General features: G+C 43.0%; 2 protein-coding genes, 1 non-coding gene and 1 pseudogene across 3 annotated transcripts; 1 reads left to right on the top strand and 3 right to left on the bottom strand.

Annotated features, from left to right (window-relative positions):
* Positions 1-143,134: 143,134 nt before the first annotated feature.
* Trnat-ugu lies at positions 143,135-143,208 on the bottom strand. Its single transcript has one exon. It is a non-coding gene; the product is annotated as a tRNA-Thr (tRNA).
* A 53,485-nt stretch (positions 143,209-196,693) lies between these two features.
* LOC124552627 (aminopeptidase N-like) lies at positions 196,694-427,023 on the bottom strand. Its single transcript, XM_047126952.1, has 17 exons — positions 426,923-427,023; positions 390,698-390,896; positions 372,625-372,890; positions 361,481-361,636; positions 346,457-346,672; positions 341,128-341,250; positions 308,856-309,045; positions 303,614-303,770; positions 288,397-288,478; positions 278,570-278,750; positions 268,000-268,195; positions 260,910-261,184; positions 246,818-247,008; positions 229,700-229,882; positions 217,965-218,105; positions 208,939-209,014; positions 196,694-197,393 (listed from the first exon to the last, which is right to left on the bottom strand). The coding sequence occupies exons 2-17, from the start codon at positions 390,881-390,883 to the stop codon at positions 196,983-196,985; spliced, it is 3,030 nt and encodes a 1,009-aa protein (XP_046982908.1). The 5' UTR covers positions 390,884-390,896; positions 426,923-427,023; the 3' UTR covers positions 196,694-196,982.
* On the top strand, positions 277,969-278,086 carry LOC124552804 (annotated as a pseudogene).
* A 21,249-nt stretch (positions 427,024-448,272) lies between the features above and the next one.
* Positions 448,273-451,534, bottom strand: LOC124552262 (repetitive proline-rich cell wall protein 2-like; the record flags this gene model as incomplete). The annotated part of the gene is made up of 2 exons (XM_047126542.1): positions 448,273-449,211; positions 451,526-451,534. Coding segments are annotated over 2 exons (948 nt in total), but the record flags the coding sequence as incomplete, so codon positions are not given.
* Between the last annotated feature and the right edge of the window lie 125,182 nt (positions 451,535-576,716).

The following is a 576,716-nucleotide window of genomic DNA, read 5'->3' as shown; positions in this document are numbered from 1 at the left end:
ATAAAATTGTGTATTCTTTTCTTTGTCAAACCTTTGATGTCGTGATTTGATTCTATGCAAAGTAGTGTATCTGCAATTTGTATTCTTTGTCCCATTTGGAGGGAACAGAACTTTTGTATGTAATTGTAATTTTGTGTGAATAATTTTTTGTAGAAGTGTCAATATGTGAAAATGTTCTGTTTTATTTAATGTATTTGTTTGCTGTTATGTAAATTGCTGATCCTCACTTAGGGTTCTTAGTTAGTTTGTATGTAAATGGTGTAGTGGTTCCCCTCTGGAACGGAAATGCATAGCGCGCGCAAATTGTGGTTGGCATAGGTGGAGAAGGTGGAACTGATAGTCAGTCGGAGGCGAGCTACGAGTCGGAGACGAGCCACTAGTCGGGAAGGAGCTACCAGTCTGTGCACTGTCAATGTAAAGGTGCATATCATGCTGACTCAGAGAGAGGCTTTTACTGCTTCTTTCCAATGCCTCGGATGGGTGGATAAATAGCTGGATCTATTCTGGAATTTGTATGAATCATCGCCATGAAGATACGATAAAGTCCGGCAATTCTACCTGTAATTCCACCTACCAACATGCAGTTGCCACCACATTGCGCAATCACTGTAACGTAATACTATATTGATGTACAGTGAAGGATCAGCCTAATGGATGTGTTAGTGTGCTGAAATATAAGGTAATTCATATCGGAATTTATTTACTTACCTTGATTTTACTCCTCATCATAACACCTCTCAGGGTCCTCTCCGTTTGAAGTAAAGTGATTACCGAGTGTCCTTACTGAAAGTACGTTGAAGCCTAGAGTTTGGTTAAATAATGCCTCTTGAACTTATTAGAAAGATAGTTAAAGCTAATGTGGTAACAGAGTGAGTTAAAGCAAAGGTTATTTGTCCAATAATAATTTTCCTATTGAAGCTGTTATTTAAAGTGCTGTTACCAACTTCAAACTTTAGGCTGAGTCTTATAAAGTAAATGATCACGTTGTTGTCTGTAGTAAATTCTAAAAAGGAGAGTCAGTTCCTTGCAGTTTTGTCAACATTGTATTTCGTTGTAGTAAAAGTGAGAAAGCTGCAGTTGTGAAACGTTACATTCTCATGTATGCCAAGTGTTTGTCTCTCTTGTGTGCATATTAACAGTATAAAGACCACTCAGTTTGTGTAAACCCTGAAAGTGATAGTGTTTTTCTGTACCTGTTATAATTTTGAAAATAGTTCCTGCTGCTCTAACTGTTAGCTTCAATCTTAAAACATATGTGTGTTAGAGTTCATTGCACTCGCGTGTTGCTAAGTCTAGGTTGTGTCTGTTGTGTTGTCCATTATAGTTACTTATACCTACTTTCATAAACGAGAATGTTAATCTTTCTCTTGCCTAATTAGGCTGGCGACCGTTTCCCTTATTCTATAAACAGTATAGCTAGGCAAAATTTTGTTTGTCACTATTCCAATATTAACGTAATTCTGACTTTCATTTCCGATAAGCCACTTCCATTAGGAACAATACGGTCAACTTAACAAAATTCCTCTCAGAGGGTAACACTGCTCTGTTGCTTTGTGCCATAGTTACTTTTACAAAATTGTTTTATGTTACAACCTGCTTCTGGCATTGAGGTTATGGTACAGTAGTTAGCAGACGGGGAGTGTTATAAACCGTGCCAGATACGAGGTGCATTCAAGTTCTAAGGCCTCCGATTTTTTTCTCCAGACTGGAAAGAGAGAGAAACATGTGCATTGTTTTAAAATGAGGCCGCGTTCATTGTCAATACGTCCCAGAGATGGCAGCACCGTACAGCAGATGGAATTTTACCGCCAGTGGCGAGAATGAGAACTGTTTTAAATACTTAAAATGGCGACGTTTTCCTTACTTGAACAGCGTGCAATCATTCGTTTTCTGAATTTGCGTGGTGTGAAACCAATTGAAATTCATCGACAGTTGAAGGAGACGTGGTGATGGAGTTATGGATGTGTTGAAAGTGCGTTCGTGGGTGCGACAGTTTAATGAAGGCAGAACACCGTGTGACAACAAACCGAAACAACCTCGGGCTCGCACAAGCCGGTCTGACGACACGATCGAGAAAGTGGAGAGAATTGTTTTGGGGGATCGCCGAATGACTGTTGAACAGATCGCCTCCAGAGTTGGCATTTCTGTGGGTTCTGTGCACACAATCCTGCATGACGACCTGAAAATGCGAAAAGTGTCATCCAGGTGGGAGCCACGAATGCTGAGGGACGAGCACAGGGCTGCCCGTGTGGCATGTTGCCGAGCAATGTTGATGCGCAACGACAGCACGAATGGGACTTTCTTTTCGTCGGTTGTGACAATGGATGAGACGTGGATGCCATTTTTCAATCCAGAAACAAAGCGCCAGTCAGCTCAATGGGCACACAGATTCACTGCCACCACAAAAATTTCGGGTAACCGCCAGTGCTGAAAAAATGATGGTGTCCATGTTCCAGGACAGCGAGGGCGTAATCCTTACCCATTGCGTTCCAAAGGGCACTACGGTAACAGGTGCATCCTACGAAAATGTTTTGAAGAACAAATTCCTTCCTGCACTGCGCACAAAAACGTCCGGGAAGGGCTGCGCGTGTGCTGTTTCACCAAGACCACGCACCCGAACATCGAGCTAACGTTACACAACAGTTTCTTCGTGATAACAACTTTGAAGTGATTCCTCATGCTCCCTACTCACCTGACCTGGCTCCTAGTGACTTTTGGCATTTTCCAACAATGAAAGACACTCTCTGTGGCCGCACATTCACCAGCCGTGAATGCACCTCGTATATTGGCCAGACCACCAGGACCGTGGACATAAGGCGTAAATAGCACCAAAGGCATACCAGGCTACGACAAGCCACTAAATTGGCAATAGCAGAACATTGCTCGGAACTTGGGCACACCATGAATTATGATAGAACCAGGATCTTAACTCATATCCCGAAATTTTGGGACAGCGTCATTACTGAATCGATCGAAATCAAGATGACAGAGAAGGAAACACTTCAGGCCCCTCTTCAACAGGTTGCCACACCTCCCAAGGAGAAGTCCTGAATATCAATGACTTGCTCAAAGCCATGACCTTCACTTTGACCAACCTTTTCCAAGGGCGCTAAGATGAAGCAATAAACGCAGACAAGTGGCCCACCGCTTCTTTGACAAAGACATAATTTATAACCAGACCAGCCAACAAGTTGCGACCACCATGACACACCGCTTCTACGCGCAGACACTCAGGACTTAAAGACCCCGCCAACTCCCTCCCCCCCTTGAGACTCACCATAGACACATGTTATAACAGGCACACCTCAAACCTGATTTTCGTAAATGCAGGAGGCATAAAAAAAACCTGTTAAATGACATCCTAATCAGACAGGACAGACATCGCTGGCATAGCCGAGATATGGACCAAACAGTCACACAACACCAACATTAACAGATGAAAGGGTACAGTACCACCTGACATTGAAAATAGGTACAACATTCTTCATTATTCTCGTCAGAACAACATATTTTTTGTAATAATAACTCAATTTCACTTAACATACTGAAGCCGGATACCAGTGTAGGAAATTTATATATTTAATTGATCACATGTGCACTCCCACAACATAAATCCCTGCATCCAGTTTGGTGAGATCTGTGTAATGAATGAATGTATGGTCGTCTCCTAACCGCAGATAGTGACTGTGCAATATATGATCATATCTGAGACGGTCCTTTGGTGGAACCAAAGAGATGAAATTTACATGAGCTTTGAGCGCCTGAAATGTTGCTGTCCAGTACGGTAGCATGGTGCTCCCCCACCTCGGCGGAAGTGCGACACGACCTGAAGAACAGCCATGTTTCAGCACTCTGGCACTGGATCTTGTGTTACTAAGACCTGTCTTAGGTGTGCTCCGTAAAGACAAAAGAGAGGAGAGATGGTATGCATGTGAAATACTTAAGAGTAGTTTGGAATAATTATTTCTCTATTTCATGAACTTTTGGGGGGAGAATTAAATGACAGGCAGGTAAATTAAGGGGATCATAGTAATCTTCGGAAGTGAGCAAAAAACTATAAGTTGGAAATATTTAAGAAATGCCGTGTGCAGGACTTGAAATTAGAGACGAGCACTTCCACGAGGCGAGTACTGTGTAGGTCTCAATCTGTGTATGAGACAAAGGATAAAGAAAAGTACTCGTCCAAGGTATCAGTTGAGGACTCGTGTGTGTGACGAATATGATCTTAATATTACTTAGCGTGTTATGTTTCCGTGTAACGCTTGATTCAAACTATAATACTCAGAGAGAAGCAAGGTGAGTCAGCCGTCTATCCAGCAACGCCACTTGGCTTGCATAGCACAGGAAGACGTGCATATATCTCCAGAGTTCATAGTAGGAAAGTAGAATTACGAAGTGGGGCAGTGTCGAGTGAAACTGGGATGAATACTAATTGAAGTGGGAAAGCTGAAAGTTATGTGATTATAACGTTGTGACTATTCCTTGTGTTGTATTCCATGTTGTCAGAGTGGTGTATTTCATGTAATTTAAGTATGTGTGGTTTGCATGGGAGAGTAGCAAGATAGTTTCATAGGCAGTGGGTTATGCACGTTCCTTTTTGTACCGCTCGGTCTGGAGGAAATTTTCGTGATGATGGGTGTGAGAGTCGAAGTGTGAGAGATAGCAAAAGATCCACCATCCTATCTAGAAAGTGCAGTGTAGTGTTAGATAATTACGAGACCATAAGATAGAGAATCACCAATGTAAAGCCATGCCCACTGGGCGGAGTTTCTCATGTGTAATTGTTGTATAAAATGTAATGGTGTGTTTAGGTTATCTTTGAATCATAACAGAATTTATCGGAATAAAAAAGATAGTGAAAAGAAAAAGATTGGTGGCCTTGTTCTTCGAATAGTGAGTAGTCATGATATCCAGAATTTATAATGAGTGCGCCATTCATATTCGGTGCGATGGCCACGTGTTGATCAAAGCCGTTGGGTAAGAAAGAAAATGTGGTATTGCCAGAGCGTAGTGAACAATCAGAGTTGTGTAAATTCCTAATAGTCAGGATAGCGTTATCCGTTTCCGTTGCGCAATATTCAAACAGGAGAATAATTTGTAGCTTAATTGTGTGTACTAGAGCTCATAATCAGTCATTGATGTTACTCGAGAAATAAGAATAAATCCACTCGCTTGGCAGACCAAGCCTGGCTGCTTGATACCACAGTGTGAGCAAGGCCTGTGGGTGCCTCTCACAGAGACTACGACAGTTACGTGAAATATCGACCAGACAGCAGAGGCGGAGTTGCAATACTCGCAAAAAAATCTCTCGCGGCACAAGAAACCCCGCTCCCTATCCAGTTCAATAACCCTGAAGCGGTAATGATCACCGTCCCACGACCCAGACGTCGCCGACTACTTATAGCCCGTCTTTATGTCACCCCAGGCACAGAAATTCCGACGGCCTTCCTCCGACACGTGACCACTTTCCAAGAATATATCCTAATGAGTGACCTTAACGCTAGACATGAACTCCTAGCATCAATAGAAACGGCGATGCACTGCTTGACTTCCTGACCACGGAAAACATAACGAGAATACCGATGACGACATACACCTTCGTAGGACACTGTAATGGTTTTTTATTTGCGAAACCATTACCACCCGCCAACCCTATTTTTCGATACCGTAGAGTAATGAATATTTTTCTACGTAATGTTTCATATTTGTCATTCTATTCAACTTTGATTCCATTTTTATATGTATGTACGTCGATATTTTGAGATGTTGAAATCGATATAATATCTAGTGTAAATATCTTTGTACTTATTGTTATCTTTTATGCTGGTTTGTGATTTGTGGCGCGGAAGCGTACAGAGTAGTCAAGTTTTTGTGTTGAATATGAACAGCCTTGACTTTGTGATGGAAATGGAAAGATGAGTCTGAGTTGAGGACGATGAAAAATGTTGCGAGTTTTATTAAGAGCAGTAACGGCTGCAAAATTGTATGATGAAGTAATGTTTTTGGACATGCGAAAGTATAAAAAGTTTAATAAACGTGAATTTTTGTGAAAAGTTAGTGTCAAGAATTATTTTCAAGTGACTATTGTTTAAAAAAGTATGAAGCACACTGTAATGAAAAACAAAAATCATCAAATTAATCCTGAAATATTGTCTTCGTAAGTTCTTCAAGTCGGCGTAATTAACATACGAGTGCCTTTCGCACCAACAGCGATAGTCATGCTATCTAGACAACATTTTTAATTACGAGCCAAAGTCAGAGCGAGATCGTCGTTGGATTGCAAATACAAGAAAAGGGATATTATTGTTAATTTTCTTCAGTGACTGTAACCAATTGATGTAGCAATACCTGCCACATTAATGACCTTTTGGTTGCGCAATAAAAAGATCATACTTTGATTTAATATAATCCATTATGGAGTCGAGGTAGCAGTTGTCGTTATACTGGTAATCACGTAGAAATATTGCATGATATAGGGAGGAAACTTGATTTACTAGAGGAATTCGAGATAGCTATCCACGAAAAGAAACAAAGCAATATTCTAAATGCACAAGATAATTTTAAAGAAATGAGATTTTTTAGCGGGTTTTTAGAATTATTTTAGGGTAGGCATGCGACTTTAAACTTGTAACTTGTCACTGACGGAGTTGCGAGAGGCTAACGATGGCAGACCAATGCAATAAGGAAATAAGGCGCCCAATAGCTTAGCGTTACCGTCAACCACACGGCTGTAACCACGCCACAACACCTAGGCACGTCAGTCCACAACAGCTCCCGAGCCGGCACAGTGCGACAGCATACTTGGTACCTATGGGACGGCCATCGACTTGTGTCAACAACTTCAATGTAAGACGAGGACCCACAGTCCAATATACAGGGTGATTCAAAAAGAATGCCACAACTTTAGGAATTTAAAACTCTGCAGCGACAAAAGGCAGAGCTAAGCACTATCTGTCGGCGAATTAAGGTAGCTATAAAGTTTCATTTAGTTGTACATTTGTTCGCTTGAGGCGCTGTTGACTAGGCGTCAGCGTCAGTTGATGCTAAGATGGCGACCGCTCAACAGAAAGCTTTTTGTGTTATTGAGTACGGCAGAAGTGAATCGACGACAGTTGTTCAGCGTGCATTTCGAACGAAGTATGGTGTTAAACCTCCTGATAGGTGGTGTATTCAACGTTGGTATAAACAGTTTACAGAGAATGGGTGTTTGTGCAAAGGGAAAACTTCTGGACGGCCGAGAACGAGTGATGAAAATGTAGCACGCATCCAGCAAGCATTTGTTCGCAGCCCAGGAAAATCGACTCGCAGAGCTAGCAGACAGCTGCAAATTCCACAATCAACTGTATGGAGAGTCCTACGAAAAAGGTTAGTTCTGAAACCTTGTCTGAAATTGGTTCAAGCACTGTCTGCAGCTGGTAAGATTAAAAGAATCGATTTCTGTGATTTTATCCTTGCTCAAAGGGAAACAGATGAATCTTTCGTTTCAAAGATTGTGTTTAGTGATGAAGCAACTTTCCACACTAACGGGAAAGTCAACCGTCACAATGTCTGTATATGGGGCACTGAGAATCCACGGGAAACAACTCAGTATGAACGTGACTCGCCTAAGGTGAACGTTTTCTGTGCCATTTCAGCTAATAAAGTTTTTGGTCCCTTTTTCTTCGAAGGTGCTACTGTAACTGGACTACAGTATCTGGAGATGTTAGAGAATTGGCTGTTCCCTCAGCTCGAACAAGAAGCACAACAATTCATATTTCAGCAGGATGGAGCGCCACCACATTGGCACTTATCTGTCCGTAACTACCTGAACGTCAACTACCCGAGGCGATGGATCGGCCGCCAGGCAGCCCGTGACAGAGCACTTCATCACTGGCCTCCAAGAAGCCCTGATCTTACCCCCTGCGATTTTTTCTTATGGGGGTATGTTAAGGATATGGTGTTTCGGCCACCTCTCCCAGCCACCATTGATGATTTGAAACGAGAAATAACAGCAGCTATCCAAACTGTTACGCCTGATATGCTACAGAGAGTGTGGAACGAGTTGGAGTATCGGGTTGATATTGCTCGTGTGGCTGGAGGGGGCCATATTGAACATCTCTGAACTTGTTTTTGAGTGAAAAAAACCTTTTTAAATACTCTTTGTAATGATGTATAACAGAAGGTTATATTATGTTTCTTTCATTAAATACTCATTTTTAAAGTTGTGGTATTCTTTTTGAATCACCCTGTACTTTTAATTCTGTTTTACTCTATGGACTTCCCAACTATTAGTGATGGTATTTTGTCTTTTTAGTCCGTTTAATTTCATGACGTAGACTTTACAACCTGACGATGAGAGCATTGTCTCTTGAAACGCGTTGTTAAAATATATGTATGAGAATCGCGGTTGAATGCTAACAGTGATAACCAGATCATACTTTGAGTGCACGACGTGACAATTTTTGAACTAATTAACTGTTAGTGGAGGTATTGTTATAACACGGTGGCAACTCACTTCCCGATTACATCCTACACAGTCCCAGCTTGAAAGACACCATTACCACAGCGACAGTAGGAGACAGCATAACGACCACCTCCCTATTCTCTTCAGCACAACTGCAGTTAACCCTCCCCCTACCCAGCAAACTTCCAGAACTATAGGACTATACTCAAAAGCAGACTGGAAAGAACACCAAGATACGATAAACAACGATCTACGGGCACCACTGACTAACGACTTCGAGTTAAACGATAGAATCGTGGACACAATAAAAACAGCCATTGAGATAGCCATCCCCACCAAGACCATTGAGCACTGGAAACTTCATCTACCCCCTGACGTACCAATACTCATCAGATGTAAAAGACAACTACACGCAAAAATAGTACGGACAAACAACCCAGAACTCAAACCACTATGGAACAGGCCTGAATGCGAAAATAAAACGACTTGTCCCGGAACACCGACAAAACCAGTGGGACGTCACGTGCAAACAACTTTACCACAGACAAGGACGCAAGTTCTGGACGAAATTCAAAACACTCACAGGACAAAACAATGACAGAAAATAGAAACTGACAATCGACAATACACCCACAACCAACGACAACGAAATTGCCCACAGTTTTTTCCCCAAGACAACCTCTTTGACGAACAATTGAGACAGACAGTCACGGACGAACTCCCCCCCCCCCCCCCCCTTCTCCACTTGCCCCCGTGCCTTCCGAAAACGATCACGTCTTACTCAATGGCATAACGGAAAACATAGTAGCATACGCCGTCATTCCGGTAAGAACTCTGTCCCAGGCGAAAACGCCATCCAAAGAATTCATCTCAGGAAATGCCCCTTCATTGACTATAAACCCCCTCCTGACACTACTGTGTAACTACTGTATGACGCATGAAACCACACCTCAGCGTGGAAAAAAAAAAAAAAAAACTATAATGACACAAAGGTAAGCTGCTTGGGTTTTGCGGATGATTTCGCAATACTTTCAGAAAACCTGACAGAAGCAGTTACTCAAACATTCTGGAAAAATTAGCAAACAGAAACTGGTCTCACAATTTCAGCTGGAAAAACAAAATTCATTACAAATATAAAAAAATGCACCAAAATACATAGAAACACAAATAGGTAAAATAGAGCGAGTAAATAAATTTAAGTATCTTGGAGAAACTATACAACAGAATGGACTAGAAAAATGTGCAATAGATGTAAGAATTAATAAAATGGAAAGAGGATATGGTCTGACCAAAAATATTTACAACAAGAAATGTATATCTAGAAAAACAAAACTAAAACACTACACCACAGTGGTACGACCAGAATGTTTATATGGATCTGAATGCCTAACGATGAACTATAAGATGGACAAACTAGAGGTACTGGAAAGAAGGATTATTAGAAAAATAATGGGTGCAATGAAAACTGCAGGTGGTTGGAAAATAAGAAGTAATGAGGAGAACTACAAAAATATAGAGAAAATATCTGAAGTAATGGCCGAAAGAAGATTAACCTTTTTTGGACATCTCTACCAAATGGATGGAAATAGACTAACAAAACAAATACTTCTCTATTTCTGGAAGAAGAATTCGACAATAGCATGGATTACAGAAGTAAGAAAAGATCCTGAAAGAAACAACATCAAAGAATCAGAAATAGCAGAAAGAAACCGTTTTAAAAACAAAATACTAAATTTGGAAGACTTTCAAGGCAGAACAAATAAAATATCGGGAACAACATGGACAGAAGAAAGGAAGAGACTTCATGGGGGAGAAAATGAGGGAATACCGGAAAAACAGGAAAGGCAGAAGAGGAACTGAAGCTGTTAACGTGATCCTAGTTGGTCAATACGAGTGTAAAAAATATGATACATAAACTGGGAAAACCGAAAACAGACCCCAAATCCTACCGCCCCATATCGCTAATAGACGTCAGAAAAACCTTCGAAAGGATAACCGACAGACTGACTAACTAACTATGCAGACAAACTACAAATAATCTCCCATTTCTAGTCAAGACTGAGAAAAAGACATTCAACAAAGGACCCACTACTAAGATTTGAACAGGCATAACGAGACACCAGAACCTGGGACAATGCACACTCGCGGTCTTCCTAGAAGTCGAGCGCGCATTCGACAAGATCTGGCTCGAAGGACTACTGTACAAACTACTAAAACTAGGATTCCCCCCTAAGACTGTAAGACTCACACAATCACTACTACAAGATAGACAATCCATGGTAAACGTAAATGACGAAACATCCTCCCCTTCTACCCACAAGAAGGGGTAGCGCAGAGTGGAATAATCTCCCCCCTGCTATAATCACTATACACTATGGACGTACCAACCACCACCAGACCTAACGAACAAGTCCAGCTCTACACAGACGATACTGCCTACTGGAATTCAGGATCCTCAACAATCACAATCAACTGCGAAACGACGACATACATGACGAAACTACAACAGTGGATGCAGAAATGGCGCATAAAACCAAACCCCCAATACAACTCAGCTAATCCTGTTCAGACACCGTGACATACCCAAATAGACGAGACAACACCCGGAAAATATCACTCTAACGCCATGGGGAACCAGACTGAACATGACCGACAAAGCAAAGTACATAGGAGTGGGTCTAGGCAAGTACCTTTCCTAAACAGAGGGAAGTCCACTGGACCCGACGGGATACCAATTCGATTCTACACAGAGTACGCGAAAGAACTTGCCCCCCCCCCCCCCCCCCCCCCCATCTAACAGTCGTGTACCGTAAATCTCTAGAGGAACGGAAGGTTCCAAATGATTGGAAAAGAGCACAGGTAGTCCCAGTCTTCAAGAAGGGTTGTCGAGCAGATGCGCAAAACTATAGACCTATATCTCTGACGTCGATCTGTTGTAGAATTTTAGCACATGTTTATTGCTCGAGTATCATGTCGTTTTTGGAAACCCAGAATCTACTATGTAGGAATCAACATGGATTCCGGAAACAGCGATCGGGTGAGACCCAACTCGCTTTATTTGTTCATGAGACCCAGATAATATTAGATACAGGCTCCCAGGTAGATGCTATTTTTCTTGACTTCCGGAAGGCGTTCGATACAGTTCCGCACTGTCGCCTGATAAAAAAAGTAAGAGCCTATGGAATATCAGACCAGCTGTGTGGCTGGATTGAAGAGTTTTTAGCAAACAGAACACAGCATGTTGTTATCAATGGAGAGACGTCTATAGATGTTAAAGTAACCTCTGGCGTGCCACAGGGGAGTGTTATGGGACCATTGCTTTTCACAATATATATAAATGACCTAGTAGATAGTGTCGGAAGTCCCATGCGGCTTTTCGCGGATGATGCTGTAGTATACAGAGAAGTTGCAGCATTAGAAAATTATAGCGAAATGCAGGAAGATCTGCAGCGGATAGGCACTTGGTGCAGGTAGAAGCAACTGACCCTTAACATAGACAAATGTAATGTATTGCGAATACATAGAAAGAAGGATCCTTTATTGTATGATTATATGATAGCGGAACAAACACTGGTAGCAGTCACTTCTGTAAAATATCTGGGAGTATGCGTGCGGAACGATTTGAAGTGGAATGATCATATAAAATTAATTGTTGGTAAGGCGGGTACCAGGTTGAGATTCATTGGTAGAGTCCTTAGAAAATGTAGTCAATCAACAAAGGAGGTGGCTTACAAAACACTCGTTCGACCTATACTTGAGTATTGCTCATCAGTGTGGGATCCGTACCAGATCGGGTTGACGGAGGAGATAGAGAAGATCCAAAGAAGAGCGGCGCGTTTCGTCACAGGGTCATTTGGTAAGCGTGATAGCGTTACGGAGATGTTTAGTAAACTCAAGTGGCAGACTCTGCAAGAGAGGCGCTCTGCATCGCGGTGTAGCTTGCTGTCCAGGTTTCGAGAGGGTGCGTTTCTGGATGAGGTATCGAATATATTGCTTCCCCCTACTTATACCTCCCGAGGAGATCACGAATGTAAAATTAGAGAGATTAGAGCGCGCACGGAGGCTTTCAGACAGTCGTTCTTCCCGCGAACCATACGCGACTGGAACAGGAAAGGGAGGTAATGACAGTGGCACGTAAAGTGCCCTCCGCCACACACCATTGGGTGGCTTGCGGAGTATAAATGTAGATGTAGATGTAGACGAACACGTCAAAGAAACACTGAACAAAGGCAATGCCAGTCCCTAATAAAACGAATTCACGTTAACCAATCAGGAGAAGGCACAGTGTGTCCTGTGGTACCATGAGACACTTCCAGACAACATTTGGAAGGAATCCACCTGATGTCAAGGGCCTTAAACCCTGGTATGAGAAGTTCAAGAACACAGGATCGGTTGCTGACGTTCCGAGGTCTGGTCGACCAAGAACCTCAGCAGACAGGGTGGAAGCTGTAAGACAGTCTTTTCTGCGAAGTCTTAAGAAATCGGTGCGCAGGGCCTCACGTGAATAACAGATGCCAAAAAGCTCTCTCCGTGACATTTTACACAAACGTTTATTGTTTCGTGCATACAAAGTGCAAATCGCTCAGGCCTTGTTGCCCAATGACAGTACACGTCGATATGACTTTGCAATCGAAATCCTACCACGTATTGAGGACGATTATGGTTATCTCAGACGAATTGCCTTTTCCGACGAAGCGACCTTTTTTGTCAGTGGAGTAGTGAATCACCATAATGTGCTCATTTGGGGTTCACAATCCCCTGGCGAGGTCACGGAGTGGGGAAGTTGGCAACACTGCGCCGACGCGGACTCTTCCAGTATTTGCTGCACTAAATAATTATAAAAAGCGTTGTTATTAAGATATTTTTAAAAGTGTACAGGTGTTATAAATATAATATAAGTGTTGTTGAATTAGTGGAAGTGTTAGTGAAGTATAAAATAAGATTAAACGAGGTAAGAAGCGAATTTTTCTTCTCGCGCCTGTAGCACGAATCCTAGGCCTAATTTCACGCGCGCGAATCGTAAGTAAGCAATGAATTAAACTTATAGATAAACGTTTCCAGTTGGTATAAATATAAGTGTTGTTACATTAGTGGAAGTGTTAGTGAAGTGCTAAAGAAGATTAAACGGGGTAAGAAGTTTATTTTCCTTCTCGCGCCTATAAAACGGATTTTAGGCTTAATTTCACAATTTTTTTTATTCAGTACTCTTTCAATTTATTTATATCTGCCTGAATAGTTTCTAGGGCCCTTTGTTTACGTTTTAGTCACTACTTAAATCAGTTTATACGATTTCTGTTTTTACCATGAGTGAGAAGTGTGTGACATGCCGTAGGATCGTCAGTTCCGGGGTATGGTGTGATGGGTACTGTAGTTTCTTTCATTGGGGCGAATGTAGTGGCGTGGGAAATGGGGACATAAATGAGGCTCACCAGTGGTATTGTAGGATCTGCAGCATAGATGAGAAAATACTGGAACAGGAAGGGAAAATTGCAGCTCTTCAAGCTGACCTAGACAAGGCAAGGGAGGATCTGGACATGTTAAAGAGGGAGAAGGGTGAATAGAGGTGGGAAGTGGCAACAGGTAATAGGGGGAACAGGCAAAGGAGAGCATCAGACAGCTTTGTCATAAATCTTGAAAATAGATTTGACCTGTTGCCTCAGTCAGAATCGGATGAGCCTCATGTAGCTGAAGCTGTAGAAAGGGCACAACAAGCTTTCAAGGACTTGAGAAAGGTAGGGAAATTTGTAAAGAGAAAGAAAGTTCTGTTGTTAGGTAGTTCCCATGGTAGAGGTGTTGGCCAACTACTGCAGGAAAATCTAGGTTCAGAGTATCAGCTCACAAACTTTTTCAAGCCTAGTGCAGATCTGGGTCAGGTAACAGAGGATGTAGGTGCTTTATGCAAGGCTTTCACAAAGGAGGATGCCATGGTTATAGTGGGTGGTCCAGGAAATAGCATTGACAGAGACTCTGAATATTCCATAAAGAGTGACCTGGTGAAGATAGCATCAGCAACGAAGCATACGAGTGTGGGATTTATGTCTGTGTTGAGACGCCATGATCGGCCTCATTTGAACTCTTCCGTAGGGAGGGTGAACTTGGAGTGGCTGCTTAGGACGGATATAGGGTCCCATATTGGTTTGATTCCTGTGTACGCTATCGATAGATGGGACTACACTAGGCATGGCCTTCCACCTCAATAGGAAGGGGAAGGGAAAACTGTCTGGGTTGATTGCAGAAAACTTAAGGGGGGACACTGGCACAAGTGGTAAAATACCAGTGGTCACAGGTGTCAGAAGGATGCCTTTTTTAGGATAGGGAAGGGGGAAAGAAAACGAGTTTTAAGAGAGATTGGCAGACACACTCAGTTTGAGAAAACAGACGAACAGGAGTCAGATTTTATCATACAGCCTCCATTTAAACATTGTTTAACAGAAAGTAATCAGAAACTGCCAGTTCATCTTCGCCAAAGCAGTTACAATCCCATTAGTATACAGTATCAGTTATCTTTATTACACCAGAACATTCCGGGACTTAGAAATAAAGTTGATGAACTACTCATTTGTATCGATGAAATGAATTCATCTAACCAAATTGACATAATCTGCCTCTCTGAACATCAAGTGACCACTGATATAGATATGTTAGACATTTCAGGATTCAAGCTAGCTTCCTACTTCTGCAGAGTAGATATGGATGGAGGAGGAGTTGCCACATTTATCAAAAACTGCCATAAATTCAAGAACATTGACATTAATAAATTCTGTTTAGAGCAGCATCTAGAAGCATGTGCAACAGAAGTAGAGTTCCATAACAGATCCTATATAATAATAACTATTTACCGAGCACCTGCAGGAAATTATAATCTACTCTTAGATCATCTGGAAGCTCTTTTGGGTTATTTAACAGGAAGAAACAAAGAAATTTTGATTGCTGGTGACTTTAATACAGATTTTCTAATGCAATCTTCCAGTAAACATTCACTGCAGTTAGTAATGTTGTCTTTCAATCTAACTCACACTGTAAACTTTCCAACTATGATCACTAAATCCTCAAGGACAGCCATTGATAACATTTTTATAGACAAATCAAAGGAACAAAATCATATAATAAAACCTGTTATAAATGGACTATCAGATCATGACATGCAGCTCCTTGTTTTAGATGTAAATTCTAAGCAGATTATCAACACTGCTAAATCTGAGTACAGGAGAGTAGTCAATCAACCAAAAATTGAGTGTTTTAGAAAACTGCTCAAAGATATGAACTGGAAAGATGTTTATAGCGCTCATGGCATGAATGAAAAATATAACACATTCATGAACAATGTCAGTACCACGTTTGAAAACTGTTTTCCTCTAAAAGTCACTCAAATTAAACAAAAGTCTATAATAAAACCATGGATTACACAAGGAATAAATATTTCCTGTAAGACAAAAAGGAAAATGTATCTGTCGACCAAGAATAGCTCCAATGCTGATGATTTAGCTAAATACAAGGAATACTGTAAAACATTAAAAAAAAGTAATTCAGACGCCTAAACAAATGCACTACGAGAAGAAGATAGCAATGTCAGGGAACAAAATAAAAACAATATGGGATATAGTGAAAGAGCAGACTGGTAGAACCAGAAAGGAACAGGAGCAAATAGCACTAAGGGTAGATGACATATTAGTAACTGATGGGCATAGTGTGGCAAATCTATTTAACAAGTACTTTATATCTGTTACTGATAGAATGGGACTTTCAGGATCAGTAAATAATGCCCTTGAATATCTGAAACTAGCCTTCACAAATAGCTTCAAGTACATGAATATATCACTCACTTCACCAAAAGAAATAACTTCCATAATAAAATCTTTAAAAACAAAGCATTCTAGTGGGTACAATGAAATATCAACAAAGTTAATTAAGGCATGTTCTTGTGAGTTTAGTACAATTCTAAGTTACTTGTGTAACCAGTCAATTATAACTGGGACATTTCCTGACTGACTAAAATATGCAGATGTTAAGCCTCTATTCAAGAAAGGGGATAAAGAGATACCATCAAACTACAGACCGATTTCACTTTTGCCAGCATTCTCAAAATTTTTAGAAAAAGTAATGTACAGGCAGCTGCTCAACCATCTGACCACAAATAACATATTATCAAGAACACAGTTTGGATTTCTGAAGGGTTCTGATATCGAGAAGGCTATTTACACCTTTAGTGAAAATGTACTTAATTCATTAAATAACAAATTACAAGCTGCAGGTATTTTCTGTGATTTATCAAAGGCATTTGATTGTGTGAACCACAATATCCTTTTAAGTAAATTAGAATTCTATGGTGTCACGGGCAGTGCTGCAAAATGGTTCAAGTCATACCTCACTAACAGGAAACAAAGGGTGTCAGTGCAAGGGATTAGTGAATTAAGTCATCAGTCATCATCAGAATGGGAAGAAATTACATGTGGTGTCCCACAAGGATCCATCTTAGGGCCATTGCTTTTTCTTGTGTACATTAATGATCTCTAATCTGTTACACTGCCAGAGGCAGAGTTCGTTTTGTTTGCAGATGACACAAGTATTGCAATAAATAGTATGTCAAGTGTAGTTCTAGAAAGATCTGCTAATGATATTTTCATGGATATTAATAAATGGTTTAAAGCCAACTCACTGACATTAAACTTCGAAAAGACTCACTATATGCAATTCAGAACCTGTAAGAGGTTTCTACCCAGCATATGCATAAAGTATGAAGAAGAGCAGATAGAAGAGGTCAACAGTCTTAAATTCCTGGGATTACAACTTGATAATAAATTAAGTTGGGAGGAGCACACCACAGAACTGCAGAAACGCCTTAACAAATCTGTATTTGCAATTCGAGTGTTAGCAGACATAGGAGACATAAAAAGGAAAAAGCTTGCAAACTTTGCCTACTTTCATTCCATAATGTTTAATGGTATAATATTTTGGGGTAACTCTTCAAGTGAAACAAAAGTTTTCAGAGTCCAAAAGTGTGTAATACGTATTATTTGTGGAGTAAATTCACGGACGCCCTGTAGCAACCTCTTCAAAGAACTGGGTATACTAACTACTGCCTCTCAGTATATTTACTCATTAATGAAATTTGTCCTAAATAATATATCTCTTTTTCCAACAAACAGCTCAGTTCATACATACAATACCAGGAACAAAAATGATCTGCACAAGGACTTAAAAGCACTTACTTTAGTTCAAAAAGGGGTCCACTACTCAGGAACACTAATCTTCAATAATTTGCCAGTAAACATGAAAAATTTAGTTACAAATAAAGATCAGTTTAAAAGGAGCCTGAAAGACTTACTAGTGGCCAACTCCTTCTGCTCCATTGACGAATTTTTTAATAGACAAATGATGTATATATTCATACTGTTAGTATTGTTATTTCGCTTTACAAAAAATAAAAATAAATAAATAAATAAATTGACATGTTCCACATCCACGAGGATCTCCTCAGCACGGATCTATGGAACGAAAAACTAATCTAATCTAATTTAACCAGAGGCAGTTCAAAGTTGAATGTTTGGTGCGCGCAATTGCACGATCGAATTATCGGGCCATTCTTCTTCGCTGAGGCTACCGTCACACCTGCAGTGTATGTGGGCATGTTGCAACTGCATGCTGTTCCCCAGCTGCTTCAGTATCACCCCGATGTCTTGTTTCAGCAAGACGGTGCACTGCCTCATTGGGGTTTGGACGTGCGTGCCTATCTCGATATGACCTTTCCTGGACGATGGATTGGTCATGATGGGCCAACGATTTGGCCTCCACGCTCTCCTGACATAACCCCACAGACCTTGAAACCCTGCGGCAACAGATAACCACAGTCGTTGAATCGATCCCTCCAGTGATGTTGGCTAATTTGTGGACGGAAACTGAATATCGGCTAGATGTGCTACGTGCTACCAAGGGTGCTCATGTGGAAGTTCACTCATGTGTGATAAAAACTTTGATAGTTGTAAACAATTAGACACCAGTTTCATATTTGTATCTTACTTCTAGCCCGAGTTATCAATTTATGTTATCAGGGAAAAACTTTTCGGACACCCTGTATACATAAAAAAAAAACGAAGTTCAAATACACATTTTCCCCCGAACAATCATACTATGAAGGATGAGCCAGACAGTAGTGGATTTCACTTTATCGTACGAGCTTTCAAACGGAAACTTCATTTTTCCATTAAGTCCAAGCCACGGCTGGCAGTGTCGGCTGCTTGTAAATTCTTTCGTCCAACGGTCTAGCAACAGGAAGTCAGTACCCAGGAAGGGCACATTGATCACGCGCCGCCCTCATATGCTGATGAGGGTACGCTATGCTCTCTGGGAACTTCCATGCTGCCCGCACGGTTTTCTCGATCCCGACCAATCTACATCTACATCTACATCCACACTCCGCAAGCCACCTGACGGTGTGTGGCGGAGGGTACCTTGAGTACCTCTATCGGTTATACCTTCTATTCCAGACTCGTATTGTTCGTGGAAAGAATGATTGTCGGTATGCCTCTGTGTGGGCTCCAATCTCTCTGATTTTATCCTCACGGTCTCTTCGCGAGATATACGTAGGAGGGAGCAATATACTGCTCGACTCCTCGGTGAAGATGTTGTTGTTGTTGTGGTCTTCAGTCCTGAGACTGGTTTGATGCAGCTCTCCATGCTACTCTATCCTGTGCAAGCTTTTTCATCTCCCAGTACCTACTGCAACCTACATCCTTCTGAATCTGCTTAGTGTATTCATCTCTTGGTCTCCCTCTACGATTTTTACCCTCCACGCTGCCCTCCAATACTAAATTGGTGATCCCTTGATGCCTCAGAACATGTCCTACCAACCGATCCCTTCTTCTGGTCAAGTTGTGCCACAAACTTCTCTTCTCCCCAATCCTATTCAATACTTCCTCATTAGTTATGTGATCTACCCATCTAATCTTCAGCATTCTTCTGTAGCACCACATTTCGAAAGCTTCTATTCTCTTCTTGTCCAAACTATTTATCGTCCATGTTTCACTTCCATACATGGTTACACTCCATACGAATACTTTCAGAAATGACTTCCTGACACTTAAATCAATACTGGATGTTAACAAATTTCTCTTCTTCAGAAACGCTTTCCTTGCCATTGCCAGCCTACATTTTATATCCTCTCTACTTCGACCATCATCAGTTATTTTGCTCCCCAAATAGCAAAACTCCTTTACTACTTTAAGTGCCTCATTTCCTAATCTAATTCCCTCAGCATCACCCGACTTAATGAGACTACATTCCATTATCCTTGTTTTGCTTTTGTTGATGTTCATCTTATATCCTCCTTTCAAGACACTGTCCATTCCATTCAACTGCTCTTCCAAGTCCTCTGCTGTCTCTGACAGAATTACAATGTCATCGGCGAACCTCAAAGTTTTTATTTCTTCTCCATGAATTTTAATACCTACTCCGAATTTTTCTTTTGTTTCCTTTACTGCTTGCTCAATATACAGATTGAACAACATCGGGGAGAGGCTACAACCCTGTCTTACTCCCTTCCCAACCACTGCTTCCCTTTCATGTCCCTCGATTCTTATAACTGCCATCTGGTTTCTGTACAAATTGTAAATAGCCTTTCGCTCCCTGTATTTTACCCCTGCCACCTTTAGAATTTGAAAGAGAGTATTCCAGTCAACATTGTCAAAAGCTTTCTCTAAGTCTACAAATGCTAGAAACGTAGGTTTGCCTTTCCTTAATCTTTCTTCTAAGATAAGTCGTAAGGTCAGTATTGCCTCACGTGTTCCAGTGTTTCTACGGAATCCAAACTGATCTTCCCCGAGGTTGGCTTCTACTAGTTTTTCCATTCGTCTGTAAAGAATTCGTGTTAGTATTTTGCAGCTGTGACTTATTAAGCTGATAGTTCGGTAATTTTCACATCTGTCAACACCTGCTTTCTTTGGGATTGGAATTATTATATTCTTCTTGAAGTCTGAGGGTATTTCGCCTGTTTCATACATCTTGCTCACCAGATGGTAGAGTTTTGTCAGGACTGGCTCTCCCACGGCCGTCAGTAGTTCCAATGGAATATTGTCTACTCCGGGGGCCTTGTTTCGACTCAGGTCTTTCAGTGCTCTGTCAAACTCTTCACGCAGTATCGTATCTCCCATTTCATCTTCATCTACATCCTCTTCCATTTCCATAATATTGTCCTCAAGTACATCGCCCTTGTATAGACCCTCTATATACTCCTTCCACCTTTCTGCTTTCCCTTCTTTGCTTAGAACTGGGTTTCCATCTAAGCTCTTGATATTCATACAAGTCGTTCTCTTATCTCCAAAGGTCTCTTTAATTTTCCTGTAGGCGGTATCTATCTTACCCCTAGTGAGATAGGCCTCTGCATCCTTACATTTGTCCTCTAGCCATCCCTGCTTAGCCATTTTGCACTTCCTGTCGATCTCATTTTTGAGACGTTTGTATTCCTTTTTGCCTGTTTCACTTACTGCATTTTTATATTTTCTCCTTTCATCAATTAAATTCAATATTTCTTCTGTTACCCAAGGATTTCTACTAGCCCTCGTCTTTTTACCTATTTGATCCTCTGCTGCCTTCACTACTTCATCCCTCAAAGCTACCCATTCTTCTTCTACTGTATTTATTTCCCCCATTCCTGTCAATTGCTCCCTTATGCTCTCCCTGAATCTCTGTACAACCTCTGGTTCTTTTAGTTTATCCAGGTCCCATCTCCTTAAATTCCCACCTTTTTGCAGTTTCTTCAGTTTTAATCTACAGGTCATAACCAATAGATTGTGGTCAGAGTCCACATCTGCCCCTGGAAATGTCTTACAATTTAAAACCTGGTTCCTAAATCTCTGGCTTACCATTATATAATCTATCTGATACCTTTTAGTATCTCCAGGGTTCTTCCATGTATACAACCTTCTTTCATGATTCTTAAACCAAGTGTTAGTTATGATTATGTTGTGCTCTGTGCAAAATTCTACCAGGCGGCTTCCTCTTTCATTTCTGTCCCCCAATCCATATTCACCTACTATGTTTCCTTCTCTCCCTCTTCCTACACTCGAATTCCAGTCACCCATGACTATTAAATTTTCGTCTCCCTTCACAATCTGAATAATTTCTTTTATTTCATCATACATTTCTTCAATTTCTTCGTCATCTGCAGAGCTAGTTGGCATATAAACTTGTACTACTGTAGTAGGTGTGGGCTTCGTATCTATCTTGGCCACAATAATGCGTTCACTATGCTGTTTGTAGTAGCTTACCCGCATTCCTATTTTCCTATTCATTATTAAACCTACTCTTGCATTACCCCTATTTGATTTTGTGTTTATAACCCTGTAGTCACCTGACCAGAAGTCTTGTTCCTCCTGCCACCGAACTTCACCAATTCCCACTATATCTAACTTCAACCTATCCATTTCCCTTTTTAAATTTTCTAACCTACCTGCCCGATTAAGGGATCTGACATTCCACGCTCCGATCCGTAGAACGCCAGTTTTCTTTCTCCTGATAACGACATCCTCTTGAGTAGTCCCCGCCCGGAGATCCGAATGGGGGACTATTTTACCTCCGGAATATTTTACCCAAGAGGACGCCATCATCATGTAATCATACAGTAAAGCTGCATGCCCTCGGGAAAAATTACGGCTGTAGTTTCCCCTTGCTTTCAGCCGTTCGCAGTACCAGCACAGCAAGGCCGTTTTGGTTATTGTTACAAGGCCAGATCAGTCAATCATCCAGACTGTTGCCCTTGCAACTACTGAAAAGGCTGCTGCCCCTCTTCAGGAACCACACGTTTGTCTGGCCTCTCAACAGATACCCCTCCGTTGTGGTTGCACCTACGGTACGGCTATCTGTATCGCTGAGGCACGCAAGCCTCCCCACCAACGGCAAGGTCCATGGTTCATGGGGGGGGGGTCGGTGAAGATATGTTCTCGAAACTTCAACAAAAGCCCTTACCGAGCTACTGAGCGTCTCTCCTGCAGAGTCATCCAGTGGAGTTTATCTATCATCTCCGTAACGCTTTCGCAATTACTAAATGATCCTGTAACGAAGCGCGCTGCTCTCCGTTGAATCTTCTCTCTCTCTTCTATCAACCCTATCTGCTACGGATCCCACAATGGTGAGCAATATTCAAGCAGTAGGCGAACAAATGTACTGTAACCTACTTCCTTTGTTTTCGGATTGCAGTTCCTTAGGATTCTTCCAATGAATCTCAGTCTGGCGCCTGCTTTACCCGACGATCAATTCTATATGGTCACTCCATTTTAAATCACTCCTAATGCCCACTCCCAGATAATTTATGGAATTAGCTGCTTCCGCTTGCTGACCTGCTACATTGTACCTAAATGATAAAGGATCTTTCTTTCTATGTATTCGCAGCACATTACACTTGTCTACATAGAGATTCAATTACCATTCCCTGCACCATGCGTCAATTCGCTGCAGATCCTCCTGCATTTCAGTACAATTTTCCATTGTTACAACCTCTCAGTATACTACAGCATCATCCGTAAAAAGCCTCAGTGAACTTCCGGTGTTATCCACAAGGTCATTTATGTATATTGTGAATAGCAACGGCCCTACGACACTCCCCCCGCGGCAGACCTGAAATCACACTTCGGAAGACACCTCTCGATTGAGAATGACATGCTGCGATCTGTTATCTAGGAACTCTTCAATCCAATCACACAATTGGTCTGATAGTCCATATGCTGTTACTTTGTTCATTAAACGACTGTGGGGGACTGTATCAGGGCGGAGGAAGCCGCGTGGTGCGTCGAATATACCCGGCCGCTCGTCGCCGGGCCCGCTGTCTCTTCCTCTCTTGGACGCTCTCCCTGTAGCAGTGAACATCTCCCGCTTCTCCTGCTGCTGGGGACTTAGTTTTCTGTTTCGCCAAACTCTACACTCTGGCTCACCGTCGCCTCCCTAGGCCTGGCTGTGTGACCCGTTTTTAACATGCTTTCACCAATAAATGGCCTTTGTGTAAATATTGTCCTATTCATTCCATAACGCCCACCGCCTTCCCAACTTCCCATCCTGTACAACTGGTGTCAGAAGTGTGGATCCGTTCCCGTAGCGACTTTGTCGCTACATTAAATCCTTTCCGGCAAAACGCCGTGCACTTCGCACACGGAATGCGCCAACCGGCCGCCACGTGTGCTCCACGCGCGCCGTGGCTGCACCAGTAAACACGCAAAAGTAGCGTGCTGCAGCGAGGCAGCCCACGCTAGTCAGCCACGTAAGCCGGACGCCGCCGCGCTGAACTTAACCCGTAACTGGTACACCTGGGTCCCAGGGACCCGAGCGAAATTTCTTTTTTCCAGCTCCGTGATGTGTGTGGTAGCACTGACTTCCCTCTCCCTGTACTCTCCTAACAATCAACTGGCTACCAGCCCACAACATTGTTGCAGGCGTTTCTTTGTTAGTTTTGTTTCTATAAAGGTGATCGGGTCCCGTGGACCCAGGTGTACCGTTAGTGAAAGTTTTCTTTTCGTGGCATTATTTCCGGTATCTTGGATTTACGGTGTAGTGCTTCAGAAAAATGAGCGAGGAAGATACTACAGATAATCTGAACGAACCATTGGACAGTGATATTGAAGACATAAGTGGAAGCGACAGTGACTATGAAATTAGTGAACATGAAACTGGAAGTGATGAAAGTGATGATGGAGACAGTAACAACGAACAATCTGGAACTAATTATATCTATGGAAGAAACAGATTCAAGTGGTCAACAACACCCAGCATACGTGGAAGAACCTCTCAAACCAACATCATTGCTCCAATTCACTTTCCTGGCATACGTAATGCAGCTAGACAGGTAACAGAAAAGACCCCTCTAGCATTTTGGGAACTACTTTTCAGCAAAGAAATGATTGCAGAGGTAGTACTCAGAACCAATGAAAAGATTATGTCATTGCCACCTGAGTCAAAAAAGAATTCTTTTTCAAATCTAACAGACAGTACTGAAATAAAAGCTGTCATAGGTCTTTGTTATTTGTGGGGAGCCTTCAAGTCAAACAACGAAGATCTGAATGGTTTATATGCTACAAACGGCACTGGTAGACCAATTTTTAGGGCAACTATGCCCTTGAAACGTTTGCTGTTTTTATTACGTTGCCTTCGTTTTGATGATGCAGCAACCCGTGACGCAAGGAAACTCACAGATAAACTGTACCACATCTCTTGGCTCTTCAATTCATTGATAGAAGCTTGTCAAGAAAACTATTCAGTCGGAGAGTACGTCACTGTTGACGAAATGCTTGTAGGATTCCGTGGTAGATGTCCATTTAGGATGTACATTCCATCCAAGCCACGGAAATACGGTATAAAAATATTTATTCTAGCTGATGCCAAAATGCACTACTGTTTGAATGCAGAGATATATTCGGGAAAATCAGCTGTAGCCATCCCGCGCCGTGTCCTCTTACCAACAGCTGTTGTCATGCGGTTGGTTGAACCAATCAAGGGAAGTAACAGAAATGTGACAGGGGACAACTGGTTCTCAAGTGTGGAGTTGGTCAATGAGTTGTCGAACTGTAATTTGACTTATATTGGCACCATGAGAAAGAACAAGGCTGAGCTACCACCAAGCTTTTCAACAGCAAAGGGCAGAAATGTGTCTTCTTCAATCTACGGATACTCTGGTTCTGTAACAATACTTTCACACGTCCCCAAAAAGAACAAGGTTGTCAACCTGATATCGACAATGCACCATGGAGAATGTATGGTGGAAAATAAGCCTGAAATAATCCATGACTACAATAAAACAAAAGGTGGAGTTGACGCACTTGACGAAAAGACGCATAATTACACGACTTCTAGAAGAACAAGGCGGTGGCCTATGGCAGTCTTCTACACTATGCTAGATATAGCAGGTGTAAATGCTTTTGTTTTGTACCATGGGAAAGAAGATACTGATGATGTGACACGCAGAGAATTCCTCATTGAACTAGGTACACAACTCATAAGTGATTGTATGAAAAGAAGATTGGATTCTCCATTTTTGAGAAAAGATATCCGAAATTCCATTTGTGATATTCTAGGCATGACCCCCTCCAAGGCATCAGGAACATCCCAGGTTCACAGTGAAGCTGGTGCTACTAAATCGAAGAGGAAAAGATGCTCAGTGTGCCCATCTAAAAAAGACAGGAAAGCATCCCGGGCGTGTGCCAGATGTCGAACACCATTATGTTTGGAATGTTCCACTGCTTTATGTCCAAACTGTTTCGGTAGTCTGGATGAATGAAATAACTGAAATGGACTGGTGAAGATGCTGTATAATTGAAACCTAATATTTTGTCATAATTTCTGCTATTTTCAAAGATCACATAGTCATTTAGCTGAGAAATGTACTAAAATTTATCCAAAAGTTGTGCCTGCAGAAATTTTTATATTGATTTTGAACTTTTCTTCTGGCTTACTGTTGTGAAGCATAGTACATTTTGTGTTTAAACGTGAAGTTTCAGTTGTCTATCTTACTATTTGTAACTGATGTGCAGGACTTTCCAAAAGTATATTTTTCACATTTCGTATTTTATGCAGTTTATTGTCCTTTTTTGTAACATCTTTAAGGTATGACCATAAATGAGGAATGTGGTTTTAAAACATTAGTAACAAAACATTAATAAAAGTTTCATATTTAAATTTCATTTAAATGTGTTTTTTTTACCAAAATATACTCAAAACTTGGGTGGGTCCCGAGGACCCAGATGTACCTTATGTGTTACAATTTATAGGTGTACCAGTTACGGGTTAAGAATGAAAAACGTGAACTTAACTTCCTCGATTTAACAATTTCTATACAGAATAGTTCCTTCAATTTCATGATCTTCCGTAAGGAAACGTATTCAGATAATGTCATTCCTGCTGACTCAACTCATCCAAAAGCTCATAAATTGGCGTTTTTTCATTCTGCCATTCACCGTATGGTAACTACTCCTTTATCACCTGCCGATCAACGAAAGGAATTGAATGTCATCAAAACGATTGCGGCTAATAATGGGTACAATCAGAATATGATTGATTACTTGTTCAGTATGAAAACTTCCCAAAACTATTCGACTTTGAGCAACAACCTCCCCCACTGATAGCAAAGAAGCTAAAAAATTTATTTCCATTCCTTTCTTGGGTAATATATCGTACAGGATTAAACGTCTTCTAAGGAAAAAATATAACTGTAACGTCTCCTTCTCTACAGATAACAGTTTAAAAAGAAATCTTGTACATTCAGTAGAGATTGCCAGCGATTGGTTTTCCAATTCAGGTGTTTACAAACTAACCTGTAATAACTGTCCTTCATATTATATTGGTCAAACAGGCAGAGCTGTGAAAACAAGATATAAAGAACACCTATTAGGTAAAAAAGGAGCGAATATACACAGCTCTACTTTTGCTGAACACCTCTTGATAGCCGGCCATACGCCTAAACAGTTAGAAGATACGGTTATCCTACACAGACAAGTCAAAGGGCGTAGACTAGATCAGTGGGAAGAGTTACAATTTTTTAAACATCTAGAGCTCAAGGACGGTAATATACTGAACGACCAGTTTGGACCTTGCTTGTAGACAATTTTTCGAAGGCTTTAAACCTGTACTGTTTATGGTATAACATTAATGCTGGTAACCTTAGTGGTCTATTTTCTCAGGAAGCTATGATGCACTTTCAATGCTTTAAGCTCACTACCCTTTATGTAATGTTTTCTCACGATGTATGGCTGCCACTACGTCGGCCCTTATGTGATTTTGTCTGGCTCTAAAACGTTGGTTCCCTGCGAATGTGTATTAACTGGATTGTGGACCAGGGTTCGTAATTCTGTCTTAAGAGCCATTATTGTCAATTTTAAAGTAATGTAATTTTTATATTTTGGCTGTATATGCCACTGTGCGTAACTCTCTCGGCGTAAGCGCCACCTGCCTTTTTGATGTATAACTACATTAATTGTACCAAGGCTCCCATACTGTTATAACGGGAGTGTTAAACACTATCCTTCTTTTTATTGTTACTTTATCTACGGACGCTATTAATACTGATAATTTACACGTTGCTTTTGTACGCCAATTGGCACATGGTTCGCGCCATGAGCGCCACCTGCCCTGGTCGCAGAGTAACCACGCTGGCCGATTACACTCAGTCGGTTGTGAGCTCTGCAAGACCCATGTACTAATTTATATTTACGTGACAAACCCTATTTCTAGGGCTATATTTTAATTTTGACAAATGGATCTACGCCGACATCTGTAAAAACGGCGATGGTACATTAGTCCTTACTAATGTAAAATTGTAAGTACCAATCGTCGTTCTCGTATTTCTGTAATGCAAGAGCTCTCTCATTTACGTTAAAATCTATTCTTGACTTAAGTTTCAAACTTTTCTAATGTAAGCTATGATGTTCATTGTCCTTAGGCCACCTTCTGAAGAAGACAAATTTAAATTTGTTGAAACCTAGGTAAAGAATTCTTTATCCATTGCAACTGGTCGGCTGTTTATAATTTTATTACGTGGAACCGTTGCTGTTGTGTAGCTATGTTTAAAATACCTAATAAATATGGCGTAAAATTTTTTATGCTATGTGAAAGTGGACGTGGGTACGTCCTGAACTGTGAAATTTATTCTGGGAAACAGTCTAATGCCGATAACAGCATTTTACACACTGTAGACAGATTGTGTCATTCGTTTCATAATAAAGGTCACACATACATGGACCGATTTTACACCAGCCCTGATTTACTGGATTATTTGTGGGGGAAAAGAACTAAGGCAGTTGGTACTGTGCAGAAACATAGAAAAGGACTACCAAGGGATCTTGTTGGCGTTGGCCAGAAATTGGAGGAAAAAAAAACTTTCCTTTCGCAGACGAAATCACTTACTGTTTGTAAAATGGAACGACAACAGAGACGTTTTTCTTTTGACAGCAAAGCATAAAAATGACGGCAACAAGTATCAGTGTAAAAACTAAATTTGGAATGGTGGAAAAAAAATGAAGCCAGACTGTGTTTTGGACTATAATAGTAAAAAAGCTGGTGTGAATCATAGCGACCAGCTAATGGCGTACTATCCTTTTGAACGAAAACAAAGTGCTGGAAAAAAGTTTTCTTTCACATTTTCACGCTCATGACTGTACATTCATACATTTTGTACAAAACGTCGCGAAATACAAGCAAACATCTGGTTGAATACATCATCACAGAGTTAGCAGAGAACTTGGTTCACAAAGGTGGCCCCTTAGACTCATTCACTTCTCAGAATAGTTCACCCATCAACAGACTAAGCGGAAGACATTTTCCAAAATTAATTCCACCCACAAAATTGTCTAACTGGCCTCAGGAAAGGTGCAAAGTATGCGCAGAAACAAGCAAGGCCAGATATGGTAAAGTTTCAAGGAAAGACACGCTATATTATTGTGAAACCTGTGACGTAGGGCTTTGTTTTCCAAAATGTTTCGAAATATTTCATACAAAAGCCAATGTAACTGAGTGATTATTAATAAAATAAAAGTTCATATTTCAACAGTTATGCATTTAAAACTAACAACTTCAATCCTATGCCCCTTAGAGGTCCTAAAACCTAATTTTTTTTTTCACTGTGAAATTAATATACAACCCTTGTCACTAACGTAAATGTTTATTTCTTTGCATTACTCTGAAGAGAAAGGACGTAGTTTTTAAATGCAAAAGAGCAATCTATTTTCTGTGGTATAGAATCTACTGAAGAAAATTCAGAAAAACTGTGAAATCGCTCAGTACCAGCCGGTTGAGCGTCCACACTCGCGCTCAATCCTGAAAGTGTTAAATTTGTAAACATGCCGATGGGAACACGAGCGACGGAACGGCATACTCCCGCAGAGGCACCAGCCTCTCAAGACCCGCTCGAAGCCATAAATGCACAAATTGTTTGCTCAAAATCAAGAGCTACTTGAGCAAAACCGCGTCTTGAAACAGACGCTGGAAGCTAGTGTGCGAACTTTCGTATCCGTGGCTAGCTCCATCCCTGTAACAAATGCTCAAACCGTGGCAACTAACACTAATTCTGTCTCTAATGCAAATGCCACAATTTCTGCTAACATGGCGACTATAAGCAATTTTCCTGCGACTGATTTCATTCCCACCTTTCTGGGGAGTCGCACGAAAATGTGGCTATGTTCCTACAAAATATTCGTGATGTGGGTCGCACTTGTGCCTGGCCGACTCATCTATTGGTCAATGTAGCCAGATTGAAGAGGACAGGGGAAGCCCGAATGTTTATAGAAACGATGGACGAATTGCGTGACACGTAATATTTTGAAGTATTGGCCCGCTGATTTGACTACGCGTTACTCCGATACCAGAGGTATCGGGTATTACAGATACCAATTATCAACTCTTAGGCAGAAGCCTAATGAGGATTTTGATGTCTTTGCAGATCGCATATGAGCAGTATCATGTCGTACCTATAAGCTAGGCGAAAATTCCAGTGAAAATAGAATTTTGCGCTAAGAAGCGGAAGCGCGTGCAATTTATGCATTTGTCCGCGGTATTGACCCCCGCATCGGAGGAGAAGTCAAAGCAGCCTCCCCCACTTCTCTGTTTGAAGTTGTTCGTTTGGCAATGGTACGCGAGAGGTATTGCGCTTTTGCGCTGCCGCACCGCGCCTGCCGGATCCAATACCGGTTCCAGCAAGGGAAGTATTTTGCCAACGTTGTCGAAGGCCCAACCATACGGCAATGCGCTGTTGGGCGGCGTGTTGCACTATTTGCACACTCTAGGCCATACCAATAATGTTTACCCCACAAAGCCACTATTTTCTCACCAAATGTGCGGCCGCCGCCGCTAGGTCCAACATGACATGTAATCAGCTGGAAAAGTCCCGAGTTAAGCAAGGGAATTAATGGACGGAAAACACCGTCGTTACTATACATTTACGAGGTTTGTCTTTATGTTACAGGTTGCAGTCACCGCCAGATGGGACTACTGCTGTAATCAATCCCATCAACGCTCAGTTCGAGTCAGCGCACTCTGCGGCAGCTTGTTGACAGTTATCCTTTTTCACCTGCCGTCGGCATTGAGCTCTCTCTGACTGAGGAACAGCGCGTCAACATCCAGTTTCTTGCAAAGTTAGGCAAGAATGGCCGTGAGATTTTTGAGTGTTTGAAACAGGTTTACGGAGACAATTCTCTGAAGGAACCAACCGTGAACAAGTGGTTAAAAAGGTTCCGGGACGGCCGAGAAGAAGTGAACGGTGACCCTCGCCCAGGACGCCCGTCGACATCGAGTTCCGATGCAAATGTTGAACGAATTCAGGCTTGTGTTCTTAACGACAGTAGATTGAAAGTCAGAATGATTGCTGACGAGCTGTCAATCCCCAAAACAATCCTTCACGAAATCCTGATACAAAAACTTGAAATGAAGAAATTGTGCGCGAAAATCGTACCGAAGCTCTTGACGCCAGAACAGGAAGCAAAGACGGTTGAGTGCAGTGAGGATTGGTTGGAAGCAGAGGAACGATGGGACTTTCCGAACCGAGTCATCACTGGAGACGAGTCCCCGTTTTACGAATTCGATGTGGAGCTAAAATCTCAAAGCAAGGAATGGATACTAGCAGGAGAACCGAGAACAAAAAAGTCGCTGAAGACAATGTTGATTGTTTTCTTTCATTCTAGGGGCATTGTTCACAAGGAATTTGTCCCTCCCGGCCAGAGAGTGAACGGAAATTTTTACGTTAAAGTTCTGATACGTCTCAGAGCTCGTGCGGCACGAGATCGACCGGAGTTGTCAAAAGGGGGCAGGTGGATCCTTCATCACGACAATGCGCCCGCTCACACGTCGCTCGTTTTGCGCGAGTTTTTGGCCCGAAGCTTAATCACCGTGACAGAGCCCCCACCTTATTCACCCGATTTAGCCCCGTGTGACTTCTTCATGGTCCCGAAATGCAAAATGGTGCTTCGGGGGCGGCACTTGGGAGATGTGGAAGCCATCAAGGAGGAAACGACAAGGCAATTGAACATCATCACAACTGAAGACTGCCAGCAATGTTATCAACAGTGGAAACGGCGTTGGCAGAAGTGTGTCGCGTCTCAGGGCGAGTACTTTGAAGGAGACCATATTGTAATACCTGAATAATTGTAAAATAAAGTTATTATTCAACTTTTCTACGTATTTTCCGGAGAACCCTCGCACACCAACAAGCGACAAACGTCGGCAAGCCCCTGTATATCAGCAACACTGACTGGTAATTACCAGCTGCTATTAGATCCGACCAACAGGCCACAGCAGGGACACCGACGAGCTCGCCCACTGACTCACAAACAAACCGCCAACATCACCCTACACTGTGCATCCGATATATGACCTATCAGACACAAAAACGATAATTAACCTAACTGTTACAGGTTGCTGACGCTGAACAAGAGCTCTACACCCGCACCCAGCGGCAGCCTCTGAGCAACACAACCACATAACGTCAAAGGTATCGACCTGCATGATACCCACTACTAACAAAGCACGACCTATCGCAGGCAGCAAGACATCCGCTACTGCTCTTACCACCCGACCTAACTATCGTAGAGGGTTTTTTCCCTTGGCTCTTGCCTTGGCACTTTTTTTCCTCTGCCATTCAAACCGCTACCCTTCGTTCGACTTCGACCCAATCTATCTCCAGATGAGCGCCTATTAATGGTTAACCTTAACCAGACGTATGCAAACATCGCAGTGCCCACATCCTGCGACACCTCACTTTAGTGAAAACTAATCCTTAGGCAGAGATGGCAGTAGACCCATTGAGTTGGCCATCATGCCTGTGTGGGCGTGGAGGGGCTCCACCTCCGTTTAAAAACAATCGCCTACAAGACCTGGCATTGTGGAATTGACCTAAAGACCCATAGTAATATGCCATTTACATTGTATACACGTTCTTGTAGAAAAGTTAGTAATGATGAAAAAATACATGTATGGACTTGGTGTACTTGCTGAGAATGTAACTGTAACTGGAGTTATTACTTTGTACTATAATTATTAATAAAGTGTGATCCTTGACTCCCGTAACCGCTAGACGTACGAGGGTTGCCCAGTAAATAATGCCCCATATTTTTTTTCTCCGAAATAAAAAATATTAGAAATGTGACACTTTAGGTGCGAGTTATTTGAAGTTTCCCGCGTGTGTACGCAAAGTTTCAATTTCCTCCGACAGAGAGCGGTGGCGTAGGAATGTTCTAAAATGGCGTCTGCAGGTGACATCCGTCATAAACAACGTGCAGTGATTGAATTTCTCGTAGCAGAGGAAGAAACCGTGGACAATATTCATAAACGCTTGTGCAAAGTCTACGGAACATCTGCAGTCGATAGGAGTACTGTTGGTCGCTGGGCACAGAGGGTGAAAGCATCAGAGGGCGGTGCTGCGGAGCTCCGAGATTTGCCGCGGTCGGGAAGGCCTCCCACGGCTGTCACGCCTGACATGTTGCAGCGGGCTGATGTTCTCATTCGACGGGATCGACGCATTACGACTCGACAATTGGCACTGGAGTTGTCAGTAAGCAAAGGAAGTGTGGATGTGATTATCAATCAGCTTGGATACTCAAAAGTGTGTGCAAGATGGGTTCCTCGGTGTCTTACTGTCGATCACAAATCCCAAAGAAAAGACATTTCTTTCGATTTGTTGCGACGCTTTCACGTTGACGGGGAGGCCTTTTTGTCACGGATTGTGACAGGTGATGAAACTTGGGTGCATCATTTTGAGCCCGAAACAAAAAGACAATCGATGGAATGGCGTCATGCTTATTCTCCACAGAAGAAAAAATTCAAAACAGTTCCTTCAGCCGGAAAAGTCATGATGACTGTGTTTTGGGATTGCGAGGGCGTAATTCTCATTGATGTGATGCCAAAAGGCAGTACCATTAATTCAGAGGCTTATGTCAAAACATTAGACAAACTTAAGCAGCGCTTCCGGCGCCTTGGGCGTCATGTTAACCCACAGGATGTTTTGATTCAGCATGATAACGCTCGTCCTCACACAAGTTTGAGGACTTGTGAACACATCGCGAAACTGGGTTGGATAGTGTTACCCCATCCACCCTACAGCCCCGATTTGGCTCCTTCAGACTTTCACTTGTTTGGGCCAATGAAGAATTTCATTCGTGGAAGACGTTTTGCCGATGACGAAGAAGTGATTCACGAAGTGACAACCTGGCTCCGTAGGCAGAGTACAGATTTTTACCGGCAGGGAATACACGCTCTTGTGTCTCGCTGGAAAAAGGCCGTCGAACTTGAAGGAGATTATGTGGAAAAATAAAGCAAGTAGACAAAACATCAGTCTTTCACATATGTAATTTTGATTGTTGTGGAATAAATACTTCTGGAGAAAAAAAATATGGGGCATTATTTACTGGGCAACCCTCGTACATCGCGAACCGTTATGGCCGACGCATACTAACAAGTCGCCCTGACCACACACAGCTCTTCACAAACAGACCTAGACGTAAAAACAAACGAAGTTCAAATACACATTTCCCCCCCGAACATACTGTAAACTTTACTGCGTGGTTCACAGGCAGGATTTAGTAGCAAAAACGCTGAGTCCTAGATTGCATAAGTCTTTACAATATGTAATAAATGCTATCAACAAGATTCGAAGCGATTGTTTGAACTCTCGGTTATTTGCTCAGCTATGTGAGGAAAACGACGAAGTCTTTACTCGATTACTTCTGCACACTGAAGTTCGATGGCTATCAAGAGGCTGTTGCTTAGAAAGATTTTCAGCCATTTTTGAATCTGTGTAGGAGTTTTTACAAGAAAAAGATCCGAATTTGAAAGAAAATCTGAACAATTGTAAAACATATTTATTACTTGGAATGTTCAACGAAGTTAATTTGCAACTGCAAGGTGACGATCTTAACTTGGTTAAAACAAAATCAATAATATCGGCCTTGGTAGGTAAACTAATCCTTTATAAACAAAATTTAGGCAGAAAAGAATATTCGCAGTTTCCGCATTTGTCAAAATTACCAGAAATGCTTCAAGATGATGACATTTTATTATATGTCACTCACTTGGACGCATTACACAAGAATTTTACGGAGAGGTTTGAGGATCTTTTAAATTTAAAATTCCTCAATGGATAATAAATCCGTACACTACCACAGCCATAGAAGAAGCCAATGTGATAATGCAAGAAGGGTTGATTACCATGAGCACAGACGAAGAGCTTAAGCAGAAGTTCAACCAAGGCTATCAGAAGTTTTTCTGGTTGCAACGCAACACTGAAACACAGTATCCTACATTGTGGAACATTGCTGAAACCTTATCGCTTTTCCATCATCATATCTAGTTGAAAAACGGTTCAGTGTGGTAACAAGCATTTTGACGAAACAAAGAAACCGTTTGAAAAACAACGAACGTGGAGATTTAAGGCTGCAACTCACCAATATTAGAACCGGATGTAGCTAGATTGGTAGATAGTCACCAGGTTCATCCATCACACTGGATGTTTTATTTTCTATTTGCGAATTAATACTTTTTTTAAATATAATTTCCTACCTACTTAAGATTCTTTAAGTACTTAATTTGTAATAATCATTATAAATTAAACTTGATATTTACTGAATTGTTTGTCTTTTTATTTTGTTAAATTTTGATGAGAAAATGAAGTCAACTTTACTCACTTAACCAAGTGCAAAGTTTTCCAATTGGTACCTTAGTACCTAGGTATTTTGTATCAATAGGAAAAAACTAAAGATAGGCGCCCTTATTCATAATAGTCTGCTACCTTAAAACATTGCTAATACTCACTCTGTCTTCTTCTATTGACCTAAGTCAGAATGAAAAATAACACACTGTAGCAGCTGTTTTAAGTTAGCGGACCATTATGAATAAGGGGGTTGATCTTAAAAGTAAGTAATTTGGCCATGGGGGTCTGAGGTAACAGTTCATTTTGGAAAAGGGGTCACTTGTCCAAAATAGTTTGGGGATCCCTGCTGTAAAGGATGAGCCAGACAGTAATCGTATGAGCTTTCAAACGGTAAGTACGTTTTTCCATTATGGCCAAGCCACGGCCGGCAGTGTTGGCTGCCTGTAAATTCTTTCGTCCCACGGTCTAGAAACAGGATGTCAGCACCGAGGAAGGGCACCTTGATCACGCGCCGCCCTCATGTGCTCACGAGGGTACGCTATGCGCTCTGCGAACTTCCATGCTGCCCGCACGCTTTTCTCGATCCCGACCAATCAGAGCGGAGGAAGCCGCGTCGTGCGTCGAATATACCCAGTCGCCCGCTCTCTCTTCCTCTCTTACAAGGGGAGGCCGCCAATTGTGAAATTCAGATTCGATTCATACTGCGCATAACAACAGCTCATGGCCAGAGGTGTAATGTGGCAAAGCACCAAGATGCACTTCTCAGCCGTTGTCGAGAAAATAGGCAGTTAAAAGAAACCGTTGCGGTGAAATACTCTCTACGATTAATAATTTCCTACAACGTCGTGGCGCAGCGGTAAGCGCTCGGGTTCGTAATCCGAATGTCGCCGGATCGAATCTCGCGCCGTCCAACTTTTTTTTATTATTTGTTTTTTGTAATACAAATGTATACACACACACACAAAAAGGCTGTCCTGGTAACCCGACACGACATGAACAAGGTGACGCATTCGTATACGGCACAATATTCAATCACGATGTCTGGACGAGTCTTGCCACTTGTTTTCGTCTGCCTCCAAGAGTCCACAGGTACGTTTGGACCCAGAGTACAGAAGACAGTCGACGAGTACGCCAAGAAGTATACCAACGTTGTTATTACATCCTTCAAATCCGCTAAACTAACAACGGGTTTGTTCATGGACTTCTTGCGTAATGCTTTGCAACCATAGGTACAAAAGAAAGAATTTCTCCTTCTGATCGACTCTTGGGGTGGGCAAGCGAACCCGGCATTATACGATGAGATGTTCCAGGACGATAAGTAGTTACCAACGTGCACTATAAAAGTCATTCCTCCAAAGTGCACTCCTCTCGTCCAACCGACAGGTGAAAAATTTGATCAAGCGCCTTCAAAATTGTGCTTTTTTAATCGAGCGAAACCGTGGCATCAACTCCAGAGACGATTGTACAAAAATCCAATCCATCGTCCACCGCCAATTGTCTTCTCCGATTTTTGCCGCTATGATACGATACGCGTGGTATGCATCAAACCTGACGAACGATAGAACAATTTTTCAGAATGTCAATCAGGTGTGTTTCCCAACAGATAATTTAAAAACAATTGTTCTTGTAAAAACGCATCGTTTATCAGATGTGCTCGATGTTGTGCTGTTTTCTGCTTTCCATGTTTCCATGATAACTATCACTCTGGTTCGTGCGATACTTCAGCTACTTCTGGTCACTAATTGTTAATTATGTGCGAGTATATACCGAACTTTTCAATAAATTGTATCCACTTGAATATTATTTGTGATATTGTGTTTTATTTCAAGTATTATTTTCCCACGACAAACGACTTTCAACAACTTATTATATGCATAATTGTTGCAACTGATTGCCGGGAATTATATATATATATATAAGTCGAACTCGAACCTCAAGGATTTTCAGGAAAAACTAAACACATTTTCCCCTTCACAAAACCTCCAAGAATTTCAGAACAACTTGACTGAGGCAACAGAAACAACCTTTCCAAAAAAGAGCAAACCGAGACACCCGTGGTGGGACAGCAACTGTAATGAAGTTCTGCATGAAAGACTTAAAGCCTGGGAAAAGTGGAACTCACATAAAACTGAAAACAACTTTGAAGAATTTAAGCAAGCCAGAAAGAATGCCTCGAAAACTATTCGCAACACCAACAGACAATATGAAAAACAACAACTGGACTCAATCGAAGAGAATTTCAAGAAATGCAACACGGCAGCTTGGTACAAAACATTCAACCTGAAACTCCGAGGATACCAGTCCCCTTGCCTAAACCTTATGAGAAATAATAAGACTCTCGTCACCAACAATACTGAAAACTGTGAAATCCTGGCTGAATATTTTGAGACACTCCTAAACTGCCAAACACCCATCCAGACTCTCAGTTTTACGCAACCAGAAACATTACCAACACATTCAACACCTCCGACACGAGAGGAAATCACAAACATAATCAAAAATCTCAAAAACAGGAAAGCATGTGGAGAAGACACAATTACAGCAGAAATGCTCAAGCTTGGGGGAGAAACATCAGTAGAAGCACTACACAAAGAACTTGAACAAGTATGGGAAACCAAGAAAATCCCAAGTCACTGGAAAACTGCCCTAATTCACCCTTTGTTTAAAAAAGGTGACAAAAGGGATGTTAACAACTATCGTGGAATATCGCTTCTCCCAGTCCGATACAAAATTCTATCAAAAGCCCTGCTCAATCGTGTATCACCAATTATAGAGGGAAAACTTGGAGAATATCAAGCTGGCTTCAGACCAGGAAGATCCTGCGCCGAACAAATTTTTAACCTCAAAACAACAATGAACTATTTATCTACAAGGAGCAAGAAATATTTCATAACATTCATTGATTTCAAAAAACCTTATGACTCAATCGATAGGGACACACTCATCAAAACACTTCGAGAATATGAAATAGATGAAACAACAATCACCATAATCAAAGAAACATTAACAAATACAACATCAAAAGTAAAATTCCAAGGAGAAATTTCACGGCATTTCGAGGTCAAAACCGGCGTCAGACAAGGAGATGCGCTGTCCCCGGTCTCTTCAACTGTGTTCTGGATAAAGTCATAGCAGAATGGAGAAAACTCACGCAAAAACATGGAGTTGAGAAAGTCCAAATTGGAGGGAAGTGCTACAAAGCCATTGAAACCAACTGTTTTGCCTTCGCTGACGATCTCGCCTGTTTAGCTTACACACAAAAAGACACAATAAAACAAATAGAATTACTTAAAGAAACTGCTGAAAAAGCAGGCTTGCAAATTTCATTTGAAAAGACAGAAATCATTACAAATATCAAAAATCCACCAAAGAAAATAACTACGAAATACGGGAAAATACAGGTATCTAAACATTTTAAATATCTTGGTGAATAATTCAGCCTGTGGCAAAAGGTCATCCAGCCTGCAGGGCTAGAATACAAAAACTAGAGACAGCAACTCACTACTGCAGACAAATGTATTCAAAAAAATGTATATCCAAAAACATTAAACTCAGACACTACCAGACTGTCATTAGACCGCAGATACTATATGCATCAGAAACACTGGCAAATTTTACATACGCAGAACAGATAGAAAATCGTGAAAGAAGAATTGTGAGGACAATTCTTGGACACAGGAAAATAACAGATGATCAAGGCAAGCCTGTATACAGACTAAAAAGCAACAAAGAAGTGTATACGAAGTGCAGCAAAATTACAGACGAAATTAGAAAAAGAAGATGCTCCTTTTATGCTCACATCATGAGGATGAACCCGAATAGGCTTACAAAACAAATATTTTCGTACATCGCAAATCTAAAAAATTAAAATTTATGGTTTATCAACACAGAAAGAGATCTAAAAGAAATGGACATAGATCAGGAAACAATATTTAACAGAAACCTTTTTAGAAAAAAAACTGAATTCATTCACGGGTTTCGGTGTGAAAATTAAGACTTGTGGAACTAAATGGTCTGAAGAGAGAAAAGCCGCCTTCAGCGCAAGAATAAAAGAAGTGTGGGCTGAGAGAAAGAAGACTTCCCAGAAGCGCAAGAAATAACTGTTTTCACGGTCATATATATATATATATATATATATATATATATATATATATATATATATATATATGTGTGTGTGTGTGTGTGTGTGCACACACATTAGAATTACAAAAAAATTTGCATGCCGCGAGATTCTATCCGGCGACCTTTGGATTACAAACCCGAGCGCTTACCGCTGCGCCACGATGCTGTACGAAACCATTACTCGTAGAGATTATTTCACCGCAACGGTTTCTTTTATCTTTTAACTGTCTATTTTCTCGACAACGGCTGAGAAATGCATCTTGGTGCTTTGCCACATTACACCTCTGGCCATGAGCTGTTATTATGCGCAGTATGAATCGAATCTGAATTTCACAATTGGCGGCCTCCCCTTGTTAGACGCGCGCCCTGTAGCAGTGAACATCTCCCGCTTCTCCCGGTGCTGCGGTGGCGGGGATCTAGTTTTGGCAACCGGCATCCAGCTCGGACTGGCCCGATTCGCCGACGCCAACTTTCGTTAGCTTCGCGAACTGTTTCGCCAAACTCTACACTCTGGCTCACCGTCGCCTTCCTAGGCCTGGCTATGTAACCCGTTTCTAACATGCTTTCGCCAATAAATGGCCTTTGTCTAAATATTATCCTATTCATTCCATAACGCCCACCGCCTTCCCAATCGCCCATCCTGTACAGTACAGAACATACTACCAACACACCCAGACACAATACACAACCACGAACTCTCAGCACAGACGATACTAATAGCACAGGAAACAACTCCACCACACCTTCTGGCACTGGATTCGAATCCCGACCCATTGTGGACTCACACACACACGTACAATCTAAATATTGCACAGCCACAGGCCATGACTGACACCAAGTTGTTCGTTCACCTTTTCGTAACAATAGATGTATATATCTGTAACTTCACCATAAATATTTCACCTTGTTAACCATCGATGTATTTCTAACCTCAGAAACTGTGTATCACCTATGTGATAATTTTAATTAAACCAATATATTTTCATTGTTAATCTTAGTTTTATTCTTAATTTTCATTGTCAGTCTTATCGCACAATCATTCCTATTCCAGCAAGTTAACACATAGCAGCAAAGTGTAACCAAATTCAAATACCATAATTGTACTTAAGGTAGAAACAATATACAGGACGACACACGGGAGACGGACGGTTTTGAACTGCGTAGTACTGAGGGCGGGGTGGTGGGAGGTGGTCGTGGTGGGGACAGTTCTGATCCACACAAGACGCCATTTCATTTACTCGGTCACTATGGAGCAGTGAAACTTGCAACGTCGAGTATTTGTCTATGACAGTTCCGTGAAAAGTGGTGAGTCTATTATTGCTACGCAGCGATTGTTTCGTGCGCGGTTTAATGTCGGTCGACATGGAGCTGTTCCGAGCAGTAACAAAATCCTCAGATGGGTGGAAAAATTCAGATCAACTGGAAACATACTGGATAAGAAGCAACCTGGCCCGAGACGCAGAGTAACGACACCAGAAAATGTTGAAAGGATAAGGCCAGCCCAGGACGGTCAGCTAGACGTCATGCCAGTGAGTTACGAATCAATCGTGAATCGGTTGGACGAATTTTGCATAAAGAATTAATATTCCATTCCTACAAAATGCTCATTGTCCAACAACTTAAGGACACTGATTTTGCTGTACGAGAAGACTTCGCTTACAGAATGCAAGTGATTTTGGGATCAAATGAAAATGAAATTTTATTGATGAGCGATGAAGCTCATTTTCATTTCAACGGGACCGTGAATGAGCAAAACCTACGTTACTGGGCTCCAGAGCATCCACACCTTATCCACCAGCGTCCTCTACACTCAGAAAAAGTAACAGTCTGGTGTGCTCTTGGCTATGTTGGCATTATTGGACCTTATTTTTTTGAAGAGAACGAGGCTACAGTTACTGTTAATTCGGTTCGTTACATTCCTATGCTTGAAACATTCTTGAAACCAGAACTAAGAAGACGACGAATCCCTTTAAAACGCATTTGGTTCCAGCAGGATGGGGCAACATCGCACACCGCAAACACTTCAATGACAGTACTTAGACGCATGTTTCCTGGCCGGATTATCTCACATTTTGGCAATGTTCCTTGGCCTTCCAGGTCTCCCGACTGGTCAGTATTATGTGACTTTTTCTATGGGGGTACCTTAAGAACTGTCTCTGTAACCACAAACCACGAAATTTGGACGAGTTGAAGAATGCAATCATTCAAGAAATTGCTGCCATCCCTGCAGAGATTAAAGCCCATGTGATGGAGGATTTTGAGAAGAGACTTGAGTCCTGCATTCGAAATGGACATCGCCATGACGACATTATTTTTCACAAATAACTTTTTAACTAGAATGGGCTTTGATTTTGTGTAAATAAACATGCATTAATTTTAAAGTTGGCTGAGTATAATTTCATTAAAAACCGTCCGTCTCCCGTGTGTCACACTGTACAGAAGGAATACCAAGAATTGTAAATATATGCAAAATGTATAACAAGAACTCTAAATATCGTAAAAAAGAAACAAATTAGATGCAAGATATAGCTGTAAGAACATTGTCAAAGAAACATGTCACCAATAAAATGTTAAGCTAAGGTCAGATGCTCTCAAGTGGCCCGCCCACCACCCTTCAGGTGTGGGAATGAAAAGTGTGTGTGAAGCCTGTCGTTCAGTCACAGGAAGCACCTGATGAAGACGCCGAGGGACGACCTCCTCATAGTCAACAGCTTCCTAAATGACAGGAGATGCTTCGTTAAGATCAACGGACAGCGGTCGGAAACGAAAATACTCGAAGATGGGATCCCGCAGGGGCCAGTGCTATGCCGCCCCCCCCCCCCCCCCCCCCCGCTGTTCACCATATACGTAAACGATATACCGAAGATAGAGGACACAGTACTGGCCCAGTTCGCTGACGACACAGCGATACTTACGAGCCTCAGTAAACTGGACACTGCACTAAGCAGACTTCAGGAGCAAACTGACCACATTGAACATTGGGCCAAACTAAACAAAATAAAAATCTATGCGGAGAAAACGCGAGCCATTCTCTTTACTCGGCGCAGACCAGTCCTCAACGACAGAATCGAATTAAATGGCCACAGAATACACTGGAGGACGAATGTAAAATGGCTTGGAGTTACGTTGGACAGCAAAATGCTGTTCACGAACCACGTCAAGGACAATAAGACGAGCAACGCATGCAATCTACCCGCTACTAATAAGCAAAGAAATGACGCACAGGACAAAACTACAAATATATAAAGCAGTAATACAACCCGCCATACTATATGGATGCTGAGCCTGGGGCATCACAAGTAAAGCAAACTTCAAACAACTACAAACCCTGCAAAACAGATGCCTAAAATTGATACTACGCGCACCACAATGGACCAGCACTGAAGTGATACATAGAGAATTGGAGATGCCGACAACCGAAGAGCAAATAATAGAGGCGACGAGAAAACTGGGGGAAAAGGTAAAGCGACTCAGGCCCACTAGCAACAGATTAGACAACGTTGCCACGGTGGAACCAACCGCCTGGCACAAATTCAGAGTCCCATTAGCAATAATTAGAAATTAAAAAGTAGGGCAACACCAGACTACAAAAACGCAGAATAGGGAAGAAAGAAGAAAAGAATGAAATCTACAGGCAGGAAAATAGGGAAGAAAGAAGACATCGAAATAGGCAACACTAGAACAGAAACAATAGATCATGATAGAACAGCAATTAGACAAACCAGGCAAAAAACAGTAAAAAATAGGGAGAAAGCAATAAAACCACACAGGAAACACCAAGAAATTAGGACCGCTTAATTGCGAATAGTGCCCACAGTGATTCCGAAAGTGTTAAAAATGAGATCCAGTTATTTTCAATAAATGGCGCCCCCAATTATGCAAACCCTTCGCGCACACACGGGGGACCAAGCTTCTCAGAAGCTAGCACTCCAGCCATCACAGTCGGAAAAAAAGTACAACGTCCAAATATTGTGCCAGAAAAACGCAGACCACCGGCAGTGCACCTGATTCAACGAGATGTCACAAAATCGCCGGGAAAGTCTAAGAAATTACAAGACGAGAGTTGTCTTCCAGTTTCTTACTACTGAAGAAATAAACGTTTCACATGGTCATCAGTTTCTGTACGTTCTAGGTCGCGAACAGCAGCATCAAACATCATAAAAGTACGTCTATCCAGGATACAAGGTACTGCTCTCACTGTGGGAAAAAACCAGTGCCAGGAGAAGTTTGGCGCCTTTCCTTTACCGACGACATGATTGAGACGATTGTAATTCATACCGATGAAAAGTTGGCGAAAATACGTTCTGCTACTGAATTATAGGAAAGTATAGCGTACAAAGACACTAATGTGCATGAGTGAACGCTGTGTTTGGGCTTTCAGTTCTTTGCAGCATATTCAAATCTGCGAGAAAGCCTATGACCTCGCTGTTTTCCACTTCGGTCTTGGGGAGGCCAATTTTTCGATCACTTATAACAGAAAAGCGATTAGGAATATTGCTTAGAGCATTTCGATTCGATGAATCGGGCACGAGGAAACAGAGGGAGTAAAATGATCGATCTGCTCCTATTACGCACACATTTAACAAATTTGTTTGGAACTGTCAGCAAATTTATAGCCCTCGAGCGCATTTGACACTTGATGAAACTTTGCTGTCTTTCAGAGGGCAGGTTAAATTCCGATACACGTCTCGCTACACACACGAACAGCAAGATGGCGTAATATTCTTGATCCTAAACCGGTGCGAAAGTTTTGTTTTTCTGTGTATAGAATCAGTTACATACCATCCAACGAACGTGAGTACACGAGTAACTAATAGCCCAGTACATACCTAATAACTGGATTTCACAACACTACCGCAACCCCAAGTGTATACTGCTGACATACGAAGTTCACCCTACAGTATTTTGTTTACTAACAGCCGCTCACACAGTTGCAGATGACAATGTTACCTGAGAAAAAAAAACGGCAACAGAAAAAAAGCACAGAAAATATGTCGCAAACTGCAACAATAATTCTCAAAAACATGCTATAACATACAATAAATAAGGTAGTATGAAAGTATCCATAGAAAACCATATTGCAAAAAACGAATAGTAAAAATGTAATAATGTGTCACTGTGTTTGTATAACTCTGCGATTTTCAGCATGTTTAGATTAAAAAAACCACTGATGATGGTGATATTTGTGGCCGAAACAAGTTTGGGAAAATAAACAAGTAAACAAATAACAAGGTGTTTTGCATCAAGGCGGACTCAATTTCTGAAATTGTTGTTTGGCCCATCCAAGATTACTACCAGCTCACCAACCACCAGAAAGAGCAACACAATCATCCCCACCACTAACAAAACCGCTGACAGCTCCACAGCCAGCGGCAGAAACAACAACCCGACAACCCACACTGTCGTTATCCGCAAACTTGACTCCAAAGAGACACACAAATCCCTTCACACCGCTCTAAAATTACTTGATGTAAAGCCACACCTCACTGACACAATAACGCGAAAGGACTGTTCTGCAGAAATGAAAAGCACGCATGCAGACATTAGGGAAAGGGTAAAAAAGTTTCTCACACAACACAGGTCAGAAGGGCGCATTGACGACAAAAACCTACGTATAAATACAAGCGACAAGGGCCCACAATGTGCGTGGTCATAAAGAATATCGATTTTGATATCACACCATAATAGTTCGAGAAAGAGCTAACCAACCTAAAATACACGTTCCTAATGGCGCTTAGAGTATGCTCCAGCGAAACCCAGCATGAAGATCCAATGATAATAGTTATCACTAGCGACCAAGCAACAGTAGATCGACTCCTTACCAAACACTTCAAGCTTTACCTTCGGACTTACTAAGTGCAGCCGCCACATATGCCGCCACCCAACCAATACAGTGCTCCAGATGCCACAGCTTTGAACACTATAGGGAGAACTGGACAAAAAACTTCACATGCGGCAGATGTGCGGGTGATCATGTCACCTATGCAGGCGCTACAGAAAACACCTGGCGCAAATGTGCCAGCTGCAAAGGAAACCAAAACACTGTTGATGCTAGGTGCCCTGAAAGGCCCATTGAACCAAAATCCCCGGGGGAAACGGCACTGATCAAGTGCTTCGATCCGCCTACAGTGAACAACCCCGACGAACTGGCGAACGAAAAATACAAGTCGTGATTGGAAAGTTTTAAGAAGAGATCTGCTAATGCTTACTGGTTCGGCGGGCAGGTACATGGAGGGTGAGGAGTGAGTCACTGCCTTGTCCTTGAACGCCCTCTGACAGGAAACTGCGTTTCCTTCATTCAGTTCATTGTGGCAGCTGGTTGAGTGCGGGTCTGTTAGGGTTTTTTGCCGGATTCTTTCTGTGTGAAAGGGGACGTAAAAACTGAGCAACGAGTGTGTGTGAAATTTGGTTTTAAAACCAGGAAATCAGCTTCTGAGACTTGCGAAGTATTAAACACAGATTTTGGAGATAATTGTATGACCCAGTCAAATGCTTTTGGTCTGGTTCAGCGGATTTAAAAATGGCCGCGAATCATTTGAAGATGAACCACGGTCCGGCCGTCCTTCCTCCTCAAAAAGGAATGAAAATGTGAAAGTGCGCGAATTAGTGCGTTCTGGTCGTGAATTACAATTAGGGAAATGGCTGATGAACTAAAATTAAGTTTCTACGCAGTTCAGTCAATTATAACTGAAGATCTGAACATGCGTCGAGTGTCCGCAAAATTCATTCCAAAAGCGTTGTCAAGTGACCAGAGAAAATACCGACTTGAAGTGTGCCAAGAATTGATTAATCGGACTTAAAATGACCCAGATTTGTTAAACAGGGTAATTACAGGTGACGAATCATGGGTATATGGATACGATCCTAAAACCAAAGTGCAGCCTTCGCAGTGGAAGACTCCAGGTTCACCACGACCTAAAAATGCACGGAAAAGTAGGTCGAAGGTGAAGACCAGGTTGGTGATGTTTTTCGATTCTACCGGTATTGTGCGTCATGAATTTACGCCTGGAGGACAGACAATTAACCAGGAATACTACACATGTGTCCTTGAGCGTCTGCACGAAAAGGTGCAGAAAAATGGCCTGCATTATGGAAAGACACAGTTGGGTGCTACACCGGCTCATCTTGCCTTCTCCATTGTTGGATTTTTGACCAAATTCAAAATTCCTGTGCTTCCACAACCGCCATATTACCCTGAATTGGCCCCACCGGGCTTCTACCTGTTTCCTAAACTCAAATTTTCACTGAAAGGGTAGCGATTTAACTCGATTGAAGACATCCAGGCAAATACGGAGAGCATCCTTAACACGCTTCAGAATAAAAAATTCCAGTAATGTTTCCAAAAGTGGAAACACTGTTGGAGTAGGTGTGTTCAGTCAGAAGGGGACTACTTTGAAGTAGGTGCATCACAGTAGCATGTAAGTACCACCATTGTACAATTACAAGCCCATTCTTAAAACTTTCCAGTCACACTTTGTATGTCAAGATCGATGATTTCCTGCGAGCAATAACGACAACACTTATCAATGTTCTACCGGAACGAAAGGCGAAAATCACAGAGACCACCAATGAAGTCTCAAAGTAATTTTTCTCCCGTAAAAACAACCCGGTCCTAGTCAACAACGTCGTACACTACTATCTCCAAACCATCAGCAAAACGACACGATCCACACTGCACGCTGAACCTCCGTCGCCCCCTCCTGAGCCCCCAGTACTATCTACTGCACACCAAGAAGCTCAAGCCCCACCGCATAAAGTAACCACCAGAAGGGAAAAAAACCATCAACCAAACAAGAACTCCCGACTCCTAAAGCAGAAGAGAAAACCGAGCGACCCCAACCTCAAACTACAACATGGCTGGTAAATCAGAAAAATCGGATAAATCTATCACAATTGGCTTTGTAAACGCGAATGGTTTCTGCCCCAAACAACCATTACAAGAACATCTAGTACAAAAAGAGCAAATCGCCATACATGGAGTAGCAGAAACCAGGACCAGCAACTTACCACTAAAAATTAAAGACAAAACAGGCAAACAGGAAGCTGAACGTCACTTGGAATGGCAACAAACTGGACCATACGGACAAACCAACATACCTTGGTGTCGTGCTGGATAGATCACTGACGTACAGATATCACTGTGAAAAAACCTGCCAAAAAGTTGCCGCCAGGAACAATATTTTTTTAAGATAAAGTTCTAAATTCTGACGATAACATTATGGATAAAATTATTTATTACAAACGTTATGTTGACGACACTCTGTTAATTGTCGATGGTTCCCGTGAGGACATTGAGGAAATAGTAAAAAAGTTCAACGACGCACATAATAAAATAGAATTTACCGTGGAGTATGAAACTGACAATTGTTTACAGTTCCTGGACCTGAATATAAGAAAGCAGGGCAACAAACATGCGTTCTCCGTTTATAGAAAACAAACTACGACTGATGCCGTGATCCCGAATGATTCATGCCATCCGCAGGCTTATAAAGAAGCTGCTTTCCGTAGTCTCGTGCATAGGGCAGTCAATATACCTATGAGCGAAAAAGATAGGGAGACTGAAATTAATACCGTTAAGAGAATAGCGAAGAATAACGGTTACAGAATAGATATGGTTAAAAAAACTGTTACGGAAAAGTAATAAGCGCAAAAAGAAAAAACCTAATGGAGAGAAAGTGAAAATTATCACGATGCCATACTACGGAACAGTCTCACAAAATATAGCAAATATTTTTAAGCCATACGATGTTAAAATAGCTTTTCAGACTAATAACCTAGTGAGGTATAGCCTTAAGCACGATATTGGCGAGAAGAGAAATAAGTTTGAAAGATCGGGAGTTTATAAGATTCAGTGCAGAACTTGTGATGCAAAATATATAGGGCAGACAGGAAGATCATTCGCGATCAGGTATAAAGAACATAAAGATGCGTTCAGGTTAGGAAATTATGACAAATCAGCTGTTGCGAACCATATATATGAAACAGGCCATCCCCTTAATAGCATAGAAGATAACGTAGAAATATTGCACGTAGAAAAGAAAGGGAGGAAACTTGATTTACTAGAGGAATTCGAGATAGCTATCCATGAAAAGAAACAAAGTAATATTCTAAATGCACAAGATAATTTTAAAGAAATGAGATTTTTTAGCGGGTTTTTAGAATTATTTTAGGGTAGGTATGCGACTTTAAACTTGTAGCTTGTCACTGACGGAGTTGCGAGAGGCTAACGATGGCAGAGCAATGCAATAAGGAAATAAGGCGCCCAATAGCTTAGCGTTACCGTCAGGCACACGGCTGTAACCACGCCACAACACCTAGGCACGTCAGTCCACAACAGCTCACGAGATGGCACAGTGCGACAGCATACTTGGTAGCTATGGGACGGCCATCGACTTGTGTCAACAACTTCAATGTAAGACGAGGACCCACAATCCAATATACTTCTAATTCTGTTTTACTCTATGGACTTCCCAACTATTAGTGATGGTATTTTGTGTTTTTAGTCCGTTTAATTTCATGACATAGACTTTACAACCTGATGATGAGAGCATTGTCTCTTGAAACGCGTTGTTAAAACATATGTATAAGAATCGCGGATGAATGCTAACAGTGATAACCACAATATTTTAAGAAAACTGACGAATAGTAAATGGGGCGCTAGTCCGACTGTATTACGAACAACCGCTCAAGCACTTTGCTTCTCCACGGCAGAATATGCATGCCCTATACGGTCCCGATCCACACATGCCAAAAAAGTCACTACAGTCCTTAATGAAACATGCAGGCTAACAACAGGATGCATGAAACCTACTCCACTTGGGAAAATATACAAAGCAGCTGGATTCTCATCTCCTGAATCCCGAAGAGTTGCGCACGAACATACAGAAAAATTTAAACAGATTTTCGACGAGCGCCCGCCGCTGCATGCTTCTTCATGTGGACGTAGCAGACTTAAATCCCGCAAGATATTTCTCACTAGTGAACTGAACGAGCCTCCGAAGGACTACCCTGTCTCACGAGAAATACCCAGCGGCAGTACATCAAGCTGGAAGATTTGGAGAACACTGAACGGCATAAGAACAGGCGTAGCACCAGTTAAAGCAAACCTAGTCAAATGGGGCTTAAAGGACGAAGGAGACAACAAATGCGACTGTGGTGAAGTTCAGGATATGGAACACCTTCTACAGTGCTCCATCTGCCCTACAAAGTGTACCCTTGACGAACTATGGCTTCAGAAGAGAGAAACATTGGACTTGGCCCGACATTGGGTTGAAAGGCTTTGAAACAAATCACCGGACACGAAAAATTAAAGTAAAGACTATATATGCCACAGGAAAGATGTACCACATCTAATCAGACCGCATGGAGGAGGAGCTGTCTTCCACAGGAAAAACATTCCCGCTATCAGAGTAGTCCTCCACGACAACCACAGGGACATTCAAACTACAGGGCTATTACAAACGATTGAAGCGATTTCATAAATTCACTGTAGCTCCATTCATTGACATATGGTCACGACACACTACAGATACGTAGAAAAACTCAAAGTTTTGTTCGGCTGAAGCCGTACTTCAGGTTTCTGCCGCCAGAACGCTCGAGAGCGCAGTGAGACAAAATGGCGACAGGAACCGAGAAAGCGTATGTCGTGCTTGAAATGCGCTCACATCAGTCAGTCATAACAGTGCAACGACACTTCAGGACGAAGTTCAACAAACATCCACCAACTGCTAACTTCATTCGGCGATGGTATGCGCAGTGTAAAGCTTCTGGATGCCTCTGTAAGGGGAAATCAACGGGTCGGCCTGCAGTGAGCGAAGAAACGGTTGAACGCATGCGGGCAAGTTTCACGCGTAGCCCGCGGAAGTCGACGAATAAAGCAAGCAGGGAGCTAAACGTACCACAGCCGACGGTTTGGAAAATCTTACGAAAAAGGCTAAAGCAGAAGCCTTACCGTTTACAATTGCTACAAGCCCTGACACCCGATGACAAAGTCAAACGCTTTGAATTTTACGGCTCGGTTGCAACAGCTCATGGAAGAGGATGCGTTCAGTGCGAAACTTGTTTTCAGTGATGAAGCAACATTTTTTCTTAATGGTGAAGTGAACAGACACAATGTGCGAATCTGGGCACGCATTCGTGCAGCAAATTCGCAATTCACCAAAAGTTAACGTGTTTTGTGCAATCTCACGGTTTAAAGTTTACGGCCCCTTTTTCTTCTGCGAAAAAAAACGTTACAGGACACGTGTATCTGGACATGCTGGAAAATTGGCTCATGCCACAACTGGAGACCGACAGCGCCGACTTCATCTTTCAACAGGATGGTGCTCCACCGCACTTCCATCACGATGTTCGGCATTTCTTAAACAGGAGATTGGAAAACCGATGGATCGGTCGTGGTGGAGATCACGATCAGGAATTCATGTCATGGCCTCCACGCTCTCCCGACTTAACCCCATGCGATTTCTTTCTGTGGGGTTATGTGAAAGATTCAGTTTTTAAACCTCCTCTACCAAGAAACGTGCCAGAACTGCGAGCTCACATCAATGATGCTTTCGAACTCGTTGACGGGGACATGCTGCGCCGAGTGTGGGAGGAACTTGATTATCGGCTTGATGTCTGCCGAATCACTAAAGGGGCACATATCGAACATTTGTGAATGCCTAAAAAAACTTTTTGAGTTTTTGTATGTATGTGCAAAGCATTGTGAAAATATCTCAAATAATAAAGTTGTTGTAGAGCTGTGAAATCGCTTCAATCATTTGTAATAACCCTGTATAATTCTGAAAATATAAACCCCAAAAGCTCCTCTCTACATAGCCACAATTTACACTCCACCACGGGAACCGCTACCTACTGACTTCTTCCAATATCTAAGTAACCTGAGCCACTGCATCATCATGGGCGACATCAACGCAAGGGTGGAATCATTTGGCGACTCCTACACCAATCGAAACGGACTTGACCTTCTGCAAATCCTTGAAAACGAGGAAACAAAAGTAGTAAAACTTCCGGATAGTGCCCCAACTTTCATCAGTCATACCGGATCCTCAACTCCCGACCACATATTAGGCAGCAGTACAATTCTCGGAGACATTAACCCACCATGGGTCGGCGATAGTGTAGGCAGCGACCACCTGTCACTGATATGATACGTGAGTTGGGGTGGCAATCAGTGAAACAAAGGCGGCTTCTTTGCGGCGAGATCTATTTTCGACATTTCAATCCCGAATGTGTAAATATTTTGACACCCACCTACGTAGGGAGAAACGATCATCATAATAAAATAAGAGAAATCAGAGCTCGAACGGAAAGATTAAGTTGTTCCTTTTTCCTAAGCGCCATTCGAGAGTGGAATGGTAGAGTTTTAGTATGAAAATGGTTCGATGAACCCTCTCCCAGACACTTAAGTGTGGATTGCAGAGTAACCGTGTCGATGTAGATGTAGACCTTCCACTAATCTTCCCGACAACTCTTCTCTCGCCACCAAATGCCAATAGCCAATGTAAAACAATAATAGGCATTGGGAAATTAATCAAGAACTATGAGGAGCAATTAAAAGAAACCTTACCACAACCGCAAACCATAACAAATATAGATGAATTAAACTCTTAGAATAACGCCACAATTGAAGTCATCCACACCGCAACATAGGATAACGCACCAACAAAAATTATTAAACCCCACACAGAAAAGATTCCTCAACGAATCCTCAGCACAATAAAAGACAAACGGAGAATATACAAACTGTTCAAAAGAACAGGCTGCGAACAATATAAACAAGAGTGGAAGCAGTTAAACTTATTGGTAAAACAATGACTAAAAGAACTCAGGTCGGAAAGATGGACCAGTGCATACCAACACCTCGACCATAGGCAAGGTGCGAAATTCTGGAGCATCTTTAAAAAGATCGGAGGCTTAACCCACAGAGCTGAACCATCACTCCTTTTCGAAGGCAATATAACAGCAATGACAGCGACAAGGCAGAGATATTCAAAACAGTACTGGCAGAGACACACCAACACCCAACTTTTACAAACTTCGACCGTGAGCACGAAGAACACATCAACAAAAGCTTTGAAACCATACTACACTCCCAAAACGTCTCCAACGAGGAAGAAACAAAACTCTCAGCCACAATAACAAAAGAAGAGATAGAACATTTTCTGAGGGAAAACGGTTCGTGTGCCCCTAATTCTTCTTTTGCAGATCACCTGTTAATCATAGGGCATTTTCCTAAAGGGGTTGAGAAGTTGGAAATTTTGCATATTGAAAAAAAAAAAAAGGGCGTAAACTTGACATTTTGGAGGAGCTGAAAATTTTAAAGCATTTACTTTCGAATGACGGACTTTTTCTCAACGAGCAAGTGCAGTTGCGCGGAAGAAGTTATTTCAATGGTATAAAGCCGCTGCTTGACGAGATCTACCACTTTGATGTACCAACAACTGCTTGCAGATTCACATATAGAACAATTTCTACTAAAATGGAAAAACAGTGCACCAGGCCTCGACAAAATCACACCAGCAACTCCGACTAGAACCGCGAAAGCAAATGCTAGACTGCCTCAACATCATCTACAAACCATACCGACACAGTGGAAGGAAGCTAAATTAATAATAGATTCCGAAACCAGGTAAACCCCCAAACAGCCCTAGCTCCTACAGGCCCACAGCGCTACTGTCGGTAACAGGCAAAGGTTTCCAAACAATCACCAACAGGCTCTCCGACTTTGCTGAGGAAAACAACATTCCTAATACACAGGCAGGTTTCTGAAAGCACCATGCTACCATAGACCCCATGATACGAATCTGCAGCGGTATTACTGAAGGATTAAATCTGTCGAATTATGTCTCTGGTCTCCTAGACACAGAAACAGCATTTGACAAACTGTGGCAAAAGGGACTATACTACACTCCTGGAAATGGAAAAAAGAACACATTGACACCGGTGTGTCAGACCCACCATACTTGCTCCGGACACTGCGAGAGGGCTGTACAAGCAATGACCACACGCACGGCACAGCGGACACACCAGGAACCGCGGTGTTGGCCGTCGAATGGCGCTAGCTGCGCAGCATTTGTGCACCGCTGCCGTCAGTGTCAGCCAGTTTGCCGTGGCATACGGAGCTCCATCGCAGTCTTTAACACTGGTAGCATGCCGCGACAGCGTGGACGTGAACCGTATGTGCAGTTGACGGACTTTGAGCGAGGGCGTATAGTGGGCATGCGGGAGGCCGGGTGGACGTACCGCCGAATTGCTCAACACGTGGGGCGTGAGGTCTCCACAGTACATCGATGTTGTCGCCAGTGGTCGGCGGAAGGTGCACGTGCCCGTCGACCTGGGACCAGACCGCAGCGACGCACGGATGCACGCCAAGACCGTAGGATCCTACGCAGTGCCGTAGGGGACCGCACCGCCACTTCCCAGCAAATTAGGGACACTGTTGCTCCTGGGGTATCGGCGAGGACCATTCGCAACCGTCTCCATGAAGCTGGGCTACGGTCCCGCACACCGTTAGGCCGTCTTCCGCTCACGCCCCAACATCGTGCAGCCCGCCTCCAGTGGTGTCGCGACAGGCGTGAATGGAGGGACGAATGGAGACGTGTCGTCTTCAGCGATGAGAGTTGCTTCTGCCTTGGTGCCAATGATGGTCGTATGCGTGTTTGGCGCCGTGCAGGTGAGCGCCACAATCAGGACTGCATACGACCGAGGCACACAGGGCCAACACCCGGCATCATGGTGTGGGGAGCAATCTCCTACACTGGCCGTACACCACTGGTGATCGTCGAGGGGACACTGAATAGTGCACGGTACATCCAAACCGTCATCGAACCCATCGCTCTACCATTCCTAGACCGGCAAGGGAACTTGCTGTTCCAACAGGACAATGCACGTCCGCATGTATCCCATGCCACCCAACGTGCTCTAGAAGGTGTAAGTCAACTACCCTGGCCAGCAAGATCTCCGGATCTGCCCCCATTGAGCATGTTTGGGACTGGATGAAGCGTCGTCTCACGCGGTCTGCACGTCCAGCACGAACGCTGGTCCAACTGAGGCGCCAGGTGGAAATGGCATGGCAAGCCGTTCCACAGGACTACATCCAGCATCTCTACGATCGTCTCCATGGGAGAATAGCAGCCTGCATTGCTGCGAAAGGTGGATGTACACTGTACTAGTGCCGACATTGTGCATGCTCTGTTGCCTGTGTCTATGTGCCTGTGGTTCTGTCAGTGTGATCATGTGATGTATCTGAACCCAGGAATGTGTCAATAAAGTTTCCCCTTCCTGGGACAATGAATTCACGGTGTTCTTATTTCAATTTCCAGGAGTGTATAAACTCTACCAGACGGGTGTGCCAACCCACCTAACCACACTACTGACAAACGTCTTAGATAACAGCCCATCGAAAGTATACGTAAATGAAAGCCAGTCACAAGCCTTTTTCCCAGAAGCAGGCGTGCGCATGGAGCGATTCTGTCGCCTCTCCTCTACGACCCCACCCGACAAGCTGGGCTGATGACGCAGCCTACTGGTTCCAAGCACAATCAATAGAGGAAATAAACCGGAAAAGTAACAACTACATCAACCAACTAGAACAATGGCTAAAAAATTGACGAATAAAATCGAACTCCCAAAAAACGCAACTTGTGTTATTCAACCACAAAAACAACATACAATCTAAATGAGAAGCCATCATGGCAGAATAAAAACTGAAGTACGCAAATTACATTACCAAAACTACATACAACAAAAAAAAGCCTATCTATAGATGCAAAATTAAAACACTATAAAACAGTTACACAACCAGAAATAACGTATGCAGCTGAAACTATCTTCAAAACAACTAATACAGCAGAAATTGACATAATACTAAAAATAGAACGTAGAATAATTATGACATGTATAAATAAACAGTATAACATAAATGGACATTGGAGAATAGCATCAAATGAAACAGTATATGAGAAAATAGAACCAGTCATGAACACGATCAGGAATAAACGCATCTCATTCTTTGGACATCTGATGAGAACTCCAGAAAACAGAATTAGAAAAAAAAATAATAAAAAATTTGTGGAATAGCAAGAGCGACATTAAATGGATCACAGAAATTAAGGAAGATATAAAAGAACTCTAAATTACAGTAGATGACCAAAAAAACAAGACAGAGAAAACCAGAATACTGCAAGACCCGCAAACCAGACTACAAATGAAAATCAATAAAAGGAGTACAGGAAGAGAGGTCTCAGACGAAGAAAGAAAGAAAACATCTGAAAGAATGACGAAATATTGGGCAGACAGAAGAGTAAAACAGCTTTCACATAAGAATAGACTCTAATAATTATATTACCTAAATATCATATTAAGTTATTGTTGAGCCAAATTGTATCCCTGTGTAACAACTTGTTTACAACTTTGTATTTTTGACTAGAGTGGTCCAATGAAGGCCATAAAATAAATAATAACCAAAAACACATCACGTGACGTAGAGAACAGCAGCTACAAAAACTCAAAATAAGTTTGTACGGAGAGACCATCCAACCACAAGACACAGGAACAGCCCTAGACTACACAATGCCATGGATCCCGCATACTCGGAAAATAACGCAAAAAGCAAACTACAAATGTATCCTCATCAAACTCTACTGTAGAGTTACTGTGCAAATATGCACTTACATGGAGCCACGCCAACCTGTACTTATAAAAGCCTGGTACATGATTCAATGAGCGTCATTATGGAATATTTAATTTGAATTCCGCGAATAAAATAAAACAAACACACTACGCGATTCTATCACAGAAATATACATGTTTCTTGCACCTTTATTCTTCATTCGGACAGCAAAGAAATGCATCAATAAGCTAATAAAACACGAGATTTTTGTGTCTAATCCACATATACAGGGTGATTCAAAAATGCATGTAAATATTTTAAGGGTGTATTTGTGAGGTAAATATAAGACAAAAATGTTCTATAAATGTTTTTCCATAAACGTTTAATTCCAGAGTTATCGTTAAATACGAAAGTCATGTCCGTATCAAAACGACGGCAGTGCAAGCAGCAGGATGCCATATTCTGGTACGTAATTCACATACGTATCTCCCAACAGTTGATTCGAAACTGCATGAATAGTGTTTGTTTTTGTTTGCACGTGATGTTTACTCCTACTGTACGGAAGATGGCGCTGATGTTGTTGGTAACGGAAAAGTACGTCCTGTCGTTCATTCATCGTCGGAAGGCTAAAGGTTTCGTGCACATGATGTACTCAAACAGTGAGTATGCTGATATGCACCTTGTGTATGGTGCAGCAGATGGAAATGCACTTGCAGCAAGACGAAGGTACAGTGAGCTGTTTCCAGGAAGACGGTTACCAAGTCATCAGACGTTTGTATCTGTGGACAGACGTATGCGGGAGTATGGCATTCGTCCTGGGCCACATTCAGGTCGACCACTTGAGCATGGAGTGAACGTCGAGGAACATGTTTTGGACCTGGTAGACCAAGATCCATCTATCAGTACGAGACAAATTAGTGCAGCTGTACGACTTCCACAATCTACTGTATGGCGGCTGCTTCGGAGACAACAGTTGCATCCATTTCACCTGCAAAAAGTGCACGAATTGACACCTGAAGACTATCCTCGCCGTCAGCAATTCTGCCAGTGGTTACAAGAGCGTCATTTGAATGATCCAATGTTCATTCGGCGGATATTATTCACAGATGAGGCCATGTTTACTCGTGCGGGTGTAATCAATTCGCATAATATGCACCAGTGGGCTGTCGAGAATCCTGGCGCGAGAATTGTGCGTGGATATCAACATCAATTCTCCATAAACATTTGGTGTGGTATTGTGGGGAATTACTTACTCGGACCTCATGTTCTGCCTCCAAGGCTGAATGGGCACGCATACTGCGAATTTTTGGAGGGAGAATTGCCTGGATTGTTACAGGATGTCCCTCTTGCAACACGAGCCACCATGTGGTTTATGCACGATGGTGCTCCCGCCCATTACAGCCGCAACGTAAGGGCGTACCTCAATTCTGCGTATCCACATCGATGGATAGGTCGCGGAGGACCAATTGCTTGGCCAGCCAGATCACCTGACCTGAACCCTTTAGACTTTTATTTATGGGGCCGACTAAAGACATTGGTGTATTCTTCTGCATTACCGAACAGAGAAGTGCTACAACAAAGAATTGAAGGTGGTTGTGAAATTATTCGTGGAGAGTTGAACGGACTGTGTAATGTGCAGAGATCATTGATGCGACGAGCACGGGTCTGTCTGCAAGTTCAGGGACAGCATTTTGAACATGCATTGCATTAAGATTTGTGCAAATACAGTACAGTACAGTACAGTCTGTAAAATGCTTCAATTTTCCTTAGTTATTGTGCATTGCTGTAGTTCAATCAACAGGACCTAAATTAATACAGTGTTCGCGAGGAATTGTTTCAGTTTGTTACGTCACGTTTATTTATCAGTTTGCGTTGTTAGTCCAAATGCACTGTAATTAAACTGTGAACTCTGGGAATTAAATACCTTACGTTGTATTGAATGTATTATCCTGTTTTGTTCATAACTCTGTAATAAGCCAAGTATGGAAAAAATTGTATAGAACATTTTTGTCTTATATTTACCTCACAAATACACCCTTGAAATATTTACATGCATTTTTGAATCACCCTGTAGATGTGAACACGAGCGGAATGAAAGCTCAAAATACAGGATGGCGCACGAAATGTGTTACCAATTGTTTCTTTCACAATTTACGACGCACATTAGATATCCCGCTGGGATCTCTACAGCAGTACCATCAGAGCTTGGAAAAACAGATGAGTTACGAAATGACGTGTAATTCCCGATACTGCCGCTAGGGGACTACTAAGCAGCAATGGCTGACAATGGAAGACTGACGACACAGCAACGATCGGCAATTGTGTTACTTTTTCATGAAACGAAAAGCCTTGTTGTGACTCAGAGGCGTTTTCGACAACAGTTTAACATGACGATGGGTCCCTTGCAAGAAGACCATCCACAGGTTGTACGATAAATTTGTACAGGAAGGAACAGTATTGGAAGCGAAGCGACCTCGGCCTAAGCCTGTTTGTACGCTGGAGAATATTGAAGCGGTACGAGTTGCTGTACGGAAAAGTCCCGGGAAATCGTGTAGAAAGGCAGCAGTGCAACTGGGAATATCCAGACGCTCCGTTAAACGCGTTCTTAAAAGTGACCTCCATAATATTATGTACCCATACAAGATGACCTGTGCATAGAAGCTCACTGAAGAACACAAGCAGCAGAGACTACTGTTTGCTCAGTGGGCGGAGGATAGGGAAGAAACTCCCAACAACCTTTGGTTTTCAGACGAGACGCATTTTCATTTAGACGGTGTGGTTAACAAACAAAAAGTGCGCTTTTGGGCTACTGAAAACCCACAAGTGCTTCATGACCGACAACATTTGCTCTGAGGATTGCAGCGTGGGCAGCAATTTCCAGTCACAGACATATTGGAACATTTCTCTTTGAAGAAACTGTGAACAGCGAGCGTTATTTGAGCATGCTTCGCAATAGCTTCATTCCACAGCTTCTTGCTACTACCTTGCCCTTCACCACGCAGTGGTTCATGCAAGATGGAGCAAGGCCACATACTGCAAACACTGTGTTGAAGTTTTTACACGAGCATTTCGACATGCGGATCATTTCACTCAGGTTTCCAGGTCGCTTCAATGACGGACAAAATTGGTCCCCCAATAGTCCAGACCTCAATCCATGTGACTTTTTCTTTGTAGGTACCTAAAGGAAAAAAATTTCCCGAAACTTCCACATGATTTAATGGAGCTCAGAAGACTTATTCTTCAAGCTTGCAGAGAAATTACGGAAGACATGTGCCGTAGGGTAATCACTAACTTCAGTGTTCGTTTGATGGAAGTTAGGAAACGAAATGGTGGACATATTGAGCATGTGCTGAGTTACAACAAATCTCCATGGACGGCTCTTCATTATAGTCTGTGTTCCTTTCAGATTGTATTGACAAAGTTTATATTCAAAAACAAAATGGTAACACATTTCGTGCGCCACCCTGTAGCACTACCTAAGGCTCTATGCAGGACACTTCTACGAGATTTCAGAAAACTTGAACGAAACAACACAGTTCGAGTAAGCTACGTGCTGTGTTTAACATTCGTTGGGGAAACAAAATGGCGGATGCGCCAGCCTGTGTTTTCAGAAGATCTAACACGGGAAGTGACGTAGTTCACAGAAGTTACCACATCGATTTGAAGGCGTTGTGGGTATTAACTTTGAAGACGTAATTTTTTGCAGGCAGGAAGATCTGTGGTGGTTATTGTTTTCGTCGAGATTGTACATGCTTTAGCTGCACTGAACTATAGTAGTAACTCAGCAATAGTCTTCGCGCTCTCTTGATTTCTAAGAGACGAAGATCGGAGCGCAAAATTGTTGGAGAGAGAACAGGAAACGTAATATACATTCACTTTCTGGGAGCAAAGTAAGTTGATGGGTAAAAAAGATTTCAGTTAGAATATCGTATTTTACTGTAGAATATATATTTCATTTATTGAATACTGTGACAGTGTATTCAAGCTGCAACTGCAGTGTTGTACTGATGAACGTTATAAACTGCAGATTTAGTTTCATAGCTATGTGCATATGAAAGAGTACACACCTGTGCTGTATGCTATTTACTACTGTTGTAATGATGTTGGAAAGAGTCTTCAAAGTTAACTCTCATTTAAAATTTTTAAGAGTTCTAGAACTTTATTTTCAGTCACTGAAGTAGTTAGCGAAGAAACCCTAAAAGCAGGAGGAGACATAGAGCAAAACTACTGGGGATACTGGGAAATTTACATTTGCAAAACAAGGTGCTGAAATGGGAGGTAAGGGTTTATATTATCTTGGCTGAAATTAAGAAGATTCGTAAATCAAATAAATCAGTGTCTACTAAATTCACTCTTTATTATTAATCACAAGTACTATGAGGGAGTAAAGGCTTTAGGATGTAAGTAAGAGAATTTCATTACTACCTGCGTCTGAGGTAAGGTTATTCACACCAGATCAGGTGCTCATGCTACACCCAGTTGCTTAGATCCGTGATATAACTCACTCTCTCAATCAATCAGTAGTCAATTACAATATAATTTCTTATATTTAATTTGTTTCAAAAACTTGGATAATATATACAAATATTTTATACCAATATAAATAAATATTACTTTTCCATATTCATAAATTCTTCAATGTTATAAAAACTATGTGTTAGTAAAAATTGTTTAAGATCTACCCTGAATTTATGAAATTCTTTAATTTTCTTTATTGTAGCAGGCAATGCACTAAAAAGTATTTTGGGCTGGTAGTTTTCCGGTAGAGCGCTCCTTTGTGGATCATCTCTGTTCCTTATTTCATGGTTATGAAACTGATTATTTAATGTTGAAAATTCCTGGTGAGTTCTCAGAAAGCAGACACATTCATAGATGTATATGCTAGGAAGAGTCATTATTTTAAATTCTTTAAATATTTCCCTGCATGACACACTACAGGGAATCCCTTTCATTATTCTAATAGCTCTTTTTTAAAGTTTGAAAACTTCTTTTGCCGTACCTGTATTTCCCCAAAATATCACACCATGTCTAAGCAAACTGTTCATACAAGCGTAGTAGGCACACAGCAATGATTCAGTGTTGCAACAGTCCTGAAGCATTCTTAGCACATAGCAGTATTTACTTAGTTTTTTACTCAAAACTTCTAGATGATTATCCCATCTCAAGTTCTAATCCACCCATATACCTAGGAATTTTGTGTATGAAGCATGTGCAATAACATAGTTCCCTAACTCAGCTTTTACTCTTCTTCTAGCTTCACGTTTATAGTACTGAAATTCATCAATACCGTTTTATTCTTATTTACGATCAAAGCATTATAGCTAAACCATTTCCCGGTCTCATTTATGGTCTTAGAGACAGTCAGCTGTAGATTATCCTCGGTGTATCTAATTATGAAAATGCTGGTGTCATCGGCGAACATCACCATTTCTGCAACACTCAGATGGTTAGGCAAATCGTTTATATATACCAAGAACAACAGTGGGCCTAACATGGAATGCTAGGGCACCCCATAGCTAGCTTTTTGAAATCTGAAAAATATTCTTTGCCTTCATGAAATATATGTACTTTGTCTATCACAGAGATAAGACTTGAACCATTTGAGGGAAAGTCCCCAAATCCCATAAAATTCTAGTTTTGTAAGCAATAAGTTCATGGCTGATTAGATCAAAAGCAGAATAGCTACCAAAATAAATGGACAATAACATGTAAGGTATGTTAACTAATGCATACATCCACTTTTCGCCAATTAAGCTACAAATGAAACTTTGTGACATAATGTTGTAAACAACACAAATGTTAATATGTTATAACAATTTTACAGTTAAAAATAAAACCTACTGATGATAGCAGAGAAGTGCTGAAACATGTATGGGTGAAACAAAGCAGAAAAATGGCGTCTTGCGTAACACGGACCTTCTCATCCCATTCACTAGAACACATTTAACTGGCATAAGCAGAACTAGCATTAAGCAGTTATGTGATAGTTTATTGATAATATGTGTAAGGGTTTTAATGGAGAATGCTCGTTTGGAGACAGAAATTAGTAAAAGAATACTATAGAGTAGTACATTTTACCAGTGTGTGAGGGGGCTTGGTGTGGGAAAGGGAAGTGCTAATGACGTGCAAGCTGGTGCTATACGAGACTTACTTCACACCCATACCAATTTACAGCTCACAGACTTGGACTATGACTAGAAGAGAGGAGAGTAGGATACAATCCAGTGAAATGGAGTTTCTCAGAATTATGCTAGGGAAGATGAAGAGAGAGAGTGTAAAATGAAGGATGTTAGGAAGGAAATTGGAGTGGAGAAGTTGACTGAGAAAATTGAAAAGAATAGATTAAAATGGTTTGGGCATGTGAAGAGGATGGGAGGAGGAAGAATACTAAGAAGAATGATGGAGTTCAAGATTGAGGGCAAGAGACCAAGGGGAAGACCGGGAACAAGATGGATTGATACAGTGAAGATGAGTTTAAGGTTGGGAAACTTGGTATGGAACCAAATTGTGGAAGAAGAATGGTGGAAGGACTGAGTAAAGTGGCGAAGTACCATTGCTATCCCAACCCATCCAGATGTTGGATGGAGGGGAAACGATGATGATTGTACAGCTTAGGCTATGTGTGGTTGTCTTTTGTTTATGTGTACCTTTACTTGTTCCACAGCCCTGTAGGTTCGCCTTTTTGGTGGGGTGTACAGAATATGATGAATGATTGGAAGAAATCACTATTCTTTTGAAATTGTGATGGTTGGTTTTTAGTCAAGCCTCGTTAATAAATGTATATATTATGAAGATGCTGTTAGAATGCTTAACACCTCGAAGATGCATCGGCAAAATGACTGTGGGAAAACACTATATCACTATCTCCAGCTGCCCACTTACAATGTGAATGCAATAACCGATCACATTAGCTGATTATATCCTTCACCATTTAACAACTTCATATTTGCTCAAATGCAGGAATTTTTACTCCTACGCACTTCACTTGGGATTGGTATGCACCTCATTGGTGACGGAGTGGTGTACATTGTGTGCAAAATTTATGTTACTAATCAGTACTTACTTAATTGTTTTCTAATTTGGTATATAGTGATGTTATTCTACTTGTGTTTGTTCTTTCCATTACTGCCAGGTTCGATCAAAAAATATTCAATAATTCATTCAATGTATCTCCGATTTATTTTCAGAAACACATCGCAAATCCAGTACCACACCAAAGCGACTACAGTATTGCACAACCAAATATTCTCTGTCACCATCCTATATTTTCTGGGATGGTTACTAAGGGAAAGCCATGGCCAATACCCCAAGATCATTATTTTATATTTTACCAACTGTGCGAAATTAATGTGTCTGGTAATATATTAACATTACGGCACTGTCAATAGTAGTACCATAGATACACTTTATGAAAATGAAATCTTTTACATTCCACTGTGAAACCCACTGTAATAAAATGTTTATTGAAGTGGATGAGACTTGCATGTTGTACGTTAGAGTTACTGTTGTAATGAATGTGATTTTTTTAGAATGACATATTAAAAACAACTGCAGTAAAATAAATCTGTTTATAGCAAAAGGAGTTATGTCTCTTACATATGTTCGTCAATCACTTTATGTATACTCTTTTCTTGCTGATATTGCTACCCTGATTATTTTCTTAGTTTTAAGCCACTTCTTTAGTGTTAAGATGTACTGTATTCTGATGTTTTTGCTCTTTAACGCCAAAGATTCTTGTCACACAGCAACTAAGTTTGCACATTACTCTGACATGTGGACTTTGTAAATACTTTTGAAAAACTGGTTATTTGCTTAGTTTTAAGCCATTTCGTTAGTGTTAAGATGTACTGTATTGTGGTATTTTTTGCTCTTTAAGGTAATATCTTGTTAATCAGAGGGCTTCACACTTTTTTACGTTAGGCTTGTGATTATCCAATACTGAACCCTAAGGTTATACATACTGTGGATGTTCACGTGGAGACATGTTTGTAATGAGTGGATAGGTTCTTGATGAAGTAAACCACCAGACAACTGCTAGGAAAAGACCTTGAAATCACGCAGAACAGACACGATGCCCGAGGAGCGGTGGCGATCTACACAGACACCAACATACCCACAGTACAGATACCCCTCCCACAACACCTCCAAGACACGGAAGCCGTTGTGGTGCAAATCCGGATGCAACGACAATGCCGACTAACAGTCGCCTGCCTCTATAACCCATCAGGACACCCAATCCCATACGACTTCCTACAATACCTAATGATGACACACAAGAAACTCCTTCTACTAACAGACATAAATGCAAGACACAATCAACTTGGAGACACTGCGACAAACGCCAACAGCCGCGTCCTCTTTGACATCCTAACCACCTATCCCATAACGAGACTAGCACTAAACCAACCAACCTTCATAGCACACCAGGGCACCTCTACACCAGACCATATCCTCCATAATCCCATCCTATCCAACACCTTCACAGAACCCCGGCGAGGAGACCCCATAACCAGTGGCCACCTCCCCATCCTTTCCAGTACCTCAGCAATTAACGCCCCTAACCCTCACCAGACACAACACACCATCTGGCTCCAAGGTGGACTGGGCCAAGTACAAAACAACCATACAAGATGAACTGACAGCCCCCATAACTCAGACAATGACGATTTAGACTACATAAACACCCAATTAGAAAACGCTATCAATAAGGCCACAGACGAAGCAGTCCCGCAAAAAACAATTAACAACTGGCGCCCTACCATACCAGCGGAGGTGCTAGCAATCATCCGACAGAAAAAACGACTTCAGCGCGAAATGACGAGAACTCGAAACCCATATCTCGAAAGTCAATGGAACCGCCTCAACGCACAGGCAAAACGTCTCGTCTCCCGCCACAAACAAAAAGAATGGGATGACATGTCGACGGCTAAATTACAAAGAAGGCTGCAAATTTTGGAATAAGTTCAAAACGTTAACAGGCCAAAAGAAACCCTCCAACCACATGCACCTGATAGATAATGAGCCAGCCACAGACCCCAAAAAACAAGCAGACGCCTTCCAAAACATCCTCCAATCCACCCATTCCTTCCCAATCGACGACAAATTCGACAATGAATTCTGCCGATATGTCAAAGACCAACTCCCCGACATTCTCAACAGCCCAACAGTAGAAACAGAAGACACCGCCGAACTGACAAAACCAATCCAAGACACAGAAATTATAAACGCAATAATGACAGGACGAAACTCTGCCCCTGGACTGAACACCATCAAACGCATACATATCCAAAACTCCCCCTTCCCCACCATAATCTCAATGGTATCACTAATATTCAACTACTGCTTAACAAAGCAATCCCCAAGACATGGAAGAAAAGTAAAACCATAATGATACATAAAGCCGACAAACCAACAACTTACCCCCTCTCCTACAGACCAATATCACTACTAGACGTTATAGGGAAGACATATGAACGCATCCTCAATGACAGACTACAAAAATACGCAGACAGAAAACTACTCCCTCTCCTGCAATCCGGATTCCGAAAGCACCGTTCCACCTCCGACCCTCTCCTCAAACTTACTAGTGACATCACCAAAGGATTCAACAGATCCCATTGCACAATAGCCATATTTTTAGACATCGAACGCGCCTTCGACCGATTATGGCACAACGGTTTGCTTTACAAGCTAATTAAACTGGGCATCCCACCCAAACTAGTGCGCCTCATACGCATCCAGATCACCGGAAGCATTTCCTGAGTCCATGTAAATGACGCAGCATCAGAACCATTCACACCAGAGGCAGGCGTCCCACAAGGAGCTATACTATCTCCGCTGTACACGCATGACGTACCGACCCCAAGAGATGCCAACGAAAAATTGGCGCTATATGCGGACGATACCGCCTAATGGAGCACAGGCCTCCGGACAGACATCATACAATGAAAAGCCACAAGATACTTGACCAAACTCGAAGACTGGATGACAAAATGGAGGATAAGACCAAACCCCACTAAAAAACAGTGCTATACCAGCACCGAAACCAGACTCGAAAACGACAACAAAAATGTACCAGCATCACCCTCAGACTCTGGAACTAACCCCTACAACTCACAGACTCCGCCAGATACCTCGGGGTATTCCTTGACAAACACCTAAACTATAAGACTGATCTTCAGCACCTACTAAACAAAACATACACACGTATAAAATATACATCAGACCTATTTACGAATACACCTCAGCGCCACTAGGCGGTATACCCAAGACTGTAGCGGAAAAACTATACACAACAGAGCGACATCTATTGCGCAGGATCGTAAAACTACCACCTCGCACCCCAAGCAACGAAGTATACGAGATCACAGACATGACAGCGCTCCAGACAAGACCCGTCAAACTCAGAGCAAGATATGGATCCCATATAAGGCCAGACATGGAAGACATACTGACAAACAAACCACCAACGACACGGCGACCAAAATTCAAATACACATACCCAGCACGTACAGTAGCTCAAAACAGAGCAGACTCTGAAGAAATACTACCAACACTGACACATACAGCCAGTCCGGCACCTACCAACTTACTTGCAACTGCTGTCAATCTGTATGTGGGCCAAACATGTAGGACCTTCAGAACCAGACATAATAAACACCTCAGAGCAGTGAAAAGCAATAGCACACACTCAACATTTGCAGACCACCTGGTAGCACACAACCACCACCCAGAAAACATTGAAACTGACCTTCACATCCTGAAAACTAGCAGCAGCCTATACCAAAAACTAACGATAGAAGAAAACTACCACATCCAAAAATCAATAGCCCAAGGAAAAAAGTACTCAATGAATACACATCACTGTGCAACAAAACCTTCTTCGCCACAATAGAAGAACTATACAAGTAACACACACACACACACACACACACACACACACACACACACACACACACACGCACACACACACATACACACACACATACACACACACACACAAATTCTCTCTCTCTCTCTCTCTCTCTCTCTCTCTCTCTGCCCCAGTACTCATCACACACACGCAAACCCACACAAACCACACACCACTAACACCAAATACAACTCAAACTCGCCCGCCTCACCCAGCAGAACACGCTACGAAACAAATGAACGCCACACAGCCACAACAACACGTAATGGCAGCGAAAACTCCGCCTATGTTTTGAGTAATCGGAAAAACTGCATTGCCACGCGAAAACAGGCAAAGAAGTAAGCCTATTTACTTCGCCAACAACACAGGAAAACGTACCACAACTTCAAAACTGTAAGTTACAGGAACAAAACTTGATACAGTCTTATTTCCATTCGTAAATGCATAACAAACAGAAAATAAATTACGTTTTGCTGTTTGCAGATAAGTTATATATTGTGTAGCAGAACAGCTACCAAAACAAGTGGACAATAACATCATGTAAGTTAAAAATAAAAATAGAACCCACTGACGATTGCACTAAAGTGCTGAAACATGTATAGGTGAAACAAAATAAAAAAGGTGACTTGCATAAGGCGAAACTTCTCATCCAATCCCACCTTCAGAATATTCCCCGACCTAGCACCAACATTGACACAACTGGCTCATCTTGAAACAACCCCACTTCACCTAGACAAAAGACCATAGCAAAAGCCCACGACATGAAGTACAGGGCTATTACAAATGATTGAAGCGATTTCATGAATTCACTGTAGCTCCATTCATTGACATATGGTCACGACACACGACAGATACGTAGAAAAACTCAAAGTTTTGTTCGGCTGAAGCCGCACTTCAGGTTTCTGCCGCCAGAGCGCTGGAGAGCGCAGTGAGACAAAATGGCGACAGGAGCCGAGAAAGCGTATGTCGTGCTTGAAATGCACTCACATCAATCAGTCATAACAGTGCAACGACACTTCAGGACGAAGATCAACAAAGATCCACCAACTGCTAACTCCATTCGGCGATGCTATGCGCAGTTTAAAGCTTCTGGATGCCTCTGTAAGGGGAAATCAACGGGTCGGCCTGCAGTGAGCGAAGAAACGGTTGAACGCGTGCGGGCAAGTTTCACGCGTAGCCCGCGGAAGTCGACGAATAAAGCAAGCAGGGAGCTAAACGTACCACAGCCGACGGTTTGGAAAATCTTACGGAAAAGGCTAAAGCAGAAGCCTTACCGTTTACAATTGCTACAAGCCCTGACATCCGACGACAAAGTAAAACGCTTTAAATTTTCGGCGCGGTTGCAACAGCTCATGGAAGAGGATGCGTTCAGTGCGAAACTTGTTTTCAGTGATGAAGCAACATTTTTTCTTAATGGTGAAGTGAACAGACAATGTGCGAATCTGGGCGGCAGAGAATCCTCACGCATTCGTGCAGCAAATTCGCAATTCACCAAAAGTTAACGTGTTTTGTGCAATCTCACGGTTTAAAGTTTACGGCCCCTTTTTCTTCTGCGAAAAAAACGTTACAGGACACGTGTATCTGGACATGCTGGAAAATTGACTCGTGCCACGACTGGAGACCGACAGCGCCGACTTCATCTTTCAACAGGATGGTGCTCCACCGCACTTCCATCATGATGTTTGGCATTTCTTAAACAGGAGATTGGAAAACCGATGGATCGGTCGTGGTGGAGATCATGATCAGCAATTCATGTCATGGCCTCCACGCTCTCCCGACTTAACCCCATGTGATTTCTTTCTGTGGGGTTATGTGAAAGATTCAGTTTTTAAACCTCCTCTACCAAGAAACGTGCCAGAACTGTGAGCTCGCATCAACGGTGCTTTCGAACTCGTTGATGGGGACATGCTGCGCCGAGTGTGGGAGGAACTTGATTATCGGCTTGATGTCTGCCGAATCACTAAAGGGGCACATATCGAACATTTGTGAACGATTAAAAAAACTGAGTTTTTGTATGTGTGTGCAAAGCATTGTGAAAATATCTCAAATAATAAAGTTATTGTCGAGCTGTGAAATCGCTTCAATCATTTGTAATAACCCTGTATGACGCACCAAAATCCACATCCAAAACTCTGCAACTGCTCCACACCACACAAAACACACCAGTATCATACAGAAAAACACAACAAAAGAGAACAAGAACAATCATAGAATCATAAATACTGTAGTGCCCAACTCCGAGTACTGCAGTAACAGGAAAGGAGAACCTGTAACCTAGAAGTAAAGAGACAAAAGTACGAACACCACAACAATCACGACACAACACATAACACTCCTGCACAAGCAACCAGAACAAAAGGGGGGGGGGGGGAGAACACGCACCACTCTCATAGTACGAAAACTATGATAAAAATCGCAACCACCCTAATCCATAATATAAGCACCCTAAACAATGTAAACCATTACTTAATCGTAAATCACTTATTTTTATTTATATTTCAATTATTTTAATTTATAATGTTACCAATCACTTATTTGTATGTTAATGAACCTAAAAAACCAATATTATGTATAGCATGCATTCAAAAATATAAGTTATCTAAATTAAATAAAATAAAGATGTAAACCTCTGGCTTACGAAGGGCACTGAGATAAGCCTTAAAACAGGCTGCCTTCTCCCTCAGGAGGAGTGAAACGTGCTAAAAAAAAAACGACGACACACTGTGCTCATGCAAGCGTTTGCCAACAGCAAAATGTGTCAAGACTATGCAATCCTTCGTAAAAACAAATTGACTCCGATGAGCGTGAAGTCACAACGGTTCACATTAGATTCGATTTAGCGACTTTCCTCATAGCCAGCACCGACCAGTCATTATTGAAATTGGCAGCCAAATCCCACTGGTGACTTCCATGCCTTGCCCCAGATGGAATTTCAAGAACGCAAATTGGGAAAAGTACTCTCGAGACCTTGATAAATGTCTAGGATGGATACCACCTACCCATAAAAACTATAAAAGATTCATCGGAGCAGTAATAAGCACTGCCAAGAAGCACATCCCTAGGGGATACCGACGAGAGTATGTCCCAGGGTGGTCCAAAAACAGTGACGAGCTCTACCAGCGCTTCCTCAAGACGGGCGACAAAGAACTGGCCGATGACCTTCTCCACAGTCTTGATACTGCAAGACAACGTAAATGGACAGAAGCAATGGAGAGCCTGAATTTCCAGACTTCAAGCCGACAAGCATGGACCCTGTTAAGGAAATTAGGAAGTGGAGCACCTATTCAAAGACAGACAGCAAACGTCTCCCCAAACACCGTGGCATCTCATATAGTGGCCACGTCCAGAGCCCCTAGTGACAGAGCACACACGATCAAGATAAAACGAGAACTCAGGAATCTGAGGAATAAGGCGACAGAAACTGAATACGCTCTCCCTTTCTCACTCGAAGAAATAGAAACAGCACTCAAAGAGGTCACGCCAGGGAAAGCACTAGGACTCGACAGCATTAACCCAGAACTCCTGATACACTGCGGAAAATACACAAAACTCTGGCTGGCGAGATTCTTCACAGACATCATCCAAACCGGTAATGTGCCTAGTGACCTCAAAAGATCGAAAATAATAGCCATCTTAAAACCAGGGAAACCAACAAACTCACCGAAGAGCTACAGGCCCATAGCACTACTGTCTGTAATATATAAATTGTTAGAAAGGCTCATCTACAATAGAATCTGCCAGAAAATACTCAATGCTATACCAATCGAACAAGCAGGTTTCAGACCAAACCGCAGCTGTGTCGATCAAGTTCTCTCACTCACGACGTACATTGAAGCTGGGTTCCAAAGAAAGCTTAAAACCTCTGCAGCATTCATAGACCTGTCAGCTGCCTACGACACAGTCTGGAGAGAAGGCATGATTTATAAGTTCCTCCGCATAATCCCATGTAAACTAACAGCTCGCCTACTAAACAACATGCTGAATGACAGAACGATCCAAGTCACCATGGGTTCAGATATTAGTTCACCGAGGAAATTAAAGAATGGCCTACCTCAAGGATCGGTGCTTGCACCACTCCTCTTCAATCTCTACATTGCAGACATACCGGAAACAAGATCAAAGAAGTTTGGCTACGCCGATGACTGGGTCCTTGCAACGAGAAGTCAGTCATTTGAAGGGGCAGAGGAGACCCTAACAGCTGACTTGGAGAACATGGGAGAATATTTCCGAAAATGGCACCTGCAACCTAACGCCAACAAAACAGAAGTATCATGTTTTCACCTAAACAATAAAGCGGCTAAGAGGGAGCTCAGAATAAAATTCGAGACCACATGGCTTACCCACAATAAAACCCCAAAGTACCTAGGTGTGACCCTCGATAGAACACTCTCTTTCAAAGGTCACCTAATGAAAACAGCAGAGAAACTAAAAACAAGGAATAACATTATACAGAAGCTCTGTGGAACGACACGGGAAGCGGCAGCTACTACGTTACGGACATCAGCCTTAAGTCTCGTCTTCTCAGCTGCCGAATATTGTGCGCCGGTATGGCTAAACAGCCCCCACACCCATAGAATCGATGCACAGCTCAATAACACAATGAGAATGATCGCTGGTGTAATAAAGACTACACCCGTAGAATGGCTCCCAGTACTAAGCCACATACCACCCCCTAACCTACGCCGCACAAACGCTCTTATAAGAGAGTACAAAAAGATAATGAGCAATCGGAATCTACCCATCCATGAGAATTTTGAAGATGCCACCCAAAGCCGCCTCCGCTCCAGAAGGTCACCCATCAGAACCGCAATAGCCACATCTGCAACAGAGGAAGAATTCAACATAACCAGCGCCTGGCACCAAGAATGGTCCTTAAAGAACATCAGCAAACTTCCATGTATCTCCCAGAAGCCTCCAGGTTTTGACTTATCACGCAAAACCTGGGCAACTTTAAACAGAATTAGAACTAAACATGGCAGATGCGCCTATTCCCTCTACCAGTGGGGCATGACAGAATCGCCGCTATGTCAATGTGGAGAAAATCAAACTATCCAGCACATAATAGAAGACTGCCCCAGGACAGCCTATGATGGGATTCCAGAAGATTTCCTGATGGCGACTCCAGAATCAATTGCATATATTAACTCATTAGATGTTTGTTTGTAATTACTTCCAAACTACTATAACTTTGTATAACTACTGTAACATGTGTATTTTGTATAATTTTGTATAATTCTGTATAACTATTGTAATAACTGTAAGAATATCTAATGCCAAATTATTACAATTTTGCATATTGATTGTAATAACAATTGTGTCTAAATGCCATACGCTAAATGAATAGCAGTTACGAGCGGGCTCAAGCGCATGCGCAGTTGAGTCGCGTTTGAACAGTAGATTCTCCCGCTTCTGGCTACAGGAATGTGGCTGTTAGCTGCGCAAGCAGCTACATGTTACAGGGAAAGTGGGCCCCAAATTCATATTCTTGGGGAAAAAAAAAAAATGTTTCACAAAGCGCCTAGCATCCAGCGCACGTTAGTCTATCGATTATTCATATGATTTTGAAACGCATCCCTGTTGGTTTCTGAACATTTTTGAACACACTTTAAGTTGATTTCTGAATGAATCACAAGTTGATTTTTGAATGCGTGCATAGTGTACGTGATTTCTCTGTTAGGAGAATCCTCGTCGCATCTAGAAATAAACTTTCCGCAGACAAAAGGGGACGGGGCTATACGAGTTGAGCGGAGTAAGACCGAACGGATGAATGCCAATCGCTGTCTGATTATGTCGTTGATTGGGTTTGCGAATGATCAGCGTTGTTATAATTACTAGCGAAATTGATAGATTCAGACTACCAGAGTGGAAATAAACGACTAATAGGAATAACAGGCGAGAAAGTATTATCTTCTCGGTGTATCCAAGAAAATGAAATTTGACAGAACATTTTTGGCCAGATCGCTACATTAGTAAGGACCAGTTGTACAGTCCGCGGTTAGCATCCGCTTAAGATCTATTCTGGAAGTTGTAACAACAACAACCGTACATATAATAATTTTTCTTCTGATTTTCGATGAATTAATGTAAGCAATGTTTTGATTTCATTTTTTTTTCTTTTCGTATCTTGATGTTAAAGAAAATGTAAGCAACTTTCGATGTGAATATTGATATTTATGTCAAATTTCAAGAAATGCTATAACAGAATTGAGGTGTAACACATGTTGAATCTATTGTAACATGTTTAAAATTGTAATTGTGCGCCTGGTCCATACGTAGGCAATAAAAATGACCATTTGTGCCAAAACAGTCCCGTTTATATGGTGTGTGTTAAAAAAAAGGGCCTATTTTATTTTATCTAACATACAATGATAAAATAGACGTAATCAGATCGAGAAACCACACCAGTCTTGCGTATTATTTGTATTAATAGCTTTTTCAGTACGAGATAACGACATTTCAATTTTTCATGTAGGAAAACGTTTGACCAACATTGATGGAGTAATAGATTCTTTCGCAGAATGGAAAGCAAGCCATATAAAGCTGTGGCAAGATTAGAGAGAGCGGAAAAAAAATGCTAGGAGCTAAGGATTGAAGAAATCTGTACTTTCTTGCTTGTCTTTTGTCTTTATTGGTTTTATGTATCCTACATTTAATTTTATGTCACACAAAACAGCAAGTTATTAGCTAATAGGCAATAAAGAGCGCAAATTTTCTGAAAAGTTCTTGTTCTCCCGATTACAAATAATCCCATCCGCTATTAATTGCGAGATTTTTTCTTTTTTTTTTTTTTTTTAAAGAAAGAGGGGCAGGCTGTGAACCTGGGAGCAGGAGAGGCACCACAGGACATGTCAATTTCCACTGTCCTGAATATAGTTTGATGGCATCCATTAAAAATTATACACGTTTCAATTCTACAGAGCGAAATACAGCGACGTGCGATAGAAGAATTCTGTATGAAGAGGCGTGGCACTGCAGTTTGGCACACTTAAGACCAAATAACATGTCTCAAATTTCCTCGAACACACATGTTTTATGTTTCAGACTTTTCACAAAGATGAGCTCTACAAGATTAACTTATTTTTGAAAATTCGATTTTTGTTAGTATTGACCCGGTTCGCAAATGTAGATCCGGGGGTCATGCGCAGAGCAGTGTGACCCGTGTTTAAATTTAGTGATTTTGCTCTTTCCCTTCGTTTACTCTCACGTCAAATGAAAACAAAACATATCTGTGACTAGGAGTTATCAAGTGAATTAAAATACATTCACATAATTATGGAAGGCTAAAATATGTTACTAGTTCAGATTTTATTTTATTTCCACATTTCTGACATTCAAGCATTAATCTCTTTGCAGAACAATGAAGTTTTTTTGTCTGTTTGCTAAAGAAATTTGACTCTTATTAACCACTTCCGCAGAGGCAGTCAATGTATTTGAAACGAAATGTTTAATTCCACAGTACAACTGTACACAGTTACAACTGTTCGCTGCATTTCAGGTGCACGTTTTCATCTTCTAGCACGTATGGCATTATGCCATAATAAAGAACCAAACATGATATAATACAGTACTGATGCTCCAAGAAAATTTACATCCCGAAAACCACACTGAAAAGCTTAATATCAGGTCGAGGTCTACTTCATTGGGAATCTGGACATAGGAATGCGCACTTTAAATGTGCACATTTTAGTATGGTTCACGAAATTCCGATGCTATTGGAGTATCCTCTGATGTCTGATCTTTTAATATTTTACACGTACGTACAAATGGGTTTCCTACGTCATGGTATCTGCGCAAGCGCGGTGCCGTCAGTTATCTGCGCTATCTGGCAACTGCTGAAACGAACTTACGAGGTGTGGCTAGAAAAAACCCGGACTAGTACTGGTGAAACAATAAAACGAATGCAATAAGGCTGAAAGTCGCGTGGCCTGTCACGTGACTCTCGCTCCGCCTACTGCTCGAGTTTCATCTGCCTCCTGCACTCAGTCTGCCCGTGGAGTCCGTTTTAAGTAGTTGACGTTTTGTCTGTGCGTCGGAAAATGTTGAGTGTACAGAAAGAACAGCGTGTTAACATCGAATTTTGTTTCAAACTAGGAAAATCTGCAAGTGAAACGTTTGTAATGTTACAACAAGTGTACGGCGATGATTGTTTATCGCGAACACAAGTGTTTGAGTGGTTGAAACGATTTAAAGATGGCCGCGAAGACACCAGTGATGCCACTCGCACTGGCAGACCACTGTCAGCAAAAACTGATGCAAACATTGAAAAAATCGGTAAACTTGTTCGACAAGATCGCCGTTTAACAATCAGAGCAGTGTCTGAGTTAACAGGAGTTGACAAGGAAAGTGTTAGGCAGATTCTTCATGAAAGTTTCAACATGAACAAAGTGTGTTCAAAAATGGTTCCAAAGTGTCTCACAATTGAACAGAAGGAACGCCGAAGAATGATTTGTTCTGACACCCTGGAAAACATTGAAAGTGATCCCACCTTCTTACAAAATGTTATTACTTGCGATGAATCGTGGTTTTTTACTTACGATCCCGAAACTAAACGCCAATCGATGCATTGGAAAACTCCTGGTTCTCCACGACAAAAAAAAAAAAAAAAAAAAAGCACGAATGTCAAAATCGAAATTCAAGACAATGATGATTGTTTTTTTTTTTTTTGACATCAAAGGGATTGTGCACATTGATTGGGTACCAGAGGGACAAGCAGTGAATCAGCATTACTACATTAGCGTCCTGGCTACCCTACGTGAGCGAGTACGGAGAAAACGGAACGATTTGTGGAGAAAAAAGTCATGGATCCTTCACCAAGACAATGCCCCAGCTCACACTGCGTTGTCAGTGAAGACGTTTTTGGCAAAACACAACATTCCCATCTTAGATCATCCACCCTACTCACCTGATTTGGCCCCTGTGACTTTTTTTCTTTTCCCTAAAGTCAAGTCAGCTTTGAAAGGAACTAGATTTGAGACTGTTGAAGCAGTAAAAGAAAAAGCGACGGAAGTAATGTATGGACTTACCGAAAATGATCTGCAGCATTGCTATGAACAGTGGAAAATTCGTATGGAGCGGTGTAGAGACCGAAGAGGAGAGTACATTGAAGGAGATAACATGAAATTGTAAATAATTGTAAATAAATGTTTTTTCCAGCATCAGTCCGGTTTTTTTCTAGCCGCACCTCGTATTTCTAACAGGTCGCGGGATAATATTGCGGATGGTGGTTTGAAAAGCGTTACTTTCAATGTAAATATCCTTTTACGTAAGTTGAACTATGTGCGAGAAAATACCATGAATTTCTTAAATCACAGAGGTTTGACTCTCATTTAAAAATCAACTCTCTGATGACGAGCCATTTAGAAGAATTTCGAACCCTGAAGATCAGACATTTATGTCATCATTACAAATTTTACTTTCACATTTGTGTGATACATCGTACAGTGTAACACGCGCAAAAAAGATCAACATTATAGGCGAAAGCTCAGCTCCTCTTGCAACCCATTAAACTTAAAGAGACCAATATTATGCGTGAAAGCTTTGCTTTTCTTGTAGCGGCACTATGTATTTTAATTTACACTATTATCTTTCCCAGTTTGTGTGTTCGTGCTATTTAACAGTGACGTTGCTGTTGGCTAACTACATCACGTGTCCTATGCTCTGAATATCCGCTGTCATCGGCTGGCGAGATCACGTGACGTGAGCTATGACTGGCTTACAAAAGCGCATCGCAATCTCGATTTCAATGATTCAGAAGGTAACACGCGGTGTTTGTTGGAATTCCAATGTATACTTTCGTAATACCAAAATATGCAGTGTACATGTTGCTACACACCAAAGATATTTCAAAAACGTCTTTTTCCCTGAGTTTCGTTTTCTAAAGTGCAGGGAAATTCTACGCCCGTGTATAAATCCATAACCATTCAAAGGATTGATAAGTTTTGCAGTTCCTATGGAAAATATACTGTTACTTAACACGGTAAAGGTGTGTTTTCAACCGGGGGAAAGTGTATTTTTAACCATGAAATCCGGATTTTTTTTCCCTTGTCCGGGAATACACCCTGGTCCAGCAATAATTTGTACTTATTTTCCGTCATGTATATGTTTATTATTATTTGTGTAATGATCTACTGTATCATAAAACTTTTGCACTCACATTTCTACATATTTTATTAGAATATTGCTTTTGTAAAGTAAAATTTCCCAGTCTCAGCAATGTCACTGACATCATCTCACCTGTGAAATTCTGGTCCGCCGGACAGAGGGGTAATGATAGGCGTCATTGGAGTATTAATAGATTGTACAATAATGTCATATCTTCTCTCTCTAGCTGTTACACGTGAGCGAGGAGCGATGTTGTAAGCTGTATCGCAGAGCCGGATTATCATCTTTGGTGTGCGTGTAGGCGCAGTAAGCAGATAGTGGTTAGCTGCGTTAAAGTGAGGAAGCAGTTGTAATGTTATGTTTCAAATGTAAAGTCTCAATGTATCGATGTGTTTAATTACGACGATTATGTAATGGTAACTGATCTGAGGAGGAGGAAGTGCAACGGAATGTTATTTACATGAAGAGGAAGTATAAGGTAACTTTTTTGAAGTCCTATTTTATTATTGCACTATTTTATTATTTTTCACCTACATTTCTCCTACAATTTTTAATTGATCTTGTTTTTTCACCTACATTTCTCTTACAATTTTTAATTGATCTTGTTTTTTTCAAAAGTAGAAAAGGAACCAAGTGTGTTCCGAAAATACTTCGATTTGCAACTAACAGAGAACTCATTGCACCTCACGAGTGTCTCTGTGTAGATATAATTTGCAGTTTTAGCATAGCGGCGCGCAAGGGTGAGCAGTTCTGCAACGCGTTATTCGGACTTGCACAGAATAGAGGTAGGGACTAAATATTCTGATTTTTTTTATTCAGTGAGGGGCAACTTATGTCATTCAGTGACAGTTTGATTTTTCTGTGTTGTGTATCAGTTTTCGTTCTGGGATCTGAGATCATCTTTGCAAAACTAATTATTGTAGGTTTATGTCAAAGTTCGTTATCCAGGCAGTTTACACTATTCAAAATTCTTGCAGTCAGATTATTTACTCTGCCAGTATTAATGGCTTCCCTTCTCGTTGCGGCAGGAGAATCACCACTACTTTCTCCTGCCATGGAAAACAGCAAAAATAGTAACCATACCTAAACCACATAAGGACCACCTCTTTCCCCAGAATCACAGGCCAATATCACTCCAGTGTTTTCTGGGGAAGATCGTTGAGAGAATTATACTAAAAGATCTGGAAAGATTTCTGAAGGATATCATCATCATCATCGAAGTTTGGGTTCCGCAGTGAACACAGCACTATACACCAAGCCATGCGCCTGACGGAAACAATCTGCACAGCCAGTAACATAAGGAACAGCAAGGGAGCAGTCTTTCTCGATATTGAGAAAGCCTTCGACCGTGTCCGGCACCAAGGTCTAATATACAAACTCCATAATCAAGGGTGTCCAAGGCAGATTACCAACATCATAGCTTCATTCCTGAGGAACCGCACATTCTTCGTCAATCTTTCTGGTGCAGACAGCACCACCAAAGAAATAAAGGCTGGAGTCCCACAGGGCTCAGTTATGGGCCCAGTCCTCTACTCAATCTCTACCAACGATATTCCGAAACAACCAAGGGTCATCTCTCACTCTTCACTGACGACACTGCCGTCTATAGGAGCAGCCCAAACCTTCTCTTCATCGCGAAGAAGCTGGAACAACACCTCGCAGCCATACAGGAGTGGGCAAACCTGTGGAAAATAACAATAAATAGTGGAAAGACGCAGGCGATAATGGTTACCCACCGCAGGATGAGCCCAAATGTTAGCATTACCTTCAACAACGTAGTCCTACCCTGGAAAGACAATGTTAGAGACATAGGAATTGTCTTCGACCAAAGACTTACATTCAAGGAGCACATCACACAGATATGCAACAAGGGCACACAGTCCATTTACCAACGATACCCTCTGCTAAAAGGAAATGGCCTCACGGTCAAGTCAAAACTCAAGATGTACAAAACAATAGTACTGTCAGCTATACTTTAAGGGTCGGAACTCTGGTCGCTAGCCAGTGACACTAACATTAGAAAAGTCAAAATAGTCCAAAACAAATTTCTGGAGACTGGCGTCAAATGCGCCCTGTTAGCTGTCAAACAGAGACTTATACACAAACACAAACTTCCTCTCAATCACAGATATCATTAGAAAACCAGCAACATTCTTTCGCAACTCGCAGAACTCTCATTACCCACTCATTCGAAACAAAGGCATTATTCCAGACCATCACACAACCAAATTTCCAAAAATGACGACCGTTCGCCTCTTCAACGTCTAGACATCACCACCAATCATTATACAAGAACACAACAAAATAACACTTCCTACATCAAAAACCAATTAGCTTCGTTCCCCGTAAACATTTCTGACAGAAGGCATGAGCTAACTGAAGCCTGAACCTTCATCTACATCTACATGATTACTTTGCAATTCACATTTAAGGGGAGCCGGAGGTGGTCAAATCCAAGAAACTACGATTTTTTTTTGCTACCGAAAATTAATTGGAACATTCCTCTTTAATGTAAACTTTGAATTATTGTTCTATTCGCCCTAGAAGTGGAGTTATTACCATTTTCCCCCACGCCTGCACAGGAAATGGGCGGCCGCTGAATGCATCTAACACCCTCTCGTGACTTCCTGGCGAGCTGCTTGGGATTTTCTCGGCCTGTTACGCATACAGCGCCTTATGTTACGCATACAGCGAGTGTGCAAGGATGGCTACATTGTTTTCTGTGACAAATGAAGCGCTAAGAGCGCGGAACATCGACTCTTTGCTGTTTACCGTTTCGAATTAGTTCAGTGTTGCGCCTGTTGTTGGTAGTATTATACTTGTTGTGTAAAGCGTTGTTCTGGTTACGATGCCACATTTTAGTAACCGTGTATGTAAGAAGAGGAAGAACGTAGGGAAAAGAAAATTAACACTAAGTTGCGATACTACAATTACTGAAACAGTGCGTTCTTCTGCTAAGCAACACATGGCCGGCCATAGCCCTGCGACATCTTCTAGCAAGAAGCTGAACGGTGGAAGTGACAGATTTCGTGAATATGTTAGTGACAGTGATGATATTAACGAAGTACTGAATACTGGATTATTATCTTCTGTGCTGAAAGAAAGTGTTCAAGTGTAGGAGTGGGACTAGAGATAACAAAGCACTTTGGTTTAGCTTGTGAGATGAAGATAATCTGTGCATGTTGCAAGTGTCAAGTGACTTTCTACAATTCACATGCCAGTCTCTTTGGTGAAAATGGACGATCTAGAGTGTTTGATGTGAATGTTCGACTTGTGTATGGTCTTCGATCCATTGGAAAAGGGTCTGCTGCTGGTAAACTGTTTTGTGGTATTATGAACTTGCCATCGCCTCCAAGAAAATTTGGGTACTACTGTGAGCTGGTAGGATCCTCTGTTGATGTGGCTTTGAAAACCATGAAGGAAGCAGTGGAGGAATCTGTAGAAATGAACGGTGGTTCTACGGATTTGGTAGTGGCATTAGATGGTTCCTGGCAAAAGAGGGGTCATAAATCCCTGAATGGGGTTGTAACTTCTACTTGTGATAGTGCAAAAGTGATAGATGTTGCAATATTATCAAAACATTGTAGGTGCAAAAATAAAATCAAAGGAGAGCACAGTGGAACCTGTGAGGCAAATTTTAGTGAAACAAGTGGAGCAATGGAAGTGGATGGAGTGAAACAAATTTTTGAACGTTCAGTTCCCAGATACGACGTTAGGTACAAATACTACCTTGGGGATGGTGACTCCAAAGGTTTCAAGACTATAGAGGAACTGAAACCACATGGAAATGAATTTGTAGTTGAAAAGTTGGAATGCATTGGGCATGTGCACGGCTTCGAAGGCTCAAACAAACTTTGGGTTCAAGTAAGCTCAGTGATGGAAAGACAATAGGAGGGAGAGGCAGGCTTACTGATGAGGTGATTGAACGTCTACAGAGATACTATGGGTATGCTATAAGGCAAAACACTAGTAATGTTAGTGACATGCGAAAAGTAGTGTGGGCATTGTTCCTTCATACTGCCTCTTCCAATGAATACCCTCAACACAGCCTGTGCCCAAAAGATTCCTGGTGCAAGTATAATGCAAAAAAGGACTATGATCACAAACATGGTTTGCCAGCAGCTGTGATAAATGCAATAAAACCAATTTTTCATGATTTAGCACAGCCAGAATTGTTACACAAATGTCTACACAGAAAGACGCAGAATCCTAATGAGAGCGTAAACAATTTGATTTGGAAAGTGATTCCTAAAAGGGTGTTTGTAAGCATAAAAACATTGCACTTTGGCATTTGTGATGCAATAGCAACCTACAACCAAGGGAACAGTGTGAAGTGTGAAGTTCTGAAGGCATTAGGATTTACAGCTGGGATGAACACTGTACGAGCCCTAAGAAATATTGACAGAGAAAGGATAAGAGGAGCAGAAAGAAGAGAAAGGCATATGAAGTATGATGGAACAACAGGCCAGAAAAGACAGAAAAGAAGACAGAAGAGGAAGCTTTTGGAGGATGAAGAAGAAGACCCTGATAATCCATCCTATAGTGCAGGAATGTATTGAGAAACTTCGATAGCCATTTCCCGTAACTTAGAATTTTTCGAATATAAGGAACACTTTCTCAAAATCCACTCAAGCTGGAGAGATGGAATTTTTATACGGCACTCCTAGTGGTCAAACTTACATTGTAACACAGCCATTTGGCAATATGTTCAGTAGTTTCATTTCAGTTTAATTATAAAGCAATTATTCGTAAAAAAGTTTGGGTCATTAATAAAAAAATAATTGGAAGGAAACTAGAAAAGATACTTCAAAATCCCTCTGTCATAACTGCAATACTAAACCACTCTATATGTAAAAAAATTCAAATTTTTCTATTTGGTAGTTTATTCATAAATGTTCCTCAAACTTAGTGATTTTAACATGGGCAGCATAGGCACCTCCGGCTCCCCTTAAGTGCTTGGCAGAGGGTTCATCGAACCACAATCATACTATCTCTCTACCATACCACTCCCGAACAGCGCGCGGGAAAAACACCTAAACCTTTCTGTTCGAGCTCTGATTTCTCTTATTTTATTTTGATGATCATTCCTACCTATGTAGGTTGGGCTCAACAAAATATTTTCGCATTCGGAAGAGAAAGTTGGTGACTGAAATTTCGTAAATAGATCTCGCCGAGACGAAAAACGTCTTTGCTTTAATGACTCCCATCCCAACTCGCGTATCATATCTGCCACACTCTCTCCCCTATTACGCGATAATACAAAACGAGCTGCCCGTTTTTGCACACTTTCGATGTCCTCGGTCAATCCCACCTGGTAAGGATCCCGCACCGCGCAGCAATATTCTAACAAAGGACGAACGAGTGTAGTTTAAGCCGTCTCTTTAGTGGACTTGTTGCATCTTCTAAGTGTCCTGCCAATGAAACACAACCTTTGGCTCGCCTTCCCCACAATATTATCTATGTGGTCTTTCCAGCTGAAGTTGTTCGCAATTTTCACCCCCAGGTACTTAGTTGAATTGACAGCCTTGAGAACTGTACTATTTATCGAGTAATCGAATTCCAACCATTCCACATTTGCAGAGCATTTAAAACACTGCAACCATCATCCTACAAACATGGAACAAGAAATGAAAATAATGAGAATAAGCAACCATGACAAACATCTTACACAAATGCAAGAAAACTTCCACATCCAGAAAGTCATAGCAGAAAACAAACATGTGATAAATGAACAAACACACATCAGCACAGGCTCCCTACTACACTTAATAAAGGAAATGTTAAAAAAAAGCCTCTTCCCCACACCATCTGGAGACACACACACACACACACACACACACACACACACACACACACACACACACACAGCACAAAAAATATATATCACACCAACACACACACACACACACACACACACATACACACACACACACACACACACACACACACACACACAGAGACCACAGATACACCAATAGTTACACTCATAAGTTTGGCAGTAACATTCGATCTTTGGCAAAAACATATGACAGTCGGCAACAGAAACCAAAACATTGCATTAAAACAAGCGTTCAGTGCATAGTGCTGTGGAATGTGGAAAAAACCGCAAATTGGCGTTCATAAGAAGAAGAACAACACCAAAAATGCAACAGGAGTGTAATATGTAAGAAATTGTCCACGCAACCTGTAAGTACAGTTCAAAACATTACTACTTAATAGGAAATACCAACCACCAGAACTGTTTATAACCTATAGGCACAATGACGAAAATGTAAATAAAATAGCTAACATATGTACATATTCCAGGCCACTGATGATGCCTTGCAGAAAATAAAGGCGAAACGCGTATGGCACTAAAATTGTGTCCAACGGATTTCTTTTGGGGACTCATGTGGATCACCTCACACTTTTCGTTATTTAGCGTCAACTGCCACCTGCCACACCGTACAGCAATCTCTTCTAAATCGGTTTGCAACTGATACTGGTCTTCGGATTACCTTACTAGACGGTAAATTACAGCATCATTTGCGATCAACCTAAGAGAACTGCTCAGATTGTCACCCAGGTATATAGATCAGGAACACCAGAGGTCCCAGGACGCTTCCCTGGGGAACTGATATCACTTCAGTTTTACTCGATGATTTGCCGTCTCTTACTAAGAAACTGCGACCTTCCTGACAGGAAATCACGAATCCAGTCGCACAACTGAGACAATACCCCATAGGCCCGCAGCTTGATTAGAAGTCGCTTGTGAGGAACGGTGTCAAAAACTTTCCGGAAATCTAGAAATACGGAATCAACTTGAGATCCCCTGTCGCGCCCCAACCTTCAACACCAAGGGGTCCCTGCACCCATTCGACATGTCGCTCGCTCCCTTGCGGCAGGAGACCACCACACCATGGGTGCCAGATGCCCCAAAAGACCCACAGAGCCAACATCCGTGGAAGAAACTGCACCAATCACGTGCATTGATCCACCCACAACAAACAACCCCGACCAACCGGCAGACGAAACATATGTCAAGAGAGACCACCTCATGCTAGTGATCACGACAACCCTCATCAATGTACTACCCGGACGGAAGGCAAAAATCACTGAGACCACCAACGAAGTATCAAAGAAATTTTTCTCCCGCAAAGTCAACCCGGTTCCAATCAGCAACACCATACATTATCACCTCCAAAACATCAGCAAATCAACACGACCCACACTGCACGCGGAACCTCCGTCGCCCTCCCCTGAACCACCAATACTATCACCTGCACACCAAGGAGCACCAGACGAGAAAAAATCGCCACCCAAGCAAAAGCACCTGACGCCTAAAGCAACAGAGGAAGGAAAACCGAACAATCACAACCTTATACTTCAGGATGGCAGGTAATTCAGCTAAATCGAATAAGCCAACCACAATTGGCTTCAACGCGAACGGCTTCCGCCCCAAACAACCAATAATTGAGCATCTAGTACACATAAACCAGATCGCCATACCTAGCCAGTAAACTACCGCTGAAAATAAGAGACTTTATTTGCCTTAGGAAAGACATACCTAATCTGACCAGACCGCACGGAGGCGTAGCGGTCTTCCACAACCAAAACATTCCAGCTATTAGAATATATCTGCCCGACATATACGAGGACATCCAAACTATAATACTGAAAATTGAAACCCCGAAAGCTCGACTCTACATAGCCACAATCTACATTCCTCCACGCGAACCGCTACCTACCGGCTATTTCCACTATCTAACAAGGGAACCTCACCATCGCACCCCCCTCAGATTTAGTTATAAGTTGGCACAGTGGATAGGCCTTGAAAAACTGAACACAGATCAATCAAGAAAACAGGAAGAAGTTGTGTGGAACTATAAAAAAAAATAAGCAAAATATACAAACTGAGAAGTCCATGCGTAAGATAGGCAACATCAAGGATAGTGTGAGCCCAGGAACGCCGTGGTCCCGTGGTTAGTGTGAGCAGCTGTGGAACGACAGGTCCTTGGTTCAAGTATTCCCTCGATTGAAAATTTTAATTTTTTATTTTCGCAAAGTTATGGTCTGTCCGTTCGTTCATTGACGTCTCCGTTCACTGTAATAAGTTTAGTGTGTGTGTGTTTTGCGACCGCACCGCAAAACCGTGCGATTAGCAGACGAAAGAACGTGCCTCTCCAATGCGAACCAAAACATTTGATCGCAAGGTCATAGGTCAACCGATTCCTCCACAGGAAAACACGTCCGATATATTCTATACTGGTCACGGCATGTGCGTCATATGACAGGAATATGTTGTCGACCCACCTAACTTTTACACTTCGCGAAAGGGTAAAAAGATTGTTCTACCTTGCCCGATTTAGGTTTTCTTGTGGATGTGATAATCACTCACAAAAAAGTGATGAAAACTTGAGCTCGTCACATAAACTGCAACAAATGAATGCAACAGTTTCACAGTTTTCCCTGTCCTCTGTCAAAATATATGTTTTTAACGTTTTCAAATTTTTCCGTGTGTAGCGTCCCCATACTACGGCGCAGTTACCTCGTATCGGACGGACGGACGCACGGACAGATAATAATTGTCTGAAAATAAAAAATTAAACTTTTCACTCTAGGGAAGACTTGAACCAAGGACCTCTCGTTCCGCAGCTGCTCACGCTAACCACGGGACCACGGCGCTCCTGAGCTCACACCGACCTTGATGTTGCCTATCTTGCGCATGGACTACTCAGTTTGTATATTTTGCTAATTTTTTTCATAGTTCCACACAACTTCTTCCTGTTCTCTCGATTGATCTGTGTTCAGTTTTTCAAGGCCTATCCACTGTGCCAACTTATAACTAAATCTGAGGGGGGGGGGGCGATGGGGAGGTTCCATTGTAAGTAACCTGCGTCACTGTATCATCATGGGCGACATCAACGCGAGAGCGGAATCGTTTGGCGACTCCCACACCAACCGCAACGGACGCGACAAAAGGGTTGCCTTTGCTAATCAGATGCTCACAATGGTTGATAGTGAAGGATTTGATGTTGGCTGCATCTGGTTTACAGATGAAGCACACTTCCACCTGAATGGATACGTGAATAAGCACAACTGGCGATTTTGGGGTTCCGAAAAGCCATATTGGTGTGAAGCGAAACCCCTGTATTCTCCTAAAGTTACTGTGTGGGCTGCAGTATGCAGCAGAGGCATTATTGGCCCTTTTTTATTCGAGAAACGGTCACTGGTGCACGTTACGTTGCAATTTTGGAACAATTTGTCGCCACACAGCAAGCGTTAGAGGATCGACCAGGTACTGAATGGTTTATGCAAGATGGAGCCCGACCACATCGGTCCGAATAAGTGTTTCGCTTTCTTGAGGAATACTTCGGGAATCGAGTCATTGCTTTGGAATATCCCAAATTTACTGGTGCAGGCATGGATTGGCCTCCATATTCGACGGATTTGACTCCCTGTTACTTTTTTTGTGGGGCACAGTGAAAGACATGGTCTACCCGAAGCATCCCGCCACACTGGACGAACTTGAATTGGCGATCTCTGTGGCATGTGAATCCATTTCGGTTGAGACACTACGAAATGTGATGGTGAATTTCATTCTTCGTTTGCGCCACCTCTGTAGTGCCAATGGTGAACATTTTGAAAACATTGTGACATAACTGTTTGCAAAGATTGTTTTCGTACGATTATTTCACTTATGTATGCTGATATGAGCTGTACAGCGTATTTCAAACTGCTGTATAAACTTCTTACAGCTTTCACAATAAACATACCATTTACTGCATTCCTCTATCGATCTTTGTTTTCGAGATATTTAATTCTGAAATCAGGGAGCCCTTTTCTGGACACCCTGTAGAAAGAGCTTTTGGTAAAGTGCGTCACAAGGGACTTTACTATAAACTCCCCCAGATAGGGGGTGCCAACCCAGCTAACCATGCTACTGACCACCATCTCAGACAACAGGCCATCTAGAGTATATCTAAACGAATCCCACTCACAAGCTTTTTTCCCAGAAGCAGGTGTGCCGCAAGGAGTAATTCTGTCGCCTCTCCAATACAGCCTATATACCTCAGATATACCGCACCCGACAAGTTGGAACGAAGGGCTGGCCCTCTACGCTGATGATACTGCCTACTAGTGCCAAGCATGAACGATAGAGGAGATCAACCGAAAGAATAACAATTACATCACCCAACTAGAACCATGGCTAAGAAAAGGGCGAATAAAACCAAACGCCCAAAAAACGCAGCTGGTATTATTCAATCACAAACAATTCTCAAGACGGAGAGAACAACTTCAAAAACTCAACATAAGACTATGGGGAGAGACCATCCAACCACAAGACACAGCTACATACCTAGGAACGACCCTTGATTACAGATGTCATGCATTCCGCACACTCGTAAAATAACCCATAAAGCAAACAACAGATGTAATCTTATCAAACTTATAAGGGGCAGAGCAAATGGTGCCAACAATGACACTTTAATCCACACGTATAAGGCGTTTATATGGCCAGTCCTCGAGCATGCCGCCCCAGTTTGGATGACAAACAAAAATAACACGCAAAAACTACAAGCTCTAGAGAGGAAAATCCTTCGCATCGCAGGACGACTTGAAAGGAGAACAGACAACAACACAGCCTACTAAACAATGAAGGTCCCCCCAATAAAAGAGAGATGGATCCAACTTACAGCAAAAATAGGAAAAAACAGAGAAACCAACAGAACATTAACGACTGAACTACTTAACTACATACCAACGGAATTCAACTTTCCAGAACACAAATATGCTTTCCCACCAAAAACAATAAAAGAATGCATCGCATACACCGAAGACAGTAATGACGACAACAACAGAACCAACTTAATCAGCCACCTCATAGAAGATTAATCACACAAAGAAAAGTAGAAGAACAAAGGCAGAAGATAACATCAAACACAAGGATCCTTGCTAAGGTTTTCGAGAGGTTTCCCTTAGCACTTGGGCAAATGCCAGGGTCGTCACATTCTCTCGCCAGAAAACCAGAAAACAAAAGAATCAACAGGAAACTAAAAAGAAATTTCCCCATCTCAACAAATAAATGGTGTCCCAAAAGAACAACATAAGCTAAGGCACCAAAGAGCACTAGACTCTCAATGTGCCCGCCTTCCCTCATCCAGGGAAGGAATGAAAGATGGGGAAAAAAATCTTAATTTTTTCCATTGTTTTTCAGTGTTTCGTCCGTGACTGTTTTACTTTCTTAAAATGAAGAACAAACCGCCTTCAGCCACAAATTGTGTTTATTTACTGCACTCTGCATTTCGAGCCCTGGAGGCTACTAGAACAGTTAGAAATTATGCTACACAAAGAAAAATATTCCGAAAACTTGTTAAATGAACGAACAGAGTTTAACAGCCACAATTTTTTCTACATCTTTAAAAGTTTATTTTTTCCTGAGGAATTAAAATCTATAATAGTAGAAACAGCTGAAAACCTATAACATGGTGCCAAATAATTATTTTAGTAATACCTGTGTACTAGGAATACTGTATCATATTATCTTCTGTGAAACAAGAACATCGATTATATTTAGAAGTAGAACATCTGTATGAACGAGAATCTTTGGCATATTTACGTTCTGCTACTACAATGTGCGAAAAGTGTGTGACTATGGGTTGTATGAATAAAAACGAGAACATTCTCCAGAGTTGATACTCAGAGCAAAAGAACATTCTCAAAGAAAGTTCTCAGTTTCGTATGAATAAAAACTAGGAAGCATAAGCTCTGACCCTGGAGTACTTTCTCTCTACCTCCCATCCTTGCTGAGTAAGTTCTCAGCAAAGAGATTAAAATCCAACATCTTTGGTTCTCACTCTCAGTTTGTTTCGTTAGCGACTTTGCGCGTGTGTTGTGTTAGCGAAAGTTTTCTGAAGTTATTTCTGTGCCGAAATGGAAGACTCAGAATTAGCGTTTGTTAACATTATTAAAGATTACCCCGCAATTATCAGCAAATCACAAACTCCGGCCACAAGAAGAGAGAAAGCGGATTGTCTTAAAGAAGTTCAACACCGTTATATGGTTAATTTCGGGAAAGAAATAACGGACGTGCAGATAATGAAGAAACTGCACAATATGAAATCCCGTATCAAGGCGAAAACGGATGTGAATACACATCAAGATTTCACTGAAAAATTGGGAGCAGATATTTTTAAAGTTTTTGGACGGAGATGACTGCAACCCAACTATCCACAGAGTTCCTGGTAAGTCCCATACTTTTCGATTTTTTAATTACGCGCTTAATGCTTTGAAATTGTGATTCAGACAAATACGTATTTTTAACACGTGAAAATGAAACAATGTTTGGTAAATTTCGCTTACTATATCACCACTTTTCAGTGAAAGTATCACAGTGTACTATGCATGAAATTGGACGAACCTCCCCCACATTTCTGCGTAAACCTGTTTGGTATATTTACTAACTAGAAACTGAATCCTGACACACTACTATTACTTTTTTTTTAAATTTTCATTAGGAGCTTGTGCAGTAGGTGGTGGTTCCACCTCGGCACTTATGCAGTTTAGCAGGTACGGAAAAAATTTATCAATTTTTTTCAAAATTTGGTCGATTATAGTCAAATTTGATACGCTGATTACGAATACGATATTTATTTTCGCCCCAGTCAATTATTTACATCAAAAAAATTGTTTAAAATTTTTTTATTTTTCAATATTTTGTCGATATAGTGAATTCTGATGCGCTGATTTCGAATATAACATCCATTTTCATTTTCCCTTGACCGTCGGCGATATCTTCTGCCCGATAAGCGCGGCGCTGCCGATGACGCAACATTGCGTAATACACTAACTAATCAGTATTTTCAAATCATAGGCGGCCGCTGCCGCGGCCGCATTCCAAAAAAAAAAAAAAAAACTCCCAACCTAACCTCAAGTGGGCTACGCTACAGATCACTTTATTTATGAAAATACAAAGTACAATCACCAACAAACGTTAGAGAACAATGGGTTTTTGGTGGTTTCGATGTGGAAACAAAGGAAAGTTTCATGGTGACTAGACAGACGCGATGCTGGAACTTTGTTGCCTATTTTGCAACAGTTCGTGCTCCCTGGTACTACTGTTGTCTCGGATTTGTGGGCAGCATACAAGACAGTGGGTAATCTGGGATATCAAAATTTGACTGTAAACCATCCGATTAATTTCGTTGACCCCCTTACTCACGCTACAACCAATCACGTAGAATCTGTTTGGCAGAAAGCCAAGGAAGAAAATAAACGTAGGTTCGGTACCTATCGTACTATGCTAGATAACTATTTGGCAGAATTTTTGTGGCGTCAGCGTTTTCAAAAGGATGCATTTCATAACTTGGTTGAGCACGTTCGTTTAGTGTATCCCGAAGCAGCACAGTGATTACGTTTTATTTTTATTTTGCTAAATTTAGTTAAAAGTTTGTTAATTTTGCACTGGCGTTTGATGAGCAAGAGTATTGATTGTGGTTAATTAGTAAAAATACGTACCTACCGTTCCGTTAAAATGAACGTATACTGTAATCGACAAAATATTGAAAAATAAAAAAATTTAAAAAAAATTTAAAACAATTTTTTTGATGTAAATAATTGACTGGGGCGAAAATAAATATCGTATTCGTAATCAGCGTATCAAATTTGACTATAATCGATCAAATTTTGAAAAAAAATGAAAAATTTTTTCCGTACCTGCTAAACTGCATAAGTGCCCAAGATTTCACTGAAAAATTGGGAGCAGATATTTTTAAAGTTTTTGGACGGAGATTACTGCAACCCAACTATCCACAGAGTTCCTGGTAAGTCCCATACTTTTCGATTTTTTAATGACAAATACGTATTTTTAACATGTGAAAATGAAACAATGTTTGGTAAATTTCGTTTACTATATCACCACTTTTCAGTGAAAGTATCACAGTGTACTATGCATGAAATTGGACGAACCTCCCCCACATTTCTGCGTAAACCTGTTTGGTATTTTTACTAACTAGAAACTGAATCCTGACGCACTACTATTACTTTTTTTTTAAATTTTCATTAGGAGCTTGTGCAGTAGGTGGTGGTTCCACCTCTATCATCACATCACCAAGGAATTCGGAGGTAGCTGACACAGACTGCATGTATGAACAAGAGTCAATTTTGCAGCTACCACTAATTGTTCCAGCCGACCATATGGACCTCGTGGGCCCCAAAGTCGTCGTACCTTCACAATCGCCTGCTTCGGGGCATGAGAGTGTGCTTAAACGTCGGGGATTAAGCATGGAAACGGATGAGACACGTAATTTGTCTACTCCAGAGGTGCAAAGGCTGGTGCTATTGTATCAATTGGACATACTCAAACGAAAGCAGCAGAAACTGATGCGCGAAGAAGACAAACAATGAAACAAAGTGTGTAGTGTCTTATTTACATAACGAATTTTATTAATAAAAACACCTTTTTAAAGCGAATGTTCATTTTCATTCCTCATTTACCAAATTCCATATCCTCTTACAAAAATTATTCAGTACAAATGTCTTTACAACGAAACAATAAGAGTAATATAATCCAATCTGAAATGTTAAAAATAGTGTATGCACTTACATTGTTGGGTCTGGCCAGTATCTTCACCACATCATTGAAACAATTTCTGGGAAAGTAAAGCAAAAAGAGTAACTTGTTTTACTGTAGCATCTGGCAAATACCTTCACCACTAATTTTTGGTACAGTAAAGCAAAAGGAGGAAGTTGTTTCTATTTTAAATGCTGCAGGTAAGACAGTTGTGCTATTATTTACTGTAGCACCTGGCAAATATCTTCACCACATCCTTGAAACAGTTTCTGGTAAAGTAAAGCAAAAAGAGTAACTTGTTTGTATTTTAAATGCTGCAGGTTAGACAGTTGTGCACTTATTCACTGTAGCACCTGGGAAATATCTTCACCACATCCTTCAAACAATTTCTGGTAATGTAAAGCAAAAAGAGTAACTTGTTTTACTGTAGCATCGGACAAATACCTTCACCACTAATTTTTGGTACAGTAAAGCAAAAAGAGGAAGTTGTTTCTATTTTAAATGCTGCAGGTAAGACAGTTGTGCTATTATTTACTGTAGCACCTGGCAAATACCTTCACCACATCCTTGAAACAGTTTCTGGTAAAGTAAAGCAAAAAGAGTAACTTGTTTGTATTTTAAATGCTGCAGGTTAGACAGTTGTGCATTTATTCACTGTAACACCTGGGAAATATCTTCACCACATCCTTGAAACAATTGCTGGTAAAGTAAAGCAAAAAGAGTATGGGTGAAGTGGGGTAAGTGTAACCATGGGGTTAATGCAACCATGGCTTATGGTGCCTTAAAGACTTGGCACCTTGCGACTTCGCGCTATTCCCAAAATTGAAACTCAAGTTGGGAGGCCGTCGCTTCGACACTCTGGAGAGGATTCAAGAAGCATCGCTGGCGGTGATAAACACCTTCAAAGAACACGACTTCCAGAAAACGTTTGACCAGTGGCAGAAGCGGTGTGTACGTGCGGATGGGAACTACTGTGAAGGTGATGGTGACTATCAGTACAAGGTTTTCAACAGATGGCAGCGCCAGTCTCGAAAATTTTGGATAGCACCTAGTAAATACAAACACACATACTTGCGACTTCAGGCTTTCCTATGTTCATACTTGAGGACAGCAGTTTTCACTTTAATGCCACCATATCGGTGTCTTTTAAACATGACTAATGCGGTCCCTACTATTCAAGGCACGTGAATCACTTCCAACCTTTTGATTAGCTATCTTACTGATCAGTGCTAGATAGGTTTGCGAATAAACTGTTATGTAACAGGATTGTTGTTACTATTTACGGAAAACCTGAAGATGTGCCAACAGCGCGAAATTTTTCATTATTAAACAGTTTTCTATTTTTTGAACATTTGAAAGTACATGTTAATGTCAATTGTTTGGCTGTTAATAAAGGTGATGAAAGGTCTCTGTTCGATTCCTTTCACGTTAATTTCTTAAATCTATTGTCATTTACGGCATAAATTCCACTTCTAAATTTACTGTGGAGTTTCTATCTGGGAGGAGACTGAGCAGTGGAACGTGTCACTTTTACACATAAACAAGAACGATCTGTCACACTACGACACTTTAAAACACAGCTTCTATGTAATTCATGTCACACAGTCTCATACGGAACCTACATCCGCTTTCTTTTATATACTGTATATGATAAGATACTGTCATCCCCCTTCCCTTCTGTGTGAAAGGATGAATGACCAAATGTATTTCTAGTTGCACGCTTGATGGTAGCAGACAAGCCTGTCTGCTAGAGAACAGTAGGACCAACGTCGGAACAGGTAGCTACGCTTTCCGAAAAGCAAAGAGGTTTCTATTCTTGGTATGGTCCTGTTCGTCCCTTGTCATGTTGGTATAGGAAACTGCCTCTCTGGTCACTTCCATTTGTATCTGTGAGGCACCCTCGGTAGGGGACCACGCCAGTCTGTCCGAGGCGAGCGTCTGAAGTGGTGACATCTCCGGCTAAGCGCGTCTGCTAATGGATTTCTTAAGTTCAGCCTAACTAAAAATTTAATCACCTTTGTTTCAGGTTAAGATATAAAATATCTTATGTTATCTTAAATTACAACACAGTGTAATTCAAGTGTGAAGTTCAGAAGTTGGCGGGAGTAACTATGACTCTCTTAAGGTGGCCAAGTGGCGGCGGTGTGGCTGCATCCGGACTTGGCTTTTCGAAGTGCGGTCTTGATGTAGTCGTGCTGCTGCTGCGAGGTGCCTTCCTTGGGCTGTAGTTACTGGGAGAGTGATGCGCAATACGTGGGCCTAGCCCTCTTAGCCTCTCCTCTCTTGCGGTCTTCTCCCCTTCTCGTGGGCCCGCTGATTTTCGCAGAGTGGAAGACCGCACCAGGGGCTTGGGGGGGTTACCAGCCCTCCCTCGCATTATCCCTTTTAAGTTGGGGGCAGCAGACAAGTAAACAAAAGTGGTGGCCCTTCCGCTGAAGGTGCCACCCCAGCTTCCCCAGCACCTAGCCGGCCAACCGGCCGTGCCGAAGATTTTGTAACTGTTGCAGCTGTCTACGCCTGTAGTGAGTGTCACCGTAGCTTCACCACCAAGAACGGTCTCGGGGTCCATCGCCGCCGCCAACACCTTGCGGCCGCCAACGCGGAGATCGTCACGGAGAGGCATCGCGCGAGGTGGACGGAGGAAGAAGTCCTGTCGCTCGCCAAGGCAGAGGCCGAACTGTTCCTTGAGAGGGACCCCCGGTTCTTCTTTGTCAATCAAGAACTGATCAGGATGTTCCCCGACCGAACGCTCGAGGCAATCAAGTGCCAAAGGCGGAAAGCTGCCCACAAGCAGCTTGTCCGCCAATTCATGGAGGCGCTTGAGATCGGTCGGGGGAAAGAGCCGGCGTCCCGCCGGGGAGCAGCGAGCTCGCTGCCTGACGCGGGCGAGGCCGCTGCGCCGCCCGTCGACGCAGCCGAGGACTTCGCGGCCGACACCACCGGGCCGCCGCCGGAGGGGCCGACTGACGCCGCCATCTGGGAGCATCTGGCGGGGCTACCTGCTTCCGCCCAGCGTTTCTCTGCCCTGGATCGAGTCATTGGTCTAGGGCGGGGCACGCCGCCCGATGTCATCCTGGGCATGCTCCCGGATGCCCTTGCGTCGGTCGGGTCCAGAGGGGAGAGATCGATCACCAGGACACAGCGGCCGCGCCAACCATCTAAGCGGCCGCCTGCCGCGCCGCCGACGCAGAAGCGCAAGCGGCGCCGCTGGGAATATGCGAGAACGCAGGATGCCTTCCGAAGGTCGCGTGCACGTTGCGTGCGCGGCCTCTTGGATGGCACCCTGCTCCAGCCGCCACCTGCCATCCCTGGTCTGCTGGACTTCTGGGCGGACCTCTTCACTAAGAAGCCCATCTCCACCGCGGGCTTCATTCGTGACCGCCTCCTCCCGCACTCGGAGCCTGTCGCTCTCGAGCACCTATGGGGGCCGGTCACACATGAGGAGGTCGCCGTCGCGTTGCCGCCCAGGGGATCAGCGGCCGGGCCGGACGGCCTTACCCCAGCGGAGTTGCGGCGCCTGCCGCACGAAGTCCTGGTGAAAATGATGAATCTCTTCCTTCTGGCCCGCGCCCTTCCGGAACGCCTGCTTCGCGCGCGGACGTCCCTTCTCCCGAAAACGGCTGCACCAACATCCCCCGCTGACTTTCGCCCCATTACGGTCTGCTCGGTGTTGGCGCGGACCTTTCACAAGGTTCTCGCGTCGCGCCTGATGCGCGCATGTGCTGTGGACGAACGTCAGCGGGCATTCATCCCTCGGGATGGGATGTTGGAAAACACTTTCATCTTGGACACTGCTCTCACCGACGCAGTTCGCTCCTGCCGCTCTGTCTTTGTGGCATCGATCGACGTTTCTAAGGCATTTGATTCGGTAGATCATGCTGCCCTTCGCCCCGTGCTGAAGGCGCATGGCCTGCCGGATTGCTTTGTCGAGTATGTCGAGCGGTGCTACGAGGGCAGCACGACAGTGATAGCGGAAGGCGCCGGCGTGGGCGTGTCTGTGCAGCCAGCACGGGGCGTTCGCCAGGGCGATCCCCTTTCCCCCCTCCTGTTCAACTTTGCGGTGGACTACGTTTTAGGCCAACTGCCCTCCCACATCGGAGCTCGGATCCTCGGTCGCAGAGTCAACGCTGCGGCCTTTGCAGATGACGTCTTGCTGTTTGCAGCGACCCCGAGGGGGCTTGCAGTCCCTCATCGATGCAGCTACCGCAGCCCTCGGCCCACCTGGGGCTGCAGATCAACGCCCGGAAGTGTTTCACCCTCGCCTTAGTCGCGTCAGGGCGCGAGAAGAAGGTGAAGGTGGACAGCAATGTCACCTTCACAGCAGGCAATACCACCATGCCTGCCCTGCGTGTGGGTGAAACCTTCCGGTACCTGGGGCTGCAATTTTCCACGGCGGGTCGCTGTGTCTTCAATCCACGTCGCCACCTGGTGGAGCAGCTTGACGTCATCTCCCGAGCTCCGCTGAAGCCGCAACAGCGCCTCCACGCTCTCACCAACGTACTTCTCCCTGGCCTGTACCATGGGCTGGCCCTCAGCCGCACCCGGGTGGGTGCCTTGAAGTCGGCCGACATTACCATCCGGGCCGCCGTCAGGAGATGGTTCCGCCTTCCGGCGGACACCCCCCTGGGATACTTCCACGCTCCTGTTGCCCAGGGGGGCCTCGGCATTCCATCTTGCCGTTGGATGGGTCCAACGCTCCGTCGGTCCCGTCTCCTGGCGCTGAAGAAGATAGGGCCAGCCTGCGACGGTGCAGGCCTGGATGAGGTGCAGCGTGAGATCGAGGTGCTGGAGCGCCACTTAACGTGGGAGGGCCACCTCCTCAAGTCGTCAACGCAGGTTGGGGAAATGTGGGCGGCGCGCCTACACATCGCCATTGACGGTGTGGCGCTGTCATCCTCTGCCGCCGTCAGTGGCCAACATCAGTGGGTCGCCGACACCAGTCGCCTGCTATCTGGGCGTGAATACATCGACGCCCTCCGCGTCCGCATCAACGCCTTCCCCACGAAGGCACGGCGCAGTTGCGGGCGGGAGGCGGACACCAGATGCCGCGCGGGGTGCCAGGCCGTGGAGACCGCCAACCACGTACTTCAGGCTTGCTTTAGGACGCACGGGTCCCGGGTCAAGCGCCATGACGCTGTTGTGCGTTATGTCGCCCGTGGACTCGCGCAGAGGGGCTTCAACGTCTCCGTGGAGCCCCACCTCCGAACACCTGAAGGCATCCGCAAGCCTGACGTGGTGGCGGTTAAAGACGGCATCGCCCGCGTGGTCGACGCCCAGATAGTCTGAGACCATCTCCGGCTCGACTGGTGTCACTCCCAGAAGGCGGCCTACTATGACACGCCGTCCATCCGGCGTGCCATCTCCAACCTGCACCGTGACGTTGAGGAGGTGACTGTGTCCACCGCGACGTTGAACTGGAGGGGCGTATGGTCTCCAGCGTCGGCGAGGGATCTCGCCGCCTTAGGCTTCCGACCCCGAGAACTGGCGGTGCTGAGCACCCGAATACTACAGAGCTGCTGCAAAAGTTACAAAATCTTCGAGCGTATGACGGCTCCTAGTCCGATGCAACGTGTCGGCGTCGGCTAGGCTGCTGGTTATTTTCTTCGCCTTGACTCCTGGGGCCTATCCACAGGAGGAATACTCCGTCTTTGTTCTTCCTTGCTTTTCTTCGTTTAATCTTGTTTTTTGTTTCCTTCTCTTTTCTGCATATATATGTTAATATTATTACCTTTTGGTGTTCGCCTTGTAAGTCCCACCTCGGTGCAGGACAATGGCGTGTATAACAACACCTATATACATGACAATTTTCTGTAACATATATGTGTTATTCATGAATAATGAATAAAGACGGCTGGAATAGTTACTTTGTCACTACTTTGTGAGCAAAGCGGAGCCAAGTGTTGATGATCCGCAACTCTAACTAAGATCATCAATCTTAAATGCGAATGTGTGTGAGATTATAACGTCTCGTCTTGACAATATTTTTCAATATAGCAACTTTTCTTTGTGTTCAACCCACGTGGGGTGTACTTTGTGAGACCAGTACCACATGCTTATACAATTGTCTGACCTATCAGGTTAATAGTATGACGACAGTAACCAGTTCGAGGTTTTTCTTTTCTAAATTGAGTTTCGATGTAATTTATTTTAATTATCAAAATTATTGTGGAGTTACACTCTTTGTGTAATCCAAGCTGACCACGTGAAGCATGTGGTGTAATTATCAAAGTAGCCCTCAGCTATTCTTTTCGAGAAGATTTCACAGACAATTAGTATGAATTTAGTACACCAGTGTGTGGTAATTTCATGACGGACAGGACTGCACTACGATCGTAACTTCTTTGGGTGAAAATTGAATCGGTTGGTTGTGGTTAATTTCCTCTTGCATATGTTTCAACGTTCTCTGTGTGTTATTTTATGAATGCAGTGTTGTATGCAGTCTCCCAATCTTGGCTCCATATTTGATGTGTTCTATAAGATTACAGACTCTCATTTTCACAATCCTAAATAAGGCACCAGTTTAGTTATGAATCAAGTTTAATATGCTGAAATTTTAACGGAACAATGATCAATGTTAAAATAAATGTCTCAATGTAAGCTGATTTATTTCTTTTTATTTAAATTCTTGTTTTATATATATATCACTGGTTGTCGTAAGATGACTATTAAAAGATTATAATTAATGTAAGTCTGGTTGGGAAATTGGTAAGCTAGACTGGATACCTGGTGAAACAGCTGCTCAGTAATGCAAGGTTAACTTCCCCAGATAGCTCACAGCTTTTAACCCACTTTTATTGTCTTGAATATCTGCACCGCTTTCAGAACAACTTAATGCATCAACATTACAGGGTGTCTAAACATTCGCAGTATGCACTCGAGATGAATAGCGGCCCACGGTGCTTAGTTATTGCATGGGTGCTATGATACATGACTCAATAACTGGAAGTACTTATTTCGTTAATGGTTTGACCTGAAGATGACCCAAATGCTGCGATGCAACTTGTCGTCTAAGTAATAAATACTTTGAAAATATGACTGTGGCATTCTATTTCCATTACTTATATTGTCACCTGCTCTTCCACATCCATGAAGAGGATGATAAGTAACTCGGTCATATGCATACAGCTATCGACCGATTTGCAAGATCCCTCGATGCTTGCCATCGGCTGAGTAAAATTAGTCGATCGAAAAACTTTCGCACGCGACTAGACTTATTGGTGGGTTAGAGACACCCTAGTGCCGAGCGACAGTTCCTCACTGAACCTATCAAACACACACAGTCCCTCGCCGCATCCGGATGTACACAGCATAAGCTCCCAGTTTTTAGGGTATTTGGGTGAGTAAATCGTGTGCTTTGAAATTTGGCACATAACTTCATGCTGAGACCCTACAATGCTTGCCATAAAAACTTTTCCGAAACTCAAACTGCTTTGCAGTTTTTGTCGATTTTTTCGAAACTTCAAAATTTTAATGTTTCTGTGGTACACCGTGTATGTGGTGTTTGTGAGGTGTTTTATCGTTGCAGAACACATTGTGCTACTCGGCGACAAGAAATACAGGGTGTACATAGAGCCCGGGAACACTTTCAATTATTTGTTGAACAAGAACCAAACATTGTAGAGATATTGTACATACGTTATTTTGACGAGAAACCCTGAAAGTTTTTTTAAGTACCGCCACAGCTTAGTTTGGTAATTTTCCGATAGCCAGCACTAGTCGCAAACATGGCGAGTTCAGGTGCAGAGCAAGCTTTCTGTGTGTTGGAGTCCGACAAAAACAAGTGTGCTACAGCTGTTCAACTGATGTTTAGAACCATGTACGGTAAGAAGCCACCAACAAGAAACGCCATTTACCACGGAAAAAAAAAATTCGTTATGACGGGTTGCTTGTGCCCAGCAAAGAGAAGCTGACGTCCCCTCTGAGTGAAGTGAATGTGGAGTGCATATGAGTGGGCAGTACAAAGAATCCAAGGAAATTGGTGTGTTGTGGATCCCGTGAACTCGAAACGGATCCAATGACAGTGTGGAAAGTCCTGCGGCAGAAGCTGTCTATCAAACCATTCAAATCGGAGCTGGTGCGGAAGCTCAATGATGAAAACAAAGACAAGCGTTTTGAGTTTTGTTCCCAGTTGCAACTATTTAATGACGGGGTTGGCATTGTTGATTGTTAAATTTTTAGTGACGAAGCCACTTTTCACACTAATGGGAAAGTGAACAGGCATAATTGTCGAATCTGGGGTAAAAAGCATCCATATGAATGCATTGAATTTGAGCGTGATTCCCAAAAGGTAAATGTTTTTTGTGCCTTATGTCGAATCTGTACGGGCCATTCTTCTTCGTTGAGAGCACTGCCACCGGATATTCCTACTTGGACATGTTGCAGCAATGGCTGATGCCTCAAATGCAATCAGACTCTCCGTTCATTTTTCAGCAGGATGGTGCTCCACCCCTTTTTCATCGTGAAGTTCGTGGGTACCTGAACACGGAGATCCCGCATCGATGGACCGGCCGTGCTACAGGAGGGGACAGCTGTTTCATGAAATGGTCTCCCCGACCACCAGATCTCACTCCGTGTCACTTTTTTCTGTGGGGACACATCAAAAATCTGGTGTATGTACCGACACTAGCACATCTCTGGGAGAGAGTACGGGAAGCGACTGCCACAGTCGACGATGCCATGCTGGGAGGGGTATGGCAAAAATTCGATTACCGTATTGACGCCTGCCAAGTCACTCATGCATGGTTCGCATATCGAATGTTTACATATAGATATATAAGGTCGATATGTGGGCAAAGGAAAATGTGTATAAATTACTGAAATCAGAAGACTAACCAAAATAAAAGCCTAAATACTACTGCTCTCCCCCTGCGGGCTCAGGGGTTAGAATAGGCCCGTGGTATTCCTGCCTTTCGTAAGAGGCGACTAAAAGGAGTCTCAAACTTTTTGGCCCTCAGACTTCAAGAAGAATATAATAATTCCAATCCCAAAGAAAGCAGGTGTTGACAGATGTGAAAATTACTGAACTATCAGTTTAATAAGCCACGGCTGCAAAATACTAACACGAATTCTTTACAGATGAATGGAAAAACTGATAGAAGCCGACCTCGGGAAGATCAGTTTGGATTCCGTAAAAATATTGGAACACGTGAGGCAATACTGACCCTACGACTTATCTTAGAAGATAGATTAAGGAAAGGAAAACCTACATTTCTAGCATTTGTAGACTTAGAGAAAGCTTTTGACAATGTTAACTGGAATACTCTCTTTCAAATTCTGAAGATGGCAGGGGTAAAATACAGGGAGCGAAAGGCTATTTACAATTTGTACAGAAACCAGATGGCAGTTATAAGAGTCAACGGGTACGAAAGGGAAGCAGTGGTTGGGAAGGGAGTTAAACAGGGTTGTAGCCTATCGCCGATGTTATTCCATCTGTATATTGAGTAAGCAGTACAGGAATCGGAGTAGGAATTAAAATCCATGGAGAAGAAATAAAAACTTTGAGGTTTGCCGATGACATTGTAATTCTGTTAGGGACAGCAAAGGACCTGGAAGAGCAGCTGAACGGGATGGACAGTGTCTGGAAAGGAGGGTATAAGATGAACATCAACAAAAACAAAACGAGGATAATGGAATGTAGTCGAATTAAATCGGGTGATGCTAAGGGTATTAGATTAAGAAATGAGACACTTAAAGTAGTAAAGGAGTTTTGCTATTTGGGGAGCAAAATAACTGATGATGGTCGAAGTAGAGAGGATATAAAATGTAGACTGGCAATGGCAAGGAAAGCGTTTCTCAAGAAGAGAAATTTGTTAACATCGAGTATAGGTTTAAGTGACAGGAAGTCGTTTCTGAAAGTATTTGTATGGAGTGTAGCCATGTATGGAAGTGAAACGTGGACGATAAATAGTTTAGATAAGAAGAGAATAGAAGCTTTCGAACTGTGGTGCTACAGAAGAATGCTGAAGATTAGATGGGTAGATCACAATACTAATGAGGAGGTGTTGACTAGAATTGGGGAGAAGAGAAATTTGTGGCACAACTTGACAAGAAGAAGGGATCGGTTGGTAGGACATATTCTGAGGCATCAAGGGATCACCAATTTAGTATTGGAGGGCAGTGCGGAGGGTAAAAATCGTACAGGGAGACTAAGAGATGAACACACTAAGCAGATTCAGAAGGATGTAGGTTGTAGTAGGTACTGGGAGATGAAGAAGCTTGGACAAGATAGAGTGGCATGGAGAGCTGCATCAAATCAGTCTCAGGACTGAAGACCACAACAACAACAACAACAACAACAACAACAACAGGTCCCATTATATGGTTCGACATCCCACTCTTCAAATTCTACAGAAGTGCAGACCATATGAGGAAGGACGCCTTACATGGTGCATCAGTTATCCATAATGTCCTTAGATTCGATCTCCGGAACCTCTTCTCATCAGGACTGGTTTTCGACGCCCGATTGACTTGGCTTTCTCATCTCTGTCAGCTTAAGTGGAAATGCTGACATCACCTCAATGCCCTCCATTGTCTGAGCAACACCAACTGGGGTGCAGATCGCTCTACACTGCTGCAACTTTACAGAGCCCTTGTTCAATCCCGTCTTGACTATGGGATTCTGGTTTATGGTTCGGCTGCGCCTTCAGCGTTGCAGTTACTCAACCCAGTGCACCACTGTGGAGCGACTAGTGACAGGAGGTTTTACGACGATTTCGGTGACCAGCATAATGGTTGAGGCTGGAATCCCTCCATTGCAGATCAGACGTGCACAACTTCTCAGTAGTTATGTTGCGCACTTTCGTAGCTCTCCTGAGCATCCAAATTACCAACTAATTTTTCCAACCACAGGGGTTCATCTCCCACATCGGTGACCCAGGTCAAGGCTTACGATTGCGGTTCCTATCTGATCCCTTCTGTCTGAATTAGTCTTTCCCTTTACCACCCCCACTAGCGGTCCATTCACGTACACCTCCACGGTGTAAACCTAGGCCGAAGTTTCGTCTGGCCTTTCGCACGGCCCGAAGGACTCAGTTAATCCTGCATCTCTCCGCTGTCACTTCCTCTTGATTCTTGGCATGTCTCGGGGCTCTGAACTGGTTTACACCGACAGTTCAATGGCTGATGGTAATGTTTGCTTTGTCTATGTTGAAAGAGGGCATACTGAACAGCACTCCTCGCCAAATGGCTGCAGTGTTTTCACTGCAGAGCTGGCGGTCATATCTCGTGCTCTTGAGCACATCTGTTCATGCCTTGGTGAGTCATTTATTCTGTGTACTGACTCCTTGAGCAACATACAAGCTATCGACCAGTGCTACCCTTGCCATCCTACAGTAGTGACCATCCAGGAGTCCATCTATGTCCTGGAACAGTACAGTCGTTCCGTGGTGTCTGAAACCCATGTCACGTTGGAATCCCAGGAAATGAACTTGCCAAACAGGCTACACGGAAACCGTTTCTGGAGATCGGCTTCCCCGTAACTGACCTGAATTCATTATTTATCCTGCAAGGTTTTTCGGCTTTGGGAGATGGAATGGAATAGTCTCAGTATGCACAACTAACTGTGTGCCATTAAGGAGACTACGAATGTGTGGAAGTCCTCCATGTGGTCTTCTCGCGGGGACTCTGTGGTTCTCTGCTAGCTCCACATTGGCCATGCTTGGGTGAGCCACGGCTACCTCCTGTGCCGTGAAGATCCACCTCAGTGTCGCTGCGGGTGACAGTGACCCATATACTGTTAGACTGTTCTTCCTTGGCTGCCCTGCATTACAAACTTAGTTTACCGATCTCGTTACAGCTAATTTTAGCAGACAATGCCTTACTGGCTAATTTAGTTTTACGTTTTATGTGTGAGAGGGGGTTTTATCCTTCTGTCTAAGTTTTGTCCCTCTTGTTTTCTCTCCCCTACTGCTTTTAGGCTGGAAGTTTTAATGTGTCGCAGAGTGGCTGGCTTATCCATTTTATACTAGTCAATAAATCTGCTCTCTTGTTTTAATCTCTTCTACCTGTTTCTTGAATCTCTCTGTAGTTTTCTTGTCCTATTTTGTTCATTGTAGTGTCTGTTGCCCTTCTGTCGTTCTTGTGGTTTTTTCCTTCCTCTCCGTATTGTGCTGTTTATCTCATTTTATTCTTTCTCTCGTGGAATTGTTTTAATAAGAACAAGGGACCCATGACCAAGCAATTTGGTCCCCCCCCCCCTTTAAACCAACCAACCAACTACTGCTCAATATGCTTTCTTCCTATCCCATTAAAATCCACAGAACAGCTAATTGTCACTTGTTTTGAGAAATGGTATGAGGAATCAGATCTCAAGGCCCCAAATCAGTTCAGTTTCAGAAAAGACGTATGAACTAGGAGGGCTATTAGGCAAGTATACCATTGTAATATTTGCAGATATAGAAGGTGCCTTTGATAACCTATGGTGACCAAGTATTATGAGGTGTTTACGACAAATCCAATGCGGACATAACTTGTACAATCTTATGGCAGATTACTTCATGGAGCAAAGGACTAGCGCTGGCACGGTGGGAAAAAAAATACTCACAAAATGTTGTCCACAAGGCTCCATTAATGACCAATTCCTCTGGAATCTCATTTTCAATGAGGTAGTAATAAGAAACGATGGTGAGTAATGAACGAAAGTGGCCTATGAAGATGACCTGATAATTATAATTAGGGTAAATCCGGAACAGATACTGCTCCGGTAGACACACCGCACACGCTGTAAACAGAGGTTTCCACTACATCGACTAGATGACAATGTACACGCTGTAAGCAGAGGTTTCCACTAGATGTCAGTGTGCGTGCTGTATTACTTTTTTTGTAATGACCACTGAGTGCAAGTGTGGCGCAAGTTGCTAGGATTGCAGTTGTTTATTTTGGCTTGTAAAAATGGGAGAGTAGTGCAATAAATAGCAGCAACAACAAGAAGATACCACATCTGTGTCTTTTTAGGTCTCCTAGGGAGCCTGAGAGGTATATACCATCATGTTACAATTGCCACAATTTGTTTGCAAACTAAATGTATATTAATGATTAATGTTTTGTTTTAGGAGCAGAAAATGGTTAGAGAATAGCAGATGATAAGATCCTCTGAAAAAATGACCCTGTTTACCTTAATAATAATGTTGAGTTTTGTTCGCTACACGATGAACAAAACCAGTTCATGAATGCAGACAATAATAAACTTTTGTGGAATGCAATAACCACACTGTTTGACATCCTAAATAAGCCACCTCAACTGACTACACAGAGGAAACTGCCACAAAGATTCAACAATCCGTCTAAAACTGTAAACTACTCTTATGGCACAGAAGCATATATCAATGCCAGATTCATCTGAATTTTCAACACAGACCTGCTTTGACGATGAAGTGATAAAATTAAGTGCAGTTATTCATGTCTAGAAAAAGTGTGTAGTATCAGAATGTGCAGATCGATAAGACTTCGTGCAAAACTATTATGGAACAAGGAAAGTGCCTATAATTTTAAGTACAGACAGCAACAGAAACTATATCATATGGAGCAAGCGAAGAAGGACAAACAATTTTGAAGATTATAGGATCCGGATATTTACAGAAAGATGCCCTCGAGTTCTTGTTAAGCAAGATTAGCATGCCACCTGCAAGATGGAAAGACAAAAATACTCGGTTTGTGCTAAATTTATTTATTACAGCTCTCATGCATACAGATTTTGTCAGAATGTTTTATGTTTCCATCAGTGGGTACATTACAGAGGTATGTGGAAGGCATATAAATAAAATGTGCAATAAGTGACAATATGTTCCACCTTTTAAAGCAGAAGGTACAGCATTTCTCCGATACTCATGAACCAGTGCGTACGTCATTGGATGAAAAGCCTCTAATGGCAAACTTAACATACGACAGCTCTTCTGACAGTGTTATTGGCTTTGAGGACTTGGGATTTACACTCACAGTATATTTCTCCCACTATTTGGTAGTTGCTTGTTCCACTCACAATAATATAAAGATGAATGTCATACCTGTAGCAAAAGACGACGACTAAAACACAGTAGGCCTACGGAACGACAAATGGGGCGTCGATCCCTTTTGACGTAGAGGTTCTTCTTATCTGTGAATCTGCGTGGTTATATTCCGTTGATATCAACTTAGTAATCTGCAGTTATATCCAATGTCACAATCGTTTCTTTATGAATGTGTTGTGACTTGCCACTGGATTCGTGTTTTTTATCCCTACTTGTACTTATTTTCGAATCATTTTTAGAAGCGTGTGTCTTCTGATGCCGGAGAACAGACTACCCAAAATAGCATCCACTAAGAAATTAGAAGGAAAGAGAAGAAGAGGAAGACCTCGAATTAGGTGGATGTAGAATATCCGGGAAGATGCAGCTAGGATGGGCATCAACTCTGATTGGACAACAATTTCCCTGGATAGAAATAATTGGAAGAGGCTCGTAGAGCAGGTGTATGGTCGATAAGGCCTTAGCCACGTGTAAAGTAAAGTAAAAGTAAGTAAGTGTCTTCTGATATTACACAAACTCTTGGAGGGGAAAAAATAATTCAAATACTCGTAAATCACGTAGGAAAGGGATGAAAAATAAACGTTATGCTTACAAAGCATCTGATGATGTCCTTTCTCGCTGCTTGGAGTGCCAGTTTCGCTTCAACTGTCAAACGGCTACAACTTTTACAGCAGTGACTTATGTTACGACTGCCTATGTTTTATTCTTGATTTCTGTCTCTGGTAATTCACCTCTGGAAAACCATGGCTTCTGTAAACCATAGTGAGACCGTCCACTGGGCGCCTGACCGAGACCTACTGCTTTTGAAATAATGGATTGGGTAATAGATTATGTGAAAATTCCCACAGAAAATATTACAGGACTGAATTCTTTGTTCATAAGATTGATAACACTGGGGAAATAGAGACGATTCTGAAGACAAACAACAGTATATGGAGATTCCTTCACAGGGATGGGCAAATCAGCAATGTCACGGCACAATACTCAGGATATGGTGTTGAATGGGTAAACAATAGGAAATCATGCAAACCCATATTCAAAAAAATGCCAATTCTTCCTCTTCCTTTTATTTTTGTCTACAAAACGTCAGTTTTCATAAAACAATATACTGATAGACACCCATATATCTTATTAAAAAATGAAGATATACACGAGTACAATACAAGACAAAAATCTGATCTTCATATGAAGCAAGTAAGATCATCATTGTGACAAAAAGACACTCTAGATATTGGAATAAAAATTTACAATAATCTGCCAAACCACATTAAGTCAGTAAGTAAACTCATTAGTTTTAAGGCTAAACTAAAGGCATATTTAATTGATCATTGCTTTTACAGTCTGACAGAGTACCTAGAAACCAAACAACAAAAATAAATATGCATTATGAATATTCAACTTTGTATGCTGTCTGCAATGTTTACTGTATATATGACTCCTTGCTAAATTACTTAAATATCTAGTCCCTAGGAATGCAATATGGACTTAATCTTGTCCAATATCCTTGTATATATTCTAGCTTACAGGATTAGAAGGACTAAATAAATAAATAGTAAACAAGAAGAAAACGAAACAAAGATATACAAGCTGCAGCTTGAAATGCCAGACGAGCAGATTGTGAAAACACTCACGACGTATGGGCACGTAATCGGAATATCCAGATACCCATATGTGTCTCTGGCTACAATTATATGTATGTCCATTAAAAATGGCCGCGCAAAACTGGAGATTGGTACTGCACATCATATGAGGGCTAGCGAGGAAAAATGCCAACAGAGAACTGCATTTATTCCACAAAGCCGAGATGATAAACGAGCAGCTCCTTTCGAAAGTACGGTTTCTCGCCCAAATTTGTGGCCTACCAAAAGATCTAGTGTGCACCACAGAAGGGGCAATTCAATACCTTCTCTTGGAACATGAAATATTCAATGTGCAGAGAATGACTCACACAGGTGTCGACGAAGGTGGAGTCGGCCTCGTGGCTCTCCAGCGGAAACATGCGGCACTGCTGATACATTGCACGAGTGTAATTGCAGAAAACCACCCAGGCCACATCACAGCTCGCATGGTAAATGCGTACGGGCCAGGACATCAGCAAACGCCAGTTAACGTCGCAGATATTCCGTACAAACTAAAATATGTGCCCCCTGCCGCTCCGGGGGTTAGAATAGGCCCCAGGTATTTCTGCATGTCGTAAGATGCGACTAAAAGTCGTCTCTCACGTTTTGGCCCCTATGTGATGGTCACCTGTAGGGTTTGACCTCCATTTTCAAAATTTTCCCGAAGAGCAAGCCAACTGGGGAAGGGTGCCTTATATGGTGCATAGTGTCCATCAGGCGCTGAGACCTCTCACATCCTTCGTCGACATGGATCTGCACTTCCACTCATTCTCCAGCTGTAGCGGGAGGTCACACTCCTGGGTGCATTTTCTCCCACCCTCCGTGCAGTATCGCTTTCTGCGCTGTCGACGATATTGGACTTCGCAGCTCATTTGCGTCCGATATCCGGCACGGTAGCCAGTCCATTGTGGTGGGGCCGCCATGTACGCTGTCGGTTTTTAAAGGCACATTTGCACGCTGAGCGGTTATTTAGGAAAAAGTCGTAGTTATAAGTTGAAAAGTAAAGATATATTAAAAAAAAAAACACAGATGAAATCCACGGCTGTGCAAGCATTGCCTTGCACCCGCCGGAAAACGGGGAAAGAATTACGATCGTCAGATGACAAAAGTATGGGTTACTTTTTGTTTGATAGGTCCTGTACAGATTGGACGTGTGTGGCACACCGCCAATAACATTATATTATTTCAATATTTTAATCACGAGTTGCAATCACCGGTACTCATAATCACGTGATGTAAGTGTATTTTTAAACTATGTTTCTATCTCAAAATATACTTTTTGTCTGCTGGGTGCCAGAGACACAGAAGATCTTGTAGATGGGTATGTATTCAGCAGTATCTGCTTCGGGTATGCGAGTAGATGCCAAACGTGATGTATGCAGGAATTACAATACCTGTTTTTAAAGAGGGTACAAAGGAAGTTGATTATCAACAAGTATTTGAGATACTCACAAAACTAATCACAGGAAGAATAAGACACACTTTGGAAGACCACTTCCCAGAGTCTCAATTCGGGTTCAGGGAAAAAGATCCACTATCACAGCAGTGGAGCTGCTTTTAAAAAACATATGGGAAACCATCGATAAGAACCAAAAATATTATGCTGTATTCATAGACTTCACAAAGGCCTTTGACCTCCTCGATCGATCGTTAGTAAAAAGGATGCCCGACAAAACCCTGGGAAGAGAGAGCATCTGGACAAGGATCATAAACTCCATAAATGAATGGAACGAGATAAGCATCTCTGACAACCCTGACCTGTCTGAACAAATAAGGGAAACAAACTGAGTACTCCCAAGGACACCCACTAAGCCTGCTCCTGTTCATTCTGGCAGCAAAGGACATTATGGAAATCGCTCAAGATGAAGATGTCAAACCATATGCCGACGCGGACGACATTGTGATAGGCTCAAAAAACTTAAACTACAGGAGACTATAGAAGACATGGAAAAATGGTGCACAAAACACAAGTTCGTAATCAACACCGACAAGACGGAAATGATGGTATTCAGACCAGGTGGGCAAATCCCAAAAACGACAAGAATTGCACTACAAGGAAAGCAAATACCTATCACAAACGTTTACACATATCTAGGGATAACACTCCAGCCGTCTGCAAAGTGCTTCACTAAACACACAACAGAGAAAGTGACACAAGCCATCAGAGTGATAAATGAAATAAGTTCCATCAGAACACTAAATCTAGACACAGCTATGGCACTCTTCAAATAAAAAATAATACAAATATTGGCTTATGGGATAGAAATCATATGGATACACCTAAATGAAAAGAACTTAGAAACATTGGAAAGAGTAAAAGCAACCTATATCAAAAGAGCATTAGGGGTAGCAAAAACCACAAGATCAAGATTAGTCTACCTTCTCGCTCGAGAATCTTTCCTCATAGAGGATCTAAGTATAAGCTTCTTACTTCCCAACACATCAGCATCGGAGAACCTACTAAGATCACTACTCAAGAAAAGAGAGTTAGTACCAACGGAATTCTATGGATCCGGGGCCATGATCGACCGCACTTGGACAGCAGCAATTTTTTAGATGAGACACGTACTTACAAGACTCGCAGTACACAGATTCCACCATGAAATTTGTGTAAATACAACATACCATGAACCGTCAAACCTTTGCAAATGTACACTACTTGGACAGCCTTATGAGAGATACCATATAGAAATATGCAACAAGAGAACCAGATCAATTAGAGACTATGCAATAAATGGGTCAAATGATAATCTGTTATAATACCTGCACTGAATATAATCTACTACTAAGAATTATGCAGACACTCGATACATCCTTGTAATTCACTCTCAAATGATTGTAATCTAATGTATAACTATAATGGCTATTTTGCTACAATAAATAGTTTAATTTGAGATATTTGAAATGATGACAGCTTTACAGTGTTAGATTTTGAAGCCGCGTGCGTATCTCTTGGAGTGCCACTAAGAACTATTGTTAAGAAGTACGATCCAGAGTTGGACGAGAGTTGGTTTGAAAGACCAAATGCAGTAAAGTCTACAGAGGCAATGATGTTACAGACTGATGTGAAACGCACGTCCACGAACAATACCAGACTGGAATAGAAGGGAGAACCGATAGAGGTACTCAAAGTATCCGCCGCCACACACCGTTGGGTGGCTTGCAGAGTACGGATGTAGATAATTATTACTAATCCATGTATGTTTTATTTTGTGTCACTAGTTATTTGTAAGATTGTTGAGTGTCTTGGCTTGGCAAAGAAAAGATCCGTAAATTGGAAAGATAGTCATCCAGCACGAACCGTCGATGTCTCCGGGTGCTGATCTCAAATATGAAGTTACACAGGGATCGCTCTGCTGACGCCTGTGCCGTTAACTCCCCATGTATGCCGAGGAGTAGAGGCATCGGGACTCCCGGCAATGGCCGTTCTGCCAGGTGGCCCTTGCTGTGGCTGGGAGGTGCCTGTGGGGATGGCCCCTGGCCGGAGTGGGTGGCATCAGGGTAGATGACACCCCATGATGCGTATTACACCATCTTTTGCTGGTGGTCAAATACCAGCAGTCTCTAAGGGGTCAAAGTCTAATTTCAATGCTACGAAATACAACCCCAAATCGATGTACGTTTTTGTTTAATATGGTCGGTTTTACATGCTTTTCTTTTACATTTGCGGCAGAAAGACAGTGGGGGCCACGTGGCCACATACGTATTAATGGACCTCAGCAGAGGCGTAAGGAACTCCTTAAATAGTATAATTTCGATAATAATCTGAGTGTGGGTATGCCATAGGGAGTGCCCAATGTAATGGATCTGGGAGATGTGTTATTTGCTACTGGATTTGTTGATACCAAATCTAATGAGGGAAGTTGTAAATGTTTTTTTATATTTTTGTCAGAATATTTTTTTTTGTGAATTGTAATTTGCCTTATTTTATGCTAATTTACTTATATTTTTGAGAGTGACAGCATATTGAGAAATATTAGTAGATGTGACAAAGAATATCAAAGAGACTGGTTACAAGTGGAAGCTTGTGTGTTGTGTAAAATGTCTTTGACGTCAGATTCGTCTTTGACCGTAGTCAGTCGGCAGTGAACTCTTCGTGTGTGTCGACGGTGGAACAATGTGCAGGTCGCCGTCATAATAATTTGCTAGTGAACAGGAAAAATGAATTATGTTACTACTTTTTTTATATAAAATTTAAGAAGAAACCACACTCGAAGAAATGGTATTTGAAGCACCAAAAATGAGGCAAACACATCGAACCAGGTCATTTCTGCAGCCGACGAAACTGCACTGTGGAATCAGACTTCCACTAGATGACTGAAGCCAAGACAAATATCGTCTTGAAAACATTTCACGGAAAAGGTACTGTCACGAAATATGCTAAATACAGTATATAAAAATAGTGAGCATGTTTCACCAACAAGGTAACGCAATTATTTGTATATTTCAACAGATTATGAGTGTGGTTTGTAGTGTGGCCTGGTGCTAAATTTTGATTAGCATACGTATCATAGCGCAAGTATCACTGCATGTGCATCTCTTACTAGCAATCGGTGTCACCATTTTTCATTATTTTAATTGTTGAGGGAGAGAGCTACTCCTAGTGAGTCTGTGTGTGTTCTTTATATCATGTATCTAGTGGGCATAACCAGTACAGCTGCCACTATCTTTGCACCGCCTTTCCACGGAATCTCGCCAACCAAATTTGAGTAGTTTTGTATTGCATGTAGGATGTGTGGGGTTGGGGAGAGGGAGAGAGAGTGTGTGTGTGCGCAGTTGAGGAGAGCTTCCTCTCTGCTCGAGAAGTAAATTCCTATTCTGTGCTTAACAGTGTGACACCAATATGAATGTACTTGCATTAGGAGACCACAGGGTTTTGTTTTATTGAGCACACAGCGATAAATGCAGTTGTGTTTGTATTTAAAATACATGACAGAAGTAGATATGTGTTTTCTCTCTCAAAATATAATCTTTTAGTTTGTAGTTGTCAAACGTACTGAGACAAATGTTGCGTAAAATTTTGTTTGCCTTTAAAACCTTTGTGAAGAACCAGATACAGTTGATATACAAGTCACCACACCATCAGTAAATGAAATAAGACAAACAATAAAGAAATTAAAGAACAACAAGGCCTGTGGGGAAGACCAGGTATATGCTGAGCTTTTAAAAAATGGAGGACCACAATTGGAAATAGAACTACATTCCTTAATTGAAACAATTTGGGAGACAGAAAACATACCGGCCGATTGGAAAACTGCAATTATATGCCCCATCTTTAAGAAGAATGATCCCCTTGTCTGTGAGAACTACAGAGGAATTGCCCTACTCGATGTCACATATAAAATTTTGTCGATGTGTATACTACTCAGACTGATTCCCATAACCGAAGAACTGATTGGGGACTACCAATGTGGTTTCCGCACTAACAGATCCACTTTGGATCACTTATTCACATTGAGACAAATGTGGGAATTTAATGTAGATATCCATATTCTATTTATAGACTTCAAGAAGGCCTATGATAGCATACACCGACAGACACTCTTAAACACCATGAAAGAATTTGAAATACCATTAAAATTAATCAAATTAGTTAAAATTAGTTTGGAAGAAACCATATGCAAAGTTAAGACACCTGCAGGAGAGACTGAAAATTTTAAGGTGTACACTGGACTGAGACAAGGGGATGCCATCTCACCTATTCTATTTAATATTATCTTAGAGAAGATTGATAGAGAATTCACCAAAACTAATCCACAACGGATCCAACTGCAGGGACAGAACATTACTAGACTTGCTTATGCAGATGATGTAGCCTTAATAAGCACTTCAAAAGCTGAATTAATCAGGATGATGCAAAATTATTACAAAATAGCTGAGAAAGCTGGACTTCATGTGAATGAAGAAAAGACAGAATATCTAGTCATAAGTAAAAAACTCCAAAAGAATACACCACTGACCGTAAATGGTCTCACTTTCAAGGCAGTTGACCACTTCAAGTACTTAGGGAGTCTTTTTAGCAGAGACAATAGAGCAGAAATAGAAATAGACGCCCGTCTAGCAGCAGCTAATAGAACTTTTTACAGCTGTATCAAAATTTTAAGGATGAGATCACTTAGTACTGAATTCAAAATCCATTTTTATCAGTCAACTATTGTACCAGTAGCATTAGATGGATGTGAAGCTATTACATTCAGGAAAAAAGATGAAGAAAAACTGTTGATATTTGAAAGAAAAATACTAAGAAAAATATTTGGACCAATCTTCGATGAAAATGTCATGGAGTGGAGGATAAGGAAAAATGAAGAACTACGGGAGCTGTACAAACATAGTACCACTGTGGAAATGTTAAAGAAGAGAAGACTGAACTGGGCTGGTCATGTAGCAAGGATGCCGGAGAACAGACTACCCAAAATAGCATCCACTAAGAAATTAGAAGGAAAGAGAAGAAGAGGAAGACCTCGAATTAGGTGGATGTAGAATATCCGGGAAGATGCAGCTAGGATGGGCATCAACTCTGATTGGACAACAATTTCCCTGGATAGAAATAATTGGAAGAGGCTCGTAGAGCAGGTGTATGGTCGATAAGGCCTTAGCCACGTGTAAAGTAAAGTAAAGTAAAGTTAAAACCTTTGTGAGGGATAGGAGCTTCTTTCCTTTTAGAATAAACTATTCAGAGTTTTACATTGGTTTTTAAGAATCCTTTATCCCTAATCCACCCAGGAAGCCTTGATAATTCTTTAATAATTGAATAGATAGCATCAAATGTAGCAATGAGAGGCCAGCATATTCACTAACATATTTTATAAAACGTGACCCGAAGTCAGCAGCCCCAACAGCCGGACAGAGCAGTATCAGAAACTATAAACAGTAAAAAAGTGCCCATACCATCAATAATTTTTCTTCTTAACCACTGAGTAGGAAGTTTGCAAGGACATACAAGAGATAATAAGAAGAAGCCAACCAAAGTGGACAATCAAAGAAGAGTCCACTACGATCTACCTTCTTTTGGAGTCTGACAATGAGTTGTGCATGGCGGGGTGTCCATTTCGTCCGGCACATCCACCAGGGTCCGAGGGATAACCAGGTAGCCACTGGTGCCTACATTTTGGCCTTCGAGGGTGACACATTACCCAAGAAGATCAAGGTGATGGTCTACCACTGTGACTTAAAGCCATATATCCCTCCCCCGATGTGGTGCTTTAAGTGCTGTAAGTTCGGCCATATGTCTTCCCGCTGTACTTCCAGCATCAGCTGTTGGGATTGTGGTCTTTCACATCCTGTGCTCCACCTCCCATTTGAGTCAGCTGCGGAGAGCACCATTCACCTCGCTCGCCAGACAGCAGGATTCTCCAGAAAGAAAGGAAAATCGTGGAGTACAAGACCCTGGACCGACTGACGTACACTGAGGCTAAGAGAAAATATGAGAGGCTATTATCCTGTGCATATGACGTCAACGGTTCTACCATCTTCCATTCCGCCACGTACAATTGGCTCTCAGACCTGTCAGAATCCACCTGTCCCTTGATGGTGGGGGGCACTTCCCTCCCTGTTGCTCCTGCACAACCTACTTCAGGAGCAACCCCCCCCCCCCCCCAACCATCAGGGACATCAGTCGCCACTTCTCAGCTGGAGAAGCATAAGTCTTCTTTGGCTCCTCTCGCCAGGAAGGGATCCCTTGAGTTACTCCCATCCCGTGTTCCTAGCATTGGCAAAGCTGACACCCGTCAGTGGCTGGAGCAACCACAGGTAGCTGGTCATGGGGCTTCAGGGTCCTCCTCAGTCCCTGAGACTGAATCAGTGAAGCCCTCCCAGACAGACAAACCTACGGAGCAGCGAGAGAAACCTAAAAAGAAAAAGACCCCCCAGCTTTTACCTACACTCCGTAGTTCTCTTGTTGCTTTTTATTGCCATTTACGCAAGGTGCGCACCGTCAGCCGGGCTGAGGGAGCAGCATGCGGATTCCAGCAACCAGTATTGCATCAGGCTAAGTACAAATTGAGACGTGTATGACAAGTGTGACATAACAAGATTTTACGTCGCGATGTGCACGTACCACACGTGTCGTGCGGACCTGTGTATATTCAGGTGTGTAAGACAAGTGCGACCTTCAGTTGGGGTGACACGCATAAGTCACACGCCAGTTACTGACTTACTGCTTGCCAAACTGATTCAAAAATAAAAAGAGTTATTATTATTAGACTAGAGTTTCAAATCTGATTTGGACACTAACGCTGAAGAATAGTGTGTAGCCCTGAAAGACTTAACTCTTCACATTTGAAACCATTACTAGTGGAAGGAAAAACAATATCTACTGTAATTATAAAATGACATCAACATTTCATCTTGTATTTGTTTCAGTGGGTATACAGATCACAATTACTTCGCAATTCGGAGAAGATACAATTTAATTCAAACATAACATCCACCTCGAAGGCTCGACAAGTAGTAGTTGGTGAGTGAGTGACGTTTCATTCTAGAGCTTCCTTTGTTCGTTGCTGGTTACGTATTTGGAGAGGGCGTCTGCGCTTTGACAATCAGGACACTGCCAAGCTGTGAGAACAAAATGTAAAAGGCAGGTGAAGATGTTTACTCGCTGTCACACTTTGCCAATTACCCGATCCACACACCTCTCCTTTCAACTCTGCACAAACGTAATACAAAGTGACCAAGCATATTATGCATTTAGAGACTTATTCCCTATCTAGTACTACATTACTATTTTCTTGAGATGATGATCTCTTGTCATATTGTTTGCCTAAACGACATGTAACACTACACTGGGCATAGGGTTGCCATAAGTCGCAAATTTCGCAGACAGTCCGAGATTTTATGCTCGACGACGGGTGTCCTGGACGAAGAGGAAAACGTATGCGAAAAAAGTGGCTAGTAAGTAAAAAACATTTTTTTTTTCTGCAAGTTTTGCACACTGGCCACCGATCAAGTGTTTCATAACTCCTGCAAACTTGACGATAGCCGTTGAAACCTGTGCTGATATTCTGTGTCACTTCAGAATCGCTGGGCTATTTTCAGAACAGACCATGGAAGCAATGCAATAATCAATTCTTTGTGATTGTTTCAGTTCTCCGCTGTTGGTTTACAATGTCTCTGCTGTCGGTATCTGATATTCTTTGGTTGTGTAAACTTAACATTCAGCTGTGCGAAGTATACTTCTGGTGTTGTTATCGCACAGAATTTGAAATTTAAAATGTCGAAACGAAAAGTATATTTTCAAGAAGAATATATTGATGCGTTTCCAAGTATTAAACGTGGAAGAAACACATCGGTGTTACTTATGTTTTAATGTTTGATTTTTCGAAGAACATTATGTCTCATATTTTAATGTATGACTTGAGCAACTCAGCTCTTAAATCACTGTACATCTTTGACGATATGTTCTTCATGTACTTACCTTACCTTCTGAGGAAGTCATCCTTAGAGGTTATGAAACCTTGTCAAGGTATATAGAAAACCTATGCAACCGGTTGGCAGATGTTTACATATTTTTCAAATTTTCGAACATGAGGCTAAATAGTTTTCAGTTACTGAAAAAAATATTTTCACCATGCCAGCAAATTTAGTTTTCAGGGTGACCACAGAATGAAAGAGCTGTCAAAAACGTGTGTTTTTAGGCGTAAAAATTTAGTAGTTGTGACACTTCGAAACATAGCGCAATAGATTGTGCACGTTTATGCAATACCGTACATGAACTAAAATGTTAATTTGCGTGCTTTTGATTAAATGGCAACTAATCCTAAATTATTTCATTACAGTTGCTACATTTCAATCACACCAATAGAGGGAAACAAGCTCTCAGTGACCATATAACAAGCAAGAAACACACAAGAGCTGTGAATTCTGCTTCAACTTCCAAACAGTTGACCAGTTTTTTAGTGCTAATCAGACAGAATCTAAAAAGGTTGTTGCAGCAGAAGCAACATTCGTGTTTCATGCTGTGAAAGACCAGCAATCATACAATAATTCGTCTTGTACATCAAAAACCATTAGTGAAATTTTTAGTGATTCAAAGGTAGCAGTTCAGTTTTCAAGTGCAAAAACTAAAACTGAAGCAATTGTTAACAATGTTATAGCATCTTTCATAAAAGACAATGTTAAAAATTGTGTATCAAAAGATAACTATGTCGGTATCAGTACAGATGCTAGTAATAACAAGCATGTAAAAATGTTTCCTGTTCTGGTCCAATACTTTGACATTATACAAGGTGTTCAAAGTAATTTATTACATTTGAATGAGTGTGATAATGAAACCTCCAGTACAGTGTCTGAGTGCATGTATAAAATAATTTTAGAATTCAACCTTAGTGACAGAGTTTGTGCTTTTTGGTGGGGATAATACAAACACTAACTTTGGAGGTGTTGAAAGAAAAGGGGAAAACAATGTATTCAAGAAACTTGAAAACAAACTAAACAGGTCCATAATAGGGGTAGGCTGCCCAGTTCACGTACTGCATAACGCTATTCAAAGTGGAACCGACATACTTTCACAAGATGTGCAAAGTATAATTATTAAGGTCTATAACCACTTTTCAATTTATACTGTTCATGTAGCAGCATTGAGGGATTTTTGTGATTTCCTCTAGACAACTCACAAAGCTTAACTTAGGCACGTGAAAACTAGGTGGATGAGCTTATTTCCTGCTATTGAAAGATTCATATACATGTTTCAAGTACTTAAATCATACTTCCTGCCTCTCAATAAGTATCCAAGTCTTTTTTTTTCCTGATGCTTGACGAGAGATCTGTTTACACTTTCTCCTTGCTCAGATGAGTCCATTTTAAAAGGCTATCGCCAAGATTGAGAAACAGGACATCTCTGTGAGTGAGGTTAGGTTAGAACTTAAAAAGTTAGAACTTAAAAATTTTGTGCATGTTTTAGAGGAAAGAAAGAAATGTAAATTCATGACTACAAAACTAAATGAGTTAATATCAGATCTCTCCCAGTATCAAGCAATCAAAATTTCAAGAGGATGTCATGGCATTTTATCAGACAGTTACAGATTATCTGATAAAATGGAGCAAGCCTTTATCTGAACTTGAACATTTTGACTGGATACTGTTGAAGGCTTTACCTGATTGGGAAAAAAATGAATATACACTGAAGTGGATGCAAGAAAACACAACTTGCAAAGTGGATGGGAGTTTGCTATTTGACCAGATAATAAAACTGAAATGTTTTCTTACACAGGAAGATAACCAGAATTTGGAGGTGATGCCTCATAAAAAGTGGGTTAAATTTTTTGAGGGTTGTTTTTCTAAAGAGCAGTATTCGGAACTGCTTGCTATTTTGCAGTACTATTTCTCCATTCCAGGACGTAATGCCAATGTGGAGAGAGTGTTTTCCCTCGTGAATACACAGTGGACAGAAGAAAGAAACAGGCTAGCTTGAACATCAGTCAATGCAATACTCCAAATCCAATATAACATGAAATCACAAATTGCACAAATTTTCATAGACTGATTCAGAATCGGAGCAAGTTTCTTTCTTCTGTCCAGGGCTCAGAGAAATATGACTGTTTTAAAGCATAACGTGAAAGATATATATCAACTGTAGCAGCATGATTGTCTACATGTTAATAATTTGTGTTTAGTGCTTTAATTAAAAAGGTATTTAATGTCAATTGCAAAACAATTTTCTTCACCATTGACCACTCCTTTATAGACACCATTAATGCTTGGATTAATTTTCTTTGTTAATTAAAACTTATTGTTTGAATTATGGTAATTACGAAGATTTGCCTGACGTGCAGAAAGGTGAAAGGACGTTTTGTGATTCCAGGTTTCAACCACATCTTCATAATTAGCACTGTAAAGTAATGCTGAAGATTCAACTGAAACGCAAACCAATGGTCACTTGCACAACATATTTGTCCGTGTTTCAAACAAATCTTTATAATCACCGAATTTTGTCCTTTATTTTCGTCCTTGGATTATGGCAACCCCCTAACTGGGCATCATTTACGTATGTGCATTTCAAGAATGCTAGGAATGGTAGATGACTGGAATACTAATCCACTGATGAAATGCAATTTCTGTCCGTAAATAATAAGTCATTTGCGTTGCAGTAGAGGACTTCCTTGTTTACGTATTACTGGCCAAGGAGGAGGATTTCATACACTCATCAAACTACTTCCCCTCTACAGCAACTGAAGGAATAGCACCATTTCAAGCTCATGCGAGTTTTGCCATCCATATACACAAATAATCACATAAGTGTGGCTTGAAGTTACACAATGCTGTAGAAACAAATAGTGGTTACATGCTCAGTTTTGAGGCATATGCACTGGACAACTGGTTGGCAGCAGTTTTCTTGAGGCTGCTGCCTAACAGCCATCTGTTGAATATAGGTCATAGAGGTTTTTTGGACATACACTCCTGGAAATGGAAAAAAGAACACATTGACACCGGTGTGTCAGACCCACCATACTTGCTCCGGACACTGCAAGAGGGCTGTACAAGCAATGATCACACGCACGGCACAGCGGACACACCAGGAACCGCGGTGTTGGCCGTCGAATGGCGCTAGTTGCGCAGCATTTGGGCACCGCCGCCGTCAGTGTCAGCCAGTTTGCCGTGGCATACGGAGCTCCATCGCAGTCTTTAACACTGGTAGCATGCCGCGACAGCGTGGACGTGAACCGTATGTGCAGTTGACGGACTTTGAGCGAGGGCGTATAGTGGGCATGCGGGAGGCCGGGTGGACGTACCGCCGAATTGCTCAACACGTGGGGCGTGAGGTCTCCACAGTACATCGATGTTGTCGCCAGTGGTCGGCGGAAGGTGCACGTGCCCGTCGACCTGGGACCGGACCGCAGCGACGCACGGATGCACGCCAAGACCGTAGGATCCTACGCAGTGCCGTAGGGGACCGCACCGCCACTTCCCAGCAAATTAGGGACACTGTTGCTCCTGGGGTATCGGCGAGGACCATTCGCAACCGTCTCCATGAAGCTGGGCTACGGTCCCGCACACCGTTAGGCCGTCTTCCGCTCACGCCCCAACATCGTGCAGCCCGCCTCCAGTGGTGTCGCGACAGGCGTGAATGGAGGGACGAATGGAGACGTGTTGTCTTCAGCGATGAGAGTCGCTTCTGCCTTGGTGCCAATGATGGTCGTATGCGTGTTTGGCGCCGTGCAGGTGAGCGCCACAATCAGGACTGCATACGACCGAGGCACACAGGGCCAACACCCGGCATCACGGTGTGGGGAGCGATCTCCTACACTGGCCGTACACCACTGGTGATCGTCGAGGGGACACTGAATAGTGCACGGTACATCCAAACCGTCATCGAACCCATCGTTCTACCATTCCTAGACCGGCAAGGGAACTTGCTGTTCCAACAGGACAATGCACGTCCGCATGAATCCCGTGCCACCCAACGTGCTCCAGAAGGTGTAAGTCAACTACCCTGGCCAGCAAGATCTCGGGATCTGTTCCCCATTGAGCATGTTTGGGACTGGATGAAGCGTCGTCTCACGCGGTCTGCACGTCCAGCACGAACGCTGGTCCAACTGAGGCGCTAGGTGGAAATGGCATGGCAAGCCGTTCCACAGGACTACATCCAGCATCTCTACGATCGTCTCCATGGGAGAATAGCAGCCTGCATTTCTGCGAAAGGTGGATATACACTGTACTAGTGCCGACATTGTGCATGCTCTGTTGCCTGTGTCTATGTGCCTGTGGTTCTGTCAGTGTGATCATGTGATGTATCTGACCCCAGGAATGTGTCAATAAAGTTTCCCCTTCCTGGGACAATGAATTCACGGTGTTCTTATTTCAATTTCCAGGAGTGTATTTTATTCTAGTCTAGACCTGTTTTCAGCAGTTGGCTCAAGCAGGAACTGGTGCTGCAGGCACAGTGAGAAAATGCAGAGGACTGACACCTAAAGATTTAGCTGCAAATATACTGCGGAAAGGAGAAATGAACAATCCAGCCCGAGATGTTGGAGTTGACAGTCATGTGTGTATAAGGTGTGCTTGCCACCACTATTGTGCCACTGCTCCACGAACTGCAGGAGTTCAGATATGTATCACAGTATGGACCAGCATATTGATGTGAGTGTTTTTCAGCAATAACTCCAGTGACATAAAACTGTGTTTGCTCCTTAAAAATTGTCCTAATCACAAACCAATGCAGGGTCCTGTCCTTAACATACAGATAACCGAGCATCCTGTTTCTGAAAATATAATGGTTTGTGTTGCACTAAAGGCGCTAAAGTCCAGTGCTAAAAATGTTTAAAACTTGTTATCAAAGTTACCTGCTTCACAGGTAGTGAGAAGGGCACGTATATTGGACTATTAAGACAAGGAAATTTCATTGATTACTATCATGAACTATTTTCTGAAACTGTTTGAGCTTAATATCTGAATAACTTGTTTTAAAGTATTAAAATATAAACAGATTTAAGTGGGGTTAGAAATCCACAATATTGTAAGGTAATTTGTCTCTGAAATAGTTACAGAATTTGCCAGTAGAGTAATTGACAGTTTATGGGACCCTACTATATTCTTTTCTATTATAAGAAAGTTATATTAAAAACTGTTTTGCTAAAGAAATCTGAAGTATTTCCATAAATGAGAGAGGATAAAAAAGTGTTTGTACTGTGTTATTTATCTGTGTGTGTGTGTGTGTGTGTGTGTGTGTGTGTGTGTGTGTGTGTGTGTGTGTGGGTGGGTTTAACCAGGACTCTTGTCATACTTCACTTAGTCTCGTGAGGTTTTTGGTAACTTTTTGGTGCTAAATTGGTTAGTAGTTGAGGTTGTGATTATTATCAATAGGAGTAAAGTGCTAGTTAACTTTCTGTGATTGCCATTTATGCGAATGATGACTACTGCTAATCACTGTTCAGTTCATCTGGTAGTTGTGTGTTTTCATTGAACTTTACAAAGAGAGAAATAATGAGAGTCCTTGTTTGCAAAATTACAATTAAATTCAGCATCCTGAAAAAGGATGAACGGAGGACCCAGTACTAGACACTGATCAGGAAGAAGCTGCCAAAGGAAGATCAGAGAACAGTGGAAGAAGAATGGGGAGATTTTAAGAGGGCTCTAGTTGAGGCAGCTGAGACTGTGTGCGGAAGAACTAGCACAAAGAGGAGAAGTAAGGAAACCCCATGATGGAACAACATATGTAAAGAGGCGGTACTTCGAAAGAACAAAGCCATCAGAGAATGGTTCCAGACCCGAACAGAGGAAGCTAGGGTAAAATATAAGGAAAGCAAGAAAGCGGCACAGACCATAGTAAGGGCGGAGAAGAAGAAGTGGATGGAAAAATGGACAAGAATGTTAGAAGAGGACAGTGAAGGGAACAAAAAAGTACTTTATACCATGGTAAGAAATAAGAGGAACGACAGAAGCGAGTGCCTGAGGATCATGGGTAATAATGGAAGAGTTGTGGAGGAAATGCATGAGCTCAAAAAGATTTGGAAGGAGTACTTTGAAGATCTGTTGAATGCCGCCAAGCGGGTAACTAACAGCGATGGAGAGCCTAAGGCAGCAGACGATTATAATAGTGGGGAAATTGATGATCTAAGTTGGAATGAAGTGGAAGAAGCCATAAAGAGGATGAAAGCGGGCAAGGCACCAGGTTGGGGCGAAGTAACAGTGGATATGATACGAGCAGCAGGAGAAGTAGGAACCCAGTGGCTATACAGAGTGCTGAGGGTGGTGTGGAAGGAGAACAGAATTCCTGAGGATTGGAAGAAAGGAATTATAGTCCCGATCTTCAAGAAAGGGGATAAAAGGAGATGTGAGAACTACAGAGGAATCACCCTGCTATGCCACTGTGGAAAAATCTATGAAAAGATCCTGGAGAAGAGAATAAGAAGCAGTATTGAAAGTAGACTGCAAGAGGAGCAGTATGGTTTCAGACCGGGAAGATCAACAACGGACCTCATATTTGCGGTAAGGCAACTGCAGGAAAGGCACTATGAGTACGGGAAGGACTTAATCATGGCCTTTTTAGATATTGAGAAGGCGTATGACAGTATCTGTAGGGACAAGCTCTGGGATGTGCTGAACGCAAAAGGGATAGATGAAGAGATAACACGAAAAGTCAGAAAAATGTATGAGGGAAGTGAGAGTTGTGTGAAAGTGGGGAGGGAACGTACTGCATGGTTCAAGCTGGAAAATGGGCTGCGACAGGGAAGTGCACTTTCGCCTTTATTGTTTATTATTGTTATGGATGAAATCCTACAGCAAGTATCTGATGCAATTGGAGATCATAAAATGAAAGCAGTGCTTTTTGCCGATGACCTGATGTTATGGGGAAATTGCGAGAAGGAGGTGCAAGAGCAGTTAGATGTATGGGAGGCAACGGCAGCACAATATGGAATGCATTTCTCTGCAACGAAAAGTGAAATAATTGTCACAACAAGGAAGAAGAATAGGCCAAATGTGGATATAACTTGTGGAGGGGAAAAACTACAAGTGGTAGAGAACTTCAAGTACCTGGGAAGCATGATTGAAAGTAAGCGGGGAAACGCAATGGAAATAAATGAAAGGTGCAGAAAAGCAGGGTAGTTCTACAAATGCATTAGGGGGCTTATTTGGAGCAAGGAGGTGCCACAGAAATCCAAGGGAATTATATACCGAACCTACTTTGTCCCCATATTGGCATACAGAAGTGAGACATGGGTAATGCACAAAAGCGACAAAAGTAGAATACTGGCTAGTGAAATGAAGTTCCAGAGGAGCAGGTTGAGTGTAACAAGACGAGACAGATTGCGAAATGTGTATGTGAGGGAAAGACTAAAGGAGGAACCAGTACAGGACAGGATAGAAAAATCAAGACTGCAGTGGTATGGACACATGAAGAGAATGGATGAGGGAAGAATTCCAAAGAGGATGTTTGATCTGCAACTGGAGGGGAAGAGGCCCAGAGGAAGACCAAGAGATAGATGGGTGAAGGGAGTGAAGGAATGTGTGACGAGAAGAGGAGAGAACTGGACGAAGGTGGAAGAGGGGGAATGGTGGAAAGACAGAACACGATGGAGAGGCTTGCGTTCCCGACAGACCCAGCCAGTGGCTGGAAACTGTCCAAGATGATGATGACAATTAAATTCTTTGAACTTAATGTTCCCACATTATTATGCCTAATTAGGCTGGTGACCGTTCATTATTTCCTTCATGAAAACTTTCACTACTTTCATTATTTCCTAAATTAAAGTCTTTCAGGTTTCTATTAATTGCCACAGTAATGAAATAAATGTTCAATAGTCCATTAGGTAAACACATGGTCAAATACAAAATCCCTCCCAAAGGGTAACACTTAGTGTATGTTAATGTCATATTTGGCAAATGTACATATAGGAGTTATATACTGAAGCCACCACAAGGTTTAGATTAAACTGCAACACGATTGGCACTGCAACATATTTCGGCACAGAGCACTTAAGTTCTGGCGGGAGGCGTGAAACACCATATCTTACACATTACATACCTTTTGTTGATTCATTTAGCTTTCTATTTTGTTCAACATCCCATCGTTGAACTTCTGTAATTAGTGTACGATTAATTCAATACTGTAATGAAGTATCATCTTTTGTCTTCCTCATATAATCTCTTTGGTTATCTTTAAAATTAAATAATTTTATTTAAATAATTTTGTGTAGAACTACCAATATATGCAAATGTTCTGTTTTATTTAAAATGTTTGTTTGCTGTTATGTAAACTGCTGACCTTCATTTAGGGTTCTTAGTTATTTTGTATGTAAAAGGTGTTGTGGTTCCCCTCAGGGACAGAACTGTGTAGTGGGCGCAAATTGTGGTTGGCCTAGGTAGAAAAGGTGGTACCAATAGTCAGTCGGGGACGAGCTACCGAACTATCAACTGCTCATGTAAAAGTTGTGTATTGTGCTGGTTCTGAGAGAGGCTTTCCCCGACGCTTTCCAATGCCTTGGATGGATGGATAAAGAGCTGGAACTATTCTGGAATTGGTATCTATCATTGCCACCAAGAAATGACAGATGGATCAAGAGCTGGAACTATTCTGGAATTGGTATCTATCATTGCCACCAAGAAATGACAGAGTCCAGCAATTCTACCTGCAAATCCACCTACCAACATGCAATCGCCACCACATTGCGCAATCACTGTAATGGAACACTATAGTAATGTACAGTGAAGGATCAGCTCATAGGATGTTGTAGTGAACCCAAATATAAGGTAAAATTTGGCAAACTCTTGTACCTGCCGTGATTTATCCTCAGTCACATATCCACTTAGGGTCCCTCCCACGCTAAAGTATTTACCGAGTGTCCTTTATTGAAGACATATTAAAATTAATATGGCATTAGAGTGTGCTAAAATTAATATTGTTTGTCGAAAGGATCTTACAAATATCTCAAATTTGTGTTTCACTGCAGTAAAAGTTCTGAACTGCAACTGTTGAGAGTTAAATGTTCATGCTTGGTAAATACTTGTTTCTCTAGTGTATTGAAAGTGCATTTAGTTTGCTCTGCTACAGTGGTCAAGATTAAGGGCCCCCCTCCATTCAAAGTAGTTCAAATGTACAAAGTTACTTAATTATAGAAAGGTTTAATTACTCTTGTTATTCAAGTCAAATTCTACACACAACATTGGGCTCCTCTTGTGTATTAAAAGTGCATATTAATGGTGTAACAGGACCAACAGTTTGTCTATTGTGCTCATGCTAGATAATGATTAATAGAAAGACCACTATTTATGAAAACAATAATTTCTTTATTCAAAAGACAGAAGTAACCCGTTAGTGAATTCCATTTAACTTTCTTTCTAAATAGAAAAGTATTTAGCTGAGAGAGACTTAACCTGTGACCAGTTCATAATTTTGCAGTGAACTACATTTACAACTTTATATGTCAGCTAGGAAAGTGTTTGAAAAGTAATACTGAACCTATGTCCAATTTATGATTCTACAGTGAATATTAATAGTAATGTTATAAAGACCATTCAGTTTGAATAAGCCCTCAAAGTAATAGCGTGTAGTGTTATAAGGTTATATTTATGCAAATAGTTTGTTCTGACATGGTTGCTCCAACCTTAACGTGAACATACTGTATTCAGGTGCCAGATTTCATTGCACTCGCGTGTGGCAAAGTATAGGTTGTGTTTGTCCATTAAAGTTACTCATACTTATTTTCTTGAACAACAAATGTCAATCATTCTCTTGTCTAATTAGGCTGGCGACCGTTTTCCTTATTCTTTGAACAATGTAGATAGGTAAAATATTGTTTGATACTGTTTAAATATTTACGTAACTCTGACTTTCGCTTCCAATAAGCCACCTCCGTTAGGTACAACACGGTCAGCATAACAAAATTCCTCTCAGAGGGTAACACTGTTCTGTTGCTTTATACCGTAATTACTTTAACAAGATAGTTTTCATTTCACGACCTGCCTCCAACTTTAAGCTTATGGTATAGCAGTAGCAGACGGAAGTGTTATAGATAGCGACCATGACAGAGCTATTTGTTCTGTTGGGGCATAATACGTAATAAACCAAATTTGTATTCGATTGCCCAAGCTACGTCAAACCGGATGCAGTGTTATAGGCGGACAGTCACCTGCTACTTACAGTAGTGTCAAATTCATTCATTCTATACAATTCAGTGCACCAGCAGAAAACAGCAATCACTTACTCCACAACTACATTTGCAGCCGAGTTCAGAATGATGAGCACCACAGTGGAACTGTTGACAGATTGCCATAAGAGCATTTTCTGCAGCACATACCATCCACATCTAAACAAGTACGGTGTGTGTGTGTGTGTGTGTGTGTGTGTGTGTGTGTGTGTGTGTGTACATCCAGGAGCAAGAATAAAACTGGAGAAGCCTCTCACACAGAGACATGGTGTACAGAACCTCATTTCACAATGAATCACACAAGGCAGCAACATGATTCTGTATGAGTAAAGATAGCAGCCATATAAAGAATTTTTATAAACAACATATTAGTAATTTAAAATATTTTTGCTGTTGCTAATTCAAATACATGACTTTTCTAAATTTCCAAAAATATGGCTGTAGACAATAAGACTGCCTACAAAGCCTATTAAATACAATGTAATTATTTCAACATAATCTGAAAGGAGAAGAAAGTAGTGTTTAAATGGTTAGTCATTTTCATAACATCTTTACAAATGCCACCACAGCAGTAATCTAAATAGCGATAAAATTGCCCAGTTTCTAAAGCTGGGTGCCAGTTAAAAAAATTTCACTTGGAACTCAGCAAAATTCTTTTATATGTATCACTAAGATGCATTATGGAAAATAATAATAAAGTCAGCACTGCACCTCAGGCCTATCCCAACAAGAGCAACTGCCATAAATCTGCAACACCTACTTGGGTAGAAGTAATCCAACCCACTGATGTGTTGCACAAAACGTCCAAAGAAGTTCAGAAAGTCAAGACATATGTAAATGGTCTTGTATTGTGGGTAGATTCTTGTTTCACAAATAACCACAGAGAATTATGAGGGTGGTTTGAAATGTTCTCAGAAAGGAATAGAAAAAAAGTTCTTACATCACTGAAACTTTATTTTTCAATGTAGTCTCCTTGTAGATTAACGCACTTGGTCTAACGATGTTCCAGTGCCTTAATCCCATCTCAAAAATGAATTTCCTCCAGGCCAGAAAAATAGTTGTCAACACGCTATCAAGTCTTTGTTTGAAGTGAATCTTCATCTACCAAGAAGAATTTTCAGTACTGGGAAGAGATGGAAGTCTGATTGAGACACATCAGGTGAATAAGGAGTGTGGCAACAATTCATACCTCAGTTCATGTGATTTTGCCATGGCGACGGCACATGTGTGCAGGTGCGCGTTAAGAGTCACTGCACCCATCTTGCATATAATTTTTTCATTTCTAATTCTTCAGTTAAAATGTGACATACCCTTTCAGACGACATTTGGCAAACATGAGAAATTTCACACACTTTCAATTGGCGATCCTCCATTTTGTGCACTTTTGCTATGATTTCTGGAGTAGTGACACATCTCGGCCGACCACTGAGCGGCTAGCCATCTAAACTCTCCTGACCAAATTTAAATTCATTTGTCTACTTGGCAACAGTTGAATATGAAGGAGCATAGTCCCCCAGTGTATTCTGGAACTCGGCATGTATGTCCTTTGCTTTTGTACCTTTCTTTACGAAATACTTAATCAATGCTCGAATCTCAATTTTTTTCCATCTTCGCAAATCACTACGTGGGAACAACAGAGCCACGTCACTGCCCCAGTTCTCTTCCAGGAGCACTGACGAGGGACGTGTTTACAGGCAACAGTCCAATGAATATCACGTGAACAACTCATTGTGCTAGTGCTGACCTCTCGTGGTGATTCCAAGAACTTTTCAAACCACCCTCGTGTCACTTAAAAATAAATAAATAAATAAATTATGGAAGTGTTCACTCATGCATTTCAACAAATTAAAGTGACTTTACACTTTCTTCCAGTAAATTTCATCGACTTTTGTATGCTGGCAACTTAGGTGGTGCGTCGCTTATACAAGTTTATTGACTGGAGGGTGTACTCACGACTGCAGCAGATTCGGCATGTGTCCAGCAGCCACTGCCGTGCTGTGTACAGTACCTGAGGTGTGCCACAGTAGAGCAATACCTCGTCAAGGCAGCTAACATCTGTGCCAGGGATACGGTGAGGACGCAATGTCCAAACAGCTTGATGGCACCTGGTGGGAGTAGTAGTTGAACACCTGTAATGAACAGTACCACACTGTGCATAAGATGCTTCATGAACACAAATTATGAAGGATTTAAGTGTCAATAAATTAAAGCATTTTTGGTGTGGCAACATAGATAAATGGTAGTGACAGAAAACTTACGAACTCATGTCAAGGAAAATGGAAGTGATGTTTCAGTTGACTGAAAAAGCATACAACAGAGATCTACCTCACCTCCAGCAAAGTGACGGCATTATGTTACAGTAATAAAGCTACTCTGCCCAGTTACCTTAACGTGGCCACCTGTCAAAAGCCTGAATAACTACCTTCTGCATAGCAAAATGTGCAGGAAGAGGGTCAGTGAGGTTCTGGAAGGTATGGACAGGGATCTGGAGCCACGCAGACTCCAGTGTCGTGACCAGCTGTGCTACGGTTTGTAACGTACCCTGGCAGCACACACACTTTTAATAAAATGAAATGACATTTAATTGTACTATGTACGCCGCTATGAAGCAATTCGTATGTACTGTAATTGTTTAACAAAAAAAATATTATTTAATTTTGTATAAAGGACATTCGTTATTATTGTAATATTTTCTGTAATAATATTCTCGATGTATTTATGATTGTAATATTTCTATACTCATAATGTAATTACGAAATATGTTAATATCTGCGATAAAAAAAATAAAATGTAAAATACAGCCACAGAGGAAAATAATGTTGTAGGATTACAAAGAGATGTTAATGGTCAGCAATAATATAAATAGCACTGCATGGTGTGCGTTCTTTGTCGTCTTCCTCGAGAGCTGTGAGAGAGAGGAACCTGTGACGTAGCATTTTATGAATGAGTAGACTTCTCTTGTCTGTATCTGTCTTTAGCCGCCATTAGAGGAGAAATTACAAAGTAATGTAAGTTTATTTATTGTTGTGGTCTAAACACATTATAATTTATCAAAATTGTGTATTACTAATGTAAATTAGCTTGCCCATGTCATCTATAATATTTCTTTAAAGAATTTTCAGCATTTTTAGCGATTATTGTTGGTGTTGCTGGGCTGTGCCGCGACCAAACGATTTGCAGCGGCGGCACATTTAAAAAATTGTTCCAATTAAAAAAAATCAACCAAACCCGTAAATCGGGAGCAGATACAATTAGCAGTGAATTATGAAATATTTTTCTTTTACAGCGATCCTGAGGCTGACGGAATTTATTACTGGTTTTACATCTGTGCATTCATAGGCGGATAATTAATGTTGAAGTTGTTAATCTGTTGGTTCTTTCAATTTCTAAAGCAAATAACTTAAACGTATAGTGAAGCGTGTTTTGTCAATGATAATTAAACGTTCAGGTTGGCTTGGCAATATTTAACCATTTTATGCTAACAGAGACAGTCTTGTGTTCCATAGCTAACGCCGGGAAAGAATTCAGTAAATAAATTTAAAAAAAAAAAAAAAAAAAAAAAAAAAAAAAAAAAAAAAAAAAAAAAAAAAACCACCACTGCATTTAGAAAATGTGTGCCAAGGCCGAAATACGTAAAAAATTTAATTTATACAATTTTCAAATAAATTTTCTTAATCAGTTAATATGAATTTATCAGCATGAGAGGGTTGCTAAGGTTCACGTAATTTTAAATGTGCTTAATTCTGTCTAAATGAATTTTTATTACCACACGTAAATAAGGGGTTCTACAACAAAGTTCGTACTGAAAGAGAAATTAACAAAAATATTTAAATCCATTAACATTTTTTTTTACATAATAAATATATATTTTATTTTTTTTTATTTTATTTCATCAAAGGTTCTCAGCTGAGGATCCCTGGCAAAACAGCCCAACTGAGGTGGTCCAAAAGAGTCTCTATTGGGTTTAAGTCTGGAGAGTATGGTGGAAAGGGAAATACGGTAAAATCATCCTTGTGCTCTTCAAACTGCACGTACTGCAAGCCATGTGACACATTATGCTGTCCTGTTGGTAGATGCCACAGTGCTGAGGAAAAACAAACTCCTTGTAAGTAGGAATTGTTGATACTACACATTGGGGGCGACATGGTCCCCAAGGATATATGCATACTTGTGTCACTCCACTGTGCCTTCTAGAATGATGAGGTCACCCAGGTAATACCACAAAAACATTCCCCACACCATATAATGCATGCAGGGTATTTACTTTCAGATGTTTCATGTCTTACACCTTTGGCCATCTGTCCACGATTCACCAGAAAAGGCACCTGTTACCAATCATACAGGGTGTTACAAAAAGGTACAGCCAAACTTTCAGGAAACATTCCTCACACACAAAGAAAGAAAATATGTTATGTGGACATGTGTCCAGAAACGCTTACTTTCCATGTTAGAGCTCATTTTATTACTTCTCTTCAAATCACATTAATCATGGAATGGAAACACACGGCAACAGAACGTACCAGCTTGACTTCAAACACTTTGTTACAGGAAATGTTCAAAATGTCCTCCGTTAGCGAGGATACATGCATCCACCCTCCGTCGCATGGAATCCCTGATGCGCTGATGCAGCCCTGGAGAATGGCGTATTGTATCACAGCCGTCCACAATAAGAGCACGAAGAGTCTCTACATTTGGTACCGGGGTTGCGTAGACAAGAGCTTTCAAATGCCCCCATAAATGAAAGTCAAGAGGGTTGAGGTCAGGAGAGTATGGAGGCCATGGAATTGGTCCGCCTCTACCAATCCGTCGGTCACCGAATCTGTTGTTGAGAAGCGTACGAACACTTCGACTGAAATGTGCAGGAGCTCCATCGCGCACGAACCACATGTTGTGTCGTACTTGTAAAGGCACATGTTCTAGCAGCACAGGTAGAGTATCCCGTATGAAATCATGATAACGTGCTCCACTGAGCATAGGTGGAAGAACATGGGGCCCAATCGAGACATCACCAACAATGCCTGCCCAAACGTTCACAGAAAATCTGTGTTGATGACGTGATTGCACAATTGCGTGCGGATTCTCGTCAGCCCACACATGTCTATTGTGAAAATTTACACTTTGATCACATTGGAATGAAGTCTCATCCGTAAAGAGAACATTTGCACTGAAATGAGGATTGACACATTGTCGGATGAACCATTCGCAGAAATGTACCCGTGGAGGCCAATCAGCTGCTGATAGTGCCTGCACACGCTGTACACGGTACGGAAACAACTGGTTCTCCTGTAGCACACTCCATACAGTGACGTGGTCAACGTTACCTTGTACAGCAGCAACTTCTCTGACGCTGACATTAGGGTTTTCGTCAACTGCACGAAGAATTGCCCCATCCATTGCAGGTGTCCTCGTCGTTCTAGGTCTTCCGCAGTCGCGAGTCATAGGCTGGAATGTTCCGTGCTCTCTAAGACGCTGATCAATTGCTTCGAACGTCTTCCTGTCGGGACACCTTCGTTCTGGAAATCTGCCTCGATACAAACTTACCGCGCTACGGCTATTGCCCCGTGCTAATCCATACATCAAATGGGCATCTGCCAACTCCGAATTTGTAAACATTGCACTTACTGTAAAACCACGTTTGTGATGAACACTAACCTGCTGATGCTACGTACTAATGTGCTCGATGCTAGTACTGTAGAGCAATGAGTCGCATGTCAACACAAGCACCGAAGTCAACATTACCTTCCTTCAATTGGGCCAACTGGCAGTGAATCGAGGAAGTACAGTACATACTGACGAAACTGAAATGAGCTCTAACATGGAAATTAAGCGTTTCCGGACACATGTCCATAAACATCTTTTCTTTATTTGTGTGCGAGGAATGTTTGCTGAATGTTTGGCCGTACCTTTTTGTAACACCCTGTATACATTTTTTCCTTCCCCAACTTGTGAGGATGCTGAGCACCCCAAAAGAGTCAGGGTGGCTACGCAAGTTCCAGAGCAGCCACAGAGTCAGCGCCCCAGCCAGCAGCCGTCGTTCATCCCTGTCATCTATGCCCTGCAGCTTTAACCATGGCAACAAGCAAACAGTTTAAAACCTTAGCCATTTTGGAAATGCTTCCAACCTTGGCTCAAAAGCCAATAATCACGCCCTTTTGGAGGCAAGATAAATCGCTCTGTTTTGCAACTGCACAGTTTTCTGCATTCCCTGACACACTTTATATCCCTGCTAGTGCTGCCACCTGTCATTTGTCTGGTTTAGTTGCGTTTTAGGGTGCAAAAACAACTGAGGTCAGAAGTGCCCATGTTACAACCTTAGAATACTAATAAGAAAAAGAAGTCAAAAGCAACTACACATTAAGCCCAATTGACAGAAGGAATGAGAGCTAAAAACAAGAACTACTACTTGGAGATAGGTCCACACTGTAGAGGCAGCGGAGCTCCTGAACTACAGATTAAATGTCCTTCGCCATATTGCTACTGTTGTAACTGCGACCAGGGCGGTCACAGGGTAGCAATGACGGAAGGCGCGGCGGGCCCCGCGGAGAAACCCGCAAACAACAACACAATGGAAGAGGACGGAGACGACCAACGTAAGACAGAACAAATACGACAAGACCGAACAACAGAGTCACAAGGAAACAAACTCTTACACAAACCGGGAAGTAAGCAGTCTAGCACAAAGCGAGGTGTAAACCGACGTAAGCGAGATTAGACTGACTGGCTGAGCGAGTGGCCGGCGTTTAAGTACGCTATCGGGGGCACCGCTATTGGCCACTGGGACCACGTGTTCCACTGTGGTGCCCTCACACTAAATGCGAGCCTGGACGCTCACGCCGCCACAGCTTAAGGCGCGATGGTGCAGAGACCTCTATAGGTCTTCTATGTCCGTGATGTCTGGTGCAGATTCAAATTCTGCGGCACGCGGTACCAGAGCTACGACAGATAAAAAATAAAATGCAGCTGACACCCCACATGTCATAGCTAAAACAGCCAATACAGAGACAGCAAACACACACTAGAGCATAAGCGGTTACAAAAACAGCTTTCAGTCACAAAATGGCAAATTGTCAAAGGTTGACGACAATGAGCACAAAATGGTCGGGGATCACCACTTAACAAATGGCGATGGCTAAAAAAGACGGTGCCCAATATGCAACCTAGCTAAAATGACCTCATGGTGAGAGGGCCGAGAGGAGGTCGGCCAAGCTGCTGGGAGAGGTTTAATTTCCCAGAGCTCATTCCCATGAAGGGAAGACCAGTGGTGATGCAAAAACGACACCACCTGCCAACAGATGGCAAAACATTGAGATCATCCGAAGGAACAGAAGAACTGGCAGTCTGAGGTAGGAGGATTGTAGCCTTGGCAGCAGCCTCGTTTCCCATCACGCCGATGTGGCCAGCAACCTACATGAACATCACAGTGGCTCCCTCAACAGCGTGCAAGTACAAGTTTTCTAAGACCCGTTTGTGAGTTGTTATTGCACGCTGACATCGAACATATATGGTAGTCACATTAAAGTGACGAACCAAGTAGAATGTTTATATGCAGTCAAATGCCTGGATTCGACTGAGATTGGAGAAACAGAAAACGTGGAAAAGAAAAAGTCTAAATCATTCTTAAACTGAAGAGAATGAAAGTGAACACAAGTGAATAAGCATTCACAGACAATTCACTAGCATTTACTTGTATCTGTGAAGAAGCATTTACTCTAGTAGGGGTAAGAGACCGAAGATAGCTTGGGAATGCTGCATTATTACTTTTAATGCTAATAATTAGCACCAAGAATACAACACAATACAGTTAGACGCACAATGTGAAACTATTGTATTCAAAGAGGTTTATTTTGTGTGGCAGGCACACTATTTTTGATGAAGTAAACAAAATGGCATAAAAATGTGGAATTTATGTGTGTAATTACATACTGAGACATCTAATTGTAATCATGAAATGTGTAGAGGTAGTGTACTTAATTCCAGCTGCAACTTTTGTTACAATTATACCAAAATTTTGAATTTCACTTGATACTTTTTGCTGTTTTCTCATTACAACTGACAAGGAAATTTATACGTGGAACACTATCCACTGTTGAGCAATTTAATAAAAAAATGCTGAGAACAGTCATTATTAGTGACTGCAGGCATTTATGTTTGTGATTTTCTCACATCTCATCTCACTAGCTGCTATATCTCTGATAGTTTCTTATGCCTACAGTGTAGTATACAAGGAACTTCTGGGAGTTTAGTAAAGCATGTATATGTCAATAGAATTTATGCAATGTGAAACATACATATGACCCATCATGTAAGCTATTTGGTAAAATACAGTAGCCTATAAAATAACCTGTTAGAAGGCAGACACTGCAATTGTGAGTAAACCATTTCTTTACTATCAAAAATTTCTAACGTTATTGTTGCTGATCAAAGTCTCTTTATAATGATTTAAAAATAAAAATTTTAGACCTGTTTGGATTTGAAGCCATGACCTGCCACACATCAGGATCGTAATTTACCCATTACGCTACACCAGCACTTCTCATGACAACATTTTATTTATTCCTCTTTATTCCTCTACAGAGCCAGTCTCAGATTTCCTACTGTAGGCCAGTCTCTGTGATGATAATATGTGATGTCAAATCACATTTTGTGCAAAAGGATCCAGAAGTGCTTAGCTAGTGCTGTGTATGAAATGTACATATTCCATTACCATTTTGTGTGTGTGTATGCAAACTACACGGGCCAGACCCAGGATTTGGGATCCAAATACACCAAGAAAAATGCGGGACAAGGCATTGGAAATGAAGTGGCGAATTTTTGTAGCAGTTTGGCAACAGCAAACAGTTTTGGCATGCAACTGAGTACTCATGGCTGGAGGAAGCCAACTCCAACATGTGATGTGTCAACCAACAAGCAATTTTAAACAGACTATAGTTATGAAACTTCCTGGCAAATTAAAACTGTGTGCCCGACCGAGACTCGAACTCGGGACATTGCCTTTCGCGGGCAAGTGCTCTACCAACTGAGCTACCGAAGCACGACTCACGCCCGGTACTCACAGCTTTACTTCTGCCAGTATCTCGTCTCCTACTTTCCAAACTTTACAGACGCTCTCCTGCGAACCGTGCTTCGGTAGCTCAGATGGCAGAGCACTTGCCCGCGAAAGGCAAAGGTCCCAAGTTCGAGTCTCGGTCGGGTACACAGTTTTAATCTGCCAGGAAGTTTCATATCAGCGCACACTCCGCTGCAGAGTGAAAATCTCATTCTGGAGACTATAGTTATGTTATTTGTGTGTTCTGGCCATTAATTGTGACCTATTGTTATGATATGGACCAAATCAGTTTAACAATTATAGTACACCTACTCAGCAGAAAGCATAGCAACATGTTCAACACTTAAATTATGGCAATTTCGTCATATGATAACATGGTTGGAGACTGTAGCTGTTATTTGAAGACAAATACAGATGGTGTTGAGACAGCACCAGCCACAAATTTATTTTAAGTTTAGGTTTGTTAAGTTAATTTTAACTTTATTCAAAAGGAATTTAAAATAAATTTGTGGCTGGTTTCTCTCTCAACACCAACGTTTGACTTACATTACTTCTTAAAGTTGGTCTTCCAGCGACAGACACACACACACACACACACACACACACACACACACACACACACACACACACACACTAGTGCTCCAAATTGTTTTCCTCTGTTTTCCACTTAAGCGACCTCAGTCAATCCATAACAAGGTACACAACTGTGCTGCAGGGCAAGTAAACATAGGAAATTAGACAATAATAATTATTATAGTTTCTTATCTATTAGCAATCAGTATTTAAGGAGAAGTTTATCGTACTTGATATATTTTGATGTTATGCAGCAGAACATCTACACCTGTAACATACTCTGCAAGCCACCTAATGGTATATGGCAGAGAGTACTTGATACCACTATCTGATTCCTCCAACCCTGTTCCACTTGCGAATAGTTCGTGGGAAGAACGATTGTTGGTAAGCCTCTGTATTGGCTCTAATTTCTCAAATTTTCTCCTTGTTGTCAATGCGCGAGATGTATGTGGGGGGAAGGAATATGTTGTCTGACTCATCCAGAAAAGTGCTGTCCCGAAATTTCAATAGTAAATCTCTCTGTGCTGCACAACACCTCTCTTGTAATGTCTGTCAGTGGAGTTTGTTTAGCATCTTCATAACACTCTCTAGCCAGCTAAACGATCCAATGATGAAACGCGCCACCCTTAGTTGGACCTTCTCTATCTCCCCTATCAGTCCTACCTGATACAGATCCCAGATAGATGAACAAGACTCAAGAATTGGGAGAACAAGCGCCTTATAAGCAATTTCTTTCGTGGATGAGTTACATTTCCTTAAGAGTCTTCCGATGAATCTGAGTCCGGTATCTGCTTTTCTCACCATGTTTTATGTGGTCATTCCACTTACGGTCGCTCTGGATAGTTACGCCTAGATATTTTACAGCAGACGTTGTCTGTAGCTGTTTGTCATCAATAGTGTAGTTGTACAGTAGTGGATTTCTTTTCCTATGTATGCGCAATATGTTACAACATTTATCTACGTTCAGGGTCAACTGCCAGAGCCTGCACCAATCACCAGGTCTCTGCAGGTCATTCTGCAAATTCGTACTATCTTTTGGTATAGACATCTGTATCACCTGCGAATAGCCCTAAACAGCATTCGACGCTTTCTACTAGATCATTTATGTATATTGTAAACAGCAATGGTCCTATCACACTTCCCTGTGGTACTCCGGATATTACCTATACATCTGTCAATTCTGTTCTGATATGAGCGACATGTTGAGTTCTATCTGCAAGAAAGTCTTGAATCCAATTGCAAGTCTGCTCTGATGCTCCATAAGATCATTTTCTTTTCCCTTAAACAGAAATGCAGGACTGCCAAATGCCTTACCGAAATCAAGGAACATGGCATCAGACTGAGTGCCATTGTCTGCTGTGCAGTGGATCTCGTGGAGAAAGAGAGTAAGCCGAGTTTCGCAGGATCTCTGTTTGCGAAATCCATGTTGATTTTTATAAAGGAGATGTTCATTTTCCAAAAATGTCACACTTCTTGAGCATAAAACATGTTCCATAGTTCTACAACAGACTGATGTCAGTCTGTGCAGATCTGTCTTACGGTCTTCCAAAACTAGAAATGACCTGAGCTTTTTTCCAGTCGTTAGGTATCTTTCGTTGCACAAGCGATTTACAATAAATTACTGCTAGAAGGGGAGCAAGTTTATTCGCACAATCTTTATAGAATCTTATAGGTATCTCATCTAGTCCTGACGCCTTACCACTGCTAAGTGATTGTAGCTGCTTTTCAATTCCGTGATCAGTTATCTCAACATCTGCCATTTCGACTGTTAAATAACATCTATGATTAAGCAAATTTTATTAAGTTGATGTGTCATTGTTTTAGTGCACAAACTTTATTAAAGGGCTAAGAGACAGGAGTGTAGTCCTGCTGATAAACATGGTCATTTATATTATCAAAAGGATTCTTCGACAAATCTTAGTTAAATGTCAGCACCTCTGAAGGGAAAGTAAATGACAGACCATTTCAAAACACTACACACACACACACACACACACACACACACACACACATTAAGAAATTACTCTACATAGTAGTAGCAGTTTTAACAGGAATGATCTCAGTTTCTAATTGGAGTTACTTTTACTGTCTACTAGCAAACCCGGAAAATCTTTTGCAATTGTTAAATATGTAAAAGAATTGGATACACATCCTAATCTCCTTCACCCTCCCCTCACTCCCTCTATCCATCTCCTCCATCCACTATCTCTCTCCATTTCCTCCTCCCTCTTCTTTCTGTCTATCTCCGTTCCCCCTATGTCACTTTCCTACCTTCCCCCCCCCCCCCCTCCCAACCAAGCGAGGTGGTGCAGTGGCTAGCACACTGGACTCACAATCGGGAGGATGACGGTTCAATCCTGTGTCCGGCAATCCTGATTTAGGTTTTCCGTGATTTCCCTAAATCACTTCAGGCAAATGCTGGGATGGATCCTTTGAAAGGGCACGGCCAACTTCCTTCCCAGTCCTTCCCTAATCTGATAAGGCCGATGACCTCGCTGTCTGGTCTCCTCCCCCAAACAACCCAACCCAACCTTCTCCCCCCCCCCCCCCCCCCCCCTCACATACCTTGAGCCTTATTTATTTTTACAGCCAACAGAAACTTTATTGGGAATTCAAGTTTCTCAAAATGAATCGGTAAATAGGTTGAAATCATTTGTATATAGGCTATGAGAGATCTCTCCTGCTGTTGGGTCTGTATGAACAGTAGCTTCAATGATGGTATTTTGCATAGTTTTAATCTGCAAATGGATAGGATTACCAAGTTTCAGATGATAAAGATTCCACAGTAGTTTCTAATCATAAGGCAATAAGCCATACATACAACTTACAACAAAACAATGATGATGTGACTTACCAAACGAAAGTGCTGGCAGGTCGATAGACACACAAACAAACACACAAAATTCAATCTTTCGCAACCAACGGTTGCTTCATCAGGAAAGAGGGAAGGAGAGGGAAAGACGAAAGGATGCGGGTTTTAAGGCAGAGGGTAAGGAGTCATTCCAATCCTGGGAGCGGAAAGACTTACCTTAGGGGGAAAAAAGGACAGGTATACACTCGCACACACATACATATCCATCCACACATACACAGACACAAGCAGGCCTTTACAAATGTCTGCTTGTGTGTGTGTGTGTGTGTGTGTGTGTGTGTGTGTGTGTGTGTGTGTGTACATGTCCTTTTTCCCCCCCCTAAGGTAAGTCTTTCCGCTCCCGGGATTGGAATGACTCCTTACCCTCTCCCTTAAAACCCACATCCTTTTGTCTTTCCCTATCCTTCCCTCTTTCCTGATGAAGCAACCGTTGGTTGCAAAAGCTTGAATTTCGTGTGTATGTTTGTGTGTCTATCGACCTGCCAGCACTTTTGTTTGGTAAGTCACTATATATATATATATATATATATCTAAAAAGAAAGATGATGAAACTTACCAAACAAAAGCGCTGGCAGGTCGATAGACACACAAACAAACACAAACATACACACAAAATTCTAGCTTTCGCAACCAATGGTTGCCTCGTCAGGAAAGAGGGAAGGAGAAGGAAAGACAAAAGGATATGGGTTTTAAGGGAGAGGGTAAGGAGTCATTCCAATCCCGGGAGCGGAAAGACTTACCTTAGGGGGAAAAAAGGACAGGTATACACTCGCACACACACACATATCCATCCACACATACACTGACACAAGCAGACATTTGTAAAGGCAAAGAGAAACTCTTTGCCTTTACAAATGTCTGCTTGTGTCTGTGTATGTGTGGATGGATATGTGTGTGTGTGCGAGTGTATACCTGTCCTTTTTTCCCCCTAAGGTAAGTCTTTCCGCTCCCGGGATTGGAATGACTCCTTACCCTCTCCCTTAAAACCCATATCCTTTTGTCTTTCCTTCTCCTTCCCTCTTTCCTGACGAGGCAACCATTGGTTGCGAAAGCTAGAATTTTGTGTGTATGTTTGTGTTTGTTTGTGTGTCTATCGACCTGCCAGCGCTTTTGTTTGGTAAGTTTCATCATCTTTCTTTTTAGATATATTTTTCCCACGTGGAATGTTTCCCTCTATTATATATATATATATATATATATATATATAAAAAGGAGGAAGAATATACATGGGAGAAACAGTTTGTCTGAGGTTTTAAATGCCCTGCTATTGTATTTAAAACTGACTGCATGAAGAAAGTGCACATTTTTCACAGCACAGCTTCTCCTCTGCTGCAGTCAGCTTTAACAGAAAACCTGTACTTAATTGTTCAAAACAATATATAGCCTGAATGAAATTTTCACTCTGCAGCAGAGTGTGCGCTGATATGAAACTTCCACACAGATTAAACCTGTGAGCCAGACTGAGAGTCAAACTCGGGACCTCTGCGTTTTGCGGACAAGTGCTCTACCATCTGAGCTCGCCAAGCACGACTCACGACCCGTCCTCACAGCTTTACTTCCACCAGTACCTCATCTCCCTTTTTGCCAGAAGTGCTAGTCTCGCAAGGTTTGCAGGAGTGCTTCTGAAAGTTCGGAAGGTAGTAGGTGCGGTACTGGCAGAAGTAAAGCTGTGAGGACAGGTCGTGAGTTGTGCTTGGGCAGCTCTGTTGGTAGTACACTTGCCCGCGAAAGGCAAACGTTCTGAGTTGAAGTCTTGGTCCGGTACACAGTTTTAATCTGCCATGAAGTTTTAGTGTATAGCCTATATCCACCCAAATTTTTATTAGAATATTGTGTAAAATTATTAAGTAAGTCAGTCAATGTAATGATACTATAAAAACAATAGTTGCTACTCATCATATAATGGAGATGTGGAGTCGCAGATAGACACAACAAAAAGACTGTCACATAATAAACTTTTGACCAACAAGGCCCTTGTCAAAAATATACAAAACACACACACACACACACACACACACACACACACACACACACACACACACACCAAGTACCTTTCAAGATTTTTCATTAAAAATGTTAAACAACAACTTGTTTGTATATAGTAGTATGGACCTTGTATCACTGGGTAGGTGTTCAAAGATTTGTATGGCTGAACACCTCACTCCTTTCTGTACAGAAAAAAATCTACTCTCTAAGTGGTGGCAAGAGAAAACGTGTGTAAAAGTTAAATAAACGTGCATTTATTTAACCTTTATACAAGTTTTCTCTTGACGCCACTTGGTGGGTAAATTTTTTTTCTGTCTAATTACATTATATTTTCAAAACTTGATTATTTGAAATGATTTACTCACTTCTTTCTGTGTGATTGACAGAGTAAATCATTCCTCCTTGTACTCCATTTACAAATGTTACTTTGTTTTCAAACTGTGACTGATCATTCACAACAAACTGCATTACAGAGTACATGTGCCGAAATGCAGTCATCAGAATGCCCAACCATTTAAACAGCCACCAGGAAGATTCCACAGTGAACCCTGTAATTATAATATGTATTATATATGTGTATGTATATTACTGTATGAATTACACACTTCTCTGCAACACACACCCCTTTTATAATTCACGAGACATTAATGAATGAAAATACGAAAAGTAAGTCAGTTTTTTTGACGTTTTTATCTCCAAAATCTGATATCCGTAATGCAAAACTTCCCAATGTCAGATATTTCAGCAGACCAATAACACGTGACTTCCTGTTCCGGTCATCAATTTAAACATCATAGCTGTGTATCATACCCCATGAACCACGCAACTGTGGAAAATCAACACTTGATGATGGTATTAAAAGATAAAGATTATGCCTTCAGAGAACTCTACAACTACCCAGCCGGCGGTGTGAATTACAAAATTGACGTTTTGTGGCTACCCTTAAAAAGAGAAAAATGAAAATGGTCTCCTAAATGTTGTTGGAAGAACTGTAGCTTTGCCAGCAAATTTTGTATTAATGGTTTTTGGCTTCTAAGTGCACGCTCAATAGATGCGACTGTCATTTTGGCAGATATGTTTGCCCTTAATTCACTGAGGCGTTTTCACCAACACATGCTGCCACTGAAGAAACCCCAATTAATTAACACTTTTGTAGTTGTAGGGTCATATAGGTCTGACTAACTTTGAGGACCAATATGAGCATTGGGACCTATGTTACCAACTTCTGGATCGTGTCACCATATAGGGGCAACTGTACTGAACCTTAGAAAAATTTTGGACAGCACTGATTACTTGAGCAAACTGGCATGTATATATGGATGCTGCAGCATCACTGTTTCATGTTGTATGGCAATTTCCATTGTTTCACACTTTCCAAAGGTACCTGAATTAAGCATTTTTTCTTGTCATTTGCTCTGTAATCATTTTTCATTACAAATACACCATCAAGCATACATCTCTGCGACTGTATTACTTTGCATGTCAAATGAAGTTAGTGGAGCATATATAATGAAGGAAGTGATAAATCACAGAATATATAGTTGTGGAACTGTGAAGGAAACAGGGGAGGGTTGTCAGAAATATTAGCAAATAAAAATGTGATCTCATACATGGAGAGTTTCAGTTGCAGTTGGAGCTACACAGAAATTAATTTGCTTTCTACCTGCAACCTTACAATAATGGTTGCATTTACTAGAAGAAAAATGAATGGTGGCTGTTAGATGATAATGTCATGTTCTGAAGTAATACACCATCATGTGGCACAGTGGGTAGAGATATGCTATAAAAGACACAATCAAAACATTTTTTTGTAAATTAGATTACAAACTTTGATGGTCTTACGAATCACTTAACAAGCCACACTCAGTCAAGAGAACCCACTCACTATGCAGCAAACACACCACTGAAACACTGATTGTTCAAACAAGGTTCACAATAATGAAACAATCTGATTGTTAAAGTAATTATATATACGAAGACAGTAACTTTTTCTCCAAAGAACAGTTACTGTTGATGACCGTGCAGCTTTTCCCTGGAATAAACGATGACTAACTGACAACCTCAGCTACCGACAGGTGTTGTTGATATACCTCGATGTGGACAGCTGAAAATGTGTGCCCCGACCGGGACTCGAACCCGGGATCTCCTGCTTACATGGCAGACGCTCTATCCATCTGAGCCACCGAGGACACAGACGAATACATATTCAGCTGTCCACATCGAGGTATATCAACAACACCTGTCGGCAGCTGAGGTTGTCAGTTGGTCATCATTTATTCCAGGGAAAAGTGGCACGGTCATCAACAGTAACTGTTCTTTCGAGAAAAAGTTACTGTCTTCGTATATATAGTTAAAGGCTACCCAGCCATTGACCTTCGTCTGTGCGAATGCACACAGGTTGCCCAAACTCTTACGGGAATCGCCAAAGTGTGCACGAGTAATGAGTGATTGGGCAAATGTCTATAAGGTACAATACATATGTAGAACTGTGGACAGTTGGGAATGTGAGTCTCACGGGAAGTGTGCAAGGGATAAGTCCCTGCAGTCGCGCTATTCGTATGTGTCCTCGGTGGCTCAGATGGATAGAGTGTCTGCCATGTAAGCAGGAAATCCCAAGTTCGAGTCCCGGTCGGGGCACACATTTTCAGCTGCCCACATTGAGGTATATCAACAACACCTGCAGCTGAGGTTGTCAGTTAGTCATCATTTATTGTTAAAGTAATTGTTGTCATTATATTTTCTATAAACAGTGAATCTTGTGAATTTTCTCTATGAAACTAGTGGTTACGTATTTACCAAGGTATTAGGCTACATTTAAGTGTGATTAAATACAAAATTAAAACTCTTAGATGTTCAACCAATCAATTTCACATGATTCAAGCAAACCGATTCTTTCTTGGAAAAATGTTTTATACAATTGAATCCAAAAATTTTGAGAAATACAAAAATTATGAAACTTTTTTTTTTTTTTTTTTACAAATGAGAAGTTTTTTATGCAGATGAACACTGATGATATAAGCAGAAGCACTAATAAACATTTATTATGCATAATCAAAGGTTTCAAGTATAATGTGAGTGCCAGAAAAATGTGTTCAAACTTCCAGTGCGCCTCTTTTATGATGCTACTTTTTAGGGCCTTATATGCTTGCATTGCAAAACCAAATCCACTTTTCTAGATAGTTTAGAATATGCTCTTACTAATGACCATAATTTAGAAGAGTTTGGCGAAAACACTTTTTTGAAAAATTTGACTAAAAATACCCATCTTTAGCACTTTTTGAAAAATCGTCAACTTCATCCTAGATATGTGAAATAATGGAAAGCAATAGGAGAATGAAATTTTATATTCTAAGACCTTGTGTTGGTGAGTTATGGTGTGCAAAGTTTCATGTACATTCCACAATTACTTTCGGAGATTTTTTTTAAACAACTATTTTTTGCCCAACTTTGCTTCAAATTATCTATATGAAAATTGCTCAGAAATCCTTTTCTTAATATTTTACGTTAAAGAGCTCTAAAAGTTGTATAAGATGGCCACGTTTTGTTTCTTTCATACAAATACTTACAGAGATATCTCAAAAGTTGCTGAAAATTCAAGGATGCACTTGGAAGCTGTGCTATAGTTTCAGACAAGTGACTATATCTCTGCAAGTATTGAATTTCTGAAACTGAAGCTTTACCAGTGTTCATTGAGAACATGTGTGAATGTTCATACAAAATTTCATCAGAATCCATGATGGACATGTGGGAACATTTCTCGATATTAGACTACTTGGCACGGAATGGCCCATATAATTCTATTCTTATTTTATTCGCACTGGATCTTGTTCAATTCCACGGTCGTTAAGAGTTGTTGGTGAAGAATGCAACCAACCACAAATAGGCTACTTTAATTTTAGGTCCTTACCGGTTTCGCGATATCACGCCGGTCTTCACATGGCTAACTTTTTTAACTATAGTAATGTGTTTGACAGCAACTTCCCTTCCACTACTGCACTACATCAGAATACATGGATGTTTAGTGTCACTTTATACGTTGTGTGGATAGCACAACTATGTCAATGTGCCCGCATTTGATAAGATACAAAGTCAAACAGTTACATACACTTACATTTGATCTAGTGGACGGCGTTTCGTCTTGTTTTGGTCGTTACGCGTTTTCATAACTAGACACAAAGTGTTGATCTAGAAACAACACACACATTTTTAACAAATCACTGTGGCAAACATTCACAAGGCTCCTCACGCTAATCGAAACCTCAGTCATCTATTTCGCCGGTAGTATTATGTTTTTGTGTACAATGCAAAGACTATACGCCAAGCAAAGTTTTCACTCATTTGGCGACTACATCACTGTCACGGTCTAACGTATAGAGTCGATACAGTCGGAACCCTCACTGCTGTGAAAATTGTTACCACATGACAGTGCGATGCTAGCGCCTCGAGCGGTGAGAATGCAGTCGTAAAATTAAACTTCGTTCCTAATTATTTTTCTAGATAATTAGGGAAATAGTTATTACATTTCTGCATTTCAGGCATTAGTAAATTATCAAGAGACATTAATGATTATGGAATACAGCCGACTCTCCCTGATTCAGTGACATGAGCTACAACTTAATGATGAAGAAATATCTTCGAATATCTGTATAATTGCAGCTTACTCCACTGAAAACAAGACAATACAAACGTATATCACGGAGGAGAAGAATATATTTCTCTTGTTGTCTGTTCTTATTATGCCAGGTATTTTCCTTGATTCTTCATTACTCTACAGGGAGCTTAATATTTCGTAAAGTCTTAGATTTTAATCGACTTTCTAATACATAAATATTTTTGTAAATGTAATTACTTTTGCTTCAAAAGCGAATGTGTTGAAAATTATTGCAGGTTATGGTTCAGATGCAGCAACAATTGGGAAATTGGGTTTTTCCTGTGTTGGAAAATAGTATTATTGCTTTCTTCTTTTTACTATCACGTCTATGTGCTTTTACTTTCAGCTACAGTTGTGGTAGCTTATCTGCATCCTTAAAGGAAGCAGGTGTTACATTCCACAGACTTTTCCTATGTTCGACATTACTCTGCAGGAGCTTAATATTTCGTAAAGTCTTACGCTTTAACCGACTTTCTAATACATAAATATTTTTGTAAATGTAATTACTTTTGCTTCAAAAGCGAATATGGTTCAGGTGCAGCAACAGTTGGGGAATTGAGTTTCACCTGTGTTGGACAATAGTAATATTGCTTTTCTAATTTTATTATCTCGTCTATGTGCTTTTTCCTTCAGCTACAGTTGTGGTAGCTTATCTGCTACATTAAAGGAAGCAAGTGTTACATTCCATAGACTTTTCCAATGTTCGACATTCACTGTTTTGACTGGAAGTGAAGTGAAGAAAAAAAAACTTCACGTTTCTGTGTAGATATACGACGTCTTTCTGCAAAAGGGCAGGTCTTCTGCTGTTTACTTGCAATTTTTTTGTTCTTAAAGAACATTATATTTGCATTATATGTTTTAAGTTACAAGAAAGTCGTAAATAAATGTTCTGTAATGTAGCAGCTCACACCTCCTAGGGCCATCAAGGAAACTGGCAAAAAGACATTTCATGTCTTCTTCTTGTCGTTGCTGCAATTAATTGCGCTACAGACGCTCCTGTTTGTAAAAACAATCCTACAAACCGATAGAAACAATTAAGTTGCAGTGGGTAACAAAAGAGAGACGGAGTCTCGCAACTGTTCTATTAGACTATGTCACAGTTCTAAAGCCGGGTACACACACGTAATAAAAGTGTCGCTTCACAGCTAGTGGCATACTGCAGTTGCATGTGTGAACATCCAGTTTCCAGTGGCGCAGCTTAAGAGTTCAACTTGATTGTTTCACAGTCAAATATATCCACCTGTATCCTCCCACTCCTCTGGCCACATCTCAGCCAGACCGAGAATCTGCTTTTAACAGCTTTTATGTTTTAATACTATAGATCTTTCCTTCCCTGACAAATGAAAAAGACGTGATAACGACGCAGGTTCCTACATGGAATGCTGTTGAAGATTTTTACAAATCTGACAATGGCTTTAATGTCCTCCAGTGGAATGCACAACTGGCTATTTCGAACAGAGTAAGTATTTATAGGGAACTTAACTAGTGTTTGGGAAACTTGGATTAAGCCATCTCATCGAATAATATTCTAAGGTAATGCAACATTAGGCATGACAGAGAGAATGGAAAAAGAGGCATTACTATTTTAATGAGGGATACAATTGCTTTAAAAAAAATTCATGTCAATCTTAGGACGACAGACTGCCAAGCAGTGGCCACCGCAGTTTACTTTCATGGAACATTCACCATTGTCAGCATGTGCAAACTTCCTCAGTGTAAGTTTTGAAACCTTGCTCTGGATCAAATTAATGGCCAGCCTGAAACTATTAGGTGCCCAGCTGTCTCTGAAACTATCACTCAATACATTTTTGAATATTTTATGCTCGTTTCCGTTGAGAAAGTAGTCAACTGACATTGCATTCAAGATTCCGTACCTCCATTGACTGTACCCATTACTGCTTTCTGCTAATTTCTCTTTTTAGTATGGTGAAGAGACTGTACATTTGGGACCATATGGGCTGGAAATAGATAAGAGGAGCTGGCTGTCATAAAAATTTTCCGAAGCGAAGGATAAGTGGCAGTCGCAGGTAGACGAATAAGTTTTCTGTTTCATCATCCTGCGCTCTCCAGGGGGACACAGGAGGGCTGTTTTCTGTCGAAAAACACAGTATTGATCGTAGAAGCATCTTAGCAAGATAAGAGAACTCTAGCAAAGTGTTACTTCACAGGGTCGAGTGTCAATCTTTGTTACCTTGGGGGCAATGCCACAATATGCTAGGTTTAAATTTTAGAATCCAGCGTTCTGGCTGCTTTTTACTGTTACTTTCCAAAGGGAATATCATTTCTCATCCCTCCCATAGGTGCTTTTCAAAACTCTGTCATGCAATGGAAGATATTCAAATGTTTCAAATGGCTCTGGGCACTATGGGACTTAACTTCTGAGGTCATCAGTCCCCTAGAACTCAGAACTACTTAAACCTAACTAACCTAAGGACATCACACACATCCATGCCCGAGGCAGTATTCGAACCTGCGACCATAGCGGTCGCGCGGTTCCAGACTGTAGCGCCTAGAACCGCTCGGCCACCCCGGCCGACTGGAAGATATTCTCTGTAAGAGTAGGAGATTGTTCATCATCTTTGCCTGAGTTTTGCCTCATAACGTCTGCCACCATTGGCTGGTGAGTTACTGTCCTGGCAGAGGAGAGGACACTGCTGACTAGAGGCTTGGACGGTAATGACTTGACACTAGGGCATGAAAGAGTTATGATCGAGGCCGCTGGATGACTGATAAGCCGATGTTTCCAATCGAGTTCTAAGGACAGAAAGAGAGTTGGACTATGAGCACCCAGCTACTACCACCACAGCTTTCTGCATTACGCCAAAAGTATAGTAAAATGCACCATCGTTGTGATTGGCGATTCGCCTGGGACACAACATTACTTCATTCCCTCCAGGAAAAAGTTATTCTGTTTTCAGTACTCAACAGCCAGCTACTATGCTTTCAGTATGCCCTTTGCCGATCTCACTCGTGTCCGATTGCGGTAGCCGAGCGGTTCTTGGCGCTTCAGTCCAGAACTGCGCGACTGCTGCGGTCGCAGGTTCGAATCCTGCCTCGGGCATGGATGTGTGTGATGTTCTTCGGTTAGCTAGGTTTAAGTAGTTCTAAGTTCTAGGCGACTGATGACCTCAGATGTTAAGTCCCATAGTGCTCGGAGCCATTTGAACCATTTCGTGTCCGATCTTATTTTTCCACGTTCTTCCTGTAGTTTACCAACCATGCTTACAATCACTAGTCGTATTCGTGTATTATCTGCATAACTTTGCATTTATCATGACCACCTCACGTGTGCTAAGGTTACATTTCACCATTAGAACCCCTTGTCCAAGAATTTACGAGGGTGGTTTGATAAGTCTGATAAATTTCAATGAGAGCCTGGAACATTTTTGCTGCACCTTCATGGCTGGTAAGCTTGATTATTCCAAGGATCATATAAAGAATTTCAGCAATGTACAGCACACAATTCATTTCTGACAACCTTCTGAATCACTCAGTATGTCAACTACGATTTAAAATGAAGAGAACCGAATTTTGCCCTGTTATTAAACATTTTCATTTGAAAAGATGGACAGCCACACAAATCAAAACAGAATTAAGTTCGAATAGACTCTACAGTATCATTGAAGACCATTTTCTTTTGAATTATGAACTTAAACGTGGTTGGACAAGAATCGAAGTTGCAGTGTGCTCCTGTCATACAATTGAGTTCACCACAAAGAAAACCACTGTCAATCCATGATATAGTAATGTAAGATGGCCAAATAAAAATTTGTGAGATTTCTGAGACTGTAGGCATCTCAACTGAGCGAGTGCATAATATTCTGCTTGGAGAGCTGACTATGAAGAAACTGTGTGCAAGAAGGGTGCTGCAATTATGCACAGTCGACCAGCGCATCTGGCACATTTCAACACAATGTTTGACAATGTTTTGTCTCAATTCACAAGATATTTTACGCCGATTTGCGGCTGTTGATGAAACCTGGATCCATCATTACACACCAGAGTCAAAACAGCAGCTAAAACAATGGATAGAGACTGATGAAAATGTGCCAAAGAAGACAAAGCGCATTTTGTTAGCTGGTAAGGTGATACCCACTGTTTTGTGGGATTCCCAAGGAATAATCGTCACAGATTACTTTAAAAAAGGTAGAATAGTAATTGGGCCCTACTGAGCTTCATTGTTGGCTCATTTGAAACTTGCATTGGCTGAAAAAAGACAAAGGTTGATGTGCAAAAAAGTACTGTTTCACCAGGATAATGCACCATGCCACACATCAACGATAACGATGGCGTATGTGCATGACTTGGGCTTTGAATTGGTTCCTCATCCACTATATTCATCCAGTTAAGCCACTGGTGATTTCTTCCTGTTCACTAACTTCAAACTTTGGCTAGATTGGAAGAAATTTTCGTCAAGTGAGGAAGTGATGGTTGCAACCAATGAATATTTCACAGAGTTGGCAGAATGCATTTCTCTGATGGGATTAAACAGCTGGAGGATCGGTGGATCAACTGTATATTAGTCAAAGGAGGCTATTTCACGAAGTTGGATAGGTTGTTTGCAAAACAAACACTTTTATTGCTGTTTTCCAGACTTATCATACCACACTTGTAATGTTCAGTTGCTTATCTCGGTGAGAAGCTCACGTATTTTATTTCGCGATAATGAATCTTATTGTTATAGTAACCACTTGTTTCTCTTATGGATTAGAAGATCCCTCCATTCATTAATATGTCCGTGCATGTGGTGTGATACCAAATTGTCATGTTTGATCGAGCCACCCCTATTAATTATCATTCAGTAAGATGTTTCTGTTACATGACATTATTATTTCCTTTAATTAACTTACATGAAAAATCATAGTTTAGTATGTGGTGATATCGACAGCAACGTGCAACACTTTTAGTATGTGTGGATATCGATAGTAAAACGCAACGCTGGCGAGGGAAGGGAGGTTTATATTTGGATGGAGCAAGAACTTCAGTGGATTCTATGCCAAGTTCGAATGTAGATGTGTGTATCATGCTTAGCGAATAAATCATTTACAAACCAGATCATTCTGATTATGTTATCGGTATGCTCCCTATCACCCGGTAGTGCATTCTACCACAAGTATGTTTCAACAATGGCTTTGCTACTATGATACTAGGTTTTTAAAGTACAGCTACTCATGTAGGTCCAGTGTGGGCTGTCATTATTATATGGCAGCAAAACTTAATAGATATGCTAATGTGTTAGTGCAGAACTAATTTATGCTGCGAAACAAATTAGTTCCTGTTGGGTCCACCAGGTGGAAATCTGACACTGTACACTGTTTTTATGATCGTATGACATCCACACTACCATTTGACAAGACATAACCTGCGTGAACAGTATGGCCGTTGAGAGGAGAGAATGTGCACTATCAGCAAAACTGTTTCTGTGAACAGCAAAAATTACAGTGCTGCACTGAGAGAATATCGCTGACTGAGAGGTCTGAGAAGACACCCAAAAAGAGACTGTGTAAGGGTGATGATTAATAATAAAGTGAACATTATGCCTTTCTCAGTCTGAAAATGAGTCCGTGATCATATTTTGGAACTTTATTTTACAGGTACATCTTGATCACACAAGCTTTTACACTTCAGATCTGTTACAAAAACAGAGTGTAACCAACGAAGTTCAGTTTGCTGATGCTAAATCTATAAAAGGCCTGGTGCTACATAAGAAAGATAAAAACTGAATTACCTGCTTTCATTTAAAAAAGTGATTTGCTGTCAATTGTATCTAACTCTCGCTGACTATGCGTCTCAATTACATTCTGAAGACATATTTACGAATGTCTCCTTTCCAAAGTGTGTCTGGTCAAGGTTAAATGTTACCGTGCTACAACTGTCATTTTTTAAAAAAGAAGTTGGCTAAATGGTGTTATGCTAGAAATAAAAATAAAAAAAGAAAAGAAGAAAATTATATCTGTGGCCTCATTGTCACTAATGAATATGATCACATAAAAGATTTAAGTCTTTCCTCAATGTAATAACACAATAGCCAATGTACAAAACATACAGGAGTTTTCGATGTTCACTGACTTTCAGAAATTCTTAGAAATAGCGCTAGAGGATTGGGGGGCACTCTTAGCACACTGCCTCATTCATGTGGCAAGAAAAGAAACACACTAATTCGTCACACGTACCTTTATTTGCGTATATGTTATGAGACGTACTGTGGCTGCACACCTTTCTAAGTTACATGTTGTCTGAAGCACATTGTAAAGACCATATTGCATTTCATCAAGCTTGTATTTGGTGTGTTTTATATGAAGGATTTATTTCAATAGTGATACAAGTCCATTTTTGTTCATTTTGAGATACAGAGTCCTAAAGTTAAATGATCTCTGAAAAACCTACAGTTGAAATACCGGAAATATTCAAGCATATGGCTTCTTGCTAGAGATGAACCTTTCTTTCAGTTTGTTTGGATCATTAATTTCAGAAGCATTATATTCAGAAAAGTGGAGGTAATGGACTTGTACCACTATTGGAATGAGCCCTTCATATTATAACCACATTATAGCTTATGACCTATAAATAAATGCTGTCAAATACACTAGCAGTCTGAGTATCTCTCGAAAAGATACAGTTTATTGATATTAAATGTCAGATGATGAGTTATCAGCTTATAAAGGATTCAAAAGGCCTAAATTATTTGGAGTGACTCTAGTGCAATGGGTAAGTGTGTGTGTGTGTGTGTTTGTGTGTGTGTGTGTGTGTGTGTGTGTGTGTGTGTGTGTGTGTGTGTGTGTATAGAATGAAGGAATGGAAATGGTAAGATGACAATTTTGGTTTGTATCCTGCCATCGGCTAAAATTTTATTACTCATCTTCACATTTCTGAGAGGTTCTGGTACTTGTAATTGTCAGTAATTTACGAGTTAAACATGAAACATGGAAGTACAAGTAAATATACAAAACATGTTGAGTAACTGGTAAAAACAAACTACCACTTATTATAAGAACAAAAAACATAAAAAGGGCTGACACGTGTGAGAAAGAATTAAAAAGTGATTTAGTCTTACTGTCAGCCACCTATAAAGTATAAAAGAAAATTTACAAGCTATTTATTTAAGGAGATTTCTTTTCCAAACAAGAACGTCTTCAAATAAAGCAAATATGCAGACAAAATATGTTCTGATAGTCATGCAGGCATGTTCCTGTAGGTGTTTCTTTTCGTTGTTTCAGTTACTTTCAAGAGCAAAGGAAGAATTTACTTTCATGGTAGTGATTTTTCGCACAAACTAGAATATACTTCACATAACTAGCACATTTATTTAGCCATGGGGAGCTTCTTGTTAAGTACTTTTTGTGATTCGTACCACTAGATTCTCAGTTTCAGAGGAAGAAAATACAGCAATACTTTTATTTTTTAGCACAAATTGGAACGCACCCCACACAACCTGCACATTTATTTAGCAATGGGGGAGCTCAAGTACTTTTCATATTACATAACACTATGTAAATAACGAGTATGAAGTGTTTAGCTTCTCAGTTTCAAAGAAAGAAAAGACATCATTAGTTTCCAAACTTGCAGTGAACGAACCAACTGAAGATATAAACAGCTTCTGCTTCAATTCATCGGCTGGAATGGCTTCTGCAGTCCTAGACATCTATCGATGCCTTCGAAAAAGATAAAGCATGTCTTTGAAAGCAGCACAGTCGTAGTGCCTCTCGTGAAGTATTACAAATAAAGGCACATAATTCATCACCAACAATATTAAAGAATCACAATATAGACTGTTGCTTTGAATCACTTTGAATCAAAGAGGTTTAACTTCCTTGCTTAGAATACTCTACGCAGTGTCTTGTGCTCTGCTTCTGTGGTACTAGCTCTATGGTGCTACCTTGCAACAAATATCATAATTGACAACCCAGAAAAGGGTAAGTATGTACGGTATCAACGCCACCTAGAAACATACCCTCACAGGGCGCGTCGTGACGTCACTGCAGGGGACATACAATATCGGCACTTTGACAGGCCCTGCAACATGGACTGTTCAATTAAGTGAATGTAACATTAATTCCTACATCTTGTGGCATAGAAACATGGTCGTAATTTCCTTCACTGATGCCTATTATAACTGCAAAACCCATATTCGTAATATTTCGACTTTGTTGAGATGCAACTTTGTAATTTTAACATAGGCTCATAGAGTGACAATACATAAATGGTACTTTGTGCCTTTTTATATTGCAATTAGCGATTCACATCTGCACATGTTTTATGTTAAAACGAGTTATATATATATATATATATATATATATATATATATATATATATATCATCAGAATAAAACATTAACACATTTTAATGAAAAACAAGTGCAGATGTGACTCACTAATTGTAAAATATAGCAGGTGCATAGCATGTTTATTTTCTGATACTGGAAATTTACCGAATTAGTTGAAACCTAAGGACCAAAATTTTGTGTCATATGAATACACATTTAAAGAAGCAGCACACAAGATAATGCAAATATTGTTGAACCTACTGATTCATGTAATCTCATTAATGAGTAAGAAAACACACAGTCATGACAATTTAAAATAATTGAGAAATTCTGTTACATGTAATTTTTACACATGCAAACACACACACACACACACACACACACACACACACACACACACACACACACACACACACACTGAAAAAAAACACACACACAGAGGGCGAGGATGTGAAAAGAAACAGAATGTAATGAAAAAAAGTGACTTTTTATTTCACCTCATAATATGATTTCCAGAACATTGTCCAACATGCCAATAAAAAAATTAAAGTACAGTTTAGTCATATTTTTTCATTCTTTTAAAAACATTTATATTTGTCTTCATAGTTGCATCAGTTTTCTGTTAGTATAATTATTTAATACGATATTCACATAACAGAGCGGTATGGAACCACTGATAGTGTCAAGACTATGTCTGTTTTTACATTGAAGTCCGCTAAACAAATCACTGGGGATATTACAGGATGCTACCTTCTCAAAGTACACACCTTTGATTTGCCTGCTGCAGAAACAAAATTTCGTGTTCCTTTATAATTTTTTGAAAAGTTAAATAAATGTAAGTTGCACATGCCACTACATCTGCCAAGCCTCCTCGATCCTTTGCCAAAGTGATCATCCTGCTTTACTTAATCTGAAACGAGAAATACTTGGCAATACTCACATTGAGTTTTTTCAGCACTTGGTGTGAGCAGTATCCTGATATGTAGTGCACTAATGGTCAGGTGTCCTCCACTATCCCTTCAACATCATTCTCATCTACTACCACATTTAATAAATCTGTTACTGGGGTATCTATTAACTTGTGGATTTCAGAAGTTGTTTCAAAAAATCTGACACCTTAATAACCGCATCTCCAACTACTTTAGACTGTACTACAAGGGATAACATGCTCTGAGCCCTAAGGTTTTACTCAGTTTCAAAGAAAACTGTGGTAATTTCCCCCACTTAGTTGGCAGTATTTACCGAACCTATCTTCCAAACTGTCAGTATGTACTTTCCCAAGGAGCAAATAGGACCTGTTTCTATCAGCAACCAATAGCTACTTAAATAAATCTGTTGGAAAGGTTTTGAATAATTGCATTTGCATGTGTTTGCAGTTCTTGTTCTTATTTATGCTCACAGTCTGACCACTAGTGCATTAAGTTTATTTATGTGAGCGCAGCTGTTTATCTTTGTATTCTTTGCATTAGTAGTATTCTTTGTATTGCTTTTGTTGCATGTGAAAAGTCAGCAATTGTGAAGAAAGCTAGCTATTTTCATTAACAAAATAAGTTCATATACAGCTTTATTAATCTCTCTTAGCAAACCTCCACTATCTGCATAACAATCAAAGCAGCTGTTTCCTATAATCATTCAGCCCATGCCATAAATCTAAAAGGCACAAAGCTCTTTTAAAAATCAAATATGTGATAGGAATCAGTAGTTTCAGGTTCCTGGAAAACATTTCTTATCATCTGATCCATAAATAATGTTTTCACATTCACGATACACCACCAAAGATTTATTATTTTTATAAATGTTGCAGTGCTTACCCAATTGTGAATGCCTTTCTCCGAACCTAGTTTCTGCAAAGCAACAACTGTCTTATCTTTAAATATGTGAAGCACCAGTTTAACATTTTGCCTTTCAGTTGAATTTGGAAACAGAGATTTTAAAATTAGAGAATTTCTGTATTGCAATAAATCATCCTTTTCAATCATGCGTAGCTCTTTTAGTGATGTGATTGATGCAAAACCTCCCTCCATGCTCTCACAGAAATCAGGAAAACGCGGAATCTGCTCCTCTCCATTGAACCCGTTGTTACGGATACACTTTAAAAGATGTACTATATCCACATAATAGCACAGTGGGCGATCTGCAGACGTTTGTGCAGGGTGACAATACTTTATCTTTACTTCTGGAGAGTATTAAAGTTAGATACTGTTTTTCTATTAACTGAATTATTGTTTGCCACTAACCCAACAACCTCAAATCCTGCTGCTTCTAATTTAAGAATTACCTTTTTTATGCATGAGAAAGGTACATCAGCATAAATTGTTTTAAATGGAAGAATGTGTACCACATCCTTGTAAGGTGAATCTAAACTTTATATCATAAAAACATAAGCACTGGCTCCACACAAAAAATTGTCACTGCTGAAGGCACCACCTACAATATTCTCACCTTTATAATCAAGCTGGGATTTGAAATGTATTTCATCAATTAACAGAAGAACTGTTTTAGCCTGTGAGGCTAATGTTCCCGATTTCTGTGAGATATAACTCATAAACTGATCACTTTGCTGTTCAATGACTGGACTAGTTAAAAGCTTGCTACAAAGACTGAACAGTGTATTTGGATTTGGCATAGAAGTTATATCCACCTGGGCTAATAGTATTTACTAATGACCACATAATCAGAGAGTCAGCATATTATCTAAACTGAGATAAACTTTCACATTTCAGGAATGAAACCTGTTCCTTTAAAATATATATTTTGTTTTCCCTTTCTGGCAATTTCTCTCCTAAATTCAACTTTTTTGAGACATTTCATCTTTCCAGCACATTTCAGTTCCACACGATTAATAAAAACACTGAGAAATAAATCACTGTTTATAACAGAGTAGGAAACAAGTCTTGGGCAATGATTGTGGTTAATTAATAATAGGCACACACTGTCTAATTTGTTAACAACGATCACATTACTATGCTTATCACAGTCACTTCTTCTACTTTTTAGCTGCTCTAAATTGCAGAACGAAGTCGCTTCTATCAACCTCTCCTGCGTTTATACATTTTCTCGAGTGGCAATGTGTAGAGCACTATTTTCTATTCGCTCCCTGCGATTTTCGAGGTCCTCTTGGGCTGATGTTGGCATATTGGACAAATATGATGGGCATGCCAGTAACTTTGAAGGTATAGCATCTGAAAAAGAAAAACTTAACATCAAACGAGATGCCACTATACAATCAGCTTCCTTCTTATGACATTATAATTTACAAATGTAAGCCTCTGGCTAACATTTGGTTGTTTAACCTACCTTTTCTTAAGCGTCGATGATCCAATGGTGCTGTTAACAGTCTGCCATTTCTTGGGCCATGCATACTTGTAGTGCTTAATATATCTTCTCCATTGAAATGTAGCTCACAGACCTTAAAAGAAGCGTACAGTTGATTGTTAAAGATATTACGAAAACTACTGTTAAGATGGGTGGGATTGTGTATTGCTTCCATTCGTAATACATTTCGGAATAAAAGCTATTATGCATTACGATTTACGAAATGGTATTGTAGTAAACAAACACAACAATACTTTATAGTATTACTTCATAACGTGTAATTCAAACTATATTTTAATTGTTTTGTGGAACGTTATGAAGTGGAAGCATAGAAAAACTCTCAGTTATGAATAACCTGAATTATCACTTTCGCCTGCGAGACCACAGCATTGTAAATAAAATCGCCAGCTTGTTAGCCTTCTGTGATTTTTAACAAACTTGTGTGACTTTACTAAAGATTTTTTCCTGATAGCAGACTTGACTAAGGAAGGACGTATTTTCAAAGGAGGGCTACTTCTATTTCTAAAATACGGAAACGGCAGCCGCCATTGCTGCGAGATATCAGAAAATATTAATTTTTGTCAATACACGCTTTTGTAGGAAGCTAAATGTATACTGTTATAGTGGAGCACTGAGAAGAACGTTTTTATGAAATAATATTTGTTATCTTGGAAAGGTAAAATTTTTCTTATTTGTGAAGTGAATATTATGCTCATCTTTTCTCTCCTAGTAATTACGATACAAAGTGCAAGGAAGCAAAAGACTCAGGGTTTTGAATGCTAGGTAGTACTGTGCAATCCACGTTTAGCAAACGGTCTTTTGGAATGAACAGATTTTCTTTCGTGAAAAGCGAAAATTTGTGGAACTTCCCTACTGACTCAGACTATCATAGTTGTTCAGAATCATATCCGTCTGACTTACTCTTAATAACAGCGTCAAGAATTTTTCAGAGCAATGTTACAACGCAGATATTGAAAAGCTATTTCTTATGCTGGCTACTAAGAAGAACTTAAACCTTGGGTGCACTCGATTGCACTCTGGGGACGCCAAGCATGACTGCAAAATTAATAATTTACTCTTTTTCACCCAAGAAGACAGCAATTAAGATCCACAGTGCTAAATATTTTATTTTTGATGAAAAAGTTAATTTTAATTTTCATTCAAAAGTAACACCAAAGGACAGATTTATTTAAATCATTTAATACTAGGGAGGAAAGAGGATCTGGTAAGAGTAGGGAACAGTAGTTACAATTAATTTTGCAGCAGAAAGTTTTGAGGCTGTCTGCCTGTTTGATCTCTTTGCTCTTATCAGGAATACTTAATATTTTTTCTAGTGGCCAAGGGAGGGTCATTATAACTTACAACTGAATGTTCTCTAGGCACCCAATCTTCTCTGTGAGCAGCCGAGATCAATTTCTGTCTTAAGAGATTCATCAGACGGGAAATAAAACACAGAAACTTTAGGCCCATTGCCATAATTGCCTCTGCAGTTTGGCATGCAACACCTCTGTGGCGTACTGATCAGCACTCTAACTTGTTTACCATAATCTAAAACGTAAACGTTCACTCGATCCAAAGCACACCACGCCGTGGGCCATGGTATTGGCGAAACACTTAAAGAGCTCGGTTTGTTATGGCCCCTGTGCGTTACGTCACAGCCATCTGAGAATCTCTGTGTGACTTTGTTCCTGGGAGGCATTGACTGTTTGGTGGTACACACGGTTTGTTGTTTACAGTGCGTGAAAGAAGGCAGGAGGTGTTCCAATCGTACAAATTTTATTGTAGTTACTGTTCGACGGCATTCACGATGTATTTGAAGTATTATCTCGATGGAAACGGTGACAGAGTTTATACTCTGATGTTATGCAGTAGTGTGGAAAACTTCTTTTCAGTTTAAGCACCTATTCCGTATAAAGGAATTAACTGTGCAATTGAATTTTCAGAATGTCGATCCGAAGGGTAGACTGACAGCATCAGCCCATCATGGTAAGTTTATTTACTTTCGAAATAACGTTCTTGAACGATACAGTAAACATAATTTACTTGCTTATAATAGTGTGACTATGCAAGAAAGATTTTGTAATACATTTACGATGTTCTGTACATTTTATTTGCAGCTCGATTTTGTCCTGAGGATAAATTCTCCCATGAGAGAATAATGACAAAGAGAAGATTTTATTTGCTGCCGACACAACAGCCACAGTATGCCTGCTGATGAACATAGTCAAGTGAAGTGAAATGGAATGTTAACGGTGATACATTGCTTCATTGCATGTGTATCTTTATAGTGAACTGTTTTGTAATGCTTCCTAATTAAGCATTACATACTAGTGAGAAATTCTGAATGGATCAGACTACATGTACATAATGCATCTTGACTACAAGTGTCTGTCTCAATACGCCATAACAAGTGCTACATATATCAATAAAATTGGGAGGAATAGTTCTTTCTGGTATTAATTGCTCCTGAAGAAATTGCTGGATTTTGAAAAAGCAGAAATAAAAAAATCGTGAATCTGTGTGTGGTTATATAGTGTGCTAGGATTTAGTTGTATGGATAGAAGCAGTGAAGTAAAATTTATGTAGAATTAGCCTGACATGATGTTAGGGAAGCACATTACCATGCCATGATTTCTCTGATTCAAGATAAATCTACTGAATAGTGTGTTATATCCTTATTGAACATATGACTATAAGGTAGACTTAAATCCTGAAACATTAGCACCCTATACATACACTTATACATATGACTTAGTTAATTCCATTTTGAACGATTGTTCATGGTTTCTGTCAACACTCACCTTATAGTTTACATACAAGTGTGCATGGTTTTTGTGTGTGGATTCATGTTAACTGTTTCCTCATGGAAGAGAGAGAAAAATTACCAAGAATAATACAGAACAGCCTTCTAGACTCTACATGCTTAATTTTTTCGAGTATGTGCATGTAATACAGTAGTAAACTAGAAGAAACAAATTTGGTTAAATTTAACAAATGTTTTGCTAATTGTCAGACTTTTACACATTTAACCAAAGATTATTTGTTACTGCTTGTGTAACATAACAAAAAATCCACTGTCATCTCTGTTGGGGATATGTGAACAAACATTTTCTAGTGTGCATAGTGGCGCACAAGATATGATGTGCAGAGTGCATTAGACTCTGTGGGATATATATGTTCTGTGTTTGTTGATGGGAAACATAATATACTTTGTGTAGCCAAATTTATTAATATGTCATGTGGCTAAAGCAAAAGTTTATTTTGTCCCTTAAATACTTGTTACTTGTCATTTAGCTACGTTAATCTGCGTAAAATACAACAGGTTATGGGCCCAGCTACTGCATTAAAGCGAAATAATAAGCTTTAAGGTGACGTGTATTTGCACAAAAAGTGCGAGGACGCTCGTATAAAGTTGGATTGTGTACGCTACACGAAGAAAAAAAATAACTTTAAAATGAGTACAACACAGATACTGCAAATAGAGCGAGTGTAGGGCGCGAAAATTACGCGACCTGAAAATTTGCAATTGAGGAGTATTTGCACTTGGATGACTTATGGGACGTCGTAAACGGTAAATTGGAACCTACAGAATCAAGATTTGCTACTAAGGATTGGAAGGCGAAATCAAAACTAATCCTTTTGATTGATTCAATGAATTATATTCACATAGAAAAGGCTACATCAGCAAAAGAGGTATAGGACAAACTGAAAAACGCATTTAAAGATGGTGGTTTAACCAGAAAAGTAGGATTACTTCGTCAGCTAATAACCACAAGATTGAATAAGTATAAAAGCGTGGATAAATATGTGAATAAACTAATTTAAATCTCCAATCGTCTAAGGAATATTGGTTTTGAAATTGTGGATGAATGCATTGGAACTTTATTGTTAGCTGGACTACCAGAGAAATGGGCTTGGAAAGTTCAGGACTACCCATTACAATGGATAGTGTTAAAGTAAAGATTCTACAGGACGTGAAGAATGAACCAGATTCTAATGCTTTAGAAAAAGAAACAGCATCGGCTTTATACTCTGAAGAACAAGAAGAAGAAGTCAATAAGGTTTTTCAGATGCCAGAAAATTGAACATATCGCTTCACAGTATAACGAAAAGTTAAGTATAAAAGAAAAGAAGCATGATAATTCTAGTAGTCCTGAGAGGAAGGCTACCCATAAAGGTAAGGCATTTTCTGTTTTTTACTCTTTTAATGAAGCGAGTGACGATCATGCAGAATGGTTCCTAGATTCAGGAGCATCTGCATACATTACCAAAGCTCCATCAGGTCTGTATGATGTTCAGTCACAGACTGTCATTGGAATTTCCATAGTTGAAGGATCTATGTTAAGGTGTGAACTCGCAGGAAAAGTGGATCTTAATTTGCTTGTGAAAGGGGGAAAGGAAATTGTTACTTCTCATGATGTAGATAATGTAAAGAATTTTGCAACAAATTTGTTGTCAGTAAACGAAATAGAAAAGAAGTGTAGTAAAGTTATCTTCGATATAGAGAGAGCCAAAGTGATAGGCTCTTGTGGTGATATTGTAGCTACTGCAAGTAATGTAAGAGATATTTACAAAGTGGATATGTTTCAAAATACTGCTGAAACAGGAAATCACTCAGTTTATGCTGCAAAAGGTTTCTTGTGGCGTAGGAGGCTTGGACATTTGAACAGGAAAAGTGTGACTTTACTAAAGAATGTGGCAACTGGGACGGAAAATTATGGAATAAATAATGTCCAATGTGAGGTGTGTTTGCAAGGGAAGCAGCCTAGATTGCCATTTAAATCGAGTGAGAACAGATCTACCGAAATCTTGCGACTCATACACTCAGATCTATGTGGAGCTATGGAGAATAAATCCTTAGAAGTTAGCTTCTATTTTCTGACATTCATAGATGATTTTTCTAGATACATGTATGTTTATTTTATAAGTAGCGAGGATCAAGTGAATGATGTATTTGTTGTTTATTGCAAAATGGTCGAAAGACAGATTGGGAAGAAAATTAAAATTATTAGATCAGACAATGGATCAGAATATGTAAACAGACAGTTTAAGTAACAGTTGCATCGAATGGGTATTAGGCATCAGACTACCATTCGCTAAAGTCCTTCTCAGAATAGAGTTGCAGAACGAGCCAGCAGAACCATTATAGAAAAGGCAAAAAGTATGTTAAGCGATGCTGAGCTACCTGAGTGTTTTTGGCCAGAGGCTGTGAGACACAAGACACCTTCTGAAGTATGGACTGGGAAGAAACCGGATCTAAAGCACTTAAAAGTCTTTGGATGTGAAGTCATGGTTCAGATTCCAAAACCATTAAGAGGAAAATGGGATGCAAAATCTCAAAAATATATTTTTGTTGGCTACCATGAGGATTCAAGAGGATACAAATTTTATAATCCTTTGAACAAGAAGATAATAAACAGTAGAGATGTAGTATGTTTTGGGGATTATAGATCTAATATAAAGGAAAATAGTCAAAATGATACAGTAACGCTCTTGCATTAAGCCACCTGATCAAGGGAAAAGGAGAATTTGGCGTTTGAAGGAAGGCATATATAGATTAAAGCAAAGTGGCCATTGCTGGAACAAATGTTTGCATAAAACTTTGATAAAAATAGGCATGTCACAGTCAAAGTCAGATCCAAGTATATATCACGAAAGGAGCAATGGAGAAATTGCAATAATGGCTATATGGGTAGATGATTTTTTTTATTTTAACCAATAGTGAAAGCCAGATGGACTTCTTTTTTAAAGTTACTACCAGAATTTAATATGCTTGATTTATGGGAAATTAATCAATATGTAGGCATGAAGATTCTAAGAAGTGCCAACAGAAAAGAGTTATGGATTGATCAATTTCTATATACAAGGATAATCATAGAAAAATTCAATATGGAAAATTGTAAACCTATTTCTACTCCAATGGAAAATAATGCAGAACTGCTAATAACTGATAATGACAAGATATGTAAAGAAAGTGTACCCTATTTGGAAGCTGTAGGATGTCACCTGTACTTAGCACAGACTTCCAGACCAGACAATGCATTTGCCACAAATGCAGTAAGCAAGTTTTGCAGTGATCAGAGAGGAAAGCAATGGATGGCAGTCAAGAGAATGTTCAGGTATTTAAATGGAACTGTTGATTATAAGTTAAAATGTTCTAAAACTGGAGATGTAAATTTGGAAGGATATAGTGATGCAGACTAGGGAAATGAGCTGTAAAGCAGACACTCCATCACTGGAAGTTGTTTTAGACTAATGGGAGGATTTATGTCATGGTTATGTAAGAGACAAAGGACTGTTGCTTTCAGTACTGTAGAAGCTGAATATATGGCCTTGTCCTCCACTATCCAAGAAGCTCTTTGGATCCATACACTGATGAGTGAAACAGAATCTCCTCCAATATTAAAGCCATCTGTGGTATTTTGTGACAATATGGGAGCTATTAAACTTGCAAAAAATAATGTCACCAGTGTAAGATGCAAACATATTGACATAAGGCATCACTTTATAAGACATCATGTGGAACAGAGAAATATAATCCTCAGTTATCTATCCACAGAAGAAATGTTATCTGCTCTCCTAACCAAGCCTCTAAGTAAGGACAAATTTCAGAAGCTGGTGAAACATAATGGTTGAAAAATTGTAATAAAGAAAATAAAAGTGATAGAGATCTGAATTTATTTTAAATAAATACTTTGTTGCCAATACTATGAGACATGACTAGTATATTAATACATACACAATTCTGAGCTTGCTTTTTTTAATGGATACATGTAACTTTTTGCGAATTTCGGAATTATGTTTCAAAAGTATGAATAGTCACAGGATGTTAACTGTGTTGAGAAATGATATAGTGGAAGGATTACTAAGTATAGTAATTGCAAGAAAGGTAGAAACAAGGAATAATATACTTGACTGGTAGGGCAACTGAAAAATACTGTTATGTTATATTCTGGCATGAACAAAAATGATAAAACAGAACTGTATAAAGAATTGTATGCTAGAGTTAAGCATTAGTCTAGGCTGGTGATCAGTGAAGCAAAGAAACTACACAATATAGTAAACATTGAAAAGTCCAAAAACAAATGCAATTAATTCTATTGCTCACACTGAAGAAGAATTTAATAAATTTTGTATCCAATCCATGGGAGAAATCAGTAGCTCAATAAACAAACGTCCTGAAACTTCACTTAGTAACATGTATAACTTTCCAAGCACCGTCACAGAAGTGTGTCCAAAATAGGGAAAAATTTCAAACATTCAGCTAGTGTTGATTACTATGATTTGTCATGTAATTTGTTGAAAGAAGTTATTAATGGGATAATTTACTCTTTAACTTATTGTGTAAATAAATGTCTTGTTGACAGTAAGTTCCCCAATAAACTAAAAATATTTAGAGCTGTGCCCATATATAAAAAAAGGTGAAAAGAACTGTCCCACTAGCTACAGGCCCGTACCCATCACTCCTGTTTTTTTCCAAAATTTTTGAATCAATAATGTATAATCACGTTAGTGTTCACTTGGCTAAATCAAATGTAATCAGTGATAAGCAATTTGGATTTAGGAAAGATAAATCCACAACAGACGCAATGGATTCCTTAGTAAATTTTGTCCTAGATATGTTTGAGGCTAGGGGCTACATCCAGGCTACGTTTTGTGACTTGATCAGAGCTTTTGATTGTTAGAGCGTAATATTTTGTTGAATAAGCTGCTCTATTATGATTTTGATGGCAGCAGTGTAAGTATGTTAAAATATATCCTAGAGGACCGCCAACAAGTTGTGTGCACTGGTAGAGAGAAATCAAATTTGGTTTATGTTAGGCGTGGAGTGCCACTAGGGTCAGTGCTCGGACCTTTATTGTTCCTGTTAATGAATAATGATCAGCCTTTATTCACAAAATCCCACACAATATTGTATGTTGATGACACAACTTTCATAAATAATAGTTCAAATCTAGCCACACTGAAAACATTTACCGAAAATACCCTTGCTCAATCTTCATTGTGGTTCAGAGTGAATGGTTTCTTGCTGAATGAAAGTAAAATCCAGGAACTTTAATTTAGCTTGGCAGAGATCCCTAACCACCATGAATTAGAAAGGATTACATTTTTAGCTGTTACTATTGATAACAGATTGACCTAGGAACCACACATAAAAAATATATCGGGTGGACTTTCAAGAGTTGTTTATCTAATTAGAAATTAAAAAGACATGTTCCAGATACCTACGTAAGATCAGCATAGTTTGTTTTCTTCCAAAGCATTATATCATATGGAATTTATTGTGTGGTAGTGGTTGTCACATAAATGAGATCCTGCTTTTACAAAAGGAAGTATTAAGAATAATTACTGATTCCGGTAAATCACGACACTGTAAATCTCTGTTCATTAAATTGCAATGTCTGACAGTAGTAAACCTATTCATTTATTATCTTCTGTTGTACATTAGAAACAATGTTTCAAAATTTATATTGAGAAATGATATTCATTGCTATAATACTAGAAAAAGAACATGTGTAGACATGCCACATCATAGAGTATGCAAATCACAGAACTCCTACCTAGTCCTTGGACTAAGGATGTTTAACAGACTAAGCAAAGATTTTTGAAGAATTGCTGTAAATATCGTTAAAGCCAAATTGTATAGGCTAGTAGTAAACAATCCTTTTTACACTGTTGATGAATTTTTTGAGAATCAAAGTACTGTTTTGTAACTTGTGGCTTCTACTTTTATCGATTTCATGCTAATTAAAGTACATTGAGAAATGTATGCCCTTGACTTTGTCTATTGCTGTAACTAGCTCAATGACAATAAAATTTTATTATTATTATGACATTAATGAATGAAATTCTTAAACTGTCAAAATATTTGTACATAAAGTTGAAAGAACCTCACTTTTCTTTTTTCTATTTAGAAATTATTTTCTCCAAAACTCCCATCCCATAGTCATTAGTTCGAAATTGAACTTAGGGAATGTACAATCAGAGTGGGCAATACTTGTCTGTACAAAATGTGAGAATTTTTTAGGTACATCTATGTCTACTCCCAAAATCAAAAAATATTTTTTTTATAAAGAGGTGGAGCCCCTCCACGCCCACACCAGCATGATGGTCAACTCAAAAGGTCTACTGCTATCTCTGCATAAGGGTTAGTTTTCACTAGAGTGAGGTGTCACAGGATGTGGGTACTGCGATGTTTGCATATGTCTGGTTAAGGTTAACCATTAATACCCGCTCATCTGGAGATAGATTGGGTCGAAGTCGAACGAAGGGTAGCGGTGTGAAGGGCAGAGGAAAAAAGTGCCAAGGCAAGAGCCATTGTTAGGTCGGGTGGTAAGAGCAGTAGCGGATGTCTTGCTGCCTGCGATAGGTCATGCAAGGGTAGGCTTTGTTAGTAGTGGGTATCATGCATGTCGATACCTTTGGCGTGGTGCGGTGGTGTTGCTCGGCGGCTGCCACTGCGTGCCAGTGTTGAACTCTCGATCAATGTCAGCAACCTGCAACAGTTAGGTTTATCATCGTTTTTGTGTCCGATAGGTCGTATATCGGATGCAAAGTGTAGGGTGATGTTGGCGATTTGTTTGTGCGTCAGTAGGCGAGCTCGTCGGTTTCCGTGCTGTGGCCTGTTGGTCGGCTCTAATAGTAGCTGGTAATTTCCAGTCAACGTTGCTGATATGCAGGGGCTTGCCGACGTTTGTTGCTTGTTGGTGTATGTTAGCTTGCCATAGATGGTTATGCCTTAGCTAGTAGTGTCTTTGGCCGCTTATGCTTCCACCTATGGTTGTGGTCATAGTTTCCCAGAGTAAGGATGAAAGGCTTGTTCGAGTGTCTCGAGTTCCTGTATAGTCATGTGGCATGTTTTTTGAATACTTCCTTGAGAGTTTCGAGGCGGTATTCATTGTGGAGATCCACGGAGCGTGTGTAGCGTGGAGCGTTGCTAATGAATCGTAGCTCTTTGTTCTGTATGATCTGCAGGCGGCGCAGTCGTGTAGGAGCTTCATAGCCCCAGACGGGAGCTGCGTACGTCATCAGAGGACTAATCAGTGTCATGTATATGGACCGCGACACCATCCTATTCAGTGCGCTTTCCCTGTTCAGCATTGGGTAGAATTGTTTGAGCCTTGCGTGTGCTCTGTTGGCAACGTATTCGATGTGGTCCCCCCATGTAAGTTTCTGGTCCAGACAGACACCAAGATATCTAACTTTCTCTCGGAAACGTATTGGGCGTGTATGTATCTGTCTGCTGTGTTGATGTTTGTGCAGTAGTTTCGGTCTGCATGTAAACAGAACTGCTTCGCACTTGTCGACGTTTACTTTAGTACACCATCGTTTCAACCAAGGCTCGGCGGTTCTGAGTGCCATCTGTATTCGTGAGTTAATGGTCGACGGTTTGCAATCTTGCGCAAGGATGGCTGTGTCATCTGCGTTGGTGGTTAACGTCATCAAAGAATCATGGACAAGTAAGTATTTAAACTAATCGCTCATTTTAAATAAATGTCATGCAAAATTGGTGTTTCTGAATCAGAAGAATTACTTTACAATGTTATAAGTGAGTGGGAAAACAATTAATAAATTTTTTTGAAAGCATTTTATAACAAAAATGAGATATATAGAAAATGTATATCCAATTGTTCTTTTTATGATATTATTCAGAAGTTATTGTTGTCCTCTGTCATGATTTTACTTCTTCACGACTTTCCACGAATTAAAATTGCCTACAATGTAATAATCAACACCGCACTATTGAAACGAGTTCATTTGTTTTTTTCATATGATTCTCATTGAACTCGTATAGCTGAGCTGAATTTGCTCACAGACGAGGATGATCAGACAAGAGCAGTACTTGGGAAATGGGAACTGTACACTGATCTCTTGATGATGACCATTTGAAAGCATTGCCAGGACCATGTGGTGTCATAAAGGAGACGGTTATATCTTGCAGCTCATGAGAAACACTTATTATCTGTCCCACCCACCACTAATTGTCCTACATGCAAGAAATGAAGTGGCTCACTACAAAGTCTTCTAATATATACTGTGGTCTTTGCATAACCTGAAGGTGTAACGCTTCCACAATCATCACTTCAGACCTAGAACACATTGCAAACTTCTGCAACCAACATTTATCTTGCACCTCCTAAAATACATTCCTGGAAATTGAAATAAGAACACCGTGAATTCATTGTCCCAGGAAGGGGAAACTTTATTGACACATTCCTGGGGTCAGATACATCACATGATCACACTGACAGAACCACAGGCACATAGACACAGGCAACAGAGCATGCACAATGTCGGCACTAGTACAGCGTATATCCACCTTTCGCAGCAATGCAGGCTGCTATTCTCCCATGGAGACGATCGTAGAGATGCTGGATGTAGTCCTGTGGAACGGCTTGCCATGCCATTTCCACCTGGCGCCTCAGTTGGACCAGCGTTCGTGCTGGACGTGCAGACCGCGTGAGACGACGCTTCATCCAGTCCCAAACATGCTCAATGGGGGACAGATCCGGAGATCTTGCTGGCCAGGGTAGTTGACTTACACCTTCTAGAGTACGTTGGGTGGCACGGGATACATGCGGACGTGCACTGTCCTGTTGGAACAGCAAGTTCCCTTGCCGGTCTAGGACTGGTAGAACGATGGGTTCGATGACGGTTTGGATGTACCGTGCACTATTCAGTGTCCCCTTGACGATCACCAGTGGTATACGGCCAGTGTAGGAGATCGCTCCCCACACCATGATGCCGGGTGTTGGCCCTGTGTGCCTCGGTCGTATGCAGTCCTGATTGTGGCGCTCACCTGCACGGCGCCAAACACGCATACGACCATCATTGGCACCAGGGCAGAAGAGACTCTCATCGCTGAAGACGACACGTCTCCATTCGTCCCTCCATTCACGCCTGTCGCGACACCACTGGAGGCGGGCTGCACGATGTTGGGGCGTGAGCGGAAGACGGCCTAACGGTGTGCGGGACCGTAGCCCAGCTTCATGGAGACGGTTGCGAATGGTCCTCGCCGATACCCCAGGAGCAACAGTGTCCCTAATTTGCTGGGAAGTGGCGGTGCGGTCCCCTACGGCACTGCGTAGGATCCTACGGTCTTGGCGTGCATCCGTGCGTCGCTGCGGTCCGGTCCCAGGTCGACGGGCACGTGCACCTTCCGCCGACCACTGGCGACAACATCGATGTACTGTGGAGACCTCACGCCCCACGTGTTGAGCAATTCGGCGGTACGTCCACCCGGCCTCCCGCATGCCCACTATACGCCCTCGCTCAAAGTCCGTCAACTGCACATACGGTTCACGTCCACGCTGTCGCGGCATGCTACCAGTGTTAAAGACTGCGATGGAGCTCCGTATGCCACGGCAAACTGGCTGACACTGACGGCGGCGGTGCACAAATGCTGCGCAGCTAGCGCCATTCGACGGCCAACACCGCGGTTCCTGGTGTGTCCGCTGTGCCGTGCGTGTGATCATTGCTTGTACAGCCCTCTCGCAGTGTCCGGAGCAAGTATGGTGGGTCTGACACACCGGTGTCAATGTGTTCTTTTTTCCATTTCCAGGAGTGTATATGGTACACAAATGCATCAGGTACATCTCTGTGTATTTCTTTCCTGTGACACTGTTTATGGTGAAACAACCAAGATTCAAATAAGTGCAGTAAATGCATGTGCATACTTCGTTCACTGGCTGGCATTTTACCCATTTGGTCGTAAGGAGTAGAATTTTGTGAGACCAAATAATGTGAGGAAGTGGGTATGAATTTCTGTATCTGCTGCTTATAGTAGCTGCCTAGTATCAGCAGAATCAATTGTACCTGCTCAGTATAGGTGACTGCTGAGATAGCGATATTTAGATTTTTAAACTACACATCACATTTCGTGCATGTATTACTATTTTGAGGTTCTGTACCAAGTGCATCTACATTATACACTTCACGAAGTTTTAAAGATGTTGCTTGTATAAAAATTATTTCAATTTCTTACGCTTTTATTTTTCCATATTGTTTTCTTCCTTTGCTTCTTACCTCTCCTGGATATTTAAGAGGGGATATAGTAGGTTGCTACAGCAGAAATACTAACATTCAATGCATCAACAACTCCACACCCAAGAATATAAACATCTGCACTGGCTTCTTCCATATCAAATTCGGGTAATGATGATCGTTCAGCTGGATTGTCACTAAATTTTTTCTTGTAGTGAGTGTAGCAAATCCTGCAGAATGGATGTGATGGTAATACCTTTGCTTGAGAACCAAGATATTTCTGGTATACATCTGACAGATTTCCAATGCTTTTCTTAAACACCACCTTCTTGGGTGTTTTTTTTAATAATCTACACACCTCACTCTTTCACTACTGTATTTCCTCACTAACATTGTATCTAACAGAAAGTTCAAACCAAACACAAAACTCGATGCAAAATGGTGTAAGTTATCTGTTGTTTGTGATAAACAGAAGTGTTTTGGACACAGTGTTGCCAACATGACATTTTACACTAGAAATTCAGTGATGCAAAAGATACACAATGCTGAAAAATCTTTAACACTTTACATGGAAAAATATTGCACACTGTGTTTGCATGGGCTACTAACATATTAACCAAAAAATATTTTATGTAAAAAGTTTTTGTATGGGGGTTTTCAATAAATAATTCACAAAAACTTGTAGAAATGCAATTTTTTACATTTTTAGTAATAAATATTTACGTAATACAGATAGCTTGAGCAGAGAAGATATTGCTTATAATTACATCAGTAGTATTTGGTTATATGACAGAAAAGGCAATGTTCTGGGACTTCCAAATGTAGAAAAACATTTTAAGTGGAAAAATTAACTTGAATTTCGTAGTTTCGTCTTCAATATGTAAGTTAAAGGAAGCCCATAAGTGTGTGGGTGTCAAATAATTTCAACACACTATGAGCGACCTCTATGCAAAACTTCTGCCAGGTTTCTAGTGCTTTTGGTTTATTAGTTACATTTTTCTTGTTCTCTGCTGTTTTAAGAGTTATTTACAAAATATACATTTTTCAAAGGGCTGTACCATGTACAAAAATTAAGGTAAATCTTATGATTTAGAGGTATTATGATGTAGAGGTCTAATATATTTTTTTCCAGAGAAATTCATGATCAAGTCGACGTCTGTGATTTGAGATGAAACTACCCATGTAGTGCTCAGTTACTGTATTACCTTTGCAAGTGCAGTGAGAATGCCTAACTCCTGTCAGGGGTGCATACAAGCTGACATTGGTTAGAAATTATTCTCAAAAATGGCTCTGAGTACTATGGGACTTAACATCTATGGTCATCAGCCCCCTAGAACTTAGAACTACTTAAACCTAACTAACCTAAGGACATCACACAACACCCAGTCATCACGAGGCAGAGAAAATCCCTGACCCCGCCGGGAATCGAACCCGGGAACCCAGGTGTGGGAAGCGAGAACACTACCGCACGACCACGGGCTACGGACAAATTATTCTCTCTGCTTAGGTTTGTGGAATATAAAACATCCAAAGGATGAGTAATTCCAGCATATTATGCTTAAGAGCCGGCCGCGGTGGTCTAGCGGTTCTAGGCGCTCAGTCCAGAACCACGCGACTGCTACGGTTGCAGGTTCGAATCCTGCCTCGGGCATGGATGTGTGTGATGTCCTTAGGTTAGTTAGGTTTAAATAGTTCTAAGTTCTAGGGGACTGATGACCACAGATGTTAAGTCCCATAGTGCTCAGAGCCATTTGAACCATTATGCTTAAGACACTGGTAAGAGTGGAAAATTGCAAGGCTAGTGATGTGTTTCCAGAGTGAGATTTTCACTCTGCAGCTGAGTGTGCGCTGATATGAAACTTCCTTGCAGATTAAAACTGTGTGCCGGACCAAGACTCGAACTCGGGACCTTTGCCTTTCGTGGGAAGTTTCTAGTGATGTGTATTGAAAACTAGCAGTTATAATAAGAATTGAAGTTGTTGCACTTTCGTGTTTGACCTTGAAATGTCCCCTTTTTAGAACAATTATACCAGACTGTGCTTAAACTGACACACAATATTTTTTTTAGCGCAACGCAATCTGACTTTCAGAAATCCCTACAAAAGAATGGCCCTTACTAACATTAACCTGTACCTTTCACAAATCACTTACCTCACAAAAATCTTGGTTACTCGAACTACTGCAATACAGCGAGCGCCACTACTGCCAGCTAAATAAAAGATTCAAACTACGGAAGGCACTAGCTACTGATAGGCATAGTTAGCAAATGAAAGATTTTAATAGAGAACAAACAATGTATTTACCTTAATAGTCATAATATATATAGCAGTTCATGACAAATTACAAAACTCCGCCATCTCTCTCCCCACATCCACCACTGCTGGCGGCTCACCTCCAACTGCGCAACGCTAGGCGCTGTACACATCCAGCTGCCGCTGCCCAACACTACAATGGCAGACAACAATGCAAACCAGCCACAGACTGCACACAGCACAGCCAGTGATTCTCACACAGAGCGCTACGTGGCGTTACCAATAAGAAAACATAAACAGCCTACTTACATAGCCCCCATGCTCCCCACAAAAAATTTTACAAATTGTTTTGGGCAGTGGCCAATAATGATTTGATAAAATTTTTCGTAATTACAATAACAAAGACATCAAATGCACGCATTTATTGATACAATGTTGGTCAAAAGCTAAAATTTTCTCACAGTCCATAAAGACAGTCCTGATCATTCATCACAGTAAAACAGCTGTTTCTTTTCTCAAAGTCTGAGCAGTAAAAGACAATGCACATGGAAGTAGTGGATTTCCATGCAATCTTGAAGAAGTAGTGTTGTCCATCCAATGGAAAGACAGTGCTGACTCTCGACATGCAGACAGGTAATGGGCCACAACAGAGCAAACCCACAGCGGAGTCAGTCGAAGTTTTGAAGAATACTGGTAGGCAGGTCATCACAGAGTAGACCCACTGTAGTCCTGGTAGAGATTACGGTATTGGTGGGCCACCTGAGGTGCAGACCCACTGCAGTCCTTGTAGAAATAATGGTATTGGTGGGCCATCAAAGATGCAGATCCACTGTAGTGCTTGTAGAGACGGCCAGCAGCCATCTGTTGCGACTGTGCAGGTGCACAATCACCATTGAAGAGTCTTGTGGATAATATAGCAAGTCCATAACCACCACTTGTGCACTCACAAAGTTTTTGGAATTGTCCTTAGAACCAGCAATGCTGTTATCCAGTCCTTTGCTGAATTATTAACACACGTGCAAACACTAACAGTCCCTACTTCTCGCATATTGTCCATATACTATGACCAACAGAAACGTGTGCAGTGAAATGTAACTTACAAGTTACTTAATTTGATGAACTGGTGTCAATTACAATTTTATAACATGAGAATACAATAACAAAGGTACAAAATACATCATTAAAGAACATAACAATACAGATAACATTTGTAGTACAGGCTTTACAAAAAAATCGAAATAACATATACATCAGTGTTACAGGAATTATGACATGAGTACATACATAAAAGATCAGAATAACTTTCGAAACATCAACTTCACACATGAGCATGAAAACAAAACAGAATAAATAATGTCTAAACATCTTTACAAAGTAATTAACATATTATAAATGCAAATTATATTTGAGGATAACAGTATTCCTCATCATAGTGAATGTAGCTTAGTACTAGAACAGAAAAAAATTTCTATGAAACAGTACACAGAGACAGGAAGAAAAGAAGTACACAAGGGTACACAAACACATAGCATAATAATACAAAAGGAAAGGACAGGGTTTGTTTTACTGCAGTATTTTGCAAACAAAACTTTCTTTACTTCTTGGAGATCTCCCTTCATTCATCATTATTCCCAAAAAGTCCTATCTATACCGGCTTTCTGTATTCTATTCATATTTCTTTCAAAATAATTATTTCTCAGTGCACAATACTCATTTTTGCCAAATCTGTTTCTTATATCTTCTCAATGCGTTTCTTCCAATTCATCGCGACTCATTCTCTTATATAGTCTACCCCCTCTTAAGCTAACTTAAATCTACTGAGCTCAGATGCTAAACTAAGGGACGAGACAATGCAGCAGCACAAAACAATTAACACAAACAGCAATGACAAAAAATTCAAATTTGCAAAGCATAGAAATTAGCAAAGCAATTGCAATATTACAACTAATATAAGGCAATGTGCAGCAAACAAGAAAAATAAATCTGGCTTAGCAGAGTAACACAAATTAAAATTCAGTAGCACTATGCCTGGCAAACAGCAGCAGTAAATGCTATAACGTATACCTAAGCATGACAAAGCTCGAGCAGAAAAAATAGTACACTAAAGATAACAATGCAGACAAGGGAAATGTATAATCACATCTTAATGTCTATGTAATTAAAGTGGTGCACCACAACAACTTATTGTAAAAAAAAATATTACCACATACTTGAAAAGAATATTATGTATGCAGTTACTGTTACTAGTCCCTTCTTATTGTTCTTTCCTTTCCAAGTGCTCCTTTTTTGAAGAATGTGGATCACAAAATTATTATTTAATAGATCTGTTGACAGAAAGTGTTCACATTAGCAAATGCATTTAATTTTATTTTATGAAACCAATGCTGCAAGACAGCTGGAAACCAGATATCAAATGAAATAAGCAACTATGTACAAAGTAAAGCATAAAATAATCATTCAGTAGTCATGAGGCATTTCATAAGTTAGTAGAAATTCTCTCAATTCTCGTAGATAGACACTTGTCCTAATCAGGTGTGCAGATGTAAGAATGTTTCCAAGTTATGAGCGTGTCGTATTTGCGATGCTTTCTACAAAGGAATGTCAATAGCGAGGATAATGGCCTCCCTTTTTTTTTCTACCTGTGCCTCTGAAATGGCACACACACTAATGGCTTTTTCTCCAGGCGTCTGACACAGCTGGGTGCCCACGACGCATTACGTGCAGGTGGTCACTTAACTTTCTTACGGAAATATTTACGACAGCAGTTTCCGCTACAGTGGCAGTCTCATAAAAAAAATTTCAGAGGTCGAGAATTTGTGTTGCAAATGTGTAGACAAAATCTTATGAATATAACAGTGTCCAAAAAATTTTCGCCGGCATTGTGATACATTGACGCATTTACACACATTTCATAACTCTTAAAGTACGATTCTTGGTTTCCAACATCCTTTTTTCACAAATCAGAGTTCCTAGCCACTACTCATTATTCCTTACCTTATTACACATATACATATTCGTCGACACTTCTTCAATATTTCATCATAAAAGATACGTAGCATAATCAAATAACTCATATAACATCAGCTTATTGATCATAAATATATAGCAACAGCATAATACACATAGTCATCGTAATAATAACATCATAACACCTCAGTCAACTCTCAAAATCGTCGTAGCTTCCTCCAATAATTTCAAAACCTAAAAAAATTCTCTGCTCATGTCAAAAGTGTCATCTGCCTCAAACGCACTTTAAAAATCATAATCCCATACCAAATACATCATTCAAAGCTCTCACAGTATCACAATGGTTCCGAAAAATATGAGCATTTCACAAATTACAGACAAAATACAATTTCATAAGTGTGAAGTTATCCAACTGTGTAATTATGTAAACATCTGTCACTGATGTAGTAAAAAAAGTTTCTTTCTCTGTTAAATGATCAGATAGCTGTGTAATATATGTGTTAGAGAAATATGGTACCGATGTGTAAAATTATGTAAGCAAATACCATATTAGCTAGGGCTCCTTGTGCTTGCCAAACACATGGTACACAAAGTAAGCGTGTACCCCCCTTAGAATTAATGTAATTATACCCTCAGGTGTTACAGATTACAGCAATGGAATGAAATGTATCACGGAAAACCTTTATATTATTGTACTTCAAATATCTTTAAAAATAAATGTTTTAAGTGCGAAATTAATCACTCAAATACGTGTCCTGTAGCGCTAAATGTGCGTCTTGCTGTAAGATAATCTCTGTGGAAGTGTTGTAGTTATCGTCCTCCGAAAGCTAAGTTCTGCAGAAGCCAATGTACTTACCTCATGATACACCAAATTTCAAGTAAACCAAAATGTTGCATTAAAATCTCATTAGCAGTACTGGTAAATGTTCTAAGTACGTGAGCCTTATAGTCGTTACGTAATCGTGCAACTAACAAGCAAGAATGTACACACACAATAACACTGTGACGTCTGTTCACTATAACAATGCATTCGTAATTTCTGTTTAAAAATGTTCCCTAGGTTCTAGACTGGATATTTAACTGCAAACATTGTTGCATGTTAACAGTTTCTTATGTCTGACAAAGCATACTAGAAATATGAAGTGAAAAGTTTTATACCAAAGACTAAGTTAAAAAGCAGATTATCTCTCAATAAATGGTTTTACGTGTGAAATGTGGTGTAAACCTTTACTCTTCCAATACGCAGAGTTTCAACTTCAACGCAATTATCATGTGGTATACGTCGGATTCTGTATGGTCCATTGTAAACTAGAAAGAATTTGTGACTTAAGTGTTTCTTCTTATGTGACAATGAATGTGCTTTAATGAGAACTTTCTGACCAATGTATAATTTCTTTGCATTTGCTTTACCGTGTAGTTTTCTCCTTTTGTCTGCTGCAGACTTTGTATTTTTAATAGCCAAATCAATTATGTCTTTGTGTCGAAGTTTACGTGTATTCGGGAAAGGTACAAGCTCTCTGATTCTGTTCGGTGGTTCTTCATTCTTTAGTACAAAAGTAGGTGGTAAAGCAGTGGAGTCGTGAGGCATTTCATTCAGCACGTTTTGAAATAAGTGTAAATATCTGTCCCAATGCTGATGCTTTCTGTGACAATAAAGTCTGCAAAGCTTATTGATTTCTTTCATAATCCGTTCAGACGGGTTACAATGTGGTGAGTACAATGAAATAAAAACAGGTTTGATTTTATGATTCCGAAGCGTGCGTGACCAAACAGCAGATCTGAATTGCGGTCCGTTATCTGAAATGACTTTACTAACGTGTCCAACTTCACGTAAGAAATTTTTAACAAAGGCGTTGGATACAGACCGTCCAGTGGCTTTACGTAATGGTGTGAAAGAAACAAATTTTGAAGTAAGTTTAACAGCGACTAGAACGTACGAAAATCCATTAGATGTTCTGACAAGCGGTCCCAAGAGATCAACAGCAGCAAATTCTTTTAATTTAGAAGGAATGATAGGAAACAGCGGAGCACGATGGGAGATAGTAGATGGTTTCGCCTTTTGACAAAGTTTACAAATAGACAAGACTCTTCGAATTCTCTTTTCCATATTGTTAAAATAACAAGTCGTTCGAAGAATATGATAACATTTTCGTGGACCAAAATGTGCGTAGCTGAAATGAATGTACCAAATGAGCTTATTAACAAAATCGTCTGGAATGCAAAGTACCCATAGCTTGTCATCAACAGTGCAGCGTTTGAAGAGTATTTTGTTTCTAACCAGGTAATAATGCCGAATCTGTGTGTGTGTCTTTTCATGCCATTTGCTCTTGATGTCTTTCCAAATCGGATTTTTATCTTGTTCATGAGCAATGTCCTTTAAAGATGTGGTGATGAAGTTTTCAAAGGCGACTTTCTGAATGTAAAGAATACTGAAATTTTTCTCGAGGTTGCCTTCTGTGTTACTTTTTTCAAGCCCAGCCGGTGCGCGTGACAGTGCGTCCGCAACAATGTTTTCCTTGCCGGGAATGTAGACTATTGTGAAGTGGAATTCTTGCAGAAACAATGCCCAACGTCTTAACCTGTCATGATTTAGTTTTGAAGACATAAGAAATTGTAATGCACAATGATCACTGTATACTTTTACATGCTTACCAGAAAGAAAGAAACGGAACTTGTTAAATGCCCAAACGATAGCTAAAGCTTCTAATTCAGTAACGGAATAATTTTTTTCAGATTTTGTTAGCACTCGGCTAGCAAAAGCAATGGTTTTCTGAACAGTAGTGTTATTTTCTATGGCTTCTTGAAATAAATGGGCACCAAGACCGACTTTAGAAGAATCCGTGCTAAGGCAGAAATCTTGTGACAGATCTGGATGAGCTAGTATTGGCGCGTTAAGTAGCGATTCTTTCAAAGAATTGAATTCCAACTGTGCTTGTTCGTCCCAGTTCCAAATAATATTTTTTCCAGTGAGAGAACAAAGTTTTGGTGTAACAAGAATTTGCATTTTCAGAAAACGACAGTAAAAATTTACGAGACCTAGAAAACTGCGGACTTGTTTTTTTGTGGATGGAACTGGAATGGCTCTGATTGCTTCTAACTTTTCAGGATCCGGCTGAATGCCTTCAGAAGAAATAATGTGTCCCAAAAACCTCACGTTTGACCTACCGAATTCAGACTTTTCCAAGTTAACTGTAATTCCAGATTCTGCAAAAATACGTAACAAACTGTTGAGGATGCGATTATACTGTTCCCATGAAGCTTCTGTTATTAGAATATCGTCCACATATAAGGTGATGTGACGTTTTAAGAACTCGGGTAATATGGAATTTAGCTCGCGAATGAATGCAGCTGAAGAAATGTTCAAACCAAAAGGAAGTTTCCGAAACTGATAACAAACGCCGAAACAAAGGAAAGCTGTGTATTTTCTACATTCTGGATGAAGTTCGATCTGATAAAAGCTGGATCTGAGATCAATGGAAGACAACACTTTTACACCATTAAAATTTTGAAGAAGTTCTTCCAACATTTGCGGCCTGTCTGTTTCAGGAAAAATGATAGTATTAATTTGTCTCGAATCTAAGACAAGCCTGATCGATCCATTTTTCTTCTCAACAAGATGTAATGGATTGTTGTATGAGCTTACTGCAGGCTCAATAATGCCCTCGTCAAGCATAGATTGTATTTCTGTTCTAACACGGTCCCTATAATGTGCTGGAATTACATATGGTCTAACACAAAATTTAGTATGCTCACGAACACGAAACTGGTATTGAAATCCCTTGATTGTTCCTGTTTTATGAGTAAAAATTGTGGAATGTGCTTGTAAAATCTCAAAAAGGTCCTCCCTATCAGTGTCATTACAATTCTCAATTGTTTGAATTTTATTCTGAATTAACTCATTAATTTCAAATATGCCGTCGATATCATCCCTGTCAGTACTTGCAGAGTGATTGTTAGTTTCTAGTTCCGTAGAAAATTCCGAACTGTTGTCCAACAGAAGGTAAAGCCGATTAATTTCTTCGTCATGGTTTGAGAGCCAATCTTCAAATCTCAAAGCTATTGACTTACCTTCTTTCTCTAAACTTATTTCAGCATCATGAAAGTTTAAGATTGCTTTGTATTCATTCAAAAAGTCTACTCCCAATGTAATTTCCGTCGACAATAATGGAACAATGAGAAAGTTCATAGAGAAGCTGTGGCTTTGACAAAAGAATTCTAAGTTGGTTTGTTGGCGTACATCTACACTTCTTCCAATGATTGCACCTTGTAATTTAATCTTACGTATCGGAAGTGTGGGGCAATCGTTGCACTTGCTAAAAGCTGTTTCACTAATTACTGAAATGGGACTGCCAGAGTCAAGTACTGCCGTAAATTTTACGTCATTTACTGTAATGTGAATCACAGGATATGCAATGTTGTTATTTTTTACGTCGTGTTCCTGGAGTAAGATGTCCCTAATGTCTTCCATTTTTACGTAATTACTAGCTACGGCAGCTGCGTCGTCAGTTTCATACGTACGTTTCGTGGCTGCCAGCGGTATGAGTCATTGCCTATTGTCTCTTTGTTGGCGCGCGTCGTTATTGGGATTTGGAGACCTAACTTCTACAAATTCACCGTGACGTGAGGGCCCTTCCCTGTTTAAATCCCGCCAGTTCTGATGCAATTCAGGTCTGTCGTTACGATCACATCGTCTGTCGTCATGTCGGTAGTTCCTGTAGTTTCTTTCTTGTCGGTTAAGTGGTGGAGAATTTCTCCCTGAATCATAACTGCGTGCTGGACCATTGCGTCTAAAGTTAATCTGTCTCCCGTAATAATAATTATTTTGGTTCCCATATTGTCTGTTTCTCTGATTGTCTCTGTGATAGTCATTACCGTGGAGAGGTGATCTTTCCCTGTAATTATGACTACTCTGCCAACGGTTGTAATATGGGTGGTGTCTGTTTCGGTCACGATTTACGTTGAAAGAATAGCCTTGTCGTATATTACTTCTGTCATTGCGGAATTGTGACGGATGTGATCTGTAATTGTTGTGCTCCTGTTTCCGCGTTCCCCGATTGTCAGTGTCAATTTCCAGTTCTTGTAACAGTAACTGAAAAGCATCAATGTCGTCTTTGCAACGTCCTGCTAAAATAATATGTCGTAAATGTTCAGGCAATTTGAGTAAGCAAATGCGGATGAGTTCTGAGGGGCTGTATGGGATTGAAAGATACTGATTCTTATGCAACATGTCTTCAAAATATTTGACAAGACTGGAAAATTCAGATTGTTCAAAGTGTTTCATCATCATGATGCTATGTTTTACTCGGTCTTGTGTAGCTTGAGACCAATATGCCGAGAGGAAGGCACGGTAAAATTCTCCTTCACTGTGACAATCGTGAATGACCGATCGCATTCTTACAGCTGGTTCATTCTCTAAATAGCCACACATAAATTCTAATCTGTGTTCTAACGACCAGTTGGGAGGAAAACAATGAGAGAATTGATGGAGCCATGCTTGTGGATGAATGTCGTTGCCAGAATTCTTAAATGTTTTGAATTTACGTGTAGTAATGAACAGCTTATAGTCAAAGTCATCATGTCGGCGAGTCGCATATCGGTCATTGTTACGTCGTTTCGGCGGTTCTATTTCAAAATTCGGTGCACCTTGCCAATTTCTTTCATAATTTCCGAAATGCGCTGTGTTGTTATTTTGTGGCTGTTCCGTATTTCTATGCCCCTCTTCCCGTATTGGGGCGCGAGTGTCCTCTGAAATACGTAATTCTTGTATTACCTGTGTCAGCTGATCTTGTACTTCGCGGATTTCTCTTTGGTGTTGCGTATTAATTTGATTCTGATTTTGTTTGAATTTCCTAATTTGTTCGCACTTTTCTGTGTCATTAAAGACTACCGGTTTTGTGTCATTCAGATTATCATCTACCTTCGTAGATAAATTATTTAGCTGATCCGAAAGTTCAACTACTTTCTCTGAGAATGTACTAATTTCCTCCATTTGTCTTTCTACTGTGTCCTTTAAGTTTTCCTGAGTTTTTGCAAGTTGCGTAACCGAATTGGTAGACGCAACTGAGTCAATTTTAGCTTGCAAGGTCTCATGGTTTTCATGAACAATAGTTTGCAGTTCTTTTATGGCTGCTTCGTGATTCTGTAATGCATTTTCATGCCGCAAAAAAATAGGTTGAAAATGCTCACAAATTTGAGTTTTTACTTCATTACAGACTTTTTGACAGTTCGATTCAATGTTATGTAACTCAGTAGTTAAATCTTCACGTGTTTGTTCAAGCGTGGTGTGAAGATTTTGTTCCATTGCGTCTAACTGTTGCTGTGTTTGTCTCTGGTGTTGTTCCATTGTGTCTAACTTTTGAAGATTTTGTTCCATTCTGTCTAACTTTTGTAGCTTTTGCAGTGTTTGACTCTGATTTTGTTCCATTGTGTTTAACTGTTGCTGTGTTTGTCTCTGATTTTGTTCCATTGTGTCTAACTTTTCAAGCTTTTGCCCCATTTGTTGCATTAATTGTAATAACAATGCACTGGTGTCTGAAACATGTTCCTCAGTGCTTTTCGGCAGTGAATTTGCACCGGCAACATTCACATTTTGACAAGCGGAAAATGTGTCTTGACTCATTTGAGAAAACGGTGAGGACGCAAAACCTGAATCTACAGTATTTGCAAAATTGTGTCCTGTCATTTCGGATTCCTGAGGCGAGCTGTTGCCGAGCGATCGATCGATAATGCTTCCCTGTTCACTACCTGTTTCACTGTCTACGCCATTGTTTGCAGCCCGCTCCATTTCCCTATGCACAGTTACCAAATTACTACTTTGAACGTCTGTTAATTCATTACACAGTGGTGCTGGCAAGCTGCGCTCGTCGTCACTATTATTTCTCAGTTTACTTTGGAGCCTGGTGTTACGTTTTTCACACGCCATTATTGTCACAATATTTCACACGATAACACAGAAAAGCACAATTTGAAGAGCAAAAATAAGAGAACACATTAACATAGCACTGAAAATAATACGTAGTTAATTGCAAGCGCAGCTGCGAAATACTTGGTGCAAATCTACATGCATGCCACAACTGTTTTACTGTACAACAATGAAAAACTACAACTACAATGGAAATTCTCTCTATAATTACGCGCTGGCAATAAACAAAAGCTACACTAATTACACAAACTACAAGGAAAAAATCAGAAGATTCCAGTGAGGTATCCTCGGCTAAAGGTCGCCATATGAAACGTCCCCTTTTTAGAACAATTATACCAGACTGTGCTTAAACTGACACAATATTTTTTTTAGCGCAACGCAATCTGACTTTCAGAAATCCCTACAAAAGAATGGCCCTTACTAACATTAACCTGTACCTTTCACAAATCACTTACCTCACAAAAATCTTGGTTACTCGAACTACTGCAATACAGCTAGCGCCACTACTGCCAGCTAAATAAAAGATTCAAACTACGGAAGGCACTAACTACTGATAGGCATAGTTAGCAAATGAAAGATTTTAATAGAGAACAAACAATGTATTTACCTTAATAGTCATAATATATATAGCAGTTCATGACAAATTACAAAACTCCGCCATCTCTCTCCCCACATCCACCACCGCTGGTGGCTCACCTCCAACTGCGCAACGCTAGGCGCTGTTAACATCCAGCTGCCCAACACTACAATGGCAGACAACAATGCAAACCAGCCACAGACTGCGCACAGCACAGCCAGTGATTCTCACACAGAGCGCTACGTGGCGTTACCAATAAGAAAACATAAACAGCCTACTTACAACCTCAGTGATGTTTCTTCGAGTTTTAGTTAATTTTCTATCAGTTCATATTTACATCAATGTGTACGTCTTAAAATTATAAGTAGCCATACTACACCAATGATATGTGTAACACATGGTGAGGAAATAATAAATAAGGTGGAACCTACAAAAGTCTTAGGTGTCCATATTGATGCAAATTTAAATTGGAAAAAGCATTTGTACTTAGAATAATTTCAAATCTTAAGAAGTAACAAACCAATTTTTGCATGTTTTCATTCAGTAATGTCATATGGAATAATGTTCTGGAGTGACTTATCTGTAAGCAACAACGTCTTCATCGTGTAAAAACCTGCAATAAGAATAATATGTGGTGCTCACCTGCCATCGTCTTGCAGACATCTATTCAAGGAGTTGGGCGTTCTGACTGTTGCTTGTATATTTTTCCTGCATGACGCTTGTCGTGAATAATCCCTACAGTTCGAAAGAAACAACGTTGTACTGTGTGGTTATAATTAAACTTTCCCTATTTAACGTGTTATAACATGGAAAGTAATTACCAAAAAAAGACCAAACTTGTTAGTGTTAGTCTCAAAGACAAAGGTAAAAGAAATAACGCAGAATCACTTCAATGGAAACACTTTTAATGTGCTACTACAGTACATCATACCATTACGTACTGGTGCCATTACTGCTAGAAAAGGGCCTCAATGTGTCGCACATTAATGTCCAGGAGAGTCTGAAACTGCAGGATTGCACTCTGCATGGCAGAACGAAGCATGCTCTTGCTACCTCTCTTGATATGCTGCGCTTCAGATCAGCAGAAGTGGGAATGTTTCCCTGGTAAACCCTGTCTTCGGGTAGCCCCACAACCAGAAATCACAGGGAGTGAGATTAGGTGATCGCGCTGGCCAAGCATCTGGAAATGATCGGCTGATAATTCGATTGTTTCCAAATGTGTTTTTGAGGAGTATGTGAACTTCGCGAGCGATGCGTGGTGGGTCCCCATCCTGCATGAAAATTGTTGAGTTCAATGCATCTCTCTCCTATAGGCCGGATACGACATGCTGGCGAAGCATGCCACAATAACGCTGGCCTGTCACACTGCACGTCTTTGGTCCTTGAGCGCTACTCTGTTCAAAAAAGAATGGGCCAATCATGAACGTAGCCTTGAAGTCACACCAAACGGTGAAACGTTCGTCATACAGAGGAAATTCATGCTGAACTGCAGACCATGCATCTGGAAAACCTCTGGAGATAATATGTTTGTGGAAGGCTGCATGAAGGAGGTCGTTCAATTTGTGAACTACAAAAGCTGTTGCCAAATCTTGAATGAAAACAGTTGTTTCCATAGATTTGCGCTCTTCCAAAGCAGGAGTGACGTGATGTACCAGAAGGTCTTGATAATGTCCAGGTGTCACAGTACGCCTGACAGGCTCTCTGGGTGTATTTTCTTCAAAGAAGAATGAATTGACAATAAAGGTGCTTGCGAATCCACACCATACAGTTACATACGGCGAGTGCAGTGGATCTTTGCGCACAACACACAGTTTAATAGTACCCCAAATTTGGCAGTTCTGTGTATTCAGTGCATCCTTTAGTGTAAAATGTACCTCTTTACTCCATAGCATATTGCGTGGCCGCTCGTCATCAGCTTCGATCCCTTCCAGAAACCGAAGACGAAATTCAGAATTTCGTTGCAGATTGTGAGGTTTCAGTTGCTGCTCAGTCTGGGTATTATATGAGTACCAGTGTAAAATAAAAAATAATAAAATGGTATGGACAATTCTCGTGACTCTACACAAGCGCTAGCACTGCTCGGGGCACATGCTGGTCAGTTACAGCTACAGAAACGTGCACCAGGATAGGACGCCTTCCTCTTCCAGGTGCCACAACAAGCTCGCCCATGTTTTCGAATATCATTACCATTTTCTTTAACATGTTAAGTAATAACTGTGAGCTACCTCATACCTGACGAGATGGCCACTGGTGTCAACTTATAATGGGTCACTCTCCTCAAACATTACCTTTTTTTTTTTTTACAGAAATAACTGATCCACGCGTACTATCGATTCTTGTATAGGTGAACATTATCTCAGCTGACAAACTGCGTATTTGCTTCTGTCTCGGGTTCTTCGGCCGACGTTCGTCTGATGATTTTACTGACGTTTCGCCAGCACGAGTGTCTGGCATTGTCAAAGCTTCACCCTCCATTGCCGGTGGTGAACTGGAGCCGAGCTCGCGGCCGCAGACTATATGTACCTTGCCCGCCAACGTCGGAGGGCTACTCCGTGGTCATTTTCGCTGCGGTTCTCCTGTTGCTACCTGCGACGGTCGTTCGCTGCAGTACGGGAAGCCAGGATCCGTTTACCTTAAGGCTTTCCTCTTTCTTGTTGAAGCTGTTCCCATGTTTGTATATATCTACAGCTTCTACGAACAAGTGGGTGTGATAGTGCTTCTCTACAGCCAGAACTTCCGTGTCGGTGAATTTTATTACATGGTCGGTCTCACTCAGTGTGTGCTCTGCCATGGCCAATTTCTCCACCTGCCCCAACCTCCAATGTTGCTTATGTTCTTTGATCCTGGTGTTGATTGATCGTCCAGTCATTTCGACATAAACTTTTCCACATGTGCATGGTAAGCCATATATTCCAGACATTGCAAGTGGGTCCCTTTATCCTTTGCCGATCTAAGACATTCTTTGATCTTCCTTGTCAGTTTGAAAATTGTCTTTACGCCGTGTTTATGCAATAAATAGCCGATTCTGTCCGTCAGTTTGAGAATGTATGGCAGAAAGGCAGTACCCAACATTTCTTTTTCTGATTTCTTACTTCGCCGATTGTCTGTCTCTGTTACACTTCTAATATAATTTGTGGAGTACCCATTGCTCCTCAGAACACTTTCCAGAGGTTGCATTTCGCGTTTGAGGTGCTGTGGCTCACATAGTCGTCCTGCTTGCATTACAAGTGTATGAATCATGCCTCTTTTCTTGCTCGGGTAGTTTGTGCAGGTATCGATCCTTGTGTGCCAGTTTTCGGTAGACGCTATGTCCCAGGTTTTCGCCATCCATTGTGACTAGCACGTCTAAAAATGGTAGTTTTTTCACCTTTTCCACTTCCATGGTAACTTTTATGTTGGTGTGGAGGCTGTTCAAGTGTGTTAGGAAGTCACCAAGCTGCTCTTCACCATGACATCGAAAGTATCATTGACGTACCTGTATCATACCTTAGAGTCCAGTGCCTGTGCTTCGAAATGTTCCATGAAGAAGTTGGCCACCACTGGACTGCTACCCATGGTAACGCCTTCCAGCTGTTTGTAAAAATTGGCATTCCACGTGAAATAGCTCGTGGTGAGACATGCATGGGAGAGATTTGTGATATCTTGCGGGAAAATGGAACTGATGTGTTCCAGATCGTCGCTGAGTGGCACTTTCGTAAACAAAGAAACAATATCATAGCTGATAAGGATGTCGTTTGGTGCAAGTTTTAGTTTCTTCAGTTTCTCAATGAAATGTCCTGAGTCCTTTATATATGTGTCGGTCTTGGGCAAGTGTGGCTTGAGCAGAGAGGCCAAGTAGTTTACCAGTTTATACGTCAATGAGACAGAAGCGCTAACAATTGGTCTTAGTGGAACGTTGTTCTTATGGATCTTAGGTAATCCATACAGCAGAGGTGGTAGGGCTTCCGGTAAGCCAGGTTTCTCTGTATGTCCGCCGGTAGAGAAGACAGCAGATACCTTTTGTATGTTCTGGCTCACTAGCTCAATTTTATAAAAATAAAAAATTGCTTGTTAACACTCAGAATTTTGTTATTTTCCATAAAATTGACCTAATTATCCAGAACATACAAAAGGTAACTACTTACTTTATTTATTAAGTAGAACCTTTGCTAAGTACTTTACTAAGAAAATATATTTTAGTAAAGTACTAAAAATCACTTATTTTACATACATTTCCCATAGGTGAATCTAATAAATATATAGTATATAATAAATTAAATATAAAAATTATTTACTTTCTGCTTTTAACGGCCATTAGATTATTATGATTTGTTGTTTGTAAATGTTTTTTTGAGTTAACACTTATTTACAGTTCTACTACATTCACCTACCTAGTTTCAGCTACTTTCTGAAAAGAATTAATTTCCATAAATGTAAGTAAATTAATTAAAATGTATTAGTTAACAGAAGTAAAATATATTAAAAAATAAATGGACAACAAAAAATGGACAACAATAAGAAAATAACTAAAATGTAACAAATTACATTATTTTAAAAACCACATTGTGAATGTTAGTAAATAATTAAAATGTATTAGTTAACAAAATTAATAATTAAAACGTATTAGCTAACAAACGTAAATGATTAATATGAATTAGTTAACAAAAGTAAATTATTTTAAAATTTCAGTCTTTATTATTTTTATCTTTCTTAAAATGTTTCAGAAATGTACATAAGCATGAATTTAACACTTTTGTAATTTTTTAAATTTTTTCACTCATTTATATAGAAGCAAATGTTAGTAATTAAAAATTTTCAGTAAGTATTCTATGTTGTGCAGCATATGTAAGATTCTTTTTACCACACATAATTACATAAGCAAATGTATAATTAGAAATTTTATCATTGAAAGTTGCACAGTTTCATAGTAGTTTTTTGTGTAGTTACAACAATCTTTCTATGCACCACATAAATTATATAAATTGGCGGATTATTTATAAAACTAAATGGACTAACATCAATATCTGATTTTAGTCAAGTAATTCTTTTGAAATCTACAAATGCATCATAAACTTCAAGAAACTTATTTGCCGAATTAATATTCCACATTTCTCGAAGAAAAACTATATTTCTACCATTTTTCAAATATAGATTTTGTAGTTTAACATGATCAAATAATGATGAATCAACTAATTGATTATTTTTACGATTTGTCTGAAATACAACAAAAACTAAATATGGTATATCAAATTCTGTAGAGTTATTGTAATTTGTTATATCTAGTTCAAAACCCTTTTTACCAGATAATCCCGCTATTTCTTCTGTTTGAAGTTCATAAAAAGAAATAGGAATTTTTGGATTTTTAAAAATATTTTCACATTGTCCAAGTTCGTAAATTGGTACATATTTTACAACAGGTACACATAGATTCTATAACTATTTACCTTCTTTAGGAAGTTTAACTTTTATTTCAACACCAGTGTCATTTGTATCAAACCAACATAGAATTACATCTCCAGAAGGTGAACTTCGCGTAAATCCTACAGTTAGGTCTCTTTCAAACATAATTTCTTTATAATCTTTAAAAATTCCACCACGTAATGACAATGGCTAAAGAACTTCATTTGTTTTACAATTTATTTTTCCTGTGTTAAGAATACATCCTTCTAAACTTATTTTCTCAGTAACAGATGAAGTTAGATGTAATAAAACAGATGAAGAAATAAAAGGATGTTCAATTCTAGATAAAATATTATTTCCTTTTTTAACTGCTATAAAATCAAACAATTTTGCTACATAATTACCAATTAATTTCTTACTTGATTTTCCATTGTAATCTATACACCATCATTTCCAATAATACTGAAATTCATATACAATTGTGCATGATTTGGATGTAGCCAACCATCATTTATATTTATTTAAATTTCTGTATATTTTTAGGAACACTAAATTACTTTTAGTTTTTTCATTAACAGGAAATGACTAAAACTGATAACTTCCCATTATATTCATGATGTAGTCTCATATTGTTTTAACAATTATTATTTATTAAGGAAAAAATTTACTAGTTAAGATATTTTTAAAATAACTGTTACAGTAGCACCATTAAAGTCAGTTAAATTATCATTTTCATCTGTTATAGTAACTTCTAAATCTTGAATTCTATTAAAAAAAGGAACATTTACAGGATTATTTTGGTCCACCAAATTCTGCATTAGGTTTAAATGAAGCAATATTATTAGTTTCTTTACGAAAATGATCATTATGTTTTACATACATTCCAGCAGCAAGATTAAAATTTATATTTATTAACGCAAAAGGAATTATTTTAGGAACATCTTTAGCTACAGCTTTTTCATTAGGTAAAACAGCTTGATTTTTAAAACCAAGTAAATTTCCAATACTATCTTTTCTATCCATATACAATTTTACATCATTTTCAATAACAATTCTATTTAGAACTTCATCTGCTTTAATATATGTATTAGGATTTTTTAAATGTAAAAATTTGTTTAAAGTTTTAGAACTATATTGAGCTACAGGAATTTCTATAGTTTCTCCATCATAATTAAGTTTATTATTTTTTATATTATTATTTATATTTTGGAAAAGTGATAAATATGGAAAAGGATTAGTAAATACTTTAATTAATAAATTACGATTTAAAATGCATCTTTCAGGTTATAATTATCGCTGTCCAGGTACAAAATTAGAAGAAAGATTAGCTAAAGGTGATAAAGGTATAAATCCAATAGATGAAAATTGTAAAAAACATGATATTGCTAACAGAAATAATAAAGACATACAGCTGATAAAGAACTTCAATTAGCTGCAAAAGAAAGAACGTATGCACATGATTATATATTTGGTGAAAAAGTAGGAGCAGCAGCAGTAATGTCTGGAAAAAGTAAATTAAGTATTGGAATTAATGTTAATATTGACAAAAACGGTTGAGGATTACAAAAATCCTTATAAGTTTTTAAATTAAATAAAAATCATTATTCATTTTTAAACTATATAAAAATCTCTATACATTTTTAAATTTTATAAAAATATTTATATATTTTTAAATTTTATACATTTTTAAACTTTATATAAATATCTTTATATATTTTTAAACCGCATACATTATTAAACTTTATATAAATCTTTATACAGTTTTAAACTTTATAAAAATCCTTATTAAATTTTTAATTATATATGTCAATAAATTTATAGTTGATTATACTTTGCTAACTAGTGGCAAAATAGAACCAAAGTCAATAAAATTACATTTAAATAATGAACAAATAAATACAATTGAACCATTTTATCTGAACTGCAAAACCGTAAAAAATACAGGAAATTCAATACTTTCAAGTATTTTTTATCAAGATCAAGACCAACATCTTTATATTTGGTTATTCTTTCAGCATTTCTTTGTAGGTGTAGATTTTTCTTCGCTCTGAATAGGTGAGTGCAAAGGACGATGAGTTATAACTTCTTCATTATTCATTGTAGATTTAGATTTTTCTTCATTATCCATTGTTAATAATACTTTTGGATGTTCTTCACTTGGATTTCGTTTTAAATGTTCTTTAAAATAACATTTAGCATCACTTTTTCCACTTACACAAGGAATTCGACTTTTATTGTAATTTTTACATGATATTTATTTATATGTAGTCTACATATAGTTCTATAACCATCTTTTGTAAACTTTTGTATAGTAAAATTATCAAATGATTTCTCTGTATTACAATATTTACAAAGTTTAGTTTCCACACAACTATTTTGTTGAACTTGACACAGTCTTAAGCCTGCTATAGCTGCTGTTTCACGCACTTTAAGCCTGCTTCAGCTGAGCTTGCTCCATTTATATACAAAAAATTTTAGATTTGTGAAAAAGTAAATTTTTATAATTTTTTAAATTAGATTTTGAAATTATTCATATAAATTATTTAAAAAATAATCGTCAACAGAATCATCATCTGATTCATAATCCTGATTTCCAAATTGTTGATTTCAATAAATAGAGAATTAAAAGAGCTTGTAGATACAGGTAAAGAATCAAGTGCTGCTAATATATCTTTAATGTTGTTTCTTTATTTTTAATAATACTTCTACAAAGTGGACAATTTTCTTTTTCCTTTAATCATTTATCAATACATTCTTTATGAAAAAAATGATTGCAATATGTTTTCACAAATTGACTATTATTATAATTACTTAAACAAATAGGACAATCAATATCTTTTTCACATACATCATTTATTTCATAAGTATCTTCTTTCTTTAGCTTGAATTTCGTTTTGGTTCTCCATTTATAAGAAATAATTTTTATTATATGTAAAAAAATTGTGTTGTGATTGAGGTGAAAATTTAGAAGAGTCAGATAAAATAAAAAGGTATTCATAGCAACAGGCTAATGTTCATCAGCTATTTCGTCTTCAGGAACGCTGAACATTATAAAATTTCAGCTGCAAGATGTACCCCTAGACACAACAAGTATTAGAGCCAACACAAGAAGAGAAAATCAAGATAAGTAAACAGTTTTTCTTTTGTATGTCTTAGGCCTCTTGAAGCTTTCAAAATTTGTGCAAAGACAGAGACTTTTAATAGTGATATGTGGTGGGGAAAGGTTATGCACTACAACTCATAGGAAACTATTATCTGCATAAAGTCAGATATGAAAATAATTGTAGCAAATATACGATTTACAGGTCTTGGGCATCATGGCCAGATGCAGTAAATTGTCTGTGTGCAGTGGAACAGAATTTTTATTTTTACACTTGGTATAAACTAACGAAGAAATGCATGCAAAAATTCATACAAATATTTTAGCTTTAAACATAAAATGTGTACTTTGTGTCACTAATGGTAATGAAAATAAAGTTTTCCTTATATGTCTTGAAAAATTACTCCATGGAAAGACCCATCTTTTCTTCACAAATAGGACAAATGTACCATGATTCATGGTGTTTCTTTTATTGTGTGCACACTTGGCATGACTTTGTTGGCCACACTTTTTTCTGTGTGGTTTGTATGGTCTCTAAATAATGAAAGCTATCATATATCCTGATTGTCTTCTGTGTCTGGCATGTTATCCCCAGTCAATATCTGAATAAATTTTGTCTTAGATGCTAAGAGACTCGTTATTTCTTCCTGCTGCCTGATAATAAAACTGATGGACATTGTACAGGTAAATTTCCTTTACATGTAGAGCAAGATTTTTGGCTATCTGATAGTCTTTTGCAATGCTGAATATTACAACGGCATTTGATCTGAATGATCAATAACTTCCATGCCTACAACAGCATTTGATTTGACTGATAAATACCTCCCATGCCAAATGTTAGAAATGGTGAGGACTTCCATTTGTCCTTCCATTTGCAAACAACATTGTCATCTGACCTTTCTTCAGTTTATACTAGTGGACAATTTTGGGTTTTCCTTATGTCATTGCATAATGCTCCACACACACAGCTTTTGTAGGTCAACATCAATTAATTACATACTTGTCCACATGAAGCACATATCCTTTCTTCAAGAAAGCTTCCATAATGCGTAAAACAACTTCAGATATATGGCACATATCGGCCTTCGCCTGTGACTTGCCACAGTAGATTTTTATTTTCAGAAACACACCATTAGATTCACAGAGGTTGTAAAGTCTTACAGCACACTTGTGTTTCTTGTCCTTGATATACTCTAATGGTTTTGGTGACAAGAGAAGCGGTGCAAAATTGGGTTGCAAACTTCACACTTCTCTTACTACAGTTGACTTACTTAAAATGTTCAGACGATCCTCTTATTTGGATATGCGACTGCGCGTCAATGTCCACAACTTCTTCTCCGAAGAAATAATGCTGGTTAGAGGAACTAAAAATACTCTCTCTCTTACTAGAAATAACTCAGTACCCTCATACTTTCTGTTCAGTTCAGGTATGTTTTCATTTCCACAAGTTTCACATAAGTATACAAACTCTTGCAAGTCAACTACGTCGATAACTCAGAGACAGTATTAAGTATAATTACAATGTGTTGGGTTTAATAACCACCAGAAATTCAAAAACAGGTCTTGCTTCTAGCAAGTCTAACACCATGATTAAGTTAGAGTCTCTAGGCAAATCATGTTACAATTGTCTATAACTATTACAATTATTCGACCACCAAGGAATAATACATAGTTATTCCATTCACCCTCCATACAGGTTCTATGGTGTGAGCAGCAAACACTTGTCGTCTGATGCAGCTCCTGTCCTCTTAGGACCAACGTCCATCCTGCACACACAGACATGTGTTGCGCAGTAAATAGGCTCTCTCTCTCTCTCTCTCTCTCTCTCTCTCTCACTCACTCACTCACTTATCTTTAAAACATCAAGTGTTCGAGGATGCAGATGGTCGAGTGGTTCCAGAATTTACATGGAAATTCTAGAATCACTGCTATACTGGCTGAAAGACAGACGGCCACGACACAAAACCACTGATTTGTCAATGCAGAGATTCTTGTGTGGAATGTAATTATTGCTCATGAAACTATTGAAATGATCCAAAACTGGTGTAATTTTGTAGTAAGTCATTGAATTGCAATGAGCTGTTTAAGAAGGATATATATCTCATAACAACTGAAATCTGTTTATACTCATAACATATCTCCAGAAAGTGACATTGTAACAAGGACTTGTACTTCAGGAACGTTCTATCGATGGAAAACAACAAGGTCCTAAGTGCAGCAACAGCCCCAGAAATACTTTCATTTCAACATCTGTATCCCTCCATCTTGAGAGCCTGGTTGATATTCTACTCTTACGTTTTATGCTTCCTGGTTCGCATATAGATTTGTTTATTTCCACAATGACATTAGGAACTCTTTGGAAAAAAAATGAACAAGTGCATTGACACCAAAATTTTTATAAGTCTTTTTTTCTCATTGAACACAAATACTGATGGATCTTGAGGAATGTCACTCCACTCATCACTGTTATTCACAGTGCCTGTCACTGGACCAACCTGCTCATCTTCATCATCGCATCCACTGTTGTCTGCAACTGAATCCTCGCTCAAATGTTCACATGAAGATGGTTTGTGTGGACTTCCACCATCTGAGAATTCATCCATAAACTCGTCTTATTCCGATTTGTTCATGTTAGCTAGCTGTTTAAGTTCTACAACACTCATATTCTTCTTATTGCTTTTCATTTGAGGAAAGTTGAGTGCAAATAGTGGTAAACGTCAGCGAACCATATTCAATGAAGATGAGCAACTGCTGATGCAGTTACAATAAAGACCTGGACCGTAATGTCGAACAAAATGCTTCGAAATACGTAAGCTGGTGACTGACCTTTGACATTGAGTTATCATGTTGTTGATGTCTGAGCTTAACTTTCTGTACGCCATCTATGGCATAAGTTGCAGACTCCATTATCCTGACAAAGAAAAAAAAAGTTTTGCTATACAGGTGGACTACAAATGAGATGACGAATCAGTCTGTGTGAACTACATGACATAGTTTGTAGATTGAAGGTTGAGAGGGAGAAGATAAAGGACAGGAAAGGGAAGGAACTATTGATGTCAGCTGCATTGGGACATTATGTGGAATCAGCAGCGATGAGTGAAAATGGGTGTTGAACCAGGTTTTGAACCCATGACCTCCTATTTACTTGCCAGTTGTGTTAGCCAGTGCAACACCCAGACACAGTGTTTATCACATATCTGCAGTCCTCATTCATGCCCTCCATGCTCATTACTTTGAGATTCCTGCAGAAACTCAAATGTAATTGTGTATCTGCTTCAAATGTGCTTGATTCATAGACCATCAACGTGAATCAATTACATATGTCCAAAAGTCAGACACCACACATTTATACACTTAACAAGGGTTCTGGGAGCAGGTTACTAATTTTGGCCATGGCAGTCAACATGTCAAACAATATCTGCATCTACATAGATACTCTTCAAGCCACCATAAGGTGTGTAGTTGGGGGAGGGGGGGGTTATTTGGGGAAAGAGACCAAACAGAGAGGTCATTGGTCTCAGGTCTCATCGGATTAGGGAAGGATGGGGAAGAAAGTCAGCCGTGCCCTTTCAAAGGAATCATTTCGGTATTTGCCTGGAGCAATTTAGGGAAATCGCGGAAAACCTGAATCAGGATGGCCGGACGTGGGATTGAACCGTCGTCCTCCAGAAGGTGTGTGGTGGTAGGCACCCTGTACCACTATTTGTCATTTCGACTCGCAAACAGAGTGAGGGAAAAATAGCTGTCTGTACGCCTGCATATGAACCCTAATTTCTGGTATCTTATCTTTGTGGCCCCTACACACGATGTATGATGGCAGGAACAGAATTGTTTGCCAGTCAGCTTCAAATACCGGTTCTCTAAATTTTATCAATAGTGTTTCATCGAAAGAACGCCACCTTCCCTCCAGGGATTCCGATTTGAGTCCCCAAAGCATGTCTGTAACACTTAATTTTTGTTCAAACCTTCCTACAACAAATCTAGCAGGCCTCCTCAGAATTGCATCAGTGTCTTCCTTCAACCCGACCTGGTATGGACCCCAAAGTCTCAAGCAGTACTCAAGAATAGGTTGCCCCAGCTTCCTACATGTGGCCTCCTTTACAGGTGAACCACTCTTTTCTAAAATTCTTCCAATAGACCGAAGGACAACATACTGTGTTCTATTATTTAAGAAGTCTTCGAGCCACTCACATATCTGTGAACTTATTTCATATGCTCATAGCTTTGTTAACAGCCTACAATGGGGCACCGTGTCAAATGCTTTCCAGGAATCTAGAAATATGGAATCTGTCTGTTGCCCGTCATCCATAGGTCTCAATATATCATGTAAGAAAAGGGCAAGCCGAGGTTCACATGACTCATGCTGACTCATGGTCATAAACTTCTTAGCCTCAAGAAAGTTTATTACATTTGAACTGAGAATGTGTTCAAGAATTCTGCAGCAAACAGAAGTTAGGGATGTTGTTCTGTAATTTTGCGGATCCGTTCTTTTACCTTTCTTGTATACTGGAGTCACCTGCGCTTTTTTCCAGTCGCTTGGGACTTTGTCCTGGGTGAGAGATTTACGATAAATGCAATGATATTGGGCCTCTCCTCACACTTTCAGTTGGTGATACTCTCTCAATGCAGCACGGTTTCTCTTCTCGATAGCCGTACTATGTAGTCACACTATGGCTTGTCAAACGACAGCATGGATGTCTTACTGTCATACACAAAGTGTACAGTGCCAGATTTCCACCTGTTGGACAAAATTGGAACTAATTTTTTTCCGGTGTAAATCAGTTCCACATTAACACTTAAGCGTAGCTACCAAGGTTTGCTGCCATAACAATGATTACAGCCTACACTAGACCTGTGTGAGAGGCTGTACTTTAGTTATAACTAAACAGTTTGTAGGTTCAATTGACAGGCGAGTATTTTGGATATGCTTCAGGAAATCGAAAAGGAATCCCTGGATGGCAGATGTTTTTTTAAACAGTACTGAGGAAGTTCAGAGAACTGACATTTGAGGCAGGCCACAGAAAGATTCTACTGCCACCAGTTTACATCTCACATAAAACCTGTGATGTGAAGATAAATCAGTGCTTATACAGAATGATATAGACAATTGCCTCACTCCATCTGTCAGTGGAACATGAAAGGAAATGACTAGTACTAATACAAGGTACTGCTTGCCATGCTCTGTACGGTGGATGGAAGAGTATGTATGTAGATGTAGAAGCACTTGAGAGAGGAACAAACTGAAAAAATATAAAATATTTGACACTGTTGTACTTTGTTTTTATTGAGCAAATATCTGCAAATTGTAATTAGTATATTAAAGTGAAATTCTACAATCATTACAAGGTACATATCTATCTTAGTGTCACAGACATTATTATCGGTTGGGCTCTAACTATACAGAAAACATTCTCTCTCTCATACACACACACACACACACACACACACACACACACACACTCTCTCTCTCTCTTGTGACATTTCTTGGTTACAGTCTCCCTCCATTGCTCCCTGTACCCCATGAGTAAGTATAGTGGGTTTAAAATGTCTGTTTCATACAGCAGCAGCATTGAGGTGTGCCCAGACGACAGTGAGCCCCAGAGCAATGCTTGTGATGGCTGGCAGTATGGCAGCACTGGAGCCGGGGGCTTCGGTGCTGATGGGGACGTCAGTGGTGTTGGAGGCGTCAGTGGTGTTGGGGGCATCAGTGGTGACGGGGGCGACAGTGGTGGCGGAGGCGTCAGTGGTGACGGGGGCGTCAGTGGTGACGGGGGCGCCAGTAGTGGCGGAGGCGTCAGTGGTGACGGAGGCGTCAGTGGTGACGGGGGCGTCAGTGGTGACGGGGGCTACACTCTGCAGCCACGTCCTGAGTGTCGGCTCATTCCTTTCCATCCACCTGTCCAGCGAGCTGATGGTTTTTTCCAGAGACTCGCTGATTCCCCAGCTGGACACAGCCTCGAGCAACTGGAAAAGAGGGATTCTACAGTTAGCAATAACTTGATTAACACTAGTAGATTACCCATTATTGCCTGCATAAACCAGCATACATTCATTCACTCGTTCATTCATTTATACATTTGTATATCCGTTGATGGAGGATGTGGATTGAGGCAAGATATTCATTAACTGGCAGCAGCTACTGCTGGATACTTCTGTAAAGACTAAAAGGCCGAACACCATTTACGTAGCAGCTAGTATATGACATGTCACTTCACAGATGGCTCTCCCTTTGGTAGTGTATATATTTGGCCAACTACAGGGCTTGCATAGGTGATAGTAGGAGGGTGTATATGGCGAGTTTTGCAGCGGGGATGGTCACAGGGGTAGGAGCCATAGGATAGGGAGATGGTGCAGAAGAAGCATAGGGTCTGGTTGGTTGGTTGGTTGGTTGGTTTGGGGGGAAGAGACCAAACAGCGAGGTTATCGGTCTCATCGTATTAGGGAAGGATGGAGAAGGAAGTCGGCCGTGCCCTTTCAAAGGTACCATCCCGGCATTTGCCTGGAGTGATATAGGGAAATCACGGAAAACCTAAATCAGGATGGCCGGACGCGGGATTGAACCGTCGACCTCCCGAATGCGAGTCCAGTGTGCTAGCCACTGCGCCACCACGCTCGGTGCATAGGGTCTGACAAGCATATTGCAGAGATTGGGAGAGCGACGGAAAGCTATGCTAGGTGTGGTTAGCAAAGTCTCAGACAGAATGGACCTCCTTTTAGGGCATGATTTTAGGAAGTCATTGCCTTGTTGAAGTAGCTCACTAATACATTCATGACAAGGATAATACTGAGCGACATGCCATGTACTAGTAAGTTGTTTTTTGGAGGGATCAGCAGTACCAGGATTGGATATGATTGCCTGAGAAATCTGCTATTGAAGTAGGCTGGTGGGGTGATTATGCCCAGTGACGGCTCAGGTGAGAATGGTGGTGTATTGCTGTAGAGAGTCCGCATCCGAACAAAAACGTTTGCCTCAAATGTCAAGCCTGTATGGGAGGGAATGTCTGACATGGAAAGGATAGCAACTGTCAAAATGTAAGTACTGTTCCCAGAATGAGATTTTCACTCTGCAGCGGAGTGTGGGCTGATATGAAACTTCCTGGCAGATTAAAACTGTGTGCCCGACCGATACTCGAACTCGGGACCTTTGCCTTTCGCGGGCAAGTGCTCTACCATCTGAGCTACCGAAGCACGACTCACGCCCGGTACTCACAGCTTTACTTCTGCCAGTATCTCGTCTCCTACCTTCCAAACTTTACAGACGCTCTCCTGCGAACCTTGCAGAACTAGCACTCCTGAAAGAAAGGATATAGCGGAGACATGGCTTAGCCACAGCCTGTGGGATGTTTCCAGAATGAGATTTTCACTCTGCAGCGGAGTGTGCGCTGATATGAAACTTCCTGGCAGATTGCCAGATTCTTCCTGCAAGGTTCGCAGGAGAGCTTCTGTAAAGTTTGGAAGGTAGGAGACGAGATACTGGCAGAAGTAAAGCTGTGAGTACCGGGCGTGAGTCGTGCTTCGGTAGCTCAGTTGGTAGAGCACTTGCCTGCGAAAGGCAAAGGTCCCGAGTTCGAGTCTCGGTCGGGCACACAGTTTTAATCTGCCAGGAAGTTTCATGTAAGTACTGTTGTTTGCTAGTAGATTTAATGTGGACAAAAGTGTGTACCAGACCTTGAGTATGAGCTCAACATCAAGGAAAGTAGCATGGCATTCAGAATAGGACTACGTGAAATTTAACTGGAAGAAGGTATTTAGAGATTCCTGGGAATATAACAGGTCAGCCTCATCATGAGTCCATACAGCAAAGGTGTCATCAATGTAGCTAAACCAAACCAGGGGTAAATGCTTATGAATCCCAGGAAACTCCCCTCCAAGCCACCCTTGAAAAGGGTGGCGTAGGAAGGAGGCATTCCAGTTCCCATGGGTGTAACCCTGATATTACTGTATCCCTGCCTGCCCCTGAAATTTGACATAGTTGTTGGTAAGTATAAAGTTGATTAAGGTGAGCAGGAAGGGTGTCATAGGTTTGGAAAGGTGGGTACTGACCGAGGAAATGTCCAGCAACAGACCGACCATGAATGTGGGGGATGTTCGCATAGAGGGAGGTGGCATCAATGGTGACAAGCAAGGTGTCTGGTGGAAGTGGGATGGGCACGGATTTCAGATGATCTAGGAAATGGTTGGAGTCTATATAGGACGGAAGTCTTTGTACTATGGCTTGAAGGTGTTGAGCAACTAAGGCAGATATATGTTCGGTGGGTGCTTTGAAGCCAGAAACTACAGGACGGCCAGGATTATTGGAATGTGGACCATAGGAAGAAGATAAAAGGTGGGGGCATGTGGTTTGGGTGGGGTAAGGAGTTCCATGGATTGAGGTATTAGTCCTTGTTAGGGGCCTGACTTCTAAGGAGGGACTGCAGGTCAGTTTGATTCACAGGATGGGATCTTGATGGCAGATACTGTGCATAGAGGTGTCAGACAGCTGACATAGAGATCACTACCGTTTTCCTGTCAGTCAAGTACTACAGTCGTAGATTCTTTGTCTGTTGAGAGGATAACGATGCGTTATCAGCTTTTAGTAAGCTCAGAGTGTGGAGCTCTGCAGATGATAGGTTAGGGTCATGTGTTAGGAACCTGAGAAAGAATTGTGAAACAATGCTGGATCTTAGGAACTCTTGGAAGGCTTGTAAGAGATGATATTGAGACAGTTGTGTGGATCAAGTTGGGATCACGATTGGAACTGTTCAAGGCACTGTTCAATGCCAGGATTGCTGTTAGAAAGGTTTTGGGATTGTGTTGCAAAGTGATATGTGTGAAGAAAAGTAGGTCCTACACCAAAGCTGCGTGATTCAATGCAAGTTTAGGGGTGAGAGTGAGGTCCTTGGATAATATAGATATTTCAGGAGGGGAGAAGTGGAGAACACTGCGCTGTTGTGACTGATTCTTGTGACTATGAGTTATTATTGGTCTGGGAGACAGTAGTGAAGGCCGGGTAATATTAAGGAGGTTGGCCAAGCTGGTAATGCTAAGGCAGTTGTGGAGGTTGGCCAAATTTGGTTTGTAGGAGAGGAGTGGTGGTTGATGGTGTGGCTGTGTAGGGAGCTGCAGAGGGACAGAATAAGAAACACCACTATTAAAGTAGTTTAGGAGAAGGTGGGATAGCTTTTTGAGGTGAACTCTGGCATGTTTATGCAGTCTGAAGTTGGCTTCATACCATCTAAGGAAATATGAGGGATAGATAACTGAAGGATTTTGTAGAAGAAGAGAAGTCTGGTGGAGTGGAAATCGGCATATGAGGCATATATGTCATAGATTGGGAAAGTGCAAGAGATTGCTGTATTTAAAACTGTAAAAGAGCCTGGTGTAGAGTAGGATTACATACAGAAACAAGAACTTTCAATGTTAGCCTTTGGGAGTAACTCCAAGGGGCAAACAGGTTTCAAAAAACAGAATAATGGGACCTTAGTTTTGATAGTGCAAAAGCATATTTTTGGAATGAAGTCACTGTCCTCATCCATCCAGCCTCTTCCCTATTCCCATTCTAGCACTATGCAGCCATCAATTCGCCACCACACCCAGTCTTTTTATTTCTCTCCTTTTCCGCTACTTCCCCCCCCCCAAACCTCTCCCCTGCCCTCCATCTAACCTGCAGCACTTCACTGTCTGCTACCCCCACCATACTACCCCTCCCCACCCCAGCCTCCATCTTTCCCCCACCCAGTCACCACTCCCATCATGCACTGGTACTGCTGCTCGCAGTGTGGATTCAGTTGCCTGAGACTGCGTTTCCATGAGTGTGGAGTGTGTGTGTGTGCATATATGTGTCTATTGTTGAGAAAGGCCAATGGCTGAAAGCTTTAATTGTGAAAGTCTTTTTGTTGTGCCTATCTGCGACTCAGCATCTCTGTTATATCTATTGCTTTTACATCACACAAGATACAAGAAAAACTGGGCTTTCCAAATGTGTTCTTTTTAAAGCAAGCAGGATACTTCAGGAAATCTAACTCATGAGCTGATGTTTGGTACACACATTTTATCCACAATTTTACCAGAAGGTTGAAACACAATTTCAAATATTTTGTGCATGTATCTGTCCAAGAATTGCTAAAATTGGTGCGAATATGAGAGAGTATATAACAGCTAAACCGGATTAGCGATCATCTTCCAGTTTTTAGCTATTTCTGTATCAATACAGAAGTTTAACGTACCTCTTTAAAAGAGCACTATTAATCTATAAGCCTCTTTCTAGCAGAAGTATGCAAAGCTTTGGTAGAAAGACTAAAGGGTAACATGGAGTTTGAAGCAAAAATACAGTTTTCATTTATATTTTTTTGTTCACCTGCATATGGAAATAGATATGAAAAGAGCTCACATCAAAATTATGCATGATTCTGACCTCATCCCCAATGGCAGCCTAACTGCCCTGTTTCATATTGGGAACCTTGTACACAGTACTTTTGACGTCCTGTAGCTCTGCTTGTGTGCAAGTCACAATATTAAACTCATTCTGTTCTCTCTCTTGTCTGCTTCTCTACTGCTGTAAACTCACAATAACAAACAAATATCAAAACAAGTGAATGTTTGTAGATGTGACTACAATGTTGTCGATGAGAGAAGTAGGAAGTTAAGGTGAGAGTGAGGGGGAAGCATTTGCAGACAAGAACAGAGACACACTAGCTCTAAAATACCAAATATGCTATGCCCTTGGTGGACACCAACGGCGACCACTCAGCAATATAATGGCAACTGCCTGCATCATCAGCTACAGCGCCTGACCATACTGTAGTTGGCGTGTATTGCTATCACATTACAGCAAAGTTGATGTCAACGCTATTACAGCCAAATATTTCCTTGAAATGTGTTAAAAACAAATAATGGCTAACATTAATCTTCTCTAATTGGAAATTGTGGTAATCACTTCTACACTACTTTATGCATGTGTGTTAAGAGGAAGACAGCTTCTTTTTTTAAGTCACTACTTCTGCTCTCGTACTACTCATCTGCTGCTAGTATCTGATACTTCACACTGAGCATGGCTCACGTCTTACATTCTGGGGAAATCTGCACCATTTAGCCATTTGAACTAACCTATGCCTTGGGTTACACTACAAATCAGTCTATCACCACATCCAAGATTTCAGGGTTCAGGAGGGGGGGGGTAGGGATATCACACTATAACTTTTTTATGTATTCTATCTTCTTTTGTAATCAACTACTAAATAACAACAATAGCAAAACTCCAAAATAAGCTCTATAGGTAGCATATTTATCTGGCAACACTTTATCACAACAAATCATACTAATGTCGCTGAACATACTTCTATTAAATAAACAAGAAAGTACCAGAATCATTTAGAGAATGTGAAGCTGAATAAAAAAAATCTGAAGGAAACCAGGCGAGACATGAACCGATGAACTTTAACATCGTAGGTGTGCACCTATATTCACTGTAGTATGTTTTTCACTGAAGAGGCATTTTTCAAAGAAAATGAGTCCTGTTTATATCACATTACATGTCGTGCAACTTCACAAGGAATACTGCCACTCGTGATGCACCTATAAGAAACTTTCGATTCCTGAACCCAGACAATTTGTATTGTGATGCACCTAACAGAAATTTTCGATTCCTGAACCAAGACAATTTGTAAAAAGCATAACTAATGATAATGATAATGGTAATGATAACAATAATAATAATAATAATCCCCATGGAGGCCCGGGAAAAGAATAGGCCTTCGGTATGTTCTGCCAGTCGTAAAAGGCGACGAAAAGAACAAACCACTAATAGGGCTAACCACCATTTTAGTGTGATTAGTTGGTTCAGTACAGAACAAATGAAGCCTCGGACAAGCGCTGTCATGGTCGGGGACGATGCTTGAACCCTATGCCTGTCCACAATGGTAACGACACTGCTAGCCACACGGAAAACGATTTAAATCCAAATAGAGGTGTTTTGCAGGATTTGCTTCCTGCAACCACTCTAGAAGGAAAACAAAGACAGAGGATGAGATGGTCAGATGAAGTTAACCGACACCTCATGTTCTGTTATTACCAAGCAACAAACTTAGGAACCAACACAACTGGATACAGATCACAAGTATACACAAAATTTATTACCAGATATCCAGAATTAAAATTTTTAACAGAACAGCGACTAGCTGATCAGATCCATGTAATAATAAAAAATAACAGGATACCCCACTCAGAATTAGAAAACATCAAACAACAAGTACAACAAATACTGGAACAAATGAGTAGGTCAATATTGGTATACCATAGGTATTTATAGCTTTTGTCTTGTTTCTTGCTGTCAATTCTGTTTTCAGTATTTTTGTTAGTCTTTGTCTATATTTTTCATTTAGTTCTTCTTTAATATTTGTATTATCTATTCCTATTTTTTGTCTGCATCCTAGATATTTATAGGCATCTGTTTTTTCCATCGCTTCTATGCAGTCGCTGTGGTTATCCAATATGTAATCTTCTTGTTTAGTGTGTTTTCCCCTGACTATGTTATTTTTCTTACATTTGTCTGTTTCAAAAGCCATATTTATACCATTGCTGAATACTTCTGTTATCTTTAGTAATTGGTTGAGTTGTTGATTTGTTGCTGCCAGCAGTTTTAGATCATCCATGTATAGCAAATGTGTGATTTTGTATTGGTATGTTCCAGTAATATTGTATCCATAATTTGTATTATTTAGCATGTTGGATAGTGGGTTCAGAACAAGGCAGAACCAGAAAGGACTTAATGAGTCTCCTTGGTATATTCCACACTTAATCTCTATTGGCTGTGATGTGATATTATTTGAGTTTGTTTGGATATTAAGCATGGTTTTCCAATTTTTCATTATTATGTTTAGGAACTGTATCAATTTAGGACCTACTTTGTATATTTCCAATATTTGTAGTAACCATGAGTGGGGTACACTATCAAAAGCTTTTCAGTAATCAATGTATGCATAGTGTAGTGACCTTTGTTTAGTTTTAGCTTGATATGTCACTTCTGCATCTATTATCAGTTGCTCTTTACATCCTCGTGCTCCTTTGCAACAGCCTTTTTGTTCTTCATTTATAATTTTGTTCTGCATCATTAATTTCTGTGTAATGACTGAAGTTAATATTTTGTATATTGTTGGTAGGCATGTTATGAGGCGACGTTTTACTGGGTTTGCTGTGTCTGCTTGATCTTTACGTTTCAGATAAGTTATTCCATGTGCAAGAGTATCAGGGAATGTGTATGGGTCTGCAGTGTAACTGTTAAATAATTTAGTTAGATGTGAATGTGTTGAGGTGAACTTCTTTAACCAGAAATTCGCTATTTTATCTTTTCCAGGGGCTTTCCAATTGTACGTAGAATTAATTGCTCGGGTGACTTCATATTGCAAAATTATCACTTCAGGCATTTGTGGTATCATCTTGTATGTGTCTGTTTCTGCTTGTATCCACCGTGCATGCCTGTTTTATGTTGTACCTGGTTTGACCATATGTTGCCCCAGGAGTATTCCATGTCTCTTATGTTTGGTGGGTTGTCTATTTTAATGTGTGTGTTATCTATTGTCTGATGAAATTTCTTTTGGTTTATGTTGAATGTTTGGTTTAGTTTCCTTCTATTTTCACTTTTTTTGTATCTTCTAAGTCGTTTGGCCAATGCTTGTAATTTCTGCTTCTTTTCATATAACTGCTCTATCGCTTCTTGTTGTGAGATTTTACCTAACCTTTTTCGTTTTTTGCCTGATATTTCATTTCTTATAAATTGTGTTAGCTGTCCGATGTCTCTTCTCAGTTTTTCTATCCTGATCTGTAGCCTGTGTTGCCATGCTGGTGGGTTTCTTCTGTGTGTTGGTTTGTCCTGATCTCTGCCTAGTGTGCATATTTAGTGTAGTGAGTGCTCCTATATAAACCAGTAGTTGTAACTCTTCCATAGTTGTATTTTCATTTATTTTGTTGTGTATGATTGTGTTGATAGTTGTTATTGTTGTTTCGACTTGTGGGTTATTTGGTGGTCTATGCAAGAATGGTCTAATATCTGTATTTGTGTCTTTGTATTCTATATTGTTAGCTGAAATTTTTCTTCTATATCTAACATGTGTGTCACTTCATGTTCTATTTGTGCTTGTTCTGATGGCTGTCTTAAGATTTCATTTTCCTCTGATTGTTTAATTGATGCGTGGTGTTCTTTGTTTGTTTGCTCTGGGATGTTTGAGTCCATTACTGTATTTTCTTCTTCTTCTGATTTAATGTATTCGATATTATACTGAACTGCAATTCAGCTCAAACTGGTTTTTTATTATCAGAAGAGGGTATTAAGCAGTAAATGTATTGGGAAAGGAATGTAAAAACTCAAGATTCTTAAACTGTCATCTGCAAGAAGTACATCCTGAAATACACTCCTGGAAATGGAAAAAAGAACACATTGACACCGGTGTGTCAGACCCACCATACTTGCTCCGGACACTGCGAGAGGGCTGTACAAGCAATGATCACACGCACGGCACAGCGGACACACCAGGAACCGCGGTGTTGGCCGTCGAATGGCGCTAGCTGCGCAGCATTTGTGCACCGCCGCCGTCAGTGTCAGCCAGTTTGCCGTGGCATACGGAGCTCCATCGCAGTCTTTAACACTGGTACCATGCCGCGACAGCGTGGACGTGAACCGAATGTGCAGTTGACGGACTTTGAGCGAGGGCGTATAGTGGGCATGCGGGAGGCCGGGTGGACGTACCGCCGAATTGCTCAACACGTGGGGCGTGAGGTCTCCACAGTACATCGATGTTGTCGCCAGTGGTCGGCGGAAGGTGCACGTGCCCGTCGACCTGGGACCGGACCGCAGCGACGCACGGATGCACGCCAAGACCGTAGGATCCTACGCAGTGCCGTAAGGGACCGCACCGCCACTTCCCAGCAAATTAGGGACACTGTTGCTCCTGGGGTATCGGCGAGGACCATTCGCAACCGTCTCCATGAAGCTGGGCTACGGTCCCGCACACCGTTAGGTCGTCTTCCGCTCACGCCCCAACATCGTGCAGCCCGCCTCCAGTGGTGTCGCGACAGGCGTGAATGGAGGGACGAATGGAGACGTGTCGTCTTCAGCGATGAGAGTCGCTTCTGCCTTGGTGCCAATGATGGTCGTATGCATGTTTGGCGCCGTGCAGGTGAGCGCCACAATCAGGACTGCATACGACCGAGGCACACAGGGCCAACACCTGGCATCATGGTGTGGGGAGCGATCTCCTACACTGGCCGTACACCACTGGTGGTCGTCGAGGGGACACTGAATAGTGCACGGTACATCCCAACCGTCATCGAACCCATCGTTCTACCATTCCTAGACCGGCAAGGGAACTTGCTGTTCCAACAGGACAATGCACGTCCGCATGTATCCCGTGCCACCCAACGTGCTCTAGAAGGTGTAAGTCAACTACCCTGGCCAGCAAGATCTCCGGATCTGTCCCACATTGAGCATGTTTGGGACTGGATGAAGCGTCGTCTCACGCGGTCTGCACGTCCAGCACGAATGCTGGTCCAACTGAGGCGCCAGGTGGAAATGGCATGGCAAGCCGTTCCACAGGACTACATCCAGCATCTCTACGATCGTCTCCATGGGAGAATAGCAGCCTGCATTGCTGCGAAAGGTGGATATACACTGTACTAGTGCCGACATTGTGCATGCTCTGTTGCCTGTGTCTATGTGCCTGTGGTTCTGTCAGTGTGATCATGTGATGTATCTTACCCCAGGAATGTGTCAGTAAAGTTTCCCCTTCCGGGGACAATGAATTCACGGTGTTCTTATTTCAATTTCCAGGAGTGTATAATACAATAAGATAATAAGGAGTTAAAATAGGCTGGCAGAAATCACAGCTACTTTTATTCCATGTTTATGTCACGAGCTAAAAGAGGAACAAAACATATTCCTTTGTGTATCTCCACAAGAAACAGTTGCATGGTGTCTTATCTGGAGATCTCTGCGGTCCAGAATGTGGGGCAGTGTCTCAGTGTCCCATGGACTGGAGATCAGAAACAGAACGAGTACCAGTATAATGGTGTAGATTGCATATTCTAGAAATGAAGGTGCCACTGTTACATCAGTACTATATCGGCTTCCTTCCTTCCCACTGTCGTTCTGCAAGTATGAAGAGCCTGAGAACAATGGTACGGAGGTCAATTCGCACTCGTCGACTCGTGCTCTCTTACTGAAGCGTGCAGGAGTGTGAGGTTTGTCGTGACTTCGTGTGACTGACTGTTGTTATCAGATGGCATTTTACAAAGTTTTGGTAGATTGTGAAAAGAGTAAGATGAAACTTAAGTGACGCATTGTATACAACTGCAAATGTGCTCCATTAGAGGAAGACAGATGTCTGGAAAAATTTTATGTTACAGTCCACACTTCAGATGAGCAACGTACAAAGTTCATCCAAAGCCAACAAACTGATAGTATTCTTGTTTATTACACCTCTGACATGAGTAAACATATGTGGTCTGTTAAACAAAACTGGGCACAGAGCAGCATCACTATCATGTCCAAGAGGTAAATAGTGAGCTATTTGAGTGTTCTTTTGATCATGGCAATTCTCAGAGACTCCATTTTGAGCATATCTGTGTGTGCTGAGGTGGGGAGCATGCATGCACTCATGTGCACCAGAGACTTGCTAGTATGTTGACTGTGTGTGTGTGTGTGTGTGTGTGTGTGTGTGTGTGTGTGACAATGTAATTGTTACACATTTTCTGGGTAGGGATTAAACATTCAAATAAATTCACAGCCAATGACGCAAGTCCTTGGTTGTACTTGAGAACTCTCTCTCCTTTCTACACTTGTATAGCCCACTTGTATCTGACAGCAGACTTAAGTGACAAGTTTTCTGTTAAATAGGCAGCAGCAAAGAGTGGGAAGTTGGGGCCTGAGCATGAGAAATGAAATTTTTGTGTGGATCCTAATGCACACAGTTATAAATTTTGTGAGAACATATAGTTTAAAGGAAATTTTTTTTAATTTCTCGGTTTCAGGTCTCATCAACTGAAATATAATAATATCATTTTGTTCACTACATGGTCCCTGTGTTCCTGTAGGGCAGCGATTCGCAAACTTTTCCTCTAATGGAACACTTTGAGCACCCTGGCACCTTCTTTATGTTGAATGTTAATAACAAAAACAATGAGAAAAAATTATTTTATTCAGTGATTACGTGAACTTAAAGTCTTAACATGGATAACATAAAAAAGAAGAAGGAGAATTAATACAGTCAAACACACAAAAGAGGGCCTTGTTGTTAATAGTTTTTTGTGGAGCACTTATTCATTCCCTATGGAACACCAGTGTTCAGGAGAACACACACAGTCTGGTAAGTCCTGCCGTAGGGCAATATGTCTAGTTTGCATAGTTGCCTTTCTGTTGGAATTTGTGCTCATTATTCTCCACAGGAAATAAAGTGAAAATCGTATTCGGTGAATATCAGATCTGTTACAAATAAATGGAATTGTGAGCCACAGCAGCATGCTTATACAGAATATTTCTCACCTCTGCTCTCTGATTTGCTGGCAGCCACTGGGCCATGCTGTTCACCACACTTGATGTCTTCTCGATTTCTTCCAATCTGAAACAAAATTAATACCAAATAATGCAGGCAGATGTGTAAGAACAATAGCAGTTATGCAGTGCTAACACTGGCTGATGCACTTTCTGAAAGCATTGATTGCGGATCTGAGAAAACTGTCAGCACAGGCTTTCAAACCAGAGTTAGCTCAGGAAAGAGTTTACATCATAAGAGAAAGGATGAAAGAATAGTGTTTCATGCCCCATTGTTAATGATGTCAATAAAGACAGAGTACAAGCTCAGATTAGGGAAAGAATCTCAGCATTTGCCTTAAGCAATTTAGGGAAATCTAACTCTTGATCATATGAAATTAGAAAAGAAACAAATACACTGACTCTGGGTGTTGAGTACATAGTTGGCATGTTACGACAGCTACATAATGGAAAACTAGATCCAAATATGAGTTGGCAATGAATTATGTGAGACCTGTGTTTACTTGCATATTTGATACACTTTGCTTTTATTTTGTTGGTCTATATTTTCAATTTCTTCCTTACTGCCACACACATTAATCATTGTTCAATACCATTTAAAACAACTGAATGAGATACAGATATACAGATTGATATTTTGTCTACACATATTCCAGTTCAGTCAGATTAGTAGTTTCAGATCAGGAAAGACAGAAATCCTTTACATAACACATTTCTCATAGTTTATGTAAGATATATGCAGTGCTGTTTTTCTGGGGAAACGCTGGGGGTTGCGTACCCCTAAACTTTTTCGTCGACAAAGTAATTTTTTTACGATTATGAGAACTTGGAAGAGTGCCAAAGATTTATTTCACAGACATAAATTTTATATTTCATTTTTTCGTGTTGGTAATTGCAATACGAACGATACTAGTGCAGTTTTTGGTGGGAAAAGCGATGTCATTGACTGTTTCAAGCATTTCGAAGTTGCAGCAACGGTTCTCGACAGCTGAATCGCTGGCAGCCAGTTCACATTGTTGATGACGTCATGGCTAAAAGCACACAGGTGGTACCCCATGCTTTAGTTATAAGAAATTTTCACTGCATTCTATCCAATGTCAGAGTACCCTCAAACTTTTTTTTAATAAAAAAAGCACTGGATATATGTACATCATATACATCAAAATACTCGTCGGAATATCATACCCCTTATGTAATATACGTTTTCTGATTTTTCATTGTAGTTTTAGTTTTTACAACGAAAAATTTTAAGGATGGCAAAGTGTATTTAAATATAATGAGTTGGCATTCGCATTCGATTTGCTTCTTCAACCCACAACCTAACCTAGACCTAGGCTATGCTACAGACCAGTTACCACAACCAAGATTGATGAAGGATCACATTCAAGTCCAGTGAAAATTTGTACTACAGAAGTATCTAGAAGTAACTGTAAAGCGGCATAAGCAATCCTTGAAAATGTAAACATTCACAACCTTTAATATTTTCTTAAAGACATCTTTATGTAGGAATCAATAACATTTGAGCGTTGCACTGGCTACAGAAATACGTCATATTTTACTTATTGAAGTTATAGACTTATACAAATAATCTTTTATTAGCCAAAATCGCAAAGCTGTTTATAAATGTTGATAGCTAGTTTTGGCTAAAACAGCTAGCCGTCTTCAGATCAATAACACAAACACTGCTGTGTATTATGCCCAGACTGGTAGGAGATACACTGTCATCAATAAAATAAATATTTGTGCATAACAGCATTCATGGCCCAACCGTTTTATACATGTGCAAGTCGATTAGCATTTATGTATGTGTTACCCAAATGTATGAGATTACTGTAAACATTGTACAATACCACTGAATCAGATAGTATCCACAAATGAAGAGTTTCAGCACAAATTAGCGGACAAATTTACCCTGTCACATAACAGCAGTGAATAATACGCTTACAAGGGAAACTCCCCTTTGCACCCCCCCCCCCCCCTCAGATTTAGTGCTAAGAGAATCCAGTGGAGAGCCCGCCAAAAGATGAACTCAGATCAAATGTGAAAACAGGAAGGTGTACTGAACTCGCGACTGCTACGGTCGCAGGTTCGAATCCTGCCTCGGGCATGGATGTGTGTGATGTCCTTAGGTTAGTTAGGTTTAAGTAGTTCTAAGTTCTAGGGGACTGATGACCACAGATGTTAAGTCCCATAGTGCTCAGAGCAATTTGAACCATTTTTTTGTACTGAACTGTGAAAAAAAAAGCAAAATAGAAAGTGCGAACAGTCTAAGGATGGGAAGTGCAATAAAGAGGAATCTGAGAGAGCACTGGTGTCATGGTTAAGTGGCCACAGTGTTGGACTGCCAAGTGGGCAAGTCGCATTCAAACCTCCATCGCTCTGAAAACAAACTTTTTTTTTTACGCTGCTTGCTGTATTCAAATCTGTGCCTGCGTTGTGGTGTAGCATACATTTTCAACAGTGAGGTGTAAGGAAGGGTCCTATAAAGGCAGTTGATGTTACACAACTACTCTATTAACAGCTGAAAGGAACTGGCTTTCAAATGGGAATCGCAATGTTTGATGACAAGGCAACAAGTCAACCGAATCCTTCACCAGAAAACATGTCTAGTGTGTCACACACAGCATTAGTGACAGTACGTGTGTTATATGATAAGAATCTCTTACCGACACACAAAATTTGTACACCTGGTAAGTGAGTGAGATATGCCTCCTTGGCCAATTAGGTGTTTCATTAACGTGAATGTGATCACTTCCAAGGAAATGATGAAAACGTAATAGTTTGTCACATAATCTGCAATAAATGAATGCAACAGTTTCACAATCACAGTTTCTCTGTGCTCTGTCAAACATACGTTTTCAATATTTTTGAAGCTGCATTCCATTTTGGAAGTTTTGACTCTTAAAGTCCTTTCTTGTAACATAGTTCTCACCCTTTATTTGTTGTTTTCATTTCTGTGAGACATCTATGTGAGACCTTCCTTGCTCTCACTAGTCCACATGTTTACTTGCGACAGTAATGTATTCTTACCACATGACTCATATTCTATAACGAATGTATAGTATGACAACTGCCAAGAGCACTGAAAGAGAGAATAAACATTTCAATGATTGAATGAGCAGTTCATAATGTTTTGAAAAAAATAAAAATAAATATAACCAACACGAAGGAGTTTCGAACCCACCTCGTCCGCTTTATGTCCAACACCTTGACTACTTAACGACAACGCCATGGTCGTTCGCCAGCGCTCAACATTACACTACTGGCCATTAAAATTGCTACACCACGAAGATGACGTGCTACAGACGCGAAATTTAACCGACAGGAAGAAGATGCTGTGATATGCAAATGATTAGCTTTTCAGACCATTCACATAAGGTTGGGGCCGGTGGTGACACCTACAACGTGCTGACATGAGGAAAGTTTGCAACCGATTTCTCATACAGTTGACCGGCGTTGCCTGGTGAAACGTTGATGTGATGCCTCGTGTAAGGAGGAGAAATGAGTACCATCATGTTTCCGACTTTGATAAAGGTCGGATTGTAGCCTATCGCGATTGCGGTTTGTCGTATCGCGACATTGCTGCTCGCGTTGGTCGAGACCCAATGACTGTTAGCAGAATATGGAATCGGTGGGTTCAGGAGAGTAATAAGGAACGCCGTGCTGTATCCCAATGGCCTCGTATCACTAGCAGTCGAGACGACAGGAATCTTATCCACACGGCTGTGACGGATCGTGCAGTCACGTCTCGATCCCTGAGTCAACAGATGGGGACGTTTGCAAGACAACAACCATCTGCACGAACAATTCGACGGCGTTTGCAGCAGCATGGACTATCAGCTTGGAGACCACGGCTGCGGTTACCCTTGATGCTGCATCACAGACAGGAGCGCCTGCGATGGTGTGCTCAACGGCGAACCTGGGTGCACGAATGGAACACGTCATTTTTTCGGATGAATCCAGGTTCTGTTCACAGCATCATTATGGTCGCATCCGTGTTTGGCGACATCGCGGTGAACGCACATTGGAAGCATGTATTTGTCATTGCCATACTGGCGTATCACCCGGCGTGATGGTATGGGGTGCCATTGGTTACACGTCTCGGTCACCTCTTGTTCGCGTTGTCGGCACTTTGTACAGTGGACGTTATATTTCAGATGTGTTATGGCCCGTGGCTCTACCCTTCATTCGATACCCGCGAAACCCTACATTTCAGCAGGATGATGCACGATCGCATGTTGCAGGTCCTGTATGGGCCTTTCTGTATACAGAGAATGTTCGACTACTGCCCTGGCCAGCACATTCTCCAGATCTCTCTCCAATTGAAAACGTCTGGTCAATGGTGGCCGAGCAACTGGCTCGTCACAATACGCCAGTCACTACTCTTGATGAACTGTGGTATCATGTTGAAGCTGCATGGGCAGCTGTACCTGTACACGCCATCCAAGCTCTGTTTGACTCAATGCCCAGGCGTATCAAGGCCGTTATTAAGGCCGGAGGTGGTTGTTCTGGGTACTGATTTCTCAGGACCTATGCACCCAAATTGCGTGAAAATGTATTCACATGTCAGGTCTAGTATAATATATTTGTCGAATGAATACCCGTTTATCATCTGCATTTCTTGTCGGTGTAGGAATTTTAATGGCCAGTAGTGTACAACTTGTTAAGCTGGGGACTTTTCCTTGGTGGGAAGTCTTGGAATTGCAGTTGAACGGAACGCACAGTGCCTTGAAAGGAGGACATAAAATGAACACGAACAAAAATTTAAAAAAAGTAGCCAAATAAAATCAGGTGCTGCTGAGGGTAGTGGATTAGGAAGCGAGACCTAAAAGTAACAGATGAGTTTGGCTGTTTGGGCAACAAACTAACTGGTGATGGCCCAGATATAAAGTACAGAAAATGTACACTGTCACTAGCAAGAAAAGCTTTTCTGAAGAAGAGAAACTTGTTAACATCATACATACAACCTTTGACAATAAAGTTTGATGAATAGTCCTGTAACATAGATGAACTATGAACTGCTGTTACCTTCCTGTCCTTCGAAATAATCACCTCCCACAAGTATGTACTACTGAACTCTGCAATACATGTCCTGTAAACTTTACATCTGGTGGATTGAGTTCCGGCGAGTACGGTGAATGTTCAAGATGCACCACCCACTTTTTGTCAGGAGCTGTTTGACGATATTGGCTGTGTGTGGGTGAGCGTTGTTGTGGATAAAAAACCAGGAAACTTGTGGTGTGTGCTGGAGTCGTACCCTGCGTAAATGTTGCGTGAAACGGGTCAAAATTTCAACTGTGCAGCGTTCAACGTCGACCCTCAGGAGGAAATTTCTTGTGGGTAATGCCTTGACTATCGGAAAAGGTGATGAGTATTGTTTTGATGTGTAATTTTTTGGCTCTGACCTTTTTCTGGCAAGGTGATGTCGGAGGACTCCATTTCATGCTTTACAATTTCATTTCAGGGGTACCAGAGACACCAGGTTTCATTCCCAGTGACAACATGGTTGAATAAATTGGGTGTCGCAACCACCGTTTTCACAAAAAATCTGTGAAGCCTCTGAACGAGTCTGCTCCTGGTCGTCAGTCAAGTGATGTGGCCAGGACGACAACACATTCTCGTCTTCTGAAGCTCTTGGGTAAAGATTTATCACACACATTCACGGTACATCTGCAGTTCATCCACTATTGCGCGCGCACTTAATCGACTGTCTTTTGTGATTAACGTTCTGACTTTCTCAATGTTTTCGTCACTGACGGCAGTCATCAGTCCTCTGCTACAGGGATTGTCAGAAACACTTTCCTGGCCTCCTCGAAAACGAGCGAACTACTCGTACACACACTTCATGGACAGTGCTTGATACCTATAAACATGTATGAGCACTGCACATTTGTATTGCCAAGCTTAAAACAAAACTTTAAATGGATCCTTTGCTCGTTCATTATGCTGTTCCCAATCCAGAACCAACGTACTAAACAAGCACTTCGTCCAACAGGTCTAACACAAAACACACACGATGCTCAACTGAACTACGGTGGAGGCAGGTTGTCAACACCGGCCGTCACGCAGGTGCAGCGTTGAGAGTCGCCAGTGCTGCCCAGTCGACTATTCTGACTTCATCCACCGAACTTTATTGTCAGAGGTTGTAGATTTAAGTGTTGGGGACTCTTTTCTGAAGGTATCCGTCTGGATAATGATAGAAGCTGAAGAAATGAATTACAATTTGTGCCACAGCTGCAGCTCGTACCTGGGTCTCCTTGCGTACTATGCATGTATGCTAGCCATTACACCACCGCAGCAGTGTAGGTAACACAGCTGCATGGACGACCCTAGTCCAATGCCCTCCCTACACAAACTTCAGTTCCTGTCTTCAGTACATTTTTCCCTTGCTAAATCATCAATATTGCCGAGGCTCTCCAGTACTGGAATAGCACCCCAGCTTTGGATGTAATGGGGAAAGCCTGCCTGTACCTCATACGTAAACGATCTATAGATCTAACAATGGAAAATCTAGGATGGAATGTAACAATACCTATTCATGGGTCATTAGAGGGATCCTTCTTAAAAACCCAGAATCCTAAACCCCCCACCTGGTTCAGATTCATTGATGACATCTTTGCTATCTGGATTGAAGGTGAGGACACCTTATTCACATTCCTCCAGAATCTCAACAACTTCTCCCCAATTTGCTTCACCTGGTCCTAATCAACCCAACAAGCCACCTTCGTAAAATTGACCTCCACCTCAGAGATGGCTACATCAGTACCTCCGTCCATATCAAATCTACTAACCACCAGCAATACCTCCACTACGACAGCTGCCACCCATTCCATACCAAGAAGTCCCTTCCGTACAGCCTAGCCACCCGTAGACGTTTGCATCTCCTATGACGGGTAGTCCATCTCAAAATATACTGAGGGACTCACTGAAGCCTTCACTGGCCGTAATTATCCTCTCATCCTTGTACAAAAACAAATCGCCCGTGCCTTATCTTTCCAGTCTCCCACCACCTCCAAAAGACCCACAGTGCGGTCACAGAGGAGCATTCCCCTTGTAACTCAGTACCATCGGGGACTGGAGCAACTGAATTACATTCTCTGCCAGGGTTTCGATTACCTCTCGTCATGCCCTCAAATGAGAAATGTCCTGCCCACTATCCTTCCCACCCCTAGTACCATGATATTCCGTCGTCCACCAAACCTACACAATATACTCGCCCATCCTTACACATCCTGCTCCCAATCCCTTACCTCATGGCTCATACCCCTGTAATAGACCTAGATGCGAGACCAGTCCCACACATCCTCCTACCACCACCTACTCCAGTCCAGTCACTAACACCACCTATCCCATCAAAGGCAGGGCTACCTGTGAAACCAGTCATGTGATTTACAAGCTGAGCTGCAACCACTGTGCTGCATTCTATGTAGGCATGACAACCAACAAGCTGTCTGTCCACATGAACGGCCACCGATAAACTGTGGCCAAAAAACAAGTGGACCACCCTGTTGCTGAATACGCTGCCAAATGTGATATCCCTCATCTCAATAATTGCTTTATAGCCTGTGCCTTATGGATCCTTCCCACCAACACCAGCTTTTCAGAATTGCGCAGGTGGGAACTATCCCTGCAATACATCCTACGTTCCAGTAACCCTCCTAGCCTCAACCTTCACCCATCCAGCCCCCTCCCTGTTCCCATTCCAGCACTACACAGCCGTCATTTTACCGCCACACCCAGTCTTTTAATTTCCTTTTATTTCTCTCTGTCACATACCCCCTCCGCACCTTCTCTCCTGCCCTCCGTCTAAACTGCAACACTTCACTGTCCACCACTCCCACCATGCTATCCCTCTCCCTCCCTACCCCAGCCTCCTCGTTACTCCCACCCAGTCGCCATTCCCATCATGCACTGGTGCTGCTGCTCGCATTGTAGATTCAGTTCTCTAAGACTGCAGATGTGTGTGCAAGTTGCGTTTGTGTGAGTGTGTGTGTGTGTGTGGGTGGATGTCTACTGCTGACAAAGGCCTAAATGGCTGAAAGCTACAACTGGGTGAATCTTTTTGTTGTGCCTATCACGACTCAGCATCTCTGCTATATGGTGAGTAGCAACTTTCCTCTCTGGTATTGATCTATAGATCTGATATATTTGAATTTTCCTTGAGACATATGAGTCTCAGCTTCATCAATGATAGTGATGGAAAGTGAAGAAATGAATTAAAATTTGTGCCACACCTGAGACTCGAACCTGGGTCTCCTTTGTTGCTAGGCAGATGTGGTAGTCATTATACTAGCACAGCAGTATAGGTAACACATCTGGAGTGCAGCCTTGTATGGAGATGGCATGTGGACTATAAACAGTTCAGGCAAAAAGAGAATAGAAGCTTTTGAAATGTGATGCTACAGAAGGATTCTGAAGATTAAGTGGGTAGACTGGGTAATTAATGAGGGGGCACTGAAGAGAAATGGGGTGAAAAGAGATTCGTGGCACTACTTGACTAAAAGAAGGGATTCATTGATAGTACACATTCTGAAATCACAAATTTCATACTGGAAGGAAGTGGGGGGAGGATAAAAACGTAGAGGAAGAACCAAGAGATGAATACAGTCAGCAGAGTCAGGAGCATATCGGTTGCTGTAGTTATTTGGAGATGAAGAGGCTTGTACAACATAGAGTAGCATGGAGAGCTGTATTAAAACCAGTCTTCCAACTGAAGACTACAACAACAATGAGGACTGGAATGGAGTGTACTCAGCCTAGTGAAGCCAACTGAGGAACTATCCGACCGAATATCGTAGTTCCAAAGTCGAGAAACCCGACAATGACCGGGACAGTGATGTGCTGGCTACACGCCCCTACATACCACATTCAGTGACGCCATTGGCAGAGGGGCCGATTGGCCCGAATAGGGACAGAGTGTGGAACTTTACTTTTACTAATTTCTCACTTACCCTCATAACATGTGGTATCTTACGTGGATGGAAATAGGCAACAGTATTGAAGTTGCAGGTACTTACACTGCTTTGACCTCATCATTGTGCTGCTTCAGGTAGCTGAGCGCAAACTGTGCGCCTTGAGGACTGGAGATGACGCTGCTGAAGACGGTCTGCACATCCTGTAGGCGAACACCGTCCTTCTTCACTGCCTTCTCGAGGAAGCTGCGTGCACACGTGTAATGGAATTTAGTTATGTCAAAGCACACAGTTCTCAAGCCAATGGTTACAATACTTAGGAGACACTACAACACTAGAACGTTTATAATGAAACAACACTTTGGGTGTGTTTTCGACTCATGGTCATTCAATGCCTAGGTTATCAACCCCCTTAATAAAATAATCGAAAACAAATGAGGTTAAAATGTCTAAAATAGTGGAAAGAGATAAAGAATGTTTTACTTTAAATTGCACTCACTCTCTCCCATCACACGTTCACCTGCAAAGTCACACAATCACCTGTACTTTACAATACAAAATCAAACAATGGAAAATCCAGGGGAGATGCTGAGTCACAGATGGTCACATCAAAAAGTCTGTCACAAAATAACTCGAGTCTTGCATCAGCTGCAAGAGACTGTGGTCATGCGCGTGTGAGTTGCGTTTGCTTGAGTGTGTGTGTGTGTATGCCTGTCGTCTATTTCAGAGAAAGGCCTTCTTGGCCCAGAGCTTATTTTGTGACAGTCTTTCTGTTGTGCCTATCTGCGACTCATCATCTCCGCTATATGGTGAGTAGCAACTATCCTTTATCTCCTCTACAATACCACAGATTTGGTCAAATGCTCTAGTGAAACATAGATAGCCCAAGATAAAGACTGCAGTTAGTGCACAGAGATAAGTGGCTGGCTGATCACACAAAACCGTGTTGCAATATGGCCGAGTGGGACAGCTACCACTTGCTGAAACAACCAACACTAGGACTACTGATGTTTCAGATTCAGATTCTTTGTTTGTCATTCATTACATGCAATACACTTCCAATGCCATAGCTGCATTTTTTTCTTGCACATTCTGAGTAACTACTATTTTGTCTCTTTGGAATTTCATTTCCACAAGGACTATATTTTCAATTCTGTTTCATGTTTACATAACATTCAACGTCTTGTTCAATTTCTATTTTGCATATTTGCAGTCCGTAAAACATCCTTGTATTACTGTCATATCGATAGTTCTAGAATCAGAGCTTAATGTTTTGTCACACCAAAATATTTATAGTGCAATAGAACATAGGAGGGTCGTCCACAAAGTAAGTTCTGTTTCTATTTCTGTCCGCAGCAGTGCTACGATCGCAGTTCCGAGCATGCGCAGCAGATACTCTGACTCAAGAAGAAGACATTTTCAGATCGCTGCTGCCGACGTGTGCTTTGTAGTGCTTCTTTATAATGTGAGCTGTAACTGAAAATGTCGCCACATGTGAAATCAGATGTGTGATTCGTTTTCCAAATGCAAAGAAAGTTAAACCAAAGGAAATTCATCAGATAATCTGCGAGGTTTGTGGACAAAATGCTATGAGTGATTCAATGATTAGAAGATGGGTCAGACTGTTCAATGAAGGATGTGATCGAGTGCACGATGAAGAACAAAGTGGACACCCGTCTGTAGTTACTGATGAACTGGTTCACACAATTGAAGAGAAGATTAAGCACAACTGTAAGTTCACACTTAGTGCCCTTGCTATGGAGGTTCCACAAATCTCACGATCACTAATTCATTAAATTGTTACTGAAAAACGATAATGCCCGACCTCACACTGCGAATGCGACCAAACAACTCTTACGAGAATTTCACTGGGACGCGTTTGATCATCCTCCGTACAGCCCGGACCTCGCTCATAGCGACTTTCGTCTGATCTTACACCTAAAATCTGTCCTTGGTGGTCAACACTTCTACGATGATGACGAGCTGAAAGAATATGTTACCACATGGTTGAATACACAGGTGATAACCTTCTATGAAGAAGGTGTACAAATGAAAAAGGCATACAAAAACTTGTGCCACGCTATGACAAGTGCATACAAAATTTCGGAAGCTATGTAGAAAAGTAGTTTAACAGTTGTAGATTTTTGTACAATAAATATTTTTTGTGTCTGTACACGTTTGTTTTATATAGCCAAACGGAACTTACTTTGTGGACGACCCTCGTATATCAGAAACAAACACCGAAATTATGTCAGTAGTACAATATTCGAGACCATTATTCTGCAATTAATACTATAAATGAATACATTGTTGATGAATGATATATGACCCATTCTCACATACATGTCACAACATATTCTAAATTGCGATTGTGACAGAAGAGTTCCTACAATGTACAGTAGTTCACGATGTTTGTACCTCTCTACAAAACATTAACTTTAGTTGTAAACTAACATACAGTTCGCAATAATGTAAAATAATACATGTAATTGTTGCAAAGCTATTTAATATGGCACGACAGTGACCACATGAGTCAATATGTGAGGCAGTTTCGTTCCATTCTTAGTTCAGTGCAGTTATGAGTCAGTCAGTATGTTTGTAAAGATTAATGTAGTTTCTGGTTTCATTGACGTAATGGAAGTCAGTTTAAATGTTTTGTGTAGGCAATTTTGTAGTTAGAATGCTACCTGTATGTTCCATCACACAAAGATGTTCCCATTATTTATTTCGAGTTTCTGTTACCAGTCATTTTTTATTTTGTGCTTAATCTAACATAATGCAATGCGTTTCGAACACGTTCTGTTCATCTTCAGGCATTTATACATACATACATAGAGAAATGTTACTTAAAAATTTATACATACATACATACAGAAATGTTACTCAAAAGTAACATTTCTCTATGTATGTATGTATGTATGTATAAACGCCTGAAGATGAACAGAACATGCTCGAAACGCATTGCATTATGTTAGATTAAGCATAAAATAAAATGTGACTGGTAGCAGAAACTTGAAATTAATAACTATCCCACACAGTCACAGTTCACAAACATAGCCATTATGGCTGAGAATAATAAAGATGTTCCCAGTTACAAAAGTTTCATTTGGAGCAAAGTATAGATCAGAATTCACAACCCCATGACAATGGAAAAAAAATTCAAGTTACATATGGTTCAGCTACATACTACAGTTGTTTTAACTACACTGGCCATACACATTTATGTGAGCATCTGTCAAAAGCTGGAAATACCTTCTTTCACAGCATAGACTGCTGCGAGACGTGCAGGAAGAAGGTCAGCGAGGTTCTGGAAGGCACCAACAGATGGGGAGCCATACCGACTCCAGTGCCATGTCCAGCTGTGCTAGATTTCTCAGTTGAGTATCCACGGTGGGAACAGCCTGATCGAGATGGTTCCACAGATCCTTGATTGGCTTTATATCCGAGAAGTTTGGCGGCCAGGGTAGTATAGTAAACTCATCCCGGTGTTCTTCGAACAGTGTGTATACAGTGCGAGCTGTGTGACATGCTGTGTTGTCGTACTGGAAGATGCCATTCTGCTGAGGAACCGCATGCACAATAGGATGTGGTTCCCAAGGATCGATGCATACTTGTTGTTATCCAATGTGCCATCCAGAATGGCGAGATCACACAATGAATGCCACAGAACATACCCCAGGCTATAGCACTTCCTCCTCTGGCCTGGACACTTATGACATTTATTGTGAGATGTTTGGTTACTGTCTGATGGAGCATAATACGTGATTCATTTGAAAAGGCTACTCTAGTGGTGTCCAATAGGGGTATTGTAGTGTAAATTCCAGTCTTTATCGCTGAAGAAAAGCAGTCAGCACAGGTGCGTGAAGCAGGTGTCTGCTGCAGAGAACCACACACAGCAATATTCGCTAAACCGTCATTGAAGAGACACCACTGGCAGCCCCTTGGTTCATCTGGATGATCAGTTGCTCAGTAGCTACACATTTACTTAACCATACAGGTCTCCACAGCCAGTGTTCACCTCTGTCATCTATGGCACCTGGTGCACTACAGTTGCCTCGGTGCAGGTTTTGGACAATGCCATTTCGCCATGTATGCTATACTTTAACCATGGCGGCGCACAAACAGCTTACAAATTTAGCCATTTCAGAAAAGCTTCTACTCTTGGCCCGAAAGCCAATGATCATGCCGTTTTGGGCATCAGATAAACTGCTCCGTTTCCACAGTCTAACAATCATGCACTGTTTTCCATGTCCCTTGATGCATTTTATATATTATCTATTGCTCGTGCTTCCAGCTGCCATCTTTGAGTGGTTCTTGCATGTTGACTTTGAACATGGCCGGTGTTTACCTTAATGTGACTGGACCTTGTAATATACTTATAAAGCACTCCGTCTTCAGGCCACAAGCGGCCTACCGGGACCATCCGACCGCCGTGTCATCCTCAGAGGAGGATGCGGATAGGAGGGGCGTGGGGTCAGCACACTGCTCTCCCGGTCGTTATGATGGTATTCTTGACCGAAGTCGCTTCTGTTCAGTCGCGTAGCTACTCAATTGGCATCACGAGGCTGAGTGCACCCCGAAAAATGGCAGCAGCGTATGACGGCCTGGATGGTGACCCATCCAAACTGGTGATCGCACGGGAACCGTTGAATCCACTGCGGCAAGGCCGTTGCCAATATACTTATAAAGAAAGTCAAAATGTCATGAAGAACTTGGTAGCTATATTTCATTTTATAATAGGACTGTTATAATGGATAAGCCAGAAATATATGCAACTAAAATGTGGCACCATTCTGTGATTTGTACGCAACAAGCACCGAGGAAGGACCTCATCCCACCTGTTTGGCTGGAAAGAGGTATCCCACAGTTGTGTTCTAGACTTTATTAGCTGCAGCTTACTGCTCATCACTTTTAGCTGTTCTTATTCGGTTTTATGCAAGACTGTACCTGAACAGCGAGTTGATAGCATGAAGACAGATGATACTCTGAACCATTTGATCATCACTACATACCTACTTGGCTGCTGCATTTGGCAATTTGTTTCCCTGAATGCCCATGCACTCTGATACTTACAAGGAGAGGTATCCAGTGGTGCAATCGACTTTTTGCAACCACCTATATGGTGGTGTAGGTTAAGAACCCAGGTATCACCCTGGTGGGCCCTCGATTACGAGTAAAAGCCGAAAAACAATTTAGCCTGTTCCTCTAGAGCATTAAATTTACAGTCGGTTTTCGACTCCGTGGTAGTGTGATGGATAGCATAACAGAGAGGAAAACTTAAGATGCCTGGTTCGAATCATGTCATGCTTCTATACATCTTTCTTTAAAAAAAAGAAAAAAATATTTTTCTTCAGTCATTTGCTTCAAGTGCACCGACGATGTTTTTAAATTTTCTAATCGTTTGCCAAGTCATTTTAACCATTGTATTAACTTTCTTATTTGTCTCATCTCTCCCTTGGGACAAAATCTTTCGTGGATTTGCACTTACCAGTCACAAATCAGTTATTTTTTGTTTATCTTTTGCGTTTCCCTCTTGCACTTGTTTTGTGAGTGTGCTGCATTTAAAATGTACGGCAACGCAAATTCATCAACCAGCAAATGTCACGACGAAAGAAATGAGGTAATTGATGAAAAATGAGGACAACTTTCACGAATGCCTTAAGCAATGCAGATATCTCTTTACATGCAGATATCTCTTCTTTCTGAAAAGCCTACCGTTTTATAAATGCAAACGCGACGGCGATGGGCAAACAAATCGCAGAGGAAACGATTCAACTCGTGATGGAGAGTGTTATTGCTCTGGAAGACGACCTCACTTTAATTAGTGAGACTGGTGAAGAGAGTATGTATGATAAAGTAAACCTTTCTGTACTACTATTTGTTAATTTTCAGATTTCCTCGTCCGTTTTATACAACTGAAAATCCACCGATGATTTTAAATCCAATGGAGAAATGAGAACAAATACGAAAGTCAACAAAGAACTAGAAAATTTAAAAACATTACATTTGAAACCAATGACTGAAGAACAATAAAATAAAAAAGTTATAAGAATTTCACAGCATTTGTGCCCACCACCTTCAGTTTTTCATTCTCTGTTACGCTACCACGGCAGTCAAAAATTAGGTATACATTTAATGCTCTAGAGGAACAGGCTAAATTGTTTTTTGCTTTTATTTGTATACGACGGTCCACCAGGGTGAATGGCTTCAGGCTACCTGGGTTCTCACCTCCACCAAAGTACAGGTGGTTGCAAAAAGTTGATTGCACCACTCTTTGTTAGTCAGAGCAACCTCCTTCCCTAGTTTTTGTAGGAACTTAAGGGTGTCCTGGATGTGCTGGGTACAAGTGTTGTGGAGAGTTAAGAGCACCCGGGGAGTTGGAGCAGATTAGGAATTTAGCAACCTGCACATAGCTGCTCTGTTAGTCTCCATAGGTCAAAGAACTCTTCACTGGTTCGCAGCAGAGCTTCTGTAAAGTTTGGAAGGTAGGAGACGAGATACTGGCAGAAGTAAAGCTGTGAGGACCGGCCGTGAGCCGTGCTTGGGTAGCTCAGATGGTAGAGCACTTGCCCGCGAAAGGCAAAGGTCCCGAGTTCGAGTCTCGGTCGGGAACACAGTTTTAATCTGCCAGGAAGTTTCAACTCTTTATAAAATTGGTTACATGGTCCTACTTAAATTACTGTTGTATGGCAACACTAAACTGCAGTTATAATGGTTGATGGACTTTAAAGGGAAGCATGAATGGAAAAGGAAGAGGGAGTGATGCAGGGTTGTGGCCTATCCTGCATGCTGATTAACAAAGAAAAATTTAGAATTTGGTGGGCGCTGGTCACAAAGTTTTGCCTCATCAGTGTGTGTATGTATGTATGTATGTATCACCATCACATCACATGTCATTATGCTCTGCTGAGCATCATGATGCCATGAACCGAGTGTCTCCATTCTGGATGGTTACCAGCTTTTCTTAGAGCCTGCTGAAGAGGTACACCAGAAATCGTGTTGATTTTATCTATTCACCTGCTTCCTCTCTTCCCGCCGGTCTCTTGCCCTCGATCCTCTCTTCCGTGATTATTTTCTCTATGGTCAAAGAACTGGAGAATGTTTCAGCTGACATGAGAAGAAAGGTTCCTGAAGATACTGAGTTGATAAATAATAGACACATCTTTTGTTCTTTCGGTCCAAGCCTCATGCACAAGCACCAATGTTCAACTGCATCAATGCGCATTTTGTCTCTGGCTTTAAGGGCCCGTATCTCACAGCCATAAAAAAAGGTGGAAAACATGAGTGTTTCAACAAGCCACACCTTTGTGGTGTTCCTTATTGCTCTGTTCTGCCAGATCTTGGTGAGCTTCTTCATAGCCACTTGCCCTAGCGTGATCCATTTTCTTATGTCATCTTCAAAACTTCCCACATCACAGATGGTTGACCCAAGATAGATGAAAGAAAGCATGACTCCCAGTACCTTTAATTGACCTGTGAGTTGAACCTGTATTCCTCCTCCAATTATCGTGAGTTTTGACTTGCTGGGATTGAGATCCAATCCATATGATAGACAGATGTCCTTTACTTTTGTGAAGAGCTCAGCAAGTTCACCTTTGCTGCTCGGGAAAAGCACAGTGTCATAAGCAAATTGGAAGCTGTTAACAGTTCTAGCACCAATTGAGATGCCTTTAGTCCAACCATCAAGAGCATTCCTCATGTCACGTCCTGCATAGATGTTGTACGGTTGGCGGGATAGACCATAACCCTGAGACCTTTTGATATACTGAAGAAATCAGATTGCCAGCACGTGTCTTCACAGCTATGAGGTGAGTATTGTATAGAGTTCCAATCAGTGCTGTCAACTGTGGTGGTACACCGAACTCTGCAAGCATCTGCCACAACTTCTGCCCATCAACACTGTAAAAAGATTTCCTATAGTCAAGGAAGCAGATGAAGACAAGAGCACAGAACTCTCGCAATTTCTCGCTTAATTTGTCGTATGTTGAGAATCAGTTAACGAGTTCCTTTTCCTTAATAAAACCTGCTTGTTCTGTGGATATGTAAGGCGGAATATACTCCGAAGAGCCAAAGAAACGGGTACACCTGCCTAATATCGTGTAGGGCCTCCGCAAGCACGCAGAAATGCAGCAGTACGACATGGCATGGACTCGACTAATGTCTGAGGTAGTGCTGGAGGGGACTCACATAATGAATCCTGCAGGTTATTAACCAATCCGTAAGAGTGTGAGGTTGTGGAGATCTCTCCTGAACAGCACTTTGCAACGCATCCCCCATATGCTCAATAATGTTCATGTCTGGGGAGTTTGGTGGGCAGCGGAAGTGTTTAAGCTTAGAAGAGTGTTCCTGGAGCCTCTGTAGCAATTCTGGACCTGTGGGGTGTCACATTGTCCTGCTGGAATTGTCCATGTCTGTCGGAATGCACAATGAACATGAATGGATGCAAGTGATCAGACAGGATGCTTACGTATGTGTTACCTGCCACAATCGTATCTAGACGTGTGAGGGGTCCCACATCGCTCCAACTGCACACACCCCACACCAATACAGAGCCTCCACCAGCAAGAACAGTCCCCTGCTGACATGTATGGTACATGGTTCAAATGGCTCTAAGCACTATGGGACTTAACATCTGAGGTCATCAGTCCCCTGGAACTACTTAACCCTAACTAACCTAAGGACATCACACACGTCCATGCCCGAGGCAGGATTCGGACGTGCGACCGTAGCGGTCGCGAGGTTCCAGACTGAAGCGCCTAGAACCGCTCGGCCACCGCGACTGGCGCATGGTACATGAATTCATGAGGGTGCCTCCACACCCGTACACTTCCCCAGGCTCGATATTATTTGAAACGAGACTCGTCCGACCAGGCAACAAGTTTCCAGTCATCAACAGTCCAGTGTCGGTGTTGACGGGCCCAGGCGACGTGTAAAGCTTTGTGTCGTGCAGTCATCAATGGTTCACGAGTGGGCCTCCAGGTCCGAAAGCCCATATCGATGATGTTTTGTTGAATGCTTCGCACGCTGACACTTGTTGATGGCGCAGCATTGAAATCTGCAGCAATTTTGCAAAAGGGTTGCACTCTTGTTACACTGAACGATTTTCTTCAGTCGTCGTTGCTCCCGCTCTTGCGGGATTTTTTTTTGGCCGCAGCCATGTCGGAGATTTAATGTTTTACCAGATTGCTGATTCACAGCACACTCGTAAAATGGTCATAGGGGAAAATCCCGACTTCATCGCTACCTCGGAGATGTCGTGTCCCATCACTCGTGTGCCGACTATAACACCACGTTCAAATTCACTTAAATCTTGATAACCTGCCATTGTAGCAGCACTAACCGACCTAATAACTGTGCCATACACTCCTTGTCTTATATACTCGTTTTCAACTGCAGAGCCGTATTTTGCCTGTTTACGTATCTCTGTATTTGAATACGTATGCCTACACCAATTTCTTTGGCGCTTTAGTGTATATGGCTCCACACACTGGTTCAAGATGTAAAGCAAAATTTTGCTTGCGTGGGATATGATACGTATATATTAAAATCATTTCTCAAATCTTTTGTTCAACTGACACATTCCACAGCATAACATTTATCATAAATATAATCCGTGAAACATGAAATTGACCAAGTAACTAACTAACATTTCTTATGGTTCAAAGTGTATCAAGAAAAAGAGGTTTGAGCAAAAGATTGCAAAGTATGAAAGTCACGATTGGGCTGAAAAATATTTCCTGAGGAATGTTTTAGTTCCATCTGGTGACAGAGTTAGGCATGACACCATGTATACAGGTTGGTCCATTGATCGTGACCGGGCCAAATATGTCACGAAATAAGCGTCAAACGAAAAAACTACAAAGAGCGAAACTTGTTTAGCTTCAAGGGGGAAACTAGATGGCGCTATGGTTCGCCAGCTAGATGGCGCTGCCATAGGTCAAAGCGATATCAACTGCGTTTTTTAAATAGGAAACCCCATTTTTTATTACATATTCGTGTAGTACTTAAAGAAATATGAATGTTTTAGTTGGACCACTTTTTTCGCTTTGTGATAGATGGCGCTGTAAGAGTCACAAACATATGGCTCACAATTTTAGACGAACAGTTGGTGACAGGTAGGTTTTTTAAATTAAAATACAGAACATAGGTACGTTTCAACATTTTATTTCGGTTGCTCCAATGTGATACGTGTACCTTTGTGAACTTATCATTTCTGAGAACGCGTGCTGTTGCAGCCTGATTACCTGTAAATACCACATTAATGCATTAAATGCTCAAAATTATGTCCGTCAACCTCAATGCATTTGGCAATACGTGTAACGACATTCCTCTCAACAGCGAGTGGTTCGCCTGCCGTAATGATCGCACATGCATTGGCAATGCGGTGACGCATGTTCTCAGGCGTTGTCGGTGGATCACGATAGCAAATATCCTTCAACTTTCCGCACAGAAAGAAATCCGGGGACGTCAGATTTGGTGAACGTGCGGGCCACGGTATGGTGCTTCGACGACTAATCCACCTGTCATGAAATATGCTATTCAGTACCGCTTCAACCGCACGCGAGCTATGTGCCGGACATCGATCATGTTGGAAGTACATCGCCATTCGGTCGTGCAGTGAAACATCTTGTAGTAACATCGGTAGAACATTACGTAGGAAATGAGCATACATTACACCATTTAGACTGCCATCGGCAAAATGGGGGCCAATTATCCTTCCTCCCATAATGCCACACCATACATTAACCCGCCAAAGTCGCTGATGTTCCACTTGTCGGAGCCATCGTGGATTTTCCGTTGCCCAATAATGCATATTATGCCGGTTTACGTTACCGCTGTTGGTGAATGACGCTTCGACGCAAAATAGAACGCATGCAAAAAATCTGTCATCGTCCCGTAATTTCGCTTGTGCCCAGTGGCAGAACTGTACACGACGTTCAAAGTCGTCGCCATGCAACTCCTGGTGCATAGAAATATGGTACGGGCGCAATCGATGTTGATGTAGCATTCTCAACACCGACGTTCTTGAGATTCCGGATTCTCGCACAATTTGTCTGTTACTGATGTGCGGATCAGCCGCGACAGCAGCTAAAACACCTACTTGGGCATCATCATTTGTTGCAGGTCGTAGCTGACGTTTCACATGTGGCTGGACACTTCCTGTTTTCTGAAATAACGTAACTATCCGGCGAACGGTCCGGACACTTGGATGATGTCGTCCAGGATACCGTGCAGCATACATAGAACACGCCCGTTGGCCATTTTGATCACAATAGCCATACATCGACACGATATCGACCTTTTCCGCAATTGGTAAACAGTCCATTTTAACACGGGTAATGTGTCAGGAAGCAAATACCGTCCGCACTGGCGGAATGTTACGTGATACCACGTACTTATACGCTCGTGACTATTACAGCACCATCTATCACAAATTGAAAAAAGTTGTCCAACTAAAACATTCATATTTCTTTACGTACTACACGAATATGTAATAAAAATGGATGTTCCTATTTTAAAAAACGCAGTTGATATCCGTTTGACCTATGGCAGCGCCGTCTAGCGGGCCAACTATAGCGCCATCTGGTGTCCCCCTTCAAGCTAGACGAGTTTCGTTCTTTGTAGTTTTTTCGTTTGACGCTTATTTCGTGAGATATTCGGCCTGGTCACTATCAATGGATGACCCTGTATAAAGATTTACACTAGACAGTTGTGATGGCAGGCTCTATGGGTTTGAACAAATGCCATTAAACAGAAAAAAGGTTTTGGGAAAGGTTTTAGCTTATTTCATGTGGCGTCAGATCAGTGTGTGTACAGTGGTCAGAGCGCCTTCTTCTTACCTGTGGACTGTTGCCTCGTGGGTGATGCAGCCGAAAGCATTGAGAAGGGTGTTCTTCTCATTGGGGGCGGTCACACTGTCTGTGAAGCGCGCCCACAGCGTGCTGAATGTCTCCCCTATGGCACTGCTGGTAGTCGAAGCCAGGCCTTCACAGTAGACAACCGACCGTCGATCAGCACTGACGCTGCAATGCCACGAGTGACATACAATCAGCACACAGATGCAGAATCCAAGCATAACATCAAAATACGGTAACATACGTAAGGGAATTTTAAGCTTTGTTCCAATGCTTGCAGGAAATAATAATGAATTCAAGAGGGTCCAACTACTTGCAAGAAAACAACGTTTTATTTTGTTTAGTCCTCAAACATATTTAACCTTCAGGTCATGCATCATCAGTGGGTTTTCGCTTTTATTGTTTCTGGAATATATACTTACAAATTTTATGAGGGTTAGAAATATATTGCCATCAGCTTTTGTTGTTTTTTAGATTACATACGCCTATGTACTTTCTTTTTTTAAAAAAATTATGTCTGTATGAATTCAGCATGTCATTTACAACACAGAGATGTCAGGGCAATTTTTGAATTGAATTTTTGTTTAGAATATAACGTTCAGACTATTTATTTTTGCTTCATCTTCCACACTGTTTTATTTCTTACTATATTTTACCTACCCTAACTACACAAAGAAATATACAATCATACTGATAGCACAGTCATTATTGTGTAATTGCAGCTTATTCTGACGAAAGCAAGATAATATAAACACGTACTGCATGCATAAAAAGCATATATTTCCATTGTTGCCTGTTCTTATGATAGCTACTTTCCTCGATATGTAACAACTTCGCACCAGGATGGTGTCTACTGGTTCACACATTCTCTCTCTACACTCTCCTCTTACGACATTAATGTTACTGTAAATGTAATTACTTTTGCTCCCAAAGCAAATGTGTTGAAGATTCTTGCCATTTGTGGCTCACATGTAGCATCAATTGTGGGCTACAGTTACATATTGAACATAGGGGGTGTTACTGCCTATCGTATCATGAAAAACAGCAGTAGCATAAGATGCACTGGAAAATGGATAGCCTGATTACTGGTATTCTTGCAAGAACACAACTTTTTATTTTGTTTAATCCTTAAACACATTTCACCTTTAGGCCATGAAACATCAGTGTGTTTTCTCTTTTATTATTTTTGGAATATACAGTGTGATTCAAAAAGAATACCACAACTTTAAAAATGTGTATTTAATGAAAGAAACATAATATAACCTTCTGTTATACATCATTACAAAGAGTATTTAAAAAGGTTTTTTTTTCACTCAAAAACAAGTTCAGAGATGTTCAATATGGCCCCCTCCAGACACTCGAGCAATATCAACCCGATACTCCAACTCGTTCCACACTCTCTGTAGCATATCAGGTGTAACAGTTTGGATAGCTGCTGTTATTTCTCGTTTCAAATCATCAATGGTGGCTGGGAAAGGTGGCCGAAACACCATATACTTAACATAGCCCCATAAGAAAAAATCGCAGGGGGTAAGATCAGGGCTTCTTGGAGGCCAGTGATGAAGTGCTCTGTCACGGGCTGCCTTTTTCGTAGGACTCTCTATACAGTTGATTGTGGAATTTGCAGCTCTCTGCTAGCTCTGCGAGTCGATTTTCCTGGGCTGCGAACAAATGCTTGCTGGATGCGTGCTACATTTTCATCACTCGTTCTCGGCCGTCCAGAACTTTTCCCTTTGCACAAACACCCATTCTCTGTAAACTGTATATACCAACGTTTAATACACCACCTATCAGCAGGTTTAACACCATACTTCGTTCGAAATGCACGCTGAACAACTGTTGTCGATTCACTTCTGCCGTACTCAATAACACAAAAAGCTTTCTGTTGAGCAATCACCATCTTAGCATCAACTGACGCTGACGCCTAGTCAACAGCGCCTCAAGCGAACAAATGTACAACTAAATGAAACTTTATAGCTCCCTTAATTCGCCGACAGATAGTGCTTAGCTCTGCCTTTTGTCGTCGCAGAGTTTTAAATTCCTAAAGTTGTGGTATTCTTTTTGAATCACCCTGTATACTTACAAATTTTATGTGGGTTAGAAATATATTGCCATCAGCTTTTGTTGTTTTTTAGATTACATAGGCCTATGCACTTTCTTTTTTTAAAAAAATTATGTCTGTATGAATTGAGCATGTCATTTACAACACAGAGATGTCAGGGCAATTTTTGAATTGAGTTTTTGTTTAGAATATAACGTTCAGACTATTTATTTTTGCTTCATCTTCCACACTGTTTTATTTCTTACTATATTTTACCTACCCCAACTACACAAAGAAATATACAATCATACTGATAGCACAGTCATTAGTGCGTAACTGCAGCTTATTCTGACGAAAGCAAGATAATATAAACTCGTACTGTATGTATGAAAATGATATATATCCATTATTGCCTGTTCTTCTTATAATAGCTACTTTTCTCGGTATGTGACAACTTCGTACCAGTATGGTATCCACTGATTCACACATTCTCTCTTTTCACTCTCCTTACTTTTGCTTCAAAAGCGAATGTGCTGAAATTCTTGCCATTTATGTTTCAGATGTGTCATTAATTGTGGGCTTCAGCTCCGTACTAAAACCCCCCTGAAATCTTAAATGTGCTAACAGACTGGTCTGTAGCATAGCCAAGGTCTAGGTAAGGTTGGAAGGTAACAATTTGGTTGAGAGTTGGCGAAGCCAACGAAAGTGAAAGCAGCAAATCTGGTTGTGATAACAAATTGACCAATAGCGAATCCTGCTATTTACGTCCGCGCCGTATTGAAAAATGCAAGGAGGGTCCATTGTGGAACATTTATACCCAATTATGGAACTGGTTTCTTGTGTGTTGGGATAGTTTTATGCGTTTTATTATCACATCCGTGTGTTTATACCTTCAGTTAAAGTTGTGGTGGGTTATTCTATACATCGAATAGGTGTCACGGTCCACACAAGTTTCCTACGTTCCACATACAATGATTTGACTAAAATTGTAGTGAAGAAAACTTCACATTGTTGAGTAGATGTACAATGACTTTAATCGAAATATCAAACATTTTGCTGTTTACTAGCCATTTTTTGTTCGTAAAATAAAAAGAGATTCTTGAGTATCTTAAGATTACGAGAGAACTAAACTGTCCTGTAATGTACCGTTTCATACTTCTCAAGAGACATAGAAAAGACAAATGTGGTGTCTTCTTGTTGTTGCTGCAATTTATTGCGCTACATACGCTTCCGTTTGGAAAAAAAACTATTCTATAAACTATATAAACAATTACGATTGGCATTCACTTTCACAACATCTCACCAAACTTTACGTACAACTTGCTGCCCCACTTGGCGTACTGCTATCGCAACGGCTAAGTAATACGAGGCAGGAGGTCGCGACTTACACTACATTTACTTGTGACAATCGCCCGAAAGACGAAAACCGAATTTCGGAAACTACACTACTGCCCATTAAAATTGCTACACCAAGAAGAAATGCAGATGTTAAACGGGTATTCATTGAACAAATTTATTATACCAGAACTGACATGTGATTACATTTTCACTCAATTTGGGAGCATAGATCCTGAGAAATCAGTACCCAGAACAACCACCTCTGGCCGTAATAACGGCCTCGATACGCCTCGGCATTGAGTCAAACAGAGCTCGGATGGCGTGTACAGGTACAGCTGCCCATGCAGCTTCAACACGATACCACAGTTCATCGAGAGTAGTGACTGGCGTATTGTGACGAGCCAGTTGCTCGGACACCATTGACCAGACGTTTTCAGTTGGTGAGAGATCTGGAGAATGTGCTGGCCAGGGCAGCATACGAACATTTTCTGTATCCAGAATGGCCTGTACAGGACCTCCAACATGTGGTCGTGCATTATCCTGCTCAAATATAGGGTTTCGCAGGGGTCGAATGAAGGGTAGAGTCACGGATTGTAACACATCTGAAATGTAACGTCCACTGTTCAAATGACGTCAATGCGAACAAGAGGTGACCGAGACGTGTAACCAGTGGCACCCCATACCATCACGCCGGGTGATACGCCAGTATGGCGATGACGAATACACGCTTCCAATGTGCGTTCACCGCGAAGTCGCTAAACACGAATGCGACCGATATGATGTTGTAAACAGAACCTGGATTCATCCGAAAAAAAAGACATTTTGCCATTCGCGCACCCAGGTTCGTCGTTGAGTACACCATCGCAGTCGCTCCTGTCTGTGATGCAGCGTCAAGGGTAATCGCAGCCACGGTCTCCGAGCTGATAGTCCGTGCTACTGCAAACGTCGTCGAACTGTTTGTACAGATGGTTGTTGTCTTGCAAACGTCCCCATCTGTTGACTCAGGGATCGAGACGTGGCTGCACGATCTGTTACAGCCATGGCGATAAGATGCCTGTCATCTCGACTGCTACTTATACGAGGCCGTTGGGATCAAGCACGGCGTTCCGTATTACCCTCCTGAACCCACCGATTCCATATTCTGCTAACAGTCATTGGATGTCGACCAACGCCAGCAGCAATGTCACGATATGATAAACCGCAATCGCGACAGGCTACAATTCAACCTTTATGAAAGTCGGAAACGTGATGGTACGCATTTCTCCTCCTTACACGAGCCATCACAACATCGTTTCACCAGGCAATGCCGGTCAACTGCTGTTTGTGTACGAGAAATTGGTTGGAAACTTTCCTCATGTCAGCACGTTGTAGGTATCGCCACCGGCGCCAACCTTGTGTGAATGCTCTGAAAAGCTAATCATTTGCAAAACACAGCATCTTCTTCCTGTCGGTTAAATTTCGCGTCTGTAGCACGTCATCTTCGTGGTGTAGCAATTTTAATGGCCATTAGCGTATTTTTTACTGTCGTGTTTTCATGTTAAGATGCAAAGCGGATTTGCCAGTAGAGCTAAAGCTGGAAAGCACCTGTTCGAGTTTCTGACTCAGTCAACACAGTCGTTATCTCTCTTCACTTAAATATTACATGTAGACAGCTTCATGCTCAGTCTGATATTTGAGCTCCTCCTTCACTGGACAGTCGGTCCATATTAGCCGAATATTCTGAAAGCAAGACGTAACTTGACAACCCAAGCACATTTCAAAACCAGCTGTGTTTAAATGGAAGCAAAAATCGATTGTGGAATTGGAAAACCTGCAACTAGAAGCAAATTTCCAGAATCGATTTTGGAGTGTGTGTATTGGAGGGCACGTGGAGGGTAAAAATCGTAGAGGGAGACCAAGAGATGAATACACTAAGCAGATTCAGAAGGATGTAGGCTGCAGTAGGTACTGGGAGATGAAGAAGCTTGCACAGTATAGAGTAGCATGGAGAGCTGCATCAAACCAGTCTCTGGACTGAAGACAACAACAACAACAACATGACCACCCGCAAGCGGTATTGGGAAATTGGTTTACGAAAGCCGGTTTTGGAAGCCAATGTAAATGAGGTGTTGTACTTTCTGTTAGTACCTGAAATTATTATTGTATTTGTTCCATGCTTAGCTTTACCCTTTGACCAGTATAGCCCTTTTATAGTTTGTAAATGTCAAGCTGTCAAAACAAAAAGACAGCATTTGTGAACGAAAACGAAGAGAAACAAATTTAAAGATGCCGTAATTCCCAAGAATGTCTGCCTATCGAAGGTGCAGGCTCCAAGCGATAGATATCAAAAGTGCGATTTTAAATCGAACACGCGACTGAGGGTGGCGGGATTTATGATAAATTACTTGTGAGTTACTACGATTTGTGAATTGCTACGAAAACGTACACGTTTTATGTCGGTAGTGAGTTGGGATGTCTGGTGTCGTAGACCTTTCTTCGGCCGATTGCTTGATGTGGAAGAATCTAATTCCATGCTTATGTAATGTAGAGAATAATTTGGATTTTTGTCGGAAATATGGACTAATGCCGGATGACGAAAGGAGAGAGTGTATAGATTCCATTGAGGGTAAGTCTGTAAAAGTTTTCAAGAAGAGTTGTGATAGTGAAATACCTTCACAATTTCACTGTGGAAACTGTGATAAAAGAACGACTATCAGGAAAAATACGTGGTTTGACTGTAAGTACGCTGTTTAGGTTTTTATGTTGGTAACGCCACGTAGCGCTCTGTATGAAAATCACTGGCTGTACTGTGTGCAGTCTGTGGCTGCTTTGCATTGTTGTAATACTCGCTATTGTAGTGTTGGGCAGCTGGATGTGAACAGCGCGTAGCGTTGCGCAGTTGGAGGTGAGCCGCCAGCAGTGGTGGATGTGGGGAGAGAGATGGCGGAGTTTTGAGAGCGGATGATCTGGACTGTCTCCGTCAGAAAAACGAAATTTTTAAGACCGGATGTCATGAACTGATTATATATATATATATATATATATATATATATATATATATATATATATATATATATATATGACTTTTGAACATTATTAAGGTAAATACATTGTTTGTTCTCTATCAAAATCTTTCATTTGCTAACTATGCCTATCAGTAGTTAGTGCCTTCAGTAGTTAGAATCTTTTGTTTAGCTGTCAGTAGTGGCGCTCCCTGTATTGCAGTAGTTCGAGTGACGAAGATTTTTGTGAGGTAAGTGATTCATGAAAGGTATAGGTTATTGTTAGTCAGGGCCATTCTTTTGTAGGGATTATTAAAAGTCATATTGCGTTGCGCTAAAAATATTGTGTGTGAGTTTATTGATGATCAGAATAAGTAAAGAGAGAAACGTCTGGGTACGTTCAGTTTTGCTCAGCGGTTTGAAAATCAAATAACGTAAGAGGTTTACCAGCACTGTCAATTTTTAAATTTTTCTGAGGGGACGTTTCATGACTATTCAAAATCATCAATCCAGACCAGGGTAATTTCCAAGAATAATTGCCTATCTAACTCGCCTGGTCCAAACGATACATATCGAACGTGCGATCGTAAATCGATCATACGACTCCGGTGGCGAGCGTTATGGTCGATTATTTGTGATCGTCATTTTCATCTGATTTCCGTCGTCCCTTAGTTGCTCTAAATTACATACCTCCGTGAATTGTTTGTGAGTTGCTAGGGAAATCCAGACGATTTATGTCGGTAGGGAATGGGATGTCTGCTGTTCTTGACGTTTCTTCGGAGGATTCTCTTACATGGAAAAAACTAATTCCATGTTTATCCAGAAATTGTAGAAAATTGTTCGCCTTTTTGTCGCGAATATGGAATACTACAGGACGAGGAGAGGAGGGACTGTGTAGACTGTGGTGATGCGAAGTGTGTAAAATTTCGTAAGAAGAGTTTCGATGCTGAAATACCGTTACAATTTCATTGCGGACAGTGCGGAAAATGAACGAGTATCAGGAAGAATACATGGTTCGACTCTTCCAAATTATCCTTCCAGACCACCGAAAAGGACTTTCACATGACATCACCGACGACGAGTAAGGTAAGTAGTCGCCTTTGCAATTACAACTATTTTTGTAACGCTATTCTTTTGTCGTCGCTGTAGTGACCACCGTAAACATATTCATAACGCCCACCACCAGAGTCGCATGATCGATTTACGATCGCACGTTCGATATGTATCGTTTGGACCATGCAACTTCGATAGGCTATCAGTCTTGGAAATTACCCAGACCAGTATAATTCTTGTATCTTGCTGGATTAGAGAGTACACCCTGCAAGCGACAGCATCAGAAAGTGACCTGCCAATACAGTGTGTGAGAATTCCGAGTTTTGCGGAGAAGTTTGTTATTTAACAATGACGATCCACAGTGTACCGATCGGCGGACCAAATAAAGTTGTTGAAGTGGACGAGTCGCACATAGCAAGAAGGAAAAAACCAGAGAGGACGACCCTCACAGACTGAAATCGAACATATTTGGGTATTCAGTGGCATAAAATGAGAGCCCCGGAAATGCTTTGTCGTAAAAGTGTTCTCCAGAGACAAGGGAATTTCAGTCGGTTTCATAAAGCACTTTATACGCCCAGTAGCAAAGTGATTACAGATGGCTTTCAATCCTACAAGACACTAAAAGCAGAAGGATTAGGATTCAACCATGAGTTCATTAACCATTGTGAAGAGTTCGTGTTTTCTGGTGATACCCGTGCCAACACGCAAAACATCGAGAGGCTGTAGAAACCCGAGAGGCTGTAGAAACCAGTGAAATTTCCGTTAAAGGAGAAGGGCGTCCAAGAGAAAGAGACCAATTTATCTTGTTTGTATTTCCATTCTGTTGCAAGAAAAAGTCGACGCGTGTCACATTTTACCCATATTGTTGCGTGACGTAGGCAGAGTCTGCCCAGGTTCCCAGGTTATAGCAAAAAGGGAATGCTTCCCGTTGCATACACATCAAATTGACTTTTTCATAATGACAACATCGATGACGATTGAGGTAAGTCATTCCCTTTGTAATTTGAAGGATTTTAGTCAACGTTCTTCTTTTGTCGTTGCTACAGTGACAACTGTAAACACTGCCCTTAACTCCCACCACCACAGTCATAGGCACTGTCATTTCAGGGCATAAGGAATAGTTTTCTATTTCATGTAAAAGCAAGTTTACATCCCATCATTATATATCTGTTCGTGAAGGTAATATAATATTTTCTATTCTGAACAGAACCACAAAATTACAAGAATGGCCTAGAAGGCCGAAACTAGTAGCGAACAAGCAAAAGTGGTAAACGCCACCTTCTTTTAAACTATGTATTCTAGCAACAAATAGTGGCATATGCCCCTCTTCCCTGTCTTTTTCTTGCGCTTACCTTTGCTGTAGCTGGCCTGTCTTGAGCTGTTAGAGCTAATTATTTGCCTGTTAAATGTGTGTTATAATTGTATGGGAGCCTTTATATTTTATGAAGTAACAGCTTTTTCATTAGACGAGAAAACATTTTATTTTCCAAGCACAGATCAAAAACTAACAGGAATAAACAACTCGTAACCAAGCCGACTACGGCAAAGATAAATATCTATCAGCTGCAGCTTTCACCCGCTGTTTTTGGCGCAGTGGATAAATGACGTCGCCACATCAAGCCCCTCTCCTTTTGAAACCAGGTCCGCCAGGTATGTGGGGAAACTTGCACTTGGTTTTTCTACCAGCTCTCGTGAAAACATCTGGTGCAGGCAATGGCTGCTCCTATTCTGCACTTGCTGCTTCGTTGTCCTCTTCTGAAACCGAGGGCTCGGCGAGACTCACTGCTGTTTCTTTGGCCTCCACGTTTGAGGGTGATTTTGCAGACCGAGGAAGGAGTGTACCCTCTTCGGTGTAAGCAGGTTTAAGCCGCTCAATTGAGACTGTCTCTTCTTTACCATCCTTATCGATTCTGAAGCTGTGGCTTCCTCTTGTGATTACCCTGTATGGTCCAGACTAAGGCGAAACAAGCGGCGGGCGCACCGTATCATCCCTAAGCCACACGTGGGACGTTGCTTGCAGGTCTTTATGTACAAACACTCTCCGGTCTCCATGTCCGACAGGGTTAGTGGCTTTGATGTTATCATTATAACGCTGAGTTGTCTCGCGAATTGCGTGCATAGCTCAGGGGCGAACGGCCAGAACGCGGAAAGCTTAACATTTCCGTGTCGCGCATAGGTACTCCCATCTTTTGCGTTAACATCTGTCGTTCCGTTTTGTGGCGAATCAAAGGGCGTGGACCGCGATCCTTGGTCGAACAGACTGTAGTCTTCGATCTTGGTTCCACTGCCTCATGCTTTTGTCTCTGAATTCATTATTCTCGTCGGTATATATATTTTCTTTATGCTTCTGCTACGATTTTTCGGGGTCACCACTATGGGAGCCTTTATATTTTATGAAGTAACAGCTTTTTCATGAGACGAGAAAACATTTTATTTTCGAAGCACAGATCAAAAACTAACAAGAATAAACAATTCGTAACCAAGCCGACTACGGCAAAGATAAATATCTATCAGCTGCAGCTTTCACCTGCTGTTCTTGGCGCAGTGGATAAATGACGTCGCCACAATTGCTTTTATGTTTAAATTTGGAAATTTGTCGAAGTTCCTATGAGACCAAACTACTGATGTCATCGATCCCTAGGCTTACACACTACTTAATCTACCTTAAACTAACACTAAGGACAACATGCATGTCCATGCCGGAGGGAGGACTCGAACCTCCGACAGGTGAAGCCGCGCGGGGTCTAGTGAAGCAGGGGATACAACCCGTCGGCTTTGACCAATGACGTCATACATTAGTCATAGGTAGTAATGTCTTCACTTAGAGGCATAGATAATAAAGCAGTTCTGCGTTCCGGATAAGCGCTATCATCGTACATTAAAATAATTATTCGTAATGATATTGAGGTAATCTGGAGTATTAGTTTGTTATTGTAGAACAATATATACTGTCTTATTTTCGTTTGTAGGAATGGATTTGTCTGTTTGTGGGTCTGTAATTTTCGTTACTGTCTGTCTAGGCGAGCTTCGGCTATTCCTCGATATTTCCGTGTGGTAAGTTCACTTTTCCATTAGCTTCTTTCACTGTATTTCACTATTTTGACATACACTCCTGGAAATGGAAAAAAGAACACATTGACACCGGTGTGTCAGACCCACCATACTTGCTCCGGACACTGCGAGAGGGCTGTACAAGCAATGATCACACGCACGGCACAGCGGACACACCAGGAACCGCGGTGTTGGCCGTCGAATGGCGCTAGCTGTGCAGCATTTGTGCACCGCCGCCGTCAGTGTCAGCCAGTTTGCCGTGGCATACGGAGCTCCATCGCAGTCTTTAACACTGGTAGCATGCCGCGACAGCGTGGACGTGAACCGTATGTGCAGTTGACGGACTTTGAGCGAGGGCGTATAGTGGGCATGCGGGAGGCCGGGTGGAAGTACCGCCGAATTGCTCAACACGTGGGGCGTGAGGTCTCCACAGTACATCGATGTTGTCGCCAGTGGTCGGCGGAAGGTGCACGTGCCCGTCGACCTGGGACCGGACCGCAGCGACGCACGGATGCACGCCAACCAAGACCGTAGGATCCTACGCAGTGCCGTAGGGGACCGCACCGCCACTTCCCAGCAAATTAGGGACACTGTTGCTCCTGGGGTATCGGCGAGGACCATTCGCAACCGTCTCCATGAAGCTGGGCTACGGTCCCGCACACCGTTAGGCCGTCTTCCGCTCACGCCCCAACATCGTGCAGCCCGCCTCCAGTGGTGTCGCGACAGGCGTGAATGGAGGGACGAATGGAGACGTGTCGTCTTCAGCGATGAGAGTCGCTTCTGCCTTGGTGCCAATGATGGTCGTATGCGTGTTTGGCGCCGTGCAGGTGAGCGCCACAACCAGGACTGCATACGACCGAGGCACACAGGGCCAACACCCGGCATCATGGTGTGGGGAGCGATCTCCTACACTGGCCGTACACCACTGGTGATCGTCGAGGGGACATTGAATAGTGCACGGTACATCCAAACCGTCATCGATCCCATCGTTCTACCATTCCTAGACCGACAAGGGAACTTGCTGTTCCAACAGGACAATGCACGTCCGCATGTATCCCGTGCCACCCAACGTGCTCTAGAAGGTGTAAGTCAACTACCCTGGCCAGCAAGATCTCCGGATCTGTCCCCCATTGAGCATGTTTGGGACTGGATGAAGCGTCGTCTCACGCGGTCTGCACGTCCAGCACGAACGCTGGTCCAACTGAGGCGCCAGGTGGAAATGGCATGGCAAGCCGTTCCACAGGACTACATCCAGCATCTCTACGATTGTCTCCATGGGAGAATAGCAGCCTGCATTGCTGCGAAAGGTGGATATACACTGTACTAGTGCCGACATTGTGCATGCTCTGTTGCCTGTGTCTATGTGCCTGTGGTTCTGTCAGTGCGATCATGTGATGTATCTGACCCCAGGAATGTGTCAATAAAGTTTCCCCTTCCTGGGACAATGAATTCACGGTGTTCTTATTTCAATTTCCAGGAGTGTATTTCACTGTTTTTTTCCACCAATATGTGTATTTTCGTGTTGTGAAGTACGTAATAGAAATTTCTCGTCTGTCGATCTTCTTTCGTTTCCCAGCACTAGTATCAGTACGACATTTTCGAATGTGTACTTGCTATATTCCGGGCGAAACCCCTGACACAACTACAACTTGTATCCCGTCCTTCACTTCTCCTTCACACTGACACTATATATGTCAATTGGCGAGCAAGATACAAATGTTGCGTGTAGCTATATAGCTCAAGTAACGAATGGGATACTATTGGCGTCCAAGGCAACAAGAAAACTGTACCCCATAGTGAAGTACGGGATGCAAATTGTACATGTGTCGTCTTCTTGTCTCCGTTTAGTTCAATTGAAGTACGGGTTACAAATGTAACTTACATCTGTTTCCACCTTTACGTTACCAGTGTACATATATAGAGGTCAACGGAAGTCTGGTATGCATTTATGACATACGTAGGTCCTTCTGTCGTCAGTAGTACTGCTATGTACGTAAGAAGAGACTGTTAGTAATACCGGATAGGAAATAAACAACACTTCTACAATTTGTATCCCGTGTTCCACTTAGGGTTTACTGAAGCGGAGGATACATCGTTCAAGTGAAGAACAGGACAGTAATGCTAGTGAAAATGAAGAAATCGACTTACGACAAACTCCTGTTCCGTACTGTACACTTATAATGAGCTTTTAATTTGTATCCGGTGTTTCATTTACTGTTTAGTGAAGCAGGGGATACATAGTTCAAGTGAACAACAGGACAGCAATGCTAGTTGAAACTAAGAAATCGACGTACGCTGAACTTGTATCCCGTACTGCACTTAAGCAATACAGTTCGAAAGAGTTTCGAGATACAACTGACATAAATGTAACGTGATGTATTCTTTGCTAGTAATATATTTCATTCATTTCTTTCCGTTGTATTTTTCGGAGAAATACTAACAAGGGAACCTCCGCATTGCACCCCCAGCAGATTTAGTTATAAGTTGGCACAGTGGATAGGCCTTGAAAAACTGAACACAGATCAATCGAGAAAACAGGAAGAAGTTGTGTGGAACTATGAAAAAAATAAGCAAAATATACAAACTGAGTAGTCCATGCGAAGATATGCAACATAAAGGATAACCTGAGCTCAGGAGTGCCGTGGTCCCGTGGTTAGCGTGAGCAGCTGCGAAACGGGGGGTCCTTGGTTCAAGTCTTCCTTCGATCGTAAAATTTTATTTTTTATTTTCAGACAATTATCGAAGTTCAGGCACTCACACATAATCAACTGCGCTCTCCAAAATTCCAGGACATGTTCAGATTTGCTTGGTCATATGCAGGATTTGACGGTCTACACACGGAAAAATTTGAAAACGTTAAAAACATATGTTTTGACAGAGCACAGGGAAAAGTGTGCGACTGTGAAACTGTTGGATTCATTTGTTGCAGTTTATGTGACAAACTCTTATGTTTTCATCACTTTTTTGGGAGTAATTCTCACATCCACAAGAAAAACTAAATCGAGCAATGTAGAAGAATCTTTTTACCCATTCGTCAAGTGTACAAGTTAGGTGGGTCGACAACATATTCCTGTCATATGACGCACATGCCCTCACCAGTGTCGTATAGAATATATCAGACGTGTTTTCCTGTGGAGGAATCGGCTGACCTATGACCTTGCGTCAAATGTTTTCGGTTCCCATTGGAGAGGCACGTCCTTTCTTCTACTAATCGCACGGTTTTGCGGTGCGGTCGCAAAACACGGACACTAAACTTATTACAGTGAACAGAGACGTCAATGAACGAATGGACAGATCATAACTTTGCGAAAATAAAGAAAAACTTTTCACTTGAGGGGAGACTAGAACCAAGGACCTCTCGTTCCGCAGCTGTCCACGCTAACCACATGACCACGGCGCTCCTGACTTCAGATTATCCTTGATGTTGCCTATCTTCGCATGGACTACTCAGTTTGTATATTTTGCTTATTTTTTCATAGTTCCACACAACTTCTTCCTGTTTTCTCGATTGATCTGTGTTCAGTTTTTCAAGGCCTATCCACTGTGCCAACTTATAACTAAATCTGAGGGGGTGCGATGGGGAGGTTCCCTTGTGAGATGCGAACACGCGATATCGTTAACGTGAAAATACTACTGGCCCTTATATATGTGAAATACAGTTTTTCTCTTTTTCCTTTATTTCTGAACATTCTTCTCAGCTCTTTCATCTTTGTAGTACATGCTCTCTGGCCAATTCTGACGTCATTGGTCAAAGCCGACGGGTTGTATCCCCTGCTAAACTAGACCCGCCGCGCGAACCGTGGCCAGGCGCCCTAGACAACGCAGCTACCCCACGCGCCTATCTTTAAAGGATTTGTGGGCATAGGTGTAATTTTGTGAGGTTTTGCTTTGGGATACTACTGTATTGTATTTAGCGTGCTTTGCTACTTCTGCTGTGGGTTTGTAACAGCGTATACTTACGTTTTCTTGTGCTCATTGGCGATTTCTGGATGGCACAATGTTGCTGTGACTTTTCACTGGAAGAATAGGTTTCAGATACGCTGTTGACAATCGTTTGTTACATTCTTTTGTTTTCGATTGACAGTGGAGGATCTTGAGTTTGTTCACGTGTGTTTTCATTGTGTGTGTGTGGTCAATTGTTGCACAGTACTGTTTGATCATTGACGACATTTTTGCCCTGTATGATAGCTTTTTGGATGTGGTAATTTTCTTTTAGGATTGATAATTACTGTGTCTTAAGATCTGGGGGTCTGTTTCTATGCAGCCAGGGTGGCGACTGTTTCCAACGAGCCATTCAGCAAATGTGAAGTGTTTGGTGTCGCTTTCAATGCTCTTAAATGCTCAGAGTATTTTATTCCGAAATTTCTACATGTCTGCCCCACATATATTGAATCAAGATCGTTGCAGGTGACCGGGTGTCTATCTGCTGTGCTGACTATCTGTGGCGTTTTGGGTGTTTTCAATCCCTTTTGCAGTGTATTCTTTGTTCTGTATGCCACGTTTTCCTTGTTTTCTCAAAAAGTTTCACTGTCCTGTAGGTTATTTTACAGCCAAATATCAGGGTGTACCATGTTATCCTGCTGTTTGTGGTATCCTCAAGTTGTGTAATTTGTGTGTTCTATGCTGTGTGATCGTTACTGGTATGGTGTGCTGTAATACTGTTGAGTGTGTTTCTCGTAAGTTGTGTTTTCATAGATTTGGTTTAATTGTTTAGTTCTATTTAATCGAGTTTTTGGTGTTTTTTGGGTTTTTGATCATGGAATGTCACACTTACTTAGTAGCTTCACATGCATGACAGCGACAAAGTAAGATCCTTTAGTTGGGTGGGTTGGTTAACTATTTACTGAAAATTTTTGATATAATATAGAAATGTTGACAGGAAGAAAGGCCACCAAGGAAAAGACCATGGTATAGCATTGTAGGTGATGTCCGCACAAGCTGATTACTTACCTCGTGTGTACATTCACAATGACCCAACAGAAACTCTATGAAGAAGGTTAGGTGATACACAACAAGCATTAATTATTAGTACTGTTATTGACCCACCTAGGTAGTGGGATGGAGATGACTCAGCACAGGAATGTCAGCAGATGTAGAAGCATTACCACCAATTGTGTGATTGGGTTGAAGAGTTCCTAGATAACAGAACACAGCATGTCATTCTCAATGGAGAGAACTCTTCCGAAGTAAGAGTGATTTCAGGGGTTGCCGCAGGGGAGTGTTGTAGGACCGATGCTATTCACAATATACATAAATGACCTTGTGGATAACATCGGAAGTTCACGGAGGCTTTTTGCGGATGATGCTGTGGTATATCGAGAGGTTGTAACAATGGAAAATTGTACCAAAATACAGGAGGATCTGGAACGAATTGACGCATGGTGCTGGGAATATCAATTGAATCTCAATGTAGACAAGTGTAATGTGCTGCGAATACATAGAAAGAAAGATCCCTTATCATTTAGCTACAATATAGCAGGTCAGCAACTGGAAGCAGTTAATTCCATAAATTATCTGGGATTAGGCATTAGGAGTGATTTAAAATGGAATGATCATATACAGCTGATCGTCGGTAGAGCAGATGCCAGACTGAGATTCATTGGAAGAATCCTAAGGAAATGCAATCCGAAAACAAAGGAAGTAGGTTAGAGTACACTTGTTCGCCCACTGCTTGAATACTGCTCACCTGTGTGAGATCCGTACCAGAAATGGTTGATAGAAGAGATAGAGAAGATCCAACGGAGAGCAGCGCGCTTCGTTACAGAATCATTTAGTGATCGTGAAAGCGTTACGAAGATGACAGATGAATTCCAGAGGAAGACTCTGCAGGAGAGGCTCTCAGTAGCTCGGAACGGGCTTTTGTTGAAGTTTCGAGAACATACCTTCACCGAGGAGTGAAGCAATATATTGCTCCCTCCTACGTATACCTCGCGAAGAGACCATGAGCATAAAAGCAGAGAGATTAGATCCCACACAGAGGAATATCGACAATCTTTCTTTCCACGAACAATACGAGACTGGAATAGAAGGGAGAACCGATAGAGGTACTTAAAGTACCCTCCGCCACACACCGTCAGGTGGCTTGCTGAGTATGGATGTAGATGTATATTTAGATGTCCATACTGTCAGCAATACACGCAAATTCCGAGGTTGAGATGACCCAGAATGGGGCAATATCAGACTGTCACTGATAAACTCCAGAACTTATGTCACCCCACATAGAATATGCCAACAGATACAGACCCACAAATTTTGGTGAAGAGTATTGGCAACCCATCCAGACTTTAGGAATGAGTGGACCATGAAGTGACGATATCAGCATATGCAGGCTCTTGTCTCATATCTCCTGTCAATAATCCAGCTGATGTACTCCAGGATGGATGCGACACCATGGAGGGAGCCACCGTTAGGAACTCAGTTTAAGTCCATTGGATCCTAATTTGCTGATGTCAGAAGAGACAGAACCATTACCTCCTGTTTACACCGCAATCCAGCTGATGAGATCCAGGTTGGAAGTGACCTCACAAAGGAGATTCAGCCCTAGTCCATTGCCTCGTTTTGGCACTTTTGGTCACCTGTCCCAATTTCAGATTAGAATTGCTTCTGCAGAGGATATATCAGAAAATATGGATCTCTTACCTCCTGGCACTGCTGTCAGTGATCCAGCTGAATTCTTCAATAGACAGGTCTCTGCAGTTGTGTAGGTTGCCACGACATGCCCAGGGAAGAAGCTGAGCATGCAGAACCCTCTCCACATGCGTCAAGTCGGACCGTTCCTCAAAGCCTCCTAGCCGTTCCATTACGGGATCCATTAACGTCGTCAGGTACACCTGTGTAGAAACAGCAGCGGGTCCAAGTCAGCACTGAGATGATTTACCACGGCAGTGATAATCTTCACTTGTTTAACAGATGTACACACAAATGAACCAAGATAATGATTTGCAACTTACTGATTAGTTAGTTATGAAATTACGAGACTATGAGGGACAGTCAGATGTAAATCGACGTCCACCACAACAGTACCAATGAATGGTTCGATTCAAAAGTAATCACCACACGCATTAAGACATTTATTCCACTGGGAGATGAAACAATCAATTCCTGTTTCACACAGCACAGTCAGACACTGACAGATCCACAACCGCACCTACCCTTGCACTTCCTCGTCCATCTGAAACCGACATCCACACATATGTTTTTCAGGTCGCCAAGTATGTGAAAACCACACAATGAAAGATCTGGGCTGTACAGAGGATGTCACACTGCTTCCCAGCCAGATCGCTGAAGTGCAGCATTCATCCAACTGGCAGAGTAGGTGCCAGTTTTATCGTGTAGCAGGATGATTCCATGTAGCAGCATTCTGACAGCCCGAGGGGAAACAGCACAGCCAACAGTGGTAACATCCCACATCTCACCCGTCAAAGAAAGCTAAATGTATTCACACATATTTCGATGAGATCATAATGAACCCCTTCGTCGACTGCAGGGTTCTTTGAGTGTGGGACCACAATCAATGCACAGAGCTTTGCAGAAACTGTTATGAATCATGAAGTCAAAACCCTAGGAATGCCATCATGATAATGCTGGCCCCTACACTACCAATCAAACAAAAACTACACATCAGTGATTTGGCGGGGAAACATTGCAACGTCCTCATTACAACTCGGATCTTCCACCATGTGAGCTTCACATCTTTGGCAACTTAAAGAAAGACATACGTGGACATTGGTTTCAGTGCAGGAGTGGGTGTGGTTGTGGATCCATCACTGGCTGGTTCAAAATGGTTCAAATGGCTCTGAGCAGTATGGGACTTAACATCTTTGGTCATCAGTCCCCTAGAACTTAGAACTACTTAAACCTAACTGACCTAAGGACATCACACAACACCCAGTCATCACAAGGCAGAGAAAATCCCTGACTCCCCTGGGAATCGAACCCGGGAACCCGGGCGCGGGAAGCGAGAACGCTACCGCACGACCACGAGCTGCGGACCATCACTGGCTGACCACATTCTACGAAACAGGAATTGATCGTCTCTTCTCGCACTGGGATAAATATTTTAATGGATGTGGTGATTGCTTTTGAGTGGAACCATTTCATGGCCCCGTTGTGGTGGGTGCTCGGTCTTCATTTGACTGTCCCTTATACTTATGGCCAATACTTACTGAGGCTTGCAATATTTAATGTCACTGACAAACATACGGTATTTGGTCAAAAGTATCCAGGCACATACTAGTGGATATTGGTATGTGACATGTCCACCCTTTGCTTTTATGATGGCCTTGAACTGCGCTGGGGTAATTTTCAATGAGGTATCTAAATGTCTGTGGAGGAATGACAGCCCATTCTTCCTCAAGAGCTGAAACCAAAGAAGGTAATGATCTTGGATGCCAGGGTCTGGAGCGAAGTCAATGTCCTAATTCACCCCAAAGGTTTTCCATTCAGATCAGACTTGGACTCTGGGCAGGTCAGTCCATTTCAGCAATGTGATTGTCCACAAACCTTCGCTCAAAGATACTGCTTTATGGGAGGGTAGACGGCGATGCTGATACAATCAATCAACATCTCTGTACTGTTTCTCTAATGCACACAGAACAACTAGTAATTTCCTCAGTCGTTCTGCATTTAGCATTTTCTTTTTCACAACAAGAGGATCACGCCTTAATCACGAGAAATACCACATACCCTAACACCATTTTCTCCATATATCATTACTTGGCACTACATATGATGGCACATAACGTTCTCCAGGCATTTGCCAAACCCAAACCCTCTCCATCGAATAGCCATAGGGTATTTTTTTTCTTTTTTTGAGTTATCAGTCTTCTGACTGGTTCGATGCAGCCCACCATGAATTATTCTCCTATGCCAACTACTTCATCTCACAGTAGCACTTGCAACTTTGCTGGATGTATTCGAATCTCTGTTTTCCTCTATAGCTTTTGCCCTTCACAGCTCCCTCTAGCGTCATGGAAGTCATTAACTGATGTCTTAACAGATGTCCTATCATCCTGTCCCTTCTCCTTGTCATTGTTTTCGACATATTCTTTTCCTCTCCGATACTGCACAGAACCTCCTCATTCCTTACCATATCAGTCCACCTAATTTTCAACATTCGTGTGTAACACCTCATCTCAGATGCTTCAATTTTCTTCTGTTCCAGGGTTTTCCCGCAGTCCATGTTTCACTACCATACAATGCTGTGCCTCAAATGTACATTATCATAAATTTCTTTCTGAAATTAGGGCCTATGTTTGATTCTAGTAAACTTCTCTTTGCCAGGAATGTCCTTGTTGCCAAGGCCACTCTGCTTGCTCTATCCATCATTGTTTATTTTGCTGTCTATGTCGTAGAATTCCTTAACTTCATCTACTTCATGACCATCAATCCTGATGCTAAGTTTGTCGCTGTTCTCATTTCTGCTACTTCTCATTACTTTCTCCGTTCTCCGATTTACTCTCAAGCCATATTCCGTACTTATTAGACTGTTCATTCAACTTTGCAGAACAGGTAATTTTTCTTAACTTTCACTCAGGATACCAGTGTCATCAACGAATCGTATCATTGATATCCTTTCACCTCGAATTTTAATTCCACTCCTGAACTTTTATTTCCATCATTGCTTCTTTGGTGTACAGATTGAACATCCCTGTCTTACACTCTTTTTCAACTGAGCACTTCGTTCTTGGTTGTTCACTCTTACTATTCCCTCTTCCGTCTTGTGCATATTGTAAGTCATCCATCTCTCCCAACAGTTTATTCCAATTTTTTTGAGAATTTAGAAGATCTTGCACCGTTTTACACTGTCAAACGACTTTTCCCGGTCGACAGATCCTATGACCGTGTCTTGATTTTTCTTCACTCTTGATTCCATTATCAACTGCAATGTCAGAATTGCCTCTCTGGTGCCTTTACCTTTCCAAAAGCCAGGGTGTAGCGTCGTTCATCACTCCAGATCACTTGTTTCCAGTCATCCACTGTCCAGTAGCACCACTCAAGTGTCGCTTAGTACTGCCTACGGAAACAGGACGTAGCTAATGGGGACCCAGGCTTTTTAACTACCTATGCACAATCATAGACCTAGCTCATCTGTGATAGCACTTTGGAATTCATGAATAATTCCTTCCGTTGAATTCATGCAACTTTTTATAACCACTTCCTGCAATGCTCAGCAGTCCATGCCTGTCAGTGCAAGAGATTTTGGGGTTCGTGAGTCGGTTAGTTTTTCAGTTAATGAGTTCACTCGACAGTAAGTTTTGTTAGTTAGTTAGCTAGTCAGATGATGTGTTTGATAATTAAAAGTTGTGTAGCCTCATGACGACGAAGCAAACTAAACTTATCCAAATCTCTCGTAAAAATTAATATGTGGGTCAACATTCGTAAGACTCTAATTCCTCTCTCTCAGTCCCCACCCTGTGGAGAGGGAGGGAGAGTTTTAGTTTTATCGAATCAAAATTTACGAGTGAATAAGTATTTTTTTATTTATCCGTCACCATTTTCCACGCAAAAATGAGAACATGGATTTTGTTGAATTACAGCGCCAACTACCAAGAATCAAAACAAATGTTTAAGACAAAATGTACGTAGTTTTTTTATGTAGAATCTGATTCTGAAATAAAAAATTGGGGTTCCCATTTGAAACTGTAAAGTTGCCTCCCGCCCCACCCCCAGGGGGGTGGCGGGCTAATTTTAACACCAGCAGATGTCCCCCTCGAAAATAATCAACTTTGGACTCTACACATTTTTATGCGTGAAGCTTATTTTTCGAGTTTTTTGGTTTGTCAACTTAAAATTTACATCCTGTATATAACATAATGAAAATATAATGAAAAAATATATAATAATGTAATAAAACATATAGAGTGGTAATATAAAGAAAAAACTCACGTGCATTTTCATGAAGTTGTAATGAGTTTCATATGTTATTTGACTATTTACTATTTGTAATTAAATTATCAAGGACGAGGGACTGGCTTGGAAATCCCATTTCAAACCTCGATAAATAATGATGTGAATCACATTCACAATGTGTGATATAGTATGTCACAATGTGCCAGACCACAAGGGTAATGTACAATTACACATCGGATGTGTTCTCGACATCACATGTTGCAGGATGGTATTTGGCATACAGGTATTGATAACATAAATTAAAACTCCATACAAGTACACATGGTTTTTTTTTCATTACATTACCTCTTGTAGTGGGACGAAATTAAACGTCACCCATCCACCAAGTCAGCCCAGTTTGCAGGTGACTATAAGTTTAATTTAGTTTTTTTTTGTTTATGTGTTTTCTTATTATTTGTAATAAATGTGAATTATCTAAAAGTTTGTATTTTTTTATGTGTTTCATGTACGGAGAGGTCGGCGCAACGAACGGGGACAGCATCTTCGTTGCCGCGACCAGAGAGGAAATTGCTGGCCGCTATACGTCGCGGGTCGACAGCCAAGGAGCAACAGAAGATCCTGGAACCGAGTTGTTGCGTCGTGTTTCTAAAAATTAAAAATGAATTTTTATACTCTTTTTGTACAACAATAATGATCTTAACCTTATTGAAAAGTTAGTCACTGTCTGTCAACGCTCAAGTTCACATCTGTATGTGTAGGAAGCTAATAAAATAGTGTATGCTACTAAAGTTTAAACACGTGTCTTGAAGATTTATTTATGAAGAGTTATGTGAACAGATTAATAATATATTTGACAAGATTATTGATTCAGACAGCGTTGGCCGAAACTTTGAATCTAAAAAGTTTATTTAATGTGTGATTCTGATATCGATTAGATCAAGATAACGTGTGTCGATATAATTTTCTGAGGAGAAACAAACGAAATTTAAATTCGAAAAAGTTACGAAAACCAATTGGCCCAAGTGATGTAATTCTGTGCACCCGACTCAACTGATGTTTTACAGTTTCGTTCAAGAACCATTCTATGACAATTTAAAAAGAATATAAATCATTTTTGAAGTGAGTGTAACTGACGTGGGTGACGAAGTCTGCACATGGTCATATATCAAACGCAAACCTAAATACGTCGTTACACCACACCGTGGCGACCTTAGAAACAGGACTTGTGTGCAACTAAGGCACACAGGTACGAAACAAAGCATCAAGAGTCCTTCGGAAGTCAACGCGAGTTTTCGTGGAGCCTTCACCAGCCAGCGGCGACTTCGTGGGTGGGGGCATCTGACGGAGCCGCAGCCAAGCAGTACGGTCACGCAGTTGTTCCACGAGAAGGCGCATCTGTTGGGCAGCAGCTGAACGCTGCAAACCTCGACAACCCTTTTTCTCCCTAAACTAATAGGCCCAGTACGTCAGCTGCGGGGCGTTCCTCCGGCTGATATTAGAGGTGTTGCTGAGGGCTTCGCCTGTCTACGGCGGTGCCGGGCGTGGTTGCAGCCAGCGACGTTTCCGGTGTTCGACTCAGCGTCCTGCCGGTTGCGGAAACGGGGTCGCAGCATCTCAGCGGCTGCATCGACGGCTGTTACATCTGCAGCCCATAGCAGCACACTGATCATCGAGAACTACAAATTACAATATTAAGTGTCCGGTGAGTTTGTTTCAAGTTGGAAGTGGAGTGTTGTATATAGGGAGTGTGCTTTTACAGGATTGTTGATTACAAGTCTGCGTGTGTAGATAGTTAATATCTTACAATAATGTCGGGAAGTGAAATGTCAGACGAAGAGCAGTCCATGTCCGATAGGAGCATGAGATCCCTTTTTAGGGCGATCGCTAAATTAAAACAATCTAACGGGGATTTCCTAGCTGAATTAAAACAGTCTAACGAAGAATCTACTGCTAGATTAAAACAGTCTAACGAAGAATCTATGGCTAAATTGAAACAATCTAACGAAGAATCTACTGCTAGATTAAAAGAGGAATTAAAACAGTCTAACGAAGAATCTATGGCTAAATTAAAACAGTCTAACGACGAATCGACGGCTAGATTAAAAGAGGAACTTAAACGGGAGCTAACAAAATCGACAGACAGGTTACAGGAACATCTTAATGAAACCAGTCGAGAATTAAGTGATAAAATAGAGGCTTCTAAAGTTGAAATGCAGGAAAAACTAGTAGGACTTAGTAATAAGATTGCTGATAATTGTAAAAGGTTAGAAGAACATATCCAGGAATCGCGCGAGGAAAAAGCTCGCATGCGAAACGATATCACTGACTTAACCGAGAGACTAGATAGTGTCAATATCTTAGTTGTAAATGAAATACAGAAAAATAACGATATGTTACGAGATGAATTTTCTATGCAAACAGAAACTGTTCGCAGAGAATTATTGAAATCTATTAAAGAGGTCTCTACCAAACCTGTAGAGATTTCTTCAATAGATAATGTAGAATTAGAGACATTAACTCATCAAGTAGGAAAGGACCATACCGAAATCGAAAACATGAAATTTTTAATTACTGAGATATGCAGTAATCTTGAGACTGCCAAAGATAATAATATTGACGAAGGTACAGAGCGTTCACATCGTGAACACAGTGAAGAATCGATATTAGCTAATCGCGTATCCAATACAGAAATGCGGATACAGGAAATTACTAAACGGTTATCGGAATTAGATAATAACGAGAACATTTCAGGTAGCAGAGGTAATAACATAATCAGAGACAACAGTCGCATCGAATTTGCTAGCACGGACGACAACAATATGAATAAGGCAATCACGGCAAGCCAATCCGATGCAACTCCGTCTCTGCAAGCTAAACAAAATCCGACTATTTCTCTCGCGGAATGTCTGGATGACATAACAACAAATTCAAATGTAGCAAGTCGATTTCCTGTATTCAAACCAGGAGGCGAACTGCACCCTATAATCTTTATAAAAGCTTTTGAAACATCATTATCTCCTAAATGGAGTAATGAAAAACGCATTCAATTTGTAATAGGACATTTAGAAGCAGAAGCTGCGGAGTGGGCAGTACTGCATAGAACTGAATTCAGGGATTGGGATGATTTTGTTAAGCAGTTTAAACAAAATTATTGGTCAAGAGGAAAACAACAACACTTAACTTTAGAGTTGTTAGCCCCTCCTCCATATTCTAAACGGTGGGGAGGTTATAGGAATTATTTTGAATGGAATTTAAACCGTGCTAAATTAATTGAAAGTCATGTAATACGAGTCCTAAGTAGTAGGTTACCGTATTACATAAAGGAAAGAAAAATGTTATTCTACGAATTATACAAAACCTTAATAATGGGGACGAAACAGTTAACACCCGGGGTGTGTGGTTATATTTTAACGACTTGTTGTATTGGAAAGCACAGAGGGAACACCAGAGATGGAAAATCTGCATTCCGAAAACTGTTGTGGACGAGTTAATTACTTATATTCATGAAGGTTACGGGCATTTTGGAATTCATAAATGTATTAAACATCTAATGAAGTATTATTATTTCAAAAATATGTCACGTATTGTGAGAAGTATTATTAGGGCTTGTGAAACCTGTCAAAAGGTTAAAGTTAATAACAAATCCAAGCGTTATAAATTATATGCTGTAATTCCTCGAGGTTTGTGGGATCTACTATCATTAGATTTTTTCGGCCCTCTGCCTCGGAGTTCAGGAGGATTAACATATGTGTTTGTTGTAATGGAATGTTGGTCCAAACATGTGAAACTATATACTTTGAAACGAGCGAATACAGCAAGCGTTATACGCTGCCTCACCCGAAATTACTTTGTTAACTGGGGCATTCCTAAACGACTTATGTCTGACAACGGTAGTGCCTTTATTAGTCAAAGATTTCAAGATATGATAAGACATTATGGAATCAAACATATCTTAATTTCGAAATATCACCCTCAAAGTAATTTAGTAGAAAGAGTCATGAAAGAATTAGGACGATTATGTAGAACTTATTGTGCACATAAACATACTCGGTGGGCCAAACTAATGCCTGAATTCGAAAAGATATTAAATGAATTGCCTCACCTAACGACGGGATTATCACCTATAGAAATTTTAGGCAAACGAATTATAGGTGAGCCTTTACTAGCTGCTTTACCTTGGCCACCAGTAAATGAGATACAACAAGATATTCCAGACGTGAAAGTTTGCGAACAGATTGTAAAAAAAAAATGCCGAACGGAGAATTAAAAGTTATAATCAACAGGCTGTAGAACCCTCATTTCAGGTAGGAGATCTTGTGTTAGTACGATCTCATTCTAAAAGTTCTAAGATCGGTAAGGAATGTAGAAAATTCTTCTTTATCTTTGAAGGTCCATATGTTGTACATAAGATTGTACATCCCAAAGCATTACTTCTTATGGAACCTTCATCAGGTAATTAAAGGATTATATAGTGTTGATCAAATGAAACTCTTCATTCCTAAATAAGTTAATATTTAGTATATGTTACATACGGAAGAGCGTTCATAGTTTATTCATGTGAAGTTTTCGTGATAGTTACGTATTATTTTAAAGAATAGAACAGAAAGCTTAAACAAGTGTTCTACAATAATCTACTGGTACTTCAAAAAGAGAAAGATAACCCAAAGGGGGATTTATATGGAGGAAATTTTGCTCTTAGGTCTAAAGGAATTTTGCTTATTTTAAATTTACTCGGATAGTAGGAGCCAAAGGGGATGGTTAATAGTTTTAGGGACCATGGGCGTCCAGAGCTATATGGCTCACGAGAACATAGCAGAGTGCCTTTAATAGAGGTTTGCAATAGTGTTAATATAGAACACACCAAACGGGGCTCTCTCGCTTGTTTCTCCTAAATAAATGGCCATTACCCAACAAGGTGTCCGAAGGTAAAGAAAGCCGTGCCGAGATTCTAAAGAAAGTTTGCTTGATTTCTTCTTGACCTCAGGCATAAATAAGGCATTAGGGAAGAGAGTGACGTAAAGTAAATAGTACTATTGGTTATTGTGAGAAACTTATTAGTGATATACATTCTTGAGAAGAATAACTCTAGTAAATAAATGAAACTGAAACTAATCTATCACCGTTTGAACGCTCTGTCCTAATGTACAACGTTAAAGAACGTACTAAATTAGTATTTATTAGCAACTATTAACTGAAGAGGAGCAATCTCCCTATATTCGGTTACGAACTACCATAATAGCACAATTAAGAGTAAATGACAAATAATCACAACGATATCGTATTAAAAGGATTAAATCTATCTAATAGCAAGGACTCTAGGTTACGTAAAATGTGAGGAAAATGTATTAACAGTTAAATATTGTATATTGAACAGTTTTAATTCCGGTTAAAACCTGACAAACTGAGCTTGTGGGTGGGGTATGTAGTGGGACGAAATTAAACGTCACCCATCCACCAAGTCAGCCCAGTTTGCAGGTGACTATAAGTTTAATTTAGTTTTTTTTTGTTTATGTGTTTTCTTATTATTTGTAATAAATGTGAATTATCTAAAAGTTTGTATTTTTTTATGTGTTTCATGTACGGAGAGGTCGGCGCAACGAACGGGGACAGCATCTTCGTTGCCGCGACCAGAGAGGAAATTGCTGGCCGCTATACGTCGCGGGTCGACAGCCAAGGAGCAACAGAAGATCCTGGAACCGAGTTGTTGCGTCGTGTTTCTAAAAATTAAAAATGAATTTTTATACTCTTTTTGTACAACAATAATGATCTTAACCTTATTGAAAAGTTAGTCACTGTCTGTCAACGCTCAAGTTCACATCTGTATGTGTAGGAAGCTAATAAAATAGTGTATGCTACTAAAGTTTAAACACGTGTCTTGAAGATTTATTTATGAAGAGTTATGTGAACAGATTAATAATATATTTGACAAGATTATTGATTCAGACAGCGTTGGCCGAAACTTTGAATCTAAAAAGTTTATTTAATGTGTGATTCTGATATCGATTAGATCAAGATAACGTGTGTCGATATAATTTTCTGGGGAGAAACAAACGAAATTTAAATTCGAAAAAGTTACGAAAACCAATTGGCCCAAGTGATGTAATTCTCTGCACCCGACTCAACTGATGTTTTACAGTTTCGTTCAAGAACCATTCTATGACAATTTAAAAAGAATATAAATCATTTTTGAAGTGAGTGTAACTGACGTGGGTGACGAAGTCTGCACATGGTCATATATCAAACGCAAACCTAAATACGTCGTTACACCACACTCTCCAATGTCATATAAATTAAATGACATGACCAGTGATGAAAAACAGATTAATAATTAAGTCTGAGCAGGAGTCGAACCGTCGCCTCATATCTCTCTCACTGTCTCTCTTCTTTTTTTCTTTTTAATAATGAGGAGAACGACCACGAATTGAACACGGACCCATAGTCTGGTAGTTTAGCGCCTCTACCCCTCTTTTGTTTTTGCAGTTGGTCGGGGTGGACGTCATATGACCCCTGTTCTAGTTGATCGTTGAATATTTCACTCAGTTACTTTATTACTGAGACCAGCCTGCCCTCTGACCGAACATGCTGAGGTCTTGTGATGACGCCATCTGATCACCATGAGCTCTGATGTCTGACACCTATGGACGGATACATAAGCCACATAATAGATGCGTGAAACATCTCTTGCGATGTTCTTGGAATTTCCAGAGTAATGCACCTTACTACTTGTACATTTTGTTGTTGTAATGACCTACAAAGTTTGAAATAAATCTATGATCCCAGCTTCGTGGCCTTTCTTTTGAAGTGACATCCAATGTGTAGTCTAGATTCGATGACACTGAGCCCTAGCGACCCAGCCACGTTGCTGTTACAGCTTCTCTGCAGACAACACTTTACTCCCCGCCTCCTTTTCTTCTCGTGGGTCCGCCTCTCATGATATGTGGTGGTCAACCCTACATTGCATGGGACCATTGTGATACTTTTGATCTCGTAGTGTATATAACACAAAACTATTCTTTCCTTCCTCAGGAAAGACAGAGTAGATGACTGAGACCACAGAAAGAGAGGGAAGCCAGGTTTTCCAATCTCCCCTCTCTCTTCAGCATACTCTACAAACATGACACCACAGAACACACACACACACACGCACACACATATTAACAGATACACACAAGACTCAACCCACGCACACTTTGAGGAAAGGGGCTGCTGTGCACAGCCACAACATTTTCTCATGAGCTCAGACATGCTGTCTGGTATTGATAGGTTGCACCTACCAAGAAGAATTACTCTGAAAACCCATCATTAAGTGCAAAATACCGTAGACAGCACAAATAAGAAACGTGGAGAGAAGTTGGAAAAATAGTACAAGTCACACCCATCTACAGAAAGGGTGGACATAGTTATCCGTAAAAGCATTGTCCAATTTCATTGATATACACCTATTGCTGAAACAAAAAGCATTTTAACTTGAACGTTATTAGCTATCTTCAAAAGAATGATCTCCTTCATGCCAACCAACACGGACTGCAGAAACATTAATCATTCCAAACGCAACTTCTGTTTTGGTTCAAATGGATCTGAGCACTATGGGACTTAACAGCTGTAGTCATCAGTCCCCTAGAACTTAGAACTACTTAAACCTAACTAACCTAAGGACATCACACACATCCATGTCGGAGGCAGGATTCGAACCTGCGACCGTAGCAGTCGCGCGGTTCCGGACTGAGCGCCTAGAACCGCTAGACCACCGCGGCCGGCACTTCTCTTTTCTCACATGACATCCTGAAAGCAATGGATCATGTCAGTCAGGTGGATTCAATACTTTTTGTTTTCGGAAATCATTTGACTCACTGTGACATCAACATATTAAGAAAAGTGCAGTATGATGTGTGTCAAATCAAGTTTGTGACTGGAATGAGGATTTATTCATCGGGTGAACATAGCATGCTATCTCAGATAGAGTGTGGAAGTAACATTAGGCATGACACAGGGAAGTATATTCGGATTCCAAATGGACGAGCTTGATGTGGCACCTGGAAGAGGAAGGCGTCGTGTTCCAGTGGACGTTATTGATGAGGTTGTGTGTTGTTGTAGCTGACCACACAGCATGTGGCCTGGGTTGAGCTAGGGCTCATGCAGTGTTACTAGAATCCTTCATCCAATGCTGAACAGTACACCAGGACCTGTAGAAGATCCAGACAGTGCAGCAACTGAAACCTCATGTTCTGAATTAGCTCTCTGGTTTCTGGCAGAGATCGAAGGTGATGATATGTGGCTTGGTAATACGCTGCGGAGTGACAAGGCACATTGTACACTACAGGGTGCAGTGAATGCATAGCACTGCCGAATCTGGGGTACTGTTAATCTGTGTGCTCTGCACAAAGAGCCACTGCACTTGCCATTTGTGACTGTGTGGTGTGATTCAGAAGCACCCTTATTCTTGATCCGTTCTTCTTTCAAGAGAATACACCCAGAGGGCATGTAAAGCGCACCGTGACTTCTTCACGTGATTGAGTCCCCCTTGTACAGCACGTGATTCCTGCTTTGGGAGAGTGCAAATGTGTGGAAACCACTGTTTTCATGCAAGACAGGGGCACACTTCATATCGCTCGCCCAGTCAAAGATCTGCTTAATACAATCTTCCATGAACGTTTTAGCTCCAGGGGCCTCCCAGAAGCATGACCTACAAGATCACATGACCTGAATCCATGTGGGATTTGGCTCAGGGTATATCTAAAAGAAGACATTTACCAGGGACACATTCGGTTCCTGAATGGCTGCAAGCAACATTGTTTTATGGATGCAGCATCTCGTTTATGTCTCCGACACTCATGTTAAACAAATGCGTAAATGCCAGTTAAACATAAAATCAGCATTATGCCTTTCTCAATTGTTTGATCTTTTCTACCATTGTTCCATTTCTAATCAATTAAATATGGAAGCATTTCTATATGTCATTGTATTGTATTGTACTGTATGTTAACCGGGGACCTAGAAACGACGGAGAGGCTCCGTCCCCGCCGCAGCTGCAGTAGTCCACAATCCCACCAAGACTACCGCAGTCCACTTCACCCCTTTACGGCCCCACACCGAACCCAGGGCGATTGTGCAGTTCAGCCCCCGGTGGACTCCCCAGGGAATGTCTGACATCAGACGAGTGTAACCTCTATGTTTGCGTGGTAGACTAATGGAGGTGTACACGTACGTGGAGAACTGGTTTGCGCAGTAGTCGATGACATAGCGTAGCTGAGGCAGAATAAAGGGAACCAGCCCGCATTCGCTGAGGCAGATCGAAAACCGCCTAAAAACCATCCACAGACTGGCCGGCTCACTGGACTTCGACACAAGTCCACTGGGCGGATTCGTGCCAGGGACCAGGAGTTCGTTCCCACTCCGGAAAGCTGTTCTATATGTCATTCTTACATTCACAGTGCCAGATTTGCAAATGGTGGCCAAAATTGGAACTAATGATTTTCCAGAAAAAGTCTGTTCCTCATTAATGCATTAGCATAGATAGCTACAAAGTTTCGCTGCCATACTACAACTACAGCCATCACCGGACCTCTGTGAGTAGCTGCACTTTAATGGTAACCACCCAGTACTTCCGTATGTCAGCTACCTGTCATTACAGCAGATGTGGTGTTGGAATGCCTGCTAATTAGCAAGTCCCCAACATTGACCACTCATCCAATATGCAGCTGAAGCTAACTTGCTGCAATGCACAAGCCTTCAATAAAAATGATCACATAGGTTGGTTCTGATGGCAATGTCACAGTACCCTTTGCCACTAATTTCACAGTGATTTGGAGGGTATGGACTTAGATGTAGATGAAACTGCTGCTATGGTGGTATTATGTGCTAGAGAGAACAGCTAACTTACCAGCAAGTTCTGCTGGAGGTCAGAATTGGCGAGCCTCTGGTAGAGGAGAGCGAAGTTGGGCAGGGCTGCCATCCACGGCAGGGGGTCGGTCTCGTGGTCCAGGTAGCGCGTCAGGTCCATCGCCAACTCGTAGTCCAGGTGGCTGGCCGAGGCCAGGGCCAGTGCGTCGTCCAGGATCTGGGCTCTGGACAGTAGGTGGATCTGTGATGGGTCGGACTCCAGCTGGGACTTCAGCAGCTGCCAGTTCTGCTCGTCGTACTGCACCCGGTAGTAACCTGCGTACAGCCGGGGGACCAGTGATGTGACCTGCCCATCAGTTGGAACACTGAGCAAGTTGTACACTGCTGGCCATTAAAGCTGTAACGCCGTGAAACCTGTATTTAGCAAACATTAAAAGGATCTTGGCTGTAGAAACTGCATTCTATTGTTATATAATATTGCTAGTCCCACTGGTTAGGATCCAATGAGTGGTATTTGATTACAGGCTACTGAAGCTTGGATGGCCAGAATCAATGCCGTTCAACAGTGGTCGACAAACGTTTTTGTTCGAGATCTTATGATGACGTTTGTGGATGGAGTACCAGATCACATGTATAGGAGAAAGTGGGGTAAGGCCAGCTAATGGAGTGAAACTGGGTATCAGTGTTTCTAATGTCACTGTTTATGTCCGCTGGTGGATAGATACAGATCTATACTCCATTGGCCAAGAAGAAGAGCGACCATCTTGGCTTGTTGCTGTCCGGTTCACAGCATCTGTGAAGGTAAAGTTACAAGATGTGCTTGATACAACTTTCATTTTGCTTCAAGACAAAAGTTATTTCCGTAGGTGCAGATAAACAAGACTCACTACATCCTGGGTGGTTATAATTAAACTTTTCCTATTTAACACATTATAACAAGGAAACTAATTACTGTATGAGTACCAAACTTGGTAGCATTAATATCAAGGACATGGGAAAGAGAAATAATGCAAAATCAGTTCATTTGAAACACTTTTAATGCCCTGCCATGGTACATCATAATAATACATCCCATTGCGCGGAGTGGCCGCCCGGTTTGAGGCACCAAGCCACAGATAGTGCGGCCCATCCTGCTGGAGGTTCGAGTCCTCCCTTGGGCATGTGTGTGTGTGTTGTCCATAGCGTAAGGTAGTTTAAGTAGTTTGTAAGTCTAGGGACCAATGACCTCATGCATTTCGTCCCTTAGTAATTCACACACACACCATTACATACCAGTACCATTACTACTACAAACAAGGGCTCAATATGGCGCCCATCAGAGTCCAGAAGATTCTGAAATCTCAGGATTGCACTCTAAACGGCAGAACAAAGCATGTCCATAGCTATGATGGCTATCTCTCTTGATACAATGCGCTACAGTGTGAATATTCCCCTAGTAAACACTGTCCTTCAGGTAGCACCACAACCAGAAATCACAGGGAGAGAGATCACCGGCCGAGCATTTGGAAACGATCGGCTGATAATTCTATCGTTTCCAAACGTGTTTCGGAGAAGCAGGTGAACTTCCCGAGCAATGTGTTGTGGGGCCCGATCTTGCATGAAAACTGTTGCGTTCAATGCATCTCTCCTCTGTAGGGTGCGTATGACATGCTGGTGAAGCATGTAACAGTAATGCTGGCCAGTCACACTGCATGTGATTGGTCCTTGAGCGCCAAACTGTTCAAAAAAGAATGGGCCAATAAGGAATGTAGCTATGAAGCCATACCATATGGTGACACGTTCACCATACAATGAAACTTCATGCACAGTGACTGGAGATGAAGATTTCCTACCACTCGCCAATTCTGTGCGTCCACCTCATCCATCAGAGTAAAATGGGCTTTGTCTGTCCATAGGATGGTCCAGGGCCAGCCCTTGCCATGTGGAGATCGAATTCAACATGTCGTGCATCTTGTGGTGCAAGCTGAAGTACGATATGGATCTTGTATGGATACCATTTGATAATGGTTTGCAGCACCTTCCGTACAGTGAACCACGGGATGTTCGACTGTCATGGCACAGCACACACACACACACTGCCTGACGATCGGGAATTGTGCACAGAGTTGTGTGCTGTAGCAACAGCGATTTCATCATCCACCTGTGGTGCAACAGGTCGTCGGCCTCTTCCTGGAGCGACGCCCAGTTCTCCAGCTGATTCAAACATCTTCATCATGTTCCGCACAGGTGGGGAAAGAGGATCCTTTTGTAATTCTTTCAGCTGGCGATATTCTCGAAGTGCAACTGCGACATTACTGTTGTTTTGATAATAGTGCTTCACCAATAATGCTCTGCTCCTTTTGTATCTACATCTACATCCATACTCCGCAAGCCACCTGACGGTGTGTGGCGGAGGGTACCCTGAGTACCTCTATCGTTTCTCCCTTCTATTCCAGTCTCGTATTGTTCGTGGAAAGAAGGATTGTCGGAATGCTTCTGTATGAGCTCTAATCTCTCTGATTTTATCCTCATGGTCTCTTCGCGGGATGTACGTAGGAGGTAGCAATATACTGCTTGCCTCCTCGGTGAAGGTACGTTCTCGAAACTTCAACGAAAGCCCGTACCGAGCTACTGAGCCTCTCTCCTGCAAAGTCTTCCACTGGAGTTTATCTATCATCTCCGTAACGCTATCGCGGTTAGTAAATTATCCTGTAATGAAGCACGCTGCTCTCTGCCGGATCTTCTCTATCTCTTCTATCAACCCTATCTGGTACGGATCCCACACTGCTGAGCAGTATTCAAGCAGTGGGCGAACAAGCGTACTGTAACCTACTTCCTTTATTTTCGGATTGCATTTCCTTAGGATTCTTCCAATGAATCTCAGTCTGGCATCTGCTTTACCGACGATCAACTTTATATGATCATTCCATTTCAAATCACTCCTAATGCGTACTCCCAGATAATTTGTGGAATTAACTGCTTCCAGTTGCTGACCTGCTATTTTGTAGCTAAATGATAAGGGATCTATCTTTCTGTGTATTCGCAGCACATTACACTTGTCTACATTGAGATTCAATTGCCATTCCGTGCACCATGCGTCAATTCGCTGCAGATGCTCCTGCATTTCAGTACAATTTTCCATTGTTACAACCTCTCGATACACCACAGCATCATCTGCAAAAAGCCTCAGTGAACTTCCGATGTCATCCACAAGGTCATTTATGTATATTGTGAATAGCAACGGTCCTACGACACTCCCCTGTGGCACACCGAAACAAGGTCATGTTGACACGTCAATAAGTGCTCAAGTGTGTGAGACTATGAGTCACGATCGCTGATCACAGCAACTGGTGGTCATAGTCGGAACTGGATGGTGGCGCTGTGATGCGTGGAAATCATGCAGCCCATACTCTGGACATTAATGCTACTGAGTTTGGTACTTGTGCAGTAATTAGCTTCAAAAAATATTGTTCAAATGGCTCTGAGCACTATCGGACTTAACATTGGAGGTCATGAGTCCTCTAGAACTGAGAAATGCTTAAACCAAACTAACCCAAGGACATCACACACATCCATGCCCGAGGCAGGATTCGAACCTGCGACCGTAGCTGTCACGCGGCTCCAGACTGAAGCGCCTAGAACCTTCGGCCACTCCGGCTGGCTAATTAGCTTCCATGTTATAATATATTTAATTGGGGATAGTTTAATTATAACCCTCCGGTATAAACTGTTGGTCAAAAATTAAGGAAGAAAGTAAGTTTCGCATCATGTGTCACTGAGAAGTAACATATAGCAATGAAATTTGGACGGTACATAGAACGAATAGCTATAGTATAGTACACAATATGACTGAAAGAAATACGCGATAGACCCACAGAAACGACACTTTTATTCAAAGACAATAATTACGCTGAAGTCACCACGGTTTATGTTGGTCTCCTTGACATTACAGAAGCCAGGACATGGTTCTTAATAGAGTGCATCATCACCATGGATGTCCACATGCTCCCATGTTGGTAGGGTGTTCATTCCTCCACCAGCCAAGTTGACCACTGCTGAGTGGTCACTGGAGCATGTGGACGTGCTGCAGTATATATCCCCAATGCATGCCACACATGTTCAGTGGGATATAAGTCAGGGGATCAGGTATGCTAGCCCATTTGCCAAATATGCTTTCATTCCAAGACTTCCCCCACCTGCACTGTTCAATGCGGTCACGCACTGTCATCCTTAATAATTAGGCCAGGACTAGATGCACCCCTGACAAGGAAGGAGTACAGTGTACTGTGGAGTGTACTATGATCAAAGATTTGGAGGTCAGTATGCCCATGCAACTTTATGCTTCTTCGCACCAAGATACCTGGACCACCAGAATGACCATGATTGACAGGGTCCTTGGGTGCTTTATGTATTCACCACATGAGCACTGTCGAACATTATAGTTTTGGTTGTCCAAGTATAATCGTGTGGAGAGGCATAATCTTGCACAGAGGATATTCCGCGAATGGCCTGGCTTATCTGCTCCCACGACTAACATCCTATTTAGAACGTGTGAGTTGCACTGGCAAGACATATTTTATCACATCCATATGCACCAACGACCATCAAACAGTTGTCTGCTGCACTGTTGAAGGAACGGAACGCTCTACAACAAGAAATCCTTACCAACATTCTGGCCACCATGGGGGCAAGTTGCAGAGAATGCATTACCGTTTGTGGTGATCACACGCCCTCTTAAGAACCATGTCACACCTTTTGTAATGTCCAGTGAACCATCATGAATCGTGGGGACTTGAGTGTAATTATTCTCTTTGAGCCAAAGGGTCGTTATTGTTCATCTCATTGCGTACTTGTTTCAGTTAGCTTCAGTATCGTACTGTATCAGTTCTTTCTATGTACGGTGCAAGTTTCAATGAGCTGTCTTACTTGACTGTAACACACCATGGGAAAGTTACTTTCATTCGTAAGGTTTGCACAACAGTGTATGCATATTACTTAGTTTTATTTTCTTCCAACTTGTCATTGCGAGCAACAGAAAAGTTACGGTAGCTCCGTAAAAATTGCTTTTAGTGTGAAAATTAGAACAGAATTGTTTGACTCCTTTCAGCATTCCCTATATGTTGTTGAATTTTCAACAAACATTGTTAAGTTATCCGTACAAAAAATTTTAAAGAAATAATATATTTTGTTTCGCTTACTTTGGCCTTCTCATTTGCAAATCTGAAGACGGCTGGCAGTCACAACTGAATCTGATCGTTGTAAATACACTACTGGCCATTAAAATTGCTACACCAAGAAAAAATGCAGATGATAAACGGCTATTCATTGGACAAATATATTATACTAGAACTGACATGTGATTACATTTTCACGCGATTTGGGTGCATAGATCCTAAGAAATCAGTACCCAGAACAACCACCTCTGGCCGTAATAACGGCCTTGATACGCGTGGGCATTGAGTCAAACAGAGCGTGGATGGAGTGTAAAGGTACAGCTGCCCATGTAGCTTCAACACGATACCACAGTTCATCAAGAGTAGTGTCTGGCGTATTGTGACGAGCCAGTTGCTCGGCCACCATTGAACAGACGTTTTCAATTGGTGAGAGATCTGGAGAATGTGCTGGCCAGGGCAGCAGTCGAACATTTTCTGTATCCAGAAAGGCCCGTACATGACCTGCAACATGCAGTCGTGCATTATCCTGCTGAAATGTAGGGTTTCGCAGGGATCGAATGAAGCATAGAGCCACGGGCTTAAGACATCTGAAATGTAACGTCCACTGTACAAAGTGTCGACAACGCGAACAAGAGGTGACCGAGACGTGTAACCAGTGGCACCCCATACCATCACGCCGGGTGATACGCCAGTATGGCGATGACGAATACACGCTTCCAATGTGCGTTCACCGCGAAGTCGCCAAACACGGATGCGACCATCATGATGCTGTAAACAGAACCTGGATTCATCCGAAAAAATAACGTTTCGCCATTCGTCGTTTACCACATCGCAGGCGCTCCTGTCTGTTATGCAGCGTCAAGGGTAACCACAGCCACGGTCTCCGAGCTGATAGTCCATACTACTGCAAACACCGTCGAACTGTTCGTGCAGATGGTTGTTGTCTCGCAAACGTCCCCATCTGTTGACTCAGGGATCGAGAAGTGGCTGCACGATCCGTTACAGCCGTGCGGATAAGATGCCTGTCATCTCGACTGCTAGTGATAGGAGGCCGTTGGGATCCAGCACGGCGTTCCGTATTACCCTCATGAACCCACCGATTCCATATTCTGCTAACAGTCATTGGATCTCGACCGACGCGAGCAGCAATGTCGCGATACGATAAACCTCAATCGCGATAGGCTACAATCCGACCTTTATCAAAGTCGGAAACGTGATGGTACGCATTTGTCCTCCTTACACGAGGCATCACAACAACGTTTCACCAGGCAACGCCGGTCAACTGATGTTTGTGTATGAGAAATCGGTTGGAAACTTTCGTCATGTCAGCACGTTGTAGGTGTCGCCACCGGCGCCAACCTTGTGTGAATGCTCTGAAAAGCTAATCATTTCCATATCACAGCATCTTCTTCCTGTCGGTTAAATTTCGCGTCTGTAGCACGTCATCTTCGTGGTGTAGCAATTTTAATGGCCAGTAGTGTACATAGTTTTATTTTCTTCCAACTTGTCATTGCGAGCAACAGGAAAATTACGGTACCTCCATAAACTGCTTTTAGTGTGAAAATTTGAACAGAATTGTTTGACTCCTTTTAGCATTCTCTATATGTTGTTGATCTTTCAGCAAACATTGTTAAGTTTTCCTGTATATAAAATTTTAAAGAAATGAAATATGTTTTGCTTACTTTGGTCTTCTAATTTTCAGATCTGAAGATAGCTGGCAGTCACAACCGAAACCGATCGTTGTAAATGTAAAACCAGTGATAGCCGCCATGAGTAATGAAAGGAGAAAAGCAACAAAATTCATATTTCATGTATGAGAGATGCTATTGTGAACGACTAACTGGAGCAATTCAGATCTGGCGACTGAGTTAGCGTTTTGGGTTTTCCAGCCACCAGCTCCTTATCGCCTCACTGAAAGAACTTTCGGGACTTCCGACAGGCCCAGAGCTTGTTGAGCAGCTTTCGCTGATACCGTACCTGTCTGCTGGACGTTCATCACCACCCACTGGTCCGGCGAGGCCGTGATGTCCAGCTCCAGTGGAGTGTCTTGGATCAGGTAGCTGCTCGGCGCGGTGTTCTGGAACATGTCCTGCTGCCACGCCAGCGTGATAGGCACTATCCACGGTGCGGTGCTGTCGTCTTTTGTGTCGTCGGGGTCGTCATAGAAGCGCTCCTGCAGCAACAACATGCATCATCTATACCACTATATAAGCAAAAGTCGTCGTATAATGTTGTTACTAAAAATATCGAAAAGTTATTGACGGATTTGCTTCAGATTTTTACTCGCTGTTCTAATAAACATTTGCTTGGTTATGCGCTACATATTTCTTTATGGTACAGGGTATGTCAATAAATACGAGATACAGAAAGGTAAAACGTTGTTTTCAAAAAGTCTCGCAAAGTTATGCTATATACACTCCTGGAAATGGAAAAAAGAACACATTGACACCGGTGTGTCAGACCCACCATACTTGCTCCGGACACTGCGAGAGGGCTGTACAAGCAATGATCACACGCACGGCACAGCGGACACACCAGAAACCGCGGTGTTGGCGCAGCATTTGTGCACCGCCGCCGTCAGTGTCAGCCAGTTTGCCGTGGCATACGGAGCTCCATCGCAGTCTTTAACACTGGTAGCATGCCGCGACAGCGTGGACGTGAACCGTATGTGCAGTTGACGGACTTTGAGCGAGGGCGTATAGTGGGCATGCGGGAGGCCGGGTGGACGTACCGCCGAATTGCTCAACACGTGGGGCGTGAGGTCTCCACAGTACATCGATGTTGTCGCCAGTGGTCGGCGGAAGGTGCACGTGCCCGTCGACCTGGGACCGGACCGCAGCGACGCACGGATGCACGCCAAGACCGTAGGATCCTACGCAGTGCCGTAGGGGACCGCACCGCCACTTCCCAGCAAATTAGGGACACTGTTGCTCCTGGGGTATCGGCGAGGACCATTCGCAACCGTCTCCATGAAGCTGGGCTACGGTCCCGCACACCGTTAGGCCGTCTTCCGCTCACGCCCCAACATCGTGCAGCCCGCCTCCACTGGTGTCGCGACAGGCGTGAATGGAGGGACGAATGGAGACGTGTCGTCTTCAGCGATGAGAGTCGCTTCTGCCTTGGTGCCAATGATGGTCGTATGCGTGCTTGGCGCCGTGCAGGTGAGCGCCACAATCAGGACTGCATACGACCGAGGCACACAGGGCCAACACCCGGCATCATGGTGTGGGGAGCGATCTCCTACACTGGCCGTACACCACTGGTGATCGTCGAGGGGACACTGAATAGTGCACGGTACATCCAAACCGTCATCGAACCCATCGTTCTACCATTCCTAGACCGGCAAGGGAACTTGCTGTTCCAACAGGACAATGCACGTCCGCATGTATCCCGTGCCACCCAACGTGCTCTAGAAGGTGTAAGTCAACTACCCTGGCCAGCAAGATCTCCGGATCTGTCCGCGATGGAGCATGTTTGGGACTGGATGAAGCGTCGTCTCACGCGGTCTGCACGTCCAGCACGAACGCTGGTCCAACTGAGGCGCCAGGTGGAAATGGCATGGCAAGCCGTTCCACAGGACTACATCCAGCATCTCTACGATCGTCTCCATGGGAGAATAGCAGCCTGCATTGCTGCGAAAGGTGGATATACACTGTACTAGTGCCGACATTGTGCATGCTCTGTTGCCTGTGTCTATGTGCCTGTGGTTCTGTCAGTGTGATCATGTGATGTACCTGACCCCAGGAATGTGTCAATAAAGTTTCCCCTTCCTGGGACAATGAATTCACGGTGTTCTTATTTCAATTTCCAGGAGTGTGTATATACAGCAAAGTCCCGCTAATCCGAATCCTTGTAACCCGAACGTTGGGTTAATCCGAACATGAAAAATGTTAGTCTGAGAATGCAAAACTGTGCGGTAAACTGCTGTACTTACACACCATTTTAATTTACACAGTACAGTAAATTTTGGAAACAGGTTGGAGAGTTTGGGTCAAGCTGCTGGAAAACCATTCTGGAGTGTAATTAGCAGTCTTCGAAAGGGAGGTAAGAAGGAAATGACAAGTATTTTGGACAGGTCAGGAAAACTGCTGGTCAATCCTGTTGATGCCTTGGGCAGATGGAGGGAATACTTTGAAAAGTTGCTCAATGTAGGCGAAAATACGATCAGTAATGTTTCAGATTTCGATGTACAATGGGATAGGAATGATGATGGAAATAGGATCACATTTGAGGAAGTGGAGAAAATGGTCAATAGATTGCAGTGCAATAAAGCGGCTGGGGTGGATGAAATTAAGTCGGAACTCATCAAATACAGTGGAATTTCAGGTCTTAAATGGCTACACAGGATAATTGAAATGGCGTGGGAGTCGGGACAGGTTGCATCAGACTGGACGAAAGCTGTAATCACACCAATCTTTAAACATGGAAACAGAAAAGATTGTAACAACTACAGAGGTATCTCTTTAATCAGCGTTGTGGGTAAAAACTTCTGAGGTATTGTTGAAAGGAAAGTGCGAATATTAGTTGAGGACAAATTGGATGAAAATCAGTGTGGGTTTAGGCCTCTTAGAGGTTGTCAGGACCAGATCTTTAGCTTACGGCAAATAATGGAGAAGTGTTACGAGTGGAACAGGGAATTGTATCTATCCTTTATAGATCTAGAAAAGGCGTATGACCGGGTTCCTAGGAGGAACTTATTGTCTGTTCTACGAGATTATGGAATAGGAGGCAAACTTTTGCAAGCAATTAAAGGTCTTTAGATAGATATTCAGGCAGCAGTTAGAGTTGACGGTAAATTGAGTTCATGGTTCAGAGTAGTTTCAGGGGTAAGACAAGGCTGCAACCTGTCTCCACTGTTGTTCATATTATTTATGGATCTTATGTTGAAAACAATAGACCGGCTCGGTGAGATTAAGATGTGTGAACACAAAATAAGTAGTCTCGCATATGCGGATGACTTAGTTGTGATGGCAGATTCGATTGAAAGTTTGCAAAGCAATATTTCAGAGCTAGATCAGAAATGTTAGGACTATGGTATGAAGATTAGCATCTCCAAAACGAAAGTAATGTCAGTGGGAAAAAGATATAAACGGATTGAGTGCCAAATAGGTGGAACAAAGTTAGAACAGGTGGACAGTTTCAAGTACTTTGGATGCATATTCTCACAGGATGGCAACATAGTGAAAGAACTGGAAGCGAGGTGTAGCAAAGCTAATGCAGTGAGCGCTCAGCTACGATCTACTCTCTTCTGCAAGAAGGAAGTCAGTACCAAGACTAAGTTATCTGTGCACCGTTCAATCTTTCGACCAACTTTGCTGTATGGGAGCGAAAGCTGGGTGGATTCAGGTTACCTTATCAACAAGGTTGAGGTTACTGATATGAAAGTAGCTAGGATGATTGCAGGTACTAGTAGATGGGAACAATGGCAGGATGGTGTACACAATGAGGAAATCAAAGAAAAACTGGGAATGAACTCTATAGATGTAGCAGTCAGGGCCAACAGGCTTAGATGGTGGGGTCATGTTACACGCATGAGGGAAGCAAGTTTACCCAAGAGACTCATGGGTTCAGCAGTAGAGGGTAGGAGGAGTCGGGGCAGACCGGGGAGAAGGTACCTGGATTAGGTTAAGAATGATTTTGAAGTAATAGGTTTAACATCAGAAGAGGCACCAATGTTAGCACTGAATAGGGGATCATGGAGGAATTTTATAAGGGGGACTATGCTCCAGACTGAACGCTGAAAGGCAAAATCAGTCTTAAATTACGATGATGATGATGATGAGTACAGTAAGCATGTATTAGAAAAATTGGCAAGAAAACATTAGGTTTAAACAATGCATAACAATGAAAGAAAAGCTGTCAAACTTACTAAAATACAGCGGACATTTTATCCCTACTTTTTAGATGTCAAAACCTCAGTCATTGTTTTTTGGCGTAATGGAGACAGTCTGTTATATGACATATAGTTGCGCCTTCGTCTCGTAAACATCAAATCAGCGGGTGCAGCAGTGGACTGTTGCTCCAAATAACGTAGCGCGAGGTCAAGGGCTTCTCCTTCGTCACTGTGTGGCACCAGCTTTCAGGCTCACTGTCACTTCTTCCTGGTCTCGAGTCACAGCAGCAACTAAATCAGCGTCAGTCAGGTTCTCCACTCATGCCCCATTTGCTGCCATCCACTCATCTACGCCTACTTCACTCGCTTCTTCACATCCAGGGATTGTCTGTATCATTTGGAGTGTATTTTCCTCTTACTTTTCAATTAGGTTGTCCTGAAATTCAAGAGATGTTCACAGTTTTCTCCGCGATTCTAAAATATTCTGCCATCCCTCAGCGGCCCAATAAACAACATCCTTCACATTGGTCTTTTTTATTTTGTCCACTAGAGGAATGCCTGGTCCATCGGCTGTAGAAGTGGTGTAACATTCGGCGGCAAAAAACTTCGCCACAATTTCTCCATCGCATAATTCCTCAGTGCCGGGGTGAGATTGCGTGTTATCAATCAAAAGGATTGCACAGGGAGACAAATGATTTTTCCTTACAAAACCGTCGAATAGAGGGAACAAACTGGCCGTGAAATCATTCTTTGAACAGCTTACCATCCATACATGCTTTTTCTGGTTGCGATAATATACGGACAGGGACTAACAAAGTTACACGATCTTTGCAGCCGGCCGGTGTGGCCGTGCGGTTCTAGGCGCTTCAGTCTGGAACCGCGTGACTGCTACGGTCGTAGGTTCGAATCCTGCCTCGGGCATGGATGTGTGTGATGTGCTTAGGTTGGTTAGGTTTAAGTAGTTCTACGTTCTAGGGGACTGATGACCACAGATGTTAAGTCCCATAGTGCTCAGAGCCATTTGAACCATTTTTTTTGTTTTTGAACGATCTTTGCTTATTTTAAAATCAGGAGCATGGTCTTCTGCTTTTGATGCGAGGCTTTTTGTTGACAATGTCCTAAAATTAAGGCCAGTCTCGTCAGCGTTATAAATTTGTTGGGAAGAATGCTTCCTCTCTCTTATCATTTTTTCAAACTCATCCAAGTATTCCTTCGCTGCATCACGGTCAGAAGAAAGCTTCTCTCCAGTAATTGTTAGCTGACGTATTCCACGACGGTTTTTGAGTCTGTCCAACCAACCCCTACTCGCACTAAAAGACTCATCATCATTCATTAACTTGTTCAGGCAAATAGCGTTCTCCTGAACCAGTGCTCCACCCAAAGGAGGTCCTCTTTCTCTTTCCTGCGTAAACCACAGGAAAAGAGCTTCATCCACTTTATCGTACAGGGACTGTTTAAAGTCTGCCGAATTTCGAGTGTTGTTCCCGAAGAGGTTGCACGGGACTGTCCAGGCTTCAGTCGGTTCTTCTTCCAATCACAAGTGGTTGCTTAACCAACACCCAGTTCCGTTGCCAGTTTAGATACATTTTCACCATTCTATATCTGCTTCAAAGCATTTAGTTTTTCTTTGAGTGTTGACGTTATATATTTCCGTTTACTCACGACGAAAATACGTACACCACTATACCTGAACGAATACAGTACAACTGTTACACGTGCCAGCGATCGATAACATAACCAAGCGCTTTGCGAGCCAACTGGCGGTGCACTGACTGCAGACACTACAAGGTCTCAGCAATGCACAACAATAAGGGCAGGGAGTAAGAGTGAGCCATTGTTCCCACACTTGTCCCCATTTGTTACCATGGTGTACCTACTTATCTGCTTGGTATACCTCACCGTAATTCCGACTCATCCGAACAAATCGGTAATCCGAACAAGGTCTTGTCCCAATTAGTTCGGGTTAATGGGACTCTACTCATCCTCCACTGAGGATGACACGGCGGTCGGATGGTCCCAGAAGGCCGCCACTCGTGGCCTGAAGACGGAGTGCTATTTAGTACATAATGCATAACAACATGCATATTATATATATATATATATATTTCAAAAAAATTGTTCAAATGGCTCTGGCACTATGGGACTTAACTTCTGAGATCACCGAAGTTAAGTGCTGTCGGGCGTGTTCGGGACTTGGGTGGGTGACCATCCAGGCCGCCATGCGCTGTTGCCATTTTTCGGGGTGCACTCAGCCTCGTGATGCCAATTGAGGAGCTACTCGACCGAATAGTAGCGGCTTCGGTCAAGAATACCATCATAACGACCGGGAGAGCGGTGTGCTGACCCCACGCCCCTCCTATCCGCATGCTCCTCTGAGGATGACACGGCGGTCGGATGGTCCCGGTAGGCCACTCGTGGCCTGAAGACGGAGTGCTATTTAGTACATAATGCATTACAACATGCATATTACATGTATTCAGTTAAAAATGATGTATCACGTCTTTTACAAACAGCTTTAACACTTATTGTACAGACGTTGTACGGTTCACGAAACAGGTTCGAATATCTCACCATGAACGTGAATGCACTTTTGCGCTCTAGCGAGATAACATGTTGTGTTGCTTGTTCCATTGCCTGTGGTTGGTTCCCAATCAATTCTGCAGCGTTCATGATGCGACGAAGCAGTTCATCTCGTGTATTTACCTTCTCATTATGCATCTCTGATTTCATCCAACCCCATAAACGGAAATCTAAAGGTCAGGTGATCTTCGAGCCCTGTTAATAGCACCGCCTTGGCCAATCCAGCGATTAGGGAAGGTGCGGTTGAGTTGGTCCCTCACACGTAAGGTCACATGTGGAGAGGCACCGTCATGTTGACATTCCAGTTCGGTTGGCTAAAGAAACGTCTTCCAATAGTTCCACAAATGAGTTTTCAAAAAAATGCAGGTACCTCTCTCCCGTTAATCGCTGATTGATAATAAATGGACCTATGAAAAGGTTACAGATCATGCTGTACCTAACATTTATGGCAAAACGGACCTTGAAATTGCTCTTCACTGAAGCGTGTGTATTTTCCCGTGAGCATCGATGATTATTGCGTGTGTTGTTTATTCCATGTCGTGAAACCTGGGCTTCGTCAGTGAATAGTATGTATGGAAGCAAATAACTATTCTCAATTACCCAGTGACAGAATTGAAGTCGTTGGGCATTGTCGCGAACGTGGAGATTTTGGACACGAAAAAAATGGCTCTGAGTAGTATGGGACTTAACATCTGTGGTCATCAGTCCCCTAGAACTTAGAACTACTTAAACCTAAGGACATCACACACATCCATGTCCGAGGCAGGATTCGAACCTGGGACCGTAGCGGTCACGCGGTTGGTTCCAGACTGAAGCGCCTAGAGCCGGCCGCGGTGGCCGTGCGGTTCTGGCGCTGCAGTCCGGAACCGCGAGGCTGCTACGGTCGCAGGTTCGAATCCTGCCTCGGGCATGGATGTGTGTGATGTCCTTAGGTTAGTTAGGTTTAAGTAGTTCTAAGTTCTAGGGGACTTATGACCTAAGATGTTGAGTCCCATAGTGCTCAGAGCCATTTGAACCATTGAAGCGCCTAGAACCGCACGGCCACACCGGCCGGCTTTTGGACACGCTTTATGTGAAATGGATACAGGTTTTCCTCATGTAATGTTTCCCATACACATGTCTGTGGGACGTTGATAAGCAGGGACATTCTTCGTATGCTCGTACTGAAACTGCGCTCAACACCTGGCGATATTTCTTCCTGTTCTTGCAATGTTTGCTGACGTGCACGCTCGGACGAAAAATGTCTACTTGGAAGAGAGTCTGTTGCACGCAAAGTGATAAACACTTCGGCAAACAGACTGTGATCAGGTGATCGTCAAGTCGGAAAGCGCCTGTGGTATTTTTCTCTTGCAGATACGGTTTTATATCTGCGTATTCCTCAGTACTGTAGACGTGTGGCATTGTTAGCAGCGCTTGTACGAACACTGTTAGTGACTAGGGCCTCCAAAAAATGGCTCTGAGCACTATCGGACTTAACTTCTGAGGTCATCAGTCCCCTAGAGCTTAGAACTACTTAAACCTAACCAACCTAAGGTCATCACACACATCCACGCCCGTAGCAGGATTCGGACCTGCGACCGTAGCGGTCGCGCGGTTCGAGACTGTAGCGCCTAGAACCGCTCGGCCACCCCGGCCGGCACTTGGGCCTCCAGTTAACACCATACACTACGCAGCTAACCGATCCGTCGCCGGTACATTACACAATGCGGCTTACACGGCACAACTGCGCAAACAACAGGTGATTGTACTACGTACGTCACATGACCATTATACGTGGTAGGTCGCATAGCGTAAACATGGCATGTACCCGTGGATTGTTTTGCAAGAAAATCACGTTACGGTCCAGTCGTATTGCGTATACATTCACGTTGTGCACATCAATTTTGCAGAATGTAAGTTCCTTTCAATATCCATACCTTCTTAACGAAGCATTTGCGGACCTATATTCATATAACACTTTTTGTTCAGAATTACTTATCTTACTGTTTAAAATATTGACCTTTCCTCCACAAATACCCTGTATATTATACAGGGTGTAAATTTTGACAAACCAGAATAACTCGAAAAATAAGCTTCACGAGAAAAAATGTGTAGAATCTAAAGTTGATTATTTTCGAGGGGGACATCTGCTAGTGCTAAAATTAGCCTGCCATCAAGCCCTCTGGGAACTCCCACTTTTTGTTGCAGAATCAGATTCTACATAAGAAACTACGTACGTTTTGTCTTAAACATTTGTTTTGATTCTTTGTAGTTGGCGCTGTAATTCAAGGAAATCCATGTTCTCATTTTTGCGTGGAAAATGGTTACGGATAAACAAAAATAACTTATTTACTTCGTAAATTTGGATTCAAAATGGCTCTGAGCACTATGGGACTTAACATCTGAGGTCATCAATCCCCTAGAACTTAGAACTACTTAAACCTAACTAACCTAAGGACATCACACAACACCCAGTCATTACGAGGCAGAGAAAATCCCTGACCCCGCCGGGAATCGAACCCGGAAACCCGAGCGTGGGAAGCGAGAACTAAATTTGGATTCAATAAGACTAAAACTCTCCCTCTCTCCCAATAGGGTGGAGTGTGAGAGTGAGGAATTAGAGTTTTACAAATGTTAGGGTCAACAACTCTAATGGTCGTGACTCAGTGACTGACGTTTTGGCCGACCAGTTGCAGTTTCAACTCCCTCACTTGAAAGTCGAATTGGTGGCATGATTCGTGCCGACCGCCGTGTGACTGTAGAAATGATAGTTGATCAAGTTCTAGTTAGTACTGGTACAGTTCATAACATTATCTGTAACAAGCTGAAGTACCGCAATAGATGCGAAAGATGTGACCCAAAGGAGTTGACGCAACTACATAAGGAAACAAGGTTGAGAGTGCGCACGGAGCTAAAGGAACGTTACGAAAGAGAAGGTGAGCACTTTCTCAACAAAATTTTAACTTGTGATGAAGCTAGGGTTCACTATTATGAGCCAGAATCAATGAGACAAAGCATAGTGGAAGCACACACCAACTCGCCTGTCAAGAAAATATTCAAAAACCAAGTGTCAGCAGGAAAAGTCGTGTTGACAGTGTTTTGGGGATTATCTAGAAGAGGAAGCGTACAACAACAACTAATACTTCTCGGATTTGTTTTTAAACAAGGTGGAGCCAACCATGAGAGAGAGACGTCGAGAGTATCAGAGGAGAGGTGTGATTCTCCAGCAAGACAACGCACGTCCTCATATTGCTAAATAACCCGTGAAACCATCGACAAAATGGGCTGGGAAGTACTGCCTCATCCCCCATACAGTCCTGATTTAGCACTTAGTGATTTCCATTTGGTTGGAGCACTGAAGGAGGCATTATATGGGAAGGGGTCCCAGGACAATAAGGACGTGAAAAAGTTTGTGAGAAATTGGTTCAGACATTGAGATAAAGAGTTATTTGGAGCCAGAATAAAGAAGCTTGTAGCCCGTTGGAACAAGTGCATAAACGTTCAAGGGGATTACGCTGAAAAGTAGAAAAAGTATTGTTTTCTAAAAATAAAAGGGCAACGGCCTTGCCGCAGCGGATACCCCGGTTCCCGTGAGATCACCGAAGTTAAGTGCTGTCGGGCGTGGTCGGCACTTGGATGGGTGACCATCCAGGCCGCCATGCGCTGTTGCCATTTTTTGGAGTGCACTCAGCCTCGTGATGCCAATTGAGGAGCTACTCGACCGAATAGTAGCGGCTTCAGTCAAGAATACCATCATAATGAGCGGGAGAGCGGTGTGATGACCCCACGCCCCTCCTATCCGCATCCTCCACTGAGGATGACACGGCGGTCGGATGGTCCCGGTAGGCCACTCGTGGCCTGACGACGGAGTGCTCTTTTTTGTAAAAATAAACACTTTTTCCTCCAATTTGTCTCTGTAGTTATTGAATGACCCTCGTACATTTGTGTTTGGGCTTCAGCTGTCCCCTGCCACACAGTGGCCGTTCACAGCTGATGCCTCACCCTACACTCCCCCCCACCCCCCACCCCTATGCAGTCCCCCTTCCAGGCCTGCCGTCGGCGCAGCTGTGGGACAAGCTTTTTTGTCTGCACTCTGCCCTCTGCCATAACCACGTGTGGTGGTGGGGTGTAGACATGGGTGTAATCGTTACTGACCTGCTTGATGCTGGCGGTGTTGGTGTTGTAGTCCCTGGTGAGAGTGACGACTGGGTAACCGGCATTGCGAGTCCATCCGAGGAAGATGTCGCCCAGCTTGAACGTCTGGAAACCCCTGGTGCCTCCAATCTGTGCGTCGAGTGCTGCGAAGAGATCTATCTCTGTGGCTGCACCGTAGGCTCTGCAGGAGGCACGTGCATTTGTAAGTAAACAGATACCATTAGCTGGCGTTACTTACAAGGGTACCTCCTCATTGGACCCCCTCAGATTTAGTGGCATAAGGGACCAGTCAACAGCCCATCAAACACTGAATGGAGATCAAGCACCAGGACAGGAAGGAGGTGTACTGCACTGTGACAAAAAAGCAAAACTGAAGCAGGGAACGGTCCAGGGACAAGAAGTGTAATATACAGGGTGAGTCATCTAACATTACCGCTGGATATATTTCGTAAACCACATCAAATACTGACGAATCGATTCCACAGACCGAACGTGAGGAGAGGGGCTAGTGTAATTGGTTAATACAAACCATAAAAAAATGCACGGAAGTATGTTTTTTAACTCAAACCTACGTTTTTTTAAAATGGAACCCCGTTAGTTTTGTTAGCACATCTGAACATATAAACAAATACGTAATCAGTGCCGTTTGTTGCATTGTAAAATGTTAATTACATCCGGAGATATTGTAACCTAAAGTTGACGCTTGAGTACCACTCCTCCGCTGTTCGATCGTGTGTATCGGAGAGCACGTAGGGATCTAAAGGGAACGGTGATGGACCTTAGGTACAGAAGAGACTGGAACAGCACATTGCGTCCACATCCTAACACCTTTTTATTGCTCTTTTTCACTGACGCACATGTACATTACCATGAGGGGTGAGGTACACGTACACACGTGGTTTCCGTTTTCAATTACGGAATAGAGTGTATCCCGACGTGTCAGGCCAATAGATGTTCAGTGTGGTGGCCATCATTTGCTGCACACAATTGCAATCTCTGGCGTAATGAATGTCGTACACGCCGCAGGCTGCCACAATACGTTGTTTCATATCCTCTGGGGTTGTAGGCACATCACGGTACACATTCTCCTTTAACGTACCCCACAGAAAGAAGTCCAGAGGTGTAACATCAGGAGAACGAGCTGGCCAATTTATGCGTCCTCCACGTCCTATGAAACGTCCGTCGAACATCCTGTCAAGGGTCAGCCTAGTGTTAATTGCGGAATGTGCAGGTGCACCATCATGCTGATACCACATACGTCAACGCGTTTCCAGTGGGACGTTTTCGAGCAACGTTGGCAGATCATTCTGTAGAAACGCGATGTATGTTGCAGCTGTTTGGGCCCCTGCAATGAAGTTCAAGCGTCAAATTTAGGTTACAATATCTGCGGATGTAATTAACATTTTACAATGCAACACGCGGCACTGCTTACGTATTTGTTTATATGTTCAGATGTGTTAGCAAAACTAACGTGGTTCCATTTTAAAAAAACGTAGGTTTGTGTTAAAAAACTTACTTCCGTGCATTTTTGTATAGTTTGTATTAAACAATTACACTAGCCGCTCTCCTCACGTTCGGTCTGTGGAATCGGTTCGTCAGTATTTGATGTGGTTTACGAAATATATCCAGCGGTAACGTTAGGTGACTCACCCTGTATAGAAGCCTTAAAAAGCAACTTCGTTGTTAAGTGGTTACAGTGTTGGACTGCCAAACGGGCGGGCTGTGATCTAACCTCCCTCTTGCCAATTTTCTTTTTTTTCCGGCTGCTCGCTGTTAGGAACCTATAATTATTTATTCATTTATTTAACCTGATCAGATTAGGGCCATCAGATCCTCTCTTACATTGCACCAGTGTTCCACACATGCAGCAATTCACACATCAGAGTTACATCATGACAATAGTTTAAATAAGAAAATTAGATTACTCTAGTGACAATATGAATAAAGAGTTACGACTAAGACCTAATAAAGTAAGTGCTGGCAGTATTTTTACAACAGGTGCTATACATACAAATTATGATAAAAGCAATAATAGCAACAGTAAAAGAAACCAAATAATAATGATAAACATGACAAAAATTGGCAATAGCAGTGAAGATTTGTGCAGATGTACATTAATATCTTGGTGTGTAAAGCAGATGTTTACTAGTATAGCGAGTTTTGCGGAAGGAAGATCTAAGGAGGGGGAAAGAGGGAAGTAACGAGGTGAAATGCATTCATGTAAAGAGGAAGGCATTACTGTTGCTTAAGTAGATACTTCATTGACTGTTTTTTGAAGCCAGGCATGTTTTTAAGTTCTCTAACATAACGAGGGAGGTTATCCCAGAGTCGAGTTTCCGCTACTGTAAAGGACTTGGAGAAGGTGGCTGACCGATGCATTGGAACAGAGAGGATTTTATTATGGTGGGAACGTGTGTTTCTGTCATGTTGTTCCGACATAAGCGTTAAGGACGAGGAGAGATATGAGGGACAGTGTACATTTATAAGGCAGTAGATGAGACAGAGTCTATGGAAATGTCTGCGTTTGGCTGACAGTTGTTTCATCACAATTACTCTTTCGAATGGGAATCCCAAACGTTTGATAACAAGGCGACAAGTTAACCAAATCCTCTCCCAGAAAACACGTTTGGTGCATCATACGTGACATTAGTGCCAGTACACATCTCATATGATAGGAATCTCTTATCGATGCAGCTGATTTGTAGATCTTGTAAGCAAGTGAGATATGCCTCCTTGCCCGATTTAGGTGTTAGTATGAATGTGAATGCGATCAGTCCCAAGAAAATTATGAGAACGTAATAGTTTTCCACATAAGCTGCAACAAATGAAGGCAACAATTTAAAAAATGGTTCAAATGGCTCTAAGCACAATGGGACTTAAAATCTGAGGTCATCAGGCCCCTAGACTTAGAACTACTTAAACCTAACTAACCTAAGGACATCACGCACATCCATGCCCGAGGCAGGATTCGAACCTGCGACCATATCAGAAGTGCGGTTCTGGACTGAAGCACCTAGAACCTGTCGGCCACAGCTACCGGCTGGGTGTAATACTTCACTGAGATATGAAATGGAATGACCAGATACGTTCAGTTGTGGGTAAAGTAAGTGATAGACTTCGGTTTATTGGTAGAATATTGGGGAAGTGCAATCAGTCTACATAGGAGATTGCTTACAAATCACTCGTGCGACCGGTTCTAGAATATTGCTCAAGTGAGTGGGATCCATACTGGATAGGACTAACAGAGGATATTGAATGTATGCAAAGAAAGGCAGTACGAATGGTCACATGTTTATACAGTCCATGGGAGTGTGTCACTGAAATACTGAAGGAACTGAACTCTTGAAGACGGATTAAACAGGGGACTGATGACCTAAGATGTTAAGTCCCAAAGTACTCAGAGCCATTTGAACCATTTTTGAACGGATTAAACTATCCTGGGAAAGTCAATTAACAAAGATTCAAGAACCGGCTTTAAATTATTACTCTAGGGATATACTTCAACCCCATATGTATCGCTCACATTGGGATCTTGAGGACAAGATTAGAATAATTATACCCCGCACAGAGGCATTTAAATAATCATTCTAGCCGCGCTCCATACGTGAATGGAACTGGAATAAGTGGTAGAATGGGACGTACCCTCTGCCACGCACCTTACTGTGGTTTGTTGTGCGACAGGTTTGGCCCCCCTCCCCCCCCCCCCCCCCCCCCTCGTCTTGACTACCACAAAAAAAGCCACGACGCGTGATTGTAATCCCCAGGTATTTAGTGAATTCTTTTTTAGTACTCATATGGATGACTTCACAATTCTCATTATTTAGAGTCAATAGTCACTTTTTGCACCACACAAATATTTTCTCTAAATCATTTTGCAATTCATTTTCATCATCTGATGACCATTTGTTGTTGTGGTCTTCAGTCCTGAGACAGGTTTGATGCAGCTCTCCATGCTGATCTATCCTGTGCAAGCTCCATCATCTCTCAGTACCTACTGCAACCTACATCCCTCTGAATCTGCTTTGTGCATTCATCTCTTGGTCTCCCTCTACGATTTTTACCCTCCACACTGCCCTCCAATGCTAAATTTGTGACCCCTTGATGCCTCAAAACATGTCCTACCAACCGATCCCTTCTTCTAGTCAAGTTGTGCCACAAACTTCTCTTCTCCCCAATCCTATTCAATACCTCCTCATTAGTTACGTGATCTACCCACCTTATCTTCAGCATTCTTCTGTAGCACCACATTTCGAAAGCTTCTATTCTCTTCTTGTCCAAACTATTTATTGTCAATGTTTCACTTCCACACATGGCTACACTCCATACAAATATTTTGAGAAACGACTTCCTGACACTTAAATCTATACTCGATGTTAACAAATTTCTCTTCTTCAGAAATGCTTTCCTTGCCATTGCCAGTCTACATTTAATATTCTCTCTACTTCGACCATCATCAGTTATTTTGCCCCCCAAATAGCAAAACTCCTTTACTACTTTAAGTGTCTCATTTCCTAATCTAATTCCCTCAGCATCACCCGACTTAATTCGACTACATCCCATTATCCTGGTTTGATGCAGCTCTCCATGCTAATCTATCCTGATGACCATACAAGACGGTAAATGACAGCATCAGCTGCAAACTGTCCAAGAGGACTGCTCATATTATATAGACCAGGAACAGCATAGAGCGCATGACACTTCCTTGCGGAACGCAGGATATTGCTTCTGTGTTACTCTCTCCGTCAATTACTGCGAACTGTGACCTCTCAGACAGGAAATCACGACTCCAGTCCCACAACTGAGACGATACTCCATAGACGCACAATTTGATTAAAAGTCGCTTATGAGGAAATATAAAAATATGGAAACAGTTTGACGATCCCTGGCGACAGCACTCATTGCGTCATGAGAATAATTCTGTTTCACAAGAACGATATTTTCTGAATCCGTGTTAGCTATTCGTGAGTAAATCGTTTTCTTCGAGGTAACTCATAATAGTCGAACACTGTATATGTTCCAAAAATCGTCCTGCAAATTGATGTTAGTGATATGCGTCGCCAGCCGCTGTGGCCGAGCAGTTCTTCAGTCCGGAACCACGCGGTTGCTACGGTCGCAGGTTCGAATCCTGCCTCGGACATGGGTGTGTGTGATGTCCTTCGGTTAGTTAGGTTTACGTAGTTCTAAGTCTAGGGGACTGATGACCTCAGATGTTAAGTCCCATAGTGCTTAGAGCCATTTGCACCATTTGATATGCGTCTCTAATTCAGCGAATTAGTCCTACGTCCTCTATGAGTATTGGTGATTTGTGCAGCTTTTCAGGTTTTAGGTACGGATTTTTCGAAAAGGGAGCGGTTGTAAACGATTGCTAAGTATGGAACTATTGTATCACCACGCTCTGAAAGTACCTTTGCTGTGACACACTCTGGACTAGAGGCCTTGCCCTTATTAAGCGATTTAAGCTGCCTCGCTACTCCGAAGGTACCTACATCCAAATTACTCATGTTGGCAGTTATTCTTGATAAGAATTTTGGGATATTTATTTCGTCTTCTGGAGCAATTTAGGACACCTATGTAGCTAACTCTGCTTTAGTTTCACTGTTATCATTAACATTAGCCTTCCGGCGACCATAATCATATTTCTTCGCGAAAATACATGTTCAAAGCCGGTGGTAGGCAGAAAAGATCTTCCGAAATTGTACTAAACGCTTTCTCTGAGAATTACTTTGAACAATTAGTTCATGAGCCCACACGAATTGTAAATGGTTGTGAAAACACGCTTGACCTCTTAGCTACAAATAATCCTGATCTAATAGAGAGCGTCATGATAGACACAGGGATTAGTGAACACAAGGTCATTGTAGCGAGACTCAAAACCATATCAACGAAAACCACTAAAAATAAACGCAAAATATATCTATTTAAAACAGCAGATAAAAATTCGCTTAGGCCGGCCGGTGTGGCCACGCGGTTAAAGGCGCTTCAGTCTGGAACCGCGCGACCGCTACGGTCGCAGGTTCGAATCCTGCCTCGGGCATGGATGTATGTGATGTCCTTAGGTTTAAGTAGTTCTAAGTCTAGGGGACTGATGACCTAAGATGTTGAGTCCCATAGTGCTCAGAGCCATTTGAACCATTTTTGAAAAATTCGCTTGATGCTTTCCTAAGAGAGAGTCTCCATTCCTTCCATGCTACTTATGTAAGTGTATACCACATATGGCTCAAACTCCAAGATACAGTATCGACGGCAATAGATAGATTCATACCGCAAAAGTTACTAAGAGACGGGACTGATCCAGCATGGTACACAAAACACGTCAGAACACTGTTGCAGAGGCAACGAAAAATGCATGCCAAATTCAGAAGAACGCAAAATACTCAGGGCTGGCTAAGTTTCACGGAAGATCGAAATTTAGTGCGGACGTCAGTGCGAGATGCTTTTAATACTTTCCACAATGAAACATTGTCTCAATATATGGTAGAAAACCCAAAGAGATTCTGGTCGTATGTAAAGTACACCAGTGGCAAAAAACAGTCAATGCCGTCACTGCGCGATAGCGATGGAAATGTTACCGATGATGGTGCCACTAAAGCAGAGTTACTAAATACAGTTTTCCGTAATTCACGAAAGAAGATGAAGTAAATATTCCAGAATTCGAAACCAGAACAGCTGTTAGCATGGGTGACATAAAAGTAGATATCTTAGCTGTTGCGAAACAACTCAAATCACTTAAGAAAGCCAAATCTTCCGGTCCAGATGGTATACCAATCAGTCTCCTTTCCGAGTATGCAGACACAATAGCGCCTTTCTTAGCAATCATATACGACCTCTCACTTGACGAAACGTCTGTTCCTAAAAACTGGAAAGTAGCACAGGTCACACCAATATTCAAGAAAGGAAATAGGAGTAACCTATTGAATTACAGACCCATATCACTGACCTCAATTTGCAGTAGGATTTTGGAGTATATACTGTGCTCGAACATTATGAATCACCTCGAAGAAAATGACTTATTGATACATAACCAACACGGATTCAGAAAATATCGTTCTTGCGCAACACAGCTAGCTCTTTATTCCCATGAACTAATGAGTGCTGTTGACAAGGGATCTCAGATTGATTCCATATTCCTAGATTTCCAGAAGGCTTTTGATACCGTTCCTCACAAGCAACTATTAATCAGATTGCGTGCATATGGAGTATCATCTCAGTTGTGTGACTGGATTCGTGATTTCCTCTCAGAGACGTCACAGTTCGTAGTGATAGACGGTAAATCATCGAGTAGAACAGAAGTGATATATGGCGTTCCGCAAGTTAGTGTCGTAGGCCCTCTGCTGTTCCTGATTTACATAAATGATGTAGGTGATAATCTGAGCAGCCCCCTTAGATTGTTTGCAGATGACGCTGTAATTTACCGTGTAGTAAAATCATCAGACGATCAATTCCAATTACAAAATGATCTAGAGAGAATATCTGTATGGTGCGAAAAGTGGCAATTGGCACTAAACAAAGAAAAGTGCGAGGTCATCCACAAGGATACTAAAAGAAATCCGATAAATTTTGGGTATACGATAAATCACACAAATCTAAGGGCTGTCAATTCGACTATATACGTAGGAAAGACCACATAGATAATATTGTGGGGAAGGCGAAACAAAGACTGCGCTTTGTTGACAGAATACTTAGAAGATGCGACAAACCCACGAAAGAGGCAGCCTACACTACACTTGTCCGTCCTCTGCAGGAATATTGCTGCGCGGTGTGTGATCCTTACCAGGTAGGATTGACGGAAGACAAATGCAAATAAGGGTAGCTCGTTTCGTGTTATCGCGCAGTAGGTGTGAGAGTGTCACTGATATGATACGCGAGCTGGGGTGGCAGTCACTGAAACAAAGGCGGTTTTCTTTGCGGCGAGATCTATATACCAAATTTCAATCACTAACTTTCTCTTCCGAACGCGAAAATATTTTGTTGACACCCACCTACGTAGGAAGAAATGATCACCATAATAAAATAAGAGAAATCGGAGCTCGAAAGGAAATATTTAGGTGTTCCTTTTTCTCACGTGCCATTCGAGAGTGGAATGGTAGAGAAGTAGTATGAAAATGGTTCGATGAACCCTCTGCCAAGCACTTAAGTGTGAATTGCAGAGCTCAAATGGTTCAAATGGCTCTGAGTACTATGGGACAACATCTGAGGTCATGAGTCCCCTAGAGTTAGAACTGCTTAAACCTAACTAACCTAAGGACGTCACACGCATCCTTGCCCGAGGCAGGATTCGAACCTGTGACCGTAACAGCAGCGCGGTTCCGGAGTGAAGCGCCTAGAACCGCTCGGCCACAGCGGACGACAATTGCAGAGTAACCATGTACACTCCTGGAAATTGAAATAAGAACACCGTGAATTCATTGTCCCAGGAAGGGGAAACTTTATTGACACATTCCTGGGGTCAGATACATCACATGATCACACTGACAGAACCACAGGCACATAGACACAAGCAACAGAGCATGCACAATGTCGGCACTAGTACAGTGTATATCCACCTTTCGCAGCAATGCAGGCTGCTATTCTCCCATGGAGACGATCGTAGAGATGCTGGATGTAGTCCTGTGGAACGGCTTGCCATGCCATTTCCACTTGGCGCCTCAGTTGGACCAGCGTTCGTGCTGGACGTGCAGACCGCGTGAGATGACGCTTCATCCAGTCCCAAACTTGCTCCATGGGGGACAGATCCGGAGATCTTGCTGGCCAGGGTAGTAGACTTACACCTTCTAGAGCACGTTGGGTGGCACGGGATACATGCGGACGTGCATTGTCCTGTTGGAACAGCAAGTTCCCTTGCCGGTCTAGGAATGGTAGAACGATGGGTTCGATAACGGTTTGGATGTACCGTGCACTATTCAGTGTCCCCTCGACGATCACCAGTGGTGTACGGCCAGTGTAGGAGATCGCTCCCCACACCATGATGCCGGGTGTTGGCCCTGTGTGCCTCGGTCGTATGCAGTCCTGATTGTGGCGCTCACCTGCACGGCGCCAAACACGCATACGACCATCATTGGCACCAAGGCAGAAGCGACTCTCATCGCTGAAGACGACACGTCTCCATTCGTCCCTCCATTCACGCCTGTCGCGACACCACTGGAGGCGGGCTGCACGATGTTGGGGCGTGAGCGGAAGACGGCCTAACGGTGTGCGGGACCGTAGCCCAGCTTCATGGAGACGGTTGCGAATGGTCCTCGCCGATACCCCAGGAGCAACAGTGTCCCTAATTTGCTGGGAAGTGGCGGTGCGGTCCCCCACGGCACTGCGTAGGATCCTACGGTCTTGGCGTGCATCCGTGCGTCGCTGCGGTCCGGTCCCAGGTCGACGGGCACGTGCACCTTCCGCCGACCACTGGCGACAACATCGATGTACTGTGGAGACCTCACGCCCCACGTGTTGAGCAATTCGGCGGTACGTCCACCCGGCCTCCTGCATGCCCACTATACGCCCTCGCTCAAAGTCCGTCAACTGCACATACGGTTCACGTCCACGCTGTCGCGGCATGCTACCAGTGTTAAAGACTGCGATGGAGCTCCGTATGCCACGGAAAACTGGCTGACACTGACGGCGGCGGTGCACAAATGCTGCGCAGCTAGCGCCATTCGACGGCCAACGCCGCGGTTCCTGGTGTGTCCGCTGTGCCGTGCGTGTGATCATTGCTTGTACAGCCCTGTCGCAGTGTCCGGAGCAAGTATGGTCGGTCTGACACACCGGTGTCAATGTGTTCTTTTTTCCATTTCCATAAGTGTAGATGTAGATGTAGATGTAGATGTAGATGTACTTACTTGTTTTGAAGATACGTCTTCAGGCCGGCGCGGAAACTGTCAGTTCCAAGTATGTGCTCGAACATACGGATGACAGACGCGGCTGAAGACAAAAGAAAGAGATGATATTAAGCACTGCATTTAAAAAAGATAGACATTCATTAAAAGCACATGTAGTTCTAGAAAAAGCGTTTTATAGTACTAAATGAAATACAATGAGGTGGCAAAAAGTCATGAGAGATAACTATATGCACATATACAGATAGTATCGCGTACGGAAGGTTTAAAACGGGAGTACGTTGGCAAAGCTTCATTTGTACTCAGGTGAGTCGTGTGAATACATTTCCGACGTTACTATAGCAGCAAGACGGGAACTAAAAGACTTTGAACGCAGAATAGTGGTTGAAACTAGTCACATGGGACGCTCCATTTCGGAAATCGTTGGGGAACTCGATATTCCAGAGATCCACAGCGTCAACAGCGTGCCGAGAATACTAAATTTCAGGCGTTACAACGCAGTGGCCGACGGTCTTCACTTAACAACCGAGAGCAGCGGCATTTGCACAGGGTTGTCAGTGCTAGCAGACAAGCAACAATGCGCGAAATAGGCACAGAACTCAATGTGGGACGTACTGCAAACGTATGGATCGGCGTATTAGGCCATTCCTAGGGGAGGGGGTAGCTGTATGGGTACAGTGTTATGCTAGGAGAAGTTTGTTTTCTATCTACATAAATGATCTTTTGGAGAGGGTGGATAGCAATGTGCGGCTGTTTGCTGATGATGCTGTGGTGTACGGGAAGGTGTCGTCGTTGAGTGACTGTAGGAGGATACAAGATTACTTGGACAGGATTTGTGATTGGTGTAAAGAATGGCAGCTAACTCTAAATATAGATAAAGGTAAATTAATGCAAAAAATTGTTCAAATGTCTCTGAGCACTATGGGACTTAACATCTGAGGTCATCAGTCCCCTAGAACTTAGAACTACTTAAAGCTAACTAACCTAAGGACATCACACACATCCATGCCCAAGGCAGGACTCGAACCTGCGACTGTAGCGGTCGCCCGGTTCCAGACTGAAGCGCCTAGAACCGCTCGGCCACACTGGCCAGCTAAATTAATGCAGATAAATAGAAAAAGAATCCCGTAATGTTTGAATACTCCATTTGTAGTGTAGCGCTTGACACAGTCACGTCGATTAAATATTTGAGCGTAACATTGCAGAGCGATACGAAGTGGGACAAGCATGTAATGGCAGTTGTGGGGAAGGCGGATAGTCGTCTTCGGCTCATTGGTAGAATTTTGGGAAGATGTGGTTCATCTGTAAAGGAGACCGCTTATAAAACACTAATACGACCTATTCTTGAGTACTGCTCGAGCGTTTGGGATCCCTATCAGGTCGGATTGAGGGAGTACATAGAAGCAATTCAGAGGCGGGCTGCTAGATTTTTTACTGGTAGGTTTGATTATCGCGCGAGTGTTACGGAAATGCTTCAGGAACTCGAGTGGGAGTCTCTGGAGGAAAGGAGGCGTTCTTTTCGTGAATCGCTACTGAGGAAATTTAGAGAACCAGCATTTGAGGCTGACTGCAGTACAATTTTACTGCCGCCAACTTAAATTTCGCGGAAAGACCACAAAGGTAAGAGAGATCAGGGCTCGTACACAGCATATAGGCAGTCATTTTTCCCTCGTTCTGTGTGGGAGTGGAACAGGGAGAGAAGATGCTAGTTGTGGTACGAGGTACCCTCCGCCACGCACCGTATGGTGGATTGCGGAGTATGCATGTAGATGTAGATATAGATGCAGATGTAGGAAAATTGCGGGCAGACCAATACACAAACTAAAATTTAAACACAGAGAAAGTAAGCAGTCGATCGCACAATTCCCCATGCGTACCTTCAGGCCGTCGACCTGGAAATTTTAGTATGCCACACTGTTCTGGAGATGATTGCACACGTATCAAGAACGTAGCGGGTTAGATACTCCTCAACTGTGGGTGGGTTAGGGGAGAGGTTGGGGGAATTTTGACCACACTGTGCAGAGAGTTGGCAAAGGTCCAACGGTCCAATGTCGGTGTTGACGGGCCAAGGCTAAGTGTAAAGCTTTGTGTCGTGCCGTCATCAAGGGTACACGAGTGGGCCTTCGACCCCGAAAGCCCGTATCAGTGATGTTTCGTTGGATATTTTGCATGCTAACACTTGTTGACTCAGCACTGAAATCTGCAGCAGTTTGCGGAAGGGTTGCACTTTTGTCACGCTGAAAGATTCTCTTCAGTCGTCGTTGGTCCCGTTCTTGCAGGATCCTTTTGGGGCCACAGCGATGACGGAGATTTGATGTTTTAGTGGATTCCTGATATTCACATACACTCCGTAAATGGTGGTACGAGAAAACCCCCACTTCATTGCTACCTCATAGATGCTGTGTTCCATCTCTCGTGCGCCGACTATAACACCACTTTCAGACTCACTTGAATCTTGATAACCTGCCATTGTGTAAGCAGTAACCGATCTAAAGCCATCGGCTCACGGACCGTGCTGTCGAACGTTAACGTTGAGCGTGCCAAGTTCAGCGTGCTGCTGAACGCTCAGGAACGATGTGACTTGTGATACGGTACGGGGGACCCAGCGTGGTATACGCGATTGCAACGCACTCCAGCGGCAGTTGAGCGATGTTTCTGCTTCGTAAATCACACGGTTTACTAAATGGGCGCGCATAAAATTCCCACGTTAGCTCTATTAAAACGCACATTTCCTCCATTGTCCATAAGCTAGTCACATTGTTCAATATGCAATATACACAAATAAAAACTTCAATATCCATGCAATGTTTTAAGACAGAAAGTACCATCTCCAGTCAATAAGGACACAGGCTAGTTCCGTTACAAATTTGCAATAAATCTCCACATAAGATAAATATTATTTCATGATTCCCACATTTTAGTATAACCCCAAGGTCATTCCTACCCAGTAGCAGAACCTTTGCAACAAGTGAATTACGAAACATTAAAGACAATGGACCAAAATATCTTTATACAAGAAGCGCAGGCTGTCCCGTAGATTAACAAAAAAAAAAGAAGGTGAACTTATATTTACATAACAATATAGTTATATTAAACTAATATGAAACATCAGAACCTATTAAACACGTGGATGTTAGGGGGAAAAAAAATTCGACGTGGCGGTACACGAACCACCACCATATCACACATCATATTGACAAGGGGAGGCCGCCAATTGTGAAATTCAGATTCGATTCATACTGCGCATAATAAAAGCTCATGGCCAGAGGTGCAATGTGGCAAAGCACAAAGATGCACTTCTCAGCCGTTGTCGAGAAAATCGACAGTTAAAAGAAACCGTTGCGGTGAAATACTCTCTACGATTAACAGTTTTCCACAGCGTCGTGGCGCAGCGGTAAGCGCTCGGGTTTGTAATCCGAAGGTCGTCGGATCGAATCTCGCGCCATGCAACTTTTTTTTTATTAGTATTTGTTCTTTGTAATTCAAATATATATATATATATATATATATATATATATATATATATATACAGGGTGTTTCAAAAATGACCGGTATATTTGAAACGGCAATAAAAACTAAAAGAGCAGCGATAGAAATACACCGTTTGTTGCAATATGCTTGGGACAACAGTACATTTTCAGGCGGACAAACTTTCGAAATTACAGTAGTTACAATTTTCAACAACAGATGGCGCTGCAAGTGATGTGAAAGATACAGAAGACAACACAGTCTGTGGGTGCGCCATTCTGTACGTCGTCTTTCTGCTGTAAGCGTGTGCTGTTCACAACGTGCAAGTGTGCTGTAGACAACATGGTTTATTCCTTAGAACAGAGGATTTTTCTGGTGTTGGAATTCCACCGCCTAGAACACAGTGTTGTTGCAACAAGACGAAGTTTTCAACGGAGATTTAATGTAACCAAAGGACCGAAAAGCGATACAATAAAGGATCTGTTTGAAAAATTTCAACGGACTGGGAACGTGACGGATGAACGTGCTGGAAAGGTAGGGCGACCGCGTACGGCAACCACAGAGGGCAACGCGCAGCTAGTGCAGCAGGTGATCCAACAGCGGCCTCGGGTTTCCGTTCGCCGTGTTGCAGTTGCGGTCCAAATGACGCCAACGTCCACGTATCGTCTCATGCGCCAGAGTTTACACCTCTATCCATACAAAATTCAAACGCGGCAACCCCTCAGCGCCACTACCATTGCTGCACGAGAGACATTCGCTAACGATATAGTGCACAGGATTGATGACGGCGATATGCATGTGGGCAGCATTTGGTTTACTGACGAAGCTTATTTTTACCTGGACGGCTTCGTCAATAAACAGAACTGGCGCATATGGGGAACCGAAAAGCCCCATGTTGCAGTCCCATCGTCCCTGCATCCTCAAAAAGTACTGGTCTGGGCCGCCATTTCTTCCAAAGGAATCATTGGCCCATTTTTCAGATCCGAAACGATTACTGCATCACGCTATCTGGACATTCTTCGTGAATTTGTGGCGGTACAAACTGCCTTAGACGACACTGCGAACACCTCGTGGTTTATGCAAGATGGTGCCCAGCCACATCGCACGGCCGACGTCTTTAATTTCCTGAATGAATATTTCAATGATCGTGTGATTGCTTTGGGCTATCTGAAACATACAGGACGCGGCGTGGATTGGCCTCTCTATTCGCCAGACAAGAACCCCTGTGACTTCTTTCTGTGGGGACACTTGAAAGACCAGGTGTACCGCCAGAATCCAGAAACAATTGAACAGCTGAAGCAGTACATCTCAGCCATTCCGCCAGACACGTTGTCAAAGGTTTCGGGTAATTTCATTCAGAGACTACGCCATATTATTGCTACGCATGGGGGATATGTGGAAAATATCGTACTATAGAGTTTCCCAGACCGCAGCGCCATCTGTTGTTGAAAATTGTAACTACTGTAATTTCGAAAGTTTGTCTGCCTGAAAATGTACTGTTGTCCCAAGCATATTGCAACAAACGGTGTATTTCTATCGCTGCTCGTTTAGTTTTTATTGCCGTTTCAAATATACCGGTCATTTTTGAAACACCCTATATATATATAATTCCCGGCAATCAGTTGCAACAATTATGCATACAATAAGTTGTTGAAAGTCGTTTGTCATGGAAAAACTGGCGACTTCGAACATGATTATCTTTTCCGCAAACAAAGTTGTATTTCACAAATGTTATTAATTGTCTTATTGTCTTCATAATGTTTACCACGTATAGTTAACGGAAGACGTAGAAATGATATTCTGAAACGAATACGTATAGTGTAAGTCAAACGTTCGAATTAGAATAGACACCCCATGATATATATATATATATATATATATATATATATATATATATATATATTATAAAAAACAAATACTAAAAACAAAGGTTGCATGGCGCGAGATTCGATGCGGCGACCTTCGGATTACGAACCCGAGCGCTTACCCTTGCGCCACGACGCTGTGGAAAATTATTAATCGTAGAGAGTATTTCACCGCAACGGTTTCTTTTAACTGTCGATTTTCTCGACAACGGCTGAGAAGTGCATCTTGGTGCTTTGCCACATTACACCTCTGGCCATGAGCTTTTATTATGCGCAGTATGAATCGAATCTGAATTTCACAATTGGCGGCCTCCCCTTGTGAGAGCTAGAAACCCTACTCACTAAACTGATCGAATAACATAATGCAAACATCCTATCCTAGTATCTTGCTTCTTGCTAAAAGCTTTACTCGTAGCTATGTTACTAACTGAAATTTAACTATAACAAGTTGTACCAAGAAAAATGCGTTTTTTGGTGGATCCTCAGTGGGTTGTTGGCTTCAAATGGCATACTCAGATAATACATAAGTTACAATAATTCTTTTTCCACGTATATGATGTTTATCATTACTTTATTGCAACAAATCACACAGTTAACAACCGGTGTTCGAGAGATTCTCATTTTGCTGGTGCTCAGAAACGGCATATATACATATAGGCTTGAAATGAATGCCAATATGGCGCCTCACAACTCTGTACTGAAGGGAGACGGCGAGCGTGTGACGTAGGTGGCGTTGTGCCATCTCATTGGTCAACGGTCAGACGCACGCTCAGAAAATCTGACATGCCAGATATTGCCCTGCACGTTCAGAAAGACTCCCGAACGTGCTGTTCCACGCTGTGACGGCAGAAACCCGGCACACTCAACGTTCGGATGCTCGGTCCGTGTGCCGACAGCTTAAGAACTTCGCCAGACACTTGTTGTCTTATATAGGCGTTGCCAACCTCAACGCCGTATTCTGCCTGTTTACATATCTCTGTATCTGAATACGCATGCCTATACCAGTTTCTTTGGCGCTTCAGTTGCATGGCTTCGAGAAATAAAGGTGGTTTCTGTTTGTTTAAAGTAATTTTGGTCTATACTATGTTTGGAACATGGTGTAATATGCTGATAATCACTAAACTGGGGTTCCCATACTTTTTTTCACAGTGAACTACTTGACTTTTGAGAAATATTAAAGTACTACTACAGCTTCTTCACTTTTTAACGAACCCAGAGGTGGGGGAGGGGTGGATGCTTGTTGCAAAATGCACACTTCGATTTCAAACGCAGTCTGTCTTCGTATCAGAGTGTTATTTAATGTAACACCCAACAATGCGACAGTAACAATAATAAACCGTTCATTGTGTAATGATTACTGCAGCACCACACAATGGTACACTGCAAAAGTTAGCGGCAGTTGCAAGGCGGCACGAAAACTTTCGGATGATCGCCGACAAGACTGGATCAAAATACTGCTAACTTCAAAACAATGTGAGCAATTCGCAGCCCAGGCAGTGATGATAAATCTAGGGAAGTCTAGAGAAGAAACAGTCCGAAACAAAGATTCTGTGGTAAGTCTGTTTTCTTTAATACACTCCTGGAAATTGAAATAAGAACACCGTGAATTCATTGTCCCAGGAAGGGGAAACTTTATTGACACATTCCTGGGGTCAGATACATCACATGATCACACTGACAGAACCACAGGCACATAGACACAGGCAACAGAGCATGCACAATGTCGGCACTAGTACAGTGTATATCCACCTTTCGCAGCAATGCAGGCTGCTATTCTCCCGTGGAGACGATCGTAGAGATGCTGGATGTAGTCCTGTGGAACGGCTTGCCATGCCATTTCCACCTGGCGCCTCAGTTGGACCAGCGTTCGTGCTGGACGTGCAGACCGCGTGAGACGACGCTTCATCCAGTCCCAAACATGCTCAATGGGGGACAGATCCGGAGATCTTGCTGGCCAGGGTAGTTGACTTACACCTTCTAGAGCACGTTGGGTGGCACGGGATACATGCGGACGTGCATTGTCCTGTTGGAACAGCAAGTTCCCTTGCCGGTCTAGGAATGGTAGAACGATGGGTTCGATGACGGTTTGGATGTACCGTGCACTATTCAGTGTCCCCTCGACGATCACCAGTGGTGTACGGCCAGTGTAGGAGATCGCTCCCCACACCATGATGCCGGGTGTTGGCCCTGTGTGCCTCGGTCGTATGCAGTCCTGATTGTGGCGCTCACCTGCACGGCGCCAAACACGCATACGACCATCATTGGCACCAAGGCAGAAGCGACTGTCATCGCTGAAGACGACACGTCTCCATTCGTCCCTCCATTCACGCCTGTCGCGACACCACTGGAGGCGGGCTGCACGATGTTGGGGCGTGAGCGGAAGACGGCCTAACGGTGTGCGGGACCGTAGCCCAGCTTCATGGAGACGGTTGCGAATGGTCCTCGCCGATACCCCAGGAGCAACAGTGTCCCTAATTTGCTGGGAAGTGGCGGTGCGGTCCCCTACGGCACTGCGTAGGATCCTACGGTCTTGGCGTGCATCCGTGCGTCGCTGCGGTCCGGTCCCAGGTCGACGGGCACGTGCACCTTCCGCCGACCACTGGCGACAACATCGATGTACTGTGGAGACCTCACGCCCCACGTGTTGAGCAATTCGGCGGTACGTCCACCCGGCCTCCCGCATGCCCACTATACGCCCTCGCTCAAAGTCCGTCAACTGCACATACGGTTCATGTCCACGCTGTCGCGGCATGCTACCAATGTTTAAGACTGCGATGGAGCTCCGTATGCCACGGCAAACTGGCTGACACTGACGGCGGCGGTGCACAAATGCTGCGCAGCTAGCGCCATTCGACGGCCAACACCGCGGTTCCTGGTGTGTCCGCTGTGCCGTGCGTGTGATCATTGCTTGTACAGCCCTCTCGCAGTGTCCGGAGCAAGTATGGTGGGTCTGACACACCGGTGTCAATGTGTTCTTTTTTCCATTTCCAGGAGTGTATTATGCGGATGCTACTTTTGTCAGTTTTCTCACAAGGGAACCTCCCCATCACACCCCCCTCAGATTTAGTTATAAGTTGGCACAGTGAATAGGCCTTGAAAAACTGAACACAGATCAATCGAGAAAACAGGAAGAAGTTGTGTGGAACTATCAAAAAATAAACAAAATATACAAACTGAGTAGTGCATGCGCAGGATAGGCAACATCAAGGAGAGTGTGCGTTCAGGATCGCCGTGGTCCCGTGGTTAGCGTGAGGAGCTGCGGAGTGAGAGGTCCTTGGTTCAAGTCTTCCCTCGAGTGAAAAGTTTACTATCTCTATTTTCGCAAAGTTATGATCTGTCTGTTCGTTCATTGACGTCTCTGTTCACTGTAATAAGTTTAGTGTTTGTGTTTTGCGACCGCACCGCAAAACCGTGCGATTAGTAGACGAAAGGACGTGCCTCCCCAATGGGAATCGAAAACATTTGATCGCAAGGTCATAGGTCAACCGATTCCTGCACAGGAAAACACGTCTGATATATTCTATACGACACTGGTGACGGCATGCGCGTCACATGACAGGAATATCTTGTCGACCCACCTAACTTGTACACTTCGCGAATGGGTAAAAAGATTTTTCTACCTTGCCCGATTTAGGTTTTCTTGTGGATGTGCTCATCACTCCCAAAAAAGTGATGAAATCATAAGAGTTTGTCACATAAACTGAAAATAAAAAATTAAACACTTCAACCTAGGGAAAGCTTGAACCAAGGACCTCTCGCTTCGCAGCTGCTCACGCTAACCACGGGAGCTCACCGTGGGCTTGTTGTTGCCTATCTTCCACATGGACTACTCAGTTTGTATATTTTGCTTATTTTTTCATAGTTCCACACAACTTCTTCCTGTTTTCTCGGTTGATTTGTGTTCAGTTTTTAAAGACCCATCCACTGTGCCAACTTATAACTAAATCTGAGGGGGGTGCGATGGGGAGGTTCCCTTGTCAGTCACATGTTACTTTAAAAATAAATAAAGTAACATAAGAGAAAAATTTTACTTGTATTACTATTTGTTTTGCGTACTTGTATATGTATCACCTGAAATGTCCTTGCATACCTCCATCTGGGAACGCCTGCCTACACTATCAAATGCACTGAAGAGCCAAAGGAACTAGCACACCTGCCTACTATCGTAAAGGCTCCTGGGAGCACGCACGAGTGCCGCAGCAGGATGTGGCATGGACTCGACTAATGTCTGGAGGGAATTGACACCATAAATCCTGTAGGGCTGTCCATAAATCCGGTGTAGAGATCTCATCTGAACAGCACATTGCAATGCATCCCAGATGTGTTAAATAATGTCCGTGTCTGGGGGGGTTTGGTGGCCAGCGAAAGTGTTCAAACTCAGAGGAATATTCCTGGAGCCACTCTGTAGCAATTCTGGACGTGTGGGTGTCGCTTTATCCTGCTGGGATGCACACATTCTTTGGAATGCACAGTGGACATGAATGGATGCAGGTGATCAGACAGGATGCTTACGTACTTGTCACCGTCAGAGTCGTATCTAAACGTATCAGGGGTCCATATCATTCCAACTGCACACGCCCCACACCATTACAGAGCCTCCACCAGCTTGAACAGTCCCCTGCTGACATGCAGGGTCCATGGAATCATGAGATTGTCTCCATATCCGTTCACGTCCATCCGCTCGATACAATTTGAAACAAGACTCGTTCGACCAGGCAACATGTTTCCAGTCATCAACAGTCCAATGTCGGTGTTGACGGGCCAACGACAGGCGTACAGCTTTGTGTCGTGCAGTCATCAAGGGTATATAAGTGGGCGTTCGGCTCTGAAAGCCCATATCGATGATGTTTCCTTGAATGGTTCGCACGCTGACACTTGTTGACGGCCCACCATTGAAAACTGTAGCAATTTCCGGAAGGGCTGCGTTTCTGTCACGTTGAACGATTCTCTTCAGTCGTCGTCGGTCCTGTTCTTGCAGGATCTATTTCCGGCTGTAGCGATGTTGGAGATTTAATGTTTTACTGGAATCCTGATATTCAGAGAACATTTGTGAAACGGTCGTATCGGAAAATCCCCACTTCGTCGCTACCTCGGAGATGCTGTGTCCCATCGCACATGCGCCGACTATAGCACCACGTTCAAACTCACTTAAATCTTGATAACCTGCCAATGTAGCAGGAGTAACCGATCTAACGACTGCGCCAGACACTTGTTGTCTTATATAGGCGTTGCCGACCGCAGCGCCGTATTTTGCCTGTTTACATATCTCTCCATTTGAATACGCATGCCTATACCAATTTCTTTGGCGCTTCGGTGTATATGATTGAGAACGAAGTCCTTCGCGACGGCACTGCAGTTAGGATGTGAAATTAAAAATCGTTGCCAAATGTGCTGCTGCGAAAAAAATGGACGCTGTAGATTCAAAAATGGCTCTGACCACTATGGGACTCAACTTCTGAGGTCATCAGTCCCCTAGAGCTTAGAACTACTTAAACCTAACTAACTTAAGGACATTACACACATCCATGCCCGAGGCAGGATTCGAACCTGCGACCGTAGTGGTCGCGCGATTCCAGACTGTAGCGCTTAGAACCGCTCGGCCACCGCGGCCGGCTACGCTGCAGGCTGTGATTAAATAAACAATCATACATGTAAAACATTCTCGGTTTTCTTGCCGCATCAGTTCGGGATAAAATCTCGAGCTTTCGGCGATAGCCTCCATCATAATCTTTAGGAGCAACTGACGATGACGATGGAGGCTATCGCCGAAAGCTCGAGATTTTATCTCGAACTGACGCGGCAAATAAACCGAGAATGTTTTACACACACGATTGTTTATTTAATCACACTCTACAGCGTAGCCGGCCGGGGTGGCCGAGCGGTTCTAGGTGCTACAGTCTGGAACCGCGCGACCACCACGGTCGCTGGTTCGAATCCTACCTCGGGCATGGATGTGTGTGATGTCCCTAGGTTAGTTAGGTTTAAGTAGTTCTGAGTTCTAGGGAACTGATGACCTCAGAAGTTGAGTCCCATAGTGGTCAGAGCCATTTTTGAATCTACAGTGTACATTTTTTTCGAAGCAGCACACCGCCTCTCCATTTGGCAACGATTTTTAATATCACATCCTAACTCCAGTGTTCTCATAATTTTTAGGTGTTTAATGTTTACATTTTTTCACTAACCCACGTGTTTCAATTAATTTCTAACAACCATGTTATTCATTTGGAACATGACCTCAAATCTTGGCGAACCTTTCAATCTTTTCAGTCAAGAACTTTATGCAGATTATGTCCCAGAACAATGTATTGCCAACCAATACAAACCGTTCACTTATGATGCCTAGCTCAGGAATGAGCAGGTAAAAAATGTTCAAATGTGTATGAAATCTTATGGGACTTAACTGCTAAGGTCATCAGTCCCTAAACGTACACACTACTTAACCTAAATTATCCTAAGGACATACACACACCCATGCCCGAGGGAGGACTCGAACCTCCGCCGGGACCAGCCGCACAGTCCGTGACTGCAGCGCCCTAGACATCTACATCTACATCTACATCCATACTCCGCAAGCCACCTGACGGTGTGTGGCGGAGGGTACCTTGAGTACCGCTATCGGTTCTCCCTTCTATTCCAGTCTCGTATTGTTCGTGGAAAGAAGGATTGTCGGTATGCCTCTGTGTGGGCTCTAATCTCTCTGATTTTATCCTCATGGTCTCTTCGCGAGACGTACTTAGGAGGGAGCAATATACTGCTCGACTCCTCGGTGAAGGTATGTTCTCGAAACTTCGACAAAAGCCCGTACCGAGCTACTGAGCGTCTCTCCTGCAGAGTCTTCCACTGGAGTTTATCTATCATCTCCGTAACGCTTTCGCGATTACTAAATGAGCCTGTAACGAAGCGCGCTGCTCTGCGTTGGATCTTCTCTATCTCTTCTATCAACCCTATCTGGTACGGATCCCACACTGCTGAGCAGTATTCAAGCAGTGGGCGAACAAGCGTACTGTAACCTACTTACTTTGTTTTCGGATTGCATTTCCTTAGGGTTCTTCCAGTGAATCTCAGTCTGGCATCTGCTTTACCGACGATCAACGTTATATGATCATTCCATTTTAAATCACTCCTAATGCGCAACCCCAGATAATTTATGGAATTAACTGCTTCCAATTGCTGACCTGCTATATTGTAGCTAAATGATATGGGACCTTTCTTTCTATGGATTCGCAGCACATTACGCTTGTCTACAATGATATTCAATTTCCATTCCCTGCACCACGCGTCAATTCGTTGCAGATCCTCCTGCATTTCAGTACAATTTTCCATTGTTACAACCTCTCGATATACCACAGCATCATCCGCAAGAAGCCTCAGTGAACTTCTGATGTTATCCACAAGGTCATTTATGTATATTGCGATTAGCAACGGTCCTACGACACTCCCCTGCGGCACACCTGAAATCACTCTTACTTCGGAAGACTTCCCTCCATTGAGAATTACATGCTGCGTTCTGTTATCTAGGAACTCTTCAAATCCAATCACACAATTGGTCTGATAGTCCATATGCTGTTACTTTGTTCATTAAACGACTGTGGGGAACTGTATCGAACGCCTTGCGGAAGTCAAGAAACACGGCATCTACCTGGGAACCCGTGACTATGGCTCTCCGAGTCTCGTGGACGAATAGCGCGAGCTGGGTTTCACACGATCGTCTTTTTCGGAACCCATGCTGATTCGTACAGAGTAGATTTCTAGTTTCCAGAAAAGTCATTAGACTCGAACATAATGTTGTTGTTGTTGTGGTCTTCAGTCCTGAGACTGGTTTGATGCAGCTCTCCATGCTACTCTATCCTGTGCAAGCTTCTTCATCTCCCAGTACCTACTGCAACCTACATCCTTCTGAATCTGCTTAGTGTATTCATCTCTTGGCCTCCCTCTACGATTTTTACCCTCCACGGTGCCCTCCAATGCTAAATTTGTGATCACTTGATGCCACAAAACATGTCCTACCAGCCGATCCCTTCTTCTAGTCAAGTTGTGCCACAAACTTCTCTTCTCCCCAATCCTATTCAATACCTCCTCATTAGTTATGTGATCTACCCATCTAATCTTCAGCATTCTTCTGTAGCACCACATTTCGAAAGCTTCTATTCTCTTCTTGTCCAAACTATTTATCGTCCATGTTTCACTTCCAGACATGGCTACACTCCATACAAATACTTTCAGAAACGACTTCCTGACACTTAAATCTATACTCGATGTTAACAAATTTCTCTTCTTGAGAAACGCTTTCCTTGCCATTGCCAGTCTACATTTTATATCCTCTCTACTTCGACCATCATCATTTATTTTACTCCCTAAATAGCAAAACTCCTTTACTACTTTAAGTGTCTCATTTCCTAATCTAATTCCCTCAGCATCACCCGACTTAATTCGACTACATTCCATTATTCTCGTTTTGCTTTTGTTGATGTTCATCTTATACCCTCCTTTCAAGACACTGTCCATTCCGTTCAACTGCTCTTCTAAGTCCTTTGCTGTCTCTGGCAGAATTACAATGTCATCGGTGAACCTCAAAGTTTTTTCTTCTTGTCCATGAATTTTAATACCTACTCCGAGTTTTTCTTTTGTTTTCTTTACTGCTTGCTCAATATACAGATTGAATAACATCGGGGAGAGGCTACAACCCTGTCTCACTCCTTTCCCAACCACTGCTTCCCTTTCATGTCCCTCGACTCTTATAACTGCCATCTGGTTTCTGTACAAATTGTAAATAGCCTTTCGCTGCCTGTATTTTACCCCTGCCACCTTCAGAATTTGAAAGAGAGTATTCCAGTTAACATTGTCAAAAGCTTTCTCTAAGTCTACAAATGCTATAAACGTAGGTTTGCCTTTTCTTAATCTTTCTTCTAAGATAAGTCGTAAGGTCAGTATTGCCTCACGTGTTCCAACATTTCTACGGAATCCAAACTGATCTTCCCCGAGGTCGGCTTCTACCAGTTTTTCCATTCATCTGCAAAGAATTCGCGTTAGTCTTTTGCAGCTGTGACTTATTAAACTGATAGTTCGGTAATTTTCACATCTGTCAACACCTGCTTTCTTTGGGATTGGAATTACTATATTCTTCTTGAAGTCTGAGGGTATTTCGCCTGTCTCATACATCGTGCTCACCAGATGGTAGAGTTTTGTCATGACTGGCTCTCCCGAGGCCATCAGTAGTTCTAATGGAATGTTGTCTATTCCCGGGGCCTTGTTTCGACTCAGGTCTTTCAGTGCTCTGTAAAACTCTTCACGCAGTATCTTATCTCCCATTTCGTCTTCATCTACATCCTCTTCCATTTCCATAATATTGTCCTCAAGTACATCGCCCTTGTGTAAACCCTCTATATACTCCTTCCACCTTTCTGCCTTCCCTTCTTTGCTTAGAACTGGGTTGCCATCTGAGCTCTTGATATTCATACAAGTGGTTCTCTTCTCTCCAAAGGTCTCTTTAATTTTCCTGTAGGCAATATCTATCTTACCCCTAGTGAGACAAGCCTCTACATCCTTACATTTGTCCTCTAGCCATCCCTGCTTAGCTATTTTGCACTTGCTGTCGATGTCATTTTTGAGACGTTTGTATTCCTTTTGGCTGCTTCATTTACTGCATTTTTATATTTTCTCCTTTCATCAATTAAATTCAATATTTCTTCTGTTACCCAACGTCGAACATAATACGTGTTCCAAAATTCTACAACTGATCGACGTTAGAGATATAGGTCTATAGTTCTGCACATCTGTTCGACGTCCCTTCTTGTAAACGGGGATGACCTGTGCCCTTCTTCAATCCTTTGGAACGCTACGCTCGGCTAATCCCGCGCGGATGAGCAGGTAAAGAGGCGTACACCCACCTTTGTCGTAGTTGACGGTATCGAAGATGGCCGCAATTTGCTGTGGCGTACTGACGTTATAGGTCATGGGGTGCGTGGCGGAGGATGCGTCCTCACGCAGAGCTGGATGGAGCCCCAGAACCAGGAACTGGTCCGCCATGCGCCAGTCATCGCCGACCTGCCGGCATAACAAACCGTGTCTAACTGCTTGCTTACATCTACACTCAGTAATCTCTCTTCCTTGTGCATCACTCAGCTACCTCCACTGTTCAGTGGAGATAGCTGTCTCATGCTGGTACATACCACGTGAGTGTAGAACAACTTATACAGGGTGGTCCATTAATAGTGACCGGGACAAATATCTCACGAAATAAGCATCAAACGAAAAAAACTACAAAGGACGAAACTCGTCTAGCTTGAAGGAGGAAACCAGATGGCGCTATTGTTGGCCCGCTAGATAGTGCTGCCATAGGTCAATCGGATATCAACTGCGTTTTTAAAAATAGGAACCGCCATTTTTATTACATATTCGTGTAGTACGTAAAGAAATATGAATGTTTTAATTGGACAACTTTTTTCGCTTTGTGATAGATGGCGCTGTAACAGTCACAAACGTATAAGTACATGGTATCACGTAACATTCCGCTAGTGCGGACGGTATTTGCTTCGTGATACATTACCCGTGTTAAAATGGACCGTTTACCAATTGCGGAAAAGGTCGATATCGTGTTGATGTATGGCTATTGTGATCAAAATGCCCAACGGGCGTGTGCTATGTATGCTGCTCGGTATTCTGGACGACATCATCCAAGTGTCCGGACCGTTCTCAGGATAGTTACGTTATTTAAGGAAACAGGAAGTGTTCAGCCACATGTGAAACGTCAGCCACGACCTGCAACAAATGATGATACCCAAGTAGGTGTTTTAGCTGCTGTCGCGGCTAATCCGCACATCAGTAGCAGACAAATTGCGCGAGAATCCGGAATCTCAAAAACGTCGGTGTTGAGAATGCTACATCAACATCGATTGCACCCGTACCATATTTCTATGCACCAGGAATTACATGGCGACGACTTTGAACGTCGTGTACAGTTCTGCCATTGGGCACAAGAGAAATTACGGGACGATGACAGATTTTTTGCACGCGTTCTATTTAGCGGCGAAGCGTCATTCATCAACAACGGTAACGTAAACCGCCGTAATATGGACTATTGGGCAACGGAAAATCCGCGATGGCTGCGACAAGTGGAACATTAGTGACCTTGGCGGGTTAATGTATGGTGCAGCATTATGGAAGGAAGGATAATTGGCCCCCATTTTATCGATGGTAATCGAAATGGTGCAATGCATGCCGATTTCCTAAGAAATGTTCCACCGATGTTACTACAAGATGTTTCACTGCATGACAGAATCCAACATGAAGGATGTACGGCACATAGCTCGCGTGTGGTTGAAGCGGTATTGAATAGCATATTTCATGACAGGTGGATTGGTCGTCGAAGCACCATACCGTGGCCCGGACATTCACCGGATCTGACGTCCCAGGATTTCTTTCTGTGGGGAAAGTTGAAGGATATTTGCTATCGTGATCCACCGACAACGCCTGACAACATGCGTCAGCGCATTGTCAGTGCATGTGCGAACATTACGGGAGGTGAACTACTCGCCGTTGAGAGGAATCTCGTTACACGTATTGCCAAATGCATTGAGGTTGACAGACATCATTTTGAGCATTTATTGCATTAATGTGGTATTTACAGGTAATCACGCTGTAACAGCATGCGTTCTCAGAAATGATAAGTTCCGACAGGTACATGTATCACATTTGTACAACCAAAATAAAATCTTCAAACGTACCTACGTTCTGTATTTTAATTTAAAAAATCTACCTGTTACCTACTGTTCATCAAAAATTGTGAGCCATATGTTTGTGACTATTACAGCGCCATCCATCACAAAGCGAAAAAATGGTCCCATTAAAACATTCATATTTCTTTACGTACTACACGAATATGTAATAAAAATGGGTGTTCGTGTTTTAAAAAACGCAGTTGATATCCGTTTGACCTATGGCAGGGCCATCTAGCGGGCCAACCATAGCGCCATCTGGTTTTCCCCTTCAAGCTAGACGAGTTTCGTCCTTTGTAGTTTTTTCGTTTGATGCTAATTTCGTGAGCTATTTGCAACGGTCACGATCATTGGACCACCCCATATACCGGGACTAGGCAAGATACAAAACCACTTATGAATAAATATGAACACCTCTTTGAAGATGACCCATTTTCTGAAGAAACAACACAGGCTGGTGAAGTCCTGATACTAGCCATACCAGCTACAAGGAAAGAAGAATGGCGCGATCTTCTGATGCAGCTTGATATGAAACAAAACAGTAGAAAGGCATGGCAACTGCTGAAGAACCTTCGAAACGAGCCAGCAGCTACTCCCTCGGCCTTTCCTGTCGGGCTATGGAATTTGAACTTCGTAATCCTACCCACTTGCAGATTACAACTATGACAAATAATGTCGCTAAAGCTACTATACTCACAGATCCACGAGCTGGAGATGTGTCTCTGAAATGCCGTATACCAATGGTGCCAGCGGATTTACGCATTCGTTTTAACCCTTTCAGACTATCTGGCAACAATTTGCGTACATTAAATTTTACTGTGCCTTAGCTGCAACAGCCGCATTTTTTCCCAACGGAAACCTGAGGTACACGTATGTGAACGTTCAACTTTTTCATTACGTGCAAATGCTGCCAACTGTTGGGCATCACTATGAAAATAGCAGCAGGCCAATGCAGCAGTGCGCGGGGGGAATAACAAGGATGTGGTTGGTTCGCTATAGTCCACTATATAATTGAATATTGTGCTATGGCAGTAGAGAATGCTGAAGGTCAGAGAGTTGGGGAAAGAGGAAGCAGACAGAGAGGGGAGGGAGGAATGGACCCAGAGGGGAGTAAGGAGGAGACGGACAGAGAGAGAGGGGACAAAATGGAGATCAGGACGTATATCTAGTTCCCATAAATACGGGATTATTCTAGATGATGGACCCGTTTTCATAAATTCCTATGTATTCAAGTACCAATCCAAAGAGAACAAGCTTCATACCAATGAAAAGAGGAAGTTCCAAAGTTTACGGCGGGCGGCGGCGTGAGAGCGGTGATGGTTTCAGAAGCGGCTGGTAGAGTTCGCTCGGCAATAGACCCGTTATTCCGTTTCACTGTCAGTTGTGAGTGAGATGGCGACTGGGGAGCAGTCCCAGTCCCAGTCGAGAGCCGGCCGATTTGGCCGAGCGGTTCTAGGCGCTTCAGTCTGGAACCGCGCGACCGCTACGGACGCAGGTTCAAATCCTGCCTCGGGCATGGATGTGTGTGGTGTCCTTAGGTTAGTTATGTTTAAGTAGTTCTAAGTTCTAGGGGACTGATCACCTCAGATGTTAAGTCCCATAATGCTCAGAGCCTTTTTTTTTTAACCAGCCAGTCGAGAACTTAGAATACCCTAGCCAACTGTATGGAAAGTTCTGAGACGGCGTTTGCTGTACAAGCTCTACCGATTACAACTTGTGCAGGCTCTCAAGCCCAATGACAAAGAGAAGCGTCTCGCATTTTGTGGCTATGTGCAAAGATGGAGGATGACGCATTTCTACAGCAAGCAGTTTGTAGCGATGAGATGACGTTCCATCTTAGAGGAAATGTCAACAGACACTGTGTTCGCAGATGGGGTTTGGAAATCAAAATTTACCATTACAACACGAAAGGGTCTCACTGAAGATCAACATACTCTGTGCCGTATCCTGCACAAATGTTTACGGGCCATTTTTCTCTGCGGAAAGAACTGTAATGGGAATGACGCAGCTGGACATATTGGAACAATGGCTGTTTCCTCAGTTTATGGTTGATACCCAGGACTTCATTTTCCAACAGGATGGAGCTCTGCCCCATTGGCACCGTTATGTACGAGGGTTTTTGAATGACTCCCTTCTTCAGCACTGGATCCATCGCAAGGGACTTGACGACCTGGCTCTGCACCTCTGGCCACCGAGATCTCCTGACCTCACACCCTGCGACTATTTCTTATGGGGTTATGTACCGTGTACCGTCTCTAACAACCACTCTGAATGATGCGTGGAACCGGATCACTGCTGCCCTGAACTCAGTAACAGCAGATACGGTTTCGCGCATGTGAGATGAGTTTGACTACCACGTCGATGTTTGCCGTGCAGCCAACGGTGGTCATATTGAACATTTATAAGATTTATCACCTCTCTAATTATTAAATAATCATTAAAAACTAATTAATTACAAATTATTAGAAATTATTAAATTTATTGAATTGATGTCGAACATTATGAAAAAAAACTTTGTAACTTCCTCTTTTGATTGGTATTGTATGTATTGTATTGTATGTTAAGCAGGGATCTAGATATGATGGAGAGGCTCCGTCCCCGCCGCAGCCGCAGTGGTCCTCAACCCCACGACGACTACCGCAGTCCACTTCACCCCTCCGCCGCCCCACACCGAACCCAGGGTTATTGTGCGGTTCGGCCCATGGTGGACACCCAAGGGAACGTCTCACACCAGACGAGTGTAACCCCTATGTTTGCGTGGTAGAGTAATGGTGGGATACGCGTACGTGGAGAATTTGCTTGTGCAGCAATCGCCGACATAGTGTAGCTAAGCGGAATAAGGGGAACCAGCCCGCATTCGCTGAGGCAGATGAAAAACCGCCTAAAAGCCATCCACAGACTGGCCGGCTCACCGGACCTCGACACAAGTCCGTCGGGCGGATTCGTGCCGGGGAACAGGCACTCCTTCCCACTCTGGAAAGCTGTATGTTAGACCGATTGGCTAACTGGATGGGCTTCATTGGTATAAAGCTTGTTCGTTTTGGATTTGTACCTCGAATAAATATGAAGTTTGGAAATTGGGTCCATCATTTAGAATAATCCTGTATTTAGCAATTGTGGATCATTTCCGGGTTCGTTAATTATATTATACACCCACTTGGCGTACACAGTGCAATTCTACAGGATCAAACAAAATTCAATTCGATTCAATTCTGAGTGTACAGTGGTTCTCAGACACATTGTGTGTAGGAAGCAATGATACCCTCGGACCAGGGAGGCTACCTACTTCGGATTACCTCTCCCCCTGTACAACTGTAACAACTCGGAGGCTCCGACTGAAGTGGTCTGACAGCTACGGCTCCAGCAAAACAGCTTCGCTGCCAGCGTATGTGGTAGCAGTGGTAGCGGTACTCACATCGAGCGCCAGGTCCAGCTGGCAGGGCCAGTAGGAGGCGAAGCCCTCGTTGAGCCACAGGTAGGTCCACCAGTCGGGGCTGACGAGGTCGCCGAACCACTGGTGGACGATCTCGTGCACGATGGTCGTGGCCACGCTCTGGATCGTCTCCGTCGAGGTCGACTGGTCGCTCATCAGCAGGCGGCGCTCCCTGCAGACCAACCGGGTGACACGTGTACTCTGAGGGCTGGCGCAGTTGGTTAGTCGCATGTGTAGGGCCAGTGCTCACAGTCAAATACCTCTGACAAAGCCGTGAGCTCTCAGGCTCCTTGTCACTGTTCGCACGGCTGCCCCCGTTGGAGGGTCGCGTCCTCCCTCAGGTGTGTGTGTGTGTGTGTTGTCCTTAGCGTAAGTTAGTTTAAGTTACGTTAAGTAGTGCGCAAGCTTAGGGACCGATGACCTCAGCAGTTTGGTCCTATAGGATCCTACCACAAAAAAAAAAAAATAAAATAAAATAAAAAAAATAAAAAAATATGCAAACCTCTGACAAATAATTTTAATCAAAGACCTTTGGCCAAATCTTCGACAGTCTACTTGGGGTGCATTCATTAAAGATTTCTTTGATCAAAGACCTTTGCAGCAGCGGTGGCGCGGTTCCAGACTGAAGCGCCCAGGACCACTTGGTCATAGTGGCTGGGAATTGCAGAGTAACCATCTAGATGTAGATGTAGAAGTTGGGCCTAACTTTGATTAAAGTTCTCCATATCATATACTTGTTTGACTCGCTAGAGTTGCCTCTGACCTGTAAAATGACTTCAAAGTTTATTTTGTGTGCGATTTGTGGCTACTATCGCATTGATAATTTCAATGTACAAAGAATACGACGTCCTTAATAGGTGTTAACATCAAAGACATTGAATACAAAAATCGCAATAAGCGGTTAGAATGGCACAAATAACTGCAGCCATCAGCTGTACTCAAACTGTCTGCACCCTTAATGGTGCAATGAAGAAATTAGATGGACTAAGATTTCTATGGTGACATGGAAATAAAAGTGTTATCAATAAAAAATACATAAGTGAAATAAATGAATTTGTTACTCTATATAACATAGCCTTAAGTGACTTACATATTTGTTCACGTGTTTCTGGAACAATATGTAAAATTACACACTGTGGCATCTGAGTATTATATCGCAAGAACAAAAAGGGTTAGCCTTTTCCTAAAAATCTTAACGTAACCATGAGACATTCTTTACCAGAAATCTAATTTCTCAAATCTTGTCTGTGAATATGAAGAGCTACTTTCATAATGACAAACTGAAATGTTCTTTCGCCAGTTATCAAATATCTGCGATAATGACGCAGGCTGAAGCAATGAATTAAAGTTTGTACCAGCACTGGGATTCGAACTGGGCTCTGCCACTTATTAGACAGATACACTAACCATTGCGCCACAGTGACACGGCAGCTACCAGCGCTGCAAGAATTTCACTGATAAGCCTCCCTTCCCAATAACGATTCCAATTCACGCGTCACCCCACAGATTGGACGGTGACGTGGTTTGTGAACAACATTTAAATTAGATTGAAGCAACAAAAAAAATTTGGTGGAAACTGTACAGTCAACACGACTGAAGCGGCGGATGCGAAGCTAAGTATGTCACATTTGTGACAGTTCATTGGCCCTAGAACACAATCAGCTGCCGATTGAGGTGGCGCAGTGGTTAGCACACTGGGTGCCTGTTCTGTATCTTTCCGCCGCTGTGCTGATCGTTTCGGTACTCAAGAGCACCGAACGGTCTAGTACTCGAATAAGAGCTCCTGCATTATTCGGTATGCATTTCGGAAGCGATACCGTTCGGGTCTAGAGAACCGAAGTGAGGTTGTCGGTTCGCGTGGCGCAAGCCAATCAAAAGCAAGCGGCCGCAGATCCGCGCATGCGCACTGCAGCTCGCACAGCGCCACGAAACAAAGCGGCTAGCAGGTGACGCAGGCGCGCTATTCTTCCAAGTACCGAAAATTGCGTTTACGTAGCTTAACGCATGACGCCGCATTCCATCGAGCTGGCGTGCCCGCCTTCATCGCTCTTGTCTCCTCCGTAACAGCATCAGGCGCAGTATATCCATTTCCATTATTCTCAGCTGCAATGTATAGAAATTTTTACAGTTTCCCTGACCGAATGTTTCCATGCATGCATAATAACGATAGCGTATTCGACTGTATTCTGCAGATTGTCGTAAATGCTGCATTATGTCTTCTTATCCTCATTCACACTGACATCGTGTCTTGGATTTTACGTTTCAGAAAATGGGTTAGGAATAGTGTGTAGCACCACATTGTACTAATACACTTATAAAAACACCCGAAAAAATTGATTCTGAGAGTTTCAAAGAATAGGAAGATGAACAGAATGTGGTTATAACTCGCTGCTAGGGATCTAAATGATTAAGTAGCGCCGGCCGCGGTGGTCTAGCGTGTTATATCCTAGCCAGTAATGCCAACCGAGCCCGCCGCCAAAAGGTTGGCAGCATCAAAGTCCGGACGCCGTCCGCATAAGCAGCGCCAGCGATACAGGAAATCGCCGCAAGTCTGCGCGCGCCACCGCTGGCTTCTGGCTTCTTAAGCGCTGGAGTCGCGAGCGCTAGGACAGTTCTGTATTCGCCGCTCAGTTGTATACTCGCCACCGAATTGTGTACTGGCTAGTCAGTCGTGTGTTCATCGCAGCAGAGTTTTTGTTTGTTGTCAGCCGACGCTGACCTAGCCGCTCCGACTCGAACTAGACAGATTTCTGTAGACATGGAGTTCACTATTGTGGTGCTGTATCTTCGTTAATAAAGTTAAGTACCGACTTTTATTTAATCAGAGTGTTTGGGTTTTCATCTTTCTGTTCACTGTTCCAGCGGACCGGTCGGCCCGCTATTAAAAGTGTGGCGGTGACTTCGTAAGCCGTTTCTACAGCGAATTGCTTGTCGCTACGAACGCTGCCACAAAATAGCGGTTCTAGGCGCTCATTCCGGAACCGCGCGACTGCTACGGTCGCAGGTTCGAATCCTGCCTCGGGCATGGATGTTTGTGATGTCCTTAGGTTAGTTAGGTTTAAGTAGTTCTAAGTTCTAGGGGGACTGATGACCTTAGAAGTTAAGTCCCATAGTGCTCAGAGCCATTTGAACCATTTGATTAAGTAGCCCACTTCCCTATATGATACGTAAACGATTTGGGCCTTAAAAACTCGAGAACTCCTGCAGTTCGTCGAAGCTTATAACATGCATCTCATGAATGAAAATGTTTCCTATATGGTGTTACAGTCAAAAAGTATTACAGCGGAGAACTTTCATCTACGTCTACTGTTGTTGAGGATTCGATCGCAGATAAATACTTGTGACAAGCAAGATTATGACGACGACTGCTGCTAGTTACATTACCAGTAATTTAAGTTGTGCTCTTAGATTCCTGTCTAACAGCATACTCGGAAATCACTACATATTCGGAAGAAATGGTGAATTATTTCTCACAAGAAAAAAAATATGAAGGTCACTGTCGGTTGTTTCACCCACACCAATTTCATATTTCGTTTGTAAACACACAGAAATCACGAAGTCATTACTGAGGAAGTGCACTCTTACATGTAAGCAGTAACGAATATTTCAGAAAAAAATCTTAACTTGCTCAAATAACAATGTATCAAAAAGTGTTGCATCCATGAAGAGAAAAAAAAATTTTGCATCCTTCTAAGTGCGAACCTGTGTCTTTCGTATCGCATTCCCACGCGCTAACCACTCTTGCACTATTGCGTAGAGGAACGTAGGCTGACTTCGTTGCCAAACGTTGCTGCGTTAAGTCAAAAAATGGCTCTGAGCACTATGGGACTTAACATCTGTGGTCATCAGTCCCCTAGAACTTAGAACTACTTAAACCTAACTAACCTAAGGACATCACACACATCCATGCCCGAGGCAGGATTCGAACCTGCGACCGCAGCAGTCGCGCGGTTCCGGACTGAGCGCCTAGAACCGCGAGACCACCGAGGCCGGCCGTTAAGTCATAAATGCGTGATAGTTTGGAAGGTTTCCAATATCAGGCTTCACGTAATTGCTTTCCATTGTTACTTGAAAGTTGTACACACGTTTCGATAGTTACTAAGTACACCATTTGTGGGAAAAATTACAGAAAGTCACTGGTAACGTCAGTTCACACCAGTGTGCGATTTGCAGGGGGGGATGGGGGGATTTCCCCCCCTCTGCATCAGACCATCACCTCCTCTGGTTTTAGTTTATGCATCCCAACCTGGGATGTTTATTTCCCACGCACTGGAGTAAAACTTTACATATAATTTAAATTTGTGAAACCGAACTCTGAAAGTTTTTAATAAGTCTTACTATTAATACTATTAATATGTTTCAGTTTTCTATCATCAGAATAAGTACAGCTTTTCACAAATGTGCCTCTGCTTTTTGAATTCCCCTCATATACCTGTACGTAGATGATTTTGTAAATAAGCTTTACCTATAATGTACTTTTAAAGATATAACAAGGAATGGCTTTTCTGATAGAGCATACGCGTGAATAGTGAATTTCGGCATTAACATCTATTTATAAATAACTGTTTAACAATGGGTAACGCCACGGTCCAAGCTAGTAACATATATAATTCTACTAACCCATTAAGGCATCCCCCCCAACTGGTAAAAGCACAAATCACACACTGGTTCACGCTCATGTAATATACGTAAGCAGAGACGATGTCTTGATATCGGTTTTTTTTTTTTTTTTTTTTTTTTTTTTGTCGTCAGTCTACTGACTGATTTGATGCGGCCCGCCACGAATTCCTTTCCTGTGCTAACCTCTTCATCTAAGAGTAGCACTTGCAACCTACGTCCTCAATTATTTGCTTGACGTATTCCAATCTCTGTCTTCCTCTACAGTTTTTGCCCTCTACAACTCCCCCTAGTACCATGTAAGTCATTCCCTCATGTCTTAGCAGATGTCCTATCATCCTGTCCCTTCTCCTTATCAGTGTTTTCCACATATTCCTTTCCTCCTCATTCCTTACCTTATCAGTCCACCTAATTTTCAACATTCGTCTATAGCACCACATCTCAAATGCTTCGATTCTCTTCTGTTCCGGTTTTCCCACAGTCCATGTTTCACTACCATACAATGCTGTACTCCAGACGTACATCCTCATAAATTTCTTCCTCAAATTAGGGCCGGTATTTGATATTAGTAGACTTCTCTTGGCCAGAAATGCCTTTTTTGCCATAGCGAGTCTGCTTTTGATATCCTCCTTGCTCCGTCCGTCATTGGTTATTTTACTGCCTAGGTAGCAGAATTCCTTAACTTCATTGACTTCGTGACCATCAATCTTGATGTTAAGTTTCTCGCTGTTCTCATTTCTACTACTTCTCATTACCTTCGTCTTTCTCCGATTTACTCTCAAACCATACTGTGTACTCATTAGACTGTTCATTCCGTTCAGCAGATCATTTAATTCTTCTTCACTTTCACTCAGGATAGCAATGTCATCAGCGAATCGTATCATTGATATCCTTTCACCTTGTATTTTAATTCCACTCCTGAACCTTTCTTTTATTTCCATCATTGCTTCCTCGATGTACAGATTGAAGAGTAGGGGCGAAAGGCTGCAGCCTTGTCTTACACCCTTCTTAATACGAGCACTTCGTTCTTGATCGTCCACTCTTATTATTCCCTCTTGGTTGTTGTACATATTGTATATGACCCGTCTCTCCCTATAGCTTACCCCTACTTTTTTCAGAATCTCGAACAGCTTGCACCATTTTATATTGTCTACAAATCCTATGAAAGTGTCTTGATTTTTCTTTAGCCTTGCTTCCATTATTAGCCGTAACGTCAGAATTGCCTCTCTCGTCCCTTTGCTTTTCCTAAAGCCAAACTGATCGTCACCTAGCGCATTCTCAATTTTCTTTTCCATTCTTCTGTATATTATTCTTGTAAGCAGCTTCGATGCATGAGCTGTTAAGCTGATTGTGCGATAATTCTCGCACGTTTCAGCTCTTGCCGTCTTCGGAATTGTGTGGATGATGCTTTTCCGAAAGTCAGATGGTATGTCGCCAGACTCATATATTCTACACACCAACGTGAATAGTCGTTTTGTTGCCACTTCCCCCAATGATTTTAGAAATTCTGATGGAATGTTATCTATCCCTTCTGCCTTATTTGACCGTAAGTCCTCCAAAGCTCTTTTAAATTCCGATTCTAATACTGGATCCCCTATCTCTTCTAAATCGTTCCTGTTTCTTCTTCTATCACATCAGACAAATCTTCACCCTCATAGAGGCTTTCAATGTATTCTTTCCACCTATCTGCTCTCTCCTCTGCGTTTAACAGTGGAATTCCCGTTGCACTCTTAATGTTACCACCGTTGCTTTTAATGTCACCAAAGGTTGTTTTGACTTTCCCGTATGCTGAGTCTGTCCTTCCGACAATCATATCTTTCTCGATTTCTTCACATTTTTCCTGCAGCCATTTCGTCTTAGCTTCCCTGCACTTCCTATTTATTTCATTCCTCAGCGACTTGTATTCCTGTATTCCTGATTTTCCCGGATCATGTTTGTACTTCCTCCTTTCATCAATCAACTGAAGTATTTCTTCTTTTAGCCATGGTTTCTTCGCAGCTACCTTCTTTGTACCTATGTTTTCCTTCCCAACTTCTGTGATGGCCCTTTTTAGAGATGTCCATTCCTCTTCAACTGTACTGCCTACTGCGCTATTCCTTATTGCTGTATCTATAGCGTTAGAGAACTTCAAACGTATCTCGTCATTCCTTAGTACTTCCGTATCCCACTTCTTTGCGTATTGATTCTTCCTGTCTAATGTCTTGAACTTCAGCCTACTCTTCATCACTATTATATTGTGATCTGAGTCTATATCTGCTCCTGGGTACGCCTTACAATCCAGTATGTGATATCGGAATCTCTGTCTGACCATGATGTAATGTAATTGAAGTCTTCCCGTATCTCCCGGCCTTTTCCAAGTATACCTCCTCCACTTGTGATTCTTGAACAGGGTATTCGCTATTACTAGCTGAAACTTGTTACAGAACTCAATTAGTCTTTCTCCTCTTTCATTCCTCGTCCCAAGCCCATATTCTCCTGTAACCTGTTCTTCTACTCCTTCCCCTACAACTGCATTCCAGTCGCCCATGACTATTAGATTTTCGTCCCCCTTTACATACTGCATTACGCTTTCAATATCCTCATACACTTTCTCTATCTGTTCATTTTCAGCTTGCGACGTCGGCATGTATACCTGAACTATCGTTGTCGGTGTTGGTCTGCTGTCGATTCTGATTAGAACAACGCAGTCACTGAACTGTTCACAGTAACACACCCTCTGCCCTACCTTCCTATTCATAACGAATCCTACACCTGTTATACCATTTTCTGCTGCTGTTGATATTACCTGATACTCATCTGACCAGAAATCCTTGTCTTCCTTCCACTTCACTTCACTGACCCCTACTATATCTAGATTGAGCCTTTGCATTTCCCCTTTCAGATCTTCTGGTTTCCCTACCACGTTCAAGCTTCTGACATTCCACGCCCCGACTCGTAGAACGTTATCCTTTCGTTGATTATTCAATCTTTTTCTCATGGTAACCTCCCCCTTGGCAGTCCCCCCCCCCCCCGGAGATCCGAATGGGGGACTATTCCGGAATCTTTTGCCAATGGAGAGATCATCATGACACTTCTTCAATTACAGGCCACATGTCCTGTGGATACACGTCACGTGTCTTTAATACAGTGGTTTCCATTGCCTTCTGCATCCTCATGTCGTTGATCATTGCTGATTCTTCCGCCTTTAGGGGCAATTTCCCACCCCTAGGATAAGAGACTGCCCTGAACCTCTATCCGCTCCTCCGCCCTCTTTGACAAGGCCTTTGGCAGAATGAGGCTGACTTCTTATGCCGGAATTCTTCGGCCGCCAATGCTGATTGTTTATCAAAATTTAAGCAGTGGCGGGGATCGAACCCGGGACCGAAGACATTTTGATTATGAATCAAAGACGCTACCCCTAGACCACGGGCGGTTGATATTTAATTATCTTTAAACTCTTATTTGCATCAAAGTAACACGTATTTTGAGAGAATATTGACTGAAAACGTTTTTTATGTAATCATTCACAGTAACAACCTAACCTAACCATATTTCTAACAAAGGAAAATAGTATAGTATGAACTCACTTTCCAACCGGATGCTTCCTCTGGTGATTCTATAGTAACACAATCACCAAATTCAAAGCTAAAACCGCTAAATATGATTAAAATAACAAATCATCGGTGTATATAAACCACAGCTCACCGATTGACAGGGCCACACAGAAATCCAAAACCTCTCAGTAACAGGTCTCAGAAGCTTACTGAATAGAATATTTCGATAAAGAACCGAAAATGACGTCACTACCAAGACTAACCTACTACACCGATCGGTGTGAACGATACAGAATAGGGCCCCTGGACTCGCCTTCGAGAGGAACGTGGTTCAAACCCGCGTCTGTCCATCTACATTTAGATTTTCGGTGACTTCCCTAAGTCGCTTCAGGCAAATGCCGCGACGGTTCTTTTTAAAGGGAACGGCCGACTTCCTTCCCCATCCTTCCCTAATCCGATGGGACTGACGACCACATTGTCTGGTCCCCTCCCCCAAATGAACCACCCGACCACAATAGGCTGGTTATGACTAAAGGGGAGAAGGTAGAAAGGAAGTTGTTGGTGGGCTTGTCAGTGATTGGTGATAGTCTTTCAGTCATGTCTTGGCTTCAGGGAGGCATGTTTCCTTCCTGGCGTGCGTGCAAATGCACTGACAGACCGTCTATAGCTGTCGCGACCGTTGGTGGCCCGTAGGACTGAGGTGCGGGCTGGCATCAATCACGTAAGTTCGCGTAGATTCCTGGTAGCGGTTAGTGCAATGGAAGGAGTACAGAACAGTAACGGGAAGGTCATGGGTTTGAGTCCTTGCGCAGAACCTTTTCATTCTCAATTTCTACGATACTTATACTGCAAAGAAACCGAAATAATGTTCAGTATAATGTATTTATTAATATTTTCATAGATGGAAAGGCAAATGAAAAATTTGGGAGCGCAAATTTTCAGGAATGAAGTGTAATGTGTACACGAGAACTTCATATATAAAATTTGATACCTTTATTGTTTCCATTCGGAATAGGGCATATGTCTTTATTTACACGCGTTGGGATAATATTTATCGTAAAAAGCAGACGAAGTAGTAATTTTCTCGGCACATTGCACAATTACATGGCAGTTTTACAGTTTCTATACAAAAACAAACTTGATTTACATTCGTAAAAGGTTGCCCCTAATTGCAGATTTTGGTAGCAACGCACGTTTAGCTTACTTTAGCGAGGATAGTTTGTGACGTAGAAGGGACTGTATTTGATGAAGTCTTCTCAGGAATTGATTTCTTTTTCTCTGTCGACGAGATGACAGCAGTTTTAAAACTTTTTGATCATTTTCGATAAAAATAGACATCGAAGTGTTGCACTAGCGGTATGCATTTCGGAGAGGGGGGGGGGGGGGGGAGCGGAATTATTTTAATACTGCACGATGGCAACCCTTCTTCATCTTGAAAAATCTCGTCGCATAATTGTGGGTTTGAAACCTAGCTCCCAAGTTACAGTCTCGGTCCGGCACACAGTTTTAATCTGCCAGGAAGTTTCATATCAGCGCACACTCCTCTGCAGAGTGAAAATTTCATTCTGGAATTGTGGATTTGTTTGCTCTCCCCATGAATCAATTAACAGAAGAAATTTGTTCGCCTGCACTTGGGGTTTCGTAACATCAAGGACAATATATTGAGCATTATTTTGCCCTGTAAGTAACGTAAAATTGAAAATTAAAAAAAGTTTGGCAAGTCGATCCCACGACCCTCGGATTACCGTTCCCACTGCGCCAACCACTGGCTGGCAACTACACTAGCAAAGTGGTTCATAGCTGTCCCGACGCGCGTCAAAAGTTCTGTTTTTTTGTGAACATTTGATCATCTGGAGCTTCCACTTCTTTCCAAGCCCTGCACATACCACAAATCTGTACGAAATCTGTGATAACGGGTAGACGCCGTCCCCTTGTGACTCAGTTCGGGCATTGATGTCGTTGTGGAATGAGTAGGAGCGACAAAATGTTTGTTGATGTGAAACGTATGTTCCTCGGCTTCTCTGCTTTATTCTGATGAAGTTCCTCTATTTTTTCTTACATTGTATTCTTATGCCACAGATCTGATGGAGTAATGTAAGCCGCGCGGGATTAGCCGAACGATCTTAGGCGCTGCAGTCATGGACTGTGCGGCTGGTCCCGGCGGAGGTTCGAGTCCTCCCTCGGGCATGGGTGTGTGTGTTTGTCCTTAGGATAATTTAGGTTAAGTAGTGTCTAAGCTTAGCGACTGATGACCTTAGCAGTTCAGTCCCATAAGATTCCACACACATTTTTGAGTAATGGAAACGTGTTATGAGAAGTTAAATAAAAGTTTTGGTGATAAAGACAAGTGTATAATCATTAGTAAAGGATTTCAGAATAAAAACATATCAAGGAAAAAATTAGTAGCTCAGCAGAGGTCTCCAGTCTCGCTGTTTTCAAGGTCCAAATTTGTGAAGATCCCCGTCATGGGGAACCTCCCTTATAATTTGGCTAAGCTTTTTAAGAACCAGGAGTTGCATGTTGTTTTCCCTGCTGATAATAAACTTCAGGTGTGTATACAAATTTGTACAGTCATTTGTGAACAGGCATGATGTCCATAGAAACATATATTCAAAAGCCCTGTTCCAAAATAGTGTGATTTACTACCTAAAATAATGTTCATTGCCTTACCAAAAGAAATAAAAAACACACAAATTTACATATATTTAAAAAAGAATTAAAGGGGCTACTGCTAGATGAAAGTTTCTATAATGTTGATGAATTTCTTTGCTATCGAAACAGATAGTGCAAATCTTTTGATTTTTGCATAGGCTTCTGGTTTTTCGTCTTGAATGTAAAAAGAAGACAAAATGTTAAAGTGTAATTAAGAAAATGTTAAAGAGTAATTAAGACAACGTTATTTCCCTTAATTGTTAAAAATATAAAGTGTGCTCTCTGTCTCTCTTTTTCCATATGACAATTCCTGTATCGTGTATGTGATAAAATGGATGATAATAAATTGAATTGTGAAATGTCATATATATATTGGCTGGATGTTAAATACCAAGAAAGGTTCAACAGAATTCTACGTTAGCCCTTCGTCTTAAATCAACTCGGCACCAGTCTCTCATACTAGAAAACTTGAGAATGCTCCACCTTGATCAAAAGCGGAAAAATCTGACTCTGCTCTAGTAGCTGGAAATTGTTAAACACCTCTACGTTGATAAGGACAGCTTGCTGAATGGTCAAATAATTATCAGATATGAAGCATATTATGATAAAATGTTGCCAGGTTCAGAATGTTGCTGCAGTGACACCCTTTTATTTTATGTTGACAGCATTATTTTTTAAGTTTTTTGTTCTGTCATGAGGGAAGTTAGGGAATTTACTTTTCAAGGGGTTCTTATTAAACAGTCTTACTTTATTGTAGGTCACTTTACCCTTTATATTCTATAACTTACATTTCTTTATTTGAATGACTAAAAACAGGTCTTTGTCTCTTGTGAAACATGGACGATAAATAGTTTGGACAGGAAGAGAATAGAAGCTTTCGAAATGTGGTGCTACAGAAAAATGCTGCAGATTAGATGGGTAGATCACATAACTAATGAGGAGGTACTGAATAGAATTGGGGAGAAGAGGTGTTTGTGGCACAACTTGACGAGAAGAAGGGACCGGTAACCATGTTTTTAGTGGTTGCTGGCAATTTATCGAAAATGTGTGTTCCTCAATACTGAACCCCCTTTTGGACCAAGGTAAGTAATTTTAAGTCTTTATGTAGATTGTTCTCATTCTTTGTATTGATACTAGTATAATTGACCTGTTGGTTGGAGGTAGACATTACTTGCAAGAAATTTTGTTAAGGAATAAATATTCTGAGAAGCAGTGGTTAGAATACAACGTTCCTTGAAGAGGTTTCTACATGATGTTCTTGAATTTACATCACAAATGAGTTATTACACGTTTTTACATGCTAAAAACTTTTGCTTGGTTTGACGAGTTACCCCAGAATATGATCCATATGACATAATACAGTCATGCTCATAAATTAAGGATAATGCTGATACACGGTGAAACAACGCTATGGTGGGCGGTTGGCGGGTTTAAATCACCTCGGGGTATGACCATGCGGTGCATTTGACCTGCGGTCGTCGCACGGTGGCGCTGGCAGCAGTCCACATACGCAGAGGTGTGTTGGTGCATGTCGGAATACAGTGCAGAGAGTAAGTGTGCAGACGTTCTCAGACGTGCTAATGGTGACTGTGTGTTGAAAATGGTTCAAAGTACACACATTGATGACGTTATGAGGGGTAAAATACTAGGGAGCTGGAGGCTGGTCAAACACAGCAGGTTGTAGCATGGGCCCTCCGTGTACCACAAAGTGTGATCTCAAGTTTATGGCAACGATTCCAGCAGGCAGGAAACGTGTCCAGGCGCTACAGTACGGGACGTCCACAGTGTAAAAAACCACAAGAAGACCGATATCTCACCATCAGTGCCCGCAGAGGGCCACGGAGTACTGCAGGTAGCCTTGCTCGGGACCTTACTGCAACCACTGGAACAGTTGTCTCCAGACACACAGTCTACAGACGACTGAACAAACATGGTTTATTTGCCTGGAGACCTGCAAGGTGCATTCCACTGACCCCAGGTCAAAGGAGAGCCCGTAAAGTCTGGTGTTAAGAACACAGTACATGACCGTTGGAACATTGGTCCCAAGTTATGGTCAGAGGCGAGTCCAGGTATAGTGTCAACAGTGATTCTCACCAGGTTGTCATCTGGCGTGAACCAGGAACTAGATACCAACCCCTTAATGTCCTTGAAAGGGAACTGTATGGAGGTCGTGGTTTGATGGTGTGGGGTGGGATTATGATTGGTGCACGTACACCCCTGCATGTCTTTGACAGAGGAACTGTAACAGGGCAGGTGTATCGGGACGTCATTTTGCACCAGTATGTCCGCCTTTTCAGGGGTGCAGTGGGTCCCACCTTCCTCCTGATGGATGATAGCGCACGGCCCCACCGAGCTGCCATCGTGGAGGAGTACCTTCAAACAGAAGGTATCAGGCGAATGGAGTGGCCTGCCTGTTCTCCAGACCTAAGCCCCATCGAGCACGTCTGGGATGCTCTCGGTCGACGTATCGGTGCACGTCTTCAAACCCCTACGACACTTCAGGAGCTCCGACAGGCACTGATGCAAGAATGGGAGGCTATACCCCAGCAGCTGCTCGACCACCTGATCCAGAGTATGCCAACCCATTGTGTGGCCTGTGTACGTGTGCATGGTCATAATATCCCATATTGATGTCGGGGTACATGCGCAAGAAACAATGGCGTTTTGTAGCACATGTGTTTCGGGACGGTTTTCTCAACTTATTACCAATACCGTGGACGTACAGATCTGTGTCGTGTGTGTTACCTATGTGGCTATGCTATTAGCGCCAGTTTTGTGTAGTGCCACGTTGTGTGGCACCAAATTCTGCAATTATCCTTAATTTATGAGCATGAGTGGAGAATGAAAGTACGTAAAGTTTTTTTGTATTATATCTCCTACATCTGACATTTTCACTGCAAATACAGACTTGTTTAGGCGCTTCAGCAATTCTGTGGTGTGCCCTTCCCAACTGAATTTACTATGGGGTTGTAATACCAGAAGCTTAACACTGTCAACCTCTTCAATCTACATGTCTTCATAAGTTATACACATGCTGGAAGGAAATCTCTTACAGATTCTGAACTGCATATCGTGGGTCTTTTCAAAGTTTAATGACAGTGAATTAGCTTTTAATTGTATCTAAGGTTCTCGGGTGTCCAGCCGAATCCGATCGTCGCAGTCCACGATACTTCGGCGAATAACCGTTCCGCCATCATCAGGTGGTGCTGATGGAATGATCTGTCTGCGCTGTGTCCGTGGTATTTATGTCCGCGGGTTCCCGAGTCGTACCCCGGCGCGGACTTTGATGGTGTTTAATAATTGTTTCCAGGCCCTGCTAAGCTGAAACCCGGTGTCCCTGTTGATGAGCTTATCTGTGACTCGAATTTATATGGCCTCCTTGTAGATACTGTCCCAGTAGGCACTTGTGGCAGTCAGGGTTTTTGTCTCTTCGAATTTTGCTGTGTGTCCGGTTTCAATGCATTGTTCTACTAGGGCCGAATGGCTGGGTTGGCGTAAGCGGGTATGACGTTCGTGTTCTTCGCATCGGTCCTCGACCGTGCCAGCTGTTTGGCCGATATAGGATTTGCCACAGCCGCACGGGATTTTGTATACGCCCGCTTTCTTAAGCCCTACGTCATCTTTTGCCGTTCCTAAAGTGCGCGTCATATATCTTGGCGGCCGAGTTTAGGTTCGTTCTGCGCATCTGACGTCACAAAACACGGTCAGCCAATGAACAGAGAACGACGTTGCCAGAGCTCGACTGCAGTGCAGAGCACAGACGAGTGGCTTCAGTTTTAGAAACGTTCAGTCATAAATGAAGTAATTGAACAAAAGCAATGTCTTGATAGCAGACTTTCTTTTATAGAAAGTTTGGAAAAAGCATTCTTTATACCAATTGCTTCATATTCTATTAATTAATTAAACCAAACAAGCAATAAAGCTCCTAATTTAGGCGATAGCAAGGAAAGGTGTTTGTTTCAATCTCACGAACTGCTTTTTCTCAATATAGAACAGTGGTAATTGTTTATTTCCTACTGTACTTCGACAAAGCGTGAGTAATTCATAGTCATACCAACAATGTTTATAAGTAGTTGCGTGACTGTTAGAGTTCTTATGGAGCTCCACTGTTTGATGAGCTGAGGTAGCGGAACGGTGAAGGTGTTGGGCTGCTAAGTGAGAGGTTGAGAGTTCAAACCTTGTATGGTGCTTAGTATTTTCTTTATTTAAAAACAATATTGGAGTGCCTTACTTCACGAATTTTGTTCGTTTGAATGAAATTTCTAGTGCTTTGCCTCTTCATTAACTTTTTCGCTGCTGCAGACACGTGCTCCGGCATTCCGCGCTGGGCGCGATTTTGTCATCACTGCACTTGTCGCCTGTGCAGACACATGGTGTTCCCACTGCTTTGACACACTTATCATTCGATTTCACAAAAACTATTTGGCCAAAAAATTTGATTTTTACACGTCTTCTTGACTGATACCTTCCCCCCATAAATGACTTAATTTTGTTTTGATGTGCAGCATTAAATGTAGTAAACCATTGCACGAAATTTTGAAGAGTTTGCAGAGGTAAAAGTCCATAGCGTATACTCTCCGTATGGTCGATTTTAGTTGCCACAATGTTGAGAATGAAATGTGGACAAGATACCTAAATTTCATATAATATTTACTGTATAACAATATCTCATTTAATTTAAGTACCACATAGGTGTCGTATACAATATTGAGAAACATTCCGTCTTTCGCGACTGTAATAAAAGTTTTATTTACACAGGGCTCGTTTGGCTTTATTTTAAAGCACTTCCATCGGTGAAAGGTATGGCACATACACAATGGTATTCATGTTCTATTTCTTGTTTTTGTTCCACAGTCGCAGTTTTACCAATGGTACTGAAATATATTCCTCTTCTGCAACTGTAATAAGCGACTTATTTAGACCATACGCGTGTCTCTCATTTGAAGCATCATAAGAGGACTGTATTTTGTGTCCTCCATTGCCAAGTCACCTTTCGTAGTTTTGTGCTGCGGTAGCACAATATTCAACGTTTGTGTTGGCTCATCAGTGTTTTAGCAAATAAATGCTGTTTGTGTGTGCCACACACAAAATTATATTTGACATAGCTCTGAGCACTTCACTGACAGACGGTATATTCAAGTCCTAATGTTTTTGTAAGTCCACAGTTTTGTTTAATGTATTTTGTCTACTTCCTTTTGATTGATTGAAGTGCTTTAAAATAAAGCCGAACGTGCCCAGTGTAAGTAAAACTTTTGTTACAGTCGCAAAAGGTGGAATATTTCTCAATATTACATACGACACTTATGTGGTACTTAAATTAAATGAAATATATAGGTATCTTGTCCACATTTCATTCTCAACATTGTGGCAACTAAAATCGACCATCCGGAAAGTATATATACTCTATGGACTTTACCTCTGCAAAGTCTTCAAAATTTCGTGCAATGGTTTACTATATTTAATGCTGCGTTGTAACTGCGTTGAACATCGAAACAAAATTAAGTCATTTATGGGGGGAAGGTATCAGTCAAGAAGATCGGTAAAAATCTAATTTTTGAGCCAAATAGTTTTTGTGGAATCGAATGATAAAGAGTGTCAAAGCAGTCGGAACACAATGTGTCTGCACAGGCGAGCAGTGCAGTGACAAAATCGCCCACAGCGCGGAATGCAGGGAGCACGTCTTTTTGGCAGCGAAAGGGTTAATGCGGCCGTGGTGGCTTTACTTCATGAACTGCGCGCTCCCCCCTAAACGTAAGCTTGCGAACTATGCTATACTATGGCGCTGCTTCTATTGGCGCGTGCGTCGTGTGCAACTGGCAACGCAGCAATTTCCCGCGTCTAAGCGGGCATGCGCGAGCCGCCAAGATAAAAGAATTGAACTATAGTAGGTCGCGAATCTTTGCTGGTGGCCGGAAGACTGTGTCAATCTTGTGTCGCCTTAACAGTCTCCCTACTTTTGACGACACGTTGCCAGCAAACGGCAGAAAGGCCAGAGCTTTCTTCTCTTCTTCGGGTTGTTCTTCATGTCCGTTCTTGCTGCACTTCTTTTGTCGGAAGGCCCTTTGGATTTGGCGGTTGCCATAGCCATTCTTGCGGTCTCCAGGTGTTTGAGCTCCGTTGTCAAGTTCTGTTCATCAGAGATCGAGTGTGTTCTATGTACCAAGGTGTTGAGCATACCATTAAGCTGCGCCGGATGGTGGCAGCTGGTGGCATGTAGGTACAGGTCAGTGTATGTAGGCTTGCGGTACACACTGTGACCCAGTGAGCCATCAGACCTACGTTCCACTAGGACATCAAGAAAGGGTAGTTTTCCATCTTTCTCAGTCTCCATGGTAAACCGAATGTTAATGTGTACCGAATTTAGATGTAGAAAAATCTGTAGCTGTTCCTGTCCATGTGGCCAGATGACGAACGTGTCGTCCACGGGGCGAAAGGAGCATACAGGCTTCACTTCGGCGGCTTCCGGTGCTTCCTCTTCGATACTCTCCATGAACAGGTTGGCCACCACCTGGAGACCGTGTTCTGAAAGAATGGCTATGGCAACCGCCAAATCCAAAGGGCCTTCTGACAACAGAAGTGCAGTAAGAACCGAGATGAAGAACAACCCGAAGAAGAGAAGAAAGCTCGGGTCTTTCTGCCGTTTTCTGGCAACGTGTCGTCAAAAGTAGGGAGACTGTTAAGGTGACACAAGATTGACACAGTCTTCCGGCCACCAGCAAAGATTGGTGACCTATTAGGAACGGCAAAAGATGACGTAGGCCTAGAGAAAGCGGCCGTATACAAAATACCGTGCGGCTGTGGCAAATCCTACATCGGCCAAACAGTTCGCACGGTCGAGGACCGATGCAACGAACATGAACCTCACACCCGCTTACGCCAACCCAGCCATTCAGCCCTAGCAGAACACTGCATTGAAACCGGACACACAGCGAAATTCGAAGAGACAAAACTCCTGACGGCCACAAGTGCCTACTGGGACAGTATATACAAGAAGGCCATATAAATTCGCGTAACAGATAACCTCATCAACAGGGACAGCGGATTTCAGTTTAGCAGGGCCTAGGAACCACTATTAAACACCATCAAAGAGCTACGGCGCGAGCGGACGCGAGATCCTTCCGCCACGGCGTACGGAACTGCGCCTACTACCGGGAGTGGCAGCCCCCCCCCCCCTCTTCCCACATCGCGGCGCTCCACCGGCCGTCCGCGCCAGGGACCCCGCGGACATAAATACCACGGACACAGCGCAGACAGATCATTCCATCAGCACCACCTGATGATGGCGGAACGGTTATTCGCCGAAATATCGTGGGACTTCGACGATCGGATCCGGCTGGACACCCGACAACCTTGGATACAGCACGTTCGCCAAGAAAGCCTCAGATCACATAGGGTTTAACTATTTATTGTCAGTTAAAATGTGATTAGTAGCCATTTTTAAATTGGTTTGTTGTTTATTGCAATGTTTTTAGTGTCCGCATACTAAATAAAGTTAGCATGTGGCAATGTAACAGACGAGAGGTCATTCACTCACACAAGAAAAAGCAATGGACTGAAAGTAGAACCTTGAGGAACACCACATGTAATTAATTCCCAGTCAGATGAAGACTGACTGTTTACTCCACAGGTATTTCGCAGTGTCATCCTTTGTTACCTGTTAGATAGATAAGACTCAGACCATTTTGCAGCATTTCTGGTGACAAAGTAATATTCTAATTTACTTAAGAGAATGCTGTAATACACGCCGTCAAATGCTTTTGACAGGTCACAGAAAATGGCAGTAGCCTCTAATTTGTCATCTAATGAATAAGTGCATTCTTACTGTATGTGTAAATAGACTTCTCTAAATCCGAATCATTAAGGAATCCGAATTGTGACTTGGGCAATGTATCATTTGCAGTCAGATGTGTAAGAGGACTCTTGAACACAAACTTCTCAAATATTTTAGAAAAAGTTGACAAATTTGAAATTGATCGAGTTTGACTATCTCTTTAAAGCCCATTATTATAAAGAGGTTTAATTTCAGCATATTTCAGCCAGTTTGGAATGGAAATCTTCTGCTGATAAGAGATTGTTTACAGAAACAACTTAAGACAGAAGTCAACTCACATGAGCATTCTTTGATTAATTTTGTTGGTATGTTATCATAACCACTAGCATTATTTGATTTTTAAGGATTTTATGATGCTCCTTTGTGAGATGTCATTTCCATTTTATGGAAGTTATTTGTGAAGACTATTTTGAGATATTTCAGTGCGTACCTTTGACGACATGTTTTGAATCACTGTTTTTCGTATCACTTTACCTATTTTTCTGCTTCATTTATGAGTAACTTAATTTTTTTTTTGGCTCATGTTATTGCAATGATGTGCATGTATATGTCTTAATTTAGTAGTTTGCCATTGTCTTTGTAAATGTGCCTTATGCCGGTCATGAGTTAGTGTTGTAGAGAAAATAGGATCCAGCTATTCATTAGAAAATGCAAGGCAGTATATGTAAGAGGCAGTACCTATACAATTGATAAAATTGAAATTCAACCCACCTCACCTACAGAAATTAGGAAAATAATAAATTTATTCAAAAGTAAAAGCTCACATGGAATTTATGGCATTTCCAACAGCATACTAAAAGCTTGTTCCCAGCAGATAAGTAGGATTCTCAGCCATATATGTAGTAGCTCACTGAAACAGGGCATTTTTCCAGGTATATGGAAATACGCTATAGTTTAACCATTGCATAAAAAAGGGGATGAATCTGCACTTAACAACTACTGCCCAATCTCACTTCTGACAGCTTTTTCCAAAATTCCTGAAAAAGTAATCTATTCAAGAGTAGCATCACATATTTGTAAAAATGAAGTACTACCAAATGTCAATTTGGTTTTCAGAAAGTCTTTTCAACATAAAATGCTATACATGCTTTCACTGATCAAATATTAAATGCATTGAATAACCTAACATCACCCATTGGGATATTTTGTGATCTCTCAAAGGCTTTTGATTGCATGAATCATGAAATTCTTCTAGATAAGCTTAAGTATTGTGGTATGAGTGTGACAGTGCACAAATGGTTTAATTCATATTTAACTGGAAGGAAATGCAGAACGTTGAAATTAAGAGTACAGATAGTCTGCAAAAACCAGCAGTCTTCTAACTGGGGAGATGTCAAGAATGGTGTCCCACAGGGTTCAGAGTTGGGTCTGTTATTGCTGTCAATATATATTAATGACTTTCCACTCTATATCCATGAAGATGCAAAGTTAGATCTTTTTTCTGATGATACAGGTATAGTAATCACACCAAAGAAGCAAGAATCAGCTGAAGAAATTGCAAAAAAGTCTTTTAGAAAATGATTAAGTGGTTCTCTGCAAATTGACTCTCGCCAAATTTTGAGAAAACACAGTTTATACAATTCTGTACAGTAATAGGCATAACACCATTGATAACTATAGACTGTAAACGGAAGTATGTTGCTAAGGCTGAATACAAAATTTCTAGGTGTGTGCATTGATAAGAAATTGAATTGGAAGAAACACATCGATGATCTGCTGAAACAGTTAGGTTCAGCTACTTATGCTATTAGGGTTATTGCAAATTTTGGTGATAAACATGTCAGTGAATTAGCCTACTATGCCTGTTTTCATTCACTGCTTTCATATGGCATCATATTTTGGGGCAATTCGTCATTAAGAGAGGAAGTATTCATTGCACAAAAGTGTGTAATCAAAATAATAGCTGGAGTCCACCCAAGATCCCCTTGCAGACATTTATTTAAGGAGCTCAGGATATTCACAGTACTTTCGCAAAACATATATTCACTTACGAAATTTGTCATTAATAAACCAGCCCAATTCAAAAATAACAGCGAAGTGCATAGCTACAACACTAGAAGAAAGGATGATATACACTATTGTGGATTAAATCTCACTGTGGCACAGAAAGGGGTAAATTATGCTGCCATAAAAATCTTTGGTCATTTGCGAAATAGTACTAAAAGTCTGACAGATAATCAACCAACATTTAAAAGCAAATTAAAAGAATTTCTGAATGACAACTCCTTCTACTCAACAGATAAATTCCTAGATATGAAGTAGAAACTGTAAAAAAAATTAATTACTTAATTATTTTGTGTAAAGAAAACTTATGTTAAAGTGACACGTCCCACATCATTACGAAATGTCGTATTTATGATGTATGTAACAAGGATTTATGTATGTATGTATGGGCCGCACATCTTGCTACACTATACGCTGCGTTCACATCCTGACTTGCCAAAACAAAATTTGTGTGCGCGCCAAACGGACATTGTACTGTGTGCGCTCACACCGTTTTTAGTTTACAAGCATGTCCTTATGATTTGCTGCTGTGGCAGTCAGCTGGTATGTGAGAGTGTTTGAAATTTCTCTGCCTCCTTCTTCTATCTGCTTCATTTTATACTAGCGGTTTCCTATTAACTAGATCACCTTTCCATTTTATATACACTCCTGGAAATTGAAATAAGAACACCGTGAATTCATTGTCCCAGGAAGGGGAAACTTTATTGACACATTCCTGGGGTCAGATACATCACATGATCACACAGGCACATAGACACAGGCAACAGAGCATGCACAATGTCGGCACTAGTACAGTGTATATCCACCTTTCGCAGCAATGCAGGCTGCTATTCTCCCATGGAGACGATCGTAGAGATGCTGGATGTAGTCCTGTGGAACGGCTTGCCATGCCATTTCCACCTGGCGCCTCAGTTGGACCAGTGTTCGTGCTGGACGTCCAGCGCCAAACATGCTCAATGGGGGACAGATCCGGAGATCTTGCTGGCCAGGGTAGTTGACTTACACCTTCTAGAGCACGTTGGGTGGCACGGGATACATGCGGACGTGCATTGTCCTGTTGGAACAGCAAGTTCCCTTGCCGGTCTAGGAATGGTAGAACGATGGGTTCGATGACGGTTTGGATGTACCGTGCACTATTCAGTGTCCCCTCGACGATCACCAGTGGTGTATGGCCAGTGTAGGAGATCGCTCCCCACACCATGATGCCGGGTGTTGGCCCTGTGTGCCTCGGTCGTATGCAGTCCTGATTGTGGCGCTCACCTGCACGGCGCCAAACACGCATACGACCATCATTGGCACCAAGGCAGAAGCGACTCTTATCGCTGAAGACGACGCGTCTCCATTCGTCCCTCCATTCACGCCTGTCGCGACACCACTGGAGGCGGGCTGCACGATGTTGGGGCGTGAGCGGAAGACGGCCTAACGGTGTGCGGGACCGTAGCCCAGTTTCATGGAGACGGTTGCGAATGGTCCTCGCCGATACCCCAGGAGCAACAGTGTCCCTAATTTGCTGGGAAGTGGCGGTGCGGTCCCCTACGGCACTGCGTAGGATCCTACGGTCTTGGCGTGCATCCGTGCGTCGCTGCGGTCCGGTCCCAGGTCGACGGGCACGTGCACCTTCCGCCGACCACTGGCGACAACATCGATGTACCCACGCCCCACGTGTTGAGCAATTCGGCGGTACGTCCACCCGGCCTCCCGCATGCCCACTATACGCCCTCGCTCAAAGTCCGTCAACTGCACATACGGTTCACGTCCACGCTGTCGCGGCATGCTACCAGTGTTAAAGACTGCGATGGAGCTCCGTATGCCACGGCAAACTGGCTGACACTGACGGCGGCGGTGCACAAATGCTGCGCAGCTAGCGCCATTCGACGGCCAACACCGCGGTTCCTGGTGTGTCCGCTGTGCCGTGCGTGTGATCATTGCTTGTACAGCCCTCTCGCAGTGTCCGGAGCAAGTATGGTGGGTCTGACACACCGGTGTCAATGTGTTCTTTTTTCCATTTCCAGGAGTGTATATTTGTGACGGATGGGTTACAAATCCAACTCTTTTGGCCTGGTCGTACAAGATAGGACCAAAGTCGTCCCTGCATCTTTAAATATTAGACTGGTTTCTTGTTTTATAGACAACTGACGGTGCCCCAAATGGGGGAAACTTAAATAACTTCACAACAAAGACTGTTTTTACTCTTCTGTATCCCACTGACACAACGGAAATGATAAATTTTTTATATTAGTGTAGGAACTGGTACTGTGGAACCCAATAAACAACCAACTGAACTGTGGTAAAAATTGCTGTTTTGAAGAGCGCGCCACAGCGCATTATGTGAAGCAGTCGCCCTCCGTTTCTTACGGTGGCGCCGCTGTGCCAGTCGCAGCTTTGGTGTCTCCCTCTGGTGGGAAAGCGGAAAGGTAGACTGTTCACGTGCATTTAAGGGGCGCTATGAGCTCACGAGGGGCCATTCTGGTCAGTTGGTCAGCCGGGTCGGTGTGGGGCAGTCAGTGTCTGTCTGTCGTCCGGAGTGATATTATGTGTTAGGCCGCCAGTCTGCTCGAGTTTGTTCAGGCAACGGGCATTGGCGGTTGGATCGATCGGTTGGTCGGTCGCGCACTGAGACACGAGATGACTTGTCCGTCTCGAGCGTCGGCGCATGTGAGGTCGCCACGTGAGTCCAGTGGGCCGCGCCGTATAGCGAGAGGTAGTGGCTTCGCGGCCGACACGAGAGCAACAGAAGTCAACCGACGACATCTGTCTGGCCGGGGCGAGCTGCGACGCCGTGAGACGGGAGATCGGCGCGCCTTCCTGCGTCCGTTGAAGCGGCTGGCAGCGGACGGTTCGGGAGAGCGATAGGGAGGTGCTGCGCCAGGTCTTCGCCAGACATCGCAGTTTATTAGGATTTAAGTGATTCGTGATATGTTGTTTCATTCACTTGTTAAATTCTACTTGTTTTCTTGGTCAGTCTCTCGTCCCCAGCTTGCTCGTCTGGCTCCCGTCCGCATTTGTTAGGCAGTGTATGTCTGTCTGTCTGTCTGTCGGTCTGTCGTACGTTAATAGCTGCCTCTGTCATGTTTGTCGGATTCGGTGTTCACGAATTTATTGCTTGAAGTGTAAAGGCCGAATTCCTGAAATATGTTTTTATCTTGCCTATCATCTTGAGAGGCGATATATGTGGAATGTAGAGCACGTTTGGCCAACCTTGTATATTTATGTAAGACTGCTTTTCATGGGCTTTTATTTAAATGGTCATTTTAGTATATAAAGTTGCCACTGTTCCACCGTAAGACCCTTTTTTTAAAATCAAGTTGAACCTTCGGTGGCAAGTTAATCTTTTAATGTTAGTGTTTTGTACCGTTTCCATCCCTCCTACGGGGTGCATAGTTTATGTGCTTGTGTGAGTTGTTAAAATTTTAGTTTAAAGTAATCTGGTGTGTTGCAGATTTGCACCAGTGTAGTCATTCAGAGGTTGTTGTGAGCGGTCGTGACTACGGCCATGTCAAAAGGGGGCGGCAAGGTTCTCAGCCCGAAAGCTCATACAGTCAAAAATTTGTTCTTTCTGCCTCTGAATAAATTGTAACTTGATATTTAGAGGGTGCTTTCTGATTATAATTTTAAATCTGCTTCTAAAAAAAAAAGGCTTTTAGGAATAAAATTTCCACTTGTTGAAAGAAATTTGATTTGTTTTCATCAGTTACCCACTGACAACTACGTCCACGCTCATATAGTGTGATTAAATGTGTTAATGTTCTTGATGAATCGCGAGTAAATAAAGCAAATTCTTAAGAAAAAGTTTTGGAAGTAAATTCACGGTTCACAAACCCTGCTTAATTAACTTAACCCAACACCCTCTGTTGAATTGTCTCCGTGTGTCTCAAAAAGAGGACTTTCTTGATATCTAACATCAATTTAAGGGTGGTGGTGGGGGGACGTACGTGGAAACGAACAAATTATGAAAATATTCCACTTCCTAACTGCAATAAAAATAATAAATGGCAAAAGCTTGCACAGGACCACACCCCTTTCTTGCACTGTATTACCTGATATTATTTATCCCTGCAGCGTTTTCTGTCGCTTTTATACAATCACCATATAGGGAATGTTTGTGTATTACGTCAGGAAGCCTGTGGAATAGCATCACTGCTACTGATTTTATATTCTTTGGTCTATGATGTATTATAAGTAGTTACATAGGGTTAAAGTTTACGAAAGTTGTGTGTAGATCCATTATTACAGTCTGCAGTGTGCTCCGCTCGAGTAAAGTGTAATTCGAACACTTTATTAATGAGACAGTCGAAATACCCTCAGACTTTAAAATGAATATAATAATTCCAATCCCTGACATAGCAAGTGTTCACAAGTGTGAAAATTACTGGCTGCAAAATACTAACACGAATTCTTTACAGACGAACGGGAAAACTGGTAGAAGCCGACCTCGGGGAAGATCAGTTTGTATTCCATCGAAATGTTGGAACACGTGAGGCAATGCTGACCCTACGACTTATCTTAGAAGAAAGATTAAGGAAAGGCAAACCTACGTTTCTAGCATTTGTAGACTTAGAGAAAGCTTTTGACAATGTTGACGGGAATACTCTCGTTCAAATTCTGAAGGTGGCGGGGGTAAAATACAGGGAGCGAAAGGCTATTTACAATTTGTACAGAAATCACATGGCAGTTACAAGAGTCGAGGGGCATGAAAGGGAAGCAGTGGTTGTGAAGGGAGTGAGACAGTGTTGTAGCCTCTCCCCGATGCTATTCAATCTGTATATTGAGCAAGCAGTAAAGGAAAGAAAAGAAAAATTTGGAGTAGGAATTAAAATCCATGGAGAAGAAATAAAAACTTTGAGGTTCGCCGATGGCATTGTAATTCTGCCAGAGACAGAAGAGGACTTGGAAGAGCAGTTGAACGGAATGAACAGTGTCTTGAAAGGAGGATATAAGATGAACATAAACGAAAGCAAAACGAGGATAATGGAATGTAGTCGAATTATATCTGGTGATAGTGAGGGAATTACATTAAGTTCAAAATGGCTCTAAGCATTATGGGACTTAACATCTGAGGGCATCAGTCCCCTAGACTTAGAACTATGTAAACCTAATTAACCCAGGGGCTCACACACCCATGCCCGAGGTAGGATTCGAACCTGCGACCGTAGCAGCCGCGTGGTTCCAGACTGAAGCGCCTAAAACCACTCGGCCACAGCGGTCGGCCATTAGATTAGGAAATGAGACACTTAAAGTACTGAGTAATGCTATTTGGGAAGCAAAATAACTAATGATGGTCGAAGTAGGGAGGATATAAAAAGTAGACAGGCCATGGCAAGGAAAGCGTTTCTCAAGAAGAGAAATTTGTTAACATCGAGTATAAATTTAAGTGTCAGGAAGTCTTTTTCTGGAAGTATTTGTATGGAGTGTAGCAATGTATGGAAGGGAAATATGGGCGATAAATATTTTAGATGAGAAGATAATAGAAACTTTCGAAATGTGGTGCTACAGAAGAATGCTGAAGATTAGATGGGTAGATCACATAACTAATGAGGAGGTATTGAATACAATTGGGGAGAAGTTTGTGGCACAACTTGACCAGAAGAAGGGATCGGTTGGTAGGACATGTTCTGAGACATCAAGGGATCATCGGTTTAGTATTGGAGGGAAGTGCGGAGGGTAAAAATCGTAGAGGGAGACCAAGAGATGAATACCCTAAGCAGATTCAGAAGGCTGTAGGCTGCAGTAGGTACTGGGAGATGAAGAATCTTGCACAGGATAGAGTAGCATGGAGAGCTGCATCAAACCAGTATCCACATTGAAGATCATAACGATAACAACAACGATAATAATAATAATAATAATAACCTTGGCAGACTACGAACTCTCCAGAGTCTAGGATTTGATCCAGGAGCTTTCACACTGTCGATATTGAAGAAAATCGTTAACAGAAGAATCGATCCAGCTGACATTGCTTCTTAGTTTGAAAATCAGCTTAACCAAAGAGGAAAAGAAGAAAAACTGTTTGAGGGTGAAGAGGGCTATACATATCGTTTGCAATAGTGCACCCACGGAACGTAAGGCCTTATTCAAACATCGTCACATCGTTGATTTAGGTGTCCCGTAACTTAGAATCTGGAAACTTTATGTACCTTTTGCTCCCAAACTACTGAATTTATTAGAGTACTTAAATTTGCCATGCAGCTAGTCAGTACTAGTGTGAAATATTCTGTCGCAGGAATTTTTATTTTATAGAACAGCACGGCGTTTTTGTGAGAGAAATGTCCTAAAATTTAATGCATTCTTCCACGTGTATTTGGAGAGCTGTAAAGACCGAGCAAAAGAAGATATCAAGATACAAACATCAAAAGAAGTTGTACATCACATCGGTTCCGAGAGTTCCGGGACCTGTAGAGAAAACTGGATTAGAGATCAACATAAAAATTTCCGCCTTTTTTTTATTGCTCACGAAAATCACACATTGCACGTTGTACCACCATACAGCGAGAACTTCAGAGGTGCTGGTCGAGATTGCTGTACACACCGGTACCTCTAATACCCAGTAGCACGTCCTCTTACATTGATGCATGCCTGTATTCATCGTGGCATACTATCCACAAGTTCATCAAGGCACTTATTTTTCCAGATTGTCCCACTCCTCGGCGATTCGGCGTAAATCCCTGAGTGGTTGGTGGGTCACATCGTCCATAAACAGCCCTTTTTAATCTATCCCAGGCATGTTCGATAGGGTTCATGTCTGGAGAGCATGCTGGCCACTCTAGTCAAGCCATGTCGTTGTCCTGAAGGAAATGATTCACAAGATGTGCACAATGGGAGCGCGAATAGTCGTCCACGAAGACGAATGCCTCGCCAATGTGTTGCTTGCACTATCGGTCGGAGGATGGCTTTCACGTATCGTACAGCCGTTACGGCGCCTTCCATGACCACCAGCGGCGTACGTCGTCCCCACATAATGACACCCCAAAACAGCAGGGAACCGCCACCTTGCTGCAGTCGCTGGGCAGTGTGTCTAAGACATTCAGCCTGACCGGATTGTCTCCAGACACGTCTCCGACGATTGTCTGGTTGAAGGCATATACGACACTCATCGGTGAAGAGAACGTGATGCCAATCATGAGCCACCCATTCGGCACGTTGTTGGGCCCATGTGTACCGCACTGCACGGTGTCGTGGTTCCAAAGATGGACCTGGCCGTGGACGTCGGGAGAGAAGTTGCACATCATGCAGCCTATTGCGCACAGTTTGAGTCGTAACACGGCGTCCTGTCGTTGCACAAAAAACATTACTGAACATGGTGGCGTTGCTGTCAGGGTTCCTCCGAGCCATAATCCGTAGGTACGGGTCATCCACTGCAGTAGTAGCCCTTGGGCGGCCTGTGCGAGGCATGTCATCGACAGTTCCTGTCTCTCTGTATCTCCTCCATTTCTGAACAACATCGCTTTGGTTCAGTCTGAGATGCCTGGACGCCTCCCTTGTTGAGAGCCCTTCATGGCACAAAGTAATAATGCGGACGCTATCTAACCGCAGTATTGACTGCCTAGGCATGGTTGAACTACAGACAACACGAGCTGTGTATCTCCTCCCTGGTGGAATGACTGGAACTGATCGGTTGTCGGACCTCCTCCGTCTAATAGGCGCTGCTCATGCACGGATGTTTACATCTTTGGGTGGGTTTAGTGACATCTCGGAACAGTAAAGGGACTGTGTCTGTGATACAATATCCATTGTCAACGTCTGTCTTCAGGAGTTCTGGGAACAGGGGTGATGCAAAACTTTTTTTGATGTGTGTATTTGTAATGTGTGTATCAAATTTTGTACAAAAAATTAGTTCTGATATTCAAACAGGAACCTTTGCTGAAAACATTTCAATTGTTTTTTAATTATAAACATTAACGCCATTAAGCTTTAAAACTTATGTGTATGCTTCTAACATTTCTTAACAACTGTATCAAATTTAGTTAGATTTTCTTGAAAACGTTGGATTATATACGGCGTTTTTCAGAGTACTGCAATTTTTCATGCATCGTCCCTTACATTTACATCTACGTGATTACTCTGCTATTCACAATAAAGTGCTTGGCAGAGGGTTCAATGAACCACCTTCAAGCTGTCTCTCTACCGTTCCATTCTCGAACGGCACACGGGAAAAACGAGCACTTAAATTTTTCTGTGCGAGCCCTGATTTCTCTTATTTTATCGTGATGATCATTTCTCCCTATGTACGTGGGTGCCAACAGAATGTTTTCGCAATCGGAGGAGAAAACTGGTGATTGAAATTTCATGAAAAGATCCCGTAGCAACGAAAAACGCATTTTTTTTTAATGATTGCCACTCCAATTCACGTATCATGTCTGTGACACTATCTCCACTATTTCGCGATAATACAAAACGAGCTGCCCTTCTTTGTACTTTTTTGATGTGATCCGTCAGTCCCACCTGATGCGGATCCCACACCACACAGCAGTACTCCAGAATAGGGCGGACAAGCGTGGTGTAAGCAGTCTCTTTAGAAGACCTGTTGCACCTTCCAAGTGTTCTGCCAATGAATCGCAGTCTTTGGTTTGCTCTACCCACAACATTATCTATGTGATCGTTCCAATTTAGGTTATTTGTAATTGTAATCCCTAAGTATTTAGTTGAATTTACATCCCTCAGATTTGTGTGTCTAATGTCGTAATCGAAATTTAGCTGATTTCTTTTAGTACTCATGAGAATAACTTCACACTTTTCTTTATCCAGGGTCAATTGCCACTTTTCGCACCATACAGATATCTTATCTAAATCATTTTGTAAGTCGTTTTGATCATCTGATGACTTTACAAGACGGTAAATGACAGCATCATCAGCAAACAATCTAAGACGTCTACTCGGATTGTCTCCTATGTCGTTTATATTGATCAGGAACAATAGAAGGCCTATAACACTTCCTTGGGGAACGCCGGGTGTTACTTCTGTTTTACTCGATGATTTTCCATCTATTACTACGAACTGTGTGACCTTTCTCACAGGAAATTAGAAATCCAGTCGCACAACTGGGGCGGTACGCCGTAGGCACGCAGTTTGGTTAGAAGACGCTTGTCAGGAACGGTGTCGAAAGCCTTCTGGAACTCTAGAAATATGGAATCAATTTGACATCCCCTGTCGATAGCACTTATTACTTCATGAGTATAAAGAGCTAGTTGTGTTTGACAAGGACGATATCTTCTGAATCCATGCTGACTATGTGTCAAAAAAATCGTTTTCTTCGAGGTAGTTCATAATGTTCGAATACAGTATATGTTCCAAAACCCTACTGCAAATCGATGTTAGTGATATAGGCCTGTAATTCAGCGGATTACTCCTACTTCCCTTTATGGTATTGGTGTGACTGAGCATTTTTCCTGTCTTTAGGTACGGATCTTTCTGTGAGCGAGTGGTTGTATATAATTGCTAAATATGGAGCTATTTTATCAGCATACTCTGAGAGGAACCTGGCTGGTATACAATCTGGACCGGAGGCCTTGCCTTTATTAAGTGATTTTAGCTGCTTCGTTACTCCGTGGATATCTACTTCTATGTTTCTCATCTTGGCAGTTGTTCTTGATTGGAATTCAGGAATATTTACTTCGTCTTCTTTGGTGAAGGAGTTTCGGAAAACAGTGTTTAATAACTCTGCTTTAGTGGCACTGTCATCAGTGACTTCGCCGTTGTTATCGCGCAGTGAAGGTTCAAATGGTTCAAATGGCTCTGAGCACTATGGGACTTAACATCCGTGGTCATCAGTCCCCCAGAACTTAGAACTACTTAAACCTATCTAACCTAAGGACATCACATACATCCATGCCCGAGGCAGTATTCGAACCTGCGACCGTAGCGGTCACGCGGTTCCAGACTGAAGCGCCTAAAACCGCACGGTCACACCGGCCGGCGCAGTGAAGGTATTGATTGCGTCTTGCCACTGGTGTGCTTTATGTATGACCATAATCTCTTTGGGTTTTCTGCCAACCGTTAGAAAGTCTTTGCTGGAGGTATTGCTATTGCCATGCTGAAAGGGTCCGGTAGCCACCTTTCATTAGTCCGGTAGCCCATTTTCATTACCATTTCTCTTTCTTTTCCTTGTTTCTCTTTTATCTTTACTCTCATAGTGGTGTGATTGAATGAATGTGGTTGTGTGTCACGTTGCTAGACGGTGGCGTAGTCTGCTGCAGAAAGTCTGCGATAGTCGTACAGATTCAGCACCAGTTGTACAGAATAGCCAACTCTCGTAGTGGTCAAGTAGGCAAAGAGGTTTGCGCTACCTGTGAGAAATCCACCTGTGTTAGGTTGGTGGCGGAAATGGCATCTTTGGGTTTTCCGGGCCATACAGAGCGTGGAGGAGGCTGGAGAGGAGAAAGGGAGGCAGTCTGCCGCCGGTACGGGAAGCGTCCACAGCTGTGCTCCAGTCGAAGAAGGGTGAGTTAGACTGACCGCGTGGCGCGTTGTTACTTGGCGAGGGGAGAGCTGTTAGCCTTTGGTCTCGCTTTTCAACTCTGAAAGATTGTTTTGCCTTGTCGCAGCAAGGAATGCAAAACTTTGGCAGATGTTTCACTTAGTAAATTTCTATAGCAGACTTGGATCCGCTGGTAGAGCGCCACACAAAGGTGTCGATAAGAAGTGAGCATTCGCTTCTGTATGAATGTCTGTTTGCCTTCAGCTGTGCCTGTATAAGCTTTCATTTTTTCTAAATATTAATAGCTTTGCCTTCTCGTAAATTTTCCTTGCTTTATGTATTTTTGGTCCGTGGGGAGCCAACCACGTGGTTGAACATTATAGTTGTTGGGCTACCGGCATCACTAACTGTCCGATCGCATGTTTGTTTTAAAGAATGTTAACTGTTCATGATGGTGTGATGTGATATTGTTGCAACTCGGCCACGATACCTAGAAATTGCGTCTCCACAAACCACGTGGGTGTACTGCGAAACGTGTACCGTTTCACGAGTTATTGCGGTCAGCTATCAGGCAACAGCAGTTGTATGAATGATTCACACCAATGATTTTAGGAGTAGATTATAACAGCGAATGTATCGATGATTTTCCTTAATGTCTTAGGAATAAATGATTTTATCTACAATTTTCTCTTGTGTTCCGAGGTTACGTTTTTGCACCTAAGCCACTCACCTCGTAGCTTTCCCGTTAGCACATCCAACGCGTTTCCTTATGCACAGGTCCAGTGATTAGTCTCCCCTTGCATTTTATAACAAATGCTTTAGATTAAGTCTTATTTTCAGGTGTGTTCTGGGAGCTGATCTTATGCAGTGTTCATGCATTTTCTATTTTATTTTAAATGTTTGATTGTCGTGAACAGTGCGCGGGCAATACTATTAATTACATTGTATCCGCTATGAGCGACATCACAACGTATGCACTTTTGTGAGTTTTTGGTCTGTGATCAAATTTATTTATTTTCCGACTCGACCAAACCTTCGATTAGTTGTATGGTTAGAGTCGGTGGCGACCCTAATCTTCTCACGTTAGCTTCCCAAGCAATAAGTATTTACATTCCCAATAACAACGTAATAACCTGTAGTAACAGGTTAGTTACAGTGCACCTGAATAATTTGCAAGAATGTGGAAGTAGACGGACGCAGACTTACCTGAAAGTGATCATTCCCCAGTTCTCCATGGCCCCAGAGATGAAGTCGGGCAGAGCCACCAGGTGCAGATTCTTCATGAACGTGTAGTAACTCAGGTCACCGTCGAAGATCTTGTTCAGCTCCCTGAGAACAAACGGACAACATTCTGTTACACTATGACAATTTCTCCAAGATACAAAGGTTTTAATGACAATGCAGAGAGACTGGAAGCGAAACTGAGCAATAGGAGACAAATATTACTTAAAATCCGTCTTGATTGCAATTTTTTTTTTAATTATTCATATGACCGGTTTCGGTTCATTCAGAACCATCTTCAGATCTGATATTTCAGTTACACGAGTAACCCGTCCAAATCCAGCAACTTTCACATGCTACGTCACACCATGTCACACTGAAGAGAATCGTTCAACGTCTCAGAGAGCCTAGACACGGGTTCACAGGTAGATGCCGTGTTTCTTGACTTCCGCAAGGCGTTCGATACAGTTCCCCACAGTCGTGTAATGAATAAAGTAAGAGCACATGGACTATCTGACCAATTGTGTGATTGGATTGAAGAGTTCCTAGCTAACAGAACGCAGCATGTCATTGTCAATGGAGAGAAGTCTTCCGAAGTGAGAGTAATTTCAGGTGTGCCGCAGGGGAGTGTCGTAGGACCGTTGCTATTCACAATATACATAAATGACCTTGTGGATGACATCGGAAATTCACTGAGGCTTTTTGCGGCTCATACTGTGGTATATCGAGAGGTTGTAACACGTGAAAATTGTACTGAAATGCAGGAGGATCTGCAGCGAATTGACGCATGGTGCAGGGAATGGCAATTGAATCCCAATGTAGACAAGTGTAAAGTGCTGCGAATACATAGAAAGAAAGATCTTTTACCAGTTAGCTACAATATAGCAGGTCAGCAACTGGAAGCAGTTACTTCCATAAATTATCTGGGAGTGCGCATTAGGAGTGATTTAAAATGGAATGATCACATAAAGTTGATCGTCGGTAAAGCAGATGCCAGACAGATTCATTGGAACAATCCTAAGGAAATGCAATCCGAAAACAAAGGAAGTAGGTGACAGTACGCTTGTTCGCCCACTGCTTGAATACTGCTCAACAGTGTGGGATCCGTACCAGACAGGGTTGATAGAAGAGATAGAGAAGATCCAACGAGGAGCAGCGCGCTTCGTTACAGGATCATTTAATAATCGCGAAAGCGTTACGGAGATGATAGATAAACTCAAGTGGAAGACTCTGCAGGGGAGACGCTCAGTAGCTCGGTACGGGCTTTTGTTAAAGTTTCGAGAACATACCTTCTCCGAAGAGTCAAGCAGTATATTGCTCCGTCCTACGTATATCTCGCGAAGAGACCATGAGGATAAAGTCAGAGAGATTAGAGCCCACACAGAAGCATACCGACAATCCTTCTTTCCACGAACAATACGAGACTGGAATAGAAGGGAGAACCGATAGAGGTACTCAGGGTACCCTCCGCCGCACACCGTCAGGTGGCTTGCGGAGTATGGAGGTAGATGTAGATGGAGAACGTAACCCTTCCGCAAATTGCTGCAGATTTCTATGCTCGGCCATCAACCACTGTCAGCATGCGAACCATTCAACGAAACTTGGATTTTGGAGCTGAAGTCCCACTCGTGTACCCTCGATGACTGCACGACACAAAGCTTTATGCCCCACCTGGACCCGTCAACACTGACATTGGACTATTGATGACTGGAAACATGTTGCCTCGTCGGACGAGTCTCGTTTCAAATTGTATCGAGCGAATGGACGTGTACGAGTATGGAGACATCCTCACGAATCCATGGACACTGCATGTCAGCTGGGGACTGTTCAAGCTGGTGGAGGCCCTGTAATGGTGTGGGACGTGTGCAGTTGGTGTGATATGGGACCACTGATTCGTCTAGACACGACTCTGACAAGTGACACGTAAGTAAGCGTCCTGTGTGATCACCTGCATCCATTCGAGTCCACTGTGCATTCCGACGGACGTGGGCTATTCCAGCAGGACAATGCGTCACCCCACACGTCCAGAACTGCTACAGAGTGGCTCCGCGAACACTCTTCTGAGCTTAAACACTTCCGTTGGCCACCAGACATCCCAGACATGAACATTATTGAGCATATCTGGGATGCTTTGCGACATGCTGTTCAGAAGCCCTGCAGGATTCATGATGTCAGTTCCCTCCAGCAGTACATCAGATATTAGTCGAGTCCAGTCCTCGTCGGTTGCGGGATTTCTGCGTGCTCGCGGGGGCCCTACACGATATTAGGCAGGTGTACCAGTTTCTTTGCCTCTTCAGTGCATAATTAAATAATCTGCAGCAGTATTCAACTTGAGCGTGAGGTCGCCGTAGAAAACCGTGCGGTCACGGAGTAAGAACGAGTAGTCTTTGAATAAGATGGGTATATCTCTGAGATGAGCAGGTCTTTTTGTGGTTGTTGAGCCCAGGCGGACCTCACAGACTGTTTGTCGTGAGCTGTCAGTCAGCGAGGCAGTTAGGAGATGGAAGACAATGTCGCCTTGTATTACGTATTACCGCAACTGCGCGTTCTGTTGTGAAGTTAGTGTTAAAAGGGTGTACTTCCATAATAATGTCACAGAAGGGGAAAGGGCGTGTCGGTAATTATGTCAAGTTGTGTCCCAAACGAGTAGAGAAAAAGAATTCTGCAACAAGGAAATGAAGTCCATATAACTGCACGGCGAGCTAGGGAACAATTCATACGTCATCGCCTCTTAGACAAAATCATATCATATAGACAAAATAGAGAGGGACAACGTACTGTTTGTGATATGTCGCTAATAAGGTAATTTTGGAGCTAGACCTGGGAAAACTGGTATTTGGTTTCTCAGTCAGAAAATAAAAAATATGTGTTTCGGCATTTTTGGAAATTGAACCACTAAGGGGGGTAAAATATGGTGTGATTTTTTTAAATAATTACTAAAGGATTTTTAAGGTTGCATCTATAGTAATTGACACTTTACTTATAGGTTAGAAATAAACAAAAGCTTGTTTCAGTGTTTCTACAAATTCAACCCCTAAGGGTGTGCAGTAGGAGATGAAAGTCTTTAAGAAAATATTTAGTTGCATTAACCAAATTTGAAGCTGAATTTATAAAATTTGGTACACTACTGGCCATTGAAATTGCTACACCAAGAAGAAATGCGGATGATAAACGGGTATTCATTAGACAAGTATATTATACTAGAACTGACCGGTGATTACATTTTCACGCGATTTGGGTGCATACATCCTGAGAAATCAGTACCAAGAACTACCTCTGGCCGTAATAACGGCCTTCATACGCCTGGACATTGAGTCAAACAGAGCTTGGATGGCGTGTACAGGTACAGCTGCCCATGCAGCTTCAACACGATACCACAGTTCATCAAGAGTAGTGATTGGCGTATTGTGACGAGCCAGCTGCTCGGCCACCATTGACCAGACGTTTTCAGTTGGTGAGAGATCTGGAGAATGTGCTGGCCAGGGCAGCAGCCGAACATTTTCTCTATCCAAAAAGGCCCGTACAGGACCTGCAACATGCAGTCGTGCATTTTCGTGCTGAAATGTAGGGTTTCGCAGGGATCGAATGAAGGGTAGAGCCACGGGTCGTAACATATCTCAAATGTAACGTCCACTGTTCAAAGTGCCGTCAATGCGAACAAGAGGTGACCGGGACGTGTAACCAATGGCACCCCATACCATCACTCCGGGCGATACGCCAGTATGGCGATGAGGGGTACACGCTTTGCGTTCACCGCGATATCGCCAAACACGGATGCGACCATCACGATGCTGTAAACAGAACCTGCATTCATCCGAAAAAATGACGTTTTTCCATTCGTGCACCCAGGTTCGTCGTTCAGTACACCATCGCAGGCGCTCCTGTCTGTGATGCAGGGTCAAGGGTAACCGCAGCCACGGAAACGTCGTCGAACTGTTCGTGCAGATGGTTGTTGTCTTGCAAACGTCCCCATCTGTTGACTCAGGGATCGAGATGTGGCTGCACGATCCGTTACAGCCATGTGGATGTCTGTCATCTCGACTGCTAGTGATACGAGGGCATTGGGATCCAGCACGGCGTTCCGTATTACCCTCCTGAACCCACCGATTCCAAATTTTGCTAACAGTCATTGGATCTCGACCAACGCGAGCAGCAATGCCGCGATACGATAAACCTCAATCGCGATAGGCTTCAGTGCGACCTTTATCAAAGTCGGAAACGTGATGGTACGCATTTCTCCTCCTTACACGAGGCATCACAACAACGTTTCACCAGACAACGCCGGTCAACTGTTGTTTGTGTATGAGAAATCGGCTGGAAACTTTCCTTATGTCAGCACGTTGTAGGTGTCGCCTCCGGCGCCAACCTTGTGTGAATTCTCTGAAGAGCTAATCATTTGCATATCACAGCATCTTCTTCATGTCGGTTAAATTTCGCGTCCGTAGCACGTCATCTTCGTGGTGCAGTAATTTTAATGGCCAGTAGTGTACGTGGATATTATACTGGGCCAGTCACTGATGCACAAAGCTCATGAGAGGAAGACCGTTCATAAAGTCGCAGCGAGAAACAAGATACTGAGAAAGTTGGACGGTGGAGTATGGGTAAGGAGGGAGAGGAAGAGAGAGAGAGGGAGAGAAGGAGAGAGAGAGGGAGAGAGGGAGAGAGGGAGAGAGGGAGAGAGGGTGAGAGGGAGAGAGGGGGAGAGGGAGAGAGGGGGGAGAGGGAGAGAGGAAGAGGGAGAGGGAGAGAGGGAGGGAGAGAGGGAGAGGGAGAGGGAGGGAGGGACGGAGGGAGAGAGGGGGAGGGAGAGGGGGAGGGGGAGGGGGAGGGGAAGGGTGAAGGGGCGGGGGAGGGGGAGGGGGAGGGGGAGGGGGAGGGGGAGGGGGAGGGGGAGGGGAAGAGGGAGAGGGAAGCTTAAATGTGCTTTCGATGAACGCCACTCCTGATTTGGAGACCTTAAAGACTCGAACATCCGCATGAGATTCTTGAACAAAGAACTTACCGGGCCTCCAAACGATTACCCTCCACTAAAGTTTCCCAGTGGCGAGAATCTGTGATAGAAAATTTGGAAGAGCCTCAAGAACACCAATATGGCGTAGTACTAGTGAAGGTAAACGTGATCGAGTGGGGACTTGAAGATGAATATGACGACAGAGGCGACTGTGGAGAATGTCAAGATGTGGAACGTCTTCAGAACAATTCTCCCCCAGTAAGAGAATGCTCGGTGATCTGTGGCAGGGAAGCACTGATGTAGCCCAGTTTAGTACTGAAAACTTCTGGACACAAAGAAACGAAAGTATGAACACATACGTACCTTAGCGCAGCCCGACCCACCCTGTAGGGCAGGGTCCTCTCGTTTCGCAGGTCTGTGGTGGAGGCGATGCCGAGTGGCTCAAAGCTCGTTCCGGCAGCGGCGGGCGACAGCGAGATCACCGAGTAGGTCGTGGGTTCGAACACCACCCAGGACACGAGGTACGTGGACATCTTGGGCATCTCGCCGAACTGGTACTCCGTGTGGTTTTCGTGTGTGCTGTAGACATATAAGCCATGAACCAGGTGTGGGTCAGATGCTGGATAGTTGGCAGAGAAGTGTTAATATTAAACCTAGCTATTCCACTCATATTTTGAACCATGACGTCATCAAAATAGTACATATACACTACTCATCAAAATCCTCGTCCCCTCTTAGTGCCCAATCCAAGAATTTTTTGGTAGCAGTCAGGGCTTGGTGTTTCCTCCGTCCTTCCTTTCTGTTTAAGAATTGCAGTCAAAATCTTTTGTAGTATGAACTATGCATTTTATTCACAATCATTATCCAATTTTTGTCTTCCAACTTCGTTCCTTATAAGCGTCTTGTAATGAATCTTCCTCATCCGAACTTTTGTATGTCAGTTGAAATGTTTCATTCTGTATAAATTATGGCCTAACCTGAGATAATTTCGTACTTAAATTATGTGTATTCCATATTTGAAGATACTTTTGCATATAAAACACTACATCGCTGGTAATATTTCATTTCGATCCATTTCGCAACATTGATTTGGACCCACGAAAATTAGTAATCACAATCCTCAATTTAAATGGACCAAGAAGTATTTCATTTAACATTTTTCTGATTTTTAACAACGATAGTTCAGTCGACCGTGTAAAATTACAGGAAGCTGCTATTTTTCAGTGTGAGAATTTCCAATCTTCGTTATTTTCTACTAAGTGCATAAATCTTACCGTAAACATTAATTTCCTGGAAACATTATGTAAGTTATACCCAGTGTGCGATTTGCAAGGGGGAGGGGGATGGGGGGATTCCCCCCCCCCCCCCCCCCCCTCTGCATCAGACAATCCCCTCCTCTGGTTCTAGTTTATGCATCCCAACCTGGGATGTTTATTTCCCACGCACTGGAGTAAAACTTTACATATAATTTAAATTTGTGGAGCCAAACACTGAAAGTTGTTAATACAGTCTTACTATTAATACTATTAATATGTTTGCTTATTAATTTTGAAAAAGTGTTATGTAGTAGGTAAGCATTTCAAACCGATAAACGTATTTTCTGATGAAATAAAAAATACTCGTAAAACGTTGGGAAAACTGCATTGAAGTCCAGGGAGGTTACGTAAAAAAATAACGCATGTTTCAGTTTTCTATCATCAGAATAAGTACAGCTTTTCACAAATGTGCCTTTACTTTTTGAATTCACCTCGTATATCTGTATGTAGATGATTTTGTAAATAAGCTTTACCTATAATGTACTTTTAAAGATATAACAAGGGATGGCTATTCTGATAGCGCTTACGGGTAAATAGTGAGTTTCGGCATTAACATCTATTTATAAATAACTGTTTAACCGTGGGTAACGCCACGGTCCAAGCTAGTAACATATATAATTATACTAACCCCCTAAGACATCACCCCCCACTGGTAAAAGCAGAAATCGAACACTGGTTATACCTGAAAAGTAATTTCAGTTGAGGTAGCCTAATTTATACTAAATTGACTACAGCCTGTTTTAGATCGTATTAGAAACATGACTTGTAATGTACAAAGTATTTTTGGCACCAAGCGCGGTAGAGTGGTTTTAACAACCATTGAGATTGGTCCCTGCGATTATATGAGAAATTGCATTATTTTTCTTGTGTAGAAATGCTGCACAATGTATTTGCTTAACAAGTGGTGTAGTGGAAAATATCAAGAATGTAAAAATAAATTGATATGGTGATAAGAAGTGACAAATACCAGCCACTTGTTATTGCAACACCTTGAACCTATTAACTGGAAAACCGGAACAGAAACAAAGACACCCTAGACAATGATACAGCTATAGCAAGACAAGTAGCATTTGTCTCCTAATATATTGTATCAAACTTATTAAATTACAAAAACGCTGAGACAATTAGAAGAAGAATAGTTAAGTTCAACTTTGTGAAAATTTTTACTTCGATATATAAATGAACATTCAAGTAATGCAGTAACTTTATAACCTTGTAATCAAGTTGTGTATCTAAAGAGTTCTGTCCCTAAGGTGTGACTAGATGCGCGATTTTCTGTGAGAAAGGTTACAGTTCATTGCAACTGACCGCATCTACTGGAACTGAAGTCATTTCTTGGGCCTCTTAGATTGTCAGCAGATGGTGCCGTTATTTAACACCTAGTAAAGTCATAACAAGGCGAAAACGGAATGTAAAATGATTGAGTCAAGATGTCTCCATACTGCGAAAAGTGGAAATTGGCCCTGAACAATAAAAAGTGGGAAGTCCTTCTAACAACCCCACCACAACAAAGGTCAGCATTTAATAACCATTGTGGTGTTGCTGACGCTGATAAATACTGCATTTTCGGGCAACAACAGTCATATTATGTGGCAGGTGTCATTAGAGCACAGTTAATAAAGTCATTTCACGTAATAATCAAAAAACTAAGCACTCATCTTTTTGTGTTTCCCACGCTGGTCTCGTCGTAAGATCATGGCTCAATCGTCGAAAATCTAGGTGGTTATGATTCCAAGCTCGGATGCAAAGAGGTCTAGGTTTTATCGTGCTATATTTTGTAGATGCGCTTCACAAACCATTCTTGAAGATTACACTTTAATTGGACAATGGTGATGTAGAAAAAGCAATCAGCACTCCGAATTTAAGTTAGACTTCCTTTTAATTGCAATATCACGTAAACACAAAACATCACAATACAAAACATACTTGAAAACATCTTTCTCACAGTCACTGTTAAAGTTCACATTTTATAAGCGGACTACGTTATGCGTCTTTCCAACATGATGTCCAACACTTCACTTTCTCAAGGTCCGACTCTCTAACAACTCAACAACTAACTAACAATCGCTTACGCGCCCAAAAAATCAGAGTTTCAAGTACGTCAAAGATCATAGTGACAAAAGAAAGAATACACATAAGAATAATGTCATTGCAATATAAACATATCGATGTATCAAAAGTGAAATCAAATCTGAATGTTGTCTCAGAAATATGTTAAGTAGTTAACAGAAATACAGTAGACTATTACTGGTATCGAGAAGTTCAGGTGAGGTACCATAATGGTTACGTAATTCAAGTACCATTACATCCTCCACAGGAGTACAACAGTTCCGTTGCATTTCGATTGCACGAAAAATCAGTTCATGTAAATATGAGCGCGTACATAGCTATTAGATTTACATAGCTTAAATTGGAGCGATCATATAGTAAATGTTGTGAGGCAGGTAAACCAGAAACCGCGTATTTTCGGAAGGTGCAACATGTCTACTAAAGAGACTGCCTACACTGAGCTTACCCATGCTCTTGTGGTGTGTTTCTCCACGGTGTGGGATCCTTACCAGATAGGATTGACAGAGGACGTCAAAAAAGTCCAAAGATGGGCAGCTCGTTTTGTGACATCACAAAGTATGGGTTAATGTGTCGAGGGCGGCGCGTTCTCAGGCACCTTGCCACGGTTCGTGAGGCTTCCCCCGTCGGAGATTCGAGTCCTCCCTCAGGCATGGGTGTGTGTGTGTGTGTGTGTGTTTTCCGTAGCATGTTACTTTGTTAGATGAAGTAGTGTGTAAACCTAGGGACCAATGACCTCAGCAGTTTGGTCCCATAGGAACTTACCAAAAATTTCCAATAATGTGTCGAGGAAACGATAAAGGAGTTGGGATTGGAATCTGGTTTCCAGTGCCATCACTATCTGCTCTTCAAGTGCTGAGCCCTCCTATTCTATTCCTCTTGCAGCTTCGGACTGTCATCCGCCCGCTACCACCCTTCATCAGGTGTACATGTTTGGCTCTGCTTCCTCCTCTACACCTGACGTTCATCTCCCCTCCTAGTCCTCTTTTCCAAGTTCTCTCCCGACCACCCTGGCTTCGGTTAGTTCCTCAGCCATTGACTGGGACAGATCTCTTCCAGAGTCCGAAAGCCTCCATTGCTTGTTCTGAAAACTCTTATGGGAGTTTCAGGACGCCATTGTTATTTACATGAATGGGTCTAGATCCGCTGATCACGTGGGGTGTGCCTTCATGTCTTCTGTTGGCACAGAACACCACCTTGGCTGCCACATGTGAGCTGTTCACTGCAGAATCGATGGCCACCTGTTGGACCATCTGCCTTTTTATTAAGGGGCTCCGGAACGCCCTATACTTGCAATGTTAAAATAACGCTTATAAATTACATCTTTCCTCACAAAGTATTTGAGGTAGGAAGTTGAACTTTTTACAGATTATTTATTGGAATATGGGCTACAACTTAAGACAGGGATTTCACAAAATTTTAGTTCAGTTATTAAAGATGATTTTTTTTCAATTGTAATGAAAATTCACAACATTTTTTTTACAATTTTTTATTTATATATTCAAAAATATACAGTTTTTTGGAAAAAGGCTGTGTTAAATTATGCAGAAGGTACTGTGTAACATTTACTGAAAGTTTGAAACAAATATGTTTGGAAGATCCTTAGAAAACATGTAATTAGTATGAGAAAATAAAAGTTTTGGGAATCGAGCGACAAAGATTGGATTAACTTTTTAGTGCATTCCAGGTCCATAGGATGGATTATCTTCATCCTCTGCAAACTCCTCCTCCAGCTTCCTCTTGTTCCTCCTCCTGTTTACTCTTGCTTGTATTTCTAGACTCTTTACAGCCCTGTCTGCAGCCCGAAGGCGTTCCTTGTCTAAAGCAAGCATCGCTCGTTGTTGTGTTCGTAGATTTTGCTACCATTTTCTTCAGTTGCAGTTACTGCAACACTGTTCCGAAAGGTGGTCATGTATGAACACTTATCACACTTCAGTTGTATTTCACTAGCAAGTCCTGCGTGCTTTATTATGGAGAGTTCCAGACCAACTTCACTACAATGAATACATCTTACACAGTTTGAAAAAATTCCTTTGAGAACCGACATATCAAATATTTCATTCACATCCGATTCGCCCATAAAACATTCATAGTTTTCACTCATTGAACCAAGCTTCTTCTGTCAAGTATTTTCTTCCCCACTTTGACTGCTATGGGCAGGTGTACTTGAGAGGTTAGGTTCACTCACTTGGTTATCGTCTTTATTGTTTACAGTAATAACACATACCTTTGGCTTTCCAACATTTCTCCTTTTCTTAAAAGCCTTCAGAGGATTTCTAATAACTTTACTTTTACTCATTATTATACTTCAACAAAACAGAGACTCAAGAAACAGAATTAATTACGAATATTTTCGAGATAACGACAGAGTAAATAAACATGAAACAATCGACAACCACACCAGCGATATATATTGAACCATCACAGGTTAGCCACAACACATACTTTATCTCACATCACTAAAATGTACCTGATGAACACGGACGTTAATAATAACACCACTTGACAGCAGTTTAACAGCGCCACAGTGGGTCACGCCCATGTAGAACACATTTCAAAAAAAATTTAAAAATAGTTGTAGTCTTCGGAATTGAATAAATTATATATCTATATATCTGCAGATTCAGAAAACGCAAAAAAGTAAAAATTGAACTTTTCATGATTTTGAGCCTTTCCGGAGCCCCTTAAACGGACTTCCCTCACAGAGTTTTGTTATGTACAGACTCAGAGTGGTCTTCAGGTTATCGCTAGTTTTTTTACTGCCATCCCTCAGTCTCTGCCATCCACGACCTTCTCGCTGATCTTGGTGATGATGCTTGTTTGGTCGACTCCTGGCCACATAGGTATCCTGGGTAATGAACTTGGTGATCGTCTAGCTGGGAGGGGGGGGGGACCTACCCACAATTATATGTGACCCCCTCTAGTGGTGGATTTGCAGCTTTACATCAAATCCCGTTTTGCTCAGTCGTGGGCCCCCCCTCCCCCCCCCCCCCGCCATTTAATAAACTTCGCAACATCGGACAAGTCAAGGAGACTCCCATCATGTGGCCTTCTTCCCTCTGCCTCTCCCAGGGGGAATCTGCCGTCTTCTCCCATCTTCGTACTGGCCACAGTAGGTTGACCTGTTGTTTTTTTACTCCACAATGAGCCGCCCCCTGCCTTTGTAGTTGTGGGGCTCTGCTCACAATGACCCATATTTTGCTGGACTGCTCCTGCCTTTTGGCCCTTCACACTAAATATGTCCTCCCACCTTTCTTGTCTTAGGTGTTAACAGATGACCCTCGTATGATCATGTGTGTTCTCAGTTTTCTTCCCAGGTATAAATACTTGAATTTTCCTCTGGAACTGGAGTCCCTCAGTGTTGGCGTTCATTATGTAGGCCTTGCCTCCACACTGGACAGGTTCCCACCTCCTTTTCCCTACACTTTGCCTGGTCTATTGTGCTGTTTTGTTTCCCCTTCTCTTTTGTCTCCTTCCCCTGGTGTTGTCCCATTTGTATTGTAATAATGTTATGGTGCAGGTTGGTGGCGGTGCTGTTGCCCCTCCCCCCCCCCCCCCATACACACACGTACTGTTTCTGGGGCACCCCCGCTCTCCCCATTTCCACCCACCCCGTCATGTTCTTTCCTTTTTCTGCTGCCATGACGTCCCTTTTCCCTCTTGTTTGCATGTTTTCCCTTCTCATTGTCTGAATTGTGCTGTTATGTTTTCCTCCCTTAATTTCTACCATCCTAGATCATGGGACCGATGACCTGCCTGTTTGGTCCCCTTCCCAAACTAATCAACTACCAACCAACCAACCAACCTACTTGAGAATGAAAGCATAGAGAAATAGTCTGAAAGTGGCACTCTAAATTTCAGAATAATTAGATAGATATAGATACAGACACATCCTTGTATTATTGTTTGTAGTAGTCCATGTCGGAATAGGTAACCAATAAACTCTTCCTTCCACAATAGCGTTCCGTAAATTCCTCTTCTTTCCCACTCTTAACGACGTCGTCACTCGTCATCTTATCAGTCCATTTCCCTTTCAGCATGTGCTTGTAAAACCACATTCCAATAAAATTCTCTATTCCTCTCTTCAGCTCCCAGAGTCGAGGACTCACTGTCATACATCACCACACTCTACACATACGGTTTCGGAAACCTTTTGCTGATCTGTAATGTTATTTTTTGAGGTCAACATATGCTTTTTATGGGCAGTGCAGTTTCGTACTTCTTCCGCACTTCTTCCACCTCCGGTGACCTAGCTTCCGAGTAAGCCGATGAGTCAACTAGTTGGCATAACTTGTCACACCCCTTCCTTAACTTAGGCTACAGCTTGCCATTCTTCGTCACGAGCTGTCACCTGACGATCCTACAGCCGTCGAAATATTTTACGAAACATATTCTCAGAATTGTGCATTCTTTCAGCATCTTCTGTACTGAGTGTAGCTCCACTACCCATTGGTGGCGTATCAAAAGTTGCGCCGGAGTGCTACTCTAACTCGGCTGTAGGCTCGTCAAGTAAAATATGTATTAGAAGCCTAAGGAAGGGCAAAAGGCGATAAAAATAACAAAGTTACATTCCTCATAGTTGCATTGCTCCTGGTGCGAGAATACAAGTAAAATTGCGAGCAGTGGTACGCCTGTTTAGCTGGGTGGTAACGTACTTGCCTCCCATGCAAGCGGGCCCAGGTTCGATTCCCGGCTGGGTTGGACAGGGTGTTGTGTTGTCTTCATCATCATTTCATCCTCATCCCGGCGAGCGAGTCGCCGAATGTGGCATCGAATGAAATAAAACTTGCACTTGGCGGCCGATCTTCCACGAATAGCGGCCTCATGGCCAACGATGCCACACGCTCATTTCCATTTTTTGCTAGCACTAAGGGATGAACGGATTAGACTATGACATAAGCATATAGACAGCGTGACGTATGGAAGGTTGGGTCGGTCCGGTGAGCGTGCTCCAATAGCGTAAGTGGTAAGGCAAGTGGGGAATCCGGGTTCGAGTCCCAGCCGGACACAAATTTTCGTATGTCACTGTTGGGTAGTATAGCTATACGCAATACAGCTGCTACTAAAAGAATTCGCAACTCAGAGAATACATTTCGAAAAATCTTTGGTGTAGTCTAATTTAAACTTCACATAGTCTACAGACGTCATGTGTCTTCGATTGTTACATTAGATCCCACGGAAGCCCATTTCCCGCATAGCATAATACACTCAAAATAAAAAAAGACGTACGACGAAGTAATTACCCGAATGGGACGGAAATTGGTAGATGTGATGTACATGTACAGACAAGCAAATAGCTACAATTTCAGAAAAATTAAATATATTCAAGAGAAAGAACTTCACAAATTGGGCAACTCAGTAATGCTTTGGTCCACCTCCGGCCCTCACGCAAGAAGGTATTTGGGTTGGCACTGATTGACACAGTTCTTGGATGTTCTCCTGAGGCATATTCTGCAAATTCTGTCCGATTGGCGTTTACGTCGTCAAAATCGCGAGCTAGCTGGAGAGCCAGCCCATATTGGTCCAAACGTTCTCAGTTGGGGAGAGATCCGGCGAGCTTCCTGGCCAACGTGGGGCTTGGGAAGCACGAAGACGAGCAGTAGGAACTCTGCGGGCGGGCATTATCTTGTTGAAATGTAAGCCCAGGGTTGCTTGCCATGAACGACAATAAAACGGGGCGTAGAATATAGTCGACATACCGCTATACTATCAGTTTAATTAGCCACGGCTGCAAAATACTAACACGAATTATTTACAGACGAATGGAAAAACTGGTAGCCGGCCGGAGTGACCAAGCGGTTCTAGCCACTACAGTCTGGAACCGCGCGACCGCTACGGTCGCAGGTTCGAATCCTGCCTTGGGCATGGACGTGTGTGATGTCCTTACGTTAGTTAGGTTTAAGTAGTTCTAAGTTCTAGGGGACTGATGACATCAGAAGTTGTTCCATAGTGCTCAGAGCCATTTTTTTTAAAAACGTGTAGAAGCCGACCTCGGGGAAGATCAGTTTGGATTCCGTAGAAATGTTGCACCACGTGATGCAATACTGACCCTACGACTTATCTTAGAAAATAGATTAAGGAAAGGTAAACCTACGTTTGTAGGATTTGTAGACTTAGAGAAAGTTTTTGAAATTGTTGACTGGAATACTCTCTTTCAAATTGTGGAGGTGGCAGAGGTCAAATACAGGGAGCGAAAGGCTATTTCCAATTTGTACAGAAACCAGATGGCACGTATAAGAGTCGAGGGGCATGAAAGGGGAAGCAGTGGTTGGGAAGGGAGTGAGACAGGGTTGTAGCCTATCCCCGTTGTTATTCAATCTGCATATTGAGCAGGCAGTAAAGGAAACAAAATAAAAATTTGGAGTTGGAATTAAAATCCACCGAGAAGAAATAAAATCGTTGAGGTTTGCCGATGACATTGTAATTCTGTCAGAGACAGCAAAGGACTTGGCAGAGCAGCTGAAAGGAGGATGTAAGATGAACATCAACAAAAGCAAAACGAGGATAATGGAATGTAGTCGAATTAAATCGGGTGATGCTGAGGGAATTAGATTAGGAAATGGGACGCTTAAAAGAGTAAATGAGTTCTGCTATTTGGGGAGCAAAATGACTGATGATGGTCGAAGTAGAGAGGATATAAAATGCAGACTGGCAATGGCAAGAAAAGCGTTTCTTAAGAAGAGAAATTTGTTAACGTCGAGTATAGATTTAAGTGTCAGGAAGTCTTTTCTGAAAGTATTTGTATGGAGTGTGTCCATGTATGGAAGTGAAACGTGGATGATTAATAGTTTAAACAAAAAGAGAACAGAAGATTTCGAAATGTGGTACTGCAGAAGAATGCTGAAGATTAGATGGGTAGATCACATAACTAATGAGGAGGTACTGAATAGAATTGGGAAGAAGAGAAATTTGTGGCACAACTTGACTATAAGAACGGATCGGTTGGTAGGACATGTTCTGAGGCATCAAGGGATCACCAATGTAGTATTAGAGGGCAGCGTGGAGGGCAAAAATCGTAGAGGGAGACCAATAGATGAATACACTAAGCAGATTCAGAAGGATGTAGGTTGCAGTAGGTACTGGGAGATGAAGAAGCTTGCACAGGATAGAGTAGCATGGAGAGATGCATCAAACCAGTCTCTGGACTGAAGACCACAACAACAACAACCGCTATACTGCAAGGGAGCTGCGAATGACAACCAAACGGGTCCTGCAACGAAAAATAATATTGCACCCCAGACCAACACTCTCGGTTGAGGGCGGCACGGAGTGCGACAGCTTGGTATACAACCACTGTTGGGGCATCTCCAGACACGTCTTAATTGGTCGTTGGTGGTCAATTCGAAGCGGAATTTATTGCTGATGACAGTTTTACTACCATCAACGAGATTCGTAGCCGAAGACGCTCCGAGACGCCCTGGACAGCGGTGGGTTAGCAACCTGAGTCCCCCGCCATATATTCAGACAATCTGTGGTGATCAGAATGAGATTTTCACTCTGCAGCGGGCAAGTGCTCTACCAACTGAGCTACCCAAGCTTTCTTCCAGAAGTGCTAGTTCTACATGGTTCGCAGGAGAGCTTCTGTAAAGTTTGGAAGGTAGGAGGCGAAGTACTGGCAGAAGTAAAGCTGTGAGGACGGAGCGTGAGTCGTGCTTGGGTAGCTCAGTTGGTAGAGCACTTGCCCGCGGAAGGCAAAGGTCCCAAGTTCGAATCTCGGTCCGGCACACAGTTTTAACCTGCCAGGAAGTTTCAGTCAGTAGTGATGGTTTGCGCTGGTCTTTCTTTTCGCAGTAGGACCCGTTTGGTAGTCATCCACGATCCCCTTACAGCACAGTATTCCATGCCCCTTTTGTTGCCCTTCATATCAAGCAGTCCTGGGCTTACATTTCGGCAAGATAATGGCCGCCCGGACGCGGTGAGCGTGTCTGCTGCTTGTCTGCGCATTTGCCAAATCCTCTTTTGGCCAGCAATGATGTCGAATTCCTCTCCAGTCTAGGACGTCTGGGAATTGTCCTTCAATTAGTTCTGGATTTTGACGATACGACGCGTCAATTGGACAGAATTTGGCACGATATCCCTCCGGGCAAGCAACAGCTCTGCTAATCAAGACCGGGCCATATAACTGCTTGCGTAAGAGCCAGAGGTGAATAAACTCGTTACTGAGTTGCTAAATTTGTGAAGGTCTCTCTCTTGAATAAAGCATACAATTTTTTTCAAAATTGTTATCATTAGTTTGTTCCGTCATACACAACGAAACCCAGACTCAAAGCCATCAAGTTTACAGGAGATTAAAGAGATAATTCAGTCACTGAAAAATAACAAAGCATCAGGAGAAGATCAAATCATCGCAAAATTATGGAAAAATGCAGGAGAAAACGTTATTGAAAACTCAAAGAGGTTATACATGAAATCTGGAAAACTGAAAAAATCCCCACAGATTGGAAGACAGCAATCATACATCCTCTGTACAAAAATGGAAGTAAAACAGGCCCCAACAACTATTGTGGAATCTCTTTATTGTTAATAACATACAAAATTCTCTCTGAAGCCCAACTAAACCGAGCTGAACCTCAGCTGGATTCAAAACTAGGCGAATACCAAGGTGGGACCAGAAAAGGTCGATCACGCGTAGAACAAATCCTTAACTTGATAAACTCGATGAAATATTTGCATAGTACTTCAAACAAAAGTTATGTCATCATGTTTGTCGACTTTAAAAAAGTATATGACACTATATCCCTTTTTGAAGTGTTACCAGGACTTCGACTAGACCAAAAGACAACAAACATCTTAAAAGGAACACTCACGGAGACCAAATCCAAAGTAAAATTTATGGAGAATTGAGCACAGAATTTGAAATAGACACAGGAGTACGACAAGGGGTTGGACTGTCCCTAATGCTCTTGAAAAAGTTGTTGGAGAATGAAGAAAAGCAGGTGCACCAGCACACAGACTGGGACCAAAGCGTAAGGGCATAGAATTAGACTGTTTAGTATTTGCTGACGACATGGCACTGATCGCGCCAGACATTACCGATGTACAGAAACAGCTAGAATCATTACAAGAGCAGGCAGCAAAAATAGGATTACAAATTTAATTTGAAAAAACAAACTTTACTGACTGACATCAAAGATGCACTTACTGATCTCAAAATTGGCAATAACTACAGCTCTCGAGTAAAAGAATTTAAATATTGGGGTGAATGGATTGCAGAAAATTGTTAAGAAAAGAAATCTGTCAGATCAAGAGTCCAGAAAATGGAGACGGCGTTTCAGTTAACAAAAAACGTTTACAACAAAAAGTCTCTCGTGGAACTGCAAATACGACACTACACAACAGTAATTAAACCCGGAGCTCTCTGCGATTCTGAGACACTAAACCTTCAGCACAGAACACTAAAAAGGGAATTAGAAGTGAAAGAACGCAAAATAATGAGGAAAATCCTAGGACCAAGAACTAAAGATGGTGTTCATTATCCAAAACCCAATGCAGAAATATATAAAAATATCTCCAAAAACAGACACAACATGAGAAGAATTCATGGGGCATTTAGAAAGAAGAGGTTAACGCACAAAATCCATACATTTTTAAAGAACAAGACTACGAGACCGAACTGGTACAAACAGACGGAAAAAGACTTGAGAGAATTAGGGTCTCCAAATCTACATGACAGAAATGAAATTTAAAAAATCACAAACACATGGTGAGAGGCACCCACATGCCTTGCTCATACTGTGGCATCAAGCAGTCAGGCCTGCAAGATGAGTGGTCTGCCAAGCGAGTGGATTCATTCTTATTTATCGAGTAACATGAACTCTAATACTCACAATTAAGTTACAAATTATCCTCCTGTTTGAATATTACGCAACGGAATCGGATAACGCCCATCTGACTGTTAGTAATTTACACAACTCTGACTGTTCACTACGCACTCGCTATACCACACTTTCTTTCTTTCCCAACGCCTTTAATCAACACGTGGCCATCGCACTGAATATGAATGGCGCACACATTATAAATTCTGGGTATCATGACTACTCACTATTCGAAGAACAAGGCCACCAATCCTTTTTACTATCTTTTTCATTCAGATAAATTCTATTATAATTCAAAGATAACCTAAACACACCATTACATTTTATACGACAATTACATATGAGAAACTCCGCCCAGTGGGCATGGCTTTACATTGGTGATTCTCTATCTTATGGTCTCGTAATTATTTAACGCTACAGTGCACTTTCTGGATAGGATGGTGGATCTTTTATTATATCTCACACTTCGACTCTCACAATCATCATCACGAAACTTTCCTCCAGTTCGAGCGGTACAGAAGGAACAAGCATAACCCACTAATCTTTCGAGACTACCTCGTTACTCTCACATGCAAACCACACATACCCAAATTACATGACATACATCACACTACAACATGGAATACAATACAATAAATAGTCACAACACTATCACTTTCTGCTTTCCCACTTCAATTAGTATTTATCCCAGTTTCACACGACACTGCCCCACTTCGTAATTCTACTTTCCTACTATGAACTCTGGAGATATATGCACGTCTTCCTGTGCAATGCAAGCCAAGTGGCGTTGCTGGATAGACGGCTGACTCACCTTGCTTCTCTCTGAGTTTTAGAGTTTGAATCTAGCGTCACACGGAAACATAACACGCAAAGTAATATTAAGAACATATTCGTCACACACGCGAGTCCTCAACTGATACCATGGACGAGTACTTCTCTTTATCCTTTGTCTCACACACAGATTGAGACCCACTCAGTACTCACCACGTGGAAGTGCTCGTCTTTAATTTCAAGTCCTGCACACGCCATTTCTTAAATATTTCCAACTTATAGTACACACACCAGTAATTCAGCTTAACTTTAGCACTTGGAAGTATTTCAAGTTAGTACTAGCACTCGCAAGTATTTCAACTTATTGCTACACGTGGTTTCATTGTGACCGTTGGTCACTTCCGAAGATTACTATGATCCCCTTAATATTACCTGCCTGTCATTTAATTCTCCCCCTCAAAAGTTCCTGAAATACAGAAATTATTATTACAAACTACTCTGAAGTATTTCACATGCATACCATCTCTCCACTCTTTTGTCTTTACGGAGCACACCTAAGACAGGTCTTAACAGCACAAGATCCAGCGCCAGAGTGCTGAAACATGGCTGTTCTTCTGGTCATCTCGCAGCTCTGTCGAGGTGGGGGATGACCATGCTTCCGTATTTGTTAGCCACATTTCAGGCGCTCAAAGCTCAGGTAAATTTTATCTCTTTGGTTCCACCAAAGATGACCAAAGGTGACCAAAGGACCGTCTCAAAGATGATCACATATTGCACATTCACTATCTCCAGTTAGCAGACGACCATACATTCATTCATTTCACAGATCTCACCAAACTGGATGTGGGGATTTATTTTGTGGGAGTGCACATGTGATCAATTAAATAAATAAACTGTCCTTCTTTCCTACACTGGTATCTGGCTTCGGTGTATTAAGTGAAATTGAGTTATTATTACAAAAAATATGTTGCTCTGACAAGAATAACGAAGAATGTTGTACCTATTTTCAATATCTGGCGGTACTGTACCCTTTCAATGGGGTTTTGAGGAAGAAGAGAGAAAAAGTAACCGATATACGTAATCTACGCAACGAAAGCTAGCCCATTCGTTGCTTATGAAGGAATACTGGGCGAAAAGGAAGGCCAACAAATGTTGATTACGCGTGGTCCTAAGTGATCAATCCGCGAAGAAGAAGAAGATTGTTTTGTACATCTACATCACATCTAACTTTTTCCGTCCAGTTCAGACAATTCCTTTGTGGGGAGCAGCTTTTTTATGTCTTAGAATGTATTAATTTTTCATGTGCACATTTTTTCTTTTCACATGGCGCGCATTTCTCGTGATGTTCGGTTGTTTCAAACTAAAACGAACACCGTATGTTGAGAAGCATTCACTAGCAGAGACTCTGGTCTACTTACCTGGATTCGGAGACGGTGGCATCCGTAGCGCTTATGGCTTCGAACCCTGGCGGCACTATCACCTTCAGTTTGAAGCTGGCCTTCAGTGCTGGCTCGTCAAAGCAGGGGAACGCCCTCCGTGCGTACGTCGGTTCAAACTTGGTAGCCGCCAGGTACCTGCCACAGAGGACGTAGTTAGCTATTCCGTAGGGCGTACCTTATATTTATTTTTGTTGTTATTTACTTATAATGAAGCGCAAAAAAATTGGTGTAGGCATGCATATTTAAATACAGATATATACAAACAGTTAGAATACTGCGTTGCGGTCGGCAACAACTATACAGGGTGTTACAAAAAGGTACGGCCAAACTTTCAGGAAACATTCCTCACACACAAAGAAAGAAAATATCTTATGTGGATATGTGTCCGGAAACGCTTACTTTCCATGTTAGAGCTCATTTTATTACTTCTCTTCAAATCACATTAATCATGGAATGGAAACACACAGCAACAGAACGTACCAGCGTGACTGCACGAAAGACTTTGTTACAGGAAATGTTCAAAATGTCCTCTGTTAGCGAGGATACATGCATCCACCCTCCGTCGCATGGAATCCCTGATGCGCTGATGCAGCCCTGGAGAATGGCGTATTGTATCACAGCCGTCCACAATACGAGCACGAAGAGTCTCTACATTTGGTACCGGGGTTGCGTAGACAAGAGCTTTCAAATGCCCCCATATATGAAAGTCAAGAGGGTTGAGGTCAGGAGAGCGTGGAGGCCACGGAATTGGTCCGCCTCTACCAATCCATCGGTCACCGAATCTGTTGTTGAGAAGCGTACAAACACTTCGACTGAAATGTGCAGGAGCTTCATCGTGCACGAACCACATGTTGTGTCGTACTTGTAAAGGCACATGTTCTAGGAGCACAGGTGGAGTATCACGTATGAAATCGTGATAACGTGCTCCATTGAGCGTAGGTGGAAGAACATGGGGTCCAATCGAGACATCACCAACAATGCCTGCCCAAACGTTCACAGAAAGTCTGTGTTGATGACGTGATTGCACAGTTGCGTGCGGATTCTCGTCAGCCCACACGTGTTGATTGTGAAAATTTACAATTTGATCACGTTGGAATGAAGCCTCATCCGTAAAGAGAACGTTTGCACTGAAATGAGGATTGACACATTGTTGGATGAACCATTCGCAGAAGTGTACCCGTGGACGCCAATCAGCTGCTGATAGTGCCTGCACACGATGTACACGGTACGGAAACAACTGGTTCTCCCGTAGCACTCTCCATACAGTGACGTGGTCAACGTTACCTTGTACAGCAGCAACTTCTCTGACGCTAACATTAGGGTTATCGTCAACTGCACGAAGAATTGCCTCGTCCATTGCAGGTGTCCTCGTCGTTCTAGGTCTTCCCCAGTCGCGAGTCATAGGCTGGAATGTTCCGTGCTCCCTAAGACGCCGATCAATTGCTTCGAACGTCTTCCTGTCGGGACACCTTCGTTCTGGAAATCTGTCTCGATACAAACGTACCGCGCCACGGCTATTGCCCCGTGCTAATCCATACATCAAGTGGCCATCTGCCAACTCCGCATTTGTAAACATTGCACTGACTGCAAAACCACGTTCGTGATGAACACTAACCTGTTGATGCTACGTACTGATGTGCTGGATGCTAGTACTGTAGAGCAATGAGTCGCATGTCAACACAAGCACCGAAGTCAACATTACCTTCCTTCAACTGGGCCAACTGGCGGTGAATCGAGGAAGTACAGTACATACTGACGAAACTAAAATGAGCTCTAACATGGAAAGTAAGCGTTTCCGGACACATGTCCACATGACATCTTTTCTTTATCTGTGTGTGAGGAATGTTTCCTGAAAGTTTGGCCGTACCTTTTTGTAACACCCTGTATTCACTAGCTATACTCGGCGAACTTCGTTCCGCCTCTGAAAATCTTTATATGTTACAGCTGACCCGGCAAACGTTGCTTTGCCATATAAATTATCTCTAGTCTATAAGAATAATGTATACATGTAGCACAATGTAATCGTGTAACACAATAGCCGTTGTTGGCGGGAGCTCGTGACACAAACAATAATAATGGCCGAAAACTGTGTGGGGAGTGAGAAAAGGCTTAGGGGGAAGTCGGGAACTCCCGGCCACTATTAGTTCTGGCGTTTCTACGTAGATCGCGCGGATTTAACAATTGCAGCCGATACATGGCTCTTCCATGAGCATACAAACATAGCGGCAATTGCGTGTCGAAACGTGTTCGCCAGCATTATGAATAAGGCAAAGCGCACACGCATCTATTTTTGTCGTATGTAAAAATATTGTACGATTAAATTCTTTTAGAGGAACAAAGGAGAGCATAGGAACTTATTTGTTCCACTTCTTTGTTGATCATACGATGTATTTCAGTATGATGAAAATCGATGCGTGTGCGCTAGGCCTAAATGTCGGTTTGGCGAATGACGTGTGCTACCTGGTTAAACTTCTCGGTCTAGTTACGTCGATTCAACAAGCGATATTCGAGTCGTTGCTTTTGGTACGTTTTCTTCAATTACCTATCTGTCGAATAGTGAAAGACTACCACCGGTAGACATCTAGCGGGGATAACTGAATCAGTGATAATTGATCTGTTATCGACTGTGGCTGAAAATTATTAAATTACTAAAATCGCTTTTAAAAAATAGCGGTTGGTGGTAGAAGGGTGAAAATTTAGGGTTGTGTGTATTTTTTAACACCACATCATAAAAAAATAAAAATAAAAAGTTCTGTCCAAAAAAATAAGAAAAAATTTTTGAGGTGGACCACTCTTATCACAGAGGGGTATGAAAAACAGATTACGACCGACCTCAGACCTACCGAATACACATGTAAAATTTCATCAGAATCGATAGAGCCATTTCGGATGAGTATGGCAACTAGCAGTGTGGCACGAAAATTTTATATATAACGATAAGGATGACAAGTGTCTGGCGCAGTTGTTAGATCGGTTATTGCTGCTACAATGGCAGGTTATCAAGATTTAAGTGAGTTTGAACGCGGTTTCCTCGTAGGCGCACGAGCGATAAAACACAGCATCTCCGAGGTAGCGATGATGTGGGGATTTTCCCTTATGACCATTTCACGAATGAGCCGTGAATATCAGGAATCGGCTAAAACATCAAATCTCCGACATCGCTGTGGGTGGAAAAAGATGCTTCAAGAATGGGACCAACGACGGTTGAGGAGAATCGTTCAAGGTGACAGAAATGCTCGGCCATCAACAACTAATAAAGTTAGCACTGGCACTATTCCCCATTATTGCTGCTGCTCCTGCTGCTAGCACAACAAGAATGATAATAATAATAATAACAATAATAATAATAATAATAATAATAAACCCCGTGGAGCTGATCAGGTGCGTATAATAATCAAAAATAACAGGATACCCCAGTCAGAATTAGAAAACAGCAAACAACAAGTACAACAAATACTGCAACAAAATAATGTGCAATCAGAAGAAGAAGAAGAAAATACAGTAGTGGACTCAAACATCCCAGAGCAAACAATCAAAGAACAAAACGCATCAATTAAACAATCAGAGGAAAACGAAATCGTAAGACAGCCACCAGAACAAGCACAAATAGAACACGAACTGACACACATGTTAGATATAGAAGAAAAATTTCAGCTGACATATATAGAATACAAAGACACAAATACAGACATTAGACCATTCTTGCACAGACCACCAAACAACCCACAAGTCGAAACAACAATAACAACTATCAACACAATCATACACAAGAAAATAAATGAAAATACAACTATGGAAGAGTTACAACTACTGGTTTTTATAGGAGCACTCACTACACTAAATATATACACTAGGCAGAGATCAGAACTAACCAACACACAGAAGAAACCCACAAAACCATCATGGCAACACAGGCTACAGATCAGAATAGAAAAACTGAGAAAAGACATCGGACAGCTAACACAATTTATAAGACATGAAATATCAGACAAAAAATGAAAAAGGTTAGATAAAATCTCACAACAAGAAGCGATAGAGCAATTAGACGAAAAGAGGCAGAAATTACAAGCATTGGCCAAACGACTTAGAAGACACAAAAAAAGTGAAAATAGAAGGAAACAAAACCAAACATTCAACACAAAGCAAAAGAAATTTTACCAGACAATAGATAACACACAAATTAAAATAGACAATCTACCAAACATAACAGACATGGAACACTTCTGGAGCAACATATTGTCAAACCCGGTACAACGTAACAGACATGCACGGTGGATACAAGCAGAAACAGACACATACAACATAGTACCACAAATGCCTGAAGTGATAATTTTGCAACATGAAGTCACCCGAGCAATTAATTCTACGTACAATTGGAAAGCCCCTGGAAAAGATAAAATAACAAATTTCTGGCTAAAGAAGTTCGCCTCAACACATTCACGTCTAACTAAATTATTTAACAGTTACATTGCAGACATATACACATTCCATGATACACTTACACAAGGAATAACTTATCTGAAACCTAAAGATCAAGCAGACACAGCAAACCCAGCTAAATATCGCCCCATAACATGCGTACCAACAATATACAAAATATTAACTTCAGCCATTACACAGAAATTAATGGCACATACAACAGAGAACAAAATTATAAATGAAGAACAAAAAGGCTGCTGCAAAGAAGCATGAGGATGTAAAGAGCAACTGATAATAGATGCAGAGGTGACATAGCAAGCTAAAATTAAACAAAGGTGGCTACACTACACATAAATTGATTACCAAAAAGCTTTTGATAGTGTACCCCACTCATGGTTACTACAAATATTGGTAATATACAAAGTAGATCCTAAATTGATACAGTTCCTAAACATAGTAATGAAAAATTGGAAAACCACACTTAATATCCAAACAAATTCAAATGATATCACATCACAGCCAATACAGATTAAGTGTGGAATATACCATGGAGACTCATTAAGTCCTTTCTGGTTCTGCCTTGCTCTGAACCCACTATCCAACATGCTAAATAATACAAATTATGGATACAATGTTACTGGAACATACCAACACAAAATCACACATTTGCTATACATGGATGATCTAAAACTACTGGCAGCAACAAATCAACAACTCAATCAATTACTAAAGATAACAGAAGTATTCAGCAATGGTATAAATATGGCTTTTGAAACAGACAAATGTAAGAAAAATAACATAGTCAGGGGAAAACACACTAAACAAGAAGATTACATATTGGATAACCACAGCGACTGAATAGAAGCAATGGAAAAAATAGATGCCTATAAATATCTAGGATACAGACAAAAAATAGGAATAGATAATACAAATATTAAAGAAGAACTAAAAGAAAAATATAGACAAAGACTAACAAAAATACTGAAAACAGAATTGACAGCAAGAAACAAGACAAAAGCTATAAATACTTATGCTTTACCAATATTGACCTACTCATTTGGAGTAGTGAAATGGAGTAACACAGACCTAGAAGCACTCAATACACTTACACAATCACAATGCCACAAATATGGGATACATCACATACATTCAGCAACTGAAAGATTCACATTAAGCAGAAAGGAAGGAGGAAGGGGATTTATCGACATAAAAAACCTACATTATGGACAGGTAGACAATTTAAGAAAGTTCTTTATAGAACAAGCAGAAACTAGCTAAATACACCAATCAATCACTCATATAAATACATCAGCTACACCACTGCAATTTCATAACCACTTCCTCAACCCTTTAGGTCACATAACATCAACAGATACGAAGAAAGTAAATTGGAAAAAGAAAACACTACATGGGAAGCACCCGTATCATCTAACACAGCCACACATAGATCAAGACGCATCCAACACATGGCTAAGAAAAGGCAATATATACAGTGAGACGGAAGGATTCATGATTGCAATACAGGATCAAACAATAAACACCATATATTACAGCAGGCATATTATTAAAGATCCCAATACCACAACAGACAAATAGAAACAGTAGATCACATCAGAAGCGGATGTAGAATACTAGCAAATACAAAATACACCAGTAGATATGACAATGTAGCAAAAATAATACATCAACAACTTGCCATACAACATAAACTAATAAAACAACACGTTCCCACATACAAGTATGCACCACAAAATGTACTGGAGAATGATGATTACAAATTATACTGGAACAGAACCATTATAACAGATAAAACAACACCACATAACAAACCTGTCATCATACTCACCAATAAAAAGAAGAAATTAACACAACTAATGGAAATATCCATACCCAATACAACAAATATACAGAAGAAAACAGGAGAAAAAATTGAAAAATACATCCAACTGGCTGAGGAAGTCAAAGACATGTGGCATCAGGATAGAGTTGACATTATACCAATTATACTATCGACTACAGGAGTCATACCACACAATATCCACCAGTACATCAATGCAATACAGCTGCATCGAAACGTATATACACAACTACAGAAATCTGTAATTATTGATACATTTTCAATTACCCGAAAGTTCCTAAATGCAATGTAACGTATACCGTACAGTTAAAACGAGGTCACGCTTGATCAAGATCCGCGTCACTTTCCATTTTTAAGCAGACATAACGTCTGAGACAGGAAAGAAACAATAATCGTGGTGGTGGTGGCTAGAACGAAATATGCTCCTATCATAGCGCAAAAGAGGCGAGTATATCCTGGGCAGAGTTAGGGATTAAAACAAGAGAACTAGCTTTTCGACTTATTCGCCAGTTTCAAAGACATTTAAATCCGAACACATTGCGCTTTTTGTACGAGGGCTGGAACTTAAATAGTGGCAAAAAATTATTCACAAGCGATACAAAAGAGTTACATGTTTTCACCTGTTACTGTCCTTCAAAGTAGTCACCACTGTTGTTTAGAACCCGTTGCGAGCGATGTGGAAGGCGTAGTATACCGTTAGCAGAGCCTGTTCTGTTGATGGTGCGAATGGAGCGGTATACTGCCTGTCGAATCTCTGCAACAGTTCTGAAGCGAATGCCACCAAGTGCTTCCTTCATCTTCGGAATCTAATCAAAGTCACAAGGACTGAAGTCTGGGGAGTATGGTGGATGGTACAGTACTTCCCAGTCCCATCGACCGAACAGAGCAGTCACGGCTTGAGCTGTACGCGCCCGTGCATTGTCGTGCAAAATGATGGGCGGGTTGCGCAGAAAGTATCGCCACTTCTTTCGCAAAGCTGGTCGCAGGTGGTGCTTCAGAGCCCCAGTATGGTGAAAGTTATGGTGATTCCCGTGTACGACTGTGATGGTGTTGTCCTAACGCATTACGTTCCTCCACGGCAGACCATCAATGCACAGTATTACAGTTCGTTTTTGGAGCATAGTTGCCACTGTTTAAGTTCCAACCCTAGTACTTGTTAGCATTACAACACATGTCATGTAATATAATGGATCGTGTCAAGTAAAGTAACATAATACATAGTGTCATAACCCTCCTCCCCCTCCCTCACCCACCAGGAACAAATCCACATCAGAAATCTTATCACCCCAGAAAATCATTTTTTTAGCTGTCACATGTATGCTCCTCAGCCATATGATATTATACAGCAGACTGTTTGTCATGGCTAGCGAATCTTCTAGATTTCGGGCATAGCATCATGGACTTTGGCCTATAAATTGCAAGATGCAGGTATGCCAAGAGCTTTCTGGTAAGAGAGCACACTGCGCTCGGGAAGTAAGGTCGTTTGCAAAAAAAGTGCGAGTATGTCAAAATGGTTTGTCTTAAGTATCTTTGAAACTGGCAGATAATTTGAAAAGCTAGTTCCCTTTTCTTACATCCCTAACTCTGCACACGACATACTCACATTTTGTTGTGCTATGGCAGGAGCATTTTTCATTCTTGTTCCCGAGTTTTACTCTACCATAATTTTAGTTTTATTCTACAATAAAGGAAACGAAAGAAAAGTTCGGAGTAGGTATTAAAATCCATGGAGAAGAAATAAAAACTTTGAGGTTCGCCGATGACATTGTAATTCTGTCAGAGACAGCAAAGGACGTGGAAGAGCAGTTGAACGGAATGGACAGTGTCTTGAAAGGAGGGTATAAGATGAACATCAACAAAAGCAAAACGAGGATAATGGAATGTAGTCGAATTAAGTCAGGTGATGCTGCGGGAATTAGATTAGGAAATGAGACACTTAAAGTAGTAAAGGAGTTTTGCTATTTGGGGATCAAAATAACGGATGATGGTCGAAGTAGAGAGGATATAAAATGTAGACTGGCAATGGCAAGGAAAGCGTTTCTGAAGAAGAGAAATTTGTTAACATCGAGTATAGAGTTATCTGTCAGGAAGTCGTTTCTGAAAATATTTGTATGGAGTGTAGCCGTGTATGGAAGTGAAACATGGACGATAAATAGTTCGGACAAGAAGAGAATAGAAGCTTTCGAAATGTGGTGCTACAGAAGAATGCTGAAGATTAGATGGATAGAACACATAACTAATGAGGAAGTATTGAATAGAATTGGGGAGAAGAGGAGTTTGTGGCACAAATTGACCAGAAGAAGGGACCGGTTAGTAGGACATGTTCAGAGGCATCAAGGGATCACAAATTTAGCATTGGCGGGTAGCGTGGAGGGTAAAAATCGTTGAGGGACGCCAAGAGATGAATACACTAAGCAGATTCAGAAGGATGTAGGTTGCAGTAGGTACTGGGAGATGAAGAAACTTGCACAGGATAGGGTAGCATGGAGAGCTGCATCAAACCAGTCTCAGGACTGAAGACCACAACAACACAACAACAACAAGTGTTTGTACAAGTTTCTTTTTCAGATCAAGAGAGAAGAGCTTTTTATACTTTTGTACAGCATGGAGAGATGCTGATGCCTCTTGCACACGGATGTGCTCATTCCAATGTAGATTTTCATCTAATATTACTCAAAGAGTTTTTACTGAGTTAGAGAAGTTATTTGTCCCGTTTAGGGCTAAAACGATAGGTATTCCCAATATTTCGTGTTACGAGCTTAGAATGATCAATCAGTATCGCTTTGGTTTTGGATGTGTTGAGTTTTAGCATTACCTGTGTGTCCCACACCTATTTTGATAGTGCACACAGAGGTTCTCGATAGTTGTCCTTAGGTTTATTGCTTTTGCATTTAGATACAACTGGAGGTCAGCAGCATACATGTATTTGCAGTAGGACAGTACTGAAAACATGAAAGTGACATACATTGAAAACAGTGTAGGACCTAATATCATACCCTGGGGGATGTCTGGTACTATCTGCCTGCATTGTGACTTTATGGTGCCAGACGTGATTCACTGCTGGTGAGACGCCAGATATGAGCGAACCCATTACATTGCACTTTGTAAGAACTTCAGGCTGCTGTGTTGGGAAGTAAAATGCCGAAGGTGGGAGTGTCAAAGCTTTGCTGGCTGTAAGAAGCACATGACAGTTGCCCCATGTTCGTTCATGGCAAACCTCAGGTCATTTTATCTTTATTAAGGCATCATCTTTCAAGAACCAAGAGGGAACAACAGAAATTCAAGACCATCAGCAAAGTGATCGGATTAAAAAAGATGTGAGAACAGGATGCAACCTTTCTCCACTGCTGATCACTATGTACATTAAAGAAACATCTTTGAGGAGGAGAAGGAGATTAGTGTTTAACGTCCCGTCGACAACGAGGTCATTAGAGACGGAGCGCAAGCTTGGGTGAGGGAAGGATGGGGAAGGAAATCGGCCGTGCCCTTTCAAAGGAACCATCCCGGCATTTGCCTGAAGCGATTTAGGGAAATCACGGAAAACCTAAATCAGGATGGCCGGACACGGGATTGAACCGTCGTCCTCCCGAATGCTCGGTGTCTTTGAAATAAAATAAGTATTCTGCAGTGTTAAAATTCGGAGTGAAAGGAAAGTGATAGCAGTAGCTGCTAGTAATACTAACCTCAGTGAAAATACGGAGAAATTATAGGACATGTTGAATTGAATGAGTAATCTAATAAGCACAGAAAAACGACTGAGGGTAAACTACAAAAAAACGAAAGCAATTAGGAGTACCAAAATGAGATTAACGATTAACTTCAAAATTGGTGACTACATAGCAGTTTAAGGGTGTGATTCTACTTCCCACGAACTATATAAAAAGTCAACGCTCCCAAAAACATTAAGCAACACACTTTTGCTATAGCAAACTCACACAAAAGTTAATTTTTTAAAAAATGCTGTAAAACCTTGTAGAAACTGTAGAGTTCGCTTGTAGCTATGAATCCTCATTTACTGTGGAGTCAAGATACAACCGGTTTCGCGATAATGAATCGCACTCTCAAATTAATCTTTAACAGCATACTTACAAATTAGAGGCCATTAAGTGCACAAAATAATAGTGCCTACTATCGGTAAGGTAGAAAAGTACTCACTTGACTGGATTATTTCAAGCCATTAAAGCAATATACGATCTCCCAACGCTCTACAGTGTGGTTCATAGATAGTGACCGGGCCAAACATCTCACGAAATAAGCGTCAAACGAAAAAACTACAAAGAACGAAACTTCTCTAGCTTGAAGGAGGAAACCAGATGGCGTTATGGTTGGCCCGCTAGATGGCGCTGCCATAGGTCAAACGGATATAAACTGCGTTTTTATAAATAGGAACCCCCATTTTTATTGCATATTCGTGTAGTACATAAAGAAACATGAATGTTTTAATTGGACCACTTTTTTCGCTTTGTGATAGATGGCGCTGTAATAGTCACAAACATATGACTTACAATTTTAGACGAACAGTTGGTAACAGTAGGTTTTTTTAAATTAAAATACGTTTGAACATTTTATTTCAGTTGTTCCAATGTGATACATGTACCTTTGTGAACTTATCATTTGTGAGAACGCATGCTGTTACAGCATGATTACCTGCAAATACCACATTAATGCAAAAAATGCTCAAAATGTGGAATGTAGTCTTCTTGAAACTGGAATAGGCATGGGTGGCTGAATAAGAATTGTATATGATGATCATGATGATGATGATTAAAAAGTCACAGGTAGCTCGTCTATTAGATGAAGCCCATGTTCTAGAGCATCACAAGAGTGCTGAAAACCTGTTGAGTACCTGGTGGTGCCGGCGTGCTGGTAGCTGCTGAGGTAGAAGCCCTTCATGTCGGTGGGCAGCTCCCCAGAGAAGGTGAGTTTGAGCAGCAGGAAGGTCCCTGCTTCCAGAGGCTCGTCCAGGTCCACCTGCAGGAACTCCCGATCTGCGTCTATGACCTCAGGCTCGGACACAGACAGAGCAGTCTCCTTCCACAGGGCCGTGGCCCCACTCACTGTCAGGTCTGGCCCGGCATGCAGCACGATCGCAGTTGACGAATTGTCCACCACCTGGCACAGGCAACAAACACAATGAGTAGTGGTTTGGGCTAGAGACGCAGTGGATTGAAGAAGAGCCTTCAGAGCAGCACGGCACATCAACAATAGTTGCCATGTCCTAGTGACAAACACCAGCTGTTCAAAAATGGTTCAAATAGCTCTGAGCACTATCGGACTTAACGTCTGAGGTCATCAGTCCCCTAGAACTTAGAACTACTTAAACCTAATTAACCTAAGGACATCATACACATCCATGCCCGAGGCATGATCCGAACCTGCGACCGTAGCGAAACACTAGCTGTCTCATTGTCAGTATCATACAGGTGGGCTGACAGAAATGAGGAAACACCATTAACATAACACTTTACCATGTGTAATGTGGTGTAGGAAAACTGCATTCAAATTGTGAATCTTCAGGTTTTGGCGGCGCAAAGACTGTTCCATTAAGTTTCGGGTGTGCAGCAGCAATAAATCACCTTCTTCTGTGGCCGCATGCGCAGTCGCGCGGTACAACAGTATAAAGGGACGAAGCAAGCACTGGAGCGGCAGCCTTGCAGCTCACTCTGAAGATGGCTGAACGTTTTACAGCCGAAATATTAGAAGAAGAACGAGATTTCTTGCGGCTGCACACCCGAAACTCAATGGAACTGCATTCAAATTAGCTTTCAGTCATGTTGGAATGGATAAATAAAGGTCCTGTATGGTTTTCAAGGGGGTCTTATCCCATTCTTCACGTGAAAGAGTGACAAATGCAGCTAACGATGATGGAGCTGGGTAGTGCTCTCACACCTGTCACTTCAAGGACCACAGAGGCTGAATGATATTGAGATCTGGTGACTGGTGGGCACGGCAGACGCTACAGTTCAACCACACGCTCACAAAAGCAGTTCCGGATGATGGGAGCTGTGTGTACAGGGCCTTGACTTCTTGGAAGGCGGAGTCTGTACCATGCGATGGTCACATAATCCTTAGTAGTAATGCAGCCTTACAGAAGACCGATGGGGCTCATAGAATACCACAACACAGTTGCCCAATTCATCACTCCTGGTGCATAAACTAGAACTGTCGATATTTTTAAATATGTCGGTAATCTGATATATCGATGGTTAAAAAGTCATTGCCGGTTTGTGTACATCGAGAACAGATATCGTTATATCGATAGTAAAAATATCAACGTCGTTGTTGTTGTTGTTGTGGTCTTCAGTCCTGAGACTGGTTTGATGCAGTTCTCCATTCTACTCTATCCTGTGCAAGCTTCTTCATCTTCCAGTACCTACTGCAACCTACATCCCTCTGAATCTGCTTAGCGTATTCATCTCTTGGTCTCCCTCCACGATTTTTATCCTCCACGCTGCCCTCCAATGCTAAATTTGTGATCCCGTGATGCCTCAGAACATGTCCTACCAGCCGATCCCTTCTTCTAGTCAAGTTGTGCCACAAACTCTTCTTCTCCCCAATTTTATTTAGTACCACCTCATTAGTTGTGTGATCTACCCATCTAATCTTCAGCATTCTTCCGTAGCACCACATTTCGAAAGCTTCTATTCTCTTCTTTTCCAGACTATTTATCGTCCATGTTTCACTTCCATACATGGCTACACTCCATACAAATACTTTCAGAAACGACTTCCTTTCACTTAAGTGTATACTCAATGTTAACAAATTTCTCTTCTTCAGAAACGATTTCCTTGCCATTGCCAGTCTACATTTTATATCCTCCTACTTCGACATCATCAGTTACTTTGCTCCCCAAATAGCAAAACTCATTTACTACATTAAGTGTCTCATTTCTTAATCTAATTCCCTCAGCATCACCCGAGTTAATTCGACTACATTCCATTATCCTCGTACCGGCCCATAAAAATAATGGCTTCACAGTATAATTATACTGCCCGTTTTAGAGCTGTTCATTTAAGTAGTGCTTCATTGGTATTCCGTACGTCAACAAACAATCAGCAAGAATTGAAAGGAAAACGATGCGCGTTCACGCTTGGCGGTAACAACTAAACTAACAGTTGTAACTGCATGTAAATGTTAAGTGGCATGGTAAAGGGTGACTGATGGGTCTTCCGTTCGGTTACGACAAATGTCCGATCTGTCCGCACACTTCATGTCGACTTCCGCTTTTTTTCATTTCTGTAAACGCCAGTGACGCAGCAGCTGTAGCCGCAAAATCGCGTTGTGATGCTAAAGGTCACAGAGCGGCGACTACGTCAGCATTTCCCCTCTCACGCCTCCGCCCACAGCGAAGCCCAATCTTGTCATTTAGACTTTTGTTCATCATTTTCAGCAAGTGTTTATGAAGAAAGCCGATGTGAAGGAATAGCACACTGCTTGCTATTTCTTCACAGCGCAAATCTTGTTATTCCATTCACCCTCTCCAGTCCAATCCGACTTCTAATTTTGTGGCATATATCGAGGGTCGTTCAATAAGTAATGCCCCAGATTTTTTTTTTTTTTCTGTGAACATATTTAATGTTAAGAGTCAGCATTTGGTGACAACATACATGAACATGTCTCGTCCATGTCCTATTTTTCTACGTAGTCTACATCGCAACCCATGACCGTGCGCTAACGCAGTGGAATTGTTTGTACACTACTGGTCATTAAAATTGCTACACCAAGGAGAAATGCAGATGATAAACGGGTATTCATTGGACAAATATATTATACTAGAACTGACATTTGATTACATTTTCACGCAGTTTGGGTACATAGATCCCGAGAAATCAGTACGCAGAACAATCACCTCTGGCCGTAATAACGGCCTTCATACGCCCGGGTCATTTAGTCAAACAGAGCTTGGATGGCGTGTGCAGGTACAGCTGCCCATGCAGCTTCAACATGATACCACAGTTCACCAAGAGTAGTAATGGGCGTATTGTGACGAGCCAGTTGCTCGGCCACCATTGACCAGACGTTTTCGATTGGTGAGAGACCTGGAGAATGTGCTGGCCAGGACAGCAGTCGAACATTTTTTGTATCCGCAAAGGCCCTCACAGGACCTGCAACATGCGATCGTGCATTATCCTGCTGAAATGTAGGGTTTCGCAGGGATCGAATGAAGGGTAGAGTCACGGGTAGTAACGCATCTGAAATGTAACGTACACTGTTCAAAGTGCCGTCAATGCGAACAAGAGGTGACCGAGACGTGTAACCAATGGCATCACATACCATCACGCCGGGTCATACGCCAATATGGCGATGACGAATACACGCTTCCAATGTACGTTCACCGCGATGTCGCCAAACACGGATGCGACCATCGTGATGCTGTGAACAGAACCTGGATTCATGCGAAAAAATGACGTTTTGCCAGTCGTGCACCCAGGTTCGTCGTCGAGTACAGCATCGCAGGCGCTCCTGTCTGTGATGCAGCGTCAAGGGTAACCGCAGCCACGGTCTCCGAGCTGATAGTCCGTGCTGCTGCAAACGTCGTCGAACTGTTCGTGCAGACGGTTGTTGTTTTGCAAACGTCCCCATCTGTTGACTCAGGGATCGAGACGTGGCTGCACGATCCGGTACAGCCATGCGGATAAGATGCCTGTCATCTGGACTGCTAGTGATACGAGGCCGTTGGGATCCAGCACAGCGTTCCGTATTACCCTCCTGGACCCACCGATTCCATATTCTGCTGACAGTCATTGGATCTCGACCAACGCGAGCTGCAATGTCGCGATAAAGCGCAATCGCGATAGGCTACAATCCGACCTTTATCATAGTCGGAAACGTGATGGTACGCATTTCTCTTCCTTACACGAGCCATCACAACAACGTTTCACTAGGCAACTCCGGTCAACAGCTGTTCGTGTATGACAAATCGGTTGGAAACTTTTCTCATGTCAGCACGTTTTAGGCGTCGCCACCGGCGCCAACCTTGTGTGAATGCTCTGAAAAGCTAATCATTTGCATATAAGAGCATCTTCTTCCTGTCAGTTAAATTTCTCGTCTGTAGCACGTCATTTCGTGGTGTAGCAATTTTAATGGCCAGTAGTGTATCCCCTGGTGGTAAAATCCCTTGTCTTGTAGGCTTAGTTTCGATCGTTGCGGACGCACTTCCAATGCCGACCGATTGTCGAGTAGTGATGCGCCGCTAGGCACGAATAATGGCATCCGCACGCTTCAGCACGTCTGGAGCAGTGGCTGTGACAGGACGTCCCGAGCGTGGCTGATCGTTGAGCTCTGTCTCTGCATTTTTTGAGGCTGTAACTTCCTTTACCCATCGCCCAACTGTACTCCTATCAACCGCAGCATCGCCGTATATTGCACACACACGTTTACGGATGTTCATCGTGGTTTCTTCTTCTGCACACAAGAATTCGATAACAGCACGCTGCTTGTGACGTGGGCCGTGTGTAGACGCCATTTTGACGCTGTGCTACTGCACTGCCATCTGCCAAAACAGTTCGAAACTTCACCAGCGCACAGAACCAAAGACCTTGTAAAAAATAACTAGAATCACTGATGGCGCTGCAGTTGCGGGATAATTTGAACCTTCGGCTGGACGCCATTATAGTGGTTGTAGTCTGATGTGTTGTGTAGTACTGTTGTTTATGAAGACCTTGATTCAACGTTGTGTATTTGTTGGGACGTACATACAGTATTTGTTACTCGTAATTCTGCTGTCTGTACATTCCAATCAAAAGAAATACAATGGTGAAGAGTCGTGCAGCGATTAACTGTACAAATAAATTCGAGAAAGGAACGAATATTACATTTCACAGGTAAGCGAATATTTTAAGTTGTTTTGTATGTCAGTGCACTTGCTTAATAAATGTTTTTGTAACACGATATTAGTATAATGACTGTGAATCTATTTGCAGGTTTCCTTTCTCAAAACCATAGCTGTTACAAAAATGGTTACACGCTGTCAGGAGGCAACATTTCCGACCGACAGAATACCATTTTATATGTTCTGATCATTTTGAAGAAAGTTGGCTGATCTGTAGTGTTTTCATGGTCTACGTTAGGTTGAAACTTGATAATTCGGTCGTGAGTTGCCAAAGCACTATGCCATATATAACGCACTTCTCGTCATAAAATCTAAAGCAAGGTAGAGTCAGAAAATATGTATTAATATAGTGGGCAAATCTTCGAGTATTTTGATGCATTTTGCGTACATGTATCGTAAATGAACTACGAAAAATGCTAGGGGTCCAGTACGTAACTTTTAGCTACGGCAGATTCCATGAAGTACGCAAGATAAATTCATAAACAGTGACTAGTTGCTGTTTGTTCATAAATTAACAAGTATATTGTAGTAATGTATTTAACTGAGGCATTATGTTTGTGACCTAACTCAAGGGAAGGCATTTTATAACCAAAAGCGATGTATAAACATTCGAACTCCGCGCGTCAGTTTACCACTCTAATGGCCGCCGCCCAGCTATTCTACACTCCTGGAAATGGAAAAAAGAACACATTGACACCGGTGTGTCAGACCCACCATACTTGCTCCGGACACTGCGAGAGGGCTGTACAAGCAATGATCACACGCACGGCACAGCGGACACACCAGGAACCGCGGTGTTGGCCGTCGAATGGCGCTAGCTGCGCAGCATTTGTGCACCGCCGCCGTCAGTGTCAGCCAGTTTGCCGTGGCATACGGAGCTCCATCGCAGTCTTTAACACTGGTAGCATGCCGCGACAGCGTGGACGTGAACCGTGCAGTTGACGGACTTTGAGCGAGGGCGTATAGTGGGCATGCGGGGGGCCGGGTGGACGTACCGCCGAATTGCTCAACACGTGGGGCGTGAGGTCTCCACAGTACATCGATGTTGTCGCCAGTGGTCGGCGGAAGGTGCACGTGCCCGTCGACCTGGGACCGGACCGCAGCGACGGACGGATGCACGCCAAGACCGTAGGATCCTACGCAGTGCCGTAGGGGACCGCACCGCCACTTCCCAGCAAATTAGGGACACTGTTGCTCCTGGGGTATCGGCGAGGACCATTCGCAACCGTCTCCATGAAGCTGGGCTACGGTCCCGCACACCGTTAGGCCGTCTTCCGCTCACGCCCCAACATCGTGCAGCCCGCCTCCAGTGGTGTCGCGACAGGCGTGAATGGAGGGACGAATGGAGACGTGTCGTCTTCAGCGATGAGAGTCGCTTCTGCCTTGGTGCCAATGATGGTCGTATGCGTGTTTGGCGCCGTGCAGGTGAGCGCCACAATCAGGACTGCATACGACCGAGGCACACAGGGCCAACACCCGGCATCATGGTGTGGGGAGCGATCTCCTACACTGGCAGTACACCACTGGTGATCGTCGAGGGGACACTGAATAGTGCACGGTACATCCAAACCGTCATTGAACCCATCGTTCTACCATTCCTAGACCGGCATGGGAACTTGCTGTTCCAACAGGACAATGCACGTCCGCACGTATCCCGTGCCACCCAACGTGCTCTAGAAGGTGTAAGTCAACTACCCTGGCCAGCAAGATCTCCGGATCTGTCCCCCATTGAGCATGTTTGGGACTGGATGAAGCGTCGTCTCACGCGGTCTGCACGTCCAGCACGAACGCTGGTCCAACTGAGGCGCCAGGTGGAAATGGCACGGCAAGCCGTTCCACAGGACTACATCCAGCATCTCTACGATCGTCTCCATGGGAGAATAGCAGCCTGCATTGCTGCGAAAGGTGGATATACACTGTACTAGTGCCGACATTGTGCATGCTCTGTTGCCTGTGTTTATGTGCCTGTGGTTCTGTCAGTGTGATCATGTGATGTATCTGACCCCAGGAATGTGTCAATAAAGTTTCCCCTTCCTGGGACAATGAATTCACGGTGTTCTTATTTCAATTTCCAGGAGTGTATTTGTCCGCTCTTCACAGTCGACCACTCGTGCGGTTGTGGGGGCCTGCACAGAACAAACATCAAATGAGAAGCGCCACCACGGACGTTTGTCTATGTATATTAATGACATTTTTTAAAAAATGTGGGGCATTACTTAATGAACGATCGCAGCTCGTGGTCTCACTGTAGCGTTCTCGCTTCCCGAGCACGGGGTCCCGGATTCGATTCCCGGCGGGGTCAGGGATTTTCGCCTGCCTCGAGATGACTGGGTGTTGTTGTGTCGTCTTCGTCATCATGATTCATCCCCATTATGGTCGAAGGAAGGTAATGGCAAACCACCTCCACCAGTACCATGCCTCGTACAGCAGTGCGGGTCTCCCGCATTGTCCCCTACGCTCTGTCACAGAGTATGGAACTTCATCATCATCACTTATTGAACAAACTCCGTACTCGCTTTACAGTCTGGACGTGATGATAGCTCAAATATTAGTAAGACTCCTTCACATAGTGAAAGAAAAATTTTGTACTACATGCAATTTGAAAGGAAAATTTCAAATATGTACCGAAATTGTGAAGAGATATAATTTACTTTTTACTTTACATCTGGCAAGGGCGTTATCGACCATACGCCTGCTTTATGAGCCTCTTCGAAAAGGTATAATACAAAATAAAAATATAGGCCCTTGGAATTGCCTTTCAGATGTCGATGTATCGATATCTGGGGAAAGAAAATCTGTGATATAATCGATATTTAGCGGAATATCGGCATTTCATCAACGTCGATAGCGTAAATACGGCCAAAAGTTAGAAACTGCACTACAAAACGCATCGGACCAAAGAGCGTTGTTCCATGGTCCAGGTTTTAGGGCCTCGGCTGCACGTTTCCCTATTATGCTCGTTTGCGTGACTGATGAGTGCTGTTTTGGCATTCCAACTTATAATTTTAATTTTAAAAACCAACAGCCTCAGTTGCACTGTTTACCTAGAATTTATCTAGGGTTCAGGCGGGATAACCCAACCTTCTTCAGAATAAAAGTAACTACCGTTTGTCCGTAATGTTCCATTACAGCACTCGTGGCTACCGCATCGCGGTCGCGAAGTGGGGCCGAGGCAGTTTGAGATAAGTTTTTACAGTCTGACGGTAATTTATGGATTTGTAGTTTTAGCTTGACGATGTCCACTATGGACAAACTGTAGTTACTTTTATTCTGAAGAAGGTTGGGTTATCCCGACTGAAACTGTCCTGAGACCTCTGCTGTTCCTGATCTATATAAATGACCTGGGTGACAATCTGAGCAGTTCTCTTAGGTTGTTCGCAGATGACGCTGTAATTTACCATCTAGTAAGGTCGTCCGAAGACCAGTATCAGTTGCAAAGCAATTTAGAAAAGATTGCTCTATGGTGTGGCAGGTGGCAGTTGACGCTTAATAACGAAAAGTGTGAGGTGATCCACACGAGTTCCAAAAGAAATCCGTTGCAATCCGATTACTCGATAAATAGTACAATTCTGAAGACTGTCAATTCAACTAAGTACCTGGGTGTAAAAATTACGAACAACTTCAGTTGGAAAGACCACATAGATAATATTGTGGGGAAGGCGAGCCAAAGGTTGCGTTTCATTGACAGGACACTTAGAAGATGCAACAAGTCCACTAAAGAGGCAGCTTACACTACACTCGTTCGTCCTCTGTTAGAATATTGCTGCGCGGTGTGGGATCCTTACCAGGTGGGATTGACGGAGGACATCGAAAGGGTGCAAAAAAGGGCAGCTCGTTTTGTATTATCACGTAATACTGGAGAGAGTGTGGCAGATATGGTACGCGAGTTGGGATGGAAGTCATTAAAGCAAAGACGTTTTTCGTCGCGGCGAGATCTACGAGTATTTACGAAATTTCAGTCACCAACTTTCTCTTCCGAATGCGAAAATATTTTGTTGAGCCCAACCTACATAGGTAGGAATGATGATCAAAATAAAATAACAGAAATCAGAGCTCGAACAGTAAGGTTTAGGTGTTCGCTTTTCCCGCGCACTGTTCGGGAGTGGAATGGTAGAGAGATAGTACGATTGCGGTTCGATGAACCCTCTGCCAAGCACTTAAATGTGAATTGCAGTGTAACCATGTAGATGTAGATGTAGATTTCCCGCTTCTCTTGAGTGCTCTTTAAATCTTTGATGCGATGCCTCTTGAAGTATCAAGCACTTCGGCAACCTTAATTATGGAAGCAATAATTTGGCAACGTTCGAATTCATTTATCTCCGACGTAATACACTCATTGCTAGAGAGAACACATTTCTCTCCACTACTGGCAAATGTAGCGTATTGAGGGCATTGCAGAGGTGTGGTTCATTGTCCGATACAACAGGTCAACTTCGAGGGTTAGGTAGCATCTGTATTTACGAGATTCAGGCTCGCATTTGTCAGGATGCTTCCATATTCTTGTCCGTTCACTTTATTTGCTGTTAACCATGCACACGAGAAAAAGTTCAGAAACACTGTCGAGTGATATTTGCAGTTTGTACACTGAAGCGCCAAAGAAACTGGTATACGCTTGCGTATTCAAATAGAGTACGCTGGGAGAATACAGTGCTACGGTCGGCAACACCTGCATGAGACAACGAGCGTCTGGCGCAGTTGTTAGATCGGTTACTGCTGCTACAATGGCAGGTTATCAAGATTTAACTGAGTTTGAACGTGGAGTTATAGTCGGCACACAAGCGATGAGACACAGCATCTTCGAGGTGACGATGAAGTGGCGATTTTCCCATACTACCATTTCACGACTGTTCCGTGAATATCGGGAATCCGGTAAGACATCAAGTCGCTGCGGCTGGAAAAAGATGCTGCAAGAACGGGTCCAAAGACGACTCAAGAGAATCGTTGAACGTACTGCAACCCATCCGCAAACTGCTGCAGATTTCAATGAAGGGCCATCAAAAAGCGTTAGCGTCCGAAGCCGAAACGTCATCGATATGGGCTTTCAGAGTCGAATGCCCACTCGTGTACCCTCGATGACTGCATGAGAGAAAGCTTTACGCCTCGCCCGTACCCGTCAACACCGACATTGGACTGTTGATGACTGGAAACGTGTTTCTGGTCAGATGAGTCTGGTTTCAAATATATCGAGCGGACAGACGTGTACGGGTATGGAGGCAACCTCATGAACCTATGGAGCCTGCATGTTAGCAGGTGACTTTTCAAGCTGGCCGAGGCTCTGTAATGGTGTGGGACGTCTGCAGTTGGAGTGATATGTGACCCCTGATACCTCTAGGTACTAATTTCACAGGTGCCACGTATGTAAGCATCCTGTCTGATGACCTGCATCCATTGTCCATTCTGACGGGAAATACCGGCAGGACAATGTGACACCCCACACGTCCAGAATTACTACAGAGTGGCTCCAGGAACAATCTTCTGAGTTTAAACGCGTCCGCTGGTCACCAAAGTCCCCAGACTCGAACATTATTGAGGATATCTGGATACCTTTCAACGTGCTGTTCAGAAGAGATCTGCATCCCGTCATACTCTTGCGGATTTATAGACAGCCCCGCAGGGTTCATGGTGTCAATTCACTCCAGCACTACCGATGACCATAGCAGTCTGGTCCCTTTAATCCCACAAACCAACCACTCCAGCACTACTTCGGATATTAATCATGTCCATTCCACGTCGTGTTGTACTTCTGCGTGCTCGCGGGAGCCCTGCATGGTTTTAGGCAGGTGTACCAGTTTCTTTGGCTCTTCAATGTACGAAAGTATATTGATATAGAAAGGGTATCGTACCGTACTTCACGGATTTACTTAGTTTTTTTAGACGTTACTCCAATAACAGTTTGGACAGACGCATAGCCGGACGTTGTGACTGAGCGGTTCTAGGCGCTTCAGTCTGAAACCGCGCGACCGGTCCGGTCGCAGGTTCGAATCCTGCCTTGGGCATGGATGTGTGTGATGTCCTTAGGTTAATTAGTGGCACACACAGTGGTTATGTAAGTAGGCTGTTTATGTTTTCTCTATGTAAGTAGGCTGTTTATGTTTTCTCTATGTAAGTAGGCTCTTTATGTTTTCTCTATGTAAGTAGGCTGTTTATGTTTTCTCTATGTAAGTAGGCTGTTTATGTTTTCTTATTGGCAACGTTACGTAGCGCTCAATATGAAAATCACTGGCTGTGCTGTGTGCAGTCTGTGGCTAGTTTGCATTGTTGTCTGCCATTGTAGTGTTGGGCAGCGGCAGCTGGATGTGAAAAGCGCGTAGCGTTGCGCAGTTGGAGGTGAGCCGCCAGCAGTGGTGGATGTGGGGAGAGAGATGGCGGAGATTTGTAATTTGTCATGAACTGCTATATTTATATATGATGATATCAAGGTAAATACATTGTTTGTTCTCTATTAATATCTTTCATTTGCTAACTATCCCTATCAGTAGTTAGTGCCTTCCATAGTTTGAATCTTTTATTTAGCTGGCAGTAGTGGCGCTCGCTGTATTGCAGTAGCTTGAGCAGCGAAGATTTTTGTGAGGTAAGTGATTTGTGAAAGGTATAGTTTAATGTTAGTTGGGCCATTCTTTTGTAGGAATTTTTGAAAGTCAGATTGCGTTGCGCTAAAAAAAATATTGTGTATCAGTTTAAGGACAGTCTTGTATAATTGTTCAAAGGGGACGTTTCATATGTCGACCCTTAGCCGAGGATACCTCACTGGAATCTTCTGATTTTTTTTTCTTGTAGTTTGTGTAATTGGTGTAGCTATTGTTTATTGGTAGCGCGTAATCATAGAGAGAATTTCCTTTGTAGTTGTAGTTTTTCATTGTTGTACAGTAAAACAGTTGTGGCATGCATGTACATTTGCAGCAAGTTTTTCGCAGCTGCGCTTGCAATTAACTAAATATTATTTTCAGTGCTATGTTAATGTGTTCTCTTATTTTTGCTCTTCAAATTGTGTTTTTCTGTGTTGTCGTGTGAAATACTGTGACAATAATGGCGTGTGAAAAACGTAATACTAGGCTCCAAAGTAAACTGAGAAATGACAGTGAAGACGAAAGCAATGTGTTAGCGCCGCAGAGTAATGAATTAACTAATGTTCAAAGTAGTAATTTGGTAATTGCGCATAGGGAAATGGAGCGGGCGGCAAACAATGGTGTAGACAGTGAAACAGGTAGTGAACAGGGAAGCGTTATCGATCGATTGGTCGGCAACAGCTCGCCTCAGGAATCGGGAATGACAGAACACAATATTGCAAATACTGCAGACTCAGGTTTTGGGTTCTCACCGTTTTCTCAAATGAGTCAAGACACATTTTCCGCTTGTCAAGATGTGAATGTTGACGGTGCAACTTCACTGCCGAAAAGCACTGAGGAACATGTTTCAGACACCAGTGCATTGTTATTACAATTAATGCAACAAATGGGACAAAAGCTTGAAAAGTTAGACACAATGGAACAACACCAGAGACAAACACAGCAACAGTTAGACACAGTGGAACAAAATCTTAAAAAGTTAGACACAGTGGAACAAAATCTTAAAAAGTTAGACACAATGGAACAACACCAGAGACAAACACAGCAACAGTTAGACGCAATGGAACAAAATCTTCAAAAGTTAGACACCACACTTGAACAAACAATGTATTTACCTTGATATCATCATATATAAATATAGCAGTTCATGACAAATTACAAATCTCCGCCATCTCTCTCCCCACATCCACCACTGCTGGCGGCTCACCTCCAACTGCGCAACGCTACGCGCTTTTCACATCCAGCTGCCGCTGCCCAACACTACAATGGCAGACAACAATGCAAACTAGCCACAGACTTCACACAGCACAGCCAGTGATTTTCATATTGAGCGCTACGTAACGTTGCCAATAAGAAAACATAAACAGCCTACTTACATAGAGAAAACATAAACAGCCTACTTACATAGAGAAAACATAAAGAGCCTACTTACATAGAGAAAACATAAACAGCCTACTTACATAGAGAAAACATAAACAGCCTACTTACATAGAGAAAACATAAACAGCCTACTTACAGTTACAGTTACTACAAGCCACACCACAAGTTGGGAAACGGGCCAAATTTCTAGTAGTTTACTGTCGAGTTGAGATTTTCACAAATGTTTTATTCGTATGTTACAGAAACTAGCAGTATGGCAATAAACAACCTTTTAAAACACGCCGCTAACGCCAATCACAGTAATTTATGGCAATAAAACAATTTAAAAAATTTAAAGAACATTAGTAAACGGGCTACTAAAGTAAATACAGAACCTATACTTGATTATTGCTCATCAGTGGGATCCGTACCAGGTCGGGTTGACGGAGGAGGTAGAGAAGATCCAAAGAAGAGCGGCGCGTTTCGTCATAGGGTTATTTGGTAAGCGTGATAGCGTTACGGAGATGTTTAGCAAACTCAAGTGGCAGACTCTGCAAGAAAGGCGCTCTGCATCGCGGTGTAGCTTGCTGTCCAGGTTTCGAGAGGGTGCGTTTCTGGATGAGGTATCGAATATATTGCTTCTCCCTACTTATACCTCCCGAGGAGATCACGAATGTAAAATTAGAGAGATTCGAGCGCGCTCGGAGGCTTTCCGGCAGTCGTTCATCCCACGAACCGTACGCGACTGGAACAGGAAAGGGAGGTAATGACAGTGGCACGTAAAGTGCCCTCCGCCACACACCGTTGGGTGGCTTGCGGAGTATAAATGTAGATGTAGATGTAGTTCTAAGACTAGGGGACCGATGACCTCAGATGTGAAGTCCCATAGTGCTCAGAGCCATTTGAACCATTTTTTTTTTTTTCTTGGACATATACACAACAATGTGATGTTTTGTTTTCTTCCTCCGAGCCGGTTTCAACAGAAAACAGGACTGTATTTATGGTTTATTGGCTTATGATTAAATACTAGTAGGGAATCTGAATTTGCAGTAACAAGGCTCAGGGTCAGAGAGAGGGGAAAGAGGAGCTGGACAGAGGTGTGGGAGGATATGGACGTAGAAGTGGGGGAGGAAGAGGGAGAGGGAGATTGCGACGTATATCCTATAGACAAAGATATCGAGCGGCTGTGAACCATTGCTGTGTTCGCTAGTAATAATACATACGCTGTTGGTCCGGTACATCTGGACCCCTGTATGTAATGTGGAACTGGCCGGTAGATGCTGAAAGACGTGCACTTCATTCACCATACAGTGCTCGCGCTTCATATTTCTAATCCCAGCATTCTGGTATTCGGTAAAATAATAATTCAGGCAATATTAATAATTTCTATGGGTTGCCTGATTTATTTGACGATTTTTACAGCTTGTGTCTCACACTGATCTGTGATACGAGCTTGGTGCTAGAAATGTTCTTTATTTATGGGCGAGGGCAGCAGTCTTCCTAGCAGCCATGATGGCTCCCCGTTTCCCATGCTTTTTTCGATCGCCAGGGTAGCACGTGGTGCCGTTTGGAAGTTCAGTAGTGGCCAAAGTTTCTCCTGTTCTCAGTTCCCCAACCTGCCTTACCAACCTTGTAACTGCTATTTTTGCTCGATTTTAACGTCGTGAGGTGAAAAACTTTTGGAAATTTAAGATTTTGCACCAACGAACATTTACATTTTTACTTATACAGATGTAAATGTTCGTCTGTTCAAAATCTGACTCTCCAAACCGCCTTCAAAAATTGAAATCTATTGAAATTTTGACCCAACACTGTGTCTGAATATGTGTCTGCTTCTATAAACCTATTTAAAAAAATAAGTAATGTAGATTAGATTAGCTTAGATTAGATTAATACTAGTTCCATGGATCATGAATACGATATTTCGTAATGATGTGGAACGAGTCGAATTTTCCAATACATGACATAATTAGGTTAATTTAACAACATACTTAAGTTAATATAACAACTTTATTTTTTGTGTTTTTTTATTTTTATTTTTTTATATTTTTTATTTTCTTAATATTTTTTTTTCTTAATTTATATCTAAAAATTCCTCTATGGAGTAGAAGGAGCTGTCATTCAGAAATTCTTTTAATTTCTTCTTAAATACTTGTTGGTTATATGTCAGACTTTTGATACTATTTGGTAAGTGACCAAAGACTTTAGTGCCAGTATAATTCACCCCTTTCTGTGCCAAAGTTAGATTTAATCTTAAATAGTGAAGATCGTCCTTTCTCCTAGTATTGTAGTTATGCACACTGCTATTACTTTTGAATTGGGTTTGGTTGTTAATAACAAATTTCATAAGAGAGTATATATACTGAGAAGCTACTGTGAATATCCCTAGATCCTTAAATAAATGTCTGCAGGATGATCTTGGGTGGACTCCAGCTATTATTCTGATTACACGCTTCTGTGCAATAAATACTTTATTCCTCAGTGATGAATTCCCCCAAAATATTGTAATGTAAGGATTAAACGTTATTACCAAAAATCTCGTTAAGTTCTTGGCTGTTTTAGTTTAATGTTTACACAGTATTGTAATGAACATTCAGACAGACACAGACTATATTTTTTTAATATATAAAGGGCAACATTCTTACAAAATATCTCAAAAAATGTTCAACCAGTAGAGAATCTGTCTCCCATAACATTCAAAATACTCCACTAATGATTCATGCATTCAGAATCCTCTAAGTTGGATAACGTACGCGATATTCGTTAACTGCAGCTGTATTATTACCGTCACATTAGCCATAAATAAATACGATATCAGCGTATTCCTCTGTCTTAAATTTGAAAGCCATCCCTATTTCACAAATACTCTTTTACAACAGTTATTATGTGGTTCCACTTCAATGCACAGCTGTTATTACGTTCGTTCGCTGAACAATACAGAGAACTAACTCATTTCAAAGTTTGGAAACAACTGAAACAACTCACTGACACTTGCTAACAATGACATAAAAGTTTCTACATTCTTAATGGTGAGTAAACAAATAATCTTTGCTTCTCTGGATGTTCTGGAAAACTATTGCAGATACACGTCTGGGACATGTATTAGATTCACCAGACCAATAACAACACAATAAATGGAAATCGTTCTTTACTTTAACTCGTACCGTTTCGCGATGGCTTCATATTAGGAAAGCTCCTAAATTTCAAGCAAAATATTTTATTAGCCGTAACTGTGTAACTATACATTTGCGGACCTATGTTTATATGGACTATGGACTTTTTCTTTAGTTTTACTTGTAGAATAACCTACTAAAATATTTACATATCTTCGTGCATCACCCTGTATAATTATTATTATTGGTGTTTTGCCCTTAAAGAGCGCATTTGGACTAAACTACATGGCCAGTTCCTTTTGCTGCCTTCCTTGCTGCCCAAACTTCCCTCCTTCGCTCGCTGTATTTCTGTTTCCGGTCCTGGGTCCATGCTTCTTGTCGGCTTCGTGTCTTTGGCTTCATCTTGATTACCTTTTTTGGTTGCCCATATTTCTTTCATCTTCCGGCTGTGATCTTGCTTGCGTTCTTCGGTCCATTTTACGCCTCTTCGTTTGTCACAGTGTATCTCATGTAGTTTACTTTTGTTAATGTTGCTTCCGAATTTTATTATGTCGTTTATTATTTCTGCTGTTATGTTGAGTTGGTTAAGGTCGTTTTTTTTTTTTACCTCTGCCACCCATTTGTTGTTTCTAGTGGTTACCCAGTCAAAGATCTGTTTGGTCAGTCTGTATAGGTGTCCATAGAATTGTAGTCTGCGTTTTCTAATCTTTTCTGTGTTTGTCTCCGTATGTTTGTACAGTTCCTCTGTAGGTTTCTTGATCCATATTCCATTGTTGTTAGTTGCGCCAAATATTTTCCTAAGTATTTTCCGTTCTACTTTTTCTTATTGTCTGATACGTGTATGCCCTAGGATTAGTGCGGTCTCTGCTGCATATAGTGCCTCGGGGAGCACCACCGTGTCGTAGAGGCGTAATTAGGCTTTTTGTGAGATAGACTTCTTGTTGTAATGATTCCACACTACTTTGTATGCCTTGTCCAGTTTAGTCTTTCTTTCTTCGTTTGAGTCTCTGTTATGTCCACTCATTTGTAGTGTTTCACCGAGGTATTTGAAGTTTGCCGTTTTGCAAATCGTGCCGTACTTACTGTTCAGAGATGAGAGTTTCTTTGTGCTCATAAACTGTGTCTTTTCGGAAGAGATCTGTAGTCCAGTTTTGGAAGCGATTTCGTGCAGTTTTTCAATAGCGTCTTTTGCTTCCTTTATACCTTTCGTGACAATCGCCAAATCGTCTGCAACCTGTTGTGATGTTTCCCATTCTTTTATGACCTTATCTAACACCAGATTGAAAAGGAGAGGTGAGAGGCCATATATATATATATATATATATATATATATATATATATATATATATATATATATATATATTGTAGGTTGCACATCGCTGTGTGGAGCAAGGTTTACAGTATTGTACTGAACATTCAGAGAGACACAGACTGCACTTTTTTAATATATAAAGGGCTACATTATTACCAAACATCTGAAAAAGTACTCAACCAGTAGAGAATCTATCTCTCATAACATTCGAAATACTCCACTAATGATTCAGGCATTCAGATAGGGACTGATTGGTAGGACATATTCTGAGGCATCAAGGGATCACGAATTTAGTATTGGAGGACAGCGTGGAGGGTGAAAATCGTAGATGGAGGCCAAGTGATGAATAAACATATTCAGAAGGATGTAGGCTGCAGTACGTACTGGGAGATGAAGCAGCTTGCACAGGATAGAGTAGCATGCAGAGCTGCATCAAACCAGTCTCAGGACTGAAGACCACAACAACAACAAATATATATATATATATATATATATATATATATATATATATATATATGTGTGTGTGTGTTTATAATAAAATAAATACATATATATACACATGTATATACATACACACAGACACTATATATGTATATGTGTGTGTGCGCACAGGATAGAGTAGCATGGAGAGCTGCATCAAACCAATGTCTGGACTGAAGACCACAAAAACAACAACAGCAACATTGTACTAAGTGATTAGGAAGACGTTGTTACGTGGATCGGAAGGTAGTACTCACGGTGAGGTTGATGGTGACGCTGCCCTCGAAGGTGAACGGCGGCCCGGCGGCGTCCAGGTGGGGCAGGATCTCCAGCTGGTAAGAGGTGGGGAGGAACGCCGTGGGCAGGCGGTAGTCGCCGCCATCTGCCGTGGCGGGCCGTCCACACACCGTCACAGCTGCCAGCAGCAGCCACGTCCACGCCATGCCTCAGAACAACCTGTCCGACAGTGTACTGTACAGTCAGGGGGGCCGATTTCTACTGCACTGACAAGGGAACCTCCTCATCGCACCCCCGTCAGATTTAGTTGTAAGTTGGCACCGTGGACAGGCCTTGGAAAACTGAACACAGGTCAAGCGAGAAAACAGGAAGAAGTTGTGTGGAACTATGAAAAGAATAAGCTAAATATACAAACTGAGTAGTGCACGCGCAAGATAGGCAACATCAAGGATAGTCGCCGGCACGGTAGCTCAGCGTGTTCGGCGAGAGAGCCGGTTGGCCTCTGTAATAAAAAAAAACTGAGTGGAAGGATCAACAAACGAACTTAACAGGATGTCTTGCGACGTCTGCAACGACCGAACAAAATAAAAAATGTGTGTGTTCGGTCAGAGAGCTGGTTGGCCTCTGTAATAAAAAAACTGAGTTAATGGATCAACAACGAACTGAAACGGGTGTCTTTCGACGTCCACCCAGAGCAGATACAACGAACGAAATGAGATTCAAAAAAAACGTGAAAAGTTTCATCTTTTATTTTATTATTATTATTTTGAGCTTTTCCTCATTACAGAGGCTTATCTCCAACATAATAATTTACTTGGAAATTACAATACAAACAATCAACGTTCTTAAACTATATTCTCAAAATATTCCTCCAGGTGTTTCGATATCGTGTGTCTTCTTCCTCTGCGCCCATTCTCCTCATTGTGTGCTGTACATTTTGGAGCCAGGTGGTCACAGGTCGTCCTCTTCCTCTTCTCCCATCCGGTTCCCACTCCAGTATCAATTTTGGTATTCTGGTTTTCTCCATTCGTTCTCCATGCCCGTACCACTGTAATTTCTTCCTATCCATTACGTCATATATTCTTTCTTTTATTTCCCTTCTCCTTATTCCTTCGGTGTTCCTTATCTTTTCTTTCCTGGAGATTCTTGCCGATCTTCTCCAGAAGTCCATTTCTAGATCTTGTAATTTTTTAATGTGCTTCATGTTAATTGTCCAGGTCTCCGTTCCATACAGAACCACACTCTCTAATATGGATTTGTATATTAATTTTTTAGTTCTGCTCATTACATTCCCGCTCCATAAGACTGAGTTAAGCATCCCAATGACCCTCCGTCCGCTACTAATTCTTTTATTGATTTCTGACTCTGATTTTCGCTCGATTTCTAAAATGGATCCCAAATAACAGAAAGTGTTCATCTTTTTGATTTTCTTCCCTTCAATGTATAGCTCATCTGAATCATTAGTCAAGTATTCTGTTTTTTGGTAATTAATCTTCAAACTCCAAGTTTTGTATGGTACTGCTAGTTCTTTTATTTTCAGACAATTATTATCTGTCCGTCCGTCCGTCCGATGTTAGGTAACTGCGCCGTAGTATGGGGACGCTACACACGGAAAAATTTGAAAACGTTAAAAACATATGTTTTGACAGAGCACAGGGAAAACTGTGCGCCTCTGAAACTGTTGCATTCATTTGATGCAGTTTATGTGACAAACTCTTATGTTTTCATCACTTTTTTGGGAGTGATTATCACATCCACAAGAAAACCTAAATCGGGCAAGGTAGAAGAATGTTTTTACCCATTCGCCAAGTGTACAAGTTAGGTGGGTCGACAACATATTCCTGTCATGTGACGCACATGCCGTCACCAGTGTCGTATAGAACATATCAGACGTATTTTCCTGTGGAGGAATCGGTTGACCTATGACCTTGCTGTCAAATGTTTTCGGTTCCCATTGGAGAGGCACGTCCTTTCGTCTACTAATCGCACGGTTTTGCGGTGCGGCCGCAAAACACAGACACTAAACTTATTACAGTGAACAGAGACGTCAATGAACGAACGGACAGATCACAACTTTGCGAAAATAAAAAAAGTAAACTTTTCACTCGATGGAAGACTTGAACCAAAGACCTCTCGTTCCGCAGCTGCTCACGCTAACCACGGGACCACGGTGCTCCTGAGCTCGCAGTCTCCTTGATGTTACCTATCTTGCCCATGGACTACTCAGTTTGTATATTCTGCTTATTTTTTTCATAGTCCCACACAACTTCTTCCTGTTTTCTCGATTGATCTGTGTTCAGTTTTTCAAGGCCTATACACTGTGCCAACTTATAACTAAACCTGAGGGGGGTGCGATGGGGAGGTTCCCTTGTGAGAAGAGATCTATCACAGTCCTCTCATATCTTTTTGTTTCACTAAACTGTCTGTTGGCTTTTCCGACTTCGTAAATGTTTGCAAGTACCGGCTGATCAAAATGTCAGTATAAACTTGAAAACTTAATAAACCACGGAGCCGGCCGGTGTATCCGAGCGGTTCTAGGCGCTTCAGTCTGGAACCGCGCGACCGCTACGGTCGCAGGTTCGAATCCTGCCTCGGGCATGGATGTGTGTGATGTGCTTAGGTTAGTTAGGTTTAGTTCTAAGTTCTAGAGAACTGATGACCTTAGATGTTAAGTCCCATAGTGCTCAGAGCCATTTTAAATCACGGAATAATGTAGACAGAGAGGTAAAAATTGACACACACGCTTGGAATGACATGGGGTTTTATTAGAACCAAAGAAAACACCCCATATTGGTAGACGCGCGAAAGATCTCTTGCGCGCGTCGTTTGGTGATGTTCGTGTGCTCAGCCGCCACTTTCGTCATGCTTGGCCTCCCAGGTCCCCAGACCTCAGTCCATGCAATTACTGGCTTTGGGGTTACCTGAAGTCGCGAGTGTATCGTGATCGACCGACATCTCTAGTGACCGACATCTCTAGGGATGCTGAAAGACAACATCCGACGCCAATGCCTCACCATAACTCCGGACATGCATTACAGTGCTGTTCACAGCATTATTCCTCGACTACAGCTATTGTTGAGGAATGATGGTGGACATATTGAGCATTTCCTGTAAAGAACATCATGTTTGCTTTGTCATACTTTGTTATGCTAATTATTGCTATTCTGATCAGATGAAGCTCCATCTGTCGGACATTTTTTGAACTTTTGTATTTTTTTGGTTCTAATAAAACGTCATGTCATTCCAAGCATGTGTGTCAATTTGTACCTCTCTATCTACATTATTCCGTGATTTATTCAGTTTTCCCAAATTTATACTGACTTTTCGATCACCCGGTACGAATGTGGTTTGATACGTCTGATACAAAAGCAAGAAGAAAAGTTTGTTTCATAAACAATTCACTTTACTTCCACACACTGTCTCCTTTGAGACATATATACTATGTCATCAAAAGTATCCGAACACTTGGCTGATAATGACTGACAAGTTCGTGGCACCCTCCATCGGTAATGCTAGAATTCAGTATGGTGTTGGCCCACACTTAGCGTTGATGACAGCTTCGACTCTCGTAGTTGCTCAGTGAGGTGCTGGAGGGTTTCTTCGGGAATGGCTGCCCATTCTTCACGGAGTGCTGAACTGAGGAGAGGTATCGATGTCGGTCGGTGAGGCCTGGCACGAAGTCGGCGTTCCAAAACATCCCAAAGGTGTTCTGTAGGATTCCGGTCAGGACTCTGTGGAGGCCAGTCCATTACAAGGATGTTATTGTCGTGTAACCACTCCGCCAAAGTACGACATTATGAACAGGTGCTCGATCGTTTTGAAAGATGCAGTCGCCATCCCCGAATTGTTCTTCAACAGTGGGAAGCAGGAAGGTTCTTAAAACATGGATGTAGGTCTGTGCTGTGAAAGTGCGACGCAAAACAAGGGGCGCAAGCCTCTCCACAGAAAACACGACCACACCCTACCACCACCGCCTCCGAATTTAACTGTTGGCACTACACACGCCGGCAGATGACGTTCACCGGGCATTCGCCACACCCACACCCTGCCATCGGATCGCCACATTGTGTACCGTGATTTGTCAATCCACACAACGTTTTTCCACTGTTCAATCGTCCAATATTTACGCTCCTTAGACCAAGCGTGGCGTCGTTTGGCATTTACCAGCGTGATGTGTGGCTTACGAGCAGCTGCTCGACCATGAAGTCCAAGTTTTCTCACCTCACGCCTAACTAGCATACTACTTGCAGTGGACTCTGATGCAGTCTGGAATTTCTGTGTGATGGTCTGGATAGATGTGTGCCTATTACACATTACGACCCTCTTCAACTGTCAGTCAACAGACGAGGTCGGCCTGTACGCTTTTGTGCTGCACGTGTCCCTTCACGTTCCACTTCACTGTCACATGGGAAACAGTGGACGAAGGGACGTTTAGTCGTGTAGAAATCTCGCGTACAGACGTATGACACAAGTGACACGCACTCACCTGTCCACGTTCGAAGTCTGTAAGTTCTGCGGAGCGCCCCATTCTGCTCTCTCACGATGTCTAACGACTACTGAGGTCGCTGATATGGAGTACCTGGCAGTAGGTGGCAGCACAATGCACCTAATATGAAAACGTATGTTTTTGGGGGTGTCCGGATACTTTTGATCACATAGTGTGCCTCCGAAATTGAATCACTGTATGTTATGTAGTTGGGGAGATATGATGTTCTTGCCCTTAAAGAATCGTTGCCAGGAATCTTTTTAGGTATGAACATAATATTAACATGGTATGTTATGACATGTGATTAATAATCAATCCTTTATACTGAAGGTTTAAACCAAAACCGATAGTCATAATATTCAATAATATTGACTATATTTCTCGGATGCGCGATGATACCGACAGTCTGGGAGTGAGATTGCGCAATACTGTTGACAACCTCAAAAACTTAGAGAAAATATTACACTGCCTGCTAAAATTGTTCCATTTGTGGGCAGCATTAACATCATCTTTGACAGTTCTTCGCATTGTATCGCCCCTCTCTCCGTTATTTGTGTCGATACTTTCTCATACGAGTTTTCACACGTTCGTTTGAGCGGCTAGTTTAATATGCTGACAACCGTGAAATACCCTACGTACCCAAAAATAGTTTGAATTAGTTTTTGCGGAAGTTCGGTTCCTAATACAAATTCGCTCCCAGCGTATACTTCCAAAAATGTATAAATATTGCCCGCTACTCCATATCAGCGACCTCAGTGGTCGTTAGACATCGTGAGAGAGCAGAATGGGGCGCTCTGTGGAAGTTACGGACGTCGAAAGTGTTCAGGTGATTTGGTGTCACTTGTGTCATACGTCCGTACGCGAGATTTCCGCACTCCTAAACGTCCCCAGGTCCACTGTTTCCGATGTGACAGTGAGGTGGAAACGTGAAGGGACATGTACAGCTCAAAAGCATACAGGCCGACCTCGCCTGTTGACTGGCAGAGACCACCGCATCAAGATCAACTGCAAGTACTATGACAGTTAGGCGGAAGGCGAGAAAACTTGGATTTCATGGACGAGCGGCTGCTCATAAGCCACACATCACGCTGGTAAATGCCAAACACCTCCCTTGGTGTAAGGAGCGTAAACATTGGACGATTGAGCAGTGGATAAACGTTGTGTTGAGTGACGAATCACGGTACATAATGGGGCGATCCGATGGCCGGGTGTGGGTATGACGAATACCCGGTGAACGTCATCTGCCAGCGTGTGTAGCGCCAACAGTAAAATTCGGAGGCTGAGGTGTTATGATGTGGTGGTGTTTTTCATGGAGAGGCTTGTGGCCCCTTGTTTTTTTGCGTGGCACTATCACAGCACAGGCCTAGATTGATGGTTTAAGGACCTTCTTGTTTCCCACTGTTGAAGAGCAATTCGGGGATAGCGACTGCATCTTTCAACACGATTGAGCACCTGTTCATAATCCACGGCCTGTGCCGGAGTGTTTACACGACAATAACATCCCTGTAACGGACTGGCTTGCACAGTCCTGACATGAATCTTACGGAACACCTTTGGGATTTTTTGGAACGCCGGCTTCGTGCCAGGCCTCACCGACCGACATCGATACCTCTCCTCAGTGAAGAATGGGCTGCCATTCCCCAAGAAACCCTCCAGCACCAGATTGAACGTATGCTTGCGAGAGTGGAAGCTGTCATCAAGGCTATGGGTGGGCCAACACCATACTCAATTCTAGCATTACCGATGGTGGGGGCCACGAACTTGTAAGTCATTTTCAGCCAGGTGTCCGGATACTTTTGATCACATAGTGTACATTCAGTGGTATATGTGAATACTGTCTGCAAAACGTGTTGCGGCTAGAGTTAGTAATAAAGAGATAATACATGAAAACGTTGTGCCTGGCACTGATGTTATACTACATCAATAGCGAAACTGTAGTAAGCCACAAACTTTTTTTTGTTCCTCCTTTGGTTGATGTCAGCGAGAAGAAATTTCGTAAAGGTTTGAAATTATGTGTAAAGTGATTGGTAGTCACTAGGTGCTCTCATCCTCAAATACTGGATGGGTGTAATCCGGTTATTTGCGCGCCATCAATTATCGTGTCTCAAGACAAATATATGGTTTCCAACTCTAATACTTGTGTTACTGTGTTAAACTTTCAACATAAAGTATTATTTTCAGATTATAAGAGCATTTTAAAGTTTCCAAATCGGTCACGCACTGTATGAAATATTGAAAATAAAATGTTTGTTTCCCCTGCAAGCCTTTAGAGAGGCAACTTGCAACTGGTATTGCTGTGGTGTGTATTATCCGTATTTTTATGAGAATTGTGAATACATTGCACCATTTTACGTTTTTTCTAGGTCGACATGTCCCAATTCCAATATTAATCGCAACTTCAAAACTGGCTCCCTTCTGTCATAGCTTCTGCTAAATCCATGCAGACCCTATTTTATTTTCCAGTCTTCTGAACATTATTTTTGTCAGTAACTGAGACACATTAACTATTCAGCTGATTGTGGGATAGTTCTCAGACTTAGCTTCCCTTGCTATCTTTGAGTTTATGTGGATGACATTTTTCCGGCAGTCTGTTATGTCTCCAATCTCATGGAATTCACAAACCAACATGAATACTTGTTTATTTGTCACTTCTCCAATGTTTTTAGAAATTCCGAGTAATTGTATCTATATCTTCTGCGTCATTCCATCTCAGTTCTTCGAAGCTCAGTTACACCCTGTCACATCTGGTGATATTAAAAGTGATAATAGGATAATGGATTACTACAGTGAAAAAAATCGTTATTATCGATTGCAGATTAGACATTCAACTACATCTGATAATAATCACATGCTAAGCTATCTGTGTTCACAACTATTTGTTTCGATAACGACAGATAATCGTTGAAATTATGCTTCCGACTCATGAAGTAAATGCTACGAAGCGAGAGAATTTAGTCGCCATTTTCAAAGGCTTTGAAACAGCTTGTCAGACGTAATCTAAGAAGGAATCGAGAAAAAAGTTGAGACATTATGAATGATAAGTATGTTTGATATCTGGAAATCTTTCAGGTAATACTGTTTGTCATATGAGAGAGAGAGAGAGAGAGAGAGAGAGAGAGAGAGAGAGAGAGAGATAGAGATAAATAAATAAGAATGTTCGTTTGTTCAGAATTTAAAATGGCCAGAAGTTTTTCACCGATTGCTTAAAAATTTTGCTACGTGTTTTTATATATCTGTTTTTAAATACATGTAATATACAAATAAACATATAAACATCTTACAAAAAATTTCAAAAAGTAGTAGCCCGACTTACTTCAAATTTTTACACGTTAGTGTAGTAAACGTTTGGGCATACGTAGGCTACATGTTTTTAATATATATGTATAAGTGTATATGAGTGGGAGAGAGAGAGAGAGAGAGGGAGATGGAATGAGGGCTGGGAAGAAATGGAAATAGAAAGCAGAAACGAGGTGGTGGACGGGACAGGGGCGAGTGTGGGGGGGGGGGGGGGAGGTGGCAGGGTAGGTGATGGACAAAGGGGGGGGGGAGGAGAAGATGCACAGACAGGGGTGGAAAGGAGCATTTCATCGAAATCGCTTCAACGTGTTAGTAATAGCAAACTAAAATGTCATGATGCTTGAGCGGCGTTTCACGCATCTCAGTGTTTATTACGGCATACATCCCGAACTGTGTGTCGAACAGTGCTATAATTTTGCAGGTACATTCAGTGATATATGTGAACACTAACTGAAAAATGTATCGTAAGCCCAGTTAATAGTTGTTGTTGTTGTTGTTAAGGTCTTCAGTCCTGAGACTGGTTTGATGCAGCTCTCCATGCTACTCTATCCTGTGCAAGCTTCTTCATCTCCCAGTACTTACTGCAACCTACATCCTTCTGAATCTGCTTAGTGTATTCATCTCCTGGTCTCCCTCTACGAATTTTACCCTCCACGCTGCCCTCCAGTACTAAATTTGTGATCCCTTGATGCCTCAGAACATGTCCTACCAACCGATCCCTTCTTCTACTCAAGTTGTGCCACAATTTTCTCTTCTCCCCAATTCTATTCAATACTTCCTCATTAGTTATGTGATCTACCCATCTAATTTCAGCATTCTTCTGCAGCATCACATTTCAAACGCTTCTATTCTCTTCTTGTCCAAACTATTTATCGTCCATGTTTCACTTCCACACATGGCTACACTTCATACAAAAACTTTCAGAAACGACTTCCTGACACTTTAATCCATACTCGATGTTAACAAATTTCTCTTCTTCAGAAACGCTTTCCTTGCCATTGCCAGTCTACATTTTATATCTTCTCTACTTCGACCATCATCACTTATTTTGCTCCCCAAATAGCAAAACTCATTTACTACTGTAAGCGTCTCATTTCCTAATCTAATTCCCTCAGCATCACCCGACTTAATTCGACTATATTCCATTATCCTCGTTTTGCTTTTGTTGATGTTAATCTTATACCCTCCTTTCAAGACACTGTCCATTCTGTTCAGCTGCTCTTTCAAGTCCTTTGCTGTCTCTGACAGAATTACAATGTCATCGGCGAACCTCAAAGTTTTTATTTTTTCTCCATGGATTTTAATACCTACTCCGAATTTTTCTTTCGTTTCCTTTACTGCTTGCTCAACATACAGATTGAATAACATCGGGGAGAGGCTACAACCCTGTCTCACTCCCATCCGAACCACTGCTTCCCTTTCATGCCCCTCGAATCTTATAATTGCCACCTGGTTTCTGTAGAAATTGTAAATAGCCTTTCGCTCCATGTATTTTGCCCCTGCCACATTTAGAATTTGAAAGAGAGTATTCCAGTCAACATTGTCAAAAGCTTTCTCCAAGTCTACAAATGCTAGAAACGTAGGTTTGCCTTTTCTTAATATTTCTTCTAAGATAAGGCGTAAGGTCAGTATTGCCTCAGGTGTTCCAACATTTCTACGGAATCCAAACTGATCTTCCCCGAGCTCGACTTCTACCATTTTTTCCATTCAGAGGGTATTTCGCCTGTCTCATACATCTTGTTCACTAGATGATAGTTTTGTCATGACTGGCTCTCCCAAGGCCGTCAGTAGTTCTAATGGAATGTTGTCCAATCCCGGGGTCTTGTTTCGACTCGAGTCTTTCAGTGCTCTGTCAAACTCTTCACGCAGTATCGTATCTCCCATTTCACCTTCATCTACATCCTCTTCCATTTCCATAATATTGTCCTCAAGTACATCGCCGTTGTATAGACCCTCTATATACTCCTTCCACCTTTCTGCTTTCCCTTCTTTGCTTAGAACTGGGTTTCCATCTGAGCTCTTGATAGTCATACAAGTGGCAGTTAATAGTAAGGAACTAATAAATTAAAACGTCATGCTTGATGCGTAATGATCATCGAAAATATAGTAAGCAATTAATTTTTTTGCTTTCATAATCGTGTGAGGGCTTTTAGCGAGAGGAAGCTTTGTCAGGGTTGGAAATTATGTCTAAGGTTTCATTCTAAAACACTGTAGGAATATAGGTAGTTGGCCGCTGTGGTCGAGCGGTTCTAGGCGCTTCACTTTGGAACCGCGCGACCGCTACGGTCGCAGGTTCGAATCCTGCCTCGGGCATGGATGTGTGTGATGTCCTTAGGTTAGTTCTAGTTCTAAGTACTAGGGGACATGACCTGAGAAGTTAAGTCCCATAGTGCTCAGAGCCATTTGAACCATTTGAATATAGGTTGGCTGCTTGCGTGTCACAAGCCATACTTACTTGACTTTGACACTAACGCCTTTGATAGGTAGGTACTTCTTACTCCCATCTCCCCCCCCCCCCCCCCCCCCCCCCCCCCTCCAATAGTTCCACACTTAGCAATCGTATACGAGGGTCGTTTGAAACGTCAGTGCAAAGATAATAACTACTTACATGTTTGGGGTCACCTTTTTTATTTTTTGTCATAGTCTCCTTTTAGATATACATTTCGTCCAACGCTGTTCTAATTTGTTGATCCTTTCCAAATAATAGAAACTGTCCATGTCTGCAAAATAGCTACTACTTGCTGCAATCACCTCCTCGTTCAAATAAAATCTTTGTCCCGCGAACCATTTCTTCAAATTGGGGAACAAATAGTAGCCCGAGGCAGTCAAGTCTGGAGAATAGAGGGGATGTGAAACCAGTTGGAATCCTATTTCCATTAATTTTGCGACCACAACTGCAGAGCTGTGTGCTGGTGCATTGTCGTGATGGAAAAGGACTTTTTTGTGGTCCAATTGCTGGCGTTTTTCTTGCAGCTCGGTTTTCAAACGCTCCAATAACGATGAATAATATACACGTGTAATAGTTGTACCCTTTTCCAGATAGTCTATGAGGATTATCCCTTGCCGTCCTGAGTGGTTGGTTGGTTGGTTGGTTTGGGGAAGGAGACCAGACAGCGTAGTCATCGGTCTCATCGGATTAGGGAAGGATGGGGAAGGAAGTCGGCCGTGCCCTTTCAGAGGAACCATCCCGGCATTGGCCTGGAGTGATTTAGGGAAATCACTCCTGAGTGGCCGAGCGGTTCTAGGCACTACAGTCTGGAACCGCGCGACCGCTACGGTCGCCAGTTCGAATCCTGCCTTGGGCATGGATGCGTGTGATGTCCTTAGGTTTAAGTAGTTGTAAGTTCTAGGGGACTGATGACCTCTGATGTTAAGTCTCATAGTGCTGAGAGCGATTTCAACCATTTTTTTACTATCCCTTTCGAATCCCAAAAGACAGTCGCCATAACCTTTCCATCCGAAGGAATGGTCTTCGCCTTTTTTGGTGCAGATTCTCCATTGGTAACCCATTGTTTAGATTGTTCTTTGGTCTCAGGTGTATAGTAATGTATCCATGTTTCATCCACAGTGACGAAACGACGCTTAAAGTCCTGCGGATTCTTCCTGAACAGCTGCAAACCATCTTTGCAATACTCCACATGATTCTGTTTGTGGTCAAGCGTGAGCAATCACGGAACCCATCTTGCGGATAGCTTTCTCACGTCCAAATGTTTATGCAAAATATTATGTACCCCTTCATTTTAGATGCCCACAGCACTAGCTATCTCACACACCTCAACTCTTCTGTCATACATCACCATATCATGGATATTATCAATCACTTCTGGAGTCGTAACCTCAACAGGGCGTCCATAACGTTCAGCATCACTTGTGCCCAAATGGCCACTCCGAAAATTTTGAAACCACTCATAAACTGTTCTAATCAAAGGTGCAGAGTCACTGTAATGTTTATCAAGCTTCTCTTTAGTCTCCTGAGGCGTTTTGCCTTTCATAAAGTAATGTTTAATCACCACACGAAATTCTTTTTCGTCCATTTTTTGACAATCACTCGACTTCCTTGATTCACACGAATGCCAAACACAAAGTAATAGACCAATATGGCCGAAACTTGGTGTGCGTTCTTTCCAAAGATGCTAATAACTAAACATGACCTCGATACGCGCCGGTGGTGCCAACTCTCGGATTTTGCACGGACTTTTCATACGCTCCCCGTATGTGTTCTAAGTTTAGGAGATGTGGTGCATACATGCACACATTTTAATAATATGCAGGATATCATTTTTTTCTGTGATCAGATTTTGATGAGATAAAGCCTATACGGTGCCGAAAGCTAGACTAAAATTATCTGAGAAAACCCTATGAAAATTTGTCTAGTAGTTTTGGAGATTACCGTGTTCAGACAGACAAGAAAATTTTACTAAAACTTTAAATTACGATATATTTTTTCCTTGATATGCGTTTGATGAAATGAAGCCTATTCGTTGCCCCAACCTACACTGAAATTGTCAATGGAAAGCCCGACAGAAATCCTTCTAGTACTCTTGGGGATGAGCGTGTCAAAAAACAGCTGAGTATAGATAGAGGGCCTTAAGTTAATCCCCCCCCCCCCCCCGCCTCCCTTTATAACGCTTCATTTGTTCCATCTCTGTTTAACAACTAAGGATGCTAAATGTATGAGCGGTTTGCCATGAAGTTGTGATCAAGCATTAAAAAAATTAACTACACCGTCGCGTCGACGATGGCGTCATTAGAGACCTAGCAAAAGATCGGATTGGGGTGTAGGATGGGGGAGGAAATTGGACGTGGCCTTTTCAAAGGAAACATCCCAGCATTCGTCATCAGCAATTACACCGCAACGACGGAAAGCCTGAACTTGGGTGACAGAGAGGTTTTGAACCATCGTTCTTCTGTACGCGAGTCCAGTGTACTGACCAGAAACCGGGGTGAAGTACAAGGCTGTTGCACAACAAGACTATAGGCGGCAATTAAGCTTCTATATGAAATATATTCGCATTTGCAAATAGAGACAACCATCAGCTGTGTAATGGAATGACAATGAAAATTTTGCCGAACCAGGGCTCGAACCCGGGCTTCCAGCTTATTGCGTACGGTCGCCTCACCATCAGACTATCCAAGCACGACTCAAGGCCATATGTCTAAAGCCCGAATTCGTACATTCCTTATGTATTTTTCCATACAGGGAGACATTTTAACTGATAGTCGATTGCCCGTTGTCGGAAGATAAATACGATGTTGCACTGGCTGTGTTGTTGAGAAGTGCGATGCCTGCCTGCACCTGCGAACGAACTTAGCATCGCACTTATGAAGAACACAGGCAGTGTAACATCGTAATTAATCCTCTCTCACCATGAGACAGCACTGACTGTAAAGTCCAAGTGATAAGCAACCACTGATTGTCGCCAGTATGCAGATATCAGTTACCAAACCCTCACTTAACAAAAAAACTTAAAAAGGTCACTCGACAGCTTGAACTACATTAGTGCATATCAGACGGAATCCACATTTGCGCCCATTTAAAACATATTACCAACCTTTGCACCGCTAAGATATCTTATCAACGTCTGATGCAATCACGTGCGGCTTTTTTTCAATTAGAATTCGTTATAGACAACTGTATCATCTGCAAAAAAAAAGTGTGATTACTACTAATGTTATCTGCAACGTCATTAATACACTAGTGGCCATTAAAATTGATACACCAAGAAGAAATGCAGATGATAAACGGATAAATTCGACAAATATACTAGAACTAACATGTGATTACATTTTCACGCAATTTGGGTGCATAGATCCTGAGAAATCAGTACCCAGAACAACCACCTCTGGCCGTAATAACGGACTTGATACGTCTGGGCATTGAGTCAAACAGAGCTTGGATGGCGTCTACAGGTACAGCTGCCCATGCAGCTTCAACACGATACCACAGTTCATCAAGAGTAGTGACTGGCGTATTGTGACGAGCCAGTTTCTCGGCCACCATTGACGAGACGTTTTCAATTGGTGAGAGATCTGGAGAATGTGCTGGGCAGGGCAGCAGTCGAACATTATCTGTATCCAGAAAGGCTCGTACAGGACCTGCAACATGCGGTCGTGCATTATCCTGCTGAAAAGAAGGGTTTCGTAGGGATCGAATGAAGGTTAGAGCCACGGATCGTAACACATTTGAAATGTAACGTCCACTGTTGAAAGTGCCATCAGTGCGAACAAGAGGTGACCGAGACGTGTAACCAATGGCACGCCATACCATCACGCCGGGTGACATGCCAGTATGACGATGACGAATACACGCTTCCAATGTGCGTTCAACGCGATGTCGCCAAACACGGATGCGACCATCATGATGCTGTAAACAGAACCTGGACTCATCCGAAAAAATGACGTTGTGCTATTCGTGCACGCAGGTTCGTCGTTGCGTACACCATCACAGGTGCTCCTGTCTCGGATGCAGCGTCAAGGGTAACCGCAGCCACGGTCTCCGAGCTGATAGTCCGTGCTGCTGCAAACGTCGTCGAACTGTTCGTGCAGATGGTTGTTGTCTTGCAGACGTCCCCATCTGTTGACTCAGGGATCGAGACGTGGCTTCACGATCCGTTACAGCCATGCGGATAAGATGCCTGTCATCTCGACTGCTAGTGATACGAGGCCGTTGGGATCCAGCACGGCGTTCCGTATTACCCTCCTGAACCCACCGATTCCATATTCTGCTAAGAGTGATTGGATATCGATCAACGCGAGAGCAATGTAGCGATACGATAAACCGCAATCGCGATTGGCTACAATCCGACGTTTATCAAAGTCGGAAACGTGATGGTACGCATTTCTCCTCCTTACACGAGGCATCACAACAACGTTTCACCAGGCAACGCCGGTCAACTGCTGTTTGTGTGTGAGAAATCGGTTGGAAACTTTCCTCATGTCAGCACGTGGTAGGCGTCCCCACCGGCGCCAACCTTGTGTGAATGCTCTGGAAAGCCAGTCATTTGCATATCACAGCATCTTCTTCCTGTCGGTTAAATTTCGCGTCTGCAGCACGTCATCTTCGTGGGGTAGCGATTTTACTGGCCAGTAGTGTGTTTTCACATTCGGAGGAGAAAGTTGGTGGTTGAAATTTCATGAGAAGGTTCCGCCACAATGAAAAACGCCTTTGTTTTAATGATGTCCGTCCCAAATCCTGTATCATGTCCGTGACATTCTCTCAGCTATTTCGCGATAATACAAATCAAAACGTCCTGCTCTTCCTTGAAGTTTCTGTATGTCCTCTGTTAATTCTGTGTGGTAAGGATCCCAGACCACGCTGCAGTACTCCAAAAGACGACGGACAAGCGTAGTGTCGGCAATCTCTTTAGTAGATCTGCTACATTTTGTAAGTGTTCTGCCAATAAAACTCAGTGTTTGGTTCGCCTTCCTCACAACATTTTCTTTGTGTTCTTTCCAGTTTAACTTGTTCGTAATTGTAATTCCTAGGCATTTAGTTGAATTTACGGCCAATCGTTTTGCAGTTTGTTTTGATCTTCTCATGACTTTCCTAAACGAAAAACGACAGCATGAGCTGCAAACAACCTAAGACGGCTGCTCAGTCTGTCTCTTAAATCATTTATATACAGGGTGGAGAAAAACTGTGTCACGAAATACACTGGATAGCTGATGTCAGTAGGGACTAAATTTACTAACGTTGTGTAGATCGACAATGGACAGTTTTTAAACTACGGAAAGTTGACGCCACGGCCTCCGATTGGCCGCGGGATCGCCCTGTTGCCGGATGCTCTCGACAACGCACGACCGCGAATGCTTTGCCTGCCGGAGGTCGCGATGTATCCAAGGCCGCTCCGGTGTTAGCGTGCCAGCCTTCCACTCTGGGGGCGAATCTGTCAGGGGACCTCACACATCCATTGTTGTTCCATGATTAAGACGTACCGGGAACAAACCCGTTAACAGCTGTTGGTTCGAGTATGTTGTTGTTGTTGTGGTCTTCAGTCCTGAGACTGGTTTGGTGCAGCTCTCCATGCTACTCTATCCTGTGCAAGCTTCTTCATCTCCCAGTTCCTACTGCAGCCTACATCCTTCTGAATCTGCTAAGTGTATTCATCTCTTGGTCTCCCTCTACGATTTTTACCCTCCACGCTGCCCTCTAATGCTAAATTTGTGATCCCTTGATGCCTCAGAACATGTCCTACCAACCGGTCCCTTCTTCTTGTCAAGTTGTGCCACAAACTCCTCTGCTCCCAATTATATTCAATACCTCCTCATTAGTTATGCGATCTACCCATCTAATCTTCAGCATTCTTCTGTAGCACCACATTTCGAAAGCTTCTATTCTCTTCTTGTCCAAACTATTTATCGTCCATGTTTCACTTCCATACACGGCTACGCTACTTACAAATACTTTCAGAAACGACTTCCTCGCACTGAAATCTATACTCGATGTTAACAAATTTCTCTTCTTCAGAAACGCTTTCCTTGCCATTGCCAGTCTACATTTTATATCCTCTCTACTTCGATCATCATCAGTTATTTTGCTCCCCAAATAGCAAAACTCATCTACTACTTTAAGCATCTCCTTTCAAGACACTGTCCATTCCTTTCAGCTGCTCTTCCAAGTCCTTTGCTGTCTCTGACAGAATTACAATGTCATCGGCGAACCATAAAGTTTTTATTTCTTCTCCATGGATTTTAATTCCTACTCCGAATTTTGTCTTTGTTTCCTTTACCGCTTGCTCAATATACAGATTGAATAACATCGGGTATAGCCTACAACCCTGTCTCACTCCCTTCCCAACCACTGCTTCCCTTTCGTGCTCCTCGACTCTTATAACAGCCATCTGGTTTCTGTACAAATTGTAAATAGCCTTTCGCTCTCTGTATTTTATCCCTGCCACCTTCAGAATTTGAAAGAGAGTATTCCAGTCAACATTGTCAAAAGCTTTCTCTAAGTCTAAAAATGCTAGAAACGTAGGTTTTCCTTTCCTTAATCTATTTTCTAAGATAAGCCGTAGGGTCACTATTGCCTCACGTGTTCCAACATTTCTACGGAATCCAAACTGATCTTCCCCGAGGTCGGCTTCTACCAGTTTTTCCACTCGTAAGTAAAGAATTCGTGTTAGTATTTTGTAGCCGTGGCTTATTAAACTGATAGTTCGGTAATTTTCACATCTGTCAACGCCTGCTTTCTTTGGGACTGGAATTATTATATTCTTCTTGAAGTTTAGGGGATTTCGCCTGTCTCATACATCTTGCTCACCAGGCGGTAGAGTTTTGTCAGGACTGGCTCTCCCAAGGCTGTCAGTAGTTCTAATGGAATGTTGTCTACTCCCGGGGCCTTGTTTCGACTCAGGTCTTTCAGTGCTCTGTCAAACTGTTCACGCAGTATCATATCTCCCATTTGATCTCCATGTACATCCTCTTCCGTTTCCATTATATTGTCCTCAAGAACATCGCCGTTGTATAGACCCTCTATATACTCCTTCCGCCTTTCTGCTTTCCCTTCTTTGCTTAGAACTGGATTTCCATCTAAGCGCTTGATATTCATCCAAGTGGTTCTCTTTTCTCTAAAGGTCTCTTTAATTTTCCTGTAGGCAGTATCTATCTTACACCTTGTGATATACGCCTCTACATCCGTACATTTGTCCTCTAGCCATCCCTGCTTAGCTATTTTGCGCTTCCTGTCGATCTCATGAAGAATAAAGTTGTACAATGTTAATAGCGTTTGTTTTAATTAAAAAGGTTTCCAAGTTTTCAGTGAAATGTTCGGAGTAATTACTTTTCAGTGCTTATTGAAACTAAAGTAATTCACACAGTGGGCGGACAAATTGGATTATTTTGCCGACTGGAAAGCTTTCGGTTACCCGATGTTTCGGTTGACCAGTATCCGTATAATTGATGTCCAACTGTATATCACATTCTATCGCCTCGAAAAATTCAGTAGTTTTCGTAAGATAACTCAGAGAAGGACGGAAGGAAGACAGAAAGATAACGAGTTTAACACCCCATTGACAGTGCGGTCATTACTGACGGTGCTACGGAAGTAACAACTGATCAGTGAGAAATGGGTGAGGGTAGTGGGGCAAAAAACTGCTACATAAAAATCAAGGAAATTACGGGTCAGGTGAAGGAAAGCAGAAAAAAATTGGCGTGGTTTTAGATGACGATCAGTTTGCATTTAGTGCAGGTAAAAGCACCAAAGACGCAATTCCGACGTTGCATGTTCATAGGATTTATCGACTTAGAAAAAGTATTCCACAAACTGAAATAGTGCTAGATATCCAGGAGCATGGGTGTAAGCTGTAGGGAAAGACACGTAAAATAGATAACATAAAAGAATGTTGACGGAACAATGGCAATGGAAGTTCAAGAACCATGTGCTTGGATTACAAACGCTATACTGATCAATCTCTACATCGGAGAAGCAATAACAGAATTTAAAAAAAGTTTCAAGACTGGGATTAAAAGTCAGGCTGAAAGGATATAAATGGTAAGAATCGGTAACGACATAGTTACCCTTAACGAAAAAGAAGAAGAATTACAGGACGTGTTGAATGGCTTGAACACTCTAATGAGTACCGAATATGGATTACGAATAAACCGAAGAAAGACGAAAATAATGAGGAGTGGCAGCAATGACATCAGCCGTAAAATTAACATTACAATTAGGGACCACGAAGTAGACGAAGCTAGGAATTCTGATAGCTTCAAAGCAAAATGACACACGGTGGTCTTAAAAGGAAAAGCAAAAACAGACTAGCACAAGCAAACAGGACATTCTTGGAAAAGAAGCTTTTACAAGTAGCAAACAGTGGCTATAATTTTGAAACAAATTTCTGAGAATGTACTTTTGGAGTACAGCATTATATGGTAGTGAAACGTGGACTATGGGAAAATGGGAACAGAGGAGAATCGAACAGTTGGAAATGGACAAAAGAAAAAGATGCACTGCGAAGGAACTATCCGAACGGGAAGGAAATCAGTAGATGTGATGCACATATACAGACAGAAAAATGATTAAAATTTCAGAAAAAAATGGATGACTTACTGAAGAGAAAGAACTTCACAAAATGAGCAAGGCAATAACGGGTTGGTTCACTTCTGGCTCTTATGAAAATAATTATTTGGCTTGGCATCGATTGATTAGAGCTATTGGAAGTAATTCTGAGGGATATCGTGCCAAATTGGAGCGTTAGATCGTCAAAACCCCGAGCCGGTTGCATCAGACGTTTGAAACTGGTGAGAGTTCTAGTCTTTAAAGAATCGGGGTGGGGTATTACTGACAAGGTAAGGCATGCAGGGATTTTCCGCAGAATTGAAGAACAAATGGAAAACACTGACAAGAAAGGACATGTAATAAAGCACCAGGGAATTATCTTCACAGTGTTCGAGGAAGCTGTAGAGTGTTAAAACTGTAGGGGAAGACAAAGAGTGGTACACATCCAACAAACTACGGAGTCTCTTGGGTGCAAGAGCCACTCGCAAGCGAAGAGGTTGGCACAGGAGACAAATTCGTTGCAGGCCAGTTCAAAATCGTCACAAGACCGACAACTTGGGAAAAGGGGAACCTTAGGTGGCTTATACACTGAAGAGCCGAAGAAACTGGTACACCTGCATAATATCGTGTAGGGCCCCCGCGAGCACGCAGAACTGCCGCAACACGACGTGGCATGGACTCGACTAATGTCTCAAGAAGTATTGGAGGGTATTCACACCATGAATCATACAGGGCTGTCCATAAATCCGCAAGAGTACGACGGGGTGTAGATCTCTGAATAGCACGTTGCAAGGCATCCCAGATATGCTCAACAATTTTCATGTCTAGGGAATTTGGTAGCAGCGGAAGTCTTTAAACTCGGAAGAGTGTTCCTGGAGCCACTCTGTTGCAACTCTGGAAGTGTGGGGTGACGCATTGTCCTGCTGGAATTGCCCATGTCCGTCGGAATGCACAATGGACACGAACAGATGCAGGTGATCAGACAGGATGCTTACGTACGTGTCACTTGTCAGAGTAGTATCTAGACGTATCAGGGTTCCCGTATCACTACAACTGCACACGACCCGCACCATTACAGAGCCTCCACCAGTTTGAACAGTCCCCTGCTGACATGCAGGGTCCATGGATTCATGAGGTCTCCATGCCCGTACACGTCCGTCCGCTCGATATAATTTGAAACGACACCCGTCCAACCAGGCAACATGTTTCCAGTTATCAACAGTCCAGTGTCGGTGCTGACGGGCCCCGGCGAGGCGTAAAACCCTGTGTAGTGCAAAAAATGGCTCTGAGCACTATGGGACTTACCATCTGAGGTCATCAGTCCCCTAGAACTTGGAACTACTTAAACCTAACTAACCTAAGGACATCACAAACATCCATGTCCGAGGCAGGATTCGAACCGTAGCTGTCACACGGTTCCAGACTGAAGTGCCTAGAACCGCATGACCACACCGGCCGGCGTGTCGTGCAGTCATCGAGGGTACACCAGTGCGCCTTCAGTGCCCAAAGCCCGTATCCGTGATATTTCGTTGAATGGTTTGCATGCTGACACTTGTTGATGCCCCAGCATTGAAATCTCCAGCAGTATCCGGAAGGGCTGCACTTCTGTCACGTTGAACGATTCTCTTCAGTCGTCGTTGGTCCCGTTCATGCAGGATCTTTTTCCGACCGCAGCGATATCGTTTATTTCATGTTTTACCGGATTCGCGATATTCACGATACACTCGTGACATGGCTGTACGAGAAAATCCTTACTTCATCGCTACCTCGGAGATGCTGTGTCCCTTCACTCGTGCGCCATTTGTAACAGCACGTTAAAACTCACTTAAATTTTGATAAACCGAGCGAGGTGGCGCAGTGGTTAGACACTGGACTCGCATTTGGGAGGACGACGGTTCAATCCCGCGTCCGGCCATCCTGATTTAGGTTTTCCGTGATTTCCCTAGATCGCTCCAGGCAAATGCCGGCATGTTTCCTTTCAAAAGGCACGGCCGACTTCCTTCCCCGTCCTTCCCTAATCCGATGAGACCGATGACCTCGCTGTCTGGTCTCCTTCCCCAAAACAACCAACCAAATCTTGATAACCTGCCATTGTAGCAGCAGTAATCGATCTAACAACTGTGCCAGACATTTGTTGTCTTATATAGGCCTTGCTGACCACAGTGCCGTATTCTGCTTGTTTACATATCTCCGTATTTGAATACGCATGCCTATACCAGTGTCTTTGGCTTTTCAGTGTAAAAGCCTCGTGTACTTTGGAGGTTCCAGAGAAACTCCCGAAAAACCTCATTTTTGGGTACGGAAAGTACCCATTGTGGCGATAGCCACTTCTATATACCTCAGCTAAAAGACTGATGACTCAGGTAAAAATTGCCGTTTAAGGACAGTCATACTTCCCACACACAATTCGTCGATGGAATATGAAAAGAAACGGGGATGCAAGGGGGAAGGGGGGGGGGGAGGGGAGGGGTGAGAACTCAGTGGTACTGCAGGCAAAGTGACTTCCACAGATGTGGATGCAGAATGCGGATCGCCTATTTAGAAGGTCCCGTTATTGCGCGTTAGCAGTTCGTGAATCGCAGTCTGGCTAGGAACTGGGTGAGGGGCACAGCGAGATAAGTCGTCGCTGTTTTCCACACACCGTCCACCTCGAGAGCAGGTTGTCTTATCTGATCTATACCTGCGAATAACACACTTCACGACACAGCGGTAAACAGCGAGATGTTTTTTTTTTCAATTGTGGTCTGTTCGAGGTCGTGGCAGGTAAGATAAAACTACTTTACCGGCGAGATAGTCAGTGGGTACACCCAACAAGGTCCACCACAGACCGCATTCCGCCCAGTGCTGAAGACCCCAAGGAATGCACTCGGTATAGGCTCTTATCACCTCTCTTATTGTCATCCTCATACTAAATTTCTTCAGCTTTATCTTAGCAAGTCTCGTGGAACTTCATAACATTGCACGGGTGTTACAATAAGACCGAAAGGTGTCAATTTAAAAAAAAAAGTTTTCTCTAGTGAAATATTGTACCATTCAATAAGTAGTGCAATACAGTTTTTTTCTGAAAGTAGGTTCGTTTGATTCAGAATTCCAGTGCACCATATTATTCCCGAAGCCAGGCGGGTTAGCCGCGCAGTCTGAGGCGCCTCGTCACGGTTCGCGCTGCTCCCCTCGTTGGAGGTTCGAGTCCTCCCTCGGGCATGGGCGTGTCTGTTGCCCTTAGCGTAACTTAGTTTAAGCTAGTGTTATGTAGCGTGTAGGCCTAGGGACCGAGACCTCAGCAGTTTAGTTCCATAGTATCTTACCACAAATTTCCAAATTCCACACCTTTTTGCCTGCAAAACTATTTTTCAACAAAATTCCCGTTCAGTGCGACGGCGTTACCACACCTTAATGGGAGGTCCAGTGCTCACATAGTAGCAATCTATTGATCTACACCGGCAAGGTGTGACCCAGCGGTTCTAGGCGCTTCAGTCTGGAACCGCGCGACCGCTACGGTCGCAGGTTCGAATCCTGCCTCGGGCATGGATGTGTGTGATGTCCTTAGGTTAGTTAGGTTTAAGTAGTTCTAAGTTCTAGGGGACTGATGACCTCCGATGTTAAGTCCCATAGTGCTCAGAGCCATTTGAACCATTTTTATTGATTTACATCTACAGGGTGTTTCAAAAATGACCGGTATATTTGAAACAGCAATATAAACTAAACGAGCAGCGACAGAAATACACCGTTTGTTGCAATATGCTTGGGACAACAGTACATTTTCAGGCGGACAAACTTTCGAAATTACAGTAGTTACAATTTTCAACAACAGATGGCGCTGCAAGTGATGTGAAAGATATAGAAGACAACGCAGTCTGTGGGTGCGCCATTCTGTACGTCGTCTTTCTGCTGTAAGCGTGTGCTGTTCACAACGTGCAAGTGTGCTGTAGACAACATGGTTTATTCCTTAGAACAGAGGATTTTTCTGGTGTTGGAATTCCACCGCTTAGAACACAGTGTTGTTGCAACAAGACGAAGTTTTCAACGGAGGTTTAATGTAACCAAAGGACCGAAAAGCAATACAATAAAGGATCTGTTTGAAAAATTTCAACGGACTGAGAACGTGACAGATGAACGTGCTGGAAAGGTAGGGCGACCGCGTACGGCAACCACAGAGGGCAACGCGCAGCTAGTGCAGCAGGTGATCCGACAGCGGCCTCGGGTTTCCGTTCGCCGTGTTGCAGCTGCGGTCCAAATGACGCCAACGTCCACGTATCGTCTCATGCGTCAGAGTTTACACCTCTATCCATACAATATTCAAACGCGGCAACCCCTCAGCGCCGCTACCATTGCTGCACGAGAGACATTCGCTAACGATATTGTGCACAGGATTGATGACGGCGATATGCATGTGGGCAGCATTTGGTTTACTGACGAAGCTTATTTTTACCTGGACGGCTTCGTCAATAAACAGAACTGGCGCATATGGGGAACCGAAAAGCCCCATGTTGCAGTCCCATCGTCCCTGCATCCTCAAAAAGTACTGGTCTGGGCCGCCATTCCTTCCAAAGGAATCATTGGCCCATTTTTCAGATCCGAAACGATTACTGCATCACGCTATCTGGACATTCTTCGTGAATTTGTGGCGGTATAAACTGCCTTAGACGACACTGCGAACACCTCGTGGTTTATGCAAGATGGTGCCCGGCCACATCGCACGGCCGACGTCTTTAATTTCCTGAATGAATATTTCGATGATCGTGTGATTGCTTTGGGCTATCCGGAACATACAGGAGGCGGCATGGATTGGCCTCCCTATTCGCCAGACATGAACCCCTGTGACTTCTTTCTGTGGGGACACTTGAAAGACCAGGTGTACCGCCAGAATCCAGAAACAATTGAACAGCTGAAGCAGTACATCTCATCTGCATGTGAAGACATTCCGCCAGACACGTTGTCAAAGGTTTCGGGTAATTTCATTCAGAGACTACGCCATATTATTGCTACGCATGGTGGATATGTGGAAAATATCGTACTATAGAGTTTCCCAGACCGCAGCGCCATCTGTTGTTGAAAATTGTAACTACTGTAATTTCGAAAGTTTGTCTGCCTGAAAATGTACTGTTGTCCCAAGCATATTGCAACAAACGGTGTATTTCTATCGCTGCTCGTTTAGTTTTTATTGCCGTTTCAAATATACCGGTCATTTTTGAAACACCCTGTACATCTACATCTACATGGATACTCTGCAAATCACATTTAAGTGACTGGTAGAAGGTTCATCGAACCACCTTCACAACTCTCTATTATTCCAATCTCGTATAGCGCGTGGAAAGAATGAACACCTGTATCTTTCCGTACGAGCTCTGACTTCCCTTATTTTATCGTCGTGATCGTTCCTCCCTATGTAGGTCGGTGTCAACAAAATATTTTCGCATACGGAGGAGAAAGTTGGTGATTGGAATTTCGTGAGAAGATTCCGTCACAACGAAAAATGTCTTCCAGCCCAAATCCTGTATCATTTCCGTGACACCCTCTCCCATATTTCGCGATAATACAATACGTGCTGCCCTTCTTTGAACTTTTCCGATGTGCTCCATCCGTCCCATCTGGTAAGGATCCCACACCGCGCAACAGTATTCTAAAAGAGGACGGACAAGCGTAGTGTAGGCAGTCTCCTTAGTAGGTCTGTTACATTTTCTACGTGTCAAATGGCTCTGAGCACTATAGGACTTAACTGCTGAGGTCATCAGTCCCCTAGAACGTAGAACTGCTTAAAGCTAAGGACGTCACACCCATCCATGCCCGAGGCAGGATTCGAACCTACGACCGTAGCGGTCGCGCGGTCCAGACTGTAGCGCCTAGAACCGCTCGGTCACCGCGGCCGGCTTACTAAGTGTCCTGCCAATAAAACGCAGCCTTTGGTTAGCGTTCCCCACAACATTTTCTGTGTGTTCTTTCCAATTTAAGTTGTTCCTAATTGTAATACCTAGGTATTTAGTTGAATTTACGGCTTTTATCGTGTAACCGAAGTTTAACTAGTTCCTTTTAGCACTCATGTGGATGACCTCACACTTTTCGTTATTTAGGGTCAACTGCCACTTTTCGCACCATTCAGATATTTTTTCTAAATCTGTTCTGCAGTTTGTTTTGATCTTCTGATGACTTTATTAGCCGATAAACGACAGCGTCATCCGCAAGCAACCGAAGATGGCTGCTCAGATTGTCTCCCAAATGGGCCTATAACACTACCTTGGGTTCAAATGGCTCTGAGCACTAAGGGACTTAACATGTATGGTCATCAGTCCCCTAGAACTTAGAACTACTTAAACCTAACCAACCTAAGGACATCACACAACACCCAGTCATCACGAGGCAGGGAAAATCCTTGACCCCGCCGGGAATCGAACCCGGGAACCCGGGCGCGGGAAGCGAGAACGCTACCGCACGACCACGAGCTGCGGACACACTACCTTGGGGAACGCCTGAAATCACTTCTGTTTTACTCTATGAGTTTCCGTCAATTACTACGAACTGTGACCTTTCTGACAGAGAATCGAAAATCCAGTCACGTAACTGAGACGATATTCCACAAGCACGCAATTTCACTACGAGCCGCTTCTGTGGTACAGTGCCAAACGCCTTCCGGAAATCCAGGAATACGAAACCGATCTGAAATCCCTTGTCAATAGCACTCAGCACTTCATGTGAACAAAGAGCTAGTTGTGTTTCACAGGAACGATGTTTTCTAAACCCATTTTGACTGTGTGCCAATAGACTGTTTTCTTAGAGGTAATTCATAATGTTCGAATACAATATATCTTCTAAAATCCTGCTGTATATCGACGTTAACGATATGGGCCTGTAATTTAGTGGATTACTCCTACTTTCTTTCTTGAATATTGGTGTGACTTGTGCAACTTTCCAGTCTTTGGTTACGGATCTTTCGTCGAGCGAACGGTTGTATATGATTCTTAAGTATGGAGCTAATGCATCAGCATACTCCGAAAGGAACCTAATTGTTATACAGACCGGACCAGAAGACTTGCTTTTATTAAGTGATTTAAGTTGTTTCACTACTCCGAGAATATTTACTTGTGCGTTACTCAAGTTGGCAGCTGTTCTAAAAATGGTTCAAATGGCTCTGAGCACTATGGGACTTAACATTCGAGGTCATCAGTCCCCCTAGAACTTAGAACTACTTAAAACTAACCTAAGGACATCACACACATCCATGCCCGAGGCAGGATTCGAACATGCGACCGTGGCAGCCGCGCGGTTCCGGACTGAAGCGCCTAGTACCGCTTGGCCACCGCGGCCGGCGCAGCTGTTCTCTATTCGAATTCTGGAATATTTACTTCGTCTTCTTTTGTGAAGCCATTTCGGAAGGCTGTGTTTAGTAACTCTGCTTTGACAGCACTGTCTTGGATAGTGCGAAGAGTTGTTTATCATTCTGGACAATTTTTACTTTTTGATTTTCGTTTGTAGCCATGGATTCATCTATTCCTATGAATCTGGAAGACTTGAAACAGAGTTATTGAAGTGCAGTACGGAATACAGATTTACAGTTGTTGCTTTTCTTCCCTTCGCTAGCACTAGTACAACTACGATATTTTTCAGTTGATACTGGTACTATCGAAGGCGAAAAGACCGACGTACGAAAAATGACCTATGTAGGTAAACTGAAGACTAGGATACCATTGCAGCAAACACGAAAAAAAGCGACATACGTAACATTGGCATCCTGTACCTCAGTTGAACTACGAAGGTGGTGTCCTGGTCTTTCAGTTGACCTATAAAGAGAGTGTCACTGAAAAGATACTGGATTTGGGGTGGACATCATTAAAACAAAGCCCTTTACCGTTGAGGCGGGAACTTCTCATGAAATTTCAATCACCAACTTTTTCGTCCCAATGCGAAAATTTTTGTCAGTACCGACCCACAAAGGAAGATACGATCACCATAAGAAAATGAGGGACATCGGAGCTCGCACGGAAAGATATAGGTGTTCGTTTTTTCCGTGCGCTATGAGAGATTGGAATAATAGAGAACTGTGAAGGTGGTTCGATGAAACCTCTGTCAGGCACTTAAATGAGATTTGCAGAGTATCCATGAAGATGTAGATGTAGATGTTAAAATGTATGCCAAAATGTTATTGTTAAAATTATTCGCAGAAGTTTCCGACAAGGTGTTCCAACGGTGTTTCTCCCCAATCAGCCTCTCGCGGTGGGGGGTTCTTCATCTGGTAGAGTGATTGATTTGGGGGAGGGGACCAAACAGCGAGGTCATCGGTCCCATCGGATTAGGAAAGAATTGAGAAGGAAGTCGGTCGTATACATTCAAAGGAACCATCCCGGCATTTGCCTGGAGCGATTTAGGGAAATAACGGAAAACCTAAATCAGGATGGCCGGATGCGGGATTGAACCGTCGTCCTCCCGAATGCGAGCCCAGTGTGCTAACCACTGCGCCACCTCGCTCGGTCATGATAGATGCTGACGGTTGTCATCAGCGAGAACATCGCTCCACTATTGTCAAAATTCTAAGGATTTATTGTTAAATTATACCACAAAGGTTACAAAATGTAAAGACTTTTGCACCCATACTCATAAATTAAGGATAATTGCAGAATGTGGTGCCACACAACGTGGCACTACACAAAACTGGCGCTAATAGCATAGGCTCATAGGGAACACACACGACACAGGTCTTTAAGTCCACGGTATTGGTGATAAGTTGAGAAAACCGTCCCAAAACACATGTGCTTCAAAACGCCACTGTTTCCTGTGCCTGTACCCCGACATCAGTATGGGATATGATCACCGTGCACACGTACACAGGCCGCACAACGGGTTGGCATACTCTGGATCAGGTGGTCGAGCAGCTGCTGGGGTATAGCCTCCCATTCTTACACCAGTGCCTGTCGGAGCTCCTGAAGTGTCCTAGGGGTTTGAAGACGTGCAGCGATACGTCGACCGAGAGCATCCCAGACGTGCTCGATGGGGTTTAGGTCTGGAGAACAGGCAGGCCACTCCATTCGCCTGATATCTTCTGTTTCAAGGTACTCCTCCACGATGGCAGCTCGGTGGGGCCGAGCATTATCCGGAGAAAAGTGGGACCTACTGTACCGCTGAAAAGGCGGACAGACTGGTGCAAAATGACGTCCCGATACACCTGACCTGTTACAGTTCCTCTGTTAAAGACATGCAGGGGTGTACGTGCACCAATCGTAATCCCACCCCACAACATCAAACCACGACCTCCATACAGGTCCCTTTCAAAGCCATTAAGGGGTTGGTATCTGGTTCCTGCTTCACGCCAGATGAAAACCCAGCGAGAATCACTGTTCAGACTATACCTGGACTCGTCTGTGAACATAGCCTGGGACCAGTGTTCCAATGACCATGGAGCGTGTTCTTGACACCAGGCTTTACGGGCTCTCCTGTGACCAGGGGTCAGTGGAATGCACCTTGCAGGTCTCCGGGGGAATAAACCGTGTCTGTTCAGTCGTCTATGGACTGTGTGTCTGGAGACAACAGTTCCAGTGGCTGCGGTAACGTCCTGAGCAAGGCTGCCTGCAGTACTCCGTGGCCATCTGGGGCACTGATGGTGAGATATCGGTCTTCTTGTGGTGCTGTACACTGTGGACGTCCCGTACCGTAGCGCCTGGACACGTTTCCTGTCTGCTGGAATCGTTGCCATAATCTTGAGATCACACTTTGTGGCACACGGATGGCCCGTACTGCTGTGTTTGGCCAGCCTCCAGTCGCCTTAGTATTCTACCCCTCATAACGTCATCAATATGCGTTCTTTGAGCCATTTTCAACACACAGTCACCATTAGCACGTCTGAAAACGTCTGCACACTTACTCGCTGCACCGTACTCTGACATGCACCAACACACCTCTGCGTATGTGGACTGCTGCCAGCGCCTCCGTGCGACGACCGCAGATCAAATGCACGCATGTTCATACCGCGAGGTGATTTAAACCCGCAAACCGCCCACCAGAGCGTTGTTTCACCATGTATCAGCATTATCCTTAATTTATGAGCATGAATGTTGTTGGACATCCGAAGTGTATAGATGTTAACATGTTGTATGTTGTATTGTGAAAAATAAAAGCTCAATTGATCGCTAAAATTCTGTTAGCGAAGTTTTTATTTGACTAAGGCAGTGAAGAATTACCTCTCTTAACACTGACTTTGCTGAAGTGTCTGCAATAACTTGAAGTTGAAACGCAATGTTGAGATGTATCGTGAAACAGAGGACTACTGAAATTGCTTAACACATTTCTCACAATTAAACTGTGTTTTCTGAAACGTTCCTTATCAGGCGGTTCACGATGTTGAAGTATATTTAATTTATTCATGAATTTGTTTCTGGGACAGTTCTGAGGGAAAGTGCCTTAATCAGTGATTTCATAAATTTCAGAAAGGCACAAAGTTATATGTCAGAGTTTTTAAAAGTACTTTATCAAAAATAATTGAAGAGCTTAATTATCAAAAAGTGGTTTAGGTCAATTTTGATCTACATAGTGACTAATTATCGATATTTTATAAGCTACGTACAGTAACTTCATCGTTCGTTTCGCAACGTTTTAACTATTGCAGCAAATGGGAAGATTAGATTAGATTAGTACTTGTTCCGTAGTTCATGAATACGACACTTCGTAATGATGTGGAAGGTGTCAGGTTAATAACAGATGTCTATAGAAGATATTACATTACACAAAATATTACATGACACTTAAAATTTTTAATTTCTTTTTTTTTGTGGGGGGTGGGGAAATTACCCACTTACCATATCGAAAAATTCATCTAATGAGTAGGAGGAGTTGCCATTAAGAAATTCTTTTAATTTCCTTTTAAATGCTGTATGGCTATCTGTCAGACTTTTGATGCTATTAGGTAAGTGACCAAAGACTTTTGTGGCAGCATTATTTAGCCCCTTCTTAGCCAAAGTTAGGTTTAACCTTGAGTAGTGAAGATCATCCTTTCTCCTAGTGTTGTAGCCACGTACACTGCTATTACCTTTGAATTCGTTCGGATTGTGAATAACAGATTTCATAAGTGAATATATACTATATTGTGAGGCTACAGTGAAGATCTCTAGCTCTTTAACTAAGTGTCTGCAGGATGATCTTGGATGAGCTCCAGCAATTATTCTGATTACACGCTTTTGTGCAATGAACACTCTTTTACTTAATAATGAGTTACCCAGAATATGATGCCATACGAAAGCAGAGAATGAAAATAGGCGTGGTAAGCTAATTTACTGAGATGTATATCGCCAAAATTTGCAATGACCCTAATAACATAAGTAGCTGAACTCAAACGTTTCAGCAGATCTTCAGTGTGTTTTTTTTTTTCAGTTCAACCCCTCATCAATGCATACACCTAGAAATTTTGAATATTCTACCTTATCTACGGATTTCTGATCGAAGTCTATATTTATTAATGGTGTCATTCCATTTACTGTGCGGAACTGTATATATTGTGTTTTGTCAAAGTTTAATGAGACCCAATTTGCAGAGAACCACTTAATGATTTTCTGAAAAACATCGTTTACAATTTCATCATTTAATTCTTGTCTGTTGGGTGTGATAGCTATACTTGTATCATCGGCAAAAAGTACCAGCTTTGCATCTTCGTGAATATAGAATGGCAAGTCATTAATACATATGCCGTAAAGATTTAACCTTGTGGCACCCCATTCTTGATTGTTCCCCAGTTCGAGAAATCACCAGTTTTTTGCACATTATGTGAACTGCTTATTTCAACTTTCTGCACTCTTTCAGTTAGGTATGATTAAAACCATTTCAGCGCTGTCCCATTGGGGACTTTCAAAACTAATTAAAGACTTAAATCGCCGTTTAATCAAGTTACAGTGAGTAAATATTGCATTTACGATAAGAGGTGTTTGAACGTTGGGGGGGGGGGGGGGGGGGGAGGGGGTAATTGTTACGCTACAGCCACAGCCTGATAAATACAGTCATTACACTCTGGTGCGGAAGTTACCATTTGATAGCTGGGGAGACACTAGCGCTCCAAGCGGTGAGAAAGCAAACATTCACAACCGCCCTTAGACTAACACTAACTTTTGCTTATTTGCTACCGAATTAACGAAATAGTTGTTGTAACTGTGCGTTCCATGCATTAGTAAACTATCGTGAAATACATGTTAAAGCAGCCGAATCAATTAAACGAGGGTGAGTCAAATGAAAACCTTAAATTTGTAATAACAAATCGAAATTTCACGCCGTTATCCTGTAGGTAAGCGTGCTACAAACAGCGTTCAGAATGGCCTTTAGGTGGCAGCATAGTGCAGATGCACACATACCGTCGCAGTATCAGTATAAAGATGGCTGCCCCACTTGCGACTTGCATCAGGGAAGAACAGCGTTATGTTATCCGGTTTTTGCGTAGTGAAGGTGTGAAACCTATTGAAATTCACCGACGAATGAAGGTTCAGTACGGTGATGCACGTTTGTCACAGCAGCAAGTCTACGAATGGGGTAGGAAGTTCGCAAATGGTGTGACTTGAGTGGAAGATGCTCCTCGTCCAGGTCAGGCACAACGAGTTCTGACTCCACAGAACATTGCAGCAGTTGAAGCCATAGTGAAGGAAAACCGCCAAGTGACACTGAATCACATTGCAGCATGTTTACAGATTAGTCATGGGTCAGCACACCATATTGTGCATGACGTGCTCCAGTTTCACAAAGTGTCTGCAAGATGAGGGCCATGGCAGGTGACTCCTGAAATAAGGGAACGACGTGTTGATGCTTGCTTTGAACGAGAAGGTGACGGCTTCCTTGCAATAATCGTTACTGGGGACGAAACCTGGGTTCACTTCCACCAACCGGAAACGAAGAGAGCGAGCAAGGAGTGGCGCCATGCCTCATCAACAAAAACCAAAGAAGTTTCGAACAGAGCCATCAGCAGGGAAGGTTACGCTGGCTCTCTTTTGGGACGAAAAAGGCGTCATTTTGGAGCATTACATGCCTAGAAGGACCACTGTCACCAGTGCATCATACACAGATATCCTAAAAAATCATCTGCGGCCTGCAATCAAATCAAAGCGACATGGATTGCTGTCAGCAGGTGTCCTTTTGCAACATGACAATGCGAGGCCCCACACTGCCCGTACAACAGTTGCAACAATCACAGACCCGCATTTTCAGTGTCTTCCTCATCCACCATACTGACCAGATTTTGCCGCAAGTGATTTCCACATGTTTGGACCACTCAAAGACGCAATGGGAGGAAAGAAGTTCCGTTCTGATGAAGAGGTACGCCACACGGTGCACGAGTGTTTGCGCGGACTAACATGAGAATTTTTTTCTAAAGGAATTTATGCACTTTGTAAGCGCTGGAGGACTTGCATTGAGCGTGCGGGAGATTATGTTGAAAAGTGATACAGATTTGTACCACTTCTGCACAATAAATAATATTTAAAAAAATATTTAAGGTTTTCATTTGACTCACCCTCGTATAAGCTATAAGTTGTTCATGAAGAAATGCTTTCGAGTGTGAGTATATTGGCAGCTTACTCCACTGAAAGCAAGGGAATGTAAACATACGTTTCAAGCATGCGGAGCCTGTTTCTGTAGTCAATTGTTATCATAGGCATTTTTCCATTCCACATTACGCCTACACATTTATTAGACATGACAGTATCAAGAAGTACACCACTAATCCTATATTCTACCGCTACAAGATTGTTTTTTCTACTCGTCTGTATTAACTTACACTTTTCCCAGATTTAGAGTACGCTACCACTCATTAAAATAACAAGAAATCCTGTCTAAGTGATCCTGTATCCTTCTATAGTCATTCAAAGGTTATACTTCCCCGTACGTTGTAAAATAATCAGCAAATAGCCGCAGATTACTGCCCACGCTTCAGTCTGGAACCGCGTGACCGCTACGGTCGCAGGTTCGAATCCTGCCTCGGGCATGGATGTGTGTGATGTCCTTAGGTTAGTTAGGTTTAAATAGTTCTAAGTTCTAGGCGACTGATGACCTCAGAAGTTTAGTCGGATAGTGCTCAGAGCCATTTGAACCATTACTGCCCACCCCGTCCGTCAAATGATTTGTGTACATAGAGAATACTATCGTCCTATCACACTTCCCTGCACACTCCTGACGATACCTTTGTCTCTGGTTTCCATTGCTTCATAAGTCTTCTATCAATAATATACAGGGTGTTACAAAAAGGTACGGCCAAACTTTCAGGAAACATTCCTCACACACAAATAAAGAAAAGAAGTTATGTGGACATGTGTCCGGAAACGCTTAATTTCCATGTTAGAGCTCATTTTAGTTTCGTCAGTATGTACTGTACTTCCTCGATTCACCGCCATGATTTCATACGGGGTACTCTACCTGTGCTGCTAGAACATGTGCCTTTACAAGTACGACACAACATGTGGTTCATGCACGATGGAGCTCCTGCACATTTCAGTCGAAGTGTTCGTACGCTTCTCAACAACAGATTCGGTGACCGATGGAGCGATAGAGGTGGACCAATTCCATGGCCTCCACACTCTCCTGACCTCAACCCTCTTGACTTTCATTTATGGGGGCATTTGAAAGCTCTTGTCTACGCAACCCCGGTACCAAATGTAGAGACTCTTCGTGCTCGTATTGTGGACGGCTGTGATACAATACGCCATTCTCCAGGGCTGCATCAGCGCATCAGGGATTCCATGCGACGGAGGGTGGATGCATGTATCCTCGCTAACGGAGGATATTTTGAACATTTCCTGTAACAAAGTGTTTGAAGTCACGCTGGTACGTTCTGTTGCTGTGTGTTTCCATTCCATGATTAATGTGATTTGAAGAGAAGTAATAAAATGAGCACTAACATGGAAAGTAAGCGTTTCCAGACATGCCCACATAACATATTTTCTTTCTTTGTGCGTGAGGAATGTTTCCTGAAAGTTTGGCCGTACCTTTTTGTAACACCCTGTATTTGGGAACCTGTACCGTATGCTTGTACCTTCGTTAACCCTCCGTTACTCGCGCGAAAATTCGTGACATCGTCACTCGGCGGATGACTGGTGTCATCGACAATGCAAGCGGTCTATTTGTATACTTTGAATTGTATTTATGACTGGTTTTATGTTTCTTTAAAAAATCTAAATACACTCCTGGAAATGGAAACAAGAACACATTGACACCGGTGTGTCAGACCCACCATACTTGCTCCGGACACTGCGAGAGGGCTGTACAAGCAATGATCACACGCACGGCACAGCGGACACACCAGGAACCGTGGTGTTGGCCGTCGAATGGCGCTAGCTGCGCAGCATTTGTGAACCGCCGCCGTCAGTGTCAGCCAGTTTGCCGTGGCATACGGAGCTCCATCGCAGTCTTTAACACTGGTAGCATGCCGCGACAGCGTGGACGTGAACCGTATGTGCAGTTGACGGACTTTGAGCGAGGGCGTATAGTGGGCATGCGGGAGGCCGGGTGGACGTACCGCCGAATTGCTCAACACGTGGGGCGTGAGGTCTCCACAGTACATCGATGTTGTCGCCAGTGGTCGACGGAAGGTGCACGTGCCCGTCGACCTGGGACCGGACCGTAGCGACGCACGGATGCACGCCAAGACCGTAGGATCCTACGCAGTGCCGTAGGGGACCGCACCGCCACTTCCCAGCAAATTAGGGACACTGTTGCTCCTGGGGTATCGGCGAGGACCATTCGCAACCGTCTCCATGAAGCTGGGCTACGGTCCCGCACACCGTTAGGCCGTCTTCCGCTCACGCCCCAACATCGTGCAGCCCGCCTCCAGTGGTGTCGCGACAGGCGTGAATGGAGGGACGAATGGAGACGTGTCGTCTTCAGCGATGAGAGTCGCTTCTGCCTTGGTGCCAATGATGGTCGTATGCGTGTTTGGCGCCGTGCAGGTGAGCGCCACAATCAGGACTGCATACGACCGAGGCACACAGGGCCAACACCCGGCATCATGGTGTGGGGAGCGATCTCCTACACTGGCCGTACACCACTGGTGATCGTCGAGGGGACACTGAATAGTGCACGGTACATCCAAACCGTCATCGAACCCATCGTTCTACCATTCCTAGACCGGCAAGGGAACTTGCTGTTCCAACAGGACAATGCACGTCCGCATGTATCCCGTGCCACCCAACGTGCTCTAGAAGGTGTAAGTCAACTACCCTGGCCAGCAAGATCTCCGGATCTGTCCCCCATTGAGCATGTTTGGGACTGGATGAAGCGTCATCTCACGCGGTCTGCTCGTCCAGCACGAACGCTGGTCCAACTGAGGCGCCAGGTGGAAATGGCATGGCAAGCCGTTCCACAGGACTACATCCAGCATCTCTACGATCGTCTCCATGGGAGAATAGCAGCCTGCATTGCTGCGAAAGGTGGATATACACTGTACTAGTGCCGACATTGTGCATGCTCTGTTGCCTGTGTCTATGTGCCTGTGGTTCTGTCAGTGTGATCATGTGATGTATCTGACCCCAGGAATGTGTCAATAAAGTTTCCCCTTCCTGGGACAATGAATTCACGGTGTTCTTATTTCAATTTCCAGGAGTGTATAATACATTTAATATTTGTACACAGTATAATATATTCTAAGGTCTGAAACAGTTTGACTATTCGAAGAGCAATATCTTCAGCTGAATTATTGGGGTTACATGGTCCCCCTTGTTGTCTAGCGAAGTACGGATCTAAATTCGAAGTGTAAGCTGTTTTTACACTCAACCAAAACAAACACTTTTAACCCATACTTTGCTGATTTGCTAGGAATATATTGCCTGAACGGGCAGTTTCCTCTAAATGCCAAAAGCTGTTCGTCAACAGTAAGATAGTCACTAGGTGAAAAATATTTTTGGCAATTGTAGCATCACAACAACGTTTCACCAGGCGACGCCGGTCAACTGCAGTTTGTGCATGAGAAATCGGTCGGAAACTTTCCTCCAGTCAGCACGTTGTAGGTGTCGCCACCGGTGCCAACCTTGTGTGAATGCTCTGAAAAGCTACTCATTTGCATATCACAGCACCTTCTTCCTGTCGGTTAAATTTCGCGTCTGTAGCACGTCATCTTCGTGATGTAGCAGCTTTAATGGCCAGTAGTGTACTTTCTCGTAGAGTAAGACGCGACCCACATTTTTTGGAGATTTCAGATATGATTTAGAATTTCCCTTATGTTGTTAAAAGAAATAAATGCGATGTACAGAGTCTAAAAGGCAGCTGTTAATTGCTGGCGCGCCGGCCGGTGTGGCCGTGCGGTTAAAGGCGCTTCGGTCTGGAACCGCGTGACCGCTACGGTCGCAGGTTCGAATCCTGCCTCGGGCATGGATGTGTGTGATGTCCTTAGGTTAGTTAGGTTTAAGTGGTTCTAAGTTCTAGGGGACTGATGACCACAGATGTTAAGTCCCATAGTGCTCAGAGCCAATTGCTGGCGCGTTGCTATCTAGTCAAGAGTATGTCAGAGGGGTGTCTTGGCCTTACCTTAATCGGAACTGTGGAGCAGACTCCTGTGTCTAACCCGAAGCCTCTGGTCTCGCGTACTGCACTGAGAGGAGGACGTGGGAGTACGGACGTTCGCAAACCACCTGCTATCGAACCGAAATCAAGCCCTGGAGAGATAATTCGACACGCGACGTATTGTATTCGATAAGCGCTAAGATCGAGCGCCGGGAGTGGGACGCTGTGTCGAGATAAGTACTGTGTGCTGATACTGCGAAGCTCCGTGCTTTCCAGAAGGCTTCTGACACCATTCCTGACAAGAGTCGCCTAATTAAATTGCGTGCCTCTCTAGTGAGCGTCGATCCGCGACTTTGTCAGAAATAACATTTCGGCGCCAGTATCACTAGGAATTATAGTGCAAATTTTCCTTCGGACGTGCTTGCATGGCACTGCGGCGATTACTGCCGTTATGGAACACACTAAATGTGTTTGCAGTTGCGATGAGACGCCCGCTAAACCCGCTGGGCAGAGCAGGTAATAGGATTGCGGAAAGGACCAAGGGTTGAGGTCAGTTTCTGCTTCTAATTGTCGTTTATTGTAATTTAGCACAGGGGCGGGCAGACGTTGCACGTGGCTCACGAGCGCACAGCGCTGCACGTGTGCTGCTCGCGTGCAGCCGTCGAATGGGGCTGTGGCGACAGCCGGCAGGTCGCCGCAGTGTAGTACCAGGCTAAGCTGCGGACGTTCATGCGAAGCGACCACTATGTAGTGGACGTTGCATTTCAAGAAACGGAGAAGTGGAGATTTGCTATCTTTTAAAAAGTAATGGGAGAATCATTTTTTCTTTGTGCAAAAACGTGAAAATTCGAAATGTTTAATATGTGGCAGTATTCTCGCTGGTCAACGGAGGTTTAGTATTGAAGGCCATTATAATAAATTTCACAAGGACGAGTACAATTTATTGTCGGATTCTGAGCGGATGGGGAATTGACTGAGCTTAAGAAGAGCGATCTGCTGACGATACCAGATGAATCTGTCGTAGTTGGCCGGCCGGAGTGGCCGAGCGGTTCTAGGCACTACAGTCTGGAACCGCGCGACTGCTACGGTCGCAGGTTCGAATCCTGCCTCGGACATGGATGTGTGTGATGTCCTTAGGTTAGTTAGGTTTAAGTAGTTCTAAGTTCTAGGGGACTCAGAGCCATTTGAATTTGTCGTAGTTGCCGTTGTCACGAGAGATCTGCGATTTTCTCTCGTCATGTCTCTCATCTAACTGATTTAACATTTTATGGAACACTGTTTTCAAGTTTTCAGGACGACAACAATAATAGCCCAGCGGTATGTGCAAGTTATAAGACTGCGCTTAATATAGCGAGAGCTGGAAAACCATTTGCTGAATTAATAAGTGTGGTGTCACCGCCAGACACCACACTTGCTAGGTGGTAGCTTTTAAATCGGCCGCGGTCCGCTAGTATACGACGGACCCGCGTGTCGCCACTGTCAGTGATTGCAGACCGAGCGAGTTGGCGCAGTGGTTAGACACTGGACTCGCATTCGGGAGGACGATGGTTCAATCCCGCATCCGGCCATCCTGATTTAGGTTCTCCGTGATTTCCCTAAATAGCTCCAGGCTTCCTCCAAACTCCGTGAATTGGCTCCTGCCAATTCACAACAATAAGTCTCGGTTAAGAGCAAACATCAGTGATGAAAATTTACATAACTGTTTGTGTTTGTCTGTATGTAGAAATTTTGTTCCAGATATTAAAGGTATTGTAAACTCCACCTGTGATAATTAAATAAAACGTATCGTAGGTAATAGGTACTGTTTCAAACCATGATTTCTTTCAAGCACTCCTACTTACCTTATTCATTCACTCAATAAAGCAAGCTAGGAAACAAAACGCATTGCAGAGGAAGGAGCGGACAGAAGGTATGGTGGGGATGGGAGAGAAGCGGGTGGCCAGCTTGCCCCTGTGTGCACGCAGAACACCTGTTAACTGCACACGTGCATGTGCACCGCACACGTGCAGGACTCCTGCCTGCCCTGATTTAGCAATCTTTCACGGCTGAAGGCCTCCAACAAGAAATCTTAACAAGATAAAAATCCAATTAAGATAGCTTTAAAATAATTCAAAAAACAACATGCGCAAGGTGCAATACAAATGGCTGACTGGGTGGCTGGTCCCGGCAGAGGTTCGAGTCCTCCCTCGCGCATGGGTGTGTGTGTTTGTTCTTAGGCTAATTTAGGTTAAGTAGTTTGTAAGCTTAGGGACTGATGACCTTAGCAGTTAAGTCCCATAAGATTTCCCACACACTTGAACATTTTTGAACAAATGGCTGAGGGCCACAATTAATTTCCAAAATTTTAGAATATATTATCATAGACCTTTAAAGGCAGAAGGCCAACAAGAAATCTTTAAAAAAAATAAAAAATTCAATTAAGAGAGCAATAAAATAATTTAAAACCCAAAAGGCAACATATACAAGGTGCAACAGAAATGGCTGAGGTCCACAATTAAATTTCAAAATTTCAGAATATATTAACATAGACGTTTAAAGTCAGAAGGCCAGCATATTTAAGAACTAGAAATCTTATAAATAAACAAGAGAAAAATCCTATTACGATTGCAATAAAATAATTTAAATAAACAACGTATGCAAGGTGCAATACCAATCACTGAGAGCCACAATCAAACCTCAAAACTTCAAAATATATTACCATAATGTTTAAAGGCAGAAGGCCGCGGTGTTTAAGGTTGAACGAAAAATTTCAAAATTAATTAACACAATTTTAAGAAAGAAACAATAGCCATAAGCCTAAAATTTAAAATAGCGGACAACAGATAATTAAACAAAGGTGGCACTCAGAAGGCCTCCGTGGAGGCCAGTCTGTCCTCGTTCACTTAGGTGAGACAGCTGGTGAACCTAACTATACTTGATCCATCGGAACCCAACCAGGGGGCAGCCACGGACCGACCGACACAACGACTTGCTTCCCGTCAGTCAGTACGTGAGAACCCTAACCGGCAATGTTACAAACGTGATAATCCACAATGGAGAATGTATTAGTTGCCCAAATTACACACCATGATGGACAGCGATAACAGGTGAGGAAAGGACGCTGCTTGAAATTACGTTAGCGGCCAGGGCAGGTAACCGGAACACTCACGGCCACTAGGCAGGAAATTCCGCTGGTACACTTGCATTTGAAACACGGTAATTGTTAACTTCGCTCTAAAGAACACTGCCTGAATTTAGATCAGTTTGTACCTACGAATTATCTTAGAAAATAGATTAAGGAAAAGCAAACCTACGTTCCTAGCGTTTATAGAGAAATCTTACGACAATGTTGACTGGAATACTGTCTTTCAAATTATGAAGGTGGCAGGGGTAAAATACAGGGAGCGAAAGGCTATTTACAATTTGTACAGAAACCAGATGGCAGTTATAAGAGTCGAGGGACATGAAAGGCAAGCAGTGCTTGGGAAGGGAGTGAGACAGGGTTGTAGCCTCTCCCCGATGTTATTCAATCTGTATATTGAGCAAGCAGTAAAGGAAACAAAAGAAAAATTCGGAGTAGGTATTAAAATCCATGGAGAAGAAATAAAAATTTTAAGGTTCGCCGATGACATAATTCTGTCAGAGACAGCAAAGGACTTGAAAGAGCAGTTGAACGGAATGGACAGTGTCTTGAAAGGAGGGTATAAGATGATCATAAACAAAAGCAAAACGAGGATAATGGAACGTAGTCGAATTAAGTCGGGTGATGCCGAGGGATTTAGATTAGGAAATGAGACACTTAAAGGAGTTTTGCTATTTGGGGTGCAAAATAATTGACGATGGTCGAAGTAGAGAGGGTATAAAATGTAGAGTGGCAATGGCAAGGAAAAAGTTTCTGAAGAAGAGAAATTTGTTAGCATCGAGTATAGATTTGAGTGTCAGGAAGTTGTTTCTGAAAGTATTTGTATGGAGTGTAGCCATGTATGGAAGTGAAACATGGACGATAAATAGTTTAGACAAGAAGAGAATAGAAGATTTCGAAATGTGGTACTACAGGAGATTGCTGAAGGTTAGATGGGTAGATCACATAACTAATGAGGAAGTATTGAATGGGATTGGGGAGAGGAGAAGTTTGTGGCACAACTTGACTAGAAGAAGGGATCGTTTGGTAGGACATGTTCTGAGGCATCAAGGGATCACCGATTTAGTTCAAATGGTTCAAATGGCTCTGAGCAGTGTGGGACTTAACATCTATGGTCATCAGTCCCCTAGAACTTAGAACTACTTAAACCTAACTAACCTAAGGACATCACACAACACCCAGTCATCACGAGGCAGAGAAAATCCCTGACCCCGCCGGGAATCGAACCCGGGAACCCGGGACCGATTTAGTATTGGGGGGCAGCGTGGGGGGTAAAAATCGTAGAGGGAGACCACGAGATGAATACACTAGCAAGATTCAGAAGGATGTAGGCTGCAGTACGTACTGGGAGATGAAGAAGCTTGCACAGGATAGAGTAGCATGGAGAGCTGCATCAAACCAGTCTCAGGACTGAAGACAACAACAACAACAACAGTAATAGTCAATTGCACCGCATGGCGGCTAAATGTCGGCAGTAGAACCACTCGGTGTTGCTCACCGGAAAACCTCCCCAACAGCAAACCACCGAAGCGAACAAGCACCACAACATGAATAGGCCTGAGTAGCTGGAACCACTCCTGAACCTGGGTCGGTGAACCACGAAGCTCGTAGCGATCAGACAGCTCCACCCACGCTCCGACGCTACGCAGGGACTGCCAGCGGCCCCAGCCGACTGCACCACACAGAGATAACTTCCCTGGTCCGCAACAACCGACCGACTGCCTCAGGATGCCGACAACATCTAAAATAGTCGTCCGTGGAAATAACGCCAACTACACACACAACCTGACAAACACTTGCACGAAGACCTGAACGAAACGTAACAGTAACTAAACATGCACGAAGACAAATCGGGAGTCGATGCACGCACACACACACACACACACACACACACACACACACACACAGCCGACTGATGAACGACCGGCGAGCCAAAACGCTTCTTCCGGTAGGACGACCGACCGACGATCCACCAAGAGCGTGTCCCGGCTCCAGTGATGCGTGGCGGCAATGGTGGGGCGAGCCATGCCGACGCAGACCTCACTGCTGCTCCAACCCGACTGCACCAGTGCCGCACTGCGACTCCCCGACTGGCAGGTCCGGACTGCGCTCCAGACGCGTTACAATTCACTGGAAGACCCGACCTGCCGCCGCGTACTTGCAATCCGCACTCGCGACGCCGAACTCGCTCCCGACAGATTTTTTTTTCCTTTATTGAATTTCAATTCCCACCGAAGGGGGCGGGCTGGCAGCAGCTTAGTATGCCGCTCTTCAGCCTACAGACTTTGTTAAAAAGATGAAGAGAATAAATAATAAAAACAGGCAATAAAATCGGAGACTTAAAGAGTAACATGGTGAAAAAAAATCGTGGAACTTAAAACAAAGAGCAGAGGGATGATGATGCTAATAAAATAGTACGAAGCAGATAAAACAAAGAGCAGAGGGATGATGATGCTAATAAAATAGTACGAAGCAGACAGGTAAAACAATAGACAGACAATTAAAAAACAGGGCGACAGTCTGATTTCTGTTCGCAAAAGACATAAAATTCACACCTAGCGACAGCATGGTTTCTGTTCGCAACACGAGAAAGGCGAACAACACTGAACAGTCACTGGAACACTGCACTAAAAAGTTGGCAAATGTGACGTACCACAGCCGAGAGCAGGTGGGGGGAAACTGGACAGATGATGGGAAAATAAAAAAGGGGGGAAGGAGAGTAAAAGCGAAGGGGGGGGAGCCAGGAAAGGAGCTGATGGAGGACGAGGACCCACAAGAGGGGTGGGGGGCGCTGGGCAGACGCGACAGGGAGTGGAGTAGGCAGAGGAGGGGAATACAAAAGGACTCGGGGGGGGGGGGGAGAAGGGAGGTAGGGAGAGGTTTAGTGGGGAGAAAACAGGACAGAAGGGGGGAAGAGGGAGCCCAGGGAAAGGACAGAGGAAAGGAGGAGGAGTGGGGATCAGAGTTGATAGGAGGGATAAATGGAGGGAGAGAGGGCATCATCCAGGAGGGGATGGAAGCCACCTTGGGAAAGGAGATGTAGGGTGTAGAGATGGAGGGTAGGGGGGACACAACAGTGAAGATGTGGCAGGGGGCGGGTATGGGAGAGGAGAGGAGCAACCAGGGGGTGAGGGGGTTCAAGGCGGTGGGAGGTGTAGAGGATGCGGGTATGTTCGAGGAAGAGGAACAGATGGGGGAAAGAAATGAGATCATATCCGCGTGGGGGACGGGAGGCGTATACGGAAGGCGAGGCAGAGTGAATGACGCTCAAGGATCTGGAGGGACTTATGAAATTGGGAGGGGGGGCAGATATCCAGGCAGGACTGGCATAACAGAGGATGGGACGGATTAAGGATTTGTAGGTGTGGAGGATGGTAGAGGGGTGCAACCCCCATGTCTGGTCAGAGAGGAGTTTGAGGAGACGGAGGCAGTTGTGGGCTGTGGATTGGATGGAGTGGAGATGAGGGATCCAGGTGAGGTGACGGTCAATGGTGAGGGCAAGGTAGGTGAGGGTGGGGGGAGGTGCACAGGACAGCTGCAGGTGGTAAGGGAGAAATCCAGCAGCCGGAAGGAGCGAGTGGTACGACCTACGATGATTGCCTTGGTCTTGGAAGGATTGACTTTCAGGAGCCACTGATTACATCATCCGGCAAAAAGGTCAAGGTGATTCTGCAAGAGGCGTTGGGGCCGTTGTAGAGTAGGAGCCAGGGCAAGGAATGCGGTGTCATCAGCATATTGCAAGAGGTGTACTGGAGGGGGGGTTGGGGCATATCTGCCGTGTACAGGAGGTAGAGGAGAGGGGAGAGGACAGAGCCCTGGGGCACACCGGCAGAGGGGTAGAAGGTGTGGGAATTGGCATTATGGACGGCTCCCGACAGACACGATTGGGAAGTAATAGCAGTCGAGCAAAGATACTATGAGAGGGGATATATCGATACGCGCTGCTAACGCTACTCACGGTCAGGCAAAGCAGCAACTCAGTGACACCAGTAATTTAAATTAACGTAGTAAGGTGGAAGTACGTTAAAAACAGGGTGTAAAGTACATGATAGTGGGAACACGAGCCACGCACGGCTCACGCGAATATGGACAACCATCAGCTGTATAATGGAATGACGACAATGAAAATTTGTGCTGGACCGGGACGAAGTGGGATTTCCCGCTTATCACGAGCGGTCGCTTTACCATGTGGCTACTTGAGCGCAACCAGACCCGAACTTCCATATGTCTTCAATAGGAGAAAGAATCCCGTAATGTTTGAATACTCCATTAGTAGTGAAGCGCTTGACACAGTCACGTCGATCAAATATTTGGGTGTAACAGTGCAGAGCGATATGAAGTGGGACAAGCATGTAATGGCGGTTGTGGTGAAGGCGGATAGTCGTCTTCAGTTCATTGGTAGAATTTTAGGAAGATGTGGTTCATCCGTAAAGGAGACCGCTTATAAAACACTAATACGACCTATTCTTCAGTACTGCTCGAGCGTTTGGGATCCCTATCAGGTCGGATTGAGGGAGGACATAGAAGCAATTCAGAGGCGGGCTGCTAGGTTTGTCACTGGTAGGTTTGATCATCACGCGAGTGTTGCGGAAATGCTTCAGGAACTCCGGTGGGAGTCTCTGGCGGAAAGGAGGCGTTCTTTTCGTGAATCGTTACTGAGGAAATTTAGTGAACCAGCATTTGAGGCTGACTGCAGTACAATTTTACGGCCGCCAACTTATATTTCGCGGAAAGACCACAAAGACAAGATAAGAGAGGTTTGGGCTCGTGCAGAGGCATACAGGCAGTCATTTTTCCCTCGTTCTGTTTGGGAGTGGAACAGGGACAGAAGACGCTAGTTGTGGTACGAGGTACACTCCGCCACGCACCGTATGGTGGATTTCAGAGTATGTATGTAGATGTAGATGTGTCTATAATCTGTACTTGTACATTCTACTTGGAAGATGCTTCTCAAATCGCAAGGCCACCGGTCGCAATAAGCGCGAAATTAAGATTCGAGTCCTGATCCGGCACAACGTCGTCATTCCTTTATGCAGATGATGGTTGTCCGCACGCGCAAATTACATTTAATGTATTCCTGTCAGAATGGTCATAGCTCGTAGTAACTGGCGGGAAGACATCGACGGAAAGACGTGAAATTTCCCCAAGAAAGTGTTTTATACCAATTGCCGTTTTTAAAACTGGCGAAACCGGCAAATGGTTCCCCTATCTTTGTCCATCTTGTCCTACTCCCCCTCCCCCCCTCTCTGTCCATCTATTCCTCTTCCCTCTCTCTATTTTCTCTGTCCACCTCCTCCCCTTCCGCACCTCTCTCTGTCCATCACCTCCTATTTCCTCTCCCTCTGTTCATGTCCTCTTCCTTTTCCATACACCTCTTCTTTCTCCCTATCTATACCCCTCTCTTCCTCCTCCCTTGTCTCTAAACACGTTTCACCCTTACTCCAGTAGGAAGTCACTGGTGCTTACTACGACTATTGATAATATACCGATATATCGATATATTTTCCATAATATCGATATATGTAGAGGAAATTTTATTCTCCGATATATCGATATCAAAACGGCACTGCCGGTTGCCGACATTTTTATTTTACATTTTTTAACACTTTTCGGAAAATGTATGAAGTTGTTTTTCTGAAATTGTAGCTTTCATCACGTCCAATCTTTCTCTTTGCACACGCGAAGAACAACTCCGAATGCACTGGGAAAGTGGCGGGAAGGAGAGGGGGCGGTTTGGGGGGGGGGTGCCAGGGAGGGAGGGGCGAGGAAGAGAGAGAGAGAGAGAGAGAGAGAGAGAGAGAGAGAGAGAGAGAGAGAGAGCAGTGTGAATGGAATAATAAGATTTCTAATATGAAGAAACAGGACCCCAATTGTTTTTTATCGCACGTAGTGTGCTATTTCTTCAAAAGTAGTTGCTGAAAATGAACCAAAATCCAAGTGACAAGGCTGGTCTTTGTCGTGGGTGGAGACGTATGACGGGAAATGATGGCGTACTCGGAGCTCGGCTGTACGAACGGAAACTGCAACCTTTAACTTCACTACGCAATTTTTACACTGCAGCTGCTAGATCGCTGGCGTTTGCAGAAATGAATAAACGGGGCAATCGACATGACGTGTTCCGGACAAATCCGATATGTGACGAAACCGTGCGACGGACCCATCGGACACCTTTCACTGTGCCACTCACATTCAGTTACCATTGTTAGCAAAGTGGTTATTGCCATGCACGAACGCGCATCGTTTTCCTTTCAGTTCTTGCTCTAAGCTGGATAAGCAGGCTGCTAGCTTGTTCATGAACGGAATATCTAATAATAAATTTATAATTACATACAGAGCTCTAAAAGAGGCAGTATATTTACAGTGTGCAGCCGATACCTTTTTAAACGGTACGCTGCGCCAGAGCGAGGTCGTTTCCGTTCTGCTCAGTGCGTGTCGCGAAATATGCGCGCCAGGCGCCGCGAAGTGCACCTCTACTAACAGATGGGCAAAGGCGTTCATCCCTGGCAACTACTTCACTGGTGATCACACTTCTTTGGGAACCGTTCATTTTTACTCGTTCACCATTCATTGTGCTTGGTAGATGGTTCTTATCAAAAACTGAAAATTACACTACTGGCTATTAAAATTGCTACACCACGAAGATGACGTTCAACAGACGCGAAATTTAGCCAACAGATGCAGTGATATGCAAATGATTAGCTTTTCAGATCATTCACACAAGGTTGGCGCCGGTGGCGACACCTACAATGTGCTGACGTGAGAAAATTTTCCAACCGATTTCTCATACACAAACAGCAGTTGACCGACGTTGCCTGGTGAAACGTTGTTGTGATGCCTCGTGTAAGGAGGAGAAATGCGTACCATCACGTTTCCGACTTTGATAAAGGTCGGATTGTAGCCTATCGCGATTGCGGTTTATCGTATCGCGACATTGCTGCTCGCGATGGTCGAGATCCAATGACTGTTAGCAGCATATGGAACCGGTGGGTTCAGGAGGGTAATACGGAACGCCGTGCTGGATCCCAACTGCCTCGTATCACTAGCAGTCGAGATGACAGGCATCTTATCCGCATGGCTGTAACGGATCGTGCAACCACGTCTCTATGTCTGAGTCAACAAATGAGGACGTTTGCAAGAGAACAACCATCTGCACGAACAGTTCGACGACGTTTCCAGCAGCATGGACTATCAGCTCGGAGACCGTGGCTGCGGTTACCCTTGACGCTGCATCACAGACAGCAGCGCCTGCGATGGTAGTAGTAGTAGTAGAGGGGTTTTTTGGGCGCACGACAGCACGGTCTTCAGCGCCCCCTACGATGGTGTACTCGACGGCTAACCTGGGTGCACGAATGTCAAAACGTAATTTTTTTTGGATGAATCCAGTTTCTGTTTACAGCATCATGATCGTCGCATCCGTGTTTGGCGACATCGCGGTGAACGCACACTGGAAGCATGTATTCGTCATCGCCCTACTGGCGTATCACCCGGCGTGATGGTATGGGGTGCCATTGGTTACACGTCTCGGTCACCTCTTGGTCGCATTGACACAACTTTGAACAATGGACGTTACATTTCAGATGTGTTACGACCCGTGGCTATACCCTTCATTCGATCCCTGCGGAACCCTACATTTCAGCAGGATAATGCACGACCGCATGTTGGAGGTCCTGCACGGGCCTTTCTGGATACAAAAAAGGTTCGACTGCTGCCCTGGCCAGCACATTCTCCAGATCGCTCACCAATTGAAAACGTGTGGTCAATGGTGCCCGAGAAACTGGCTCGTCAGAATACGCCAGTCACTGCTCTTGATGAACTGTGGTATCGTGTTGAAGCTGCATGGGCAGCTGTACCTGTACACGCCATAAAGCTCTGTTTGACTCAATGCCCAGGCGTATCAAGGCCGTTATTACGGCCAGAGGTGGTTGTTCTAGGTACTGATTTCCCAGGATCTATGCACCCAAATTGCGTGAAAATGTACTCACATGTCAGCTCTAGTAGAATATATTTCTCCAATGAATACCAGTTTATCATGTGCATTTCTTCTTGGTGTAGCAATTTTAATGGCGAGTAGTGTAGTAGCATAGCTAACTGAAGATGGAAGGCGCCTAGACGGGGCGCTTGCTTCCGCCCTGGAGTACAGAGTTTTTATTCATAACAGAATTCTCACACACTTGTAATTTTCGAGATTGTGCAAAACCTCTCGTTTAGCCAACTGTAGAGTTATGTGGCTGATCGCAGTGATATGATGTAAGGTGGCGCACGAAAATCCGGCCCCGCGTACAGACTGCTCGCGAATTACGCACCACTTGTTGACCGCTACGAGCAGAATAGATAAACATGTAATAATTAGGCAGTGAAATACTAACAAATAAGCTAATGCAAACAATTACTTCGAAACAATACATGATGATTGGTAAGCGACAATGAGCAGTCTAGTACTCGGGAAAGATTTTTCGTGCGCCACCCTGTACCACTGAAATAATATTGTGGGAGTTATCATATTCTCCTTGCAAAATGTGAAGCCAGACACTCGATTACGAAGCGCGGGCTCTATTCGGTTGTAAGTCGGTATGCCTTCCATAACAGGCCGGCCGGAGTGGCCGTGCGGTTCTAGGCGCTACAGCCTGGTCGCAGGTTCGAATCCTGCCTCGGGCATGGATGTTTGTGATGTCCTTAGGTTATTAGGTTTAATTAGTTCTAAGTTCTAGGGGACTGATGACCTCAGAAGCTAAGTCGCATACTGCTCAGAGCCATTTGAACCTTCCATAACAGTGATCGTGTCCTTTTACCTTGGATCAAAAAAAGACGGAAAATGGCCACTCATGTGTGCCGTGCCGACGTCCTTTGCATGTGTAGTAACAAAAATATCTTGCCTTTTTACAAGTATTTCTTCTTTATCGAAATAGTTGAGTAAGCTGATACGCCGTTGTGTTACCTGAAAAGATGTATGTATTACATACCACGTAATTTACGCAATTATAAAATACATTTTAATTACCGGTCGTGTGCGCTGAATAGAATGCGAAAAGAACCAGAAGTACACAGTTCAAAAATGGTTTGAAAGAGATCTAGAATGGACGTGTGGAGCGAACGAAACGAACAACTCGATACTGAACTAACTATGAGCAGTCGGCAGTGGAACTTCGACGAGTGGCCACCCGAAGAAGGACGAGTCCGGCCGAGCGAGACCGAGACCGAGGCAGGCGGGAACGGGACCGGCCGACGTGCCGTTCGGGAACGAGACCGACCGTTTCCCGTTCCCGTGAACTGTATTACACTACTGCCAATTAAAATTGATACACCCAGAAGAAATGCAGATGATAAATGGGTATTCATTGGACAAATATATTATACTACAACTGACATGCGATTACATTTTCACGCAATTTGGGTGCATAGATCCTGAGAAATCAGTACCCAGAACAACCACCTCTGGCCGTAATAACGGCCGTGTTACGCCTGGGCATTGAGTCAAACAGAGCTTGGATGGCGTGTACAGGTACAGCTGCCCATGCAGCTTCAACACACCACAGTTCATCAAGAGTAGTGACTGGCGTATTGTGACGAGCCAGTTGCTCGGCCACCATTGACCAGACGTTTTCAATTCGTGAGAGATCTGGAGAATGTGGCGGCCAGGGCAGCAGTCGAACATTTTCTGTATCCAGAAAGGTCCGTACAGGACCAGCAACATGCGGTCGTGCATTATCCTGCTGAAATGTAGGGTTCCGCAGGGATCGAATGAAGGGTAGAGCAACGGGTCGTAACACATCTGAAATGTAACGTCCACTGTTCAAAGTTCCGTCAATGCGAACAAGAGGTGACCGAGACGTGTAGCCAATGGCACCCCATACCATGACGCCGTGTGATACGCCAGTATGGCGATGACGAATACACGCTTCCAATGTGCGTTCACAGCGATGTCGCCAAACACGGATGCTACCATCGTGATGCTGTAAACAGAATTGGATTCATCCGAAAAGAATGACGTTTTGCCATTCGTGCACCGAGGTTCGTCGTCGAGTACACCATGACTGGCGCTCCTGCCTGTGATGCAGCGTCAAGGGTAACCGCAGCCACGGTCTCCGAGCTGATAGTCCGTGCTGCTGCAAACGTCGTCTAATTGTTCGTACAGATGGTTGTGTCTGTAGCACGTCATCTTCGTAGTGTAGCAATTTTAATGGCCAGCAGTGTAATAAATGATAAACGTTTTTCCTTTCATCATTTCCTGTGAGTAGCCGGCCAGAAAAAGTTCTACAAATATTTGAAATTGTGTGTAAAGTTCGCTAAGTGCTCTCTCATTCTCAAATACTGGATGAATACAGTGTGAGAATTCACGCGTAGCGGGCTACGCTTCTTTTTCACCCCTAGCCCCACCACTTCGGCAGGTAGGTGGCCTTTACCCCCGCACCGATTGTTGCCCCACAGTAAAGCCGTCGCTACACGGACCGTGCTGTCGAACGTTAACGTTGAGCGTGCCAAGTTCAACGTGCTGCTGAACGCTCAGGAACTATGCGACTTGTGCACACGGTTCGTGGGCCCCAACGTGGTGTACGCGATCACAACGCACTCCAGTTGAGGAATGGTTCTAGTTCGTAAATCAAACTGTTTACAAAACGGGCGCGCGTAAAATTCCCACGTTACCGCCATTAAAACGCACATTTCCTCCATCGTCCACGAAAAGGAAAATACTGTGTCCAGTCATTAAGGACACAGGCTTATAAAAGTGCCATTACAAATAGTGCGGTACAAATTTGGAATACTTGTCCGCATAAGATAAACATTATTTCGTCATTCCTACATTTTAGTAAAACCCCAAGCTCAGCCTTAATTGTTCCTGCCCAGCAGCAGAATCTTTGCAACATGTGAATTAGGAAGCGTAAAAGAAAAAGGGAACAAAATACCTTTATACAAGTAGCGCAAGCTGTCCTGTAGATTAAGTTCAAAGTGGTTCAAATGGCTCTGAGCACTATGGGACTCAACTGCTGAGGTCATTAGTCCCCTAGAACTTAGAACTAGTTAAACCTAACTAACCTAAGGACATCATAAACATCCATGCCCGAAGCAGGATTCGAACCTGCGACCGTAGCGGTCTTGCGGTTCCAGACTGCAGCGCCTTTAACCGCACGGCCACTTCGGCCGGCTGTAGATTAAGTCAATCGTACAAAGTCACCCCTTTTTTTTTTAAAAAAAAAAAAAAAGAAAAAAAAAAAACGTTAACTTATATTTACATAACATCAAATATTATAGTATATACTTATATTAAACTAATAATAAAATATCAGAACCTAATAAAATGCGAATGTTAGGAAAAAGTATTTGGAAGTGTGGAGACTCGAACAACCAGACCACCAAACTACTCAATATAAGTCAGCGATGCTACGCGTTACGCTGAACCAACAATATATACCTTGCTTCTAATCATAGTATCATACCCGTTGCTGAAAACCTTAATCGTAGTTATGTTACTAATTGCAATACAGTTATAACAAATTGTACCAAGAACAATGCGTTTTGGGTGGATCTTCAGTGTGTTGCTGCCTTCAAATAGCCTACTCTCACAATACGCAAGTTACAACAATTCTTTTGCCACGAATATGATGTTTCTCATTATTGTATTGGAACTAATCACACAACTAACAACGGGTTTTCCAGTGATTCTCAATTTTCTGGTGCTCAGAAACGGAAAATATACATGTTGTTGTGGTCTTCAGTCCAGAGACTGGTTTGATGCAGCTCTCCACGCTACTCCATCCTGTGCAAGCCTCTTCATCTCCCAGTACCTACTGCAGCCTACATCCTTCTGAATCTGCTTAGTGTATTCATCTCTTGGTCTCCCTCTACGACTTTTACCATCCATGCTGCCCTCCAGTACTAAATTGGTGATCTCTTCATGTCTCAGAACATGTCCTACCAACCGATCCCTTCTTCTAGCCAAATTGTACCACAAACTCCTCTTCTCCCAAATCCCATTCAATACCTCCTCATTAGTTATGTGATCTACCATCTAATCTTCACCATTATTCTCTAGCACCACATTTCGAAAGCTTCTATTCTCTTCTTGTCTAAACTATTTTTCGTCCATCTTTCACTTCCATACATGGCTACACTCCATACAAATACGTTCAGAAACGACTTACTGACACTAAAATCTATACTCGATGTTAACAAATTTCTCTTCTTCAGAAACGCTTTCCTTGCCATTGCCAGTCTACATTTTATATCCTCTCTACTTCGAGCATCATCAGTTATTTTGTTCTCCAAATAGCAATACACATCTGCTACTGTAAGTGTCTCATTTACTAATCTAATTCCTTCATCATCGCCCGATTTAATTCGACTACATTCCATTATCCTCGTTTTGCCTTTGTTGATGTTCATCTTCTATCCACCTTTCAAGACACTGTCCATTCCGTTCAACTGCTCTCCCAAGTCCTTTGCTGTCTCTGACAGAATTACAATGTCATCGGCGAACCACAAAGTTTTTATTTCTTCTCCCTGGATTTTATTTCCTACTCCGAACTTTTTTTTCGTTTCCTTTACTGCTTGCTCAATATACTGATTGAATAGCCTCGGGAAGAGGCTACAACCCTGTCTCACTCCCTTCCCAACCACTGCTTCCCTTTCATGCCCCTCGACTCTTATTACTGCCATCTGCTTTCTGTACAAATTGTAAATAGCCTTTCGCTCCCTGTATTTTTTCCCTGCCACCTTCAGAATTTGAAAGAGAGTATTCCAGTCAACACTGTCAAAAGCTTTCTCTAAGTCTACAAATCCTAGAAACGTAGGTTTGCCTTTCCTTAATCTTTCTTCTAAGATAAGTCGTAGGGTCAGTATTGCCTCACGTGTTCCAACATTTCTACGGAATCCAAACTGATCTTACCCGAGGCCGGCTTCTACCAGTTTTTCCATTCGTCTGTAAAGAATTCGCGTTAGTATTTTGCAGCTGTGACTTATTAAACTGATAGTTCTGTAATTTTCACATCTGTCAACACCTGCTTTCTTTGGGATTGGAATTATTATATTCTTCTTGAAGTCTGAGGGAATTTCGCCTGTCTCATACATCTTGCTCACCAGATGGTAGAGTTTTGTCAGGACTGGCTCTCCCAAGGCTGTCGGTAGTTCTAATGGAATGTTGTTTGCTCCTGGGGCCTAGTTTCGACTTAGGTCTTTCAGTGCTCTGTCAAACTCTTCACGCAGTATCATATCTCCCATTTCATCTCCATCTACCTCCTCTTCCATTTCCATAATATTGTCCTCAAGAACATCGCCCCTGTATAGACCCTCTACATACTCCTTCCACCTTTCTGCTTTCCCTTCTTTGCTTAGAACTGGGTTACCATCTGAGCTATTGATATTCATGCAAGTGGTTCTCTTTTCTCCAAAGGTCTCTTAAATTTTCCTGTAGGCAGTATCTATCCTACCCCTCGTGAGATAAGCCTCTACATCCTTACATTTGTCCTCTAGCCATCCCTGCTTAGCCAATTTGCACTTCCTGTCGATCTCATTTTTGAGACGTTTGTATTCCTTTTTGCCTGCTTGACTTGCCAATTTTTTGTATTTTCTCCTTTCATCAATGAAATTCAGTATCTCGTCTGTTACCCAAGGATTTCTACTAGCCCTCGTCTTTTTATCTACTTGATCCTCTGCTGCCTTCACTATTTCATTCCTCAAAGCTACCCATTCTTCTTCTACTGTATTTCATTCCCCCATTCCTGTCAATTGTTCCCATATGCTCTCCCTGAAACTCTGTACAACCTCTGGTTCTTTCAGTTTATCCAGGTCCCATCTCCTCAAATTCCCACCTTTTTGCAGTTTCTTCAGTTTTAATCAACAGTTCATAACCAATAGAATGTGGTCAGAGTCCACATCTGCCCCTGGAAATGTCTTACAATTTAAAATCTGGTTCCTAAATCTCTGTCTTACCATTATATAATCTATCTGAAACGTTTTAGTATCTCCAGGGTTCTTCCTTGTATACAACCTTCTTTCATGATTCTTGAACCAAGTGTTAGCTATGATTACGTTATGCTCTGTGCAAAATTCTACCAGGCGGCTTCCTCTTTCATTTCTTAGCCCCAATCCATATTCCGCTACTACGTGTCCTTCTCTTCCTTTTCCTACTGTCGAATTCCAGTCACCCATGACTATTAAATTTTCATCTCCCTTCACTACCTGTATACATATAGGCTTGAAATGAATACCAATATGGCGCCTCACAACTCTGTACTGAAGTGAGACGGCGTGCTTGTGACGTAGGTGGCGTTATGTCATCTCATTGGTCAACGCTCAGACGTACGCTCAGAATATCTGACGTGTTAGATATTGCTCTGGACTTTCGGAAAGACTCCCGAACGTGCTATTCCACGCTATGACGTCAGAAACTCGGCACGCTCAATGCGTGGTATAAGTGTATGTAACACACACACACACACACACACACACACACACACAAACCTATATATAGTAAAATGTGCGTGTGTGTGTTTGGGGTGGGAGAGAGGCGTGTTGTATGTGCAGGATAGTGCGTGTGTGTGTGTGTGTGTGTGTGTGTGTGTGTGTGTGTGTGTGCGTGTGTGTGTGTGTGTGGGTGGGTGTCTGTGTGGGAGGCACGTTGTACCTGCAAGGTAGTGTAGCTAGGAACCGCTATTTCAGTGCAGTGACCGATTTTAGAATCACATAGAGGCTGTTTTGGGCCTTTTTATATTATTTTTCTTACTGTGAGACCTAAGATTGTGTTTGCTACTGTTTATGTTGTAAGACACGAGGTTGTGGATTTTTAAGTCATGTCTCCATCAGTTGTGCACCATCTTGTAACTTTGCAGGGAAGCATGTCTTCCACAATGTAATACGTGACATTTGCAAATGAACTGAGTTTCTTTCATGTATTAACAATTTTACCTGTCTTGGAAACGGAAACGTGATTTATTTTTCAGTGGCTTCTATTTCAAAACGTATTTATCTTGTGAATTTTTGATAATAGTTCTACTTAATTTGATTTCACTTGCCTCTTATTGGTGTATAGTCGAGTAATAATGTAACACACAGACTGTCATATACAGTACTGATAAAATTTTCTTGCCTGTAACACATTTAGATTTAAATACAATGTTTGTTGCTAGATAAATAGCCATCTTGTTTTTTGTAACATTTTTTTAACGTTCAAAAAACCTTACTTTTCTTCAGTAATTTCTGTAATTTCTGAAAAAGTCTGCGACACACAAGTGAGTGCCATCATTTAAAATTGGAGTAAAGAAATATATTAAGCTTGTATTTCCGGGCTGGCCAGAGACAAAACTCTGAAAGAAGTGTTGCACAGTAAAACAGTCTCCCCTGCCACTGACTTGTCTTTACAAGTGTGCAAAATGAGCAAAAGATGAATAATTATTGTTTTTATTATTAGTAAATGTCAACAATATATGGTGCATGTCGACAAATCTTAAGTCACTTCTATTTTATTTTACACCTCTAGTTTCCTAGAGTCAAATTGATGAGCCAGTCTGTGTGGTGATGGAACGAGTCAATAGATGAAATATTATCGGAAAAGTTAACAAGAGATAAAATACAGCTCACACAAATTCTATTTAGGCATCAAGCAGCTGAGTATATATTAATATAATCAACAATTTAACACAGCAGTTAACTTAAATTTTTTCCAGAAACTCCGACAGAAGGAAATTCTTCAGTTTAGACTTGAATGTGCGAAGATTACTGCTAAATTTTTTTATTTCTTTTGGCAGCTTACCAAAAATGTATGCAGTAGAATACTACACACAAGTGTCAATGCTCTATGTTTGAAATGCAGATTGCATTTCTGCTTGGTGTTAACTGAGTAAAAGCTGCTAATATTGTTAACACCAAATAACCTTAAAGAAAATATGTATTGATACGCCAGCATCACAGTTATCAGATTTCTGAACAAGAATCGACCAGAGGTTTCTGAACTTATTCCTCTAACTCCCCATTTCCCTCCAAAATACCCTTTGTAAATGAGAAGAGTAACCCCAGGGTATTATGCTGCATGTCATAAGCGAATGAAAATAAGGAAAGCTGACTAATTTTCGTGTTGGCCTCTCACTTGTTGCGGATACTGTTTTACCAGTAAATACAGCAGCATTCAGTTTTCGAACGAGATCCTGAACATGGAATTTCCATGACAGTTTACTATCTCTCCAGAGACTTATAAATTTGAACTTTTTCAAGCTCCCTGATCATATACCCATCCTGTGTAACAGAAATGTCAGTTGTCGTTCAACTGTGTGTTACAAACTGTAAAAACTGGGTCTTAACTGTGAATTAGAATCAGTTTTTCCCATAAGCTATAAAATGTCTTGAACTGCACTATTTGATACAAGCCCTATGCTGCACTCAACACCCTTCACTACGCAGCTAGTGCTATCAGCAAACAGAAATATTTTAGAATCATCTATCTCATTAGAAGGGATATCATTTACATGTATAACAAACAGTAGTAGTCCCAGCACTGACCCCTGAGGCACCCCACATTTATCGTTCACCAGTCAGCACCATCTCATAGCCTTTGGCATTAATGTGGAGAGTGACCTTTTTCTGTATGGTCTTAAGCATGATTTCTGAGTTACTTCTCTTATTTCGTAATGGTCAGCCTTCTGCAGTAGTATTTTGTGATCAATACAACCAAACGCCTTAGTGAAATGAAAGAACATGCCTAGTGTTCACAACTTTGTTCGATCCATCCAGAGTCTCGCCAAGAAAAGTGAACATAATGTTTTCACTTGTTAAATCTCTTTTGAATCCAAGCTTTACGTCTGACAGCAAATTATGTGAACTGAAATTATTAATTGCCCTCATGTATACAAACTTCTCAGTAACTTTTGCAAACACTGATGGATAGGGATATAACTGTGTACATTATCCCTTTTTTCTGTTTTGTAAAGCAGTTTCATGTACTTTGACTAGTCAGGAAAGTGACCATTCCTAGAATAAAAATTACAAATCTGGCTAAGCACTGAGTTAACATATGCGGAATGGTGCTTTACTTCCTGCTACATAGACCATCATTTCAGTGAGTCTTCTTAGTCTTCAGCAGTTTAATTATTAACTAAGTTGCCCCCATATCAGTCACATGAAGGAAAGCCATTTCCTATGATTCCTTGCAGAAACTAAGTTTCTATTGTTCACCTGGCACATTCAGAAAGTATTGTTATATACTGTGCATATGTCTGACTTATCAGTAATAAAAACAGTTTACCACGTATTGACTTTGTATCCTCAACCTTGTGTTACTGATCAAACACATCCTTACGACTGAGATTATTGTTTTAATTTTATCCTGAGAATTAGCTATTTTATTTGCACAGCACATGATCTTTATCTTCCGAATGACATTTTTAAGCACTTTATAGTAACTTCCGTTTTGATATAAATCCCACTTTATTCTACGCGATATCCTTATCCCGTTAGTCAGCCACCCAGGTTGCCTGATAGTGCTAGTATTCTGTTTTAAACGTTTTACTGGTAAGCAACTTTCAAAGTACATGAGAACTGTGACGAGGAAAGCATTATATTTAGTGCTTGTTATCAGCACTACAAACAATCCGCTACTCTTGTTCATTAATGAGGTTTAAAAAAGTCTCTGTTGCGACTAGATCAGCATTACTAAATAATTTTTAATTATGTTAAACGTGTGTGTGTGTGTGTGTGTGTGTGTGTGTGTGTGCACAAATTGCTTTTAGTGTTAAAAATGTCATATCGATAATCAGTGGAGAAAGGAGGGGTGTCATTTTGGAGCTGGCCGCTGGTGGCCGAGCGGTTCTGGCGCTACAGTCTGTAACCGCGCGACCGCTACGGCCGCAGGTTCGAATCCTGCCTCGGGCATGGATGTGTGTGTTGTCCTTAGGTTAGTTAGGTTTAAGTAGTTCTAAGTTCTGGGGGACTTATGACCTCAGCAGTTGAGTCCCATAGTGCTCAGAGCCATTTGAACCATTTTTTTTTGTCATTTTGGAACTCTAAATTTCGTAAATTGGGGTATCTAGCAGACGTTTCCTTATGAGAGACGGTTTCGTGAAATTCGGTGTCATCATTTGCTTACCATAGACAAACACACGTTACCTGACAATGATTTTCGGCTATTGCAATTCCGACGAGTTCTGGATCCACTGTAGGGACGTTAATACCATGTAAGGAGAGTGGTGGATAAAAACAACGAAATAAGGTAAAAAATGTATTTTTTTATTTGTCTGTACAATATTTTACTTAAAAAAGATTATAACAAAAATTACCTTCGGCGATCGAAGCCACCATGATGGAAGTCGCCACCATGGTGGAAGTCGTGGTGCTTTTCATCTGATACTTTTACTGGGTATGGCACGTGCTTAACAACAGGGTATGGGACAGGGTGCTCTACAGGTACCTTAACAGGGTATGGGACAGGTTTCTCTACAGGGAAGGGCACCTCCTTCTCCACAGGAACTGGGAAAGGTTTCTCTACAGGGTATGGCACGGGGCGATCGACAGGTATCTTCACCGGGTACGGTATCTCCTTCTCTACGTGGTACGGCACCGGCTTGATCACCGGGTAAGGTACTTTCTTCACTATGGGAACTGGGTAGGGTTTCTCTACGTGATACGGTACAGGACGATCGTAGGGTATCTTCACCGGGTACGGAACTTCTTTCTCCACCGGGTACGGGACCTTCTTCTCGACCGGAACTGGGTAAGGTTTGATCACGTGCACCGGTACGGGCTTTTCCACCGGGACTTTGACCTCGTACGGTACCGGCCTCTCGACAGGGATGTGCACCGGGACCTTGACGTGGACCGGGTAGGGTTTGGATACGGGCACCTTCACGTGGACCGGATACGGCTGCAGAACCTTCTTCTCTACGACGACAGGGTACGGTTTCGGTACGTGGACGTGGTAGGGATGTGGGACCGGCACCTTGACTTCCACCTTGTAAGGTACTTTCTTCTCGACAGGGTAGGGCACGGGGTACGGTTTGTCCACAGGCACTTTGACGTGGTACGGGATGTACTTCTTGACTTCATATGGCACTGGCTTCGGTACCGGGACCTCGTACGGAACTGGCCGTTCCACAGGGACCTTCACCGGGTACGGCACCACCTTCTCCACAGGGTATGGCACCTCCTTCTCCACTGGCACCTTCACTGGGTAGGGATGAGGGACTGGGACGTACTCCTCCTTTGTGATTGTCACCTGCAAACAACAACATGTATACCTGTTAATGATTCAAGCATTAAAAAGTAGTAGATGAGTTTTGCGATTTAGGCAGGAAAATGACTGGTAGTGACTGAAGTAGAGAGGATATAAAATATAGACTAGCAGTAGCAAGAAGAGACTTCTGAAAAGTGAAGTGTTAGGGAGAGTCTGATACAATAAGCAGGTTCATAGTTGTACAGTCTTGGGATTGAAACAATACGTACACTGTATATGAGTAATTATGGTGTTCGGAAATATTCGTCCATATTAATACAAGAGGTAGAGAACAACAAAAGAAATATGTCTCGATAAGGAACACATGGTCATTGAAGTCTAATTTTAATGTAAGGGAACGTTTTGTTAGCAACAGGACTTTCAATTCGCATTCACAGAATCTACATCAACATACGTACTCCGCAGTCAACCATACGGTGCGTGGCGGAGGGTACCTCGTACCACAACTAGCATCTTCTCTCCCTGTTCCACTCCCAAACAGAACGAAGGAAAAATGACTGCCTATATGCCTCTGACGAGCCCTAATCTCTCTTATCTTTGTGGTCTTTCCGGGAAATATAAGTTGGCGGCAGTAAAATTGTACCGCAGTCAGCCTCAAATGCTGGTTCTCTAAATTTCCTCAGTAGCGATTCACGAAAATAACGCCTCCTTTCCTCCAGAGACTCCCACCCGAGTTGCTGAAGCATTTCCGTAACACTCGCGTGATGATCAAACCTACCAGTAACAAATATAGCAGCCCGCCTCTGAATTGCTTCTATGTCCTCCCTCAATCCGACATGATAGGGATCCCAAACGCTCGAGCAGTACTCAAGAATAGGTCGTATTAGTATTTTATAAGCGGTCTCCTTTACAGATGAACCACATCTTCCCAAAATTCTACCAATGAACCGAAGACGACTATCCGCTTTCCCCACAACTCCCATTACATGCTTGTCCCACTTCATATCGCTCTGCTATGTTACGCCCAAATATTTAATCGATGTGAGCGTGTCAAGCGCTACACTACTAATGGAGTATTCAAACATTACGGGATTCTTTTTCCTATTCATCTGCATTAATTTACATTTACGTATATTTAGAGTTAGCTGCCATTCTTTACACCAATCACAAATCCTATCCAAGTCATCTTCTATCCTCCTACAGTCATTCAACGACGACACCTTCCCGTACACCACAGCATCATCAGCAAACAGCCGCACATTGCTATCCACCCTATCCAAAAGATCATTTATGTAGATAGAAAACAACAGCGGACCTACCACACTTCCCTGGGGCACTCTAGATGATACCCTCACCTCCGATGAACACTCACCATCGAGGACAACGTACTGGGTTCTATTACTTAAGAAGTCTTCGAGCCACTCACATATTTGGGAACCAATCCCATATGCTAGGAGTCTGCAGTGGGGCACCGAGTCAAACGCTTTCCGGAAGTCAAAGAATATGGCATCCGTCTGATACCCTTCATCCACGGTTCGCAAGATATCATGTGAAAAAAGAGCGAGTTGCGTTTCGCAGGAGCGATGCTTTCTAAAGCCGTGCTGATGCATGGACAGCAACTTCTCTGTCTCAAGGAAATTCATTATTTTCGAATTGAGAATATGTTCGAGAATCCTGCAACAAACCGATGTTAAGGATATTGGTCTGTAATTTTGAGGCTCCGTCCTTCTACCCTTCTTATATACAGGCGTGACCTGCGCTTTTTTCCAGTCGCTCGGGACTTTACGTTGGGGAAGAGATTCGCGATAAATGGAAGCTAAGTAAAGAGCCAATGCAGTAGAGTACGCTCTGTAAAACCGAATTGGAATCCCATCAGGACCTGGCGATTTATTTATTTTCAACCCATTCAGCTGCTTCACAACCCCAGGGATGTCTATCACTATGTCCTCCATACGGGAATCTGTACGAGACTCAAACGGCGGTATGTTTGTACGATCCTCCCACGTGAAAGATTTCTCAAATGCTAAATTTAAAATTTCAGCTTTCGTTTTGCTGTCTTCCGTTGCCTGGCCAGACTGATCAGTGAGTGACTGGATGGAAGCCTTCGACCCGCTTACCGATTTTACGTAAGACCAGAATTTCCTTGGGTTTTCAGCGACTGGTGAGTGTTCGTCAGGACACCTCGCATTACTGCCTAGCCCAAAAAAAACCCTATGTGCACGCCACAAGTACTCTGCTACCCGAGTAGCATCCGGACTTATGACCAAGGTAATATACAGCAAAATGGAAAAAATACTGAGGTTGTGCTAGGTGACAATTCGTGTGGCTTTAGGAAAAGTAGAGGCATCAGAGAGGCAGTTTTGACGTTGTGCTCTTAACTAGAAGCAAGAGTCAGTATGAATGAAGACACTTTCATAGAATTTGGCCGGCCGAAGTGGCCGTGCGGTTAAAGGCGCTGCAGTCTGGAACCGCAAGACCGCTACGGTCGCAGGTTCGAATCCTGCCTCGGGCATGGATGTTTGTAATGTCCATAGGTTAGTTAGGTTTAACTAGTTCTAAGTTCTAGGGGACTAATGACCTTAGCAGTTGAGTACCATAGTGCTCAGAGCCAAACTTTCATAGAATTTGTAGACAAAGCATTCAGCGACGCAGAACAGTGCAAATTACTTGAAATTTCGGGGTAATATGGCAGTGAACAACATCCACAAGAGCCAAGAGGGAACAATAAGAAACTACGAACAAGGTAGCAGCGCAATATTTGTCCCCCACTGTTCCTTTGTGTCGAAGAAGCAATAACAGAAATACAAGGGGTTTTCAATAAGTAATGCGACACATTTTTGGTCTCCGCCAGTTTCGATTGAAAAAATTCGGATTTTGTTGTGGAAAATCGTAGAATATTCCAGTTTCAACTCCCATAGTTTCATGAAGTTCCAATATACGGCGGCGCTATGTGTTAGCATCCTCTCGATCGAATAGCAGCGGCTCCGGTCAAAGAAAACCATCATAACGACCGGGAGAGCGGTCTGCTGACCACACGCATCTACATCTACATCTGCATCTACATGACTACTCTGCAATTCATATTTAAGTGCTTGGCAGAGGGTTCATCGAACCACAATCATACTATCTCTCTACCATTCCACTCCCGAACAGCGCGTGGGAGAAACGAACACTTAAACCTTTCTGTTCGAGCTCTGATTTCTCTTATTTTATTTTGATGATCATTCCTACCTATGTAGGTTGGGCTCAACAAAATATTTTCGCATTCGGAAGAGAACACACTGGACTCGCATTCGGGAGGACGACGGTTCAATCCCGTCTCCGGTCATCCTGATTTAGGTTTTCCGTGATTTCCCTAAATCGTTTCAGGCAAATGCCGGGATGGTTCCTTTGAAAGGGCACGGCCGATTTCCTTCCCCATCCTTCCCTAACCCTTTGCTTGTGCTCCGGCTCTAATGACCTCGTTGTTGACGGGACGTTAAACACTAATCTCCTCCTCCATCTCCGGAAGAAAGTGACTGAAATTTCGTAAACAAATCTCTCCGCGACGAAAAACGTCTTTGCTTTAATGACTTCCATCCCAACTCGCGTATATCTGCCACACTCTCTCCCCTATTACGTGATAATACGAAACGAGCTGCCCTTTTTTGCACCCTTTCGATGTCCTCCGTCAATCCCACCTGGTAAGGATCCCACACCGCGCAGCAATATACTAACAGAGGACGAACGAGTGTAGTGTAAGCTGTCTCTTTAGTGGACTTGTTGCATCTTCCAAGTGTCCTGCCAATGAAACGCAACCTTTGGCTCGCCTTCCCCACAATATTATCTATGTGGTCTTTCCAACTGAAGTTGTTTGTAATATTTATACCCAGGTACTTAGTTGAATTGACAGCCTCGAGAATTGTACTATTTATGGAGTAATCGAATTCCAACGGATTTCTTTTGGAACTCATGTGGATAACCTCACACTTTTCGTTTTTTAGCGTCAACAGCCACCTGCCACACCGTACAGCAATCTTTTCTAAATCGCTTTGCAACTGATACTAGTCTTCCGATGACCTTACTAGACGGTAAAGTACAGCATCATCTGCGAACAACCTAAGAGAACTGCTCAGATTGTCACCCAGGTCATTTATATAGATTAGGAACAGCAGAGGTCCCAGGACGCTTCCCTGGGGAACACCTGATATCACTTCAGTTTTACTCGATGATTTTCCGACTATTACTACGAACTGCGACCTTCCTGACAGGAAATCACGTATCTAGTCGCACAACTGAGACGATACCCCATAGGCCCGCAGCTTGATTAGAAGTCGCTTGTGAGGAATGGTGTCAAAAGCTTTCCGGAAATCTAGAAATACGGAATCAACTTGAGATCCCCTGTCGATAGCGGCCATTACTTCGTGCGAATAAAGAGCTAGCTGCGTTGCACAAGAACGATGTTTTCTGAAACCATGCTGATTACGTATCAATATATCGTTCCTCTCGAGGTGATTCATAATGTTTGAATACAGTACATGTTCCAAAACCCAACTGCAAACCGACGTCAATGATATAGGTCTGTAGTTCGATGGATTACTCCTACTACCTTTCTTTGGTGCGACCTGCGCAATTTTCCAATCTGTATGATAGATATATCTGCTTCCTCAACTGAGGATGACACGGCGGTCGGACGGTCCCAATGGGCCACTTGTGGCCCGACGACGGAGCGCTTTATATGTAGCGTCCAAAATATCGTCTGTTACAGAAGTGCGTTCCAAGCACTGTCACTGAGTTTCTTTTTGCGGGAATATATTACAGGATGTCTACGGATACCTGATTGAAACAAAAGCACGGTGAGTCGTTGGGCGAGGTTTCTGTCATCATCACAACAAGGTCGCGCAAGTCTGTCCGATCTCCCACGTGCCAGCCAGTCGCACACAGCTGTGACTCCTCCAATGTTCGAACGGCGGACACACTCATTCAAGCCGGCCGAAGTGGCCGTGCGGTTAAAGGCGCTGCAGTCTGGAACCGCAAGACCGCTACGGTCGCAGGTTCGAATCCTGCCTCGGGCATGGATGTTTGTGATGTCCTTAGGTTAGTTAGGTTTAACTAGTTCTAAGTTCTAGGGGACTAATGACCTCAGCAGTTGAGTCCCATAGTGCTCAGAGCCATTTGAACCATTTGAACACTCATTCAAAATATTCAACGGATCACAATCAAACACACCGCTGCTCAACTAGACGTCTCTGTTGGTAGAGTTGTCACATTTGTTCATCAACTGGTGTACTAAAAGGTGTGTGCCTGCTGGATTCCCTGCCAATCAACAGAAGAGCATATAGAGCAGCAAAGGGCCAACTGTGTGGAACTGCTTGCACGTAAAGAATCTGGTCATGGCAACTTTTTGTGGAAAATCGCGACAACCCATGGGACATGGGCTCATCACTTCGAACCGGAAACGAAATGACAATCCATGAATGGCGCCACACCAACTCTCCTCTGAAGAAAACGATCAAAGCGGCACCCTCAATTGGTCCAATTGGCTCAAATGGCTCTGAGCACTATGGGACTTAACATCTGAGGTCATCAATCCCCTAGGACACAGAACTACTTAAACCTAACTAACCTAAGGACATCAGACACATCCATGCCCGAGGAAGGATTCGAACCTGCGACCGTAGCGGTCGCGCGGTTCCAGACTGTAGCTTCTAGAACCGCTCGGCCACACCGGCCGGCCTCTCAGTTGGTAAGGCATGGCAACTCTGAAGGCGTTGTTCTGTTTGATGTCCTCTCTCACGGTACACTGACGAACTCTGAAATGTATAGTGCTACCCTAGGAAAATTGGAGACACGACATCAGCGAGTTCGTCGCCACAGAAACGCAAACGAACTTCTTCACCATGACAGCGTAAGACCTCGCACAGGTCTGCACACCGGAGAGGAGCACACAAAATTTCGTAAGACTGTTCTTTCTCACCCACCCTACAGCCCTGATCTCGGACCTTCTGATTTCCATCTGTTTGGCCTAATGAGGCATGCACTTTGCAGAATGCAATACGCGGTGGATGGGGAGGTTATTGATGCAGCAAGATGTTGAAACTGACATCGACCAGTAGAGTGGTACCTACATCTACATCTACATTTACACTCCGCAAGCCACCCAACGGTGCGTGGCGGAGGGTACTTTACGTGCCATTGTCATTACCTCCATTTCCTGTGCAGTCGCGTATACACTCCTGGAAATGGAAAAAAGAATACATTGACACCGGTGTGTCAGACCCACCATACTTGCTCCGGACACTGCGAGAGGGCTGTACAAGCAATGATCACACGCACGGCACAGCGGACACACCAGGAACCGCGGTGTTGGCCGTCGAATGGCGCTAGCTGCGCAGCATTTGTGCACCGCCGCCGTCAGTGTCAGCCAGTTTGCCGTGGCATACGGAGCTCCATCGCAGTCTTTAACACTGGTAGCATGCCGCGACAGCGTGGACGTGAACCGTATGTGCAGTTGACGGACTTTGAGCGAGGGCGTATAGTGGGCATGCGGGAGGCCGGGTGGACGTACCGCCGAATTGCTCAACACGTGGGGCGTGAGGTCTCCACAGTACATCGATGTTGTCGCCAGTGGTCGGCGGAAGGTGCACGTGCCCGTCGACCTGGGACCGGACCGCAGCGACGCACGGATGCACGCCAAGACCGTAGGATCCTACGCAGTGCCGTAGGGGACCGCACCGCCACTTCCCAGCAAATTAGGGACACTGTTGCTCCTGGGGTATCGGCGAGGACCATTCGCAACCGTCTCCATGAAGCTGGGCTACGGTCCCGCACACCGTTAGGCCGTCTTCCGCTCACGCCCCAACATCGTGCAGCCCGCCTCCAGTGGTGTCGCGACAGGCGTGAATGGAGGGACGAATGGAGACGTGTCGTCTTCAGCGATGAGAGTCGCTTCTGCCTTGGTGGCAATGATGGTCGTATGCGTGTTTGGCGCCGTGCAGGTGAGCGCCACAATCGGGACTGCATACGACCGAGGCACACAGGGCCAACACCCGGCATCATGGTGTGGGGAGCGATCTCCTACACTGGCCGTACACCACTGGTGATCGTCGAGGGGACACTGAATAGTGCACGGTACATCCAAACCGTCATCGAACCCATCGTTCTACCATTCCTAGACCGGCAAGGGAACTTGCTGTTCCAACAGGACAATGCACGTCCGCATGTATCCCGTACCACCCAACGTGCTCTAGAAGGTGTAAGTCAACTACCCTGGCCAGCAAAATCTCATGATCTGTCCCCCATTGATCATGTTTGGGACTGGATGAAGCGTCGTCTCACGCGGTCTGCACGTCCAGCACGAACGCTGGTCCAACTGAGGCGCCAGGTGGAAATGGCATGGCAAGCCGTTCCACAGGACTACATCCAGCATCTCTACGATCGTCTCCATGGGAGAATAGCAGCTTGCATTGCTGCGAAAGGTGGATATACACTGTACTAGTGCCGATATTGTGCATGCTCTGTTGCCTGTGTCTATGTGCCTGTGGTTCTGTCAGTGTGATCATGTGATGTATCTGACCCCAGGAATGTGTCAATAAAGTTTCCCCTTCCTGGGACAATGAATTCACGGTGTTCTTATTTCAATTTCCAGGAGTGTAGTTCGCGGGAAGAACGACTGCCGGAAAGCCTCCGTCGCGCTCGAATCTCTCTAATTTTACATTCGTGATCTCCTCGGGAGGTATAAGTAGGGGGAAGCAATATATTCGATACCCCATCCAGAAACGCACCCTCTCGAAACCTGGACAGCAAGCTACAACGCGATGCAGAGCGCCTCTCTTGCAGAGTCTGCCACTTGAGTTTGCCAAACATCTTCGTAACGCTATCACTCTTACCATATAACCCTGTGACGAAACGCGCATTTCTTCTTTGGATCTTCTCTATCTCCTCTGTCAACCTGACCTGGTACGGATTCCACACTGATGAACAATACTCAAGTATAGGTCGAACGAGTGTTTTGTGAGCCACCTCCTTTGTTGATGGACTACATTTTCTAAGGACTCTCCCAATGAATCTCAACCTGGCACCCGCATTACCAACAATTAATTTTATATGATCATTCCACTTCAAATCGTTCCGTACGCATACTCCCAGATATTTTACAGAAGTAACTGCTACCAGTGTTTGTTCCGCTATCATAAAATCGTACAATAAAGGATCCTTGTTTCTATGTATTCGCAATACATTACATTTGTCTATGTTAAGGGTCAGTTGCCACTCCCTGCACCAAGTGCCTATCCGCTGCAGATCTTCCTGCATTTCGCTGCAATTTTCTAATGCTGCAACTTCTCTGTATACTACAGCATAATCCGCGAAAAGCCGCATGGAACTTCCGACACTATCTACTAGGTCATTTATATATATTGTGAAAAGCAATGGTCCCATAACACTCCTCTGTGGCACGCCAGAGGTTACTTTAACGTCTGTAGACGTCTCTCCATTGATAACAACATGCTGTGTTCTGTTTACTAAAAACTTCAATCCAGCCATAGAGCTGGTCTGATATTTCGTAGGCTCTTACTTTGTTTATCAGGCGACAGTGCGGAACTGTATCGAACGCCTTCCGGAAGTCAAGGAAAATGGCATCTACCTGGGAGCCTGTATCTAATATTTTCTGGGTCTCATGAACAAATAAAGCGAGTTGGGTCTCACACGATCGCTGTTTCCGGAATCCATGTTGATTCCTACAGAGTAGATTCTGGGTTTCCAGAAATGACATGATACGCGACCAAAAAACATGTGGGCATACAAGCCCTCCCAGGAAGGTGGCGTAAGGTCGTCGCACTGAACGGAGATAATGTTGAAAAACAGGGTTTTATAGCCAAAAGAGTGAGGAACAATATTGTGTATTGGAATCCTGAATAAGGCCAACCTGCTTTCATCATAAAAACGTGTTGCGTTACTTATAGAACGTCGCTCATAAAAAAAAGTGTAAGGAGTGTGATAAAAATTGAGGATGCAAAGATATGAACGATAAGAGTCACTGATGAGACTGCTGTATTCAGTCAGAGTGAAGAAATTGCTTGATAGCAAGCTCCATGCAGCAGCGGAAGATTGAAATTACGCAGTTAGGTGCTAATTAAGAGCCCTGCTGGTAAAATAGTTTTTCCGGGAAATTTTTATTCCGTATTGGTTAAAAACAGTCTTGGTTGCAATTTTAGGTTTAATTTTTCAACTAAGCGTTTCGGCTTATTTAGGCATCTTCAGGTTGATCTTAATTTGTTATTTCTTAGAACGATCTTTTAGACAGTGTAGCCAAAGGGCATCGTCGTATACATCAGGCCAACATCGCCTTCCTGTTTCTTAAAATCCGTGGTTTTCCAAAGAGGAATAACACAGAGAGACTTACATTTTATGCAGAACATTGGCATTTGGGATCAGGGTTACCTGTGACATTGAGATGTACTTAAACAGCCACAAGGAATGAAGCAATGAATCTGCTCCAAATTAATATCTGCTAAAGGCAATAGGCGCCGCGATACCATCATGTAGATACCGCGGCGTCAAATGTAATGTTTGCTAAGCGTTCTCGCTAAGTGGTGCTTGAGATAAGCGGTAGCTGAGTGCGAAGTGCAAAAACAATGTGGCTACTGGACTAGACATGCGGTGGGCAAATACAAGCACTAAATATTTATGTACACTGCATGACAAAAAAAAATGTGAAGCCTCCAGAGGAAATAGTGGGGTGTCAATGTAGCCCGGTACACGAAAATAGTCAGCGGAATGGACCGTGTCTTGAAAAGAGGATATAAGATGAACATCAACAAAAGCAAAATGGGGATAATGGAATGTAGTCGAATTAAGTCGGGTGATGCTGAGGGAATTAGATTAGGAAATGAGTCACATAAAGTAGTAAAGGAGTTTTGCTATTTGGGGAGCAAAATAACTGATGATGGTCGAAGTATAGAGGATATAAAACGTGGACTGTCAATGGCAAGGAAAACGTATCTGAAGAAGAGAAATTTGTTAACATCGAGTATAGATTTAAGTGTCAGGAAGTCGTTTCTGAAAGTATTTATATGGAGTGGAGCCATGTATGGAAGTGAAACGTGGACGATAAATAGTTTAGACAAGAAGAGAATAGAAGCTTTCGAAATGTGGTGCTACAGAAGAATGCTGAAGATTAGATGGGAAGATCACATAACTAATGAGGAGGTATTGAATAGAATTGGGGAGAAGAGAAATTTGTGGCACAGCTTGACTAGGAGAAGGGGCGGTTGCTGGGGCATATTCTGAGGCATCAAGGGACCACCAATTTAGTATTGGAGGGCAGTGTGGAGGGTAAAAATCGTAGAGGGAGACCAAGAGATGAATGCACTAAACAGATTCAGAAGGATGTAGGTTGCAGTAGGTACTGGGAGATGAAGCAGCTTGCACAAGATAGAGTAGCATGCAGAGCTGCATCAAACCAGTCTCAGGACTGAAGACCACAACAACAACATGTAAATCATTAGAGTTGCAACACTCTGGTATGTACGGTGACCGCCAGAGTATATTATTGTTGTTTGTGTTTAGTGTTGTTACCAGTCGTAGAGTCGTAGTAGCATATGTAGGGAAGTGTGAACAACGTCATAAGTTGTGTGGTCACTGTGAAGGACCTGGACATACCACACACTTCTGTGAGGCAGCATTGGTCTTAAGTGAGAGTCTGAAAGTGACCTCATTTTGGGCCTCCATTTGGCCGGCTGGTCCAATTTTGCAATATCCAAATTTTTGGGTCATTCAGCTGTGGCAGAGGTCCGACGTTGGAATGCATGGGGATATGAAGGCAGCCACACTCGTGGTCAAGGTTCTGGTCTATGATGTCTGGCAGTCAGAAGGTTGAGTTGGTTTGGTTTGGTTTGGTCGGTTGGGACTAAACAGTAAGGTCATTGGTCCCAGTGGATTATGAAAGGATGGGGAAGGAGGTCAGCTGGTATCTTTCAAAGGAACCATCCCGACATATTCCTGAAGCGATTTAGGGAAATCGTGGAAGACCTAAATCAGGATGGCTGGACGCCAGTTTGAACCGTTGTCCTCCCAAATGCGAGTCCAGTGTGCTAACCACTGCACTGCTTCGCTCAGTCCACTAGAAGGGAGGATCGCGATATTGAGCAGCAAGCACATCACAACCGGTTCTCATCCATGCCTGCCATCTGAGAGATAGTAATGGATTCCCTGCAACGTTTGGTGTCATCGTACACTATTGGTTAGAAACTAGCATGAGCCGGGAATTTTCGTCCCATGTGTAGGCTGCCACTGACACAACACAACACAAGCAGCTGCATTTGGAGCGGCCCCATGAGCGGGAAGCATGGACTGTGTATGAATGGTGTCGCATTGAGTTCACTGATGAATCACGGTTCTGCGCAACCCCAGATGATCATCACCAGCTGCTACAGCGACGACCCGGCGAGATATCCCATTCTTCCTACGTTTTGGAGAGACATGACAGTGTTACTATTGGAGTCGTGGGGTGGGGAGCTATCGTGTATGACTTCGTCATGGCTGATAGGGAGTGAGGGAGAACTGACGGCACAGCCGCCTGTGTGTTGTTGAGAGACTCGCGTGTCCAGCAAGATCCCTAGATCTGTCCCTGACAGTTAGCAAGTTTATCGTGAATGTCTCACACACCACAAAGTCCCAAGCGACTGGAAAAAAGCGCGCAGGTGACTCTAGTATATAAGAAGAGTAAAAGAACAGACCCGCAATATTACAGATTAATATCCCTAACTTCGGTTTGCTGCAGAATCCTCGAATATAACAAGTTTTCTTGAGACTCAGAAGCTTACGTCCACAAATCACCATGGTTTTTAAAAACATAACACGTCTCAAAACCCAGGTTGCCCTTTTCTCACATGATATACTGAGAACTATCGATGAAGAGCAACAGGCAGATTCCATATTTCTGGATTTTCGGAAAGCATTTGACACGGTGCCCCATTGCAGGCTGTTAACGAAGTTACGAGCATACGGAATAAGTTCACAGATACGAGTGGCTCGACTTTTCTTAAGTAACAGACATAAGTATGTTGTCACCGATGGCGGGTGTTCATCAGAGCCAAGGGTATCGTCAGGAGTGTCCCAGGGAAGTGTGATAGGACCGCTCTTGTTCTCTGTATACATAAATGATTTGGTGGAAAGGGTGAGCAGCAGTCTGCAGTCGTTTGCTGATGACGCACCTATTGCTCCATAATACAAAATGTGCTGCTGCTCTTTCATCTTTCTCTATCTTCTTTCTTTCTTTTGCTGATGCCGTTTTTTCCCGCGGACACGCAGGGTCGGCATGGTTAATCGGATGTGGCAATGTTAGTTGAAGGGGTGGCCGGATGCCCTACCTTCCGCCACCCCTCCCCACCCCCCCCCCCCCCCCCCCGAGACGGAATTAGTGTAACCCAACTGTCTGCGACTAGTGTAATCCATGGAATAATGCGAAAGCGTTCAGATGTCTGCGAGCCCTGTAACTGAGGTGGAACATGGGGACCAGCCCGGTATTCATCTAGAGGGATGTGGAAAACCGCCTAAAAACCACATCCAGGCTGGCCGGCACACCGGCCCTCGTCGTTAATCCGCCGGGCGGATTCGATCCAGGGCCGGCGCGCCTACCCATGAAGCAGCACGTTAGCGCGTTCGGCTAACCTGGCGGGTCCTCTTTAAACTTTCTCTATGTACTCTGTTAATCCTATCTGGTTTAAGTATCTCAGACAGCGCAGCAGTACTGCAAAAGAGGACGGACAAGCGTAGTGTGGGCAGTCTCTTCAGTAGATGTGTTACATTTTCTAACTATTCTGACAATAAATCGCATTTCTCGACTCGCCTTCCCCACAACATTTTCTATGTGTTGTTTCTAATTTAAGTTGTTCGTAACTGTAATTCCTAGGTATATAGTTGAATTTACGGCCTTTGGATTTGACTAATTCATCGTGTAACCGAACTTTAACGGATTCCACTTACACTGGAGAGCCTGCGTAATATCGTGAATGGCCCCCGCGAGCACGCAAAAGTGCTGCATCACGACGTGGCATGGACTCTACTGATGTCTGAAGTAGTGCTGGAGGGAATTGACACCACGAATCCAGCAGGGCTGTCCATAAACTCGTAAGAGTACGAAGGGGTCGAGATCTCTTCTGAATACCACGTTGGAAGGCATCCAAGATATGCTCAATAATGTTCATGTCTGCGGAGTTTGGTGGGCAGCGGAAGTGTTTAAACTCAGAAGAGTGTTCCTAGAGTCACTCTGGACATGTGGGATGTCGCATTGTCCTGCTGGAATTGCCCAGGTCCGTCGGTTGCACAATGGACACGAATGGATGCAGGTGACCAGATAGGACGCTTACGTATCTGTCACCTATCAGAGTAGTATCTAAACGTATCGGGGATCCCATATCACTGCAACTGGACACGCCCCAGAGCACACGAGTGAGCCTTCGGCTCCGAAATCCCATATCGATGATGTTTCGTCGAATGGTTCGCACGCTGACACTTGTTGATGGCCCAGCATTGAAATCTGCCTGTATTTGAATACGTATGCCTGTGCCGGTTTCTTTGGGGCTTAAATGTAGCACTCATGTGGTTGACCTCACTCTTTTGATTATTTAGGGTCATTGGCCAATTTTCGCACCATACAGATATCTTTCCTAAATCGTTTCGCGATTTTTTTAATCTTATTATGACTTTACTTGACGTTAAACGACAGCAACATCTGAAAACAACCTAAGACGGCTGCTCAGATTGTCTCCTAAATCGTTTATATAGATAAGGAACAGCAGAGGGCCTTGCACAACGCCAGAAATCACTTGCGGTTTGTTCGATGATTTTCCGTCAGTTACTACGAACCGAGACCTTTCTGCCAGGAAATCACGAATCCAGTCACATAACTGAGACGATATTGCATAAGAACGCAATTTCGCTACAAGCTGCTTATGTGATACAGTGTTAAAAGCCTTCCGAAAATCCAGAAATACTACCTGCAATCCCTTGTCACTTAATGTGTGTAAAGAGTCAGTTGAGAAAGCCCGAGGCTCGTTCTACGAAAAATGAATCGATCTTCTGGCCTCCCAGTGCGATACATGTGTTAACGCGTGTGGTCATTACTTTTTTACAGAACCATTCCATGGTCCCATTGAGGCGGGTGTTCTGTTTTCATTTGACTAACGCCCATACTATTCTGCGGTTAGTGAAGTGATAGTATTACATTTCTGAACATTTAAAGCAATCCGCTAAACTTAGCACCTCAATGAAATCTTTTTGATATCTGATTGGAGACTTGTGCAGATTTCTTTATCTGATAACACTTCGCTCTAGACAACTGCGCCGTCTGCAAAATGTCAGAGGTAACCGTTGATATCGTCTGACAGGTGTCGAAAAACACTGGCGCTGACAATACTGGAGCATGGCATAAGTTTACGGGATGCATGTCGTATCGAAATAACAGCAGACATAGGGCGTGCGTAGAGAACGCTGAAAACGAATCAGGCCAATACCTTATTAGTGCTACGACCGCGGTGACTGCTCCTTTTCGTGCTAATCGGATGCTTTTCAGCCATCTACATACCGGTATCCGTCCTGTAGAAACCTTGAAGAAAGAATCTCACTGATAGCAGCTCAGTGAGTCGCTGACACCTTGGCTACACCTGACAGACAAGAAACAACTTTTTGAATGATATCTACTTATAACTGTGCAGGAGTACAATACAGTTCCTTCTTTCAATCATCCCACTAAGGCCGAATTGTAGAATTGTAGAATTTTGAAACACGTATTGTGTTCGAGTATAATGACTTTTCTGGAGACAAGAAATCTACTCTGTAGGAATCAGCATGGGTTTCGAAAAAGACGATCATCTGAAACCCAGCTCGCGCTATTCGTCCACGAGACTCAGAGGGCCATAGACACGGGTTCACAGGTAGATGCCGTGTTTCTTGACTTCCGCAAGGCGTTCGATACAGTTCCCCATAGTCGTTTAATGAACAAAGTAAGAGCATATGGACTATCAGACCAATTGTGTGATTGGATTGAGGAGTTCCTAGATAACAGGACGCAGCATGTCATTCTCAATGGAGAGAAGTCTTCCGAAGTAAGAGTGAATTCAGGTGTGCCGCAGTGGAGTGTCATAGGACCGTTGCTGTTCACAATATACATAAATGACCTTGTGGATGACATCGGAAGCTCACTGAGGCTTTTTGCGGATGATGCTGTGGTGTATCGAGAGGTTGTAACAATGGAAAATTGTACTGAAATGCAGGAGGATCTGCAGCGAATTGACGCATGGTGCAGGGAATGGCAATTGAATCTCAATGTAGACAAGTGTAATGTGCTGCGAATACACAGAAAGATAGATCCTTTATCATTTAGCTACAAAATAGCAGGTCAGCAACTGGAAGCAGTTAATACCATAAATTATCTGGGAGTACGCATTAGGAGTGATTTAAAATGGAATGATCATATAATGTTGATCGTCGGTAAAGCAGATGCCAGACTGAGATTCATTGGAAGAATCCTAAGGAAATGCAATCCGAAAACAAAGGAAGTAGGTTACAGTACGCTTGTTCGCCCACTGCTTGAATACTGCTCAGCAGTGTGGGATCCGTACCAGATAGGGTTGATAGAAGATATAGAGAAGATCCAACGGAGAGCAGCGCGCTTCGTTACAGGATCATTTAGTAATCACGAAAGCGTTACGGAGATGACAGATAAACTCCAGTGGAAGACTCTGCAGGAGAGACGCTCAGTAGCTCGGTACGGGCTTTTGTCAAAGTTTCGAGAACATACCTTCACCGAAGAGTCAAGCAGTATATTGCTCCCTCCTACGTATATCTCGCGAAGAGACCATGAGGATAAAATCAGAGAGATTAGAGCCCACACAGAGGCATACCGACAATCCTCCTTTCCACGAACAATACGAGACTGGAATAGAAGGGAGAACCGATAGAGGTACTCAAGGTACCCTCCGCCACACGCCGTCAGGTGGCTTGCGGAGTATGGATGTAGATGTAGATGTAGAAATGACAGAGTGTCACTCTTCCTGCACTCCTAGCACGCGGCACCACACACAGACTCCTTGACATCAGTCCAATTGAATGTCATCTCTGTAACCCACTTTATATTGATTGACAGCTTACAGACGTGGATACCGATGTAGGTAATGATAAATTTGATACACTATGTCATCACCTGGCTGAAAATGACTTACAAGTTCGTGCCAACCTGCATCGGTAACGCTCGAATTCAATGTCGTGTTGGCCCACCCTTATCCTTGCTGACAGATTCCACTCTCGCAGGCATACGTTCAGTCAGGTGCTGGAAGGTTTCTTGGGGAATGACAGTCCACTGTTCACGGAGTGCTACACTGAGGAGAGGTACCGATGTCGATCGGTGAGGCCTGGCACGAAGTCGGCGTTCCAAAACATCCCAAAGGTGTTGTATAGGACTCTGTGCAGCGCAGTCCACTACAGGGATGTTATTGTCGTGTAACCACTCCAACACAGGACGTGCATTTTGAACAGGTACTCGTTCATGTTGAAAGATACAGTCGCCATCCCCGAATTGCTCTTCAACAGTGGGAAGCAAAAAGCTGCTTAAAACATCAGTGTAGACCTGTGCTGTGATAGTGCCACGCAAAACAACAAGGGGTGCAAGCTCCCTCCATGAGAAACACGACCACACCACAACACCACCGCCTCCGAATTTTACTGTCGGCCCTACACACGCTGGCGGATGACGTTCACCGGGCATTCGCCATACCCACGCCCTGCCATCAGATCGCCACATTGTCCACTGTGATACCTCACTCCACACAACGCTTTCCCACTGTTCAATCGTCCAATGTTTACGCTCCTTACACCAAGCGGGGCATAGTTTGGCATTTACCGGCGTTATGTGTGTCTTATGAGCAGCTGCTCGACCATGAAATCCATGTTTTCTCACCTACCGCCTAACTGTCTTAGAGCTTGCAGTGGATCGTGATGCAGTTTGGAATTCCTGTCCGATGGTCCGGATAGACGTCTGCCTATTCCACAGTACGACCAACTCAAATGGTTCGAATGGCTCTGAGCACTATGGGACTTAACATCTGAGGTCATCAATCCCCTAGAACTTAGAACTACTTAAACCGAACTAACCTAAGGACATCACACACATCCATGCCCGAGGCAGGATTCGAACCTCCGACCGTAGCGGTCGCGAGGTTCCAGACTGAAGCGCCTAGAACCGTTCGGCCACACCGGCCGGCTCTCTTCAACTGTCGGCGGAGGTCAGCCTGTACTCTTTTGTGCTGTAGGTGTCCCTTCACGTTTCCTACTTTACTATCACATCGTCAACAGTGTACCTAGGGATGTTTAGTAGTGTGGAAATCTCGCGTACAGACGCATGACACAAGTGGCACCCAACCACCTGACCACGTTTGAAGTCCGTTGAGTTCCGCAGAGTGCCCCACTCTGCTCTCTCACGATGTGTAATGACTATTGAGGTCGCTGACACGTACTACCTGGCAGTAGGAGACAAAACATTGCACCTAATATAAAAAACGTACGTTTTTGGGGGTGTCCGGATACTTTTGATCACATAGAGATCACATGATCACATGATCATTTAGAGACAACAGAAGTCAGTGTAGAAAAAAGAAATGCAGTATAAAACACTGGCTTATTATCGATACACGTCAGTCTACACCGTCCAGCCACATCAGTGTCACCGCCTCTCAAAAGCTTGGGTAACTGCCTTTTCCAGAGCGAACCGCTATGAGACGTGCAGGAATAGTGTCAGTGATGTTCTGGAAGATACTGACAGACGCCGACTCCACTGTCGTGGCTAGATGCGCTAGGTTTCTCGGTTGAGAATCCATGGCGAGATCAGCCCGATCGAGCTGATCCCAAAGATTCTCGATTGGCCTTAAACGTGGGAAATTCGGTGGTCTGAGGCGTACGGTAAAAACGTGCTGGTGCTCCTCGAAACATGCACACACGCCTACGCTCGCGCGCACGCCATTTTTTTTATATGTATGGTTTTGCGAGGGGCGTTTGGAAAGGCCGTGAAAAGTCCGAGAGATGGCACCACCGGCGCGTATCGAGGCCATGTTTAGTTAGCAGCATCTTTGGAAAGAACTCGCAGCAAGTTTCAGCCATATTGGTCTAATTATTTGTGTTTGGCATTCGTGTGAATCAAGGAAGTCGAGTGATTGTCAATAAATGGAGAAAGAAGAATTTCGTGTGCTGATTAAACATTACTTTATGAAAGGCAAAACGCCTCAACAGACCAAAGAGAAGCTTGATAAACATTACGGTGACTCTGCACCTTCGAGTAGAACAGTTTATAAGTGGTTTCAAAATTTTCGGAGTGGCCATATGGGCACAAGTGATGCTGAACGTTCTGGACGCCCTGTGGAGGTTACGACTCCAGAAATCATTGATAAAATCCATGATGGATGACAGAAGAGTTAAGGTACATGAGATTGCTAGTGCTGTGGGCATCTCGAATGAACGGATACATAATATTTTGCATAAACATTTGGAAATGAGAAAGCTATCCGCAAGATGGGTTCCGCGATTGCTTACTCTTGACCAAAAACAGAATCGTGAAAAGTGTTGCAAGGATGGTTTGCAGCTGTTCAGGAAGAATTCGGAGGACTTTAAGTGTCGTTTCGTCGCTGTGGATGAAACATGGATACATTACTATACTCCTGAGACCAAACAACAATCTAAGCAATGGGTTACCAAGGGAGAATCTGCACCAAAAAAGGTGAAGACCATTCCTTCGGGCGGAAAGGTTATGGCGGCTGTCTTTTGGGATTCGCAAGGGATAATCCTCACCGACTATCTGGAAAAGGGTAAAACTATTACATGTGAATATTATTCATTGTTATTTGACCGTTTGAAAACCGAGCTGCAAGTAAAACGCCGGCGATTGGACCGCAAAAAGTCCTTTTGCATCACTACAATGCACCGGCACACACCTTAGTAGTTGTGTGTGGTCGCAAAATTAATGGAAATAGGATTACAACTCATTTCACATCCCCCCTATTCTCCAGACTTGGCTCCCCCGGACTACTGTTTGTTCCCCAATTTGAAGAAATGGCTGGCAGGACAAAGATTTTATTCGAACGAGGAGGTGATTGCAGCAAGTAGTAGCTATTTTGCAGACTTGGACAATTCCTATTATTCGAAAGGGATCAACAAATTAGAACAACGTCGGACGAAGTGTATAAGTCTAAAAGGAGACTATGTCGAAAAATAAAAAAAAGGTTTACTGCAAACTCGTAAGTAGTTATTATATTTGCACGGTCTTTTAAAAAAGCTCCTCAGATCAAGTGCTGTTATGGATAATATCAACACGTGACTTACTGTAAACACGTTATCACTTAATTATTGCAAAATACATTGGATACAAGTTGCGTCGAGACCTCTTATAAGGGTCGCATCTCATCATGAATAAAGACCGAGCTACCTTTCTAGTGGAAGAAGTTTAGTTTGAATGATGTATTTCTTGCAAGTATAGCGTTCAGCTTCTTGTGGAGAAAATAACTGCTGCTGTCTTGGTTATAAGAACAGTCTTCTTGGATTCTGGTGCGGAAATGTGAAAAACTTCAGCATTTGGGTTTTATGTTCCGTCTATAATTCAGTCATTATAGGTGGTGAACAAGCTATGATTGGGGATAAAAAGCAATCGAAGAGATTGGACAGATAAAAGCAGATATAGGTAAGGTAACTACGAGGAAATAGTGGGCAAGAGGTACAAGAAAAATGTGAAAGAAAGGGAAAAGAAATGGTCATCGCTGGGAAAGATTCAGCGCACAGGAAAGACAAAATAGCTGCAACGTTAACTCTTTAAACGTTAACTTTAGTCACTTTCTTTGCTTTGTTTACTTTGTTTATAGTGCGTCGGAGTTGTTGATGTGTAATGCTATGTCATCAACATAACTGCCAAACTTAAATTACACGCGGCGTCATATAAGCTCATAACTAAGTAATGATCTCGATCTCGTGATGTAAATAATTCCTGATACCTCACCACGTTCATTGCTTATTTGTTTCGTTTTCTCTATCTTGCCACGTCTGTACGACCCCCACATTGCTACAACCAACCGCTAAAAGTATGTACCATCTGAAGACAAGTCTCTGGGCCATTAGAAACTGCTCATCGTATAGTAAAAACTGAACCATCATAAAAGGCGTCAGGTTGCTGTTTATAGAAACCTTTAGGTTTCGGAGACTGTCAAAGCAATGCCTTCCATATGAGACTGCGAAATTAATTCCGCTCTTAAACGCAGAGGTCAACATGGATAGGTGGAGAGAGGACAATGGTCTCCACCAGAGGGAGAAAGTGCTTGCTGACTTGATACAAGAAGAAATGGAAGTGAATTTGGGAAACATAAGCGATCCAGTATTAGAGTTTGGAACACCATTGGAATACTTGCTCCGAAAGAAGGCAGGAGGTATGTTTACCATTTATGAGCTCACTGGGCAAATAGCAGCCAAATTACCAAGTTCGTGTATAGACTTGCGACATACCATTGTGCTTTCGAAACACCATTCACCTTGACAGATAAATGCAAGACGTGTTGTAGAATCATCTTGGTAGCTTATATATTCGATCTCAACAACACAAAAAATGTTGAAAAATGGAAAATAAAACCTTGGCTCTGTTAGATTTCGATCAGTTTGACTTTTGGAAGGCGTCCGAGAGGCATTTATGACGCCATGCCCCGTTTTGGAAGTACGACATAAGAACAATCGAGGACAGACATAGGGCAAAATGCATTCTTGTACTTAGATACACTACTGGCCATTAAAAATGCTACACCACGAAGATGATGCTGTGATATGCAAATGATTAGCTTTTCAGAGCATTCACACAAGGTTGGTGTTGGTGGCGACACCTACGACGTGTTGACATGACGAAAGTTTCCAACCGATTTCTCACACACAAACAGCAGTCGACCGGCGTTGCCTGGTGAAACGTTGTTGTGATGCCTCATGTAAGGAGGAGAAATGCGTACCATCACGTTTCTGACTTTAATAAACGTCGGATTGTAGCCTATCTCGATTGCGGTTTATCGTATCGTGACATTGCTGCTCACGTTGGTCGAGATCCAGTGACTGTTAGCAGAATAGGGAATCGGTGGGTTCAGGAGGGTAATACGGAACGCCGTGCTGGATCCCGACGGCCTCGTATCACTAGCAGTCGAGATGACAGGCATCCGCATGGCTGTAACGGATCGTGCAGCCATGTCTCGATCCCTGACTCAACAGATGGGGAAATTTGCAAGACAAACATCATCTGCATGAACAGTTCGACGACGTTTGCAGCAGCATGGACTATCAACTCAGACACCTGCGATGGTGTACTCAACGACGAACCTGAGTGCACGGAAGGCAAAACGTCATTTTTTCGGATGAATCCAGTTTCAGTTTACAGCATCGTGGTGGTCGCATCCGTGTTTGGCGACATCGCGGTGAACGCACATTGGAAGCGTGTATTCGTCATCGCCATACTGGTATATCACCCGGCCTGATGGTATGGGGTGCCATTGGTTACACGTCTCGGTCACCTCTTGTTCACACTGACGGCACTTCGAACAGTGGACGTTACATTTCAGGTGTGTTACGACCCTGGCTCTACCCTCATTCGATCCCTGCGAAACCCTATATTTCAGCAGGATAATGCACGACCGCGTGTTGCAGGTCCTGTACAGGCCTTTCTGGATACAGAAAATGTTCGACTGATGCCCTGGCCTGCAATAGCAGAGGGATAGAAAAACTAAAATCGCTCAAAAAAGGAAAAGCCGCTGGACCTGATGGGATACCAGTTCGATTTTACACAGAGTACGCGAAGGAACTTGCCCCCCTTCTTGCACCGTTGTACCGTAGGTCTCTAGAAGAGCGTAGCGTTCCAGAAGATTGGAAAAGGGCACAGGTCATCTCCGTTTTCAATAAGGGCGTGGAACAGATGTGCAGAATTGTAGACCTATTATTATGTTCGAGTATAATGACTTTTCTGGAGACTAGAAATCTACCCTGTAGGAATCAGCAAGGGTTTCAAAAAGATCGTGTGAAACCCAGAAACTATGCGTCCACGAGACTCAGAGGGCCATAGACACGGGTTCCCAGGTAGATGCCAAGTTTCTCGACTTCCGCAACGCGTTCGATACAGTTCCCGACATTTGTTTAATGAAGAAAGTAAGAGCATATGGTCTATCAGACCAATTGTGTGATTGGATTGAAGAGTTCCTAGGTAACAGAACGCAGCATGTCATTCTCAATGGAGAGAAGTCTTCCGAAGTAAGAGTGATTTCAGGTGTGCCGCAGGGGTGTGTCATAGGACCGTTGCTATTCACAATATAAATAAATGACCTTGTGGATGACATCGGAAGTTCACTGAGGCTTTTTGCAGATGATGCTGTGGTATATCGAGAGGTTGTAACAATGGAAAATTGTACTGAAATGCAGGACGGTCTGCAGCGAATTGACGCATGGTGCAGGGAATGGCAATTGAATCTCAATGTAGACAAGTGTAATGTGCTGCGAATACATAGAAAGGAAGATCCTTTAGCATTTAGCTACAAAATAGCAGGTCAGCAACTGGAAGCAGTTAATTCCATAAATTATCTGGGAGTACGCATTAGGAGTAACTTAAAATGGAATGATCATATAAAGTTGATCGTCGGTAAAGCAGATGCCAGACTGAGATTCATTGGAAGAATCCTAAGGAAATGCAATCCGAAAACAAAGGAAGTAGGTTACAGTACGCTTGTTCGCCCACTGCTTGAATACTGCACAGCAGTGTGGGATCCGTACCAGATAGGGTTGACAGAAGAGATAGAGAAGATCCAACGGAGAGCAGTGCGTTTCGTTACAGGATCATTTAGTAATCGTGAAAGCATCACCGAGATGACAGATAAACTCCAGTGGAAGACTCTTCAGGAGAGACGCTCAGTAGCTCTGTACGGGCTTTTGTTAAAGTTTCGAGAACATACCTCCATCGAGGAGTCAAGCAATATCTTGCCCCCTCCTACGTATATCTCGCAAAGAGACCGCGAGAATAAAATCAGAGAGATTAGAGCCCACACAGGGGCATACCGACAAGCTTTCTTTTCACGAACAGTACGAGACTGGAATAGAAGGGAGAACCGATAGAGGTACTCAGGGTACCCTCCGCCACACACCGTCAGGTGGCTTGCGGAGTGTGGATGTATATGTAGATGTAGATGTAGATACATCTTGATTTAGCGGTGGTTGTCCTGTCTGATTTCCATATCACCAACAGTCGATTTGGGCAGCTTTAGAGAAGGACTCATATGTTCGTGATAGATTTGTTACTCAGGTCACATCCAATGACCACTCAACAGTCGACGTGACTGAGCTCTACTGATCGTCCATTTCTGCTGCTCTATTGACAATGCAATACTCTCTCCCTCCTTCTACGCTCTAAGACAAAAAAGCGATGCACCATGTTGTTCGAATGGGACGGAAATCGGTAGGTGTAACATATGTACAGACAAAAAAATCATAACAATTTTTAGAAAAAAATTGATATTTTATTAAAGAGCTAGAGCTCCACAAATTTAGCAAGTAAATTACGCAGTGGTCCTCTTCCATCTCTTATGCAAGCAGTTATTCGGCTTGCCACTGATTGACTGTGTTGTTGGATGACCTTCTGAGGATATCATGCCAAATTCTGTACAATTCGCACTTAGATCGTCAAAATCCTGAGCTAGTTGGAGGGTCCTGCCCGTAATGCTCCAACTATTTGCAACAGGGAAGAGATCTGGCGACCTTTCTGGCCAGGGTAGGATTCCGAAAGTACGAAGACAAGCAGTAGAAACTCTCGCTGTATGCGGGCGCGCGTTATTTTGCTGAAATGTAAGCCCAGGATGATTTCGCATGAAGGGAAACAAAAGGGGGCATAGAAGATTGTCGATGTACCGTTGTGCAGTAAAGCTGCCGTGGGTGACAACCAAAGGGGTCCTGCTAGGAAAAGGAAACAAATGGCACCTCAGATCATCACTCCTGGATATCGGGCCATATCGCAGCCGTCATTCAGGTTGGTATCTCACCGCCGCGTGGGGCATCTCGAGACGCGTCTTTCCTGGCCATCGCGGTGCAACTCGAAGTGGGACTCGTCACTGAATACAATCCCACTGAAACCTGGCAGTCAGCTGAAGGCAGGATTCGGTTACGATTATGGACGGGGTTCAAATGGTTGAAATGGCTCTGAGCATTATGGGACAACATCTGAGGTCATCAGTCCCCTAGAACTTGGAACTACTTAAACCTAACTAACCTAAGGACATCACACACATCCATGCCCGAGGCAGGATTCGAACCTGCGACCGTAGCGGTCGCGCGGTTCCAGACTGAAGCGCCTAAAACCACTCGGTCACACCGGCCGGCTGTGGACGGGGTCATAATCATTTACTATTGGTTGCCTTTCACAGTTACACACAATTTATTTTAAATCAGTAATTCCAGACTCAACAATAAATTTTAAAAAATGTTGTTGTTGTAGTCTTCAGTCCAGAGACTGGTTTGATGGAGCTCTCCATGCTACTCTATCCTGTGCAAGCTTCTTCATCTCCCAGTACCTACTGCAACCTACATCCTTCTGAATCTGCATGGTGTATTTATTTCTTGGTCTCCCTCTACAATTTTTACCCTCCACGCTGCCCTCCAATGCTAAATTTGTGATTCCTTGATGCCTCAGAAAATGCCCTACCAACCGATCCCTTCTTCTAGTCAAGTTGTGCCACAAATGTATCTTCTCTCCAATTCTATTCAGTACCTCCCCATTAGTTATGTGGTCTACCCATCTAATCTTCAGCATTCTTCTGTAGCACCACATTTCGAAAGCTTCTATTCTCTTCTTATCTAAACTATTTATCGTCCACGTTTCAAAATGGCTCTGAGCACTGTGGGACTTAACATCTGAGCTCATCAGTCTCCCAGAACTTAGAACTACGTAAAGCTAACTAAGCTAACGACATCACACACATACATGCCCGAGGCAGGATTCGAACCTGCGACCGTAGCGGTCGCGCGGTTCCAGACTGAAGCGCCTAAAACCGCACGGCCACACCGGCCGGCGTCCACGTTTCACTTCCATACATGGCTACACTCCATACAAATACTTTCAGAAACGACTTCCTGACACTTAAATCTATACTCGATGTTAACAAATTTCTCTTCTTCAGAAACGCTTTCCTTGCCATTGCCAGTCTACATTTTATGTCCTTAAAAAATACGTTATTAATGAAGGAATAAACAATACTGTTTTCAGTGAGCTACAATTTAGCAAATCACCATTAAATACAGATAGAGCAGATAATGTTTTTTAAGCAAGCCACTGTGATTTTGGCAGAGGGCCTTACACGACAGGAATGGCAATAAATTAAGAACTGCTTAAAACTCGACGCAACTTACAAATTACAGGTATTCAAACATTAAAGGCAAGTCGCCATAAACACAACAGAAGGCATCAAACGCCAAGAACGGCAGTAAACAAGGTTTTAAGACCTACTGCTAACATACAAATACCAAATTAGAATTTTAAGGCAAGTGACCACAATCACGGCTGAAGGCCTTACAAGCCATGAACGGCAATAATAGAAAAAATTAGAAACCTGCTAGAAAACAGCAAATACAATAGCAAAGGTTAATTAAAAAACAAGCAACTCATCACCAAATGGGTGAAAAAAGATGACCGTAAGTTTTGTAATACAACCCTTAACATCCACTGAACACTACACTGCCAGATTTATTCCAGAAGGTGACCAGAACTATTAACTACGCTGTATAACCTAAAGCCTACACATGTATAATCTAAAGACATAGGTCCTAGTGGCATATGACTACTGTCTTAGTGACACACTTAGTATCAGTGATCTCATATACACAAGTAGCCATTAAAATTGCCACACAAAGAAGAAATGTAGATGATAAACGGGTATTCATTGGACAAAAATATATTATACTAGAACTGACATGTGATTACAGATTGACGCAATGTGGGTGCATAGATCCTGAGAAATCAGTACCCAGAACAACCACCTCTGGCCGTAATAACGGCCTTGATACGCCTGGGCATTGAGTCAAACAGAGCTTGGATGGCCTGTACAGGTATAGCTGCCCATGCAGCTTCAACACGATACCACAGTTCATCAAGAGTAGTGACTGGCGTATTGTGACGAGCCAGTTGCTCGGCCACCATTGACCAGACGTTTTCAATTGGTAACAGATCTGGAGAATGTGGCGCAGAGCAGCAGTCGAACATTTTCTGTATCCACAAAGGCCCGTACAGGACCTGCAACATGCGGTCGTCCATTATCCTGCTGAAATGTAGGGTTTCGCAGGGATCGAATGAGGGTAGAGCCACGGGTCGTAACACATCTGAAATGTAACGCCCACTGTTCAAAGTACCGTCAATGCGAACAAGAGGTGACCGAGACGTGTAACCAATGACACCCCATACAATCACGCCGGGTGATACACCAGTATGGCGACGACGAATGCACGCTTCCAATGTCCGTTCACCGCGATGTCGTCAAACACGGATGCGACCATCATGATGCTGTAAACAGAACCTGGATTCATCCGAGAAAATGACGTTTGGCATTCGTGCACCGAGGTTCGTCGTCGAGTACTCCATCGCAGGCGCTCCTGTCTGTGATGCAGCGTCAAGAGTAACCTCAGCCACGGTCTCCGAGCTGATAGTCTGTACTGCTGCAAACGTCGTCGAACTGTTCGTGCAGATGGTTGTTGTCTTGCAAACGTCCCCATCTGTTGACTCAGGGATCGAGACGTGGCTGCACGATGCGTTACTGCCATGCGGATATTTCGATATCTACCATTTCGTCATCTGTGCGACAATATAGAGAAGGAAATACAGTGCAGTCTTCCTGTGTGAAACAGTTTTGGAAAAAGGCATTTAGTATTTCGGCCTTTAGTTTGTCATCCTCTGTTTCAGTATCTTTTTGGTCACAGAGTGTCTGGACATTTTGTTTTGATCCACCTACCGCTTTGACATAAGACCAAAATTTCTTAGGATTTTCTGTCACGTTCGCACATAGAACTTTACAGAACTTTACTTTCGAATTCATTCAATGGCCGTAGATGTAGTAATTGACAGAAAGTGGAGGCTTCTATGGTAACTGTTAGGAAACGGAAATAAAGGTTGATCGTACATGCAGACAAACAACTGACTAAAGACGGACGAAGGAAATTCTCTGGACTCCTCGATACGCCAAATGACATATCGCACTAACTGCAGTTAAGTGGATGATGTGTGGTCTGTGAGGGTACGGTGGTTGAAATTATCGTAGCAGAGGACGTGTAGCATGTAAGGAAGGTGAGGCGTGGTTACGGAAGCGTGGCAGCAATCCAAGGTTCTCAAGGATTGTGGGGTGTCCACTCATTCTGCTGGGCATTGGCAAAGTACTCACGTGCTTCACATCGCCGTGCTCCCCGCCGAAGTCCCCGTGGTGCAGGCCCCTCTTGGTGTGCACCCTGGCCTCCGTGCTGTCCTTTCCAGAGTCAGCTCCTTCTCTCTTCTCAGCAGGGGCGGCCGTCGTCGACGTCGCCGTCGTCGTCGTCGCCGTCGTCGTCGATGCCGTCGTCGTCGATGCCGTCGACGTACTGGCGCCAACTGCCGATAGCAGCGCCACACTGGCCAACAGCGGCAACTGCACAGAAGCACAAAATGGCGTTCCTTATGGTACGTATTCATACTCTACAGTTTTGGTCAAAACATTACATTGATATAGTCTAGCAAATAAAGGACAGGGCGTGTGAGAACTAAATCTGGGAACAAGGACCACTGACGCTATATCTACACCTACATATGCTCCGCAAGCATGGTGGACCGTGTCCTTCACCACATCCTTTCCTGTTGCACTCCCAAACGTAGCGACAGTCTACATCCCTCTGTACGAGCAAAATGCAGAGTTTATGCCTGACTGTACTCTATACCACTACCAGTCATTTCCTTCTCTGTTCCACTAGCAAACAGAGCGAGGGAAAATGGGACTGTCTGTATGCCTCTGTCTGAGCCCCAATTTCTCTTCTCTCTACGGTTCTTACGCGAAATGTGTGTTGGAGACAGTAGCATCGTTCTGCAGTCAGCTTCAAATGACCTCTAAATTTTCTCAGCAGTCTTCCTCGAAAAGAACATCACCTTCCCTCAAGGTATTCCCATTTAACTTCTCGAAGCATCTCCACAATACTTGTGTGAAGATGATGGAGACGCATTCCATCGAAACATTGCTACGAGACGACGATACTACTCGGCTGACAGCCCGTGAAGACTTCATATATGAAATTCGCCGAGAAAGCCTGCACTCACAAGAAGTAAGACGTTGTCAACCGACCTGAGTAAAAATCCTAAGAGCTTTTGGTCGTATGTAAAATCAGTAACTGCGTCAAAATCATTTATTCATTCTCTCAGCGACCACACCGGCACCGAAACGGAAGATAACACACAGAAGGCCGAAATACTGAATTCGGTCTTCCGAAGCTGTTTCGCCGCGAAAGATCGTAACACTGTCCCTCCTTTCAGTCGTCGTGCGAACATCGAAATGGCAGATATTGAACAAAAGATCGCGGAACTGAAAAGCAGCTACAATCGCTTAGTAGTGGAAAGGCGTCAGGAACAGATGAGATACTTATACGATTCTATAAAGATTATGCGAAAAAACTTGTTCCCCTTCTACCTGTAATTTATCGTAGATCGCTTGAGCAACGAAACTGGATAAAAGCGCAGGTCATTCCCGTTAGTAAGAAATGCCGTAAGACAGATCCTCACAATTATAGACCTATATCTTTGACGTCAATCTGTTGCAGAATTATGGAACATATTTCATGCTCAAGAATTATGACGTTTTGGAAAAATGAACATTTCCTCTATAAAAATCAACGATCCTGCGAGACTGAGTTCGCTCTGTTCCTCCACGAGATCCACAGCGCAGTGGACAACGGCGCTCAGGCCGATGCCGAGTTCCTTGATTTCAGTGAGGCACTTGACACCGTCCCGCATTGCCCTTTAATGAAAAAAAAATCGAGCTTACGGAGTATCGGAGCAGACCCGCGATTGGATTCAAGACTTTCTTGCAGATAGACCTCTACACGTCGCTCTTAACGGAAAAAAATCGAAAGATGTGTAGGTAATATCAGGAGTACCACTGGGAAGTGTGATACGACCGCTGCTCTTTACAGTATGTATAAATTATCTAGTTGAAAGCGTCGAATGCTCCTTAAGGCTATTCGCAGATGATGCGAACCAGTACGAAAGTAGAAACGGCAGAAGATAATAAGAATTTGCAGAACGACGTGCAGACAACTGACGAATGGTACAGGGTCTGGCAGTTGACCCTGAACGTAAATAAAGGTAACATATTGCGCATACATAGGAAAAGAAATCCACTACTGTACAGCTACACTATTGATTGATGAAAAACAGCTGAAGACGGCGTCTGCCGTAAAATCTAGGCGTAACTATCCAGAGCGACCTTAAGTGGAGTGACCACATAAAACAGATAGTGGGAAAAGCAGGCACCAGAGTCAGAATCACCGGAAGAATGTTAAGGAAATGTAATCCATGAAAGAAATGTCTTATAAGGAGCTTATTCACCCGATTCTAGAGTATTGTTCGTCTATCTGGAATCCTTATCAGGTAGGACTGATAGAGGAGACAGAGAAGATCCAACGAAGAGCGGCGCGTTTCGTCACGGGATCGTTTGGCTGGCGAGAGAGCGTTACGGAGGTGCTAAACAAACTCAACTGGCAGACGTTACATGAGAGACGTTTTATACCACGGAGAGATTTACTATTGAAATTTCGGGACAGCACTTTTCAGGAGGAGCTGGACAACATATTACTCCGCCCCACATACATCTCGCGTATTGACCACGAGGAGAAAATTCGAGAAATTAGAACCAGTACAGAGGCTTACCGACACCCATTCTTCCCACACACTATTCGCAAGTGGAGCAGGGTTGGAGGATCAGATAGCGGTACCGAAAGTACCCTCCGCCACACACCATTATGTGGCTTGCGGAGTCTGATGTAGATGTAGAAACAGAAGTCGACCACCTATCTTCCTTACTACAATGCCTACACGCTCGTTCCGCCTCATACCGCTTTGCAACGTCACGCCCAAATATTTAAACGACGTGACTGCGCCAAGTAGGACACCACAAATGATGTAAAGGAACATTGAGATTATTTTTGCTACTTATGTGCATTAAGCTGCATTTTTCTACGTTTAGAGCTAGCTGCCATTCGTCACACCAACTAGAAATTGTGTCTAAGTCATCTTGTATCTTCCTACAGCCACTCAACTTCGACACCTTACCGTACACCACAGCATCATCAGCAAACAACCACACATTGCTGCTTACCTTGTCCGTCAGATCATTTACCGCCTGACACACTTCCCTGGGGTATTCCTGACGATACCCTTATCTCTGATGAACATACACTGTTATGGACAAAGTACTGAGTTCTGTTACTTAGGAAGCCTTCGAGCAACTCACATATCTGAGAACCTGTTCCATATGCTCATACCTTTGCTAACAGCCTGCAGTGGGGCAGCATGTCAAACGTTTTCCGGAAATCTAGAAGTATAGAACCCCCCTCTTGCCTTCCATCCACAGCTGATAGTACACTCCTGGAAATGGAAAAAAGAACACATTGACACCGGTGTGTCAGACCCACCATACTTGCTCCGGACACTGCGAGAGGGCTGTACAAGCAATGATCACACGCACGGCACAGCGGACACACCAGGAACCGCGGTGTTGGCCGTCGAATGGCGCTAGCTGCGCAGCATTTGTGCACCGCCGCCGTCAGTGTCAGCCAGTTTGCCGTGGCATACGGAGCTCCATCGCAGTCTTTAACACTGGTAGCATGCCGCGACAGCGTGGACGTGAACCGTATGTGCAGTTGACGGACTTTGAGCGAGGGCGTATAGTGGGCATGCGGGAGGCCGGGTGGACGTACCGCCGAATTGCTCAACACGTGGGGCGTGAGGTCTCCACAGGACATCGATGTTGTCGCCAGTGGTCGGCGGAAGGTGCACGTGCCCGTCGACCTGGGACCGGACCGCAGCGACGCACGGATGCACGCCAAGACCGTAGGATCCTACGCAGTGCCGTAGGGGACCGCACCGCCACTTCCCAGCAAATTAGGGACACTGTTGCTCCTGGGGTATCGGCGAGGACCATTCGCAACCGTCTCCATGAAGCTGGGCTACGGTCCCGCACACCGTTAGGCCGTCTTCCGTTCACGCCCCAACATCGTGCAGCCCGCCTCCAGTGGTGTCGCGACAGGCGTGAATGGAGGGACGAATGGAGACGTGTCGTCTTCAGCGATGAGAGTCGCTTCTGCCTTGGTGCCAATGATGGTCGTATGCGTGTTTGGCGCCGTGCAGGTGAGCGCCACAATCAGGACTGGCTACGACCGAGGCACACAGGGCCAACACCCGGCATCATGGTGTGGGGAGCAATCTCCTACACTGGCCGTACACCACTGGTGATCGTCGAGGGGACACTGAATAGTGCACGGTACATCCAAACCGTCATCGAACCCATCGTTCTACCATTCCTAGACCGGCAAGGGAACTTGCTGTTCCAACAGGACAATGCACGTCCGCATGTATCCCGTGCCACCCAACGTGCTCTAGAAGGTGTAAGTCAACTACCCTGGCCAGCAAGATCGCCGGATCTGTCCCCCATTGAGCATGTTTGGGACTGGGTGAAGCGTCGTCTCACGCGGTCTGCACGTCCAGCACGAATGCTGGTCCAACTGAGGCGCCAGGTGGAAATGGCATGGCAAGCCGTTCCACAGGACTACATCCAGCATCTCTACGATCGTCTCCATGGGAGAATAGCAGCCTGCATTGCTGCGAAAGGTGGATATACACTGTACTTGTGCCGACATTGTGCATGCTCTGTTGCCTGTGTCTATGTGCCTGTGGTTCTGTCAGTGTGATCATGTGATGTATCTGACCCCAGGAATGTGTCAATAAAGTTTCCCCTTCCTGGGACAATGAATTCACGGTGTTCTTATTTCAATTTCCAGGAGTGTATATTAGGTGAGAAAAGAGCAAGCTGTTTCATACGAGCGATGCTTTCCAAAACTGTGCTGATTCGTGGACAAAAGTTTATCCGTCTAAACTTATTATATAGGAACTGAGAATGTGTTCCAAAATTGTGTAGCAGATCGACATTAAGAACATTGATCTGTGATTTTGCTGTTACATATCTGACCCTTTTTATATGCAGGAGTCACCTGCGCTTTTTTCCAGTCGCTTGGGACTCTGCATTCATCGCGAATCTCTGGCCGAGCGCAAATTAAGTAAGGGGCAACGCCGCAGGGTATTCTCTATAAAACCGAATGGGGATTCCATCCCGACCTTTCTTGCAGATAGAACTCAACACATCGCTCTTAACGGAACAAAATCGATAGGTGTAAAGGTAATATCCGGAGTACCACAGAGAAGTGTGACAGGACCGTTGCTGTTCACAGTATATCTAAATGATCTAGCAGAAAACGTTGTATGCTCTTCAAGGCTATTCTGTACCAAAGTAGCAACACCAAAAGATAGTAAGAATTTGCAGAACGACCTGCAGAGAACTGATGAGTGGTGCGGACTCTGGCAGTTGACACTGAACGTAAACAAATATAACGTGTTGCGCATTCATAGGAAAATAAATCCACTACTGTACACCTACACTATTGATGACAAATAGCTGGAACAACGTCTGCCGTAAAATATCTAGGCGTAACTATCCAGAACAACCTTAAGTGGAATGACGATATAAAACAGGTAGTGCGAAAAGCAGACACCAGACTCAGATTTATCAGAAGAATCTTAAGAAAATGTAACTCATCCAGGAAAGAAGTGGCTTATAGGGCGCTTGTTCGCCCGATTCTTGAGTATTCCTCATCTACCTGGGATCACTATCAGGGAGGACTGATAGAGGAGACAGAGAAGATCCAACGAAGAGCGGCGCGTTTCGTCACGGGATCATTCAGCTGACGAGAGAACGTTACGGAGATGCGAAACAAACTCCACTGGCAGACGTTACAAGAGAAACGTTGTGCGCCACTGAGAGATTTGCTACTGAAATTTAAGGACAGCACATTTCAGGAGGAGTCAGACAACATGTTGCTTCCCCCCACATACATCTCGTGTACTGACCACGAGGAGAAAATTCGGGAAATTAGAGCCAGTACAGAGGCTTACCAACACTCATTCATCCCAGGCACAGGTTGTCTCCATACCAGTACACGTCCATTCGCTCGATACAATTTGAAACGAGACTCCTTCGACCACGCACCATCTTTCCAGTCATCAGTTGAGGGGTCCAGCCGAGGCGTAAAGCTTTGTGTCGTGCAGTCATCAAGGGTGCACAAGTGGGCCTTCCGCTCCGAAAGCCCGCATCGATGTTTCGTTGAATGGTTCGCACGCTCACACTTGTCGATGGCCCAGCATAGAAACATGCAGCAGTTTGCGAAAGGGTTGCACTTCTGTCACTTTGAACGGTTCTCTACAGTCGTCGTTTGTCCCGTTCTTGGAGAATCTTTTTCCGGCCGCAGCGATGTCGGAGATTTGATGTTTTACCAGGTTCCTGATATTCACGGTACACTCGTGAAATGGTAGTAAGGGAAAATCCCCACTTTATCGCTACCTCGGAGATGCTGTGTCGCATCGCTAGTGCGCCGACTATAGCACCACGTTCAAACTCACTTAAATCTCGATAAGCTGCCATTGTAGCGGCAGTAACCGATCTAACATCTGCACCAGACACCTGTTGTCTTATATAAGCGTTGCCGACCGCAGTGCCGTATTCTGCCTTGATCTTGATTACATATCTCTGTATTTAAATACGCATGCCTATGCCAGTTTCTTTGGCGCTTCAGTGTTCAACAATTAAGAGGTAATACAATCAAATAAAAAACAAGTGTTTTGGATGAAGTGTTAATGAATTTAATGCTATTCGACTGCTTACTATTTTTAAATAAATTTGATTATTAGAACAAACATATTTATCTATCGACAAGTAAATGAAAAACGCATACAGTTTCCCTGAAAATGTATGCCTGTCGTGATTTGCGAAATCCCTTATACAGGCTCCTCGTCACTTCGAGCTGCAGCCACAGAGGCAGATCCTGTTTCGCAGTTAACCTGCATAGCGGTGGGACGTTGCCAACGTAGCTTGAACGAATAGCGTAGGTGCAAATTTTTTTAATGTCACAGAATTTACACTTGTACTACAAAAATGAAAGTTCGTGTGGGAGTCGAACTATCACCTCATACATCTTCGTCTTACGAAGCTAGAACGTTAACCACTTCATCACCATGAACTCTAACGTCCGGCACCTACGAACAGATACGTCAGTTACATGATAGACGCGTATAGACGCGTATAAGAACTCCTGCAAATTTTTTGGAATTGCCAGAGTACAGCTTAATACTTGCACATTATGTTGTTGTAATGGCCTACCATTTGTGTACAAAGTTTGAAGTAAATCGAGATCCCAACACGTGGCCTCCCCTCCTTATCATTCAACATGGGAAGACTAGTAGTGTTTCAGAACTTCACTCTTGCTTCCACTATAGTGTCTAGCACGTAGCAAGAATAGCCTTTTATGCCACCTAAGAATTATGGAAAAAGTGTTCGTTTATTTGTTGTTTAATCTGAACAAATCGCCCAGTACATTTAAGTTGTTTGTCCAAATAATCAGAACTGTGTGAGTAAACAATTTGTCACTTCAGTGGAGTTGTGTGTCTGGTGTTGGACATGAAACTATGGAGATCGAGATAAATGTCGACCATACCGTGCTATCCCCACTGCCCTGTGTCCATAGTGTGGTGTATGTTTCCAGCAGCCATTCGCCTGTTTGACTGTATATCTGTATACGAACATCGACCCGATGTGGTTTATTCGACCAGATGACACCTTTCCATGGATCCACCGTCCAATGGATACAGACTATCCCCCACAGACTCCTATATGGAGGACCTAGTACTAGGCATTTCTGGCGTAGAGAAACAATACAGAGAGAGTTAAAAACAAACATGTCTCCAGGTCTCTACATCTACATCATACTCCGCAAGCCACCTAATGGTGAGTGGCGGAGGGCACCACTATCTGATCCCTCCAACCCTGCATGTCAGCAGGGGACTGTTCAAGCTGGTGGAGGCTCTGTAATGGTGTGGGACGTGTGCAGTTGGAGTGATATGGGGCTCCTGATACGTCTGGATACGACTCTGGCAGGTGACACGTCCGTAAGGATCCTGTCTGATCACCTGCATCCATTCATATCAACCGTACATACCGTCGGACTTGGGCAATTCCAGCAGGACAATGCGACACCCCACATGTCCAGAATCGCTAAAGAATGGCTCCACGAACACTCTCCTCAGTTTAACCTCCAGATGTCAGACACGCAGATCGGTATCAAACGAATATATCGATAGACTATCAACCAAAAGTCCGACTTAGTTCTTGCTATGTGCTGTCGTTCAGCAGAACGGGCGTGAACGTTAATTAAAAGTAACATCAGAGCACAGGAAAAGCATAACTGTGAGTAGCTAATACGCATAGCTTCCCTGGGGAAGTTAGCAGCGAGTTAGATCGTCGTACCAACGGTCCTGCCTTCTTATGTCAATTATGACAATTTTTTTACTGTATTAAGCGTGACAGTGTTATGTTGTTTGTTGTGCTCTTCAGTCCTGCGACTGGTTTGATGCAGCTCTCCATGCTACTCTATCCTGTGCAAGCTTCTTCATCTCCCAGTACTTACTGCAACCTACATCTTCCTGAATCTGCTTAGAGTATTCATTTCTTGGTCTCCCTCTACGATTTTTACCCTCCACGCTGCCCTCCAATGCTAAATTTGTGATCCCTTGATGCCTCAAAGCATGTCCTACCAACCGATCCCTTCTTCTTGTCAAGTTGTGCCACCAACTACTCCCCAATTCTATTCAATACCTCCTCATTAGTTACGTGATCTTCCCATCTAATCTTCAGCATTCTTCTGTAGCACCACATTTCGAAAGCTTCTATTCTCTTCTTGTCCAAACTATTTATCGTCCATGTTTCACTTCCATACATGGCTACACTCCAAACAAATACTTTCAGAAACGACTTCCTGGCAATTAAATCTATACTCGATGTTAACAAATTTCTCTTCTTCAGAAACGCTTTCGTTGCCATTGCCAGTCTACATTCTATATCATCTCTACTTCGACCACCAACAGTTATTTTACTCCCCAAATAGCAAAACTCCTTTACTACTTTAAGTGTCTCATTTCCTAATCTAATTCTCTCAGTATCACCCGACTTAATTCGACTGCATTCCATTAAATTCGACTACATTCCATTATCCTCGTTTTGCTTTTGTTGATGTTCATCTTATATCCCCTTTTCAAGACACTGTCCACTCCGTTCAACTGCTCTTCCAAATCCCTTGTTGTCTCTGACAGAATTGCAATGAAATCGGCGAACCTCAAAGTTTTTATTACTTCTCCTTGGATTTTAATACCTACTCCGAATTTTTCCTTTTCTTTTTTAAAGTGTTATATGGGACTATCAATACTCCCGCACGTGAGATGCAGTTTTTTCTTCATTCTACCGTCCCGCTTGTTTGTGTTTGTTCTGTGAAACTACAAATGCACCAGCTGCTTCATCACGAGTGGTGTCTATTCTGTCGCTCATGTCAGGCAGAACTCCACACCTGTCTACACAAATGTACTCCGTAGGTTTGCTACGTCAGCTAACGAGGCGGAAAGCAGACTACCAAAAGGACATTGCTACAAATTCCTTATGCACGGCAGGAAAATGTTCTCCCATGTAACACTTTCACGGTTAGACAGTTAAAACAAATTATCATCAGTTCGGTTTGAGCGCGGGACCTTCGGCATAACAATGTCACGCTCTACCAACTCACCCGCGCGAGATCTGCGAAGCTGTCACTCATAATTACGATTTTCCTGTGCTCCGTGGTTCTGGTGTAAATTTTACTTACCGTTTATGTATGTCCTACAGAACGACAGTACATACCACGAACTAAATCGGAGTTTTGGTAGACACTATATCTGCATACAACGTTTGGTACCAATCTCAGTGTCTGACATCTGAAGGCTTGGGTATTAAGCAATCAGTTACAACCGCTCGCTCGTCGAAAGATCCATACCTAAAGACTGGAAAGTTGCACAGGCCACATCAGTGCTTCAGTCTGGAACTGCGTGACCGCTACGGTCGCAGGTTCGAATCCTGCCTCGGGCATGGATGTGTGTGATGTCCTTAGGTTAGTTAGGTTTAAGCAGTTGTAACAAGGGAACCACCCCATCGCACCCCCCTCAGATTTAGTTATAAGTTGCCACAGTGGATAGGCCTTGAAAAACTGAACACAGATCAATCGAGAAAACAGGAAGAAGTTGTGTGGAACTATGAAAAAAATAAGCAAAATATACAAACTGAGTGGTCCATGCGCAAGATAGGCAACATCAAGGATAGTCTGAGCTCGGGAGCGCCGTGGTCCTGTGGTTAGCGTGAGTAGCTGCGGAACGAGAGGTCGTTGGTTCAAGTCGTCTCTCGAGTGAAAAGTTTACTATCTTCATTTTCGCAAAGTTATGATCTGTCCGTTCGTTCATTGACGTCTCTGTTCACTGTAATAAGTTTAGTGTCTGTGTTTAGCGACCGCACCGCAAAACCGTGCGATTAGCAGGAATACTCTCGCTTCCGTGCGCTGAAATCGACTGACGTCGTGTGTTTCGATGTTTGTTTAGGTGTAGCGTCCTCATGCTACGGCGCAGTTACCTCGCATCGGACGGACGGACGGACAGATGATAATTGTCTGAAAATAAAAAATTAAACTTTTCACTCTAGGGAAGACTTAAACCAAGGACCTCTCGTTCCGCAGCTGCTCACGCTAACCACGGGACCACGGCGCTCCTGAGCTCACACTGTCCTTGATGTTGCCTGGCTTGCGCATGGACTACTCAGTTTGTATATTTTGCTAATTTTTTTCATAGTTCCACACAACTTCTTCCTGTTTTCTCGATTGATGTATGTTCAGTTTTTCAAGGCCTATCCACTGTGCCAACTTGTAACTAAATCCGAGGGGGTGCGGTGGGGAGGTTCCCTTGTAAGTTCTAGGGAACTGATGACCTCAGATGTTAAGTCCCATAGTGCTCAGAGTCATTTGAACCCACACCAATGCCCAACAAAGGAAATAGTAGTAGTCCGCTGAATTATAGAGCCATATCGCTAACGTCTATTTGGAATAAGATTTTCGATCATATACTGTGTTGGAATATTATGAATTACGCCGAAGAAAACGATTTATTGACAAACAAGCAACACCGATTCAGAAAATATCGTTCCTGTGAAAGACTACTAGGTCTTCATTCTCTCGAAGTAATGAGCGCTATCTACAGGAAATCTCAAATTGATTCCGTATTTCTAGATTTCCAGAAGGCTTTTGCCACCGTTCCTCGGAAGTGACTACTAATCAAATTGCGTGCCTGTGGAGTATCATCTCACTTGTTTGACTGAACCCTTGATTTCCTGGCATAAACGTCACACATCGTAGTGATTGACGGAAAGTCGTCTGGCGTTCCCCAAACAAGTGCTTAGGCCCTCCGCTGCCCCTTATCTACATACACTATTTAGGAGACAAAAATGGTTCAAATGGCTCTGAGCAGTATGGGACTTAACTGCTGTGGTCGTAAGTTCCCTAGAACTTAGAACTACCTAAACCTAACTAACCTAAGGATATCACATACATCCATGCCTGAGGCAGGATTCGAACCTGCGACCGTAGCGGTCGCGCGGCTCCAGACTGCAGCGCCTAGAACCGCTCGGCCACTTTAGGAGACAATCTGAGCATTCCTGTCAGGTTGTTTGCAGGTGATGGTGTTACTTAGCGTCTTGTAAAGTTATCGGAAGACCACAACCAATCCCAAAATGACTTAGACACGACGTACGGTGCAGAAAGTGGCAGTTGACTCTAAATAATGAAAAGTGTGAGGTCATCAAATTAAGTACCAAAAAGAATCCATTAAATTTCGAGTTCACGACAAATCACACAAATCTAAAGGTTGCCAATTTAAGTAAATACCTAGGGATAACAATTAGGAGCAGAGCGTCCCGGGTGGAGTACAATGTAAGCGTCTCTCTCTCTCTCTCTCTCTCTCTCTCTCTCTCTCTCTCTCTCCCACCCTCCCCCTCTCCGCCCCTCTCTCTCCCCCTCTCCAGCCCTCCGTCTGTCTGTCTCTCTCTCTCACCCTCTCACCTCCCTGTCCGCCCCCCGCCTCTCTCTCTTTCTCTCTCACCCTCTCACTCCCCTATCCGCCCCCCGCCTCTCTCTCTCTCTCTCTCTCTCTCTCTCTCTCTCTCTCTCTCCCTCTCCGCCCCTCTCTCTCTCCCCCTCTCGGTCTCGGTCTCGGTCTCTCTCTCCCTCTCTCTCTCTCTCTCTCTCTCTCTCTCTCTCTCTCTCTCTCTCCCTACCCACGAATTTCTTCCGCGGGCTGCCGGATGCCCACCCGTGCGTCTAGCAGGAACTTCTTCCTAGCGGTACAAATTAGAGAATCTGTTATCGTACCGTCTGTTCCGGTTTCGAATGCTCCAAATGCTGACGAAATTAATCCTTGCTGAATTGAGGGCTAGCAGTTCCTTTCGCCGACCAGTTCAATTATCTTGCAAACTGCTCATTTGAGGAACCTGTTTGCTTTTACATTCTAGGGACAAAAAAGGCGCACCACGGTGTAATTATCCGAATGGGGTGGAAATCGGGAAATGCGATGTACATGTACATACAAACAACTGGAATATGTTGAACATGGCTGCACTACACTAATGGCAACAGAACAGGAGATGTAGTAGACAGCCAGTCAGATGCAAAAAATTCTGGTTTCAACGGATTTAAACCCATCTTCAAGGACAAACCTTTATACAATTCGATAACATTATGTGTCCAACAGAAACTGCTCTTTACGACAAGTATAGAAATGTCACAAACGATCCAGAGCTAATAGAGAGCATCATGACTGATACAGGGATTAGTGATCAAAAGGTCGTTGTAGCTAGGCTCAATACCGTTTCTTCCAAATCCACCAGAAACAAACGCAAAATAATTTTATTTAAAAAAGCGGATAAAGTGTCACTAGAAGCCTCCCAAAGAGACAATCTCCATTCCTTCCCAACTCACTATGCAAATGTAGACGAGATGTGGCTCAAATTCAAAGATATAGTAGCAACAGCAATTGAGAGATTCATACCTCATAAATTGGTAAGAGATGGAACTGATCCCCCATGGTACACAAAACAGGTCCTAACGCTGTTGCAGAGGCAACGGAAAAAGCATGCGAAATTCAGAAGAACGCGAAATCCCGAAGATTGGCTAAAATTTACAGACGCGCGAGATTTGGCACGGACTTCAATGCGAGATGCCTTTAATAGGTTCCACAACGAAACATTGTCTCGAAATTTGGTAGAAAATCCGAAGAAATTCTGGTCGTATGTGAAGTACACAAGCGGCAAGACGCAGTCAATACCTTCGCTGCGCAGTGCCGATGGTACTGTTACCGACGACTGTGTCGCTAAAGCGGAGTTATTGAACGCAGTTTTCCGAAATTCCTTCACCAGGGAAGACGAATGGAATATTCCAGAATTTGAAACACGAACAGCTGCTAGCATGAGTTTCTTTGAAGTAGATACCTTAGGGGTTGCGAAGCAACTCAAATCGCTTGATACGGGCAAGTCTTCAGGTCCAGATTGTATACCGATTAGGTTCCTTTCAGATTACGCTGATACAATAGCTCCCTACTGAGCAATCATATACAACGGCTCGCTCACCGATAGATCTGTACCTACTGATTGGAAAATTGCGCAGGTCGCACCAGTGTTTAAGAAGGGTAGTAGGAGTAATCCATCAAACTATAGACCTATCTCATTGACGTCGGTTTGCAGTAGGGTTTTGGAGCATATACTGTATTCAAACATTATGAATCACTTCGAAGGGAACGATCTATTGATACATTAATCAGCACGCTTTCAGAAAACATCGTTCTTGTGCAACGCAGCTAGCTCTTTATTTGCATGAAGTAATGGCCGCTATCGACAGGGGCTCTCAAGTTGATTCCGTATTTCTAGATTTCCGGAAAGCTTTTGACACCGTTCCTCACAAGCGACTTCTAATCAAGCTGCGGGCCTGTGGGGTATCGCCTCAGTTGTGCGACTGGATTCGAGATTTCCTGTCAAGAAGGTCACAGTTCGTAGTAATAGATGGCAAATCATCGAGTAAAACTGAAGTGATATCAGGTGTTCCCCAGGGAAGCGTCCTGGGACCTCTGCTGTTTCTGATCTATATAAATGACCTGGGTGACAATCTGAGCAGTTCTCTTAGGTTGTTCGCAGATGATGCTGTAATTTACCGTCTAGTAAGGTCATCCGAAGACCAGTATCAGTTGCAAAGCGATTTAGAAAAGATTGCTGTATGGTGTGGCAGGTGGCAGTTGACGCTAAATAACGAAAAGTGTGAGCTGATCCACATGAGTTCCAAAAGAAATTCGTTGGAATTCGATTACTCGATAAATAGTACAATTCTCAAGGCTGTCAATTCAACTAAGTACCTGGGTGTTAAAATTACGAACAACTTCAGTTGGAAAGACCACATGGATAATATTGTGGGGAAGCCGAGCCAAAGGTTGCGTTTCATTGGCAGGACACTTAGAAGATGCAACAAGTCCACTAAAGAGACAGCTTACACTACACTCGTTCGTCCTCTGTTAGAATATTGCTGCGCGGTGTGGGATCCTTACCAGGGGGATTGACGGAGGACATCGAAAGGGTGCAAAAAAGGGCAGCTCGTTTTGTATTATCACGTAATAGGGGAGAGAGTGTGGCAGATATGATACGCGAGTTGGGATGGAAGTCATTAAAGCAAAGACGTTTTTCGTCGCGGCGAGATCTATTTACGAAATTTCAGTCACCAATTTTCTCTTCCGAATGCGAAAATATTTTGTTGAGCCCAACCTACATAGGTGGGAATGATCATCAAAATAAAATAAGAGAAATCAGAGCTCGAACAGAAAGGTTTAGGTGTTCGTTTTTCCCACGCGCTGTTCGGGAGTGGAATGGTAGGGAGATAGTATGATTGTGGTTTGATGAACCCTCTGCCAAGCACTTAAATATGAATTGCAGAGTAGTGAAGTAGATGTAGACGTAGATGTAGAACATGATATATACCAACGGAGGACAACTATTCAAACAACTTCCGGGAATTCAGCCAGGTAATATTTACAGCGACCGCCGTTATTTCGGCGGGAGTACACCCCGTCATTTTCAAGCCACAAACTGCAACGAACAGGTGATGTACAACCAAATTTAAAACCTCGGTTTTTGGAGTAATTCAGGAAAGATAAAACACACACACACACACACACACACACACACACACACACACACACACACACACTGAAGACTAGTGCCAGCAAAGATGACCAAGGTCAGAGGTATCGATAGTGAAAGATTGCGGACTAGTAAGTGAGGTAACATTGATTCTAACCCCCCCTTATTTTGACAAGGGAGTCAGCATTAATATCAGCAACTTCCTTAATAACACTGTCCCAATAGCTGGACGTGCATGCCAATATCTTGTTATGTGACATAGGGTGACCAGTATCCGAACAATATTCGGCAACAGCAGATCTACTTGGCTGCTGTAATGGTGTGTGCCGTTTATGCTCAGTACGTCGGTCCTCCTAATAAAATGGTTCAAATGGCTCTAATCACTATGGGACTTAATATCTGAGGTCATCAGTCCCCTAGACTTAGAACTAGTTAAACATAATTAACATAAGGACATCACACACATCCATGCCCGAGGCAGGATTCGAACCTGCGACTGTAGCAGCAGCGCGGTTCCGGACTGAAGCGCCTAGAACCGCTCGGCCACAGCGACAGTCCTGATGATCTGTACACCATGCCACAGCTATAAGGAATCCGATATACACCCGCCCTAAGCAAACCGAGATTATCACTAACAGAACCCAAAAGTACTCTAATTTAAGATGGAGGTCGGAAAACACATTTCACATCCTATTTCCCTAAAATGCGACAGATCTTGTTGGAAGTGCTTCCTGTGTAAGGCAAAAAGTCAGCAGACTTCGGTGTCGACTCAGTATTACCATCAGTCACCCAATGCACAGTTGGTCGATAGCGCAACGCACGTTCAATCTGTCTTTCACTATACCCATTCTGACGAAATGTAGCTTCAAGACAGGCCAGCTCAGATGGCAAAGTCTCAGTATCGGAAATGACATGTGCCCTGTGTACCAAGGTAAGAAGTACCCCTTCACGCTGAGCCAGATGGTGAAAACTAACAGCCTGTACATACAAGTCAGTGTGAGTACGTTTCCGGCAAACTGCATGTGCTAGCGCACCATCCACCTTCCTCCTAACCAAAAGGTCAAGAAAGGGGACGGAACCATCCTCTTCCACCTCCATCGTGTTCGGGTAGATCGAGTTCAAATGTTGTAAAATGGCATTCAAATTCTCCCTACCATGAGGCCAAACAGCAAAAGTTTCAACAACATATCCGAAAAAACAGGCGGGTTTCACGGTCTGTATGCCCATATGTAAAAGTTAAGGGCCCTAGAATCAAGGGCTCGTCACATCAGTAAAACCAATCACATAGGATAACAGACCATGCTAGTAGCTAGATGACGACTAAGGGAGAGTGGAAAGCGTGGATACCACGAAAACAAATCCTGAGGCGCGTCATATTAATTTCATTGCTCTCACTATGCTTGCAATAATGCACTTATGCACAGACATCCCGCAAGGAGGAAATCGTAAAGTGTCTGTTTTGTCTCACCTTATTGTCCACTTCCTGCACCAAACTTTCATTAACGACCGAAGGACACCCACTCCGTTGTTCGTCGTACACATTTGTGCGGCCATCTTTAAATGCTCTCACCCACTTTCTTACCATTCCATCACTCAATGTTTTCTCCGTAAACTGCACAGATCTCACGATGAATATAGATCACTTTTAGGCATTTAGCAATAAGAAATCTTATAACAGCCCGTACTTCACAGTCTACATCTACATCTACATCCATCCTCCGCAAGCCACCTGATGGTGTGTGGCGGAGGGTACCCTGAGCACCTCTGTCGGTTCTCCCTTCTATTCCAGTCTCGTATTGTTCTTGGAAAGAAGGATTGTCGGTATGCCTCTGTGTAGGCTCTAATCTCTCTGATTTTATCCTCATGGTCTCTTCGTGAGATATACGTAGGAGGGAGCAATATACTGCTTGAGTCCTCAGTGAAGGTATGTTCTCGAAACTTCAACAAAAGCCCGTACCGAGCTACTGAGCGTCTCTCCTGCAGAGTCTTCCACTGGAGTTTATCTATCATCTCCGTAACGATTTCGCGATTACTAAATGATCCTGTAACGAAGCGCGCTGCTCTCCGTTGGATCTTCTCTATCTCTTCTATCAACCCTATCTGGTACGGATCCCACACTGGTGAGCAGTATTCAAGCAGTGGGCGAACAAGTGTACTGTAACCTACTTCCTTTGTTTTCGGATTGCATTTCCTTAGGATTCGGCGCGACTCACGATTATCGAAGGCATCTTAAACTTTCAGTACATAACGTAAACAAGGAAGAATCAGACTGTAATGGCGTAAAAAAAAATGGCTCTGAGCGCTATGGAACTTAACTTCAGAGGTCGTCAGTCCCCTAGAACTTAGAACTACTTAAACCTAACTAACCTAAGGACATCACACACATCCGTGCCCGAGGCAGGATTCGAACCTGCGACCGTCGCGGTCGCGCGGTTCCAGTCTGTAGCGCCTAGAACCGCTCGGGCACCTCGGCCGGCTGTAATGGCGTCAGTGCGTAGTTTAAGGTACAGGATTTCATGTAAAAATAAATTATTGAGATATCTTAGCACCTCTTTTTTTAAATTTCAAAACGGTACTTACTTAAAAAACACGCCTCGTACATTGCCATAAATAATGATTCCCGAACAATACTCTCGCAGTTGGCACGAAGCTGAGTCGTAAGATTTCTCCCTGTTCAGAAAAACAAGCTGTGTGCACTTTGCTCTAACGACGCAGTCCCCGACGCTAGTTAAACCCTAACCTGGCTTCCCTTTTAACGGAGCGAGAATCGTGCGTGCTGGCCGGTGGAATGTCTGCCCACTCTCATGTGCTGATACGCGACGGACGGAGAAAGCAGCAGCTGCGGTAATTGCAGCTTCTCGTGCGGACACAATGGTCAGCCGGCGAGAGAAGAGCTCGGGCTTTCTCCGCACGCGGCCATTGTATGCGCAGGGAGGCGGAAACGACGTCAGCCGTGCCCTAGGCCGTGGCCGACGGGGGATACGGTACAGCCTACCACCATTGACAGGTAATCCGGGTGACGTCACTGAGCTGAGAGGACGACGTGGCATATACGAGGGACTACGCGAAAAAAATCGGAATTATTTTTTAAACGTTATATGCAGAGACGTCCAAAAAACTGTATCCACTGTTTAAAAGTCCATAACTTGCAAACTAATTGACGGAGTTGTCTCATTTTTGGTAAAAGTGTAGCGTAAGGTCTAACTTAAAGATATCACTGTAGGTGTTCGAAATGGTCACCATTAACATCCACACACAAACGATGTCGCCGAACTGCAGCACGAACTACTGACTGCAACGTGATTCTCGAAGTTTATCCAATGTGCGTGGCTTTTGTCGATAAACGACGTAACGACGTCCTTTAGTGTTCCCCACAGGTAAAAATCCAGAGGCGTTAGGTCTGGGGAACGTGGTGGATACTCCACAGCACCTCTACGGCCTGTCCATCTTCCTGGTAGATTTTCGTCGAGATACGCTCTAACACGATTTTGGTAGTGGACTGGGGTACCATCTTGTTGAAAGTAAACTCTTCCGTCTCCATACAAGTCTCAGATGGCAGGTAAAATGGACGTCTGAAGCTTCTGAAGGTACACCTCACCGGTAACTGTGCCGTCAAAGAAGAATGGCCCAATCGAGACCCGGTAAGACAATCCACACCACACATTTACTCCTGGCAAATTCACGGCTTTGTCTACATGGACGTTCGGATTTTCGGCGGCCCAGTAGATGCAATTGTGGCGATTTACTGTTCCATTGAGTTTGAACTGTGCCTCATCAGACCACACAATCATCTCTGCAAACTCTCCATCGTTGAGCACTATGTTAGTAAACCACTCGCAGTACTCCATTCTAGGATCTGAGTCGTCCTCGTTCATTACGTGTAGCAATCGTGGGATGTAGCACTTCCACTTTGCTGTCTTCAAAATTCGCCGAACACTTGAGCGACTCACTCCAGTTTCACGGGCACACTGTCTCACAGACTTCTGTGGTGAGCGATTGAATTGCTGTAACACACGACGGGAGTTAGCTGGACTTGTTACTGTTACAAGTCGTCCAAATCGTTGTTTGTGTACATCTTTAACACAGCCTTCGGCTTCAAATTTGTCTCGCATGTGACGAATCGTTAAACGTGTCGGTGGCTCTGTTTGATACTCATTTCGCCATTGCCGTTTAAACTCAGTGTTTTCGTACTTAAAATACCACTTCAAAGCTGACTTCCATTCATCGAATGTAAGCCTTGCGCCAGCCATGTTTACTCGAGTAACCAAGTGCAACTCAGAACAAAACACTGACTATCTGGAGACTGTCTTCTGACAAAACACAACAATGCAATACAACGCTTGTATGGCGATTGCCGGAACTACAGACTATTACACTACCAAAGATGAGACAACTCCGTCAATTAGTTGGCCAGTTGTGAGCTTTTAAAAAGTGGATACATTTTTTTTGACCCCTCTGTATTTTCAAATTGTTAACAAAACAACCTAATCCCCTTCAAAATACTTTCCATTAAAACTAATGTTCGCCCCGATATGGCCGGCACGGTAGCTCAGCGTGTTCGGTCAGAGGGTTAGCTACCCTCCGTAATAAGCAAACTGAGTTAATGGATCAACAACGAAATGAAACGGGTGACTTTCGACGTCACGCGCCGAGCAGATACAACGAACGAAAACGAACAAAATGAGATTTAAAAAAGAAAAAAAATAGCTGAATGGTCAGCGCGACGGACTCCCGTCCTAAAGAGCCCGGGTTCGATTCCCGACTGGATCGGGGATTTTCTCCGCTCAGGGACTGGGTGTTGTGTTGTCTTCATCATTATTTCATCTCCATCCGGTGCGCAGGTCGCCCAATGTGGCGTCGAGTGTAGTAAGACCTGCACCAAGGCGGCCGGACCTGCCCGTAAGGGAGCTCCCGGTCAATGACGCCAAACGCTCATTTCCATTAAAACTAATACATTTGTCCCAGTGGTGCCTCCATTTTATTGTAGTCATCTATAGCAGTAGCTGACAGCTCCTCCTTCGCTTTGTCTTTTTTTTTTATTTTTTTTTTCGTTACTTCATCAACGTTGTCATATCGGTGTCCCATTTCATGTGTGGAAATAAGAAAAAGTCGCACAAGGCCAGGTCAGGTGATTAAGGTGCGTGGGGCCGCGGAACCATGCCATTTTTACGCCAAAACTGTCCAGCAGAGATGGCTCCGAGCGCAGGTGCGTTGTCGTGCTGGAAAAACCAAGCTCCTTTCTGTCACAAATCGGGCCTTTTTTGACGAACACTGTTGCGCAATCTTGTTACAACTTCCAAATAAAAGGTTTGATTGGCGGTCTGCCCAGGTGGAACAGACTCTGATTGAACTACGCCCTTGCCATCAAAATAGCAAATCAGCATTGTTTTGATGTTGGATTTGACTTGACGACATTTTTTTGGGCGAGGTGACACAGACGTCTTCCATTAGACTCTTGCTTTGTGTCTGGGTCGTAACTGTAGCACCATGACTCATCGCCAGTAATGATCTTCAACAGAAAATCTGCATCAGTTTCTAGCTGTTGGTTCAAAGCACGACATGTTTCAACTCCACATTCTTTTTGATTGTCAGTCAGAACCCGAGGAACAAACTTGGCAGCAGTCCTTTTCATTCCGAAATCTACCGTTAAAATTCGCTAAACCAAGTCCCAAGATAACCCACTAATGTCTGACAGTTGATCAATTGTCTGTCGACGGTCTGTGAGCACAAGCTCCCTAATTTTTTCAATGTCCTCGCTAATAGGGCAGTTGATGGACGTCCAGAAAGAGAAACTTCTTGGCAGATTAAAACTGTGTGCCGGACCGAGACTCGAACACGGGACCTTTGCCTTTCGCGGGCAAGTGCTCCACCAACTGAGCTACCCAAGAACGACTCACGCCCCGTCCTCACAGCTTTACTTCCGCCAGTACCTCGTCTCCAACCTTCCAAACTTCACAGAAGCTCTTCTGCGAACCCTGCAAAACTAGCACTCCTGGAAGAAAGGATACTGCAGAGACATGGCTTAGCCACAGCCTGGGGGATGTTTCCAGTATGAAATTTTCACTCTGCAGCGGAGTTTGCGTTGATATGAAACTTCCTGGCAGATTAAAACTGTGTGCCCGACCGAGACTCGAATTCGGGACCTTTCCCTTTCGCGGGCTAGTGCTCTAGACCGAAAGGCAAATGTCCCAAGTTCAAGTCTCGGTCGGGCACACAGTTTTAATCTGCCAGGAATTTTCATATCAGAGCAAACTCCGCTGCAGAGTGAAAATCTCATTCTGGTCCGGAAAGAGGTTTGCCATCAATCGACATGCCGCCATTTTTAAATCGAGAAAACCGTTCGTACACTTGAGTTTATCCCATAGCGTCATCTTAAGAAGCTGTTTTCAGCATTAAAAAAAAGCAGGATTTTCATATAATATAAAACAAAATTGCACAGCTGTACGTTGTTCACTTAAACTTGCCATCATAAAAAACGAAACAAGAACAAAATAGAGCTAGCAAAAACCGTCACTTCAAATGGTTCAAAAAGCTCTGAGCACTATGGGACTTAACATCTGAGGTCATCAGTCGCCTAGAACTTAGAACTAATTAAACCTAACTAACCTAAGGACATCACACACATCCATGCCCGAGGCAGGATTCGAACCTGCGACCGTAGTGGTCACGCGGTTCCAGACTGTAGCGCCTAGAACCGCTCGGCCACACCGGTCGACACAGTCACTTCACATGAACAGAACAAGCCAGGTCGACAGCAGGGATGGCAATGAACTGGCAATGAGTTGCGTATAGCTGGCCGAAGTGGCCGTGCTGTTAAAGGCGCTGCAGTCTGGAACCGCGTGACCGCTACGGTCGCAGGTTCGAATCCTGCCTCGGGCATGGGTGTGTGTGATGTCCTTAGGTTAGTTAGGTTTAAGTAGTTCTAAGTTCTAGGGGACTAATGACCTCAGCAGTTGAGTCCCATAGTGCTCAGAGCCATTTGAGTTGCGTATACACGTCTAGCGACAGAAATGCGAACTACACAAGCTCCGCTCACGGCAGTGTTATTCTGTCTGTGCCGGCCGGTGTGGCCGAGCGGTTCTACGCGCTTCAGTCTGGAACCGCGTGACCGCTACGGTCGCAGGTTCGAATCCTACCTCGGGCATGGATGTTTGTGATGTCCTTAGGTTAGTTAGGTTTAACTAGTTCTAAGTTCTAGGGGACTAATGACCTCAGCAGTTGAGTCCCATAGTGCTCAGAGCCATTTGAGTTGCGTATACACGTCTAGCGACAGAAATGCGAACTACACAAGCTCCGCTCACGGCAGTGTTATTCTGTCTGTGCCGGCCGGTGTGGCCGAGCGGTTCTACGCGCTTCAGTCTGGAACCGCGTGACCGCTACGGTCGCAGGTTCGAATCCTGCCTTGGGCATGGATGTGTGTGATGTCCTTAGGTTAGTTAAGTTTAAGTAGTTGTAAGTTCTAGGGGACTGATGACCACAAATGTTGTCCCTTTAGTGCTCAGAGCCATTTGAACCATTTATTGTGTCCGTCTTTTTTTTGGGTGGGGGGTGGGGGTACCCTCATAAATAATTTTAGGTCAATATTTGTTAAAGTGATCTGTCTAAAATTAAGAAATAAAATATACGACAGGAACAGTTGACGATCATTATTTGCAGTACATAATTCAGAGCCGCGCCAAATCCATATCACTAAACCGCTATCCCAGAGCCCGGCATAATTTCAAACCAATACGAAAGGACCCCTTGCCCCCTACCCTCCCCCTTCCCCCACAAAATGAAAAGAGGAGAAAAGTTTGCCGCTTACTAAATTTTCTCTGTTCATCAAGTAAAACTTCCGCTTCAGGCACGACGTTTTGATTTATTACTCCTTTACCACCAACTGTATTTCCGATGAATTTTGCAGACAGCGTCAACATATCGCACTTTAAGTATCAGCAAAGTAGTACCACTGTAGCACTCATGGTTCAGGACACATGACGTCATAAACATTAAGACGTGTGAAAAACTACGTTTCTCTTGAAACGGAGTGCAAATTACCCAGAATAAACTCAACTAGTAATTGATAATGAGAGCAATTGGCTACTTCCAACGAATTTTGTACATAATTTCAAGCGATCTCTGAACTTTTATCACTTACATATTTAACATCAAATAGTTAACACATTGTTGTTGTTGTTGTGGTCTTCAGCCCAGAGACTGGTTTGATGCAGCACTCCATGCTACTCTATCCTGTGCAAGCTTCTTCATCTCCCAGTACCTACTGCAACATACATCCTTCTGAATCTGCTTAGTGTATTCATCTCTTGGTCTCTCTATACGATTTTTACCCTCCACGCTGCCCTCCAATATTAAATTGGTCATCCCTTGATGCCTCAGAACGTGTCCTACTAACCGATCCCTTCTTCTAGTCAAGTTGTGCCACAAATTTCTCTTCTCTCCAATTCTATTCAATAACTCCCCATTAGTTATGTGATCTACCCATCTAATCTTCAGCATTCTTCTGTAGCACCACATTTCGAAAGCTTCTATTCTCTTCTCGTCCAATCTATTTATCATCCAGGTTTCACTTCCATACATGGCTACACTCCATTAAAATACTTTCAGAAACGACTTCCTGACACTTAAATCTATACTCGAAGTTAACAAGTTTCTCTTCTTGAGAAACACTTTCCTTGCCATTGCCAGTCTACATTTTATATCCTCTCTACTTCGACCATCATCAGGCATTTTGCTCCCCTAATAGCAAAACTCATTTACTACTTTAAGCATCTCATTTCCTAATCTAAGTCCCGCAGCATCATCTGAGTTAATTCGACTAGATTCCATTATCCTCGTTTTGCTTTTGTTGACGTTCATCTTAACACATTACCTCATTTGTAATCAGATGTTTACAGCTGTTTTGTACATGGAAGTTCAATTGTTCAAAGAATCAGTTCATCGATGTTTCTCTAACCTCTCTTATTTTCTAGTCTTAGACAAATCATTTCACAAAACATCTGCCGGACATTTTCCTTTTTTCCTTTTATTTTCACGTTTCCTTCAGATATCATGATCTTTATGACACCTCGTTTACTATTGTCTAGCGTCTTGTCGAAACGCCCTGAATTTAGAACTTTGTGGGAAGGAGACCATTTTGACGTTTAACTATCACATTATCTAACTTTTCATGTGCACAAATAGCTAAGCTTTGGAAAGATATACTTCTTGACACCTTATTTTTCTCCCTAGTATCTGATCCTCTCGAAATGTCCTAAATGTAGAGCTTGACTCGAACGAAGCCATTTTAAAGTCAAATATAACCCAAACACAATTTTTTATTTACGGAAAATAACTATGCTTTGAATGAATAAAGTTTTGAGAAGCACTTTTCTTCCTGGCGTATTATGTTCTGGAAATGTCCTAAGTTTAGTACTTGATTCGAAGGATACCTCTTTGACAGTAAATTGTATGACCAATCTAACATTTTTATGCGTGGAATAGGTAGACATTGAAGAGACGAACTTCGTGACTCTTTAGTAGATAACTAGCAGTGGTTGTTCGTGAAACATTTCAATTATTCCTCAAATCACTAATTAGGTTTTTTTCATTACTCTGATTACTTTCAGGCAATTTAATATGATTTTGCGAAGCTCGACCTCAAGCTGGTAAACCTGATGTATATTCGTGCACTCCTCTCTCTTTTCTTTTGTCTATGAAAATTCGGACTGAAACCGATAGTGTAATTTATAGACAGAATTGTTTTTCCGTCGCAGCTATTGATGGAACTCGACAGTCGAATGTTCTTTCATTCAGTCCTTTTTTTCTCAGTCGAGTAAAATAAAGGAATAAAACTAGTCTCTCCGGCCATGTCAGCTGTATGAATGTCTGTCACTCACTCTTCGAGTTTCAGTGCTGTCACCAAATGTCAGCCAACAGACCGAGACAAGTTCCTGACAGTTATGTGAATGTTTTCAGTTAATTCCCAGAATGAGTGTTTTCACTTTACTTGTTCAGTGTTTGTGGTTAGACATGAGCACCGAGCAGGATTACCGACTTCTTTAGATGTAAATAGTATACATTATTTCAGGGAGAAGAAAATAATTTACATAAATGCTATATTTTCAAAATTTTGTATTTGCCTACGTAAACAAGAATTTCTCGTACTTCTGACGTTGAATATCAATTTTCGGTTGCTTTTAACAATTTAGTAACGGTACTACATTGTCAAATTACTTTTGAAATTTACTTTATTGAAGCTGTGTGTCTCTCTTCCCACCGGCTTGCTTCCATCTTTAGATGTAAATAGTATACATTATTTCAGGGAGAAGAAAATAATTTACATAAATGCTATATTTTCAAAATTTTGTATTTGCCTACGTAAACAAGAATTTCTCGTACGTCTGAGCCGGCATGAACAGGAAACATAAAACATACAATTTTCTTTTGCTTGTTCCTTGTCTTACTCACTTGTTTTTTAAACACATGCCGCCACCTTTCGGAAGCATTTTTTCGTGAAAAATGTTTTCTCTCCATTTGTTAATACGAGGGGTGTTTGAAAAGTCCGTGCAAAAATAAAAACTACTTACGTGTTTGGGGTAAACCTTTTTTATTTTTCGACATAGTCTCCTTTTAGACTTACACACTTCGTCCAGTGCTATTCTAATTTGTTGATCCCTTCCGAATAATAGGAATTGTACAAGTCTGCAAAATAGCTATTAGTTGCTGCTATCACCTCCTCGTTTGAATAAAATCTTTGTCCTATCAGCCATTTCTTCAAATTGGGGAACAAACAGTAGTCCGAGAGAGCCAAGTCTGGAGAACAGGGGGGATGTGAAACGAGTTGGAATCTTATTTCCAATAATTTTGCGACCACAACTGCTAAGGTGTGTTCTGGTGCATTGTCGTGATGGAAAAGGACTTTTTTGCGGTCCAATCGCCAGCGTTTTTCTTGCAGCTCGGTTTCCAAACGGTCCAATAACGATGAATAATGTGCACCTGTAATAGTTTTACCCTTTTTCAGATAGTCGATGAGGATTATCTCTTCTGAATCCGAAAAGACAGTCGCTATAGCGGTTCCAGCCGCAGGAATGGTCTTCGCCTTTTTTGGTGCAGATTCTCCCTTGGTAATACATCGATTACATTCTTCTTTGGTCTCAGGAGTATAGTAATGTATGCATGTTGCATCCACAATGACGAAACGACGCTTAACGTCCTGTGGATTCTTCCTGAACAGCTGCAAACCATACTTGCAATACTTCACACGATTCCGTTAGTGGTCAAGCGTGAGCGTCAACACGATATCGACCTTTTCCGCAATGGGTAAACGGTCCATTTTAACACGGGTAATGTATAACGAAGCAAATACCGTCCGCACTGGCGGAATGTTACGTGATACCACGTGCTTATACGTTTGTGACTATTACGGTGCCATCTATCACAAAGCGAAAAAAGTGGTCCAACTAGAACATTCATATTTCTTTACGTACTACACCAATATGTAATAAAAAATGGGGGCTCCTATTTTTTTAAAAATGCAGTTGATATCCGTTTGACCTATGGCAGCACCATCTAGCGGGCCAACCATAGAGCCATCTGGATCCCCCTTCAAGCTAGACAAGTTTCGTTCTTTGTAGTTTTTTCGTTTGACGCTTATTTCGTGAGATATTTCGCCCGGTCACGATCAATGAACCACCCTGTGTACTTTGAAGAACCAAAGAAACTGATACACGCGTGCAATATCGCGTATGGCCCACGCGAGCACGCAGAAGTGCCGCAACACGACGTGGCATGGACTCGACTAATGTCTGAAGTAGTGCTGGAAGGAATTGACACCATGAATCCTGCAGGGCTGTCCATAAATGCGTGAGATTACGAGGGGGTGGAGATCTCTCCTGAACAGCTCGTTGCAAGGCATCCTAGATATGCTGAATAATGTCTGGGGAGTTTGGTGGCCGGCGGAAGTGCTTAAACTGCGAAGAGTGGTCCTGGAGCCACTCTGTAGCAGTTCTGGACGCGTGGGTGTAGCGTTGTCCTGCTGGAACCACCCAGGCCCGTCGGAATGCGCAATAGACGTGAGTGGACGCAGGTGGTCAGACAGAAACGTTACGTACGTGGCACCTGTGAGAGTGTGAGAGTTGTCTTGTATCTGGACGTATCAGGGGTTTGCATATCACCTCAACTGCACACGCCCCATACCAATTCAAAGCCTCCACCAGGCTGTCATGAAGGTTCCATGGACTGATGAGGTTTCCATACCCTTACTCGTCCATCCGCTCGGTACAATTTGAAACGAGACTCGTCCGACCAGTCATCAACAGTCCAATGCCGGTGTTGACAGGCCCAGGGGAGGCGTAAAGCTTTGTGTCGTGCAGTCTTCATGGCTACAAGTGGGTCTTCGGCTCCAAAAGCCCATATCAATTCGTTGAATGGTTTGGACGCTGGCACTTATAGATGGGCCAGCACTGTTCAAATGTTCAAATGTGTGTGAAATCTAATGGGAGTTAACTGCTAAGGTCATCAGTCCCTAAGCTTACACACGACTTAACCTAAATTATCCTAAGGACAAACACACACACCCATGCCCGAGGGAGGACTCGAACCTCCGCCGCGACCAGCCGCACAGTCCATGACTGCAGCGCCCGAGACCGCTCGGCTAATCCCGCCCAGCACTGATATCTGCAGCACTTTGCGGAAGGGTTGCACTTCTGTCACCTTTTACGATTCTCTTCAGTCGTCGTTGGTCCCGTTCCTTCAGGAATTGATGTTTTATCGCATTCCTGATATTCAAAAATGGCTCTGAGCACTATGGGACTCAACATCTTAGGTCATAAGTCCCCTAGAACTTAGAACTACTTAAACCTAACTAACCTAAGGACATCACACACACCCATGCCCGAGGCAGGATTCGAACCTGCGACCGTAGCAGTCCCGCGGTTCCGGACTGCAGCGCCAGAACCGCTAGACCACCGCGGCCGGCGATATTCCCGGTACACTTGTGAAATGGTGGTACTACGGGAAATTCTCACTTCATCGCTACCTCGGGGATGCTGTGTCCCATCACTCATGCGCCGACTATAACACCACGTTCAAAGTCACTTAATTCTTAATAACCTGCCATTGTAGCAGCAGTAACCCACGTAACAACTGCAAAAAAATGGTTCAAATGGCTCTGAGCACTATGGGACTCAACTGCTGAGGTCATTAGTCCCCTAGAACTTAGAACTAGTTAAACCTAACTAACCTAAGGACTTCACACACATCCATGCCCGAGGCAGGATTCGAACCTGCGACCGTAGCGGTCTCCCGGTTCCAGACTGCAGCGCCAGAACCGCGCGGCCACTTCGGCCGGCTGTAACAACTGCGCCAGACGCTTGTCTTATACAGGGTGTTACAAAAAGGTACGGCCAAACTTTCAGGAAACATTCCACACACAGAGAGAAAGAAAATATGTTATGTGGACATGTGTCCGGAAACGCTTAATTACCATGTTAGAGCTCATTTTATTACTTCTCTTCAAATCACATTAATCATGGAATGGAAACACACAGCAACAGAACGTACCAGCGTGACTTCAAACACTCTGTTACAGGAAATGTTCAAAATGTCCTCCGTTAGCGAGGATACATGAATCCACCCTCCGTCGCACGGAATCCCTGATGCGTTGATGCAGCCCTGGAGAATGGCGTATTGTATCACAGCCGTCCACAATACTAGCACGAAGAGTCTCTACATTTGGTATCGGGGTTGCGTAGACAAGAGCTTTCAAATGCCTCCATAAATGAAAGTCAAGAGGGTTGACGTCAGGAGAGCGTGGAGGCCACGGAATTAGTCCGCCTCTACCAATCCATTGGTCACTGAATCTGTTGTCGAGAAGCGTACGAACACTTCGACTGAAATGTGCAGGAGCTCCATCGTGCATGAACCACATGTTGTGTCGTACTTGTAAAGGCACATGTTCTAGCAGCACAAGTAGAGTATCCCGTATGAAATCATGATAACGTGCTCCATTGAGCGTAGGTGGAAGAACATGGGGCCAAATCAAGACATCACCAACAATGCCTGCCCAAACGTTAACAGAAAATCTGTGTTGATGACATGATTGCACAATTGCGTGCGGATTCTCGTCAGCCCACACATGTTGATTGTGAAAATTTACAACTGGCGGTGAATCGAGGAAGTACAGTACATACTGACGATACCAGAATGAGCTCTAACATGGAAATTAAGCGTTTCCGGACACATGTCCACATAACATCTTTTCTTTATTTGTGTGTGAGGAATGTTTCCTGAAAGTTTGGCCGTACATTTTTGTAACACCCTGTATAGGCGTTGCCGACCGCAGCCCGTATTCTGCCTGTTTGCATATACAGGGTGATTCAAAAAGAATACCACAACTTTAGGAATTTAAAACTCTGCAACGACAAAAGGCAGAGCTAAGCACTATCTGTCGGCGAATTAAGGGAGCTATGAAGTTTCATTTAGTGGTACATTTGTTCGCTTGAGGCGCTGTTGACTAGGCGTCAGCGTCAGTTGATGCTAAGATGGCGACCGCTCAACAGAAAGCTTTTTGTGTTATTGAGTACGGCAGAAGTGAATCGACGACAGTTGTTCAGCGTGCATTTCGAACGAAGTATGGTGTTAAACCTCCTGATAGGTGGTGTATTAAACGTTGGTATAAACAGTTTACAGAGAATGGGTGTTTGTGCAAAGGGAAAAGTTCTGGACGGCCGAGAACGAGTGATGAAAATGTAGCACGCATCCAGCAAGCATTTGTTCGCAGCCCAGGAAAATCGACTCGCAGAGCTATTCAATTACAATTACAATTCATATTTCAGCAGGATGGAGCACCACCACATTGGCACTTATCTGTCCGTAACTACCTGAACGTCAACTACCGGAGGCGATGGATCGGCCGCCAGGCAGCCCGTGACAGAGCACTTCATCACTGGCCTCCAAGAAGCCCTGATCTTACCCCCTGCGATTTTTTCTTATGGGGGTATGTTAAGGATATGGTGTTTCGGCCACCTCTCCCAGCCACCATTGATGATTTGAAACGAGAAATAACAGCAGCTATCCAAACTGTTACGTCTGATATGCTACAGAGAGTGTGGAACGAGTTGGAGTATCGGGTTGATATAGCTCATGTGTCTGGAGGGGGCCATATTGAGCATCTCTGAACTTGTTTTTGAGTGAAAAAAAACCTTTTTAAATACTCTTTGTAATGATGTACAACAGAAGGTTATATTATGTTTCTTTCATTAAATACACATTTTTAAAGTTGTGGTATTCTTTTTGAATCACCCTGTATTTATATTTGAATACGCGTGACAATACCAATTTCTCTGGCGCTTCCGTGTATAATTAAGTTTGCACGAGACCTGCTCGCACCTGACCAGTTTTTTTCGTGAACATTTCTGTCACTTCTATGCTAATGTTGCATGACACCTCTTCAAGTTCACCGACGAAAAAAAAATAAAATCGTTCAAATGGCTCTGAGCACTATGGGACTTAACTTCTAATGTCCTTAGTCCACTAGAACTAAGAACAACGTAAACCTAACTAACGTAAGGACACCACAGACATCCATGCCCGAGGCAGGATTCGAACCTGCGACGTAGCGGTCGCGCGGTTCCAGAGTGTAGTGCCCAAAACCGCTTGGCCACAATGGCCGGCTGAAAATTTCACTCACTTTTCTCTACTGCAGTGGATGGCTAGTCCCCTGAGCGGATACGGGGAGCTACCGTACCAACTCAAACATCTGTGGCGCTAGACGAGTCATTCAGTACCACAGCAGCATCGCCAATACGGTTACTAGGCATGTTGCATGGAGCGGACAGTCAGCTGATCGGTACTCTACAGTCGTTTCCTGAGATAACAGTTCGTTATTACTGGCCGCCGACGCCACTTCCTCCCCTGTGAGAAAGCGGTACTCAAGTTACGACGGAGAAATTGCCTGTCAGTAACGGCGGGTCGTAAAGACGCGCGCCGCTCAGCATCTCGTAAAGCAGTGTAAGCTAGCATTCACAGCTGCTATACTGACTTTTCTCGCCTAGAGAAAGGAAGCAACGTGAGCAGTTATCGTCCGGTCGACGACCAGATCGTTAGAGACGAAGTAAGTTTATGACTGCCGCACAGAGGACGTCGAAATAGGCTTACCTGGCGCAGAAAAACTACTGAAAGAGTTGAAAACAAACAAGTAGCCAGGTCCGGATGGAATCGCAGATCTTATCTGCACTACTGGCCATTAAAACTGCTGCACCACGAATATCACGTGCTACAGACGCGAAATTTAACCGACAAGAAGAAGACGCTCTGATATGCAAATGATTAGCTTTTCAGAGCATTCACACAAGGTTGGCGCCGGTGGCGACACCTACAACGTCCTGACATGAGGAAAGTTTCCGATCGATTTCTTATACACAAACAGCAGTTGACCGGCACTGCCTGGTGAAACGTTGTTGTGATGCCTCGTGTAAGGAGGAGAAATGCGTACCATCACGTTTCTGACTTTGATAAAGGTCAGATCGTAGCCTATCGCGATTGCGGTTTATCGTATCGCGACATTTCTGCTCGCGTTGGTCGATATCCAATGACTGTTAGCAGAATGTGGAGTCGGTGGGTTCAAGAGGGTAATAAGGATCGCCGTGCTGGATCCCAACGGCCTCGTATCACTAGCAGTCGAGATGACAGGCATCTTATCCGCATGGCTGTAACGTATGTTACAGCCACTATCCCTGAGTCAACAGACGGGGACGTTTGCAAGACAAACATCATCTGCATGAACAATTCGACGACGTTTGCAGCAGTATGGACTATCAACTCAGACACCTGCGATGGTGTACTCAACGAGGAACCTGGGTGCACGAATGGCAAAACGTCATTTTTCCGGATAAATCCAGGTTCTGTTTACAGGATCACGATGGTCACATCCGTGTTTGGTGACATCGCGGTGAACGCACATTGGAAGCGTGTATTCGTCATCGCCATACTGGTGTGTCACCAGGCATGATGGTATGGGGTGCCATTGGTTACACGTCTCAGTCACCTCTTGTTCGCATTGACGGCACTTTTAACAGTGGACGTTACATTTCAGATGTGTTACGACCCGTGGCTCTACCCTTCATTCGATCCCTGCGAAACCCTACATTTCAGCAGGATAATGCACGGGCCTTTCTGGATACAGAAAATGTTCTACTGCTGCCCTGGCCAGCACATTCTCCAGATCTCTCACCAACTGAAAACGTCTGGTCAATGGTGGCCGAGCAACTGGCTCGTCACAATTCACCAGTTACTGCTCTTGATGAACTGTGGTATCGTGTTGAAGCTGCATGGGCAGCTGTACCTGTGCACGCCATCCAAGCTCTGTTTGACTCAATGCCCAGGCGTATGAAGGCCGTTATTACGGCGAGAGGTGGTTGTTCTGTGTACTGATTTCTCAGGATCTATGCACCCAAATTGCGTGAAAATGTAATCGCATGCCAGTTCTAGTATAATATATTTGTCCAATGAATACACGTTTACCATCTGCATTTCTTCTTGGTGTAGGAATTTTAATGGGTAGTAGTGTAGCTGGCATTTATCGCGAATCTCTCGCCCTTTCGCAGCGTCGGAAGAGGCTGAGAAAAACCGCAGGTGACTTCTGTATACAAGGAGGGTAAAAGAACGGACCCGCGAAATTACAAGACCAATATCCTTAACATCGATTTTTTACAGAATTCTTGAGCGCATTCTGAGTTCGAATACACAGCGTGAACATTAATGAAACCGACATAGCCGCCGCGGTGGCCGTGCGGTTCTGGCGCTGCAGTCCGAAACCGCGAGGCTGCTACGGTCGCAGGTTCGAATCCTGCCTCGGGCATGGGTGTGTGTGATGTCCTTAGGTTAGTTAGGTTTAAGTAGTTCTAAGTTCTAGGGGACTGATGACCACAGATGTTAAGTCCCATAGTGCTCAGAGCCATTTGAACCATTTTTTTACTTTGAGTACCTCTATCGGTTCTCCCTTCTATTCCAGTCTGGTATTGTTCTAGGAAAGAAAGATTGTCGGTATGCTTCTGTGTGGACTCTAATCTCTCTGATTTTATACTCACGGTCTCCTCCCGAGGTATATACTGCTTGACTCCTCGGTGAAGGTATGTTCTCGGAAATTCAACAAAAGCCCGTACCGAGCTACAGAGCCTCTCTCCTGTAGAGTCTTCCACTGGAGTTTATCTATCATCTCCGTAACGCTTTCGAGATTACTAAATGATCCTGTAACGAAGCGCGCTGCTCTCCGTTGGATCTTCTCTATCTTTTCTATCAACCCTAATGGTACGGATCCCACACAGCTGAGCAGTATTCAAGCAGTGGGCGAACAAGTGTACTGTAACCTACTTCCTTCGTTTTCTGACTGCATTTCCTTAGGATTCTTCCAATGAAAAAATGGGTTCAAATGGCTCTGCGCACTATGGGACTTAACTTCTGAGGTCATCAGTCCCCTAGAACTTAGAACTACTTAAACCTAACTAACCTAAGGACATCACACACATCCATGCCCGAGGCAGGATTCGAACCTGCGACCGTTGCAGCAGCGCGGTTCCGGACTGAAGCGCCTAGAACCGCTCGGCCACAGCGGCCGGCCATGTGTTGGGAAAGGCATCGTTGCTACGGTAGATGGCGCTGAGGAATGACAGTTGCTCTCACCACGTGCCGTGTGTTGCAGGCTGTATGATTGACGCAGTGTACTGTGAACAGCAGCATGGTCCGGTATCCGTGTCGGTAACAAGCGGAGATGGTGTTTGTGTACGGTCAGACAAGTACCCTCTCAGACACCAACCGCATCACATAACATTTGATGGCAGTTTTGGATGATTGTGTGATCAGGGATCCTTTCAGAAAGACGATCGTGCAGGAAGACGGGGGATGTGCGTACACCAGATTTGGAGGACCGGGTTCTGCAGCGTATTGAGGCGAACTGTAGTACAAGCTCCAGGCTACTGGCTAGCCACCATTGTGTAAGAAGAAGTACGGTTGTGTGTATCCTGCATGAAAATCGCTATTATCCCTGTCACGTGACATCCCATGGAAGGCCCCTTGTGACGTGGATGTGATGCAGCTCTGTACTGTGTTCTACATCTACGTCTACATTTATACTCGGCAAGCTACCCAACGGCGTGTGGCGGAGGGCACTTTACGTGCCACTGTCATTATCTCCCTTTCATCTTCCAGTCGCGTATGGTTCGCGGGAAGAACGACTGCCGGAAAGCCTCCGTGCGCGCTCGAATCTCTCTACTTTTTCATTCGTGATCTCCTCGGGAGGTATAAGTAGGGGGAAGCAATATATTCGATACCTCATCCAGAAACGCACCCTCTCGAAACCTGGACAGCAAGCTACACCGCGATGCAGAGCGCCTCTCTTGCAGAGTCTGCCACTCGAGTTAGCTAGACATCTTCGTAACGCTATCACGGTTACCAAATAACCCTGTGATGAAACGCGCCGCTCTTCTTTGGATCTCCTCTATCTCCTCCGTCAACCCGATCTGGTACGGATCCCACACTGATGAGCAATACTCAAGTATAGGTCAAACGTGTGTTTTGTAGCCACCTCCTTTGTTGATGGACTACATTTTCTAAGGACTCTCCCAATGATTCTCAACCTGTCACCCGCCTTACCAACAATTAATTTTATATGATCATTCCACTTCAAATCGCTCCCTACGCATACTCCCAGATATTTTACAGAAGTAACTGCTACCAGTGTTTGTCCCGCTATCATATAATCATACAGTAAAGGACCCCTCTTCCTATATATTCGCAATACATTACATTTGTCTATGTTAAGGGTCAGTTGCCACTCCCTGCACCAAGTGCCTATCCGCTGCAGATCTTCCTGCATTTCGCTGCAGTTTTCTAATGCTGCAACTTCTCTGTACACTACAGCATCATCCGCGAAAAGCCGCATGGAGCTTCCGACGCTATCTACTAGGTCATTTATATATATTGTGAAAAGCAATGGTCCCATAACACTCCCCTGTGGCACGCCAGAGGTTACTTTAACGTCTGTAGACGTCTCTCCATTGAGAACAACATGCTGTGTTCTGTTTGCTAAAAACTCTTCAATCCAGCCACACAGCTGGTCTGATATTCCGTGGCGCGTGGGATTAGCCGAGCGGTCTAGGGCGCTGCAGTCACAGACTGTGCGGCTGGTCCCGGCGGAGGTTCGAGTCCTCCCTCGGGCATGGGTGTGTGTGTTTGTACTTAGGAGAATTTAGATTAAGTAGTGTGTAAGCTTAGGGACTGATGACCTTAGCAGTTAAGTCCTAAAAGGTTTCACACACATTTGTACATTTATTTGATATTCCATAGGTTCTTACTTTGTTTATCAGGCGACAGTGCTTTTCTATTCCTTGGACACTTATTTCGATGTCAGACATTTTGTCGTTCGTGCGAGGATTTAGAGAAGGAAGTGCAGTGCGGTCTTCCTCTGTGAAACGTGACGATCTGGTGTTGTAGCACGCATATCGTCCATTTCCAGACACATGTTCATAGGACCTTTTTTGCAAATGTCCAGTGAGAAACTCTCGTATTGGTCTACAGTTTTCATCCTACTAACAAGGGGAGGCAACGACGTTTGGAACGCGAATTTACTGTAAACTTCATACACACTTAGTACCCCATTAGGACAATAAAATGTGTAAGCAGTAGCGTGTATACTTCTAAAGCGTTATTGAGAAAATCGCAAGATAATTTCGGTCGTCAAATATATACCTGTGCGTGGCTATTCTTACCACGAAGCGGCGGCAGCCGAGTGGTCAGCTTTCAAGCCCCGTAATCGCTGGATCGAGTCCCGTTCGTCAGTTTTTTTTCTTCAATACAGTCATTTTCTTTACTATTTATATTACAATTGATATAATGGGAAACAAACGCATAATGGTATGAACTTTTATTAAATTAAACAGACGTTAATTTTTTGCTAATAACTCAGTAAAGAAACTGAAATATCAATTAGCTATAGCAATTAACATCGAGTGTAGATTTAAGTGTCAGGAAGTCGTTTCTGAAAGTATTTGTATGGAGTGTAGCCATGTATGGAAGTGAAACGTGGACGATAAATAGTTTAGACAAGATGAGAATAGAAGCTTTCGAAATGTGGTGCTACAGAAGAATGCTGAAGATTAGATGGGTAGATCACATCACTAGTGAGAAGGTACTGAATAGAATCGGGGAGAAGAGAAATTTGTGGCACAGCTTGACTAGAAGAAGGAATCGGTTGGTAGGACATGTTCTGAGGCATCGAGGGATCACAAATTTAGCATTGGAGGGCAGCGTGGAGGGTAAAAATGGTAGAGGGAGACCAAGAGATGAATACACTAAGCAGATTCAGAAGGATGTAGGTTGCAGTAGGTACTAGGAGATGAAGAAGCTTGCACAGGATAGAGTAGCATGGAGAGCTGCATCAAACCAGTCTCAGGACTGAAGACCACAACAACAACATAGCAACGGTATTAAATTAGTTTTTAATTTTTTTAAAAAAGGAGGAGAGACATTAATGTGGCCGTTCCCCCGTGTCGTGCCTTAAGGTACGCATCCACATGCAAGACTTGCCCCCACCTGGTCTATACCGTAGTTCGTCGCTGGACATCCGTTGAATTGCAGTAACCCTACCGCAGGCCTCCCGCACTTCTTCTCGACCGTGAAGGCGTGCCGGTCCCCGGCACGAATCCGCCCGGCGGATTAGTCTGCAGGTCCGGTGTGTGCCGGCCAGTCTGTAGATGGTTTTTAAGGGGGTTTTCCATTTATCTCGGCGAATGCAGGCTGATTCCCCTTATTCCGCCTCAGTGATGTCGGCGATTGGTGCGCAAACACTGTCTCCACGTACGCATACACCATAATTACTCTACCACGAAAGCCACGGTCGCAGGTTCGAATCCTGCCTCGGGTATGGATGTATGTGATGTCCTTAGGTTAGTTAGGTTTAAGTAGTTCTAAGTTCTCGGGGACTGATGACCTCAGCAGTTAAGTCCCATAGTGCTCAGAGCCATTTGAACCATTTTTTTTCTACCACGAAAACATTTACGCTTACACTCGTGTGGTGTGAGACGTTCCCAGTGCGTAAACAAGTCCCAAACAGAACTGCGTAAATGAGCCCCATCGCCATGTCCGAATGAGTTTCGAAACTACAATAGTAGCTTTTCGCTTTCAAATTAAGAGGACTACACCGTGGTTCACGTCGAAAAAAGTCGATTTTCTGTTTTCATCATATTTCGATAGATTAAGGTTTTATTTAAGTACTCTGAAAAGGATTTTGCTGGAAAAATGTTTTCGAGCATTTAAAGAGCATTTTCGTACCACATGTGTTTATGTGCCACGCCCGCTGTCAACCCACCCACTGTCAACTGTAAACCATATGGAGGTGCCATTATTAGCAAAAGAGAGTGTGTAGGCCATGTTCAAAACCGTTTAGGAACAAGGCTGAGAAAACTAACTGTTGATATGAGAGGAAAAAAATTAGAAGATGGAAAATTGTTGACCGGACTGGGTCGATTAACTAAAACTCTGAGCACTATGGGACTTAACATCTGTGGTCATCAGTCCCCTAGAACTTAGAGCTACTTAAACCTAACTAACCTAGGGACATCACACATACATGCCCGAGGCAGGATTGGAACCTGCGACCGTAGCAGTCGCGCGGTTCCGGACTGAACGCCTAGAACCGCGAGACTACCGTCGATTAACTAAAACTGAAATAGAAAACTTGCAGGTATACTATGGGCAGGCAATTAGGAGAAATTAAGAAAATCTGGAGGCAATGAAGAGAGATGTTTGGGCCATATTCTTCCATAAGTCCTCTACTGGTGGTAAGCCATGTCATGGATTGCGTCCATCAGAAGAAAATTCGTGGTGCAGATACAATGGGGCTCAGGCAACTGGAGAATCTTATTCTCACCAGCATTCTCTTCCTGCTGCTGTTATTAGAGCAATTAAACCTATTTTCAGAGACTTGGCTCATCCTGACTTTCTAAAGAAATGTCTACATGGGCAGACACACAACCCAAATGAATGTTTCAACAGCATAATTTGGAACCGCTTTCCTAAAACAGTATTTGTAGGCATCCATACAATGATACTAGGAGTTGGTGATGCTGTTATTACATTCAACTGTGGTAATAGTGGCAAGTGTTGGGTACTGAAAAAGCTCGGAATTAATCCTGGTGAAAATATGATCACTGGGCTGCTACATTGCGATAAAATGAGGACAGGCGATGCAGAGAGGTCTGCATCTAATGTGGCCAAGAAAGCAAGACAAACATCCAGGAAGGTGAAAAAGAAGCTGGAAGACCTGCTAGAGGCCAAAGAAGGGCCACCATACGCAGCAGGGCACTTTTAATTAACTCTAAGTAACAAATTTCAAAAGTTTTTTCTTTAAAGTCAATTTCCTGCAAACTATCATAGATAAATGAATGAAATTGTCAGATACTCTGCATAACATAAAAAGCCAACTCTGGTACTACATTCATTAATATTTCCCCATTAGGAAATTCACAAAAAATATTTTCTGTAGAAAAAACTTAATATTTTTTGTTAATAAATTTAAAAAAACATTTCTTAAAAACTATGAAATGGATAAAGTAGATTTTAATCATGTAACATGTCATGCATCATGTAAATATTAAGGTCCTACATTAAATAGTTGTCTCAGAAATGGGTCAAATACTTGCCTAAATTAACATGGGTTAGACAGACAGGGTGTGGTCCCCTTAAACGAATGTACCGAGCGAGGAGGCACAGTGGTTGGGAGGACGGCGGTTCAAACCCGCGTCCGGACCTCCTGATGTAGTTTTTCGTGATCTACGTAAATCGCTACAGGCCAATGCCGAGATCTGAAAGGGCATGGCCGACTTCTCCCTAATCTGATGGGACTGATCACCTCGCTATTGGGTCCTCTTCCTCGAACAAACCAACCAACAAACCTACCAACCTAGTAAAAGCTACCCTCTGCTGTGGACCGCACAGGGGCCTACTGAACCAACCAAACAACCAACCAACCAACCTAGTACAAGCTACCCTCCCTTGTGGACTGCACAGAGGCCTATTGAAGCACCCAACCAACCAACCTAGTACAAGCTACCCTCCCTTGTGGACTGCACAGGGACCTATTGAAGCAACGAACCAACCAACCAACCAACCTAGTACAAGCTACCCTCCGTTGTGGACCCCACAGGGGCCTATTGAAGCAACCAACCAACCAACCTAGTACAAGCTACCCTCCCTTGTGGACTGCACAGGGACCTATTGAAGCAACGAACCAACCAACCAACCTAGTACAAGCTACCCTCCGTTGTGGACCCCACAGGGGCCTATTGAACCAACCAACCAACCAACCTAGTACAAGCTACTGTCCACTGTGGACTGCATAGGGGCCTATTGAACCAACCAACCTAGTAAAACCTACCCTCTGTTGTGGACCGCACAGGGGCCTATTGAAGCAACCAACCAACCTAGTACAAGCTACCCTCCGTTGTAGACCGCACAGGGGCCTATTGAACCAACCAACCAACCAACCTAGTACAAGCTGCCGTCAGCCGTTCATCGCACAGGTGCCAGCAGGGTGTGTGTGTGTGTGTGTGTGTGTGTGTGTGTAGATGTAGATGCAGATGCAGATGCAGACGAGTACTCACGGGAATCCTCATGTCTGCGGCGTCGCGTGTGGTGGCGGCAGCTCGTGTTGCAGCGGGCAGCGCGCTGCGCCGTATATATACGCACGCCGGAGCCGCGCCGGCTTTCTACGGGCGTAGCGGGCGGTGCGGAACCGACAGATACGCGGCCGGCCCGGCACGGCAGGGAGAAGCGAAGAGGCCCGGGGCGAAAGCACCGCGTACCAGGGGCCCGCGGCGCCGGAAGCTGTAACGCACTTCCGGAAGCTCCGTCCCATCTGACGCGGGGCACGCATTACTGGGGAGCTCCTACGTACACTACTCGCCATTAAAATTGCTATACCACGAAGATGCCGTGCTACAGACACGAAATTTAACCGACAGGAAGAAGACGCTGTGATATGGAAATGATTAGCTCTTCAGAGAATACACACAAAGTTGGCGTCGCTAGAGACACCTACAACGTGCTGACATCAGGAAAGTTTCCAACCATACACAGACAGCAGTTGACCGGCGTTGCCTGGTGAAATGTTGTTGTGATGCCTCGTGTAAGGAGGAGAAATGCGTACCATCACGTTTCCCACTTTGATAAAGGTCGGATTGTAGCGTATCGCGATTGCGGTTCATCGTATCGCGACATTGCTGCTCGCGTTGGTCGAGATCCAATGACTGTTAGCAGAATATGGAATAGGTGGGTTCAGGAGGGTAAAACGGAACGCCGTTCTGGATCCCAACAGCCTCGTATCACTAGCAGTCGAGATGACAGGCATCTTACTCGCATGGCTGTAACGGATCGTGGAGCCACGTCTCGATCCCTGAGTCAACACATGGGGACGTTTGCAAGACAACAACCATCTGCACGAACAGTTCGACGACGTTTGCAGCAGCATGGACTATCAGCTTGGAGACCGTGGCTGCGGTTGCTATTGGCGCTGCATCACAGACAGGAGCGCCTGCGATGGTGTAATCAGGGAGGAACCTGGGTGCACGAATGGCAAAACATCATTTTTTCGGATGAATCCAGATTCTGTTTACAGCATCATGATGGTCGCAATCGTGTTTGGCGACATCGCAAGAACGCACATTGGAAGCGTGTATTCGTCATCGCCGTACTGACGTATCACCCGGCGTGATGGTATGGGGTGCCATTTGTTACACGTCTCGGTCACCTCTCGTTCGCATTGAGGGCACTTTGTACAGTGGGCGCTACATTTCACATGTGTTGCGACCCGTGGCTCTACCCTTCGTTCGATCCCTGCGAAACCTTACATTTCAGTAGGATAATGCGCGATCGCATGTTGCAGGTCCTGTACTGGCCCTTCTGGATACAGAAAATGTTTGAGTGCTACCCGACCAGCACATTCTCCAGATATCTCACCAATTGAAAAAGTCTGGTCAATGGTGGCCGAACAACTGGCTCGTCACAATACGCCAGTCACTACTCTCGATGAACTGTGGTATCGTGTTGAAGCTGCATGGGCAGCTGTACCTGTACACACCATCCGAGCTCCGTTTGACTCAGTGCCCAGGCGTATCAAGGCCATTATTACGGCCAGAGGTGGTTGTTCTGGGTACTGATTTTTCAGCTTCTATGCACCCAAACTGCGTAAAAATGCAATCACATGTCAGTTCTAGTATAGTATATTTGTCCAATGAATACCCCTTTATCATCTGCGTTTGTTCTTCGTGTAGCAATTTTAATAGCTGAAACGTCCCCCATGTTTTCCCTATCTCTGCAGATTCAGCAGTGTTTACCTTCTGGGTGATTAACCTATTCACGAAACTTCTCACAGTATTTCTTACACTGAAGGGCCAAAGAAACTCGTACACCTGCCTAGTATCATGTAGGGCCACAACGACGACGCAGAAGTCGCGTAACACGGTGTGCCATGGACGCGACTAATGTCTGAAGTAGTGCTGGAGAAAACTGACACCAAAAATCCTGCAGTCTATCTATAATATAGCTAGTAGTAACTGACGGAAAGTCATCGAGTAAAACAGAAGTGATTTCTGGTGTTCCCCAAGTTAGTGTTATAGGCCCTTTGCTGTTCCTTATCTATATAAACGATCTGGGAGATAATCTGAGCAGACGTTTTCGGTTGTTTGCAGATGACGCTGTCGTTTATCGACTAATAAAGTCATGAGAAGATCAAAACAAACTGCAAAACGATTTAGAAAAAATATCTGAGTGGTGCGAAAAGTGGCAGTTGACCCTCAATAACGAAAAGTGTGAGGTCATGCACATAAGTTCACATGGTTCAAATGAGTCTGAGCACTATGGGACTTAACATCTGAAGTCATCAGTCCCCTACAACTTAGAACTACTTAAACGTAACTAACCTAAGGACACCACACACATCCATGCCCGAGGCAGGACTCGAACCTGGGACCGTGGCGGTAGCGCGGTTCCAGACTGAAGCGCCTAGACCCGCTCGGCCACACCGGCCGGCCATCCAAAAAGGAACTCGTAAAAACTTCGGTTACACGATAAATCAGTCTAATCTAAAAGCCGCAAATTCAACTAAATACCTAGGTATAACAATTACGAACAACTTAAATTGGAAGGAACACATAGAAAATGTTGTGGGGAAGGCTAACCAAAGACTGCGTTTTATTGGAACGACACTTAGAAAATCTAACAGACCTACTAAGGAGACTGCCTACACTACGCTTGTCCGTCCACTTTTAGAATACTGCTGCGTGGTGTGGGATCCTTACCAGATATAACAGACGGAGTACATCGAAAAAGTTCAAAGAAAGGCAGCACGTTTTGTATTATCGCGAAATATGGGAGAGAGTGTCACAGAAATAATACGGGATTTGGCCTGGACATTATTAAAACAAAGGTGTTTTTCGTTGCGGAGGAATCTTCTCACGAAATTCCAATCACCAACTTTCTCCTCCGAATGCGAAAATATTTCGTTGACTCTGACCTACATAGGGAGGAACGATCACCACGATAAAATAAGGGAAATCAGAGGTCGTACGGAAAGATATAAGTGTTCATTCATTCCGCGCGCTATACGAGATTGGAATAATAGAGAATTGTGAAGGTGGTTCGATGAATCCTCTGCCAGGCACTTAAATGTGATTTGCAGAGTATCCATGTAGATGTAGATGGGGTGGAGATCTCTTCAGAACAGCCCGTTGCAAGGCATTCCACATATGCTCAATAATGTTCATGTCTGGGGAGTTTGGTGTTTAAACACCGAAGAGTGTTCCTGGAGCCACTCAGTAGCAATTCTACACAGGTCAAGTATCGCACTGTCGTGCTGAAATTGCCCACGTCCGTCTGAAGGCGCAATGGACATGAATGGACGTAGGTGATCATATAGGATGCTTACGTACGAGTCACCTGTCAGAGTCATATCTAGACGTATCAGAAGTCCCATATCACTCCAACTGCACACGCCCCACACCACTGCAGAGCCTCCACCAGCTTGAAAAGTCCCCTGGTGGCATGTTGGGCTCCATGGATTCATGAGGTTGTCTCCATACCCGTACACGTCCATCCGTTCGATACAATTTGAAGCGATACTCGGCTGATCAGGCAACATGTTTCCAGTCATCAACAGTCCAATGTCGGTGTTGAGGGCCCAGGCGAGGCGTAAAGCTTCGTATCGTGCAGTCATCAAGGGTACACGAGTGGGCCTTCGGCCCCGCAATCCCACATCGATTATGATTCGTTGAATGGCCGAGTAGTTGGCACGCTGACACTTGTTGATAGTCCAGCATTGAAATCAGCAGCAATTTGCGGAAGGCCTGCACTTCTGTCACGCTGAACGATTCTCTTCAGTCGTCGTTGGTCCCGCTCTTGCAGATATTTCTCATTTTTGGAGCCGCAACGATGTCGGAGTTTTGATGGTTTATTCGATTCCTGATATTCAGGGTACTCTCGTGAAATGGTCGTACGGGCAAATTCCCACGTCATCGCTACCTCGGAGATGCTGTGTCCCATCGCTCGTACGCCGACTATTAGGCCCTAACATCACGTTCAAACTCACTAAAATCTTGATACCCTGCCATTGAAGCAGCAGTAACCGATCTAACAACTGCACCAGACACTTGTTGTCTTATATAGGCATTGCTGACCGCGGTGCCGTGTTCTTCCTGTTTACATATCTCTCTATTTGAATAGACATGCCTATACCAGTTTCTTTGGCGCTTCAGTGCATATAACAGGCTGAAACGTCCGACATGTTTTCCGCACTTCTGAGGATTCAGCAGTGTTTCCCTTTTGTGTGGTTAACTTATTAACGCAATTTTTACAGCATTTACTATAAAATATTTGATATTGTATGTATGAAGTGAACCAAACAGCAATTAATGCCTCTAGAGATATTTAGAATGCCCTTTTCGTATAGCAAAAAAACTGACACGTAATATTGCACGGTTAGAGAAACGTAGGCTCGGAACTTAGGCGATAGTATGTAATGAGTTAAGAACTTTGTTCCAATGTATACAAATATGAGTGTTATGCAGTAACAACCTGCGGCTATTTATTAGTCTTGCCTGTATATAGCCGCTTGTAAGAGAGATGTTTATTTTTTTATTCAGAGGGAGGTACTCTAAGAAACGCCGCATTTTTATTGTACAGAGGTGGCGGAAAGTACAGTTTCATCTTACAGCAAACGAATTTTTATTAATAGTTCCACTGATCATTTAACCAGTGTTCATTTTATGTACTTCGTGATAGGTTTGCTGCTTGTGGAGTTCTTTGAAGATTATGTTACTTGTGCAGGTTCCCTCATAATGACTCATCCACTATAAACATATCTGAATCATCACTCGTTCTACCGAGCCTGTATAAGAAATAGTTATGTGGTGTCACCGCCAGACACCACACTTGCTCGGTGGTAGCCTTTAAATCGGCCGCGGTCCATTAGTATACGTCGGACCCGCGTGTCGCCACTGTCAGTGATTGCAGACCGAGCACCGCCACACGGCAGGTCTAGAGAGACTTCCTAGCACTCGCCCCAGTTGTACAGACGACATTGCCAGAGATGGATCACTGACAAATACCCTCTCATTTGCCGAGACGATAGTTAGCTTAGCCTTCAGCTACGTCACTTGCTACGACCTAGCAAGGCGCCATTACCAGTTTGTATTGAGATTGTAAATCCTGTATCATCAAGAGCGATGCTCTCCAATTATGGATTAAAGTTAAGTATTCCAGAAGCTATGTACTATTTTTGGCTACTATAATTCCTTGTCATTTTCCAGACCTCACGCCAGCCTGCGTGAGCTTAAACGCGTGCCTTTCGGCTTCCTCCAAACCCCGTGAATTGGCTCCTGCCAATTCACAACAAGTTACAAATAGTATATAGTGAAATAACGTATGAAATTCATTACAACTTCATGAAAATGCATGTGGGTTTTTTTCCTGTATACAAGGGGCGTTAGAAAAGTCCGTGCAAAGTCCGAGAGATAGTGTCACTGGCGAGTATCGAGGTCATATTTAGTTAGTGGCATCTTCGGAAAGAACGCACACCAAGTTTCAGCCATATTGGTATATTTCTTTGTGTCTGGCATTCGTGTGAATCAAGGAAGTCGACTGATTGTCAATAAATGGACAAAGAAGAATTTCGTATGGTGATTAAACATTACTTTATGAAAGAGAAGCTTGATAAACATTACGGTGCCTCTGCACCTTCGAGTAGAACAGTTTATAAATGGTTTCAAAATTTTCGGAGTGGCCATATGGGCACAAGTGATGCTGAACGTTCTGGACGCCCTGTGGAGGTTACGACTCCAGAAATCACTGATAGAATCCATGATATGGATGACAGAAGGGTTAAGGTGCGTGAGATTGCTAGTGCTGTGGGCATCTCGAATCAACGGGTACATAATATTTTGTATAAATAATTGGACATGAGAAAGCTATCCACAAGATGGGTTCCGCGATTACTCATGCTTGACCACAAACGGAATCGTGTGAAGCGTTGCAAGGATTGTTTGGAGCTGCACAGCAAGAATCCGCAGGACTTTAAGCATCGTTTCGTCGCTGTGGATGAAACATGGATACATTACTATACTCCTGAGACCACAGAGTAATCTAAACAATAGGTTACCAAGGTGGAATCTCCACCAAAAAAGGCGAAGACCAGTCCTTCGGCCGGAAAGGTTATGGTGACTGTCTTTTGGGATTCGCAAGAGATAGTCCTCATCGAATATATGGAAAAGGATAAAACTATTACAGGTGCATATTATTCATCTTTATTGCACCGTTTGAAAACCGAGCTGGAAGAAAAACGCCGGCGATTGGACCGCAAAAAAGTCCTTTTCCATCACGACAATGCACCAGCACACACCTCAGCAGTTGTGGTAGCAATATTAATGGAAATACGATCCCCCCCTATTCTCCAGACTTGGCTCCCTCGGACTACTATTTGTTCCCCAATTTGAAGAAATGGCTGGAGGACAAAGATTTTATTCAAATGAGAAGATGATTACAGCAACTAATAGCTATCTTGCAGACTTGGACTATTCCTATTATTTGGAAGGGATCAACAAATTAGAACAGCATTGGACGAAGTGTATAAGTCTAAAAGGAGGCTATGTCGAAAAACAAAAAAGGTTTCCTGCAAACACGTAGGTAGTTTTTATTTTTGCACGGACTTTTCAAACGCCCCTCGTAAGAGTTACTCAGTATGTGTGTGTATGCTTATGATAGGACGTATAAATACATCAAAAATATTCCGGTCCGCTTTTCCAATTGCGAAAATATCACAGGAAGCGAAAAATTTTGTATCGAACTGCTTCAGTACAGCTTTCGACTGGGCAGAAACGCATTTCCATACAACTGATTTCACGTTTTAGACTTTTATTAACGTATATTTACAGTACACAATTGAGCGCCGGGTGGTTTCCTATTTTTCTCCGACGGTCTATGGCCAATCTTTTTCTTCATTCAGGGTCACTACGAAATGCAAACATGCGAAAATCATTCTTGCAATAGTTAGTGCTGTTCACAGCTTAGCATCCACCCGTATTTACGACGAATTCTCCGATACATTTAATTAGAAATCTCCACTCTCATCGTGACCCGTATGTAAACAAGTATGAGTATCGCATACTTTGGGGAAAACGTGGCGAACAGTTCAGCTCAGCAGCTCAGGATCTACATCTACATCTACATCCATACTCCGCAAGCCACCTGACGATGTGTGGCGGAGGGTGCCTTGAGTACCTCTATCGGTTCTCCCTTCTATTCCAGTCTCGTATTGTTCGTGGAAAGAAGGATTGTCGGTATGCCTCTGTGTGGGCTCTAACCTCTCTGATTTTATCCTCATGGTCTCTTTGCGAGATATACGTAGGAGGAAGCAATATACTGCTTGACTCTTTGGTGAAGGTATGTTCTCGAAACTTCAACAAAAGCCCGTACCGAGCTACTGAGCGTCTCTCCTGCAGAGTCTTCCACTGGAGTTTATCTATCACCTCCGTAACGCTTTCGCGATTACTAAATGATCCTGTAACGAAGCGCGCTGCTCTCCGTTGGATCTTATAGCATTCTTAGATGGAATGGAAATGAGTGTTTGGCGTCATTAGCCGGAAGGCCCCTTGCGGGGCAGGTCCGGCCGCCTTGGTGCAGGTCTTATTAGATTCGACACCACACTGGGCGACCTGCGCGCCGGATGGGGATGAAATGATGATGAAGACAACACAATACCCAGTTCCTTGAGCGGACAAAATTTCCGACCCAGCCGGGAATCGAACCCGGGCCCGTAGGACGGCAGTCCGTCACGATGACCACTTTTTTTCTTTTTTTTGCGTTTTGTCAGTTGTGATCGTTGTGTTTTTGATCGTAGCGGACGTCACAACACATCCGTTCAAAATCCTTTGTTGATCTTTCGACTCAGTTTTTTTATTACAGAGGACAACCAGCTCTCTGACCGAACACGCTGAGCTACTGCGCCGGCATAAAAAACTCACTTGATACACGTTTGACCTATGGCAGCACCATCTAGCGGGCCAACCATAGCGCCATCTGGTTTCTCCCTCCAAGCTAGACAAGTTTCGTTCTTTGTAGTTTTTTCGTTTGACGCTTATTTCGTGAGATATTTGGCCCGGTCACGATCAATGGACCACCCTGTATATACATAAACATCACAGTTCTCTTATTCCTTTGTTATTACCTTACCTTCAATAATAAACTATTTTAAATTCCTTTTTTAATCACTCAGCTATCGGGGCGGACAGTCTTAGATTACTGTAGCGGAGGTGAAGAAGAAGCCTACGGCCACGATAGCGGACCGTACGAATAAAACGAGAAATTTACTTTGTTGTGAAATATCCCCTTAGAAAAATTATTGAATTACTGTGCTGATAAACATCTTATGTTATTTGATTTTCAAACAGCCGAGCAAAACTGAACGTACTCAGACATTCACTAAACTGACACACAATATTTTTAGCGCAACGCAATCTGACTTTCAGTAATCCCTACAAAAGAATGGCCCTGACTAACAATAACCTATACCTTTCATGAACCACTTACCTCACAAAAATCTTCGTTACTCGAACTACTGCAATACAGCGAGCGCCAATACTGCGAGCTAAATAAAAGATTCTAACTATTGAAGGCACTAACTACTGATAGGCATAGTTAGCAAATGGAAGATTTTGATAGAGAACAAACAATGTATTTACCTTAATAGTGTTCAAAAGTCATCATATATATATATATATATATATATATATATATATATATATATATATATAATATATATATCAGTTCATGGCATCCAGTCTTAAAAATTTCGTTTTTCTGGCGGAGACAGTCCAGATCATCCGCTCTCAAAACTACGCCATTTTTCTCCCCACATCCACCGCTGCCGACGGCTCACCTCCAACTGCGCAACACTACGCGCTGTTAACATCCAACTGCCCAACACTACAATAGCGAATATTCCAACAATGCCAACCAGCCACAGACTGCACACAGCACAGCCAGTGATTTTCATACAGAGCGCTACGTGGCTTTGCCAATATAAAAACCTAAACAGCCTACTTACAGTTGCCCGAAATTGCGAGAACATTCTCAGATTCACACGAATAAAGTGAGCCGGAGAATATTGCTTAACGGTATCGTGAAGGAAGGTAGGATACCAAGACAATGGAAAGACACTATTAAAATTCTATACGTATAGTGTGGCGCGGGTAGAAGTACTCCGCGTTAAGTATAGAGAAAATGCAGTAAAAGTACAGAAGCGAAGTACTGAGGCGTGCTAAGATAGTTCATGTCCGCCGGTTGGCCGTGCGGTCTAACGCACGGCACTCCGAGCGGGAAGGAGCGCCTGGTCCCCGGCGCGAATCCACCCGGCGGATTTGTGTCGAGGTCCGGTGAGCCGGACAATCTGTGGATGGTTTTTAGGCGGTTTTCCATCTGCCTCGGCGAATGCGGGCTGGTTCCACTTATTCCGCCTCAGCTACACTATGTCGGCGATTGCTGCGCAAAGTTCTCCACGTACGCGTACACCACCATTACTCTACCACGCAAACATTGGGGTTACACTCGTCTGGTGTGAGACGTTCCATGGGGGGTCCACCAGGGGCCGAATCGCACAATAACCCTGGGTTCGGTGTGGGGCGGCGGAGGGGTGAAGTGGACTGCGGTAGTCGTCGTGGGGTTGTGGACCACTGCGGCTGCGGCGGGGACGGAGTCTCTCCGTCGTTTCTAGGTCCCCGGTTAACATACAGTACAATACAATACAAGGTAGTTCATGCAGATGCAACGACCACTGTGTCTGGATGACACGGTGGTCAGAGTATCTGCCTTGTAGGTAGGAGCTCCGTGGTCGAATACCGGTCCCCCACAAATTATCAAAAATGGCTCTGAGCACTATGGGACTCAACTGCTGAGGTCATTAGTCCCCTAGAACTTAGAACTAGTTAAACCTAACTAACCTAAGGACATCACAAACATCCATGCCCGAGGCAGGATTCGAACCTGCGAACGTAGCGGTCCTGCGGTTCCAGACTGCAGCGCCTTTAACCGCACGGCCACTTCGGCCGGCCACAAATTATCAACTTTCTCCATTGCTATCAGTCAATTTCTCCTCGCAGACAAGGTCTTTAATTCCTCTGTGCATTAATTCATACTGCCTGCTGGAACAAAAATGGCGTCTTCTTCCGGAAGAACAGACACCACGTATACAAATGGTTCAAATGGCTCTGAGCACTATGGGACTTAACTTCTGAGGTCTTCAGTCCCCTAGAACTTAGAACTACTTGAACCTAACTAACCTAAGGACATCACACACGTCCATGCCCGAGGCAGGATTCGAACCTGCAACCATAGCGGTCGCGCGGTTCCAGACTTAGCGCCTAGAACCGCTCGGCCACACCACGTATACACTGAAACACCAAAGAAACTGGTATAGGCATGCGTATTCTAATGGAGAGAGATGTAAACAGGCAGAATACGGCGCTGCTGTCTGTAACGCCTATATAAGACAACGGGTGTCTGGCGCAGTTGTTAGATCGGTTACTGCTGCTACAATTGGCAGGTTATCAAGATTTAAGTGAGTTTGAACGTGGTGCTATAGTCGGCGCACGAGCGATGGGTCACAGCGTCTCCGAGGTAGCGATGAAGTGGGGATTTTACCGTACGACCATTTCACGAGTGTGCCGTGAATATCAGAAATCTGGTAAAACATCAGATTTCCGACATCGCTGCAGCCAAAAAAAGATCCTGCAAGAACGGGACCGACGACGACGGAAGAGAATCGTTCAACGTGACAGAAGTGCAGCCCTTTCGCAAACTGCTGCAGATTTCAGTGCTTGGTCATTCAACGAAACATCATCGATATGGGCTTTCGGAGCCGAAGGCCCACTCGTGTACCCTCGATGACTGCACAACACAAATCTTTACGCCTCGCCAGGGCCCGTCAACACTGACGTTGGACTGTTGATTACTGGAACATGTTGCCTGGTCGGTCGAGTCTCGTTTCAAATTGTATCGAGCAGATGGACGTGTACGGGTGTGGGGACAACCTCATGAATCCATGGACCCTGCACGTCAGCAGGAGACAGGCCCTTTAATGGTGTGGGACATATGAAGTTGGAGTGATTTGGGACCCCTGATACGTATAGTTACGTCTCTGACAGGTGACACGTACGTAAGCATACTGTCTGATCACCTGTATCCACTCACGTGCACTGTGCATTATGACGGACTTGGGCATTTCCAGCAGGACATTGCGACACCCGAGACGTCCAGAATTCCTATAGAGTGTGTTTAACCACTTCCGCTGGCCACCAAACTGCCCAGACATAAACATTATTGAGCATAGAATGAGATTATCACTCTGCAGCGGAGTCCGCGCTGATATGAAACTTCCTGGCAGATTAAAAATGTGTGTTGGGCCGAGACTCGAACTCGGTACGTTTGCCTTTCGCGGGCCAGTACTCTCTACCAACTGAGCTACCCAAGCACGACTCACGTCCCGTCCTCACAGCCTTACTTCTGCCAGTACCACGTCTCCTACCTTTCAAACTTTACAGAAGCTCTCCTGCGAACCTTGCAGAACTCCTTAAAGAAAGGATATTGCGGAGACATGGCTTAGCCACAGCCTGGGGGATGCTTCCAGAATGAGATTATCATTCTGGTAAGCCATGTCTCAGCAATATCTTTTCTTTCAGGGGTGCTAGTTCTGCAAGATTCGCAGGAGAGCTTCTGTAAAGTTTAGGAGGTAGGAGACGAGGTACTGGCAGAAGTAAATCTGTGAGGACGGGGCGTGGGTCGTGCTTGGGTATCTCAGTTGGTAGAGCACTTGCCCGCGAAAGGCGAAGGTCCCGAGTTAGAGTCTCGGTCCGGCACACAGTTTTAATCTGCCAGGAAGTTTCATTATTGTGCATATTTGGGATGCCTTGCAACGTGCTGTTCAGAAGAGATCTCTACCCCGTCGTACTCTTATGGATTTATGGACAGGCCTGCAGGATTCATGGTGTCACTTCCCTCCAGCACTACTTCAGACATCAATCGAGTCCATGTCACTTCTGCGTGCTTGCCGGGGCCCTATACTATATTAGGGAAATGTACCAGTTTCCTGGCTCTTCAGTGTACATACGAATTAATTTCGTTGACATGAAGTGGACAGAAACAATGAGGATGGACCTGAAGCTACGTTATGACGTAAATATGAGGGGCACATGCTCAGAATTCGTATTTAATGTCGCGATATACCGGCTCCTTTCCACGAATACACACTTTACTTTTGCCTATTTTTTCCCTCCATTAATGCTGCTTTCCCAGCTGTACGGTCTACCTTCTAGAAATCCCAACAATTCGTTCAACTTACGTGCATGTCTGAAAGACACTGTTGACGATGCGCAACTGTAAGAAATAGAAATTCTTCGAAATTGTTCATCTACATGGCTACTCTGCAATTCACACTTAGGTGCCTGGCAGAGGGTTCATCGAATCATTTTCATAGTACTTCTCTACCACACCACTGTCGAATGGCGCTTGGGAAAAAGAAACACCTAAATCTTTCCGTTCGAGTAATGATTTCTCTTATTTTATTATGATGATCATTTCTCCCTACGTAGGTGGCTGTCAAAAAAATAATTTCGCATTCGGAAGAGAAAGTTGTTGATTGAAATTTCGTAAATAGATCTCGCTGCAAAGAAAACCGCCTTTGTTTCAGTGACTGCCACCCCAACTCGCGTATCATATCAGTGACACTCTCACCCCTATTGCGCCATAACACGAAACGAGCTGCCCTTCTTTCCACTTTTTCGATGTCCTCCGTCAATCCTACCTGGTAAGAATCCCACACCGCCCAGCAGTATTCCAGCAGAGGACGGACAAGTGTAATGTAGGCTGTCTCTTCAGTGGGTTCGTCGCATCTTCTCAGTGTTCTGCCAACAAAGCGCAGTCTTTGTTTCGCCTTCCCCACAATATTATCTGTGTGGTCTTTCCAATTTAAGTTGCTCGTAATTGTGATTCCTAGGTATTTAGTCCAATTGACAGCACTTAGATTTGTGCGATTTATCGTGTACCCAAAATTTATCGGATTTCTTTTAGAACCCATGTGGATGACCTCGCACTTTTGTTTGTTTAGTGCCAATTGCCACTTTTCGCACCATACAGAAATTCTCTCTAGATCATTTTGTAATTGGAATTGATCGTCTGATGATTTTACTACACGGTAAATTACAGCGCCATCTGCAAACAATCTAAGGGGGTGCTCAGATTATCACCTAGATCATTTATGTAAATCAGGAACAGCAGAGGACCTATGACACTACCTTGCGGAACGCCAGATATCATTTCTGTTCTACTCGAAGCTTTACCGTCTATCACTACGAACATTGACCTATCTGAGAGGAAATCACGAATCCAGTCACACAACTGAGACGATACTCCATAGGCACGCAATTTGATTAATAGTCGCTTGTGAGGAACGGTAGGAAAAGCATTGTGGAAATCTAGGAATATGGAATCGATCTGAGATCCCTTGTCGACAGCACTCATTACGTCATGGGAATAAATAACTAGCTGTGTTGCACAAGAACGATATTTTCTGAATCCGTGTTGGTTATGTATCAAAAAGTCATTTTCTTCTAGGTGACTCATAATGTTCGAGTACAGTATATGCTCCAAAATCCTACTGCAAATTGAGATTAGTGATATGGATCTGTAATTCAAAGGGTTACTCCTATTTCCTTTCTTTCTAGTCTCTAAGAACAGACCTTTCGTCAAGTGAGCGGTTGTATATGATTGCTAAGAAAGGCGCTATTGTGTCTGCGTACTCTGAAACGAACCTGATTGGCATACCATCTGGACCGGAAGACTTGCCTTTCATACGTGATTTGAGTTGTTTCGCAACACCTGAGATATCTACTTTTATGTCACTCATGCTAACAACTGTTCTGGTTTCGAATTCTGGAATATTTACTTTGTCTTATTTCGTGAAGGAATTACGGAAAACTGTATTTAGTAACTCCGTTTCAGTGGCACCATCATCGGTAACATTTCCATCGCTATCGCGCAAAGACGGTATTGACTGTTTTTTGCCACTGGTGTACTTTACATACGGTCAGAATTTCTTTGGGTTTTCTACCATATTTTGAAACAATGTTTCATTGTGGAAACTGCTTAAAAGCATCTCGCATTGATGCCATCTATCGCAAAGCGAAAAAAGTGGTGCGAGTAAAACATTCATATTTCTTTACCCACTACACGACTATGTAATAAAAAATGGGGTTCCTATTTTAAAAAACGCAGTTGATATCCGTTTGACGTATGGCAGCGCCATCTAGCGGGCCAACTATAGCGCCATCTGGTTTCCCTCTTCGAGCTAGACGAGTTTCGTTCTTTGTAGTTTTTTCGTTTGATGCTTATTTCGCGAGATATTTGGCCGGGCACTGTCAATGGAGCACCCTGTATAGATAAATGATTTGGTGGACAGGGTGGGCAGCAATCTGTGGTTGTTTGCTGACGATGCTGTGGTGTGTGGTGAGAGATGAAGGTTCAGTGATTGTAGGAGGATGCGAGACGACTCAGACAAAATTTCCAGTTGGTGTGGTGAATGGCAGCAGGCTGTAAATGTAGAAAAATTTAATGAATGGCAGGACAACTGGTCGATTTACCAGATACCAGATGGGTGTCATGGTGTGTGGTATAACCACGAGAGTTGTCTTGCTGTCATACGAAAATCCAGCCCAGACCGTAGCTCCAGGTGTACATCCAGTGTGTCTATCACGCAGACAGGTTCTACATCTACATCTACATGGATACTCTGCAAATCACATTTAAGTGCCAGGCAGAGGGTTCATCGAACCACCTTCACAATTCTCTATTATTCCAATCTCGTATAGGGCGCGGAAAGAATGAACCTTTCCGTACGAGCTCTGATTTCCCTTGTTTTATCGTGGTGATCCTTCCTCCCTATGTAGGTCGGTGTCAACAAAATATTTTCGCATTCGGAGGAGAAAGTTGGTGATTGGAATTTCGTGAGAAGATTCCTCCTCAACGAAAAACACCTTTGTTTTAATAATGTCCAAGCCAAACCCCGTATTATTTCTGCGACACTCTCTCCCCTATTTCGCGATAATACAAAACGTGCTACCCTTCTTTGAATTTTCTCGAGGTAGTCCGTCAGTCCTGTCTGGTAAGGATCCGACACCGCGCAGCAGTATTCTAAAAGAGGACGAACAGGTGTAGTTAAGCAGTCTCCTTAGTAGGTACGTTCCATTTTCTAAGTGTCCTACCAATAAAACGCAGTCTTTGGTTAGCCTTCCTCACAACATTTTCTATGTGTTCTTTCCAATTTAAGTTCTTCCTAATTGTAATACCTAGGTATTTAGTTGCATTTACGGCTTTTAGATTAGACCGATTTATCGTGTAACCGAAGTTTAACGGGTTCCTTTTAGCACTCATGTGGATGACCTCACACTTTTCATTATTTAGGGTCAACTGCCACTTTTCGCACGATTCAGATATCTTTCCTAAATCGTTTTCCACTTTGTTTTGATCTTCTGACGACTTTATTAGTCGATAAACGACAGCGTAGCATGGAGAGATGCATCAAACCAGTCTCTGGACTGAAGACCACAACAACAATATGTGGCTGGATTTGCCATTTTCCTGTCAGAGAGGTCACGGTTCGTAGACGGTTGCTCAGATTGTCTCCCAAATCGTTTATATAGATAAGGAACAGCAAAGGACCAATAACACTACCTTTGGGAACGCCAGATATCACTTCTGTTTCACTTGATGACCTTCCGTTAATTACTACGAACCGTGACCTCTCTGACAGGAAAATGGCAAATCCAGCCACATGTTGTTGTTGTGGTCTTCAGTCCTGAGACTGGTTTGATGCAGCTCTCCATGCTACTCTATCCTGTGCAAGCTTCTTCATCTCCCAGTACCTACTGCAACCTACATCCTTCTGAATCTGCTTACTGTATTCATCTCTTGGTCTCCCTCTACGATTTTTACCCTCCACGCTGCCCTCCAATGCTAAATTGGTGATCCCTAGATGCCTCAGAATATGCCCCAGCAACCGATCCCTTCTCCTAGTCAAATTGTGCCACAAATTTCTCTTCTCTCCAATTCTATTCAACACCTTCTCATTAGTTATATGATCTACCCATCTAATCTTCAGCATTCTTGTGTAGCACCACATTTCGAAAGCTTCTATTCTCTTCTTGTCTAAACTATTTATCGTCCATGTTTCACATCCATTCATGGCTTCACTCGATATAAATACTTTCAGAAACGACTTCCTGACACTTAAATCTATACTCGATGTTCATAAATTTCTCTTCTTCAGAAACGCTTTCCTTGTCATTGCCAGCCTACAGTTTATATTCTCTCTACTTCGACCATCGTTAGTTATTTTGCTCCCCAAAAACCAAAACTCATTTACTACTTTAAGTGTCTCATTTCCTAGTCTAATACCCTCAGCATCACCCGACTTAATTAGACTACATTCCATTATCCTCGTTTTGCTTTTGTTGATGTTCATCTTATACCCTCCTTTCAAGACACTGTCCATTCCGTTCAACTGCTCTTCCAAGTCCTTTGCTGTCTCTGACAGAATTACAATGTCATCGGCGAACCTCAAAGTTTTTATTTCTTCTCCATGGATTTTAATACCTACTCCGTATTTTTCTTTTGTTTCCTTCACTGCTTGCTCAATATACAGATTGAATAACATCGGGGAGAGGCTACAACCCAGTCTCACTCCCTTGTCAACCACTGCTTTCCAGTCACATAACTGAGACGATATTCCATAAGCACGCAATTTTACTACGAGCCGTTTGTGTGGTACAGTGCCAAAAGCCTTCCGGAAATCCAGGAATACGGATTCGATCTGAAATCCCTTGTCAGTAGCAGGTTGGTTGCAGGCCCTCAACTGGGCTACTTCTGACCAGCACACGACCATCACTGGCTCCGAGGGAGAACCTACTTTCATCAGAAAACTCCACCCTGTCCTCCAGTAGACTGTCGCTTGGCACCACTGAAGTCGCAAATGAAGGTGGTTTGGCGTCAGTGGAGTTCACGGTCCAGGGCGCCTGGCTCAGAGGTGTCCCCTGAATTAACCGATTTGTAACAGTTGGTTGTGTCAGTGTGGTGCCCACTGCTGTTCGGACTGCTGCTTCTAACAACCCTACCACAACAAATGTCAAAATTTTAATAATGATTGTGGTGTTGCTCACGCTGCTAAATACTGCATTTTCGGGCAACAACAGTCATATTATGTGGCAGGTGTCATTAGAGCACAGTTAATAAAGTCATTTCATGAAATAATCAAAAACCTAAGCACTCATCTTTTTGTGTTTCCCACGCTGGTCTCGTTGTAAAATCATGGCTCAATCGTTGAAAATCTAGGTGGATATGATTCCAAGCTCGGATGCAAAGAGGCCTAGGTTTTATTCTGCTATATTCAAAAGTTATGTAGATGCGCTTCACAAACCATTCTTGGACATTAAACCTTTCAAAGTTAGCACAACAGTGATGTAAAAAAAAATAATCAGCACTCCGAATTTAAGTTACACTTCCTTTTAATTGCTTTTATTGCAATATCACGGAACACATAAAACATCACTTCACAATACAAAACATACTTGAAAACATCTTTCTCACAGTCACTGTTAAAGTTCACATTTTATAAGCGGACTGCAATATTCGTCTTTCCAACATGACTTTCACGACTTGACTTTCTCAAGATCCGACTCTATAACAACTCAACAACTAACTAATGATCGCTTACGCGCCCAAAAATCAGAGTTACAAGTACGTCAAAGATCATAGTGACAAAAGAAAGAATACACATAAGAATAATATCATTGCAATATAAACATATCGATGTATCAAAAGTGAAATCAAATCTGAATGTTGTCTCAGAAATATGTTAACTACTTTACAGAAACACAGAAATATATTACTGGTATCGAGAGGTTCAGGTAAGGTACCGTAATGGTTGCGTAATTCAAGTACCATTACATGCTGCAGACGCAGTACGATGAGAAAGAGACTTACACGTAACACAATGGTCTTCCCTCTCGCTACGGTCGCAGGTTCGAATCCTGCCTCGAGCATAGATGTGTGTGATGTCCTTAGGTTAGTTAGGTTTAAGTAGTTCTCAGTTCTAGGGGACTGATGACCTCAGATGTTAAGTCCCATAGTGTTCAGAGCCATTTGAACCATTTCTTCCCTCTCTGTTGTCCCACATGGTCGTCCGTATTTCGGTCTTCTTGCGACCATACATTCCCGTTAAACAGGTGCCACCAGTCATTTACAGTGGCTACATTCCTGCCAAGTCTTTATGCAATATTTCAGAAGCAATATCCAGCTTCTCGTACCCGTATTACACAACATCGTTTAGACACGATGACCTTCCCTCTCAGTAGTGTCAAGTGGCTGTCCGGATCCCGATGTTCTGGAAGATTCTGACAGATGCTGACTCCAGTACCGTGGCTAGATACGCTAGGTTTCTCGGTTGAGAATCCATGGCGAGATCAGCCTGATCGAGCTGATCCCATAGATTCTCGATTGGGCTTAAATGTGCGAAATTCGATGGTCTGACGCGTATGGTAAAACCGTGCTGGTGCTCCTCGAAACATGCACACACGCCTACGCTCGCACGCACGGCATTTTTTTTTATATGCATGGTTTTACGAGGGGCATTTGGAAAGTCCGTGAAAAGTCCAAGAGACGCCACCATCGGCGCGTATCGAGGTGATGTTTGATTAGCAGCATCTTTGGAAAGATGGCACACCAAGTTTCAGCCATATTTGTCTATGTCTTTGTGTTTGGCATTCGTGTGAATCAAGGAAGTCGAGTGATTGTCAATAAATGGACAAAGAAGAATTTCGTATGGTGATTAAACATTACTTTATGAAAGGCAAAACGCCTCAGGAGACTAAAGAGAAGCTTGATAAACATTACGGTGCCTCTGCACCTTCGATTAGAACAGTTTATAAGTGGTTTCAAAATTTTCGGAGTGGCCATATGGGCACAAGTGATGCTGAACGTTCTGGACGCCCTGTGGAGGTTACGACTCCAGAAATCACTGATAGAATCCATGATACGGTGATGGATGACAGAAGAGTTAAGGTGCGTGAGATTGCTAGTGCTGTGGGCATCTCGAATGAACGGATACATAATATTTTGCATAAACATTTGGAAATGAGAAAGCTATCCGCAAGATCGGTTCCGCGATTGCTTACGCTTGACCAAAAACGGAATCGTGTGAAGTGTTGCAAGGATGGTTTGCAGCTGTTCAGGAAGAATTCGGAGGCCTATAAGTGTCGTTTCGTCGCTGTGGATGAAACATGGATACATTACTATACTCCTGAGACCAAACAACAATCTAAGCAATGGGTTACCAAGGAGGAATCTGCATCAAAAAAGGAGAAGACCATTTCTTCGGCCGGAAAGGTTATGGCGACTGTCTTTTGGGATTCGCAAGGGATAATCCTCATCGACTATCTGGAAAAGGGTAAAACTATTACAGGTGAATATTATCCATCGTTATTGGACCGTTTGAAAACCGAGCTGCAAGAAAAACGCTGGCAATTGGACCGCAAAAAAGTAATTTTCCAACCATGACAAAGCACCAACAAACACCTGAGCAGTTGTGACCACCGCTGCCAGCAATCATGCACAGTGGCTGCATTCCTGTTAACTCTTTCTGCAGCAGCTCAGAAGAAACATCCAGCTTCTCATAGCCGTATTACACGTCCTCGTTCAAACTTAGTGAGGTGCTCTGTCGCCTTAAAGACATTCTTCACTAACATGAAGTCACCACATCCAATCTCGAAGGTAACTAAAGCTGACGACCGTTACAGTGTGGCCGAGCGGTTCTAGGCGCTTCAGTCTGGAACTGCACGACCGCTACGGTCACAGGTTCGAATCCTGCCTCAGCCATGGATGTGTGTGATGTCCTTAGGTTAGTTATCTTTAAGTACTTCTAATTATAGGGGACTGATGACTTCAGAAGTTAAGTTCCATAGTCCTCAGAGCCATTTTTGAACCAAGTTATGAGCTTTAATTATCTAGTGACTGTAATCATTAGCTATAGATACAATGAATGTGAAAAATCAAGTGACGAAGGCTGTAAGGCCTGCAAAGCACAGTATGGAGACACAAATTTATGACAACAGGGGTAAAATAAAAGTACATAAAACAATGGCGCATCCTGCTTTGACATATGCAGCAAAAACTACAGCAGAAACAAAAATGATGAAACGAAAGTTAACGGCAGTGGAAATAAAGGCAGTGAGACAGATCCAAGAAGTACAGGATGTGATCAAAAATATCCGGGTACCCCCACAAACTTACGTTTTTCATATCAGGTGCATTGTGCTGCCACCTACTGCCAGGTACTCCATATCAGCGACTTTAGTAGTCATTAGACATCTTGAGAGAGCAGAATGAGGCGCTCCACGGAACTCACGGACTTCGAACGTGGTCACGTGTCACTTGTGTCATACGACTGTACGCGAGATTTCCACACTCCTAAACATCCCTAGGTCCACTGTTTCTCAGAGGAAACGTGAAGGGAGACATACAGCAAAAAAGCACACATGGCCGACCTCGTCTGTTGACTGACAGAGACTGCCGACAGTTGAAGAGGGTCGTAATGTGTAATAGGCACACATCTATCCATACCATCACACAGGAATTCCAAATTGCATCAGGATCCACTGCAAGTACTATGACAGTTAGGCAGGAGGTGGGAAAATTTGGATTTCATGGTCGAGCGGCTGCTCATAAGCCACACATCACGCCGGTAAATGCCAAACGACGTCTTACTGGTGTACGGAGCGTTAACATTGGACGATTGAACAGTGGAAAAACGTTGTGTGGAGTGACGAATCACAGTACACAATCTGGCGGTCTGATGGCAGGGTGTGGGTATGGCGAATGCCCGATGGACGTCATCTGCTAGCGTGTGTAGCGCCAACAGTAAAATTCGGAGGCGGTGGTGTTACGGCGTGGTCGTATTTCTCATGGAGGGGACTGCTCGTAAGCCACACATCACACTGGTAAATGCCAAACGACGCCACGCTTGGTCTAAGGAGCGTAATTGGACGATTGAACAGTGGAAAAACGTTGTGTGGATTGACAAATCACGGTACACAATGTGGCGATCCGATGGTAGGGTGTGGGTATGGCGAATGCCCGGTGAACGTCATCTGCCGGCGTGTGTAGTGCCAACAGTAAAATTCGGAGGCGGTGGTGGTAGGGTGTGGTCGTGTTTTCTATGGAGAGGCTTGCGCCCCTTGTTTTGCGTAGCACTATCACAGCACAGGCCTACATTGATGTTTTAAGCACCTTCTTGCTTCCCACTGTTGAAGAGCAATTCGGGGATGGTGATTGCATCTTTCAACACGACCGTCCACCTTTTAATAATGCACGGCCTGTGGCGGAGTGGTTATACGACAATAACATCCCTGTAATGGACTGGCCTGCACAGAGTCTTGACTGGAATCCTACAGCACACCTTTGGAAGTTTTGGAACGCCGATTTCGTGCCAGGCTTCACCGACCGACATCGATACCTCTCCTCAGTGCATCACTCCGTGAAGAATGGGCTGCCATTCCCCAAGAAACCTTCCAGCACCTGATAAAACGTATGCCTGCGAGAGTGGAAGCTGTCATCAAGGGTAAGGGTGAATTAACACCGTACTGAATTCCAGCATTACCGATGGAGGGCGCCACGAACTTGTGAGTCATTTTCAGTCAGGTGTCCGAATACTTTTGATCACATAGAGTAACAATGTGGGACAGAAGAACAAACGTGCCGATGAGGAAACAGTGCATAATACTAAATATAAATACATGGATGAAGACAAGGAAAAGAAATCGGATCATGACTAAAGGGTGGACCCCACAAGACTACCTACAGTTTGTAAACACGGATGATTGCAGGGGGACGACTACCCAGACGAGTGTCTCCTTAAGTATCTGACTGCAAATAACATATTGTCTCAGTTTAGGTTTCTTAAGGGTTCCGATACAGAGAAAGCTATTTACATGTACAGTGAGCATATACCTAATTCATTACATAAATTAGAGACTAGAGGCATTTTCTGTGATGTGTCAAAATCCTTTGATTGTGTGAATCACAGCATTCTCTTAAGTATATTAGAATGTTATGGTGTCACCGGCAGTCCTGCGACATGGTTCGTGTCTTCCCTTTCAGGAAAGAAAGGATGTCGTTGTGAAATACCTGTGCAGTAAGCAGTCTGTCTGCATCTGCTTGGGAATTAATTATATGTGGTGTTCTTTAAGGTATCATCTTGGGTCCATTGCTTTTTCCGTTGTAGATTAATTACCTCTCGTCTGTTACATTGCCAGATGCAAAGTCTTTTTTGTTTGCAGATGATACCAACATAATCAAATTTTCACTGACATCAATAATTGGTTTCAAACTAATACACTGTCATTAAACTTTGAAAAGACCCACTGTATGAAGTTCAGAACCTGTAAGAGATTTCTTTCCAGCATGTGTATAACATATGATGACATGCAGATTGAAGAGATAGACAGTGTTAAATTTCTGGGATTACAACCCGATAAAAAATTCAATTGCAAAAGGCATACCACAGAATTGCTGGAGAAACTGATAGCCATGATGTATCTTCGGGATGTATTGTACACAAAAGGTACGTCTGTGGATGGTCTCTGGTCGCACTCCTGGGGACCTGCTTTTATCAAGGACATTATGGCAAGGGACAGATTTCAGGAGCTTCTCAGATTTCTCCATTTTGATGAAAAATCGACCCAGGCTGAACGCCTGGCAGCCAACAAATTCGCTCTTGTAGCTGAAATTTGTGGAAAGTTCACTTACCGCTCTGGAGAAAAAATAACCATTGACGAGCAACTGTTGCCAAGCATGGCAAGATGCAGGTTTTCTCAATTCATGTCCAACAAACCAGACAAATATGCTCTCAAATTCTGGTTGGCTGTTGATGTATCTACATTTACATCTACATCCATACCCCGCAAGACACCTGACGGCGTGTAGCGACAAAGTGTATACGTAATGCTTTCCCATACCTAGGCAAAGAGGACACACATAGAGAGAAACAAAAATGGTTCAAATTGCTCTGAGCACTATGGGACTTAACATCCATGGTCATCAGTCCCCTAGAACTTAGAACTACTTAAACCTAACTAACCTAAGGACAGCACACAACACCCAGTCATCACGAGGCAGAGAAAATCCCTGACCCCGCCGGGAATCGAAGCCGGGAACCCGAGCGCGGGAAGCGAGAACGCTACCGCACGACCACGAGCTGCGGACAGAGAGAAACAACCACGTCATTCTGTGTCTCATGGAGCCATTTTTAAATCAAGGAAGAAATGTGATCACAGACAATTTCTTTAAGTCTCTTCAACTTGCTAAAAAACTCAAAGAAAAGGAAACTGCATTACTGGGTACAATGAGCAAGAACCGCCGTGAAATCCCCGACGAAGTAAAGAAGCCGAATGCTGAAATACACCCCACCACAATACTGCACAATAGTGGCAACAACATAGATTCACTTTGACTGTATACCAAGGAAACACGAATAAAAATGTCATTCTTCTGAGTACCTGCATGCTGAAGTAGCAATAGGCAAGGAAGGAGAGAAAAACCTGAAACCGTAACGTTCTACAATGCAACAAAGTACGGGGTGGACGTGGTTGATCAAATGACCCGTAAATATACTACGAAGGTTGCCTGTAGGAGATGGCCAATGCATGTCTTCTATAACATACTGGACAGGCGGCAATAAATGTATGGTTCATCTATAACTTAATAACGAACAAGAAAACGTAAAGGTTCAAATGGTTCAAATGGCTCTCAGCACTATGGAAGTTAACATCTGAGATCATCAGTTACCTAGAACGTAGAACTACTTAAACCTAATTAACCTAAGGACATCACACACATCCATGCCCGAGGCAGGATTCGAACGTGCGACTGTAGAGGACGCGCGGTTCCAGACTGTAGCTCCTAGAACCGCTCGGCCACCCCGGCCGGCAAATGCAAAGGAAGAAGTTCATACTTCAACTGGGAAATGACCGCAAGGGAACGAAAGAGCAAGAACATCAGGCAAAGGAAGAGGATATGCGACTGAAATCGCCTAGAAAGCGGAGGAAGTGCCAAATCAGCCTCTGCAAAAACTGTATAAAGTGCCACAAGGTCACGTGTGGAAAATGTGTTCCTAAACCAGAAATTACGTGTACTAAGTGCAGCTTCAAATGACTTGAGTGAAAAGTAATACAGAGCTGTTTGTAAAACATATGTGAGAGTACAATGGAACAAATATACTAAGTGTGTCTAGAAGGTTGCATGAATAGTTAATAAATTAAAATCTATAGTTAAGAAACTTGTTAGCAGTAGCAACAATAAATTTGTATCATACATTGTTGTTCAAATAAATTAGTAATTATTATTTATAATTGTAAATAATTGTTGTGATTGCTAGACATAAGGTATGGATTAACAAACATTAAGAAAAAGTACTTGTTTAAGTCAAATTTTAACATATTTTATGTGGGGTCAAAATGACCCCTTTCCGCCGTTTCAGGAATGTCAGAAACTCCGCCGTTCTAGTGTTAAACTCACGGAAGTACTTTGTGAAAACGATGAATTTACACATTGATACATGCAGTAAAAGAAAGAAGGGAGAATCAGTTCGTATGAAAGAAAGCTTTTAAGAAGTGAAGAAAGGTCTTATGTGGACAGCTCGTTGGTAGAAGCAAAAACTGGGCCTACAGAAGAGGTGTGTGGGTTTGGTGATCATTAAAAGTGTGAAAAGAAGGCGTCATAGTCATTATGAAGACCCCAATGACAGCAGAAGGCAAACTACAGTTTGTTACTCGTTGTCGGATGGAAAGGCTGCCAATGTACAGGTCTGTAAGAACACTTTTATGCATGTTTTCGCAATAACAAAATGCACAGAAAAGCGGGGTACTGATGCATGTAGAAGTAAGTTCACAGCAGCAGATGAGAAGCTTAGTTTGGAGTATGCCAACATTTCCAAGGAATAAGAGTCATTATGAAAGTAGAAATAGTAAGTAGGAGTATTTGATCCAAGATTTGAATGTCAGCAGGCTTTACAGTGCCTTTAAGGATAGATATTCAGTCTCCGAAATTACGTATAAATTTTATTATAAAACATTTAAAAAACTTTTCCATCGACCACGCACTGATACTTGCTGTAAATGTGGCTTTCTATCAGTCGAGCTGTCAGCAAATCCTGGCAACAGAAAAGCAAAAACCGCTTTAGAAATACACCACAAAAAAGCTGAGAAAGCAAGAGAAGCAATGAAAGAAGATACTTCATCTTCTCAGCTCCCTAATCGTGATGCGACTATGTGTTCGGTAGATCTTTAACAAGTTATCTTTACCTTCTCAAACTCACAGTCAGATGTATTATTCACGTCAGCTTTCATGCCACATTCTGTGTGTTAATGGTGGCGACAACAATAAAGGGGTAATGTTTCTGTGGCATGGGAGGCAATGAAATTGCTCCACGTCCCCTTAAAGCACTTGCTAGACCTGAGTGTTGTAGGAGGAGTGTTGTAGGAAGCTTACCATCTGCTCTGATAACTGCATTGGCCAGAATGAGAATAAAATGACGGTTTCTCTTTCGGTTTATCTGACAGTTTTAGGAAAGTATGATGAGATAAATCATAAATTTTTGGTCTCTGGCCATTCATTTATGATGTATGACAGATTTTTCCCACACTGAAAAACGTAAGAGACTGGAAGGCAGTCAAGTACCTAAGGACCTTGTAAAACTTACGACACCTAACAATCCGTTTGTGATTACTATGCTCCAGCCTGAACACTTTTTTTGATTTTAAAAAAGCAGCTGTAACAGACATTAATACAACTAAAATAAATATTTCCAAATGTAGCTGGATTCAAGAGATGCTCCTGGCATCGTGAAGACGAGAACGATGTTCAACGAACTTGAAGAATGGGGCACCTACAATATTTTCAAGAAAGATGTTACCACTGATATAATAAGGAACTTTATTTTACTGTCACAACAATGTAAAAACAACTTGTCAGCTGAAAAGAAAAAGGATCTGTAACAAATGTTACCATATCTGAAAGTAGCTAATAGAACATTTTTCGAACAGTTGATCAATTAAAATTGCTTTTGTACTCTGTAAAATTAAATATATTATTAACAAGAGTGTAATCATAGGGTGGCGTTATCTGTAAAATGTTTTTTATTTAAAAAAAACTGATACATGCTTGAGATTTCTTTCATTGGCACATACCTTGTTTTTGCTGATAACTGTATGGCATTTAGCACATTCCAAATTCTTCGAGATAATATATTTATTTTCATTGATAAAATGAAGGGAACATACAGCATTTTTGCAATAATTGTTTCTCTCTTAGAGTACACAACAAATAAAAATTATTTTTCAGGTTTTTTTATTAAAATATTTTTGTCAAAAAAAAGAATAACTCAGAATCAGTTATATATATATATATATATATATATATATATATATATATATATATATACAGGGTGATTCCAAAAGAATACCACAACTTTAGGAATTTAAAACTCTGCAACGACAAAAGGCAGAGCTAAACACTATCTGTCGGCGAATTAAGGGAGCTATAAAGTTTCATTTAGTTGTACATTTGTTCGCTTGAGGCGCTGTTGACTAGGCGTCAGCGTCAGTTGATGCTAAGATGGCGACCGCTCAACAGAAAGCTGGACTACAGTATCTGGAGATGTTAGAGAATTGGCTGTTCCCTCAGCTCGAACAAGAAGCACAACAATTCATATTTCAGCAGGATGGAGCGCCACCACATTGGCACTTATCTGTCCGTAACTACCTGAACGTCAACTACCCGAGGCGATGGATCGGCCGCCAGGCAGCCCGTGACAGAGCACTTCATCACTGACCTCCAAGAAGCCCTGATCTTACCCCCTGCGATTTTTTCTTATGGGGGTATGTTAAGGATATGGTGTTTCGGCCACCTCTCCCAGCCACCATTGATGATTTGAAACGAGAAATAACAGCAGCTATCCAAACTGTTACGCCTGATATGCTGCAGAGAGTGTGGAACGAGTTGGAGTATCGGGTTGATATTGCTCGAGTGTCTGGAGGGGGCCACATTGAACATCTCTGAACTTGTTTTTGAGTGAAAAAAAACCTTTTTGAATACTCTTTGTAATGATGTATAACAGAAGGTTATATTATGTTTCTTTCATTAAATACACATTTTTAAAGTTGTGGTATTCTTTTTGAATCACCCTGTATATTTTTGCATTTAACCCGTTATTGATTTCCATTCAACAATGTCTTTATTTGGACGATGTTTTGGAGTACAGCGCATCTCCTACATTAAACCCTTCAGATTTGCAAAAGAACACGTAGTTTGGCATTAAAGCCATCACCAAAACCAAAAGTTCAATGTCTGTGCCAACAACAACAGAATCGTATTCAGGAGAAAACGAAATGGCAGTTTTTCACAATTAACACATTTGCACTTCTACCTTTTTTTCATTCAATAATAATTTATCCTTTGACATCTGTGGACGTATGGTACCATCAAAGTGAACTTGTGCAGGATACTGTAGCATTGAACAATTAGGATGTATCTACACACCGTAAAACTTTCAAACATGTAGAATAAAAAATGGATTTAAAAAAAATAGTGTGCATATCTTTTGGAGTGACCCTTGTAGTAAAAAGCAATGAAGGAATATCTGTGAGCAATTACTTGTGTATTACGAGGCTGAACATAACAATTTTTTGTCGAATGTCGTCACAGGCTCTGACGTCGACCAGTAATATAATACCATGCAAACGTGCTGGCCCTTCCAGTATGGTGGCGTAAGTCCATCGGATTGAACGGAGACTATACTGAAAGATAGGGTTTTGTAGCCAAGATAGTGAGGAATACTATGGTGTATTGGAATCCTGAACAAACCAAACTGCTTCCAGACAAAAAATGTGTTGCATTACCTATTGAACGCCACTTGCAGATGTCCATATTGGGTCAGTGAGGAAACTGTCGACTCCTTTTGTTGGTAGATTGTCTAATCATGAAAGTTCTATTTCTATAGAACATTTTCGCGAAATACTTTTGACAACTAGAAACTGTCAGTTTAGCTGTTCATCAGAAAACTAAGAGGTGTGTGTGTGGGTTTACTTGGGACTGAAATCTGTTTTGACAGTTGGACACCAAACAAAAATGGTTCAAATGGTTCTGAGCACTATGGGACTTAACGTCTGAGGTCATCAGTCCCCTATAACTTAGAACTACTTGAACCTAACTAACCTAAGGACATCACACACATCCATGCCCGAGGCAGGATTCGAACCTGCTACCGTAGCGGCCGCACGGCTCCAGACTGTAGCGCCTAGAACCGCTCGGCCACTCTGGCCGGCTATTTGCAACAGTTAGGTTCACCTTCCACCTACATCTCTACATAGTCGCCGCTCGAACTTCGAGTGTTGTCGTGTGTTGTATCAACTTTCCAATATCCTCGACGTTGAAAACAGCCGCCTGTGCTTTCTGCCAGGTGTCTGCACTGGTCTGCAGTTCGCTGTGTGTGGAAAAATTTTGTCTTCGCTGCAGGAGCGTCTTCATTGCCCCTGCAGTGTGCGGCCGAGAATTGGCATGAAGAAGGAACGGCTCGACAGTTGTGTTATGTGGGCTGCATCACACAGGCGAAATCTCTAACCAGGCCCTCATACTTGGCGGGAGACGCTATTCTCTGCGCATCTTTACGTGGTCGCTGTTCACTCAAAACTGAAAAGAGCGACGCGACACGATCGACGGGAATACTAGAGACTGCCCAACACAAAAGCTTTACCGGATTTTCCCACTGGTTTTCATTTCGCGACCGATCGGAACTTACTTTCTGGACACACTCGTATGTGTCCGCATTATACAGGGTGTTACAAAAAGGTACGGCCAAACTTTCAGGAAACATTCCTCACACACAAAGAAAGCAAAGATATTATGTGAACATGTGTACGGAAACGCTTAATTTCCATGATAGAGCTCATTTTATTTTCGTCAGTATGTTCTCGTACTTTACTTCCTCCATTCACCGCCAGTTGGCCCAATTGAAGGAAGGTAATGTTGACTTCGGTGCTTGTGCTGACATGCGACTCATTGCTCTACAGTACTAGCATCAAGCACATCAGTACATAGCATCAACAGGTTAGTGTTCATCACGAACGTGGTTTTGCAGTCAGTGCAATGTTTACAAATGCGGAGTTGGCAGATGCCCTTTTGATGTATGGATTAGCACGGGGCAATAGCCGTGGCGCGGTACGTTTGTATTGAGACAGATTTCCAGAACGAAGGTGTCCCGACAGGAAGACGTTCGAAGCAATTGATCGGCGTCTTAGGGAGCACGGAACATTCCAGCCTATGACTCGCGACTGGGGAAGACCTAGAACGACGAGGACACCTGCAATGGACGAGGCAATTCTTCGCGCAGTTGACGATAACCCTAATGTCAGCGTCAGAGAAGTTGCTGCTGTACAAGGTAACGTTGACCACGTCACTGTATGGAGAGTGCTACGAGAGAACCAGTTGTTTCCGTACCATGTACAGCGTGTGCAGGCACCATCAGCAGCTGATTGGCCTCCACGGGTACACTTCTGCGAATGGTTCATCCGACAATGTGTCAATCCTCATTTCAGTGCAAATGTTCTCTTTACGGATGAGGCTTCATTCCAACGTGATCAAATTGTAAATTTTCACAATCAACATGTGTGGGCTGACGAGAATCCGCACGCAATAGTGCAATCACGTCATCAACACAGATTTTCTGTGAACGTTTGGGCAGGCATTGTTGGTGATGTCTTGATTGGGCCCCATGTTCTTCCACCTACGCTCAATGGAGCACGTTATTATGATTTCACACGGGATACTCTACCTGTGCTGCTAGAACATGTGCCTTTACGACACAACATGTGGTTCATGCACGATGGAGCTCCAGCACATTTCCGACGAATTGTTCGTACGCTTCTCAACAACAGATTCGGTGACCGATGGATTGGTAGAGGCGGACCAATTCCATGGCCTCCACGCTCTCCTGACCTCAACCCTCTCGACTTTCATTTATGGGGGCATTTGAAAGCTCTTGTCTACGCAAGCCCGGTACCAAATGTAGAGACTCTTCGTGCTCGTATTGTGGACGGCTGTGATACAATACGCCATTCTCCAGGACTGCATCAGCGCATCAGGGATTCCATGCGACGGAGGGTGGATGGATGTATCCTCGCTAACGGAGGATATTTTGAACATTTCCTGTAGCAAAGTGTTTGAAGTCACGCTGGTACGTTCTGTTGCTGTGTGTTTCCATTCCATGATTAATGTGATTTGAAGAGAAGTAATAAAATGCGCTCTAACATGGAAAGTAAGCGTTTCCGGACACATGTCCACATAACATATTTTCTTTATTTGTGTGTGAGGAATGTTTCCTGAAAGTTTGGCCGTACCTTTTTGTAACACCCTGTATATGTAAAGCATAAGTGTGACATGGGGACAGTGAATTTCTTAGGCTTTCAGTAAGTTGTTGCCAGTTATATTTACAAGGACACAAGTGTCTTTGGAATGATTATTGCACTTTATAAACGTTTTCACTATGATAATTACTCAACAACTCTCTCAATATTTGGTGTGGGTGGTAGAGCGGGCGCGGGAATTGAGAAATTTTTCTGATTATCGACTGTGTTTAGGACAACCACTTCAAACAAAAAACAATAAGGATACACACACAAACGTGAAAATATGAATAAAAGGACTATCACAAACCTGCTAATAAAATTTTAACGGAATAGGCCTTTCAGCTGTAATGGTCTGGAAATGATTCTTATAATTCTATTCTGTTACTTTTAGTCCTGAGCAAGTCTTACAACAGGACTGAAAATTAAATACTGTTAGTAGGTCTTTTTCTTTGCATTCATTCGTTTGAAAGGCTTAAACAGTTCACTTTACTGATCAGATGGAGTATTTTGTACAAATGACTAACTGAAAAATGAGAAAAAATTAGAGGACACAGTTAACAACACAGTAATAATTTTGTAGCTCATCAGAATTATGTCACTCTGAATTAGTGCATCACTAGAGTGTTCTCAAAACAAAATTTGTTTACTTGTTATTTGCATATCAAGAAACTTACTGGTTCTTGGAAATACAATACTGACCTTTATTTGTACCGAAGTTGGTAGCTGCACCGACCTTCTGTGGACCTAGTAAGAAGTAGGGCAGTTTATAAAATAACGATATATCCATATCTTTTCCAAAATGTATCAGTATGCGACGGCTATATATTTTCTCACGATATATCGATATCAAAACAGGAATAACGAGTGCCGATACTTTTCTTTTATATTATATTTCTTTCACAATTTCTGTTCATATTTTAAGTTGTTCTCTCGGTATTGTAGTAGAACATAATTTTACTTTCACTGTGTGAAGGAGTCTTACAAGTTTTTGGGCTTTCATCATGTCAATCTTTATCTTTGAGTGAAGCAAGTATACGTGCCAAAAAAGTAGTAGTCCGATTGCAATGAAGGGTGGCGGCGTGAATGGAATAAGAGGACTTCCTCTGTGAATAAATGGCAGAACCGTGTGTAAAGCCGGCCGGAGTGGCCCAGCGGTTCTAGGCGCATCAGTCTGGAGCCGCGCGACCGCTACGGTCGCAGGTTCGAATCCTGCGTCGGGCATGGATGCGTGTGATGTCCTTAGGTTAGTTAGGTTTAAGTAGTTCTAAGTTCTAGGGGACTGATGACTTCAGCAGTTAAGTCCCATAGTGCTCAGAGCCATTTGAACGTTGTGTAAAAAAGGAAATTTTTTAACGCAACTAGTGTGTTATTGCTTCATATTGACTCTCTTCAAAAACAGTTGCTGAAAATGATGAACAAAAATATAAATGAGGAGATTGGTCTTTGCAATGGGTAGAGAGGTGTGTGGGAAAACGGTGACGTAATCGGTGCTTGGCGCTACCAACAGAAACTGCAACTTTTAGCTTCATTACGCAGTACTGACATCACAACTGCTAGATCCCTGACATTGGCAGAAATGAAAGAACAGGGAAGTCGACACGAAGTGTTCCGGACAAATCCGATATGTGAGGAAACCGAGCGACGGACCCATCGGACAACCCTTTATTGTGCCACTTACCTTCAGTTGCCATTGTTAGCAAAGTGGTTATTCCCAAGCTTGAACGTGCACCGTTTCAATTCTTGCTCCGAGGGGGATAGGCAGTCTGCTAGTTTGTTGATATACAGAATATCTAATAATATATCAGTACTTAAATATTCAGCTCTAAAACTGGCAGTATAAATACAATGTGAAGCCGATATTTTTATGGCCCGGTGGATCGATACATTTTCTGCGGATCTATCGACACTTTTTCTCTATATATCGACAGCCGACACGAAAATATTTTAAATATCGATATATCAAAAGTCCTAGTATGAAGACGTCATACATGACCATGGCTCTTTATGTAAAACCACTCTGCAAAATGTCTTCTTTTCGCCATAGTTTTAGGATTCAGAAAAAATAATTAATGGTTCAAATGGCTCTGAGCACTATGGGACTTAACATCTCATGTCATCAGTCAACCCAACTAAGCTAAGGATATCACACACATCCATGCCCGAGGCAGGATTCGAACCTGCGACCGTAGCGGTCGCGCGGTTCCAGACTGAAGCGTTTAGAACCGCTCGGCAGCACCGGCCGGCAGATAATAAATGACGTCGTTTAGCAGCCAATATACACTGAAGAGCCAAAGAAACTGATACCACCTGCTAACATCGTGTTGGGACCCCGCGAGCACGCAGATGTGGCGCAACACGACGTGGCATGGACTCGACTAATGTCTGAAGTAGTGCTGGAGGGAACTGACACCAAGAATCCTGCAGGGCTGCCCATAAATCTGTAGGAGAAAGAGGGGGTGGAGATCTCTTCTGAACAGCACGTTGCAAGGTAGCCCAGATACGCTCAATACTGTTCATGTCTGGGGAGTTTGGTGGCCAGCGGAAGTGTTTAAACTGAGAAGAGTGTTACTGGAGCCACTCTGTTGCAATTCTGGACGTGTGGGGTGTCGCATTGTCCCGTTGGAATTGCGCAAGTCCGTCGGAACGCACAATGGACATGAATGGATGCAGGTGATCAGACAGGATGCATAAACGTGACACCTGTCAGAGTCGTATCTAGACGTATCAGGGGTCCCATATCACTCCAACTGCACACGCTCCACACCATTAGAGAGCCTCCACCAACTTCAACAACCTGCTGCTGACATGCTGGGTCCATGGATTCATGAGGTTGTCTCCATAAGCGTACACGTCCGTCTGCTCGATACAATTTGAAACGAGACTCGTCCGACCAGGCAACATGTTTCCAGTCATCAACAGTCCAATGCCTATACTGACGGGCACAGGCGAGGCGTAAAGCTTTGTGTCATGCAGTCATCAACGGCACACGAGTGGGCCTTCGGCTCCGAAAGCCCATATCGATTATATTTCGTTGAATGGTTCGCACGTCGACACTTGTTGATGGCCCAGCACCGAAATTTGCAGTAATTTGCGTAAGGGTTGCGCTTCTGTCACGTTCAACGATTCCCTCCAGTCGTCGTTGGTCCCGTTCTTGCAGCCTGCAGCCACAGCGATGTTTTACCGGATTCCTGACATTCGCGGTACACTCGTGAAATGGCCGTACGGCAAAATACCCACTTCATTGCTACTTTTGAGAGGCTGTGTCCCATCGTTTGTGCACCTACAGTAACACCACGTTCAAACTCATTTAAATCTTGATAACCTGCCATTGTAGGAGCAGTAACCGATCTAACAACTGCGTCAGACACTTGTTGTCTTATATAGGCGTTGCCGACTGCAACGCTGTATTCTGCCTGTTTACATATCTCTGTATTTGAATACGAATGCCTGAACCACTTTCCTTGCCGCTTTAGTGTACTTCCATAGCAGAGGCATAATTAATCCAGTCCTGTTGGTATCCTTGCCTCGTTTAACACTCAAGATGTTAACTGTTTGAATGCTGGCCACCAACCCTATGTGCCACAGAGTTCTTGTCATACTTGCCACCACACAGCTTATTGCATTACATGCTCTATGCATGAACTAGTTAAGGTACACTCTAATTATAAACGTCCTGCATGATAAAGTAAAGTGCAGCTGCTCACGGAAGACCAGGGTGGGCTCTGCTTTCTACACACATAAAAAAAAAGTTTTGCATCACTTCAGTTCCGAGAGTTCCGGAACCTGCACAGAAAATTGGAATAGAGACCAACATAAACATCATTTCCGCCCTTTTTCTTGCTCATGAAAACCACACATCGCATGTTGTACCACCATACAGAGACCATGAGAGGTGGTGGTCCTGATTGCTGTACACACCGGTACCTCTAATACCCAGTAGCACGTCCTCTTGCATTGATGCATGCCTGTATTCGTCGTGGCATACTATCCACAAGTTCATCTAGGCACTGTTGGTCCACATTGTCCCACTCCTCAACGGCGATTCGGCGTAGATCCCTCAGAGTGGTTGGTGGATCACGTGGTCCGTAAACAGCCCTTTTCCATCTATCGCAGCCATGTTCGATACGGTTCATGTCCGGAGAACATGCTGGCCTCTCTAGTCGAGCGATGTCGTTATGTTGAAGGAAGTCAATCACAAGATGCGCGAATTGCCGTCCATGAAGACGAATGCCACGCCAATACGTTGCCGATATGGTTGCACTATTGGTCGGAGGATGGGAATCACTTATCGTACAGCTGTTACGGCGCCTTCCATGACCACCAGTGGCGTACGTCGTCCTCACATAATGCCACCACAAAACATCAGGGATCTTACACCTTGCCGGCCGGTGTGGCCGTGCGGTTCTAGGCGCTTCAGTCTGGAACCGCGTGACCGCTACGGTCGCAGGTTCGAATCCTCCCTCGGGCATGGATGTGTGTGATGTCCTTAGGTTAGTTAGGTTTAAGTAGTTTTTAGTTCTAGGGGACTGATGACCACATATGTTAAGTCCCATAGTGCTCAGAGCCATTTGAACAATCTTACATCTTGCTCTACTCGAAGGAGAGCGTGTCTAAAGCGTTCAGCCTGACCGGGTTGCCTCCAAACGCGTCTCCGACGATTGTCTGGCTGAAGGCATATGCGACACTCATCGGTGAAGAGAACGTGATACCAACCCTGAGCGGTCCATTCTGCATGTTGTTGGGCCCATCTGTACCGCGGTGCATGGTGTGGTAGTTGCAATGATGCACCTCGCCGTGGACGTCAGAAGTGAAGTTGCGCATCATGCAACCTACTGCACACAGTTTCAGCCGTAACACGACGTCCTGTGGCCGCACGAAAAGAATTATTCAACATGGTGGCGTTGCTGCCAGGGTTCCTCCGAACCATAATCCTTAGGTAGCGGTCATCCACTGGAGTAGTAGCCATTTATGCACTGTCCCACTCATACCACAATACTTCAGCTTATCTAGAAGAATTTCATGATTCATACAATCAAAACCCTTTGAGAGGTCACAAAATATCCCAATGGGTGATTTTCAGTTATTCATTGCATTTAATATTTGATCAGTGAAAGCATATATAGCATTTTCTGTTGAAAAGCCTTTCTGAAAACCAAACTGACATTTTGTTAGTACTTCATTTTTACAAATATGTGATGCTGCTCTTGAATCCACAGCTGCTGTACTGCAATGTCTCAGTTCATTCATTGACGTTTGTAATGGAGTCTATAAAAACCCCACAAGAAATAATCACATACAGTCAGTTCCAGTGACCTTGGAGACCAGTAATGTAAGGCTGAATCATTTGGTGCAAGGCTATCGATCCATCGTTCAGAATTCCTTTGATTTAAAAATACTGTGTGAAAAGAAACTTTTCAATCATATTGAGAAATGTGCTTCTTGTAACAGCGTTGTCGGCAAATAAAAATGGACCATACACCGTTTCCTGTGAAACTGCACAAAAGTCAAATTTTTGAGAGTCCCTCACATATTGTAAAATTTCATGTTGTTGTTCTGTACCGATATTCTCACATTATGACGGTTCACCTTTCCATTTAAATCAAATGTTGCCTTGTCACTGAACACTATGCGTGAAACAAAACTTGTCATTTTCCACCTTGCCAAGAGCGAAGTTACAGAATTCCAAGAACGAAATTACAGAACTTCACACGTTGTTGTCACCTTCACAAAGAACTTGCAGTAGCTGAATTTTGTATGGTTTCATGTGTAAACACTGACGCAACACACGTCAGACAGACATTGGGGAATGTTGAGCTGTCGAGCTGACTGGTGAATGGATTTCTGCAGACTCCTTGTGAAACTATGGCGGATGCATTCGATATCTGTGTCAGACACTGGAGGATGGCCCAGCTATTTGACATAACACAAACAACCTGTTTTTCAGAATTGTTCAGGCCAACGTCTAATGCTCTGTGCTGTAGGAAGATCACATCATATCTAGTACGAAAGTCACGCTGAACAGTTGAAGAGCTGACATGGAAAAGGGTGTAAGTGCCAAAAAAATGTTTCAGGAGTTAAGCATTTCTAAAGACCCAGTTACATTTTCTTTATTTCTTGTAGTTTTTAGGTGCAATCAATTTAGTTGTGTGTTTTGAACAATACTCACTATAGATATTAACAAAAGGTATTAAAGTCAGCGTTATATATAGCAATAACAAGTTATGAAGAGCAGATGTCCTTGTAGAACTGATGATATTTTGGATCTAGATATTCCAACATAGCCAATAAATGTGTTTTCTTGGTATCGCTGGTGTTTATTACATGTGTCTCATTGTTGAAGGCGTGTATGTTCTCTAATTCTTCATATTTTCCCTTCTTGGAAATACTAGGATGCTCCCAAGCTTCCATTTCATTGAAGGTTTTCTTTGTTTTAATTTGTGGTAAATCTGTCACAGACGCTTTGATCCACGATTTGTTAGTGATCTGTAATGCAGTGTGTTTATAAACTCATCACAGGCACGGGAGACATCAAAGAAATCAGATTTTGCCATTGGCACCACCTGAAATGGGTTGTGTTACCGCGACGATCTCACTACATACGCTCTGAAGTTCTTCTGGCACCATGACTTTGCAAACGCATTTTCGTTTTTCAATAACGCCAAAATCTTGATCACAAGGTGTATAAGAATCCCCGGAGACCAGAAACTTCAGTTCAATGGAATCATAGTATCCTCTCACTACTACACTACTGGTCATTAAAATTGCTATACCACGAAGATGCCGTGCTACAGACGCGAAATTTAACCAACAGGAAAAAGATGCTGTGATATGCAAATGAGTAGCTTTTCACAGGATTCACACAAGGTTGGTGCCGGTGGCGACACCTACAACGTGCTGACATGAGGAAAGTTTCCAACTGATTTCTCATACACAAACAGCAGTTGACCGTCGTTGCCTGGTGAAACGTTGTTGTGATGCCTCGTGTAAGGAGCAGAAATGCGTACCATCACGTTTCCGACTTTGATAAAGGTCGGATTGTAGCCTATCGCGATTGCGGTTTATCGTATCGCGACATTGCTGCTCGCGTTTGTCGAGATCCAATGACTGTTAGCAGAATATGGAATCGGTGGGTTCAGGAGGGTAATACGGAACGCCGTGCTGGATCCCAACGGCCTCATATCGCTAACAGTCGAGATGACAGGCATCTTATCCGCATGGCTGTAACGGATCGTGCAACCACGTCTTGATCCCTGAGTCAAGAGATGGGGACGTCTGCAGGACAACAACCATCTGCACGAACAGTTCGACGACGTTTGCAGCAGCACGGACTATCAGCTCGAAGACCGTGGCTGCGGTTACCCTTGACGCTGCATCACAGACAGGAGCGCCTGCGATGGTGTACTCCACGACGAACCTGGGTGCACGAATGGCAAAACGTCATTTTTTCGGATGAATCCAGGTTCTGTTTACAGCATCATGATGATCGCATCCGTGTTTGGCGACGTCGCTGTGAACGCACATTGGAAGCATGTATTCATCATCGCCATACTGGCATATCACCCAGCGTGATGGTATGGGGTGCCATTGGTTACACGTCTTGGTCACCTCTTGTTCGCCTTGACAGCACTTTAAACAGTGGACGTTACATTTCAGATATGTTACGACCCGTGGCTCTACGCTTCATTCGATCCCTGCGAAACCTTACATTTCAGCAGGATAATGCACAACTGCATGTTGCAGGTCCTGTACGGGCCTCTCTGGGTACACAAAATGTTCGACTGCTGCCCTGGCCAGCACATCCTTCAGATCTCTCACTAACTGAAAACGTCAATGGTGGCCGAGCAACTGGCTCGTCACAATACGCCAGTCACTACTCTTGATGAACTGTGGTATCGTGTTGAAGCTGCACGGGCAGCTGTACCTGTACACGCCATCCATGCTGTGTTTGACTCAATGCCCAGGCGTATCAAGGCCGCTATTACGGCCAGAGGTGGTTGTTCTGGGTACTGATTTCACAGGATCTATGCACCCAAATTGCGTGAAAATGTAATCACATGTCAGTCCTAGTATAACATATTTGTCCAATGAATACCCGTTTATCATCTGCATTTCTTCTTGGTGTAGCAATTTTAATGGCCAGTAGTGTAGATACATTAGAACCAGCAACACCATCTTGTTCTTATTCTGACCAGCACAGTTGTCACACCATATTTCCAGCTGTCACTTACGTGTCAATCGATTGGACAGAACCTTTAAAAGACATTATGCAATAGCGTTGCCTCCGCAGCCACCAATTCCTTCGTGCCATATACACATGACTGCAGAATTTCCCACATGAACACACAAGCTGTAATTCGACAGCTGGTGCATATAAAACATGTTACTATGTGTTAAAGTGGGAGTGAACATAACCTTATGCATATCGACAGCTACAGTCGCTACAGTGCTCGAAGGATATTGACTAGATTTAATGGAAGCTGAAGAAGTCTTTCAGCTTTCTTAGTTTTCCTGAGGTTTAGCTCTTTTGCAGAAATTGCAGCGAATCTGGACGCCCCACTACTGGCGTTTATTTCACAGGTGAACTTATCGCAGGTACGCCAGGTATGTGTTCTCGTCCGTCTAAAATGCAGATTGGGAAATTCTCTTTTGAAGAGTCTGCAATAAAATCGATCATCAATATGTGTCTCAGGAAATTTTTCCTTGAATGCATGATAAAGCCAATTAATGTTTAAGTCAGGACTGAGGTATTGCTTTGCTGACTACTGCCTCGAATTGAGGTTATGTAATAAAATATATGACAATGGTGAATGGCCTGAGGACTTTCTGACAACAGTAATGATTCCATTACCAAAAAACCAAGGAACCGAGAAATGCAGCGAGCACAGGACAATCAGCCTCATTTCACATGCAGCCAAAGTGATGTTAAGAATAATTAATAAAAGACTTGAAAAATTAATGGAGGAGAATCTTGGCGAGGATCAGTTTGGCTTTACACGGAATACGGGCACCAGAGATGCAATAGGGCTCCTACGAATCTTGAGAGAAAGGTTTATTGAAAAAGGAAGAGACCTATATATGTGCTTCATCGATCTAGAAAAGGCATTTGACAATGTCGTTTGGGACAAGCTGGCGACTATAATGAGGGAAAAGAGAGTGGACTGGAAAACCAGAAGACTTATAAAGTCATTATATCTTAATCAAAAAGTTTCAGTTAAAGTGAGAGGAGAAAGTACAAACTGGAACAGACTAGGAAAAGGAGTAAGACAAGGATGCTGTTTATCACGAGGTTGAAAAGAGTAGGTGATACTTGGAAAATATGATTGACCAATGCTCATTAGATGACAAAGGAGTAGAAATTGGAGGAAGAAGAGTAGGGTGTTTGAGATTTGCTGATGACATGGTCCTTCTAGCCACAGGGGAAAAAGAATTAAAGGATTTGGTGGACACCATTGCAACTAACGGAAAAAACTATGAAATGAAAATTAACACAAATAAAACAAAAGTATTGGCACTGGGAGGAAATAAGGAAATAAAAATTATGCTGAATGGAGAAACACTAGAACAGGTGCAAAATTTTAAGTATCTTGGAATCAGGATAGACACCGACTGGAAGTGCACCACAGAAATTAAAACAAGGATAGCAATGGCAAAAGAGGCGTTTTATAAGAAAAGGAGAATCTTCTGCATTGGTCTGGACAGAGAACTCAGAAAGAGACTCATAAAATGTCTTGTATGGAGTGTTCTTCTATATGGCGCTGAAACATGGACTATGAGGAAAAAAGACAGAGAAAGGCTGGAGGCTTTTGAGATCTGTACATGGCGGAAGATGGAAAGAATAAGTTGGATGGACAGAGTAAAAAATGAAGAGGTACTGAGAAGAGTGGGAGAGAAAAGACAGTTACTAGATGTACTAAAGAGAAGAAGAAGAAATTGGATTGGGCATATATTAAGAAAGAATGACGGACTGATAAAAACAGTTTTAGAAGCTTATGTAGAAGGGAAAAGGAAGCGGGGAAGGAAGAGATTCCAGATACTGGATGACGTGATGGACGGTACAACATACAGCAGCCTTAAGAAGGAAGCAATGGATCGCAGAAAATGCAGAGGCAAAGGACCTGCTAATATAGCAGATAACTGATGATGATGCCTCGAATAATGGCTTTCTTCTGTTGGGAATGATCGTAACTGGTCTTTTATGTTATGTATGTCAGTGGCATTACATTTTTCCTTGTGTGATGCGGCGGAATTTCCTCTGGCATCCCTGAACACTATATCTCCTTTCTTTAAACGTTCCAAGAGTAGTTGGTTTTTCTTTTCCGATATTCTGAAAACAGCTAAGAAGCTACTGTTACAGACCCGTACGGTACCTTGCCATGATGGAATAGTGTACGTAGCTGACACTTGTCTTCTGCTGTCTGCTGGATCTTCATAGCTCCCATGGCGTCTTCTTGTAATGTTCGTCATTTGAATTAGACTAATTAAATACGTGCCTTGTGCATCGTTTGCTAAATGAGAGAAATCCTCTTACAGCTTCTGGAAGTGGCTCTTGATCAATGATTGGCATGCATATAGGCATTTACAGGAAGCCTTGATATAGGGAACACAGTGGAATCAGCAACAATATTGATAGACAAAATATCCACGGGTGTGCTGCCGGTCTATAGTGTCCAACGGGCACAATATTTCGGCGATCATACATGTCGCCATCATCAGGTGAACTGACGGACTGAGCTCCTGTGAACGTGCCGGCACGGAGATCCGTACGCTATGGCTGCTCAGAGGGAACTGGGTTCGTTCGCGGCGGCGGTCGATTTAAATACCCTCCGCCCGCGACGCGCTCCCTCCGCCGTCCGCGCCACGCGCCACGGTCGCGCGGTGGAACAGATTGCGACGGCGGCTGAGATGACGTCGGTGTGATGGCTCTGTCCGCCGTGGTCGTCACAACTATACGTTTGCTCCATTTACTCTTGGTTAACCCAATCGCTGGTTCCCAAGCCTTGCTAAGATTATAGCCACAGTCATGGTTTATGAGGTCGTCATTGGTGCGAATTTCGATGGCCTCTCTAACAACGCTGTCCCAGTATCTCGACGTCTGTACCAGAATCCTCGTGCGCTCATATTCCATGGCGTGATTTTCCGACAAACAATGTTCAGCGACCGCCGACTTGCTCGGATACATCAGTCGAGTGTGCCTCTGGTGTTCACGGCATCGATCCTCGACGGTACGCATCGTCTGACCAATATACGACTTGCCACATTGACACGGAATCTGGTACACGCCGGCCATCCTCAAACCGAGGTCATCTTTGGCGCTCCCCACCAGTGCACGAGTTTTATTTGGAGGACAAAACACAGCTCCGACCCGTGTTTCTTCAGAATGCGAGCGATTTTCCCCGAGAGTGCGCCTGTGTATGGAATAAATGCAGTGCCTACTTCCTCCCTCGTGACTTCATCCATCTCAACAGGTTGTGCTGCAGTGGTTGGGCGGAGAGCACGTTGAATCTGCCACTCTGAGTACCCATTTTTTCGAAATACAGTTCTCAGATGTTCCAATTCCTGGGGTAGACTCTCTGCGTCAGAGATAGTGCGCGCCCTATGTACTAGAGTTTTAAGTACCCCATTCCTCTGTGAAGGGTGGTGGCAGCTGTCTGCGTGCAAATACAGATCAGTGTGCGTAGTCTTCCGATACACCCCATGACCTAGGGTGCCGTCAGCCCTTCTCTTGACCAAGACGTCAAGGAAAGGTAATTTAACCTCCGTTTCAGTCTCCATAGTGAATTTGATGTTGGGGTGTATGGAGTTTAGATGTGTAAGGAAGTCAACGAGTTTATCCATACCATGTGGCCAGATGACGAACGTGTCGTCCACGTAACGGAAAAAGCAAGTAGGTTTCCATACGGATGACGACAGGGCTTCCTCCTCGAAGTTCTCCATGTACAAATTCGCTACCACCGGTGAGAGTGGCTACCCATGGCGACTCCCTCCGTTTGTTCGTAATATTCTCCATTAAAAAGAAAATACGTGGAAGTCAAGAGATGCCTAAAAAGTTCAGTGGTCTTCTCGTCAAACTTCTGACTAATCAATTCTAGTGACTCTCGCAGGGGTACCCTCGTAAACAAGGAAACGACGTCAAAACTCACCATGATATCTGACTCATTCAACCTGAAGCTGTCAAGGCGTTTAACAAAATCCACGGAATTACGGATGTGATGAGGGCATTTACCCACATAAGGACTTAATATTCCCGTCAGGTATTTGGCCAACAAATATGTAGGTGCCCTGATGTTGCTGACAATGGGGCGTAATGGTACCCCCTCTTTGTGAACCTTCGGGAGTCCATATAGTCTAGGCGGTACCGGACCTTGGGGTAACAATTTCTTAGCGTCACCCTCCGGTAAATCTGCGTCCTTGAGAAGCGCCCTCGTCTTGTTCTCCACCTTCTTTGTAGGGTCAACGCTGATCTTCCGGTAGGAATCGTCATTTAGCAGACTGTGCATCTTATCAGTGCAGTCCTTATGGGAGACAACAACTGTAGCATTGCCTTTGTCAGCCGGTAAGACAACAATTTCAGAGCGCTCCCTCAGATCACGAATGGCCGCCCTCTCTTTACTGCTGATATTTGACTTCATCGGCTTGGATTTCGTCAACGCACGACAAGTTTCACGACGTATTTCCTCGGCTGATTCTGGCGGAAGTCGAGCTGCAACCTGTTCAACAGCACTAACAATTTCTGCGACCGGAGTGAACTTGGGGGTGGGAGCGAAGTTGAGACCTTTCTGCAGAACCGAGACCGCATCATCACTCAACACCATGCCACTCAAATTGATGACAGTCTTGCACGGAACCTGCAGAGATGCTTTGTCAAGGAGACGTGAGAACTTAGCTGTTTGACGTCCCGTAGCCTTCTTACGGGCGGAATCAGCGGACACCCAGATGACACCATCAATCCAATCCCAGCAACAAGAAGTGAACTTACTAGCCAGTTGCAAATGTAGTTTGAGTAATTCCTGTGAGATAAACTGAAGGCTCCGGCGGGTGAATTGCACTCTCTCACGTACCAATGCGAGGCTGGCTCGTTTCTTGATTCTCTTAGCTGCTGCAGAATCGATGTGATGCATAACCTTAGCAAAATATGGATCTCCGTGCCGGCACGTTCACAGGAGCTCAGTCCGTCAGTTCACCTGATGATGGCGACATGTATGATCGCCGAAATATTGTGCCCGTTGGACACTATAGACCGGCAGCACACCCGTGGATATTTTGACTATCAAATACGCCGGGAGAAACTCAAGAATCACATCATACACCTTTATGGGGAGGAAATGTATCGCAGCATGAAGAAATTTGAAAAGTTGCGCCACCGTAGATGTCGTTTGCTAAGTACTTTTGCCTTTCTAAAGAGATGTCGTTCCGAGAATGTTGTTCCAAATTTTGCTAAGGTTATGCATCACATCGATTCTGCAGCAGCTAAGAGAATCAAGAAACGAGCCAGCCTCGCATTGGTACGTGAGAGAGTGCAATTCACCCGCCGGAGCCTTCAGTTTATCTCACAGGAATTACTCAAACTACATTTGCAACTGGCTAGTAAGTTCACTTCTTGTTGCTGGGATTGGATTGATGGTGTCATCTGGGTGTCCGCTGATTCCGCCCGTAAGAAGGCTACGGGACGTCAAACAGCTAAGTTCTCACGTCTCCTTGACAAACCACCTCTGCAGGTTCCGTGCTAGACTGTCATCAATTTGAGTGGCATGGTGTTGAGTGATGATGCGGTCTCGGTTCTGCAGAAAGGTCTCAACTTCGCTCCCACCCCCAAGTTCACTCCGGTTGCAGAAATTGTTAGTGCTGTTGAACAGGTTGCAGCTCGACTTCCGCCAGAATCAGCCGAGGAAATACGTCGTGAAACTTGTCGTGCGTTGACGAAATCCAAGCCGATGAAGTCAAATATCAGCAGTAAAGAGAGGGCGGCCGTTCGTGATCTGAGGGAGCGCTCTGAAATTGTTGTCTTACCGGCTGACAAAGGCAATGCTACAGTTGTTGTCTCCCATAAGGACTGCACTGATAAGATGCACAGCCTGCTAAATGACGATTCCTACCGGAAGATCAGCGTTGACCCTACAAAGAAGGTGGAGAACAAGACGAGGGCGCTTCTCAAGGACGCAGATTTACCGGAGGGTGACGCTAAGAAATTGTTACCCCAAGGTCCGGTACCGCCTAGACTATATGGACTCCCGAAGGTTCACAAAGAGGGGGTACCATTACGCCCCATTGTCAGCAACATCAGGGCACCTACATATTTGTTGGCCAAATACCTGACGGGAATATTAAGTCCTTATGTGGGTAAATGCCCTCATCACATCCGTAATTCCGTGGATTTTGTTAAACGCCTTGACAGCTTCAGGTTGAATGAGTCAGATATCATGGTGAGTTTTGACGTCGTTTCCTTGTTTACGAGGGTACCCCTGCGAGAGTCACTAGAATTGATTAGTCAGAAGTTTGACGAGAAGACCACTGAACTTTTTAGGCATCTCTTGACTTCCACGTATTTTCTTTTTAATGGAGAATACTACGAACAAACGGAGGGAGTCGCCATGGGTAGCCCACTCTCCCCGGTGGTAGCGAATTTGTACATGGAGAACTTCGAGGAGGAAGCCCTGTCGTCATCCGTATGGAAACCTACTTGCTTTTTCCGTTGCGTGGACGACACGTTCGTCATCTGGCCACATGGTTTGGATAAACTCGTTGACTTCCTTACACAACTAAACTCCATACACCCCAGCATCAAATTCACTATGGAGACTGAAACGGAGGGTAAATTACCTTTCCTTGACGTCTTGGTCAAGAGAAGGGCTGACGGCACCCTAGGTCATGGGGTGTATCGGAAGACTACGCACACTGATCTGTATTTGCACGCAGACAGCTGCCACCACCCTTCACAGAGGAATGGGGTACTTAAAACTCTAGTACATAGGGGGCGCACTATCTCTGACGCAGAGAGTCTACCCCAGGAATTGGAACATCTGAGAACTGTATTTCGAAAAAATGGGTACTCAGAGTGGCAGATTCAACGTGCTCTCCGCCCAACCACTGCAGCACAACCTGTTGAGATGGATGAAGTCACGAGGGAGGAGGTAGGCACTGCATTTATTCCATACACAGGCGCACTCTCGGGGAAAACCGCCCGCATTCTGAAGAAACACCGGGTCGGAGCTGTGTTTTGTCCTCCAAATAAAACTCGTGCACTGGTGGGGAGCGCCAAAGATGACCTCGGTTTGAGGATGGCCGGCGTGTACCAGATTCCGTGTCAATGTGGCAAGTCGTATATTGGTCAGACGATGCGTACCGTCGAGGATCGATGCCGTGAACACCAGAGGCACACTCGACTGATGTTTCCGAGCAAGTCGGCGGTCGCTGAACATTGTTTGTCGGAAAATCACGCCATGGAATATGAGCGCACGAGGATTCTGGTACAGACGTCGAGATACTGGGACAGCGTTGTTAGAGAGGCCATCGAAGTTCGCACCAATGACGACCTCATAAACCATGACTGTGGCTATAATCTTAGCAAGGCTTGGGAACCAGCGATCGGGTTAACCAAGAGTAAATGGAGCAAACGTATAGTTGTGACGACCACGGCGGACAGAGCCATCACACCGACGTCATCTCAGACGCCGTCGCAATCTGTTCCACCGCGCGACCGTGGCGCGGGGCGCGGACGGCGGAGGGAGCGCGCCGCGGGCGGAGGGTATTTAAATCGGCCGGCGCCGCGACCGAACCCAGTTCCCTCTGAGCAGCCATAGCGTACGGATCTCCGTGCCGGCACGTTCACAGGAGCTCAGTCCGTCAGTTCACCTGATGATGGCGACATGTATGATCGCCGAAATATTGTGCCCGTTGGACACTATAGACCGGCAGCACACTCGTGGATATTTTGACTATCAAATACGCCGGGAGAAACTCAAGAATCACAATATTGAAGGAGTTTAATGCAAATAATGTGTTGATTACGTTGTTATATTTAACAAAGAACTGATTGAAACCTACCTTGTCTGGAGGTTGATACACCTCCTTCACTTTTGGGATGTTCCTTGTCGTCTTAGCTTTGTATAATTCTTCAGTAAGCACCAAAACACACTTAAATGAGTAGTGAATATAAATCAACACTCAGACTTCACTGAGTGTAGCACTGACTCTCACTGAATACTGAATGGCACATACATCCTTTTCCACACCAACAACTGTGGAGTAGAGAGCCTGTATAGGGAATACAGGCTCTCTACTGTGGAGCTACATCGTATGCCATCTAGCAGCGTCGGTGGGAACTACAAGCAGTCGCTCTGGATATAGATCTCTCTCCAGGCCGCTGGCGATCGCACATAGGACATTTTCAATGCAAAATTGGAATAATGACCGATTTGGCTCTTACACCCTTTTCCATGTCAGCTCTTCAGTTATTACTGACCCGCACTGCCGGCCGGAGTGGTTGTGCGGTTCTGGGCGCTGCAGTCTGGAGCCGGGCGACCGCTAAGGTCGAAGGTTCGAATCCTGCCCCGGGCATGGATGTGTGTGATGTCCTTAGGTTAGTTAGGTTTAATTAGTTCTAAGTTCTAGGCGACTGATGACCTGAGAAGTTAAGTCGCATAGTGCTCAGAGCCATTTGAACCATTTTTTGACCCGCACTGCGCAAAACGTAAAACACAAGACGCTTTCTGTAGTCCTGATACCATTTTTACTAGAACTGAAGTGGGGTGCAAACTGCTGCTATCTAGCGGGAACCATGTAAAACTCGAGTGTTTGCTCTTTCCAACAGTACAATGTTCAAGCACATATCTCAAATAACATAGTAGTTATGATTTTCTTTTAATCAGATGATTCTTTTTGATACACCCCGTATAATGGTAACATTTCTATACGGCCTTCTTGCATTCTCAGCTACAGTTTTACACCTGGTGGTAAAACTGAAACAAATTTTTTCCAACGGTTCTGCATTCTTCATCATCAGTGTTCTGCCAAAAGACAGGTTTTCACACGGTAGTTCTCCAGGCTGTCCGGTCTTCTGCCATCCTCTTCAGCACTGCATAATTTCCTCTTCCCTTTATGTCGTCTATCATCTTGTATCTCCCTCTTCCTCCCAGTCTTCTCCCACAAACCATTCCTTCCAAAGCATCTGCTAGCAAGCACTCCCTTCTCAATGAATGTCCCAACCAGTTCTTTTTCCTTTCTCTTACAACCTTCAGCAGACATCTTCTCTCACTAACCCTTTCCAATACTCTTTCATTACTCACTCTTTCCGTCGAGCTTATTCTCTCCATTCTCCTCCACATCCACATGTCAATTGCTTCTAACCTTTTTCCATCCTCTCGTCTCAGCGTCCATGTTTCTGCCCCATATAGTGCCACACTCCAGACAAAACATTTGCCAACCCTTTTCCTTAGTCCTTTATCTAATTTGCCACGTAAGAGTCTCCACTTTCTGTTGAATGCCTCCTTCGCTATGGCAATTCGAGTTTTCACCACCTGGTGACATCTCAAGTCTTCAGTTATTGTGCTTCCAAGATATTTAAATGCACTTACTTGGCTAATGGTAGATTGTCGTATTTTAATATTGGACAGTCTGCGTCTTGTACTGATGACCATACTCTTTGTTTTTGCTGTGTTTATTCGCATCCTATATTATATTTATTCGCATTCCACACAAGCTTCATTTAGATCTTTCCGCATGTTGCTCACTTTCTGCCACATTACTGCATTAAAATATCTATGAAGTTTCGCTGCCGTGCGATAATCACAGCACACACTGGACATCTGTGTGTAGCTGCACTTTAATTATAACCAATCGGTATTAGAATCGCACAACAACGTAGCTTCGAAAATTAACATTCACAAATCCATTCTTGTTAAATAACTACACAGTGAATAAGAACAGTTATTCTCATATGTACTGAACCATCGAACATAGTAAGATAAATGTTACATTATGCATACGAAAGCATGGAATTTACATCAAACAAATACAGGGTAGCCCACGAAAAACCGACATCGAGTGGACACTGCTCGCCAATTACGCACGCATTGTTGCCCGCCACGAGCAGATACAACAAAAAATAGATATACGTGTAATAATTAGACAATAAAGAACTAACAAATAAGCTAATGCAATAGTCTACATTTACGGAATTAGTAGGTTCAAAAATGGTTCAAATGGCTCTGAGCACTATAGGACTTAACTTCTGAGGTCAGCAGTCCCCTAGAACGTAGAACTACTTAAACCTAACTAACCTAAGGACATCACACACATCCATGCCCGAGGCAGGATTCGAACTTGTGACCGTAGCAGTCACGTGGTTCCAGACTGAAGTGCCTAGAACCGCACGGCCACACCGGCCGGCGGAATTTGTAGGTGCTGACCTTGTGCTTCAATGCACCTTAGCGCAGTCCCTAAAATGTTAACGTACACTTTAATCAGCTCTACCGCATCACTTCTCAAGATTTCAATGTGAATATTGTCCTTCAAGTCTCTGATTCATTTGTGTACACTTTTTCCTTTAGGTTGCCCCACGAATAGGTCCAGTGATTGCAGCGACCACAATCCTTTGCTAATTGTCCTTTTCTCTACGAATCTTTGATGAATGCGTGAGATCGACTCGCGTGAAATGTAACAGGTGGCTGAACCTGTTGAAAGATAGTTTACGTAGGTTCATGTGGGGTCAACTGTGTACAGGGTCATTATAATTAAACTTTCAAAACGCTGTAGAAATAACACCACTGGTCTGAATGACATCAAATTCCAACGGAATGTTATCGGAGAAGGGGGAAAACGCATGGCATAAGAAAAAAAAGTGTGAAAATTGATCAATAGATGGCGCTATATGTGTCAGAATACGTAAATGAAAACACCTGTCATGCGGACGACCCATTGAGGTTGGTATAATCACGCCGGGTACACGCCTTTTCCTCCTTTCGCGTCTGCGACGTTCGCCATGACAATCTCAATGCAGGATCGCGCTCTGCTAGTAAAGCTACAATACTGGCCATTAAAACTGCTACACCAAGAAGAAATGCAGATGATAAACGGGTATTCACTGGACAAATATGTTATACTAGAACTGACATGTGATTACATTTTTACGCAATTTGGGTGCGTAGATGCTGAGAAATCAGTACCCGGAATAACCACCTCTGGCGGTAATAACGGCCTTAATACGCCTGGGCATTGAGTCAAACAAACAGAGCTTGGATGGTGTTGCTCGGCCACCATTGACCATACGTTTTCAATTGGTGGGAGATCTGGAGAATGTGTTGGACAGGGCAGCAGTCGAACATTTTCTGTATCCAGAAAGGCCTGTACAGGACCTGCAACATGTGGTCGTGTATTACCCTACTGAAATGTAGGGTTTCGCAGGGATCAAGTGAAGGGTAGAGCCATGGGTCGTAGCACATCTGAAATGTAACGTACCACTATTCAAAGTGTCGTCAATGCGAACAAGAGGTGACCGAGACGTATAACCAATGGCACCCCGTGCCATCAGATCAGGTGATACGCCGGTATGTCGATGACGAATACACGCTTCCATTGTGAGTTCACCGCGATGTCGCCAAACACGGAAGCGACCATGGTGATGCTGTCAACAGAACCTAGATCCATCCGAAAAAATGACGTTTTGCCATTCGTGCACCCAGGTTCGTCGTTCAGTACACCATCGCAGGCGCTCCTGTCTGTGATGCAGCGTCAAGGGTAACCGCAGCCACGGCCTCCGAGCTGATAGTCCATGCTGCTGCAAACGTCGTCGAACTGTTCGTGCATTTGGTTGTTGTCTTGCAAACGTCCCCAACTCTTGACTCAGGGATCGAGACGTGGTTGCACGATCCGTTCGAGCCATGAGGATAAGGTGCCTGTCATCTCGACTGCTAGTGATACGAGGCCGTTGGGATCCAGCACGGCGTTCCGTATTACCCTCCTGAACCCACCGATTCCATATTCTGCTAACAGTCATTGGATCTCGACCGACGCGAGCAGCAATGTCGCGATACGATAAACCGCAATCGCGATAGGCTACAATCCGACCTTTATCAAAGTCGGAAACGTGATGGTACGCATTTCTCCTCCTTACACGAGGCACCACAACAACGTTTCACCAGGCAACGCCGGTCAACTGCTGTTTGTGTATGAGAAATCGGTTGGAAACTTTCCTCATGTCAGCACGTTGTAGGTGTCGCCACCGGCGCCAACCTTGTGTGAATGCTCTGAAAAGCTAATGATTTGCATATCACAGCATCTTCTTCCTGTCGGTTAAATTCCGCGTCTGTAGCACGTCGTCTTCGTGGTGTAGCATTTTTAATGGCCAGTAGTGTATATTACAAGAACGATGACTGTGCACACGTCGCTCTGCAGAAGTTCCAGACACTGAATGGTTTGAAAATAGACGTTGGTCCGACGTTACAGTGGGTCTGGAGAAAATAATTCGGAAATTCGAAAATGCGGGTTTCTTTGGTGTGCAACCCGGTAGAGGGAGGAAACGAATTGATTCGACGTCAGTGGAAGCAGTGGCCACAGCAATGCAGGAGGAGACGAGTGGTGGTGTGCAAACGTGTAGCGTACGGAACATTGGACACACCCGTGAGCACAGTTTGTAAAATCCTACAAAACATCCTTTGCTAGCCATTCAAAATTACCCATGCGCACGAGTTGCTTCCTGCTGACCTGCCAGCAAGAGAGACCTTTGCTTTATAATCTCTTGTTCGCATACAATGACTGGCCGTGAAAGATTTTTCGGGCAGGTGTAGCCCACTTCCATCTGACAAGGATATGTCAATACACAGAATTGTCCAACATGGGCAACAGAAAATTGACACGCAAATCAACCAGTACCACTTCATCCTGAAAAGGTCACTGTGAGGTATGGGATTACGGCATCATTTATCATAGGGCCATATTTTTTCGAAGAGGCAGGTGCTTCCGGTCCTGTTACCTGTACCATCACTGGTAAGCGCTATGAGTGCCTTTTGTGCAACCACGTCATTCCAACAGCGTGGATATGTGGATGGGATCTTTTTTACACTAGATGGCGCACCTCTGCAAATTGCAAATCCAGTTAAGCAGCTGCTGAATAGTCATTTCGGAAATGCTAGAATTATCAGCCGCTTTTCCTTACAGCCTGATCTTAATCCGTGCGACTTCTGGCTGTGGGGCTATGTGAAAGACCTTGTGTTCAGTGTTCCGATTGCAAACTTAGCTGCACTGAAGGCACACTTTGCGCAACATATTCTGAATGTGACCCCGAAAACATTTCGATCAGTTGTGGAACGTGCTGTTTCTCGATTTCGACTTGTTGCAGAAAACGGTAGACAACATATTGAACATGTTTTGCGCCTATCACACGGAAATTAATAATCCGATTTGATTTTGATTGATGCCATTTATGCAGATTTTGGTCTCAGGACAATTAAAAACCGATTTTTCCCCTCCGATGTTATATGACCTTGCCGTGATGGATGTGCTTACGTAACTAATGCAGACTGAGTAGTACAGTTTGTTTAACGTCAAACGTACACCTTAGGCATTGTTGTATGATTCATTTGTCATTTTCAGTCGACCTCAATTACATTATGATGTTTATAGCACCGTCCATTGACGCATTTTGTAACTATTTTTCTTCTGCCATGCGTTTTCCCCCTTTCTCTGATGATATTCCGTTGCAATTTCACGTCATTCTGATCTACATCTACATCTATACTTCGCAAGCCACCCAACGGTGTGTGGCGGAGGGCACTTTACGTGCCACTGTCATTACCTCCCTTTCATCTTCCAGTCACGTATGGTTCGCGGGAAGAACGACTGCCGGAAAGCCTCCGTGCGCGCTCTAATCTCTCTAATTTTACATTCGTGATCTCCTCGGGAGGTGTAAGTAGGGGGAAGCAATATATTCGATACCTCATCCAGAAACGCACCCTCTGATCAGTGGTTGTTTCTACGGTGGTTTGAAAGTTTAACTTTAATTATAATCATCGAGTATTAAATTCCTAAAAGATTTGCATATACTCAGCAGTGTTTACTGTTGTTTCAAAGAATACACGACCCACAATCCGACTTGCTGACAGCACACATCCCACTCAGATTTTTTTCACCGTGAAGAGGTTCCTTATCCTCCTGTAGCGACTGTTTGTTCACCAACATCTGATGTCCTGCGAGTTCACATGTGCTACCAGATGCAACCTGGATTCATCGCAGCTGATCCAACACTCTACTCAATTGTTTTACACAGATATTTACAGTAATTTACACGTTTTGCCTTAACTTTCTACAAAAAATGGTTCAAATGGCTCTGAGCACTATGGGACTTAACATCTGTGGTCATCAGTCCCCTAGAACTTAAAAATACTTAAACCTAACTAACCTAAGCACATCACACACATCCATGCCCGAGGCAGGATTCGAACCTGCGACCGCAGCGGTCACGCGCCTAGAACCGCACGGCCATACCGGCCGGCTTAACTTCCTCCTTTAGTTCTTCGACACTTCATTTTGTAGGGCTTCATCCCTGTATGGTGTAGAAAACATGTCGACAAAACCTACGCGAAACGTTCACCTGTTGCGACAATTAACGTGTCGACTTTCGATCATTCGTGTTCGAATCTCTGCAATCACAGCACATGTACAAACGGACGGGGCTCGATTCTTTTTTGCATTTGCATCTGTTTCTGGAGAGCCCCATTTGCAAACAGCAGCATACAGGATTTGGTGACACGACATGGAAACGGTCGTGGAGTTGACCGAGTCGGAGGAAGCTTATTTGTTCATACCCGTACTGTATGAAGATGGCGGCACGTTTTGATGTTTTGGATAGAACAGAAGATGAAGAAGTGTTATACATCGGTTGGATAGAAAGTAGTGGGAACACTGCGGTAATATGTAGTAAGGCAGTAAGTGGCGAAGGCCCCTGTAAACGCTCAAACATTTTGTCAACCTTAACTATGCTGTCAAATATTTGAGCGTGTACAGTGGAGTTTGACATGTTCGTCAAGCGTAGATCGTCTTAGACGTGTTTGAGAGAAATTTTGATTGACAGAAACATTGGCTAGATCGCGGACGTTGTTTGTGTTGACGTTTCGCCACATATGTTTATTGAAAAATTGTTTTATTACGATTTATCTCACTGTATCGTGAGTTTCCACTAATATGAGCCGCGTGGAGTGACCGAGCAGTTTGAGGCGCTACGTCACGGATTGCGCGGCCCCTCCCACCGGAGGTTCGAGTCCTCCCTCGGGCATGGGTGTGTGTGTGTGTGTGTGTGTGTGTGTGTGTGTGTATGTGTGTGTGTGTGTGCGTGCGTGTGCGTGTGCGTGTGTGTGTGTGTGTGTGTGTGTGTGTGATGATTGGTTCAAATGGCTCTGAGCACTATGGGACTTAACATCTTAGGTCATCAGTCCCCTAGAACTTAGAACTACTTAAACCTAACTAACCTAAGCACATCACACACATCCATGCCTGAGGCAGGATTCGAACCTGCGACCGTAGCAGTCACGCGGTTCCGGACTGAAGCGCCTAGAACCGCTCGGCCACCCCGGCCGGCTGGGACCGATGACCTCAGCAGTTTGGTCCCTTAACAATCACATACATTTGAACTTTTGAACACTGCTATGAATACTTTGATCAAGTATAAAAGCAAAATAGCACAGTCAATAATCGAACTGGTAGAGGTAACACACCTTTCCCAGCCATACATTACGCATGAAGAAGTTATGAACAAAATCAAAATTTTATGGACACAGTGACACAGAAGGGGACTGGAATGAAATAAAAGAAACGAAGTTCTCCGGTTCTTCAACGGACGATGTGGGCAATATGTTCTCGCATTGCAGTAGTTTAGTGACCTGTCATTAGAGGACTAGTCAGAAGAAAATAAATTTTCGCATGCTTGTGTCTTCTATTTCATTTCAGTGTGAGGATGAAGTAATGTAACCAAGTTACTAAACGTTTCACTGCCTATCTGCAGAAAGTTGATGTAATCATCAGCTCCTGAGTGAAACATTTCCATTAACAGCTTTTCAGTTGCGTATTTCTCATTTTAAACCATTCCCTGGATCAGCGTCTTGCTTTTTTTCTTCATTAAACACAGTGCAAGAGGCTATGTTGGAAATGCTTTATCTGCATTTGTAGCAATTCCTACTAGTGCCAAAATACAGCATACATGAATAGTGTCTGCTTAAAAAGTAAGATTAAATTGACAAGCTTTCATAGTACGGGCATGTTTTAGACATCCGCGGCTAGACAATAGCGAACTCAACGGGCAGGTTTGCTCTTTTAAAGTTGTCGCGCGGCGTAGCCGAGCAGTTCAAATGGTTCAAATGGTTCTGAGCACTATGGGACTTAACTTCTGAAGTCATCAGTCCCCTAGAACTTAGAACTACTTAAACCTAACTAACCTAAGGACATCACACACATCTATGCCCGAGGCAGGATTCAACCTGCGACCGTAGCGGTCGCGCGTTTCCAGACTGTAGCGCCTAGAACCGCTCGGCCACACCGGCCGGAGGCCGAGCAGTTTAAGGCGTCTTGTCACAGTCAGTTCGGCTTCCCCGTCGGAGGTTCGAGTCCTCCCTCGGACATAAGTGTGTGTCTGTGTGTGTCGTCCTTATCGTAAGTTTAAGTTAGATTAACTACTGTGTAAGCTTAGGGACCGATGACCTCAGCAGTTTGGTGCCAGAAGACCTTACCACAAATTTCCAATTTAAAAAGTTTCATTGCCCATTCGAAGAACGTTGACTTAATCATACGGTTCTGATAGAAATATTTCCTTTAGCATATTTTCATGGGTAAATCTCTCATTTTAAGCCCTTACCTGGACCAGAGTATTCTTCTTGTCTGCCGCTCGTGGTCTCACAGTAGCGTTCTCGCTTCCCAAGTACGGGGTCCCGGGTTCGATTCTCGGCGGGGTCAGGGATTTTCACCTGCCCCGAGATGACTGGGTGTTCTGTGTCGTCTTCATCATCATCATCATCATCATCATCATCATCATCACGGTCGGAGGAAGGCAATGGCAAACCACCTCCACTAGCACCTTGCCTAGTACGGTGGTGCGGGACTCCTGCATCGTTCCCCTACGCTCTATCAAGTAGCATGGGACTTCATTTCCATTCTTCTTCTTTAAACTCAGTTCCAAAGTTAATGTCAGGACTGCTTTGTCTGCATTTGTGGCCATACTCACAGTGGTGTCACAGCCAGACACCACGCTTGCTAGGTGGTAGCCTTTAAATCGGCCGCGGTCCATTAGTATACGTCGGACCCGCGTGTCGCCGCTATCAGTGGTTGCAGACCGAGCGCCGCCACACGGCAGGTCTACAGAGACTCCCTAGCACTCGCCCCATGTAGTACAGCCGACTTTGCTAGCGATGGTTCACTGGCTACATATGCTCTCATTTGCAGAGACGACAGTTTAGCATAGCCTTCAGCTACGTCATTTGCTGCGACCTAGCAAGGCGCCATATTCAGTTACTATATGTCTTCTGAACGGATAATATTGTGAATCATGTACCGTCAAGGGCGACGTTCATCATTAATGGATTAAAGTTAAGTATCAAACTAGCTACGCCCACTTTCTGAATTGTAATTCCTTGTCATGTTCCAGACCTCACGTCAGTATAGTCCTTCCTTCCTCATGCCAGCCTGCGTGAGCTAAAACGTGTGCATTTCGGCCTATTGTAACACTGTGTTGGCTCTTCTGCCAACATTGCACTCACTACTCTCAAAGTACATGCGAATAGTGTCTGCTTCAAAGTGAGTTTAAACTGACAAACGTTTGAATGTGTACGGGTTTGCTTGGCAAATCCGTGGCCACATAAGAGCGATTCTGACAAACACGTTTGATCGTTTACAGGGGCCTTTTGAGTCAGCTGCTGTGTGTACTTACAGGGACCACTGAGTCAGCTGCTGTGGGTATTTTCTGAGAGTGGGCAGTTCAAGCGCCCTAACACCACGTTTAGGAAGCACAAACAGCGTGCGCGGATGAAGACTGAAGTGACACATGGTCACAGCACACAACGATGTTTCCTTCTGCCACAGCAACCCATCACCCTTCACGACGCTGTACGATGCCACACGGTGAAACTCGTGCAGGAGCTCCTGTGTAAGTGGGGGCGGGAGGGGCTCAAACATCCACCATATTCAACCGATACGAGTCCATGCAATTATGATCTTTTGGCCAAAATGAAGTAAACATTGTAGAACACGCTACAACACAAGAGAAGACAACATCTGTGCCATAGATCCGTCCTTTGCTAGACATCGACAGAGACGGATGCACTGATTGTGTATGGCGCCTTCGAACTTTGTGGAGAAGGTGATCGAGATATAGGTTGATTATATTGAGGCCATGTAACATGGTGAACGTCTGCCAATAAAGTTTGATATGAATTATAACCTGTAATCTTGACCATCCAAACTGTCGCCGCAACAATATTGCTATACTTTTGAAAAGGGGAAATCCTTTCGAAGATTGCAGGATCAGGAGATTTGATGAGCGATTAAAATAAAAAGTTTGGTGGTTATTAGGTCAAATCAAGGAGAGGTTGAAATTTCCTGCTTATCAAAATAACGCTATTTCGCCCTTGAGCAGACTTTTGATGGCATTAAGGGCATATGCAACTGGCGTATTTAACAGTTATTGGTGACAGTTCGGTCTATGTTGTAGCGATCAAGATTACCGTCCGTCGCATGTGTGTGTGTGTGTGTGTGTGTGTGTCTGTAGACACTACATTTCAGCACGAACCATTTTTGTTCATTCCTCGCCTTTAGAGCGGTGTCAAAAATAGCTACGCCTTATTCTCCTAAAGAGACGGCGCTCCTTACATGTAAAGTTTCTCTTAAGCTTCTTTTCGTAACAAGAAATTTTCTTTCTGAGTAATGGTCCGCAGCTGGTGGTCTTGCGGTAGCATTCTCGCTTCCCGCGCACGGGCTCCCGGGTTCCATTCCCGGCGGGGTCAGGGATTTTCTCTGCCTCGTGAAGACTGGGTGTTATGTGTTCTTCTTCATCATTTCATCAGCACTGACTCGCAAGTCGCCGAAGTGGCGTCAACTATAAAGGACTTGCAATACGGCGGCACAACTTCCCTGCATGGGGCCTCCCAGCCAACAATGCCATGCGATCATTACAGTCTGTGTAGTGTTACATAAACACGGTAAAATAGTCTCTATGTAACACACAGAAATAAACACAGTCTAATTCCCAGTTACCTGAACGCATTTTGCTGACTGGAATTTAACGGCGGTGCAGCACAAAGACAACGTAAGTGTGATTGAGCTTTAACTGTGATCACAGGACCCTCGGTTATCTCGTTTTTTCAGATTGTGGGTGGGGGTGGGGTGTAAACTGAATTTTATATACTTACCACAACAAACCTTAAGAGGGTTTGCAGAGCAGACATGTTGATGGTTTTAGTGTATGAGAACTTAAAAGTCCACCCCAGACAGCTACGTCAAATCGTTAAACGTTTGCAAAAGTAATGCTACACATTTCCAGATACATGTCTGCTTTCTTCAGAACGAACAAACACAGGTTTGTGAGACAAGCTGAATGTGTGTCTTTGTATGCATGGTTACATCTTCTTTATTTAATATTGTATTCTTCCACTAAACTACACACGAGGAGCATTCAGTCAGTAATGCAATAATGTGTTTTTCTGAAAGCAGGTTGGTTTTAGTCAGGATTCCAGCACAGCATATTATTCCACAAAATACTATTTTTCAATATAATCTCAATTCAATGTGGTGGCCTTCCATCACCTTACTGAGAGGTCGTGTATGGCTGTGTGGTACCACTCTACTGGTCGATGTCAGAGTCAACACTGCATCAATAACCTCACCACCCACGTACTGTTTTCCGTAGGGCCCATTCTTCATTGGGTCAAACAGATGGAAGTCAGATGGTGTGAGGTCCACGCTGTACACTGAATGAGGAAGAACAGTCCAATGGAGCTTTGTGAGCTCGTCTCGGGTGTGCAGCCTTGTGTGAGGACTTGCATTGTCATGAAGAAGGAGAAGTTTGTTTGCATTTTTGTGGCAACAAACACGCTGAAACTCTGACTTCAGTTTCCCGGGCGTAGCACAGTTGCCCTACACTTCAGGTTATTGCACCATGAGGTTGTTGTTGTTGTTGTGGTCTTCAGTCCTCAGACTGGTTTGATGCAGCTCTCCATGCTACTCTATCCTGTACAAGCTTCTTCATCTCCCAGTACCTACTGCAACCTACATCCTTCTGAATCTGCTTAGAGTATTCATCTCTTGGTCTCCCTCTGCGATTTTTACCGTCCACACTGCCCTCCAATACCAAATTTGTGACCCCTTGAAGCCTCAGAACATGTCCTACCAACCGATCCCTTCTTCTAGTCAAGTTGTGCCACAAACTCCTCTTCTCCCCAATTCAGTACCTCCTCATTAGTTATGTGATCTGCCCACCTTATCTTCAGCATTCTTCTGTAGCACCACGTTTCAAAAGCTTCTATTCTCTTCTTGTCCAAACTATTTATTGTCCGTGTTTCACTTCCATACGTGGCTACACTCCATACAAATACTTTCAGAAACGACTTCCTGACACTTAAATCTATACTCGACGTTGACAAATTCCTCTTCTTCAGAAACGCTTTCCTTTGCCATTGCCAGTCTACATTTTATAAATCATCAGTTAGTTTGCCCCCCCCCCCCGCCCCCAAATAGCAAAACTCCCTTTACTATTTTAAGTGTCTCATTTTCTAACCTAATTCCCTCAGCATCGCCAGATTTAATTAGACTACATTCCATTATCCTCGTTTTGCTTTTGTTGATGTTCATCTTATATACTCCTCTCAACACACTGTCCATTCCGTTCAACTGCTCTTCCAAGTCCTTTGCTGTCTCTGACAGAATTACAATGTCATCGGCGAACCTCAAAGTGTTTATTTCTTCTCCATGGATTTTGATACCTACTCCGAATTTTTCTTTCGTTTCCTTTACTGCTTGCTCAATATACAGCTGAGGTACGACATCAAATAGAATAAATCCTTCAGCGTCCCAGAAGACCTTTGCCACGATTCTACTGGCCGGGGATGCAACTTTGAACATTTTCTTCGGAGGAGATGTGGTATCACACCACTCCGCAGATTGCCGTTTTCTTTCCAGTAAGAAGTGATGAGTCCATGTTTCATTGTCTGTGACGATGTTCGACAAAAATTCTCGTGGTCAGTTTTGTAACGTACAGGTCATTCTGCATACATGGTCCATCATTGCTCTCTATTATCTCCTGATAAGCGGAGAGGAACCCACCACACCACTGACTACCCCAACCGGTGGACGAGTATGTCAGCACTACCAATCAGACACGTGCAGTCGAGCAGCGAGGTATTTGATTGTGATCCATTGATCACCTCGAATAACAGTGCTCGCATGTTCCAACATTGCAGGAGTCACAGCTGTGTGTGGCCGGTTGGAACGAGGGACGAGGGAGATCAGACAGGTTTTTAAGGTCTTGTAACCATAATAACAGACACCTCACCCAATGTCTCGCCAGGCTTTTGTTCACTGCCAGACCTCGACAGACATTCTGCAAGCCCCTACGAAAATTGGCACTGCTCTGCTTTTCCATCACATGGAACTCAGTGGCAGCTCTTTGCTTGGAATGAACCTCCATTACAGACGCCATTTTGAAGACCATGTATAGCATCGCCACCTAAGGGGCCATCATGAATGTATAAGGGCTGCAGTGAGAATATTCCACGATGTCCGACAACAAATTCCAAATTTATTCAACCAAAACTGACTGAGAAAAAAAGTGTTGCATTATGTACTGAATGTCCTTTGTATACAATGCAACACTTTACTAACAATTACACAAATTTATCCACAATGGTTATACATGACTGGTCAAATACTCGGTTGTGACATTATCATGACACCAATCATCATTAATCACACCAAGCACAGGGATCCAGAAAAATGTAGACTCTCTTTGACATTTAATGTAACAAACTGGCGTGGGGGGGGGGGGGGGCGGGTAGATTATTGTGTGTGTGTTCTATTCAAATTAAGCCCAATT

The sequence above is a fragment of the Schistocerca americana genome, chromosome 10 (assembly GCF_021461395.2).
Source record: "Schistocerca americana isolate TAMUIC-IGC-003095 chromosome 10, iqSchAmer2.1, whole genome shotgun sequence".
In the NCBI taxonomy this organism is placed as follows: Eukaryota; Metazoa; Arthropoda; class Insecta; order Orthoptera; family Acrididae; genus Schistocerca; species Schistocerca americana.
The sequence above is the reverse complement of the archived record's forward strand: the minus strand, read 5'-3'. Positions and strand labels throughout refer to the sequence as shown.

Excerpts from the sequence above, each read along its gene's own strand:
- LOC124552627 (XM_047126952.1), bottom strand. The coding sequence starts at position 390,883 with ATGGCGTGGACGTGGCTGCTGCTGGCAGCTGTGACGGTGTGTGGACGG. Across the intron at positions 218,106-229,699 it reads CACGAGGCAACAGTCCACAG|CTTCCTCGAGAAGGCAGTGA; the intron begins GTAAGAAGAAGG and ends GTGTGCACGCAG. Across the intron at positions 197,394-208,938 it reads CAGCAAATCAGAGAGCAGAG|TTGCTCGAGGCTGTGTCCAG; the intron begins GTGAGAAATATT and ends CCTCTTTTCCAG.